The sequence below is a fragment of the Thermobia domestica genome, chromosome 11 (genome assembly GCF_964235325.1).
Source record: "Thermobia domestica chromosome 11, izTheDome1.hap1.1, whole genome shotgun sequence".
Classification (NCBI taxonomy): domain Eukaryota; kingdom Metazoa; phylum Arthropoda; class Insecta; order Zygentoma; family Lepismatidae; genus Thermobia; species Thermobia domestica.
The window spans coordinates 6,653,486-7,095,531 of NC_137464.1; the positions used below are offsets into that span (position 1 = coordinate 6,653,486).

General features: G+C 36.2%; 6 protein-coding genes across 9 annotated transcripts in view; 5 read left to right on the forward strand and 1 right to left on the reverse strand.

The window, feature by feature from the left end:
• Positions 1-13,345: 13,345 nt before the first annotated feature.
• Positions 13,346-239,443, forward strand: LOC145663850 (uncharacterized). 3 transcript variants are annotated; one of them, XM_081729972.1, is made up of 29 exons: positions 13,347-13,595; positions 99,558-99,633; positions 142,974-143,123; positions 165,220-165,420; positions 167,655-167,840; positions 169,763-169,903; positions 175,634-175,825; positions 176,027-176,236; positions 177,562-177,762; positions 186,585-186,767; positions 189,770-189,946; positions 192,253-192,427; positions 194,772-194,998; positions 196,264-196,434; positions 198,194-198,349; positions 198,523-198,735; positions 201,172-201,519; positions 205,515-205,679; positions 208,975-209,217; positions 212,168-212,593; positions 216,680-217,057; positions 221,462-221,629; positions 222,746-222,905; positions 224,881-225,077; positions 228,183-228,347; positions 228,789-229,170; positions 233,306-233,427; positions 236,229-236,455; positions 238,639-239,443. In XM_081729972.1, the coding sequence occupies exons 2-29, from the start codon at positions 99,573-99,575 to the stop codon at positions 239,116-239,118; spliced, it is 6,105 nt and encodes a 2,034-aa protein (XP_081586098.1). In that variant the 5' UTR covers positions 13,347-13,595; positions 99,558-99,572; the 3' UTR covers positions 239,119-239,443. The 3 variants fall into 3 exon arrangements, with proteins under 3 accessions (XP_081586100.1, XP_081586098.1, XP_081586099.1); XM_081729973.1 differs by having other exon boundaries at positions 228,186-228,347; XM_081729974.1 differs by lacking the exon at positions 216,680-217,057 and having other exon boundaries at positions 13,346-13,595.
• Positions 239,444-257,110: 17,667 nt separating this feature from the next.
• LOC145664573 (zinc finger BED domain-containing protein 4-like) lies at positions 257,111-258,169 on the forward strand. The gene has a single exon (XM_081731352.1). The coding sequence runs from the start codon at positions 257,111-257,113 to the stop codon at positions 258,167-258,169; it is 1,059 nt and encodes a 352-aa protein (XP_081587478.1).
• A 24,971-nt stretch (positions 258,170-283,140) lies between these two features.
• Positions 283,141-334,011, forward strand: sip3 (septin interacting protein 3). 2 transcript variants are annotated; one of them, XM_081729976.1, is made up of 14 exons: positions 283,141-283,456; positions 287,641-287,733; positions 290,881-291,033; positions 294,804-294,852; positions 297,115-297,345; positions 301,856-301,955; positions 306,820-306,962; positions 314,218-314,394; positions 315,313-315,468; positions 316,680-316,853; positions 320,962-321,148; positions 325,426-325,533; positions 329,821-329,905; positions 333,204-333,385. In XM_081729976.1, exons 1-13 carry the CDS (start codon positions 283,328-283,330, stop codon positions 329,903-329,905), a joined length of 1,785 nt encoding a protein of 594 aa, XP_081586102.1. In that variant the 5' UTR covers positions 283,141-283,327; the 3' UTR covers positions 333,204-333,385. The 2 variants fall into 2 exon arrangements, with proteins under 2 accessions (XP_081586102.1, XP_081586101.1); XM_081729975.1 differs by lacking the exon at positions 329,821-329,905 and having other exon boundaries at positions 283,142-283,456; positions 333,204-334,011.
• A 7,772-nt stretch (positions 334,012-341,783) lies between these two features.
• LOC145663852 (speedy protein A-like) lies at positions 341,784-355,749 on the reverse strand. Its single transcript, XM_081729977.1, has 5 exons — positions 355,653-355,749; positions 355,162-355,328; positions 350,393-350,537; positions 345,255-345,423; positions 341,784-344,604 (listed from the first exon to the last, which is right to left on the reverse strand). Coding segments are annotated over exons 1-5 (636 nt in total). The 5' UTR covers positions 355,655-355,749; the 3' UTR covers positions 341,784-344,451.
• A 7,918-nt stretch (positions 355,750-363,667) lies between these two features.
• Positions 363,668-384,947, forward strand: Dph5 (diphthine methyl ester synthase). The gene is made up of 5 exons (XM_081729979.1): positions 363,668-363,922; positions 372,073-372,306; positions 378,002-378,122; positions 381,099-381,248; positions 384,691-384,947. The coding sequence occupies exons 1-5, from the start codon at positions 363,788-363,790 to the stop codon at positions 384,894-384,896; spliced, it is 846 nt and encodes a 281-aa protein (XP_081586105.1). The 5' UTR covers positions 363,668-363,787; the 3' UTR covers positions 384,897-384,947.
• A 22,701-nt stretch (positions 384,948-407,648) lies between these two features.
• Positions 407,649-442,046, forward strand: part of LOC145663854 (uncharacterized) — a gene marked incomplete in the record, with an annotated part of 87,617 nt that continues 53,219 nt past the window's right edge. The window contains 6 exon segments of the mRNA XM_081729980.1: positions 407,649-407,903; positions 418,356-418,428; positions 421,318-421,445; positions 432,153-432,260; positions 439,151-439,333; positions 441,269-442,046. Coding sequence (XP_081586106.1) covers positions 407,881-407,903; positions 418,356-418,428; positions 421,318-421,445; positions 432,153-432,260; positions 439,151-439,333; positions 441,269-442,046 — 1,293 coding nt within the window.

The window sequence follows — 442,046 nt, forward strand, 5'->3', positions numbered from 1 at the left end:
ATATACAGAGTGTTTTAAAACAACCCCGACAAGGTTTGGGAGGTGATTCCTGACACCAAGATAACATAAAAAGTATAGACCAACCTGGGTGCACAAATGCTTCCTTTCGGAGTTATAGGCTGCCGAAAACATAAAAATAAATAAATAAATAAATAAACTTTAAAGGTCCATTGCTCCAAACTTGTGGGACCTGCTGTAGTCAGGTCAAGACTTCACTTAGGAACTATATGTGCGCTATCCAAAAATACTTCTCTCAGAATACTAAGGTACTCACGCAACAATTTTTATAGGGGAGTTTGGTTACGGGCATATAATTTGAAGTACTCACCAACTACTTCTATAAAAATTGTTACGGAATTGTTGTTTTCATGTTTTCGACAGTCTATAACTCCGAAGGAAAGCATTTGTGCACCCAGGTTGGTCTATACTTTTTGTCTTATCTTGGTGTCAAGAACCACCTCCCAAACGTTATCGGTGTTGTTTTGAAACATCCTCTCTCTCTCTCCCTCTCTCTGAATATATATATATATATATATATATATATATATATATATATATATATATATATATTCAGCAAACGACTTACTTTATTCGAGGTATTATGAATAAAGGGTTTGAATACAAACTTTTATTTGTGTGGCTAGAATTGTACCACAATAATTGTGTAACAGACAGAGCCGTAGCTAAGGGGGGGCCAGCGGGGCGCCCGCCCCGGGCGCTGACAGCAAGGGGCGCCGCACGAGCAAGGAAAAGGAAAAGTGGTGTTGAACATGAGTAAAAGACGAGTCGCCCCCAGAAAGTATTGGCGCCCTATTAGATAAATATTGCTGTAGGTTATCAATGAAATACATAGATTTCTTAAAAATTTTCTTGCTCGCTTCGCTCGCAATGCAAGAGTTTAAATAAGTCACAACAAGTTTTTACTTATTACTTGAAGATTTATTATACATGATTTCTTAATGACATGTGGTATACAAGGTGCCGAGTAATGACTTATAGTGTACGCATGAGCATTTTCAAAATCAGAAACGAGCAAAGTCGTGTTCGGCGTTTTGACAGTGATGAATTTGCTGACTTCAAAACGTTTTTCTACCCAATCGGATTAATCACGACGCACAGTGGGGCCAAAGCACTGAATTCTTGGAAAAATAAGAATTCGCAATATGAAGCGGAAAATTGAAATCAATTAGTTCGGCGTATGCAGTGGCTACAATAATGTTATTTCGACATTATTTAATCAAAAACATAGAGTTTTACATCATAAAAGGAAATATCCCTTATATTCGCGCCTAAATTATATAACAGATTATATGATTGGCATAAAGAAACGCGTGGGCAATATGCTTTGATCTGGCAATTTACGATTGGCTTATATTCTTATGTATGAAAGGAAAGAGTGTACTTATTCATTTTACAACTGAAGAGTAGTAAAATTGAAGAAAAGTTCTTGCTTCTCAAAATTATTTCAAAGTTGTGGAGGATTCGTTAAGACAATGAAGATGCAAGGACCTTCAATACATAAAAATTATCTCATCACAAGTTCTCGATATGAATATATTATCAGATACATTAAACATATTATGATTTACAAGCATCAGTAACCTGTTCAGGTTGTTTCATATATTGCATCGTGCATTACGTGAGCTCATTTCGTAGCTTGATTGGAAAACTCTGAGCTGGAGCGAGCGGAGGCTCATTACAGTTGATTCAAATGTCACTTCTGTGTACGTATCACAAACAAACACAATACTGAATTGATCAACACCATTTTTAATATTGTTTTACCTTATGGTCCATAGATTGTTTAGCATTGGCGTTTCAAAATGTCGCCACCGTTAATCAAATATGTTTGACTAGAGTTTAGTTGTGTTGGTGACTGACAGAGAAGTATGACTAGATGTTGGAAACAAGATGGGTCTGGGGGCAAAATTCCCAGAATCGACCTATATTCAACTTTGTCACTGCGTGCATGTCTAATAACCTAACACTTGTTCTCACATTCATCCCAGCTCAATTCAAAAGCAGCATTGCATCCAGAATGCGGTTTTCCTCAAACATTTTCATGTGCTATTTTTTCCAAACGTGCAAATATATGCAGGTTTTCTCTTTGCATACAGTAAGAACAATATTTCTGTTACGACATATTAAAAAATCACAGACATATTATGCCATATTTTCTAGTAAAATGCCATTCTATCGTTTAACCATACTTTATATGCTTTCAGTACCACAGCATTTTCCAAATATGATATTAAGTAGGGGATTATCATAAGGATATGATAATGATATTAGCATCATTGCTAATATGATTATTGACTACACATCACATCAATATTCTAAATATACAAAACGATACATACATGTCGGTCGTGTCACCATGTTTACCAGTCACTGAATATCTACACGCAATGTAGAAATAGTCGCATTCAAAATCAATTTCCTATCTTCTGTCATTCCTATCTTCTCTCCGGCTTCAGCAGATAACCAAATTTACACGTCCCATGAGTTCATTGTAAGTTGCTATCACTTATTTTCCTGCACACTATCTTACGTGTACACTATTAAGGCTTCATTATAATAAATTATATCAAGTCAATCTTTTATTTCATTCTTCGAGTTTTTGCTAAGAGTTGCCTGGTTCGGCCCCACTGTGCGACGGTGAGAATGAAGATATGAAAGTGAGAAGATTGAAGAGACACATTCAAGCTGCTGTTTGTGCGGTAATATTAAAAATAAAGGTAAACGAGGGGAACAATAACATTTTAGAACTTCAAGCAGTTGTAGAATAGGGACTTAAGGGATCAGAACTTAGCCCAAAGAAGTTCAACTTTTTTAGATACTAATCACTACCAATGATTTATTTTTAAATTCCATTAACATATGAAATTCTTCCAGTTTGAAGGAATTTATTGGGGTCATTTTTTCATCAACTTTTTGTATTGTCAGCATATTATTTTGTGCATACGTGTCTAGTTGTGTGATGTTTTTATCTATCTACATACATACAAAACATAAGTAGGCACACTCTTAATATAAGTACGTGTTAGTGTATTTTAATATGTTAATTAATAATAAATAACTTAAAGTCGGAACTTTCATTCATTAAGAAATTAAGTAATTACTATAATTTCAGACATATGTAGTAGCCAAAGTATATTTTGGATTTTAAGTACAAACATTGAACATATTCTTCACCTCCATCGACCAATATTTAGAAATTCACAAAGAAGGCTCCTTCTGAATTTCCATTACATTTCACAAAATATTTTTTACCGTAAAAAGATCGAAATTAAAATGCTATTGATGTGGTCACATACAGAATAAAATTAAAATGTTTACAATTATTATTGGAAATTAATACTGTCACCCATTTCGAACAATTTAGAAGCACATAGTTTTTAATGTATTGAAATATAATTTCTTATCGATAGTATTAAACGTTGTACATAGTAATAATTTTCCTGAACTGTTTTCCTAGTGAATTTGTATACAACCAAACGTAGTTTTGTCAATCTTAACAAAAAGCCCAAAATAAGACTCTTGAAAACAGCTCTTATTTGAAAAAGAATACATAATGATCGTTTTTAGTTGTTGCAATGGTCTTTCCAAGAAGATTTATAAAAATTCAGCGTAGCATAACAACAAAAGCTGCGTTTCTTTTATATATATATATATATATATATATATATATATATATATATATATATATATATATATATAATGATTGGTAAGATTAGTAAGATGAGTGTAGGGGCGCCGAATTCTACTTCGCCCCGGGCGCCGAAATCTCTAGCTACGGCTCTGGTAACAGATACCCAAATCAGAAAAAAAATGAAATGAAATCTTTGAGTTTTACGTCCCACGATTATGCCGGTTAGACTAAAGGAGACGGTGATGATGAGAAATGAATGAAAAATGGTGGAATGAAGGAAGTGAGAGGAAACGGGAGAGCCCCGAGAAAACCCACGCACACGGTGTTTGTCCACCACAAAGTTCACTTGGCGGGGGCTGAAGTACCCAAATCAGTACAATTCTGAAGATAAACGCAGGGTGTAAGGGGAGCTCCCTTGTGAGTGCCCAAATGCCAACCTTACTGGAAACTGCACTTAGTGTGTAATGCAGGCTACCAAGGCTCTGGCGACTGGTGACATCAGGATAAACATGTTATAATGAGATGGGTGATGTTTCTTGGGTAGTCTTGTTTATGGAAGTCCGTGTTTTGTGCAGTTGTGTTATCATGACGGGTACCAATGGCCTCGATACAAGCGTTCCCATTAAAACCTAATAAAAGTGTAGCAAAAATAAATAACAGTAAAAGATTAGTATTACTCTATTCAACGAACTTAACCCCTTTCTGCATGATTTTTTTTTCTTTTAGTGAAAAAATAATAATCAGTATTGGAAATCCTCATATGGGAACTTGACAAATGAATTAAAACTTGAATTTTAGATTTTTCACTTAATTCCGACGAGAAATAAGTGCCATATATATGACACACTTACAACTCACAAAGAACATGCCAGATAACACCAAAATATCTCATTCATACACGTCAATATCTCACACAGCAGACAAAACAGTTATTTGATGCCTTTGATAAATCACAAAAAAGCTAAAGTGAAAAAAGGGTATATGTCATATATGGCACAGCATGCGGTAAGGGGTTTAAAAAGTTCGTTACTGAATTCTCTATATCTCTGTGTGTATCTGTGTATGTTATTTCCGAATTTTTCAATTTTGAGCCCTCCATTCGATAGAACATCAAAAAATATCTGAAAAAGTAATAGAAATTTTCGCGTCACTCTTCCCGTTCCCGAGATATTGCCCAAAAATTAGTTCTGATTTCAGGAGATTTAATTAGCCATATATCGGAAACCGTAAGTCATAGAGAGATCATATTGATATTGATCAATATCTAAGAGGATGATGAACAGTTTTGTACCAAATAGTAATCGGTGGCCACTGGTCAACTGGCCACTATTCCTCTAACATTGGCCAAAAAAGGTGGAATTTCTGGAGATTTATGGAGCCATATCTCGGGAACTGCAAGTCATAGAGAAATGACATTTTGCGAATTTTTGCGAGAAAGAGAAGAAGGTGCGGATAAAAAGATTTACTTTTACATCTAGGAACAATCACAGTTATCTTTCCCGCTCCATCTCTCCATTCTTTTTAAGTTTGTTCTGGCAATGCTCTTGGAGCATTCTCAACTGGTTTATATTATCTATTTTCTTTAGGAACAATGACAGTTATCCTTCCTGCTCCATCTCTCCATTCTTTTTAAGTTCGTTCTGGCAATGCTCTTGGAGCATTCTCAACTGGTTTATATTATCTATTTTCTTTAGGAACAATCACAGTTATCCTTCCTGCTCCATCTCTCCATTCTTTTTAAGTTCGTTCTGGCAATGCTCTTGGAGCATTCTCAACTGGTTTATATTATCTATTTTCTTTAGGAACAATGACAGTTATCCTTCCTGCTCCATCTCTCCATTCTTTTTAAGTTCGTTCTGGCAATGCTCTTGGAGCATTCTCAACTGGTTTATATTATCTATTTTCTTTAGGAACAATCACAGTTATCCTTCCTGCTCCATCTCTCCATTCTTTTTAAGTTCGTTCTGGCAATGCTCTTGGAGCATTCTCAACTGGTTTATATTATCTATTTTCTTTAGGAACAATGACAGTTATCCTTCCTGCTCCATCTCTCCATTCTTTTTAAGTTCGTTCTGGCAATGCTCTTGGAGCATTCTCAACTGGTTTATATTATCTATTTTCTTTAGGAACAATCACAGTTATCCTTCCTGCTCCATCTCTCCATTCTTTTTAAGTTCGTTCTGGCAATGCTCTTGGAGCATTCTCAACTGGTTTATATTATCTATTTTCTTTAGGAACAATCACAGTTATCCTTCCCACTCCATCTCTCCATTCTTTTTAAGTTCGTTCTGGCAATGCTCTTGGAGCATTCTCAACTGGTTTATATTATCTATTTTCTTTAGGAACAATCACAGTTATCCTTCCCACTCCATCTCTCCATTCTTTTTAAATTCGTCATGGCAATGCTCTTGGAGCATTCTCAACTGGTTGATCTTTCGATTTTTTCGTTTTTACCGTGTTTTGAGCTGTCGAGTTTATCGTGACGGGGATAAATAACCTTGATGCTGACTTCCCCAATTAAACTTTACTCAATCAATCAATCAATCAAGATAAATGCAGTCAGGGAGTTTAAAATGTCAGTCAAATAAAATAAATACGGATGGAATATCAACATTCTTATTTATTGAATTACAAAATATCTCCGTCAAAAATAAGTAGAATAAATGGTTTGACCATTGTTTAAGAATATACACTATGTGCACCATCTATATTTCTTTTTGGGCAACTGATTCATATTAGGAATTATTTTTTCATTTTCTTTCTAATGAACAGAGAGTTTATTTATTTATTTATTTATTTATTTATTTTACCGATTTCTTCTTCAAAACTAATTAAATAGTCGTTGCTTTATGATAATTACATTTTGTAATATAAATATTTGATAAGGCTTTCTCCGGTTATCTAGTGGTTTCATATTGTCCTCCCATCTGCGCCCAGTACTTCCTAATGATCTTTATCTGATTCGACTTTCAGTTAAAACTTTGAAAGCGTTCCTCCTTTCTTCCATTTTGGCCACATGACCTGCCCACCTGACTCCCTAGAGTTGATTTCCCAAACAATGTTTGATTTGGTCATGAGCTTCTATTTGAATACTGCATTCATAAATCATGTTTAGATCACATTAGTTTAAGGTTACATGGAGAGTGCTGAAGTAAATGCTCAAATAAATTCCAGCATAAATTGCTTGATTCTTGTCAAATACAAGAACTCAATTCTCGAACAGTAGCGAACACCTGTTTCATTTAGCTATCACAGTTTTGATATGAAAACTAGTCTTGCCTTTGTTACAAACGATTCCTTATCAATAAGGTGGAAACAAGTCTTTTTTTTTTAATTAACGGGTGTAAAAGGAAAATCAAGAAATAAAGATGAAAGAGCTACTTGCACTGGAATTGCAAACTGATATATTGAAATTGAAGCTCGATATTGATCCTATAAAAACAAGATTACCATCTTTCCTCTGCAGGTGCGTTTGCTTTATCTTTCATTAGCAATATTATTATTTAAAGAAAAGAAAGAGCAGATTCAATGAGATTGTATTTGCAGTGTTTAGGCCTTTCTGAGTTCGAGTGCTTTTCCCTCCCCTTCGTTGTTCGTGATGGGGTACCATCAGTAGCGTATTTATGATTTTGTTTCGGGAGGCCGGCTATGCACAATACATGAATAAGCACTTATATTTTTCCTTAGAAATAGTAAGAAGGATTATTGTTGTACCTGGAATTTCGGGGGGGGATTGAGCCCGATAGCCACCCCCTAAATACGCCACTGAGTACCATACTTAAAATTGAGAGTTTTAAGAGTTGTTTTTTCTAGAAAAAGCGGGAGAGGGGCAAATGATACCATTGCACGAGGCGGCAAAATGACTAAGGCCAGTCATGTTTGTATAATATTATCAACGCCTAATAACGGAAAAAAATGTTCTCAAATTAGACTGACAAATTCCATTCAGTAGAATAAAATGATATGCGTCAGTGTAAAAGCTCATGTATCAAAGAAAAAACAAATTAGTTTGTAAACTTAAAACAAAAAAAGTTGATGTTATGTGAAAGCCACACTACCTACTACGTTGAGGCTGGTACTGAAGTGTACATTCATGAAGATCTTTAGTATGACGCTACCAAATACAGGATGATTAATAACATACACCCTAAAGTTATGACTAACTCTTACACTTTACGTTCTATTTAACTAAAACATAATCAGAAAATAAAGCATAGGGAAATATCAGTATATATCGAGCTCAACAAAATCACATATCTAAGTTCAAATTCTGATGCGTGATTTCCGAAAAAAAAAACAGAAAAAAAACTTGTGGCGCTATAAACTATATCGTTAGTCATAAACAATAATTACTAATCCTGCTGGAACAGATTGTTTACAACTAGATTTATGTACGTACCGCTGTTCAAATTTCACTTTCTGTACGAACATAATTTTTTAACTGTGTGTTTAGCACAATATCAAAGAAATCAAAGGAGAACGTCGCATGTACCCAAGGCCGCCGATTTCTCTGTAAATTTGGGGGAGGGGTATTCAGATGCAAAAGGCATAAATATGAGTATTTTTAAAAAAATGCATACAAATTATGCCAAATATTGTATATCCATAAATAAAATGCGGGGCCCAAATGAGCTTTGGGGGGCCCGGGGCCCCTCGCCCCCCCAGGATCGTCGCCCTTGCATGTAACGCTTTTAATTAATAGCGATGCAATAAATGGCGTTCTCAAAGACCTCCAATTGTTCTTCACTGACGTCTAAACAGTGTTACAGTTGTTTGCAGTGGCGTATCCTGATTTGCTGGCTTGGGTTACAACTAACCCTTTATAACCAGGAACGTACGAAGGAATTTATTTCGGGAGGGGTCCAAATCTTTTTGGGAGGTCCAAACACAATATCAGGCTAAATTATACTAAAAATTGTAAAATTGCCCCAAAAATTGGGGGTCAGGACCCCCAGGACCTCCCTGCGTACGTCCCTGTTTATAACACCTACACATTAATAATAATAATAATAATAATAATAATAATAATAATAATAGCTCTCCCTTTTTGGCATAATGAGTAATTGCTAGGGAGCCTAGTTTTCTTTGGATAGGTAGTAACCCTACTCACCAGAGCAAATGGAAGTTGTGCGAGTAATAAGAAACGCTGAAATAGGCCATTAGCCAATGAAGGGGGCTCAGTCTGTAAGAGCATTCGCAACGTAACGCAAATAATGAAACAAGTAATTATACAGATATGCTAATTCACGCAAAATACTGTATAACACAAAATTTGACTTGCATGGCGGAAATCACTACGGAAAGAGGCTCCAGAGAACCCAAAATGAGCTGTAATTACTCGTATAACTTTCCTTTACTCTTCGCTCACGCCCAAGAAACCGATTTCTCTAGAGGCAACTGATCCTACCTGGCAGGCTGTTCGTACTCTGCGGGTGTAGGTGGAGCGAAGAGGAATGCGCTCATAGCTACAAGATTCTTGCTGCAGAGAAGTTTCTGCTGTGTTGCAATGTCGACTGACGGCAAAGAAGATGGTGGATGTTTCTAAATACATAAAGTTCTCAGAAAATTGTATCATTGAAAGAAGACACTAAAGTATAAAATTATTGATATACAAAGTAAATTAATTTATATCATAATAACTTCATCTTGTAATATTCCAGTGCTACCGTCGATAGACCCGGTAGACAAGGACGTACGCAGAGGGTGGGTCCTGGGGGTCCGGACCCCCCGAAATTTAGCCTAATTTTAGGGGAAATTTTAGGAATTTTAATATAAAATACCCTGATATTGAGTCTGGACACCCCCGAAATAAATGTCTGCATACGCTACCGCCGGTAGCCCACAAAATACGCCACTGATTGTTTGTGAAGTCTCTAATTCTTCGAATACGTAGTTGAAAATGTGCGAAAATACATATTTCTAATTTCAGAGCTTCTCATGACTATATAATTACTGTTAAGTGCCTTAAGGTTGCGTACGAAATAAAGAGTTAAGGGCTGTCTCGTCTCGAAAAAATGAGCCTGTAAGCCTAATGGTTCGTCTCGGAAAAGTATATCTCTTTCTATTGGAAAAGCTGTGGTTTGCACTACATGCTTTCGGGAGACCAGAGTACGATTGCTGCTGGAAGTTCATGTGATCTTGAATTGCATATTAAGCTGCTGCTCCACGTGTCATATAGCTATGGAGTTTAAAAATGGAATGTTACACTTCGATTTAGCCCAATAATACCTTGTATTCCTATTTTTAGGATTAAACGGACTCTTGATTTTCAACCTGGATGTCACGAATGGAGAGGGAAAAGGGAAATTAGGATTTAGCACCATTTAATATATACGAGGGCTAGTCAAGAAAGACTTGGACTGATTTTTTTTCTAGGCAATTTATTATTACTCAGCAACAGGCACATGATCCTTTTCAAAGTAGTCCCCGCCCATTTGAATGCACTTTTTCATTCGAGTCTTCCAGTCCTCAAACACGTGTCGCAGGCCATTCTTTGAGAGGTCCTTCAAAACCGCCTCCGATGCCGTCAGAACCTCGGAATTATCGGAGAAGCGGCGTCCACGCAGTCTGGATTTTAGGGCAGGGAATAGAAAAAAGTCGCACGGTGCGAGATCTGGGCTATACGGTGGGTGTGGCACACAGTTGATATTGTGCTGATGTAGGTTTTCGAGGACAGCATGTGCCACGTGTGGTCTCGCGTTGTCATGGTGGAGTCTCCAGCCGCCATTGCGAAGGTTTGGTCGTTTCTTCGCAATGTGCTGCCGTAAGGTCTGAATGACTGACACGTAATATGTTGCAGTTACAGTAGTGCCGGAGGGAACAGCATGCTGATACACCATACCAAGATGATCAAAGAACGAGATCACCATCACCTTGCCTGCCGACTTCACAATCTTTGCCTTTCTTGGTGTGGGCGAACCTGGTGTCTTCCACTGCGTACTGGCTTGCTTGCCCTCAGGATCGAAATGATGAAGACATGACTCATCGCCGGTGACAATTGACTCCATATAGGCGTCTCCACCATCCTCAAACCTTTGCAACAGCTCCCTGCAAGTCTCCATAGAATGGCCTTCTGCTCTGGTGTCAGGAGTCGCGGAATCCATCGAGCACACACTCGGCTCATGTGGAGGTGGTCATGCAAAATTGTGAAGGCACTGCCATGAGATATGCGTAGTGCGGCTGCCAGATCGTCGATACTGATGCGGCGATTTTCTCTAACAATGACTGCTGCCGTGTTAATGTTCACCTCAGTAACAGCTGACGCTGATACACCTGGTCCACCAGCTTTCGTGATTGTCATTCGGCCCTCTTTAAACTCTTTGAACCACCAGAACACGGTACTTCGTGGCAGAGCGTCATCTTTGTAGGCTGCTCTCAACATTCCTCGAGTTTCTGTTGCACTTTTCCCCAGGCGATAGCAGAACCGTATAGCTGCAAATTGTTCATCTCGTAATGACTCCATTTCTTCTACAGGCGACTTCTAGAGGCGGCGCAGAACATCACCTGCAATAAAAAGTCGTGGTTACCAAACATGCAATGATTCCTTAACAACATTTTATATATATGCACAGCAAGACCCACCCTACTTGTATGCCAAACTATGAAGCTCCAGCGTTAACAGAACTGCCGGGAAAAAAATCAGTCCAAGTCTTTCTTGACTTGTCTACATATATATATATATATATATATATATATATATATATATATATATATATATATATATATATATATAATTTTTAATTTATAATTTTGATAAACATATTATTATGTCCTTACTTATTGTAAAATATGCCAAAACATATTAAGCAAAATTTTAAAACTATTGAAGAATAATTTTAAAATACAATTAAAACAAGAACTTTAGGAATAATGAAAAAATGGATCAAAAGATTTCGATCTTGGCCAATAATTAGTTTTTGGATGAGGGGCCACAAAATTTTTGAACGGCCCCTAAATCTAGTTTTCGTAGTTTCTACAGAATTAGCACATCGTAGTGAGTTAAGTGATAGTTTGGGTTTGGCTTCACTGTACGTAGTTCTCCGGATATACAGAGTAGAAGATAATTTTTGATTAAAATATATTGGGTCTTTGATTAGGGGCCACAAAATTTTTGACCGGCCCCTAAATCGAGTTTTCGTATTTTGTACGAAATAAGCAGATCATAGTGAGTTAAGTGATAGGTTGGGTTTGGTTTCACTGTATGTAGTTCTGCGGATATACGGCGAGTGTTGTGTTTGATTGAAATATATTGTATCTTCTATCAGGGGCCACAAAATTTTTGAACGATCCCTAAATCGAGTTTTCGTATTTTGTACGCAAGAAGTATACATCATGCTGAGTTAAGTGGTAGTTTGGATTTGGCTACACTGTACGCAGTTCTCCAGATATACAGCGTCGTACAAGAAAAGTTTTGATTGAAATATATTGGATCTTGGATCAGGGTCCACAAAATTTTTGAACGGCCAATAACTCGAGTTTTGGTATTTTCTCTGAAATAAGCACATCATACTGAGTTAAGTGATAGTTTGGGTTTGGCTACACTATATGTAGTTCTCCAGATATAAGACCTATAAGAAAATTCTTGATTCAAATAGTATATTGAATCCTTTGATTCAATAAAAGGAGAAATAAAACATGAAGAACTGCATGTAAAAACATACACAAAGAAAAATACAAGTACATGGAAAATTGCGTGTTAAATAAATTTATAACTGTAAACGATAATCAGCAAAATAATCAAAAAAACTTATTACAAAATGAAAAAAATTCAGTTTAACATCCCACGATTATACGTTTCACGCTGCGAGAGACGATGATTATGTCAAATGAATGATGATGGGAAAATTGGTGGAATTATAAAGTGGGAGGAAACAGAAGTACTCCAAGAAAACCCATGGATGCGATGTTGTCCACCACGAGCTTACTTGGCCGGGTACCAAATTAGGGACCCCACGCACCAGAGGTAGGTAGGGACCCCACCTTACAGTGCTCCTCTTATTACAAAATCGCAGTGGCGGATCTAGCCTGGGGTCGGGGAGCCTAGGCCACCCAGTTTTTTGACTATCAAAAATAATTAAAATTATTATTTATATATTTTGAAAGATTATCTTGAATAGTTATTATAGTCTGGGTTCTGGCTGCCCCCCCCCCCCCAGTGTTTACCTTCTAGATCCGCCATGACAAAATGAAAATTATTTTATACTTGCTAATAATAATAATATTTTAAAATAGTCGTAGTAATTTTAAGCTTTTTGTTGTTTAGATACATGTCTTGGCTGATTGTCCTGAAAAAAGGTTTATTTTTTCAATGAATAGAAGTATGTCGCGACTTCGATTCCGGATACTTGTAACACTACTTGACGTCACTTATTACACCACTTGTATATGGATATGCATGAAGGAGCATGTTAATCATTATCATATCCTAAAGAAGAAAACGATACAATCCAAGTTTTAAGTCTCTACGAACGAAGAGAAAGGTTTGAGTCAGTTACGGAATGCACATACGGAAATTGAGTAGGGAAAACACATAATGAAATCTGAGGATGACTTATATTAACACCAACGACAGACAGAAAAAGACCATTTCGCTGTTTCTTCGTTGGCAGGTTGCGGTAGTTCCACTCCTACAAATCACATAGTTTTCTCTCCCCCCTAACCTTGTTTAATTGTTGTGTTGTGGGCCGCTGTGCTTCCATCTGGTGGGCTGGAGAGAAACCACTGTCCAGGTGAGGCGAGACGGAGCTCTGTTGTTGAGTTGAGAATCTAGTGTATGTGAAAGTCGGTCACCGGAGAGACGTGTGTGTTCTTCCATGGTGTGTGAGTAGGCTGATGTGTTCGTTATACAAGACAATATTATGTGGACACTTATTCTTTAGTTTTACATATGTGTGTAGTGTTTAGTTATTGTATAAATAATTAAGGGATAACAGCCATAGTGAAGGTAAGTGCACTGCTTTCTAATTTGTTTATTCTATTTTCAATTATTTATGTATATTTATTGTCTCCTGTTTGATAATCTGGAAAACCTTGTAGTTGTGAAAGAGAGCGGTCCATCCACTGTGGAAAGTATGCCGATTGTCGTCGCCGAGTGGTTTTACAACGTCTTAGTGGCTTTCTTCGTACTACTCAGATTGACGGGAAACATTCTTCTTTTGAAAAAAAAAATTCATAGATAAAAGTTTCTAGAGAATCTTCAATCTTACTATTAAAGGCAGAAATGTCACGTTTTGCCTTGCTTTTAAAAACCGAAATTTTGATGGCAAAGTTTTCTCAAACACGTTACAGACAGCATACAAAGACAGAAGTAAGTGGCCATTCATCTCCTCTTTGACATAGGAGTCTTGGGTTCGAGTCCTGAACACATTACCCACAGAATGCAATGAGTGGTTATCCATCTCCACTTTGACTCAGGAGCCAGGATTCAATTACCCATAGAATACAATGGTATAACTGAGTGATTATCCATCTCCCTTTTGATAACATCAGGGCTCAAGTCCTGAACACATTACTCACAGAATATACCGGTAATGGTATAATCCCACATAGCACACTACGTCCCTGGGATGTCCCATTTTGATCCCAATCATCCCATTCGGTTCCCGTGATTATCGGAACAATGACAAGACATCCCATGGATGTTCTGCATGGGACGTCCTGAAGGATTCCCATGTAGGATGTACACGGGACGTCCCAGATGAGACAGGAGGTCCGAGGGAAAACCAATAGACATCCCTTCGTGGTCTCGTTGAATATCCCGTATCCCGGGATATTAGCGGACATCTGGATCTCCCGCGGAAATCCTGTGGATGTCCCGGAGCACATTCGGATATCCCGGGATGTCCCGTCGTCCGTTGCGGGCTCAGTCTCGGTCATCCCGTGGACGTACTTGTGCTATGTGGGATTCTGTTGTGGATGAGTGGTTATCAATCTCCTCTTTGACACAGGAGTCCAAGATTTGAATCTTGAACACATTACACACAGCATACATGTACAATTTCAGCTCACGTTTGACACAAGAATCCAGGGTTCGAGTCCTGAGTATTACAAGAAGATTAAAATGGTATAACTCTATTCTGGAAGCGTGGTTTGGATCTCTTATTTCGGTAGGCCTACTTAAAAAGGATCTTGAACTTTTGAGTAAGCAAACAAGAATAATTATTCCAGGTCTATTTAAAATATATTGGATACATCTGTTGAGAGAAGTCACATGTTGAGAATTGGAATTTTATCGCTAAGGGCTAAGGACTCCATTAAGTGTCTAATTCTTGTATACAGCATTGGGTGAGTTCCCTTCCTTTACCTTGCGGCGGCGATAGAATTTCGGCTGTTCCCGATATGATTTTGCTCAGTAGTCACCACCACTGTATGTATATATCAATTCATATCCTTGGTTCCATATTGCACGTTGTTTTCTTTGATTCCTAGGACACAAGTCGTCCATATTGAGGCTAGATATACTGTACGGGAATATTATAAGTGAAAAAGTTAATCAAATAATTAGGAATTACACAAAATCCATTGGAAAAGTGTACTAGAGACAGTCTTTGATATTAGTCTAGGTGTTATTAGTGTTATATCATTAGCAAGGGCGCCGATTTCTCTGTAAATTTGGGGGGCCCATTCAGATGCAGAAGGCATATATAAGGATTTTTAAGACAAATTGCATTCAAATTATGTCAAATATTGTATATTCATAAATATAATGCGGGGGCCCCCCTGGGATCGGCGCCCTTGATCATTAGTGTATAGCTAATACACTTCTAACCCGTCCTTTATTCGGGACGGGCTAATCTGGCCAATAAGCGGTATGTGTGTGTGTAGATAAAACTCTACGCTTACATGATGTTGGCACTCTCAGAAGATGATGTGGTTAACACCACCCTCCGGCCGCCTGTACATCTCAGTACCCGTTTGACATAAATTGTGAGAACCGTTGAACTGCATTAGAATAAACCGCATTCATTCCTCCTGAGATCAAATCCGGGTCGTTTGATAGGTGGGCGCCTCATTGGATCTGCCACAGGGGCTCTAGTAAATGCACTCTACACTGTAAAAAATAAAACACTATTTAAACACATTTAGTACAGATGTTGAGGGTGAAATATATCAAGTATGTGTTTGTAAAGTGTGCTTAATGTGTCCAAAAGTGTTCATTCTCCGAAAACAGTATCTAGTACTACATATTTAAAACACTTCTTCTCGGCAAACAGTTTCAATCAAAGTGATGACATACATTTTTCACATTTTGCACATACATGTGGGACATACTTGGAAAACACAGTATTTAAGGGGTGAATATGTGTCATCTGGAGGTGTTCAAAAAGTGTCGGTAATGTCCACAGTGTCCTACTGTGTCTAAAAGTAGTTTCTGTATTGTTTGCAGTGTAGTACAGGGGTGGTCAATGCTTCGACCGGCCAGTCGTTAGAGCCCGTGCTGTCTCTGTCATACTGTGAATACTAATCACTGTTATTGTTTTATCATTGCCCTAGTGCAGAGCTGGATTAACCTAGAAAAAAATATATGGCCCCTGCTGACTTCGCCTAATATATTTCTGTGAACGTACAGTAGGAAAATTAAGGTAATACACATAGGTTATATTTTATCTTATGATGTTGATTGTATCTTGTATGACCTTTTTTTAGACAACCAGTTGAAATTTTGATTAAAGTGGAAGCCCCCGTCCATCTGGAGGCACGGTGCTACAATTTCCCTAAGCCCCCTTAATCCGGCCCTGCTGTAGTGGCTAGTGAACACACAAATAGACCGCTAGTGATTTCTGAAACGTAGCCTGTGACTCTAAAATGGTTGGCCAACTCCTACTTTAGTATCAAAGAACTTCCTTATTCTCATTTCATTTCCTAATGTCGTTGAAGGCTAATAATCAACTTGATGCGATACAACACAGACAAATGAAGATTTGACACACCGATAAATATCAGTTGTTGTCTTTCCTGTGTGTAACGGGATCTTTACCAGTTTTTAATTGCAATAACTCGGTTGATTCGGATAACATTAAGAAATTACACACTGTAATGTGTGTACACTCATGTCCAAAATGATTGTTGCATATCTATAACCGTCTTCTTGTAAGAATATCATTTGATAATGATTTTGTAGGGTACTTTTAATACTGATACTATGTGTATAATCGGGAAATGTATATTTGTGGTAAATTTCATAGGAAAAGAATTATAAATACGAAACTTAGAATGAGTAAAACAAAATGTTGCTAAATGGACAAGAAAGTTTTATTTTTGTTTTATTGTTCTTATTTACTATTCTTTTGACATGAAATTTGTCACATACATATCTTTGCCGATTATGCACATACTAACATTATAAGAAATACCGGACGAATTCGTTATCAAATTATATTCCTATAACAACATATTTATAGACGTGTGACAATAATTTTGGACATGAGTGTACATATGAAATAATCAAATGTATTGGTTAATGAAATGAAGACCTTTTTCTGCATGAACGTGTTCAGTAACTGACATGGGAAAAGTTTTCGATTGCCACTTGTTCATTGTAAATTTTCATTCAGATTACGCCGAATCTTTGTCCTAAAGTCACATGACAAATTGTTTTTGTTAGTTCCTCGGTATATTTTAAGTGTTGCATTAGCAATACATTTATCACTGGTTCACATTACATGTTTTATGAAAGCTTTATGATGTATATAGACAGTTTCTTTTTAAACGTTTTTTTCTATGTGATAATCCCAAACTGACCTAAGCAGGAAATATAGGAATAATGAATGGCCAACCTAACCAGTGATAACTTTTATATAGCGCGATTGTAGTAAATAGTTGTAGAATGCTGCACAAAACCTAGTCTAGTGGCTACCGCACTTGGTTTTGTGGCACAAGGTCCAGGGCACGACTCCCGATGGGAGAGCGTTGAAATCCAACTATAAGCTGTAGGTCTCGTCCAATATAGCATTGCTGGTAGCGAAGGGTATAAATACCAATCAATCAAAAGTTTATTAGCAGAAGAGAAGACAAATGTTATACATACGTATTTACTTCATAAAACCATAGTAGAATTACAGAACAGTGGCGGCTTTAGCGGGTGGGCCGGGTAGACACGTGCCTACCCAAAATTTTGTAAAATATATAAATGCTAAAAGATACAACAAAAAGTAAATATATTTTTCGCTATTTATATTAATGGTAAATAATAATTTAACAAATAGCATCAATCACTACTGTAAAAGTAATTTCCTACTGTCATTAATCGATGAAATGTATATAAGTATCCATAAGCGAGGAAGCGGGCCTACCCAAAACTAAAATCCTAAAGCCGCCCCAGTTACACACCTAATCAAATTGTAATTCAAACACCAAATTTCTTCTGATTAAGAGGTGACCATATATTCTAGTTGATGCTCAGATGTACTCTATTGTTAGATTTGAGGTATGAACAACTAGACAACCATTTCCATGCTAAATATAAACTTGTACGGAATTTAAAAACCAATGTTGGGCACTACTCAATTAAAATCAATTTCATTTTATCAATGTATTGAAATCAATTGCTGTGGAAATTAATTGCAATTGAATTAATTGTAAATTACATTGAATTGCAATTGAAGTACTAAATTTAATTGCAATTACTTTCCACAGAAATTAATCTTAGTTGATTGATTAATTGCAACTGATTCTCATTGGTTAATGCGCAACTGCACTTAATAATTAGCCATTACTTATTTAAATTACTAATTCCAAGTAACAATTAAAATTACAGATTAATTGTTAATTCAATTGAAATTTGCCCAACACTGATTCGTATTGAGCAATAAAATGATTTTACTACAGAAACTTCAATTAAATACTTTGTATATTCCAAATATTGTAATATTCCGTTAATTAAAACCTTCAGTGGTTATTCTTCGATTTATTTTTCATTTCGGGGGTCTTAAAAGATATAGCCATACCAGTAGAAGGAAAAAAAAAAAAAAGAAATAAGATTCAGGCTCTAAGTTTAGATACCATCCAGACATTTGTATAACACAGTCAACGAATAAGAAAAAATGCGGTCAAAGGAGGGTAAGGTGGCTGAGATGTAGAATGAATATCTCTGGCGCATGGGGTCCCTGGTTCGATCCCAGCTCGCACTGTGTGGATTTTGTGGTGGACAAACACCATGCTCGTGGATTTTCTCGGGGTTCTCCCGTTTCCTCCCACTTTCTTCATTACTCATAATCACCGTCTACTTTAGCCTAACCGGCATAACCGTGGGACGTAAAACTCAAAGATTTCATTTCGTTTCCGTTTCCTTCCACTTTCTCATTCCACCAATTGCACATACGGTAGAGCCGGCCCTGACTCTACCTGGTCCATATTTCATACAGCCTTAGTGCTGAAAAGGGGGCGTTAAACTTCAGATATATCAAACAACAATACTATCTTTCTGTAATCGTTAGAAATAAGCTATTCCTTACATGAGCCTTCCTTGAATTCGCAGATGTAAAGAAAAAATGCGAAGAATGCGTATTGTATTGTATTTATATGAAGTCACGTGAAATGTGTATTTTCCTCAAAGCACCAGCCGTAACGAGAACAAGGAATGCTTATGTATGAACATAAATGTTTATTTAATTTATATGTCCTGTTCTAAAAGCATCTAACGTCTGAGACATGGCTATATTTGAAGAATGACGTCATTTGGTCAACACATATTTTGAGAAAAAGGATGCAGTGTAAGATGAATAGTACTCTAAGTAAATGCATTGTTCTTGCTATTTTCAAAATAGCAAATACTCCTGCATGCTACAGAGGACAATATTTGGGCCCATTTTATTCTTGTACCTTCTCACTTGATATCCGTATTGAATATTGTGTTCCATGTATTGAAGAGCTCGCATACAATGAGATGATTTCAGGTTTTCTCCGCTTCAATGGGGGTGGAGAAAGTACTACAGAGAAAATACTGGGAATCCACCAGTACTGTATCGTGAAAAATCAGCGCCCGGGGCGAGAGTATTCGACGGCGCCCTCGTATATAAGAGTGGAGTCGTCCGACCAGCCGTGAAACGCCACTATTGTTCACGCGAAGCGTAAGAAAATTTTCAAAAATAAACCCTGCTTTATCTGGATTTTGTGCACTTTTTATTACTTTTTTCCTTTCATTTTATATACTGTATGTGCAGATGCATTTTCCTAACATGTGTAACATTATAGGATCACTTCCTAAAGCAGGAAGAGGACTTAAGTACATAAATACTAGTAATATTCCAAGTAATTTTTCCTCTCTCTTTTTTTCTTTCCTTCTTTTCTTTTCTTTTCCTTCCGAATTTTGCGCCCCTTACTTCGACGCCAGGGGCCGTCGCCTCGCTCACCCCCCACCACGGCAAATCACTGGAATCCACATTGAGCAAGATAAGAGAAATGACTCCAATAGAATTTCGTAGTTCCAGGAGAAATATCCCAGGGACGTCATTTGGGGAGGGTAGAGGGAAAGTAGCCTCCTTGAGTTTGAGAGACATAGACCTTTTAATAGACAGTACTAATATACTAATAAAAAAAGTGAAATTTTTATGTCAATGGACAACCTTGCCACCACCACCCCTGAAACCATCATTGCTTCTACATACTTCCATAAACTTAAAAAGAGAGAACATGGAAGACGCTCCAGCGACTGTAAAAGAAAACATGATAACACAAAATTTTCCTTTCAGTAGGAATTCAGATTTCCAATAGTTCAAAATCGAAAATACTTACAGCAAGTAATGAATTATGAACACATCAATATATTATTTTTTTTTCTGAGGACACGACGTACCGACGCCTTTTTTTCTTAAGTATTTCTTTAATTTGGATTTCTGTAAACATCTTTTTCTTAAAGTTTTGTATTTGCGAAATTACGTCGGTTTGATGACTACTAGAAACGTTTAACTCCAAATCGACTGTCTATTATCAACTCGAAATACTTGCGTTACTTTCAACAGAAAACCATCTTCTGCTTGAGGTGTTACTCGTATCTTACTAAGAACTGTATCAGTGTTGTTTATAATTTTTACTGTGATGAGGCAACGTAGACTATCAATGGCGTCGATTACTGTAACTTTTGAGGGTTCCGTTCAGATATGTAGGGCTACGTTTCTAGTGGCAGATATAGACACCATGTAATACAAGGGCGTAAGCAAACTTCGGGCGCGGGAGGAGCGGGAAATAAAAATGAAATATTTCAGTTTAACGTCTCACGTCACATTCAAATTCAGCCTTGTAACTTGGGTAGGGGGAAGGTATAGAGCTGCAATAAAAACGTCTGAAAGAAACACTGTTTGAGACCGCTTCAAGTAATAGTAAAAAGTGACTGACTAACGTAACATATTACTATTTTTTCTTAATTTAACCCAGCGAAGTGGGTAATTGATTCTAATCACTGGCGCAAATCCCGGGGGGACGAGGGGGACATGTCCCCCCCAATGTTGGACCTGGGGGACAGTCCCCCCCCAATAATCTGACTTAAAAAGTGCTTTTTGGGATAGCTTGATGATTTGTGTCCGACTGCCCCAAAGGAATGTAAGATGAAATTGATTTCTCTTGGCTTTTCCATTTTTTTAAAAAAGAATCGTAATCTGTAGTATTTCAAACTGAACTTAGTGCTGTAGTGCGTTTAGTAGCCTCATCAATATGTATTAATTCCACTTCCACTACTTGGGCACAAATTGCAATAAATGCCAGACACTAGCGTGTGCAGGACATTGGGAATGTGGGTGCCAGATCTAAAGTACCACCATATGGAATGCCGTCCTCCCCCCCCCCTTTCCCCTAAGAAAAGATAGCATCATTGCATCCGACGCTGCGTCGGCGACGCACGGCACACATGTAGACGGGAAATAATTAACACATAATTTCTTCTCAGTTTGTAATAATTCTACATAAAAAAGTTTGTCTAATGGGGGTGCCAAGGCACCCATGGCACCCACGTTGCGCACGCCTGTGATGCCAGAGGAGGATATACCCCTCTCCTCATGCTGAAAAGTTGTCTCAGCTGTAGGTACGGGGACAAATTCCAGGGAAATGGGGGATATATGTCCTTCCCCCCTCCAACATTGAAATTGAAGGCTCTCCCAATAATCCGATTTGAAAAGTGCATTTTGCAGAATGATTTGTGTCCGAGTGCCACAAAGGAAAAGTGAGATGAAATTTGTTTCTCTTGGCTTTTTCATTTATAATAAAAATTAAGGCGTGTGACTGTGCGTGACGTAACCTGATATGAAATCTTCTCTCCTTTTCTCCCCTAGGCCCTAGCACACGAAGAATATATAGACTATCCAATGTCAGTAGAACCCATCTTTTCAGTAAATGGGCATTTAATCTATTTGTAGTATCAGCCTAGGCATCTACTCATGCTTCGTAAGCTAACTAACTCTATAGCCTATGGAACCCGGAGGTTCAATGCCGCGTTCACAAAAGCTCTTCACTATTCTTTGCCAACTGGATCCAGTTTTTACTTTGTATTCCTATTTTTGCGAGATCCATCTTAATATTGACTTTCCATCTGCGCCTAGGTCTTCCTAATGGTCGTTTTCCGATTGGTCTTACCGCTAACACTTTGAAAGCGATCCTACTTTCTTCCATCCTGGCTACATGACCTGCCCACCTAAGCCTCCTAGACTTGATGACCCTAACAATGTTTGGTAAACCATATGAATTATGTAGTTCCTCGTTATAAAGTTCCGCCATTCTCCATTCCCGTTCCTCTTAGGTCCGAATATTCGTCTCACGATCTTGTTCTCAAATACTTTCAGTCTATGTTCTTCCTTTAGAGTAAGCGACCATGTTTCCCAACCATACAGAACAACAGGTATGATTATCGTTTTATATATTTTAGGCTTCAAATTCCTCGACAGAATTTGCGACGACATGAGATTTGAACCGAATAGTAACACGAATTCCCTGCTTTTAGTCGACATTTAATTTCTTCGTGAATATGATTTTCGTCTGTTAATATTGATCCTAGATATTTGAAAGTATCCACTTTATCAAAAGAATTATTTAATATTTTAACGCATCCATAATTTATCGTATTACGGTCCCAACGCACTTCCATGTATTTAGTTTTCTCTGCATTTGCTTCTAAACGCATGCCCTTGCAAGCATTTAATAAGATCTATGCATTTCTTTCTATTATTCTCCTGTCATCCTCTATTAAATTTACATCAGCATATGCCATAACCAGGTGAATACCGTTCAATTCTAGGCCCTGGTTGCTATCTTTGATTTTCCTTATAGCGTATTCCAGCACAAAATTAAATAATAAGGGCGACAACGCATCTCCTTGTTTCAGGCCATTCTCGACGGAAAAGCTCGTGGCCAAAAATTTTCCTACCCGGACTTTACTTTGGGATTCATTTAAACATGCCTTAATAGATCTAATTAGCTTTTTCGGTATTCCAAATTCTGTAAGAACGTTGTACAATGTTTCTCTCCTAGCCGAGTCGTAAGCCTTTCTAAAATCAATAAATAGTTGATGTACCGGGGTATTGTATTCCCACTTCTTTTCGAGTATTTGGCGAATGGTAAATATTTGGTCGATAATTGATCGATTTCGTCTAAATCCACACTGATAATCTCCAATCATTTCATCTGCGTATGGGGTCAATCTTGCTAATAGTATGTTTGAAAGGATTTTATAGGATGTTGACACAAGAGAGATACCTCGATAAGTCAGTTTTGTCGCCTTTCTTGTGGATTGGAACAATGATTGATTCTTTCCACTCTTGTGGCAATTCTTCCTTGTTTTAGATAAGGAGAATGAGTTTGAGTATCTTGTTCCAGAATTTTTCGCCTCCAGCTAAAATTAACTCAGCCGGAATTTCGTTTACACCCGGATATTTGTGTTTCTTTAATTTCTTTATAGCGATTTCTACTTCTATTCGGTTGGGTTCTGGAATATACGTTTCTGTAGTGTGTATCTCCCTTTCCCCACGCACATTAGTTTTTGCTGCGTGTTAAGCAAATTTTTAAAGAAATCTTTCCATCTTTCTTAAACGCTATCTGTATCAGTGAGAACTGTTCCATCAGCTTTTCGTTGATCCCTTTATATATGTCCAGAATGTTTTTATTTTTACTATTATCTTCAAGTTCCTAAATTTTAGCTTTCAAAAAATTGCGTTTCTTTGTTCTAAAAGTTTTGGAAGTTTCCCGCCTGATGTCTACGAAATTTTGTGTGGTTATTTCATTCGGATTTTGTAGCCAACGTAATTTTGCTTGTTTTCTCTTTTCTGCTTGTTCGAACCATGGTTTGTTGCTACGTATTTCCGCGTGTCCCAATTTTTCTTTTGAGAGAGGATGCTTCGTAAGCAAAGAAAAGAATTCCATTACTGGAATATTTTTCTCCAGTCTTAAGGTTACATCTGTTAACTAAAGAGTATATGACATGCGTTAGATCTCTGTAACGATTCCTTTAATGTTATTGAGATCAAGGGGGCCTATCCTGGGAAGTCGGAGGCTCCCCCAAAAGCTCAAGTGGATTCCCTGTATTTTTATGAATATGCATTTTTCTATGTATTTTCTCTTGTTATATGTATTGTTTTATGCATTTTTTATGAATGCCTCCCCCCAAAGTTACAGAGAAATCGGCGTCCTTGATTGAGATTATCATCATTTTGCTCAAAGAGTATTGTTGTGTAATACATAATTGATATTCTTTCTTCATAGTTTTGGGAAAGTCATTATTTATATTATTATAAAACAATTTTAACGTGGATCGTTGTGGATGCCTATTTAGAAACATACAAATTATAAATATGCATGTATTCAGATTTCAGAATGTGTTCACGGCAGTGATTTGTAATACTGATATGTACTACTACTTCATCTACATTGCCTAATATATAATATACTCTACAACAGTTTATCAGATTCATCTACCGTAAAATGAGTTTCATCTCCCTTCTCTAGAATAAGCCTCAAATCTGCCCATCTCCCAATGTTGAAGACAACCAATGGCGTATTTAGGATTTTGTTTCGAGGTGCTATGCCCAACACAAGGAAGGAAGTGGGCAATTGCCCACCTGAGTTTGAGAATTAAATATATTTTAATTTATGCATAAATTGAAGTTATAATGGCAAGAATTGCAGACCGATAAACCCTATGTGATATGATACAAAAATTTAGGAGTGAATCTAACCCTTTATTCTATTCATACAAGAAAAAGGAAGCATCCTCTTGGCCTTCCAAATTTCCCGGGCTAATTATTCCCCCGTTTTGATTTCTTAAAAATTCAAACATTTCCTTCTTTTAAAAATAACTAAACGATATAATTTTCCTTTGTTATAATAACTAAAGTCCTGTCATGTTGATATCCGCGCAAGTTGGTTTGGAACACCAGTTTCGCTTATCAACTCCTCTTAGTTTTGGTGTTACTGATGACGGTCGACTTGAATCAGAACTGACAATGGTCGATAAAGTATGATAGACAAAATGAAAGAAAGTAACGTCAAGAAAAAGAAAGAGAAAAGTAGAAAGGACGAAAGAAAAAAAAAAGGATGCAGTTCTTACATGGAATGAAATTTGACAAATACAGTATTATTTCTGAAGAAAGAGCATAAGAAAATGGAAAGTCAATGACATTCTTAGAAATGGTAAGAAGGATTATTGTTGTACGTGGAATGCGAAAAACTAACAAATTTATTTCAGGGAGAGCTTGAGCCCGATAGCCTCCTAAATACGCCATTGAAGACAATTCTGTCCCCTGATTCTTCACAGTTGTTTTTCAACTTCATACATATTTTGAACATCACTTACACACACGCACACACGCACGCACACACACACACACACACACACACACACACACACACATATATATATATATATATATATATATATATATATATATATATATATATATACGAGCTCGTATATAATATGGGAGCGGTCTTACCAGGAGCGTCATTTCAGATTTTGCTTGGGGGGGGCAAAACCCCTTGATATAAGTAAAATTTCGCGTATTTCACTGATTTACTACTATTTTATTTAGAAAATCTGTAGAAATCTCAAACTCAGGGGGGGCAATTGCCCCTCCCTGCCCCCCCCCTTAATGACGCCCCTGGGTCTTACCCGTCCCCCCCAATGTTGAAGACAGATTTGCGCCGATGATTCTAATTCATAATAAAGAAAGAAACTGAAGCTTGGTAGATACGGAATACGATCCCGAGACTTCTTGTAAAAATATCAAAACTATGTTTAGTATTTTTACATATCTTTATATTTAGTGAAGTATGACCGTTAATCACTATCCTAGGCTTGCTGGCTCCTTTCTCTCAAAGATTCAACTACAGAAATATCATAAAAATGAATAAACTTAATTGTTCAGTAATGTATTTTATTTGGGTTTGTATTTCAATCGACGAAGTTACTAAACATGGTTTTGCTTTTCTAGACGTACTTTGCCCTTGAAACCTAACATATACACCAAATATAGCCTACATATACCGTACCCGTTGATATAATTTATATATAAGTGCATTTTTAGCAGATGAGACGTATAATTATGGAAAAAACGTGCTGATTGTAGTGCATTTCAAGGTCTTTAGTACTGCTGTCATCATCCAATAACAAACCCAGGTGTTTAAAGCCAATGACAGGCGTGCCGTTTTGTGTCACGTAAAGTCTGCTTAACCTTGCGTTAGATTGAAAACACACGGACAACGGTAGATTGAAAAAAAAAAATTCAATTCCTGAAATTCTCGACCTTCGATTCCTTTGGAAATCACATGCAATATTTTGTTAGGTTTTGGAAGAGGAAGTGATAAAAGAAATCTATGGGAAAGGAATTCATTTTTTTCTCACAAATGTCTTGGTATTACTGGAAAGTCTGTTGGTTTGCGCACATTCTTTTTGGTGCTTGTATGCGCGCTTCGATTCCGGTGAACCAAAAGAGTAGATTCAGTACTCTGAGAGAAATTTTGAACTTAATAAATGGCGTATCCGGTTGCAATGATGTGAACAGACTTTGGAGGAAATAGCTGAAATTCAGCTCAAATACATAAGAGACTATGTAGATTCTATATTCCAAAAGGAAATTGTCCTAAAATGGATGGATCATAGTCAAAGCATGAAATATTAACATTAATGTCAATGGAAAATCATTCAAAACAATGAGAAGCAAATAATTCCTCCGTTTATCTATACTCGTGTATATATATATATATATATATATATATATATATATATATATATATATATATATATATATATATATATATATATATATATAAGAGGGTGATGACTGAAATTCAGCTTAAATATAGAACAGACTATGTGGATACGACATTCCAAAAAGAAATTGTTCTAAAATGAATCGTAGGGATGCGCACGACACAAGATTTGTGGCTGTCTTGTCTCGAAAATGTGCTGTAAAAGTGATGTCTCGACTCGAAAAATGTATATTTCTCTATTGGAAGAGCCGTGTCTCGACTCGAATTTTGTCAGGAAAATCCTGTCTCGACTCGTCTCGTGCGCATCTCTAATGAATGGAATATAGTAAAAAAAAAAAAAAAATCACGAAACATGAACATTAAAGTCACTAGAAAATCAATAAAGAAAAATGAGGTCGTCCACATATCCTAATAACTATAACAAGGATATGGCTAATTGAACGCTTATTCCAAAGATACAATGAAGAGGTTAGAAATGATGTATAGCACGTAAGGTAAATATGGATAGAAAATCATCAAAAGTCAAGTTATTTGAGTAACATCAATAATAATAATAATAATGTATATGCATCTTCTTCGAATTATTAAGGGCGCCCCACGCAAAGATTATGTGCTTGAAATATTTCACATCTTAATTTGGAATAGGCTATTTACATTCTATTTAGGAAGCAACTTGACTTTTGACCTGATCACGTAACACAGTCTTGTTCTTATGGCAAACCGGATAAACCCTTTAAATGGCGCCGAGCTTTCCGCTCGGATAAACCAGAAATAACGCTGACCACATAAACGACCTAGCAAATATTCCTGACCTGTAGAATATATACACCCGGAATTTTGCGTATCTTCGGGTTTCTTTAGTAAAATACACCACAAGGTAGTCATTAGGAAACTCCTTTCTAATATTAGCAGTTAAATGTAAAATAAATTATTGGGGGCGGTGGCTCAGTGGCAGAGCGTTTACCTCTGCTGCGTAGAGTCCCTGTTTCGATCCCCGGCCAAGTAAGTTGGTGGTGAACATCATCGTGCTCGTGGGTTTTCTCAGGTACTCCTATCTTCTCCCGCTTTCTCATTCCACCAATTCTTCCATAATCATTCACTTGCATTAATCATCATTCTGCCTTAGACTGAAGGGCATAATCGTGGGACTTTAAACTTAATTTAAAATGATTGACAATATTCTTGAGTCTAAATGCTGTTCGTGAACTCGAGAACGCTTGGTTCAAGCCTCTCCGCTGGTCTAATGGCTTGCTAATATAATGGGGTCTGGAGTTCGATTTCCAGTGAGAGAGCTTTAAATTTTGAACATGTAATGTTTCGGATTCTATCTTAAAATGTAAATCTACGTCTCATACAGCTCCGGTGCTGAAAATATACATTAAATTACAACTAATTAATCAGCTGTTCATATACTCTGACTTTCTTCTAAAAAAAAAAAAAAAAAATAAGTATATTACATAATTAGTCATTGCGAGACTCTTGATCTGTTATTGTTGTTTGTTTCACAACGACTAAAAATCATAACACCTTTGTTTAGTATATAGAACTAACTAAGAGAGATAAGATAACTGAAACTGGTGTTTAAGGTAGAAGGGTAAATCTTTTAACCAGCTGCTTATGTTCTCACGACGCAAAGCAAAACGTAGAACTTTTGTTTCCGTCTATATTTATTTTCGAATTCCCTTTAGCATATTTAATCATCGAAGTAGGCTATATATGTCAGAAGAAAGGAAGGATAAATATGACAATTGACAATCGAAATAAATGAGAACAAGAACTGATCGGTAGAGAACGTATATATCGAAAAATTACGAGAACCGTTCGAAAAGTAACCTTAGATTTGTTAAAAAAAGAAACACCAAAGTAAATAAGAAGAATTTATTATATACATTCCAAAACTACATTTTTGCTCTATTTTTTTTTTAACATAGTTTCCATAAATATTCAAGTACTTATCATATCTCTGCACTGGCTTAGAAATTCTATCAGTATAAAAACCTTCCGTCTGTGCCTTGAGCTAGCCTGTGGCCGTATCTTCCAGTTCCTCATCATCACCAAAGCGAAGAGATCCAAGCCACTTCTTCATATGCATGAAGATATGACAATCGCTGGGTACCAAATCTTTCACGAACTTTTCCATCAATTTTCTGAACGAATTCATCAGTGACCACTGATGGCCTGCCACTCCTCTCTTGGTCACGAATGGTTGTTCGTCCATTTTTAAATGAACGAACCTATTTACCAACAACTCCTTCACTCATCACATTTGGTCCATACACGGCACAAAGTTCCCGATGTATAGTTGCTGACGAATATTGTTTTTCCATAAGAAAATGTATAACAGCTCGTACTTCGCACTTGACGGGGTTTTCTATTGCAGCACACATTTTGAGACGCTACAAAACTGGAATTAGTGATCACACGAGCTTCACTCTGCCACAGCTAGATGAAGACTGATCTACTGCGCACATCTGTGCAAAGATGGTAGCGTTGCCCTCACTACTTCACGCACAGTGACCAATCAGAGGCTACTGTCCGAATGCGCCTCGTATATGCTAATAGAAGCATAACTCGTAGCCTAGAGTAGACGTTGATAAAAATAAGTAAGTGAACACGACGAATGTTGTATGGTACTCAGAGGTCAATTCAAACAGACACGTCAGGACACTAAAAACGAAATAAATAATACACGTGGAGAGGTAATCAAGAGTTTTTGGGGAGAAAAAAGAAGATAAAATTACTTCGTATATGCTCTAAAACAGGTGAATAGCTAGCTCAACTTTTGTGGATCATGATAAGTCTGTTGGAAAAGAGAAGAAACACAAAACGGTACGAGGAGTAGTGAAATCACCAGGAGTAGGCAGAACTGATTGATTGATTGATTGATTGATTGATTTTTAGTTTAGCGTCTCTTTCAGCAGCGAGGCTATATGAGACGTGAACCTACTGATTAACGTGGAATCCGAACCACATGAGCTCCCGCCGGGAATCGCTAGGCAGAACTGAATTTCCAAATATTATGTGGAAGAATATATGTCAGAACAATTAGAAAATCGACAAGAAACGATTTGAGGAGAGAAAAGGGCACAAGGGATGCACTTATTTATTTAAAGTAACTACCAAAAGATTTACTGAAATGAAAAAGCACTAAATGTATTTAGAAAAATATGTATTTGACTGAGTGAACTTAAACATTTAATTTAACGTCCCACACTTATATCCTTTAATATACAGAGAAAACGACTGATTGGTGGAAGCGAATTATTATTATTTAATTGAAGGAATGTGAATGTGGATGAAACCGGAGAACTTACAAACACGATGTTGTCTAGCATAAACTCTCATGGCCTGAAATCGAACCAGCGACCTTTCGCACCGGAGGCGAAGGTGGGCGCTCTACCATTGAGCCACCGAACTCCCATGACTGAGAAAACTAATATTTTGATGGAAGTGGTAAAAGAAAGTTGGAATGGAGTGAAAGATACGGTAGAAGGAAAATGGTGGAGTGGAAGAAGAATTCTGATGTCAAAACAAAGAGATTAGCAGAGGAGCATAATGCATACGAAGACTCTTATTGCGTTAAAATAGACTGACATTTATTAGAAGAATACTCACGATGATGATGATTAGCGTGTTTAATAGTCATTGCACACAGACTACATAGAACATAAAATAAAACGAATGAAAATTTGAAGCATGTAGGTGTATATTTTGATGTACTCATTTGCTTAAAACCCGATTGTTCTCTTTTCAGTTTTCGCTCCAAACACATAAGCATGATACGAGTATCGGTAAGACCAAAAAAAAAGACAAGAAATTTATCCTTGAACTACGTGAACTATATATATACATGTATATGCTTTTAACAAGTTGATTACCTTTTGGCACACCTATGTGAACATATTTTTTTAATGGAAATATATTTACTTAGCATTCATTCCTCAATCAGTTAAAACTTGCCATGACGGTTTCTCACCATTAGCTCTCTCCATTACATGGCATTTTAAATAAGCCATAAGGAATGCATGTAAGAAATGGATAAAGTGGGAGGTATTTGCAGATCACATTTCTGACCCTTGTTTTACTTTACTGTGCGGTTAAGGAAGGCTGGCGTCTTCATAGTTGGACAAAACATGTGATGCGTTGGAGCCGCTGTTGCCAAAAGTTCTACAATAATATAGACAGCAGTCATGTCAACAAACTTATAACCTTTAACACGTCATAATTCTATAATAGAAATAATATGACAGGTGAAATAGGACGGGTGAAACAGGAATAGTAGGTGAAATATTTGAGAAAATGTTGCATATTCAACTACTGGCAATAGCTCAGTCAATAACTTTGATTGACTAGAAATAGGGTGAATGAGTACTGCCTTCCCTTTATTTCGTTTACATCATGTGCAGCCATCTGTCAGACGCCAGTTTCCCTTCATCGCTCAATAGTGAGTAGTGTTCCCACAAGAGACGAGACAGGGCAGCATTTTCGTTATACGATACGAAATTAATCAGCTTTTCCAATACAAATAAATGCAATTTCCGAGATGAGACAGGACAGCATTTTCGTTACGAGATACGAAATGAGACTGCGTTTCCAATACAAATAGCTGCTATCTCCGAGACGAGGTAGTACAACATTTCCGTTACATGATACGAGATGAAACAGCTTTTCCAATACAAATAGATTCAATTTACGAGGACAGCATTTTCGTAACAAAATATAAAATGAGACAGCTTTTCGAATATAAATATTTACACTTCCCAGGATGAATCGTTACTTTCAGGACACTTTTCTCAAGACAAGACAGCCTCAATAGCGCTCCCTCTTGGTTATATGATTAGCATACGCGTTTTCGATGGGAAATCCAGGTTCGATTCCCGTTGGGAGCGCATGTAATTCGGATTCCACGCATGTATTAAGCTGTAGATCCCGTTTCATGTCGCATTGCTGCTGAAAGGGACTATAAACTAATCAACCGAGAAATTTGATCTTGTTCGCAACCTTATGAGTGAGCATTCATTAAATGGTGCATATAGTTCACGAGTAATCCAAGACTCAACAACATTTCTTGCTCGTGAAGTCCAGCAAGGGTATCGTCGACAAGATTTCATTTCGCAGCGAGGTATGTGGTGAGCACATGGGCTCCTTTCTCATTTATTCCTGGCTTTCTAGACTGAACTTCGCCATCTCCTAATATGTACGACTCCCTAACTGCCTCACAATTCCACATCAACATCGAGAAGTTTGTGGTCCTAGCAGAGATCAAAAACGGAATTACTTGTACCAATGGTACTTACAGTAACCTTAGGCCTAGCCTACGTCAAATCGCAAACGTATAACAGTGTATTAAAATATAAGGTGATACTTGAAAACGTACTAAATAACGCTTATTCAAAAAGTAAATCGCAAACGCATGTCTTATTCTGCTTACAAATTTTTATTTAAACCCATTCTTGTTCGTTCATAATTGTATGGAGATCAAGAATAGGTATATCATTGGAGGTTTAAAAAAAAAAATCAAAATATCTGTTTCATACAGCAACGTACATCGATTTCATGCTTATTAATACGTCATATGAACTTCTGACAGCCTTTACGTTTCACGTACTATGTAAGAGTCGAAAATATAGAAAAACGAAATGAAATCCACTTCTTTGGAGAATTTTTTAAAAAATATTAGATGTGTTACTTTTAACACAGGTTGTTCGCGTATTATTGGAAAGACTGCATATTTTTGTGGGTTTAGCAATTGTGCTTGAAACGAATGCATTATACATTTTGTCATTATTTTAGCTTAAAAAGTATAAAGATAACACACAATTCTACGTTTTTGAAGTTTGTTAATTGTCGAAACAAACAGAACACAACGATCTTTTCTTTAATGAAGTTTTGACTAGCGCTGTTCACATTTCATGACATTTTTGATTTTTCGGTTTTTTCAAAATCGATTTTGAAATTTCAACTTTTGCAAAAATCGATTTGCACTTTTGCACTATCTACTTTTAATTTTGATGTGTACATTGTTAATTTCAACGATTCACGTGTTATATTTGAAAGCTTCCTACATAAGATTTTCTGTGTACAATAATTATAATTATTTGTTTTATAAAGGAATAATGCATGCATCTTCGAAGCAATTTTTTTTCGATTTCTTGTAATTATTTCCAGATTAATGATATTTTAATGTTTTTTTAAGTGTTTAAACGAACAGTAGTAGTTAAAACAATCACAGGACTAAATTTACAAGAAACAGGACGAAGCCGAAAAAAGCAAAGAACAAACAAATGTTTTCTGCAACAAAAACAAGAAGCATCTAACAAGCCTTTTTTTCCTGTTCGTGCCTGATAAATAGAAGGAAAATTGACAACAGCTGAATAACGGGTTCCGTTGTACAAGATGAATGATAATTGTACCGCAAATGGAAATTCAAAAAAAAAAAAAAACAAAAGACAAACACAAACAGTAACAATGGATCCCTCACGGCTTTTTGTGGGGAAAACTGCAAACAAAAGCCTACATAAATTTTTCTTTGTTTCGTACACAAATACCCATTACAATTATGTAAAATGCTACGCAGTTCTAATTTCAGCAAGAGCAGAGGTCCTCCAACTGTACATTGAATCGCTGTTCTGTTGGGGAGGTTAAGCTGACTGACAATGAAATAAATTGAAGGTCTGTTACAATTACTGTACATTCTCTTTTGGGCCAATTACTTGTACAAAGGACTGTCTTTATTTCTTTTCCATTATTTTGTAAACTCAGTATATCAGCTCGTGTGATGTCCAGCTTATTTATTCCAGACAGGGCTCTACCATATGTGCAACACGTACATTTGCACAGGGCGGTAAAGTCTGTCGTAACTATATTATTTAATATTTCTTGTTGAAAACAAGACTTCATGATGATGGTAGTTAAATTTAATAAGCTGACCTTCTATTTAAATAAATCATGTTTAGGTTGCATTAGTTTAAGGTCGCATGAACAGTGATAAAGCAAGTGTTCAAACAAATCCCAGTATGAATTCCTTGATTGTTGTCAAATACAAGAACTCAATTCTCGAACAGTAGCAAACACCTGGCACACAGTAGCATAATAACAGTTATTTATCACAGTTTTAATGTAAAAAGTAGTTTTATCTTTGTCACAAACAAGTTTCTTATCACTGAAAATAGAAGGAAAATCAAGAATATGAAAGAGCTAGTGGCACTGGAATCGCAAACTGATATATTAAGATTGAAGCTCAATATTGAATTCTATAAAAAGGATTACAATCCTTTCTCTCCAGGTGTGTTTACTTTATCTTTCACTAACATAATAGATTATTATTTAAAGAAAAAAAGGGACAACGAGATTGTATTTGTAACGTTTAGGCCTTTCTGAGTGTGAGTCCCCTTTCCCTCCCCTTCGTTGTTCATGATAGGATAGCATACTGTAATTCGTGGCTTTTAAAATTTATTCTTTCTAAACAAAAAGGGTGGCAAATAATACCATTGCATGGGGCGACAAATTGCCTAGGGCCGGCCCTAGACAAAACTATCACACAATTAATAATAAAACGCTTTTTCGGTCAGATTTTACTTTTATTTAAGAATTTTTTAAATGCTAAAATAAATAAATAAATAAATAAATAAATAAATAAATAAATAGAAGTTCATTAAGAGTCTTCATCCCGGCGAAATTAAAATACCGCTAATTTTACAGTAATTATGTGATATCTTCAAATAGATAAAAGATAATCGAAATGTGGAACAAGAGCGCCCTAGACAATATTTTTTACATGAGATACCGATATCACGACTCACTTATCTGCTTTCGATTTCGAGCCATTTTGAAAATCGGCATTTATTTTCGCGTTTATAAACATCTGAAAACGGAAAGCCACTAGGTGACTTGTGATAACGGTACCTCACGCAAAATAATATTGTTTAGGGCGCTCTTGTTCCATATTTCAATTATCTTTCATCTATTTGAAGATATCACATAATTACTGTAAAATTAGCGGTATTTTAATTTCACCGGGATGAAGACTCTTAAGAAAAATTCTGAGACTTCACTTGTCTCTTCTACAGCTAATAAATTGATCTTTCCTTGTAGCTCTGAATGGAAACTTTGGGAAATTAAAGGACATAGAAGGTTGAAATTGCTCTCCGTTAGAGGGAATAAAGGGGTAACAATAAACACCGGATTGTAGAGGCCTAATCACACCAGGGGCGGATCCAGGGGGAACGATCGCCAACCCCCAAGAAGAGGAAACTTTCTTATTTTATATAGGGTATATAAATAAAGTCCATTCCAGAGTTTGGAGCTCTTAAAAGTAGCTCCAGCAGCAGTATTACAACCCACCGCCTCCCAACCCCCAGAAGTCCGTCCTGGATACGCCCCTGGATCACACTGTAGGAAAACCAACTCAGTGTCGCTTGCACTGATTAAAACAAACAAAAATAGAAAGAAAAACAAACATCAGAACTGCTACGAGCTAATAGTGTTTGATTACAGGGGAAAATGTTCGCAGCATAAAAATTGCTAGATTTGTAAATGAGTTGCCAAATCATCATTTAAAAATCCACAGAAAAAGTCTCCAACCGGGAAAATATTTTTTTTCTCTGTCGCTGTCTTGAAAATTAATAATAATAATAATAATAATAATAATAATAATAATAATAATAATAATAATAATAATAATAATAATAATAATAATAATAATAATAATAGGATATGAACTGAGAATTTATGCCCAAAGTATCACAAATTCATCTTGATGTTTTTATGCAATAGCCTAATAGTTTCTTCATAGACATGAATTGTAAATCAACTCGCTGTGGATCGTCGTGTGCAATATTCAAAGCATTTCGAGAAGTTGTGTTATATCCGGCCGCCCGCTCGCCTGCTTTTGATGTTCTTAGTAACCTGAATATGAGCGTAGAAGGATGTTAGCGAGCGAAAGAGGGCGGTTGAAGTGGAGAATACACCCAGCGAGCACAACTTTCTGACCTACATGCCAATGGCGACGATGCCAAAGCTTAGGAACGAGACACACACGAATACTAATATTGTTGTTTCCAAGCGAACGAACGACATACCTGCCTAAAGCAAGGTGGACAGCTTCTTGTATCTGATCTGCAAAGCTTAACAATACAAGTGTCTCGGGCGACAAGGATGTTGCGCTGCATCTTTGTGATCTAAAGCAATGTTAAATCTTGGAAGTAGAAAAGGCGATCTTTAACCAGAAGGAAATTTATCAGGTCAAGAGAATTAAGTTTTATCTGAGAAGGTTAAGCAGTAACTGAAGTAAATGAGTTAGATTCTGCCATTCGTCTAAGAATGTACTAGTATTTTTGTTCCACAGCTTTCGTAAAACTTAACCAATTTTACTAAAACTTCGTGTGTTTTCTTTAAATCTTAGGAAACCCGAGTTCAATTCTCGGGGGACCTTATGTAGTTCGGATTCCACGCTAATCTGTAGCTCCACGTTTCCTATAGTCTCGCTGGTGAAATGAATGATAAACTAAGGTGAAATCAAATCTTTAAGGGCTTGGGATTCAAATTCGTCAAGAATAAAGTTGGAAATTTGTACACATACCTAATATCATGACAATTCTCGTTTTATTTTTCAGATTAGAGGTCTGTACGGGTTGGAATTTTTAGCCCGAGCCCGGCCCGAGCTTGTGTGATAATCAAATGAGCCCGAAATAAGCCCGAATTACAGAAACTTAATAATAACACAAAATTGTATTTTTATTTACAGCAATTAGAGGTTTAATTTGGCAGTTGTGCTTTAAAAGTTCTCCAGAAAGAATGGTCCCATAAATATCGTTGTACAGTATATTTACAAAGATAGGCCCGAGAAATATGGTTGTATATTTAACAATTTACTGCCCGCGCCCGGCCCGGGCCCGAAGTTATATATGGTTATCAGGCCCGAGCCCGTGCTGACCTCTACTCCAGATGAGAAATTTCTCGGGTCTTGTTAGTAACACTAATTCACCTAAATCTTAGTTCTTGAACACTGTTTTTAGTGTTTCATGGTTCATAGTATAAAAATTACAAATTGATAAAGTAATTGTAAGAACACAATGAAGATGTTTACAGATATGCAAATCATCTAACATTAAATTTCAATAATAAATGTGATTTAAATGTTACGAAACTTCACTTTTCGTGTATCTGTTGATGCGGAAACATTCTGATAACTTGTAGATTTAATTAACAAAAAACTGAGGGTACGCATTTTATACATAAATTTCCAAAATGAAATAAGACGCCAAAAGATTTCCTAAAATCGGCACAAAACGATAAAGAATATACCGAGAATCGAGACGAGATGATAAAGAATATATCAAGAATCAAGACAAGACGATAAAGAATATATCAAGAATCGAGACGAGACGATAAACAATAGATCGAGAATCGAGACAAGATGATAAAGAATATTTCAAAAATCGAGACGAGATGATAAAAAATATATCGAGAATTGAGACGAGACGATAAACAATATATCGAGAATCGAGATGAGACGGTAAAGAGTATATCGAGAATCAAGACGAGATGTTAAGTGAATATATCAAGAATCGAGATGGGATGATAAAGAATATATCAAGAATCGAGACGAGACAATAAAGAATATATCGAGAATTTAGACGAAACAATAAAGAATATATCGAGGTGAGACTATAAAGAATATTTCGATAATGACAACGAGACGATAAATAATAATATCATAAATCGAGACGAGACGATGAAGAATATATCGAGAGACGAGACGATAAAAGTATTTCAAGAATCGAGACAAGACGATAAAGAATATTTTAAGAATCAAGACGAGACGATAAAGAATATTTCAAGAATCGAGACGAAACGATAAAGAATATATCAAGAATCGAGACGACATGATAAAGAATATATCGAGAATTTAGACGAGAAAATATTATTTCTTGTTTGGTTCGTCTCATGGGCAACACTAGTGAATTGTAAATAAGAACTTCTATGAAAAATAAAATACAATTAAAAGAAAAAATATGACCTTTAATTAATGTGACTGATGATCTCTCTGTCTCTCATGGACTTTATTTTCCATGAAATCTTTGGAGAAAATCCGTGAAAACATTCCCACACAGATGTCGCCTCCATTATCACTTGAAACATGCTATTTATGCAAGTGAAAGTCTGTAAAATGGCAGAGTCTTTCTTTCTAAACCTACTCGTTTCTTTCACTAAAATTAGCAGTGTAACTTCGTTATTTTCATTTAAAAAGTAGGCACAATAAGGATGTTCATATATGAGTACATGACATATGTGGTACGTACTCTTATGAAGATTGAATGGTATGTCTTTTATGAAACAAGAGTTTTTTCACACCAATTGTGTTTGTTTTAAGAGTTGACAAGCCAGAGCGTGAGAAATACTAAAACGAACCCATAATGACAAGGAAACAGAATCTTCCTGAACACTTTTGTGATGTGAATTTTATGAATTATGGATCTTTCAAATATATTTTAAGTATACTTTTGCTCAAATTCTGAGTATTTGTTGTATTGCTGTGCTTCCGGGAGTTCGCCACGACAACAAAACTTTTTTTGTCCCTTTACAAATGTTTGTAAATTAATGAAGGAACTGGAAATTTTTATGCTGTGAGTTGTGGATTAATGTAATATGTATGAAGTTCCTAGTAAAAGTAGAGGAAAGATGCAATCCACTTGACAGTTGAATAACAACTTCCGTTCTCTTCCGGGAGCCTTTTCGAATACTGCTATAACCACTATTTTGAATTTTTACCCCGTTTTACCGCGTACTCTTGAGTCCTCGTAATTATGCAGATAACGTACTCACGTTTCACGTGGGAGACCCGGATTCGATTGCCAGTGGAAGCTTATGTGATTTGGAATCCACATTATAAGTTGTAGGTCTATGTTTCATATAGCCTCGTTTGCTGAGAGGGACACCAAATTCCAATCAAAACAACAACCAACCAGCATCTTACTCATGACCAATTTCTGGAGGGCACGGTGACACGGGTCGAGCGTTCAACTCTGGTGCCTGGGGTCCTTAGTTCGATCCCAGCTCGCTCCAAGTTGGCTTTGTGGTGGACAAACACCATGTTCCTGGTTTTCTTGGGATTCCCCCGTTTCCTTTCACTTTATTCATACCACCATTGCATTTATGTTTCTCATCACCGTCTCTTTTAGCCTGGCCAGCATAATCGTGGGACGTAAAAGTGAAAGATTTCATTTCATTTTTCTTTTGACCGATTTCAAAACGCTCAAAGAAAGCACACCCAAATTTCACTTCAATCAGTTAAATGTATTACTGAGGAATGAAGTTAACGACCATTTGGAGTTCCTGCCCTTCTCTAGTAGCAACTGCCCTCGATGTTTATTTGTTCGTGTACTTGTCGAGTCTGGTAGTCTTGAACAGTGGAAAAAAAGAGAACAATAAGAGAGGTTTTTTTTAAAAGATAAAGCTTTAACTTTTTTTTACGAGTGATCCCTGGTTCGATGTTTGTTGGGTCCATGGATTTTCTCGAGGTTCTCCCGTTTCCTCCGACATTCTTATTCCACTTTTTTGAAATAAATAATCTACTTTCGTTAGTCACAATCTACAGAGCATAAACTAGGAATGTCGTAAAACAAAGTAGGGTCTATTTCATTCATTCATTTAACTCCTGAGGGCAATTACCCCCTCTTCCTCCTTCATTCCCTGCAGACAGTGGCGTATTTAGGAGGGTGGCTTCCGGGCTTAAGCCCCCCCCCCCGAAATCTTACTTAGTATAGTAAAGTAAATGAAATATCTAGCAGGATTTTCACATTTCCAGGCAAAGCTCCCCCCGAAAGTTAGCAAAGCCTCTCCCGAAACAAAATCGTAAATACGCCACTGCGCTGCAGATGAAATGATGATCCTGGTAGAACACCCGGACACTCATGAATTTAGTCCTATTTTGTGTAGATAGTACGTTCATTTCAATTAATGTTAAAAAAAAAAAAAACAACTTAATTCCGTAGTAAAATATTACAATTGAGACGTGTAATAAACTTAAGCTAATTGACTCATTTATTAGAACGGCCGTGATAACCATAAGGAATTCCCGCATCATCTATTGTTTTTTTCTTCTTCATCATCTAGGGGTGTTAAATTGCAAGGCAGAACAATTACTCAAGTTCTGCCGAGAAGAATTGCTTTAGAGGAAGGTCGTGGCCGTCTTTTTTGAAGGTTAAACTAACAAAGATTTACGTATTTAATAATATGTCGACCCGCATAAATCACACCTTCAATGTCTTTTCCCTGAATGTCATCCAGCTTGGCTTATTATATGTGCTTTATCATGCGTCGTGGTGGTTCATATATGAACAGTCGATTTATTATCTAACATCACAAATCATGCGGCAGTGAGAAAAAGCAGTGCCCTTGTTTACAAATACTGTGTTATCATATCATATACTATCACATGCTGAGAAATGGTGCTCCTAATATGCTTTGTTTCTTGTACTTCAATAGATTTACAGTAAATGCTGTTGACATACTGTAGTTTCTTAAGCAACCGGAACAGCATAAAAATAATTGACACTCAGAATGGGGGAGGGGAGACTCATATTTAAGCATATTTAAGGCCATATTGCCACGTTAAATGAATCTTGTAGCTGTCATTTAAAAAAAAATCTTGCAACCCGATCTTTCTATTTACTATTTAGATGTTACAACTTCTTGAAAACAAGAAAGGCATCCCCACACATGCAGTACTGCACTCTAGTGGACAAACAGTGAACCTCCTCATTAAAAACTTGTATTTTGGCGCATTTTCCTCTCCCTGTCTAAAAGAATCCGTTGTTTCGGAAGCGGCGAAACTGGTTTTTCCTTTATGTCAGCGGGAGGGCGATAGCAGGTAGCAAGCAAGACATCCCAGAAAGTTATACATGGTTTAAAACCTTGCAAGATGGAAAAAAATGTTGTATGTCCCTTTTAAGACTATGTGTACATGGTGAAATATGGTAGGGTTTCAAGATTTTTTTTTTATGACAGCTACAAGATTCATTCAACGTGGCAATGTGGTCTAAGTTACCTAGATTTCTCCATCGTAAACACAGGACGCTTTTTATTACATCCCTTCAGTAAGATTAAAAAAGGAAAAATAATCTGAAAGCAGATTTCTAAACATACACAGGAAAAAAAAACGTATGTGTCATATGTAAAAACGTAGGTTATATGCGTAAATACTGTAGTTTTTGAACTGAAAGTACGACTATAACGTATACTATAATATCCTGCAACAAATGTACAAGTGAAAACATATGTTTTATAATACTATCCGTATAAGTGTTCCATCTGTAAGTACTTTACGTATGACTGTACATAAGCGGTAAGGATATCATATACAGATGGACGCATATAACATATAGCTGACGTATATAATATACGAAAGACTGTTAAATGTCTTACATCCTGCAGCTATATGATGTAACATCTAAACGGGAAAAAGGCAGGATAACGTATGCTCCGTATAGATTTCTGTCGTAAACATATACATTCCGTATATTTGTACAATATACCGCTGTCCGGATGACGGATATTTCTCATTGTATCTAAGTTATTTTTGCATTTCAAAATGCATTACTTTTTTTTAACAGTGCAATTAATAGCCTGATCATTTCATTAATAATTTTATAAGGACCTTTCAAACAGGAATTGATACTTAGCAACAGCGTTCATTGGTATATTTATCTACTGGTTTCGTATTTCTCAGCAACTGTTAATCTTGCAATACCATTAAGCAAAAACGTACCTGTAAGTTCAATCTTCACAGGACAGGAAAATGGATTGTAAATACACGACAGTCCTGTATGTACAGGGCGTCTAGCTGGCAACCCTGAACATACTGTTTTAACTACTACTACTACTACTACTACTACTACTACTACTACTACTACTACTACTACTACTACTACTACTAATAATAATAATAATAATAATAATAATAATAATAATAATAATAATAATAATAATAATAATAATAATAATAATAATAATAATAATAATAATAATGTCTATGTACAGGCTATAGGATCGAATTCGGATTTAGTGTTTCTTTCTACAGCTATATATACTATATAAGACTATACAAGACGTGGACCTACACCTGAATGTGGAATCCGAACTGCACGACCTTCCGCCGGTAATTGAACCCGGGTCTCTCGCTCCAAAGACGCGTAACACTAACTATATATTTAAATGGAGAAAGCTATAGGAAATGAATTACATTAGTTGATCAGAGTCTTAGATCTCTAACACTGGTTTACTGTTACATGATTCCTAGCAATGCGTGGGGTCCCTGGTTCGATCCCAGCTCGCGTGAAGCGAACTATTTGGTATAAAGCTTAGCTCAGGAATCTCTGCCGCAATTGACGCCAACAAAGAATTTCGTCCTAGGCAGGAAATTCTTCGTTGGCGTCAATCGCGGCAGAGATTCGTAAGCTAAGCTATAGACAATCATTGTGTGCGTGGGTTTCCTCGGGGTTCTCCCGTTTCCTCCCACTTTATTCATTCCACCAATCCATTCATTTCTCACCATCACCGTCTCCTTTACTCTTTCATTTTCATAGTAAACTATACATTAATAAAGTGATCGTACGAACAAAATGAAAAACGTTTATCAAAGTTTAAAGATACACAAGTTATTACACGATATACTCCAATAATAAATATACTGTAGTTTAAATGTTTGTATATGACATCCATTTGTGGACCTCACGGAAGGATTCTCTTAAATTCTAGATGATTCAATTTAAATCAAAAGCATAAATTTTGTACATAAATTTACTAAAGAAGATAGAACATTTTCGAGACGAGAGGAGACGAGAAAAGCTTTTCGACAATCGAGACAGGACGAGATTCGACAAAAATTTACGAGACACGGCGAGAAAACCTTATTCTCCGTCCCGTCTCGTCCCGTGGGTAACATTACTTCTTAGAAATTTTTCTCGACTAAAAAAATTGAGTTAATATTGTATATTCCCCTGTATGTGTCTTCTACCATTTTTGGTTTTTGTAGTTGCGTATCCGAATGACTATCAAGGTTGTGAAATCATCACAGTTGGAGTGTGTGTGTGAGGAGAGAGAGACGGAAACGAATTAAGAAAGATTAATACTATTTGACACTTATGTTTACTTCGCATTTCGTTTGTATTTTGTTTTCAAAGTTGCCAGATCAATAATAACTAAGTCTACTTTGCTTTCTGTCTCTCTCCATTCTTATTTATGTACAAAATGTATGCTAATTGCTCATGAATTGCTAAAATTAGTTTGCTCACCTCTGATAATAGTATTACCTTCTTTCTTTTAGTAACTTGCTTATTAGAGGGGAGAATTTTATTCCAAAAATATTAAATGGGAAGAAATGTCCTCCAATCGCCCACAGAATTTTGCAGCCAGATATCCATATGTACATTTTTCGTTTCAGTTCAACGCAGGCCCGTATAGGTCTAGGGGGACCGGCCCCCCTAAATTTTTACCACCACCCCGAAAATTTTCACGGTAGGTTTGCAAATGAACTATAATATGGTGATGTTTGAATCCCCCCCCCTACATTTTTGGCCTGGCTACTGGCCTGGTTTAACGTCCCACGACTATGAGCTTCAGGCTAGGAGAGACAATGATTAAGGCAAGTGAATGAATGATGCAAGAATTGGTGAAATGATAATCTCGGAAGAAAGGAGAGTACCTCGAGAAAACCCACGGATACGTTTATTTTTTTTGGGGGGGGTGTCTCAAAAGATCCAATAAATATCAATCAAAATGTTTCTTGTAGCCTTATATTTGGAGAATTACATATAGTGTTGCCAAATCCAAACTATCACTTAACTCACTATGATGTGCTTATTCCGTAGAAAATACGAAAACTCGAATTAAGGGCCGTTTAAAAATTTTGTGACCCCTCATCCAAAAACTAATTATTAGCGAAGATCGTAATCTTTTGATCCATTTTTTAAAAATAATTCCTAAACTTCTTGTTCCACTTAAACAATATAACCCAACTGTAAACACAAAATTATCTTGTTTACTGAAAAATTTAAAAGTTCACATAGGAAAAGAAAATACTTGGAGCCATTTTCTCTATCATATTGTTTCGTGTTTCGTTCTTTCGAAAGACGAAAAAGAAAGCTAAAAATGGAAGACTGGCTTTACGAGAAGATATATACAGATGATATTTGTAAACTTTCTCGATCTAAGCTTCTCTAAAAAGACAAAAGAAGTTCGTGTGAAAATGAAACTTATGTTTACTATTCAGGAAATCAACTAAACAAAACGGTTCTGTTATATTTCGTGCGCGTCTTTAAAGATAAAAAAGATTTAAAATGAAAGACTGTCCAAATTATGTCGTACCACCATGCTTAGGAATACACGCGATCTGTTATGGTGAAATCATTGTTTTCCAGACGCAGAACTAAAATGTTCTGTGTGCCATTGGGGATACGATGGTTCAATACCACAGAGCTCATTTCTGGTGAGGCGTCCGTGCTTTGATCCCAGGCCATGAACATTGTGTACTCTCACATTATCATTCCACCAAATATTTTGTAATCATTTTCTTTCATTAATCACACGTTTTTTTTGTTTTTTTTTACAATGGCGGATCTAGAAGGTAAAAATGGTGGAGGGGGCAGCCAGGACCCAGACTATGCTATGTATATCATTAGTTTACTATGAACTTTCAAAAATAGCTTAAATTATTTTTGTCAGTCGAAAAACTGCACGACCAAGGCGAAAACTCCCACCGACGGGGTAAAAGTTCGCGTAAGAAATGGTAAAAGATTGTTGAGTTGATTTTGAGTTTAACGTCACGTTCAGCAGTGAAGCTATATGAGACGTAGACCTACTGATTAACGTGGAATCCGAACCACATGAGCTCCCGCCGGGAATCGAACCCGGGTCTCACACGCCAAAGGCGAGTACGCTAACCGCTTAGCCACGGAGGAGCTCGGTAAAAGATTGTGTTGAACAACAAAATTGACAGGGTTCGGCAAAAAAAAAAAAAAATGTCCTCTCGCATTTCCAGAGAGCGCTGTGTGAGTTGTATTGGGGATACAGCGGCTAAGGGGTATGAATCGATAGAGGTCTACGTGCCATTTTCAGTAGTCTTAATGGCGTGAGGTGGTGAGCATCGTGTGCGTTTATTGTGGAGGAGTCTATTCGTAATGATGGTTCTATGATTACTTCTCAGCCTGCATTTCGCATTCGATTCGGACTTGGCCGATATGATTCCCTTCCGGATAGAAAAACTATTTAAGTATGGGTTTCAAACTTTACAACAACAGGTCCAGAATGGGAAAAAATCGCCTGGCTGACATGTTTAAGTGCAGAATGCTTTGGGCATTGCTGGATGGATGCTTTCACATGCGCCACATTTTCCAACGTTGTTACGGTCCGAGTTCGGCCAGACTATTTTTTTCTTTCAGTACAGAACCTGTTGCTTTTCTATCCATAACAGAATCATGTCGGCCAAAGTCCAAACCAAATGCGAAATGCGCGCAGAGTACTAATCACAGAACCAGCATTACGAATAGACTCATCCACAATAAACGCATCATGCTCACCGTACCATGCCATTGCGACTACTGAAAATGACATGTATAAATCTATCGATTGATACCCCCTTCGCCACTGTATCCCCACTACAATTCACACTGCACCCTTTCCAAATACGGAAAGTATTTTTGCCGGACCCTGTACAAAACAGTTAAAACTATAAAATTACATGTAGAAACTAAACTGACTTTCTACTTTGAAATATTAGTAGTCCTAAACAGATGGAGGGAGTACTTACTTCTTGTTTATAACCATTAAACGAATAATAACAGGAAGAAGATGAAAATAACTCTTCTGTACTCTCATATTATTTTATAAGAAATGAGAAGCTACATTATTATCATTATAAGCAATAAATGTTACACCAAATTACTCACCGCAATCAATATTGGATAGCAATTTTGTATTTCGTCTTTACGATTGGCCATTTTTTTAAGAACAGGAATTGTAAGGTAATAAAACACGTATATTGTTTTTCATGCAGCTCGCGTGAGATGAAAAATAAAATTCCAGGATTTCGCCTAGACCAGTCCAGATGTCGCTGCAGGCTTTTGTGAAGGTCAAACCGTTGTCCTATTCTAATTGGACAACTTTGTGCTAATTCCGTTCGGTTCTTCAGATATCCTGCCGACAGCTGTTGAAGAACAGTCTCTTGCCTGCAGAAAACAATGCGAAATTTTTCTGCTAACAGGGCGTAGGTTGGTTTGTACAGTATGTACCATTCAAGATTATTGCTAACATGACTTTGCAAGAAACTAAAGTCACCGAGGACTTCGCTAATTGGATTCTCGGTCAAAGGATATGAATTCATTAGGTAAGGTTCCGGTTGAGATCACAGGCGTTTATAGAGATTGGTGTGAAGACAAGAGGAGGCTTAGAATAATGACTCTCTTGTATTAGGCTTTTGGTTGCAAATGAGAATCTACGAAATTCTTTGGAACTTGTAACACACATATACAATTAAATATTACTGTCCCAGCTATTTTAAATTACTTGAGTATTCACCAAAACTTACCACGATAATTATTTCAATAAATTAAACTATTTTTATTCCTTTTTAACTTTGTATTTCCTTAATATTTATCATTCATTTTGCAGAAATTAAAAATACACTTCCATTAAATATTGTTTCCTCACTTTAACATCATAAATAAAACATGTCTGACCACAAGCTTTGTTATCATTAGGTACCGGACTATTGTCCTCAGTGGCGGGTTCAGGAGGAGGCGATCGGGGCAATCGCCGCCCCCCCCCCTCAGAAGAGGAAACTTTCTTATTTTAGTGTATATAAATAAAACCGATCCGATAGTTTGGAGCTCTTAAAAGTAGCTTTAACTATCAGTATTACAACCCCCCCCCCCAGGAGTCCGTCCTGGATCCGCCCCTGATTGTCCTTGTTGTCCTGTAACTAAATATAGCTATATAAACGTTATCGTTGCAAACTTTTGCCTATATTGTATTCCAGAATTAATAACTGCAAGGTATTTTTTTCCAGTCTTGGAGAGCTTTCCTAAACATAATTCAAAAATTCTGTAACATTGGAAGTGCGTCATTGTTGCATCTGTATTAAGAGAATGTATGACAGTGTTAAAAAAAAAAAATCAAAGAACTGTACATATAATTTGCTACTTAATAGACCTATCGTATATTTTCACATACAGCACACAAATAAGTAATATATTCCAATAGATTAGAAATAGGACTAGGAATTAGATTTCGGGGCTTCCAGCACCTATGGCCATGTTACCCGATCACGTATGACAGATGACGTCCCTCGGTGATCACACTATCCGAGGAAAGGGAAGGAAGAAAAAATTGGGGAAGGAAGGAAGCGCCTTGGGACCTATATGTTAGGTATCATCCCTGGATTTACCTAATACAGCGTTTCTCAATCCTTTTATTATTATTATTATTATTATTATTATTATTATTATTATTATTATTATTATTATTATTATTATTATTATTATTATTATTATTATTATTATTATTTCCTTTGGATCATACTAAAGTATTTCAAACTTTCGCGATACCCCTGTATGTGATTTTTTCCTGGATACAAAAAAGCAAACACATAAAAATGCATACAGTACTTTTTAAACTATGGAACGACTATGGGATACAAATTTCACAAGCAAATTACGTAAGACTCTTGAATAGAAACATATTAACATAAGAAAAAGTTCAGTGGTAGAGCGTTCATGTCTGGTGCATTGGGTCCTTGGTTCGATCCCAGCTCGCGCCAAGTGAACTTCGTAGTGGACAAACACCGTGTGGTTAGGTTTTCTCGGAGCTGTCCAGTTTCCTTCTACTTTCTTCATTCCTAATTTCATTCATTTCTCATCATCATCATTTCCTTTAGCCTACCCGCTATAACCTTGACGTAAAACTTACCAAAGACTTGATTCGTTTCATTTCATAAAACGAAATTACGACTCTTAAGCAGGAATTTGAGAAAGAAATATTATCACCAGAAATATAAAAATATATCAAACTTAAAACTAGTGAGATTTTTGTTCCTGACGATTTTTGCAAACCACATCTATGCGTGGACGAACTCTTTGACAGACATACTCTCATGTCCAGTGTTTCTTTCCAAAGAAAAATTAACAACGTTAAAAGCAAACTTCCAGCTTTCAACTTGAAAACAAGTGTGAAATCAAGTCGATTGGCGATACATTTTTATTTTCTTCTTTACATAATTTCTTTGTAGAGGAACTTAAGGCCTACCGCTCACTGGCAACATTTTGTCGGGCAACTATCTTGTTGCTCTGGCTAAATGCATTGAGTCTTATGGGAGTCCGCTCACTGAGGCGACGGCGACAGAAAAGTTGCCGAGGTGTCGCCAAGCAGGGCGACAGCAGGGCAACAGCTCGGCGACGGAACAGTTGCGCAACATCTAAAAATGCATTGAGTCTTATGGGAGTCCGCTCACTGAGGCGACGGCGACAGAAAAGTTGCCAAGGTACCACCAAGTAGAAAGGTAAAAAATAAATGTTTTTTTTTACAAGTTTTTTCACGTAACAGTTCGTTCCGTGTGTAGCGCGTGAAAAGAAGTGTTCGCAATGGAAACTAACACATTCTTTAATAATCGGGAAATGTATATTAGTGACTAGCATGTCTTTAATTAGTGATAAAGAATATGAAAAATTAATTTAGGAAATAGAGAAGAAATATATATAAAGAAGAAATTATTGAAGGAAGTGTGTTTTGCTGTTGTAAGAAACTAGAATGAGCTTTCCATCCAGGAAAAAACAACACAGATAGGTACACTCATGTCCAAAATTATTGTCGCATGTCTATAAATATGTTTTTTGTAGGAATATATAATAATTTGATAACGAATTCGCCCGGTATTTCTTATAATGTTAGTATGTGTATAATCAGCAAAGACATGTATGTGGAAAATTTCATGTCAAAAGAGTAAGAACAATAAAACAAAAATAAAACTTTCTCGTCCATTTAGCAACATTTTGTTTTACTCATTCTAATTTTCGTATTTATAATTCTTTTCCTATGAAATTTACCCCGCAAAATCATTATCAAATTATATTCTTACAAGAAGACAGTTATAGATATGCGACAATCATTTTGGACATGAGCGTACATTAATCGATAATGATATATCGCTGTCATACTACACACTACTACTTTCATTAATTTCCCACAACTAGGAAAATAGAGATAAAATTATCATTATCAATTATCTTTCCATTTCAAATATAAAAACAGAAAAAAAAAAAAAAAACTATACAGTATGAAAGTAGCCGATTTTAAAACGTGAAGAATACGCAGGAAGAACGAAGAAAGCCAATTTTTATTTCATGGCTATACGTAGAACATCTGAGAGTACAGTTACGGTACAGTGTTGTCAGATTGCCGCTTTTGTTAGTTTCGTTCTGTTAGTTATTTCCAGTCGTTTTCTATGTTCGTTATTATTGTTATCTTTTGATTCGAATAATTGTTCCCGTTCGTATTAGCTTACATAATGCTGTTACTTTTGTCACTCATTGACGCTCAGGGATGTCATTTAGGGGTCAGGAATGGCCAATTGCCCCGCAAGAGTTTGAGAAATATATAGGCCTATATAAATACTCATATCTATTGTCTATTAATATACTAGTACAAAACGTGAAAGTCTTATGTCGGTAGTGCTCTTGCCCCCCTGAAGCGAAGTTTGAAATGACGCCCCTGTTGACGCTACCTACCAAAATTTGATAGCATTGGTGTAATTAGGATAATTTGCTGAGGAGCCATGGCCCCTTACTTCTGAAAATTGTAAGAACATTTTAGAAGATGTTGTTATAATAATGTTATATATGTCGTCTGAGTCCATCCCCCGTCCTCATTGTTAATCTTTTCAAATTATTTAGTTCCGCATTGTTAGTTCCACTCATGACTTTTTTGAACTTATAGACCTTTAACACGCTCGAAAACCTGTGCACGCTAATTCCGAGTGTGAATTGATTAAAAAAAAAAAAAAAAAAAAAAAAACTCATTCAAATGGTAAAGGTGCCCACGATAGGGTACATGTCTAATAGATCTTCCGTACTAATTTGAGGACGCTCAGTCCCCCAGAGAGGAACATGTTAAGAAAATAGTTCTATTGGATTGAACGTCTTGAAATTAGTAGAAAAGGACTTTGAAATTTATCCAAGCAGGTCTTATTTCATTTATTTAACCATTGGAATGGGCTATAGTTTTTTTTTAAATGCCCGAAACCAGCGATTATATGAACTGTTTCGGTTGCCGATTATGTAAATTGTGATATCAAATGCTCGGCAACTTTTCTGTTGCCGTCGCCAGTGAGCGAGGGTATGGCAACAAAACTGTTTTGTCTCCGTAAAGTTGCTGACTGCAGGCGACAGCGACGAGATAGTTGCGCAACTGTTTTGTCGCCAGTGAGCGGTAGGCCTAAAAGACATTAAAAATGTCGCTATACACGTGACATGTATTCGCGACACAACAGTTGAGAAACGCTGGTTTAGTATGAGTGAGGAAAACCCAGGAAAAACCTCACTCAGTATGGCTGACCTTGAAAAGTAGTTATACCTTTCCGACCGAATGTCGCCACCGGAAATTCAACCGGGGCCGCTCGTATCAAAACCGAGAGTATTATCGAGTACGCTACACAAGACAATCATATTCCAATGGATAAGAACTATTAAGCTCGTCAGACTGACAAAGAACGATATTCCTTTTAAAGCCATAAATTTAGTTTTTTTTTCTCGAAAACTACGCATCAGATTATCCTTAACCATGCCATTATGTTCAGTTTAATTAGATTTATCGCTTGATATCTCATTCTTTAATTGTTTTTGGACATCTTTTAAAACCGCTAATAATATTTTGAGGAATTAATGGATAATGAAGAAATGAGGAGACACATTTCAATTGATAGACTTCATTAAATTGAATAAAATGATTTACGTGAGGGGAAATCCTGTCATGCGTAATTTTTGAGAAAATCAATCAAAATGTCATTCGTGACCAACAATAATAGACTTAATCACATGCCACCTACGAAGGTGAAACTGATACAGTATTATTCCTTCAAGAGTTTCAGTATTTCAAAACATTGCCGTACCGTGGGGATGGTGGGTGGGGCAACGGCTCCGGACACCAAAGTAAGGGGGCAAAAAATTCGGGAGGAATAAGAAAAGAAAAGAAGGAAGGAAAAAAGAAAGAGGAAAAATGTTACTCATGTTAGGAAAATGCATGTGCACATACTATATATAAAATAGAAGAAAAAAAGTAACAAAAAGTGCTCAAAATCAAGGAAAACAGGGTTATTTTTGAAAATTTTCTTACGCTTCGCAGCTGGTCTGTTGATCTCACTCATATGCACGGCTGTCATATATTTCGCCCCGGGCGCTGATTTTCCACGGCACGGTACTGATTTCAAATAAAGCAGAAAAATAATGTTCCATATAAATAAATTAAGTAAAATAAAAGCAGAGATGGCGCCAGTACGCAATAGCGTTGAGATACCACATGCTACTAAAGTTTTGAAATCAGCCGTGGCGCAATGGCCAAAGTATATCGTTATGTCTTCCAAACAATAAGATAACAGAAATTTAGCTACCGGCAAATAACTTTCTTGACAATAGAAGATAAGAATCTAGAATTTCGAAATGTTTTGCATAAAATCGTATATATATATATATATATATATATATATATATATATATATATATATATATATATAACTTAATTGTCTATAAAACGTGGTCGCTGACCAGTCTACTGTTTGGAAGTCCTTGAAAATGTTTCAGGAATCAAAAGTAGTTCACTTCTTACTACTCAATCACTATTCTTTTTCTTTTCTTTTCTAAGTGTATACTCACATTTGGTAGATTAATGTAATGATTTCCAATCTTTTCTCACTGACGACACACTTTTCCTGAATACTCACCATATCGTGACAACACTTGTTTGGTTTATTTTTACCAATAATAATTTAAATCATAATCGTGTAAAATTATAAGTTTCTACGAAGTAATTCAATTGCCCTTATTACGATGGATGCTGGCTAAAGTGACCTCTTCTCTCCTATCCGCTTTAAAACATCTTTGTTTATTACTCTCTCTGTTCATTTTATCTTCTACATCTTCCTCTTAACACCACATTTCGAAGCTTTCTAAATAATTCTTCTCCAACTACCGTAATGTCCAAGTTTTTGAACCATAAAGTTCAATGCTCCATATATAGGACATTTGACCAACTTCTTCTTTGGTTCAATATTAAGGCTGCTAGTTAAGACTGATCTTTTCTTGTTGAATGCTTCTTTGATTATGGCAATTCTTGATCTGATCTTTTTGGTGCAGTAAGCGTTTCTCGTCAAAATACTTTCCAGATACTTGAAATGATCGAATTCCTGGTCTAGACTTCTTTGAAGTTGACATCTCATATAATTCAAAAAGGATGCTAACTCCCAACCAAGAATCGTACTTGACCTCCTGCTCAAAAGGTTTAATGCAACTAAATAAACCAAACAATATAATACTATCCTACAGTACGAGAACACTGAAACGTTTTTTTAAGAACTCTGTACACAATTCTTCCATGTTTCGTTGGAGTGTCTCGTGACCTTCATACTCGTGAAGGTCTGTTTTCCTGTAGCCGCCCACTGTGGGAGGAATTCGTTCTCAATACGCTTTTTTCAATTTGTACGCTTATTTCCTTAAGAAAGTTTTTCATTACCAAGAAGCACATGCTCCCCCTACAGTTTCTATAGCTGGTGTGAATTACTGGTGCTCCTTCTGCAATGTATTATAAACCTCACACGCAATGGTTAACAGCCATTTTACATACTCAAACAATATACTGTAACGGTTGTTTGTTCTGGCCTACTTAAATGCGTGGTGATTCATTAACGACGCCTTCAAAATAAATAAATATATAAATTAAAATATATATATATATATATATATATATATATATATATATATATATATATATATATATATATATGTTACAAGTAGAGTGTGCGTCGCGGTAAGGAGAAATCAAACAACAATAAATAACAACAATCAGTTATTTAACAATGTCATAAATAAATAAATATTATTATAACAGAACAAAAAAGTGTCAATTATTTCAGATTGCCAACGACAAACGACAATAAATAACAACAATCAGTTATTTAAGAATGTCATAAATAAATAAATAATCTATTATAGCAGAACAAAAAAAATTGTCAATTGCATCAGATCGCGAACAACAAACAACAATAAATAACAACAATCAGTCATTTAACAATGCCATAAATAAATAAATAAATAATCTATTATAGCAGAACAAAAAAGTGTCAATTATTTCAGATTGCCAACGACAAACAACAATAAATAACAACAATCAGTTATTTAACAATGTCATAAATAAATAAATAATCAATTATAGCAGAACAAAAAAAAATGTCAATTGCATCAGATCGCGAACATCAAAGAGCAATAAATAACAACAATCAGTTATTTAACAATGTCATAAATAAATAAATAAATAATCTATTATAGCAGAACAAAAAAGTGTCAATTATTTCAGATTGCCAACGACAAACAACAATAAATAACAACAATCAGTTATAAATAAATAAATAAATAAATAAATAAATAAATAAATAAATAAATAAATAAATAAATAAATAAATAAATAAATAAATAACAATGTCATAAATAAATAAATAATCTATTATAGCAGAACAAAAAATTGTCAATTGCATCAGATCGCGAACAACAAAAAACAATAAATAACAATCAGTTATTTAACAATGTCATAAATAAATAAATAAATAGTCTATTATAGCAGAACAAAAAAATTGTCAATTGCATCAGATCGCAAACAACAAACAACAATAAATAACAACAATCAGTTATTTAACAATGTCATAAATAAATAAATAAATAATCTATTATAGCAGAACCAAAAAATTGTGAGTTGCATCAGATTGCCAACGAATAACATACATTTTAACACCATAAAAATTACTACTTTAGATTTTTTTCAAAAACTACGCGTGATAATTTACTCTCACGAATAGAACTTCAAATTTAGGGCATCTCCTGAGTAAACTCTTATCCAAAATTTAACAAAATTTTCACCCAAAATTCGGAAAAAATTGATGCAAAACAATGAATTATCCATATTTACATTATATGATAGATATCTGGAATATACGATTTTATTCTTGTGAAGAACAGTTAAACTGCTGTTTAATAAAACTCAGTATTTTCTCTTTCAACTCTTAGCAAGATATTCCTGCCCTCAGGGACGTATGCAGAAATTTATTTCGGGCTGCGGGTGGGGGAAAGACGAAAGATTTTCGATAGGGATGCGCACGAGTCGAGTCGAGACAGGGTTTTCCTGACAAAATTTCGAGTCGGGGCATCACTTTTACAGCAAATTTTCGAGACGAGACAGCCACAAATCTTGTCTCGTGCGCATCCCTAATTTTCGAGTGGTCCAAATTCAACATCAAGATAAATTATATTAAAATCTGTTAAAAAAACATTAAAATTCGACTAAATTCAGAGCAAAGTCAGGATTTCGGGAGGAGAGTCCAGACTCCCAGGATCCAACCCTTACGTACGCCCCTGCCTGCTCTTAAGAATAAATGTTATTGCTAGTATTACCGACGAGACGAGAAATAATAGAATAATTTCGCGTAGTTTTTTTATAGAAACCTCGTCTCGTCTCGATTTTTTTTTCATGTTACTAGAAGCGTCAGAAGTCAGTGTCCACGGACACAAAGCTTACTACCACAAATTCTCATGTCCAGGGATCCCTTACACCAGAAATGAGTTCTCTACCACTTAGCTATCGTGAACCGTACCCCTCTGGGTTTTTAGTTTACTGGAAACATTTCCGAAAGTTTGCCAAGTTAGAAACAAAAACTTTTTTATCTTGTTTATGAGTATTTATAAATAAGGTTTTCCAAGAGATGAGACAAAGATTCTCCAATAGAAACAAGTAGGCCTATACTCTTAAGACGAGACAGAGCATTTTTAATAGAAACCTGTATACTTTCAAGACGAGACAGAGTTCTTGCAATAGAAAAAGGTATACTTTCAAGACGAGACAGCTCTTTCAATAGAAACAAGTATAACTTCAAGACAAGACAGAGCTCTTTCAATAGAAACAGGTATACTTTTCAAGACAAGACAGAGCTCTTTCAATAGAAACAGGTATACTTTTCAAGATAAGACAGAGCTCTTTCAATAGAAACAGGTATACTTTTCAAGATAAGACAGAGCTGTTGCAATAGAAACAGGTATACTTTTCAAGACAAGACAGAGCTCTTTCAATAGAAAAATGTATACTTTTCAAGACAAGACCGAGCTCTTTCAATAGAAACAGGTATACTTTTCAAGATAAGACAGAGATCTTGCAATAGAAACAGGTATACTTTTCAAGACAAGACAGAGCTCTTGCAATAGAAACAGGTATACTTTTCAAGATAAGACAGAGCTCTTTCAATAGAAACAGGTATACTTTTCAAGATAAGACAGAGCTGTTGCAATAGAAACAGGTATACTTTTCAAGACAAGACAGAGCTCTTTCAATAGAAAAATGTATACTTTTCAAGACAAGACCGAGCTCTTTCAATAGAAAAATGTATACTTTTCAAGATAAGACAGAGATCTTGCAATAGAAACAGGTATACTTTTCAAGAGAAGACAGAGCTCTTTCAATAGAAACAGGTATACTTTTCAAGACAAGACAGAGCTCTTTCAATAGAAACAGGTATACTTTTGTAGATAAGACAGAGCTCTTGCAATAGAAACAGGTATACTTTTCAAGACAAGAGAGAGCTCTTTCAATAGAAACAGGTATACTTTTCAAGACAAGACAGAGCTCTTTCAATAGAAAAATGTATACTTTTCAAGACAAGACAGAGCTCTTGCAATAGAAACAGGTATACTTTTCTTGATAAGACAGAGCTGTTGCAATAGAAACAGGTATACTTTTCAAGACAAGAGAGAGCTCTTTCAATAGAAACAGGTATACTTTTCAAGACAAGAGAGAGCTCTTTCAATAGAAACAGGTATACTTTTCAAGACAAGACAGAGCTCTTTCCATAGAAACAGGTATACTTTTCAAGACAAGACAGAGCTCTTTCAATAGAAACAGGTACACTTTTCAAGATAAGACAGAGCTCTTCGAATAGAAACACGTATATTTTCAAGACGCAATAGAGCTCTTTCAATAGAAACTCGTACACTTTCAAAACGAAACAGAGCTCTTCCAATGGAAGCAGGTATAGTCTTACGAGACAGAAATTCTTCAATAGAAACAGATATATTTTTAAGACGAGACAGAGCTCTTCCAATAGAAACAGGTATACTTTCAAGACGAGACAGCTCCTCCAATAGAAACAAGTACACTTTCAAGACGAGACAGAGCTCTTCTAATAGAAGCAGGTATAGTCTTACGAAACAGAGATTCTTCAATAGAAACAGATATATTTTTAAGACGAGACAGAGCTCTTCCAATAGAAACAGGTATACTTTCAAGACGAGACAGTCAGAGCTCTTCGAATAGAAATAAGTACACTTTCAAGACGAGACAGAAATCTTCCAATAGAAATTGGTATACTTCCAAGACGACATACAGACCTTCCAATAGAAACAGGTATAGTCTTACGAGACAGAAATTCTTCAATAGAATCAGATATATTTTTAAGACGAGACAGAGCTCTTCCAATAGAAACAGGTATACTTTCAAGACGAGACAGTCAGAGCTCTTCGAATAGAAATAAGTACACTTTCAAGACGAGACAGAAATCTTCCAATAGAAATTGGTATACTTCCAAGACGACATACAGACCTTCCAATAGAAACAGGTATAGTCTTACGAGACAGAGATTCTTCAATAGAAAAATATATACTTTTAAGACCAGACAGAGCTTTTCTAATAGAAACAGGTATATTTTTCAAGGCAAGACAGTCTCAATTCTTGTTTAGTAGGCATCTCTATAAATTAAAATAATCCCATTTGGTAAATATATTTCAATGTTGACCTCACAATCTGAGAAGAATGATTCAAACATACTTTGGTGTGTTAGAAGAAGACAGGTTTAAAATCGTTGGGAGCCTGATCTTCAGAACAATATGTCGATCAGTTTAGTTTTTAAGTGACAGGTTAATTACTTGGAGGCTGTCCATGTGATTTTCCTTCACTTGTATCCTTGTTCCTGTTCTTCTGTCTGAGCTAAAGAAGTTACGTAAATTTAATTGTTTTTGGCAACTCCACATTTTAGAATGCTCTTCGGATCCTGCTTGTCTATCATGTATCAACATCTGTTTGAGAAAACCTATAATCTGTATTTACAAATCGACAATGGTGTTGTGTGATGCAAACACGAGAAGTTATTCGGAATCTTTGATGTTCGCGATTCCGGGTTCACTTCTCGATAAGAGGGCCTAAACTATTAACAAGTGAAGAAAAAAAATACATGCATTCAATTCAATTCAGCAACTTTGCTTGCTTCTTCTTTTTTTTCTTTTATCGTAGGAGTGTGTTAAGTTGTAGAGCGCTCACCTCTGGTGCTAAGGTATTCTAGTTCGATTTCAGCTCATTTAAGTTTTTTTTTTTTTTTTGGTTCACAACTTCTGAACGTGGGCTTCCTTCGAGTGCTTGAATTTTCTTCCATTTTCTTTAATTCGTCAATTTTCCCGTTATCGTTTATGTTCATTTACCATTATACAGGGTGTTTCAAAACAACACCGACAACATTTGGGAGGTGATTCCTGACACCAAGATAAGACAAAAAGTATAGACCAACCTTGGTGGACAAATGCTTCCTTTCGAAGTTATAGGCTGCCAAAAACATGGAAAAAATAATTTTAAAGGTCCATAGTTCCAAAACTGTGGGATCTACCGTAGTTGGCTCAAGACTACTTAAGAACTAATATGACCCTATCCAAATCCGTGTTTCAGAATCCTGCGATACTTCCGCAACAATTTTTATAGAGGTAGTTGGTGAGTACTTCAAATTATGTCCGTAGCCAAACTCCTTCTATAAAAATAGTTGCGTGAGTACCTTAGGATTCTGAAACATGGATTTTTGGACAGGGCGCATATTAGTTCCTAGGTGGTCTTGATCCGACTACGGTAGGTCCCATAGTTTTGGAGCTATGGACCTTTAAAATTAGGGATACACGCGAGACACGAGACGAGAGTGAAAATTTTATGCGAGACGCGAGACGAGACTAAACAATGCGAGACGAGACGCTAGACGAGACTCGGTTAAGTCTCGCGAGACTTCTCGCAGTCTCGCAACATTTATGAATTACATTTAATTGTATATTTGGTGATTTTACATTTATTGGGTTTTCTAAGTTGAGCGTTAATGCCTTCAGGAACAAAAAAGTGATTGGGCCAATAGACATTTTATGAGATTTATTATTATTCAAGGTTGATTTTCAGAATTAAAGCCTTCTTTAGTTTCTAAACATCATTAAAAAAGAAAAGCTTTGTAAATTGGAAATTTATTACAGCATCGATTTAGGACTTTATTTTGCGACACAAACACATACCTACACGCGGGCGCGCACGAATACATGAACTTCTGTTTTTGGTCTGAAAAGCGAATAAGACTCCCTATTGCTTCGAAATGTGATATTTCTGTTGTTTCTGTCTTTTTCACATTACTACTAGCGATTAATGTTGGGGAATGGCGGGGAAATCCCCTCTCGTCAAAGTTTATCCCCGGCCCGGCTCGCAGAAATAACAGTATATTTTTACATGGAATAAGTATTTTCTTTCTATATATTTATCAAAAATATCCCCCTCTAGTTCGGAAATTTAATTCAAACACTGGTTTGGTAGGATGGCCCTATAGATTTGGTGGGAGATGGTAGGAATGGCCCTATATCTGTCAGTAATTTTATTTTCTAGATCTGGCAACACTATATAAGTTGAAAGCAAAAGTTGATAAAATGCGAATTCTGGCAACACTGCAGTTAATTCAACTGTATGATCTGGAAATTGATCCAGAAAGCTTTTTTCGTATCAAGTATAGTTTGCTGGATATTTTGATTCTCGCAATTGTTAACATATTGCGTTATCCACAAGTCCGTTGACACAAGTAATGTTATTCCTTGGTGGTTTGTGTAAAGAGAGATAGGCGACAATAGATAGCAGCACTGTTCTCCTACACAAGTAACGTATTTTTATATTTTCTCTGCTGCTTTCACAAATTTAATGCTAGAGAGTTTAAACTTTCTGAAAAGAAAATTCAAACCTATTCTAAGGGAACAATCCGTGTCAATTTTGGATATTGTGACGTTAGAGCATTCCTCGGACTAGAAATAGGCAAAGACAAGGTTGAAATCCGGTTAAATAAAGACGAAGAAATTTACATATAGATATAGTAAAAGGATCCGGGTTTGGTTCAATGAGTTCAGAAAAACATATACGGAAACGTTATATTCTTTATATCCTAATTACATTGGTTACTTTTTTTTTGGGGGGGGGGAATGTGCCCACATGTCATACTGGAAAATATTGCTGGAGACCTCTAAACTGAGAAACAATGTTGGATCCAGTAACAATTTATGCTGGTTTTGCTGTAAATTATGCTAGTAATTTGACGAAATTTAATGGTCCAGCAATCAAATTCTAGCACAACTTTTCTTTTAATTTGGAGCGGAGGGGACACAAGTTCGGATACCATGTTGAACTCTAGATTCCGTCTCCTTAGGATGTTATGAACATTCATCCCATAGAAAGCAATGGCAAACCACCATGGATTCACTTTGCCAAGTGACTTTTAGACCAAATACCTGCCTTCGGACAGAATATCACATCATCATTTATTAACAGCCATAGAATAACACATTGCAAAATTTTGACCCAGAATATATGCGAGACTGCGAGACCATGGGAGAAAGTCTCGCGCGAGACGCGAGATGAGACTCAAAATTTTATGCGAGACGCGAGACGAGACTTCACATTTGTGAGACGAGATGAGACGCGAGACGAGACCAACATTTGAGGCTGCGAGACGAGACGAGACTTTTCCATTCCTCGTCTCGTCTCGTCTCGCGTGCATCCCTATTTAAAATTATTTTTTCTTGTTTTCGGCAGCCTATAACTCGGAAAGTAAGCATTTGTGCACCCAGGTTGGTCTATACTTTTTGTCTTATTTTGGTGTCAGGAATCACCTCCCAAACGTTATCGGTGTTGTTTTGAAACACCCTGTATAATGGTGAAAGAACATAAACGAAAACGAAAAAAATTGACGAATTAAAGAAAATGGAAGAAAATTCGAACATTCGAAGGAAGCCCACGTTCAGAAGTTGTGGTAAAACTGGTACAGTTTGGTAAAACTGTAAACATCAAAATTACATTTCTATCAGTTTAGAATCATAATCAACTAAGGCCCTTTCGTTGTTATTAAATGTAGATATGTAAATGCAACTGCAAAATACCCATACGTTGCAATCTGATTCATTGCCTACGCTAAAGGAGTCTTTGTGTGACCTACATTACCTACACGAAGGGAGCAACTACATGTCTTAACATGCTTTTCTCTTTATGGAATACGGGACAACCGGATTCACATTAGAGACACCTTCGAATCCAAGAAGGGAATTGTGTGTTGATGTTCTTTGTTCTCGGAAGAAATGTCTCTTTACATCCTTTTCATGTGGTGCATCAAACGATTAAGCTACTAATCCATATTTTCTTTGATGTTTTATAAGGAATTCTAGGATGTAGTACAGTTATTCATATATCCATATTGTGTAATAGCCTATAATATGTCGATAGTAGAGCAAAATGTAAGAGTTTAAAAATAATTCATGCTTGAAATGTAAAATATCATATTTTAACTGTTAAATATTATGTCAGTTTTATTTCCACCGTTAAGGGGATAATGTATTAGCACATCACGAACTTAACGAATTCTGACCATAATTCCATTCACGAGTTATTAGTTGAAATAAACTTAGTATATGACATATTTTAGTTTTACGTCCCATGACTATACTCTGCATGATATAGGAGATGGGTGTATAATTAAATATAGTGGGATGAGAATGTGAGAGGGGGAACGGAAGCAGTGATGATTTCAGAACATATTATCCGGATATAATCCAATACACTGGGGGGTTAAGGGGATTTTATGCGTTTTACCACTGGTTTCTCAGTCCCCATAATATAACATGTAAATTTTACTTCATGAATATCTAACGAAGTATGGTACTCAACAACTGAAAATTCTCCGTACGAATATCGAAAAACAATAGAAATTGGATGACTGTTTCAATTTCATGCTTAAGTTGAATAACTTGTGTGTCATGTCTAGAGTTGCCAACTCACCGGTATTTTACCGGTAGACGGTAGAACTGCAATTCTACCATTGCAAATTGTACGTACTTTCAGGGGCGAACCGACGATCTTATTTCCAGTGGTGATATTTCTGAGAATATACCGTATTATTAGACCATTGCTTTTTCTCATAACATAATTCAATATTATATATATATTCGACTTCAGGGAAATGGATACATCTTTTAAGCCCCCTCCCAGTCTTCGCCTTGTGTGCTTATTGCTTATGAATGACCAGTTTCTTTTACTACATAAATTACGATAAATCATTAATTTTCTTCTATCAAATTAAACCAAATTAAACCATAGTGTGCAGTTAAAAAATTACTTGCGCATGCCACCTCAATATTTAAAAGCTAACGACGTTTCTGTTAATTCCAAGTATAGTATATTATATATGTACTGTAGTATATTATACCTGCCAACAACGGGCAAACACACCACAGTTTCCTTAACTGTACTTTCTGAGGAATGAATTGTTGGCTTCCAAGTTCATTTAAAAATCTTGAATTCTCTTTCTTTCTATTTATTTAACTCGTTCGAACTGAAAAACAAGATGGAGCAGTTACTAAATAACCTTAATATGTCCCCAATATTGTCAAAATACGAGGAGCAGTCGAAAAGTTCCCAAAATGTTGTTGTAGTTTTCGAGATTGCCTAATTATGAATTTGACACGTGTGAACTCGTCATTATAGGCAGTGTACAATTAGTGCAACTTATAATTAGGCACGTGTGAGCTCATATGGTAGCTCAACGAAGGAGTGTGTGGTGATCACTTAGTGCAATTTCACAGATCAAGCAGCAAACATGGGTTCGATCAAGTTCATGTGCATCGATCAAGTTCATCGATCAAGTTCATGTGCAAATTGGGGAAAATCATGTTCAGAGAAATTAATAGCCTTAAAAACAGTTTAGCACCATCGGTTGTTCGGCTCTCCCCAAAGCTAAAAATGAGTCTTTTCTGTTTCGCCCAACGTAGAAGAGATTAAAACCAACGGGACAGCTGAACTTCGATAGAATACCACCGATTCGTCGGTGTTTCCACCAATCGTAGGAGCGATGGAACAATTGTCAGTGATGCCAACCAGTGGGAAAAATCCCATATATGATTTCTCGAAATGGAATAAAGAGAATTTTCGTAAAAATTGTCAGGATTTATGGGATTTTTCATATATCTATTCCATGGACACCAACAAAATCTCTATGGGCGAGGAATAGACAAATGAGTCTTTAATAAAATTGAAATGAATGCTAATTGTCAAATTTTGTTGCTATAAAATGTATGTTAGTGTTAAGTGCTTTATGCAGTGATTTCTGAATCTCAAGAAACAAGTGCCAACGAACGTTAATTGTACTCTGTTATTTAAGAGAAATAAAGAAAGAACAATGAGTGAAGAAAATAAAACGAGAATAGTTTAACTTCCAAATTGTTCCATGCGAAATGACTGAAGAATGAAGTTTATCTCATTTTATTACGTTCAGTAGAAGATTATGACACAAAAAGAATGATGGAAATACTAAACTCACAATACTAATACAAAATCTAATTTTTCATCAATATTTTCAATTGTTTCTTTAAATTAAAGAAAACAATTGTTCATAAACTGTTTGATAAACGTAGGCGATCGGACTTTTTTTTATTAATTCACTCATATATTGAAGAAAATAACTGATATACAGTAATTTCAATGTTCATATTTTGTAAGTTTAGAAAATTTTGTTATTAGTATAACGTGGGAAACTCAAGAGCAAAATGGGATTTTTTTTGCCTCTCGAGATGGGATTGTATAACTTTTCAGGTTGGCATCACTAAGAAGTGTGTGTTTGTTCCGAATGTGCCAGCTTTGAAGGCGATTAAGTAAATGTGTACTCATATTGTAGTAATAAAGAGCTACAACAGAATTCCGGGAACTTTCCGACCGCTCCTCGTATGCAATCTTTGTAATAATACACTGAAGCAAAGTTTTGAACTTGGTTAAATTTAAAAATACAGATAAAAACATTATAGACGCGGAAGTGCTTCTGATTCAAATTATGTTTAGCACAGTTTGAATCAACAATGTTACAATACACATGGTATCATCCTAAGATCTTCCTTTGTTATCAAGATGTTGATGACGGTATTGTTAGAAACAAAAGAAGATGTTTCTCTTATAATTAACTGCCTCTGATACCAAACGTGGAACTATAACTAAATTACTTTTTGACCAGAAAAAGAAAGGTTGATTATCTGGCTACACTGAATATAAGATGTTTTGAGATTATTCTTTGATTTGACAGAAGAATAATATAACCATACTGACCAATTCAAGTTATCGTCTGTTACAATGGATGAAGATAGCATTGAATGGCATAGAAAGGAAATGTTTATAAGAAGCATCTGTAAGAAATCTTGTAATTGGTTGTTTAGTACAGTTTCTAGGCAACACAATATTGAACAAAGAAGATATTAACGGTTCTATATACTAAGGAAGTTCAGTGGAAAGTAACTCACGACTTCTATTGTTCAAATGTAAACACTAATTTGAGAATAACTCTTATCTCAGTCTGTCATATATTATCTAACAGATGAATAACTATTTTTTCTCCTTGTAGAATAACATTTCATAATTTTTACAGCAAACAAATTGTAAAACCAACAAAAGTTAAAATTACAACTTATCACGTGTATTTGTGCATCATGCTCAGAGATTAAAACTGGAGAAACTATGACAAATGCATTTTTTTCTTTCTGTTTTGACCTAGTTGTTGGCAACGTTGTAACTTGTTTTAACTTTTGTCGTGCTAAGCGCATATATTTTAATCCCGCTCGACTCTAGCCATAGGAGCTAAATACAAGGGTTCTGATTGGTTGAGGTTATCCGTTTTTCGCCACGTAACATACATATGTACCGCAAATCAAACGCCAACTGCTGACGGTCTTCGTGGCTGAGCGTGCTAATGCACGGGCTAATAATGAAAATCGCTTTTGGCGTTGATTCAAACCCGGGCCAAAGGAAGTTGTTTTATTTCTTTTTTAAATTTTAGTAACATTTTCATCATTATAATAAGATAAAAACAAGACTCATTTGCCCTTTACGTAATATATAATTCATAAAAAGTTATTTACCTACGGTACAAAAACAAAACTGAGCGAGCGAAGTGGGTTAGAAGCCCCACAGGACTCGTTTTGTTTCACCTTTACCCCCATGATAATACCATATGACATTACGTCACACTCGATTGGTCGAACTTCACCTGCTTCCTTGTGACCAAAATGCATAATTTTTAGGGTAGCGCTTGAAAAAAATATGCCTCATGTTCTTACGAAATGTAACCCAAACAATTGTATTTTTTATTTTTATCAACACACAAAGTGACCGTGTTCTTCTATTACTATAATACACAATACATGCAACAGAAGGTTTGGACAATCGCAAACTGCAACCAATCAGAAACGTGTATTTAGTTTGTATGGCTAGACTCGAGCGTGAAAAAATATGCATCTCACGTGTCAGTTTGTCATACATTATGTAACAGATGAATAACTATTTTCTTCTGTTTAGAGACACATTTCATAAGTTTTACGGCAAACAAAATAGAAAAACCAACAAAAAATTAAAATTACAACTTTTATCACGTGTATTTGTGCATCATGCTCAGAGATTAAGACTGGAAAAACTATGACAAATTCATTTTTTTCTTTCTGTTTTGACCTAGTTGTTTGTGACGTTGTTGCTCGTTTTAACTTTTGTCGTGCTGAGCTGAACAAAATAGCTAAAGTGTAGAGGTCGCTTACCTCGAAAAAAAAAAAAAAAAGTTGACAGCTGACCGTGTGGATGTCTGTCTGTCTCTCTCTCTCTCTGAAAGTTGAAAGGTTAGTGACGGGACAAAGTTGCTGATGTTGAACGAATTCTTCCGGTTGGGTGTTCATCATGAGGAAGGGAGGGGGCGATACTAACAAAAAGTCACACAGTAAATCTCAATGAGTGTACAGCTCACAGGAAAATAATAATAATAGCGTAATACTATTTTACTGTGTATTTAATCTTCAAGCCTTGTCTTGAGTACATAAATCACAATACTCATAAATCATTTATGTATCTTGTAAAAACTTAACTCAGGATGCTGAGAAAATTATCTTTAATTTTGTATGATGCTTTTAGCTTATAAACAGTAGCGACATTTCAGGGTTTGCTTACGGAAGGGAGTGGTAAGTCTCTCCGATATATGTAGCTTCACGTGTGTCATTGGTATCTTATTACTCTACCAATATGCACTACAGTATATACATGGTATGTACTAAACGAAAATACTTTAAATATATATTAATTAAAATAAACATCTCTTGTTGTAGAAGGATTCAGGCCTGTAACCAGCCCAAAACTGTAGAGGGGCCCGATCCAACCATATAGTTCATCACCATGTTATAGTTCATTTACAAGCCCCTACCATGAAAATTATAGGGAGGCAATAAAAAGTTAGGGGAGTTCTGGCTCCCGTGCCCCCTACCCCTTTGGATACGGACCTGGTCAGATTCATGATTAATGATTATCTTAAATTTACTAATGTTAAATTAATTTGCTGTGCCTTCATTCGCCAATTCGGACTCAACCACAAATGCACTGTTAATGGTTTTCGCGGCTTAATGTCACAAGTTGAATTCGTAATAATAATAATAATAATAATAATAATAATAATAATAATAATAATAATAATAATAATAATAATAATAATAATAATAATAATAACTTTGTTTTCCATTATACACTTTCATACGAGCCTATTGCCGCGGTGGTTCAGTGGTACAGCGTTCACCTCTGGTGCATGGTGTCGCTGGTTCGATCCAAGTTAACTTCATGGTGGACAAACACCGTGTCCAAGGGTTTCCTCGGGGTTCTCCCATTCCCTGCCATTTTCTTCATTCCACCATTTCATTCATTTCTCATCATCACCGTCTCCTTTACCCTAGCTGGCATAATCATGGGACGTAAAACTCAAAGATTTCATGGGCCGCGGTGGCTCAGTGGTAGAGCGTTCACCTCTGGTGCTTGGGGTCCGGGGTTCGATTCCAGTCCTCGCCAAGTGAACTTTGTGGTGGACAAACACCGTATGCGTGGGTTTCCTCGGGGTTCTCCCGTTTCCTCCCACTTTCTTCATTCCACTATTTCATTCATTACTCATCATCACCGTCTCCTTTAGCCTAACCGGCATACCTGTGGGACGTAAAACTCAAAGATTTCATTCCATTTTTTCAAAAATTTCATTTCATTTTTTTCTCATACGACCCTGTTCAACAATGCAGTGTCTCCTGGATATCTGGGTACGCCAACCTGTTTACTGCATGTATATCGAGTTTCCGATGCTACCGACGCGTGATATTAATTTATCCTCATGTTTTGTTACTGAGGTGTCTTTCCCACTCGATGTCAAAGTGGACATTTTATTTGCACCGACCTAATATACAAAAACAATATTAATTACACAAATTTGAATGTCTGCCGTTGCTCTCAGTATACATGTCTAGCGGTGCCTATGATGCTATGATTAAATTTAATCCTTTCAGAATAATTGAAATACTAATTAAAAATTAATTGTAATAAATCAATTCTGGGAGAATAAACGCAGTTACATCCAATATTTGTTGTGCAAAGGTATTTCAAAATATATGTTCGATCCTTTAACTATTATTATTATTATTATTATTATTATTATTATTATTATTATTATTATTATTATTATTATTATTATTGTAGTTTTCTTTTTTACTCGCCCTGGCGTCCCTGTAAAGGAAACCACACGAGGAGGCGCGCACTCAGAAATTTTTGGGCGAGCCATCACTAGTAGTCATCATGTCTATATAGTATTGAACGGATATTATTTTACACTTGATAAACTTATAAGTAATTTTAAGACACCGGTACTGCCACCTATATTCTCAGCAAAAAATAATAATACTAAATTGTTTTGTATAAAAAACGAAAGAGGACAGATGTAGTGTAAGATCAAATTTTTAAGGCACATCAATCATTTCTCCCCTGTAGTGTAGAAATGCGTGAAGAAAGTGCAGAAATGTTTGTTGAATTACAAAGTTTGGGGGGGGGAGGTCCAGACCCGGTGGACCATTTCTGTGGATGCGCCTCTGCACATGACACAATATTTGAGGCTGTCTAGTTTTTAAAATTTGTTGTGAAAGCGATATCTCGTAGCGAAAAATGTGTACGGTATGTTTCTATTGCAACAGATGTCTTGTCCCGTTGGAAAGCCCAAGAAGTCTACCCAAATCGAATTTAGCTATCTCAAAACATCAGTCCCTCAAATTAAAGGAATAAAAAAAATCACCATCCGTTGTTTCTAAGGTAAAAGAGCGCATCTAGATTTATGGAATATCTGGTATATGTTGCAAGCCAAATCTTAAGCAGTAAAATTTTTAATATGACACTGTAGTAATTTTCTTTTTACTTCAAGGCTGCGAAACCGAGTACAAAATGCAATAATAGGTTATAAAGAAAAGTAAGTTACAGGAAGGAAAATGTTAACATAACCGTCTTAATTGCTAACAAGGATTTTAACTGGTCGTTTGAAAGAAATAACAGGCGGGTTTTTCCCTTGATGAAGTTGCCAGTACAAGGGACTCCTTTCACACGTCTGTCGCGCTCACATGTCATGTCAAGAGCTCAGAGTAGGGCAAACGGATTCTTTTTATTCACACAGACGAAAGAAAGGTGGGTCACTAATCAGGGTGAGGATTTCACACAAAATTCATAGCAACAATCATTTGATACAATATGTCGAACTTTCTTTTCCTGTCAATCTTTCCTAATACTTCATTTTACAATACGTAAGGTACAATTTATACTTGTTAGGTGAATTATCCAACTAAGTACATCCAATATTTAAATGCTATTTACAGTGATCAGTCGAGTAAAGTGTTTAACATGCCAAGGTTGACTTTTAAAAAATCACGTCTCTCAGCTTCAGGATTATAGTTGCATTTCAAACTCCGTCTTAGTCAGATTTATTTATTTATTTATTTATTGTATCCTAATACTGAATCGGTATGTCCCCTAATATTCCAAACCCTTCCTAGATAATTTTCGGTTCGAATGAGATGCTTTTTTGCTTCTTCTTCTTGACTTGTGGCAGATGTACTTGAACAAGATCTCTGTGTGACATATGAGAAACTTTCTAACATCACAAGGATTGCATATGCGTCACTATACCGTATTCTGACAAGTAATTTACAGAAGAGAAAAAATTTTGCCCGATGGGTCCCCCACTTTTTGACTGCTGAACAGAAGCAGGCACATTTGGACAATGCAACGGAGCTGAAACGAAGATTCAACGTTGGAGGTGAGGAATTTTTGCGCCGTATTATTGCTATTGATGAAAAATGGATCAAAGACATTGAGCCGGAGTTGAAATCTAGTACAACGAGTAGAGAGTTCCATCTTCTCCAAGGCCAAAAAAGTGTCGCCGATCTCGCTCAAAGGATAAGCACACGATGAGTTTTGTTTACAATCACCAAGACATTTAACGGACAGAGTTCCATGTGGAAGAAGTATTAGCAGCGTATTGTTGTAAATTTCTGTTAAAACTGCGCACAAAAATGTGCAAAACTCGACCGCAGTTGCTTAGGGAGGGTCCACTGATTCTTCACGACAACGCTCGCCCACACACCGCTAATGCTGTGCGTCAAAAGCTTCGCGAGTACGGTTGGGTTATGTTTATCTCATGCTCACTACAGTCCGGACATGAGTTCAGAAGACTAGAACCTGTTTCCAAAGTTAAAAAAAAAGTATGCGCGGACGTCGGTTTCCATATCTAGAAGAGCTTTCTGCAGCCGTTACGAGAACCATTCGACAACTTCACAAAGATGGCATCCTTGATGGAATATGGAAACTAACCGGATGTTGGGACTCCCTCATTGCAAAACAGGGACATTATATTGAAGACCTGTAAATGTAAATACATCCTCTCCAAACAATAAACGTACTGTCACAAAGAATTAGTGTGCATTATTTATGAAGTGGCCCTCGTATTTTGATTACGAAATTAAATTGTTAATTTAAAGTTCCATGTAGTGTTGCTCATGAGACTATATTTTCGGTATGTCTCGTCTAGAAAAAGAGGTGATCGTCTCGAAAAATACCTTTATTTCTATTGAAAGACCTCCGTCCCATCTTTTACATCGTCTCATAAATGGTGTCTCGTGAGCAATAGAATCCCATATTTATACCCCGGATTCTAAAAGACAGATAATAAATGCTCGAAAATGGTGGTATGACAAGATTTATGGCATAGAAACGGGAAAATTCCTAGAAAACCCCGCACATGATGTTGTCTACCACATACTTACAAGGGGGTATAGTGGCTTAGCAGTAGAGCGCTCATCTCTGGTACGAAGGGGCCCTGTTTCGACCCTAGTCCATGTGAGTTTGTGATAGATAATGCCGTACCCGTGAGTTTTCTCGTGGTTTTCTCTGTTTCTCTTGCATTGTTATTCCGCCATATTTTCCATAATTATTTTTCTCTCTTTAGATACAGAACATGCTTGTGGGACATAAAGATTTTAGCTCATAACTTTACACAGGGTCGTACAATCATGAACACCCTATCACTAACCCACCTTGCTCTTAATTGTATCTGGATGTTTGCTAATAAACAAAATTGCTGATAATGGGATGTGTTACTAGAATTGACCACCTAATATATTGCTGTTAATTTCAGCATACTTTTTCTTTCTTTCTTGCCTTTTTTTTATTATTATTATTTCTCATAATCAATTGTAAATTGTTCATTTATAAGCATGAGGAATTGACTTGTATTAAATTTCCCATTCTTAAAAGAAATGGAATGTTTGCTAATTGAATTTCTTCGAGTTTATTAGCCTCGAGAAGCTTATGGATGCGTTGTTGACATGGGAGTTCCGGTTTTTTTCTTCATTTCTAGGTTAAGTAGGCGATAAAAATCCTTCTTCATTCTTTTCAGATCCTTCTTCCCTCTGCACGGATTCTTTTCAGTTATTCACTTGGCGACCTGTCGATCTTTCCTTTTTCCCCTCTTTTTTTTTTTAATGATTGTTATTCTTTTACCTGCTACATAATCACTAAGGAAATCTCGAAGAGGGAAAAGTTGAAAGAGTGATTCAGTTGAAGAATGCAATCACGCTTGCTCCATTTAAAAATTAAATAAATAAATAAAATCCTTCGTTCAGTTAGAAATATTCCCAGGATGATTAAAATTTTCCTGATATAAGAAAAACGTTTATATGGACCTGTGGTCGGAAGTGCATAGTTTTGTAGTTACAGGCTGCCGAAAACTTAAAAAAAAAAAGAACTTTAAAGGTCCCTAGTTACCTAATATAGGACCGATCGTAGTCGGATCAAGACATCACTGAGGAACTATAAATATACCACATTGACTTGAGCCCTAGTCTTCCGTTGGAAGCGCTGCTATCGGCTAAAGGAATTCCACTCGCTTTCTCTCGCTTAGCAACAGCTGAACCCTTATTGGCTCAACGCGTGGGTGTGTGAGGGTGTAAGCTTTAGTTCGCATTTTTGCCACGGCTCAAGTCATTTTGGCAGCGCAATAGTATGTGAACTATCCAAATATCCATCTTTCAGAACCTCCGCTACTTGCACGATCATTTTTAGAGAGGCTGTTTGTGAGTACTTGATCACTCTCCACCTACCTCTCTAAAAATTGGTGTGCAAGTACTGGGGCATTCTTAAACATGGATATTTGGATAGTTCACATACCAGTTTCTCAGTGATGTCTTGGCCCGACTACGATGGGTCTCATAGTAGTGGAGCTATGAACTTTTAAATTCACTTGTTCCACGTTTTTGGCACCTTATAACTCCGAAACTATCCACTTTTGGGAATAGGTTCCTATGATTTTTTTCTTATTTTGATGTGAGGAATCTTTTCCCAAAATATTGTGGCACATTTTTGTAACACCCTGTATATGAAGAAACATGAATAAAATTTGTCTAACCCTGCATGATGGCTACTGCTTTACAGAATAAGCATAAAATGAACCGGTTAAAGTAGTTTTTCTCAAGCTGTAGTCTGCGGATCACAAATGATCCTTAAAGTCCCTTTGTGGTCCTTTTATATTGACAATCACTCAAAAATCACGCCAGAAAACATAATACAGGGTAAAAATTATTCACATTCGAATAGTTTGTAGATGACTATTGGTGATAGTGTTGAATTTTAAAAAGGAACCAATGTGCATTTTCTTCTAGTTATACCAAGGAAAGATATCCTGATTCTGGGTAGCTGAAGCAAACTTTGGAGGCCCGAGCCCCAGGAGTGGCTTTAGGACTTTGATTTTGGGTAGACCCTCTCCCTCGGTTATGAATACATATACATATTTGATTGATTAATGAGAGTAGGAAATTACTTTTACAGTAGCTATTTGTTAAATAATTATCTACCTTTAATATAAATAATGGAAAATATACTTACTCTTTTAGCGTTTATATATATTTTTTAAATTTCTGGGTAGGCCCGTGCCCACCCGCTAAAGCTGCCACTGCCGGGCCCCCTTACCCCTCCGTCCCTTCGCAGAGGTCGATGTCCATGTTTAAAACCACTTACCTTTAGGACTTGGTCGGCGTCCATGTTACCTTCAGGCAGGACCGGATTAGCAGATCTCGAGGCCAAGGGGGCTAGAAAAAATATGTGTCCCCTGCTGACTTCATCTAATACATTTCTGTGAAGATACAGGAGGAAAGTTAAGGGAATAGGCTATGTTTCATATTTTTTCTCATATTTTATTTTATGATGATGATTGTATCTTTATGATTCTTGTTAGGTAGCCAGTTGAGATTTTGATCAAAGTAGAGGCCCTTGTCCACCTGAAGCCCCGGGGCTACAGTCGCCCTAAGCCCCCCTTTAATCCAGCTCTACCTTTAGGACTTTAAATGCATAAACGATGGACCTAACACCAAGCATGTTGAATTACATAAACTTGATTCCTACAGTTATTCTTTATATATATATTTTTTTTTTTTCAAACCATATTACTGTATGGTACCCCATCTAACCAAGTGGCAATGTTTGCTTTTGGTCAGAAATTCCCATTGAAACGGGAATTTTCCCTCAAAAGCATTGTAGTCCGATGATCGCATCGCACACCTGGCGCAACGGACGAAGTCAACCACGCCATGTCGTTGATTCTGATTGAGCCGGTGAACCAGGTAGAGCGGGGGAAAGCGGAGGCAGAAACCAGTCCGCTCATGTGTTGCACCCAGTGAAGCCATATCTAGCATCTTGGTGCTAGGTCTAGCATAATTCACATGGATTTAGCATCTAGCATCTTGACTTTAGCATCTTGACCAAATCTAGCATAATTTCATTCTTTCCTCTGGAGAACAGAAAAAGAACGAAAATATAGATGGTTCAAGGACCGTCGGGAATTATTCTTTTTAGTTGAAGAGATGATTGGAGCAATGAAACCAGTTATTTCCGCCGTTGTAATTTATTATTGAATTCAGAGAAATGTTCAAAAATAGTAAAACGTGACCCTGCAAAATATATTTACTTACCCATAGTTTTATTATTGTCAACTGAAACCTGAATGTGTGGTTATCTGGGATGTTTCTGTCCCTTTCAATTTACAGCTTGAGAGGGAAGGGATATGAGCACCAGGGAACAGCTAGTAATACACTAACGGAAATGCTTCAGGGCTGTGTTGGAAGCGGCATGTTGTCCATATATTTCTTAAAATGTTATCCATTCATAAAATATAAATTCAACCTTCCTCCCCTATAATGTGCCATTTACTAATTTATTTCATTATCATTAATGACAGCATCATATTAGCTTTGTACATGAATACAGTTGAAACACTTCATTAAAATAATGAAGATAAGTAGGGGCGGGTCTTTAAAATTAGTTAGGAAAGATAATTTGAAAATCTGGCATAATTTACAAAAATCTAGCATAATTCAGACCCGTGTTTGGCATCATCGCGAGTCTCGGGTGTGGCAACCCTGGTTGCACCGTTATAAAAGCTTCAGCACAGCAGCACAGGAGAGAAAGGAGGTGCCCGGGGCAGTGGGTCAGTCCTTCAGCCCTGGCGGCCTTCTATGTATATCTTAAACAAAGATTGCACTCGTTCACGTCATTTGAATGTAATACCTCTCGCTTCCACCTCTCCAATTGGATATTCAGACTTCAAGAAACAACATCCGACCATTCACGCTCCATTACATGATGGGTGCAGTTAGAGTAGCATCTCTAAAAGAGAAGTTGACCTCCACTTAACAGTAATCGAGGAAGAGAAATATAAACAATAAATTGATTTGATAATCTAGAATAAAATGATCCTTTTCCTGTTAAAAAATAGAGTTAGAATCGTGATCAGATGAAGTAGAATTACTTGTAATAATACTAACAGTCGTTATGAAAGTTCCGGAACGGTTATGAGCGGAAAATGAGCGCAGGTCACAGTTCAATGATTTACCTAACAAAAACGTATTTTTTAAAAACAAAAGGAAAACAGATAATTTGTAAAATGTTTGAGCAAATACCCTATCAATAATGATTTTACAATTAGCTGAACCCCGTCATCATATCAACAGTTTCCTTCAATTTCTGTTCTGCGTTTCAGAGAATCAGCGAAGGTAATGGAACTCATTTTCTGCCAAATCTATACAAATCGAGTTTGCGTGACTCAACTTGGTCAGCATAATGACTGTTATTCATGAATGTAAGGTCTCCATATGGTAAAATAGATTGAACTTTGAGTTCTGTTCAAGTACAAAGTGTGAATTGTCGAAGGACGCGTCGAAGATTGTTCTGTGTATTGTATCATTGATAGGCGCACGAAATATCCCCAGGGGCGACTCTAGGATATTTTATACCCTAAGCGAAAACATATCTGCGCTTCCATAATCTCCTTGTCTTCCAAATCCAAACCAAAGTGAAGCCTTATGACCTCTGACATTTTTACCACATCATCACATTGCTACCATTTGTTTAAGCATTAAATAAAATAAAACTTATTCCCAATGCCTCTCTCTATGGTATTAATAAGTAATCTATAAGCTAATTATTTTTAAAAAAATGTATTTATGTGGCATTTGGAATGAAATTTTAGTAATATAATCACAGGGCAACAGGAAATTAAAGTTTTATTGTAATGTAAACCATCTCGATGTCCATTGTAAATATAAAACAAAAGATGGTTAAGGATAAGCAAAGAAGAAGTTTCTTAATTCATTTTTAGTTATTTTGATTTTTTATAATTATTGTCAAAAACTGAGTAGCTTAAAAAATGTCCACCTCAATTGTTATCTGATTATATAAATTTAGTGCTCTGTGAAAAAAAGGACCTTTAAATAATCGACAGTCTAGGGCGGGAAAAGTGGGAGAGGTGGGTACTTGGTGCTACACGGGTAGGAATTTGAAGGAATAATTCTTGAAGTAGGGCTTCAGACCTTAAGTTTCATTGACCAGGGTCGTGCCGTGGGGAGGGGCGAGCGGGGCAACGGCCGCGGGCGCCCAAGTAAGGGGACGAAAAAATCGGAAGAAAAAGGGGCAAAAGAAAGGAAAAATTACTTGGAATATATGTATGGGGGCCCCGTCGTATACTCTCGCCCCGGGCGCTGATTTTCCAGGGCACGGCACTGCTATTGACTACCTTATGTAGAAACTTTAGGTCAGTGACATTTCTGCGAGCATCCGGAGTCTGGATATTCAGATAATGCAGGAGATATTTAGTCATATAATGAACAGTGGGTACAAGGAAATGTACTATAGCCAGATAGATGTTCCCCGCACTATATAGGTGAGCAGTAATCGATCATAGGTGATCCCACTTTTCATTAACTTCCTCTTCCTAAATGTGTAGGGTGCTGGCGCATGTACGTTTTGGCTAATGTTGATAAACCTATCATTCCGCCCCTAAATGTTTTCGCCCTAAGCAGCCGCCTAGGTTGTCTAAATGGACGAACCGGCCCTGAATATCCCCGATATAACCGTATATTTTTACCGATTCGTTGTTGCTTTTATTTATGAAGTTCAGGCAGAAATAGTTTTGTCCAAGAGTAAATACATATTCCAGTAGGTATATACAACCAATACTGTCACTCTCACATCATTTAACAACCGGGTCAGCTCTACCACATGGGCAGCACTTGCATATGCACGGGACGGCAAAATCTGTCATACCTATGTTATTTAAAATAAATATTCCTTGTTGAAAACAGACTTCATGATGATGGTAGTTGAATTTACTAACCTGACCTATTTTAATACTACATTCATAAATCGTGTTTAGGTCACATTAGTTTAAGATCAGAATGACAGTGCTAAAGTAAATGGTCAAACAAATCCCAGCATGAATTGCTTGATTGTTGTCTAATACAAGAACTCAATTCTCGAACAGTAGCGAACATCTGTTCTATGTAGTTAGTTATCACAGTTTTGATATGGAAACTAGTCTTGGCTTCGTCACAAACAAGTTCTTTATCATTGAAGGTGGAAACAAGATTTAAAAAAAAATAAGAGGTGTAGAAAGAAAATAAAGAAAAACGTGATATATTGAGATTAAGCCCGATATTGAATACTATAGAAGGGATCTTACGATCTTTTCACTACAGGTGTGTTCGCCTTATCTTTCACTAACATAATAGATTGTTAAAGAAAGAAAACAGACACAACGAGATTGTATTTCTAGTGTTTAGTTATTTCTGAGTGCAAGTGCACTTTTCTCCCCTTCGTTGTTCAGATGGGGTAGCAAACTTAAAATCGTGGCTTTCAAGATTTGTTCTTTCTGGGAAAAGATAGGGGCGGCGATTGATGCCATTGCACGGGGCAGCAAGTTGCATTGAGCCGGCCCTGATATTGATACAATGCCAAGATGAAAAAGAAATTCAGTTGTAGAAACCAGCACCAAAGGAGTTGGACAAATTTCACGTAAATAAATTCGGTCAAATCGCCCTGTGTAAATTCATTTTAGAGAAAGTTTGCAACGCGTTTACATCGAGAAGAAGGAAAAAGGAAACCAATGTCATTCAGTGCATTGCATATACGTTCATGTGGGTGCTTTATCTCTAACGTATCAAGAGTTACCTACAGTATATTGTCAGTAAAATAAATGTGATTTCTAAATAAACGAATAAGCGTGTTTGACATGGATACTCGTGTCGAACAATGTGTAAACAGATAATAAATAGACCGGTGGCTGTGACAAAATGCGATTTTTTGCCATTTTAAAAAAGAAATCGTGAATAAATGTCATTTATTGTGATCATTGGACATATTTCTCATTTTAATGACGGATGACAGGCAGCAGTAGTTATTTTACGAGTATACGATATTAGGTTGTATCCCACATTTGGTCGCTTTATCTTTCCAAAAATTTAGTAAAGAGCCAGATAATATTCAGAAACTACTATGAAAATGAACCAAAAATTAACATTGGACGTTTGTCCCTCTCAGGAACATTTATACATTTCTCTTTCCCTAAAGGAGATCCCTAAAGAAGATATTTAAAACCAAAATGAGTTGTATGTAGAATTAAAATTACTTGTATTCTATTCTACAATTTTCTTCAGTTTTATTGTTTATATTGCTATGTTCCAAGTCTCTTCCTTAGCGGGATGACTCGGAACACTTAGCACACACTGAACACGCCATTACGTTCAAGGGCGCCGATTTCTCTGTAAATTTGGGGGGGGGGGGCCCATTCAGATGCAGAAGGCATATATATGAGGATTTTAAGACAAATTGCATTCCAATTATGCCATATATTGTATATTCATAAATACAATAGGGGGCCTACACGAGCTTTGGGGTGCCTCGCCCCCCCAGGATCGGCGCTCTTGATAACGCCCACGTTCGACGAAGATATAACATCATCTTGATCTTATCGACAATAGTGCTTGGAATATTATCAAGTAAATAGCTTTCAGTTTCAATTCCTTAATATTTAAATTATCCAACATCAAAATGTAAAGTTAAGTGTTCCAAGTCACTACCCTACCTAGTTTTTTCTCTCTTTCTACCATTTCCATTATCCTTTCATTAGTACCTTACGTAATTTTCGACATCGTTCTCTACCACCACATATCGAAAGTTTCGATTTTCCGTTTTTCTCTTCTCCTAGGTTCCATGCTTCATACCCATAGAATGCCACACTCCTTTTATCAGCCTTTTCTTCAATACTATGTCCATGTTCCCAGTTATAAAGTTTTGTTTTTATTCGAATGCCTTCTTCGCCTGAGATATATCAGTGGCCCCGTGTAGCGTAGGAGGTAATGCTCTCACTTTTTGTGCGAGCTGTCCTGGGTTCTGAATCCCTGTTGGGATACTCGGTCGAAGAAATATAAAAGTTTCATCAGGCCAGGCATCTTGAATAAGGTTTTTCGTCATTCACACCAGGACTAGTGGTGGGCGCAAAAACCGGTTTTTCGGTTTTTAGGAAAACCGAAACCGGTTTTTAAAAATTATAAAAAATGTGTTCTTCACCGAAACCGGTTTCGGTTTTCTCCAAAACCCGGTTCGGTTTTTCACCGGATCTGGTTTCGGTTTTCTTCGAAACCGGTCCCTTTTATTTTCCAAAATTGGTTTTATTTCAGACCAGAATAGTGTTTCGTTATTCTCCGGAAACCGATTCCATTTCCACAGAAATAGTTTGTGTTTTTCAAAAGTTTTTACCGAAACCAGTTTCGGTGAAGAACCAAACCATTTTTGGTGAAAACCGAAATCGGTTTCGGTGAAAAACCGAACCGGTTTTGGAGAATACCGAAATGTCGGTTTTTCGGATTTTCATTTTTCTAGAAACCGGTTTCCGGTTTTATAAAAACCGGTTTTGTCCATCCTTAAGAAATACCGGGATGATACCTCACATAATGCTCACAGCCCATTTTATTCCTTGCCATTTTCTTTCTTCGTCCACAACTCCTCGGCCAGTGTGATCCAAGAGGAGCCTCATCTCTCATTCATACATGACGAGTTAACATGGCCATAGAGCCGACAGCCCTGAAATCTCATTCCCATTCCTGATCCTAACTTTGCATCTTGCTTGCATCTTTTATCGCTAGATATTTTAGTCCCTAAGTAATGGAATTCCTTCACCTCTTCCACCAGGCGATCTCATATTTTGATCTTCATTTTTCTTGTCATTTCTTCTTTTATGCATCTCATAACTTCCGTTTTGTTTTAGTAAATCAATTGTTTCATAGTTAATACAGTACAACCCCTCAAATCCGAACTAATTGGGGCTGAAGCCTGTTCGGATTTCGGGGGGTTCGGATTACCCGGAAAATAATATTACGTACTAATTTCGTTACTGAATTGGCGGTAAAACAACGACTGAGGTTAGACAGGATGGCCCAGTGGTCGAAAGGGCAGTGACCTTGTCTGGCGGGTGTACACTCATGTCCAAAATGATTGTCGCATATCTATAACTGTCTTCTTGTAAGAATATAATTAGATAATGATTTTGAATAAGCATTAAGTCTAAAAATGTTAAAACCTTTAAAAAACTAAATTTGTGTGATTAAATCTATTTTTTTCATTTTCCAGCTGTAGTTATTTTTTTTCTCCTGAGAACGTGTTCGGATTAGCCGGGTTTTCGGATTTCCGGGGTTCGGATTTGAGGGGTTGTACTATAAATATAATTTTCGCGATAACACACGTTTAATAGACTGACCGCAGCTCGAACCTAACGAAATCAATCTAAGCACCAAAATGTAAGGAAAAAAAATAATAAAACACATTATGTCATCTTCTTCAAAAGTTCCTGCATTCACACGGACAGAGACACACATCATGTGGAAATGAATCCAAGGCCATTTCCGTTCCGAAAACGCACGCATGTTCGCAAATTCAGCACATAAAAAAAAAGTCAACAAAAAAGAAAAATCAGCAGACAACAATGGATAACAACAGATAAAGAATGGTTGTTTGGTTGTTCCTTGGCTTGTTTAAGGTCATCTACGAAGGATTATGTAATTCAGCGACAAATGTTTTCCTGGGATTTCCCTCACTCTTTCATCAACGGTCATCAACTCCCCTCGGGCACCTACTTCGTTTCTCAAGCGGATTTCAAAACCAAAACGACGCAGGCTATATTGTGAAAAGAAGATTAAAGCGTATGTTTACAGCTTTCGTCTATTCTCAGTTTGTAATTCGGATGTTCCGGTTGCAAGTTCTGTGGTTAACTATTTTGATAAATCTCCCCTCCCCCAAATTAGGAATATACCGATCAATAGAAAAAAGAAAATGAAATCTTTGAGTTTTACGTCCCACGATTATGCCGGTTAGGCTAAAGGAGACGGTGATGATGAGTAATGAATGAAATGGTGGAATGAAGAAAGTGGGAGGAAACGGAAGAACCCCGAAAAAACCCACGCATACGGTGTTTGTCCACCACAAAGTTCACTTGGCAAGAGCTGGGATCGAAACCCGAGACCCCAAGCACCAGAGGTGAACGCTCTACCACTGAGCCACCGCTGCCCCGACCAATCAATAGATGATGTTGTGCTGAACAAAATGACATGCACAAAGGTAAGATTATGATGCGTCATTTTCGTGAAAAGTAGATGGAGAGAAATGAATTTTTATGGGGCTTTAAAGTATGACATTTTGTTCCTAATTATAACACAGCCCCACACACCCAAAATAATAAAAGTTCTGTGCATCGGACCTAGGGTATGGATTAGTCATATTTTGTTACGCACAATCCGAATTTCGAAAGCCCGAGAAGATTGATCGTGTCAGTATTTTGTTATGGGTGGAAACAGTGATTTTGGATAGAGAGGATACACGTAATACAACTATGCAAAATACAAAAAAAAAAAAAAAAAAAAAAAAAAAAGTGCAGCGGACCCAGCATTTCAATTTTGTTTTATGAGTGAAAAAGTGTCTTTCCTATCCAAAATCGCTCAAATTTTTCGCCCATAAAAAATTGAACTGGTCAATCGTCCTGGGGTTTCGAATTTTGGATTCTGTGTTACAAAATACACTGAATGCATACCATGGTGGTCCGGTGCTCAGAAGTTTTATTTTTTGTGTAACTATGTAATTGATAGCCTTTAATATGTTGGAACGGATGCTTTATTTATTTTTCTGCTGTAGTCAGTACCGCATTTAGGAACTCGGCGCTCCTAGGTACTTTTGCAGTCGGCGCCCCCAATAATTGCATGTTTCTCTACCCCTTCATCCTTAATTTAAAAATAAAACTTAATTAAATTATGCTTAATTAGTGAATTAACATTTATTTTTACAGTTAAATACCACTCGCTAGATGCTACAGCTACAACTACGTTTAAAAAAAAACAACAAGAAAAAATTTAGAAATATTATTTAATTTTAAAATCTTGTACCATTCAAATATATGTGGCGGTCTAGGCACAGGCCTAGTTGGCTTAATGAAAAATGCTAGACTGGCTGTAATGTAAAATAAATAAATAAAATAAACGCTGTTAAGTAGCAGAAAAATGAAATGAAATCTTTTAAGTTTTACGTGTTAAGTAGCAGACTAAGAGTATTTGCACACGTCCCCGGCAATGCCGGATCCGGCACCGACAATGCCGGAACCGGAACCGGGACTGCTTTGCACACGCAGCCGGCAAAACCGGAGCCGGATCCGGCAATGTCGGTGCTGGCGCTGCTTTGCACACACATCCCGGTAATGTTGGTGCCGAAAGGTAGTTTGAGTTTGAACGTGAAGGAGAGAACATGAGTCCGTTTTATACATTATATGAAAAGCTGCGTACATATGATTCGAATTTTTTTTATTAATTACTTTCGCATGTCTAAACAAACGTTCGATTTCTTAGTACAACGAATTAGTAATCATATTCAGCGCTGTTCATTTTTTTTTTTTTTTTTTTTTTTTTTTGCAAGAGCCGTGTAATATTACAGACTGACTTGAATAAATGGAAGGGTCGTTCAATATCTGAGAAATAGCTCAATGCAAAGAACAAGGTTAATTGTATTACGTCAATCAAGTGACGTAGGAGCATTAACGTCTAAATCCCCAAATATCTTTTCTTTAGTACACAAAGGTATATTTGCTCTTTGTGTGTGTGGATGTGTGCGCACGAGGTATATGGCCTTCTTTTGGTTTCTTTCTCTTTTTTTCACTTTTGTTGCCATAATTTTAACATCTATTTAAATTTCTCAAAATTGAAACATGCTGAGATCAAGCTATTTAAAATAATAATAATAATAATAATAATAATAATAATAATAATAATAATAATAATAATAATAATAATAATAATAATAAGCTCTACAAAGGCAACATTGCGGCTGCCTATTCACTCAGTATACAATCGTTCTATGGAACAAATACCAGACAAGACAGAGTACATATTTTTATTACGATCTATAAGGTAAAACAGTATGCAACCACAAGAATAGAAATTTTCTTGTTCTGTTTGTGCATTTTCAGTTCTTTATGTAGCTGTGTTATAGTTTTTATTTACTTTAATTTTATTTACAACCTTTGTTATGCTTGAAAATGCCTACTTCTACGATTATGATGGATATTTATACCGTACATACTGGGTTGCATAATTAACAGGATAAGCACTGGACAACTATCCTAGATTCATAATTTCTTCGTATCTCCATTTTGTTCATTTCCGCCAAGTTGATTTTTTTTTAAATTATGACTTCATATATGCTAAGACATATTCTCTATCAAAACGAATCCAACGACCCCTTTGTTTAAATCGTTTAAGTAAGTTTCAGCTGTAGAAGATAACAAATTAATATACATACATACATGTGTGAAACTCACTTTACGCGTTGCCGTAGTTGGATAATTCAAACAAGATCTGAATTTCCCTTGCTGAGAATTTATGTAAATAGCAAGCCACTATATCTGTGGTACCTCACAGCCATTTTTATTATTTCATTCTTCATTATATATTCATATGATGTAAAAAAAAAGAAAATAACAAAAAACCTGAAGTAAACAAAAAATCCAAATACAGGAAAAGAAACAAGAATACACAACGCCTTGCCACTCACTCACTGTAGCTAGATTGAAGAAACCTATCAACAAGCCGGCTCCGTCTTTGCCGGCTGCGTGTGCATCTACGCATAATAAAACATTACCGCCGACAAAACCGGAGCCGGAGCCGGCACCGACATGTCGGCGGCTAGTCCGGCTGCATTTGCCGGAGCCGGGAGTTCCACCGGCTTTTTTGCCGGATCGGAAAGCGTGTGCCAGCTACCATTTGATTACATTTCCGCCGGCATTGTCGGAACCGGATCCGGCATTGCCGGGGACGTGTGCAAACGCTGTAAATGTATTGTTTGGCTTCTCTCAAGAGTGATACCCATTCCCCTAAAGTAATACACAAACTATGTAGTTGTGAACTACAGGGTGAGTCTTCTAAAAGCGCCTCCTGAAACATGTGTGATAACAATGAGTGATTGAGTATATACAGCACAGTGTGACATCAACCTACCTAGAGAGGGTGCTGGAAATGCCATCTGTGACCTCGAGACACGTGTGCACACGAGACCATGTTCTGAACACCACATGAGAGGACATTCTGCGGAATGGCCTGAATAGCTGTTATACTATAATGTTCTTCTGGAGTTCTTCGAGTATGTGAGAGTTGTTGCTGTACACTTGTACCTTTAGAGCTCTCAAAATAGAAAACTCGAGGTGATAAGCCTGGAGAACGAAGTGGCCAAGGCTGGCTGCTTTGTGCCACGGATGATAGCGGGATTAGACGGGAACACTGACTCAATACGCACGATCGTTGCACATGCTGTATGCACCGTTGACTCATCCTGTTAAAAATAAGCGTACCTTCGCTCATTCTCAGTCAGTTGTTCAACAAACACATTGAACATGTCACTGATATTGCGAGTCGACTTCACAGGTTCATCGAAAAACACGAGAATTATGCGACGTGACAACAATGCACACCAAACACAGTGTTTCTAAACATGCAGTGGAACCTCCATGAACACGTGTGAATTGGCATCTGACCAGTGTCGCATGTTATGGGAGTTTATGTAATCTGACAGATGGAACCATGCTTAATTGAAAATAAACAAGTAGCAATCCTTCAGCACCTCCGGAGAAATATTGCACAGAACCATTCACAAAACTGCACGCAAGCTTAGTTGTTCATCATGCCTGTAGCCAGCCCAAAAATTTAGGGGAGGGGGCCGGTAGAAGTTAGGGGGGGCGATCCAACCATATTATAGTTCATCACCATATTATAGTTTAATTGCAAGCCTACTGTGAAAATTTTAGGGGGCCCGACCTCCCTAGATACCGTGGATACGGGCCTGTTGTCCACATCCCGCAACTGATGCGTCACGATAACTTTGAATGCGTGCAAGTTTAAGCCCTACTTTTGGATCAGCATAGCAGTTGACTGGTACGCTTACAACTATTGTACCTAACACCGAGATGACTTTCGTGGACTGTGTTACATTGGATGCGCTGCGTCGCCCACCTTTCCCTCAATGTGGACGGTCTTAGGATGCACTTTTGGTCTATTCATTACGAGTCCGGTTTCCCACCATTTTGCAATCAGTTTTGCGTTAGTGATGTGGTTATAGCCTTTCCGGCAACTCCATCCACTGGATCATTGCTGAATATGAGAAAAGTGTGTCCAAAGACTGTCTAAACTAAGACTAAGATGGACGACACAGTGCAGCTATGATACACAGTCCACGAAAATCATCTTGGTGTTTGCCACAACAATTAAAGGTCTTCAACCACGACTTGTTTGCTATAAAATAGACTTGTACTATAAAATGGACGACCTTTCTGATTTCCAAGGAGACATGTTTGCTTAAGTCAGTTTTATAGGCTGTGAAGTACACTTTACAACGTTTACAGTATGCTTTTTCTCAGTTAGTCCTCACTTCTTTCATTCATTTGCTATTTTTTTTTATCTGGGAGCTATGAATTTTATAAGATTTTATTATAATTCCACTTACTCATTATGTTAATATGGGTAATATACATGCATGTTAATCATACAGTAACATAATTAAATTTCCGATAAGCATTAACCGAGATTCCGATAAGCAGTAACATGATTAGCGTGATACTAAACACTGGCTACTGCAGGAAACGTTAGTCGGACTCTTTAGTACGGCACAAATCACGCGTCAGAACGACTATGCATAAAATCCGGTAATTTTAGTAAAGCTATTGTTTGTTGCGAATAGAATTTTCAGCAAACAAATTCTTTATTGTAGACTATTATATAAAACTAATAATTTGTGATTTCATATATGAAAATAAGAAAGTTGCGTATTCTTAAGAGTTATAATCTGTAGATAATTAAATTGAAAATTTAGTAGCGAGAGGACTTTAAAATGGCGCCCAATTTGCTACTTGTAGCCAGGGCCGTAACTTGTGGGGGACAAGGAGCAACTTCCCCTCTGGGAAGCTCCCCGCCGTTCGAGGGGGGCCTATTTTAAGACAAAATTTTCTTACTCCCTATACGATACGAACATAAAATTATAAATGAAGTATCAAACAGGTTCACTACATTACATAAACAAAACAGCACACAAAAGGTAAATAAAACAAAAATGAGTCTTGGGCCCATTTCAGTAAAAAAATGTCTACAATTAAATGTCTAATATTTATTTTTATGGCTTTGACATTTGTCAATATTGTTCCCTTAATTAATTTGTCATGTATGGAACTGGCCCAGGGGCGTAACTAACGGCCCCTCAGACCTTGTTGGGCGTGAGGGCTCACAGGCTCCGGGGGGCCATAAAGAGTAAGAGAAAGATGGAAAGAGGGAGCCCAAGAATTAGAAAAACGACTTTTTCTAGGGGGAAGCTATGCATATTAATGCTTGCCCCCCCCCAGAAAAAATCTGTTATGGCGCTGCCCAATCTGGCAACACTGTGTGCACCAAGAGTGTTTGCTAACAGTTGGAGTAGTGAAAGATGGCGGAACTTTGTCTTTACATGTATTCAGCAGCGCAAGACGGCCAGAGAGGAAAGTTCCTGTAATTTTGATTTCAACAGAACAAATGTAACGCAGTTGTTTTCATTCAAACAAAGATTTGATCAAACGAAAACCCACAAAGGCTTCAGACTCATAAATAAACTGACCAGGAAACAGGAAGTCAACTATCCAAGTGGGTTTCAACAGAAAAAGAAAATAAATGTGCACACACATACACACACTCATGTATTCATTCTTTTCAAATACGCAGAGGTGTATTATTCAGTTTGTGTTTTGTTTGTCGGAAACCTTTGTTTGTATTACGTAGATGTTTATTTCCTTGCTTTCAGATCTTTATAAGATTGAATGCATTTGAGTGGTCAAACTGTTTTGTAATACTCAGAAGAGTTTAACATTCATGAGAGATAGTTTTGTCCACAGATGCATTTCCACTTTGTCCATGTTAGTCCAAAAAGTTGGTAATTAGTTGCTGATGCGATTTCGCAGGATTTTATTTTATTTACAAGTAGTTTGTGCATAAAGTAGCATAGATGTCACCACTAGGAAATCACAAACAAACGACAGATACAATCCGTTGTTAATATATTTTCTGTAGTAATAAATAAGAAATTCTTTTACGAAAATAAAGTCTCTAAGTTATTACTGGCGAACAGCAAGATACTTTCTGTCTCCACAAAACTTATATATATTGTAAATATGTATGAGTGTTCACTGCAAAAATATAATACAATGTTTTGAAACTTTTAGAAATGACTTTTGATCATTGCATAACATGTCCACAAATCCTAGTGTTCTATCAGAGAACAAAAAGAGCCTAGAATGAATCCTCACAGTGCTTAACAGGAACTGTTCTCAAAGTGTATAAAATGTATTTCAACCTCTCATGTGTCCAATTGAGTATACGGCCAGAAATTGAAAAAAAAAAAAATGAAGTGAAATGTTACAGTTTAACGTCTCACGGCTCTAGGCTAAGTGAGACAACAGGCCCGTACCCAGCCCGAAAATGTAGGAGGGGCGGTGGAAGTTAGGGAGGCCCGATCCAAAAGTATTAGTTCATCCCGTATTATAGTTCATTTGCAAACCTACCGTGAAAATTTTAGAGGGGGCCAGTAAAAATTTATGGGGGCCCGGCCCCCTAGACCCCCCTGGATACGGGCCTGGGAGACAATGATTAAGGGAAGTATATGATGATGGAACAATTAGTGGAATAAGAAAGTGGATGGAAATGGGAGTACCTCGAGAGAACCCAGGGACACGATGTTGTCTACCACAAACTTATTTGGCCGGGGATCGAGTTAACACTTTCGATCGTGGGGATATTTAAATTGACCTGTATCCTAATGAGAATAAACGTTATTTTAAAAAGAAATCATATCTTCCTTAGTTTTTACTCTAAATGGTTGAAACTTTCAGAAATGGAAGACAAAGTACCAATCCACTAGAAGCTGCCGGTTTACGTACAAGATATATATGAATAATCATTGCAAACAATAACTTTATTTCTTGCAAAGCATCTACAATTTTAAAAGACATTCTTGGAACAAGTTTGCCAGTAGATAACTCAAAAACACTGAAAATTACTTTCTCAAATAAAAGAGAATACAAAATTCATATTTAGTTGGTATTTTAAATTTTAAATGCCGTGCTGTTCCTGAACAACACTCGGATGTCGTTCCGGAACTACAATAGGGTTGAAAGTGTTAAGTACCCTACTCTCCAGAGGAAAACGCTCTACCACAGAGACACCGTATCCCCTAGAAATTGACTTGTAAATGTGTAAACGATCATGATTTAAGTGTCCTAACACTGTTTAAAGGTCGTTTCTGTGACCATACATTTATTGGACACATAAGAAATTCAGGTACACTTTAAACACTTTTAAGCCACTTCCTATATTAACCATTACTGAGATACATTCTACACAATTTTTGTTCACTCATAGAATACTTTCGAACATTTTTGGACATCTTAAAAGATGTCTGAAATGTTCAAACACTGGTTTATTTTCTGTAGTGTTTACCCAAAAGCTGTAACGGACGCAGGATTTTGGTAATGGGGCTACAAGTTAGGGACGTATTAGACAGAGTAAAACACAATAATGCTAACATGTACGTAATTAATATGTTTAAGCACATGTTTAAAGAACCTACATACTTGGATACACACACCTATAGACTGTGTGTTACGCAATGTTATCAATGGACGACGCACTTTTTAGTGCCATAAAATTCCGTTCTTTTTATATTTTCGAAAACCACACATGAGAATGTTCTTTTTTTTTTTTTTTCAATTCGATGTGATTTATCAATTGATATTGACATGCGTCTTGTATATGGACAATATAAACAAAAGTTAATTTAAAAGAAGTTATTGTAGGTTGTACCTCATAAAGCATTCTACGTAATGTTGTCTTGCTGTAGTACCAAAAAGGAGATTTTAATGATCGTATGTATCGGTATCAGTATCAACATAATTTTTTAGATTTAAAAGTTAAGAGCCTGAATGCTAAAGATAACAAAAAATTTACCATTTTTGTTTTGCTTGTTTTTTTCATAGGGGAAAGGAGATAATGAAATGCAGCTTACAACAATCATAGATAAATGTTATTCTACAACAAAAAATATGAATCTCAAGAATTTTCAGTGTTACCATCCATAGAAATTACAGTGTTGCCAGAATAACAATTACCCCAAAAATCTAAGTTAAGGCAGCGACTAGAGGAACGAACTCAACTGCATTTGATTACGTATCATGTTGACATGGAATCCTGTGAACTACTTTTTTAAATAATCGCTGTATTTAGTTTGTTAATAAACAAAATAGTTTTAACATACAGTTATCAAAATTAAATAATAATGTTATTTAAAAAGTAGTTCACAGGATACCAAAACAACATGATACGTAATCAAATGCAGTTGAGTTCGTTCCTCTAGTCGCTGGCTTAACTTAGATTTTTGGGATCGTTATTTTGGCAACACTGAAAATTCTTCAGGTTTATATTTACTGTTGTGGAATAACATTATCTATGATTATGGTAAGTTGCACTTCATGATCTCTTTTCACTTATGAAAAAAACAAGCAAAACAAAAATGGTATTTTTTAAATTATTTTTAGTATGTCAGGCTCTTAATAAGATTTTCTCCGTTTTCTCGAAAACTACTCATGAGGTTTTACACTCACGTGTATAATTTTGTTTAACTCAACAAGATCTACCGATTGTATATTTTTGGACGCTAATCTTTGCCCTCTTTGTCAGCGCCTTTTTACATGTTTGTGGTTTTGGCGTTCTCGTCTTTTATTTTCCTCCTTTTTTCTCTATTCTCCATATCTCCCTATCAGATCATTTTGTATCTTGTCCTTCCACCTGGTCTTGGGTCTTCTCTTCTTCCTTCTTACTATCACTTCCAGCTTTCCAATTCTCTTTTTCACACACTCGTTGTTTTTTCGTTCTACATGTCCAAGCCATCTTTGAAACTGTTATTTCAAAGGTCCCACCTTAACGGTCCCTCTTATATAATAGTTCTTTATTCTATCCTTCTTCGTCACGCCACACATACATCTTATCATTCTCACTTCATCCATTTTTATCTCCTCCTCAGCTCTTGTCATTCCCCACGTATCACTCCTGGTCTTATTACTTCTTTACATATACACGACCTGCAACTTACTTTCCTGTCACAGCACCCCATTCATCCTTCTCCAGTTTATCCAGCCAAATTGTATTCTGCGTAGGGTTTCTGTATATAATCCTCCATTTTGGCCGAGGTACACAAACCAAGATACTTAAATTTCGAGGTACACAGTGGCCTCTCTCCTTATAGCCGTAAGAGTCTTCAGCCTTCTTTTCTTGAACGCTTGTTATTACCCAGGTTTTACTGCTATATACCACGCTCTGTCCTTATTATGTTTTATATATATGATCCTCTTGTCATACAACACCCCACTCATTTTTGTCCAGTTCAACCAATCAGACTGTATTCTGTGTTGGGTCTTTGTACTTAATCTTCCATTCTGGTCGAGGTACACAAACCAAGATACTTAAACTTCGAGATAGGTAGTAACTTTTTTCCTTGTAGACATAGCAAACTCCCATATTGTTCCTTGAGTACCATATGTTCTGTCTTTATTCTACTCGTCCTCATGTCCCTCTCTTACAATACCTTTCTCCATTCTTCCAGTTTGTTCTCTGCCATATCTTTGGTTGTCTCGCATATAACGATATTATTAGTAAACAGCACACTTCATGGCGCTTTATTTCTCATCTCCCTCGTCAACACATTTATTAAGATATTGAACAACTGTAGGCTGAGAATTAAACCATAATCAACAACCAACTTCAAGCTAACCCTTCTGTCATGCCTACACTACTCTTCACGTGGTTCTCTGCTTCCGTGTACATGCGCTTTACCAGCCGCACATATTTTTCAGAAACCTCCTTCTCTCTTATGCATCGCCGTAATTGATGTCTGGACACTCTATTGTATTCGTTAAACTCTATTATTATTATTATTATTATTATTATTATTATTATTATTATTATTATTATTATTATTATTATTATTATTATTATTACATCAACAGTAATTACTGACAATGCTTTTCTTTATTTTGAAGTTTTGCAGAAATGCTAATAATTTCGGAGGTTCAGTTTGTGTTAGAACCATTTTATAGGCAAGGACAAAAAATAATGATTTATAGATGTGCGGGTGGCTGCGAAGTAAGCCTTGTCATTCTAATATTTATTTATTTATTTGTTTATTTTTTTTAAGTGTTGAGTATACGGAAGAAATCGTTGAGTATTTATCACCGTTTTTATAGCACTTAAGGAAGTGCTTATTTCTTTTAAAAGTCCAACCAAAGTTGTTTCATCACAGAATACGTAAACCAGCATCAAACCTTGAATTTCGTATGGTATGGAAGGAGAGAGAGAGAAAAAAAGAGAGGGAGGGGAGAGATCAAGGCCAGCGTATCCAGAGGTCACCAGTGCCTCTGAGGTTCGCACTTGCAATGATCATGGCGGTGTTGAATGCTCACGTGCGGCTAATTTTCAGGGTGCGATTACTCTGTAATATCTGGAGTCGGTAGAAGAAAAAAGGTTTCAAAAAAGTTCTCTCTTACATGTTCGTCATATGGATTCTTTTTGAATAATGTGTGAACGCAAAACATTCTGTAATATTTTTCATTGTACACTCAGAAACAATATTAAGTATAAGTTGGAGGTATAAGAAATGATAGCTCCAACCTATATTTAATATTGTTTCTGACTGTACAAGTTTTGCCTTCAGTAGACTTAAATCCGATTTAACTACTCGCTGAGCAATTTCACCAACTATCTACTTGGTGGCTTCATCAGAAACTATACGATACTTGGCGCAACTGTTACAAGTTAATAATTTTTATCATAAACGTATTGTTTTGCTCAGTGAGTAGTTTAGATCAGATTTAAGCAAAACATTCACATTTGTATGTACAGTAGAATACCGAAAATTCGGTCTGAGGTGGGCCGAAGGGTAACCGACCTTGTGAAAATGCCTGGTTATCGGGAATGGGATTAAAAGAAAACGAGTGTTTCTTCAGAAAATAGAGCACTATACTTGTATGTATTGGTTACTTGACAATACAGCAGAGAACAAACTGTCCAATTACCCTTAAACAAAGGAAAAGAACGTACTGTGCGAAGGCTTAAAAGCTTTTACTATACATGAAAATAAAAATGAATGGATACACACTGTACTCAGTACTTGAACGGGTCTGCGCGCGCGGTTTTTTCGCCCTGCCAGGGTGTGTACGAGTTATCCAAATTGCCGGGTTATCGAGTACCGAGTTTTAAGAACTCTACTGTATTTCAAATTTTCTTATTGCAACAAAAATGAAATGAAAACTTTCAGTTTACCTATTACGAATATATATCTTTTAGGCTAAAGAAAACGACGATTAAAGGAAGAATTGGTGTTGATACGATTGAATGATGATAGAAGAATTGGTGGAATGAGAAGGTGTGAGGAAATGGCAGTGCCCCGAGGAAACCGATGGACAAGATATTGTCCACTGCAAACTTACTTGGCCGAGGATCGAAGCAGGGACCTCACGCACTAGAGATAAGCACTCTACCACTGAGCTACCATGATCCTCCTTATTGCAACAAGGAAAACAAGATTTGAAAACAGTTTGTTATTATAGTTCATTTAATGTTTTATATGTTTTAAATAAAGGGGGCACGATGGCTCAGTGGTAGAGCGTTCACCTCCGGTGCTTAGGGTCCCTGGTTCAATCCCAGCTTGCGCCGTTCGGACTTTGTGGTGGACAAACTCCGTGATCGTGGGTTTTCTCGGGGTTCTCCCGTTTCCTCCCACTTTCTCCATTTCACTCATCTCTCATAATCACCGTCTCCTTTAGTCTAACCGGCGTAATCGTGGGACGTAAAACTCAAAGATTTCATTTCATTTATGTTTTAAATATTATCTGACTTATTTTCTAATCTTTTTCATATTCCTTATTGTCTGAAGTCATTGTTTCTCAACCTGAGGATTGGGACTCCGTAAAAGGTTGCGAGTGGAATAAGTAAGAGTTGCGGGAGGTTGATGAAAAAAATAAATGCTATTAGAATCTAGTTGCGCAATATATATCAAATAAAATTTTAAACAAACAAAGAAAACATGAATTTTCGAAAAACTTATTACAAACCGAAAATTACTTATCGGGGTCTCTGACAAGAGCGAATGATAAAAAGGAGGTCGTAGTATGAAATTGGTTGAGGAACCCTGTCTTAAGTTATTTACCACAAGTTCATATAACATGAGATCCACCCATAACACCATAGAGATTAGCGATCATGGTCGCCCGAAGGGGAGGGCAGGATGGGGCCCGAGCCCCTAGAAAATTATCTTCGGGCGCCCATGTTAGCGATTACTCAGAATTATCGTGTTCTTTAAGTATTGTATAATTAGTTGATATAAAAAATAAACCATAAAAATACGTATAACTATAAATGTAATTAGTTAAGACAATTTGATAATAAATAATAACGATTATTCCTTGATAACGGGATTATGGAAGTTTCAGTTGTTATCTGCTGGAATTCTTACGAGCCTTGAGCTCTTATCTGGTGGGAACATTTCCTAAGTTGTTGGTAACATTCGTTTCTAGCTGCATTTCTGCCTTGACTGCTTAAATAACTTCGAACAAGATGCACACATCAGAAAATGGTTGTCTCTCCACTTGGCTCGCACTGCATAAACTTTAATCAGTGACTGAAGAACAATGACTCGAGCCAAAACAAATTTGAAATAGCAACTCTACACTTTTTTAATTATGCATAATGTTTTTTGTTTGAGAAGTGCAAACATCGTAAACTGCAGATCTAAAATTTAGGACTTGTGCTCAAACTTTTTAGGACTAGTTTGAAAGAAGATGCTTGAAATTATGATGTAAGCAGTGGCGGCGATTGGACGTTAAAAGTGGGGAGGGAGAAGACGAGATATGAATATTTGTATATCAATGTTAGTTTTCCTTGGTGTTTGTAACACTTTGACAAAAAGTTGTATAACTAATAGGATACTATCTTTTTCAGTTAAAATATCGTATATCGTATTTTATATTTTATTAAGTAAATTGACAAGAGCAATGCAAGTAGGTACTACTTTGTACCTTTAAACAACGAAACTGTAAGAAGAGATTTGATTCCTTGCTCATGAACATCTTAAAATTCCGTCTGGAAAATTGTGATCAGATTATTTAATAACAAATTTGCAAAACAAATAAATACAAACGATAATAATCATAGTCATGAATAATGAGGCTTGTTTTGCAAAAGTTATATTGAAACTGAGGATTAATGAACAACTTATATTTTTAATTCCACACATACCATTAAATGTATGCTATTACTCTTAGAAAATGAAAGATAGTAAATACTACAAGCATATGCTACGACATTTAAAGAAATAGAGTGCTTCGGGTAGAGATGCCTATATGGTAGAGATGCTTGTTTTGCTATAACTTCGTCGTAACAACAACATATGGCACGAGCTTGCGCAGGCTGTTAGCGGAGGTCAAGAAGAAGGAAGGGACTTCGTCAGTCACGTCGATGAGTATGTTATGCACTTGTTTCATGGTAAAATGTAGAAATTATCAATAAATTTACACATGTTTTTGTTTATGAATAAGTCGTAATTTCTGCATGAGTTTGTAATACAATTAATAATGACGCGAAACACATAGTTGCTGTATAGAGAGGATTACAGTGTTAAAGTTCACGTGAGTTTCAGCATACCTTGTGGCAGTTTTGGCGCGAAAATTCAGCTGGCATCTTTCCCCGATGTTTGGGAAAGTTGCTACATCAATGTCGGGTAAAGATGCATGTGTACATTTTCTCGGGTAAAGATTCAAGTTTAATTCTTGCTCGGGTAGTCAAGAAGTTCCTAACTTCGCGATTAATATAAAGAAAGTTCAAAATGAAAATATACAGTACTGTTATTCTCCCGGTATTATTTTAAAGTTCGGAACGGGCGAACGTTTGACATAGCGGCTACGAGTTCCATAAGAGTTAGTTATTAGTAAAACCCTTCGTATACAATGCACATACACTTCTATACATATTCCATAACACATCGTATGATCATTGTGTACTTATATTTTTCCAGGTTGTCTTGGTCATGAATATTTAAAATTGCTCTTTGCCTGCATATAGAAACAACAAAATGTAGGATTTGCTCCAACTGGACGAGAGATACTAACACTAGCATACAACTTCGCTGAACATTATGGTTGAAGCATGAATTTAACAAAGGGAATGGAATGGCTGGATACGATTGGTTGTAGTCTTTCATGAGGTTTCCTACGTTAGTAAGAAGAAAGTTTCAGAATTTGTCTAGCGATCGAGCAGAATCTATGAACCGTGAGAATGTTGGAAATTATTTTAAACTTATTTTAGAAATCTGTGAGAAACATGATATACTCAACAGAGCAGGTAGTATTTTTAATTGTGATGAAATAGGAATACAACTAAATTCTTGTTCAGAAACTGTAGTAGCAGCAAAAGGTTCTAAACAAGTTAGTGTGCTTTCGTCAGAAGACAAAGTTTAAAATATTTCACTGATTGCTTGTTCCAATGCAGAAGGCAATAGGCAATTTTCTGCCAATGTTATGTATTTTGGGAAGGAAAAATAAGAGGCCCGAGTGGCAAGATGCTCTTTCTAATGGTTTTACAGTAATTATGAATCAAAAACATACCTATGTGAATTCTGAAATTTTCATGAATTGGTTGCAAAAAACACTTTCTGCCACTCAAACCCCCAGGAAAAGTCTTATTTGCTCTGAACGGTCACTCTTATTGCACTAATCCTGATATGCTGGAATTTTGCAACAGAAAATAATATTATCGTGCTTTGCCTCCCCAGTCACTGCACTTATTGTTTGCAGCCATTAGATAAGAGCTTCTTTCGTCCATTGAAGCGTTGATTCTACAGAGCTGTGTCACATGTCAGCGAACACATCCACATAGAAAACTATCTAGGTCACTGTTTTCTATCTTGCATCATCAAGCCTGGGATAAAGCTGCAACACACAGAAACGGTACTTCAGGTTTCCAAGCATGTGGGATCGTGCCCTACGATTCTAATATCATCCCTGATGAAGCTTTTGCTATTTCAGATTTTAGTGTTGCTTCAACTAACGAACGAAATTTTGCTTCTCCCTTTCCATCCGACGACAGCACTCTTTCAAAACACCTTCCTCGAGATTATGTAAGTCTTAGCTGCTGAAATGACTTGTCTCAATCTTCTATTCCTGCACCTTCCGTTAGTATTGTACGTCCATCCTCCCTCCATCAGAAAATACCTTTGGAAGACATATCTCCAATTCATCCCGTAGATCGCGAAGAAACCCCAACTGGTAGGAGACGGAAACCAAAAAGAGCAGCACATATTTTGAATGACACTGAACATACACGCTACGGATATGTAGCAAGTAAACGTTGAAGTAGCAACAATGTCCTCTTTCAGTTCTGGAGGAAGTTCTGGTTGCAAATTGAACAAGACTTACTAAGAGATCAGGTGCAAAAGTAGGTCTATGTCTAAATAACAGAAAGGATGCTCCAATAAGCATTGTTGTATATGCGGTTGATGTTATTACGATCCAAAAGGTGCAAACGTGGCATGGATCAGATGTACGATCTGTAACATGTGGTTGCACGAAAATTGTGAAATATTTCCTGATACATGTGTCGCATGCCACAACTGAGTTGAAATGTTATAAATATAAGTATTGTATGGTAAGAGACACAGTTTTGACCATACTTTTTTCTCATGACTAGTGGATTTAAGTTTGTGTGAGTTGGACGCGTATTATCCGGTATTTTATACTAACTACTAGGTAAACATGAAGACTCAATATCGCATTAGAATGTAGCTAATACTTATTCTATGGATATAAACTAATCCTATAAAACATATTATCTTTGGAGTCTCTACATAATACTGCTTTTATTTTAATTCATGAAGTTCCTTTTTGTATAAGAAGTACAATGTTTTCAAAGTAACTATATTTATATTTCTATGTATTTCTTTATGCTACATATAACTGTGTTGGGTCATGGCAAGCTTATTGTATGTGTTTGTACTTAAATAAAAGCATTAACGTATTTCTTTGTTAATTGTAACTACAATTTTGTTATCGTGGCATCTTTCCCCGAAGCACTAGGCATCTCTACCCGACATATCGGGGTAAGATGGCAAATTTCAATAGTCATTTCTTCAATAAATTGTCAGTGCACTATAGAAGTTCAACATGTGATATTTACAGTAATTGTGCGTTAACCCTATAGCTATTCATTGCAGTACAGTTTGTCTTTTATTACCGCACTTTTCAAGAGATACAGTCCTCAAAATGAAAAAGTATGGCGTCTTCCCCCGTTCTACTATACTCAATTGCAATATTAATTGCTTTGAATTGCAATTAAAACGCAATTCCTGTAACTTTCTTAACTCCACGGGAAGTCAATACGTACTCACGCAACGGCAAATATTACATGGCACCATTTTTTTCTATGAACCAGTAATACATACAATAACTCTACATCTCCAAATGAAACTATATACGTACATTAAGTGGTCACTTCAAAAAAGTGGGGGCAACTGCTCCTTCTTACCCTCCCTATTCGCAGCTTCTAGATGTAACCTAATATTAGATTAATTGGTTCGCTGCTGCCACCCTGAAAATTCATGGCTCTGACATTAGAATCAGCAATCTACTAAACTGTGTGTGGTCGTTCCTTGATCGCTTTCAGCTGAACAGAATTTGAGAGAAACTTCAGTATCATTATGAAATTGTGCTTTAAAAAAAATGGTACAAAATAAAAAGAAAAAATGACAATAAAAATGTGATCATTTGATTCTGTTGCGGTTGTTGACCTCTCCCGGAGCAACAGAGACCATTGTTGGAGAACAATAAGTGTGTGTGTGTCTCCCTTTTCTCCAAGAGGAGGTGAAAGGACAGGAACTATATGCGCCACGGATGTGATTATACGTTTATTTTCCTGCTCCGAAAGCTTCGAAGCAAAACGAAACCTTCTTCACTCGACTGAATGCTATCATTGACAACGAGAAAACGCTCTTGTAGGACTGCGCTGAACGAGAAATTTTATTAGAGCGATATCAGATCCATAACTATCACTTCTCCAGGATATGTTACAGAGAAAAGCAGTTGCTTGTGGTTTTCTTGTCATTGAGCGATCCTCTATGTTTGCATCATTAAGACCAGAAAATATTTTCTCTTTACTTAGTTTAGTTGATACGTTTAAACTTGATTGGTTACCTCAGCACGAAAATATTGTAGGTTTAAGAAATCTGCGTGTTTCACCATCGTAATTTTGTTTACCTTTTCATGATCGTAAATAAAAGATATTTCAGTGGATCAGAAGCTTGAATACCTACCGACCTAACAGAGTTAGAGTACTCCAAGAGTGGTCAGCCTTTTTAGGTTTAGGGCTACTTTTCATTTCTGAAATCACTGGAAGCCTACTTATCTATTCGTGAGCCCGCTAGAAGGGATCACAAAACGATAACAGTGGTTGATACAGTGTCACACAGATTATCTCGTGCTACCACTTACGGTCAATTTGTAGAACGCGGTCACCCTCTGATGTAGTTCAGCAGTGGTCCGAGTTAGATCTCCGGTAGAACCGGAAAATTTTCTCATTCTAACCTCGTTTTAATGCGGGTCTAGGGTCCACCCAGCTTCTTTAGAATGGGTATTTGGAACAATCTGGGGAAGTGAATGGGCCAGAAGGTGGTGATGACTAAATTATGTCGATAAGTCAAGAAGTACCAAACTTTTACTGCTATGGCCTGTCCTGAAAGGGCAGTGGGGACTTTACTTCACCTACCTAATAGCGTGTAGATTCTGCCGTGACAGGGTCAAAATTGAGACGCTAATAGTTGGCAGCTGATATGGCCAACCAAGCCTCGGAGAATGTGGCCTCCAATTCCGAGATAGAGATGGGCGTTGGTGTCACGTTCCATGATTCCATGGAGCCCGATGCGGTTGAGATCCTCGAACCATTTCTTCACAGGACATGTACGATTGCCAGGTGCGTTATCATGTTGGAAGATGTAGTCTTGCGTCATTGCTACTTGAAAAAAAAAAAAAAAGCATGCCGAGATCTAAACATCAGGAGACGGTGATAACGGACACCACTCACACGTTCGTCTACAACTAATAGAAGACCTAAGCTAGTACTTTCCACGTTAAAATTCACATTATACAACCACGGTCATCGAGCTGCACTATTGATACTATGCATGCAGACTAAATCGAAGTTGTGCGAGTAATGATATTGCAGTCAATTTTGTAGTGTCAGGGAATTGCTTTAGACATCTCGACATCATCTGTTTCAGCGTTCTTCAATTGCCATTCCATTGTCGATTGGAGAATGGATTGATATTTCCTGTGCAACTTCCATCTACTCTGCATGTATGAGGGTTCTAGGACCTCATGGGGTTCCCGCATAATAAAACAGAGAGTAGAGCATCAACAGAATAGAGCAAAAATCGTGACTTTTGAGACTATAATATCTTTTCCTAATGTTATACCTATCGTCTAATTAACATGTTCGTTACACAAGGCAAGCCATTTGAGTTGCTGATCCCGAATGAGAAACGGCTGACGGCAGCGTATCTACTAGAGCAGCCCATACGTACGAGTTTATAGTGCATAGTAATAAGGGATGTGTTTCCGAGTTGATCGTGGTTATATTGGATGGTCGTGCTGCACCTGTGAATCCGTACCAGAAGCTGAATGGGAGATTCACCTTGTCAATCAACCTTGCGACGTCCTCAACAGTTCGGCTAACAGTTTGTTGTCATTTGTCACTGCTGGTATCAGTTTGGAACTTTCGACACGTTGTGATTACGGCTGTTGTCGAACACTGTACTGTGTGATCGAGACCTCAACCCAAAGACCACCATATCCTCTCCTTTGTCAAGAACACATTTGCTCAGATGACTTCATGTTTTCTATGGTAGTGAAATTTTTGATTTTCAATATATATTTCATTATAGTTTGGGTGGTCAATAGCAGTGTTTGAATATTTTCACCTTGAAGTACATAAAATGTTACAAGACCGAGAGGATCAGAATCCAGAGAATCAGAAGTACACACAAAATTCCTTTATTCTGAATTCTGATTCTCTTCCTCTTAATAAACATCTCAATTAACCAAAGAGAAATTAATAACTTTTAAATTCAATTCCAACAGTACACTGAGAAACCGTTATCCGGACAGCGGTATATTGTACAAATATATGGAATTCGTATGTTTACTACGGAAATCTGTACGGAGCATACTTTATCCATATGCTACATAGTACTGCCTTTTTTCCCTGTTTAGATGTTACACCATGCTGCTGCAGGATGTCCAACAGTCATCCGTATATTACATACGACAGTTATATGTTATATACATCCATCTGTATGTGACATCCTGACCACCTTTGCTTCACACAGAAAGTATGTATAGATGGAACACTTATACGGAGAGTATTACAAAACATACGTGTTCAGTGCTTCAGGATGTTACCTATAGTCATACGTTAAGTCCAAAAATTACAGGATTTACGCATGTAACCTACGCTTTTATGTACGTTACATACGTTTATTTTTTCTCTGCGTAGGTGAAAGTACAGTTCTTTCAAAAGACTGGTGGGTGGCAAAATCTTTTGTGAACAGGACTGTATAAACATGAGTTGTTTTAAGATGGGGTTTGATGTAATTGTTATGTTGGACTATGCTACCAATAAAATTGATGCGTATATTTTACAAAATAGTAATTGCGCATTTCAACTGCCTTATAAAAAATAAAATTTTGTTGCTAAGTTGTAATAATTATATTTATTTTCGTTTTCAGATAACATCCATCAAGATGTTAGTGAGGCGGACAGTAGTGTTATTTTGTTTAGTCATATTAGCAGAAGTACTTTGTGGTGAGTTGAAAAACTTTTTTTAAAAATTTTAAATTAAAAATATTAACTGGTTCATACTTGCTTTCTTATCTTAAATAACTTAAACCAGAAATATAAATCGCTGAGCAAACCAACGCTTATTTAAAAATAATTAATGTCTAAAAGTTTCGCCAACTTTCAGAACTAGCTTATAAGATCCTTTTATAATTCCCTCTTGTATATTACAATGTCTGATGAAGCCAATATGTTCAGTTAGTTTGCGAAACTTTTACACATTTATTATTATTTTTTTTTTTTAATAAACGTTACTTTGCTCAGCGATTTCTATTTCTAGTTGGAGTTAAAGAGGCCTCATCCCGGCGAAATTATAATACCGCTAATTCTAATTTTACAGTAATTATGTGATATCTTCAAATAGATAAAAGACAATTAAAATGTGGAACAAGAGCGCCCTAGACAATGTTATTTTGCGTGAAGTACCGTTATCATGAGGCTTTCCGTTTTCAGCCGTTTAGAAACGCGAAAATAAATGCCGATTTTCAAACTGGCTCGAAATCAAAAGCAGATAAGTGAGTCGTGATAACGGTATCTCATGTAAAATGATATTGTCTAGGGTGCTCTTGTTCCACTTTTCGATTATCTTTTATCTATTGGAAGATATCACATAATTACTGTAAAATTAGCGGTATTTTAATTTCGGCGGGATGAGGCCTCTTAAAAATATTAACATTAAATCGTTTTATGATTCCTAAATAATTTACTTTAAAAGGAATATTAACGTTACATCTATTTAGTGGATATCTTTTAACATTTGTTATTGTTCTATCAAAGGAGAAACAATTTCAACACAGTCTGTCAAAATACAAGATATTTGTGAGCACTGACTCACCCCATGTAATTAGTAATGAACGCAATGCTAATACGTAAAGAAACGTAAGGAGTGTTGTGTATATACTTTTGACAAAAGCAAACGTCATGCTTGTAAATACAATATAAATTGTTATTGTCGTGGTCTTCCGGTGCTCAACCCTCGCAGTTTTCATTCGGGAGGTTACATCATTCGCATTAACCTTGAAAAAGCGAGACAGTAAACCATTAACGGAATAACACAAGTATTTCATGAACGACTGGAAGAGATTTTAATGCTCTACCACAGCTTTGAGTGTTATAAATTACATACGTATAAAGACGCTAACATCCAACATGTGCAAATTATAAAATGCATTGGATTATGAGTGAACAGTATGTATATGTGCCGTAGTTACTATATTGATATTAGCAGGTACAGGTACGTACGTAGAAGTTTATCTCGGGAGAGATCCAAAGCTTTTCGGGTGTCTAAATTCAATATGAATAAAAATTATTTTAAAATTTGTAAGATCTTTTCTAAAATTAGACTAAATTTACATAAAAGTCGGGTTTGAGGGAGTTTCGGACTTTCAGGACGCCGTGCGTACATTTCTGCATATTAATGACAATCGCAATACAGAAACCAGGTCATATCTTGGTTATAAGAATTCTGCCATCCCTGATAGGTAAGTTATGCCATTTGTGATCGAGTGTGATGGTAGCTCAGCGGTTAGAGGCTCTAAACTGACAATTGCATTGTGAAACTGTCGTGGGGTCGAGTTCCACTTCAGGCGTATGTTCTTAAGACTCCGTAAAGTTTGTGTGTCCGTGTAGCCTGTCCTAGCGGATTGTACTAATGTCAGTGACATACAAAAGCAGGTGAAAAAAGAGAATCAGTATGTTCGCTATTTCAGTGGTTTTTATGTGGTTTAGTTTAACGAAACTCCCTTATTCTTTCCGTCCGGGACACAAAAAAAATCTCAAGAATTTACTTGGTGGATGTCCATCAATTTTGACCAGGATGTAGAGGATCAGAAGTTAGAATAGAGTTTGTAGATGGCGGTAATATTCAAAACTGGATGTGGTAGAAATGATCACTATAGATCTAAAACGGTAATAGATAGCGCTAAAAGCATATTCTGCAATCTATTGAGCGTCACAAGAGCACATTTTATCTCCATCCCTAACTCTCTACTAAACCGGAAGTGATATTAATCCACTACAACTTCCGGTTTCAATTTTGATCTGCATAGAGCAAAAACGATCAGAGATAGCGACAAGCATATTTTTTTGGAATCGGTTTAACATTCCAAGACTAGGTACCATCTTCTCTCTTAACCCTTTATTTACACCGGAAGTGGCAGAAATAAACCACTTCCGGTTAACCGGTTTTAACGTTGATCGATACTCACTCAGTAAAAATGGTGACAGATAGCAACAAGCAGTTTTCTGTAACCAATTAAGCGTCCCAAGAATATCAATTAAGCGCCAGTGCTCGAGTACTTACCTGTGGTGCGTGGGGTCTCTAGTTCGGTACCCGACCAAGTAAGTTTGTGGTGCATAATATCGTGTCCGTGAGTTTTCTTTGGGTATTCCCACATTCTCATTCCACTAATCCTTTCATCATCATTCACTTGCCTTAATCAACCGTCTCCATTTAGCCTAAAGGGCATAAACGTGGGGCGTTAAACTCGAAGATTTCATTTCATTTAAAATATTTCTCTCTTCCTTAATATTCAACATCCTATTCCCCATTTTTCTCCTCAATATTCAACATCCTGTTCCCCATTTTTCTCCTCAATATTCAATAACCTATTCTCTTTTTTCTCCTCAATATTCAACATTCTGTTCTCTATTTTCCTCCTCAATATTCAACATCCTGTTCCCTAATTTTGTTCTCAATATTCAACATTATGTTCCTTATTTTTCTCCTCAATTTCAACAATTCTGTTCCCTATTTTTCTCTCAATGTTCAAAAGCCTCTTCCCTATTTTTCTTTTAAATATTGAACATTCTGTTCCCTATTTTTCCTTCTCGCCACAGTTTTCGATAGGATACCAACTTTCGTCTAGTATTTTGATATTAATGATGAGTAAACACGCCATTAAATAAAATAATTCAATTGTTATATATACTATTATTATTTTATTTGTATTTGATTTTTATCGCCATTTTTTACTTTTAATGGTCGTGTGGATTTTGTCATTGTTGAGTTTGTTTTTAGAAAGAAAAAAATGAAAGCGAAGATGAAATGTTGTGACCCTGATATATTATAACTTTCTATTAAACAAGCATGTGTTAATGGCTACTTCAATAAACGATAATGATCAGAAAACAGATAAACGTTAATTTTTTTGTAATTAAGCCATAGTTTACATAGTAAAAGTAATCAAAAAACCTTGTACGTACAAGTAGAAATACATACTGATTCACAATGGATATTGCATTAATTAAAAATTGGAGAAATTAACAATTAATGGCAGGTTTCTGTGAAAATTATTGAATAAGGAAATAGAAGTATTGTACAGGGCGGCCACAATGTCCCGTTATCCCTGAAAATAACTAACATAAACCAATAAACGTATTTAAATAACTACACGAAAAAAAAAACTGAATGGCATGAACAACAACGCTTTATTGAGATAGGAGGCATTAACTGTCCAAATGACCAGTCTGTTGACTGTCGTTCTCATGACAAAATATAATACACCGCCATATTCTATGCGACATTTTACGGAACATTGCAGGTGTAACTTGAGTGAAAGTTTGTTTTACAACTTCTGTCAGTATGGCAGCGGTATCGTAACGGATTTTTGCAACGATGCCCTTTATGAACCCCCATAGCGCATTGTCACAGGTGGTGAGGTCTGGGGGCGCCCAATAACTTGCAATAACACATTCTTCGATACTGTAATTGAAAGCATCAGCCATCGTTCACACAATCTGAAACAATGGAAAAATTTACATTAGCGTTTATAAAGGGATAACGGGAAAACTTACATTAACATTTATCAAGAGTAATGGGAAAAGTTACATTAACATTTATCAAGGGGTGATGGGAAAACTTACATTAGCATTTATAAAGGGATAACGGGAAAAGTTACATTAACATTTATCAAGAGGTAATGGGAAAAGTTATATTAGCATTTATCAAGGGGTGATGGGAAAACTTACATTAGCATTTATCAAGGGGTAATTGCGAGAACTTACATTAGCATTTATCAAGGAGTAATGGGAAAAGTTATATTAGCATTTATCAAGGGGTGATGGGAAAACTTACATTAGCATTTATCAAGAGGTAATGGGAAAAGTTATATTAGCATTTATCAAGAGGTAATGGGAAAAGTTACATTAGCATTTATCAAGAAGTAATGGGAAAACTTACATTAGCATTTATCAAGGGGTAATTGGGAAAAGTTACATTAGCATTTATCAAGAGATAATGGGAAAAGTTACATTAGCATTTATCAAGAGGTAATGGGAAAAATTATATTAGCACTTATCAAGGGGTAACGGGACTTGTGGCCATCCAGTACATACAGAACACAAAGAAAGTATTAGGGTGTAAGGTGGTTTCTTTCACGAAATGGAACGAGAACCTTGTAATAAATGTACGTAGTAAAACTCCGCTTACAAGGTGGAGTCTGAACTATCGATTGATTTGACTTTACAGTCTCTTGTATGTACACTGAGAGTCTGTGAGGCAGAACATCTTACTTAAAATAGGATAAAAACCACTTTTTGGGCTTGAATTCAAGATAGGTATCCATATCGAACATTGAACCTGAGACCACACGCAATGATGACTTGATCACAGAAGTGTCGAGAAAAGAAAGAAACTAGATTTCATTCAAATCAAGAAAAAGAAAGAAACTAAATTTAATTGAAATCAAGAGAAAGAAAGAAACTAAATTTCATTCAAATCAAGAAAGGGGAAGAGACTAGGAACTCCTCCCCTCAAGAAAAATGAATCTAGGATTTCCCTCCCTCAAGAAAAAGAAACTAAGATTAACCTCCCCTCAAGATAGAAGAAAGAAGAAGAAAAAGAAAAAAGCTAGAATTTCCCTCCCGTCAAGTATAAAAAGAAAAGTATAATTCCTCTTGTCAAGAGAAAAGAAAGAATGTGACGTGACCATCATTTATTTCACATTGCCTCATTTAGATTAAAGGATACAATCGGTGGACTCAAAAAGAACTTTTGAAAAGTTCTAGAAACTTAAGCTACGTTGTCTCTTTACATGAATCTTGTAGCTGTCATTAAAACATCTTGGAACCCGATCTTTCTATTTATTGTTTACATATTACAACATTCTGAAACCAAGAAAGATATCTTCACCCATGCAGCACTGCACTCTAGTGGACAAATAGTGAACCTCTTCATTAAAAACATGTATTTTGGCGCGCTTCACCTCCCTGTCCAAAAGATTCCGTTGTTTCGGAAACGGCGAAACTTTTTTTTTTTTTTTTTTTTTTTGTCAGCGGAAGGGCGATAGCAAGTAGCTAGGAAGACGACCCAGAAAGTTGCACATAGTTTGACTCCTTGCAAGATGAAAAACTGTTGTATGTCCCTTTCAAGACTATGTTTACAAGGAGAAATATTATAGGGTTTCAAGAGTTTTTTTACGACAGCTGCAAGATTCATGTAAAGTGACAACGTTAACATTAGTGCTTCTTAAATGTAACTTAGACCATTACAGAAATAACAACACATTAGATGAAAAATGAATCTTGGAGAGTTTTTCATACTTTATAATTTCTTCGAACTGTGTGGGTTTGCTCATGGCGCTAAAAAGTCATAAAAGAAAGTGCTCCCAAGTATTAGTTTCTGATAGTATCAAAGTTAATGATTATTGCCAACACAAGTTACCGTAAGCTCTTACAGATGCCGACTGATAAATAATGCTTGGTAGCGTAAGAATACAACAAGGACACACCGTGGATTATTCATTCCAACCTAATTAGCGACTTGTGTTGATTCCTGTTCACTCACTTCCTTTGCAAAGCTATCTTGGTTGCTAATGAGTGCGCCAACTTGCGATCCGTAACCATTTCCGAACTTCTGGTGGCTTCCTGAAGAATGCAATGCAACGTGAACTGCATTACTAATTTCTGTTCCATGTATTTCCATCCTTTCACTGTGATGTTTTGTAACTAACAAAACAGTTTATTTTGCCTGGAGAACCATGTTTCGTCTCTCCTTAATTTTTTTTAAATTTCTATTTACTAATTATTTTTTAATTAAAAAATAAAATTATAATAAAAAACAAGTTTAAAAATAATATAGTTGTTTAAAATGTTATATTATATTTTTATATTAATTAGTTTTTTAAAATTTTTATAAATTTAAAAAAGCCGTTTATAAAAAGTATAACTTCCATCACCAAAAAATAAAATTTTAATTAAGCTATTAAATATTAACTTTTTCATAACCTTTACCACAAAATTATTTACAATAAAATTTATTTTATTATTTTAAAATTTTAATTAGCAAAAACCTACCATTTTGTTTTTATATAAGCTTCTATTTTAATAAAATAAACATTGCTATTAACAATAAGGTAAACTTATTTTTTTAAAAAAATATCTTCACCATCCTATCCCTTCTAAATCCAGTAATTAAACTATCCAAAAACAACTTAACATATAATCAATGTAACATATAACTTTGTAAGCCCTTCTTTTCACTTTTACATTAAAACTATTATAAAATTAAAAACTGTCCTATTATACTTAAATAAACATTTCAAATACAAAATCTTAACAGGTAAACATGTCCTACATTTTAAAAGTTATACCTAAATTTAAAAATTCGTTTTTTTTTTTTCATAAACTGCACAATATCATTACAGTGGATAATGGTGTCCAAGCTAAATATTTTGACAGACATCTTCTGAAATTGTTATATGTCGCTTCAGACAGATATATGTATGTTGTATCCAGTGGCGTACGCAGAAGGGGATTCGAGCACTCGATCTAATATCTTTTCAGGACTAATATCTTGTGATTTTTCTGTATTACTGGAAAAAGTCTAGAAAAACTAGTTGTTTTGTAAACTTAAAAATTGATAGTGTACGGTAATCGCGTCTGTTATTAACATGAAGTTGATGCTAAAGTACACCCTTGCAAGAGCGCCCGTCAGGGGGAGGGGCAAGGTGAGGCGCTTGCCCCTCCAAAGAGGAAATCGTACTTGGGAATATCGAGAGCCCAATAGAACTTTTACATTAGTTTTAGCAAAATTTGAAACTATATTTGAAACCTCGCTTATATTTTCCCCCCTTGGAAACCACGACATGGGCAACCTTGCCAAACTTTTTAATAATGATAGTAACAATATGATAATACACAGTATGGCTAATGGCATTTAGCCCGTACCATGCTTAGGGGGCATATTGTGATGCGTAGTTTCCGAGACAAATCGAAAAACTAATTTTTATGGCAAGCTAGAAATAAAAATGAAATCTTTCCGTTTTACGTTCCACGATTATACCGTGCAGTCTAAAGGAGACGGCGATGATGATAAATTAATGAAACAATGGAATGAAGAAAGAGGAGGGAAACGGGGGAACCCCGAGAAAACCTCCACACACGGTGTTTGTCAAGTTAAAAATAAATGAATAGAATTATGTATCTTATTTCCGCAATAATAATAATGCTATTTCCATAAGAGAAATCAGGTTAGGAAGAAAAGTCATAACTTTTTTTTTTTTTTAATAAAGAAGTGTACGACAGAAACCTCTCATTGAGTTGAAAAATAATTGAAAGGCGTGGCTAAAGTCCTCTTTGCTTGTTACTCTTACAAAATCGTAATTTCTTTTTATGACACACGCTAGATTACACAGGAAATTTCAATTTATGATTTGCTACTCATCCATCTTACAATTTCCTTCAGAAAATCCTTTCATAATGGCCTTTGGCTTGGGTTCGTCTTTCTGTCTACGTCTGACAGCTCAGATATATACACGTCTACTCTAGTTTTTGACATTCTTCCATTAGAGTTGTTATTTTCTTCTTCTTTCCATTTCATTCTAAAGTTTATGTGAATAGAAAGTTAGGATGAATTGCATCTTCTAATTTCTGTTTCCTGCATTTTTACCATGAAATAAAAAAAAAAAAACGCTTTCAGAGGCTTCCTTGTATAAAAAAAGTTTACAGTGATTTATTATTATTATTATTATTATTTTCTCTGCTGGTCTAGTGGCTAATGAGTGTGCCTTTGATACAAGTTGTTCCGGGTTTGATTGCCGGCGCGAGAACACTATTACGAAGAGGAGTCCGAAAATAAGTTTCCCCTCTCGTTTTCTCCAGGAAAGTGAACATCAATGGGGAAACAAGACAGCGGTTGCACTCGCAACACACTCAGATACAAGTTCGCCCGCGATCCTGCAGATGGCGCCGTCGCAGCGCCTGCGCAAAGCGGATATGATTTTCCTTTCTGTGTGAGCCTGGTAGCTATAGAAAGAAGGCGTGGGTTTTGACGTCGTGGTCAAAGGAATATCGTGACGTCATGCGCAGTACGTCGAATTTGAAGGAGGCGATTCGGAACAAGCGGCCTAACCTTCTCATATCTGGTGTTATGTTGTTGGATGACAATGCGATACCACATTCAGCCACGACAACGCAAAACTTTATTGCAACTCTTGGCTGCAAGCGCCTTGCCCATCCGCCATACAGCCCTGATCTCGCACCCAGTGACTTCCATCTGTTTCCGGCTTTGAAGAAGATTCTCGGCGGCAGGCGCTTTGGAAGCAATGCCGAAGTCACAGCAGCTGTTCGACGCTTCTTTCGTATGCAGAGCTCTTAATTTTTCCTGGAAGGGTTTTTGAAGCTTATACACATGTATGACAAATGTCTCAATGTACGTGGTACTTATGAGGAAAAGTAAAGATAGGTGTGATCTTCAATGATACATGCTAGTTTTGGTCTCGCACCCCCATCTCTGTCCACAGTCGCCTGGGGAAACTTATTTTCGGACTCCCCCCTCGTAATTTATTTGCACAATCATTCACTTTCATTAATCATACATCTCCTTTAATTTAAAGTTCATAAACGTGGGACGTTAAACTAAGAAGATTATTATTATTATTATTTTCAAATTTTCTCGACTCGTCATCTGAGCAGGCTACATACCTAGAAATATACGGACGATTTCTCTGCTTTCCCCTTTATTCTAAGAAGATTCTTACAATTCTTCAATTGTCTAATATGAGTATTAAGCTCTTTTGTACCTTGTTTATGTATTCTTCTTCAATTTGAATTGTGTCAAGTGATTTTTTTTTACATCTCGTGGATCCTTAAATATTCGATATTATAATTGGTAGTACTGTAACTACTTTTTCATTGTTTCCTTATGTTTTGGGTTAGTTTATGTAATTTTCTATTTTTTTCTCTATGTGCCTTCTGCACGTTTATGTTATTTTTGGTATGGAGATGTCGGTTTAGAGCAGTGGTTCTCAACAGATGTGTCGCGACACAATGGTGTGTCACACGATCTCCTAAGATGAGTCCCGAAATTTTGGAATTTAAAAATAATGAAGAATTTAATAATAATTAGTTAAAATCGAGGCACACTGTATCAGTCAACACCTCCAGCTGTAGCAATAATGCTTAGTGCTATATAGAGTCATTATAAAAATTAATTGGTTTCACTATAATAATAATAATAATAATAATAATAATAATAATAATAATAATAATAATAATAATAATAATAATAATAATAATAATAATAATAAAAAATATGTCCTGGACGTTCAGCAAAGTGGGTCGTTAGTCAAAAAAGGTTGAGAACCACTAGTTTAGTGTACCTTATTTATTCATTTATTTGTTTGCTTATTACTGTGTTGTACTGTCTATTACGATTATATCTTCTTTATCGATTGGTATTGTTCTATTCCAGTCAAGTTTGTATTTGTCTATTTGTAATATGCTTCTGGTTGCTATTTGTAATGCAGTACTTCTGAAATCATTTTGTATTTCATTTCTATCTCTTCATGCATGATTTTTTGTAAATATGTCGCCTTTCTTTGTGTATCATCATTGTGCATTCAGTTGTGATATATTGTATTGTTTATGGATGTTAGTAATACTATTAGTATTAGTACTAGTGGTGTTACAATCTTCGTGACAGCAGGACACTGAAGTTACGTAATCCTAGTGTTGCATGCTCAAAGTCTACTTACTTGCTGGTGTAGAACTACAATATCATACAAAGCATGTTTTTGATTTACTGTTTGCTGGTCAACATGCAGTATAAACTTAACACGTGCCTCTTTTCTTATGACAATCTTGCACGCGCCGTGCAAAACGTTTGAGATACAGTTTTCTTCATTTTATATTTACACAGCATTTGTCGGGCCTCGGTAAAAGAGAACGAAAGAATCAAAACAACTTCGTTTCTTGTATATACTACATACAGGGTGTTTCAGATAAAAAAAGGCTTATAAAATCCCAAATAGCTGGAGATAAAACAACGAAACAAAAAAATGAAATAGGAAAATGTTAGAGCATCGAACGGAGTATTCCGCTTGTACCACAGATCCCCCTATCATGGAATCCTGTGGGTCACTCGAATATTTTAAAAGGAAAAAATATGTAATATGATACATCATTGCAAGAGTCATGCATTCACCACATTTTTGTAGGAGAAAACAATTTTTGTAGGAGAAAAGTCTTTCTTGCAGGAGATGCTTTATGCTTTGGTATTCAAGTGCAATAACGAACATTCATTCTTCACAGAGAAGTCGTACGTGAAGATGAAGAGGTTGTCGGAAGACCGTGGAGCATGGAAGCTTCTCAGCTGGTGCAAGTGACCTGCCAATAATGGCAGAATGCCTATGATGATGATGATGATAGTAGTTATATCATTTTATTCATCTCAATAAGATATTGTAGGATTTACGTACTGTACTTGAGTTTTACAAAAAAAAAGAAAAGAAAAGAAAAGAAAAGAAAGAAAGAAAAAAGAAAAGAAAAGAAAGAAAGAAGAAAGTCGCTTTAAGAGTCTTCATCCCGGCGAAATTAAAATACCGCTAATTTTACAGTAATTATGTGATATCTTCAAATAGATAAAAAGATAATTGAAATATGGAACAAGAGCGCTCTAGACAATATTATTTTGCGTGAGGTACCGTTATCACAAGTCACCTAGTGGCTTTCCATTTTCAGCTGTTTAGAAACGCAAAAATAAATGCCGATTTTCAAAATGGCTCGAAATCGAAAGCAGATAAGTGAGTTGTGATAACGGTTTCTCATGCAAAATAATATTGTCTAGGGCGCTCTTGTTCCACATTTCGATTATCTTTTACCTATTTGAAGATATCACATAATTACTGTAAAATTAGCAGTATTTTAATTTCGCCGAGATGAGGACTTAATGTGGTAAATACATGCTTGCTAGTACTATTACTACATCAATTGAAAAGTATACGGTTTCCTTTACCTTTTTTTTTCACTTTAACATTATTTGAAGATACATTAATACTTTTATGTATTGTTGAATAAGCTGTATAAATCTTTATAAAAGCATTAGAAGACAATGATAAAGTTAATGGTTGAAAGATTTCTGTCCGGAAGTAGGTAATTAACTCTTAATGTTCGTTGCCGTGGGCGAAATGGGGTCAGAGAAAAGGTGTAATTGAAGACTCCGGTATACCTCGTCGAATGGCACAGATTCGTGCGTTCTCTGAGGCGCTTCGTGCAACAGACGCTCAAAGATACATATGAGAAATACTCTCTTGTATTGTGTGTCTTACTAGCTTCATAAACAGTCTTGCAATCTATGCTTGTTCAACGAACGTTGCTACAAGCTACTGTGGGAGGATGTAACACGATGAGCAAACATCTTTTATTACTGGAACTTTTCCCTTTGACGTCAAATGGAAGTTGTATGCTGGAGCCTATCTATATTAATAATTTAATCAGGTGGTCTAGTTCCTGGAGAGAAATTACGAGAAAACGTGTCATCTATGAGGTATTTGTAATTTCAGAATTTTGACTTATATCCTGTTGCGTCATCAAAAATTAAGCTATGAGTGACTTCAATTAGACCCTTAACCAGTGGCGTATTTAGGGGGGCTTCCAAGCTTAAGCCCCCCCCCAGAAATCTTACTTAATATAGATAAGTATATGAAATATCTTGCAGAATTTTCAGGCAAAGCCCTCCCGAAAGTTAGCAAAGCCCCCCGAAACAAAATCGTAAATACGCCACTGCCCTTAACACTTTTAGGATTTCCACTTCTTGAAGTAAATTTTAGACTTTCACTCAGCTACTGCTTCCTTACTATTTATCGTAGAATCATGGTTCATACCTTAAAAAAAAAAAAAAAAAAAAAAAAATAGAGCATCCTTTTTAACGATATACTCGCTTGTCCGTATTATACACCTGAAACGGAAACCGGAAATGGGGAAAACCAGGAGTTTTTTTTTTTCGAAAAGATTTTTTTTTTTTGAAAAGTTTTTCGCCCCTCTGGCCCGGGCATGGGTTTACATAGGGATCAGAAACTCTGTTCAAAAATATGTAGTTACGTACACAATCCGTATGCAAACTTTCAATCTGATATCTTGAAAACTAAGGGCAGGGGTTTTTTTTTTTTAATTTGGCCTAAGAAAAAAATCATGCCCCGCCGCCAAGTTGACCATTCGGTTCCAAAATGCATCTGGGGTGTTCTTTGGTCCATGCTTGACTTGACTAATAATAATAATAATAATAATAATAATAATAATAATAATAATAATAATAATAATAATAATAATAATAGGTCCAATATGTGTTATATGAACTTAAGAAGCGTTTAAACAGAACACTACTCCATGGTACAAATTCGTACCAAAAATCCCAAAAGGGTTAAACTTGGTTTTGCAGACCTCTGGAGGTCCTTGAGCGTAAAGTCAGGAGTTTGTAAATTGAACTAAATTTTATTTAACTTCATTACGAAAAGTACAAGTATAATAATCATGGTGTGCAGTTCGAATCAACGTTTTATTAAATGGTATGCAGTTAAATGGAAGCACTTCATACTTGATAAAATGAAAATTGTTACCAATAAATAATTAAATCTGTGCTGGGAGGGATAGATTGTTTCACGTTTGCTTCTATGCGAGAAGAGAAAATTCGAGCATATTTAGGAAGAATTTCCGTAGACTCCGGCTACAGGCGTCTTTCCTGGCGCTGCTTATGCAATGGCAGGAGAACTGCGATGTGTGGTGGGTGTGTTGCAGATTTACTGTAGTGCGTTGGAACTACATCAACCTAGATAGTGCATAGTACTATTTATCTGTTTATGTATGTCCCGTACACACTTTCTAGATGGTGCTGTATACTCAGTTATTTTTCCATATCCGAGTCAGGATTGCCAACCATACGATAATTTATCGTGACATACAATCATTTAAACTTTAATGCTATATACAATAATGTTCTTGGGATAATAAGTAAAAATTCGATAATATTACACGCAAATTTTTTGTAGTTTTTGAATGTACAAATAAATTCTAGATGTGCATTAAATAATTATAAAACACACATACACTGAGGCCTTTAATAATCATTTCCTCTAAAAGAAAATCAATAACGACTTGAGAGTTAGCAAATGGGAATTCTGCATTCATTCTTTAAATTCAATTACATTTACCAGGTGTGGAAATATTGTTGTTGTTCAGAGCAGTGTTAATAAGGGGTGAGGACAGTGACGCCGATCTCGAGTTCGAATATTCCTAGATAAGTTATGTTAGTATGTTATTATTATGTTATTAGTAGTATTATACTTGTTTGCACAATTATCGCGTGCATAACGAGTATTTGTAATATATGATAATTTTAAAGACGAAAATCGATAATTTTCTTATCTGAGGTTGGCAACTCTGAGCCGAGTATTCCTCATCGTGGCTCTGTCTATAGGCCTTTCAAGTTGCAACAAGCAATAGGATTTTGTCATTCAGATTAAAGCAAAGCACCTGCAATGTTTCTCAACCGTCAACCTACATGGAGCTCTTCTGGTTGCTTAACAGAAGAATATCAATCTTAACAACGCTCTAGTGACAACGTTAAATCTTATGGGCTCAAAACGACCTCGAAAACATCGAATAGAAAAATAACGACGTATTTTCTTGATAATATCAATAAGAACTGGTAAATTTACACAAAATTTCGAAACAGTCACCGAAAACGTCTCGTTCCTAGAGATTGTGGTTTCCGAGCTCTCATTGTCGAAAGGAATTGGTCATAAGTATATAAACAGCATTTTAATATATAGGTAGATAGTTTGAATGTTGCTACATCCTTTCGTGGAGCTCTCGTTAGACCAAATGATTCTGATAAGTTCAAGATGTCAAACTTCCAAACTTCAAGACAAATTACAAAAAAAAGGTCAATATTTAAATTTTGTACATAAATTTACAAAACAAGGTGATAAAACTTTCTTGACGAGAAAAGTTAATTATTATTATTATTATTATTATTATTATTATTATTATTATTATTATTATTATTATTATTATTATTATTATTATTATTATTATTATTATTATTATTATTATTGAATGAAGACGTGGAAACCGTATTTCTTGTCTCATAGGTAACACTATTGTCATAGGCGTTCATAGTGGAGGGAGAGGCGAGGGAGACGATCACTTCCCCTTAAAACACGAATATTTTTTACTAAGGAAAAAATGAAAGAAAAATATACATCCAATTTTATTATAGGAGATGGCAAAGTTCTCCACTGACATAGGAGTTTCATGTTCTTTTTATTAGTATATTACAGAGCGTTCAAAAAGTCTCTATACACCTGAATTGTCACATATTCAAAGCAACGAGAAAATTATTTTACTCAAAATTTATTATATTTTATGGCATAAAAGCACTATGTACAGGGCGTAGCATATACACACACATTTTCACAGCAAATGTTGGAAATGTCCCCCATGAGCCTCCAAACTTTGACTTGCCACGATTCAGGTGTATAGAAACTTTTTGAACGCTCTGTAGTATACATTTGATTACAAAGTATTTATTTCATTCCCACCAGGCAAGTGCTGGGGTGCTGGGGTGGTACCTAACTTATAGGTCCCACGTTGCTTCCTTCCCTTTCCCCGCCGGATAGTGTGCTCGCCGAGGAACGTCATCCCTCAAACCAAACGTGATGGGCTAAATGGCCTTAGATGCCGAAAGACCATAAATTTATATCCTAAATCTTCCTGAAGTATGTATTTTCAAACTCAGGGGGAGGGGAAAATCGCCCTCCCAAATCTTGGTTAAGAGGCCTCATCTCGACGAAATTAAAATACCACCAATTTTACAGTAATTATGTGATATCTTCAAATAGATAAAAGATAATTGAAATGTGGAACAAGAGCGTCCTCTAGACAATATTATTTTACGCGAGGTACCATTATCACAAGTCACCTAGTGGCTTTTCGTTTTCAGCCGTTTAGAAACGCGAAAATAAATGCCGATTTTCAAAACTGCTCGAAATCGAAAGCAGATAAGTGAGTCATGATAACGGTATTCCATGTAAAATGATATTGTCTAGGGCGCTCTTGTTCCACATTTCGATTATCTTTTATCTATTTGAAGATATCACATAATTACTGTAAAATTAGCGGTATTTTAATTTCGCCGGGATGAAGCCTCTTAACATGAGCATATTCACTTATGTATCATAGTTACTTTTCTCACTGCTATTGATACGTAAAAACTGCATTACTTTGGCTGTTTCTGTCTCAGAGTGAGAAAAAATACTTAAATTAATTGCATTGTATATACGTCTTTAAGTTTTGTGGGGAGTATGGTGGCTCAGTGATAGAGCGCTAACCTCTGTACGTGGGGTCCCTGGTTCGATCCTCGCTCAAGTAAATTTGTGGTGGATAATATAATGTCCATGGGTTTTGTCGGGGTACTACCGTTCCCTCCCACTTACGCATTCCACCAATTATTCCATCATCATTCACTTCTCTTATAGCCGTCTCCCTCAGCCTAATCTTGGGACGTTAAAATGAAAGAGTTTTTTGTCTTTACGTTTCTTTTTTATTTTTTTTTTTTTTACTTGTGTTTCACTATCATTATATATTTGTATAACAAGAAGTTTTGTTAAATATTATTTTATAACAGTTCGCAATGTCTTAGAAGAGATCAGACTCATTTTTATGAACCGTATTTACCCGACTGTAAGACGATCCCTATTTTGAAAAAAAAAAATCTTGATAGTTTGCTTATTTTTTTTAAAATCAAATTCTGAATAATTAAAATTACAAAATTGTTTTATTGATATAAAATATCTTAAGATACACCAAAACAAGTTAATTATTATTAATTGTAAACTGAGAGCAATTATTGGTTGCCAAATTATGGTAATAAAAGGACAAACACCCGTAAAATACTGTCCCGTAAAATAAATACGGTAGTTTACAGCAATTTTACAGTAACAGTGATGGGAAATGCAACTATGAAATTTAAAATCTATACAATAACTACAATAATTTGGAAACATTTTAACGTCGGGTAGGCTATAAATGTTTCTTATTTCTAGGGATGCGCACGAGACGAGTCGAGACAGGATTTTTCCTGACAAAATTCGAGAAACGGCTCTTCCAATAGAGAAATATACATTTTTGGAGTCGAGACATCACTTTTACAGCACATTTTCGAGACGAGACAGACACAAATCTTGTCTCGTGCGTGTCCCTACTTATTTCGTAGAAATTAAATTACGTTATATATATATATATCGTTATTATAAAACTAAGACGGCTCAACGTGTCTTCACAGTCAGGCTAATAGTTGTCGTAACTACACTGCCTCTTCTATCTGACGCCAAGATATGCCGCTAACGTGCAAGTAATTTCCGGATGAGCGAAAGCTTGAGGGGGGTGAGGAGAATAGAAAGTAATGTTAAATGTATACCGGTACATAATTAAGTAAACTCATTTTGATTTGATGTGTTATAATTTTGAGTTTAGCGTCCCTTTCAACGGTGAAAAGTGCATCTACAACTTAACATCTAATATGGAATCCGAATTACATGGACTCCCACCGCCAATCGAACCCAGGTCTCCCACGTATGTTAAAAGCTTAGTCACGACGGAAAATTTCATTTTGAAAAATAAAACTAGATATGAAAAAAATAGTTAAATCATGGCTCAGGGGAGAATCCCCTGGAGCTACTAAACTCCTTCCGGAACCATATATCTATCGTGTTTCCTGTATATTCGCAGTATTTTAATAACAATACAACTTCTCCTCACCACTGTATTCCTTTCCCCCTCCCAATGCAGAGAAAATCTTCTGAAATCATAATTGATTTAAATTCCAGAACATTTCGAACAAAACACAAAAAATAATTGTTTTATGTACTCAGTACCGTTAAATATTAGGATAATTTATTTCTCTTGCTAATTCTCGAAACAAATTCAGTTTATTTAATTATTGGGACCAAGACTACAGTTTAGTTCTTCGTTTTTTTCTTCTTTTTGTATGTATAGTATGTAAATAATTTATTGTTGTAAATGGGAAACAATAACTTCTTATTTGCTGATAATATTTTTGCTTTTTCCTTCTCCAGAAGGTAAGTGCTATCATGAAAGTATCAATGAATTTGTATAGTTTTTGTTTGGAAATTCTAGAATGCAAGAAGAAAACAAAGAAGAATTAATACTCAAAGGAGAAAGTGTAATGGTATGTAAATAACAAGAATAAGGTGAAAATGCAGTGAATACTAATCCAACGAAAGAAAACAAAACAAAAGAAAAATTAAAAAAAAAAAAAACTTCATTTGAATACAATTGACATTGCGCATGATAACTGTTTCTGGATACCACCTGCCTACTCGATCCGTGGCTAATGGGTTTTCTCGCTTCAAGGACAAAAGCATTGCCCAACGAACCAACACAGGATGTTTACAAAAGTCTCCCCTAAAAGCCAAATGTCATCGTTTGCCTGGAAAAACCTATAATCTAAATAAATTTATCAAGGCAACACATTGCATATTTAATGCAACCTTAACCTTATATTATTAAGAATGCTATAATACGGTATATAAGGAGAATTCACATACCGTTTGACAGTAATAATAATAATAATAATAATAATAATAATAATAATAATAATAATAATAATAATAATAATAATAATAATAATAATAATAATAATAATAATAATAATCTTTATTTCGGTGCCGCGAACAGCTTTTTGGCAAAAATACAGCACATGATATCAGAGCACTACCTTGCAATGAAGTAATAATACTAATGATAATAATAGTAACAACAATAAATTTAAAAATAGTAAAAAGAGGAGCACCAATATAAAACACAATGTAGATAAAAAATAAATTAAACATAAATTGCTTGTTAACGCTGTACAAGTTGTCAAGCTTTCTATCTATGTAAAATAACGAAAAACTAAGAATAGCAGTCTTAAAATTACATTTTAGCTTAATGTTTCTAAGCGTCATTGCTTAAAAGCTATTGGTCAGATCTCATAAAATTTTCACTTGCTTAATTCAGTAAGTATAAAATGTGTTTAAAGAATCTGCCAATCTTTTTTAAAATTTCACATTTTCAATTCAGAGCTACTAAAATCATGTTATTTCTTATGCTATGATTGGGTACTTTAAAACTTATGTTTCGTAAACAGTATTCACTGTTATATACATTATCAAGTATTTTTTGCATGCATAATCTGTCGGAACTTTTTCTTCTATTCATAAGACTCTTCAAACCTCAACATTCCAGTGTGCATAGCTATGTGAATAGTATCTCATTTTCTATTAATTAATAGTTTCTATCAATCAATCAATCTTCTCATCAATCTTAATCAATCAATCTTAATAGTTTTATCTATCAATAGTTTCTCCTTCTTAAAACACACCATTCGAATAATAATAATAAACTATCCAAAAACACTAAAACGATAGAAAATAAAAACAGGTGGTAATATCGGATACCTGTGTGGTCCACAAGGTGTGGAAAAAAAGCGTTTGAAACAAACGTAATCGAAGGAAATAAATGCTGTATAAAGATACAGAAAAGCGTAGAACTAAACATACAAACTAGTAAAAAACTTCCTATAAACTCCAGAATTACAAAAGAGACACAGAAATTCAGTAATATACAGGTAGCACGATATATTAATAATATAAGGGAAAAGTCCCAATCAACATACGATTTAGAGAAACGTACATATAGTTTCCATGGTATTCCTTTTTTTTATGAACGTATTAATGATTTAATCTTCAACTTCATATATATTCATCAGATCTAATCACGCACGAAACTTTCTTTCGATTTTCGATTAGGGGGGATGCGGGGATCAAAATTTGAAGTATGTACAGTGTATGTCCTGTGAAACATTGCCTGTGAGGTAGGCAACCCAACAATTTTGTCAGTATTGAAGGTTGCATAACTTTCAGCTGGCTTTTTTTTTTTTTTTTTTTTTGCAATAAGATTATTATTCGTGCGCAAAGAACTGCTGGATATGCCTGCTGGCTGGAGAATCGATACGGCATTGCTCGTCCTTATGTATTTCACACACTTCCTTTGCTTAAAAAAATTTGCATTCACATTTGTGGAAATATTCGCTGAAGGATATTCTTTTCCCTCTTTTTTAAACTCAGATTAAGCGGTTAAGCCTTTGGCGTGGGAGTCCCGGCTACAGTTCCCGGCGGGAGCTCATGTGGTTCGGATTCCACGTTAATCAGTAGGTCCTTCTCATATAGCCTCGCTGCTGAAAGGGATGTCAAAATCAACTCCTTATTTATTTATTTATTTATTTTTTATTCAGGTTCTGAATTGAAACCCCGCAACGACGGTCTGCTTCAGCTTAAAAATAAATAAACGTCTTGAGTGAAACAACAATAAATAATACGTAGAAAAAGTAGCTAAACTGGAGCATTTCCTGAGCGCTTCTTTCTAATCAAAATCATTTGAACGAATTATTATTAGCCTTTTGCTATCAGTACGACGATAGCTTTCCATGTCCTGTTACCATTTACCGCAATTGACATGATGCTTCAGTGCATCTCAGTGCGTTTAAAGTGGAAGCCGCTAATGATTAATTAAATCCTTTCTGCTAATTCGAGCAGAGAAATCTCTTCGACGTGCTTCCTGAATTACATAAATAGAAAGAAAACGAGTAGCTTACACACATATAATCTTTGATTCGTGCTGGAAAGTACGTTAACATTATTGTGAAAGTAACCATATTTACCACGAAATCGGAATTTCTAGCTTCGCACATACGCAGATTATAGCTTTTTTTTTTCTGAATAAGAGTCAATGTCCTTCCGTTGTAAATACCTGAAGGAAAGGAACACAACTATCCGATAGCGTGTCAGAAATTTGGCCATAAGAATGGCAGTTGATAACCCAAGGACATTTTTTTAATGTTTCGTGTAAGCACAAATTAAAATAGTAAAAAAAAAAAATCTTCACCGTTACTTTTCTTCAAGGTTTATCCAGTTGTGTGTTTTGCTTTGCTTTATCACGATTCTTTTTAGAACGTTATTGGATGACAAAGCAATATTTGGTATAGTCAGTTGGTCGACGGAACCGAAACAGTGGTGCCAAATAAAATTCTACATAGTTCATAATGAAAAGAATGAAAAAAAAAAAGAAAAGAAAAGTATATACGAAGGTGAGACATACGGCGCGTTCATTACACAATTGAATCAAGTCCACCTTTTTAAATTTTATCTTTAAGAGTCTTTATCCCGGCGAAATTAAAATACCGCTAATTTTACAGTAATTATGTGATATCTTCAAATAGATAGAAGATAATTGAAATATGGAACAAGAGCGCCCTAGACAATATCATTTTGCGTGAGGTACCGTTATCACAAGTCACCTAGTGGCTTTCCGTTTCCAGCTGTTTAGAAACGCGAAAATAAATGCCGATTTTCAAAATGGCTCCAAATCGAAAGCAGATAAGTGAGTCGTGATAACGGTTTCTCATGTAAAATATTATTGTCTAGGGCGCTCTTGTTCCACATTTCGATTATCCTTTACTTATTTTACATAATTACTGTAAAATTAGCGGTATTTTAATTTCGCCGGGATGAAGACTCTTAAATAGCTTCAGAGCTTAGAAAATTCATGTCTGGAGATTGTAAATCTCTCTTCTAATAGTAAAAAAAAAAAAAAAAAAAAAAGTTTTTCTCAGTTTTTGTCACAACTTTGATAATTTGACTCGATTCCCCTGTGATGCAGTGGTAGAGCGCTTACCTCTGGTGCTTGGGGTCTCGGTTCGATCCCAGACCAAGTAAGTTAATGGTGGAAAATATCGTGTCCATGGGTTTTCTCAGGGTACTCCCATTTCCTTCCACATTCTCATTCCATCAGTTCTTCCGTCATAATTCACCTGCATTAATTGAAGACCTGGGTTCAAGAAGGGGACAGCAACAACTTTACATTTGGTTCCGGTTTGCTACTAAACGTCGTTAAAAGCATTTTTGTGAAGATATACTGTATGTTATTATTAGACAAAACCTGTGTTTACCAAAAGTTTGAAGGCGAAGGGAGAACAAATATATATTTTTAACGAAATTTTGTTGCAATCCGGAGCCAAATCTAAAATTGGAGTTGTTCCCTTCTTGCACCGAGATCTTCAATCATCCGTTTCTTTAGCGTGAACGGCATAATGTGGGATGTTAAATTGAAAATTTATTTTCGATTGCCTTGTGCTCTGAGTGCCCTATATATTAAGTGATAGTTCTCATTGAGTTGAACAATATGGTAGGGGTCTATATGTGAAAGTAAATTCCCATGCATACTTTTCAAGAAAATATCCCCCCCCCTCCAAAAATACCTTTTTGTGGCACTAAAAATATGTCTTTCATGGCCAACAGCACTTGATTGAATAATACACCACAATTAAGATAGAACTGGTATTGAAATATACCTTTCTCAAATATTTCGTTATAACAGTAGCAAGCGCAAGAGTCTGCCTTTTATTTTGTCAAATATTTCGTTATAGCAGTAGCAAGCAAGAGAGTCTGCCTTTTATTTTCGGCTTTGAAGGTCATTAGTTTATTTAACTTAAAATCTTGTTTTTCAAAAATGAAATGAAATCTTTAAGTTTTACGTGCCACAGTTATGTCAGCTAGGCTAAAGGAGACGATGATGATGAGAAATGGATGAAATACTGGAATGAAGAAAGTGGGAGGAAATGGGAGAACACCGAGAAAACCCATGCACACGGTGTTTGTCCACCACAAAGCTCACGTTGCGAGCTGGAATCGAACCAGAGATCCCACGCACCAGACGTAAACGCTCTACTACGTTTTTCCTTAAAAAAAAAAGAAAAAACTTCCTGACTTATTTTATAATTCAACCACTACTAGACACGACAGAGACAGGAATATAGAAATATCAACGACAGTAAAAATTCCACCCTTGCTACTACAGAGTGACTCGAATCTCTAATGGGCATCTCCTCACGATCATTAGCCTAACCGCCTCAGACCGCTCGGCTACATCCACCGGCAAGTGAGCCACCGCGGCCCCAAAAGTCTTGTTAATTTTGCTGCTATTGTAAATGAGATTAAAAAAAATAACCTAAAATTAGTTCTTCAACTTTAATCTTATGTATCTTTAATTAATCTTTTTCAGAATTGTACTTTTTTTCTTGTAACTCAATCACTTCAAACAACCTTCTAAAATTTTCCAGTTTATTGTCATCTCATTTTATGTAAGATGTAATCGACTAACTGCACAACTTAAAGGAAGTGATGGGCAAACTATGATCTGCAAGCCAGGCGCGATCTTTTGAAAAGTTCTATTCGGCACGCGACAAGATTGCTAATCTGACGACTGGAAAGGAGAAAGATTCAGTTTAACATTCCATGATTGTGCTTGTTATAGGGATGCGCACGAGACAAGATTTGTGGCTGTCTCGACTCGAATATGTGCCGTAAAAGTGATGTATCGACTCGAAAAATGTATATTTCTCTATTGGAAGAGCCGTGTCTCAACTTGAATTTTGTCAGGAAAATCCTGTCTCGACTCGTCTCGTGCGCATCCCTAGCCTGTTAGCCTAAAGAGGACGGATGATTTAGGCAAGAGAATGATGACGGAGTAATTGATGGAATGAGAATGCGGGAGGAAACGGGGGTACCCCGAGGAAACCCACGGACACAATGTTGTCCACCACAAACTTACTTGGCCAGGGATTGAAGGAAAAAAGAAACGCTAAACATTAATAATATTGATGTACAATATGAAGATTGTGCAATAGCCTAATTAAACCCATAACATAATAATAAAATAATTTCACTACAAAAGAAAAACTTTAATAATGATTGATGTTACTGAACATATTTCCATATCATGTTATTAAAGAAATTTCCATATATGATAGGAGACAAAATCTAATGCAAATCTGATGTCTATGGTTTAGATACTTTTAAACTATTAATAAGTTGATGATGGCTCGTATCACAGTTACAGTACAAGTATCACAACACATGACCGTCATGGTCACGTTCTGAACATGTTAATGAGTACAAGTATTTTTTTTTTTTTTTTATCTATTGAGTTATTGGTGTAAAATATTCTTTCCTTTCACTTACAAATTCCGAGGGCCTCAGACGTCAAGATCCATATGTAGTATTTCCTGGGAGGAGGGACGAAAAATATGGTTTTCTCGTCTCGTTCTGATAAATTTTCTAAAAGCCTCGTCTCCTCGAGAAAAGCTTTTCTCGTTTAGTGTAGTAAATTCTTATACAAAGTTTATGATCTATTTTTTTTTTTCTTAATTTCAGCTAGAAGTTATCAGAATCCTTCTGTGTTAGGAAAGGTCCTCCGAAGGGTGTGTTATAAGAACATTAAAACCATATTTATTATTGGAGTATATTGTGTAATCACTTGCGTATCTTCAAACTTTGATACATGTTCTTCATTATGTTCGTACAATGACTTTATTACCTTATTTTTATATTATGAACCATGTAACACTAAAAAACAGTGTTTGGGCTCTAAGACCTGGGTGAATTTCTCGTCTCGAGCAATATATATGGATAATCCGGCACTAGACAGTAGTCGATGTTTACTGATATAGGTCAACGATAAACGGTTCATTTTGCGGCCACGGCAAGTAATTTCCCTGCGGTTGAAAAACATTTGGTCTATCAAGCTAAACGATTGTTATTAAACGATTCATTTCATTTATCACGGTTGCTGCTATTTTACATTGGATATAATAACATATTATCATGGTATTTATAAAAAAATCAATAGAACTTTAATGTTAAAGTAATGTGTGTGTGTGTGTGTGTGTGTGTCTGTTTTATCAGCTTTTCACTTAGAAAGGAGATCTAGATCCACCAAGTTTAATAAACGGATAAATCTTCACCAGATCTAATCGTCTACGAAGGCGCCTTTTTTTCCGATTTTAGGCTCGAAGGTGATTTCCCTGGGAGATGAAAATGTCGAATTTTTTTTTTAGCTTTATAAGATTGCCTGGCCTGTATGCAACCATATTTACTTTATGGTGCTGCGGGCTTATATACCAGCACAGGATAAACACCCGGCAATAAAATTGTGAAAGCGTTGGTTTTTGATCAAAAGATCCAATATATTTCAATGAAAAAAATTCTTGTACGTCTTATATCTGCTGATGTGCTTATTCCGTAGAAAATACGAAAACTCGATTTAGTGACCATTCAAAAATTTTCTGGCTCTTGATCCAAAACTAATTATTGGCAAAGATCGCAATCTATTGGTCTATTTTTTTGAGGGGGGATCATTTCTAAAATTCTTGTTTCTTTTAAATAACCAGGCCCTAAATTAAGATTCAGCAATAACAAGTCTTTATTAAAGACTAAAGATGGCAAAGTAATTGAAGTCATATAAAATGAAAAAAAAAAATCTACGTGTTGGTTTATATCTAAGCCAGAACAAGTTTGATACATTGGAACTACAAATATTGAAGTATAGTCCGCGACAAAAGAAGATAGAACATTTTGCATACACTTTGTATATTTAAAAAGCGCAATTTTACTGTACAATATGAAGTGCTTGATGGTGGACATTCTAGGCTTCTAAGAAGCCAACAAGTGATCACATCTTGTAGAATTCTCAGATAGTAGGAACGTAAGTCAGTCAACAGTTTAGGAGCACTGAATTGACCATTTGAAACTTTACGTTAAGACTTAAATTCCAATAGGCTTGGTAGTGGCTGACAGAAATTACCTATATAAAAATTAAGCTATCAATTTTACAACCAACTGCATTGTATGCAGGATCTCTGACAGAAATTAATGAATACGAGCAGTGTAGATTTTTTTCTTTCGAATGTGTTTATTATTTTAATAGCAGGGCCGTCAAATTCGGGAGAAAAAAGGGAAAAAAAAAAGATAGGACAAATTGCTTGGAATATATGTATGGGAGCGCCGTCGTATACTCTCGCCCCGGGCGCTGATTTTCCACGGCACGGCCCTGATTTGTAGTGTGGTTTAGTATCGGTGATTAGTTCCATGTTATGTGCCAAAAACTGGTGAATCCTTCTTGCAACATTGTTGTGTCTTTTTAGATAGTCTGTGGGAGCCATTACACGGCATGAGTCTGTGATGTATTCAATTATTTCTGATGCGTGTCTGCACTTTCTGCACTTTTTATCCGGTATTTCTTGCTTTAATATATATTTACAGTAGTTTCGGGTTTACAGTACATTTACAGTTGATATCACACGGTCCAGGATGGCCATCATAAATCCTACTGTTTCAGAAAAGAGTCCACTTTTCTTGAGCCAGGCCATGTTGATTGTCATTTATCTGTTTTATTGTCCTCTGAATAATAATTTTTAAAGGTTGTCATGGAGTTCTTTTGATTATTATTATTATTATTATTATTATTATTATTATTATTATTATTATTATTATTATTATTATTATTATTATTATTATTATTATTATTATTATTGAAAATTTGAGAATCCAATGCTGCATCTGAAGTATGCAGGTTTCACGAAGGGAAACAAGGTTGGGGACCACTAATGTAAATAATGATAATTAAGGTAAATAAAACGATAATAAATAGCACAATGAGTTTACGTTAATTAAACAGAACTTTTATCTTCAACCACACGTCAATTCGTTATTGTCCTATATTATATCTATTGTGTTTGAACAACAAGAAAGCGTGGAATTAATAATTCACATGTATAAGTAAATGAATACTTTCTTCATATTATCGTGATGATAAGTTGTATCGTGAATTACGTAATACGTCATTCGAAAGATGTAAATAGTTTCAATATAAAAGATGCGTAGGTTGATGACCTGTAAGTGTTCCACAGAATTAGCGGTTTCATTTACATTTCTCTAATAACCCTTCACTATCCAAGAGAAAGGGAATGATTTGTATAATGAGCAGTTTTCTAGCTGAATGTGCTTCCTTTTTTGCAAGTTTTAATTGCATTAGCACTGGTTTTTAACACTATTTTGCATTGGTAAGAGCGCTATTCCTAATTTTATGTTCTTTCATTTCCTTCAATGTTTAAATTATAGAAGAAACGGTATACCAAATATAAAATATCATGTCAATTTTTTTTTTTCCTTTTTTAAAGGAGGATGAGGCTTTAAACTTACGATCATCGTGAACCCTATTCGTGAGTTCGAGTCCTGAAGACCATGAGCGTTTTCAACTGGTATCGATCGTGACTCAGTGGCGAATCTATCCCGGGATCCTCTATGGTGAAATTAGTCATGTTAGATCAGTATCAACATAGGCTTTCTTTTACATGTGAACAATGGCGAATCTAACTCGGGGCCGGGGGCCCTAGCCCGCCAGTATATGAGTCACAAAAATAATTTAAGCTATTATTTATAGATTTTTGAAACTGTCTGGGGTCTGGCTGCCCCCACCCCCCAGTTTTTACCTTCTAGATCCGTCTCTGAGTTAGAAGCTTGAAATTTTGCACACTTATGCTTTTAAAATCTAAAGTTAATTTAATTCAAGTGCAATTGTATTGAACTACCGTATTAGCTTTTAAACTATAGAGAAGCGGCACTTACTTTTGATACATACCTCGTAAAATGTGCCTGTATTTAACAACGGTGCACAAAGAAGAAGGAAAACCAAGCTTACATGGTATAGTGCAAATCTATCAGATGAGGAATGAACAATGGTAGTGGTGCAAGGGAACAGTAATCAGTTATGTAAGATTCAGTGTGTCACTCGGGCAACTGAAGACTTTCGCATTATTCCTTAAGTAACGGTGCACTATTATGTGTAATATTCATTATGTTTCTGTCTGTTTAACTACACACGCATCTATTGTATTTGCATGAAGAAAAAAAAGCGGTGATGACTGGTTTGTTTAACAATGTGATTCAAAGAAGAAACATTACGTTGTAAAGGAAAACAAAATTGGTAGTAGTTACAGTCACAAGTCCATCTGTTTGATGATGAAAAATTTGATATGAAGGGTTGCTGTAATGATCCTTGTGCATAGGTGTTACGGTAATGCACGTAAGCTTCCAGGAAGCGTGGTACATATACACAATCAAAAACACGTTAATCAAAGAAGTAACATCTACGAGTATTCTTGACGGTGGTCACATTGGGAAGTTTTCTGTTTTTTTAAAGTATAGTTTATTAACGATTGGTCAGTTATGCAATCCATAACACACAATCTTTCGTAAAGTTACGTTTGATAAATGTGACCGTGTACTACACGTATTTTTGACAGATACTAATTCAACACATCTGCTGCAAATTACAGTGACTTTTGAGTCTTATCATGCGGAAATGAATCTATGTGAATCATGAAAACATGCTTTTGAGACCTGGATAGTTTTTGCTCCCTAAAACTAAACATAACATTCTTAACCTGACTTACAGCTGAATCAGTTACGGTACTTATGTATTCTCTTGAACGATTATGGCAATCATATATTTTATACAGCATATTTAACAACTTCATGGTGACCTAGTGACTAGCGCGTGTGTCTTTTCTGCACCAGATCCCGAGTTCCCTTTCCGGTAGGCATGGTGCTCATCCCCCAAAGTCTTGGAAGCAACCCCCGAAATTTACCATTCTTTCCTCAAATTTGTCTTTCTCTCCATAAACTTACCATTCTTTCCCCAAATTTATCTTTCTCCCCATAAATTTACCACTCTTTCCCCAAATTTGTCTTTCTCCCCATTATTTTCCCAAATTTATCTTTCTTGCCATAAACTTACCATTCTTTCCCCAAATTTGTCTCTCTCCCCCATAAATTTATCATTCTTCCCCAAATTTATCTTTCTCTCCATGAATTTACCTTAATGGATCCAAATGTACCTTTATCTCCTTCTCCTCGAAATTTATCATCCTTCAGCTTGATTGTACTACTTTTAATTGAAAATGTTGTCTTCCCCCCCCCAAAAAAAAAAATCATAGGTGCATCCTGTGCCCTAAAACTCGCCTGTGGAAACCTCTACCAGTGAGAGAACATTGATGGATTACGGTTGTTCGGATTCCCGTTTAAAATATAGCTCCCAGTCTCATATAGACAGGGCACTGAACAGGGACAAACAAACAAACAACAAAGATAACTTACGAGAAATTGAACTTCGACACAAAAACATTGGCGGATCTAGAAGATAAAAATTGAGGGAGCCAGAACCCAGACTATGACAGGTATATCTTAAGTTTAGTATAAACTTTCAAAAATGTATATAAATAATAGTTTAAATTATTTTTTCACTCAAAAAAGTAAGGGGCCTAGGCCCCCGGCCCCGTGCTAGATCCGCCACTGCACAAAAGACAACATTTTTTCCCGTTTCGTTGAGAGTGCAGTGCATGTAGCACATATATATATAGGGGTGGATACAAAGGGGATATAGGGGCTATAACTCCCCTTCACGCTCAGGTGTACACTGGATAAAATGGGCTTCAATCCTGCTTTACACTGGATAAAGCTGCAAACTATGGTTTAGCCCCTCTCTTGATCATATTCTGGATCTACCACTATATATATATATATATATATATATATATATATATATATATATATATATATATATATATATATATATATAACTTTAACATTTTGTGGTCGATTAAGTAACCACTCTTTATAAAATCTATTTACATTAATAATTCAACCATACTGCGTATGAATGATTTTCGATATGTCCTTTGGTTCAGAAAATAACCACTACACGTCTACATTGTTTTGCCAACAGATGGTACTGCCTACTTTCAAAGTAACTGCTCTGGAGCTTACAAGTCTTGTAAGCTCCAGAGCAGTTACTTTGAAAGTAGGCAGTACCATCTGTTGGCAAAACAATGTAGACGTGTAGTGGTTATTTTCTGAACCAAAGGACATATCGAAAATCATCCCTATGCAGTATGGTTGAATTATTAATGTAAATAGATTTTATAATGAATGGTTACTTAATCGACCACAAAACATTAAAGGGTAATGTGGAAAGTAATCGTGCACCTTATGCAATCTATAACTTTCGGCGCACTAGAACCAAAAATTATGAATAAAAAGTTTTACGCGTTAAAGGGACAATGTTAGTTCTCTTTCGAAGTATTAAACACTATCAAAGCTGTGTTCATGATCCACAGCTGATTATCATTTTTTGTTTTCCGTTTAGTTAGGAAAAGAAGCACCATGAGTTCATGCAAGCATGAAAGGAAAGGAGACATGGGTTCATGTGAAACTTCCGATGCGAGCGAATGCTTCTAAACGTTATCTCAAGGGAACCACCGACTTTACTTTTGTATCAAAGTTTGATGTGCAACATCAAAAAAGTTGCAGCAGTACTTCGAAACATTGATACATTCTTACAAATAGTACCAATATTTTTCTTCCTTTTTTCATTGTCGTATCATTCTAGTTGTGATAAGGTTCTTAAAGTATTTTATGGGCTTAAGAGTTGGACAAAATCTTGAAAACAGTTATTTTGGTATTTTTGAATGTACTCTTTGTCCTTTCTTTACGGATTAATGATTTCACACTGCAGTCTTTAGAGTTTACATAATTAATAAACTGTGAGCACCACAGTATAAAATCTGTTTAAAGAAAAGAGGGAAAGGAAGAAAAGAAAAAACGTAAAAGAAGGATGAAGAAAGAAAAAAGAGCAACAAAAAAAAAAAATACCATATAATTTAACTGGGACTCGCACATTAAATTTTGCTAACTGATTTGAAAATTCTTGGTAGCTCATTGAATACCGTTCACGAGGATCATTCCCCCTGGCGACCAATTTTAGTTATGCATTTTGGGTGGTCACAAGTTTCAACTGTAATGAGATATGGCAGATATCTATTCTCTAGTAGAAAGCAAAGCGAAAAAAAAAAATGTTTTAAAAAGGGTTTACGAGGTTCTCCTTTTGACTCTGAGAAGGTACAGAGTTTGTCCGTAAAATAGTAGGACTGATTTTTTTTTACAAAAAAATCGCAATTTTGACACATCGACTTAATAGTTTTCAAAATATGCCCTTTTTGCATCAACACAGTGTTTCCAGCGACCCTGCCAACCATTGAATTCTCCCTGGAACGCAGAAACTGGAATGCTCTTCAGCCCCCTCCTTATGGTCTCTTGAATGACCTAGACCAAGTGGTGGTGCCGTCCTTTCATGACCCTTTCCAGTTGGGGCAAGAGGATGGTGTCTGCAGGAGCGACATCTGGGCTGTAGGGTGGCTGCGTAAGCTGTGTAATGCAATATTTGATCAGGAAGCCCATGACAGCAAAGGTAGTGTGGATCGGCGCATTGTCGTAATGAAGTTTCCATGATCCAGCGATTGCTGGACCTACGCGGCGACTTGTTTTCTGAGTCTTTCAAGAACTTCCACGTAGAAATGCAAAATTCACAGTCTGACCAGGCGGTACAAACTCTCTGTGAACCACTCCTTTGCAGTCAACTAGCTATCTTCCCTCCCAAAATAATTTGTGCCACTCAAAAATACTTGATCGACCCATGCCATCACTCCCATAAGCAGTCTTCATCATGTCATGGGTCTCACTCGCAATTTTACCCAGGTGGACGCAAAACTTCACCGCGTAACGCTGATCTAACAAACGATTCATTGTGGTGATGGGTTTACCTTAAACTCGATCTACACTCCGTGAAGGCTTGGAGACGATTGGCGACTGGTGCGCAGGTAGCTAAGACCTCCCACCACTCATTGAGCGCAGTAAAATCCCTCTCCTTCACGTTTTGGCGGGGAAATATCAGTCCTACTACTCCCTGGATAAACCCTGTACATAGTCTTGGATACAAACTCGGCTATTGGTTCACTTTAAACAACAGATCCCACCTTACATGTCGTGGATGCTGAAAAAGGACGCCAAACTTTAAACCAATCAAATTTATTCCATGACGCTATTTTCTTTAAAAGAACTTAGTGATTGTTATTTGTTAGAATACAGTTTTTGGTTGGGGTTTTTTGATCAAAGTCTGCTTTGTGTGAAATCAAACAATTCTTTAATTTCCTCATGATACTGGGCCAACACTGAAAATATTGGCTGACATCGAACCCGGAACCACGCGTCCCAACAGCAGGCATGTTTTAACAACATAATATTCATGATGGATATTAGTAAAAGTGAACAAACTGAATATATATCCACCTGTTTTTTCTCTAAAAATAAAGGTACAGGTACGCTTGATCTGAGGTTCATAATAGTTAAAAAGTTACATACCTTTCAGAGTATAATAATAATAATAATAATAATAATAATAATAATAATAATAATAATAATAATAATAATAATAATAATAATAATAATAATAATAATAATAATGTCCAGTAGAATATCACTGCAGTCTTATAACAAAAAATTCGTAGGTACTTTATATATAAAAGATGCTTTAAAAATGTCAGATTCTTACATCTTAATTTTATAATAAAATAAACGTAATGATAATCAATATTTGTTAGTGATTTGTTTCTTTCTCTTTTTCTCTTTCTGTAAACAGGCGAAAGTAAGCTACTAATATTTGTTTTCAAAAGGCATCTCAAGAGTTCCACAAATACTGAATTTCAATAACAGCATACATATACTACATTGTTCACATAATATCCTTCCAAAAACCAAAATATTTTATAAATCTCTACTAAATTAATGGATAAGCTTTGCGGAAAAAAATCTAGGGAATGTTTTAACTTAATCCTCTTCTTAATTAATTGGATATATTCAAATGGAAACTGAGTAAAGGCTCTTCTGCGGAGAAAGTACAGAAGTACAGAGGTGCAGTCAAGGGCGCCGATTTCTCTGTAAATTTATAAATAATTTATAAATTTATTTATAAATTTATATATATAAATTGCATTCAAATTATAAATATTCATAAATACAATACGGGGGCGCACATGAGCTTTGGGGGGGGGCGGTCTCCCTCGGCCCTTCCCCCAGGATCGGCGCCCTTGGTTGGAGTCCCAACACAAGCTGTAGAACCTGTGTTCTATTTTAATCTTAATATCAAGCTTAAATTGTCAACAAAGATAAATACTATCGGGAGAGCTTGGTTCACAATAAATGAATTTTCAATTCTTATTGCAATCAGAGGCAAATGAAGGGTCCGGATTACTCTTGAAAATTGTAATTTCTACGTAAATTTGTGCATATTTTTTTTTTAGCGTATTTTGAAATCTTATATGTTGTATTTAATTTGGAACTCTTCGGAAAGAAGTTTCTGGGGATATATCTACTTGCAACGATTTAGTGTATAAGAAACTTCTATAATTCACAGCACTTCTTTAGCTACTAATTAGAGTTTGACAGGGAGAGGGAGTTGATTGACCCTTTTTCATTAAAAAGGTGGTGGTTCGCCGTATACTTCCGTACCGGCAGAATATAATACACTATAGTTATTGAAAGTAAAATATTACTTGCTTTCTAACTTGAAAATTAAATGTATGTATATAAAGAACAAATTTAGAATTTGAAATGATCATTGTTATCAAAGAAGTCTATTATTTATTTATTTATTTATTTATTTATTGAACAATTTCCCAGATACAGCATAACTTTGCCATTTTACACAGGGACATGCTAAGAAAAGAAAAAAAAAAAAAAAAAACAAGACAACAATAACAACATAGAAAAAAGAGTGTAAAAGTAAAACTATTCCGTCAAAGCTCGTTTAATTGCTCTTTCAAACACTGGGTAGTTCGAAAAAATGTCCACATCAGTTGTTACTTGATTATAACTGTTTGGTATTCTATAAAAAAGAGACCTCTGTATAACAGCCAACGTACTTTTACTAAGGCAGAAACTGAAAATAAATAAATAATATTTGCAGATGTTGTTCCTTAATAATTACGAAAGCAACCGTCTTGACACGAGCCTCGGTGTGCCTGGAGGTGTGTGATGCCCTACATAAACACCAAGTGTTGCATGTTTCGATGTCTTCGTGTCTGACTATGGTGCTCGTACAACCGCCTTCACTTACCTTTTTTAAAAAACTTCAACATTCTGAGCTTCAACTCAGCAATCATTAAATGAAAAGTGTTTGTATGTAAGTATTTTAGTTAAAAAAAGGAAGAAGAAATAGCCATGTATACTACATACTTCATTTAATGGGAAATTGTTTCATGCACGGCTATAGTAGGCATATTTTTTACCTTGCCCTCATTAATTTAGCGTTATGCAATTTTGTACGTTTTCGTCGACAATCTGTTTTGCACTATTTTGCAAGTTGTTGTACGCGCTAATCGCATCACGCACAAAAACAACACATCTTTTATTTCATTTTAACGCGGAATGTGGATAATTAAATTGAAATGGATGGTATTTGTCATAAGAATGGGAAATACGTGCGCAGAGTGTCGGTTAGAAAGTTTCTGGAAATAATTCGGATGCTACAAAAAAAAAAAAAAAAAAATGCAACGTTAAATGTGTAATAGTAGATCTTTGTATTGGTTTGGAATAGTGCTGTTGAAATCGTTTTTTTTTTTTTAAATCGAAAACCCTTTTGCGGTTTCGGTTTTGAAAACCGCTTTTGCGGTTACTGTTTTGAAAACCGTTTTTGCGGTTTCGGTTTTGAAAACCGCTTTTGGGGTTTTCGGTTTTCAGAAAAACGGTTTTCTTAAAAACCGAAAATCGCAAATGTCACAATAATTCGACAGCACTAATTTGGAATAGGAGACACAGTGGCTCAGTGATAGAGCACTTACTTCTGGTGCGTGCGGTCCCTGGTTCGATCCCGGGTCATGTAAATTTGTGTTGGACAACATCTTGTCCAAACGTTTTCTCGAGATACTTCAATTTCCTTCCACTTTCTCATTCCACCAATTCTTCCATCATCATTCACTTGCTTTAATCATCGTCTCCCTTAACGTAGTCGTGGTACGTTAAACTAAAATAATTCATTTTTTCGTTCCGTGGTTTGGAGTAGAATAAAATACACTGGCAACGTTTTGCTTCTATAACCTCTTGTTTTCTAGGGTCACGGTGGATCAGTGATAAAACGCTTACCTTTGGTGCGACAGATTGCATGTTTTGATCCTTGGGCATGTGAGTGTGTGGGGAGGGAGAGAAGATTGTATCTGTCAGTTTTCCCACATGATCATCCCACCAATACTTCCATAAGCATTCTCACCAGGATTGGTGTCGTGGTCCTGCAACATAACTCTCTTGCAGGTGAAATAGTATTATGGGAAACGGCGTATACTGTGAAAAGTTGATTTTGATGTGCTCCCCAGCTGCATCAGATTCAAAACGTTCAATGTCCTATAAGGATGCAGAAATAACTTTTTTTTTTTTTAAATCTGTCATGGATCATCCTTGTCCTTTAGAATACAGGGCATAAACATGAAATATAATATAGGGTGTTCCATGAACTACGCAACTTTTGAAATGCCCGCCATTTCTGTATTCGTAAGTTGGCAACACTGAATGTTACGCGATTTCCATCTGTTGCCTTTGTGGGTAGTAGCAACAGAGTGTCCAAAAGCGCATGATCGCCATCCGTTTTCTGTACGAGTAGGAATTCACCAACATTTATCACATTTGTTGTAAGTTTTCACTATGACAATATGCTGTTCTGTCATGAATGCTCCATTCCTACCCGTACAGAAGACATATGACGATCGTGCACTATTCGGCACTCTGCACGGGTGTCTCTGGCGGGGGGACGCGTCCCCCCAATATTTTGAAGTACAAAATATTCGATATTTTATTCAAATTTACTTACTAATGACAGAATATGATAACATAAATAATAATTGTTATATCTATTTGGAATATAATATTCAGGCTGTGAAACGATTATAACAGAGTTCTCGATATGTCTCAGGTAGTGTTTCTTCCAGACACGTTTTTTTTGGGGGGGCACTGACCCCCCCCCCGAATTTCTGAGAGGGCCCATCCGGATGAGACCAAAATAATACGTCTATAATATAAATGAAATAGTACCAGCAGTGGCCCCAGAATACTACGTTTGCCCCCCGGAACATTTTTCTGAAAGAATGACTGGCCTCAGGAAGTCCGTGAAGATAACAAATTGAATCGAATAAACAGGTTGAGCTAGGTACTTGCATTTGGATAACTTTCTTTGATGTCCCCCGAAATTTTACATGCCAGAGACGCCAGTGGTACTCTGTGATTACTAACTACAACAACAACAGATGAAAATCACTTAACGTTCAGTGTTGCCAACTTACTAATACAAAAATTGCGGGAATTTCAAAAGTTGATTTCTTTATGACACCTTTTAGAAAAATTATTTCACTTCCACACCATGCTTTCCGTTTGACTCAACTGGAAATATCGTTTGATCAAATTGTATACCTCAACAAAATATAGAAACGGCACAGTAGACTATATTTCGTTCTCATTGTTGTCTAGTGGAGCGATCTGTAAAGTTAGGATGACGATGGTGAGGCGAATCTCATCGGAAATTATAGTCTCTTGACTGTCCTCGAAGTTTTTGTGATCGTGCACCTGTTGAATGCAGTAAAAATTGAAAAAATACGTGCAAGAGTTGACTAAGCTAAAAAAAAGTGGTAGAACTCTCACTTCTAGTGAAACTGGTCGGTGATTCGATCCCATGACACGTCAGTTTATGCTAGTCAATGTCTTGCTCGTGGATTTTTCAAGGTTCTTTCGTTTCCTCCCACATCCGCATTCCACCAATTATTTCATAGTCATTCGGTTTCATTATTGAGCGTAAAAAATTAAATATAACCTACCGGTTTAACGTCCCACGATTATGCCTGTTAGGTTAAGGGAGACGATGATTAAAACTAATGAATGATGATGGAAGAATTGGTGGAATGAGAAAGTGGGAAGTACACTCAGGTCCAAAATTATTGTCGCATGTCTATAAATGTGTTGTTGTAGGAATATAATTTGATAACGAATTCGCCCGATTTTTCTTATAATGTTAGAACGTGTATAATCGGCAAAGACGTGTATGTGGCAAATTTCATGTCAAAACAGCAGTAAATAAGAACAATAAAACGAAAATAAAACTTTCTTGTCCATTTAACTACATTTTTCTTCATTCATTCTAATGATCGTATTTATAATTCTTTCCCCATGGAATTTACCACAAATATACATTTCCCGGTTACGCACATAGTATCAGTATTAAAAGTGCCCTGCAAAATCATTATCAAATTATATTCCTATAACAACATATTTATAGATATGCGACAATCATTTTGGACATAAGTGTACCTTGAGAAAACCCACGGAAACGATGTTGTTCAACAGAAACTTACTTGGTCGGGGGTCGAACCAGGGACCCCAAGCACCAGAAACAAGGGGCTCTACCACTGAGTCATTGTGGCCGCCCCTAAAAAAAAAAGGCATATTCATTGGTTGTAAAATTGAAACATTCCATTTCAATAAAATATCCTCCGAGAGTTTTAGGAAATATACTGCAAAGAAATTCTTAACGAGATAGAAATGGATAGGATATACCACTAATATTAGCAATAAATTGCACAAGCACAAAAAAGTATCTTCGTAAGAGAGATCGGCGTTGTGAGAGGCATGTGTAAAGATGATTTAACTTGTGTCGTACAAAGACTTTCCCTTCCTTCTGAACAAAGAAGAAGAACATACGTATTTGTTACGTAATAAGGGCGTTCTCCATTGCAGTCCATCAACCCTGAATGCGTAATACTTTCTGGTATCATTTTCTTAAAACAAAAACTGTATATCTACTGTATAACTTAGTGACCAAAAAACGGTCTGCCGCCTACAATTCAAAAACTGTATAACCGCCATTTTTTTTACAAAAAAAAAAAAAAATAGAAAAAAATATGATTTCTCACAAAATGGCAGGAAATTAAAAACGGAAGTCTTTTTATAAAATATGAGATCGCAATACCATTTCAGAAAAAGCTGAAACGGAACTCATTAAAAAAAAAAAACTTAGCTTCAATATAGTTGGTCAATTCTTGTGAGGATATCCGGTTTTCTAGCTCATTTGTCCTTACCACCAAATATCCTTTTATAATGCATTCAACTATAATACAACTGTAAATTGGCAGAAAAAATGTATTATATTATGAAGTTTCGATATCTTTGTAAAAGTTATTTTTCATATTTATCGCTGATCTTAAGAAACCAGGCTATATTCTTCCGACAAAACAACGTGTTCCTTCTTTCAGCCAAGCAGGCAAAGGTGAATGGTAATGCTTCGAATTTTGTAGCTGACCTTGGTTAAAATATCCCTTACAGCCCCTTAATGCAAATGTCGTACTCGAAATTGTTCTCAAGTTTGTTTGTATTGCTAAATAAGTGAAATTTTGGCAACATGTAACGGTAGTTATTCTTAATAGTAAGTTTGATACATTAACTAACTAACTAACTCTATGGGCTATGGAGCCCGAAGGTTCAATGCCGCATTCACAAGAGCTTTCCATTGACTTCTATCCTTAGCCAACTGGATCCAGTTTCTCCTTAATATTCCAATTTCTGTTAGATCCATCTTAATATTGTCCCCTAGGTCTTTCTAATGGTCGTTTTCCCCAGTTTTGAAAAACGTTTCTACTTTCTTCGATTCTGGCTACATGACCTGCCCCCCTGAGAGCATCCTAGATTTGATGACTCTAACAATGTTTGGTAAACGGTATAAATTACGTAGTTTCTCGTTATGAAATTTCCGCCATTCACCATTCCCGTTCCTCCTGGGTCCACCAATATTCGCCTCAGTATCTTGTTTTCAAATGTTTTCAGTCTACGTTCTTCCCTCCGACCATGTTTCGAAACGATACAGCACAACAGACATGAATATCGTTTTATATAATTTAAGCTTTAAATTCCTCGATAGAATTCACGACGAAAAGAGATTTTGAACTGAATAATAACACGAATTTCCTGCTTTCGGTCGACATTTGATTTCTTCGTGGATATGCTTTTGGTCTGTTAATATTGATCCTCGATATTTGAAGTATCCACTTTGCGGAGAGTATTATTTGATATTTTGATGAATTTGCAGTATTAAGATCCCGGCAAAGTCCCATGTATTTGATACACTCTTGAATTTAATTCGGCTTCATTCCCGAGATATCTTCTGAGTGTTCTTTAAATCAGATTACAAGCTAGTGCAAATCTTTTCAGTTTTCAACCTAGATAAGAGGGGGAAAAATAAAATTTTAAAGTTTAATGTCCCACGTTTATGGCGGCTAGGCTAAAGGAGACGGCGACGGTGAGAGATGAATGAAATGGTGGAATGAAGAAAATAGAAGGAAACGGGAGAACCCCGAGAAAACCCACGCACACGGTGTTTGTCCACCACAAGCTCACTTGACGCGATCAGATAAGAAAAAGAAGTTCATACTAGGCTTTCTTTCTTGTAGAAAAGAAAATGATAAGACATACTTTGTTACAACCTTTAAAAAATGATTAAATGTAAAACATTTTACTACACAAAACAGTTATAAAAATAAATGAATATATTCAGGGTTTTCAGAAAGTTACAAGGTATCTTGACGCTTCTAAAAAGATGATTGCCGATGTAAGAAACAGAAACAGCAGTATAATATTCAAGAATTCATATTTTCTGTGCATTTTCATTTTTGAAGTAGCATTTTGCTGCTTCAATAAGATACGAGCTCCCAGATTTACTGAAATTGAGAGACGAGAGATAATTAGAAGAACAGGAAGCTTCTGCATATTATGGAAAATAAACAACCACAAGTTCATCTATCATTATGAGAAGTTGAATAAAGAAATAGAAAGCTATGCACGAAGAAAATCAAATCTTCTACAATATTATTAACTTTTAACGAAAAAACATGTCCAAATATGAAACATACAGCTTACCAATCAAATAGATCTTGTTGAGCTGAACAAAATGTAAACGGAATGGAGCCATAAATGTAAACGGAAATGCTTAGTTTCCGAGAAAATGGAGAAAAAGTTACAGTAGAGAATGCTCCAAGAACATAGCCAGAACGAACTAAACAAGAATGGAGAGATGGAGCGGGAAGGATAACTGTCATTGTTCCTAGATGTAAAAGTAAATTGTTTTATCCGCGCCTTCTTCTTTTGGGGAACGGTGGCCAGTTGGCCAATAGACAGTTAATCAGTGGCCACCGATTACTATTTGGTACCAAAATGTTTACCATCCTTTTAGATATTGATCAACACCAATATGATCTCTCTATGACTTACGGTTCCCGAAATATGGTTTCTTAAAACTAGGAACGTAGCCAGAGTTCTGAGTTGGGGGGAGGGGAAAATTTGCAAATGAAATAACCCATATTATATATATATATATATATATATATATATATATATATATATATACAGTGGCGGATCCAGGATATGATCAAGGGAGGGGCTAAACCATAATTTGCGGTTTTATCCAGTGTAAAGCAGAATTGAAGCCCATTTTATCCGGTGTAAACCTGAGCGTCAAGGGGGGGGGCTATAGCCCCTTAGTCCCCCTTGGATCCGCCCTTATATATATATATATATATATATATATATATGTGTGTGTGTGTGTGTGTGTGAGAGAGAGAGAGAGAGAGAGAGAGAGAGTACTCAGGATAATTCGCGGAAAATATCGTTTGGAAAGCTCACCAATAGATTGCCTTAAACTTTAACTACTCTTTCAGGGGTTAGAAATGTAAACCTCTCCTGCGAAATGTGATAATGAAATAATAATTTAAAAATTATGTATTAATAATGTTTACTTATGCAAGGGCAGTATAAAATGCAGTTCTTCATATAAATACATTTTGATACATTTATACATACGTTTTTGCTTTGTACCTTTATATACTTTGTACCTTGAGAAAATAGTTACAAATAATATAGTAACAGACGTTCACTACCCAAAAAATGCTATGAGTTCCATGAGGCTACCTAAACTGAACACACAGGCTATCAAGACGTATATTTTAGTGTTAAAATGTAATATTCTACATAGTAACATTACATACTAGACTAATAAACTTCAATATAATTTCAACTAGCTATCGTGTACATTTAATAAGCATTCACAAACTTTAGCATGTTTTTCAAACATCCTGACTTCCTTTATATTTGAAGGCCTATTACCATAAATTTTACAGTAATACTGTAAATTTTAGGGTAATCGGTTGGCAGCCAGGATGGACGGTGATTGGTCAGTAAATGTGGCCGCAATTGTTATAGTGTAGTACATTTTATTGATCATAAAATCGTTGACGTCTAACGTGTGTCTCAAACATAAATCAATATCCAAGAGGCATACAATTACTTGAACTTCCGTGAACATAAAAAAAATCTAATCAACGAAGTACATATATAATAAAATAATAATTGATAAAATATTGGCCTAATATTACAACACTATTGTTTTTTATGTTGTTCTTGCATCATCTGACAACGTTTTGCCACACTGTATTTACAAATTACTTGCTGAACACAAACTGTGACGCCTATGAACGACTTTGTGAATATATCAATAATTGTATCTTCTTCATGCTTAGAGGCTATCTCTTGTTCTATTTCAAGTGCGGCTAACGCTGATGTTCTATCCTAACCAGACTAAGATATGATTTGAACCTTTTAGCTCTTGCGGTCACCTTCAACACCTTCTGAAACTTTCATCTCTCTCTTTAGATAAAAAATACCTAGGCATGTTGAAACAATAAGCAGTCAAGGACGTAAAAGTGAAAAGGGTCTACAGTTCTGCCACATGTTCTATCCTTATTCATATATACTGTATATCTATCTATACACATAAAAATGAAAGTGGCTATGTTTATGACTTTTAATCTCTTCAACCACCCACCGATCTTGATCAAATTTTCAACATAGATGAGGTTCGGGCCCAGGGTGTCTTTTTTTTTTTATCATTTCACTTTGACAGTGTAATTTAGGGGAGGGGAAGATATTTAAAACTGATTGAAGATGGCCGATATTAGTGTCGACTCCATAGTTTACGGAGTCTCTGAGATGAACAGTGACACTGCCAATGCTGTTTAAATCCAAATCTAGCCCCGTAACTTCGGGAGAGGGAGGGGAAATGTATAAAAATGATCTAAAATTAGGAATGGGCACGAGTCGAGCTAAAACTTGACTCGACTCGAAACTCGAAGCGAATTCGAGTCAAGTTTCGAGTCGAGCCCAAAGTAATTTTCTCGAGTCGAGTTCTGACTCGAGTCACTGTTTTGAGGTCGAGTTTCGAGTCGAGTCGAGTTTGATGAATGGCTCGCTCGTTTAGCTCGTTGTAACTTGTTTTGAAATCAATGCCTGATTAGACTGGAAAGCGAAAGCTATGAGAAATGTAAGCAGTAATTTTTAGTATCGATCACGAGATATTTTTAGTATTGATCACGAGATGGGACACTGGTCGCATCTCATCTCGTCTCGACTAACAAGACGACAATGAATTTTCATAAGGAGACAGCCTCGAATGTCGTGAGCACCAATATAAGTATATACTGTAGTTCTTACCACCAAGGCTGAGATCTGGACGGTTGAAGTTTTGAGCAGAAACACAAACCCATTCCGGGTAGTGATGTTAACCGGCTCAGCTCGGTTCAACTGAGCGAACAGCTCAAGCCCGCTCGGTTGAGATGAGGCACCGACTCGGCTCAGGTGAGCTATCGGCTCGAGCCGGCTCGGTGGGGGTGAGCCATCAGCTCAGTTTGTTTCGGCTCAGTTCAGTAGTGAATGAGCTGTGAGAAGATCCACTCGAGCCGTTCAGAACTCTAAACCCGGGCCGAGCAGTTTTGAACATTTTTGGCCGGCGTCCTCTAACTTGTAGGATTTTGGTTCGAGCTCGGATATTTACTCCCCCGGAACTCAAACTCAGAACCTCGTGAATGATGTTCTTGCCTGCTAGACTTCGTGACTACTAAGGTCAGCAGTCAACTAGTTTTTAGTATTCAGATATAAATCTCCTATCTTTCATGTTTATATACAGTGGTGTTCTTATAATAATAATAATAATAATAATAATAATAATAATAATAATAATAATAATAATAATAATAATAATAATAATAATAATAATAATAATAATTTGAAGTAGTAGTCAGTATCTTTGATAATACAGATATTTTTCATGTAGGATACCTGATGAAAGTACTTGAAACTACACACAGCATTGCGCTCGATTTGGCTTGTTTTGACTCGAAACTCGAGTCAAATTCGAGTCGAGTTGGAGGAAATTTGTGGAGCCGAGTTCTCGAGTCGAGCCCAAAGATGTCTGTTTCGAGTCGAGTCGAGTTTCAATGACAACTCGCTCGAACTCGCTTGTGCCCATCCCTATCTAAAATGACCGAGATCAGACAGCGCTTCAGTAATTATAAAAAGCGACTGACTAACGGAACATGTTACTAATTTTTCTTATTTAAACCCAGAAAAGCGAGTAATTGACGCTACTTACCGATATATCAAGAACGTGTGTGTGTGTGTGTGTGTGTGTGTGTGTGTGTGTGTTATCACATTTTCATATAGATAGGAGTTATCGTGTTACCAAATTTTATACACACCAGATCCAAGTAGGAAGTTTTGTTTTGCTTTTCGACTCAAGGAAGCGTTAAGCGGCTCCCAGATTTTGAACATTCAAAAAGTACCCCTTGAAGGGGGAATATCTCAGTACCCCTTCCAGTTAGACAGCCAAAACTACTCTAATGTATTGTAGATTGCATTTTGTTCTTTCCATGCAAACAGAATGGTCACTCTATCTAGTACATAATAAATAAATAGTTTTGTTACTTTTTTTAATGTCTGTCATTTGCCTGCTTACCCTCCAGCTGTAATTTCTGCTTCCTCTAAAGAAGTCAAGTTGGCTACAAGCCTCCTGTACGTACTGCATTAGAAAAAAAAAAAGAAAAGGTAATTAATATGTCTAGAAACGACAACGCATATATACTTGCTTATAAAAAGTGAAAGTATATATAGTGTCTGCATGAGAGTGCAAAAGAAGTGCAAATACCATTTTTAAAAAGAACAAAATAGTAACCTTGCATACTTACGAGTGTTTTGACCGAAAGAAAGTCTTGTAATTTGTTAAATACAAAGAATGTTATTATTACTATTATTATTTCTAAAGTAAGTAAAAAAAAAAAACATTAGTTTAGTACATGTGTTAATTATTGTTAATTGTCTGTTTTGTTGCAGATCGACCGGGAAGGTGTCCTCGACCCTCAAAAACTGAGAAATGTCCGCACCCGGTGGACACATGCCAAGTAGATGAAGACTGTATAGGAGGTGGCGGAAAATGTTGCCAGACCGCCTGCGGAAAAGGATGTATGGATCCGTTGTTCACAGGTAACGACAAAACAAAAATAAATCAGTGTTTTTTGTGCATATCTGTCATAAAATTGTTTCATAACTACTTCCTTGTTTAGGGTGATCAGGTAAACGAGTACCTCTCAGAAGTTACCTGAAAAATTCAAACAATGCTGCCAGAACTAATGTGATTCATTACCATAGCTATAAAAATTAATGTTAACATTAAGTGATTAATGTAACCTCTTAGGCATGTTGGAAAACATAAGGAAAATTTAAAATTATCGTTAAAATAGGTAACAAATACAAAAATAAAACAATATTCCATTAAAAATAGTACTTATTTTACAGAAAAAGGAATATTACAAATTACCAGGTAAAGATTAGAATTCGTATAATGAAGTTGACGAACTATAATCTTTATACTAATCGGCGAAGCAGTGAAAATGGCGCCATAACTGTGGAACATTAAATTCAAAATTTCATTTGTTCCCTATTTTCTGAAAGAGACGTTCCCATTTTTGTTTCCATCACTTCTCCCTTCGTAAACCCTCATACTTTGCCTCTTCCTTCTTTCCACTCCTCTGTCATAAGGTGTTTTTTGTCTTACACCTTCTGCGATTTCAGATGCCGTTTTTCAATTCTCAAAGATCTTTTAGTTTAACGTCCCACGATCAGGCCCTTTAGGCTAAGGGAAACGGTTGATTAAGGCAAGTGAATGATGATAAAAGAATTGGTGGAATGATAATCTCGGAGAAAACGGGAATACCCCGAGAAAATCATGGACACGGTTGTCCATTACTACCTTACTTGGTTGGGAATCGAACCAAAGACTCTGTGGACCAGAGGTAAGCGCTCAACTAGTGAGCTACCGTGACCTCCTGATGTTAAACTCAAGTTCAAATCAAAAATCTAATGAAAATTTTCCGTAATTCTTCACTAAACGACCTATAAAATTTACCATAGAATTGATTTCTTCTTTTTCTTTTTATAACAAAACGAATTTCAATCAGTTTTCAAGTAATTAAAAAAACAACAACACTTCTGTAGAAATTTTTGCTTTGATGCTTCAATTTGAGTTCAGTTTCTAGTGGAGAGACACAGTCTTCGTAGGTTCCAGGACATCTTCGTAAGAGATTCTACTAAAATGAAAATTACACTAAAAATTAATGCTGAAATGTTGTGCATAAGTGAAAGGCTTTGTGCTTAACAGGTTAGTCACTTGTCATGTTCATCATTATTATTATTCTACAGCCACTACAAAAAATAGAAGGTGAAAGTTCTGAAGCTCAAGAGAGTCAACTGGCGTACTTCGTTTGCATAATTGATGGTTATTTGCATTGCATGCATTATTGGAACAAGGATGAACTGTTCATATTGCTTCTTCAAGAATTACTGGAACAGCGTTCATTCTATTGAAATAAATGTATTTAACAATAGTCTATAAACAGACACTTTATTATCAAAGTTCTAGGTATAGTCGGTGTAATGTTATTTGCCATTAACAACAAAACAATTGATCTGCTTAGAAGTATTCAAACATTAATCTGAAGGAAATAAAGAAATCTCGGAGGAGGGCAGAGTAAGCAGCTTCGAGACCTTCTGACCTCCAATTTATTCTAAGTCTCATTAATTCTTTGTTGATTCTTTTTGTTTGTTTGTTTGTTTATAGTTAATGTACAGTACCTTTCAATTCTGCAAATATTCGCCACATAAATGTTGAGTTTAAAGCGAGGTCCAAACCAATGTCCTCCAACTGGAAAATTTGTAACTATTAGATACGTGAATGCTGAGGCAAAATTTCGTTTGATTGCGGCGTTTGTTTATCATTTTATTTTATACCCACGCTACCTATATGATACTGATGCTATGGACCAGCAACTTTCACAGAGAATCCAGTGGAAATTGAATATTAATGTCCACACAATACGGTTCTCAGCTGTACTCTTTCCTTGACATAACAGTTAAGGTTTTAACTAGTTAAAAATATTCGTTATTCTAAATATGTTTCGGGGTACATTGTGGCTCTGTAGTAGTGCGCTTATTTCTGGTGCATGAGGTCCCAGGTTCCATCCACAGCCAAGTAAGTCTGTGGTAGACAACATCATGTTCGTGTGTTTTCTCGGAGTACTCCGGTTTCCTCCTATTTTCTCATTCCACCAATTGTGCCATCATCGTTCACTTGCTTTAATCATCGTCTCCCTTAGCCTAAAGCGCGTAATGGTGGGACGTTAAACTGGAAGATTTCGAAAAATGATTCTGCTCTTATTCAAATATTGGAATAATTGTATTATTCAAAGAATACTCTGTGTTCGAATTTTTACAGTATTAGTTTTAATACCGTTTGTCAATTGTTGTCTATTTGTCTCTCCTCCCTCTTGTTCCTTCCAGCTTCAAGATATAGTTTTTTTTTCTTAGTACCCCAACAATTCGTTTTCTCTTTTTAATTTTAAAACCAGTATTGTTATTTCTTCCCCGAATATTCCCAAGACCTCCTCATGGTTTTTGTGCAGATGTTTTTATCTGTTATTTCCGTGCCTACGTTTTCAAAGTATTTAATCATTTTTCGTCATTTTCGTGTACGTGACGGTTACAAATAGCCTCAGTGTTGATGCTCAATCAATCAATCAATCATGTAAACCAGAACACTCTACACTAAACACTAAAAGAAGGTTTTTCTTAACTTTTTATTTGAAGACGCACAAAATAGAAGTTTCTTCTTAGATGCTCATTTCGTCATTTCTATCCTCGTTTATTTGACATTCGCATATAATCTCTTTACCAATAACAGTTCCTGGCTATTGAAAACGAGTCATCTAGCGTGGGACAGCCGGGTTCGATTCTCGGCTGATTCCAATTCTTCGTTAAGCTGTGGGTTCACTTCTCATATTAAGCTGTAAGTTCGTAGCCTCACGCTGAAAGGGACGCAAAACTCAAAATCAAATCAAAGCAAATGGAAAGTACTGTGACACAACTTGAACAGATAAACGTAAAACATCTCCTAACATCTACAAAAATCAGTAATACTAGGCATCTATCATATACTCAGAAAGTTCTTTACAGAAGATGAACTCTTCAAATAATCTGCATTTGCCAGAGACGCCCGGAAGATTAGTAAGCTGAAACCGGTTTAAACCAAAATACAGCAATAAAATGAAGTGAAACGTTCCTCGGTTATGCTGGCTAGGCTATAGGAGGTGGTGATTACGAGAAATGAAGGGAATAGTGGAAAGAAGAAAGTGGGAGGAAATGGGAAAACCAAGAGAAAACCCACGCACACGGTGTTTGTCCACCACAAAGTTCACTTGGCGCGAGCTGGGATCAAACCAAGGACCCCATGCACCAGTGCTCTACCACTGAGCCATCGCAGCATCAATAATAATAATAATAATAATAATAATAATAATAATAATAATAATAATAATAATAATAATAATAATAATAATAATAATTACATTTGTTAAATGTAAAGAATTACAGCTTTTAATTGATTTATTGATTTTAAGGTTAGCGTCTCTTTCATCAGCGATGTTATATGAGACGTGGACCTACTGATTAACATGGAATCCGAACTACATGAACTCCCTGCGGGTATCGAACTCGGGTCTCCCACGCCAAAGGCGCATACGCTAATCACTTAGCCACGAAGAAGGTCTACAGCTTTTAATTGAAAATGATTTTAACCCATAGTGTACAGCAATTAAAAGGCTTTAGGTAAAAATACAGAGTATTTAATACACCTTATTCTTCTCATGAGGAGAGCGGATACTACCACTATAGTTCCCAATAGATAAATTATGTATCTCTTTTTATAAATATAGGCCACAGAATTGTAGAATGCTATCCCCCTTTCTATTGCATGTTGTAGATACTTGTTTATTTCTTTCTAACTTGTGAACAACTTTCGAGCAGGAGACGGAGAATGTCTCATGAAGCAGATGGTCTTCATTCCATCCTGCACGAAGACGACATAACATTCAATTTCACAGTTACGCACCGATAAAATGTTTTCTTAGGCACCTCACGTTTTGTCAACTTTCACGAGAAAATAAAAAAGAGAAGTTGCAAAAAAAAAAAAAAAAAAATGTTTCAGAAAGCTTAGCTTTTAAATTATTGCATACATATTGCTTAGAAACAAGAAATATAATACAGCAGAAGTGTCAGTTGTTCGTACTTGAATAATGAATATATAACCGGAAGTTTGAATATTCTAGGATTCCCCCCCCCTTCCCTATTTAGAACTGAACTGCAACAAAAAATGTTTTGATGCTTTTTTTTTTTTTTATCATTCATAAAATTCTTGCTATGAAGCCAATTCCCAGTTTCACATTTTCATCTCTAGCGAATCCTCACATTGTACTTTTTCTGAATATAGAATTGAAAATTTGAATATTAAAAGAAATTTGCCCTTTTCGATATTTAGGAGCGGAATTTTCAAAAGCGCTGAAATACATGTTCACTTGTTTTAAATTGAAAGTATATATATGAGGGCTATCAGGAAAGTGGTACCCGTTTGTGCAATAAAGACAGAGTAGTACATATTAACAAATATACACATTTTTATTGGAAAGAGCATACTTTACACTACCTCTCCACATAATCACCAAGCAAATTGAGGCATTTGACATACCGTGTGACGAGTTTTTGTATTCCAGCGTCATAGTCCTCCGCCGCCAGCGTACTGAGATACGTAGTCACGCCTCGTTTAAGTTCTTCATCGATGTCAAATCTTTTTCCCGCCAGAAAGTCTTTAAGCTTCGTAAAGAGTTCATCAATTGTGACGCGCCGATCGTTCCTCACGCATTCATCTACTGACCTCAGCAGTTCGTCTGTAATGGGAGTGTACTCCCTGAACGCTCCTCGTTGTGTGTACTCCCCCTCCCCAGGTTGAAGTTGCGACACCAGCGCCGAACAGACGACCGTCCATCACATTGTCTCCATACACCTCCTTTAATTAGCGATGAATTTCACAAGATGGAACGTTTCGTGCATTAAGAAATTTAATCACGGCCCTCACTTCACAACTGGCGGGGTTCTCAATTCGTTTAATCATTATAAACGAACACAGACACAACACAGGCACTGCTAGCGTCACGCAATCTCGCACAGAGCAGGCAGACAAGCCCCTGACGTGGTCTGACATTGCCCAGCGGCTCCCCGAGTCGTCAGCGCTTCATGCGGCGCAAACGGTTACCACTTTCCGGATTGCTCTCGTACGTTGAATTTTATGGGCCTTATGCAGAGTCGTTCTGAAGCTTGATTAGTGCTATACTAATGAGTTCGACTAACATATGTTTCCTGCTGTAGTGAGGCTTTTAGTATGATCCTAATCATACGTCAAAACGACTCTGCATAAGGCGGTATACTTCCAAGTTCCTCACATTTTACAATTTATGATTAATATAATTCTGGAAATTAAAATATAGAAGTTGTCTCCTTTGGCCCTTTAAATGCGAATTTTTTAAAGTCGCTGAAACATGTTTCCAATTAGCTTTCATAGGAACTTTATATGCCGAGTTTCATCTTCCTAGGAAACTATTTTCTAAGAGTCTATTTTGACGAAAAGACAGAATATACTACATAATGGTTCCCTATTCATGAATCTATTCTTAATCTGCACTTTGCTTGACTATACTAGAATGCTTATAACATAGTTTGCATATATTATATCTAGGCTTTCTTCCCAAAAATTTTGTCCGAGGGGGGGGGCAAATTAAAACGGGAGGGGATGAATAGGAATACTACTTGCTAGACGACGTATCTGTATAAGAGTGACATACACTGACCAACCAGAACATCATGCTTATCTAACTAACAACTAGTATTCCCACCTTTGGCTCACAGGACGGCAACAATGTACCTTGGCATAAAAGCAATAAGGCTTCATAGGTGGCTGGAGCCATGGCACACCACACCTAAGCACACAAGTCATTTGCTTCCTGTAAATTTCGTGGAAGAGTTGATAAACTTGGATCTGATGTTCAATGACGTCCCAAAGGCGTTCCATTGGGTTAAAATTGGGTGATTTTGAGGACCATTGCAGCATTAAAACTCGCCAGTGTGCTCCTCGAATCACTGCCGAACAACGTTGGCCTTGTGACTAAGAGTATTCTTCTGCTGAAAGGCGCCATTCGCAGTTGGTAATATGCCGACAGAATGGGTCTCCGTAAACAGCAATGACCTGCTGTTAGCTAGGATCCGCCATAGTGATCTCTACACGTACTATTGGATCCATAGGTGACCATGTGAAGGTTCCTCAAATCATAATGTTGTTGTTGTTATCCTACTGCGTACATTTCGAACAGCTGTTCCCCTGGAAAATAACAGATTCGACCCGGCCATCGATATGATGATGATAGTGTCGTGTTTCATTGGCACATGCAACGTTGTGTCACTGCTCTGTGGCCCATTCCAGCTGTTGTCGTTGATGCCACGCGACTAACATTAATACATATGTGGGACGTTGAATGCGGAGACCCATATCTAACTGTACGGTGAACTGTGTGCTCAGACACACACACACACCCTATCCTGTTGTACCACCTCAACAGTCTACAATGTCCAATTTCTTTAATGAGATGTGGCTGCCTCAATTATCTGGTTTGGTCTTGGTTTCACCGTCCTTCTCCGAGCTCTCCTGTAGCTATGTAAATAGCGTACATGCCTTTTGCGTGGGAGATTCCGATCCGGTTCCTGCGGGAGCTCATGTGGTTCGGATACCACATTACGCTATCGGTGCACGTCTCATATAACCTCATTGCTAAACGGGACGCTAAACTGAAAGCCAAACCAATCCAAATCACCGTCCTGTTATCACCTTTGAAACACATTAACCACGCCAGTTTGCGAACACCCGACAAGTCGCGCAGTTTCCGAGATGCTCGTTCGCAGCCATCTGGCCATTATAATCTGACTTCTATCTAACTCGTATATATTGCCTCTCTTCTCCATTCTACGCACAAGCATTACACTGAATGATCGAGAGAGATCCCTGTCACTGTCTGGCAAGCAGTTCTGCTGTAGGTCGTGCCTCTGATGTCAGCTCAACGTCTTTGTAACGGGTGGGCATAACGTTTTGGTTGCTTGAATGTACAATCACAACCAGAGCTGGATTAACCCATATGGAGGCCCGCGATTAGAAAAAAATATTTGGCCCCTGCTCACTTCTAATGCATTTCTATGAAAGTACAGTAGGAAAGTTACGGGAAAAAGTTTTTATATTTTGGTCATATTTATCTTGTGATGATTGTACTTTGTATGATTCTTTTTTTAGACAGAAAGTTGAGATTTTGATCAGAGTGGAGGCTCCCGTCTACAGCCTGCTATGGCCCCCTTAATCCTGCTCTGATCGCAACTTAATTTATCTTAACTCAGAGAGGCTTGTCTCCAGGAAATATGCCTGGAAAAAATCCAGATTGTGTCTACTCTTTATTTCATCCAGTATGCCAAAAGATAAAAAATTACTTCCTTCCCACCACACTATAAAACGCAAATAAATATATTTTAGTCTTTCCACTTCCAACTTAAATCACCGTACGCAAGTTAAGAATATAGCTGAACATACAGAAAGAATTCACTGGAACTTCCATGTTAACACTTTGATACTTTAAAACTTGTTATTAAGCAAAAGTAGGTTATCAGAACTTACAATTTAAAATGCAATTGAATATTGCTTGTTCAGTTGACAGTTCTGGGCGATGATGTAACGCTAGCATGGCAAAGTGTGTTATTGGATGTGTGATGATTGGAACTGATGACAGGTTTGGGAATTTTACATGCAATTCAGCCAGATAGGACCCAACCTGTGTGAATACAATGCTGAAGTATACAAATGATTGACGGAAGAAATGAAAATGCAACATGCACCTCAATAAATGCTCTATACAATATTAACACTCAAATAAAATAACAGTTCGTGTTACACGTAATGAAGTATGTATTATGTGTAGCGATTGCTGCTCTCTCTTCTGCTTTTCACTCATTAAAGGAAGAATAAAATGTACCATTATTAAATGCAGTATCAGGTTTCTATTAATTACCTGAACAAAGGAGACTTTTAACCCATTTGCCCAAATTAATAGACTGGACACTAAGAGTGACCAGTTCTTACCCACTATGAATCATATACGTATTATCTCGTCACTATAAAACTTCCGTGGTTTCTGATTAAAAAATTGTGGCATGTGGTTTTTACAGGTCTCTATTGAAACTAACTTAACACCATTCAGGGAATTCTGCAGAGATCGAAACAAATGATAGTCTTTCGTTGTTAGATCCGCGTTATAAAGTGCATGCACGGGTGTCCGGCTAGATGCATTAAAACTTTCCAGCGGAACCTCATAATTCCTCACGGGTCATTAAAGATTGACATCGTGACATGGTGGTATACTACACCCTTCCTATTGACCAATTCCAGTTGTTTCTTTTGACTTGCTAGGTGCACTAGCGCTAATTGTCGACAGAACAGGTTCTAGTGTATCATTTTGGCCGACAGCAGCAGCTCGGTGATGCACGATCCTCTTCCAATCTCACCAAACGCACAGCATAACCTTCCTGAGCTTCAGTGGAGCTTCTCCTTGCTTCGACCAGAATCTTTCTCGCACATTGTCATCGTACGTTATCCACTTTCCATCACTCGTGATCAACTGCATCAGAAATAGCTCGAGTTTGTTACATTCGCAGATAGAATTTTCGATCGAGTAAATGTTTTTCAGTTAAATCATGTCGCACTCAAATTTCGACTTTTTTTTTTTTTTTTGTAGCCAGGTTTTTCCAAATGGTTTAACATTGTTTGATGATTTGATGTTTAGATTGTTTACATTCACTGAGAAAAATCCGTTATCCGGACAGCGTTATATTGTGCAAATATACTGTAACTTATCCTTATGTTTATTACAGAAATCAGTAAGGAGCATATGTTATTCATATGCTACATAGGCACTGCCTTTAGATGTTACATCATACCGTTGCAGGATGTCTGATATCTGTCTTCCTTATATTACATACATATATTTATGTTACCTTTGTCAGCTATATGTTATATACGTCCATTTGTATGTGAGATCTGACCGCCTATAGGGTTTCATACGCTAAGTACGTACAGGTGGAATACTTGTACAGAAAGTATTATAAAACATGCGTTTTCAGTTATACGTTTCCTGTACGTTAAGTTCAAAAAACTACAGGATTTACAAATGTAAGATACGATTTTACGCACGCCACATACAATTTTTTTCTTCAGTTTTTGCTGTGATTGATTGCTTACTGCAAGGAGCGAAATTTATCTTGGACATCGAAATTTATAGAACAAAAAAGTGACTTAACCATCTTTTACCTCTCGCTTCTGATGACGTATCTTGCCCATAAATAGCACATATTTTTTTTTCTTTACGAATTTGCGCAGCATCTACATCTTTATCAAAATAAATTTGTAAAATGTAGCGCAGTTTGAGGGAAATTAACTTATCTTTCCTCACTTTAAATACCTGACATCTGATTACAACATTTCCAACAGTTTTTGCACTTCTACTAGCGTCAACTGTCAGCTGATAAATTATATTAGGACTGACCCTCTGCAACTCATATACCGTGAGATTTGGGATACTAAAGCCATCTCATACGTAAAAGGCTCACGATCAGTGTTTCTTTCAAAAACTATGTTCCGGGGGGGGGGGGGGGGCACACTTCGTATTCCGGTACTATTCTATTTATTGTTATATTATAGACGTATTATTTTGGTTTCCTCCGGGGGGCACTCTCAGAGCTCCGGGGGCTGTGCCCCCTAAAAACATGTCTGAAAGAAACACTGCTCATGATTCTTCTCTTGGACGATCTGATATATTAGAGCCTTTGTATTTCAAGTGTGCCCTCGGAAAATATGTGAAACATACTTCGGCCCCACCCCTGCTACCCTCTTACGGAGGAAACACTCCCATTGCTTTGAGGAAAGAAGTGAATAACTCGGCAGTGTTGCCAATTTATCATTCAGTCATTTGGTCTCGACGAGTCAAAATGGTAGTCTACTTAGAATGGCTAACAAGAGAGAGCACAGCGAAGTCCCTAAAATAATTCATTGTGGCAACGCTTTCAGCATCCAATTATTGAAAAGATCTCGGCCGCAGCAACTTGTCCCTCCTTTTTTCAAGGGAGGTACGGGAAATCACATATTGACAGCAGCGCCAGCAGGGGGCACTCTTGAAATAAAAAGGCTCTACTACGTAATGGGGCCAATGGGAGCCAAACACGCCAAAATTAATTTTGTCCGAGGTAAAGCATAATCAGGTATAGCATAAAGCATAATATATATATATGAGGATTTTAAGACAAATTGCATTCAAATTATGCCAAATATTGTATATTCATAAATACAATAGGGAGGCCCACATCAGCTTTGGGGGGTCCCAGGTTCCCTCTGCCCCTTCCAGGATTGGCACCCTTGATGTTATGTATTGTTTTGTTTCAGTCTTCATTTCGTTATCGTAACTCAATTAACATCTCCATTAGGCTAGAGGGAAGAATCGTTTGACGTAAAAATAAGAAAAATAAATTTAATATTCATTAGTAAGTGTTATATTTGTGAACATTCGGTCAAGAGCTGATGACGTGAGCGTATACATAAAAAATATTTGAAAGAATCTTCGAGAAAAGTGGCGGTCATTAGAATATATTGGCAAATGTCTGAAACTAGCAACTGAAATCCGTATTTCTTCACTTCCGTTGTAAATATTAAGAGTGTGGGCATTTCCCCAGTTTTTTCTACATTCCCTTAGGAGGAGAAGGGAGTATTGCAAAAACAATATTAATAATCATACAGTGAGTACATCTTTCTTAGCGTTTGTTGCGGTGAATTGAAAACGCCTTTTTAAATAATAATAATAAAAAAAAACAAGTATGTACATCCTTTCGTGTTAAAGAATGCAACACGCATCCTGGAGAAAGTGTTTGTTGTTCCAGTGAGTGGCAATCTCACTTTCTCCAGACACTGCCATTAACTGCTGATCAAAAGTCGTATACTTACTTTGTTTTTTTGACCATTACACACACACACACCACAAAGAACAAGAGCGGTTGCCAATTCTTTGTCTTGTTTTCTTCTTGGTATTTCCGCGAAATTGGTTCCTCTAGAAGCAGGAAGTCACACCTACCTTGATGTGCGGCCTTTGATGCATATCCATGTGCTTTAGTTCCAAAGCAATTTGTCTTCTGGTGTATCGCAGACTCTTTCAAGAACAGCCTTTCTTGGCACTTTAAGCAGTCATAGTATCTTTATATTAGAGGAAAAGTAAGTCACTTGTTCAAGTGAATATCTATGTAAAACCATTATTTTTCAGCTTTTGTACGTTACGTTTCTGATTCCGGCTTTACGATATAAAGTTTATTGTTCTTACTACTACTATCATCACTACCGTCTATATTATTATTATTATTATTATTATTATTATTATTATTATTATTATTATTATCACTGTGCGAACAGTCCTGGGAATACTCCGTCGAAAATGTGTAACAGCCTTTTCAGGGCAGCCATTCTGGGTGAGGCTTATCCTGAGTTTTTCTTCTTCACACCAGGCGAATGTCGAGATAGTACCTAATATACAGGTTCCAGGCCACTTCCTTCCTTCCCTTTGCCTGGACAGTATGCTCACCAAGGGACGTAATCCCTCATACGTCACGGTTTAAGGCCATACATCTCTGTAATGCCCAGAAATATGTAAATAAGTAAATAACTTACTTCCATCATCACCACCACTACCACTATTAATACTTTAATTGCTACTACTTTTATTGTTACCACTAGTACTATCAGTGCTGGTTTCAGGAATTTATCTGGGGGGAACTTTCAATATATACAGAGATGAAAGTACTACTACAAAAGTACTGATAATCCAGATACTGATAGGAGATATGCTCCAGAGGATATTTCGTAACTCCTTGGGGGAAATTTATCCTCGGGCCTCACCGCGAAATAAGAGCTGAGTACTACTACTACTACTACTACTACTACTACTACTACTACTACTACTACTACTACTACTACTACTACTACTAATAATAATAATAATAATAATAATAATAATAATAATAATAATAATAACTAATTGGATTGGAGTTTAACGCCTCTTTCAGCACTAAGGCTATATGAGACGTAGAGCTTGGACTTAACGTAGGAACCGAGCCACATAAGCTTACACTGGAAATAGAACCCGGATCTCGCGCGCCTAAGTCACATGCGTTGACCGTATAGCCACAAGAAAACTCCAATATTTTAATTTGTGATGGTTGGGCAGATCTAGGTCGTCACCATCATCCCAGATACTCTGCTCTTGTTGGCAGGTCACTTTCCATGGATAAAGCTAATAAAAATCTTATTAATGATAATACATTCTGAATATATCTTTGAAAAAAATCAAATTTTAACCTTACTTGCACTATTATTGTAAGTTATGAGCATTCACGGAGTAGAACATACTATAAGTACGTACTACAATGTTTGGGTTAAATGGGGACCACCGTGCTATATTACAGATTAAATCATACAACATGATGCCTCCCTAAACAACAGGACCAGACTTCCAAAATGATTATGTTCGACAACGTTTTTGCGTTCATTATGTGCTCTTACCACTCGCCTGATCAGTGTACGTCAAAAATCACTATTTAGATTGAATATGCTCTCATTGGAGAAGACAACGCTGTTCTGCTCTCCTTCGGTTCAGTTCTGATGTTCTTGGTGCCGCAAACTGTGCTGCCGATACGCGGATATTAACGGGATACAATGTAATTACCATCGAGCAAAGAGATCATACCCGTGCAGACGACATGTCACTATGAAACGTGAGATTAGGCAATTTTCATTCCTCTTAGATGTGTTTGCAATTGCGATCCTTGACGTCGGTATATTCTTGCCTGTTTCAGATTGTAGCAGTCGCCCTCTGCTGTAGTCGACCACCACATCTCCTTGGCACAGTATGCCCTATGATTTTGAATATTTCTCATGCAGGTAAAGAATACTATGGGCAATACCAGCCTCCTGGGCTACACTCGTCATACTTGTCCTTTTCTCAGTTTTCCGATGATTCCTGTGTGAAGTCATCCTAATGTTGTTTCCGGACCATGCTGTAAAACCAATACAGCGCACCTTAACAGTGCTGAGACTGACACACACACACATTGTCTCGTCATTTTCACTCAGCTAGTTCGTGTTGGGAAACTTGATCCATTGGAATCCACGGTCACATTGACTTCATGCTATGTAACATCTTGCTCCTGTGCACATGTGAGAGACTTCTGGCAACATGCTGCCGGTCTTTCATTCATCTTCATCGACTACACAATATGTTTTATTGCTTTGTGCAGCTCATCCTTAAGTTTTGCACGCCAGTATATATAATGACAAACAATGCCCAAGGCATCGTCCTTATCGATTTTCGGGCCAGCTGATACGTTCTTTTCATAGGAAGAATAATGTTAAAGTACTCAAAATTCTGAAAATTATGCAACCTTCAATATTTACAAAATCGCTGGGTTGCCTACCTCACAGGCAATATGATTCATTAAACATATACTTTAAATTTTGACCCGCGAATCCTCCTCGATGGGAAAGTCGAAACTAAAGGCTTCGTACGTGATAAGATCTTGTGAAAATCCATCTATGTCCAAAATTTCACTGCCTTTGATGCGAAAATCTGATAAAGGACAAGCACACACGTTATTTTGTATATTAGTAAGGGTTGAAATAATTAAACTGCAATAATTCAATTTTTGAGGTCAATTCAACTAAATCTTCACTATGGGTTCGGTAAATTGGCTGGACAATCTAACACCTGATAGCGTGACTGTTTAGACACACAGACTGAGGCGTTTATCGTTTACTATTAGAATTTATAAAATACAACGTAATAGCAAGATAACAAGTAGTACCTACATTAAAGGTTCTTATTAAATCTAGAATAATTCTTGTTTTAAAATACATTTATTTTCTGTAAGATGGTCACTTTTCAATGGAATCAATGGGATGTCATGGTGGCAAAGTGATAGAACGCTTACCTCTAGTGCAGCGTTTCCCAACCGGTGTGCTGTCAATGGGCCGCTGGTGTGCCGCGAGGAAATCGAAACAAAATTATTAATTCTATAGCAATCAAATTACAAAACGTAGGGGAAAATGTACATTTCTATTTCACACTACTATGAACCTCTACTATGAATCTACAATTTTAAGTTTCATACCGTGTTACTTTTTGTACATTTTTAATGTTGAAAAAAGTATTTATCATTGTTATGACCATTATTGCTTCTTTATTGTTGCAGACTATTTCGTAACTTGAAAATTTAAAATATCATTCAATCTCTTCGACAAAGCAAACATGCATACAAACTTGTTTTAAAAGTAAGAAATTTGTTTGTTCGCTCGTTATTTAGTGATCTTCCTTCTTAGTGAAAGGTTGGATAGAGTTTTCGAAAAAGAAAGCGTATTTTTAAGAACCTGAGTCCAATATTTCATTGCAATTGTTTTCTATTTTTAAATTAGAACGAAGAATAAGCATAATGATTTACCACTGGGGAAAACTAGTGATCGAGCTTTCTTCTCTGTGAGAAGGAGATCACTAATCACAGAAAAAAAACCACTGTGTTTTGTTTACAAATAATAATATCTATAAGTGTGCTGCGAGAATTCAAGTTATATCCGTAGTGTGCCGCAAGTTGAAGAAGGTTGGGAAACGCTGCTCTAGTGCGTGGGGTCCCTAGTTCGATCCACGACCAGATAAGTTTGTGGTGGACAAAATCGCGCCCGTGGATTTTCTCAGGTTCTCCCGTTTCCTTCCACACTCTCGTTCCACCAATGATTCCATCATTATTCACTTATCTTAGCCTACAGGCTATAATGATGCGATGTTAAACTGAAAGAAAGATTTTCAATGGAATCGATGGTGGACATTATAGACATATTTCACTATAGTTTGTAGGAAAACAAGTACGTGAATTAATGAATTAAGACTTTAGACCAAGAAATGAGAATGAAACGAGGTGACATAGGTATAGAAAAAAATTACCGTTAAGGACTTTTGATGATTTATCATCATGTAATAGATTTTTGTTGACGTTTCACGTTAACAACTTAACCCATTCATGGCTGGAATAGAGAGTCGTGCATCACGATCTGCTTTCAGGCTGTTTGGAGACTGGAGTGAATTTTTAACCCAGTAAACACAATTCTACAAGCAGTAATGAGCAAACATGCACAACTAATATTAAGACCTTTAGGATATCAATCGAGGAAAAGACCAAAGCTGCTGTTAAGGAATTGTTCACAAGCATTAAAACAGGAAATAAACTCTGGTAAAGGCAGTAAAGAGGATTAGGTCTACTGTATGCTTCCATTTATAAACGAATCTATCCTGGTAGTTAATAACCTCGGTCGAAATAGTCCCTTTATCTATTGCAAAAAGCACAATTCAAAGGTTCAGTTTCATTTAAGAATTGTATGGAGAACGGACGTACAAACATTGCAATCTTATAAGTCCCACTAGAATAATCCTACTAACATAACAATCTTATAGTCTCACTAGCGTGATTCTAATGACATTAGAATTTCATAAGGTCCACTACCGTGATTCTGATAACGTTACAATCTTATAAGGCCTACTACCGTGACTCTAATAACGTTACAATCTTATAAGGCCTACTACCGTGATTCTAATAACGTAACAATCTTATAGGGCTCAATACCGCGATTCAAATAACATTGCAATCTTATAAGCTCCACTACCGTAATTATAATAACATTACAATGTTATAACACCTATTACCGTGATCCTAATGTTATTACAATTTTACAAGGGGCTCATTAGCGTGATCCTAATAACATTACAATCCAATAAAACCCACTACCGTGATCCTAATAACATTGCAATCTTATAAGACTCACTAGTAGGCGAGGGCGCCCATTGGGGGGGGGGGGCAAGTTGGAGCGCTCAACTCCTAGAGGAAATTGTACTTTGGAATATCGAAAACCCAACAGAATTTTTAGAATAGTTACATCAAAATTTAAAACTATATTTGAAATGTCGCATTACTTTCACCCCTTCCCTTGGAAACCACAGCATGGGCGCCCTTGCTAGTAGGATAGTACTAAACGACTAAACATGAATATTATTCTCTCTAAACCAGCTGTTGCTGTATTCTCTTCTCTTCTCTTCTCTTCTCTTCTCTTCTCTTCTCTTCTCTTCTCTTTTCTCTTCTCTTCTCTTCTCTTCTCTCTCTCTCTCTCTCTCTCTCTCTCTCTCTGAGTGTATGGGTGTGATTTTGAGTGCATTTATCGAAGCCCTTTTGAGCAGCGAGGCTATATGAGATAGGGCGTGTTGTTTAAAGTATAATCCGAATCATTACATAGGGTACAAAACAGCTACGTCCAACTCTACAACGTGTAACGTAGGATCACGCTTTTACAATCAGAAAGAAACACGGGAGTAAAAGAGGGGAAGGGTTTGAAGTAGAAGACGGGAATAAGCAAATATTGACAGTGTACTTTGTAGCCATGCACGAGCGCAAGTCCCGGAGGGGATGAGGGAGACATGTCTCCTCCAATCTTGGAACTGGGGGCAGGCACGTAGCCAGGATTTCGTAATAGGGGGATCCGAGACATGAAATACAGTGGTTACTGTGGTTAGTAAAATAGTTTAGTTCGATTATTCTAAACTATTTTACTGGTAACATATATTGGTTTGTTTAGTCTGGATTTCGTAATGGGAGGGGGGAGAGTTTGATATGAAATATTGTGGTTATCACACCAGGGGCTTGATCAATTTAAACTATTTTACTAGCAACATATATTGGTTTGTTAAGACTTTAAAATTAGGACATGTTAGCAAGGGCGCCGATTTCTCTGTAAATTTGGGGGGGTCCATTCAGATGCAGAAGGCATATATGAGGATTTTAAGACAAATTGCATTCAAATTATGCCAATATATTGTATATTCATAAATATAACAAGGGGGCCCACATGACCTTTGGGGGAGGGGGCAGGGCGCCCTCGGTCCATCAGGATCGGCGCCCATGCATGTTAGTAAGTATTTTAGTAACAAACTATGAAGAAATCTCGAATGAAAGAATATTTATAAACATATTTTTAAAAATTTTACAATATCTACGTTGCTTCTTTTGTTCATCCAAATAAAACAATTTTCCTTTCATTATGCCCTCAACTATTAAAAAAAAAAAGTACGTATCCAATAATGTCTTGTAATTTTTTTATATCTGCGTTCCTTTCTCTGTTGAATCAAATGTTAATAGATCTTGCTTTCCACATAACTTTTTTGTTTTATTATTCCGTCAACTACTGTTTGTTCCAAAGGACAAGTTAAAGGACCAGTAGAAAACTTTCTGAGGGAAGCGATGATAAAAAATTATTTTTTATTTTTATCTTTATTTTATCTTTATATTTTTATCTTTATATTTTATCTTTATTTTTAACGCTGATTCCTCCTATTTCTTGTTTCTTTTTGTTTCGTCCTTACTTAATTTTTTAATTTCTGGTCTCGAAGGGGGGGGGTCCGGACCCCCCGGACCCACCCCTTGGCTACGTGCCTGCTGGGGGAACTGTCCTGCAATAATCTGTTTTGAAATGTGTTTTTGGGGGGAGAAATGTGATGATTTGTGTCCGATTGCCACAAAGGAAAGTGAGATGAAATTCATGTTCCTCCAGAACTTCATAAATATTTTGAACATTGCTTTTAAAAAAAGATTATGGGGTGGGAACGGTCTTACTCGTTCCCCCCCTCCCCCCAATGTTGAAGACAATTTGCGCCACTGTTGCCTACGGGATGAGGAATAAGGGTTTCTCTTCTCGGTTCTAGAAATCTCCTGACCTCGTTTTATAAATTTAAGCACAAAATCAGGGTTCCCACAGAGTTGAAAAATCAGGGAATGTCAGAGAATTTGATTTTGACAGGGAAAATCGGGGAAGTTAGTGAAAAGTTATTTAATGTCAAGGAAATTATTGAAAAGTTCTTTGGTGTCAGGGAAACCAAGTAGTCGCTCTTGGTAATGAAGGCACTTTTGAAGTAATAAGGTTACTTTAGACTTAGAGATTATGGAATACAACAATATACCTAAGTAGAATAGGACCTTTCCCCCATTGATGACATTCTGAAGATGCCATTGCTATTAAAATACATATCTCAAAACAAGTGGGACAATTGGCCTCTCTAAATATGAAGTCGTTGCGCTGACCACGTATAACCAACCCACTTAGAATGTCATAGTCGTATTTAGAGGAGTGGAATGTTATATAGTTTTACTTCATGACTGAAACTTTCTGATAACAAAGAAATTGGCAAATCCAATATCACGTAACCGTAAGAATAATAGATGAAATAAAACATACAATATCACGTGCAACGTAAGCTCTCTTTTCTTCTTTGAAATTCTTTTGAAAGACCACTTTCATTTTCCCTTTTGTTATTCAGCTGTTGTATCATCTAATGCTTTAGATGAAACACAATTGCTTTTTTGCATTGTCCGGCAGAACATGGACAATAGAAAGTTGATAGCGAGTGTTTAGGGAGTCACTAAACCTTTGTAGTTTGTCCTTTCGGCGTCCTTCGATTCTCTTTGCACCCAAGTCAACGGTCCTATTTCTTTTCCAATGACAGATTTTAGGACCAAGCGTAGTTAATCCACTCGGTAAAACAATAGCCAGAGATGGTATTCGTAGGCGGGAAATGTTCTCGCTGTGACAAAAAAACCGTCGTTTTACATTTAAGCCAATGATGGGTGAGGGCAGGTCCAAGAATGTAACAGCGCGTAGCTTCCAGCAAGTTTTGTGTCCTAGCAAAACTCTCTTGTAAGCTTTGACTTGTTTTCTGATTTTATTCGCTTGTAGTAAATCACGTTGTTCATTCACAGATACAACTCGAAGTTCTTTACGTATCAGCACCTCTTGACAAACGAATAAATAACACGATGCCAAAGTTCACAAGAAACATTACCATAGAACTCTGAAGACCCTGCGGAAGACACCATGACAACTGTGCTAACAATTAGCTATAAATCTTCCCAAAGTTGAACAACATGAGGAGGCGTTGTTGAACCATCCCGATCGCTTTTGAAGATGATATCGAATTAGTAAACTAAATTATAGGCCTATATGTTTATTAATTACAATAGACTCGCCATTATTAGAGGAAATTGGGACTAAGCCTACCTCGGATACGCAAAAACACAGATAATACAGAGATAGGCTGTTATTAGGTATGGTAATACGTTCTGTAAATAAAGAAGTTTTAAATACAGGAATTGTTTATTACAATATACTAAGACTTATAAAAAAAAAAACCTAATATTTTTTACATACTTACAGTACCATACAAAACTTAGTAGTTAGTAGCAAAAGTTAGTGGTTGTTTTAAGGGATGCTGCGATGCTATAGGGATACACGCTAACAGACGGCTGAACCAGGAGCGTCATTTCAGATTTTGCTTGGGGTGGGCAAGACCCCTTGATATAAGTAAAATTTCGCGTTTTTCACTGATTTACTACTATTCTATTGATAAAATCTATACATCTCAAACTTAGGGGGGGGCAAATGCCTCTCCCTGTCCCCCCTAAATGACGCCCCTGGGCTGAACCCGGAGATTTGGGACTTAAAAGTTCGATAACAGCCAGTATATGTGCCATGTCCTGCTTCGGTGGGCAGAGACTCGGTTAAGCGAAACTTCGGTAACTGGAGTATACTGTAATTTGTTGATTAACAATGTTTCATGGCGGTAGAATGCCAGAAGCAGGACTGTTTACAACATAAACACCACATGTGCTACCGTGAGCACCAACAAAGTTCAAATAAGCGTTCATGTAAAGCGAGTTCAAAATTGAACTTTCTAACTTGAACGTAGTTCAAGGAATTTTGTTCCACCATTGAAAATCTAAGTTCATTACATTTGGTTCAGTATTGTACACTAAAAAAGATTTACGAAGTTAAACCTCGAAAGTCGGCCGTTCAAGGTTAAACCTACTTCATTCTCTACTTGATCGATACTTAACGTTGAACGTCGTTTCTGGGCTAATCGCTAACGGTCGGTATGTTTGCTCGAAGTAGTTGGAAAAGAACGTTGGCCCAACGTAGTTTATATTGGCCAACCAACAATTAGCCATTATTTATCAAACAGTTTATGTTGGCCAACTAACAATTTGCCGCCTTTTATCCAAACACTTATGTTGGCAACCAGCAATTTACCGCCATTTGTCAAGCAGTTTGTGTTGACCAACCAACAATTTCTCGTCGCTTATCTAACAGTTCATTTTGGCCATCCAACAATTTGCCGTCATTTATCCAACAGTTTTATGTTAGCCAATCAACAATTTACTGCCGTTTATCCAACAATTTATGTTATCCAACCAATGTTTGCCGTTTTATCCAAAGGTTTATGTTGGCCAATCAACAATTTGACATAATATAAACAATTTGTTGGCCAATCAACAATTTGACATCATTTATCCAACAGTTTATGTTTTTCAAACAACAATTTCACTCATTTATCCAACAGTTTATGTTGGCCAACTAACAATTTCCCGTCGTTTATCCAACAGTTTATGTTTTTCAAACAACAATGACATCATTTACCCAACATTTTATGTTGGCCAACTAATAATTTCCCGTCGCTTATCCAACAGTTTGTTTGCCAATCAACAATTTGCCATCATTTATTCAACAGTTTATGCTGTCAACTAACGCTTTGCCGCCATTTATCCAACAGTTTTATGTTAGCCAATCAACAATTTACTGCCGTTTATCCAACAATTTATGTTGGCCAACCAACATTTGCCATTTTATCCAAAGGTTCATGTTCGCCAATCAACAATTTGACATCATTTATCCAATAGTTTATATTGACCAACCAACAATTTACCACCATTCATCCAACAATTTGTTGGCCAACCAACAATTTGCCATCATTTATCCAACAGTTTATATTGGCCAAATAACAATTTGCCGTCATTTATTCAACAGTTTATGTTGGCAAACTAATAATTCCCTGTCGTTTATCCAACAGTTTATTTGCCAATCAACAATTTGCCATCATTTATTCAATAGTTTATGCTGTCAACTAACGATTTGCCGCCATTTATCCAACAGTGTTATGTTGGCCAATCAACAATTTACTGGCGTTTGTTCAACAATTTATTTTGGCCAACCAACGTTTGCCGTTTTATCCAAAGGTTTATGTTGGCCAATCAACAATTTGACATCATTTATCCAATAGTTTATATTGACCAACCAACAATTTCTCGTCGCTTATACAACAGTTCATGTTGGCCATCCAACAATTTGCCGTCATTTATCCAACAGTTTTATGTTGGCCAATCAACAATTTACTGCCGTTTATCCAACAATTTATATTGGCCAACCAACGTTTGTCGTTTTATTCAAAGGTTTATGTTGACCAATCAGCAATTTGACATCCTTTACCCAACAGTTTATATTGACCAACCAATAATTTCTCGTCGCTTATACAACAGTTAATGTTGGCTATCAAACTATTTGCCATCATTTATCCAACAGTTTATGTTGGCCAACTAACAATTTCCCGTCGTTTATCCAACAGTTTATGTTTGCCAATCAACAATTTTCCATCATTTATCCAACAGTTTATGGTTGTCAATTAACGATTTGCCGCCATTTATCCAACAGTTTATGTAGGCCAAACAACAATTTGACATCTTTTATCCAACAGATTATGTTGGCCAACTAACAATTTTCCGTCGTTTATCCAACAGTATATGTTCGCCAGCCAACTATTTGCCGTCGTTCATCTAACAGTTTGTGTTGGCCAGTCAACAATTTGCCATCGTTCATCCAACAGTTTATAATGGCCAACCAACAATTTGCCATCATTTACCCAACAGTTTGTGTTGGCCAATCAACAATTTGCTGTCGTTTATTTAACAGTTTATGTTAGTGAACCAACAATTCGCTATCATTTATCCAAAAGTGTCTGCAATCCAAGCACAAAAGTTCCTTGTAATCCTACGATAACACGCATTTGATGACTGTCATTTTGTTTCTTTCAATTCTGAATATACATTAGAGAAATAAAAGCTTTATATTGTAATATATAGTGTTTAATCTGTTTCCTTTCAGGATGTGAACAAGTCCAGCTTGAGACTGAAAGGCGTTCGAGAGCTTTAGGAGAAAGACTTCCAGTTCCTAAATGTGACAGCGAAGGAAACTTCGAACAGATTCAGTGCAACGATCGCACAGGAGTTTGTTGGTGCGTGGACAGGACAGGCTTTGAGCTTCCTGGCACCAGAGAATTTGGCAGGAGTCGCGTCAATTGCACCAGTAAGTACAGTCTGACTTATTATTATTTTATATCGATTGATTTATCTAGTCATATCCAATGAGTGATAGACAATATCATATTTTTATTACTAAAATTTTCAAAATTTCGAAGTAATTTCACGTTTTAGGCTGAAGGAGTATGTTTTAACGTTCTTATCTCTATGCTCGGATGTCAAGCGTTTATCTATAAGTTAAATTTACCAGAAATATTGTGCCAAGGAATTACAGGGAATTTGCCGCCTCCCTTTCTCCAGAAAGAACATATTTTAAAAGGCACGATTTTAATTATGTTACTCCATCTGAACAATGAAGAGGAAGGAAAAGCAGTCGCATTCAGAAAGCCTTAAACACTACAAATTCAATCTCGTTGTGTCTGTTTCTTTGTTTAAATAATAATCTATTATGTTAGTGAAAGATAAAGTAAACACACCTGCAGAGGAAAGATGGTAATTGTTTTTATAGAATTCAATATCGAGCTTCAATCTCAATATATCAGTTTGCAATTCCAGTGCAACTACCTCTTTTATCTTTATCTCTTGATTTTCATTCTACATCTGTTAAAAAATTTTAAAAACTTGTTTCCATCTTTAATGATAAGAAACATGTTTGTGACGAAGACAAGAGTAGTTTTCATATCAGACCTCTGATAACTAACTAAATGGAATAGATATTCGTTTAGTGTTCGAGAATTGTGTTCTTGTATTTGACAACAATCAAGAAATTCAAGCCGGGATCTGTTTGACCATTTTCTTTAGCACTGTCCATGTGACCTTAAACTAATGGGACCTATATACATGATTTATGAATGTAGTATTCCAATAGAAGGTCAGCTTACTAAATTTAACTACCATCATCATGAAGTCTGTTTCCAACAAGAAATTTTTATTTTAAATAATATAGTCATGGTAGATTTTGATTGCCGCTCCTCGAAACTTTCCCCCCGGTTCAAATTTACGTGTTGCACATAGGGTAGAGCCGGCTCTGCCTCTAAAATATTCTTTAGACTGTGTAAACATATGTTTCAAAATATATGAGAGAAAATGTTCAGTGTTATATGATACCCAAGAGCATTGTGGTGAAAGCGACTTCTTTTTGCATAATAACGTAATTGAAGTTATTATTAAGCTTCAATAAATATTTTTTTTTCGGAACTCGTTGTTCTTCTGGTAGAAACCCATGCTAGGGGCGGAGAGGTTCATTCCATTATAAAATATATAGGTTCATCCCATTCAATAAATAAATAAATAAATAACTTCTAAAGTGGAGATTCGCCTGTGTCAGTGGATCCGGTTAGGCACTTAGTACCTATACATTTTATAAAACTGAAGACATGTTAAATTTCCGAAGACGCTTTGAGATATTGAAATTCGACTGTACCGGCATATGTGTAAATGAAATACACATATTTAAGTATACGTTCCATGTAAATATAAATAATTGAACTAATATGTATTTCTCTTAGGCTGTTCATGGTGTTATTATTATTATTATTATTATTATTATTATTATTATTATTATTATTATTATTATTATTATTAGTAGTAGTAGTAGTAGTAGTAGTAGTAGTAGTAGTAGTAGTAGTAGTAGTAGTATGTATAGTAACCTTTCCCAGTGCTCTTGTGGCTAGCGCGTGTGCATCTGATGCTCGGGGTCTCAGATTCGATTCCCGTTGGGAGCACTAAAAATTAATTTTTACAATCATTCTCTTTTATTAATATCTGTCTGCTTTAGCCTAAAACGCATAAATCTAAACGTGTGACATTGAACTGAAAAAAAAGTCTTTTCCAATTTAAATTCCGTACCTAATATTAATGATATCGTGGAGTCCTTAGATTTTGATACTCCCAGATATTTCTGATGATACCATTGTCTATCTAAGGGCCGCGGTGGCTCAGTGGTAGAGCGTTCACCTTTGGTGCATAGGGTCTCGGGTTCAAACCCTGCTCCCGCCAAATGAACTTCGTGGTGGACAAACACCGTGTGCGTGGGTTTTCTCGGGGTTCTACCGTTTCCTCCCACTTTCTTCATTACACCATTTCATTCATCTCTCATCATCACCGTCTCCTTTAGCCTAGCCGGCATAACCGTGGGACGTAAACTCAAAAATTTCATTTTTTCATTGTCTATCTGGAGTATGTAGAACATGATTCTATTGTACTTTGAAGAATATAATGAACTTACAGTCAATAACTTTATATTCTGTTTTATTTCCATTCCTCTGTTTTGTCTTACAGATCCTAAGCTGTGTGCAGGCCATATGTGTAGAATGCTGTGTCCTTATGGCTTTGAACTTGATGTGGACGGCTGCCCCATGTGCCAATGTCGCGACCCTTGTCATGACGTCAAGTGTCCAGGGTCTATGTCCTGTCAACTAGAGCAAGTCCCGTGTGTGTCGGAGCCCTGTCCACCAGTTCCAACATGTAAGACAATGTTAAATACATTTAAATATAATAGAATAAAATATTAGCATGTTAACAAATGGTTGATCATTTTAAGAATAACTTAATGTAAAGATGAAAGACCTTTAAGGTTGGTTTAAAGGGACAAGTTTTGCCGATAGATGGCACTACAGTCTTCGTATCTCTCCCATGTATTTTTTATCTTTCACGATTTCTCTTACAAATTTCAACTTACAGACTTCAAATTTTTACAAAAGTAACTTCATAATCTATCAAAGACAATAATCCGTGCCGATTTTTTATTTAGAATTTTCCTCATTGTTGAAATGGCTTGATTGTTCAAATGGATATCCAAATCGTTAACAATGAAACTGTTTCAACAATGAAAAAAATTCTAAATAAAAAATCGGCACGGATTGTTAACTTTAATAGGTTATGAAGTTCCTTCTCTAAAAATTTGAAGTCTCTAGGTTGAAATTTATAAAAGAAATTGTAAATTTTCGTGAAAGGTAAAAAATACATGGGAGAGATAGGAAGACTCTAGTGACATCTATCGGCAAAACTTGTCCCTTTACACCACCTTAAATTGTAGGATTTATTTCTTTGCACATTTACAATTTTACCAAGAAATGGGATATGTAGGATGTATTCTACGTGTTTATGTACGAGTAACTTGAGAACGGTTTTAATATTAATTAATCTTGTGTTGACGTAGAGAGAGTGTAACGGTAACTATCTGTACAGCACTGAATACTCTACTTTTATTGGTCACTTTGCTCAAACGATGTTGACAAAAGATCATGTAGAGTGTGTGAGCCTATTTTTGCTGCTGACTGTACATGAGATAATTTGTCAGCACGCTTCTTAACCCTTTTAAGATCCATACCACAGAATATGCTCACAGAAAGATATCATTCGAGGGGTATATACTCCAGTACAGTATAAGTGCGTGTTATTCATCAGTAATAAAAGAAAATTTTCAACAGACCTAAGACAGTACATACTTCAGCTGAACAAAGTTTTAAAAGAAATTGTATCCATACAATATGATAGTAGTAGCAGGGCTGTAGTTGAGGGTACACGGCGGTACACGCTTTATACCCTCTGCTCAGTGGCGTATTTAGGGGGGGCTTCCGGGCTTAAGCCCCCCCCGAAATCTTACTTACTATAGTAAAGTATATGTAATATATTGCAGAATTGTCACATTTTCAGGCAAATTCCCCCCTCCCGAAAGTTAGCAAAGCCCTCCCCGAAACAAAATCGTAAATACGCCACTGCCTCTGCTTAATCTTACTTAGTCATTAGAGTGTACAGTACCTTCTGCTTCAAAGCGTATAGCACTTTCTATTTTTGTTTCGTTTATATTTATTGATTTAATCGGGCTATGACTCCAATAATACGGTGACTACATCGTCTTTTCCTCTTATATTCTTAGATGTTCAAATATAAATCATGAAAAAAATCGGGACAATTTTTCTTGCTGTTTCTTGAAGTGAGTTAGTTCCTTCTCGATACCTAAACCTATTTATGTTCTTAATAGCGTGATTAAATAAGTAGTGTCATAAAGAATATAGGATGAAATGCCTTTAGTCCATAAAACAGTAATGTATTCTTTATATTGTAATTAAATTAATTAATACATACGATTTACATTGTTTATTAAAAATGCCTTCTATGTCTTTTATGACAATCATAGATGATCACGAAACAGCGTATACCCTCTGAAAATTTTAGGACTACAGCATTGAGTAGCCGTCTCGAAATTAGTCCTTGTATTCAAACAAGTTAGATAGTTAAACAGTTTTGTAGCTGGTTGTGTATCTATCATGCGTTTTCCGTGTTTATAAAATATTTTAGTTACGTCACAGTATCATGAATGTATCGCTAAATGCCTACAAGCTTTTATCATACTAATTAATGACTGATTATGTATTATATTGCAGGTAAGAAAGCTCGTAGCCTCGACAACATATGTCCTGTAGGAACTCCATTGAAGATTTCTGAAGGCGAGCGACCATTCTTGTGTGGTGTTGATCCAGGAAAACCACAATGTCCGCCGCTTTTCCAGTGCCTCGTTCAACCAGGTGTGGAAAATTTACAACTTCACCAGCTTTTTGGTTTAGTTTGTTCTTCTAGTTTGATTTAGAATAGAATTAATAGATATTTAGTTCTTTTTACTAAACGATAATTCCAAGGTCTAACCTGGTATAAGTTATCTCTAAACGAAAAAAAAATCGAAAGTTAAATATGTGAATATTTATATTGCTGGAAAAGTTTCTATCTTAATGTATCCTCTGGAAATGTTTTTGAAGCAATGAAAATTTTACACATGAAAGACGTGTTAGAATATAATACAGCACGTAGGCCTACTGTTAAATCTCGTTAATCCGGATCCTAATAAATCTGATTTTGCTTAATCCGGACAGGTAAGAAAAAAGAGAAAATGCAAGTTTTTGAATGTCTAGAAGTCAACAGTCATATTCATCATATTCATCATATATATAGCTCCGTGACAGTTAAGAACTGTGTTTGGAAGACGGTTACTATTTTTCCCATTGATATGGATTATTATTATTATTATTATTATTATTATTATTATTATTATTATTATTATTATTATTATTATTATTATTATTATTATTATTATTATTATTATTAAGTATTCGCAGGTCCTGAGTCTAATGAGTTCTTTCTTTTCTTCTTCTTAATTTTCAGTTTGGGCCTGAAAATGCTTCTTCCATGTTTCTCTATTTTCAGCTTTCTCTTTTAACTTCCAATATTTTCTTCTATTTTTCAACTCATCGATCAGTTGTATTTCTTCGCAAGATGTGTCCAATCCAATTGTGGATACTACATTCCTAACTGTCCCAGCAGAATATATACATGTACTTCAAACCAACTTGAGCAGTAAGAGTTTCGAGTGATGCAGAGGCAGGTCTGTCGGGTGCATCATCACAATACAGGATGTAACGTATACAGGGTGTCACAAAATTGCGTCACAATAGTTTGGAAACAGATTGCTCATATCAAAATAAGAAAAAATGTCCATATGGACGTGTGTTCAAAAATTGAAGTTTCGGAGTTATAATTTCTTTGAAAATTGAAGTTTCGGTCCTATATGGTGCCGAAAACGTGAAACAAGTGAACTTCAAAAGTTCATAGCTCCACTACTATGAGACATATCGTAATCGGGTCAAGACATCACTGAGGAACTGGTATGTGAGCTATCCAAATATCTAAGTTTAAGAGTGCTCTAGTACTTGCACAGGTGGAGAGTGATCAAGTATTCTGTAAAAATGATTGTACAAGTACCGGAGGTTCTGAAAGATGGATATTTGGATTGTTCACATACAAGTTTCTCAGTGATGTCTTGACCAGACTACGATCGGTCATATAGTAATGGAACTATAGACCTTTAAAGTTCATTTTTTTTTTCATGGTTTCGGCACCTTAAACTACTAAACTGTGCATGTCTGACCACAGGACCATATGAACTTTTTCTCTTATTTTTACTATTCCCAAAATATTGTGAAGAATCTGTTCCCAAAATATTGTGCTAATTTTTTTAACACCCTGTATACCATATTTGCACTTTATGTTTTACCGTATAGTAGTATAGGTATAGGTATTTAGGTCTATAGCTTTAAATGAACCATAATAAATGAGTTGTGTTGCTATAAACAGTTTTAAGGCATTTTCTACTTTTCTTGTAGGTTATTTCAATTAATCCAGAACCGGTTAACTTATGACGAACAGCGCGTATGAACATTATAACGAAATACTTTAGTTTGTATAATATTTACCTGTACCGTGGGCAAAAAGTGCTCAAAAATATGTAATATACTTAGTGGAATGTTCATTTTAAATTAACAGAAAAGAAGAATGTTTTTTTAATATATGTAAGAGATTATTATGGGATAGTTATGGCTATGTACATGTTATGTGTTGACCTAGTCAAGTAAATTTATATATTTTACGGTCTTAAAACCAATATTTAAGACATATCCAGCAATAAAGGTGAGACTAATAATCTTTGAATATCTGAGTTGATTTTTGCTTAAAGAAAAGTAATTATCGCTTCGTAACTGATATTTTACAAGACGAACCAGGTTGACGACGCTTTTCTATAGAGTCGTTATAAAAATTTGGTTTACCAAACCCGGGATTTTTGAAAATTCAGTTCCCGAAGAAGGAAAGTAGGGCTGAATTTACTTGGATATTACCATTTATGAATACGAACTTAACCGTATTACGAAGCGGTAAGGTCATCAAACGAAAAATGGATAGTGAAATAGTGCAACAGGAATCTAATACCGGTAATCCAGGTGAAATTAGTGCAACACCAAGTTTGTCATCTGAGGATCGACTTTTGTTAGCTGTGCAGCGACAAATTATGCAAATGACGACTGAGATAAAACAAACCATGGAACAGAAGTTCTATGAAGCTAACCAGACCATGGAAAAGAAGATAGAACTGAAATTTCATGAAGCTAGCAAGCAGTATGAAGAATTAAGTAAACGAATAGAACGGATAGAACTGAAATCAGACGATACGAAACAAACAATCGTCCAGGTGATGAACGACATATCCTCGCAGTTTGAAGAGAAGTTAAAAAGGTTAGCCGATGAGTGTCAAGGGCTTGTGTATAGCCCGCTCCCCCCAGTTCTTTGTCACCGGAACTGGAAGAGTCACTACTACTACTACTACTACTACTATTACTACTACTATTACTACTACTACTACTACTGCTACTACTACTACTACTACTGCTGCTACTACTACTACTACTTATATCGAGAACAGAACCCAACCAACCCCTGCGGGGCTTCTAACCCGTTCCTACTACTACTACTATTGCTACTAACTACCACTACTACTACTACTATTGCTACTAACTACCACTATTACTACTACTACTACTTATACTTATACTAAAAGAGCTTCCTTACCACTAGATTTACATCTTAAATCTTTATAACATGCGATTCCGATTCATTATGAACTAGTATGAATCGTTAGAATCACTATGATTCGTTAAAAATCACTGGGGGGAGCGGGCTATACTCAATCCGTGTCAAGAAAAGCACGATCATCAAAATCATGAAATCTGTGCTGTAAAAAAGGATTTAACGTTAATAGAATCTTCCGTTAAACATCAAAAGATCCAGTTGGCTACTATGCAGGAAGAAATTAAAACGTTACAGGCTAGAGACACTATTTATCGCAATAATCTGGGCAGTGATCGCTTCGAGTTTCCCCAAACACCGGATATAAATACGCCTTCGCCGGAATCTGAGGAGGATATTATATTAGAGGAAAATTGTCCGAAGATCACTGATGAACGAAATATAAATGGTATCATGACACAGCACGCTACGGACCGGAACAATCACACCACAAGAACAAGGAGTGAGAAAAGAAAGGTAAAGCTAAGTGTCAAGATGAGCGAAATCAAAGCCATGAGTAAATTTAGTGGTAAGTGCAATGAAAATGCTAGTTCTTTCTTAGAGAAGTTCCAAGACGAATGCAGTATAATGTCTATCGACCGATCACAATACATGAAATTAATACCCCATGTATTACTCCCACCTTGTTCCTTATGGTTTAAGGCAATACGTGATCACATTAGTACATATGAGGAATTTAAAGCGGCATTGATCGCGAATTACGAAAATGACTTTTTGCTGGCAAACAGAGATGCCACTCTTAGAAATCAACATTTCAATCCTCGATTGCACAAATCTATTGTAGAGTTTGTTGTAAATGTCTATAATGAATTAAAGGTCGTTAATCCCTTGCAATCGGAATCAAGAATAATTGCATCGATTCGCAATTTGCTTCCATTTAAATTACAGCAGATCTTATTTTCCACACAGTGTATGAGTTTCAGTCATTTATTAATGCTTGTACAATGCTACGAAACTCAATACCATGCTATGAATCTAACACAATCAGGAATGGGTAAAAATAAGAATAATTCAGACCATTTGGTCCCTGTTCGGAATTTGAATATCCGAAGTGTGAATAATAATGAACCGAACCTAAGACGAGTATACTCTAGCAATCAAAATGAACAAAATAGACAAGGTTATGTAGGGAATCCGCCTAACCTAATTAATCGTAATAATTCCTATGTTAGACCATATAGTCAAAATAGGTTTAAAAATAGACGAAATGTATGGAGAAATTCCACCAACGCAGCGAACTACGTGGATAGAAGTAATGGAAGGATAAGAGATGGCACTTCACATCAAGATACAGGTATTGAAGTAATTTCTGTACAAAACAATAATACAGGACATAATCATGATTGTGCTGTACAGTGTACCCTATTGGAACCCTACTCGAGTATGAATTTAAACTAATCAAATAAATAAGAATGAAAAATAACAATAATAATGAAAAATGTGTTTATTTAATAACAAAAAGGTGTCTTTTGTTTCTGTAAAATAAATTTATTTACTTCCATTTGATTATTCAAACGTAGGTTATGTTTAATTTTTATTCTTTCTTATTAATGTGAAGAATCATAATTCGATTTATAATTAGTTAAAGGCAAAAATTATTTTATATCAGATTGATTTGTGTTTAATTATCAAAGATTATGTTAAGAATAAGATCCATCCTATAAAATCCATTATTCAATAACTACCTTGAATGAAATTCTTCTTTATTTATGACATCTTAGTGCTACTATGTATACATTACAATTGCCACATCTAACTTATTTGTTATACAATGCGCCCGAAAAGAACAAATATTATTTGTCACATCATCGTTTGTAATAATGATCGAAACTAGTAATCTTGATAATTTGTGTTTCACCCTCGTTAATTATATTCCTAAGCGACGATGTTTTTTTTTTAATGATAAAGAATAAATAATAATGTAATAAAAGAGAAATATTAATGAAATCAAAGATTTATTGTAAATGTATTTATATGAATGATAATAACTAATATTATATATATATATGAGAAAGAAAAAAAAAATTATAATGAAGATATATACGAGGTGTGATCAAAATATAAAGAACATATGTAATGTACGAACATTAATCTAATCAGACCAGTGGTTCTTGAATATAAAAGCCAAGCCTACTCATGACTTTTATATTCAGTCCCTTTGGCGGGCGACATTTTCTATAACGAAATACTTTAGTTTGTATAATATTTACCTGTACCGTGGGCAAAAAGTGCTCAAAAATATGTAATATACTTAGTGGAATGTTCATTTTAAATTAACAGAAAAGAAGAATGTTTTTTTAATATATGTAAGAGATTATTATGGGATAGTTATGGCTATGTACATGTTATGTGTTGACCTAGTCAAGTAAATTTATATATTTTACGGTCTTAAAACCAATATTTAAGACATATCCAGCAATAAAGGTGAGACTAATAATCTTTGAATATCTGAGTTGATTTTTGCTTAAAGAAAAGTAATTATCGCTTCGTAACTGATATTTTACAAGACGAACCAGGTTGACGACGCTTTTCTATAGAGTCGTTATAACATGTTCGTGATTTTTGTGCCTGTTTCCTGACATGTTCGTGCAATTAGTTCGGATTAACGATATATTTACTGCCGTCTATTCTGATTATTAAAATTTCATTAATTGCATCAGTTTGCATTTCTTTCCACAAAATTCCTCTTTTTTTAAAAAAAATATCCTTAGAATAATAATTACTAATTTATTTTGACTGAATCACTCTATTAGGAAGACATTTCTAACGAAATTGTTGGTTGCTAAAAATGACTTTTAAATAGAACACATGGTTTATATAGAAAATAATAAAAGTATTGATTTCAGGCAATGACTACGGAGTGTGTTGTCCTGCATCTGTTCAAATCCAAAAACCGGGTTCGTGCCCAACCCAAGCAGATAAGGATTACGACGAATGTGGTCCCGCGTGTGAACATGACCTACAGTGCATGGGGATGCAGAAGTGCTGTAATACATTGTCCTGTGGGAAACACTGTGCATCTCCACATAATGTCACAGGTAGGTTCAATCCATGAATCATATAGATTTAAGGAAATGTATATTTCAATTAGAACTTAAACTATTTTTCGAAATCATTCTAACGTCTGTATATCAACATTAACAAAGACAGCAGTCCGGTAAATCAATTTCTTAACTATCAGTTTCCACACACCGTTTTCACATATGTTAATGTTATATTTTATTTTATTTTCTTCTTAGCATGCTTGCAACAGAAGATGTTAACTGAAATTCTCGTAATGAATGAAAAAGAAGGAAAGGGTTACATTCCTCAGTGCTCTTCAACCGGGGAATTTGTCCCGCGACAGTGCAGTAGGAATGGCCTTGTTTGTTGGTGTGTTGACGCCAGAGGAAACAAACTCCCTCGAACGATGGGGCCTGCAGAGCAAGTTGTATGCGAAAATACTGACCGTAAGTGCATTTTTGTTTTAAAATTCAAATGTTTATTATCAACGTAGTAGTGTTCATTGCAATATTTTCAAATAGGTACGTTTATACTGAAATTACATCTCTTGAATATTAGTAAAACTGGAAAAAATAAAATCAGTTTTATTTATTTATTTATTATTTTATCCAAATAAATAGCTAATTCTATGTGTAAAAAATTATAATCTTATAAAAAATGTGAACATTTACTTCAGAATTTAAATGAATTTGGACATTTTTTTTTAAAAAAAAGGAGCTAGTCATATAAATTAATTTATAGAAATAATTTCAATATAAAATAAACAAGCCATTTGTAAATATAATGAATGGTTAACTCTGTTACGTATATCTAATTGATCTAGCATGTCGATATCTATGAACCGTTGTTCTTTGATTAACTTCCACTGCTAATTATATAATATTCTATATCAGTTATAGGTTGTGAAAGTACTAAAGCTTTTTTAATATAATTTCTCCTTGGATTTTACATTTTATGGTAGAGATTACTGAATTTTCAATAACAAAAATTGTTTGATTATTTATTCAAGTATTTTAAAATTATCTAAAGGCGCATCAGCGTAATGAATCTTCTTATGAAAACAGTATAATAACACAGAGAAGACTTGTTATGTTTGTGAAAAGAAAATATTAAGTTTAGTTATACTTCTAATAAGTGTGCATGCTTAATTCCATTACGTAGTAGTATTTTAATAAGGAAAAACATAATATCTAGCATGAGACAGTTTTTTAAATACATTAAACTTAATAACTACAATGTAATTCTGAGTCATATGTTCTAGATAGTATCTTTCTTAAAAGTTCCAACTCTATAATGGAATTCTGAGCCATATATATTGGATAGTATCTTTTTTCTTAAAAGTTACAACTCTATAGTGGAATTCTGAGTCATATACTTTAGATACTATCTTTTCTCTTAAAAGTTACAACTCTATAATGGAATTCTGAGTCATTTATTTTAAATAGTATCTTTTTTCTTAAAAGTTACAACTCTATAATGGAATTCTGAGTCATATACTTTAGATAGTATCTTTTTTCTTAAAAGTTACAACTCTATAATGGAATTCTGAGTCATATATTTAGGATAATATCTTTTTTGCTTAAACGTTACAGTTTCTAAAATTATGAATGATATACCCAATGTAACTTACTTTTTCTATCGTATCTACGTTACTTATATATCTCCTTATTCTGATAACTTCTAAGTACTTACAACAATCATGAAAATCCTTGAAGGTTACTTTAATAGATTTACTAAATTATGTTATTTTTTTTGTCATTTATTAATATAGTAAACGTAGTTGCAAGGCGCATGTGTGACGTCAACACCTGTGCTCATGTGTGTGAGTACGGCTTCAAAGTGGACAACCACGGATGCCAGACATGTGAGTGCGATAATCCATGCGAAGGCTTCCCTTGCAAGGACAACGAAGAATGTGTTGCAGTGAAGGAAGAAGGATGCGACGGATTCCTATGTCCGTCCTATCCTCAATGTAAGAATTACAATCAATAGCAATAATATCTGCTAGCATAACTTGCACTAATTGGGTAGGGATATGCTTAAATTTAATGATGTTGATTACCTGCCTCACCTTTACTTTTTAATGCATTGGTTTAAGTGGGGAAAACTAAATTTTAATGATTTCTTCTTTAAGGTTAATTAAGTTCCCCTTTTTCAAAACGAATTTGTATTATGTATAAATTTAATATCACTTATATTAAATTTAGTTATTAATTCTTTTAACGCATGGCTATTTTAAAAGCGAATTTTACACTTTCAAGCTACGTAGCTAACATTTCAACATTATTCACATGAGTAATATGTTCCATATGTCACTTTCTTCAGAATGAAACAAACCTTAAAGTGGTGTCATACGTATGCGTGGTTAGTGTATAAGGAAAGGAAATTTAGGGTTAATTTGGGAGATTTTCCTCCTAAAAGTCTCTTATGCAAACGGCCCCAGCTAAGACTACACGAACATAATATACCTTAAAAATAGCATGGGATAGATAATACGTGTGTCAAATTTCATTGTGATATCTTTCAAAGGTATGACGAAAAAAATACTTCCCTCGTCATAATTTCAAAGACATACTATCATAGCAGTATGTCCTAAGAGATCCTAAGAATATCACTCTTATCCTTTTTGTATTACCACGCATAGCATTCAAAATAACCCACACAACTTTTTAAATAACAAACTAACACCAGCGTCTGAAAATAACATTCACTGACACTTTAAAGCAACACTTGTTTCAAGCTGAATCAAGCGCGAAACGAAAACTTCCTGAATGTAGGAGAAAGCTATAAGATTCATTTTTTAAATATTTATGCACGAATTGTATAACTCTAATATCCATGTCAATGATGAGAAACCATTGTCCCTCTTCTGTTGCCAAGCAAAAGAACAAAATATTACCACCCTTGTGCACAACACGTGATTGTGTTTCACGGCTGATCTTTAAGTGGCATCACCACTCCTACTTTTATCCCCCTTTTCAAACGTTCCTTTTTTTGTAGACCGAAAAGTTACCTCCCCAAGAAATGAGAGAAAAAGTTCACTTTCAAACAAGCATATATTTTCTAGAGCAATTTCAATAGTAAATGATTTGTGTGCATGCATCAGCGTATGACATATACTAGTTAAAAGGGCTAAAATATTAAAATTATACGTTATAACATTTAACTTTCACGAAGTCAGGAACATTTAAATAGAGTTGAAGAAGAAATCAGTAAAATTTCAAAGAAAAAAAAATCCATATAAATCGATGAGCTAAAAAAAAATATAGATGGCGCAGTTATTCAACATGGTTGGGTTGCAAGATATGATCACTGTAGTCTTCTTTGCAAGGCAAAATCTACTTACTCTCACAATTCATTTCATATATGTATACGATAATTTAACACAGACATGCTTTCATTAACACAGACAACCAAGTAAGCTTGAACTTGGCTTGGTGTTCTCTTGCACTTAAGTTTTCCAATGCCTTTTAAAATAAGCTAATGTCTTCGAGATGCTAAAACATTGTGTAATAACTTTTTACATTTAAACTTTTGTGTTTCTATAGCGTTTTGTAATAACTTTGTACATTTAAACTTTTGTGTTTTTATAACGTTTTGTAATATTTTTTTACATTTAAACTTTTGTGTTTTTATAACGTTTTGCTTTGTTACGAAACAATGCACACTACGTTTTATGTACGTATAAACATTTACTTTTAACAGTGCTGATTTTAGTAGTATCTACTTACACTTAAACTTCGCTTGATTTTCCCCTTCCATTTTCAAGTTTGATTCTGGTTTCCGAACTTGGCTTGTGTCTACCAGGTACTGAAACATTAGGTAATAAATACATTATTGGTATTATTAAAATTTGTAAATGTTATTTTAGTGTGTTTTACTTGTTATAAAAGGTTTACAATTCAAACATTCTCTGCAATCTAAGTGGAAAACTACGTATATAAATTACAAACTCTTGTGTATCTGCCGATTCTGACATGAAATATATCGAATGTCAGTTTATAAATGTCTGCCTGTGCTGTATATACAATTGTGAGCGTCGCTTATGTTTCTGTAGTGTCGGTTTTCGCTTGATGATATTTTAATTTTGTACTGTAAAAGGCTCAGTTATTGTTATTAGTTATTCCTTAATTCATATTTATATTTTGATCTTTAGCTATTTTCTTGATAAGGTTGTTGCAAGCTTAATGTAGCAAGCTTGGAAACTATGTCAGGGAGTGTTTTATTACTTTGATTAAAACCAATTGCAAGATTGTTAATTTGACTCGGCAGGTTATCTGTGCTTGCACGCTTTTCCTAGAAGATTACAATCTTGAACAAATATCCTGCTGTTGAGGGTGGTGTTAACTTGGAATAGTCTTAATCCCAAATGGTTTAGGTTGTTCTATAACTCATAACACAATTAGCTATACATACTTTAAAAACTTGCAATTTCTGTGTTGCCTTCTTCTTGCACAAATAAAGAGCTTGCTTTCAAAACTGTATAAAAGCTTATCCATTTATACAGTCCCTTTAGCAGTCATAAAAAAAACACTTCCTCGAAAACAAATAAAGCTGTTCAAGTTGTATTATTTATTAGTATAACAGACACTGATAACAACACTTTCAAGGGGATAGGTGCTTCTAGGGAAAATAATTTGTCGCGTCTCTTGTCAAAATTTGTCTAAATGTACATGTGCTATTTTGAAAGTGAGCTCTTGAAACATGCGGGATCGGTAATTAGGTTTCATATGCATCCAATGTAATATAATCACAACCATATGCACTACATATTTATTTCATGCACTGATGTAGTTCTATCAACTCTTATAGTTTTGATGTAAAGTTTTTTATGTTCCTTTCTGTACTACTTCTACTGTTGTATATACATTCTTAATTTCTGTTTTATATATATATGAACTATTGTATGTATCAAATTTTGTATTACGTAATAATGATATTTTATTTGAATTATTTTGATTAACATTTAATTCTTTCTTTATGTATTTATGTTTATAATATTGTAAGTTTTTTGCTAGAAAATATTTGTAATTTTTGCATATATACTTTTATGATGTGAATAAATTAATGATAATTAGGTGCTAAGGGAAGTAGTTTACTTTCGCAATATTACAGTGTTAAAATTGTCTAGCTGGATCAAACATACAAGAAGTAATAACATCTAAGCAGCTGAAGAGAAAATATAACAAGAGATAATATTGGCGACAGAATGTGCAGAAATAAAATCGCATCGACAGCTTATCAAATGGAAGAATAACAGTATCTTTTACATTATTGTATGTAAATATGCGCTAATTTTTATTTGTATCAATAATGTTAAACATAGTGTCCCATGACTAACTTTGGAAACTGAAATAAGTGTAGTAAATTATACTTCGGAAGGAAAAAGAATATCCGGATGTGACCTTCGTACTCTGTAAGTTACGGTTACGCATTGTATGATCCTCGATCGATTGCTGATAAAGATGAAAAACACCAAATGTATAATTTGTCTTGAAAACAGTCGGTTGGCCTGCAAACTACCAGATGGAATTTCATCGGCTGATTAAAGGTCTGTCATGTCTTCATTTTAAGATTTCCATTAATGGAGATACGAAACATAAAAGAGAAGCAAAAGCAGAGATAGAAAAGACAAAAAGAATTTAACAAAATGAAACGTGTATAATGAAGGAATTAAATAAAAGTCATTAAATGATTTGTAAGGAATGTTGTAGTGTAAAAGGGAAGAAACATGGGCGTCGTGGAATAGTGATGAAAATCGAAATACAGTTTTCAAAATGTTAGTATTAAGGAGAATATTAAAATATAACTGATAGAGACAGGAAAAAACACAACGAGAAACATATGAAAAATGAGAAAAAGAATTGCAATATTGTTATTATTTAGAAAGAAGAAAAATCTGAAAAGAAGGACTATTGTAAGAGATGTAGCAAAATGTGGCAAAAGGAATGAGAGAGAGAAGATGAAGTTCTTAAAGTTGATGAATGGTATTAAAGACAATAAAATTTCTTCATTAAGAAGAAATAGAGAATTAGTATAGTGCATGAAAATTTTCAACTGGTAGTAAGGAATCTTCCAGAGATAGAGATGATAACAATAATGATTATGATAAGTCCTAACGCAATTTATTGATGAAATCCTCTTGAAATGGAGTTGTACGTGAGTATTTCAAACTCTCTACACTTAAAGAAAGTCTCAATATTAAGTTAGATTTGTACCGATGCCAGTTTTTTTGTTATTTCACTGAAATAAACTGTAGCAGGGATGATGAATACTCGAATATAACGTATAAGAAGCACCCCTAACGACGATAATTAATTGTCTTGCTTTAATATAACCAAAATGGATTTGAAATTAAATAAAACACAAATGAAATATCAAATGTAAATTTAGTTATGACATCTTTTTCCTCCTGAAAACTAAAAAGCAAAAAATATATCACCATATTGTTATTTCAAAATTTTACGCAGTACTGGCAAATATACTATATGTGATTTTCAATTTAGGAGCATAATCCAAGAACCTGCGAAGAACTAAAATGTTCTTTAAAAGTTATCAAGACAATGATTTGATTCCTAGTAGTAATCTAGAAGTTATGGAGAATCTATGAATCAAGCTCAAGCTGTAGCTTAAGGCCTATTTCCTAGATATATTAGTAAAAACGTAGACAAGAAAAAATTAGAAAAAAATGGCACTTAATACGTGTTTGGATTACAATTCACAATTATGCTAATCTTTGAAGTTCTTATTACTTTGCCTATCAGAGATTGTAACATCTCATATTTACAGATTGAGCAATACACGAGAATGTTAACAATCATGTTACCAGAATAATAAAAAGCAGAACGTTAAATTTACGTTACTACAGAGTTCTCCTTAATGAATCCATACACAGTAATAAAACACTCGCCATTTTTACGAGTAAATGCACGTCATTACGAGATTTTGTATGCACAAAACTTCTAATGCTTAATTCAAAATCCAGGTTATATTTACTATTCGCAATATTATTCCGGTATATACATTTCACGGAAATAAGAATTTACAAACGTGAAATTAAAATATTCTGAATATGGTAAACCGTGTGTACATATTATAATTACAATCATAAATTATTATCTCATATTATAGGCTACATTAATGCTATACTTTACCTTATCACTTTACTCTTATCAATTTTATCTCTACTTTAATAACATACATAAAATCCAACATCTATATGTTTTCTGTTGACTATTTTCTTTAAAAAAACTAATATTTTATAAACTTTTCTCCTTAGAAAATTTGAAATCGGAAAATAATGTCAGTACTAAGTTACCAGAGATTAAAGTTTATTACCAAACCAAAATGTGGTGTCTCTTAAAGTATTTTGAATTGTGGAGTTAAATATTACTTTATCCGTGTTACATATTTCGTGAATTCAATTTAAATTACATTTTAATGACGATAAAACCTACGTAAAATATATAATAAATTTATTACATTATAAGTGACTTGTTAAATCAAAGATGTGGTTTTGTTTCTCTCATTGTATGTAATATTGCGCATACATTTATTTCTGTCAATGTACACTATAAGTAATATTTCATATAAGTTAAAACTACATTATTAAGAATTAAATGCTACTTTTAGTAACACTTTCTTCAAACTTTATGCTCTTTAATACTATCGAAAAGGATATCTTAAATCAGTTGATAATTAACAATACTATTATTCTATATGAAAATTAAGGAATTTAATTTTATACCCTTTTACATGATTCATTAAAAGATTTGTTTTTTCTTTTAAAAAATCAATATCAGAACTCGATGGAATTCAGAATCGATGAAACTCATCCGATTTTGACTAATTTTGGAATGGTGATAGAACTTCACGAACTTAGTACACATAAAATATTTTGTGCAGAATTTTGGTTCTTGAGTTATTGACCATCAAATTTGGGTTCGACATAGTGAAAGATCACTATGATGGTATGCTATCGACGATACTAACCCGATATTGATCAAATTTGGTATGGGAATAGAATTGGTGTAGCTTAGTTCGTTCATTAAATATTATACCATATATACACCATTCGTTCTCGAGTTATTGACCACCAGGTTTGGGTTTGGACTTGGTGAAATGAAGAAATTTCACTAAATCACGTTCAATAAAACCTATCCGATCTTGACCAAATTTGGTATTGTGATAAAGGTTGACGAGCATACATATTCGAGCATAGTATGGAATATTACGGTGTTCAAATCTTTAGTTTCCAAGTTATTGACCATCAAAGTTGCGTTTGAAATCAGTTAAATCAAGAAATTTTACTAAAAGCGATTGATGGAACTCATTCGATATTGATCAAATTTGGTATGATAGCAGACCTTCAAGAGCTTATTACGTATATGACTTGAGTCCAAATCCCAAGTTCGATAGCAAATAATTCAAGAACCAAATGCTGGTAGACCATGACATTTCACACGCATATTAAGTTTGTAAAGGTCTACCAGCATTTAATATACAGTACATTTACTTTTCCATTACCTACAAAGATTGATATTAAATAGCAAGAGAAGTATATAGACTAGGCTAATTTTATCCGTATACTATGCTTTACGTGTCGTAATCAAATCACGAGAAAATATTTATCTAGTACATCAGTCATAAACACTTTCGCGACAGAGATCAGTATTGTCAGGTTTACACATGTTATTTCAAAGGAGTGGAGAAACAAGTTTTTTACAGATGAGTAGAGAAATATTTATAGTTTTTAAAAGAGGACATATTCATACTAAAACAGAAAACACAGAGAAAGAAAAGAAGAGAAGCAATACTAATTCTTTTTTAGGTACACGCAGACATTTTTAATTTCTGTTTGACATAAGATTAATGGTCCAAGAGAGATGATATGTGCTGGTATCCATGACGATTCTGGTTTTGTAGAATTTAAAACTATCATCAGTGGAAAACAGCATCTGATACTGAGAAATATAATATTACCCCTTTCCTTATTCGGGACAGGCTTAAATGGTCCATAGACTGTGTGAAACCCCAGAATTAAATTCCAGACTCCTCGAATAGACTTTCCCAGGTACCCATACAAAAAAGTCTGGTCGAACTCTTAAAATACATTTGGACACGGGTAGAAGATAAATTTCACCCTGACTATTGATCAAACTCGAATCGTCCGGTTGGTATATGATCCAATTACACTACCACTGCTTTGATCATTGATGTACATAAGCAAAATTTCAGAACATACCCCTCTACTGTGTTCCACTAAGCTGCATCCCATAGGATTACAGAATTAGCGGAAAGTGGATACGCGGCGTTGCTGGAAATTTACAGTGTACATCATATGTATCTCGTTTAAACCTTAGAAAGAAAAAAATCATCTATGGACGAGATAGGCGTAGATAATGAGACAGATGTGTACGTAGAAAAAATATTTTTAGGTTGGTAATCTAGGCTTCCGAGTAGTAAATGTGTTATAGAATTTTTAAATGTCATTACATATGTTATGTAATTTACAGTTTTAAAAAAATGTTCATTTCATCATTTATGCGGATATTTGGAGTCCTGATTGAAGCGCCATACAATGAAAGAAAGTTAGAACTAAGTAAAATAAATTTACAAAATACTATAAAAATGTATTAAAGCAAGCAATGTTTGGTTTAAAAACCTTCCTTCTGTTTACCTAAATTTACTAACACTTGAAAACTTTTTAAAAGATTGTTTCACTTCAACAAAAGTTTTCAAAAATAGATTTTGCTTTATTTTACGATTTAATTTGTTAGTAAATGAATGCAGACATTGATAGATTAAAATGTGAATACTTCATTGTAAAATATCCGCTACTGGGGTTTGGTAGTTGCAATAGCGATATTAAATTGTACCAGCATTTCACGCGGCATATACCCTTGAGTGAACTTTCTAATGAGATCTTATGAACTATCTGTTCGAATAGTGCTTTTACTCTGTTGGTAAATTTCAGAATCATATAATAATAATTATAATCATAATAATTAATAATATTATAAACAACGTACTTTCAATAACTATTAAAGTTGTACTTTTAATATAAAGTAATGTATTAAATAGGTATGTTAACACGTATTAGTAGAAGTATAGTAAACTGTCGTTATTTTTACACGAGAGACTTCATGTGTTAAAGTAACATAAACTTCATTGTTTTAATTGTTTGATATTTACATTCATCATTAATATATATAAATAGACAATTCAATCAAGTGAAGATTGAATTGTTTGTCTATTGTACATATATGATGTATTCTTTACTGATATATGCAATATGTGTGCATCCAGTGGCTTAATAAATGATAGTAAATAAACACAACTAGCATAAACATTTCTGAGTAAAATCAGTCTTAGAATGTGATAAGAATAGTTTTAAAAATGATAAGAATAGTTAGAACATGATAAGAATAGTTAGAATGTGATAAGAATAGTCAGTACGTAATAAGAACAGTTAGAACGTTATCAGAATAGTTAGAATGTTATAGAAATAGTTAGATTGTGATAAGAATAGTCAGAATGTGATAACAGTAGCTAGAATATGATAAGAATACGTAGTTTAGAACGCGATAAGAATAGTTAGAATGTGATAAGAATAGAAAACTACTAAGTTCATATTAATTTATGTGAAACTTCTAATATCCCAATCAATGATTTAGTAGATCACCAATTTGAAGATGATCATTTGTATGATTTAGTGATTTAAATTCACTTCTTCCTTTTAAGTATCTAAATATCCTGTGTTTAATCTAAGATCTGTGCATGTATCTGTTTCAGGTCGTCCTGTCACTCTGTACATGAACCCATGTGAAACGGGAACTCCATTGATTGATCCTGACCAAGGCAATGTTGTTCGTTGTTCTGACAGCGGTGAAAATGGAGGATGTCCAGATGGATATAAATGCACTTACACATCTGGCGTTGATGCTGATGTTTGTTGCCCAGTTAACGATCGAATAGGTAAGCACCATTCATACATATTGAAATTAACTCAATTATAACTATAAATTTTTAAAACAGATTATAAATAATCGCATTTCTACTTGTCAATACATCAATAAAATAGGTAAAAATTGCTTTCAAAGGACTTCTGTTGGAAGATAAGTCTCTCATAAGCAAGACACATGTGATTAATAAATATTACATTTGTATTTTACATTGAGATAATATAAAGAACCAGAGATGCTCTGATGCGAGATCTTTGATGGTATTGAACTCGCATATATCGAATAGATCCACCATATTAGAAGAGGATAAAGAGGTGTTTTCACGTAAGGATCCATAGTAATTTATGTATATTTTATTGTTGATTGTGCTCCTAGGAAAAATTGTACGACGAAAAAATCAACGTTCTTTGGAATTTCATAATATGTCAAAGGTAAGTCATTTTCTTTCTTCATTTACCCTGTAAGAGTCAATAATATAATGTGGTTGTGTACTTATAATAAATAACATTGGGTGAATAGGCATATGCATTGTATTTACACTGTCAAAAGACTCGTAACGACTACTACCTAGAGACTTGTCAAACCATTATTAAGTTTGCTTATTTATAGAACTATAATATAGTTCAATGTTTATGAATTGTTGGAAATTTTGCCAAAATTATGTAACATACAATTGTTCTGTGACACCTTGACAAGGCAACTGTTTGGTTGTGGAGGGAGTAGGCCTACTTTGCCTACTTTAAAAATTGCTAATGATGGCGATTACTGCATAAAATAACCCTCACTCACTGTTAAAAGGAACAATAAGCCTATCTTTCCTACAAGTCGCATTTATTTATCGATATTCTGTGTATATATATATATATATATATATATATATATATATATATATATATATATATATATATATATATATATATATATATATATATATATATATATATATATATATATATATACTAAATGGGTTTACGTTCACTTTAACAGACGGTTCTACCAAATTGAAAATTTATATTTCGTATATAGTATATAATTATTTTTGTGTTTTGGTGGAATTTGTTAGTTAAAAATCACAGGCGCTACGATTTACCTTTAGAAATAATAATTTCCGATTTAGTGTCCTAAAGCGTAGAGCGGATAAGTAAAAGGTTGTTGCATTTGGTATTATTCAAAATTTACGGTAATTTATTGTGAAGTTTATTGTGGGATATTGTGAAGTTTACGCACTTCTTATATACAGCGTTGCCTATGGTTTTGTATTACAAATTAGATAGCTTTCAACTGCGGAGTCCCCACCATTATTTATACACATGGTCTCCATTATTATTTATACGCTGACTGAAACTTGCGCAATACGCCATCTTGGGAGAGGATATCTCGAATCGAACGCTACAATCGAAAGCGCGCTCGAATCAACATTGCGACATAGAGAAGGGCACCTCTAGTTCTTTATATTATCTCAATGGATCTTACAATTTATAATGTTAGCACCAGGAATATTCCGCACTAGTTTCTAATGGTATTCTTCAAATACTTATATGAAGAATGGCATATTGAAAAGTTATGGAACGTAAAAGGTTTGCAAACCCCTCGTATATTTCTCTAAATTAATGAAACTAACTGTGAGTTATTATGTTCGTTTCTACAGTAAGCTATAGAAAAATATCACTACCTGCGACGAGGAAATAGTAGGCCTACTGTCTGTTAGTTCGGTAAACAGTTTTAAGATGTTATTAGCGTAGTACCATCGAAATTTGACGTGTTGGATGGCAAAATGGCGTAACTCTTCTTCTTTTTTTAAAAAATGAGATTAAGTCATTTCCGTGAACTTGCAACCATATCCTGTTGGATGGTAAAGTTGCGTATCTCTGAATTAAAAGACTAGGCCATAAGCCAAAAGATGGCAGCACAAAGAAATGATTTTGTCCGCTTGTTCTATATCGATTCTAATAAAAGTCTCGACATGTCTAAAAAATGAGTTATTACGCCACTTTGCTATCCAACAACGCCACATTTATACTCTAAACAAAATCAATTTTAGAATCGTTGATCGAATTACTACATTATTATTATTATTATTATTATTATTATTATTATTATTATTATTATTATTATTATTATTACTGTTGTATCCTATTATACACAAAAGTAGGGCAAAGGAAGAAAAATAGGATTATAATATCATCATCATCAATAGGTTCATATTAAAATATTCGTTCATTCAAGGTGGTATATTAGGACTTTACCGCACTCTATAGCAGTACTTAAGAGCCTGACATACTAAAAAATAATACAAAATTTACTATTTTTCTTTTGCATGTTTTTCATAAGTGAAAGGAGATTAATAAAATCATAGATAATGTTATTCTACAACAGAAAATATGAACCTCAAGAATTTTCAGTGTTGTCATTCATTGAAATTACAGTGTTGCCAGAATAACATTTCCTCCAAAATCTAAGTAAAGGCAGCACCTAGAAGAACGAACTCAATTGCATTTGATTACGTATCATATTGTTTTGGTATCCTGTGAACTACTTTTTAAATAATAGTTCTATTTAGTTTGTAATAAACAAATTAATTTTAACATAGAGTTATTAAAATTAAATAATAATGTTATTTAAAAAGTAGTTCACAGGATACCAAAATAACATGATACGTAATCAAATGCAGTTGAGTTCGTTGCTTTAGTAGCTGCCTTAACTTAGATTTTGGGGAAATGTTATTCTGGCAACACTGTAATTTCTATGGATGGCAACGCTGAAAATTCTTCAGGTTAATATTTTCTGTTGTAGAATAACATTATCTATGATTGTGGTAAGTTGCATTTCATTATCTACTTTCACTTATGAAAAACAAGCAAAATACAAATGGTAAATTTTGTATTATTTTTAGTGTCAGGCTCTTAGAAGGGTGGCACATTATAGGAACAGTTAAGGACACAAATATATGTATGAATTAATGTTAATATTCAGTATTCTTCTAACTATAGAGTTCTCTTTTCTGTTTTGTTTCAGAAGTGACAAAGGAAGGTATCTGTCCTTTCCACTCAGAAGAACTGGACTGCAGTAATACAACAGAATGCCAGAAAGACATGGATTGCAGCGACAATTTGAAATGTTGCTCGTCCAGTAACTGTGGAAGAGTTTGCGTGGAACCCATTTTGAGTGACATCGACGCAAATTCTCCGACCAGTAAGTAAATTTTACATCATTTACAAAATATCATTCATTATAGTTAAAGAATACTTACTTGGTAGTATTGGACTACCACAGGGTTGCTGAGGCAATAGTAGCAAACTATTGCAAGTTAGAAATTTCCCTGAAACTACAGACGAAATGTAGAGGAATTTTTAGTTTTCAACACCATTTCACTCCGGGATCCTAAAATTGTGCTAATTAAGTGCTAATTGCGCTTACTAACCAAAACTTTGGAAATCTCTATTTGATTAATTCATTAATTGGGTTGAAGTTTATATCCAGCTGCAATCAAAATTGAGTTCATACTTGCATTGTTTTGATACTATGTTCTCATACATTTGGCATCTATAAAAGATTCATATTTCTAAGGAACATTTTCTGCAGTCTTATTAAAAGTTGAAAATTCTAACACTATACACTCTTTGTATGGAGTCGAAATTTAGCTTTGAATTTATCCAAAAACTATGATAAGTTTTTCCTAGGTTACATGGTATTAACAGCTATAAACGATCAGTCAGAAAGGTTTTAATTGGGTAATGTGTATTCAGTGTTTCGGTTTTTAGTTTTCTCGACCGAAATGTATCATCCCTTAATTCAAGTATCCCCGCACTTTTATCACAATTCTGTTAACAAAAAACATTCTGTGGTTCAACCAGGAACCTACCTTGAATCACGCACACCGAAGGTACTAATGCTCACGATTCAGCTACTGTTTGCATAAAAATGGAGATAGTCTACTCTGTCTCTCAAGAATGCTCAACATAACAAGAATGCTCTTATGTTTCTTTTCATTTTTCAGAATGTTTCCGACATTGACGAATAACCCTAACCGTTCTCTACGTAATTATTTAATATTAGAAAATAAAAGTGAAATGTGTCAGACTGTGTATCAAGCTATCCTGGCATGTCATTCAAGTTTCCATAAGATATTTGTAAAGTTGGTTGTAGAAAGACAAGGGCATAATGAGTTCCTTATAGTAAACGACAAAAGTTTCAGTGCGTCACCCTAAGAAAGTCCATCTCCAAATCAAGGATAAGTTTTCTGATCAGTACTGTGAATCTATTGGGAATTTATGCATACTTCAATATCCCCTCATGTTGCACCACTTGTCTCATATTGATAATCAAAGCCACGTGTTTCAAACCATTATTGGCAAGCAGACGATGGATATCATTGTCACCGACGGACACGAGGAGGACCCTCTTTGACACCCCTCCACGAGCACCGTCGAAGATTGGGTACATAAGCGGATGTTCAAGGCATAAAGGACCAGTTTTCAACTGTTCATTCCTCATTTAATATCTCTAGCTGCTACGGGCAAGAGATACCCCTTTCTCTCCAAGCTGCAACGGGCGGGAGAAACTCTTGTAAGACTATCTCCGTGCTGCAATGGGCAGGAAACTCTCAACCTTAGATCTGTGCTGCAACGGGCAATATATATATATATATAGTAAGATTCCACATGTCCACATAACATGCGATAACCATGTGTACTAACACGTGCTAATAGTAAACAAAAACATAGCAGACGATGGACCCGAAGGGGAATCGCCCACATTCGCCAGCAGTCGGCAAGACGGAGATCACCGATGGCAGCCGACACTCCAGGATAAAAGAGATCAGCACGCATCTTCGAGCATCAATCTGCCCAGGTTGATCGAATCACCTAAAACCCCTCTCACGACGCTTGGTCACCGAGAGGTACCTATCTTTATGCCCACGATGCTTGGTCACCGGGTTCCTTTCTTTATCTTACCCAATTTATTAGTGGAACTGCTTACTGTATAGCTTTTGTATTTAAGAAGACAATTTTATAATAAAAAGTGATGGGAAAGCCCAAATTCCCGTGTACACTAATTGCTCTACCTCTTTAGACTGAAAGAATTTTACAATATATCCTCACATTTCCTCTGTGCTGCAACGGACAGGAAGGCTTTTTGTATTTAACTTTGAGAAACTCTTAAATACTTGAAGAAATCAGTTATTTGTGATCTGTTATATTATAAACTATACAAGATATTATAAACTTTGATAATAAAAGCTTAGGAACAAAAACAATCATGCACAGTTTCTTCTACCAAATATTACGATACTATTCTCCTATATCTTTAAGTCAAGTGAAAAAAATGAAAACAAATCTCGTGAACAGTATTAACCATTTATTCATTTTTAATGTTTATTTATACATTAAACTAGTACATATAGCATCTACATACAACACAATTATAGCAATAAGTGAATATCTCGTACTTATACAGAAACTTTGAAGGTAATTAAAAACATATTTTCATTTCCGTAGTGTGTGAATATTTACGTGACTTCTCTGTGAACATGGAAGCGACGCAAGAAGAAGTTGTGCTTGCTTTGGATCCACCAAAATGTTTAGAAGATGGAGCATACGAAGCCATGCAATGTAACAAGAAGGGCAGTTGCTGGTGTGTTGATGATTTCGGAACTGAAATCCCGCAGACTAGGCAAGTATATTCAATGTTGTTACTTTATTGTATTTTGCCAGTCAGAAATCTGTATATATTTCAAATGTCATAGAACAAATCGTCGCATGAGAACCAGAGAAACATAACTCCAAAAATGCGGTTTTCGTTTTCTTCATGTTTGGACATAATTTTGAAAGCCCCACTTGGTGTAAATGGAACGTAACGCCATCTGTTCTCCTGGTCGATCATCTGTTGTAATTATGCTCAACTACCATCTAATTAAAAACACATCTTTCTAAGAAAATAATATTTTTGTCCTGTCGCCTGTAAACCTACAAAAATGGAGTTACGCTCCTCTGGTTCTCATGCGACGAAATATATCACAATATAAACAAAATAATATACAAATACTAGGAATGCAATGGATGTACCCGATTGCAATGAAATGAGCTGAGCGAGCTTAAACTACGTAATCATTCCTGGCCATTATGCAATAATAAATGCCATTTTTAATTGTTGACAAAAAAATTGCGTGAAAACTTTTTCCCCATGTTAAGTCTATGCAAGCGTTTTTCGGTGATTATTCCTCGATGGTACATCGGATTTTTGATTTCGACCTATGTTCTCACTCAGCACGACATACTCTATCAGCGTGCTAAGTTTTCTTGAGATCGGCCAAACGGTCTAGGAGGAAGCGTTTTTCGGTCATTATTCCTCGATGGTACATCGGATTTTTGATTTCGACCTATGTTGTCACTCAGCACGACATACTCTATCAGCGTGCTAAGTTTGGTTGAGATCGCCAAACGGTCTAGGAGGAAGCGTTTTTCGGTCATTATTCCTCGATGGTACATCGGATTTTTGATTTCAACCTATGTTGTCACTCAGCACGACATACTCTATCAGCGTGCTAAGTTTGGTTGAGATCGGCCAAACGGTCTAGGAGGAAGCGTTTTTCGGTCATTATTCCTCGATGGTACATCGGATTTTTGATTTCGACCTATGTTCTCACTCAGAACGACATACTCTATCAGCGTGCTAAGTTTTCTTGAGATCGGCCAAACGGTCTAGGAGGAAGCGTTTTTCGGTCATTATTCCTCGATGGTACATCGGATTTTTGATTTCAACCTATGTTGTCACTCAGCACGACATACTCTATCAGCGTGCTAAGTTTAGTTGAGATCGGCCAAACGGTCTAGGAGGAAGCGTTTTTCGGTCATTATTCCTCGATGGTACATCGGATTTTTGATTTCGACCTATGTTGTCACTCAGCACGACATACTCTATCAGCGTGCTAAGTTTGGTTGAGATCGGCCAAACGGTCTAGGAGGAAGCGTTTTTCGGTCATTATTCCTCGATGGTACATCGGATTTTTGATTTCGACCTATGTTGTCACTCAGCACGACATACTCTATCAGCGTGCTAAGTTTGGTTGAGATCGCCCAAACGGTCTAGGAGGAGTTCGCGGACAACCAAACGGCTAACCCGAGTATAAGAGCTTCGCTTCGCTCAGCTCAACAAGAGAATCAAGAATTTAATGAAGTATAGCCGAAATTTATTATTATTAACTCCTAAAAATTTAATTTCTATTTAGCTAAAGTGTTGTCGACGTATAAGACATGTATCAAATAGATAGATAAATTCTCAAGCATCATTTTTGAGAAAACCTTAAAAAAAAAAAAAAAAAAAAAAAATTGAGGCGCTCAGAAGTGGGTCGTTTGGTGTCAACAATAATTAACAATTTTCATTATTGTTGGAAGAAATTGATTTTAGGTACCATATATGTAGGAAATTACACTCTTAAGATGCCCCATCACGGCGAAATTAAATTACCGCTAATTTTACAGTAATTATGTGATATCTTCAAATAGATAAAAGATAATCGAAAAGTGGAACAAGAGCACGCTAGACAATATTATTTTACATGAGATACTGTTATCACGACTTACTTATTTGCTTACGATTTCCAGCCCATTAGAAAATCAGCATTTATTTTCGCGTTTATAAGTGGCTGCAAACGGAAAGCTACTAGGTGACTCGTACCTCATGAAAAAATAATATTGTCTAGGGCGTTCTTGTTCCACATTTCGATTATTATCTTCTGTCTGTTCGAAGATGCCACATAATTACTGTAAAATTAGCGGTACTTTAATTTCGCGGTGATTAGGCCTCTTAACTACCAGATTCTATCTATTGTTTTTCTATTAGTGATACATTCCTCTTTGCTCACACATTGTAATATACAATGTCATATGTTACCGTAATCTATTAATATTATATAATCCTGTTCATGTGACGTATGAAATGTACAGCGGGAAGTATTCTAAAATATACCAAAGTTATTAAATTAAATTAAATCCGTTGTATGATCATTTGTTAACAGGAGGAACAATAGCAATCTGAATTGTGAGGAAGTGCGCTCAGAGCTCAGTTGCTTGGGCCTCACATGTAGATTGGGCTGCGAATATGGTTTTGTTCTGGACAGCAAGACGCGCTGTCCTCTATGTCAATGCCGCAATCCTTGTGATGGAATTGAATGCAAACCCAGTGAACAGTGTACAATGGTTGGTGTGGACTGCGAAGTGGACTACTGCCCTCCCGTACCTGCATGTAAGTCTACGTTCAGTGTGTTTCTAGTAGTTTTTATCATTGTATTTAATTCATAATCACTTGCATGTTTTGGATACAATTGAGGATATTGCCGGGTTAGAATACAGTTGTCAAACTACAAAATTGAAAATATGCATGGTTTGGAAACATCTTTCCCAAAGTACAAGAATACCGGGCTATAGCCCTCCCCTTGACCCTCAGGTATACACTGGATAAAATTGACTTAAATCCTGTTTTATACTGGATAAAGCGGAAAACTATGGTTTAGCTCCTCCCTTGATCATATCCTGGATCCGCCACTGGTAACAAACATGTGTGTATATTGTAAAATTCTGCTTAATGCAGGTGGTAGGTAGAACAAATCACACACGGAAATTGTTTTCTTTTCACTCACAATTTTATTAGAATTTCCTGTTGTAAACAGTATGATATATCACTATAAAGGTATACAATTTCTCTAATAACTAGGAAAAGTAGGCATCCCAAGGTTCCAGCAGTCTACATAGAGAAGGAACCAACAGAGTTCTAAGCAAACTAAGTGAGCAGAATAGGAGGTCTTAGAGCTCCAGGCAAGCCAGAAGGCTTGGGTTAGGCACATAGGTGGAGTTGGGAATTGGTTGCTGGGAGAGCAGACCTTTTATCTGTTGAGGGGGCACGGTTTATACAAATCAGAATTGAAGGATCTTATAAATAGAACTTTTGTTTATATGCTTTTTTTATGCTTTTTTATGTTTATATGTTTATTTATATGCTTTCCTTTTAAGAAACGAGATACTTGTATTTCGTGAAATAACATGTAATTTATTAACTTAACGTGACTAATAATGTACCTAGGTAGTTACGAATTCACAATTTTTCAATTAATAAATGTTTATTACTTACAGTAAATAGAATTTAATATATATACAAGCAAGGAAGGGGTAAAAATGTACCTCAAAGATAGACGTACAAGAAGTCTTTGACAACAATGAAAGCATAACTCTTTAAAACCTTTTTAGTAAAGCGAAATGTATTCGTACTACATACACTGGAACAACCACAGAATACACTATCACAACCCAGTGTGATTAGATGTTTGCATAGTAAACTGGAAGTGATGCTTGTGTTGTAATGCGAGTACTATCTCTTCCTGAGATCTTTAGATTAAAAACCACAAACATGATACTACTCAAATTTTCCTCCTATCAAGCAAATCATATCGACAAATTTGGCGAATATTGAGCGTTACATATTGAGTACAGCTCATTTTTTCTTCTTGATTACAGGTATCCCAGCCCAATCGAAAGATTTAAAGTGTCCTTCTGGAGAACCTTTAACAGATGGTTATACAAAAACTGTTCAAATCTGCAAATCAGCCTCTCAATGTCCAGACGGATATTATTGCTATAAACAATCAGAAGATTCTGAGGGTGTTTGTTGCACTGATGTTGCTACTGGTATGTATGAATTTACCACAATTTTCTAAAGTAAAAACCATTAATATTTTATTTTCTCGTAAAAATATTTTCCATTTTGGCTAGATATTGTTAAAACTGTTAACTACCTTAGTTTCTGTTAAATGTTAACATTCAATTTTAAATTAATATTCATAAAACTCATATAAGAAATAAAACGTCTCTGTTTCTCAGCTTGTATTAGAAAACAAAAAAGAAAACGTTAGATCTTTTCTAAAATATTTAGAAATAAGCATAAAATAAATATATATTTTTAAAAAAATTACACGATGTATGTGTTTGGTGTATTCTTTGTTGTCGGGAGAATTTAGGAGAATATTTTTACAGTTAAAATGGTGAAAATGTGTGATTCGTGTAACTTGAAAAGTATTAATTAAGCCGTTCATATGCCAAACCGATTAACTCCATCCAATGAGATTTTTCAGTAGAGAGCATTTTAGTAATTTAGATACAATGTATTTAAATGAGAGTCAGAACGTTTAGGTGTTCTAGTGGCAAATTGTTACACTATGGAGTTAATCGATTTTGCCTCTGAAAAGAATGTATCTTTACCAAGTCAAAAATGTGTAGAACTAAAAGCAACAAAAAATGGAGTTAATCGGTTTGGCTTCTGAACGCCTCAATTGTACTCACAAAAACATGACATTAGCTAAATAGAATTATCTTGCAGGCAAATTTCACAGCAGTCAAGATTCACCCTTTTCTGATTATCTCAGAAACATTTTATAGTTCTGAAAAAAAAAATGTTCAAACCTATTAATTCGAGTAGCCAACATTTTAAACTAATAGAATTTGACCAATGGCGTGACAATACAAAGGAAGCAACTCAGAAAACGTTAAATTCCAATGGAGCTCGGATAATATATCGTTTACAAGCTATTTGCAAGAAAAATATTTTAGTGACTATGATGTGTCTTATAACTTCTATCTGAAATGGCAAACAAGCATATTTCAGGAACTGACATACAATAAGATCTGAATTTGCCCTTGGTGTATTCTGATCGAATTATAACATGAAAAAAGTGGAATTCCGTATTTCATTAATCTAATGAGATTGTACATATTTTGAGTTAATAAAATTGACTATAGGCGTCGCCCAAAGGGCTAGGAAGGGATTCAAGAATTTTGAATTCCAACGAGGTCAAGTAATACAAATATTGTTTTAATGATCTTTGGAAGACTAATACTTTGATACAGCTCCGACATGTCTATGGTATCTCTATCCAAAGCAGCCCTTTTGGACAGAGGCAACACAGGAACATACTACAATGTTTGTCTATAATAGACCTTTCAAGCAATTTTTAATTTGATCTCGTTTGTTGTTTAAATATTTTTAACCCTCTCTCGTACGTGCCTTTGACGTGGGAGGACCGGGTTCGATTCTCGGCGGGAGCTTATGTGGTTCGGATTCCACCTTAATCAGTAGGTCCCATGTCATATAACTTCGATGCTGAAAGGGACGGACGTTAAACTCAAAATCAAGTCAACTCATTTTTAGCCCTCTCTACTGATGCCACTGATCCAATTGTGTTATTTCAAATTATTGGCCCTCGAATTCATGGAATGTGAGTTTAAGTAATTTCTACCAATATCAATTGTTTCTGAGATGTAAAGTTAAATTTCTGACTTTTGGAACCTCCAGTATATATATATATATATATATATATATATATATATATATATATATATATATATATATATATATATTTGATCGTTTCATTTTAATTGCTTCTTCTTACAGATAGAAGTGATAAACTTGGACAATGCCCCTACCTAATCCCAGTAAAATCTGTTTCTTGTGATTATGAATGCAAAACCGACAATGATTGCACTGGATCCAATAAATGCTGTTCCAACGGCTGTGGTACTCAATGTGTGGAACCTGTAATGATGACCGGTAAGATTCGCTTTTCAGTTCTTTACTTTAATTTTTAAATATTTGTTCTAAATAATTGAAGATCTCTGCTATGAAAGGTAATAACCTACATTCTTTGAAAAACATAGTTATACGATCCTAGAAGATATATATATATATATATAGTATTCTAATATCTCTCACATCAATTGTAGCTTGTCAACATCAGAAGGCTATTCTTGAGCATCACGCTCATGAGAGTGGAACCCCTGCCCGTCAAATGTACATTCCTCGCTGTCGAGCATCCGATGGACAATTCGAGCAGATCCAGTGCCATCCAACTACCAAGGAATGCTGGTGCGTGGATAACGGTGGGAATGAAATTGCTGGAACAAGAACTAGTTCTGGATCTACTCCTAGTTGCCTAGGTAGGTCACAAATTGTTATAAAAGAATGAATCAATTTTAATTGGAGTTCAGTTATTTTTCATTTATAATAGTTAATTACTAAGGCAGATACCTTGTTTATCCGGACTATTTACACGTCCTAAGAATTTCTCTTCCTGATACTCGGTTCGTTAGTTGTGTCTCGTAAATAAAGGAAGCATCAAATGTACCAAGCAAACCTTTCGAAGACAATGATCCAACGCGCTAGTCTGCTAATTCATCACTTTATTTACTTATTTACTTTATGCAAGTTTCCAGAAAACATAGTCTTTAAAATATCATGTATTTCATTGAATGTTTAATCATTTAGTCCATCTTTTATTTTCATAATTATTACGTATATGTATTCTAATTGAGTTTACAGTACAACCCCTCAAATCCGAACCCCGGAAATCCGAAAACCCGGCAAATTCGAACACGTTCTCAGGAAAAAAAAATTAACTACAGCTGGAAAATGAAAAAAATAGATTTAATCACACAAATTTAGTTTTTTTTTTTTAAGATTTTAACATTTTTAGACTTAATGCTTATTCAAAACGTTATAAAATACAGTTAAGTTTAGATAAAATAGGAAATAGTTTACGTCTACTTACGTATTTCAAAAAATCCAAAACAATGAAATCATTTTAGGTTTAACTGGATTACGATTCACACGAAAAATTACAATAATAAATTAAACAAACACTGATTTTTCACTTGAAGTCAGTTATCTTTAACTGTCGAAGATTAGAAAATAAGTACGTAATATTATTTCCCGGGTAATCCGACCCCCCGAAATCCGAACAGACTTCAGCCCCAATTAGTTCGGATTTGAGGGGTTGTACTGTATTTGATTTCTTAGAGTATTATACGAGTGAGGACCCAAAAGAAACCGGACATTGGTTCTAAAAAAAATATAAAGTTTTTTACAAAATTCTTTCAGTCACCTTCAAAGTACTCTCCATTAAATGCGATTTATTTCTCCAGCCTTCTTTCCCACTGTTTGAAGCACCTCTGGAACTCTTCAACTTTTATACCGTCCAATGCGCTCTGCGAAGTTCTTTTTACAGTCTCTACACCATCAAAACACTTTTCTTTTAGATTTTTTTTTTAATTCTCAGAAACTGTCATCACGTTGAGCAAAAAGTTTGGATCACTTTTAATCTGATTTTTCAAGTCTTGGCTCAAATTCAGACGAATGTTTTTGATCCTGTGTGAGCAGGCAAGAAACAAACTTAACGGCAACACGTCTCATTTGCAAAACCTCACACTGCCAAGCGCTTCAACTCACTCCTGCCTCTTTTGAAATATCATCGATCATGAAACGACGATCCTCGTTTATTTTTTCGCAGTTTTTTTTTTTTTCGATATTTTCGTCGTTTCGAAATGATGAAGAGCACCCAGAACGAGCATGATTTTCAACACTCATCTCACCACACTTAAAGCATCCAAGCCACTCAAAAAGTTGCGCGCAGTTCATACTATCCTTCTTGAAAGCCTGTTGAAGCATTTGGTAAATTTCCGTTACCGATTTTCCAAGTAGGAAGCAAAATTTCAAACACAGTCTTTGTTCCTTTGAATCTACCATAGCAATTTTGCAGGCGGCAAACAAGAACAGTTAAGAAAAACAACAACACGATCAAACGTTAACTTCCTACGGAGACGCCGTTCGGCCAACTGATTTGGGAAGGTCTATACTAAACCCACCTAGCGGGAGAACTCTTTACTACGTCTAGAATGGAGCGCTCTTTCAATCTGATTTCTTTTGGGTCCCCCATCGTATTTCTTTAGTGATGACAATATTATTAATGTAGAAAGACAATCCGTAATGCTACGACTATTGTGTGTAATACACATTCACTATGTGGTGATTTTCTACTCTAGTACGTTCGATGGTGACACAAGTTGATATTTTTAGATTAAGACCCATGCATACTAATTGGGCGTGAATCGTAGCAAAAAGGGTTCATTTTCAACATGGAACAAAACCATTTTGTGTTGACAGCCATAAAACAAAGGATATTATTAGAAAAATGTTACAATAGAAACATAGAGGTACAACATATCAATGGGATGATAACATAATCAATCTATAGAGACACATTATTCCCTGATAACAATAAAACAAAGAATACTTTCTACAAAATCTTACATGTTCCATATGCCTACCAGATGATAACATAATTAATCTGTAGAGACATATTAGTTTTGATGAACAAAGTGTGTGCAGCTCCATGTTATAAATAAGGATTAAAATATAACCTTTCTGTTGCAATTTTGTTTTTACTATTGTTGGATTTTAAGTCTCTTACTGTTAAGTTACTTTGAAGTAAGGCGAATTGAGCTTAATTGAAAAGTTTTTGGACCTTCCTCTGGAATACAATTTTTATTTTTATTTTTTCCATTTGTAAAGCATTATATTCTTTTTTTCTGTACCAGCTCGATCTTCGTGCCCCTTGTTAAAATGCGCCAGGAACTGTGAGCATGGTTACGTGTTGGATGAAAATGGCTGCAGAACTTGCACTTGTAAAGATCCCTGTGAGAATGTCAGGTGCACCAATGAAAAGGAGGAATGTAGGCTTGTAGATGTCAATTGTGTGGATGAGCCATGTCCTCCCGTGGCTATGTGCTTACCAAAAGTTGAGAATCCATGTCCGTTTGGAGAGACATTGAAGAATGATAATGGAACCGTCGTTCAATGTGGTCCACATAGTCATTCTTGTCCAACCTCACATAAATGTCATCTAAGTCCTTTTGGGGAGTATGCAGTATGCTGTCCAAAGCCAAGTAAGTAATTTAGATTTTTATTGCGATCATAAAATTCCACAAAGAGCGTTTATACAAAATTTCAATTTTTTAACGATTTATTTTTTGTCACGATAACGTTACCCAATTACAATGAATAGAACTATATTCAAGAAATTAATACTCAAAATTACAATAGAACACATATCTGCTTTTATTTTGAGGTGTATCATTTTTCGAAAGAAGCTTCTTTCACTGTTTCATTCGTGCATTTGAATTAATTAGAATTAAAGTATGAATTTTTAAATATCTTTCGCATCAACATCTTGATTTAAGATAGACACTGAGTACAATTAGAACCTTGACTGATAAAAATGACCATATTGTATTTACATAATCTAAAATTGTAATTTTGTAGATATTGAATTTCGAGGAATCCATCTGAAAATTTTGAGTAATTGATATGTATCACGTAGTTAATTTATTCGAAGTATTTATCAGATATACTAACTAATTAATGTACTTTATTTTTATGTTAAATACACACGAATACAAATCAATAACGGAACAAAACAAACATTTAATATGCAGTTCATGATATTGATCTATAATACATATATAAAGACTGTAATATAAATAACATTGATTTTAACATGAAGTGTTTTGAATAAATTTTAACGAATTTCTTGAATGATTAATAAAATGCTATATGAGTACAAACGATAAATTAAAAATATTTATAGTCTATATTAACCGGATACTGATGTTTGAAATCAAAACTTGCCTCTTTTATTACAATTACCCAGGGGTGCCCACAAAGGTGGGCTATGACGCAAACTGCGTCATTGAAATATTTGGGGGGGGTTAAAATCTATATAAATATGTTTGAGGGGGTGTAAAAATTAATCGAAAAGTTTTTTTTTCATGGAAGAACACCAACGGATAGACAATTGAGGGGGGGTGCGTCATGGACATGAGGGGGGTGGGCACCACTGAATTACCTATTCTAAATATATATATTCTTGTTATAAAAGGAAAACATCTCAATCTGTGAGTAACACCAATTCCTAATATTTATCAGTTGTCGCTCCGTTACGTTCGGTATATTCCTGTCTGCCTTCCTTTATTTGAAAATGGACAGGAATGATACTAAACATGAATGTATGCAGGTGTTTATTATTAAGGCAAGAACCGTATTAAATATAAATAAGGTTATTAATATTTATACAAAATCCATAACCACAAGTACTTATTCCATGTCAAGCACAATATAATTTAGTAACTAAACCACATAAACACAGTACGGTAAACTTCCGAGTATCCGGTCTAATATGGCGGAAGGGCAGGCCGGAGTTCTATGAACAGATAACAAAAAAGATGGATATTCCAAAGTTCTATGAACTCATTTCTTTATGATCATTAAGCATATCCCAAGAACAATTCACAAATACAGTACTGTACGTACTGTACAGTTATAATAAGGAACAGCGGCAAGCGTACTGTATTGAGGTCCTATTACACACTGACAAAACAATGAACAAGGAGCAGAACGCTGCTCTTTTCCTGTCACAACTTGTATTTTGCACACGACACGTTGGAGGATCGTGGCAGACGCCCGCTTCTAATGCTTTGGCAATGTTGCCAATGCAACGCCTTGCCTTCCTCATTTAATTACGATAAAAGAAAACTATGCCGGATAGTTGCGAGCCGGATACTCGGGAGTTTACTGTATATATAAACTACAGACTGTTCTTACCTTTTACCTTTAGAACAGTGCAATATTTAACACATTACTGTTAACAGGCCGTAACCGTACTGAAATTTTAGCATTAATATTTATGTAACTATTTATTTATGTATTTATGTACTATTTATTAATATTTATTTATGTAAATATTTATGCAAGTTAGTTTGTGGGAAAACTAATAAACAAAAGAAGAAAAAGTTAAATGGGGACAAATAGAACTTTTAATTAAACATGATTTTAACCTATATCGTACAGCGAGCCAAAGGCTTGAGCAAAACAAAATAAAAGTAATATATACAAATTACTGACATTCAAATATTGCTACTGTAACTACTCTTAATCTTCTTGGTTTAAAGGTACGGTACCTCTACCACATACATAATAAAACCCTGACAAGGAATACAAAAATGTTTTTCACATCCAAACGATATTTCTAAATTAAAAAAAAAAAAAAAAAAAATTAACAGCGTTTTTCAATTAGCTAAATATATTCATCACATTTTAATATTTCTCAATTAGGAAACAAATTTTTCACATTGTAACAATACGGCTTAATTAGAAGAACATATATTCATATTCCAATAGCTTCCTCAACTAGAAAAAAAAGTCTTTACATTTAATGATTGTTGTTGATTTAAAAATAATCTTTATATTTTAACATTTTTTTTTCAGTTTAAAAATATTCTTTCAATTGTAGCACTTTCAATTCGAAAGAAAAAAATCTTCCCATTCTAAGAACATATCTCAATTAGAAAAAAATGGTTTACATTCTGACTATACCTTTCTCAATTAGAAAAAAAAATATTTCTTTACATTCTAATGATATTTGTTAACCAGGGGTGCCCACAAGGGGGGCTATGACGCAAACTGCGTCATTGAAATATTTGGGGGGGTAAAAATCTATATAAATATGTTTGATGGGGGGATAAAATTAATCGAAAAGAAGATTTTTTCATGGAAGAACACCTACGGATAGACAATTGGGGGGGGGGTGCGTCATGGACATAAGGGGGGGGGACACCACTGTGTTAACTTAAATTTTTTTCTTCTTGTAACAACCATATTCTCATTATTTAAAGATATAATTTTACACATGTTTTTAGCAATTTCTTAAAAACAAATTGTTCCTTGCTCCTTTTATTTACTGGGTGAGAAGTTCAATTCGGGTGAGAAAAGTTACGTGTAAGTTATCCAGAACTAACGATGAAGATCACAGAGAATAACTAACTCACTTTATGGCCTATGGAGCCTTGAGGTTCAATGCTGCATTTACAAGAGTTTTCCATTGACTTCTGTCCTTAGCCAACTGCATCTAGTTTCTACTTTATATTAATTCCTCTACGAGATCTATCTTAATATTGTATTCTCATCCGCAGGCAGACAGACATCTCGACCTAGGTCTTCCTAATGGTCGTTTTGCGATTGGATATCCAGTTAAAATTTTAAAAACGTTCCTACTTTCTTCCATTCAGGCTGCATAACCTGCCTACCTAAGCCTTCTAGACTTGATGCTTGGTACAACAACGTTTGGTAAACAACATAAATTATACAGTTCTTCGTTATGAAGTTTCCACCATTCCCCATTCCCATCCCTCTTGGGTCCGAATATTCGTTTCAGGATCTTGTTCTCAAAAACTTTCAGTCTACGTTCTTCCCTCACAGTATGTGACCATGCTTCGCAACCACACAGAACAACAGGCATGATTATCGTTTTATATATTTTAAGCTTCGAATTTCTCGACAGAATTCATGACAAGAGATTTGGACTGAATAATAACACGAATTTCCTACTTTTAGTCGACATTTAATTTTTTCGTGGATATGATTTTAGTCTGTTAATATTGATCCTAGACGACATTTGAAAGTATCCACTTTATCAAAAGTATTATTTGATATCTTGACGCATCCATAATTTATAGTATTACGATCCCGACGAATTTGCTATGTTATTAGTTTTCTCTGCGTTTACTTCTAAACCAATGTCGCTTCAAGCGTTTAATAAGGCCTATGCATTTCTATCTATTGTTCTTCTATCATCTCCCAACTCCCATCAGATTTACATCAGATCATCACAGAGAATACCGAAACATTCCTAAATTTTTGACACAGTAAATAAGAAAGGTAACTTATCATTATTCTGAATTAGAAAAATTTTCGTAATTAGTTAATATTTCCTTTCTTTGTATAATTACAATGTCTGTATGTTAGTATTAACATGTTTACATAGAATCTATACACGATGAAAACGGTATTAAAAAGTAATTCTCCTTGCTGTTTTTATGATTTTCAGGAGACATATGCTTTGAAGGAAAAGATACAGGAACTTGCCGTGCAGCAGTTACCAACTGGTACTTTAACTCAGAAAGCAATAAGTGTGAACAATTCATCTACGGAGGTTGTGGTGGCAACCTCAACAACTTTGACAGTGAAGAGACATGTAAAAAAGTTTGCCCAGGTACATATTATATCAAAATATTAGCTTAAAAAAAAAAAAAAAAAACTACAGTAGACATAGTCAAAATATTACATACAGAAGTTTGGTCGATTTAACTTAATTGGTCTTGAATTCATGACTAGAATAATTCATAGGTGATTTACTATACTAATGTGCGTGTAACTGATAAAACAGAATAGTATCCATTAAATTTGTATTCATCATTTGCATTTACATATCAACATTGTCTTTTATAACAAGTTTTTCTTTTCGATCACTTTTCAAAATGTCTTTATTTTATTAATGATACGAGAGTAAGTAAAATATTATTCGCAATGTAGCTATAACATTTCTTACATAGTTAATACTGACCTCTGTCCTCATTTATTTTATTGTTATGCTGTTGTGGTCATGCTATTTAAGTTTGATTCTAATTACTCAATTTGTCCTTCTTTTGTTGCAGATAGATCATGACCGCTCCATTAGAAGTTTGCATCAAAGAAGAATAACGAGTAGTGATCCGGTTTTTGTGGTTGGAAGGTGTATTCGAATCAGGGGTCGCAATCCATTTATGAAATCCATGAAAAGTCCAAAAAATGGTGGCACAAGTGTTATACACGAGGGGACGATCATCTATGACTCACATTTGTGAAACCATTCTTGAATTTTTCAATCCAGTCGTAGACACTCCATTTGGCAAGACAGTATTCCCGTATTGTACCGAATGGAAGTCTTTGATGGATTGCAGCCCCTGATACATCTTCCGATCACAAAAACCGGGTCACTACTCGTTGTTCCTCTTTGGTGCAAATTTCTAATGGAGCGGACATGATCTATCTGAAACAAAAGGAAGACAAATGCAAGAATTACGATCAAACTTTCATAGCATGACCACAACAGCATAACAATAAAATAAACGAGGACAGAGGTCAGTTTGAACAATATAAGAAATGTTATAGCTACATTGACGATAATTTTTGAGTTACCCTCATTTAACGTTGATTAATGTAATTTTTCACTCTTCTAAAAGCTTATGATTTAACCATGTAGGTATATAGAATAAGTACCTAAGTATATGACTGTGTGACAAAATAGATAAAGATATGTGTTTTCTTTTTAATTTTGTGATTTATTTAGGTAATCACTAGATATGTAATAGCAGTTAAAATTAGAGTCAAGTACGGTACTATTCATACATGGAAATTAATGGTTACATTTTTTATAATTAAAATTTTTATTAATTTTTACTGTAGTCAATTACAAGATATTAGTAATAAATTATTAATATACAATATTATAATTGATTACTAATATTAGACATATTTGAATTGTTAATCATTAAAAGAATTGGTTAAGATCAATTTATTAATAATTAAGAATTTGACAAATGGTCAATAAATTGCCAATTTTTGCTCCTTAAATTAGATTGAGTGTTTTTTTCCTCATATAGTACTTTCGCTATATATTTCAACAAATGCCCGGCGATTAGTAACACAGAAATTGCCAGCAGACATTTTGTGCTGTCGCCAGCTAAAATGAGTATATTCCTACATAATTTTTTTTATTAAAATTTGCAAATAAAAGTACAACTTTATTGAGTGCATATTTCTATAATTTAAATGGGGATATGTTTTCTCCAAGATACAGCTAACTTAATGCAAATCGGCTCATATACTTTATACCTTCTAGAACCCTTTTTTAGGATTAGGAATTAGATTTCTGAGCTTTCGGCAATCTATGGCCATGTTAACCTGTCACGCATTAGGAATAATGTCCCTCAGCGATCATATTATCCGAGGAAAGGGGAGGAAGAAAGCGGCCTGGGATTTATATATTAGGAACCATCCCGGCATTTGCCTGGTGTGAATAAGGAAACCCCAGAAAAACTTCACTGAGAATGGCTGCCCTGAAAAAGCTGTTTTCGGCCGAGTGTGCGTACTGAGAATCGAACCCGGAGCCGCTTGCACCAAATAGAACCCTCTTTTGTTGATAACTGTACCCATTTTATCAATATTAACGTATTGCGTATAACAGAAGCTAATAAAATCAATTTAAATATAAAACTATTATTTGTATAATTATTCTACGCATAGTACAGTCACCAGGTAAAATACATACATACACCTTCATAAGTATTTCTGGACGATTTGCTTGTTTAATGATGTTTAGCATTCCTCTTCAGCGCCGAGGCTATATGAGACGGGAACCTACAGGTTAAACCCTTCAGTGTGGGTGCGAGTTAACTCGTGTCTTCAAAACGCACCTGCTGTGCGGATGGCGTATATATACGCTTTCATTTTGCTTTGGCTATTTTGTATTTCGTATGGCGAATATACTTCCCCATATTATGAGTAATGTTATTCCCGATAATATTTAGCGAGTTTGCGCTCACCTAGGAACCCCAAGAGACCACACAGAAAAATTGGGCTTGATCTGTTGAGGCATTCCCAAATTTTGTGTAACCTAACCAGATGATGATGATGATGATGATGATGACCATAAATGCGACAATGACAAATTATAGTAGCTAATTAGAAGCAACAAAGATCACAATGCCGAAAATTTCATTGTGATTGCGTGAGAGGTTCAAAAGTTATTAAAAGGTAACAAATTCCAAAGTTCTAAAAAAAAAAAAACTTTTTTTACAACGGTTCGCATCTGAAAATTACGCACTGAAGGGGTTAATGTGGAATCTCAACCATAGTAACGCGTTCAAATTCCAATGCTCTCCGACAAGAATCAAATCCGGGATTACGTGCACCAAATTTGGACGCACAGTTTCCGGACGAATATGTCAGCCAATTCAAATAAAGTTTCAAGTAATTTACAGAGAATGCCGATTTAAATAACATGTAGAATTTCTTAATCCCCCCTTCAGACCCCCTAAAACTTAAAAATATTCACTTTAGGTAATTTTTCTGTTGGTTTGTCCCGGAAAGCTACACTCATGCCAAATTTCAACTTTCCACGTCAACCGGAGCTCCTCCGTGGCTAAGTGGTTAGCATACGCGCCTTCGGCGCGGGAGATCCGGGTTCTATTCCCGGCTTGAGCTCATGTGGTTCGGATTCCACGTTAATCAGTAGGTTCACGTCTCATCTAGCCTTGCTGCTGAAAAGGGACGTTAAACTCAAAATCAACTCAACTCATTTCCACATCAACCGGAAATACCCGTTATTTTATGTCAATAAGTCAGTTTATGTAGTTTTGATTGATTGATACTCACGTATAGAAAAATCATGTCAAGAATAAGAGTTCGTTTAGTATATTCCTGTCTACACTTCAAAGCATAAATAATTAATTTTATTTTAACTGCAGTTTTGACTAAATGTGAACGGTTGCGTGAGAAGAACATGAAGCTGGCCGAGAAATATAAGAAAGTCACGTTTAGTCCGAAATGTCATCCCGAAACAGGAGACTGGGAGCCCATTCAGTGCTTGGAACAAGTCGGTGTGTGCTGGTGCGTCAATAAGGAGGGAGAACCTTTGAAAGGATCGCTCACTCGCGGAACACCAATATGTAATTTCAGACAAGGCAGAGGACGAGTGGAAAATCAATCAAGTAAGTGATGCTAATATATATATATTATACATTTTACATTTTGTGCAGCAAATTGAGATACAAATTTCAATCCGTATCGCATTTTCTGTACTATAATGAGTAAGTATAGATTCATAGAAGAAGTCTAATAAATACGAAAGTATTTCACTAGTCCATTCATTATTGAATTTCTTTTATGAATCTATTATTATTATTATTATTATTATTATTACGCAGCAATAAAAATATAAAAAAATTGGTAAATCCTAAACAGTCGGTCGATTCATTACAAGCTTAATAAACATAGAAAATAAAACGCATAAGTGCGTTTTACTAATCATGTCCAAGCCCTATTCATGCTACACCATGTATCAGTTAGGTCGGTCTAATATAGTTTGAATTTGTTTTCTATGCTGCCAATGTCCCTTTTCTTCAAGGGACATTTTTTATTATTAGTACACACACAGAAACAAGGATAGGATGACCCGATTCCTGAAAAGGTCTGGAGGATGACCCACTAGCAACAAACCGACAAAGGGAAGGAAAGACAGAGTGGGAAACTGTTTTGTAACCCAAAGTCGAGGCATTTTTTTTCTTGCAGCAACCGAGCTTTCAAAAAAAAAAAAAAAAAATGAAAATAATAATATTTTTTCAGCTTGCTCCTCATTTTAGGTTCCGTGGTTATAATGAATTATGCAAAGTTCCATCGCAGTTTGAGTTATATTTTTTAATTTGTATCGCATTTCCGTGTTTTTGCATCGCAAACTGCGATGCGATACCGCTTTTAAAAATGCTGATATATATACAGAGGGTTTCAAAACAACACCGATAGCGTTTAGGAGGTGATTCCTGACACCAAGATAAGACAAAAAGTATAGACCAACCTGGGTGCACAAATGCTTCCCTTCGGAGATATTGGCTGCCGAAAACATAAAAAAAAAAAAAACTTTAAAGGTCCATAGCTCCAAAACTATGGGAGCTACCGTAGTTCGGTCAAAACTTAACTTAGGAATTAATATGTGCACTATTCAAAAATATAAAGGTACTCATGCAACAATTTTTACAGAGGGAGTTTGGCTACGGGCATATAATTTGAAATACTCACCAACTACCTCTATAAAAATTGTTGCTGAAGTACCACACGATTGTGAAACTTGGATATTTAGATAGGGCACATAGTAGTTTCTAAGTGAAGCCTTGACCCGACTACGGTAGGTCCTATAGTATTGGAGCTATGAACAAGGGTGCCGATTTCTCTGTAAATTTTTTTTTTTTTGGGGGGGGGGCATTCAGATGCAGAAGGTATATATATGGTAATTTTAAAACAAACTGCATTCAAATTATGCCAAATATTGTATATTCATAAATACAATAGGGGCACACATGAGGGCCCCCCCCCTCCAGGATCGGCGCGTTTGGCTATGGATCTTTGAAGTTCATTTTTTTTTCATGTTTTCGGCAGCCTATAACTCCGAAAGGAAGCATTTGTGCACCCAGATTGTTGTTTACTTTTTGTCTTATCTTGGTGTCAGGAATCACCTCCCAAACATTGTGGGTGTTGTTTTGAAACACCCTGTATATATATATATATATAAAAGCAATTAAACAACGCTTGGAAAAGATACAGGGTGATTTTTTTAAAACTCACAGATTTCATTTGGGTTTAAAATTTCTGACGGAAATTTGATTTTCATGCGGTTTATCGCAAATGATCAAGGAAGGAGGGAGATTTATGGAACTTGGTCTACCGATTTAAATTCATCCGTGATTATATCGTCGGCGCCTCAAGAAAAACAGCAAATATTCGCCAGTGTACCTTATAATTGGAATGAGATACGGTGTGGTGTGGAGATTTGAGTTTTCTTCGTTAGATAATAACCTCGCCAAGGTCAATAAGAAACAGGAAACTAGGCCGTTGTATTGGGAATTGTGCTGTGCAGTTCTGTGCTACTGTGTGAGTATGATCAGGACACAGTGAGAATAGTGTACTCTTTGGAGCAACATGAGTTTATCATTAAAAGTTTTTGGAGAACAGAATCTGTTGTTGCCACGCAAAGGATATTTAGAAACAAATTTGCCTCACTTTCTGCTCCAGACAGGAACATAATATGGTCGCTAGTGAATAACTTGGAAGAAATAGGATCGCGTCTGAGTAAGACAGGGAAGCATTGGACCCCGCAGGCAAGTGTTGTGGAAGATGTCCGTTATGGACTCCTTAGGTCGCCCAAAAAATCTCTACGTCGTTTTTCTCTCTCTCTCTCTCAAAAAAAAAAAAAAAAAAAAAAAAAAAAAAAAAAAAGTCTATAGCTATTCAACATGTGATTTATAGGTGTTAGCACTAACATTTAGTTTGTATTCTCACTAACACTTTATTTGTATTCTGCAATTTCGCTTCAAAAATCCAAAACCCCATTCCAATTGTAAGGTACACTGGCGAATATTTACTGTTTTTTCTTGACGCATGAATGGTATTACCCCAGACGAATTTAAACCAGCAAACATAGTCCCATAAATCTTCCATTCTTCCTTGATCATTTGTCACAAACCGCATGAAAATCGGACTTCAGCTAGAAATTCTAGACCCAAATGAAATCCGTGAGTTTAAAAAAAAAAATCACCCTGTATTAAGATACGAAAGAAATTTCAGCTTAGGATATGGATGAAGAAAAAGATCTTGAATTGTATCACCCCGGTTACGTTGGAACCCTGCACTCTAGAAGATAAACTGCGTAGAAATTTTTGTCTCGATAATTTCATAAAAATAGTTTTACTCTAAATTGCTTACTCGAAAAAAAAAAAAAAAAAAGCAAGAAAGGTGGATAACTTCTTGTTTTGAAATTGGCGGCCAATTCAAACTGTTATAAAATAAAATATATCACTAAGAATATTCTCGTCGTTGAATGAAATTTGTTTCGTTCTTATTAGGTCCTTTACTGACTGGTCTAATATTTTCTTGTCTTTTATGTTACAGTTTGTCCTGAAGGTGTGAACGTACATGTGTGTGACAAATCCTTGTGCGACGACAAATTATGCATGGCTAACCCTTCTGCTGTTTGCCGAATTGATCCCTGCGGTGGTTGTCGTTATGCATTCTATGATGATTTCAACCGAGAAGTCAACTGCAGCACAGGGCTAACGAAATGTCAGACGGAAGTTCAGGAAGTTTTGAACTCCAATGCGTGGTCCAACTTACAGAAGTTCTCTTTAGATAAAGAGCCGGTTCCTTTGGGCAACGCCTTTGACGAGAATAGAAGTTTTATGACTGATGGCTCTAGTTTCTTCCCAATCAACGGTGGAACCGAAGAAGTTTGGGATATTCAGCCTGATTTATTTGCCCAAGATTATCCAACGGGAGATGAGGAATCTGAAATGAGATCATTACATGATAACCCACAAGGTAAGCAAGCATTTTAATAGTTCCATGTTAACACTGCTTCAATGTCTGCTTTCACTTTATTTAGTCATTAGATGTGGCCGCCAGCTTCTTTGAGCAAAATTAAACTTTAGTTAAATTTTCATAAATGGTTTTGTTCATCTCTTAATATGTATCCTTATGTTCGTTAATTGTAATTGCTAATGAAATCCTAACAGGAAACTGTAATATTTGAAAGAGACGGTACAGCCTCATAGAATAAATTGTATTCTTAGTATATATGGTTTTTTGTCCTGAAAATTTCCTGAGGCAGTAGGAACTTATCGGGCATTTAAATTTTTAGAAAAATGTATACTGAAACGTCGACAATGAAAATTTGAATTTCTGTATCAGCTGAACCATACGCACCGCTTTTCTTTGGATCTGAATGGACATGTTGGTGGTCGATTGTCTCAAGGTTGTTGTCGTTCGATTATCAAAGCAAAATGATATACACTACCTATGAATTAAAATGACTTATACCAAAAATTAATACATTCTTTTGGTAGTCTTTGTTTGACCTTGTTACAAACCTCGAATTACTTCAATTTTGTTCACATAGATAGATCCCTTCTTTCAAAATGAATTTTAAGAATTATAGTTTACCTTACACTTCAAGGTATGTAATTAACCAATTATTGTTTTCAAATAATCATGGTTACTACGTCGGAGAGTATTACATGTAAAGTCTAAACAGTTATTTTGGCCAGTTAAGAGGCTCCATCACTGCGAAATTAAAATATCGCTAATTTTACAGTAATTATGTGATATCTTCAAATAGATAAAATATAATAATCGAAAAGTGGAAGAAAAGCTCGCTAGACAATATTATTTTATACTAGCAGCGTTCACCCCGCTTCGCTGCGGTCACCCCGGAACGCAATAAACTTTGTTACTTAGATAATTTTTACTTTTTCGCTTTCAAGTGATATGATAAAAACCATAGAAGATTGCAGTAAATGTTAACATTATATCGCCTGTCATTTATGTTAACCCGCCCCGCTTCGCTGCGGTCACCCCGGAACGCAATAAACTTTATTACTTAGATAATTTTTACTTTTTCGCTTTCAAATTGCAGTAAATGTTAACATTATAGCGCCTGTCATTTATGTTAACCCGCCGAGTGACACGGTCATGCGGGTTGCATATAAATACGTTTATTTTTATACCTATGATGAACTAAGAAAGGATTTGTACGTTATGGACACTTGAATGGTCAATTATCTCAAGACACTGGTAATTAAAAATTAAAGTGATATGATAAAAACCATCTAGGGTCCAAATCCTAATAACCCCCCAAAAATGAAAGAAATTGGTTCAGCCGTATTAGCGTGATGAGCTAACAAAGGATTTGTGCGTTCTCTTTTATATAATAGATGAGATGCCGTTATCACGACTCACTTATCTGCTTTCGATTTCCATCCGTTAAGAAAATTGGCATTTATTTCCGCATTTATAAATGACTGCAAACGGAAAGCTACTAGGTGACTCGTGATAACGGTATCTCATGCAAAATAATATTGTCTAGCGCGCTCTTGTTCCACATTTCGATTATATTTTATCTATTTGAAGATATCATATAATTACTATAAAATTAGCGGGATTTTAATTTCGCAGTGATGAAGCCTCTTAAGAGCTTTCTTTAGCTTATTTCCTTGTTATGCAGTGTGTAAAGTCAATTAAATCAAAACACTGATCTTTGTTGATTGTCAACTTCCGTTACAGCCAAAACAAAGACTTCCCCATTGTTTGGTGCTTTACTTCTTTTTCGTTCAGATGGCGTCGGCGTTATGCTTTGGTTTCAAATACGCAAATCGTTATTGCGTAAAGGTCAGTCGAAATATTTGCATGTACGCAATTTTGGTAGAAGACCAACTGTAGTTCATCACCAGAAACTTCCTGTTCAAGTATTATAAAGGTTTTGAATCTCAATGTATTTGTGCTTTGCAAAGTTAGTATTCAAGAATAAGTATTGTCTAGAGAAAGTTGAGAACAATCACGAAGTTTATTTAATTGTTTGTTGCTGTCAATTTGTACGGAGTTTCACTGGAGAAATCTTTTTACGTAAATCTGGATTTTTTAAATTTAAAGAATGCTTGGTATTGCATGTTCAACGATCTTACTGCATGAGGAAAGAGAATGGCATGCTTAAAACAAATAAGTCATTTACTTTCTATGTGTAGCCGTTTTCAAAAGCTAAATATTCAAACGTGACTACAAGAGTAATTAAAAAATGAAATGAAGTCGTTAAGTTTTACGTCCCAGGGTTATGCCGGTTAGGCTAAAGGAGACGGTGATGATGAGAGATGAGTGAAATGGTGGAATGAAGAAAGTGGGAGGAAACGGGAGAACCCCGAGAAAACCCACGAGCACGGTGTTTGTCCACTACAAGGTCCACACGGCGCGAGCTGGGATCAAACAAGGGACCCCAAGCACCGGAGGTGAACGCTCTACCATTGAGCCACCGCGCCCCCAAGAGTATTCAAACATGGCGTATCTAGAAAAGTGTGTAGAAGTAACTGAAAGTATGTTCTAAGCAGGGCCGGCCCTAGGCAATTTGCCGCCTTGTTCAAAGACATCATTTACCGCCCCCTTCTCCAGAAAGAAGAGCGAAGGGGAGGGAAACAGCACTCGAATTCAGAAAGGCCTAAACACTACAAATACAATGTCGTTGTGTCTGTTTATTCTTTAAAAAATATTCTATGTTAGTGAAAGATAAAGCAAACACATCTGCAGAGGAAAGATGGTAGTCCTTTTTATAGATTTTAATATCGAACTTCAATCTCAATATATCAGTTTGCAATTCCAGTGCAAGTAGCTCTATCATCTTTATTTCTTGATTTTCCTTCTACATGTGTTATTTTTATTTTATTAAAAAAAAAAAACTTGTTTCCATCTTCAATGATAACGAACTTTGTTTGCAGCAAAGACGAGACTATATAGATTTCATATAAAAACTGTGATAACTAACTAAATGGAACAGGTGTTCGCTAATGTTCGAGAATTCAGTTCTTGCATTTGATAACAATCAAGCAATTCATGCTGAGATTTGTTTGACCATTTGCTTTAGCACTTACCATGTGACCTTAAACTAATGCGACCTAAACATGATTTATGAATGTAGCCTAATATTCAAATAGAAGGTCAGCTTAGTAGTAAATTTAACTACGATCGTCATGAAATCTGTAACCAACAAGAAATATTTATTTTTAAATAATATAGTTATGACAGATTTTGCCGATCGTCGAAACTTGCCGAACCGTGCAAATGCATGTGTTACACATATGGTAGACCGGCTCTGGTTCTAAGTTTAGTAATGTTCAAAATTGTAGTCATATTCTGAAGCGATTTCCTCTATTGACGTCTTTTCTTTGTCAGTAACTTTTGAATAATTGATTAACTAGAGATGTTTTCGTTATTTAGTAAAATCACTTTCTCTTCAACAAAGACATCTGCTCTCAAAGTGGATCCATTACGTAGAAGCTCTTGGAAGTTGTTTCAACTTTTGAACGAAACTATAAAACATGTTTAAAAATTACATATTTTGGTATTCTGTTCTTTCGTAAGCTTTTGGAGGTTTATTACATCGGACTGAATACAATTCGTCGCAAATTCAGATATAGTAATGTAAAACAAGTTGGAAAACGAAATTTATATTTATATATACCACTATTCTAAACTTTAGGTACAAATTGATTGTATACAAATTCTACAAGAAAGTTTTCCTGAGAATACATTACATTATTCAAGACTGAAAAAACTTCAAAAGTAAAACAGAATTTTCCTTTGATATACACACACACGCACACACGCACATACAAGGTAAAAAAAAAAAAAGTTACACATTCGTTTCTGCGAAAAAGATCAAGATTCCAATGCTTCAGGTTAATGTCTATAATTGCTTGGGGTAATCATGTTTTGTTGTAGTTCAAATTTTATGGAAATGTTTGAGTGTGGCTGGAATATATTTTGTAATGTCTGTATGTTTGCAAGCACACATCAGCACATGCACAAATTTTATTGTTTATACTTTTGCACTTGCAAATTTGCACCATCACTTTTGCTTTGCAGGTGATTTGTACAGTGACCAAATTGCACAAAGCAGTTCTCTTGTGATTTCTATAATGAAACCACTGGTTAAGCAAGGCTTATGTCCTGTTCCATCCTTGTTCTGGATGCACAGTAGATCATGCAAGGACACTTGCTTCATAGATGCAGACTGCCCAGCACATTTTAAATGCTGCATGGGTGACTGTGGGTTAAGGTGTATGGAACCGCTGAGAATGCCTCAGGAGCTTGTGCCAAAGAAGGGTAAATGCCCGAAGCCTCCTGCAGACTTAAGCACACTTACTTGTTCCAAACAAAAAGAATGTTCGCACGACACGGACTGCAGAGGAAGAGCTAAGTGCTGCTTCAATGGTTGCGGTGCTACATGTGTTCAACCAATTGGTTAGTATTTCTTTTCTTTCATTCTCTTCTTCTTCTCAGTTGCTGTTCACTAAGCTTACTAACAAGTAAGTTCACTTTTGTTTTGAATTTTATTAACGTAAAGACCATGAGGAATGTAAAAATGTAGAATGTGAGCCAGATAGTATTTTCAAAACGCTATTACGTAACTAATAGTTGTTTTCAAATCAAAAATGCAGAAAATGAGCCAGATAGTATTTTCAAACGCTATTACGTAACTAATAGTTGTTTTCAAATAAAAAATGCAGAAAATAAGCCAGATAGTATTTTCAAACGCTATTACGTAACTAATAGTTGTTTTCAAATCAAAAATGCAGAAAATGAGCCAGATAGTATTTTCAAACGCTATTACGTAACTAATAGTTGTTTTCAAATAAAAAATGCAGAAAATAAGCCAGATAGTATTTTCAAAACGCTATTACGTAACTAATAGTTGTTTTCAAATCAAAAATGCAGAAAATGAGCCAGATAGTATTTTCAAACGCTATTACGTAACTAATAGTTGTTTTCAAATAAAAAATGCAGAAAATAAGCCAGATAGTATTTTCAAACGCTATTACGTAACTAATAGTTGTTTTCAAATCAAAAATGCAGAAAATGAGCCAGATAGTATTTTCAAACGCTATTACGTAACTAATAGTTGTTTTCAAATAAAAAATGCAGAAAATAAGCCAGATAGTATTTTCAAAACGCTATTACGTAACTAACAGTTGTTTTCAAATCAAAAATGTAGAAAATGAGCAAGTTAGTATTTGCAAAAAGCTATTTTGTATCTAACAGTTGTTTTCAAATCAAAAATGTAGAAAGTGAACCAGATAGTATTTTCAAAACGCTATTACGTAACTAATAGTTGTTTTCAAATCAAAAATGCAGAAAATGAGCCAGATAGTATTTTCAAACGCTATTACGTAACTAATAGTTGTTTTCAAATAAAAAATGCAGAAAATAAGCCAGATAGTATTTTCAAACGCTATTACGTAACTAATAGTTGTTTTCAAATAAAAAATGCAGAAAATGAGCCAGATAGTATTTTCAAACGCTATTACGTAACTAATAGTTGTTTTCAAATCAAAAATGCAGAAAATAAGCCAGATAGTATTTTCAAACGCTATTACGTAACTAATAGTTGTTTTCAAATAAAAAATGCAGAAAATAAGCCAGATAGTATTTTCAAACGCTATTACGTAACTAATAGTTGTTTTCAAATCAAAAATGCAGAAAATGAGCCAGATAGTATTTTCAAACGCTATTACGTAACTAATAGTTGTTTTCAAATCAAAAATGCAGAAAATAAGCCAGATAGTATTTTCAAAACGCTATTACGTAACTAACAGTTGTTTTCAAATCAAAAATGTAGAAAATGAGCAAGTTAGTATTTGCAAAAAGCTATTTTGTATCTAACAGTTGTTTTCAAATCAAAAATGTAGAAAGTGAACCAGATAGTATTTTCAAAACGCTATTACGTAACTAATAGTTGTTTTCAAATCAAAAATGCAGAAAATGAGCCAGATAGTATTTTCAAACGCTATTACGTAACTAATAGTTGTTTTCAAATAAAAAATGCAGAAAATGAGCCAGATAGTATTTTCAAAACGCTATTACGTAACTAATAGTTGTTTTCAAATCAAAAATGTAGAAAATGAGCAAGTTAGTATTTGCAAAAAGCTATTTTGTATCTAACAGTTGTTTTCAAATCAAAAATGTAGAAAGTGAACCAGATAGTATTTTCAAAACGCTTTTACGTAACTAATTGTTGTTTTCAACACAAACCTTTTGGTGTCTAAATTTGAATACCCAACAATTTTGACGTGATAAACAATGCACCCAAATTTCTGCTCTGAAACAAAAGGTTTGAAAATAGTTTATTTGATAGCATTTTGTAGATACTACCTGACACAATTTCTAGATTTTTTTGATATTCCTCAACATATTTAAGGTATTTACTAAGATTTAATAAAATGGCGGAAGAGGCTTAAGTTTAGTTGTAAATGTTACCTTTGGAAATTTATTGAGACATAGTGTATATGTATATATAGAAAAAAGAGATTACTCAGAAATCAATGCCGCCTCTATTTCATAAAATTCTGTTCGTGTATACACTGGTATTACTAAACATTTTGAGAAGTCATAAACAGTAGTATTAAAAAAAAAACTACATATGTTCTAACAGGTCATTTTCTTGCAACTGTACTAGGAGATTATGAAAGACTGATTTCTATTGTCTAAAGAATATTCATATTTGTTCGATAATTTAATCTAGGGATAAGAATACGTAGCTTTTCAGAGTGGTAGGTTCCAAAGTGGGATATAGTAAAGATGCAAAGCTCCTTATTTATATATATACAGAATGTTAAAAGAATGTGTCAGAATATCTTGGGAACAGATTCATCACATCAAAATAAGAAAAAAATGTTCATATGGACCTGTGTTCAAAAGTGGACAGTTTCGGAGTTATAGGGTGCCGAAAACCTGAAATAAATTAGCTTTAGAAGTTCATAGTTCCACTACTATGGGAGCTGTCGTAGTCGGGTCAAGACATCACTGAGGAACTAGAATGTGAACTATCCAAATATCCATGTTTAAGAATGCTCCAGTACTTTCACACCAATTTTTAGAGGTAGGTGGGGAGTGATCAAGTACTCTCAAACACCTTCTCTAAAAATAATTGTGCAAGTACCAGAGGTTCTGAAAAATGTATATTTGGGCAGTTCACATACTAGTTCCTCAGTGATATCATGACCCCACTACGATCTGTCCTATAGTAGTGAAACTATAGACTTTTAAAGTTCATTTTTTCACGTTTTCGGCATCCTCTAACTATGAAACTATGCACTTCCGACAACAGCTCTATACGAACTTTTTTTTTTTAATTTTGATATGAGGAGTCAATTCCCAAAATTTTGTAACACCCTGTGTATACCTTGAATAAAACTGTATTGAGCAAAATGAAAACTTTCAAAAAAAATTTTTTTTAACCATTTGTATAACTATTGTTTTGCAAAGAGACATGGGGCCTAGGAGGGTGGAGTATGGTGAGTCAATGATAAAGCGCTCAAATTCAGTGCAGGGAGTCCGTGATTCATTCTTATAGTCTAAGTGTTTGTAATAGAGAACATCGTCTTGTGAGTTTTTTTCGAGCTTTTCCTTTTTTCCCACATTTCCATTTCACCAATTATTCCATGATCATTCACTTTCATAAATCATTTGTTTCTTTTAATATAGAGAGCATAACCTTGGAAAATAAAAGAAAAACAATGAGATCACGGGGGTTTAGTCACATTGTTTTTGTGACTAAATTATCATTTCCGGAGAACTCACATCTGATAGGAAACAATAATGTAATCAATGTGTACTTCTGTAATTTTAGCGATTATGCTATGTCCTACGGATAAGTCTTGGTGTCACAATGTGCAACAAGCACTTGAATGAACGAATCTTCATTCGATAGTTGAGCTAGTTATCTGTTTGCTTACCATACTTTCAAAAATATTGAAATATTATCAGTGCAGTTTTCTTTGATTATTTCCCCTCATATTGGTTTTTTGGCTACGCTGTTCCATTACATTTATACAGGGTGTTTCAAAACAACACCCACAACGTTTGAGAGGTCATTCCTAGGACTTAAATAAAACAAAAGGAAAACCAACCTGGGTGCAGAAATCCGTCATTTCGGAGTTATAGGCTGCCGAAAACATGTAAAGATGAACTTTAAAGGTTCATAGCTGCAATACTATGGAATCTACCTTAGTCGGGTTAAGACTTCACTTAGGAACTAATATGTGCGCTATCCAAAAATACACGTTTCACCATCCTACGGTACTTACGCAACAATTTTTATAGAGGAAGTTTGGCTTCGAGTATATACTTTGAAGTACTTGCCAACTACCTCTATAAAAATTGTTGCGGAAGTAGCGAAGGATTGTGAAACATGGATTGGGCACATACAAAGTGAAATCTTGACCCAACTATGGTAGGTCCCATAATTTGGGGTTATGGACCTTTAAAGTTCATTTTTTCATGTTTTCGGCAGCCTATAACTCCGAAATGACGGACTTCTGCACCCAGGTTAGTTTATACTTTTTGTCTTGCCTTGGTGTCAGGAATCACGTCCCAAACGTTGTTGGTGTTGTTTTGAAACACCCTGTAGTTTTGCTCATTATTTGATGTATTTCTGTACGTAAAGCAATACATAATTAGATTATTTCTCAGTATAAATATGTAATTATCATTGGTATTTTCTGTAATTTCTAAATATATTCGGAATACGAGATACGCGCATTTGAGGAAGATAAAGAAGAAGCATATAACATTGCACTACAAAAATGGATTAACATAAATACTCATTCAATTTGTTAAAAAATTATTTTCATTTCTTTCCATATTCAGATGAGGATGCTCTACCAAAGTTGATGCATGTGATGGAACCTCAGTGTACTAACGATGGAGATTATGAACCACAGCAGTCTCAGAATGGTTTGATGTGGTGTCTTGACAGAAATGGACAACCCATTCATAAAACTCTTACCAATGGAAAGATCAAATGCGATGAAAATGGTATGTATAAATACAAAATAAATTATCACTGTATTGCGAGCGGTTATAATAATTAGAAGAAATTGCAAGTAAAAGGCTAATACTCATCACAAGAAACAAACTACATCACTAGGCAGTACTTTCGAAGAATATGACCTTCATTCCAGCCTAGGCACACTTTGAAAAGGATTTAAAACATAGGAAAGAAAATAGGGGTAGGTAAAAATGGTTAAAAAGAATTTTAAAAAATATGCGAAGCCAAAATCTTCTTGCCACTAGAAATAGACAATGTTAATGGTAAGTGACTTGTCACTGTTCACTATTGTTCACTGTTTTTCTTTTTTTTTTCTTCCAGACAGTGAAATAAGCAGTAGAAACTGCTCCAAATCGCATTTATGTCACCTTTATCTAAATTAGCGTGTATCTAAGAATAAATAGAATTAACATATGTCTATTTCTAGTGACAAGAAGATTTTCGCTTCGCATATTTTTTAAAATTCTTTTTAACCATTTTTACCTATCCCTATTTTCTTTCCTATGCTTTAAATCCTTTCCGAAGTGTGCCTAGGCTGAAGAGGAAGACCATATTCTTCAAAAGTACTGCCTAGTGATGTAGTTTGTTTCTTGCAGTGGGTATTAGCCTTTTACTCATATTTTTAACAAAATAAGTGTTTCTTTCTTCTTTTTTTTAAATTAACAATTTTAAATGCAAATTTCACAGATGCCTATAAAATGTCAGTTTTACCAGTATATATATCTGTTCGCTTACTTCTGATCTGTTCGCTTCTTAAAGGATCAAAACAAATGTTTATTAATTACAGTATGTATAACTTAATGGAACTTGTAGCTTTGTAAATGACTAGCTACAAGATGCACAATTTGAAATATTTCTCGTCTTCTGAAGTTCGAAATCTTTATTTACATTTCTAGTCCTATATGAACTTCAATTGATTTCTGATTTTATTTTAGTAATATACCACATTGTAACAAATTGGTAATATAATAAGAAGGAGTTGTTCGGTAGTTAGGAATTGCTAATCTAAATTTAAATTTAAGTTAATGAAACTTTTTATGATGTATTTTAAAGCTTATAAAATACAAAAGTTAACTAATCTTGTATTCGTTTCTTTGTTATAGGATCAGTTATCGAACGACGAGTATATGGTAGCATCTGTCAAGATCCTTCAAAACAACCCAAGGTTTGCAAGGATGAATGCCTTCATGCCTCATGCCCTGGTAGACCTGACGCCATTTGCAAGGCTGATCCTTGTAATGATTGCAAAGTCTCCTTCTTCAGGTAGTTAGGTTTATTACGCGAATATTAGTTCAATTCAAAATATCCTACACTACTACCTTACGTAATTAAGTAATATAGATAATTTTCCACTTAGTGTTTCTTAAAACTTGAATTTAAGTTCATTGTGATAGAGTTCAGTTTAGATTTATTTTATTCTTTTTATTTTGTATAACGGGTGATTTCTAAAATTTGGCATTAAATATGATTCAGTGTAAAAACGAAAAAAAATCCTGAAATGTTAATTTATTACAGTCCCTCGTACATAATGAACTAAAGGAAATAACAAATTAATTAATTATTCCAGTGTGTCGAACGTGATCTAATTTTTTAGGTATACTATCTGTCATCCGCTGTATAAGATCTTAGTTTACTTGTTTCAAACACTTCTGTATTATGTTTTTAAGAATCTTTTCATTTTTGGCTTCCCACCCGTTACGGAGCATAAGGTGGATTATCTTGCTTAGCAACAAAAGTTATATTTTCATCGATTAGATATGGTACCACTAATTTCGCATAGTGAGATGAGGCAAGATCCGACCCAAAGATGTAATTATCATTGGAATGGTACCTTTTAATAAATGGAATAAGTCGTTTATTATTGCAATCATTTAGGTACACTCCTTGATTGATTTTCATTTGCAAAGGTTGGAGAAACGGTTGTGAAATCCCAGCAGGTGAAACGGCTTCCCCTTCCAGAATATTGTTTTTTTTTTTTTTTTTTTTTTTTTTTTTTTTTTTTTTTTTTTTTTTTAACATTTAATATTTTCAGGGGCTGTGCTATAATCCGTCGTGTAAAAATCCTACGTTTGCATTTTTATTCAAATGCCTGAAGGTAAAATAACTTTCGTCATCGAGAATAAATTGCTTTTCACGAAATTTTTCCATCAAACGTGTCTGCATCTTGATCGAAGTTGTTGTTCCTGCTTCTCTCCGGAACTTGTACTTTTCTCCTGTATTGCATTTGACATTTGTTCTTAAGAGTTTTTACGATATAAGATTGGCTACATTTGAATGTTTCGCTTAATATTCTTGTTGATTTTCCAGCTTTGTTGCTGACTTGTTACTCCAATCGACGAATGTTGGCTCTTTGTTCATTAGAACTGCTTTCCGATCTGATCCCGATTTCTGATTGGGTGATATTTCTTTCCCCAACGATGTATATAGCGATATATAGTTATTTTAGGCACATTTTCTTGTTTAAAATGATCTGCGATAATCTTTTTTTCTTTTATTTATGTAATTATCACAAAAGCCGTACACTCGAGAAGTCAGTCCTCTATGATTCATGATACAATATCCCTGTTATCAATTACTTCACTCCAACAAAACTCCGCGTGATTAAAGATGATGGACTAAGCTAACCACCTGTAACGTACAAAGGAACATTCAATTAATATTAACGAATTGTATAACAGGTAATCATCAGTGACAAATATTAGGAATTACTCGTTACTTGATTTTTAAATTGACAGTTTTTTTTTTTTTTTTTAAATCTTGTACATTAATTTACCGATCTACAACATAAAATTAATGTGTCAAAATAGAAATCTTTTCAACGCCTTAAACTCTATTTGTCTAGCTGCAGAAGTCTAAAGACGAATACCAGTATATGTTACACATTGGTAATAAAAACTTGTTCGTGTGATATTTATTAAGAAATGTGTTTGCTTTGTGTGTGATAATAATACGGTTAATCGATTACAAGAAAAAGTTAGAAAGCTTCAAAACTGATTAACATGAGGAAATCTATAGAACATACGTATAGAATTGATATCCCCGTTAATCTAGTATATAAACATAAAATACATTTAGGTGCACATCAATATATACAAATGTATATAGCAAATGGTTATTGACAAGTATCTGTCCTGAGAGAACATGGAAATGAGTATTAAGAATATAAATAAGTTCTCTTTACATTATTTAAATACCTGTTTTTAAAATGTTTTAAAACATTCCTTCTATAATTATACAGCCAAACAGGAGAAGAAGTTAGCTGTGAACCCCATTGCTCTCAGCCTCCCGTGCAAGGATTCTGCCGAGCTTCTTTTAGTCGATATTTCTTCAACACTTCCAGTGGCCGATGTGAAGAATTTATCTACGGAGGTTGTCAAGGAAATGATAACAATTTTGCTACGCTAGAGGAATGTCAACGTTCGTGCGAGAAGCCAGGTAATAAACTTAGACCCATACACTTTTTGAAATAACTTTTCTAGTAAAGTAACTTTTTTTATTTGACTATTAGCAATGAGAAAGTGGAAGTCAAAGTGGGGATGAAATGCAAATTAGAGATGGTTTAAATTAGAAAAGAAATCAGGATATTGTTTAAATACATACTTTCAAATCTAATATTGTCTTCAATATATTGAGCGAGCGTAAGATAATGGTTAGCAGGTGGCAATAGCTGAATGGTATCAAACATTCTACTTTGGGTCTCAGGGTGCAATCCCTCATGGGTTTAAGTCCCACTGAACAAAATTAGCGTTTCAAACTATTCTCAAGTTTTTTGTGTTCATATCTCTGTCGGCTTGGATTTTGTAGACTATAGATACAATGAAGTAATAGACAATGCAGCGGAGGAGATCACAGTTAGGACAAATTTTAAAAAAATAATAGCATTTATGTTTTTTAAATCGGAAGGTACAGAGTTTAGATCCAAAGTTGATCATCCTAACCAAGATTTTCCCTCAATTTTACTATGCAAATGTAAATATGTTATATTTAAATATAAACCATAACCTATTTTCTTCCACGTCCTTTCCTATTATTACTGTTCGTTCCAGTGTTTAGTCGATCTCACAGGCTGTATTCGGAACTTTGTAAAATAAATAAATATTGGTGAACTTCAGAAGATTATTCTGATTTCTTTTTGCACAAAAGAAATAAGGATAGTGTAAAGGAATCTGTTACAAGTTTATCGTTGTGTTTATTATATTTAACGGCCATTTGTTTAAGTTTTCGCACTATTTAGCTTCCTTTAAAAAAATATCCGATCCCTTTCCTTCTTTATTAGAGAAAGAAAACAGAAAGAGTTCTGAACTGTTGCCAATATTGAAGAATATAGTGGATTTGAAGATGTGTTTCCGAACAACTACAAGTTTCCTCAAGTGCTTTGTCTGAAGAGATTGGAGAAAGGATAAGAATGTTGCAATTCCTGGACGATATTTTAAATAGGAATTCTAAGTTTCATGAGAAAAAGAAGTTAATGAAACATTGTAAAGCATTTAAACTTCTTGTTTTCATCAAGTGATGGTAAATTAAAATAATTTAAATGTCAAGGACATAATTTATTGAAATTAATCGAGTATGTTTGTGTTCAATGAAATTTACTGACCCTTAGCCTTGATAAAAGTTTTACAAATTCCAGGCATTTGTTTGATTAATTTACCCAATTTGTGCGAAGCTATGCAACTCCAGTAGCTCTGAAGAGCTTTCCAAAGACCTTCAATATTCGTTGGCATCTATTTACGGGCTGACCTGTCAAATTCATCTTACAAGAACTCGATGGGTAACACATGCGGTGACTGTGGCGACTATTCCATTTGTTGGTGATGTAAGAGTCTTCTTTGCGTTGCAGATAATAACTGCATATGTTGAAAGAATATTTGGGGTGGTAATTCTGTTGTAGTACAAAGTTGCTGCAAATCCAAATCCACGTTCCTGATGGAATTCTATGTCTCACTTAAACGTTGTAAAAACACTTTATTATTATTATTATTATTATTCCATTAATTCGAACCAAATTATCAATTTGGTAGTCTGTAAAGCATCCTCAAATAGTGACGGTGCCTTTTCTGTGCCTTGCTAGATATTACACAGTCAGGACGAATGAAAGCGCTTTTCGGGACGACGATGCACAAACTTCTACCATTGGGAGGCTAATTAAATCCGTCGGTCCAGTCTCTATTTTAATTTGATTTTTTGGTCTAGGAGTATCTTTTTGTAATGTATCCTAGTTGAAGGAATGGTTTCTTTAACGCAATCCTACCCCAAGATCATAGATCTGAAGGCGCTGGACCATCGTCCTTTTTGATACTGATTAGAAATGGCTCTTCCGTAGCAGTTAGTCTATTTCATTTGTTGGTTTCTTCGGTGAACTTGTCCTTAAAAGAAGTTATGTTTGGACGATCAGTGCGTTTGCGTATAATATTTACAGCACTTTGTGACTGTCTTTCATACTTTCTATAACACGCTGATCCACAGATCACTGAGCGATTTTTCTCAGAGAAAGACTCTCTTTTCTAAAAATAATCATTGAACACGTGCTTCGACTCTTAGTTAATTTCTCTTCCACATTTTATAGCATTTGCATGTTCTTGCATCCAATTTTGTCCATATTACGACATGATTGAATAGCGCATATAAAACTATTCGTTGCAGTAAAGAGACAACTACTGACAAGGGTTCATACACACACCACTAGGTGTCGTTGAAATGTTGCATCATCAAACAAAGCGTGACGTTAATTGTCTGTTCATTAGTTATCTGTTTATTGCTAAGCAGCTTTCCTCAAGAAATTTGTCTCGATTTCAACAAGATCATGAATTTTCGTATCGTATTTTGAATAACGCTCTTTATTTTTAAAAATGAGTGTAATAAACATTACTTTATTATATAGACACAGTATCTTTTATTCGGAAAATTCTGAGGAATCAATAGTTTCCTGAGACTTTTAGCAATGACTGTGTATAATTTTTAGCAAGATTCCAAATGAGACACAGAATGTTCATAAATCCAACATTCTGAGACAATTCACGAGCTACTCGAAGTAAGAAGTACTTCATTCATACCTATAAAGGTTTTAGTAGCCTAATCTGTTAGAGAAGTCAGAAAGAATTAACGAAATCTGATCTCCTTTCTATGGACTGTACTACAAGAAGTTTAGTTTGGTTTAATTGTAAATATTAAATTGAACGTATTTCATATTAATATATTATTCCAATTAGAACTAACCAACACACACAATAAATGAATAAATAAAATTGAAAATAAAAAAGCAAAAGTTGGTTATTGACGAAGAATAATTCTCGTTTAGATTGAGGGCGGGTGGTAAAATAAAATTGAATAGTACACGGTAGTTACTAGAATTAAGTTTGGGAATTGTTTTGTATTTAATAATAGTTGTAAATGTGTTTATGTTTACGAAATCGTTAGTATTTAACAACAATTACGCAATGTTTCTAAGCTATAGAATTCTTCTGTACTTAGTAACAATTATATATGTATAATGTGAACAATAGTTTCAGTTTCCTAAGCTTTATATTAAATGCTTTCCAGCAGATATCTGCCAGCTACCACCTGAAGCAGGACTGTGTAAGGCCCTGATGCCACGTTGGCACTACAACCCAGCAACCCACAGCTGTGAAATGTTTGTCTATGGTGGTTGTGGTGGAAATGGAAATAACTTCAGAACAAAAGAACAGTGCGAGGCCAGGTGTCCAGGTTGGTTATTATTATTATTATTATTATTATTATTATTATTATTATTATTATTATTATTATTATTATTATTATTATTATTATTATTATACTCCTTTTAAATTATACTAATACCAAGTTAGAATTACTAGGTATTGTTAATTCGTGATTAATGTCTACTTGAATACTCAAATTATTTTTCATCATTATAACTGATTCATTATGTTCAAATTATTACCCAAGGATGGTTGTCCGCGTTCATCCAATAATAAAATAAAAAATAGTTTCCAATGACCATCTGTTCAATTAGTCATGGTCGTTAGTATTTCTTCTGTTATAGTTCAGAGAATCTATAATGATTTAAATAATGGACTTATATGATTCCTTGCATTAGCAACGATAAAAGTAATTGTTCTTAATATATAAATTGAAGTTCTTACTTAAAGAATTGTTATTTAATTTCAGATGTAGTGATATGTCCGAAATTCCCACTGGCTGATGTTGATATGTGCAGCCGCGCAGAAGCTTGTGGCGATATGACTTGTTTTGGAGATGAAGAAGTCATGTGTAACGTTGATCCGTGCACATGCACAGCCACTTACACCTATAAGAATGGTTCCATCGCCAATTGTTCTTCAGCTGTATCAAGCGAAGAGGATGCTTCGGATGAATTCGCAGATCGTTCTGATGACCTGGAGCTGGATGTTTCATCTCCGTCCGAGGAAGTAGTGTTCGAGGTGCTTCCAACAAAACAGTCCAAATTCACGAAATCACGATGCGAGAGGTTGAAGGAGAAAACAGACACCAAATATTCCACCTACATAGTTGAATGTGATAGTCAAGGAAGGTGAGTTCTCTAGCTTTAGTGCATGATGTTTCCTAAAGGATGCTTTGTCTGAAACAAAACAAAACAAAAAAAAGTTCGTTACTGAATTCTCTATGTCTGTGTGTGTGTGTGTGTATCTGTTATTTACGAATTTTTCAATTTTGAGCTCTCCGTTCGATAGAGCTTCAAAAACTATCTGGAATTTTTCGCGTCTCTTTTACCGTTCCCTAGATATTGACCAAAACAGTTCCGGGATTTAAGGAGCCATATCTCGGGAGCCGTAAGTCATAGAGAGATGATATTGGTGTTAAGAGGATGGTAAACATTTTGGTACCAAATAGTAACCGGTGGCCACTGGCCAACTGGCCACCGTTCCCCAGATATTGGCCAAAAGAGTTCAGATTTCGGGAGATTTAAGGAGCCATATCTCGGGAACCGCAAGTCATAGAGAGGTGATATTTTACGAATTTTTCAATTTTGATCCCTCCATTTTGACCACATATCGTAGAACGTTGTAGCAGAACTCTTAAACAAAACATGTGCACAATTTAGTACTCAAGGAAATTATAAATGGATAGATATATATTACAAGAATTGTTTAATGAGTATAATAATAAAGTACATAGAACAATTGGTATAAAGCCTGTAGAAGTTAATAAGAAAAATTAATTATTTTTAAGTTCTTTCTGGCAATGCTCGTGGAGCATTCTCAACTGGTTGTGTTCTGCTTTTTGTACTGAAGTATCGAATTTTCGGTGAATTTAGCTGCCACCATCCTTAGAGATTATAGATAAGAAAAAAAGTTTCATAAGTTTTCGGTTGTTTGAGAGACATGCTATTTATTATCTATTATTACATTATAACGTGTAATATAATGATATACTGTATATTCACATTTTGTTTCGTCTTAAACTGTCTTCTCTTGAATAGAAATTGTCAGATAATTTTAAAAATGAAATCACTAAGACAAAATCGTTTAGTTAGTTCAAGTGAATTCAATAAATTTCTGTTGGTGATTAAATTTATATATATATTCTATTCTATTAGAGAATATATTTATATCTATTCTCTAATAAATTGTGAAGAGAAGATGTAAAAATAGAAGAACATATACAATTGCGTTATGCTCATAAGATAAATTTATCACTGAGTACATAGCATGTCCTTTACAAACAACCAGAACTCAAAAAATCTTAACACTTTCCTAGATATAAACTCCGAGAATGATGGCAGCACGATTCATCGATTTTTTTAAAGACGAAAATAGCATGTCCAATATTTCATTTGCGTACAGGTTGATTCATGGTGAACATCACATATAATAACAATAATTTCTTAAAACTGTGTGCAGATTCATTTAGATTATGGGGGCCGCGGTGGCTCAGTGGTAGAGCGTTCACCTCTGGTGCTAGGGGTTCCGGGTTCGATCCCAGCCCCCGCCAAGTGAACTTTGTGGTGGACAAACACCGTATGCGTGGGTTTCCTCGGGGTTCTCCCGTTTCCTCCCACTTTCTTCATTCCACCATTTCATTCATTACTCATCATCACCGTCTCCTTTAGCCTAACCGGCATAACCGTGGGACGTAAAACTTAAAAGATTTCAGATTTTCATTTAGATGATGCACTTGGATAAATATTTTCTTAAGTATGAAATTCTGTAAGCGTCCGTAACTCGAGACTTACAAACTTTTAATAAAAATTATTTTTCGCATACACATTCTGGTAAGCGCTAATTTTCAACCTAATTTTCAACCTTCAACCTTAAAGGAACTGTAAGATTGATCTGTTTCATCAAATCATTCATTTAACATCATGAGGCTAAGACAGATATGCTCTCTTATTTAATTCAATTTTATTAGCTTCCCACGTAAGCATACGGGAACGTACAGTTTCACTCCAGGTGTATGTGTGTGATACTTTATTTCACAGTAACTACTGGCCGGGTGTTTGAACGAAATTTAGTGGGCAAAAAGTCCATCGACTGAGGGATATAGATCGCTATATTTGATAGCCGAACTCAACCAGGGACATATTTGGCTTGATAAAAATAGCTGTGTTCCATAGCTTTGCACACCTGGAACTTCTGAATTCGTTTTACCTTGGCTTGGTTATCTTTCTTCCTTTTCCTTGTCTACCGTCAGTCTTTTCTGTATAAAATACATTAACAGACAAATGTTATTTCTATTTTCTTTTACCTAGAGTTCGGAGTAGAGACGTAACATCATATTCTATTTTACTATTCTTTTTTTCTTTTCTTCATAGTTTCTCTTCTCTCCCTTTTCGTAAATTTCTTCTACGACGTGTGACTTTTACTTATCTCTATTGTACCATGATATATGAAGAATTGTATACTGGCACGTGGCTATTGTTCTACTCCCATTTGTCCTGTAATTTAAGATCGTGATAATCGAAAATGAATGCTTATTACTTTGCGAAATACTCATATCCATGACCGCTTGGATGTTAAGTGGTCTAAGTCTATGAAATGGAAAAATGTAATAATTCCATCATTCACTTCTATACATGGGTACCTATTTGTCTGCCAAGTGGTTTATTGAAACTTATTAAAGCATAAATTGCATAATTGTGGTTTGGTTGTCAGCATAGCAGAAATATACATTTTTCGTGACAATTTGACCAAATTGTTAGTCTTGTCTAAAATTATAATTTTGGAAAAGTGAAAATTTTGAGTTTTACGTCCTACGCTTAAGCCGGCTAGGCTAAAGGAGACGGTGATGATGAGAAATGATAGAAGTGTTGTAATGAAGAAAGTAGAAGGAAACGGGAGAGCCCCGAGAAAACTCGTGGACTCGGTGTTTGTCCACTTCAAGGTTCACTTGGCGCGAGCTAGAATCGAACCTAGGACCATATGCACCAGAGGTGAACGCTCTGCCACTGAACCACCGCGACCCCTACAATGTTGGAATTCAGCCACTTGCCATTCAAGTGGTTCATATATATATACTGTGATTAAATTCTAAATTAAATTTTAAAAAATAAATATGAAATAGTAGTAAACTAGAAATTTAGAAGTAAAATTGCGGAACTGTTATGAATATCTTGTTAAGTTAGAGCTTTCAGGACGATTTCACATCGTCCACTTCTAAAGTTTTTGGTTAAGTATTAAATAGGCGTTTCAGGGAGATAACGACAGTGAAGTGATAGCCACTAATTGCTTCTTCTTCAAATTCCAACTTCTTGTAGCGTCGTACGCAGTAGAGTGATTTAAATCCCTTTTTAAACTGTAGATCTCGTACTAGGTAGCTGCTAAAAGGATGTAAATAGAAATCAATCAATTTAAGTTCTAGACTTAATTTTAAGGGAACGCAGAGTTCAAACTGGAGCTCTAAGACCCAATATGCCAATATATGAACACCAAATTAATTTCAACTAACACATCAAACTAAAGATACATACGAATAGGGATCAGACAATGCATAATCATTTATAATTTGGATAAGTTATGAAGTTTCCGAAATGTTTTGTCTTCCTCAAACTAATCACGTATTACAAAGGTATTCTTGCGAGAATTTCACCAAATTTGTTTCCGTGACAGGGAAGAAACAAACAGACGTCGACTTCTAAAAGCTAACTCTCAAAGAAATGTTGACTTTCTTTTTTTTTCAACTGTATATTCTATGTGTCAATGAATTGTATTGAGAATCTAAAGAAATTCTCTTCGTGAATAATGGAAAAAAGAATTTTGATTCTCGATGTTTCTGTAAGATTGATTGTTTTCAATACTCTGTTATCGTTTGCAGATTAATATTAGAAACATTAATGCTTCTCTTACATGGTAAGAAATAAAGCTTACTTTTACTAATAATAATATTCTACCTTAGAGTGCCCCCCATTCCTTTGAGCAAAATATTATGTAAAAATAAACACTTACTGTATTAAATTACGTATACAAACACCTAAAATTGTATGAAGTAGGGAGCTTGAACTCTCCCCCCTTCCAATGACGAGCTTCTATGAATGCCACTGCCGTTTTGTACTGTTACTTATACGGAGCGATGTTTAAGTACTTTTTTGTTGAATATAATTGTTACATAAACTTGTGAACCATTTAAAGTTGTTTGGTAATAAATTCTTTTAAAAATTTGCGAATTATCCATAGTAACCATTTTTTTTTAAATTATTATTTTATTTTTAGATTTCTTCCGATGCAGTGCTACACAAGTCATTCGGACAAGGATCCTGAATGTTGGTGTGTCGACGAAGCCGGAAATCAGTTACCTTTCACTTCAACCTTCACCAAAGGATCGAAATCTTGTCGTAAGTTGATTTTGATATTATTCTTTTACATTATTATTATTATTATTATTAATGTAAAGGAATAATAATAATAATAATAATAATAATATAATGGAAATAGGACATCATATTGGTTATCATATCATATTATATACAGAGTTTGTTCGGGAAGTATTAGCACTGATTTTCCCCCGCCAAAACGTAAAGGAGGAGAATGTTACTGCGCTTGTTGGGTGGTGGTGGGGTCTTAGCTACCAATGCACCAGTCGCCAGTCGTCTCCAAACCTTCACGGAGTGTAGAACGAGTTTAACGTGAACCCCTTTCAAAGTGCCTTTCATCTCCACAATGAACTGTTTGTTAGAGCAGTGTTATGCGATGAAGCTTTGAGTCGAACTGGGTAAAACTGCGAGTGAGGTCCATTAAATGATCAAGTCTGTTTATGGGAGTGATGTCATGGATCGATCAAGACTTTTCGAATGGCACAAATTGTTTCAAGAGGGAAGAGAGCAAGTTGAAGATGAGCAACAGTCAGGACGCCCTTCAACGGAAAGAAAAGTGACGAAAACTTAGTGATTGAGTGTGCGGATATCAGAACAATTAAGCTTGCCAAAAACGAGTCGCCCGCGTCCGTCCAGTAATCGCTGGGTCATAGAAGCTTCTTCATGACAGTGCGCTGAATCACATCGTCTTTGTTGTCACGGACTTCCTAACCAAACATGGCATCACACAGTTTTGTTAGCCACCCTACAACCCAGATGTCGCTCCTGCAGATTTCTTCCTCTTCTCTCGACTGAAAAGGGCCATAAAAGAACGGCACAACGGCTCAATCCAGGCCATTCAGAAGGCCATAACATGGGAGCTGAAGAACGTTCTAGTTCTGCGTTCCAGGGAGAATTCAGTGATTGGCAGAGTCTCTGGAAACACTGTGTTGATGCAGAAGGGGCATATTTTGAAAACTATTAAGTCAATATATCAAAATTGTGAATATTTCTTTTAAATTCAGTCCTTCTGCTTCCAAACAAAGCCTGTATAAAATGTGCAACATGAATACAGGTATAGACGTTGGAGAAAAAAAAACTCACCTAATTGAATTCCTACAAGCAACAGAAGACTGTTCAATACGCTCTAGTAGTCAATGTAGACGATTAATAATAAATTTACGCAAACATGGAAGCGGCAACAATACGAAATAGACAAAAATTAATTTTTTATTATAATTTAGAAATAAACCAGCATGTTTCTATGTCAACATAATTCATATCTTATGACAAAGATTTGCTGGTTATAATTGAAGGATTTTTTCTCAGTTGTTATTGTAGAGGACGGTTAGTGTAAACATTATGGTAATAATTCACTTGTATCTAGAATTGTTATCGTGACTTATTTTATTTTGAAGCTTAAAATGTATTCACAACACTTCGCTATAACATTAGTTTTAGTGTGACTTTTCCCGAGGATATTTCTAAAAAAAAGTATTTAAAAGTATTTATTAATTTTCAAAGTGTTTATTTACTCATGTATGCCTTAAATTTCTTGTAACGACGTTAAAATTATGCAGTAGTGTCGACTTCAATGTACTGAAAATTTAAATTTTGGGTGAAACACACAATAATACTAAGTATTTAGCAACAAGCAAACAGAATCTTTTATGCAAATTTGTTAGAACAAGTCATTTAGACCTCCAAAACTTGCTGTTCCCTTTAAAAAGTTTTTTATTACATAAATAGGTAGGTAGGTTGAGGTTTAAGGGAGGCATCAACAGCAAAGCTATGTGTTATCTTCTTTCTTTTTAACATTCACTCGTATAATGATTACTAGAGATGGCAAAGAAACTAACGTGATAACCAAGATCGGGATTCGAACTTGGAGTACGTTCAGCTCCCGTGCATTGATAGCTTCGCTAATGTCAACTTGAACGCATACAAAGTTATCTGTACACAAATACTGTTTTCGTGCAAATTGGGATGCGATTCAAAGAAAATGAAGCCTTGTTCTAACCTCACCATAAATGACCGCAATAAACCCCCACTATATGTTATGGATTAAGCAATAATAGATAAAACATACTACGACGAACTATGCACATAACATTTTCAGAGGAAAAGTCCTGAAACAAATACACACATTGTCTACTATACTTGTATTATTCATATTCTTAGCTTTCTACATACTTACACAAAGGTAAAAAATGAATTAAAAATTAACTGACAGAAAATTTAACAATTATCACTCGCAGGTGCAGACGTTACGCTATCATTTTTCCTAATAAAGTATCGCTCTTAAGAATAATTAAGAAATATATTACAAAACAAATGAATTGTGAAATATTATATCATGATTACAAAATGATAAAATATGGAAGTGTATAAATAAAGAAAAAACATTACATAAGATTATTAAATAACAAGAAAAGATAATTATTATTAATAATATATAATAAAGACGAATGCAAATAAATATATCACAAGGAACAAGATAATATTATAATATGAAGATATGTAGAAATAATGAAAATATTAGATATAATAAGCAAAACATATTACATTTGTGATATTAAATAACGCCTCCTAAATAAACCAAAAGCTCCAGAAAGGGAATTGTACAGCATAGATTGGCCAATTTGACTTAAGATACAATTCAATGAATTTGGAAACTTTATTCAATATATATTGACCAATATTTGGAACATCTATATACATAGGTACAAACCATCAACAATAGCTAAATGTATCATGTTAGTAAGTAGGAAATTCTAAATTTCTCTAATTTTGAGCAAATAATTTAATAATTTTGCTTCATGATCATGTTTTTTTCTTTGTAGCTCACGTGGCAATTGATGCTGTTGAAGTGCAGCTTGGATTCATTGGTCATCTCGACAGTTACCTGACCTCAGCAGCTAAAGAGAAATTGAAAGAAGTGTTGTTTGAGCTGCAGGCAGAAGTGGCGAAAGATGATGTTAACATTGATGTTCAGCCAGATGTCACTTACATTCATTTCACATTACTTGGAGACAATAAAGTAGATGTGGCCTATTACTTGGAAGAAATGGTTAGTAAAATTCTGATTATTACTTTTATTAATACAAAGAGTTCAGCAAAAATTTCATATAGCCAATTCACCCGAGTATAAAATATCCATTGAAAACTAGCTATTTAAATTAATAGACACGATTAGATTTAATTCTTTTCTTATTAGAATGGGAAGTATGTATGTGTAATATTTTTTCATCAAAACTATTCCTACAATAAATTACTTTGAATGAATTGGCTAACCTTTATTCTTGTCAAGGTTTCATTGTAATGTTGAAACAATGATTTTATTATTATTATTATTTTCGTATCTCCTTAGGTGTTCAAAATGTCACTAAATTTCGAACACTACTAATTAGATACATTTATGGAATCCACATAAAATATAATACTTTTGCTGCTGTGGCTTTTGCTTTAAAAGAAATAATGAACTAAGTGAGATGTTAAAATATAAAATGCTACGTTGCGTTGTGTGCCCACCTCCAAGCAAAAATGGTACCGTAGATAATGGTTAATGGTAAAATGTAATTGGTTCGAACACCCAAGGAATGCTGTGCCATTCTCTCATTGCATCCTCAGTAAAACCTTTCTATAAACATGTTCTTGATTTGTGTAGACATTTCTTTTTTGTATACCATATGATTTATGTTTCAGACACAAATCAAATAATTCTCGAATAGAACAGAAAAAAAAAAAATATGTGGAAGAGAAAGTTAATTTATTATTTTGTAGTTGTTATTGGTTTAATGATAAGGAAGACTTAAATTCAAATATTAATGTTTATTTGTCAATTTTCTTAATATATCGAAAAGATATATTTACATGTATTTTCCTTGTGTTCGTCATAGTAGTGTTTTAAAAGTTAATTTGTTTAATGAGCAGACCCTTTGATATGAAAATTTAAAACGTTTAGTGTCTGCAATACGAAATAGGGTCGTAGGCCAGGGCTTTGGATGTAGTGAGTCAATGCCCTTTATAAGTTAAGGTCGACAGAGGACGCTTTTAGTGAGGGCTAACCCTTCTGTCTGCCACAGGCACATAATTAGAGAAACCTTAGCATTATTAAGTTTACTAAAACTAGAGAATAATTAAGGAATTAGAGAAGAGAATACCCAACAGTATTTCTCATGCAATTTTAAAGAAAGATATTTCATAGAATTATCGACATTTTCTAAATAAACTTTTAATAGAGGTAACTCATGTGTTATGATTTCATATGTAGATAAGATCCTGAGTTATAAACCTGTTTATTAAGTTAATTACCCTAGACATTATTTTGTTTTAAGATACGAGTCTGAATATAATTTATTATATTCTATTTTATATTTTATTGTTTGTCGAAAATTTTGTGATAGAGACACGAGTAGCTATAGCTCACAGTCTGACGGATTTCAGAGTTACAAAGAAAAATTCTTTTTTTTTTTTTTTTTTTTTTTTTTTTTTTTTTTTTTTGACAAACACTGCTTAATTTGTCGTAATCGAAATCGCCTTTTGCATGGGTAGCATGGATTCCAGAAATTCCCAGATCACAGGCTTCGAAGAATGAAATAACAGAAGACAAAATATTACAGAAAATAAATGGATTATTTAAAGAGAAAGGAATTATGTTCTTACTGACAGGTTTCATCGAATTATTAATTATCTTAAGTTGATTACTAACTCTGAATATACATTGTTCACAACGTAAATAATTGTATATAATATATAGATTTGATAGATATTATGGAATGACAAAAAATGAGGTCTTAAAATAACATAAAATGACTACCGCTTTATCGTGTTACTTGTGTGTTTTGTAAATAGTTTTGTAAACTTTGTTTTACAACAGTCACATGAATAGCAGTGTTCACATCTGCTGTTTGTATGTGTTGTTCTTAGTGCTAGAACAACAGATAACAGAACTGCTATTCATGTGACTGTTGTCAAGCAATTCAAAGGTTTACAAAACTATTTCTGTGACAGATTATAAAAAACATAGCATTTTATTCGTTACTTGGCGTTAAATTAACACATAAGTAACACGCTAAAGTGGTGGTCATTTTGTGTTAGTTTAACTTAATTTTTTGCTGTGTATAGATGTTATGGAAAATTTGTTTCTTGTTACAAATTCGTGTTTATTTAAATAGAAAAAGAAACTACATTTCACAAAACTTATAGTTTTACAATTTTGACAGTATAATTTTATTTTTAATCTTTTTTCAGGTGAAATCAAAACATCTAGCATTAAACATAGAAGATTCAAGACTTGTAGCTGATATAACCAAATCGAGATTCAGCCATTTGTCAGTCTACGATAACGTCCCAGATCTGGAGGAAAGTTCAACAATGCAGCATCGAGAGATTGTGTCAGAGGCCATTAATGTAGAAACACCATATCAAACAGCAATCATAGTTGTATCGGTGGTCTCTGTATTTGTGATATGTATTTTGACGGTGATTGTGATAATGTACAGGAAACGTGGTGCATCAGTGCTGGAAAAAGAAACTGCAATAACTCCTGGATTTATATCTCCTATCTATGATGCTGTTGAAACCAAACTCACAAAAGGAGATAAATCCCCTAAAAGTTTCCCACGTGTGGGGATTAGTACAGTGGAACATGAATATGAGACTGTAAGACCTACCCCACCAGTGAGGAACAACCCAGTCATACCCGAAGAAAAAGAAAAAGACGAACAATAAACACTATTTTTTAAAAAAAGAAACAAAAAAGACTTTTATGTGTGATTTTCATTGTGTATATAAAAGTTTAAATGCAAAAAAGACTAAATTGCTCAAAATTTAGCATCCTTTTCCGAGATCATGTTACCGATTCTTTGTTTTTTTATCCATACAGAATATGTGTGTGTTCTGTGTCCACCATAATTTCAAGTTTTCCTAATTTACATCAATAAATGACCATGTAAAAATACTACTAGAAACAATATTTGTAAATATGCATAAATAAAAGTACTGGTCGGGTATTTTGTACAATAATTTTAAAGAAAATAAATAATTTTTCTACAAATATTATATAATTTATTTCTCAATTGTTTTTTCAGTCCATAATATATTCCTCAGTAAACAGGATTCACACATGAGTAACTAAAGCATTGTTGTCAGATCACATTTTATCAGAATTCACACTGACCTTGAAAGTCAGCGAAATACATAAAAATATGATCAAACATCTGGGAAATATGCTGATTAGTTTTATTTATTTATTTACTTTAGCTGCCCACAAAAGATATGAAGAAGTAAACTCCTTCGTGGCTAAGCGGATAGCGTACGCGCTTTTGGCGTGAAAGACCTGGGTTCGATTCCCGGAGGGAGCTCATGTGGTTCGGATTCCACGTTAATCAGTAGGTCCCGTCTCATATAGCCTCGCTGCTGAAAGGAACGTTAAACTCAAAATCAACTCAACTCAAAAGATATGAAGAATAATACTTCAAATAACACTGGTATACAAAATAAATAAATAAATAAATGGAGTTTCTATTACAAGAACAAAACAAACTGTTTCTGGAAGATAATTTGGCCCTGAATCCAGATCAAATTGAAGAATTTCTCTATCTGCTTCAGTTTTCATTTGAGAGTGGTTTTTGTGCATACCTATGTCAGCTTACGTGTAGGGATGAGCAAAACTGAAACCGGTTTCTAGAAAAACCGAAATCCGAAAAACCAACATTTCGGTTTTCTACACAACTATTTCTGTGGAAACGGAATCGGTTTCCGGAGAACAACGAAACACTATACTGGTCAGAAATAGAACAAATTTTGGAAGAAACCGGAACCGTTGAAAAACGGAACTAGTTTTGGAGAAAACCGATAACCGGTTTCGGTGAAAAACCGAAGCGGTTTTTGGAGAAAACCGAAAGTGCCCATCACTACTTACGTATTATATGTATTTGCCATTAAGACATGATCTCGGTAACAATAGTTTCTTACAGGTATTAGTACAGAAAGGAATCAAAGGAATGAGCAATATAGAAGTAAATAAAAATTAACAAACTTAGTTAAATATGATTTCTACCCGATTTCCAGGGAAACTTTGCCTCAGAGAAGTCACATCGTAAGGCCCACCAATAGTCAGACAACATTGCTGCACTCGACTTCTTCGATAATGCTTTTCCATTTGGAAAATATCCTGGTAAAAGCGTTCACCATGTTCGTCACTAATGGCACCAAGGTTATCCGGAAAGAAGTCCCAATGGTCGTTCAGGAAATGTAGTTTAAGTGACATGTTACATCCTATACGATGATATGATTTCAATAGTTCATGTAAAAACATCGCCATAATTCTCTTCCTTATGGTTGCCTAAAAAGTTCTTGCGCACACTTACAAAAGGATAGCCATGTCATTTTCTCAACACCACTCAACAAGTCAAGAAAATTTTCATCATTCATTAATTCCCTAATTTGCGGTCCTACAAATATTCCTTCTTGTATTTTAGCATCAATGATCTTTGGGAACTTCTGTCGCAAATACGTGAATGCAAGTGATGTTTGGTCCATATATTTCACAAAGTTTTTTGATAAGTTATAATTTAATGTGAAGTGGAGGTAAATACACATTTTTAGGGTCAACAAGAGGAGTATTCGCCATATTTTTATGTCCAGACAGCAGTTCATTTTTCCCACAATAGTGATTTTTTTCTGTACCTGCTGTCCCACTCGCATAGAAAGCAGCAGCACTTTGTATACCCCGGTTGCATGCCAAACAGAATAGCAATTACCTTCAGATCTCCACAGATATTCCATTTGTATTTGTCATTTTAAATAAGAATGAGAAGTAATTTAAAAGTCTCATAAGTCTTCCGTGAATCTCACAAGTCCGTGAGAAATCGGAACAGAAGGAAATTTGTTTCCGTTGTGTAGAAGAACTGCTTTGAGACTCAATTTACTAGAATCTATGAACAGACACCACTCATTTTTACTCTGTATACATCGTCAAGAGACTCCACAACGGATTCGATTTTGTTACGAAAAAAAAACAAACACGTCACCTTTCTTCGAGGAATATTCAGAAAAACAGCATGGCTGTCACGAAAAACACTCACTTTTGCATCAGGAGAAAGAAGATTCCATCTTTTCAATCACAAAGCTAAAAGCTTAGATTGCTGCTTAGACAAATTTAAATCGCAAACAAGATCATTGAGATCAACTTGTGTCAAAATGTGCAAAGTATTTGATTCACAGGGCAATTCAAATGTTGGGTGGGCATGAGTGGATTCCCCATCTTTTGAACCTTCTTCATGCTCGTTACAAGATTCATCGTCACTCACTATCACATTTTCTGGAGGCACTGGTACCGGTAATTCCTCACTGTTGCATACAGGTCTCATAGCAAATGGTAAATTTAGATATTGCACACTCTTCTTTGTTTTCGACGTGATTCCAGCTATTTTTGTTAGACAAAAATAACAGTCTGTTGTGTGATCCGTTGGTTCCCGCCAAATCATGGGAACAGCGAACGTTATATGTCATGAACCTTTTGCCCAGCCTATCAGGAGTCTAACACATGTCAAGCAGCATATGGAAGGGGGGGGGGCATTTCTTGTCTTGTCTCCGAAATAAAGTTCGTAGCACTTCTTTACGAGCGGGGTCAATTGTCGTTTTTGCGACTTGAGAGTTATCTCTCTACAGATATAACAAAAAGAATTTGCACTATTGACACAGGTACGAGACATCTTCTGAATGACCACAACACTCAAATTGCACTAACCTAGAACATGCAACCGCTTCCCATGCTATCAGAACTCACAATGCTGCGACACAGGTGGTAAAAATTACAACGCAATTCTTTGTGATTGAATATGACTCATCGGCAATGTTGCCAAACGTCACCCATTTCCTGGAGTATGTTCCTTAAACTCAGTTGCATGCATCGGAATTCCTTGCACTTTTCTCGATTTTATCTCACTTTTTTTCAACTTTATTTCAATCAATAAATCTGCAAGTTGCTTAAATTCAGCCATGGCAGAAAAAACACATGCAGCATTTTTACCGATTTTCAAGGATTACAAAAAGGAGAAGGAAGCATTTCACAAAAACTGTCGGGGTAGCATAAGCCCGATAGACAAAAACTGATTTCATTTTCGAATTTAGCACTCTCAACTTAGCTTAGAACACTATTCAGATTTCTTGTGACAGTGTAATCAAAACAGTTCAAAAAGGGATTATAAGAAAAAACGTTGTAACAAAGAAAATTATCTTTAGAATACACAAGCTTGAGAAGCGCCGGAAGGTGAAATTATAATATTCATGACTAAGCAAGTAAATTTTCCTTGACCCACTATGGTTAGGTTTAGGATACATAGATAGCATCCTTGGTTTTGAGTGCACAAGTAACAGAACGGAATTCAATCGCAAATTTCGACTAGTTAGAATCATCACATGGTGTTGTCCGTAATAGCTAGCTTTGAAGTATTTTACAGTGCAATAAGAAAATGAAATGAAATCTTTAAGTTTTACGTCCCACGGTTATGCCGGTGAGGCTAAAGGAGACGGTGATAATGAGAGATGAATGAAAATGGTGGAATGAAGAAAGTGGGAGGAAACGGGAGAACCCCGAGAAAACCCACGAGCACGGTGTTTGTCCACCACAAAGTTCACTTGGCGGGGGCTGGGATCGAACCCGGGACCCCAAGCACCAGAGGTGAACGCTCTACCACTGAGCCACCGCGCCCCCCACAGTGCAATAAGAGAAATAAGTGGAAATGCCAGTTATAAATTCGTTATCAGACAGTTTAAATTATTGACTAATAATGTACTGGCTCACATATGGTGAAATTTCTTATGAATTAAGCAACGAAATTGAATTTTTAGTGTTAATATTTTATTTCGCAATATTTTGAATATCGTAGAAAAGTGAGGGTGCGATTTAGGATCACCTAAATATCAGAATTCCACAAGGCATAAAACAGTGATTGACCAAGGTATATAAAATAACGTGATTGACCTCAAACACGGAGAATCCGAAATGGAGAAAAATATAGCCTCATTAACTGATCGTTGTCTTCTTCAATATACAAATGTTTCTTTTTATGAGATTAGCTGCATATTGATCAGAATGTTACGGACTTCCAACATTTCAATTATTATTATTATTATTATTATTATTATTATTATTATTATTATTATTATTATTATTATTATTATTATTATTATTATTATTATTATTTTGTATATTTTATATCATATTATTTCGTATCATCTCGAAATTCAAGGTTTATCGAGACAGCGCTCGTCGATTGGATACATATTTTTCGAGTTGAGATAGTATTTTGCCAAGGTGAGTCGAGGCAGTTGTAAATCTCGACTCGTCTTATCCCGTGCACATTCCTAACTCAGGGGACTCTTGATTCAGCTTTTCTGCTCACATTTTTCCCAGGATACTTTGAGGTCGGTGACGTCACGTGGAGGTATCGCGGTATTTTAGAACAGAACAAGCGAAATACTGGATAAGCAATTTCGCTACTGTTTCAAGATGGGCAAAAATAATCTTAATTGCGCAGCAGCTCATTTTAATAACAGAGGAAGCAATACAAATAAAATAATGTTCCACCGATTCCCTAAAAGTGATGAACTTCGAAGATGGATTTCCCACTGTAAGCAAAAGAACACTTTTAATATGGATAACGCATGAATATGTTCTGCTGACCTTTCACCACAGGATTATCAAAGGTTTGGAAAATGAGTTTCTAGGTTTCCCACAAAAGTAGTGTTCAAGATCTGACGCTGTTCCTTCGTTATTGATACCAAACTGGCATGAGGAAAAAATAAACTAGACGTTAGTCAAGTTGAAAAACAGGTGTGTAACAACAATAAGTTATTTTACTTTATTGACATTTGTATCTGAGGGCCTGAAACTTAAGGAGTTTATGTGCGTAAAGCGGTGGAAGGGGGTACCAACAAGAATATAAATGCATACTCTCATATATTCTTTAGTTTAAATTTTATTCTTAAGTTTTGTTGAGTATCTGAATCATTATCGCTCAAAGTACACTTTGAGCAGAACATTCATAGGAACCTATTATGAACCGAACTTAACCTAATCTTGTCTAAACAAACCGTACTAGTTACGTACAAATTACCTTGATTTTATTCCTTCTCCAATCTCACATCGCGTGATAAAATCACTTGTTCTGCTCAAAGTGCACTCTTACCATTATTCATATAACTGAAGGGCTGACCGACAGAGGGGTCTAAGCCACTAGAACTAAATTCTAAAAAATCGAAGGGTAAAGTGGAGGACAAATAACTGCAAATTTTCCCCTGTAAAGGTGGTTCTTTTATTTATGTATACCACTCTATAGATATCTGTGCAACTTGTAACTTGTAATACATAATATAAAGTGTGTTGTATTGAGTAATAAACGAATATTAATAATGTAAAGGAAATATTTTGCAGTGATGATATCTGACAGTTTGATTAATACACACTAAATACGAAAGGTTATTTTAGATTTCTAACCTAACCTAACCAAATTAAGTTAGGTTCGCTTATGTTAGGTTAAGGTAGATTAGATTTCTAATGTAACCTAACCTATCCTAACACAACCTGACCTAATTTATTACATACCTGGAACCGAATCTGTAAATAATTTGAATTATAGTTGCTTTATGTATTTTATTACCTGAAATGCTGTCATGGAGAGGGTTGGTTTATGGAAAGTATTTAAACTCCTTTTCCCCTTAGAATTCACGTTACAATGAAAGGGTAATAATAAAAATCTATGTCACCCCTTCCCCACTCCCAAAGAGGATGAATTTGGATTTAAACCGTGTCGGGAGGGTTACTGTTTATTTCTGTGACCATGAAAATTATGGACTGGACACTAATTTCGGATTTTTTCGATTATTTGTCGTCTCCTTCGTATCTCCTCTCAGCCCCGAGCCGAAAAATGATAAGCTCCTAAGTTAGTCCTGGGCAAGGGCGGCTTTAGGATTTTAATTTTGGGTAGGCCCGCTGCCTCGCTGATGGATACATACACACATTTGATTGATTAATGACAGTAGGAAATTACTTTTACAGTAGTGGTTGATACTATTTATTAAACAATTATCTACCATTAATATATTTACTCTTTAGTATATTTACAAAAGTACGTATATTTATTTATACTTTAGTATATTTAGTGGAAAATATATTTACTCTTTAGTGTATCTTTTAGCGTTTATATACTTTCCAAAATTTTGAGGTAGGCCAGTGCCTACCCTACTTACCCGCTTAAGCCGCCACTGGGCCTGGGTGCATTAAAGTACCAAAAATACTTGGTACTTTAAGTTGGTCGAGGAGCAGTTAGCAGTCAAACATTCTTAAAATGATTTTTATTTATATGAATAGAAAATGCCTTTTCTTCAGCTTAAAGCAATGGAGGAATTTATATACCGAGTTTCACCTTTCTAACTTAATAGGCTCGGGAACCTTTTTCTACCCACTTAGGATTCGCCTTTCAATCAAAGTAATGTGATAAAAATCTTAGTTAGGCCAGGTCAACTCGTATACTAAAAATTGTAAAAATCGGCCCAAAGGTCCAGGAAAAGTTAGCGACCAAACATTATATTCATTTTTATTTGTATAAATAATTAATAATTATTGACGGCATTTATTATATTATATTATATTATATTATATTATATTATATTATATAGTGTTATCTGCGAGTAAAAAAAAAAAAAAAAAACTCTTTGCATTTGGTAAGACAAGGAAATTCATAATTATATTGTTTTGAATTCAGTTTTACGAGTAAAGCGCGAAGTGTAACAAGCAGGCAAGCGAAGAAAATCACCGATACCTTCACATGACGTCACGGACAAGGAGCCAATCAGAACGCTAATCGCGAACTGGGCCTACCTGTTATTTTATATACCTTGTTCCTAACTATCCTTCAAATGATTTTTCCCTACAACATTGAGAAGTGCTTCGGCTGGCACTTTTTTTTTCGGAACTGTATAACGTTTTAGGATATATAATAGCCCTGAGTTCGTTATATTAAAACTATAGAAATATACCAAAAACAATAACTGTTCAAATGATAACACAAGAAATCGAACTTATTTGAACTAGTGTATTTTTCGTGGACTTTCTTCATTTAACTCATTATTTTTATAATTAATCATTTATATAAACCAACAGTCATACATCCACTACGGCTTCCTCACATACAATATATAGAACTATCTAAAAAGTACAAGTTTCTACATGTTTGGACACAAAAAAGAAAATGATACCATACGATACAGACCGAAGGAAATGATAACATCAGATACAGACCATTATCCTTAAGAGCATGTACATATTTCTACAAGTTATCGTTACAACTGCGGTGGCTCAGTGGGAAGCCCGAAACCAACCACAGAGGTTTGGAGGGGCCATGAATAACTTAGGGTGGCCCAGCCTTTAAAAATTCTCTTACAAATATGTAAATTGTACCTTTCGCATTGAGATCTGGAGGGGCCACGAAAGGTTTAGAGGACCAGGACCCCCTAACCCTATATGGTTGCGGGCCTGCTCAGTGGTAAGTGGCTTAGCTGTAGTGTGTGAGGTTCCTGTTTCAATCCCAGCTTGCCGAAAGTGAGCTTTGTGATTGGCAAACAACGTGTGGAAGTTTTTTCATTGTTATCCCGTCTTCTCCCGCTTACTTCATTCCTCCATTTTCATCATCATCACTGCCTACATGAGTCTTGTGCATAATCGTAAAACGTTAGATTTTAAAAAACAGGACATGATAGGTCAGGGTTCAATTCTGTTTCAGACCTGGGTTCGATTCCCGTCTGGTGCTCATGTGGTTCGGACTCGATGTAAGCAGCAGTTCGATTTAGAAATTTATTTTCTTACAAATTATTTCCATTTGTAGAGTTGAAAGTTCTAAAAGGAATGGTTATGTTTGATCGAGATACGTTCAATCGTTAGCGAGTAACATAGGAAAAAAGATTTTGTGATGACGTCATATGTGGTCAAGCAGCGAGAGTAGGCTTCCATACACAGTGCCAAGCATTTCGTTTGTGAGATGCGGTGCCGCGTTCTAAACTGCGGTTTCCTTTCCCAGAATTGATTGGAGACTTAGATATGTTATCTGCATGTAGAAAATGATAATATGTGATGGTGCGCTACACAAAAGTTTTTATAATATTATAATTTTCCTACAAAGCATAAGTTCAGCGTTTCACAAAAGGAACTAAAATTTCGAAACCAATACCATATAAATAGATGGCGGACGAGATTGCTACAACATTTAAGTACTTTTTTTTTAAACCGTTCTTCCGATTCCCAAACATAACTATGTTCATTTACACGTTTTGTTGCAATTTTAACGCTGACCTTATAATTTTGTGCTTCAATGTATATACAGGAGAGTGACATATCATTCAGAAATGAAATTATATCTGTAAAATTTGCCAGAACACGAAGAAACTGTTTGTCGATTAAATTTCTTTTATTCTCATCGTTCTCCGCGGAACAACTCTTATCGCCCGTTTCATCGTCATTGTCACTTGATGCAGAAAAATTAAACGTTAAATCAATTTCCTGAGGAACAATGCCATCGTCACTGATTCCTTCTACAAGCCGGTATATTTCACTCCCTAATTCACATTGTATACATTATTTCTAAAGACGTATCTTCAGAATCGTGACTAACACTGTCGCTATTACCCTCTAATGCTTCGTCTTGACTACAACCGTCAATTGCGTCTTGTACGATATTTTTACGTTGGTAACTAGACATAGATCGGCGCTTGTTCAATGGCTCGGATTCTAAACTTTTCAATAATAAACTTGGAACAGCATTCTTTCAACTATAAACTTTTAAAAAATTCTAAATAATAGCTTAATTATTTGTCACTCAAAAAACTGAGGGAGCCTAGGGCACCCGGCCCCAGCCTAATTGGGCTATAGTCTGTTGTGTTGACAATAAATAAATAAATAAATAAATAAATAGATTTGACACTGGCATTAGGTTTTCTTTCACTAAACCTGACTGCTCGAAGTCGGACTCTTCAAGATGTTTCGAGCACGAGTGTTTCCATTTGGCAGAATTTTTTTTCCAGTTGATTTTCTTGAGCCACAATTTATATCGATCTGGTGATTTCTCACGACTTGGAAACGTAAAAAAGATACTTTATGTCCTCATCTTTAATTGCACGAGAATTACAACCGAAAACGCAGCACGTGCTAGACATTTCTACTTCACTTCGCAGACACAGCACGCGCAGTATTGACACGTGTTTTCTATTTTATACCAGTGTTTCTTTCAGAAGAAAACGTTCCGGGGGGGGGGCACACTTAGTATTCGGAGAGGCACACTATTTTCACACAGTACTATTATATTTATTACATTATAGACTTATTATTTTGGTCTCCTCCGAGGGGCACTCTCAGAGCTCCGGGAGACAATGCTCCCCTAAAAGCATGTCTGGAAGAAACACTGCTTCGCGCAACAATACGTAATTAGGGCTACTGCTCTCTCTCTACTCTTTTTTATACTAACGCTGTAGGAAAAATAACTAACAACAACGTCCCTTAAGAATTGAACACAAAGCAAGACTGCTAACAAACCCAAAACACAATCTAATTATTAAATCCACTGCACTATTAAAGGTTTATCAGCTGTGTACAAGGGAGTGGTTGCTGACTCCCATTGAGTTCCTCGCGTAGCTTACGCGTGACGTCAGCATTTACGATTCATCAAAAACAAATGCCTTTAGAAGCTGAAGGAGAGGGCCTATGAAGGTATAAAAATTACAGGTCTCTTATTTCTTGTTACTCTTGCCACTGCACCAAACTTGTTTTTAACTCGAACTGCTCCTTTAATCAGTAGGTCCACGTCTCATTTAGACTCGCTGCTGAACGGGATATTAACCTCCAAAGCAACCAACTCACCTATGATTCGATTGCAGGCCACACGAGTTTCTGCTAGGGAATATTTTGAGTGGGCTTTTCTCGGGGTTCTTCCGTTTCATCCCACTTTCTTATTTCTTACGTTGTTCGTGATCCTTAGGCCTAATCAGCTCGTCAACTGTGCAAGAGACCCGAGTTCGAATCCCGGTGGGAACTCATATAGTTTGGTTCCCATATTAAACTTTAGGTCTATATCTTAGCCTGGGTGCTGAAACGGATTCTAAATTTTAACCCAACCAAGTCTCTTTTAGTCTTCATGACAGTCGTTGGAGTCCATGCCCGTTTGCGTGGGAGACCCGGGTTCGATTCCCGGCGGGCAGCTAGTGTTTTTCGGATTCCACATTAATCTGTAGGTCCACGTCTCATATAGCTTCGATGCTGAAAGGGACGCTAAACTAAAATCAATTTCATAATTTTCACTTTAAAAAAAATATTTTGTTAATGTGTAAAGCACAAACAGTAAATTGAAAATGTAGTACTTTCTAATTTAAATTGCTCAAATACATAGTTATTGTACGATTTTATAGATAGGATTGAGACTATTACATTTGTTTTTAATAGTTCTTACTGATGTGAGTTCAGACGAAAATTATATAAATTCTTTCCGAGCCTAATGTACGGTCAACAGATGGCACTACATAAGTTGTTTTAATAATCCACACATATGACGTTTATCTAGGTATTCTGAATCATTGTTTAGAATGTTCTTAATATATTATAATTATTCCTTTAGCTGGTATATCTTAAGTATGTCATATTCTTCATAACTCTATGTATGAAATGAAATACTGCAAGAACTCCCAGTAAAAATATTTTATTTACATTATGTGTTTCTAGTGTTAAGCCTCCGCTTGATTTTCTGGAGAGCGTCCGGACATATTCTTGTCCTGAAATGTAATTTTTGAAGAAGCAAAATTGGGTGATTTATACCCTTGCTTCGTATGATGCAGTAGCTAAATTCCAATGTATGTGTACAGCTGTAGGTTAAAAGCACGGTGCGCATAGCAATTATTTAGTGATGGGCAAAATGATTCATTTCGGAGAATCGATTCATTTACTCTGATTCACTAAAATGATTCGATCATTTAATTCGTTCATATGAATTGGTTGTCAGCGCATACCCTTGGCGCAAGTGAATTGGTTGGGAATGATTCACTCATTGAATCAGTTAGGTTTCCGCGCATTCCCTTCGCGCAAGTGAATTGGTTGGGAATGATTCGCTCATTGAATCAGTTAGGTTTCCGCGCATGCATTTTGCGCAGGAGAATTATTCGATCATACGAATCGTTTGTCTGCTGCAACTCAAATGAATTGCTTGTGACGAAATACAATCTCTCTTTCTCTTGTCAACCACCAGTGTTGCCACAATCCTAGCTCTGGAGTGGGCTGAAAAATAGTACCAAATTGAAACAAAAGGGGCTGAATTCATTATTTTATACCAGTGTAATACATGGGTCTATAGCACGAAACTAAAAGAGGTAAAGTTCTAGAACACCCCCCCCCCTTTCAAGAGTTCAAATCAAGAAAGTGCTCTTTTCAGAAATTATTTTTAAAAACATCCAAATAGGACGACGCCAGTGGCGTAACAATGGGCTTTGGCACCCCTAGGCAAAATCCCTAGTGGCGCCCCCCTCAGGCCAATGTATGACCATCTGTAACTTACGCATACGCGCCACATCCAACATTTGACTAGCTTTGGGCAGTATTGCCAACATGAGATTTTTCTTTTCGCTAAAACAGGGCTAAAAATTCGCTAATTGCAAAAACAAATCACGTCCAGAAAAATACTGTAATATTGCAATCGGTAGGGCCTATTTAAGAAGATCAGTTAATTATTACTTTCCAATAATGTTGAGATTAGAGCCTAACGATTGAGTCAGTACCGTCCTCATCCATTTAACACTACGTCATCTCAGTCAACATCAGGAGCGGACGAAGGCAAAATTTTCTCCCTGCCAATGAGTCTTTGTCCCCCCCCCTAGTCCTAGCATATATTTTACATTTTATTACAGTGATGTTAGAAAATACGTTCGAAAATTTATTTTGGGGTGCTCGTTTGGGCGGCCCCAGACGTCAGCGTCCCGGGGATTTGCCCGGTTTGCCCAACCTTTGGTGCTTGTGCTTGGTTCTGTGTAGTCGCAGTACGTAGCAATTGTGCTGTGCCTCATGACAACACTTTTTAACTCGTTTTACTTCAGATCTTATAGGTCCTAGAATTTGTCGTTATTGTCGAAAGCCTGTTGCGCAGGAAAATTTTATTTATAGTTAGTAAGCTCAGTACATGTAATATAGGACTGGTATCGTATTAATACAGGAGGATTAATTTCTTAATCATACAGTGCTATAACCTCGACAAGTTTACAGTAATGCCAATAATTTGATACGCAAATGTAATAAACTGCGAGCAAAGTGAGCAGGAATTTTTATTCTTGCCTTGTTTGGAAATAAAAACCACAAAAACTTATATAATTTACTTCCTTTTTAATTAAAAACCTGGGATACCGCCTAATATACCGAAGGCAATGCCTGCGCCCGTAGGCAATGCCTACGCTACATACCCTATTGCTACGCCACTGGGAGGACCTCAAACAAACGTGGAAGTAGATTAAACTTTTTTCGCACGTAGGAAGTATAACAGAGGCCGCAAATTAAAAGAAAAAACAGTCATCGTCTTCGGTATGTATTGTAAGAAAACCGAACGCGCCTCTACTGTATTTCAAAGTGACCAATAAACCAAAACGGTATTATGGCCATATATGAAAATATATATATATATAAAACAATAAACAGATCAACCATCTCCGAGTTCGCTCCTCATGACATCACACAGTATGAGTAACATGAGATGTAGGAAAAGTCTTACTGGCACTTTTGAAAATGTGATAAGTATTTGTTAAATGGTGCTGAATTAGGTAGAATAGTACCAACTTTTTCACAAAAGGGGCTGAAAATGCCAGCGTGGTACCAACGGGCCGATGAATGACGAAAAGGGCTGAATTTGGTACAATTGTACCAAGTGTGGCAACAGTGTCAACCACCTTTGCCATGTGACACGGGCAGCATTGCATTGGGGCCACAACAGCTCTGAAACGTGTTTCAAGCTTCATTGTCACTACGAAGTTAGCATATGCCCTTCCTCCCTCGCATTCTTAATTGTTTCAGAAACTAGTATTTGCGTCGGAGCGATCAAAACTTGAAAGTGTTGCAATCTTCATTTTTTATTACCAAGTTCAATTTCCGAGAAAACATGCTTTGTTCAAAGTGATGCATCAGAAGCCCGTATACCGTAAATCATATTTAGCCCTTTAAACCAGAACGTTATACAGAAAAGTTAAATTGATACAAAAACTATAATTTTGTTAGGTAGGGCATTTTATTCGTTTCTGCGTAAATGATCTGCTTCTTGCTGCAAGCACAAAACATCTCCCATTACCTTTTTACTGATCGAAAAATTTCAAACTCAAGTGCCCTAGTATTGCACCATGACAAGCATGAAGTATACGTGGACCAGATATACTTCCATCGTTTACAGCGAACGTTAAAAAAAAAAAATAGTAGTAGGCCATGCCCGTATTCACGGGGGTCAATGGGCCGTCCCCGTCCCCCCTAAATTTTTACTGCTCCCCCTAGGATTTTCACGGTAAGCTTGCAAATGAATTATAGTGATGAACTATCATATGATTTGATCGCCGCCTAACTTCTACCGGGCCCTTCTAAAATTTTGAGCTGGCTACGAGCCTGGAGCAGGCCCGTAATTAGGGAGGCCCACCGGCCAGGAGTCTTAATATCCCCTGTGAGCAACTGAAGCCCCCGCGATTACGTTGAACTTAACCTGAAGCTTTCAGTTGTTTCTTTAGATAAATATGTCTTAAAAATAACCAGTCAAGAATAAGAACGAAAAGGGTCAAGTGAATCGGGCTAGGTACAGGCCTGATTTATGAACTTTCTTCGAGACAATTTTAGAACAACTGTCTTTTTATCTCTAGCTTTTTTTTTATATTGTATTATTATGGATAGAGAAATAGAACCCTAAGGTGGATGTGCAACTTTGATGTTTTTACTTGTAAATACTAATAGCACTATACGATAGTGTGCTCATTTCTGGTATGTAGCTTCTCACATTTTCTTATCCCGAGTCTTACAAACTCTGTAAAGGATAAACCGTGTTCATGAACACTAGCGCAAATCCTGGGGGGATGAGGGGGACATGTCCCCTCCAATCTTGGAACTGCGAGAAACTGTCCTCCAATAATCCGATTTGAAATGTGATTTTTAGGGAAATATGTGATGATTTGTGTCCGATTGCCACAAAGGAAAGTGAGATGAAATTGATGTCCCCCAGAATAAGCCTCAAATCTGCACGCCTCCCAATGTTGAAGACAACTCTTCTACCTGATCCTCCGCAGGATTGTTTTCAACTTCATAAATATTTTGAGCATCGCTTAAAAAAAAAAAAAAAAAAAAAAAAAGTCTTACTTGTCCCCCCAATGTTCAAGACAGATTTGCGCCGCTGTTCATGAATATATATTTTCAGGAGGGAGGGAGCCGTAAGAATTGGCGATGTAAGTCGGGGATCCTGCCCCGCTATTCGAAGTTCTTATTATTTATTAGGCCTTCTGATTTGTTAAATTACCCTGTTATTAATTTTGCCCATGTGAGATTTGTACATATAAAATTTCAGATTAGAAGCAAATTTTTTTTTTCATGTTCTCCCATTCACAGTGGCGTATTTACGATTTTGTTTTGGGGAGGGGCTTTGCTAACTTTCGGGGGGGGGCTTTGTCTGGAAATGTAAAAATTCTGCATGATATTTCATTTACTTTACTATACTAAGTAAGATTTCGGGAGGGGCTTAAGCCCGGAAGCCACCCCCCTAAATACGCCACTGCCCATTCATAAAGTGCAAGTGATTTTCAAGAAGTAAAATTCATTTAATTAAAACGACTCAAATATTTCGCAGTGTACAATACACAATATCTTGCACATGGCCAGATTAGGCTGGGCGCTTGAATGAAGAATAGCAAATACAACGTAAGCCACTGAAGTGACCACGAAATGGATCAATATATAATTATGATAATTACTAAAATTTTAGGTCTAATACGTCTTTGTTGAAATCGAAATATCTAGAAGACTAGCAGCGTTCACCCCGCTTCGCTGCGGTCACCCCGGAACGCAATAAACTTTGTTACTTAGATAATTTTTACTTTTTCGCTTTCAAGTGATATGATAAAAACCATAGAAGATTGCAGTAAATCTTAACATTATATCGCCTGTCATTTATGTTAACCCGCCCCGCTTCGTTGCGGTCATCCCGGTGCTGGCATATTGTAAAAGTGTCTGTAAAAATAAGCAAATCAATTAAAAAATTTTAAACAGAAGATTCAAGCTATTTTCCGCTGTATATCGCCTGTCATTTATGTTAACCCGCCGAGTGACACGGTCATGCGGGTTGCATATAAATACGTTTATTTTTACCTATGATGAACTAATAACAAAGGATTTGTACGTTATGGACACTTGAATGGTCAATTATCTCAAGACACTGGTAATTAAAAATTAAAGTGATATGATAAAAACCATCTAGGGTCCAAATCCTAATAACCCCCCAAAAATGAAAGAAATTGGTTCAGCCGTATTAGCGTGATGAGCGGACAAAATTTTGTACGTTCTCTTTTATATATATAGATGGTGTTACTCACGAGACTAGAAATTTTTCACCTCGTCTCGATTTTTGTCTACAACTGAAGCACCACGGCCCGAAAAAACAAGTCAGCAGTGAAAAACGCTCATTTTCAACGTAATAATAATCATATTATTTCCCAAGTAGCTGTGGGCCACCATGTTTCATGGAGAAACCATTCCTACTAAAATCTTCACTGAACTCTAATGAATTCGTGTCCATTGATGGATCATGTGACTTAGAAGAGTAAGGCACCTGTGGTACTACACATGGCCCAGAAAAACGCTTCGGCGTGTCCATCTGGTGATTAACGTAGCAACAAGAGTGTTAAATTATCAATTCTGTTCAGTGGTAGCGCGAAGAAGTGGCTGTTTCCTGATCGCAGTGCAAAGTGCGGAATTATTTTTGTGTTTTGCCTACTAACATAATTCGTGTGCTTTTTAAAATCTTTCAGTTTTCGTTTTATGTTCATTGGTGATATATTACTAGTTTAGTTTAGTTTATTAGTTTCTGGCCTTGTGTTTTTGTGAGAAAAAACTACTAATTATGGAACATAGTTAAAGAAAACGTAGCAGTATTTGGACTTCTTTTACAGAAGTAGGACCAGGTAAAGCCAAATGTGGTCTTTGCTTTTCAATTATTTCATTCAATGGTGGTGCGACAAGCAATTTGCAAAGACATTTAAAACTAAAGCATTGCGGTGTCGAAATCAGAAGGCAAGAGGAGGCAAGTACATCTGAACAAACGACAAGACGTACCACGAGACTAGAAATTTTTCACCTCGACTCGATTTTTGTCTACAACTGAAGCACCACGGCCCGAAAAAACAAGTCAGCAGTGAAAAACGCTCATTTTCAACGTAATAATAATCATATTATTTCCCAAGTAGCTGTGGGCCACCATGTTTCATGGAGAAACCATTCCTACTAAAATCTTCACTGAACTCTAATGAATTCGTGTCCATTGATGGATCATGTGACTTAGAAGAGTAAGGCACCTGTGGTACTACACATGGCCCAGAAAAACGCTTCGGCGTGTCCATCTGGTGATTAACGTAGCAACAAGAGTGTTAAATTATCAATTCTGTTCAGTGGTAGCGCGAAGAAGTGGCTGTTTCCTGATCGCAGTGCAAAGTGCGGAATTATTTTTGTGTTTTGCCTACTAACATAATTCGTGTGCTTTTTAAAATCTTTCAGTTTTCGTTTTATGTTCATTGGTGATATATTACTAGTTTAGTTTAGTTTATTAGTTTCTGGCCTTGTGTTTTTGTGAGAAAAAACTACTAATTATGGAACATAGTTAAAGAAAACGTAGCAGTATTTGGACTTCTTTTACAGAAGTAGGACCAGGTAAAGCCAAATGTGGTCTTTGCTTTTCAATTATTTCATTCAATGGTGGTGCGACAAGCAATTTGCAAAGACATTTAAAACTAAAGCATTGCGGTGTCGAAATCAGAAGGCAAGAGGAGGCAAGTACATCTGAACAAACGACAAGACGTACAGAACTGGATGATCCTGCATGTGACACTTCTGTTCCTGCATCCTCCAGCGGAACCTCAAACTTTGGAGCATTATTCACTAATGTTAATAATAATGCATCGAGTAATTCACGAAATACGCAGAGCAAAGTGACTGATTTTGCCGTGAAGCGAGTAACGGTGGGGAGGGCGAAGCAATTAGATAGGCAACTGGTGAAAGTTATTGCGAAGGAATATCAGCCTTTATCATTAGTTGAAAATAAGGAATTCAGAGAGTTTATTTCAATGTTAAATCCTTCATACACTCTACCGAGCAGAAAAACGTTATCAAGTAACATATTGCCCGTTGTATACAACGAAATGAAAGAAAAAGTGAAAGAAGAGCTAAGCAAGGCCAGCACTATAGCAGTTACAACAGACGGATGGACATCCTCCATGTGCCAAAGTTTTATTGGTGTTACTGCACATTTTATCACGGATGAGTGCGAACTGAAAAACGTTCTTGTTAGACTGTTTTGAATATGGCGAAAACCACACAACGGAAAATTTGGCAACTGAACTTAAGCGTGTGCTGCAAGAGTGGGGTGTAAGCAATAAAGTTGTTGCTGTTGTTACAGACAATGCGCCTGTCATGAAGGCAACTGTAATTAGGTGTGGTTACAGACATATTCCTTGCTTTGCTCACACTATTAATTTAGTGGTGAAAGAGGGGGTTAAGGAAATTGAGTCTTTACACAAGAAAGTGAAAGAAATTGTTGAGTACTTCAAAAGAAGTCCTCAAGCATATAAGAAACTGCAAAACTTGCAGAAGCAATTGGGCTATGAAGAACTCAAACTTAAGCAGGAAGTGAAAACAAGATGGAACTCAACATTCGAAATGTTTGAAAGGTTCCTTGCTCTGAAGGAACCAATTTTATCAGCTCTGGCACTGACAAATGCAACACTTAATCAAATTTCAGAAGACGAATGGGTGGTTTTACAAAAAGCATGTACTGTATTAAGAGATTTTCAAAAAGTGACAACAGAAATGAGTACCGAGAAAACAGTAACCATTTCTAAAGTTCCTTTCATGAAAAGAGCTTTATTGAGACATGTTCAAAAAATGGCAAACGAGGATGATTTGCCTCCTCAAATTAAACGAATGCTTAAAGTTTTAAATGATCAGATGACCATGAGATTTGGAAATGTAGATTCAGAAATTGCCTACACTGAAAGTGCACTTTTGGACCCTCGATTTAAAAAACAGACATTTAAATCTAAGCTTACTTTCCAGAGTACGTACAGAAGTGTATCAGAAAGAGCAAGCAAGGTGAAAATTTCGAACCAAGAAGATGAGCCCATTCGGAAAAGACCCGTACCACCTTCATCTTCAATATGGGCGGACTTCGATGAAGAAGTTGGACAACTTTTGAACGCTGAAAATCCAACTGCAGCTGGAATTATTGAGCTTGACAAGTACCTAGATGAGCCATTAATTATTCGTACAGATGATCCACTTGCGTGGTGGAAGAGAAAACAATTTGCATATCCCCGTCTTTTTCAAGTAATGAAGAGAAGATTAGCTATTCCACCAAGTTCTGTTCCGTGTGAACGAGTGTTTTCGAAAACTGGACAAATACTTACTGAAAGACGAAATAGGTTGTCTTCTCAGAAAGTATCCATGCTCATGTTTCTTCACGTAAATATGTAAAATCTGTGATGTACAGTGTAAATAGTGTTTTGTGTAAATATTTTAGTGCTGCTTTAATATACTGCTTAAATACTGAATCTATTTTAAGTTCAGTGTGGTGTTTCCAATTATCATATATATAAATGATAATACGACTTCGTGTAGCAAGTGCACTTAAAAGTGATGAGAAATAAGCCTATTTTATATAACGCACATTACCTTAATAATCGCTCAAGAGCATTTTAAAACCAACAGTAAAATTACATTACACATGAGTGAGCAACACTGTCACTACTTGCGGATCCTGAGATAGCGGACAGTACAGAGATCGTGGCAAGCAGCAGGTAAGTTTATTTTAAAATTACTTTGTTTCCAGTAACGCGACCTCCATCCTTTCAGTTTCCACGTCGTCAGTTTATGTACACCGCATAGGGGGAGGATGGACGTCTAGCCTGAGATTACCTTGTCCAATGACTAGCTATATTTGTTTATTTTGTGTATGTATATGACTCATTGTATTGTGCGAAGCGGAACCCTGTTAAGATAGTGCGGTAGGACACGTTTCCTTCGTTTCTCTCTCTCTTCTCCCACAGCCCTTGTTTTGTAAGAGCATCTGCAAAAGCAACACTACCGATTCGCTCACTGCAATTTGATTCATAATTCTTACATTTCGATCTCAGCGAACAATTCAGTGAAAGTAGAAATGATTCACTTGAAGAATCCATTCATTTCTGGAAAGAATCATAATTCATTTGATTCACAGCATGATTCGTTCATAATGATCGAATCGTTCATGATCGACACAACACTACAATTATTACAGCCTCTTCATTCTCCTTCACTTGAACGAACGTTACTTAACGGATAAACACTATTTCCAGTAAGAGAGTTCCTAAGACCTTTGTAGTAACAGTTTAGAGTTTTAAAACCGAGTCTATGGTAGGCCTTCTCCTTCATGGAACCAAATTAAAACTGGATCTGAAAACGATAACGTCACGGCGTCCCCCGTACCTATGTTTGCCCATTGTGGAGGGACGTCCTAGATACCTTTTGGAAGTAGGGTGCAACGTTTCCCGCGTTCCCCCTCGCTTTTACTCTTGCATGGTTGGGAAATAAATAAACGTAAATATGTATATAGCAAGTAACAGTGTCAGCTGAAGGAGTTAGGCTTATAAAGATTGATGTGGTATTTTGTTAATTAATATTGAAACTAAATGCTGTGCTATAAGTTGTAGCTCAGAATATTCATTAAATGAACGCAACAAAATCGGGGAAAAACTGATGCACAACACGGTACTTAACTGTGAAATTATGTTTGAAATTAAAGGAACTTCAAATGTTTCTATTTTGAAAAATGACTAGTCTTGGGAAAGGTAAGAGAAAGAGAAAGGTTTTATCTAAGATAAAGGAATGAGCACTGCCGTGTCGTGACAAAACGCTGTAACTTTGGCGAAGAAGTTTTGCGAAAATGAGCCTTAAAGTTTTCATCCGAAAATGTGATCTGTATCGTGTAGAAATAGTGTATCTTGACTTTGGAAACACGTGGTTACATGTAATGTTACGTAAATGCATGTTGTGTGATTAAATTTGGTGAAAATTGATTGGTTGACCATTATTGCCTAGTTACACTGGTTCTACACGATACAGATCACATTTTCGGATGAAAATTTTAAGGCTCATTTTCGCAAAACTTCTTCGCCAAAGTTACAGCGTTTTGTCACGACACGGCAGTGCAGCACTAGCCTGATAGATCCAACGAGGCCGGCGTCGTCCTGGTCATCTGCAACGATGAATGTCTTTCTCTGGAGGTGCCTGGATAAACTGGAGTCACTCAACATCTGGATCTCTATCCTGTTGAACTGCAAGGGGGTCGAGTTATCTCTTGACGATGCGTCTTTACGACGATGTTCTCCTATACCTTCATTCCACTAGTCTCAACTTAAGCTCGATGTATCTGCGGTGATAAACAAACAGAATAGTGTTCTTGAGTTATGGAGCTGGTTGTTCTCCAATGGTGCGATCCGCTTCTCTCGTTGATCCTGCAACTATCCTGACCGTGTGTCGAATACTCCTGTTGATGTGTCCTCCATAAAAAAGTCTGGCGTAAAGTGATGAGTCTGGCGTTCAATGAACGGGGAAGTATCAGACTGTGCGTAAAGGTATGCGGAAAATGAAGAAGGAAACTAATCGTGTTTATTAACAAATATGTGATTACAGAAGCTGTCTGGAAATGTACAATCTTAATAAAAGTTTTGTTCTCTTGAATTTTAAAAAGTTCATGATTCTGTCGAAGATGATCGTAAAAATAGTGAAATAGAATTTACCAAATTAAATTAATAGTTCGCAGTCATCTCTCTGTCACATCACTATAATTACACAGATACTTCCCAATGCTAATAGATTTCAAACACTTCCGTTTTCAGTGGAGGTGGAATATATTCTTGGGATGCTTAGTTAATAACAGAAAAGAGTTCATGATTTTTTTTTGCAGTGATGGCGATTAACGTTAAGTAGCTGATTTTGTCTAGTTCTGGTTCAGTAAATAGTTAAGACAGAAAATGTTATCTATTCTTAGAACTCCAAAAAGATTCTTTTTACTATTTCTTACTGTCTCTTATCGTTTTTGTTTTATGTATGGACAACTACAAAAGTGCATTACCACCTGCAATTCCATCTTTCCTGCAATAACAGGCAACCCAAAAAACAGTCATTGGCGTGTGGTTGAGAATTAGAAAGGCGTTGGACCAAACCTGAATTTCGTTATAAATATATCAGTGCGGCAACTGCAAATAAGAAAATATAATAAATTGTTAAGAATGACGGTTTTCTTATCATGAGGGCAATGGATGACATAGAAAGTTACAAAATAATGGTCGTACTTAAACAGTTCAATCAAGGTAAATGGTAAGAAATAGACATCAGAGGAAAGTAGTTTATCAGTTCTTCAAAGGAAATCTCGTAACAAAAGGAAGGTTACGTAATTAAAGGCTGAATACAAAAGCCTAACAGCTGAAAAACAAACATCCAAACGAAAGGGAAAGAGAGACAAATACAGAATAAGGGACACAAGTGGCGTAGCAAACTTGCGGGTCTCCCATGCAAGATAAAGAGATCTGACCCTAGGTTGTAAACACAATTGTTATAATAATACTAATACTACTACTACTACTACTACTACTACTACTAATAATAATAATAATAATAATAATAATAATAATAATAATTATTATTATTATTATTATTATTATTATTATTATTATTATTATTATTATTATTATTAAGAACTCGTTTCCCTCTCAAAATCTCTGACTTTGTCCAAGAGCATGTCTGCATATAGCGGTCATGTGTGCACTTTTTGTCAATGAGCGGTCCGAAGGGCCAAAAGAGATTTAAATCTGCGAGAAAGAGGAACAAAACTTTCTTATGGGAAATTCTACGTCAAAGTTCGAAGCACTTCCTTTTGATAGGTGATTTCTTTGTTTCTTTTTTTCTTTTTCGGGAACAAAAGTTCTTACAGCTAGAATGATATTGCGAATTTGAAAGTGAATTTATTTACATTGCAACCTGTGGTAATAAAGAAATTGTCGTTAGAAGATATTGTTGTAAAAGTTAAGACTTATTTCTTCATCCATCGCAAATCTTTGCCCTCCCCCCCCCCGAATATCGATATCGAAAATTTAGGATGTTGATATATCAATGTCGATATATTTACGATATCGAATGTTGATATATATTAATATCGATATTGACGATATCAATATATCAACATATCGCATAGGCCTAGACCCGAGAAATAATGCTTGGAATATACTGGAATCAACAATCAAAATTTAAATATGTTTTTCCGTTTCCTTACGCAATTTTGAGGGATAAGGATGTCGACCCGAACAAAAATTTTAAGACAAACTTTTTGATAAAATAAAAGTAGTTATACTTCACTTAATAGAAAACTATTACTGTAATTTACCTTTTACTTCTGTTTCTGATTATCATCATAAATAAACGACAATACACATATTTTATATAGTAAAGCAATATATTCTAGAATTTGTCACAACTAAGTAAACTGGAACATGAAATTCCTGTGATATTAAAGTAGATGTTTTACAAAATAACCATAATGCATTGTACTTATTTCTATCAGTACCTTTGCTACAGACTGAGAGCTACAAGACTAATAGAACTAGAAATGAGAGACTCAGACTAAAAACTTCATTTCGTTGTGATTGTCACTTTATATATAGGCCATATATATATATATATATATATATATATATATATATATATATATATATATATATATATCTGCATTAAAAGATTGCGACAGCTAAGTCATGCAGTTAGGCCACTCAATTTACATCTTCTTATAGCAATCGTGTCTCTTTCCTCCTTTCCTCTCTCCCATACTAAAATCAGCAACAACATGACCATAATTCTAATATCAAAATATACATGTACTCTATAAGTATCAATAAAGCAAGGAATAAAAATGAGACGAAACAAGATTCTTAAGTTGATGTAGGAAGAAACTTAAACACATTTTAATGAGAAATTGAAACCAATAGATATCTGTTAGATGAACAGAAGTGAGACTGACAGAGAAGAAAAGGGACAGAAGAAGAAAACGAAAAGGGAGCACAGATAAAAATATTAGATTGAATATTAGTAAGAAAAGAATCTAACATTATAAAGTTCCGTTTGCAGAAATCTAACAGTATTATATAAATAAAGTTTGTTTTTCTATATATTTTTAAGAACTATTCGAATACATAGAGTATGCTTGAAAAATGTATTAAGTTACTTCGGAAGTGAATACCAAACTTCGTGGTAAAATTAAATACTCAATTCTCACTGAAACTGTAGAATTCCCAGACACGTCTAGGATCATGGCTAAAATATTTATGTGATTGAATATGACTCATCGGCACTGTTGTCAAAAGTTACTCATTTCCTGGAGTATGTTCCTTGATCTCAGGGGTGTGCATCGGAATTCCTTGCACTTTTCTCGATTTTATCTCACTTTTTTCAACTTTATTTCAATCAATAAATCTGCAAGTTGCTTAAATTCAGCCATGGCAGAAAAAACACATGCAGCATTTTTACCGATTTTCAAGGATTACAACAAGGAGAAGGAAGCATTTCACAAAAGCTGTCGGGGTAGCATAAGCCCGATAGACAAAAACTGATTTCATTTTCGAATTTAGCACTCTCAACTTAGCTTAGAACACTATTCAGATTTCTTGTGACAGTGTAATCAAAACAGTTCAAAAAGGGATTATAAGAAAAAACGTTGTAACAAAGAAAATTATCTTTAGAATACACAAGCTTGAGAAGCGCCGGAAGGTGAAATTATAATATTCATGACTAAGCAAGTAAATTTTCCTTGACCCACTATGGTTAGGTTTAGGATACATAGATAACATCCTTGGTTTTTGAGTGCACAAGTAACAGAACGGAATTCAATCGCAAATTTCGACTAGTTAGAATCATCACATGGTGTTGTCCGTAATAGCTAGCTTTGAAGTATTTTACAGTGCAATAAGAGAAATAAGTGGAAATGCCAGTTATAAATTCGTTATCAGACAATTTAAATTATTGATCAATGATATACTGACTCACATATGGTAAAATTTCTTATGAATTAAGCAACGAAATTTTAGTGTTAATATTTCATTTCGCAATATTTTGAAAACCGTAGAAAAGTGGTGGCGCAATTTAGGAACACCTACATTCAGAATTCCACAACGCATAAAACAGTGATTGACTTTAAAGACGGAGAATCCGAAACGGAGAAAACTATTGCCTAATCAACTGATCGTTGTCTTCTCCAATATACAAATATTTGTTTTTATGAGATTAGCTGCATATTGATCAGAATGTTACGGATTTCAAACATTTTATTTGGTCTAGGAATTAATTCGTGCGGGTGGACAAGAGATGGCGCAACGAACGGAGCGTCCCACAGTTCCGTGTATCCACACATGTGTTGCAAACCCCTGTCATCGCGTATCGTTCGTAGTATAGGGCAGTGGATTAAAGCGTCAACAACACCAGTTTGTAGTTAAGTGAACATGGCGCAATTTGTGCCTGATAAAGTGTTTTTGCGGGGTGTCCTGCTGCATTACTTTAACATGCAGAAAAGTGCGACTGAAAGTTATCGTATTTTGGTGGAAGTGTATGGTGACCATACTCTAGCTGAGCGAACGTGTCAGAAGTGGTTTGCACGGTTTAGAAGTGGTGATTTCGGCTTGGCAGACCAAGAGCGAGCTGGACAGCCAAAAAAAATTCAAGACGAAGAATTGACAGCATTGCTCGAGCAGGATTCGTGTCAAACGCAGGAACAACTTGCAGCAGCATTAGGCGTTGATCAAACAACAGTCTCCAAACGCTTGAAAGCCATGGGAATGATTCAAAAGATGTCACATTGGGTTCCACATGAATTGAAAGACAGAGACGTTGAAAGACGAAAAACCATTTGCGAATTGCTGCTTCAACGACAGAGCAGAAAGGGGTTTCTGCATCGAATTATTACGGGTGATGAGAAGTGGATCCATTACGAGAACCCTAAACGAAAAAAGGCCTGGGTGAAACCAGGTCAACCAGGTCAATCACAACCAAAACGAGATATTCACTGTGCAAAGGTTATGCTGTGCATATGGTGGGATATGAAAGGTGTGGTGTACTATGAGCTGCTGCAACCGGGTGAAACTATGAATGGAGAACGTTATCGACGACAATTAATGCGTTTGAAGCAAGCTCTGGCCAGAACACGACCAGAATGGGAGAACAGACATGACAAACTTATTGTTCAACATGATAACGCTCGCCCACATGTCGCAAAACCGGTCAAAACCTATTTAGAAAATGTCGGATGGGAAGTTTTACCCCACCCGCCGTATTCACCAGACGCTGCTCCTTCGGACTACTACTTGTTCGATTGCATGAACAACGATTTGATTGGACAGCGGTTTACTTCTTCAGAAGATATCGAAACATGGGTCTCTGACTGGATCGCTTCCAAGGATGAGGACTTCTTTCGGCACGGAATCCGTACATTCCCTGACAGATAGGCGAAAGTGGTGGCTAGCGATGGACAATATTTTTCTTAAGGTATTTATGTATTTTGTGTTTGTACTACAGCTTCAATGTGTGCGTACCAACCGCACGAATTAATTCCTAGACCAAATAATTTTTTATTGTATATTTTATCTCATATTATTTCGTCTCATCTCATAATTCAAGGTTTATTGAGACAGCGCTCGTCGATTCAAGAGAGAAACATTTTTCGATTCGAGACAGTAATTTCTCGAAACGAGTCGAGACTGTTGTAAATATCGACTCGTCTTATCTCGTGCACATTCCTAACTGGAATAAACAAGCTTCTAAATCATCGTTGCTGACATCCCTTTGGGAGATTCCTATCTCTCTGCTAATGATACTGTTGCATCCTTCAGATGATTTCCGCTACAATGTTGAAGAGTGCTTCTGCTAGAACTTTTCCTTTGTCGGGACTGAGTAACGTTTTAGGATATATAATAGATCTGAGTTCGTTATATTAAAACTACGTAAATACCGTAAGACGGGGTTACTTTGCGGATCAGGGATTACTTTGCACAAAATATGGAGTTTCAGAGTCGTCTGTCGGCAAAACCATGAACAGTAAAGAGGAAGTTTCAACTGTCATCGTAAGTTAGTACATCTAACTGTATTTTTGGCTATAATGTCGGCGGTTAACATCAGTTCTAATTATCGGGAGGGTTTATTGTTGTTGAGGTATGGAAAGCAGTCGCTGTAAAGCCCGACAAAATTTGGAAGGTAGCACCTACCGTACATGAATTTCCGTAAAAGTTAAGTCAGTTTCGGAGAATACTACTGTGTATAATGGGACTTTGATGCAATAGTTGAAATTGAAATGTAAAACGTTTTAAAGTGATAAAAAAGTAAAAACTGCGAGAAGGCGGTTTCAGCCTTTTCTCGGGATTACTTTGCACCGGTCCAAAATACCGCTTAGATAGGAAATTATTACTACTGGAACATCCTGGATTCTAAATTTAAGTAAACTTCCTATTTAGGAAAATGCTGGAATGAGTTTCTTGTTGGGAAATAAAAAATGAAAATGAAATTAAAACTTTAAGTTTAACGTACCACGGTTATGCCGGTTAGGCTAAAGGAGACGGTGATGATGAGAAATGAGTGAAATAGTGGAATGAAGAAAGTGGGAGGAAACGGGAGAACCCCGAGAAAGCCCACGAGCACGGTGTTTGTCCACCACAAAGTCCACGCGGCGCGAGCTGGGATCGAACCAGGGACCCCAAGCACCGGAGGTGAACGCTCTACCTCTGAGCCACCGCGCCCCCTTTGTTGGGAAATAAATTATGAACAGTGGAGGATCCAGAAAAGTAGTTTGAGAGAGGCTTCATTCACAAAAAAATCTTTTTTTAAGGAATCACTAGACTTTTGGGGGGGAGGGCTTGCAGCTTATACTCATAGGACTGACTAACATTAGATTAAAAAAAAAAGAAATCATGCAATTTGGATGGGTTTCAGTCTGAAAGTCCCGAACTCCGTAAATGTTCCACTGATTACTGTTGGGATGATATTATTCTGCATAAGGAATAACCAAGGCAAATCAGTTACGGTGATTTTTTTCTGTTCCTGAGTTGGCATTTTTGTGGGACATATACTAAACTATTAGAATGCGGTTCCTGTGCCGGTACCAGAAAATACATAATTTTGTTTACAAATATCGATAAGTCAAACTTGGGATGCGCACGAGTCGAGTCGAGATTAAGCCTGTCTCGTCTCGTCTCGAGAAAATGTTGTTTCGACTCGTGTCTCGACTCGAAAATATGTTTCTGTCTCGATTCATGTCTCGACTCGACAGTCTATGTCTCCCCTCGACTCAAATTCGAAAAGAGACGTCCCGAAATTCGAGTCGAGACAAAATATAAGAGGTAAATATACGCACAGATCAGCCAGAACGTTACGACTACCTACCTAATTGTCAGTATGTCCACCTTTGGCACGGATAACAAGGGCGGCGCGTCTTGGCATGGACGCAATGATCCTTGGTAGGTCACTGGAGACAGTTGGCACCACATGCGCACACACAGGTCACCTAATTCCCGTAAATTCCTGGGAGGAGACGATGCGCTCTGACGTCATGTTCAATCACATTCCACATGTGTTCGATTGGGTTTAGATCCGGCGAGTTGGGGGCCAGCACATCACTTGGAACCTTTCATGTGTTCCTCGAACCACTCAATCACATTCCTGGTCTTGTGATATGGTGCATTATCTTTTCGAAAAATGCCACTACCTTTGGGAAACATGGTTGTCATGAAGGGGTATACGTAGTCTTCAAGCAGTGTGCGATACGCCTCGACCGTCATGGTGCCTTGCTCGAGCTCCACTAGACACTTTGATGCTCACGTGAATGTTCCCCAGGGCATAATTAAGCAGCCGCCAGCTTGTCTCTGTCCCACAGCACAGGTGACAAGGATACTGTTGTCAACGGCTCGGCTCACGGCTCAGTCACCATCGAGCCGAGCCAACAACTCACCAAACCGAGTCAGCTCGAGCCCTCGGCTCATTTGGGCCGAATCAAGCCGAGCCGATGGCTCACCCCAACCGAGGCGGCTCGAGCCGATGGCTCACCTGAGCCGAGCCGATGGCTCATCGCAACCGAGCCGGCTCGATGCGATGACTCAGGTGAACCGAGCCTAGTCGAGCCGGTTGGGCGCAACATCGTCCTGATTAACAACAAAGAAAAAAATCCAAGTTCGCTTAGAAATATTTTTCGGTTATTGGTAAATAGATGGAAGTAATAAAACAAAACAATTCTCGATAAACACAAAGGATGCCTTTAAAACACTACATAGATGCTGTTACACGACCTTAAGAACAATAGTTGTAGGCGTGCTCGAACTTTTACATATTTGTACTATTATGTCATTTGTTTTTTGAATGATATTTACAACAGATATCACATTAGTGATCACTGATTTAAGAGATTAATTAAAAAATCAGTTACTACAAACTCAAATATAAAACATTTTGTTTGTCTTCACGTAATCCAACTTCGAAAATTGGGCTTTTGTTTTAACATTTTATAGCAAGTAGTTAGCAACTTTAATCTAGTGTTGTCAACAGCTCGAGCGGCTCGGCTCACGGCTCAGTCTCCCCCAAGCCGAGAACTGAGCAGAGTTGAGCCCAACCGATCCCGCTCGAGCCGATGGCTCACCAGAGTCCAGCCCAACCGTGCCGGTGGTTCACCTGAGCCGAGCCGACGACTCACCTAAGCCGAGCCGAACCGAGGCGATGGCTCATCGCAACCGAGCCGGCTAGAGCCGATGGCTCAGTTGAACCGAGCCGAGCCGAGCCGGAGCTCGAGCTGAGGCGATGACTCAGGGCTCGAGCCGAGTCGGTTGACATCATTAGTCAAGGAGCTGCTCCCTTGGAACACGACGGATTCGTACCCTCCCATCGTCATGATGAAGAAGGTATCGGGATTCATTAGACAATGCAACACTCTGCCAAGCTTCAGTGGCGATGGTCACGTGTTCATTTCAGTCGTAATTGCCGATGTCGTGGTGTTAACATTCGCACATGGATGGGTAGTGGGCTGCGGAGGCCCATCGTTAGGAGTGTTCGGTGCACTGTGTGCTCAGACACACTTGTACTTCGCCCAGGAATAAAGCGCAGAGTGATTATTCAAACTGTCCTATGAACGAGAACATGACAAGACGATGTTCTCGCTGCTGGTAGCAGACAACACTAGAAGCAGACGATGCAAGCGACTTACAACTCCTACCAGTAGAGGCGCTAGAGTCAGTTTTGTGGCATTCTGGGAGAAATTTAAATTTCCATTCGTTGTATAGGAAGTGATGCCTCTTATGATAATCACTCTACGGAATAAAGTCTGATGTTAGTTCTGCCACAGACCGCTGCCATCCTGTTTTACCAGTTTGTTTAGCCTATGACGTCCGACATCTGTAATGTGAGTGGGGGGCGCCCAAACCCTCGACGTTTGGATGTCGTTTCCGCTTGGTTTCACCACTTGTTGAAGACACTCACTACAGCACTCCTCGAACACCCAACAACTCCTGCAGTTTCCGAAGTTCTCGTGCCGATTCTCCGGGCCATCACAACCTGCCCTCGGCCAAACTCAGATAGATCGCGCGACTTCCCCATTCTACACAGCCAGCGCTCTTACTGATACTACATGCACCGTACGTGTGGCTGACTAGCGGGCATTCCTGGCAGGTGACGCTGCTATCGCCTGGACGGATTTATATAGTTAGTAAGTAAGTACGGTAGTCATAATGTTCTGGCTGATCGTTCATAATAAATAAATTTAAAATGTAGGAAATTTTCAACATTCTGATTAACTTGCAGGAAATTTCACAAGTTATGACAAGAAGCAACTGACTTGGACAAGACAACCTATAGTTGACGAGGCAATTGTTTTTCTGGTCTTTGAGGTTGCGTGGCTTTGACGTCAACAAATATTTCATGCCTTGTGAAATTTTGATGTTTGGTGCTCATTAGTCGCGCTTCCATTTTTTTCTAATTTTTCCAGTTCATGATAGTTAACAATACATTGCGCAGTTCGAATACATGTACAGTTTTTCATTCAATCCAACTCAAGCCGCTTCAGATACTATAGAGTTGTATTTGTTTATGAAGAATTAATTGCGTATCAGAAATACATCCCAACAAAAAATTCTGCGTGCTCATGTGCTCAGTATTCAAGGTTTTAATTACAACCTGAATAGTTAAAATGCGAACGTAAGTAGATATCTAAGCAATTCCTATGGATAATTCAAGCACATGCTGATTAAGGTCTTTCTAACAAGCACTTCTGCTGTTCATAAACCCTACGCATTCGAGTAGGAGAAAAGAAAAAAAGAAAAAAGAAAGAAAGAAGCAAAAATGGTCATTTTGCAACCAGGATTCACTCTGGCTCATGCTCTCTATCCTCAATGGAGCTCGCGTTCGCTAATCTCAATGAGGATCACACTAGTCAAGATTCTCACTAGTTCGATCTTGAGTTTGATTTTCACTGTGAAATTCTCTTTAGCTCGATCTCGTGCTCATTAACCTCACTGGACTAGAGCTTACTAATGGCTTGGGCTTGATCCTCAATGATGCTTGCACTCGCTAGTTATCTAGAAATAGTGAGTATCAGATCCTATCGCATAGAAGGAAAGAGGTTCTGGGAAAAGTAATAATTTTATTATGTATAATTCATTCTCGAAATTCAAAATATTAAGACATGATTCTGCAAGTCATTTTACGATTATATACTATTAATGTCTTGGACTGCACTCAGAAGATGATACATTATCAATGATATAATATATAGAAAGACAAAATTGGCACAAACTAATTTATTCACCTTGGATATGGAATTCTCATTTACTCCGTCTCAAGCTCTGCAAATAGATCACGACGGCAGAGCCCGGTTTTGCACTAATGTTTAGAAATTGTTCAACTCATTTGAGGTAATATTTGTGGATTATTGTATTGTATTTTGCGTTTATTTATCATACAAGCAAGAAACAAAACTAAATACAGCTGTGACACGAAGGAGCTATTTCGAAAAGAAATAAGCTATGTTTCTGTGGAAAATATGTTCATAGAGATATATATCAAATGATAGAAGTATGAAGTATTGTTTTCTTTCCTTTTATTGATATCAGTTGGTGTTCTTAATGAGTTTACTAATTAGTTTAGAAAGAGTACAAATCAAGATATATATATGTCGTACGTATTCTCCTGAGAAATTCATGAAACCAGCAAAATTATAAGGACAGATGGGATAGGTTTAAGTGCATCTATGTGACATTATCAAATATTTATTCTCCATAATGATACCACACGGAAAATTTGGTATACTATAATTTTTGCCTCCCTCTGTTCGCTGTTTCGTATCATGTGTCGGATGGTTTTGATATTTCTTCTGATCGTTAAAACATAGTAATGATACCTGAGTGCGTGCAAAAGCGCAAAAGCACCACATAACTATCTTCCCATTTGTTTTGGAAACAACAAACCCATTTCACGTGTGCGAGTAGAAATAAGCAGAGCAAGACCAGATGTTTATTCACGGTCAGTTTGCAATCTTTTGTAGGATCGTGTTTTACTTGAATTTATTCTTGAACATTTCTGTGAATTCAACAACAGAACGCAGTAGAAATACGAATTGGTTTATTACTCCAATCATCACTATCGCTCCAATCATTAAGTGTTCGTTCTTTGCAAGTTCTCCTGAGAAAGCAATGAAATTATGCTAAATTTGACGAAGATGCTTGATTCTAAAGGCATGTGAATAATGCTAGATTCAGCACTAAGATGCAAGATGTGACTTACTGCTAAATATGTCAGTTCTTAAACAAACCCGCCAAGAATACTTGGAGTGGCCTGTTATATAATAAACGGAAGGACTTCTCCAGAATAAAGAGAAACTATTGTAAAGGGAAAAAATAAAAAAAAGTCCCATCTTTAGAACTTTTTCAAAATAGCTATTCAAGCTTCCCGTATCCAACCGAACAGAGTTGCAACTAAAGCATATTTTAAAATTGGTTAGTCTTGTCTTCAAGCTAAAGTCGATAGAAAATATATTCTAACTAGTATATACATTGTTCATATTTCTAATAAATAAGACGCAACAAACGCAAAGAACATATTTGCATACTCTATGATTATATATGAATTATATCAATACACTATAAAATAGATTTATAACAAAAACTAAAATTCAGATCTTGTATCCCCTACTTGTTAATAATACGATATACGATATAACCCACATATAACTTGTATATCATATACAATTTAAAAAAAAATAATAATGGAAACAGCAAAGGTCACAAACTGTGCCATTGCATGTGGAGGGGCATAATGTTGCATGGGCATACTGACCTTCCAATATTTGAATGCAGGACACTCACCGGTCAACGTTATTGTGACACTGTACTCCTTCTCCAAGTGTGTCTTTTAGAAGGTGAAATCGGTCCCAACTTATCCTTTATAGATGACAATGTGCGTTCGCATCGAACAGTGCAGGTAACAAAACTCTTGGAAAGAAGATATTCGGCGAATTGACTGAATAACCCCTTTTCTCGACTTAAATCCCATCGTGCGCATTGGGAAGCTATGGAAGGATGCTATGGAAGAACATCTTGCAACACGTCCAGATGCACCAAGGACCATCCAGCAGTTGTCAATAGGTGCTGAGGATGATGGTGGACAGAATTTAAGAGTAAAGTGTCTGAAGTGCCCCGGCGGAAAATATCAACAACTAGGGTGCCATAATTAACGATATACAGTAAGGGGTTAATATGAATAAACTGTTCTGATGAGCAGGCCTACTTTATTACTAGAAAATAGTTTGCTGATGGTATGTAATATTGGAGTTCTTTCAGATCATTGTGCTTATCCTAGAGTCCGTTGATCATAGAATTTGAAATTAGCTTTAAAAAGCATGTATCGAATTTAGAGTTACTGGCAAGTTTTGATTCACCCCCAGTTCATATGTTCTCATTTTATTAGTTGTAGTGTAATATTTCTCTATGTTCTATATTTTTAATTTTCAAAACAACATTGTTGTTATTATTATATAATTACTTTAGCAGAATAATAAGACAATATTAAGATGAATCTTGCAGAGATTGAAATACAAAGTAGAAAGTGGATGCAGTTAGCTAAGGATAGAAGTCAGTGGAGAGCTTTTGTGAACGCGGCATTGAACCTCCGGGTTCCATAGGTCATAGAGTTTTAGTTAGTTAGTTTAGAATAATAAGCAACCATTTTTTCTAAGGATGAGCACGAGTCAAGATAAAACTAGACTCGACTCGAATTCAAGTCGAGTTTCGAGCCAAGTCAAAGGTAATATTCTCGAGTCGAGTTCCGAGCCGATTCAGTTCTTCGAGTCCAGTCGAGTTTGATAAAGGGCTTGTTCGTTTCAAACTCGTCTTGAAATCATGGCCTGATTACACTGGAAAGCGAAAGTCATAAGAAATGTAAGCTAAGCAGTAATATGAAATACTTTTAGTGTTGCTCACGAGAGGGGAAACTGCTCGCATCTCGTCTCGTCTCGATAGCGAGACCACAAGAGATTTATTATAACAAGCTCATCTCCGTTCGGCTCAACTGACATGTGAGAAGATGGCTCGAGCCGCCTCGGTTGGGGTGAACCATCGATTCAAGCTGGCTTGGTTGGGATGAGCCATCTGCTCGGTTCGGCTCAACTGAGCCGAGGCTCTAGCCGAGTCGGTTAGGTGAGTTGTTGACTCGGCTCACTTCTCGGTTTGGGTCGATAGTGAATGAGCTGTGAGCCGAGCTGCTCGAGTCGTTGACAATTCTAAGCCCGGGCCGAGCAGTTTTGAAGATATTTGGCCAGTCCCCTATAACTTTTAACAATGTTTGGCTCGAGTCCGAATACTCAACCTAGACCCTCAACCCAAATTCAGAATCTCGTGAACAATGTCTATGACTCCTAGACCTCACGACTACCGAGGTTGGCAATCAACTAGTTTTTTAGTATTCTAATACAAACCACCTATCTTTCATGTTTATATACAGTGTTGTTATAATTAATAATAATAACACAGGCCTACAGAAAAAAAAAATTTTTCTTGGTGCCTAAAATTTTAGAGCTGATTTTAACTATGTGTGGGGCGCTGAATCCAATAATGTAAGCAGTTTTTTTCTATCAGCTCTACTTTGGTAGATACAGGCTACTGTACCAGTAGTGTTATTTACGTTACAATGTATGTGGAAGAAATATTACAATCCAAAATAAATATGTAAATTATAAATGATGTAACCACTATTTCTGCATGCTTCTTGCAATAGTATACAAAATAAGCAAAAGAAATACAAATATTCTCGTAATAACAAGTTTGAATATGATCTTATAAACTCTGCAACTCAAATAAATCCTACTGTGCTCTATAGAGATTTCTATTTGGAAGAACGGCGCTCTTTTCTCATTAGTGCTGCTATCTGTCGGTACTAAACGGAAACTAGTCATATAGTAGTTCCAGGAACGTCCACTAGATTGCATTGGTATTCTACTTGGCTAGTGGATCGTAGTTGTTGTCTTGCAGGTGGAGTGACATGTTGGAACATGTGAGTTTTGTTCTGAAATCATAACTTGTATCGCGTATACTAAGGCTTTATATTTAACATTCGTGTTAGTGGCCTGAACATAAAATGGGTTCAAGTCGAAGAAGTTGTGTTAACCATCCTGATGTGTTTTGCTACATATGTGGTGAGTACACATTTAAAGACAATAGAAAACATATCAGTGACTTTGTAAAAAAAAGCATATCATGCATATTTTGGTGTACGCCTAGGGGACCAAGATAAAACGTGGGCTCCACATATTGTGTGTAAAATGTGTACTGAACACTTGCAACAGTGGACAACTGGAAAAAGAAAAAGTCTTAAGTTTGGTGTTCCAATGGTTTGGAGGGAACCCACAAACCATGTTGATGACTGTTATTTCTGCCTGGTAAATGTTACGGGTATGAATAGAAATAACCGGAACAAGTGGACATATCCTGATCTGCCTTCAGCAAGACGTCCAGTTGTTCATTCCGATGAAATACCAATCCCAACGTTTCACCACTTGCCAGAGCTTTGTGAGACTGAAAACGAACGTAGTGAACATTCTTGTGACATGGATGATGGAAGTGACAGTGATTATGAGGGAATGTCAACAATTCCTCAACAGTTTAATCAAGATGAGCTAAATGATCTAGTTAGGGACCTTAATCTTTCAAAAGAATCGTCTGAATTACTTGCTTCCAGATTGAAGGAGAAAAACGTACTAGAACAAAAAACTAAAATCACATTCTACCGAACAAGGGAAAAGGAGTTTTTACCATTTTTCACTGAAGACACAAATCTCGTATTCTGTCACGATGTTAGAGGTCTCCTAGAACACATGGGTCTTCCAGAATACAATCCAGATGATTGGCGCCTGTTTATTGATAGCTCCAAGCGAAGTTTAAAATGCGTCCTTCTACACAATGGCAATAAATATGGCTCAATTCCAATCGCTCATTCAACACGACTGAAAGAAGGATATGAAGCAATTGCTTTGGTTATGGGAAAAATTAAATATCAGGACCATCAGTGGGTGATTTGTGTGGATTTAAAGATGGTGAACTTTCTTCTTGGACAGCAAAGTGGCTACACAAAATATCCTTGTTTTCTATGTCTGTGGGATAGCAGAGACAAAGCAAACCATTAGTCAAAAAAAGAGTGGCCGCAGAGAGACGACATGGTGGTTGGTAAGAAAAATATTATTAACATGCCTATTGTTGAGTGTGACAAAATCATTTTGCCACCTCTACATCTCAAGCTCGGTTTGATGAAGCAGTTTGTAAAGGCGCTAAATAAGGACGGGCCGTGCTTTGCTTACATGGGAAACAAGCTACCTCAGATCAGCACAGAAAAATTAAAAGCTGGAATATTTGATGGTCCCCAAATAAGACAACTCATGAAAGATCCGGCTTTCGTGGAGTCCATGAATGAGACTGAACGTAGAGCTTGGACCTCATTTGTAGAAGTTATCAAGAATTTCCTTGGCAATAATAAAGCTGATAACTATGTTGAGCTAATGAACCAGATGCTTAATGCATTCCAAAAACTTGGATGTAATATGAGTATCAAAATTCATTACCTGCACAGCCATTTGGACCGTTTCCCAGACAACGTAGGCAGTCTGAGTGAAGAACAAGGTGAAAGATTTCACCAAGATATTAAAACAATGGAGGACCGCTACCAAGGAAGATGGGATGCCCATATGATGGCAGGTTACTGCTGGAACCTAAAAAGAGACTGTGCAAAGAAACATTCAAGGATGTCACGAAAACGAAGCTTCCGAAGTGTTGAATAGATCGTTTTGAACAAATTATTTGATTTTTTATTCATAAAAACTATTATAAAATGTAGTTACAGAGTTATTATGTACTTGATGTTTGTGTTTATATGGTTTTCATTATTTTCAAAGTGTTCCAAATAACAGATTTAAATGTCATAGTTTTCTTTTCACTTACAGTAAAACAGCACCTATGCAATTTTCAACGTTGTAGCAGGTCAGTCTTGCAATTCCTATATCTCAAAAACTAAAGCTGTTAGGGGAAAACTAACGCCATATTTGGATTCAGCGTCCCAATTCTACTTCAAATCAGCTAAGAAACACCCGGCACCAAAACCACTGTAAGCCAGTGTAATATAAGTTGTAGTAGTAGTAGTGTCATTGATAATATATTATATTGTCTACGTAATATACTTGAAGAGTACTCGAAACTACACACCGGATTTGGCTCGACTCTACTCGAAACTTGACCTCAATTCGAGTCGAGTTGTAGAAAATTTTTCGAGCCGAGTTCTCGGGTCAAGCTCAAAGATGTATGTTTCTAGTCGAATCGAGTTTCAAAGAAAACTCGCTCGAACTTGCTCGTGCCCATTCCTACGAGTAACGCAGTATGGCATTTTATCAATGTTACATTATTTGAAAATGTTCATATATCAAGTAAAAATTTGTCCTTGCATTTACATAAAACGATTCAGAAGTGCAATAATAATAATAATAATAATAATAATAATAATAATAATAATAATAATAATAATAATAATAATAATAATAATAATAATAATAATAGCGGTAGTATTTGTAGTACGGAAAATTGAAGTAATATTTTTTTTTTTACATATTTAAAGTTTCGGACCTAAAAATAACGCGTTGCTTTCGAAGTAAAGTAAAAGTTACTTTTTTGGGGGCAAGTAACGCGTTACTAACGCGTTACATTTTAAGAGAAAGTAAAGTAACTTGTAACGCGTAACATTTTTACAAGTAACTTACCCAACACTGGGAACCGTATAGTAAAACTGCACGAAAAGAAAAGAGAGAAATGAAGGAAAGAACAGAATTAACGGAAGAAAATAAAACGAGAAACGTTTAAACTTCCAAATCGTTCCATATAGAATGAGTAAAATTAAGTTTATCTAGTTTTATTACGCTCGGTAGAATATTATGGCAGAAAAGCGTGATGGAGATACTAAACACAACAAACTGTACTTATTTTCATCAGCATTTTCAGTTGTCGCTTTCAGTTAAGGAACATACTTGTTCGTAAACTGATTAACGTTGACAATCGGAATTCTTGAATAATTCACTGATATATTGAAGAAAATGACTGATATACATTACTTTCAGTTTTCGTGTTTTCCAAATTGAAGAAATTGTTATTAGTATAGCATGGGAAATTCAAGAGCAAAATGGGAATATCTGCCTCTGGAGATGGAATTTTATAACGTTTCAGGTTGGCATCACTGGTTGTAGATTAAAAGCAGAGTGCACATCAGCGTTGCAATACGGACAATAATTATCGAATCATACGATACTTTTGACCCCCGGTACGATGTATGATATCTGATATATAACTATTAGAAAGTTTGCGGTCATTTAATAGCTCCTGGTAAAATGAAAGATAGTTCTGGGGGTATTTGAAGTTGGAGAGAAATTTCATTCATTGCGTGAAAAACAGTATGAATTTTGCAACGTATGTGGCAAAATTACTCAAAACATAACAAAGACGATAAACGTCTTGAGAAAGTAAATAGTGCAGGTAAATTACCATTAATAGAGTAGTAATTGAAATATTTTTACATTATAATGTTAGATACATTTTACGATTATCGTACTTTAAAATCATAAAACCAATTCACCTGTTTACTCATGCTTATTACTACTATTTATTTGATTAATCGGACCACTGCAATTGACATGTATTTTGAACACCGATTTCATATGAGACGGAACATACTATAAAATTGATCCAAATCACTACTAATGTTTGAACTCCAGGCAAGTTGTCCCACCTCTAATCGAACCAGGTATCACGGACACATAAAACCCGTGTTATTCACTCGATCAACAACGGGCAATTATTAGCTACTTGATTTAGATAAGTTTCTATAACTAAAGATAAAGGGCCTTATGCAGAATCGTTTTGACGTATGATTAGCGTCATACTAAATTCCTGATTACTGCAGGAAACATATGTTAGTCGAACTCTTTAGTATGGCACTAGTCAAGCGTCAGAATGTCTCTGCACAAGGCCCAAAGTGTTGAAGGAAAATCATAAGTATTTTTTCAATAGGCTGGTAAAGAATTGAACTTCAATCTTGTTTTCTACGCAGATTATTAAATATAACTTTAAATGTAAATGTTCCACATAATTTGCTGTTAATAATAATAATAATAATAATAATAATAATAATAATAATAATAATAATAATAATAATAATAATAATAATAATAATAATAATAATAAAGCTTAATATGCTGGAAACAAAAGGTGTGATAATTTTACGACATAAACGATAATTTTAAGCGGTACGTACGATAATCTGCTCAGATTAGCAATGCTGGTACGCACTGGCGTCTCTGGCATGTAAAATTTGGGGGTACATCAAAGAAAGTGATTTAAACAGTACTACCTAGGCCAAACTGTTTATTATCTTCGGTACCCTTTGTTATCTTTCTGCTTACCTTCACGGACCCCCATAAGGTATATCAAGAACTCGATTACAATCGTTTCACAGCTTGATTATTATATTCTAAATAAATATAATTATTATTATTTATATGATATTCTGTCGTTAGTAAATAAATTAAATTAGAATAAAATATTGAATATTTTGTCCCCCCCGCCAGAAACGCCCATGCTGGTACGCATAGAAATTACAGCCTCTTTATTTTCCTTCATTTGAACATTACTTAACGGATAAACACTATTCCAAGCAAGATAAGACCTTTATTCCAAGCAAGATAAGACCTTTAGTTTATAGTTTTAAAGCCTAGTTAATAGTAGGCCTCTTCCTTTAGGGAAAACAATAGCTATACATAGTGAAATGAATAAATGTAAATACGTAGGCCTATAGCCTATAACAAGTAATAGTGTCATGTCAAGGAGTTTGACTTGTGTGACGTGGTATTTTCTTCATTAATATTGAAACCAAGTGGCAATAGCGTATTTAAGAGGGGGTTATCGGGCTCAACCCCCCCCCCCCCCGAAATAAATTTGTTAGTTTTTCCTATTCCACGTACAAACAAAATCCTTATCATTTCTAAGAGGGCCGCTGTGGCTCAGTGGTAGAGGGTTCACCTCTGGTGCATGGGGTCCCGGGTTCAAACCCTACTCCCGCCAAGTGAACTTTGTGGTGGAAAATACAGTGTGTGGGGGTTTCCTCGGGGTTCTCCCGTTTCCTCCCATTTTCTTCATCCCACCATTTCGTTCATTTCTTATAATCACCGTCTACTTTAGCCTAGCCGGCATAACCGGTGGGACGTAAAACTTAAAAATTTTATTTCATTTCATTTTCATTTCTAAGAATTTAATTGTCTTTCCATTTTCTTATGCTATTCGTTCAGAAATAATACTGTATTTGTCAAATTTCATTCCATGTAAAAACTGCGTTCTTTTTTTCTTTCTTTCGTCCTTCTACTTGTTTCTTTTTCGTAGTTGTTACTTTCTTTCGTTTCTCCTATCATTTTTTCGACCGTTTTTACTAGTGATTCAAATCGGCCGTCGTCAGTAACACCAAAACTAAGAGGAGCTGATAAGCGAAATGTGTGTTCAACACCAACTTGCACAGATATCAACATAACGGGACTTTAGTTATTATAGCAAAGGAATATTTACATCGTTTAGTTATAAAGAAAGGTAAATGTTTGAATTAAAGAAAATCAAGAGGGAAGAATAAGTAGCCCGGGAAATTAGGTAACCCAAGAGGATGCTTTCTTTTCTTATATGAATAGAAAAAAAAAAGATTTGATTCACTGCTAAATTTTTATGTGTATCATATCACATAAGATTCACCACTCTGCAATTCTTTCCATTAAAACTGTAATCAGCAGGGGCGTAAATAAGGGCCCCGCAGACCTCGCATTGCGGGGGGGCCTCAAGCCATCAGGGGCCTCCAAATCGAGAAGTGGGAAGTAGAGAAGGGGCCCCGCTCCACGCTGTCTGCGGGAGGGACCCCAAGCCTTTAGTTACGCCACTGGTAATCAGTATATTTCAGTTTCAACTTGTCTCGACTTTTTGTTTCAGGTAAAAACGTACACAGATCAAACTGAACATTTCCATTTTTTTCTAAAATGAAATCAGTTAAGTTGAAAAGAGATTACAAATATTTAACGTGTGTTTGCAGGAGCGTCATTTCAGATTTGCGTGGGATGAGTGGTTAGATCTTCCACCGACATAAGAGTTTCACGTTTTTTTTCTAGTATATTAGTAAACAATCAATTAAAATATATTTAATTTTGAAACTCAGGTGGGCAATTGCCCCTCTGCTTCCCCGTGTTGTACATAGCCCCTTGAAACAAAACGCTAAATACGCCACTGACAAGTGGTATTAGATTTCTAGCATTTCCGTTTTTAGTGGAGATGGAATATATTCTTGGAATGCTTAGTTAATTACAGAACAGAGCTCATTGTGGTTTGTTGCCGTTTTTACTCTACAGCGATTAACGTTAAAACCGGAAACGGGTGATTTAGTCTAGTTCCGATTTCACTATATAGTTAAGACAGAAAATATTATCTATTCATAGAACGCCAAAACGATTCTTTTACCACTTCTGGCTATCTCTTGTCGTTTTCGTTCTATGTAGATTAATATTGAAACCGGAAGTTTTAGTGATTTTTTATCACTTCCGGTTTAAGAATCAAGGATGCAGAAAAAATGTATTCTTGTGACACTTAATCGATTTCAGAAAACCATTTTCTTGCTGTCTATAATTATTTTTGTTCTCCAGTGACCAACGTTAAAACTTAAAATGGTTGATTTCTAACATTTTCTTGCTATTTATGACTATTTTTGTTCTCCAATGACTAATGTTAAAACTTAAAATGGTTGATTTCTAGCGTTTTCTTGCTATTTATGACTATTTTTGCTCTCCAATGACCAACGTTAAAACTTAAAATGGTTAATTTCTAACATTTTCTTGCTGGTTATGACTATTTTTGCTCTCCAATGACCAACGTTAAAACTTAAAATGGTTGATTTCGAGCGTTTTCTTGCTATTTATGACTATTTTTGCTCTCAAGTAACCAACGTTAAAACTTAAAATTGTTTATTTCTAGTGCACATACCAATGAATAACTCGGGAACGCCTGGAGCAATTTCAACCAAACTTTTTACGCTTAGCCTTCGTATGTGAGAAAAAAGACTTTTGGGGTAAGACACCTCTAAAGAGGAAAGGAGTGACGTAAATGAGATCGATAACGACTGATTTTAATGTCGTCTCTATAGTTTCCGTGGTTGCTCAGATAAATGATGTTACTCCCGATACTGATTATCTCCAAGTTCAGCTTCCATTGACATGTGGTAAGACACCTTTCGGGCAGAAATGAGAATTTCATGATACGGGAAACTAATCGAAGAAAAACTTGTTAGAGTCGAATACAAAGTTTTCGGAATTGCTAAAATGAATTGTGGTAGTTTTAATTTTAGATCTTATTTCGAGTCAAGCCTAATTTTTTTGTTTTAGTGGTTTAATCTTAATTAAGCATGAGAAAATACGGAACTAAGTTTGCTTATAAATAACTGTATGTAAAGAATTACATCATGATATAAACACTCTGTTATACAGTCATGTATGTGAATTTGCCTTATGCACTGATGACAACTTCACTTACATAACTATAACTCATTGCGGAAAATGGCACAGACATATTTCTTACTGCCTAAATTCCGAATTTTTTTCTTTATGTTCTGGAACTCGAACTCGGAAAAGTTTTATTACTTCACATGGTTTTACGTCACGCCTACTACGGTAACTTTTAGGTTATCCACCTGAGCAAAAATTCTGATATAAAATCTCAGATAATTTTAACGGCGATGAGGAGAATGAATGAAATAATGGAATAAAGAATGTAGAAGGAAACAAGAGAACTTTGAGAAAACCCACGCATATGGTGTTTGTCCAATAGAAACCTTAATTGGTGTGAAATGGGATCGAACTAGGGACCTTGCACACTAGATATGAATGAGCTACGACGGCCCCCTAGAGGAATTCGAAATAAATAAGTTCGAAAATCAAATAATAACTAATAATATTCAGTTGAGGTTGTCTTTGAGTAAATTCTACATAGATAGGTAGTTCGCTCACCTGTTCATTTTTAACAAATGAAATTAGTTGAAAATCCCACGACTTTGCCCTTAGGGTAAAGGAAACGAATGATTACTGAAAGTGAATAATGAAATTAAATTTCTGTTTTCCCATCGGTAATTGAGCTCGGTCACCGAAAGCACACGCTTTAGCTACTAAACCAGCGGCGAAAGCCTACCTATTCGACTTTCAGATCAGTTTGTTCCCTCTCAATATGAGAGGCTCTAGGAAAGAGAGGTAGATAAGGAGCCCAATACACTTGCTTTAGTATTCTTCATATTTTCTCCTTTTATTTAAGCTCCACAGTAATCGATAGTACATCGGATCAGTTTTTAAAAATCCTTCGTTCCTAACTACTCCATATAGATATACCGTGCAATTTCGCACACTATCTATGCTGGGGAAAAGCAGGCATTTACTGTAGATACACCTATCAAGTGCAGGCACATTCCATAACGGTTTGCGTTTGCGATTATTAGGACAGCAGTTAATAATACCTCATTTTCTTTGCATTGCATTACTAGCATAATTTTGCGAAAACTGGCACAGAATGATCCCAGTGGATAAAGAATTCGGATAGCATGTATTTTGTTGATATCTTAATGGGGAACTTAATATCAATATTTTTGCGTTGTTTTACATCAGCAAAATTTTGAGAAACCTCATACGGAATGTGGCACTTAGACAATGTAGTATACAACCTCCAATATGACTGCTTTCTTCTTATTCGTAGGACTTCTATATTTTCCTCATTAATAAGTCATCCATACTGTCATCTATCGGCAAAATTATAAATTATCTGTACTTTTTCACTGTCAGTTCCACCTAGCAGAATGATATAAATACTTGCAGCAGTGTGTACTCCACTGGTTTTTTGGTGAGAAAAAAAGTGATAGTGCGATGGACGTAGTGAGATGTGAAAATTATTACATATATGTGCAAATCTAGTATCGAAATACGAAAGTATATTTTAAATCGTCGAAATGCGTGCGGCTGGATTCACATTTGTTAGTTTGTTATTAACAACAGCAGTCATCGGAAATGCCTACTATCAGAAGAAGCAATTTTATCCGTCTGTTGTATACATTACAAAGTCAAATCCGAGTATGGCGGTACGTATTACATTATAATTTATATATGGGTATGGAAAAGAAGTACATGTTAAACATTTTTATATATTTAATAATTACAATCTGTAAAGTAGTTATATTGATCTTAAGAAACTTAAATTACACGTAAACGTACCTTGTTGGTCCACGTAATCGTTGAGTGCACAGTTGACGCAACCTTTAAATATTTTATTATTATTGAATATATTACGACTTTTAAAAAGAAATAATAAGGTTATAGACGCAACTTATGTCTGGATTTTAGCTTATTTTCTTAAAAGCATTATAAAGCTCGAACTTTCTAGTGAAAGGTATTACACGGAAAATTTAATATTCTTCCATTAAAATTACGTTTTTAATTTATATTCGAAGTTAATTTAAATGCAGTGACACAGTTGAGCAGTTTCTAGACTATTCGCTACTATTGTTTATCTTTTTGAATGGAATGACAAAATTAAGTTCATTCCAACTACTTGACTTCGAGGATTTTATTCACTTTGCTTTGCTTTGCTTAGGATCAAAGTGCAAAGGTACAATGACGAGAATCCTATCCATTTTCCTGGATTAGTATGTTATCAGCCAGACAAATTGAAAAGGTCATCAGGGCGAGGTAAAGGATTCCAAATTGACCTTACAGAATGGAAGGTGTATTTTTATTTCTTTTTAAAAATTGTTAAACACTAAGTAAAAACAATAAATGAATACAGCAAAACTTAGTCTTTGGCGAAATCTAACAGACTTCCAAAAAATTCCTTGACAAATACTGTAGTTTTCGGCTAAACTGTCACAAATGGCGGCCCCAGATAAGACCCAAATGAATCTGTTTTCGGTAAATATTTAGCAGACGGGGTCCAGAAGTACATAAACAATACAAAATTTACGGGAGAAATGGAAGTGCAAGTACGTAGGCTTAACATAACCTAATGATATTAACCTGAATTAACCTAATATTAATAGAAATAAGCGAAGTTCTGTCATTTTTTCGAAAATTATGCTGGACTCCTGCACTAATATAATCTAACATAAACTAACTCAACCTAACCGAAATTAACCTAAACTGACCTGAACTAACCTAATATGAATAGAAACTACGGAGATTGTAACACTTTTTAGAAAAAATAACTGGACCCCTTCTGCTAAATTGTCCCTGTTTTCAGCGTTGTATTACAACTTACCTGTTCTTACTTTCATATACCTTACCTACAATTACCCCTGTTTCATTTCTGGCCTTCACTAAATAACAAATATTCCTTATTTTCAAACTCCTTTTGCTCTTTCCTACATCCATATTCATCAATATAGTATTACTGCGCAAAATTAGTACCTTGGAACTGTTAAGTGTTGCCAACTACACACTACTCATTAATGACTAAAACAATAGAGCCGATTAAACATTGTTTTCCTAACTTTGCAATCGCTGTGCTACGCAAAATTTTCCTCTTGCTTCCCAAATTTACTTCATGAAGAATCAAATATATCGATGTTAGTCACTTCAAAACTCAGTGTTCTTTGTCGAAAATTGATCGCAAAGTTTGTGTTACGATCACGCTAATCGATGTATAATCGATTCCTTTGATTTTCCCACTGCGATTTAGGATATAGCTTCGAAATTACACTAAAAATCCGTGAATGATATCGTTCCTGTACGTGCTTTTTCTTATTCACATCTTCCTTCACCACCTCTTTATTAGGGTAGTGTTCTGGCCATTAACTTCCAAGAACAAATCGTGGGAATCTATGCTTCTTTGTCTCCAGTCACAAATACAGAAAATCTGCCTCTCATATGGGAATACGAAAAAGTTAAGAAAAGTAACAAAACGGTATTTTGCGAGGCCAAAATACGCAGGTAAATTTATCCTTATAATCATAGGTAGAGACACGATTTTTTGCTGGCACGCGAAATGTATCAGTTTTGTATGAAAATGTTGTGTACATAAAATATGTAATTTTTCACTATTTCTTAGGCCATATAACGCTCGCGATTAAACGCGAAATTCTGTTGAATTAGCGAAATTTGCAACAAATCTCCGTATTCCACGAAATTTATGCAAAAGTGACAATTTTTCGGTGCTTTTACGATTTATTCATTACCATTATTTGGCAATTATAGCAATGTGATCAAAATTCCAATTTTTGAGAGCGTAGACCACCATGAATTTTTGAAATTTTACATGGAATTACAAAATGAGTTCCAAACGGTATCTATTGGTGAAGTGGATAGCGTGGAAAGAGTGTTGCGGGATATGTTAAATGAACATTCAGAAATCACTGGAAAATGTCTCCAACTAATGTACACTCATGTCCAAAATGATTGTCGCATATCTATAACTGTCTTCTTGTAAGAATATAATTTGATAATGATTTTGCAGGGTACTTTTAATACTGATAGTATATGTATAATCGGGAAATGTATATTTGTGGTAAATTTCACAGGAAAAGAATTATAAATACGAAAATTAGAATGAATAAAACAAAATACTAGTAAATGGACAATAAAAGTTTTATTTTCGTTTTATTGTTCTTATTTACTGCTCTTTTGACATGAAATTTGGCACGTACATGTCTATGCCGATTATAAACATACTAACATTATAAGAAATACCGGGCGAATTCGTTATCAAATTATATTCCTACAACATATTTATAGACATGCGGCAATAATTTTGGACATGAATGTACATATCACTTTCGGGTGTTGATGTGGAGAGGGCTCTCTCTTCTTACAATGACATACTTACCGACAAAAGAATGAGTTTAACACCAGAAAACATTGAAACAATGCTTAAGTGTTAATTGCATAAGTAAACTATGAACACTAAAGTTATTTTTTTCTATTAATGTTCTCTGTGTGTGCGTGTGTTTTTAATGGTACTTTTATTCAATGAGAATGCTTAGTGTTATTTTTTAAAAAATCAAATATTGTTTAATATAGTCATGCCATGATGATTGATAAGTGAGTTGAGTTGATTTTGAGTTTTACGTCCCGTTCAGCATCTAGGCTATATGAGACGTAGGCCTACTCATTGACGTGGAATACAAAGCACATGAGCTCCTGCCAGGAATCGAACCTGGGTCTCTCACGCCAAAGGCGCGTACGCTAACCGCTTAGCCACGAAGGAGCTCTGATTAATGAGTGAAAATTAAGGTGAAATAAAAGGCAACTACTTGTAATTGCCTAGAAAAAATAGCGTTCGAACATTTAATTTTTATTCAGCGATTTTATTCCGATTTACGCTTAGTTTTATAACGAAATTAAGAATTCTTATTTACCACAAAATCGTGTCTCTAATCATAGGGTAAACATTGCTTCAATGTGGCCAACTTCCAAGATATATAGTTGACCAGCTTACAGAGTAACAAGTAACGAATGTCTTATGGGAAAATGCAGGTTCAAGACGAACCAGCCCAGATGAGCAGGTGGATGACTTAGAGAAGTGGCCAGGTTGACAGGTTTTACTGTAGTATTATTCTTGGCCTGATTAGAAAGTGCTCTAAAATGTATTTCTTTGTCTTGTAAGTTTCAATTTTGCTTTCATTTTGTTCGTTTTCCTAGATGTATTACTCCATTATATTTTTCATGTACAATATATTCATAATTTATGTAGTTAGGACATTTGTTTCATGCACTACGATATATGCCGCCTGAAAGTAGTACGTACTATCTCTCTACCATTTTTGCAATATTATTAATGTTTACGTTAATTTCGGTACAGATTTACAGTAGAGGTTCATATATAAATTTATAATGTACATAAGCCTCACTCTTACTACCTTCAATAGTGATGTTTTATGGGTTGGTTCAGTCACTCCTTCGGTGCAGGATCATTTTAGGAGTGTTAAGTCGGTCTAGCTATAAATACAGCATTTTCCTGGTAAATACTTTGTAAAAAATGGTATATATATCTTTACAATGATGCAACTCACTCATTCTGTATAGATTTATAATATGTGTGCAAACAATGCTACAAAAACAACAAATGCAAAAAATACGCATTAGTCTGTGCTAGGTGAACATTACAGGCAAGATTTCTATGTTCCCGTTCATGGTGGGTCGAAGAAGGGACCTACCGTTTAGAAACTCATCCAATCTATGTTACTTATTGTATTATTTTAGTTGACATGGTTATGTATAAAATCATTATCTGGTTGTATTGTATGCCTTATATGTATTTTTCGATTCATTTCAGGTGATATATCTTCAGGCCTTTATTCTTGTGATGTTGACAGGAAAATTAATGAGGAAAGTATTTTTCGGCCAACTTAGGGCCGCAGAATTCGAGGTGAGTTTTCGAAGATAGGTATCTTTTTTAAAACTTAAATTCAATATCTTAAGCCGTCTTCATGGAAAACTAACCTAATTAAAAGAAACCTCTCTTTTAAAAATCAATATTTTCACAAGAGTACAGATTTAAAAAAAAAAAAAAAAAAAAAAAACTTTGATCCTTGAACTTCTGTAATATGTTTAGAGTTTTGGACAGTTTAACTTCTTTTATTATTATTTTTTTAAACACTTCAACGCTAAATATATCATTTTCGCTATATGACCTTCGTAGATACTTTTGCTATAATCGTGTATAGTATCTCGCTACTTGTGTTGTCGGTATTCCAGCTCTCTTGAAGATGAGAGAATGTATTGGGGAACGATATATGCTGTAAAGATTGTTCTTCCATGATCTTGTTGCCGAAAAACTCAGAACACAAAAATTCAATCTCATTTGTTTCTCATCTTTGTGTATGTATTAAAAACTGTTTCTACTACCGCAGAGAAACAAAGAAAAAAGAAAATATTTTTATCAGGTAGGCATTGAACCTTTTGTGAGTCAGATCGTAAATGGTGTAGCAATGGTAGGTGTTTCAAAACAACACTGACAACGTTTGGGAGGTGATTCCTGACACCAAGATAAGACAAAAGGTATAGACCAATCTGAGTGCACAAATGCTTCCTTTCGGAGTTATAGGCTGCCGAAAACATGAAAAAATTAACCTTACAGGTCCATATGCCCGTAACCAAACTCCCTTTATAAAAATTGTAGCGGAAGTACCACAGGATTCTGAAACGGATATTTGGATAGCTCACATACTAGTTCCTGAGTGAAGTCTTAACCCGACTACGGTAGGTCCCATAGTTTTGGAGCTTTGGACTTGTAAAGTTAATTTTTTCATGCTTTCGGCCGCCTATAACTTCGAAAGGAAGCACTTGGGCACCCATGTTGGTATATACTTTTTGTCTTATCTTGGGGTCAGGAATCACCTCCCTAACGTTGTCGGTGTTCTTCTGAAACACCCTTGTTATAGTTCATTATTACTATTATTAATAATATTATTATTATTATTTAGTTGTATTTATAGATGCATGTGTAAGTCATCAGTAGATGAGTCCTACTCTAAAATAGAGTTAATCTCTTGTGAGCGCTGATAGACTTCGAAGTTTGACAGAATACATTTTCAGGCTCTGTTGTCCTTAAGAGCTAATTTTATTTAAATCCTTAGACGGTGTTTAGATATTGAAATTGCTTAACGAAGAAAATGACTTTTAACTTGGTTAATGTTCAGAGATTAAAATCAATGCGTATGCTGGGGCTTCTTTACCGATTTACTGAACTACGCACTGTGGCATCATTAACAACATTCTATAAAACTCTAATAGCACCCAAGATCGAATACTGCTCTTCCATATGGGCCATGGCCGCACCTACACATCTCTCTACATTTGAGCCTGTTCTCAATTTCTTTACTGCAATAGTACGTTTTCGTGTACCCGCACTTCGAATATTACCTAAGGAGGAAATTTTGCGATATCGTAAGATCCAGATGCCGGGAGTACGCAGAAATAACTCTCATTTGAAGTTTCTTCATAAGATAGTTAATGGGAACCTAAGATCAGAAACCGTACTTCAATAACTATCCTTATGTGACCTTCCCGCAAAACCCGGAATACCGACCTATTCCATCTTGCACGCCCTAGGTTGACAATTATACAGAGGTCTCTTTTTCACCGAGGGGGGCATCGGTGGCTGTGGTAGAGCGTTCACCTCTAGTGCTTGGGATCCCGGGTTCGATCCCAGCCCTCGCCAAGTGAACTTTGTGGTGGACAAACACCGTGTGCGTGGGTTTCCCCGGGGTTCCCCCGTTTCCTCCCACTTTCTTTATTCCACCATTTCATTCATTACTCATCATCACCGTCTCCTTTAGCCTAACCGACATAAGCGTGGGACGTAAAACTCAAAAATTTCATTTCATTTTCTTTTTCACCGAGTACCGAACTATTATAATAATCTAACTAGTGAGGTGGACACTTTTTCGAGCTACCCGGTGTTTGAAAGAGCAATAAAACGCATGCTGGCCAAATAATATTACTTGTTCACTCTTTGTTGATATTATTGATGTTACTGTTGTTGGTATTTATTTTTATTGTTTTTTATCCTTTTTCTTTTATCCTGCTTGTTAGCATTTCCCTGTGTAAAATGACACAATTACGCTGTATCTGGGAATTTGTTCAATAACTAAAAATAAAATAAAAAAATAAAATATGGTTATATGTCATAATTTTATTGTGGGTACAACATAATTCCTGCAGTAAACTAAGTTAAGTTGTACCGGGTATCCATAGATGTTTACCCTGATAACAAAACAATTGGATACAGTAAATGGAACATACACATATGCACTCTTCTCATTAAACTTTGAACCATACATAAACATTTAATGCAGTTAATACACTTCAACACGTGCACCCCTGATAAAACGCAAAATATCCAGCCGGTATTCAATCTCTTGCCACACATTCTGCAACTTGTCTGCTGTGATTGTGTCAGTGGCATCTCTGATGCGTTGTTGCAAGGTCACAATATCAGGAACTGCTGTTTCGTACACAATATCTTTCACATTCCCCTAAAGAAAGAACTCTAAAGGGATAATGTCAGGTGACCTCGGGGGGGGGGGGGGAGCATGGAATTGGGCCATTTCTGCCAATCCACCGGTTGGGGAAGGTTTAATTAAGAAATTGCGAACTTCATGAGCCCCATCTTATTTATTAACTTAATATCGTGTGCTTTCTTTCCATAATGGGACCTAAACTTTCGCTGCACAGTGATCGGTGATTTGGTTTCTGCAAGCCACACACAACACATTGAACTTTCTTCTGAGGGGAAGCCATTTTTACGATATAGGTCACACAACGCTCCTTGTGGCAAAAGTGTTGAATGCGACACAACTATACAGAATCTTCATGGGTTCCAAGTAGAACTGTAATAAAAAAAACACAACGTTAGAATCATAAATATAATTGTTATATAATCCTGAAATCAGGGTAAAAATTTATGGTCATGGTGTATAATAGATGGTTTCTTATATGGTAAATGGTAGTGTATTGTTACGAAATATTCATGATCATTGCAGTTCTGATGGCATGTTTTATATTGTTGCAGCATTTAATGGAGCGCTCGTGGTACGCTGTGACCGAGACCTGTTTAGCTTTCACCGTCTTCAGAGATGATTTTAGTCCAAAATTCGTTGCGCTTTTCACTGTTCTTCTCTTCCTTAAATCTTTTCATTGGCTTGCTGAAGATAGGGTTGATTTCGTAAGTTCAACTTTTATATTATTATTACTATTATAAAATAAGTAAAAGTTCACGTCATATGCATGTGGATCCTGGTTCATTTCCGAGAAGAAATATAGTGAATACCTTGGTTTGAAACCCAGCTTGCATCTGTGGACCCTTCTTTGTGTCGCGGTATGAGATTTCACTTAAGTCGATATTTCTTTCTTTTGCCTTGGTAGTTTTATTTAGCGGGTATAAAGAGTATATTTTCTGCTAGTTAAAAAAAAAAAAAAAAAAAAAAAAAGGACTGCTGGAGAAATTTCTGCAATCAATGTGAAAAAAGACATGTGAAATTCTGGAGATAGCTGCTTTTTTTTTTCCCCAAAGTATTCATTTTTAAGATCGATACACTTTTGCATACCAGGGTGTCTACCGATCGCGAAAGTCATAAAATCTGAAAATGGTCATGAAAGTCGAGAGATTTAGCTTTTGGGTCTTTTTTGTACAAATATAAGTATAAACTGGAAAATTTTGTGCTATAAAACGTCAAAATTCACCACCAAAAATGTCTATGGTTGGCTTTAGAAGCTAACAAATCGCAAACAAAGCACGCTTCTATTGCATGCATGGGATATCGGCCCAGTTCGCACCCGAATTCGCTCTTGAGAATGTTAGTAAATTTTATGGTTTAGGAAAGAAAAGGTCATGAAATTTCATTTTGAAATTTTAGTAGACACCCTGCATACCCTCAAACCAATTTTGGAAACATTTTTCAACTCTAAGGCTGCTACCTCAGAAACTGCTGTTCGGATTACCTCAAAATTTGCTTCAAGCGACACGAATCGCTCACTACTCGTCCTTTTTTTTTTTTTTTTTTTTTCTTACGGGAACAAGAGGAAGTCATTAGCTAATAAATCAGGTGAGTGCTTACAGTGATCTATTAATCCGACATTTTTACTGGAAAAAAAAAAATCAGTCTGGTGTGCTAAGTGAGAACAGATGTGGTGAAGAAGGATGCGACAATTGGTTGGCAGCACTCCTCGAACGAACAACTTTGTTGGTTTGGGTTCGCTTTGAAATACTCAAATGGTAGATTGCTCTTTAGTTTCTGGTTCGTATAAAACCAAGTTTCGTCCCCTATAACGATGTTATACTCCAAATTTGTTTTACTTCGAATTTTTTGGGGTACCCCTTTACACTAAACGACAAGAGTATTCTTGAGCTTCTGTCAAATTATGTTGGATACAATGGCTTGAATGTTTCCGTACGTTCAAGTGACCATGCAAAGACGTATGTATTGCTTTCATGTAAATGTTCAAAGATACCTGAATCTCACGGTATATCACGTGCCGATCTTATTCATTTTACGCACAGCATCAACATTACAGGCAACAACAAACCGATTACGAAATTAATCACTAAGGAATGTGCGACCGCATTGAAATTCGGAAAACCAATGTGCACAGTCCTATTGGATAGTGCTTCATCCCTAGAAGTCATACAAAGTCGCACATTGTAGTCGTCATATTCAGTGTTAAACTACATTTGAAATCATAAAAAAAGCAATGTCCGAAAGTATTCGCGATAAATTTCCATTTCTCACACAATACTACTGTGAAAAATAAACGAATAGGCCTAAACAGACAATCAAGGAGAGTAATTTAAACATAGAAATGTCTGTTCTTCCAAATTTTATAATAGTGAAATCCTAGCGGCACTGTTAGTACTAGTTTGCAGAAACTTTTCCAGCAGCCTTCTTATAACCATTGGGCAGATCTAAAATTTAATATGAAGGCAATGTAAGGCGGGGTCTGATTGAGATGTTAATCATAATCTCACCGTATTGGATTGGACGGGGTCTGATCGCGGAGTGTTATTTTTTGCACCTTTAAACGCACGATTTCTTAAGCGTACAAAGAATGCGTGAAACTAAGTATATTGGTATTATACATAGATGAATCTTGGTATACGTGTATTATTTAATAGTTGCCGAAATTTTAGTTGGGTTAGTCAAATAACTTGTAGATGCTCTAGGATGTATATTTAACATAGGAAAGAAAACTCACCTCGCATCGTGTGCTTTTGTATCTATGTTTACATATTTTCACTTCAAGACAAGATATAGCAAGACAAATCTTCCCAAGAATAAGCTTTAAGTCTTAAAAATGAACGGACATAGTTCATATTTTTAGGTGTTAAATATTTTTTTTAGTGCTTTATGAACTCTTGGGAGTGTTTCGTTAGTACAAGACCAGAAACTACGTAATTTTTCTCAGTGATTTTCTTCCAGTTTGTGGTAGGAGTGTTCATGTTCATGGCCCCAGCGCGGGCTTCTAGTATTAAAGATTAAGTTTCAACAGGAATACAAAAGCACTGGATGCAAGGTGAGTTCCTCTTCTGTGGGTTTGTCAAGGTTAGTAATTGTAATCATGCGACAGTTTAGTACTTTAAGTTATTAAAGTAGTATATTGGTATTTATTAGGGACATAAGTGCGCACATCTTTTAGTACAGATTACACAAAATTACTGATCTTAAATATTAAAATTAATCATTTAGTCTAGCGGTTGACCTTTTTAAAATCCTTGCATCATCACGTGATACACGCAAAGATATCATCTTTAGGAACTTTATTATTGACTTGAAACTGATTTTTCCCCCTACCAGGCTTCTTAGAAAACACGACGAAAATAAAAAAAACATAATGCATTGTCGCTCGCCTTGCATTTGCCGTAGGGATTGTGACGTCATTGTATGTTTGGGTTTGGTACGGTGCCACAACTTTCTAAATGGGGAGGCAAAATTCGTATCTTTTTCTTCTTAACAAAGGGAGAAGAAAGGTTTATGTGGGTTTTTTATGTCATTTAGATCTACAATAAGTAGATAAATATTAGAAAGTGAACCTGTTTAGCATTTTGCTGCTTCGCTCCCCTTTATTTTGAACATTTATTTACGGGTTTTTTCTGCTTCATAAGAGAAGTATTTCTCAGTGCTACATTTTTTTTTAATTGTTTGTATTGTTTTTTATGCGTTGGCGTGTGAGAAAAGGAGAAAGGTTAGGTTTGTAGATTGGGCGGTATTGCGTGGTGTTGTAAGACAATAAGAGAAAAGAATTCATTGGTTCGAGTCTCCGATAGAATATATCTTCAGAGAGTAATGTGTGTGTGTGTATATATATAATATATATAGTATCGAAATGAATTTGGTTCACTCATTGCGTGTTGTATTCTTGCCCGGAGCCGCTCCAGAGGGTGCAAAATTTTTAACAAGAATTTTTTTAAAAGAAAATTTTACTCGAGTCTCCCGAATTTCTTCTTCCGCATAAATCATGCACACATGCACAAGGTGCCACTTGAGAGTATGCTTTATTCTGAAGAGAATAGCGTACGAACCATGACTCTATTGCGATACGATAAATAGTGATGATACAATAGCTACTTAACTAAAAACATCAGCTTCATTTCGTCTTAGGTGCTAGAATCTTCAGTATTGACCCAGCATTATGAGGCAATTGGGAAGCTGTTAGAATTAAAGAGGTGGTAGCGAACTCTAATCTAGGTAGCTAGGAAAAAAAAGGATATTTGGAAGCTAGTGCGCCAATCATCTATCTTCGTTTTGAACATACTTTATTGAGTCGCCATTATCCGTTCGTGGGCTTTAGCACTTTGGAGGTCAGTATTTAAATCATGCTTGTAATTATAATATGTATCATGTAACTTATATTAAAACTTCTAATCAATACTCAAGACCAAAGCATGACTGGTCACGTGTATTTTGTAGTAAAAATTTTAATGTCTTACTTATTTTCCAGATGGAGAGGAGTCCAGTTATTTCATGGCTTTTCCATCTTCGAGTTCTTTGTAAGTATAATTCAGCACCAGAATTAGTAAATATAGTTCTCACATGGGTGTTCGTTGTATAATCATGTTGAGTGTTTAGTTCAGGTTTCAGTGTAAGTGAGCTGAAGTTTGCGTGTAGTTTGTGGTATCAGACGTTCTAACAAAGATTTCTTTCAAGGGTTCCTAGACAACAAAGGCTGAGGGAAGTAGCCCGTAAAAGGGAAAAGACGAAGAATATTCTTTATAAAATTCACTTTAAGTATTTGCGGACATATGAATGTGTTTTGGCTTGTATGTTACATATTCATTTAAAAAAAAAAAAAAAAATGTATGCAGTTATGATAAACGGTTTTGCCTTGTCAGTAAACTCCGAAGTGTATGTGTATGGATTATTATTATTTTTAAGTTGGTACTTAACGTAATTTTTGTATTTTCTGAGGCTACAAGAGTTATAGTCCACTTAGAAATGTTTCAGTATACTTTCAGATGAGTAGAAATACTTCAGAAGAATGTTGATTGTCCTGTTTTTTATGCATATGGTTGAACTCACCCTTTCCAAGTTCAATTTCCGAAATTTTGTCCCAGACAAATGTTGAAACGGCCACTAGTAGTATGTTGCTACTACTTCTGGTTGCAGTGGAGGAATAAAGTCAGAGATAGAATCTATTCTTACAGGGGCCGCGGTGGCTGAGTAGTAGAGCGTTTACCTATGGTCCATGGAGTTCCTACTTTGATCCCAGCTCGCGCCAAGTGAACTTTGTGGTGAACAAACACCGTGTGCGTGGGGTTTTCTCGGATTTCTTCCATTTCGTCCCACTTTCTTCATTCCACCATTTGATTTATTTCTCATCATCACCGTCTCCTTTAGCCTAGCCGGCATAACTGTAGAAGGTAAAACTTCATTTCATTTCATTTTCGGTAATATTTTGTGGTCAAATGAAGCGTGTTTCATATCGAGGGGTTTATTAATTGGCACAGTTGTTATTATTGGGCAGAAGGGGATACGCGGGTGGTTGGTGAAAAAAGCCAGGTCACAATGCGGTGCGGCATGACATCTACGAAAGTTGTGAGTCCATATATCATTCGGGACACAATGAAACTGTACCTTAATATGCTTGAAGATCATATTCACGATATTATATCCACGTGAGACAATCACAAGACCTAATCTTCATACAAAATGGGGCCCCGCCTCATTTCTCATGTCCTGTCCGTGCGTGGCTCGACACTGATTTTCCAGAACGCTCGTTGGAATGGCCAGCCCCCTTGAACGACCAGCAAGGAGTTCTCACGTAACATCTTGCGATTTCTTTCTCTGGACAAAAGAGAAAGTTTATCGCACAATAGCAAATACTCTTGATGAATTAGAGGAGCTAATTCGTTAAGTTTTTGCAAACGTACAGCTGGTGGTGTTCAAGCCGGAAGTGGTAGAAATCATACCCATTTCCGGTTTTAACTTTGATCACTAATAGAGCAAAATCGGTGATTTATAACGAGAAGCGAACTCCCGCAATCGATTAAGCGTCACAAGAATACATTTTTCTGCAACCTTAATCTCTATTAAAACCGGAAGTGATGGAAATCCACTACAACTTCCGGTTTCAATATTGATCTACATAGAACATAAACGATAAGAGAGAGCGCGAAGCGTTTATTTTATCGATTTAGGGTTCTAAGAATATATGTACCATTGTCTCTCTCAACTATTCAAAAAGGAAGAGACATAAAATCAACCACTTCCGGTTTTAATGGTGATCGCTATAGAGTGGAAACGATAATAGTTTGCGAGATGAATGTTTTTGGAATCGATTTAACGTTTTAAGACTAGGAGTACCATATTCTCGCGTAACCCTCTATTCAAGCCGGAAATGGCAGAAATCAACCACTTCCCCTTTTAACATTGATTGCTATACAGTAACAACGGCAATAGGTAGCGAAAAATTGTTTTCTGCAATCAATTAAGTATCCCAAGAATGTACTCCTCCATTCTAATCTCTCTACTAAAACCAGTGGTAGTACAAATTACTACCATTTCCGGTTTTAATATTAATTCAAAAAAATATCTCACGATGCAAACTAAACTTCATCATGTGGTGTCTACATGATATTACTGCTTCTTTAAACAATCTATGGAATAGCAAAAGTGAATACCTGTTGAGTTTATTGATAAAATCTTGCTCTTCAAGCGGCTTAGATTACAATGAAAAAGGTTTGTACTAATTCTTTGTGTGTAATATTCAATATTAAGTTAGCCTCTGATGTCTGCTTTCTTTCTATTTTCAGCTTTACTAAGTGTTCTTGGATTGTTGGATATTCATTTCGTGGGCCATGCGTACCAATCGACAGTGACGAAAGGAGCCTCCGTTCAGCTGGTGTTCGGCTTTGAGTACGCGATTCTTCTCACCATTGTTGTCAACATTTATATCAAGTACATTCTGCACACAATCGACTTGCAGAGCGAGAATCCTTGGGAAAATAAAACCGTCTATTTGCTTTATACTGAACTAGTGATGGGTAAGTAGCCTGCGTTTCTTTTGGGCGAGAGCCTGTATATGACACCATTGATGTTGCATACGTCTAGGCCAAGAGTGCCGAGTCTCTCCACTAGACCCTGCAATTATTGTGGAATTTAAGTGTTCATAATGTATAATAATTCACAACAAAAATAAGTACCGAGAAGAAAGAATATTACACCAATATGTGAGGGGTAGTCAAATAAAAACCGAACACACGCAAAGAAAAAAAATCCACTGGACTGTTTTTTTAATTCAAAAGTAATTGCCAGATGCGGTAATACATTTATTCCAGTGGGAGGCGAGACAATCAATTCCAGTCTTATACAAGGAATTAGGTCGCTGACGGATCCACAACCTCACCCATTCTAGCACTTCTTCGACCGACTCAAACCGACGTGTACGAATGTCTCTCTTCAGGTCGCCAAAAATGTGACAGTCACAAGGGGAAAGATCTGGACTGTACGGAAGATGTTGAAATGTTTCCCAGCCAAAGCTCTGAAGCGTATCCCTCACCAGATTGGCAGTATGGGAACGGGCTTTATCATGCAAAAGAATGAAAGAATGACAGCATTCCAGAGCGCTTTGACTTTATGGCCTGTCTCAGTTTCTGCAAACGGTCGTCATAGCGCTTCGCATTTATTGTGGCCCCACGCTCGAGGAAGTCAACAAGCAGAGGGCCCCTGCAGTCGAAGAAGATCATCACGACTTTACTTGAACTTGTGTGAACAGCTTTGGATTTCTTTGGCAGGGGAGAATTGGAGTGTTTCCATTGTTGGCTTCGCCGTTTGCTCTCGGGGTGAAAATAGTAGCACCACGTTTCGTCCCCCGTGACAATACGGGACGGAAACGTACTCTTCCTCGTTGTACAGCTGCAGATGCATCCGACATAAAGCCATTCTGTCAATATTTTGTCCCTCCACAATTGATGCGGAACCCACTTCGTGCAAATTTTTCGGAAGTACAGGTGTGTTTTTTGATAATGCACGGAACCATGCTAATTCCGACCTGAACACGGATTTTTTTTTCCTCTCTCTGGTTCGTCAGTTTTCCTGGATAAGACCATCAGTCCGCGCAGTCACATCAGGGGTAATGGCTCGATGACTCTGTCTTGGTCGCGAATTGTCTTACAGTGATGTGCGTCCTTCTTGGAATCTCTTATACCGCTCCTGCACACTTGTCAGTGACATACAGTGTTCGCTATACACTAGGGTGTATCGAAAAAAAAAAAACGTTTTTTTTTCTTTCTTCGAAATCTTGTTACCCATAGTTGCCATTTTTAGCCAAATGTGGTTAACAAAACATAGAAAAAATTTCAAATTGGTACCTCAATTTTTTGAGGTGCCGCCATCGACTTGATTTTTTTTTTTAAAAAAAGATGAAATCGTAGATTTTTAAGACAATAGGTGAAATACTGATAACTTTATACTATGTTCCAGTTTCGTAGTAATAATTGTTCACCAGATAGTCCCAGTATAATGTAAAAAGATTTCAAGACTTTACTTCAATTTTTTTGAGTTGCCACCATCCCTCTGAACTGTAGGGGGAAAAGTCAATTATCTTGTGTATTGATGTATATTTGTAAAAATTTCGCAAAAAAATATTTAAACATGTTAGTGATTTTTTTCTGTCAGGTATCAAACACAATGGAGTCAAAAATCAATAAAATGAAATGTATTCAAGTTTTCATACGTTTGGGAAATATATAATATTTTAAAAGTTGCAGAAAACTCGCCGAGATACAACATTGTAGTTCCTGCAGCTCTTAGCTCATTTGCAAGTAAATTTATTCCATTGGAAATGACCCAAAACTCACCACGATGAGGTGACTACAGTCCTCCCTCCCACTCCTGGACTTATTTTTAATTTTGTAGTTGCAGGTTAATACTTCTCAAATGTTGTTTAATATTTACATTCAGTTACTCATTTTTAATTTGTATTCTGATTTCTTTGTGAACTGTGGTATCCGCTCCCGAGATTTTAAAGTTGCCAAAGTAAGTCCATGGCGAGTGTCTGCACCACACACAGAAGTAGTCGCTTCTGTCACTAATTTTATCTATTGCTTGAGTATGGCAAGGAAAACTTGTTACTTCTTCACTTGCAACTGCGGCAATTTTTATGTTATGTTGCAGCTCGTCTTTGCGTAGGTGGTGTGTTAGTACTGGCTCCATCAAGACACACTCAGACCAGTTTATCATATTAATGTAGGTTTTTGCGTCTAATTTGACCTCAGGAACTTTGAATTCTATCGCACTGACAGATAAGTGAATTCTATCACACTGACAGATAAGGATAATGTTTTTGCTTTCAAAATTCTTCTCCAACCGAGCTTTCTTATGTTCGCATCTGTGTCCGATTTCATTGCCCGAAGTAAATTCTCGGGATGACTAAACCATGTATTTCGAATTATCATTGGATCTATGATTGATTTAGTATTTGAATCCGTAGATCTAGAAAATGACATAAGTTTCCATAAATGTTTAGCTCCTTGTGTGCACGATGGTTCACTTTAATATAGAACCATACAGAAGCAAAAATATTTCATTATGTAGGAAACCATAATCTTGAGCTCTGTTGACGGATTTTCCGTTCCGATGTAAAGGCGCAAAATTCTACTAGCAGTTGTCACCCATCTCGCCTGATGTAGATTTCCTTGGTCCTCGTTTAAAGTTTTTTTCAGCTTGTTTTAAATGTTCATTTCTACCTCTTTTTAACAGTTTCATACCACTTCAAAAGCCGTTTTGATACACTTTTATCTATTCCTTCTATAATCGTTTCCCTTATTTGTTCTTAGATCAAGAAGAAATGAAACTTCTAACTTTTGGCACTCGTCTTTCTTTTTTACATTTACGCCAAGCAATATCAAATAAGGTTTCTCTGGCAATTTTTTTTTTTTTTTTTTTTTAATTGTACTACTTTAGCATCACATGTAAGGTTCAATTTTTTCAATGATTTTAGGAGCTGATGAACTTTGTCGTGATATTGAAAAATTAAGGCAACAATTCGTTGTTGACTTAAAGTAGCTTTTCCACATTTAGATGACTTCTTCAAAACTTAAATTATTTTAGAAGCAACTATGTAAGTAATGTCCCTGGCTGGCGGATGTTTTCTAGAACCTTAATTTTTCTTTGTTTCCCTTCTCCCACAGGAATTGTTTCAGCACAATTTCTATTGTAGGCAGTTGAACACAATTAAATTCCTCTGGAGCCTCAATAACATCGTGAATAATGTTTTTGTGTCCTCTGACTGTAATCGAGTCTTATTTTCCAATTCCATGTTGATACAAGCAAAACAATTGCGCACTCACAAACATATATGGAGAAAACCACAGGCTTTTAAACAATAGTATCAGGTGTCAACGCTACCAAACTAGCAAAAGCACAACACTCAAATGTGATAATTCATCTGAAGCTGATTGTTATGTCTGAGCAAGGCAAGTCCATTTGTTTCCATAATTGTGTTGCAGGGGAGGCAGGTGCCGCGCACGAACATTATAAATTTATCGATTTTCGCCCCCAAGTCAAAGCGATGGTGGCACCTGATAAGCAAGGGCTAATGATTTTATTATTTTTTTTTCTCATTATTTTTGAACTATTTGGAAAACAACTATTACTAAGGGTAATACTGTATAAAGTAATAAATATTTCACTTACTGTTTTATTTATTTATTTATTTCAATTTCAAGCCAATGGCGGCACCTCCAAAGATTGAAGTATCGATTTGAAATTTTTTCTATGTTATATTAAACACATTTGGCCAAAAATGGCCACTAAGGGTGAAAAGATTTCGGGAGAAGCGTTTTTTCGGTACACCTTCCTATACACAGAGACATGCGACAATGAGTTTCGCGTGCTCCAACACCCTAAGCTACCAATAAACGAATCACACATCTCTGCTCTTCTTTGCTAGCCTCCATTTCTAATGCTGGACGAACACACTTCACAACGCTTACCTATAGAACAATAAACGAACTACTATGTATACCTGTGAGTTGTCGCTATGCATTTCTCCTCCCGATAGATGGCAGTATCGATAAGTAACAGCAGTGCTGCAGACTGTTAGAACGAATGTGTTTTACAGAGGGTGTTCGGTTTGCATTTGCTCTTTATATGTATATGAATGCACTAATTTTTATAAAAGAACAATTATTGTTACCAGTATGATGTGTCAAAGATTATTATTTGCCTACAATATTTCGTAGACATCATTGTTTGCTTATTCTTGTAGGCAATATTTTGTAGATTTTCTACATCTAATTTTCAATTCATGGTTTTCTTCTTGCACGGGAAAAGGGATAACTTCTGCATTTAAGATTAGTATGCCTTTTGTTTTTCCTGAGAATTGTAAAACTGTGCATAGAAGAATTTATAAAAAGTAAAAGGTGTCAGTTTTTTTTTCTTCTTTCTTTCTTGGCAAATGGCCAAATCATAAAGTAAATAATAAATGTATGAGTAGTAATTTCTATTAGAGTTTCAAGGTTTGTTACTATAATTTTTCTTTTTATCTTCCAGGATTCATCAAAGTTGTACTGTACATTACATTTGTGGCTATTATGGTACGAATTTACACTTTGCCGTTGTTTGCCTTCAGGCCCATGTATTACACGATGAGGTATGTGTGTGCATTAGTAACTAGATTCCGAATGTTTAGGAAAATATACAAGTTTAAAAGAAAATAGACATTAAAATCTAAGTCGGAATACATCAAGGTATATAATGTACATACAGTATAAGAGCAAATATTGTTACCTGTATGGTGCGTCAAGGGTTAGTATTTTCCTGCTCTGTATTTCGCAAACCTCACTATTTGTTTAATCATGCACTTCTTCTTGTGTTAACTTTAGCGCTTAACATAGAAATTTGATAGATAGTTTTTTAAATTTTCTGCAGTATTGGAAAACTGTATGTAGAACTTCCATCTTACTTGTTGAAACAAACAGTGTTTCCATATCCATTAAAATTGAACTAGGCGGATGCTTAGTCAAGTGTGCTGAATCGATTGCTGCAGAATTTCGGTACAATGTCTTGAATCAAATGTTGTGGAAATTTCGGTGCAGTGACAGAACTTTATTGTTTAATTTATGATGTAGTCTCATTGCTTGTCTCAACTTCCTTTATCTATATTTAATTTTCATTTCGGTGGTCCTGAGGAAGAATGATTCATATAGGTTGTCTTTCTTGTTGTATACTTGTCTTCAGTTCCAAATTTGCTCTAAAAGTAAGTTACCTACGGCAGTATTGACAGAAAGTAAGTCAGCCGTTTAATATTTCACATATAAGTAATATTTCTAAATAATGATTACATTCCTTAGGGAATCAGACAGGCAGAATTAAAAATTTAACTTACGTTAAAGACGTTATTGATAAGATCATGACTGCTACTAATATGTAATGTATTGAATTAAGAATAATAATTAATTACTTTCTGGAGATAATACAGATGGATTTCTACAGTAAATAAAATGAAACCCGGTAGTAGAAATAGTATAAATTACTTAATCGATTTTCGCCGCGTGTAATGGTTGAAATATTAGTGCCGTAATGTGTAAAATTAAATAAGGGCATAAATTTGGCTTCGGTTGGATTCAGTTTAAATAAACGGATATTTGACCATGGAAAAGTCCTTGGACATGAAATTTAAATTGAATTATGTCGAATTGAGTTGATTTTGAATTTAACGTCCCTTTCAGCAGCGAAGCTATATGAGACGTGGACCTACTGATTAACGTGAAATCCGAACCTCATGAGCTTCGACCGGGAATCGAACGCGGGTCTCCCACTGCAAAAGCGCGTACGGTAACCGCTTAGCCACGAAGTAGTTCTTGAATTATGTCGAGTGTAAAGGTCTTGAAACATCTTTAAATAACTTCTTGATAGGAATATTTTATCAACAATGAAAATCTTTTCAAAGGATCTAAGCCCTAACATTAAGCCCTATATAAATATTTTATTTGAAAGATATAAATGTTGCCTGGGATTCTGTTTATTAAAATTACTTAAATTGTTTAATTTACACAGAAGGTATAATCGATAAAATCAGTAGGGGGCAATGCAGAGTTATTATTTTTCTACAGTAAGTTTTAAAGTGCATTTTCATTGCAGTTTAATATATTGCACAGTTAGTTATAAAAGAACCTTCTCTTCTATTAATTTGCCAGGAGGTAATGCAATGTACCTAAAATGGAAACCACATTTACTCTATGAACTACTATGCTTGATGCGTTGTATAAGAAAAGCAATAACCCGATTGTCAGCAGTAATCTGTGCAATACGTTGGCCTACTTCTTTGCCGAAATTAAAACCTTTAAAGCTCAGTTTCACTCAAGTTCAGTAGCTATAGTCACGAATGCCTGGAATATATCTTACGATTTGAAAGTCATTTTTATTATGTGTAATGGAAAAATTAGAAATTACATATATAAAAAAGAGAGAGAGAGGGAGAGTAGAATACTAATTCGATTTCATGGTCTGTGTTAAAGGCTGTCGATATACTGCTGTTTTTTTATTTATTTCTTTTTCAGTAAATTTAATTAATATTTCTCTAAGGATGAACTATACTCAACGTAAATTATAAACTATATTGGTTTACTGGAAATGATTTCTACAATTATCATCAATTGAAATGTTTCTTGCTTTAAAATATCAGTCTTCATTTTTGCTTAATATGCTTTTAGGGGCCTTTCACATATTACATAACGCGCTTTTTTTTTTTATCAATTTTTAACTCCTCCTACCCCTTATCACACTTCGTAACGCAAGGCCGAACCCCTTCCCCCTCCCTTTGTCACGTTACACTTTTTTTTTTTTAGTAATTTTGCTTTTTTTGGGTATTACTACGATAAAAAACTAATTTTAATGGCAAAATTTTTATTACAAGACGCTTTTATTCTGAGAAATTTTTTGCCAATAAATACCGTACTAATATTTTAACCTCGTAAGGTTATTTAGTTAACAAGTCCTAATTCTTCGAAATTACATATTGTCGTTTTCCCAAGGAGATCGCACCCACTCTTTTAAGGTCACCAATGATTGGCAAGAAGGAAGTACTTCCGGAAGATGCAGGTAAACAGAATCTAAAGAACTGCCTTCAGTTTACCCTTTTCAAGTTATTCTTGTCCCAAATCAGTGTTAGAATGTGAATAAACTCGATTTCTTCAGAAAAATTGAAATCCAAAGAGCAAAAAAATTCAGTACGAAATGAATATCCGACGAATTCTGTTTTTAATATTCTATTTTGCTCTGAAAATCGTGGATCGTTCCATCGCAAAAAAAAAAAAAAAAAAAAAAAAAAAAAAAAAAAAAAAAAATTGCGAATATCCTTAGAAGAATAGAGTGGGTAATGATTCAAATTAAAAGTTTTGAATCATGTTCTCAGAAATGGCTATACGAGTGGGAACATGAGGGTATTTTTAAATTGTGGTTACGATCGCTAACAACTAACTCCAGAAAAGCTTCGTGTGCCATAATGGAATGTGGTGATAGCCACAAAATGGAGGTTTATTATGTTGTAATACACGCAGAGTTTGTCACACTAGTGATGCTGGTGTCTAGTAGAGTCTTCGAATTCCTTCTGCATATTTTATATAGGCTACATGTTCGCAGTTTCCCAAAACAAACTAAATACCGTATTTAATTATTTATTTATAAAAAATAAATAAGTAAAATTAATTGTTTAAATGATTGCATATAAATCTGAGAAGAAAAATAAAAATTACAGCAAAAAACATGTGTTACGTAACGAAGGTGTACACCCCCTTCCTCTACCCTTGTCACACGTCGTTACGCAAGGCCGAACCCTTCCTTTCCTGTAATAGTGTTACGAAATATGTGAACGACCGCTTATATATAACAAAATAATGTAAAAAAAACATTCCTTGCGTATTTTCCTTATTTTCTAGGATGATTATTTCAGCATCTATTTAATTACAGAAGCTTTTTTCAAGTTATTTTCCCTTATAGTCGAAGAACCAAGTTTTACCTTCATCTTCGTTTGTTTATCTTCATATCTTGAAATTTTCTATGTTTACTTACACTGCTGCAGTAGCTTCACACACTAACTCGATATGTTAGTTATATGTTGTATTAACAAGTTAATGCGTGAATATTGCAGCGGTGTAAGTAAATATTGGTAAAATTCAAGATATGAAGATAAACAAACCAAGATGAAGGTAAAACTTGGTTCTTCGAAAGAACTTCATAAAGACTCGTGTAATCAAATAAGCGCAGAAATTATCGTATTAGAAAATAAGGAAAATATGCAAAGGTATGTTGTTTACATTCTTTTATTATGTTTCTTACCTTTTTTAAAGTTTATTCTACTTTCTACGTAGTTATCATAAATGATTCTTTTATGAGTATTTATTTGAATATGTTAATAGACTCTTAAGAATGTAGAAGAAAACCTGGAAACTGGACTGGACTGTACTTTTAGTGCTTCCACGACCCTAGTTGTACGAGGGCTGTCCATAAATTAACACAGCTTTTGAAATAATAATAATAATAATAATAATAATAATAATAATAAATGTAACAGAATAAACAAACCAAATTGTATTATATACATTTGAAAGGTACACCCTTAAGCTATTTTTCTACATAATCGCCATGCAAATTAAGGCACTTATCATACCGTAGCAAAAGTTTTTCAATACCGTCGCGATGGAAATCTGCCATCTGCGATTTCAACCACTGGCTTACACTGGCATGCAGTTTGGCGCCAGTATCAAAGAGTTGTGTAGCGAACCATGTCTTCGTCGCTTGGCGCCAAATTCTGGCTGTATAGTAGGTGATCGAATATCTCCCATTCAAAACTATCCAAAACTCTCTCGGATACACTCGATTTTATACAGCTTTCAGTCATTATTCCATGTCCGTATACTGCACACAGTTGGCAATGGATTTCGATTGGCTTTTTTTTTTCTTTTTTTTTCTTTTTTTTTTTTCCAACAAAAACCTAATCACAGAACACACCTCACAAGAGACGGGATTTTCTATTGCAGCGCACATTATAACACGTCACAGAAAGCAGTCCTCACGCCACCACAGCTGGATGCGTATTTATTGTGGCAACGTTCTGACATCAAGATGGCGACTCTAGCCCCGCGCACTGCCACGATAGGCCAAAACGTCTGGCACTTTCTGGAAACTCTTCGTAATTATGCTTTTCTTATGGTGGTTCCACCGCTGGTTATGGCCTTAAACCAGTAGGCTCAGTCTCCAGAGACCAAACAACACATACCGACTAACAACTAATCTTCTACCTGCATTAAATACGTGCAATTCAACCTGTACGTTATGGTAACAATTATCTTATATTCTAAGAACACATAATATACAAACAGATATTGTACTGCTCAGTATTTATAACAATATTAACACTACAATGTTAGTTAATTTTATTGTTTACAATATTTATTATCTTTATAATTCAAAGTTAAACTTGTAAGAAAGATTTACATGTTACTTATGTTTTCCAGAGCATTCAAGAAAGCATTTAATGACGTCATATTGTCACGACGAGCTATTCGAAACATGAATACATTGTATCCCGATGCGACTGCGGAGGAATTAGCAGCTGCAGATAATGTTTGTATTATTTGTCGAGAACAAATGGTTACAGGTTGGTATTCCAGCGGGTGTTTTTATTTCGGTAACTCTTGGTTGTCTAACAGGAGTAATCATTAAGTTATAAAAAATTAATAGCTAGCTGAAGCGTGTTACGATGACAGTTCAGATAATTCATGGATTAAGGTCATTATTCTGCATCTGAGTCCTTTATAGTATTGATGTGGGCTTTCTTTTCAAAGTAGATGCTCTTACATTCTGTAGTAGGTTAATAGTTAACGTTCTTGCTTAATTGGAAATTTACGAGTTTTATGAGTTCCACCAGACGAATATACTCTAAAATATTGTCCCTTTTTCATTGTTGTTGTTGTTGTTCGTTAGTTATTTTAAATAGAGTTGCGAAACATGGTCACTTACTCTGAGGGAAGAACATAGACTGAAAGTATTTGAGAACAAGATCCTGAGACGAATATTCGGACCCAAGAGGAACGGGAATGGGGAATGGCGGAAACTTCATAACGAGGAACTACATAATTTATACGGTTTACCCAACATTGTTAGGGTCGTCAAGTCTAGGAGGCTTAGGTGGGCAGGTCATGTAGCTAGAATGGAAGAAAGTAGAAACGCTTTCAAAGTCTTGACTGGAAGACCAATCGGAAAACGACCATTAGGAAGACCTAGGCGCAGATGGGAGGACAATATTAAGATGGATCTCGCAGAGGTAGGAATACAATACAAAGTAAAAACTGGATGCAGTTAGCTAAGGATAGAAGTCAATGGAGAGCTTTTGTGAACGCGGCATTGAACCTCCGGGTTCCATAGGCCATAGAGTTAGTTAGTTAGTTAATTAGCAGAGATCCATTAGCTTTTGAAACTCATGTTTTCGCCCCTTTGGTAAGAGATTTTTCAAACGAGGTATATGTAGCCTTCACCTTTATTATTATTATTATTATTATTATTATTATTATTATTATTATTATTATTATTATTATTATTATTATTATTATTATTATTATTATTATTATTATTGCTACACCAACATTCAACTGGACGATCAAACGATTTATTATTCAGCAACTGCTTTGCTTTCTCATACGTTGATGGAACACAGCATTTATTGCTGTTAAAATGTTTCCACAATTTGCCGATCTCCCGGGAACTTCTTCCCCATTCGCTTCGCAATTCGTCTGAAACGTTACTCGGCTACTCTTAAGAGTACTTTCATACAAAATTTAATCTCCACTCTTTGCCATATCTAGTGTTGTAAAGGCCTGGAAAAACCCGGAAATTTTGGGTAAAAAAACCGTTTTTTACTGTTTTTTCCCAAACTTGGAAAAAAACGGAAAAATTGGGAAATATTGAAATTTTCGAATATTTTACTACATTATGCTTTTAAAATGAGAACTATTTTATATTTACTAGTTTACAGTTTAGATCATTGAGTAGTTATGTTTCTTGTATTAGAATAGGGAAGTTTTGTGACAGCAAAGATATTTGCACCACTCCTTTAAAGTTAGCACCGTGATAGAACAGAGTTATGGCTACAAAAGCTACTAAAATATAATCCTAGTTATATTAATTAATATAGACGCATGTAAATGCAGGCAGGGAAGGGGTTTTATGGCAGGGAAGTGTTAAAATAACAGGGACAGAATCATTTTAGTTAATACCAGTATGTTAAAATCAAATGTATATTTTACGTAGATCCGTATCTTCCTTGTGCTGTGTAAAATTTTTGGAAATTTTGAATCCATTAGAAAAAATCGTTTCGGAAATATTGGCAAAACCCGGAAAATATAATTTAAAAACTATTTCTTCGCCTGATGCTAATCTTATTTGCTGTAATTTCACATTCACTGTAACAATAGATATTCACGTAACTACGATAGAGATGCAAAAAAGCCGGCTTTTTTGAATCGATGGTTTTTTTCACATAAAAAGCCGGCTTTTTTGGGAAAAAAACGAGAATTTTGGAAATTTTGGCTTTTTTCAACTTCATGATTTTTCTATCTAAATAGCTTTCTTATAGTATATTCTATAGTTAGATAAGAATTCCATGACCTGAATGTGATATTTCGCTCTGAAATTCACCATCAAGATGGATGGAGCACATGTTTTACGAATTAAAGCTAACATGAAGAATGTAGTATTTGAGGGTAATTTTAGAGGCTATTTAACTTTATTTTAACTTTTGAGTTATCGACATCTTTTTTCTTCTCTAGTTTGTCATCCGTGTTTCATTTCTAAGAGCTTTTAGTACTCTAGCTTCTAGCGCAAAAGTTATACTTGCCCGCTTTTCTATTTATCCGTCAAAGCGTACGTTTTTCAATATATGTCAAACCGTACTTACACATTTCTGTTATACTGTAGCTGTGAAGTGATTTAGTAATAATTTTCCGGACACAACCTTGAATACCAATTTATACAAATAATCAGTAGCGGATTTAGAAAAGTACTTTAGGAGAGTTTTTTCTGATTGTTTCGTTTCCTAAAAAGTCCTAATTTTATTTGGGAAGTGCTTGAAGTTTATGAGTACAGGCATAACTAATATTTCGTTTCGTTTATATGTTTAGCAATAATCTTCCGGATACAACTTTAAAAATCATTTTATACTGAGAATCAGTGGCGGATTTAGAAAAGTATTTTGGGAAGGGTTTCTTACTAATGTTTAGTTTTTTTAAACATTCGTAATTTTTATTTGACGAAAGCTTAAAGTTTATGAGTAATGGCATAAATAATAGATATTTCGTTTGTTGCAGACATTCCGTAACTTTGGGGAACGGGCTTCAGACCGAAAGACCGCCCCTTAACCTTCGCAAAACCGTCACTGCTGGTAATTAGTAATAATAACGATTTAAAAACAATAAAAAAGGAAGTCGCCCAACTCACAGTACACGCACTATTTCTACATTCACAGATGGAATGAAGAAAAGCTTTGACAGAATGGTCGAATGCTGGTTGAATCCCGGACTTCCCGATAGAAGCGCAAAAGCTAATCACTCAGTCATGTTTGTTGTGCAGTTGTATTTAGCTTAACTTAAATATATTCCGTAGTCTTTTTTTTTTTTTTTTGGGGGGGGGGGGTTCCGTAATGATATGTTGAATCCCTCTTGTTAAAAATTCAGAAAACTTGAGGATTGGGTAAACTGTGATGGTGGTTCTATAAAACTTAACTGTAGAATTTCAAGAATATACAGAACCAAAAGCTCTAGATGTGCAGTCTTTAAGTGTATCATATAAATCTAAGTATTTCTCTTATGTTTTATTTTAATTTTATTTTGTTTCAAAAAGAGGGTATGGAATATTTTGAAGTAAAAATACTACATACTATTTTGCTAGTTATTTGTGTATTCTTTAAAAAGAAGTGTTTACTTTTAGGGTTGGCTGATTTACACCAACTTTTTTTTTAATAACTGGTTTAAACCACAAAAATAAAAAGAATGAAAAATGCGAATCGTGTGAACTTCATGGTAACGTTTCCAGATATCAAACCACCTGCAATAGTTTTATTTCCCTTTCACCTTTTAATCAAGGTGTCCCATGTTCAATTCTCGGTCGAACCACAATCCTTCTTTCATGCGTAACCCAAGTAGCGGTTCGGATGTCAGTTTAAGCGAAAGTCTTCTCCTTGATAACCTCGGTATTTCGTAAGGATGTTAAGCCTAAATATACGAAACAAACCAAATTGTATATTTCTACATGCCTAAATACGTGTTGTTTTATAAAGAAGCCAATATTGCTGAAATATATTGATAGAAATTGGCAAAATTTATCGATTGCCTACGTAGCTTCCAACATTAGCTTGGATTGGACTTTCAATGATATCTAAATTGTAATTTAATACCTCAGTTTTAGCATACTGATTATGGTACGTTGACCTTTAAATTTTACATGCAAAGCAATAACAGGATTTTCCCGTTATTGTCTTACATTTCAAGTAATGACGGAATTTTCCCAGTGGCTAGGGCGGGAGATTCTCAACTTAAGAAATTTACTGACCGTACTTCTTTAAGCTTATGGGAGTTCTTCCGGCATAACCCCGCTGTTACATAATAACATCAAGGCGAAACAAACTTAGGCTATTTCTGTGAATATGTAATATAAATACATAAAGCAAAAAATCTAAATCAAAAAAGCCTGGTTTAAACCAAAAAAGCCTGGTTTAAACATCCCCCAAAAAACGGGTTTTTGGCATTTTCAAAAACAACCACGGTTCTTGCCAATTCTGCTTACTTTTGTATATAGGAGGTTAAAAAATTCTTATTATATACATTGGTTAATCCTGTGGAATTCATAATGTAAATATGTTGAAGAAAAATTGTTTGAAATATTTTTTCGAAATTCATAGTTTATTTTCGATGTTTTATATTATTATCAGCATCAACCACTAATGAAATGATTTTTTGTGTTATAGAGAAGCGATACAAAGTCTGTTTTATCAATTTAAAGCAGTATTTTGAAAAAAGCCCAAAATTTCCGAAGCAAAAAAGCAAAGCAGAAAAAACAGAGTTTTTTTTTCAAAAAAGCCGGTTTTTTTCCGAGCCCTTGCATCTCTAAACTACGATACTCTAAATCAGCGTTTCTCAACCTCTTTTTGGTTTGAGGCACACCAAAGGACGTTTCCAACTTTCGCGAAACTCCAGCATGTGATTTTTTTCCTGGATGCAAAGACACAAAAATATACACAATACTTTTTTTTTTTTTTTTGTTGGTTTGTTATGGAACGACTGTGAGATATAAATCTCACAAGTAAATTACGTAAAAATCTTGAATAGAAACACATTAACATAAAAGAAACTTATAACACTTAAACAGGAATATGAGAAAGAAATATTACCATCAGAAATATAAGAAGACATCAAAATTAGAATCTCGCGACACAGCGGTTGATAAACGCTACTCTAAATGTATAGAAATGTTTCTTTGGGAATAGTCTTGTTTCCTTAGCAACAAGGTACTTGTCATTTCACGAACTTCTCGGAACAGCTGTTATAATTGTTATATAATGGTAACCAAGAAAGTTCTGTCGCTGTTTCACCCACTACCTTCGAACATCGATATGTCACCTAAGACGTACCTGGAAGATCAAAAATAGTCCCCATCAGCATAGACAACCTTCTGCCAACGTTCTGGAAGGCCATGGAATCCATCGCGGTAGAACTTGGTGGACCGTGAAGCGAAGAAGGTATCAAGTGCATTTTGCACATCTATTAGGGATTTAAATTGGCGTCCTCCAAGGTAATTGTCCAAGGAATGGAACAGGTGATAATCGGACGGTGCAATGTCCGGGGAGTATGGCGGATGCATAGTTTTTCCCATCCAAGGCGTAGAATGGTGTCCCGGGTCATCCTAGCCACTTGAGACTTAGCGTTGCCCTATAACAGGAGGATCCCTTTGCGATTCATAAGTGCTGGCTCCAGAGTTTTGAGTTTTTCTTGAACACGGCTCAACTGCTGACACTACACAGTTGCATTGATGCTCTGACCAGCTGGTAGCAGTTCCCGATGCACGATGCCGCGAGCATTCCATTAAACACACAAAAGGACCTTCTTCTGGTGCAGTGCTGGTTTCGGCGGTCTTGGAACCAGCTCATGGGATGCTAACCAATGAGGATGGCGCCGTGGAGCTTCGTACAGAACCCACTTTTCATCACATGTAAACACCCTGCCAAGGAATGGCTCCCTCCTTAGATGAGACAGCAAAGAAACACAGGTTGCCTTCTAGCCTGGAGTCAAATTATGTGGGACACGTCGACCGAACTTGTAGTCCCAGGTCCTCACATGTCTCTGGCCACTGTTCGCCTCAATTACTGCCTGAATCTTTTCATTTTGTACATGTGTTGATATTCCGGCACGTGGTGCGTCTTCGAGTGTTTCGCCACCGTCCTTAAACTTGTTAAACCGCTGTACTGTCCGCGTAGTCACGTCACCCTCACCAAAGAACTTATCTTCCGCCCCGCAGCAGCGGCGTTTTACCCCAGTTTTACTCCACACCAACAACTGACCTTCGCCTTATCTCCATTCGTATTCAACGCACGGTATGAGGGCCAATTGAACACAGACCTCCAGAAAAAGCGACAGAACTTTATTGGTTACCTTTATAATAAAGATCTTCCGCGTTTCTTTGTCAGTGTATGTTGCTGGTGGTATTTGAAGATTATTTCTTCTATAAAAATTCAGCTTCAGTTTTTGTAAAGTAATCTTACCTAATATAAGATTTTTTTTAAAAAAAATTAATTATTCTTTTAAATCCTAAATAGCGGAATTTGTGTTTTGTTTCAGATATAATTCATTGGTAACACGTCGTGCGTCGTTCGATTTGATTCTTCGTAGGTTTCTTTGCAGCTTGATTTCATCCAGTTTTATTTCTTCTTGAAATAGAATTAATAAAGTAGCAGAAAAGAAAGAAAGAAAAAAGGAAAGCCCGCAGAAATTAGCAGGACTTGTTACCTAATGAAATTTTATCTATTTGTAAAAGAGAGAAGTGGAATAGTCACTTCGTTGATGGAATCTGTAAGAATTTTCCTGGACATTTCAACCATTTGTTCTCTGGCTTTGTTGACAGGTTAAGTCATTTGCATGCGCAAGACGTCGTTTTCAATTTTGAACCCTGCACGAAAAGTACAAAATGTTTTCGTAGTGATTCAACTTTCGTATGTGAATAACGTAACCTTCTGAACAATGCCAGAGAAACTCTGCAGAAAAACTCTTAAACGCAAACAACGAAGTAACTGTTATACTTAACACTTTAACAATTAGATTAAAAATATCCGTCAGTTACTTTTGCGGAAGCAAATAACGAAATTATAGCTGAAATAAAACACTAATTATGCTATTTAATTATGAAATAATTATTCTTGTATAACATAGAATGAACGCAAATAGAGACGTTAATGTATCAATCTCACATACTTGTCATATTCTATTCATCCCATCTGTTACTAAGTTAGAATGAAAGGGCGAGAAGATAATAACATAATCGGTTTTTAACCCGGAGACCCGTATTTTATCCCTATGACTAATCAACCTGCCTGGTTTTTATTCCTGGGTTTCAATACCCAAAGCAGAAACAAGTTAGTGCCTTGAAAACTTAACGAGAAACCGTTCTTTCGTGTTTCTCATTTCCAGAAACCCTATAGGAAAGGTACACTATTAAATGTATGTTAAATGTATTTGGAAGTAAATAAGTTATTTTATATATTGTCAAGTATGTAGTTAAGTTACGTGATAATTAGACTTTTTTTTTTCCTAAAGTAATCCTGGAAACATTTAAATTTGTGACTAAAGGTTATTTATTTTCGTTTCTTTCAGCGTCAAAGAAACTCCCTTGCAATCATATTTTCCATACATCATGTCTGCGCTCGTGGTTCCAGCGTCAACAAACGTGTCCAACATGCCGATTGAACATTCTTCGGACGCCAGTGCCCAATCCGCCTCAGGCGCAACAGCAGCAGCCAGCACCTCAACCAGTTCCTCCTCAACAACCAGGTAGATTTTTTATAATAGTTATTTGTTTATTTAGAAAAAGTAGAGGATGATGCATGGATTTCCTTTTGAATGAAGAATATCTGAAAATATAAGCTTGTTCTATATTTATTTATCTTTATTTTGGTGTTAATGCGAGAGGCTGTTGAAAAATTCGTAGCCCACCCCAGACAGATATGATGTAGAGGCTTAGCTTAACGCATAAAATCATTTATTTTCGTATTATCTGTACTGTATTGCGAGCGGTGATAATAATTAAAAATAATGTAAGTAAAAGGATAATAGTCACTACAAGAACAAATCACATCACTAGGAAGTACTAGGAATTCACTAGGAAAAAAGAAAGTAAACAACAGTGAATAGTGACAAGCGAATTACTATTAACATATGTCTATGTCTAGTGACAAGAAGATTTTTGCTTCGCATATTTTTAAAATTCTTTTTAAGCACTTTTACTTATCCATAATTTCTTTCCTATGTTTTAAATCCTTTTCAAAGTGTGTGTAGGCTGAAGATGAAGTCGATATTCTTCGAAAGTACTTCCTAGTGAATGTGGTTTGTTTCTTGCGGTGACTATTAGACTTTTAGTTACAGTATTTTCTATTTATTTTCGTAGTTTGTGTCTAGACCCTCGGCGCAGGTAGGTCTAGATACCACGGCACGGGTGGATCCATTGGAAAGGTGTTGTTTCCGCTTCAGTGAAAGTTATGGTTCGACAACCTTATGTTATTTATTTAATATTATCAAGACGAAATATATTTGTGAAGGTAATTTGAAAATTATGTAGATTTAAAAAAAAAAAAAAAATGATATTTGCAAAATACTTACATTAAAAGCTTTAGTTTTAAACCTGCTTCCTTATGAGTGAAGGTTATAGTTTAATACTGCTATCATCATGAATACTTATTCATCTCTTAATAGGATTTATGAATCCACTTCAACCGTTTGCTGCTGCTGGGGCGTTCCCTGGGCCCTTCCCCATGTGGATGCCTTTCCAAGCTCCCAGAGGCGACCAACAGCCTCAGCCCCAAGATCTTCCAAGGACAGAACAACCGCCATCAACACAGCCATCTTCGCGTAAGTTGTCTCTACTGCATTCTTAATTATATAAATGGCACACAAGCTACATGTGCGTAATGTGAAATAAGACATATTCAAAACAGTAATGTAATGTCGAATAAGGGATTGTACTCGTTAACTTTATCTTATATGTAGCAAAAGATGAAACTGTAAGAAATGAAGTTGTAGGGTAATGTAATTTTGAAGTATTTGCGTCCATGGGAGATATTTCTGTGTGTGTAGGACTGTATAGTCTTACAGGTCGCTTATCTTAAATACTAGTCAATATTATCAATCAGAGATAAAGCCATATTAATCAAGCCAATAGTTAATCTTAAATAAAAATTAATATTTGTTTTTGTTTATAACAAAAACATTCTTACATTTACATTCTTTTACATTGTTACATTCTTAAGGCTCTTTTCCAAGATCAATGTCTCTTTTGAATAGCTTAAAGAGAGTTAAGAACATAACTAAAAAATAAAATATATAAAAATTAGCAAATGAGCCAGGCAACCTTGTCCAAAATACTTTTATGTGAACTAGTGATTGTTTTCAAGCCCTTTCGTACAATATATAAATTTGTATACCCAACGGTCATAAACTGCGCAACCAAATTTTTGTTTCACAAGAGAAATTCACCACATTCGGCTGCGGGCCGGGGGTCACCGGGGGGGGGGGGGGGAAGAGACGTGAAAATAGTCCAAAATAATCGATATTAGTGTCAAATCCATAGTTTTCGCGGTCGTTGAGATGAATGGTGATACCCCACAGGCGTTGACTTCCAAATACAGACCCTACCGGCTGAGGGCCAGAGGTTTTTTAATTCGAACCAGTGGGTCTCAGGGAGCGTTTACCAGAATATGTAAAAGTAGTAGAAAATGACCGACATTTTTTCTTTCGTTGTCCAGTTTGTTTACATAGATATTTTATATGACCCATGCGAAGAATGAGTATTTCAGCTAGTATTAATATAATTTTCGTGCGAATGCAAAATTGACGCCCAAAGTCCAAAATAAGATTAATAAATCAATATTACTAAATATTTAAAATAATTTCAATTTAATTTCAGTGTAATGTAATAAGATATATTGATCTTCATGGCTCATTTCTTGGTTTATGGAAAATGATGATTTCAATCTCTGTCAGAAATTATAAAGACCTTATAAATTATCTTCGTAAGACAGCAACCTATAGTATTATTTAACACATTTCATTTTGTGTTGCAGAGGGCGCTGGAGGCGGTGCTCAGCCAACAGAGCGTGATGGTGGTAGCTCTAGTGGTCCAAGTCAACCTGCAGGCTCAGGTGGTGCTGGTGGATCCCAGCAACAGCAGAATCCATTCCCATCTATGCCAAACATGCCGCCTTTCTTCTGCCCTCCGTTCCCGTTCTTTCCTTTCAGTAAGTACATGCTTCCTTTTTCGTAGGTAAATAGGGTAAAAGCATTTTATGTTATATATGGCGTGTCCTAAAAGTCATGAAATATATTTTTTAAACAAGATTTATTAACAAGATCTGTACGAAGGGTTAATATTCTTCAAAGTTCTGTTCATGAGCATTTTTTTCCACCGACTCTTCCATGGTCGGTACGCCCCATCCAAGGCCTGAACGGAAATTTCCTTTAAAGCTGTTATCACAACTGCTTGGATAACCTCAGTGGCGTCAAAACGGCGTCTTTTGAGTACTTTCTTGATCTTGGGGAGCAAAAGAAAGTCAGAGCGAGGTCGGGACTGTAGGATGGCTGCGACAGCGTTGCCACGTTATGCTTCATCAGGAACTCACTGACGCGCAGAAACGTGTAGCTGGGCACATTGTCGTGGTGCAATGTTCAGTGTATCAGCTAACAACCGAACAATCATTCGACGGTCAGCATTCAACAACTCACGCCCACGAGTGACATTTTCGTTAATTTGGCTTGTTGGTGGGCGTCCAGAGCACGGGTCATTGCCCATCCCTTCCTGGTCCCCCTTAGAGTTCTTCATCCACCTCGTAACTTGCACACAGGAAAGAGCAGACTTCTTATAGGGTTGTTTAAGGAGTTCATGAGTATCTGCAGCGCTTTTGTCGAGTTTTGTGTAGAATTTGATGTTGTTCGAAAGTATCCGCCATGACGTGGTCTCAAAACAGGGTGTACTAAATCAACGATCCTGACGCCACCGATTGTCGGAGCAGACTGACCTAGGGTGTCCTGCAAAGCTGAGGAATCCCGCGTACCTAACTCAACACGCCCGAACGTGCTGCGACTTTGGGACATATATATATCATGACTTTGGGACATATCTTGTATAAATGGGAAAATCTCATCTACACAGTATGAAATTACGAGCTTAATCCTTGCCAGTCGATATGGGCTTGATAGTTATTTATCTTTTGTAAAACATTTCTAGATGTCCTCTATTTTTCTCACCGATGTCGTGGTCCTATACTCCAGCTTTTTTGGAGGTGAGATTGTGTGGTGGGGAACGACCTGTACGTGAGGGTTGATCTTATACCCCCTAACTGCAACAGATTCGAGTTCTGGACGTGGTTGGGAGCCCACGTTAATAGTAGGTTCTTCCCTTCATAACTTCGTGTTGCGAAGGATATAAAACGGAAAAAGAAACTAATGAGAGATTTCTGACAGCATCACAAAGACAACTAAACAGACGTTCATAATTTTTGGTGTGATAACACACCTGAGTACAAACATAATTTTTCTCATTTTCTTTGGTGATACCATTGGGTTCATTGAATCGTAGTAAAAAAAAAAAATGACACGTGAACTTTGGGCTAATGGAATAATTAAAATTTTAATTTTGCCATTTCATGTGCTTTGTTTTCAATTTCAAAATTATAAGAATAATACCTGAAAAAATGTAGAAGAAATCTTTAAAATTAATGAGGTTCCAACGAAAAGAAAAAGGAAAACCAAGAGTTACAACCTTTCTATTCCAAGTATGTCCTCGGAAAATATGTGAAACATACTTCGGCCCCACCCTCGCCAGCCTCTTACGGGGGAAAGAAGTAAATGATCTCGGTTGTGTTGCGAATTTGTCATTCAGTTGTTTGGTCTTGGCGAGTGAAGATCGTAGGCTACTTAGTATGACTAACAAGACAGTATACAACCAAGCTTGTGAAATAATTCGGAATGTTGCAATGTCACAACCCTGTCCGCATTCCACTACACAAGAATCTCGGCCAAAGCAACTTGTTTCGCCTCTTTCGTGTGAGGTATGGGGAAACACACATCGACAGCAGTGCCATGAGGGGAACACTTAAAATATAAAGACTCTGGTGTCAATAGTGAGGCATCTTCAGGGCGAGAGAGCCTACATGCTGTTCTACCAGAAACAACCATCCTTTCAAGTAACTTCAGTTTCCTGTTACACTTTTGTTTACCATGGCATAAACAGATACGTTAAGAGCCGCTCACCCAGCAGCTAGTTTGCTTATAATTATGTTGTATTGCAATTCGAATTCTGGCTATAAATCCCGGGTCCATGTTTCGCCAGTAGTAACAATTGTATGAAGAAAGGTTTCCTCCTCCTGTAGTATTTCTGCACGAATTTACGTGTTATCTTAACACGACTGCGCTTTTGTAAGTCATGCGGCACACAGCAGCCGGCAATTCGATACTTCTTCAAGCAGACGGGGAAAATGCGATCAGTGGATGTCTTGGAAGTTTCCTGCAATATGAGCAACTTTCTCAGAGTCTTCCTCTAAGATATGCATCACATGTTCCATTACTTTGCCACCAGTACTGACGTGCTAAGCGAAAAGGCCTTAACTCAATTTCACATACTTTCGAGAAAATAAGCAAAACGCGTTTTGGCGTAGGCTGTACGTTCAGATTTGTTGTCTTTCAGTAAAACTTTATTAAATATATTTTTCACGATCTAAAATTTGTGTGGTAATACAGTTAAATATTTTTGCTTATGAATTGCCACTTAAGGTCTTTTTGCTTACTTTCAGTTACAGTTTTGAACATAAGGTAAACACTTACAACGTCATGACCCCCTACCTATTGGTCAAATCCGTCCATTTCACTTTAGATAGATGCAGAATTGTACTACGAACATTCCCATACCAATATCTCGATTTTCGAAAAATGTGGAGTTAAGGTCTTTTCGGTTAGGACGGCAGCGTAAACGTTCAAATTAATTCAGAATTTGGGTCGTTCTCTGTGTATGGCCTTTTATGCCTTCCATTACGAAAACTCTTCATCCAGCGTGACATTGTGACTTGGTCAGTAGTATCTCAGTCACCGACAATTATTTCATAGTACTGTCGCTTCTGCGTCAACTGAAGTACAAAGAGAACATAAAAAAATACCAGTAACATCCCAAGTCATGTGGTGCAGCTGTCGAAGTGTGGGATGGATTTGTTAAAAGTATCACCGACTTGTGTATTTTCTTTTGAGATTACTTTGTTATCCTGACAATTTAAAGTTCTCAACCTTCCTAGTGTTTCCTTTGTTTTTACGAAAAACTACAAATTCTGTGAAATTCCTGTAACCTTATGATACTCCATAGTCCCACTAATATCTTCCTGGACAGCTTTTTTACATGTTCATCGTTTCATTCAGGAATGTTAATGATAGTGTCAGTGATGTGTCGTGCAATAATATTAGTTTGGGGATAACGTCACTGTAGGATTATCCATTTTATCATTATTAAAGTTTATAGTAGCTCTTAGTAAGAAGTTACGTTGATTACTTACGAGGGTGTTCAGAAAGTAAGGTTACAAAACTTGCAGTGAAACGTATGTATATTATTTCATACAACCAATACAGCCAACAGATAATATATACATGAGGTTATTTTTGGACATAGTCTCCATATCGGTTAAAGCACTTGTTGTATCGTGGGATGAGTTTGAAGTTTTCTTCCTGGTAAAAATTGTGTCCTTGCATGTTCACCTACGTTGTTCACTTCCTCATGTGAAGCAAAGCGACGACCTCCTAGGTGTTCCTTCAAGTGCGGGAACAGGTGAAAGTCGCTTGGAGCGAGGTCCAAGTTGTAAGGAGAGTGGCCGATGATGTCCCAGCGAAACTGCTTCAACAGCGTGGTGGTCTTCTAGGCTCCTCGTCGATGACGTTTTCTCTACTAGCCGCCAACTTCCCGACACCATTCTCCGACATGCTGACGAGACATTATAGTCTCTCCATAAACCTCTATCAGCTGCCGGTGAATTTCAGCCGCGGTTATATGTTTGGGACACAGAAATCGAATAACTGAGCGGACTTAACGAGACCAGTTTTCCAAACGAGTCGCCATTTGTGTTTACCTACAGGTAGCTCCATAGATGGCGGGTGGCTGAAACTGCACAGTCTCTCTAACAGACGAAACTTCAGGAATATCGGTCTTGTAACCTTAGATTCTGATTGTCCCTCGTACTTATAAGAAAGATTTTTTTTTTTCATAATAAGGAAATTTACTTCAAGTACGTTAAAAAAAATGATATGCTCACGTTATGGCTCTTTATTTTTTTTTAACTAACTATATTGGTTTAATTGTTGTATTTAATGTAGCTATCCCTCCGCCGGCTCCTCCACTCAATTTGTCTGGCCTAACGGAGGAGGAATTGAAGCAGATGGAAGGCTCAGCAAGAGAGAGCGTCGAAGCACGTCTTCAGTGCTTGAGGGATATCCAGGTTCTTTTGGATGCTGCTATTACTAGGATGCAGCAGTACGCAACTGTAGCACCTGCTTCGCAAAGGTAACTTTTTTTTTTTTTTTAAATTTCAAAATTAATGGAATTAAAAGGGGAATAATTAGAAGATACAATACTGAAAACTCAAGTTTAGCTGGACAAGTATCAGCACCTCATATGATATTGAATTTAATCTCTTCAGATGATGAATATTTTATCTATTAAATGTGAGGGAAAACCCCCATAAACGTGGTACTGCTGCGAAGTCCGCGTTTCTAGCTTTGAGTGTATTATTTGTCGATATACAAACTAGGGATTCCTTACGAAGTTCCAGGTACAGCCGACAAGTCGTTTTAAACTGGATTCGATTAATGAAATGGAATTTTGGAAGGAAGTTCTGGAGCTATATTTAAAGACATTCTCTGGAAGGATAGTTGACCACGAAATTTGAAGCCGTATCTTATGTTAGTGAAATGAGAATAGTAATCCGTGTACATGCGCTCAATATTATTCCAAATTTTATTTCAAAACGTACGGCGTACTGCAGATAACACTTGCCCACTACGTGCTGTAAACGTCTAGTTATCTCTATGCAATTTTTATTTATTTATATCGATTTTATTTTGTGATGCATACGTTGCAAGTATCTTTTTTATGGTGCTGTGTCCTAGCTAACTTGCTGTAATTTATTAATAACTATCTCAAACTATTTTAGAAAAGATAGAAGAGAAGTAAGTCCGAAAATATCTTACAAGCTAATAAAAATCTTTCAAAAACTTACCGTAAACCAACTGAGAATATTGCGAAATCACTACCATAATACAATAATAATTTCTCCAGAAAAAATATGTTATTGGCGTGTTATAGGTTACATACGGGTATACGGGTCTCTATAAACACCTCCACTTGTAGGTTTTCCAAACATTTATAAGAGAATTATCACAAAATAATACAGTTAATATTCTGCACTATTAAAAATCTTCAATAGAAAAAATAAGTGATTCATATCACCACAATTTATTTCTTAAACACATCTGAACAGGTCATGGGATAGGCGGTTACCAAAATACCTTTTTCAGTAACAAATGCTAATAGAGAAGTCTTTAGTGACATCAGAGGCAGCTCGTGAGAAAAGTCACATTTGTAAAAAAAAAAAAAAAAAAAAAAAAAAAAAAAAAAAAAAGATTGAAACTAAGGGAGTAAAAATTATCTAATGTATTGATTGTTATATACAATAATAGTACACAAAGAATGTTTTCTTCTTTTAGTTTCAAGCGAGAAAACTTTAATTTTTCCAGTTTGACTTCCTTGACGAGCCGCCTCTGATTAACATAAGGCAGATAGTTCTTACAATACTTATCATTAACCCGGGATATATTTGAACCTGAATCCACAAAGTGGGGTTGATGTATATATTTCCTGAAAGCTTGGGTCAAGGTTAGATTAAAACCGGTTACCAAAATTGGGGAGGTCTCATGCATTCCGCTTGGGGGCAGCACTTTACTCATTTTTATTAAAATCTTTAAACATGTCCATGAAGTCTGTTGCAACCCCGAAAAATCCGAAACGGTGAGACAGATGTGAAAACAGAAAAACGTGTCTTTCATCATTTCAAAAGTACAACGTATCAAAGTAAAATAAATTGTCCCAAGGTCCCCCGCAGAGTCCCAGACGGATCCAACTCAAAATTTTTAAATGGAAAAGGGGGTTAATTTGTATATCGTATGAAAGTTGGTGTTAAATGAAAGAAGATAAATCAAGTCTCGACTCTCGACGATAATCCTATGCAAAATAGCGGTGGGTCAAAATATCAACACAATCTTCATTGCAAAGTCTGTGGCCACTCGTATGTGTCTGAAACGGTGGGATAAGTATAAAAACAAAAACACACGGATATATCATTATTTCAAAAGTATAATGATTCAAAGTTTCAAAGTAAGTAAATGTTCCAGAGTCCCAGACGTCCTAGGGGTCCAACTCAAAATGTTACAATGGGAAAGGGGTTTAAGTTGAGGGTTTTTTTTTTTTTTTTTTTTTTTTTTTTTTTTTTTTTTTAGCAAGTCTGTCGCAGCAACCTCAAGAGGTACCGTATTAATTGCGTCAGAAAATGACACTTACGTTTAGCAGGGAAGAGTATGCGCGATTTTTTCCCAATTTTTCTGGCATTTCCAATTAGCACACACGACTTTTTCAATAAGTTTTGTCTTTAAAATGTTTACATAAACAACATCCAGCGGGGCCTTTTCTCTCTCATAACCTAAGCCTTGTCGTAGCGAGAGGACGTAAACCTTTCTGGGGGTTACTAATCAGTACATGTTCATGCAATGACAATATGGTTGACATGTTAAGAAAATAACTTTCAAGTTCAGTCCCTTGACATTTGAAACTTTTGAGTTGGACCCCGTCTGGGATCCTGCGGGTGACCCTGGGACATTTCGTTTTTACTTTGATGCTTTTTTATGTATATATATATATATATATATATATATATATATATATATATATATATATATTAATAGGAGTGGCTATAGACTTTTCAATAATGCTTGTGTTGACATTTTGACCCACCGCCATTTTGCAGACTTATCAGCAAGAGTTGAGACTTGTTTCATCTTCTTTCACTTAATATTAACTTTCATACGATACTCAACTTGAACCCCTTTCCTATTTCAACATTTTGAGTTGGTCCTCGTGAGGGGCCCTAGAATATTTACTTACATTGAATCATTATACTTTTGAAATAATGACATATCCGTGTGTTTTTGTTTTTACACTTATCCCACCATTTCAGATCCATACGAGTGGCCATATACTTTGCAATGAAGATTGTGTTGATATTTTGACCCACCGCTATTTTGCACAGGATTATCGTAGAGAGTCGAGACTTGATTTATCTTCTTTCATTTAACACCAACTTTCATACGATATGCAAATTAACCCCCTTTTATTTAAAAATTTTGATTTGGACCCCGTCTGGGTCCCTGCGGGGGACCCTGGGACAATTTATTTTACTTTGATACATTGTACTTTTAAAATGATGAAAGACACGTTTTTCTGTTTTCATATCTGTCTCACCGTTTCGGACTTTTCGGGGTTGCAACGGACTTCATGGATATATTTAAAGATTTTAATAAAAATGAGTAAAGTGCTACCTCCAAGCAGAATGCATGAGGCCTCCCCAATTTTGGTAACGGTTTTGATCTTACCTTGACCCAAGCTTTCAGAAAATATATACATAAAACCCACTTTGTGGACTCAGGTTCAAGTACATCCCTAGTAAGACTAGAATTCCTATGATCTATCATTGTGCCTGTTGGGTTTCTCGGAGTACTTCCGTTTCCTCCCACATTGTCATTTCAGCAGTTATTCCATAATCATTCACTTGCCTTAATCATCCGTCTCCCTTAGCCTAAAGGACATAACCGTGGGACGTTAAACTAAAAGATGTTTTTTATTTAATTTCTATGACCTATAAGCTTCGAAAATATGGTTCATTTATTCCCAAGAAATGATAAGAAATATGGCCTAAAATGTGACAGAACGACCCACAAAAAATATGTTACCATTTAACACAAATTCCTAAGATTAGCTATTTGTTAAATAATGTACCGTTATTTTGTTCTGAACAAATATCCAAATAAAGTTACGAAGAATTGATCACATCGTATTGCTTATCCTATAAAGAGAAAGAGCTGAACGATCCTCTCTGTGGTGCTAATACTGGTGAATATATTTCTGAGCAATAAGTGAAACTTGCCTAAACTTTCACTAAAATATTCTTGGGGTATATAACTTCGGGCTCATATGCTCTAAAGCTAAAATATCGTTCAAATGTGCATTTATATGATCAATAAACTATATTGTCGTGTTCACAAGAGTCAGAAATGTGTTTACTCATATATTTAATTAGCCATGTAGAAAGATGCCCGGATAAAAATATGACATGTCATAGAAATCCGAGCCTTATTTTTCACAAATAAATTAGGGTTCTGCAACAGTACCCCTGAATTGCATGACAAACAAACATCAGAGATCCGTAGAAGAATGTAAAATGATCATCAGTTTTCTGGTCGAAATTCCAGTTACTTAGGAAGTTAATTAGTTTTTATGGTTAATTTTATCGCCTACTTCGTTCCTTAGTTCCCTTCCGTAGAACAGTTCGTAAAGGTAACACTAACTTAACAAACATTAAATGCGACAAAACAAGACAGTATACAACTTACAAAGTATATATAATTGAATCTACTTGTGCATTGAGGAGGGAGAGTTTAATTAGCATATTACCAAATTCTGTTGTGTAATGTAACTGTGAGGCTTCTTCATTAATTACATGTATTTTACAGTGCAAGCAATTTGTCAGTCACCTCACTCAATCGGACAATACATTCAAAAGAAAGTACCACTTCTGCAACGTCCTCTTCACCAAAAAAGGAGGAGCGAAGCTCAGATAGGTAAGAACAACTCAGTCTTATTATAATGGAAAACCATTTCTTGTATTTCTGTGTGGGTTTTTAGTAGCCAAGTGATTGATATGCTCGTCTGTGTTTGGTTTGTTTAATGTCCCTTATTAGCGCCAGGGTTAAATTGTTATTTACCTGCTTTTTTTCTTTCTTAGTCAGATTGGAAATATTCTGAAGATTAGGAATAACCTAATGTTCTTGGTTGATGAAATATATATATATAGGGTGTTAATGAACTTTACCGACAAACTGTAAGAGGAGATTCCTCACACCAAAATAAAAGAAAAAGTTCATATGGACATATGGCGGAAAGTGCATAGTTTCAGAGCTAGGGCTGTCCAAAATAGCGAAAAAGCTAAATTTCAATAGGCCCTATTTCGAATTCCAGAAACAGTGGATGATGATTCTTATCAGCTTAAAGTAAGCCACGCATAGACAATCCAAAAGTACATATCTCATCAAATGTCGATAGTTGTAGAGGCTATTCCCTACAGGGTGTAATTCTCAGATATGCTCTCAATAGAGTTTCTAGATATACCCTGATTTCAAGGAGGGTCCGAAGTAGGCAGGAGGAAACCCTTGACAACAATGGACATTCAGTACTTCGGTGGGAAGGCAAAAGTATTAGGAACCGGCAGCTCTATGTCTTTTCTGTATGAAATAACGCGTGATGCGATGTATTTCGTCACGGTATATTTCACGTTTTCTTCACTTACAAGCGTGAAAGAAAACGCAGCATGCGTTCTCCTGAGTACGAGAGACCATGTTGCTGACAGTCCTTAACACTTCCGACATCGCGCCAAGAGATCCCATGTTCACTGCTATCAAAGCTTACAGTTTGCCTACTTTGGACCAATCATAAAGTCAGAGCATATCTCAAAATTAGATTGATGGCACGTTTGGGAATTTCACCTTGTACGTGATACTCTGTACACCCACTGAACATTAATGAAATATGCATTTTTGGATTGTGTATGCGTGACTTCTTCCTTTACGCTAATAAGGACCACCATCCACAGTCTCCCGAATTCAAAATAGGGCCTCTGGAAATTTCGCAACTTTGGATAGTAGCTCTGAAACTATGCACTTTAGGCCATAGGTCCACATGAACTTTTCTCTTATTTTTATGTGATGAATCACCTCTTACAGTTTGCCGGTATAGTTCATTACCACCCTAAATATATATATATATATATATATATATATAGGGTATTTCAAAACAACACTGACAACGTTAGGTAGGTTATTCCTGACACTAAGATAAGACAAAAAGTATAGACCAACCTGGGTGCATAAATGAAGGGTAAGGGGAAAAAACAAGGAATGTCCATCTATGTGCTTTATCGGGTGGTTTGTCCTATGTGTTGGTGACTCTTGATACTATTTGACTGTATATGCCATGCATGCGTAGATGGAGAAATGTCCATGTCTAAAAAGGGGCAAAAATGTAACTAATCCTATTCTTTTTACGCGGTTTTTAATATTAAAACACCGTTTTCTCGAAAATGCAGTTTGGTGACATTCCTTCTTTTTTCCCCTTACTCTTCAAATGCTTCCTTTCAAAGTTATAGGCTGTCGAAAACATGAGAAAATGAACTTTAAAGGTTCATAGCTTCAAAACTATGGGATCTACCGCAGACTGATCAAGACTTCACTTAGGAACTAATATGTGCACTATATAAAAATACATGTTTCAAAATCCTAAGGTACTCACGCAACTATTTTTATTGAGGGAGTTTGCTAACGGGCATATAATTTCAAGTACTCACCAATTACCTCTATAAAAATTGTTGCGGAAGTATCGCAGGATTTTGGAACATGGATATTTGGATAAGGTATATACTAGTTCCTAAGTGAAGTCTTGACCCGACTACGGTAGGTCCCATAGTTTTGGAGCTATGGACCTTTATTTTTTTTATATTTATTTATTTATTTATTTATTTATTTTTTTTCATGTTTTCGGCAGCCTATAACTCCGAAAGGAAGCATATGTTCACCCACATTGGTCTATACTTTTTGTCTTATCTTAATGTCAGTAATCAATTCCCAAACGTCGTCGGTATTGTTTTGAAACACCCTGTATATATAATATTAGGAGACGCTGCATGATAAGTGCTTGATTCACCTTAATAAGTGTGGAAGTGTAATATCTTATAATTTTTTAATTTTGGCATGTATGTTCTTTTGTCATGTATGACAACATCAGCCATAAATCTACAGTTTAACATAAAATTTGAAATATTCAACTCCCCTAAATATGGCACTGCTCCATCTAAAGCCACTCTTGCTGACAAATCGACTAATGGAGAACTTTGACATGCCAAAGATGGACTTAAAAAGAATTCATTTCGATGGTGAGTTTCTATAATAATAATAATAATAATAATAATAATAATAATAATAATAATAATAATAATAATAGTTATAATATCACTCACATTTTCATATTTCTAGAAGTACGAGAAATAGTCAGGGGCGTACGGTGACTTAGTGGAAGAGTGCTGACGTCTGATGCGAGATGTCATTAGTTCGATCCCCTGCCACGCAAATTTGTGGTGAACAATCATCCGTTTCCATTAGCCTAAAAGGCATATCGTGGGACGTAAAATTAGAAATCTCATTGTATGAGAAATAGTCGGGAAATTAATTCTCTGAATCTGTCATGTACAAAGAGTTTTATTCAAGGTAACAGTATTAAAACAGAAGGAAATATATTTCTGTTTTTCCGTAGTATCCCGTGAGATTTGTGTGCTTGTCCTGCCACAGTACCAGTTTGAATATTCCATGTTGTGTATAATTTTATATCCATTGATGACAAATGAATGCGTACAGTAGCTTTGACTTTTTCATTGATGGAGAAAGTTGCGTTCTAATGTCTTCTTCAAATCAAGGAAGAAGAGAGTATTGTGAAGTCCCACGTACGCACTGATAACGAACAACAGCCCGTTGGTCCTCGTTTGTCCACATTTGCAGTACATGTTCTCTTCGTAATAGAGAACTAAAAGATTTAACTTATATTAATTCAAAAAATAAGCACTGACCCAATTCTAGGTGAGTTTTCACTTGGAGACCTCTTCTCTATGCCTGTTGTTTTTTTCTTTAATAGCTTTCGGCTGTTTCCCAGTTTATGAACGTGTGCTCACTATGCCAGTGGAGCCCTCACTGCTTTGCACTTCCTTACCCACAACACTACATTGGCACTCGCAGCACATTTGTTCATTACAAAACAAAAAGAAGCTACATATTCACTTCTGGATCAAATATCAAAAAACGTTGCAACAGACGAAGTGAGATGCTTGACGGTAAATTCTGACGCGTACTGTACGAGAAAGTCGAATTGTAATGGGGGGGGGCGGTGGCTCAGTGGTAGAGCGTTCACCTCTGGTGCTTGGGGTCCCGGGTTCAAACCCTGCTCCCGCCAAGTAAACTTTGTGGTAGACAAACACCGTGTGCGTGGGTTTTCTCGGGGTTCTCCCGTTCCCTCCCACTTTCTTCATTCCACTATTTCATTCATCTCTCATCACTACCGTCTCGTTTAGCCTAACTGGCATAATCGTGGGACGTAAAACTCAAAAATTTCATTTCATTTTTTTTTTTCGAATTGTAATGGCGTTAAAAAAGTAAGTCATTTGCTCCCAATCCGGTAGATCTGATTGTATTTAATTTTTCCACGCAGCAACATACATACTTCTTTACATTGTACATTTTATAAAGTGCTTTTTTAACTTTAGAACAAGTTTTATTAAAAAGGTTTCAAGAAAAAATAAAATTTTCAGAACCACTACTGCTTTTGCTTTGCTTTTTCGCTAACGCCATCTGTACGACGCTTCTGTGAAATATTTGTAGCTTGTGTGTGGCTTTCCAAACAGGTGTTGAGCATCTGGGTAATCTGTTATTATGTATATATTCCATTAAGTGTTTCCAGAACCTCAAGTGTTTGCATGTCTAACATACTTTCTGATTGAATCAATGATTTATTTATTTAGTTTTAAATACTTATCCTAAATTCACCCAAAAGTTCCCAATTGTGTGCGTTTCGGCCAAAAATGTATTGCTTTGCCTCACCACAAATTCTTTGAAAATACTAACGGTTGTCCGTGAAACTTGCGTCACGTTGATTATATTCTTCTGAATGTGATTAGTCAGTCTCCGAGTTACGAAAATTTGACATGCGTCAATTCACAGTTATGTAAGAAATTTCCGATACAAATAAAATTAACAAACTGTACTTACATGTGAAAGAAGAAGTAATATTAAATTTCTAAATTCTATTTTGAGAACGTCCACTTCATGTGACATCAGTTCTTCCAACATCGCCGATGCTGCATTTGAAGATTTGGACAATGATGATCCTAGTAATTAGGTAAATAATTAATGCTGTGTTGTTATTAATTAAATATGTGTGTGTAACCATCGGCGTTGTAAGAATATAAGGTTGTGTATCGTATTTTGTAAAGCATATTATGTAATTCAGTTTTTACATTATAGTATTATTAAATTAGAATGTCGGCTAAAAGCAGCGAATTCGTGTTATTATTCAGTTTAAAAATCACCTGTCGCGAATTCTGGCGAGGAATTTGAAACTTAAAATATATATAAAACGATAATCGTGCCAATTGTGCTGTATGGTTGCGAAACGCAGACTGAAAGTATTTGAGAACAAGATCCTGGGACGAATATTAGGAGCCAAGAGGAACGAGAATGGGGAATGGCGGAAACTTCATAACGAGGAACTACATAATTTATACGGTTTTTCCAAACATTATTAGGGTCATCAAATCTAGGAGCCTCCGGTAGGCAGGTCATGTAGCCAGAATGGAAGGTAGGAACGCTCTCAAAGTTTTAACTGGAAGTCTAATCGGAAAACGATCATTAGGGAAACCTAGGTGCAGATCGGAGGACAGTATTAAGATGAATATAGCAGAGATTGAAATACAAAATAGAAACTAGATGCAGTTGGCTAAGGATAGAAGTCAATGGAGAGCTTTTGTGAACGCAGCATTGTATCTCCGGATTCCATACGCCATAGAATTAGTTAGTTAGTATTATTAAACATTATTCTCTTGATTTTTTTTTTTTTTCATGCGTATTTGCGACAGATTTTATGGTAAAAATTCATCTTACGTAAAGAGCCGTGGAATGATCTATTTATATAAGTCGAAGACTGTCTGCACTTGTCTTAACTCCAGTAGGATTTCATAAAATGACCTACTGTATACACTTCTTTTCATATGCACTAATTGGTAATCTATGTAGTCGATTAATAGCAATTAAAGAAACATCTAATGGAACATAAGCAACATTAATTTGTTACAATACTAACCTGAAAGTATTCTTGTGGTCGCACACACTTCGGGAGTCCTCATTCTCAGGATGGTTTTAAAACTTAAAATCATTTAATGTAGTTAGCTGATGACATGCTATTATGTTGTATTTAAGTGGTAATAAAGTAATTATAAGAACTTGTGGATTATTATTATTATTATTATGTGTTCTTCCTTTTGGCAGGCCCGGGGACTAATGAGGTCATTTTATTTAAATTTTAAATTTGAGCCTAGATTTTTTGCACGTTCCTCGATCATCAGCTTCCCCTTTTAACTCCCAATATTTTCTCCTATTTTTCAAATCATCAATCAGTTGTGTTCTTCTTCTTCCTGTTCATCGCTTTCCTTCCATCTTTCCTTCTATGGTGGTATGAAGAAGACGATTTCTTCGCAAGGTGTGTCAATCAGATTGGCCTTCCTGCAAGCGATGCTGGCTAAAAGCGTCCTCTTCTCTCCTATCCGTTTAAGATCATCTTTATCCGTTTGTTACTCTCCGTTTACCCTCTGTTACAATCCTATCCGTTTGTTACTCTCTCTGTCCGTTTTATCTTCTTCATTTTCCTGCAACACCACATTTGGAAGCTTTCTAAATATTTTTTCTTCTTAACTTCCGTGATGTCCAAATCTCTGAATCATACAGCCCAATACTCCATTTATAATAGCACCTGACCAACTTCTTCCTAAGTCCAATATTAAGCCTGCTACTTAAGAGTGGTAACCTATGGATACCAGTACGAAAACTGTACCGATAATGAGCACTCGAGAAGCGTGCTCGAAATATTGTTGATCATTTTAAGTATTTTGGATTCCATAGAAATATTTTCAGATCAGTATTGTAACATAAAGAAACATTCCGTAAGTGAATTCAATAGAACCAAAGAGCAGTGTTTATTTAATATTATTTATTAGTCAACTACATAGAATACCAGTCAGTGCTTATAAAGAGAATGTGTAGATACAAGAGTAATTTTATGAAGGACTACTGGAATTAAGAAGTGTAATCATATTCAGATGTGTAGTTTTAGGCAGCGTTAGTTTTCTGAAAGGATTTGTGCTTAGGAAGGCTTTTTGCCGAAACGTAAACAGTTGGATAATTCTGAGTTACTTTGGGATAAGTATATATATATATATATATATATATATATATATATATATATATATATATATATATATATATATATAATTTCCCGAACATTGAATATGCATCCTATTAAATCAAGTAGTGAATTAATCGTTGTTAAAAGGGATAGAATTTATTTCCTGATAACTTAACAGGGAAAAGTAGTGGATACAGCTTCTATGGATTTAGAACTTCGGTTTAACATAGGGCATAAACACCTTGCGTTATATATTTTGGATCTGTGAAGTGTTTCTTAAATGGCACAATAGTCCATTGTAATCATCAGATGCGGTAGTGCAGCTGTACCGATGAAAACTTCATATTAAAGTTGTACTTCATCATGTTACTAACCGATTTCCTTGTAGAGGTTTCCATTATTAATACAATAAATTACAGCTTCAATATGCGCATGAAGCTTCCATCGGTACATCCGCATTAACATATCTAATGTTTAGACTGAACTATTGTGAAAATTTTTCTAACAACATGGGTGCATAAATACGTTAGTTTGGTGTTACAGCCCGCCGGAACGATATAAAAAGGGTCCTGTTGGAAAAACTAAATGTTGGATGGAGATCAGGTAAAAGAGTATAGTGATTATTTTGTGTCTAGATTTCATTAGCATGCCAGTGGGTATGGAATGTGTACCAGGTTTCAATTTGTGATCCGGGGGCCGCGGTGGCTCAGTGGTAGAGCGTTCACTTCTGGTGCTTGGGGTCCCGGGTTCGATCCCAGCCCCCGCCAAGTGAACTTTGTGGTGGACAAACACCGTGTGCGTGGGTTTTCCCGGGGTTCTGTTTCCTCCCACTTTCTACATTCCATCATTTCATTCATTACTCATCATCACCGTCTCCTTTAGCCTAACCGGCATAGCGTGGGACGTAAAACTCAAAGATTTCATTTTCATTTTTTTAACCTAAAGGGCGTAATCGATGTACGTAAAACTGAAATATTTCATTTTTTTTTATCGTTTCGATCAATTTTCGGTGGGCTAAGCTCTGAAATAACGCATTGTGCAGCCATGTTGCTTTTTTCATTATCATTATTTCTTATGTTTTAATGTGAGAATTCATTTCGAAAAATTCTTTATGTTGTGTTGTTTCTGGACACTAAAATGAAAAGTGTTTATGACTCATGTTAATTCGAAAAATCTTTTTTTTTTTTTTTTTTGTTCAATTTAATCTCCTGGTAATATTTTTTTCGTTTTCTAATTATAGCGAAAACGTGGAAGGCGCCGTAGGCTATACGGAAGAAACGCAGCCCAGTGGAAATACCCCTCCTCCTCCTGTTGATACAGTGTATTCGCGCGAACAGGAAGAGATCAGACGACGAAGGCTGCAAAAATTTGTACAAAACGCTGCACCAGAACAGTGAGCAAAGACAGTATTTAAGCGAGAGAGAGAGAAAAAAAACTGTGTTCATGGAAGCCAAAATTCCAGCTGCCTATCTTGTAAATTAAAGTTTATATATGAACTTTTTTTTTTCTGGTGCATATACCATTAAAAAGAAACAGGCCTCCACATTTCAGACATTATGAAAAAAAAACAAGAAGAAAAAAAGAAACTTTTGTCTCATTTAAACAATATCAAATATAAGGGAAAAGCATCACAGTTCAAATACTTTTCTTACAGGTACATTTGTATACACGAATCAAATTGAGTTTCAGTTTATTGTTCAGTTTTTTTTAATTATTATTATTATTTGATTGAAATATTAGTTCACTTTTTTTTTAATTATTATAATTATTTTTCGTTGGATGTTTTAGGGACTTTGAATTCTTTCTTTATTAGAAGACAAAAAACGATGGACTTCAATTTACTGTGATACGTTGTATAGTTGAAAGGTGAAATTCTCATGACCAAAAAAAGAAAAGCTTAATATTAGTTGTATATTTATTTTATTCTTTTGTTGATAATGTTACCTTTTTATAATAGGTACTTAACGAACTATTTTGTATATTTTGAATCGATTGGGGAACACTCAACCAAATGAGTTGGATGTAAATAAATGATTATATAGAGCAGATGACCACACGTAATTTGTGATATGATACATCAGATCTCAAACACTTGAAGCTTCAAGTTTATAATATTATGCCAAAGACAGAGGTTACCTTTGAAGATCAGTTGCCTTTTCGTTACCTGTATACTGACACTCTTTCGAGCTTCGAACCAGGAATGAATAATGAGTTGATGGTTTTTAAATGCGTTGTGGTAAGGAGAAACTATAACTACGAGTTGAATACCTGTAGTAGAAATTCGTGTTTCTATTTCACTTTCTCACAATTTAAATTTTAAGTAGTTACCGCAGTGATTCAGTGGCAGAGAGCTTACCTGTGGCGCATGAAGTCCCTGGTTCAATCTGAGCTCTCGCCAAATGTGCCTTGTAGTGGATAAACTGCGTGATTTCTTTCTGTGTTTATCCGTTTCCTTTCACTTTCGTTACTCCACCATTATCATTGCTCCTTAGCCTTTGTACACAATCGTGGAACGTTAAAATTTTTTTTAAAAAAAATAAAAATAGCTTAATTAATTAGAAAGTGGCAGCATTTTTGTGTTTGTTTAGAAAATTTGTATATTCAGGGATTGTGATTTTTCAATAGGTTCTCACTCAAGTTTCCGTGGGCTCAGATTCACTATCGTCAGTGAGACTCACGCTATCGTAGGCGTTTATTTGGAAGTGCTCAGATTCACTATCGTCAGTGAGACTCACGCTATCGTAAGCGTTTATTTGGAAGTGCTCAGATTCACTATCGTCAGTGAGACTCACGCTATCGTAAGCGTTTATTTGGAAGTGCTCAGATTCACTATCGTAAGCGTTTATTTGGAAGTGCTCAGATTCACTATCGTCAGTGAGACTCACGCTATCGTAAGCGTTTATTTGGAAGTGCTCAGATTCACTATCGTCAGTGAGACTCACGCTATCGTAGGCGTTTATTTGGAAGTGCTCATATTCACTATCGTCAGTGAGACTCACGCTATCGTAGGCGTTTATTTGGAAGTGCTCAGATTCACTATCGTCAGTGAGACTCACGCTATCGTAAGCGTTTATTTGGAAGTGCTCAGATTCACTATCGTCAGTGAGACTCACGCTATCGTAGGCGTTTATTTGGAAGTGCTCAGATTCACTATCGTCAGTGAGACTCACGCTATCGTAAGCGTTTATTTGGAAGTGCTCAGATTCACTATCGTCAGTGAGACTCACGCTATCGTAAGCGTTTATTTGGAAGTGCTCAGATTCACTATCGTCAGTGAGACTCACGCTATCGTAGGCGTTTATTTGGAAGTGCTCAGATTCACTATCGTCAGTGAGACTCACGCTATCGTAAGCGTTTATTTGGAAGTGCTCAGATTCACTATCGTCAGTGAGACTCACGCTATCGTAGGCGTTTATTTGGAAGTGCTCAGATTCACTATCGTCAATGAGACTCACGCTATCGTAAGCGTTTATTTGGAAGTGCTCAGATTCACTATCATCAGTGAGACTCACGCTATCGTAAGCGTTTATTTGGAAGTGCTCAGATTCACTATCGTCAGTGAGACTCACGCTATCGTAAGCGTTTATTTGGAAGTGCTCAGATTCACTATCGTAAGCGTTTATTTGGAAGTGCTCAGATTCACTATCGTCAGTGAGACTCACGCTATCGTAAGCGTTTATTTGGAAGTGCTCAGATTCACTATCGTCAGTGAGACTCACGCTATCGTAAGCGTTTATTTGGAAGTGCTCAGATTCACTATCGTCAGTGAGACTCACGCTATCGTAAGCGTTTATTTGGAAGTCTCAGATTCACTATCGTCAGTGAGACTCACGCTATCGTAAGCGTTTATTTGGAAGTGCTCAGATTCACTATCGTCAGTGAGACTCACGCTATCGTAAGCGTTTATTTGGAAGTGCTCAGATTCACTATCGTCAGTGAGACTCACGCTATCGTAAGCGTTTATTTGGAAGTGCTCAGATTCACTATCGTCAGTGAGACTCACGCTATCGTAAGCGTTTATTTGGAAGTGCTCAGATTCACTATCGTCAGTGAGACTCACGCTATCGTAAGCGTTTATTTGGAAGTGCTCAGATTCACTATCGTAAGCGTTTTTTTGGAAGTGCTCAGATTCACTATCTTCAGTGAGACTCACGCTATCGTAGGCGTTGGCTTGGTAGGACTCAGGTTCACTATCGTCGGCGAGACACACTATCGTAGGCGCCCACTAGAGCTTAGTTATTGAGCTCTCGTGAGTTTGAACTTCCCTTGTACACTTACGCATACGACAACTTAACCTTTTCAGGGCGAACGGCTCAACCCTTGAGCCAGCAATTCAAACCTCTCTAGCTCAGCTCCTAATTAACCTAGAGATATGATTTTGGTATGTATCTCTTCAGAAAGGATGGAACTTTCTAATCCTGTGTATATCATTCATGTAGTGGGTCGCGCCGTGAAGGGGGAGGGGGGCAAATTTGGGTGTTTATAGCTTTCAGTCTCTCCCTTCAAAAATTGGGGGGAGGTACCCCCTGATGGAGCTACAAGGATAAAAAATGGCATCCATAGAGACAAATGAACATACTAACTAGCCATACCCAGTCCATGACTTTTGGGCTTGAGAGGGGTGAATAGGAGGGGTATTGAATTTACCCTTTTTCTTATTGTATATTTTCTTATAAAGACAAAAAAATGTATTTCAAATTTGAGGAACTCTGGCAACATTGTTATTCATCGTACGCAAGAAAAAAAAATCTCACATTTACGACAGATATTTGGGACAATGATACACAAAAGTCAAACCCAACGGTTCAATACAAACGGAAAAAGAAATTCAGAACCCCACATCTACGTGACACATCCTGTATATTATTCAATATCCACTGTAATGTACTCTAACGTTGACAGCCCTAGCGACATTCCTAATTATCACAGACACACAAACCATACCTCGTTGAAAACCTTATAGATCAGCCATTCTAACAATGTAACTTTTGTGTGTCTCGGGCCAAACCAGTAAAAGAAGAAGAAAGTCAAAATTTTGGGTGGAAAATCAAATTTTTCGAAATTTGTCGGACTATGGCAACGCTGTTATTTTTCGTACGCAAGAAAACAAAATCTCACATTTAGGCCAGACATTGGGAACAACGATATAAAAAATGAATGGTGTAAGTGCAATAGGAGTGAAGAAAAAAATTCGGAACCTCGAACCTACGTGAATCATCATCTATTTTTTTCGATAGATTGTGGTATACGCTAATATCGGCAGGCTTGGCCACGCTCCTAATTGTCACAAGCATATCAGCTATACTTCGTTGGAAAGCTTATGGAACAAACATTTGAACAAGGTAACTTTTGTGTGTCTCTGGCCAAACCAGTAAAAGAAGAAGACGACGAAAGTCAAAATTTTGGGTGGAAAATCAAATTTTTCGAAATTTGTCGGACTATGGCAACATTGTTATTTGTCGTACGCAAGGAAAATAATTCTCACATTTGCGCCAGACATTGGAAACAACGATGTAGAAAAATGAAGGGTTTAGGTGGAATAGTAGTGAAGAAAAAAATTCGGAACGCTGACCCTACGTGAATCATCCTGTATGTTTTCGAGAGATTGTGGTATAAGCTAACATTGGCAGACTTGGTCACGCTCCTAATTGTCACAAGCATATCAGCTATACTTCGTTGGAAAGCTTATGGAACAAACATTTGAACAAGGTAACTTTTGTGTGTCTCGGGCCAAACCAGTAAAAGAAGAAGACGACGAAAGTCAAAATTTTGGGGGGAAATTAAAATTTTTCGAAATTTGTCGGACTATGGCAACGCTGTTATTTTTCGTACGCAAGAAAACAAAATCTCACATTTAGGCCAGACATTGGGAACAACGATATAAAAAATGAAGGGTTTAGGTGGAATAGTAGTGAAGAAAAAAATTCGGAACGCTGACCCTACGTGAATCATCCTGTATGTTTTCGAGAGATTGTGGTATAAGCTAACATTGGCAGACTTGGTCACGCTCCTAATTGTCAAAAACATATCAGCTATACCTCGTTGGAAAGCTTATAGAACAGACATTCCAACAAAATAACTTATTGAACAGACACACATACACACACACACAGAGAGAGAGAGAGAGGGAGAGAGAGCGAAAGGAAAACAGTTATCACCTCAGAACGCACCGTTTTATTTTTAGCCTGGTCAGAGTCAGCTGTAGGTATCAGTTGAATCTAAGGGTTGTAAATATGCATTTCTTTCAACTCCCTCCTTTAACAAGTTATTTAGTTTTAGAAAAAAATCTTCCTGACGAAGCAAAAGGAAAGAAAAGCAATGATCTTGCGACGAACAATATTAGGTGAACCAATGCGAGTTTATTCTCTGCCGTTAGTAAGAGTGCATTCCTACTGCACTTACACGGTTTATTTTTGCACAATTGTTCACAATAACGGGAGTAAATGTGAGAATTATTTTTCTTGTATACGACAAACAACAGTGTTGCCATAGCCCGACAAATTTCGAAAAACTTGATCTTCCACCCAAAATGTTCATTTTTGTCTTCTTTTTCTTTTACTAATTTGGCCCGACAGACACGAAAGTTATCTTGTTGGAATGTTTGTTCCATAAGCTTTCCAACAAGGTATAGCTGATATGTTTGTGACAATTAGGAGCGTGGCCAAGCCTGCCGATATTAGCGTATACCACAATCTATCGAAAAAAATACGGATGATCCACGCAGATTCGGTGCTCCGAATTTTTTCCTCCATTTCTATTACAACTACACCATTCATTTTTTTATATCATTGTCCCCAATGTTTGGCGTAAATGTGAGATTTTTTTTTCTTGCGTACGAGAAATAACAGCGTTGCCATAGTACGACAAATTTTTAAAAAATGGATTTTCCAACCAAAATTTTGATTCTCGTCTTCTTCTTTTACTAATTTAGCCCAAGAGACACGAAACTTGCCTTATTGGAATGTGTGTGTTATACGGATTCCAACGAGGTATAGCTGATATGTTTGTGACAATTAGGAGCGTGGCCAAGCCTGCCAATGTTAGCGTATACCACAATCTCTCGAACAAAATACAGGATGATTCACGTAGGTTCGGGGTTCCGAATTTTTTCCTCCATTCCTATTGTACCTAAACCTTTCATTTCTTAATATCATTGTTCCTAATGTCTGGCGTAAATGTAAGAATTTTTTTACTTGCGTACGACAGATACCAGTGTTGCCATAGTCGGACAAATTTGGAAAAAATAGATTTCTTCGCAAAAATTTTGACTCGTCTTCTTCTTCTTTTACTAGTTTGGTCCGAGAGACACGAAAGTTACCCTGTTGAAATGGGTGTCTCATAAGGTTTCCAACGAGGTATAGCTGATATGCTTGTGACAATTAGGGGCATCACCAGACTTGCCAATGTTAGCGTATACCACAATCTATCGAAAAAATACAGGATGATTCACGTAGGCTCGGTGTTCAGAATTTTTCCCTCCATTCCTATTGAATCTAAACCCTTCATTTTTTGATATCATTGTTTCCAGTGTCTGGCGTAAATCTGAGATTTTTTTTGCTTGCGTACGGTATATATCAGCGTTGCCACAGTCTGACAAAATCTGAAGAATTGTATTTTTGAAAAAAAAATGAGTTTCGTGTTCTTCTTCTTTTACTAATTTGGTCCGAGAGACACGAAAGTTACTTTGCTGAAATGTATGTTCTATAAGGTTTCCAACGAGGTATGATTTGTTTATGTGTGATATTTAGGGGAGTCGCCAAGCCTGCCAACGTAAGGGTAGACGAAAATTTCTCGGGAAAATAGGAACAGGATGATTCACCTAGATTCTATCTTCCGATTTTTTTTTACCTAACTATTGTACCTTTGCCCTTCATGTTTTGGTATAATTATTATCAATGTCTGGCCTACAGGTCAGAATATTTTTTCTAGCGTACGACTAGAAACAGTGTTGCCAGACTCACAAATTTCGAAAAAAAATATTTTTTTCACTTTTTATCTTTCTTCTTCTTCTTCTACGGGTTGGGTACGGTAGCCTCAAAGGTTATCTTACTAGAATCTTTGTTTCATAAGCTTTTCAACAAGGTATAATTCATACCCATGGAAGAATTAGGAGGGGTGCTAGGGCCGCCAAAGTAAAGGTCTACAATTTTCTTGAAATCCCTGCCCGTCCTGAAAAGGTTAAACAAATAAGGTAAAGTAACTTTTATACTTTGAGCTTGAATTACTTTCTGTTAGCAGTGTGAGAGGGGAACGGTGGCTCAGTGGTAGATCCTTACCCCTGGTGCGTGGGGTCCCTGGTTCGATCTCCGGCGAGGTAAGTATGGTGGCTAACATCATATCCATGGGTTTTCTCGGGTCACTCTTTTTCTTCCACATTCTCATTCCACTAGTTCTTCCATCATCGTCTATTTGCTTTAATCATTGTCTCCCTTAACATAAAAACTAAAAGATTTCATTTTATTTTCTGTTAGCAGAGGTGTTGCCAAGTATAGCAAAAGTTCCCAAAAACCACTGGAGTGACTTAATAAGGAGTAAGAAATGAAGAAAAAAGTGTACAAGGGAATTGGTGGAGGAAAGGGTCCATTGCGATATTTATGAAAATAATGAAAAAAAAAACTAGGATAAAATTATCACTTTTCAAGAATCAGCGATTCCGAATTTTCTCATATAATACTATTCTAGTGTTACAATATCACCAGAGGTTGAAAAAGCCTTCCATTTCCATAAAAGCTCCCACCTATTCCTTTGAAACCATCTCCTCCCGCCCTAAATCCATGTTAGAAGCCTAGAAGCAGAACATACTTAAAGCACTCCTGTGATGGGTTATGTCGGGGTAGGATAGGTTGTGTCAGGAACTGTGAAAGTTAGATGGGGGATTTGAGTGCTACAGGAGTATATGTGGTTGTTGGATTTAATGGAAAGAGGAGGCTAAACAGTGACTGTATTGAAGGATGTAAATGAGGTGGGAAGAATTATAAGTGCGGAAGTGGTGGAAAGTGTGTGTTCTTGTGATGGAGTGTTTGAAAGTCAAACTATATCGATATGATTTGATTTGATAGTTTAGCGTCCCGTTCACCAGCGAGGCTATATGATAGTTTAGCGTGGACTTACAGTTTAACTTGGAATCCGAACCACATGAGCTCCAGCCGGGGACCAAACCCAGGTTTCCCACGTCAAAGGCGCGTACGCTAACCCCTCAGCCACGAGGGAGTTCAGTCAAACTATATCGAATATAGGACAAGTTTTATATCAATTTTTCGGTGAAGCTGTGTGGTCTTTCAAGCAACCAGTTCTCGTTGGGAGGCCTTTGTAAGCATTTTAGGATGACACTGGAAAGCCTTTCCGGTTTCAGGTTACATGGAAAGTGTGGCATAAGTTCAGACTAAAGTATTTTACAGTGGCGACTTTTTATTAAAAAAAAAAAAAAAATTCGTGAGTTTTTTCCAGGATGAATTTTGTTGACGAAGTTGAAGGGACATTCCCGGTCGGAGAGTGCAGACGAGATTTTGTAGTAGTTGTTCAGAGGCAATATAGTGAAACAGATTCGAATTCCCCGAATGGCCACGGCATATAAAAAGAACATGTGATGGATACGTCAGTTGCGTGATGACCATTTCGAAATGTAACGCCCTTCTGCAGGAAGATGATTGTATGATGTCCGAAAAACTAATTAAAATGGAGTGGACAGTTGTCGTTTACGGACTATACGAATAGTTTAGGTGTTGTTTGACTGTGCAGGTGCATATTAGGACCAAGTTACCTGCAAATCGAAGCCAAAGCAAAGATAAAAGTGGTGTGATACGCAGAATACGTGTTATTCCGACGCTTAGTGAATATATTGAAATATAAGGTTTTGTTGCGAATCCCCATGATTTGAAGATAGTGGTTAGTAAGGAGTTCGGTTTACCGAAACTTCTGTATATTTACCGTGCGGGAGACAAAAATAATATAAAAACTATGATGGATCACCGTCAAATTTGATAGAGGGTCAGAGTCGAGAATCTAGAATCGAGTCGTAGTAGAAATCAACCATTTCCGGGTTTTAATGTTTATCATTATAGACTAAAAATGGTAATAGATAGCGAAAAGCTGTTTTCTGTAGTCGAATAAGCGTCCCAAGAACAAATTTCACCTCCATCCTTAACTCTGAATTAAAACCGGAAACTGTAGAAGACCACTATAACTTCCGGTTTCAATATTGATTGATCTACATAGAACAAAAACTATAAGAGTTAGAGAGAAGCTGTTTCCTGCAATCAATTAAGTCATCTCAATCCTTAAACCTCTACTAAAACCAGAAATGATAGGAAACCACTACAACTTGAAGGGAACCGGGACAGGAACCAAGGAAAGTCAACCGGAGCGTTAACACGATCTACCGAAAATGTCCCCGCGAGCTGCTGGTAGCTCGTGATCGATGGTTTGGCGATCATTCTGAATTAACTTGGTCTTTATTTCAATATATCGATATCTCTCAAATAAAGTCGAATCGACCCATGGTTCATAGATTTTTTTTGTTTATTATAACGATTCATGCTATTATTTTGCAAAATATTACCCTTTCCTCCTGGGACACCCTATATACAGGGTGGCCCAAATGTAGATATACTGTCCCGTACTGATCGGTCATGACATTTTATATCATTTACTTTTGTTATCCATATAAGTATTGATTTAGTTTCTTCCTTATTTGTTTTTAATTTATTTTCACTTACACCTTAAGCTCGGAACAAACCAAAGCGAATACATTCATTATATTAATAAATTAAAATGTCATACTTGATCGATGCTGGTCTGTATACCTACTTTTGGGCCATTCTGTATAACGAAAAGCATTTAAGCATTTGCACTTACAACACTTTGAAAAAGTGTCCCAATTCACCCACTTCCCTGCTTCATTGGGAGTTGAAAACACACACACAAATAGATATATATCACTTTGTGAAATGTTTATTTCAAAGAGTAAGTCTATTTTTAAAACATAAAAAGTTTTTGGATATTGACATAATACGAACAATGCTATTAACTAATTTATACAAACTTTATACAGGTATTTTACTTAGGAGCCTGACATACTAAAAGTAATACAAAATTTACCATTTTTCTTTTCTTTGTTTGTCGTAAGTGAAAGAAGATAATGAAATGCAACGTACCACAATTACAGATAATGTTATTCTACAACAGAAAATAAGAACTTGAAGAATTTTCAGTGTTGCCAGAATAACATTTCCCCCAAAATCTGTTAAGGCAGCGACTAGAGGAACGAACTCAACTGCTTTTTTATTACGTATCATGTTGCCTTGGAATCCTGTGAACTACTTTTTAAATAACAGTTACATTTAGTTTGTAATAAACAAAATAGTTTTAACATACAGTTAATATTCCAAAACAACATAATAAGTAATCAAATGCAGAGTTCGTTCGTCTAGTCGCTGCCTTAACTTAGATTTTGGGGGAAATGTTATTCTGACAACATTGTAATTTCTATGGATGGTAACACTGAAAATTCTTCAGGTTCATATTTTCTGTTGTAGAATAACATCTATGATTGTGGTAAGTTGCATTTCATTATCTCCTTTCACTTATGAAAGACAAGCAAAATAAAAATGGTAAATTTTGTATTATTTTTAGTATGTCAGACTCTTAAGCGATACACTCATATAATCTCGAAAACAACAAAAATATACATACGAAGTTTTTTTTATTATTATTTTTAATGTATTTCAACAGAAAAACGTATATTTGAATCGTTTATAAATTAAGTTACCCGAAACCTTGTTTACGGGAAAACTCAATAAATAATAAAATGGATGTTAACCATAATACATATACATTTTCATTAACATACTTTTTTTCTTTAATGTACGATTGTAGTTTAAGACTAGCATACATTTCACTTTGAAATATCGTAACATTTTAACGTATCACAACCGCTAATACGTTGTTTTGACATAACATTACAATTTCAGCATCAAATGTGAACTTTCAGAGATAAAAACACTCTTGATTTTATAGAACAGGTAGTTCACAATAGAAATCTCGTATTGTCTCGTTCCAGTCTTAGATTCTAGACCTACTACTACACTCGGTTTTAACATTAAAAAAAAGAAAAATCATTCTACTTGAATTTATGAGAAATAAAATAGAATCGAACTTAGAATTATTTGAGCACCTAATTCATTGAGGTGACTATAACTAAAGTCCAACGCTGAAAATAACGTATCTTTAAATTATACCATATAACGATAAATAATCAATAAACAATAATTACTATTTTAACAAGTATAATTAGTTTCCCTATTCAGCAAATTAGTTCAGTCTTTAATAGAAATGTTAAGTTTTATCTCTTGAGAATTGTCCATGTGTTATCAATTCTTTAGTATTGGTTTTCCAGTGTCCTCTGGAAGAGAAAAATTGCGTCCAAGCACAAAAATGTTCTATTATTAACACTATTGCATGGTTTACACAGCTTAAAATGAACAACTCCTTTACCTCCCTCGACTGTCAGCTGTTTGACCAGTGGTATTGTCGTAATGCATGAAAGTAGCGTTGGGGTGGTTAATAGGATGACTGGAGGCTCCGGCGTAGAACTCAGAACGAGCTCTTTTCCAAACAGCATGTCCAGGGCATAACATCATTACCTAGAATTAGAAATAACTTCTTGGGGAAAAAAAGAATGTTTATGAAGCACTATAAAAACAAACATTTGGAAATTATTGGCAGATAAGGAGAATGAGAACAACAAGTGGACGAAAAGAAAAGGCAATGTAGACATATTTATAGTTGGAATTGGAGCTAATTTTGAGTATTAGTCAAAGAGAATTATTGCTTTACCTATATCCATTATTCTAATGATCTTACAATGAGCAACATGTGGTTTTATTGAGCAACAAGTTTTCTTTCGGTGAGCCGAGGATAGAGAGAGAAATCCTCTGAAACTGTATGCAAAAGCTAGCTTTTAGCGGGTGCTTCAGACAGAATAATTCTTTTTATGGTTTATCTTATGGTAAGTAGCCGATTCCACAGGAACAGGGTCAAGTTAAGAGGTTTTTTACAACATCTCTATGATAACACCAAAACAACTCGTTTGCTTTTAATTATTTTAGCATGTAAATACCCACATTTGAACATCTTCAACGCTGTTACAAGTTTGTTTCAAATTCCAGTCATAACGTTAAAAAAAATCTAAAACTTTCTTGTGTGTTCATATGTAATTTTCGAACAAAAGTGGATATAATCATAAAATTTTAGTTCATAAATATTTAAATAGGAATTTGAGATCTTAAATTACCTGATCGCAACATTTTTTGCTGACAATACTTCTGTGATTCATAGCTCTCCATAATTTTTCTCTACTTCTGAAGAAGGTGTTTTTCTTACTGGGATCATCACCACAGACCCAAGGGATCAACAGATCTTTTAAATCTTCATCGTCTTCCTCCACATCATGAGCTAAATACCTGTTGCAATACGTATAAAATAATTTAAACTTCAGAATTTATCTGCAGGTAAATATGAAACCACGATTGAAGATTTGACAAGAGTTTATCTTGTGCTTTTTAAATGTTACAATAAAAACAAAAACCTTATTCCCGATGTAAATATTACACTCAACTTACGTGAACTATGTCCCTAAGTTAGTAATAATTTTAATCTCTTATGTTAATAAAATATCATAACCATATTGAATGATGTAAATTAAATTAAAAGAAAACTGGAATCACGTCATTGCGTAATTACACAGTATATAACTTTTTACCATATATAGAGATGTTATAAAGTCCTTGCTATAAAACAAATGCTAATAACTTTTTTTTTTTTAATAATGATATTGCAGTGAAATACATTTTAAATGGTGCAATGATTTGTAAATTTTTGGTTGGCAACACTGGTGACAAAAAAGGTCATGAAAATGGCGACGGTACAAAAGAAAGCACAGTATATGTGTGTGTGTTGGTATGCAGAACTGAAATGAGGTGTACTGGACTGGTGCGGCGAAACTTCAGACGAGTATACAAAAAAGTACCTCCTGATGTCAGGAGTATAGAGTTGACACGGCAAGTTTCTGGCTACCGGGAGTGTTTGTGATATACAAAGAAGTGGTTGGCCTCACTGAGTCCAAACTAGGGATGGGTTGGCTAAACCGGTTTCTAAAAAAAACGAAATAAGAAAAAACGATACTTTGGTTTTCACCGAAACTGGTTTCGGTGAAAACTTTTGGAAAACACACAAAACTATTTCTGTGGAAACGGAATCGGTTTCCGGAGAACAACGAAACACTATTCTGGTCAGAAATAGAACCAATTTTGGAGAAAACAACCGGTTTCGGCGAGAAACCGTTTTTTTGAAATTTTCAAAAACCGGTTTCGGTTTTCCCAAAAGTCGAAAAACCTGTTTTTCTGACCACTACTAGTCCAAACACGGTGCGAAGGGTTGCCGACAGCCTAGAGAAAAGTCTCAAGAAAATCGATTCCGCAGCGGTCGTTGGAGTTGGGAATAAACAACGCACAAGAAAATGCGTAAACATTTGAAAGCCAAGCTACAAGATTAAAGTTGTGCATGAACTGACAGAACAAGATCAAGACACGAGACTGGAGTTCTGTGAACTGAGCTGAAACGACTGGATGGTTACAGGGAACTTCTGCAATTCCTCATGTCCTCAGATGAGGCAACTTCCCATGTTTCAAGGAGGGTAAACAGGCACAACTGTCTTGTTTGAGGAACTGAAAACTCTCATGAATATGAAACGCACGAGAGCCCGAAAGTGAATGTGTGGTGTGCTGTATCAATGAACCACCTCATAGGTCCGTTTTTCTTCGACGTAAACACTGTGACAGGGGAGACAAACCTTCAAATGCTTACAAATTTTCTGATGCCCGAATTGGATAGGTTGGAAATCAAGGATCGCATCCACTACTAGTAAGACGGAGCCCCCCTCCCCACACACACACATTTTGCACAAGTTGTCAGGGACTACCTTGACCGTGAACTACCTGATAGGTGAATTGGGCGCAAAGGATCCACCCCTTGGCCCCCCAGTCCCCCGATTTTTGGTTATGGAGTCACGTTAAGACACGGGTGTAGGCCGATGCGGGAAAACCAAAGGACTTACAGGACCTGAAAGCTAAGATTAGTAAAGTGAACCATGACATTTCTGACGACGCCAGATGGAATAGTATTCACGGGTTTCGCCAGAAGTTGCAGGAATATATGGATGTCAACAGACCCCCGCTGAAGGTGTGGCGATGATGATGACGGTGTATCTATGGATGACACAAAATGTAAGTCTCAATAAAGATCTTAACATTTATTTCACTGAAATATCATTATTTAAAAAAAAATGTTATAAGCATTGTTTTATAGCGAAGATTTTAAAGTTATAACAGCCCTGTACTTCAGTTTAAAAGACAATACATAGTTATATCTTTCACTAGCAAACTGATAACTCTGGATCCTTTCACGAATAAATTTTCACACACTGAAAACTCTGGATCCGTGAGTTAATATTGATGGATAACCTTTGAGTTGAAGGTAACCGAGATAGATATCAAAGACATCTCAATTATACTGGGTTTACCAAAAGAAAGAAAGAAAAAGGTTATTCCCAAGCCCTAAATTTAAATTAAGAATAAGTTGGCAGTCCTAACCCTATGCATTGGGTGGATTGGATGGAGATGTAGAACATATTAGATCATGATCAGATTTCAAGCTAAGTCTTCATAATTTTTCGCATTTCTTTTTAAAGGAAAATCAGTGAAAACCTTTTTTCAATCATTATTTATTTAATTTTATTTAACAATTTAATTCCACTTTGGCGTATTTTTTTATTACATTGTTCATATGTCGTCATTTTGTGGAAACAATTCTTAAGAGAGTTTTAATATTTTCACGGAAATAATAATTAAACAATTTGACCAAATATAATTTTCTTCCGTATTTATCTTGAGGGAAGAAAAGCAGTGTAACTATAAGCCGTTCATGAATAGAAATTTGCCTCGAGTTTCAGCCCCGTAAGTCTACTTCCTATTAAAAAACGAAAAAAAAGTTGGATTTCATGTGCAGCCATATCGGTGACATGGCTTTACAGGTTTTCCTAACTATACAATATATGTCAAACAACCAGGGGCGGATCCAGGACCGACTTCTGGAGGGGCGGTGGGTTATCATACTGCTACTTTTAAGGACTCCAAACTTTGGGATGGGTTTTATTTATATATATAAAATAAAGTTTCCTCTTCTGGGGAGGCGATCGCCCCCCTTCTGGATCCACCACTGCAAAAAACAACAGTCAATTCTTATTTTTAAATGGATGATGCACATTTATGGATCACACTGCATTTTCAAATCCAAATAGGACACGTTTGGCATTTTTTTTTAACAAGATTGTCTCACTCAAGGATTGGATTTGATTAGCGTCCCTTTCAACATCAAAGCTATATAAGACAAGGACCTGAAAGTTAACGTGGGATCTGAACCACAGAACCTCCCACCGGATTATAAATATTCTTTTTGTGTTACAACTATTTTTAACGAAAGTGTGCCAATTTCCAATTCGCGTTATTCTACGTTGCTATATGAACCAGCTTCCTTCCAGAAAAGTTTGTCCGAAGAGGAGGAAGACAAAATTAAAATGTCAGGAGGCTGCACTGGGACACTATTTTGGTATATTGACAGTACCAATTTAATTTTTGTTAGCTCTACGGGGCGATTGTCTAGCAAAGCCCACTCGAAAGTATTCTTGGAAGTTGGAAGAAATACCGCGTATAACTGAAAACTCGTGTGGGAGGATAGAAATAAAGCTTTAAATCTTATTATGACCATTATATTTTGCAAATAATTACATTTTTATGATAAATAATAACTACTAAAACAATTTCAGTTGAGACAGAGTATAGGATGATTATAAATGATTCACTGGGATTCAAAGGACGGCATTAAAAATATTTAACATACAATATAAAATGAAAATGTACAGCAACTGCCCAACTTCTCATACACACTGTTCGATTTTTGTCACACGATACACATCTATGCGGTCATCTAGTTCGTCCCACACGCGCTCTAGCATATCCCTATTAATGGTTCTAAATGTAGCTGTAATGCGAAGCGCACTCAAAAGTTATTGATAATGGATAAACACACGGGCGTCTCTGGCGGGGGGACGCGTCCCTCCAATATTTTGGAGTACAAAATATTCAATATTTTATTCAAATTTAATTTATTTACTAACGACAAAATAACATATAAGTAATAAATTATATTTATTTGGAATATAATATTCAAGCTGTGAAACGATTATAACACAGTTCTTGTTATACCACTGGGGGTCCGTGAAAGTAAGCAGAACGATAACCAGTGTCGTGCCGTGAAAAATCAGCGCCCGGGGCGGGAGTATACGATGCGCCTCTATATATGAGTGAGTTTGACAAACAGCCGCGAAGTGCCACCATGGTTTGCGCAAAGCGTAAGAAAATTTTCAAAAATAAACCCTGCTTTTCCTTGATTTTGAGCATTTTTACTACTATTTCCTTCCGTTTTGTATATATCTTTTCTTTTTTAGTCCCGCCCAAATTTTGCGCCCCCTTACTTCGGCGCTCAGGGCAGTCGCTCCGCTCGCCCCCTCCCCCACGGCACGGTATTGAAGATAAGAAATGGAATCGATGATAATAAACAGGGGCTAGGTAGTATCACTTAAATCCGTTTCTATGATGTCCCCCCCCCCAAATTTTACATGGCAGAGACGCCAGTGGATAAACATACACTGTGTTTCACATGTTCTAAAAAAAAAAAAAAAAAAAACTGTTAGATCGGAATGCCATGGTTCAGCACATCGCCCAACCCAACGGTGTCGTTATTCTTCGTTCAGGTAGCGACGCACTTAAATGTGCAAATGAGGTGTTGTCCTATCAAGTTGGAATATGAAATTATTGAAATCATCTTTCATTTGTGGAAACAACCACAACTGTAGCATATCGAGGAGTGACATCCCTCACACAGGGTTCTTCACGAAGTAAAGCCGAGCGTATACCTTTCATTTACACACTGCAGCAAGCACATTCATTTTTACCTTTATACAAGCAGACAATGTCCTTAAACAGTCAATATCATCTCGGAATGCTTTGGTGAACTGACGATGCAGTTGAAAACAGTCTGTAGAATGCATGCTGTAGTGTAACAACAGAAAAACTTTTCATATTCCAAAATACAGAATACATTCTCCTGGATAGGAGCCATTTTGAAAACTAGGCTCGTGCTACAATCTGTCATCATACGCGAAGATTACGAATCTGAGAAATTGAACTTTTAAATGTGTTATTTCGTTTCTTCATTAGCACAAACTTATTAGTATTTTTCGATATATTTCACTTTAAAACCCAATGAATCAATCTGTAGTGAACAAACACATTAAAGAAACGGTATTATACTTACAAAGCTACAAAGAAGCTGTATCTTGTGAACTGGGAATGTGTAAGTCCAGCCCTCTTAAAATATGTGAAGACCATGGCAATTAAATAATTATCAGCAAATCTCATGCAGACGTCGAAGTCCAGAAACTTCTTTATTATATGATCATCTGGAATACAATGAAAGTTATTTAAAACGTAGTTTATTTTCCCTCTTCTTATCATTTAAAAACAACTAATAAGTACTTCTTTATGTCAATAGTACCAGCAATGGTGCCTTTTCTGAGAGGATTCACATCGGTAAAAGTTAAGACTTAATCGCTACAAAGGAAGAGAAGTATATAATAACAGGTAGGTTTTCTTCTTAATCTGTGTGCGATAAACAATTAATACTTATCGACGTAATTTCCTTCAAGAGCGCCACTAGTGTTACGGCTTATAAAAGAAAGACTAATTGCGTGAATTTAACCTTTCTTTCTGACAAGAAATATGTTCAATTTGCAACATTACTCCTACAAAGATGAGTTAGAAGTCTTGGAAAATGCTGGTAACACCAGGGGTAAAAGTGCGGGAGAAGGCGGGGCAACGCCGTCCCCTCACCTCCAAAAAATATGTAGTGCGTCCCCCCAGTTCCTACAAAAATACAATGGCCAAAGATAGGCAGGGGAACGTTGTGACGTTATGCCGTTACCTACCGTTCCCCTACCTTTTCAGATCCACTTTTATCCCTGGGTAACACACTACAGTTTATGCGTTAAAGTAGATGAAAGCAGGTCAACCTACGTTCCTGCCAGTACCAGATCTTGTTCTTAGAGACAAACGACTCAAGTTACTGTTGTTCTCTCTCCTGCTAGTTGATGAAGCATCGTGATTTCATGAAATGCGCCATGGACCAAAATAGGAAGTAATTCAAAAAAGCAAGGCCAAGACTGAAGCTGGGTATGGCATCAGTTTGATACCATCCAATTCCTCAATTTTTTGTTACGTTTTTCGAGCCGAAAGTAGTCTTGTTTTATTCTGTTCCAGCAGAGCGCTCTTTCGCTTCACCAACGCTGAACATTTTTTTTTTTTTTTTTTTTTTTTGGCATAGTGCAGTATACATCAGCTTTAACTGTTTGGAATAAAGGTCGGCATTTATTATATTACCATTAGGAACGCATTCGAAGTGAATTCGTATTTCTACAGGAGTACTTTATGTTCGAAACGGACCAATTTGACGATTGGCTCTGCAAGTTGACCCTTGCTCAACCACTGTTTTTGCACATTCGGATATCAGATAATCACTCACTATTCCATGCATGTCACAATCCGTTTCAGCAACTACCGTAAAACGGAGCTACTTTGACATAGAGTGGGGCTACTTTGACAGATGAGCAATTCGTGCTTCCTGTGAGAATTGTTGCATATACTTTCATAGATAAAGGCTGATATGGTGTCCACGGTGCGAATTGCCGGAGGGGATGAGGGATTTCTCCCATTGTATTTCTACCCCCTCTCAATATCCTTCATGGGGGGCGCGGTGGCTCAGTGGTAGAGCGTTCACCTCTGGTGCTTGGGGTCCCGGGTTCGATCCCAGCCTCCGCCAAGTGAACTTTGTGGTGGACAAACACCGTGCTCGTGGGTTTTCTCGGGGTTCTCCCGTTTCCTCCCAGTTTCTTCATTCCACAATTTCACTCATCTCTCATAATCACCGTCTCCTTTAGCCTAACCGGCATAAGCGTGAGACGTAAAACTCAAAGATTTCATTTCATTTCATTTCAATATCCTTCCTGTCCCCCAATATATAATATAAGGACTTCTAGATCCGCCACTGTTTATTCCCCCCCAAAATGAATAATCTAATTCTCACTCTAACGATATATATCAACGTGTTGTAGAAGGGTGGAAGAGAGTGGATTCAATGTGTCCTGTGCAAAAAGTGGGTGTGTGGGTTTTGTAATGAAATGATGAATCAAAAAATCCTCAGTATGCTTGTTACGACTGTGATGTTGACGACTAAGGTTTTTTCTTTCCATTGTTACATGTAAAGATAACATACCGGTACATATGTAATTATGTTAAAAGTAAAGTAGAGTAAAAAATAAAGTAAGAATGTAAGGTAAAGCACCGTGATGTTCAAAGTAAAAGATGTTAAAAGTAAAGCTTTAGAAAAACTTGTATAGTGGTGCATAATGATGTACCACAACAAAATAAAGATTTCGTGCTTATCAAGTATACAGCATACCGTACCTTACACATGACCAAAACAGTGTTTTATACACTTTACATAAATTCCATGTCAAAATAACTCCATACGTTGAGTAACTTTGACCTTATGCAGCAAATACATAAGATGTCAAATTAGCCCCACCCCCGGGGCTACTTTGACCGGTATTTCTTAATTTATTCCCGCCTAAACTTACTTGTAGAGATTTAGGTTTAGTAGTGGATGTGATAGCCTAGATACCTATTGTTATGATGAGAATAGTATCATTCATTGGTTGCAGAAAGTGTCCCGTGTACACATCTAAACTAGTCCAAAACCTGTCAAAGTAGCCCCGTTTTACGGTACATATCATGCGGACCTTGCAGCAGTTGTCAGCCCATATTCACTCTCCTCTGGAACTGACCTAGAATCAACATGGGCCATAATGAGGCAGCTCTTAATGGTTTTCCCGAGTTCGTCAAGGTAACGCATTATAGTAAATTGGGACATGCCGAGTTCGTTTAATAATAGTCATGTGCTAGTAGATGGATTTATCTCAATGACATGTCTATGAGACCTTGGCTAATCTTCGACAATATTTCTGGAACCAAAGAATTTCTATGCTGTAGTTCACTCCATTTTCTCCTTTCGCTTCACAAATATTTTGGGTTGCTTTCACAACGTTATGCCCGAGTTCGAACTTATGCAGTAATAGTTGACTTATCAAACGTTGAGCACTCATCGTCACTGCCAGACTGAAAATACTGCTGGAGTGGCAGCCTCCGTGTTAAATAGGTCGTTTGTTACATTACCTCTTGGGCCAATTTGACCGTGTATTTTCTGTCGATCACGGCGTACACACGCGCCTGTCGTTTGGGTTGTGAGAATAATACAAGGCGTATGACGCTTCCTTATATATTGCAACGAAAATTAAAGAGGGTAAAAACTACCAATTTCGGTTCTAGTATTGACTTTGATTGAAAGAAAATGGTAATAGGGCGCGATGCATGGCTTTTGGTTTGTATTCTGAATACCAGAAATATATTTCATCTCAATTTTATTCTTCTATTGAAGCCGGAAGTAATGAGAATTAGTACAATTTTCGGTGCAGTTTTACTATACGGATCCACAGATTGTAAAATGCACGGAAAAATTTGTGGAAGTCTTTAATTTGCTCATTTTGTGCCAAGAACAGAACCCGACGAACCCCAATGGGGATTCTAACCCGTTTTTACCCCTACTCCTACTCCTATTACTACTTATACTATGGATCCGTATAGTAAAACTGCACGCCATTTTCAGTCTCAATATTGATTCCCACGCTGTAATAATTTGTAAGAGGATAACGGAAAACTTTTTTTTTTTTTTTTTTTTTTAATGTACTTTAGTGTGCTCTCCTGTGTGGGTTTGCGTCAACGCAACGGAAATGGTGTAGCACTTCCAGTTGCTTGCTTCAACTTCTGCATTGCGGTCCGCAGAATTTTGCAAAGACTGATACGGAATAAAGCTCCAGAAGTTATAGATCTACTACCTATGGTTTCAATATTGAATTCGCAGACTGTATGTCTACCATAGTTTCGCAATGAAACAATCCTCGTTTCCTAGTTGTTACTTGAATATTGATTTATAATCGTTCGAGTAGCTTTCCAAGAAAAAAAAATGTTTTTCATCTTCAAGGAAACTACCCTTATTTTGTGACGTAGAATGAAAATTAGAATAGTGAATCTTATAAAAATCTTGGGCCTTATGCAAAGTCGTTTTGACGTATGATTAGCGCCATACTAAGAGCTTGATTACTGTATGATTCAATGCTGTCGTTAGTATGATGTTAATCACATGTAAAAACGACTCTTGATACTTTTAACGATATGGCCTTTAAGACAAAGGCGGATCTAGGAGGTGATAACTAAAAGGGGGCACAGACCCGTAGCCAACCCAAAAATATAGGGGAACCGGTAGAAGTTAGACAGGGGCGATCCAACCATATTATAGTTCATTTGCAAGCTTCCCTAGACCTGGGGGGCAGACAGAATCCATAGTAGATATACCATGAGTTCACTATAAACTTCCAAAAATATATAAATAATAGCTTAAATTATTTTTGTCACAAAAAACGGGAAGGGCCTGGGCCCCACCCTGGGCTAGATCCGTCACTGCCTTTAAACAAGGGTACATACATCGGACAGACAGAAATTATTGTTGTTACGATCCCACGCGTTCTTCTCCTATCGACCTCAAAAGTTCGACTAGGACACATTTTGTATATCCGAAGTATATTTGTACATACGTGCTTGGTGAGAGAGGTCGTTTGATCATTTTTTACATGTATAGGACACAGAAAATTTGATTCGATTATTGATCTTTCTTGTCTCCTTCAGTATTAACAGTGTTCATCTTATGCACCAGATTTATTACCCCAATGTTTTTCTAATGCTGGAAATTAAAAGATTAGCTAATTTGAATAAAATTACAAGGAAGTACGATCTGAATAATCGAATTTCCCATATTCGTATTTATTGGTAAATTATTTCTTGAAATCGATTTTCCTTTTTTTTTTTTTTTAATGCAATATTATAATTAAGCTTCACCAACAACAAAAATGCACATACCTAATAATGAACAAAATGCTTTTACATCGGCTTCTGTTATCAACACAGAGTCCACATATGTTTTTGTTGCAAGTGTGTAACTAGGAGCTTGTTTGAATAACTTGTGCCAATATAATGCAAAGTCAGATAAACATTTCCTTTCACCATTATATTTATTTTGTTTCGGCCTGGAAAATAGTGCGAAACATACAACAATAAATAAAAAGGCAAACAAACTTATCATATATTCCATATCAAGGCGTATATTTATAACCTTGCACTAATCATTCGAATACAATTTAATCTAGTCAAATTCTTCAATGTTGCCCAATTGATAAAATTATTCTCATGTTTTGTGAAAACAATTACTTGTAAGCTAAACTGTAGTAAATGGGAAATCTTATTAACAATTTTAATTCCAAAGAAAGCATTTAAGAATTTACTATTTAGTGCCAAAATGAATTTAAATAAACATTAAGATAATGTATTAATGGTTAAAGTTTCTTACTTACATGACTCATGACAATAATGTCTGATCTCTTTACAGAAATAATATCGAAAATTTAATTTTTGTTAAGACTTCTTCTTCTAAGCCTTCATTTGATATAATACAAGAATTATCTTCACTTTGGCGCCAAAATATCACGCTCTTGACGTTAATTTGAGTTAATGATTCTTACCTAATTTGACTATCTGGAATTTCCTGGTAAAAAAATCGAAGTGGAAACCAAAGTATAACATCTAATAAATTAGATAGGAAATCGAAGTTTGGATTCGTAATTTGATTGTAAAACGAGTTCTGTGGATCAGATTGAGAACAAGTTGACATTAAAATAGTAATTTACTTGTAAAATCTATTACTTAGGAAGGGGAAGACTTTAACTGAACTAATATGGTAGAAAAATATTAAGAGTACCAGCATCACGAAATCTATTGACGTGTCTATCATAAACGTGCCGGATTTTCTAAAGGACTCGTTTGGATGAGCAATGAATTGAGGCTCATTTATTATGAATCATGGTTCTCTCTGGGAGTCATGGTTCTTCAGCAGTCGTGATTCTTTGGGAGCGAAAGTTTGAGAACTGTGGATCTCATTTGTCGCTTATCCGCGAACCCTCTCGATCTTGGTTCAGTCACTTGCTGTTGTGGAGAGGTGGTTACAGTTGTTCACACTGAGCAATTCTTCAGTTCACTTCACTAAATGTGCCTTGCGGACTCGTATGCATAGGGCCTACTCCCGACATAAATAAAATAAAACAATAGCAACGAAGTAAAGTTTGAGACATAGCAATTGGACCCACAACAATACTTCACATGGGTCTCCAAAACGGAAACTAAATCCGTAAAGAATATGCAGAGTGGGGAAATAGGTCCAGTAAGTAAAAGCCCACAAGAGCCGGGTTTTTCTTTCCCTGGATCTTCTCTTTTAACCGGCAGTGACATAACTAGGGAGGGGCTAACGGGGCTTGTGCCCCGGGCACCAGATTAGAAGAGCGCAAAACTGGGCAAGTATCTGGGGAAGCATTTTGGTTTGGTTGGTAAAGGGGCGCTAAGGCGAGTTCTTGCCTAGGGTGACAACTAGCGTATTTGCGTCGCTGTTAACCAGACGTAGACAATTCATTTGAGAAATTAAACAATGAAAACGTGCATGCACAGCAGTGAAGAGAACTCATTAATGCTTAGCGTATGCATTCATTGAGTAACTAAAGGTCCATATTATACAATTCTTAAGGGGGCATGATATGTTCAAAATAGCAAATAATTGAAACAAATTCTTAATAATTGCAATTAATTTTTAATTATATTTAATAATAAACTAGAATTGTTCCTTGCTAGGATTTAGTTTATTATTTTCTATATAGAAGTTAATTCCAGCCTAAATAATGAAGCTCTACTTAAGGGTATTTTATGAAATTTTGTGTAATACATACAAAAATTCTTACTGTTATGCTCTATTGAATTAAAAGTGTAATTCCAGCAAGTTATGCCTACAGACAGGGGTAAAAGTTCATCTGAAAAGGTAGGGGGACGCATCACGTCACGCCGTCCCCGGTGCCTATCTCTGCCCATTTTAATTCTTTAGGAAGTGGGGGACGCCATAGATATTATTTTTCGAAGCGGGGTAACGGCGTCCACCCACGTTCTTTGAGGTACAAAAGAATGTCAAAGGGAGGCTGCTACTGAAATAAATTAAACCAAATAGCCATAGGATAGTTAGCGCTCCCAGTTCTCAATCGGGAGCCCCCTGGCTCGAATCTGGTTACCGGCCTTCCTGACTAAAATTTTCAGTCTTTTTTTAGTTTTCTCAGGCGAATAGGGATGCGCACGAAACCAGATTTGTGGCTGTCTCGTCTCGAAAATGTGCTGTAAAAGTGATGTCTCGACTCGAAAAATGTATATTTCTCTATTAGAAGAGCCGTATCTCGACTCAAATTTTCTCAGGAAAATCCTGTCTCGACCCGTCTCGTGCGCATCCCTACAGGCGAATATGTCAGGTGCCTTTAAACGTAAGTCCTTTTCTATTGTTGTTGTGGTTGTTACTACGTAATTGTTATGATTCTAGGTGAACTGGGCGCTTAAGCTGCATCTCGAAGTTTCTTAATAAATTAAATATTACGTGTGAATTTAATTTCAACAACAGAAGTGTACAACATGGGAACATGCGCGCCAACTATGTGGGTGCTCCGGAGCTCCGGCACCCACAAGATTTTTAGTTTGGACCCAGGTTTGAACCCGTTTCTCTTGCGTTTAAGTCAACTGTATTACCGACTGAGCTAGGGCAGCTCCAACTTATCCTTATAGTACCGGTATATTTTACTTTATCACAGCACAGCACTTTATGACAGTGTTCACAAAAGATTTTAACTAAAAATAAAGCAATCAAATCGAGACTTTCCTTAAAACATATAGACTAACACGTCCCTCATTGATACACACCCACATAAATTTTGGAAAGTCGGCGCCGTTGCATGGGAATGAAGATTTTCGTCATAATACGGAAATAGCCTAATACCCTAACCCCGAAAAACGGGAGAACCCCGAGAAAACCCACGAGCACGGTGTTTGTCCACCAGAAAGTTCACAGGGCGCGAGCTGGGATCGAACCAGGGACCCCAAACACCGGAGGTGAACGCTTTACCACTGAGTCACCGCGCCCCCAAGATTTTCTACAATAACCCTTTCTATTTTGTATTATTGTTTCCTATGTTTGGAATGTTTGGATATATTTGAGACTTCTTCAGTCTCTCATAAGCTACTTGCTATCATACAGTGTTTTACTAATTTTTCTTTCTTTTTCTTTTTTCTTTTTTAGTAAAACTTAAGGATTATTTTTGAGATCTTAAGGCTCAATAGTGCAGAGCGTTCTGGCAACTATGTTACGATGGGTTGGCAGAGTGTCTTTGGCAAACAGTGCGATGTAATTGGTAGTTGAGTTGTTATTGTATATATGCATGTCGGCATGTTAATTTGCCCTTAAAATGTTTAAATCAACACAACAAGGAAGTTTACTTGGATGGATAAAAAACACATCTTCAACCAAAGCGATTGTAATTGATGCCATTGCAAAATAAATAAATAAATAAAAAAAGGTACTTATCCCTTCCCAGCCTGCACCCACATTACCAAAATCCTGGCGCCGTCTATGGGTGTACGTCTTCGTTACGTAACGCATTTTTTTTTGCTATAATTTTTATTTTTATTCTCAGGTTTATATGCAATCTTTTCAACAAATAGTTTTATTCAGTTCTTTTCTTATAAATAAATATTTCGATTGTTTTTTTTTAAATTGTGAACATTATATAAATTGAATCATGTAGAATGGATTCGAAGAAGCTTCTAGACATCAGCATGAATTTTTTAGTGACGTATGCTCAAGGTGACCAGAATTTTCACTTGCGAAAACGGGATGCATACGAATCGGCTACGGGGGGTGGGGATATCTGACTTCCAGATTGCATTTTGGGACTCAGCAGTGTTCTCAATTTAGAAAATACACAAATAAGAGTGATAACACACCGTTTCTAACTTTACGTGTACCACACAACAAATAATAGTCCCCGGTTGCAAATTCTACCCAACAATTCTTTTAACTAGTTGAACACTCAGAATTCCCACTTGAACCACGAACACTCAATTCCCATTTGAAAATTCAGAAGTTCTAGGCACGGCTGAACCTTGGCACCGAGTGTTGGTACGGAAGAGAGTAGAATTTGCATTGACGATTTATATTTTGAATAATAATTACGGGACACCTAGGTCATTTTTAATTAAAAACGGGACATTTAGGCGTCCCGTTCGAGAAGCAGAAAAAACGGGACAACGGTTGGAAAAAAGGGACTGTCCCGGCTAAAACGGGACGTCTGGTCACCTTGGTATCCTGCGTGTATTACAATACAATAAGACTCCATTTTGTCGCTATCGCAGGATTGCATTTACGGCATACGCTTTTCTAGAGTTAGTTGTTAGTGATTGTAACCACCGTTTGAAAGTACCCTCGCCTTTTTACTCGTATCGCTATTTAAGAGAATATTATTTAAAACTTTTGACTTGAATCATTACTCATTTTATTCTTCTAAGGGGTTTCGCATGTGGAGCAGAAGAAACTCTTTTTTTCGTGAAATGCATGTAATATTTTCTGCGACGGAACGATCCACGATTTGCTGAGCAAAATAAGGCATTAAAAACCTAATTCATCAAATATTCGTCTCGTACACGTACTGATTTTCTTTTTATTTTTGGATTTGAATATTTCTGGAGAAATCGAGTTTATTTGCATTCTGGCACTGATTTAGGACACGAAGAATTCGAAAAGCGGTAAACTGAAGTCCAAAGTTCAAAGAAGATGCTCGGAAACTTGTTTATAAACTCTGCTTCTTGAAGCATATGCAGCGACTTTGTGGTCGAACTTCTTTGTATCATCGACACTGGCGAACTTCAAATTCACGAAGCATCCTGGATCCCAGAAAAAAAAAAAAGATCGATGTCAGTTCATTAGATCCTGTTTTACCTCCACCTTCCGGCAGTAGGCTATTTTCTCCTTGTCATTCATTGGTGTTCTAAAAGGATGGGTACGATCTCCTTGATCACACGACAGTGTGCAATTTCGAAGAATTAAGACTGGTTAATTAAACGACTTTATGGGGCTAAAATATTATTACGATACTACAATTTTTAATACTTTGATTTGTTGGAGAAAAACACTACAAATATACACAGAATACAAGCATTTTATAATGAAAAGTTCTACTATCAAAAATAACTCCCAAAATAAGCAAAATTGGCGAAAAAAATCAAAAAGTGTTACGTAACAAAGGAAGGAGGGATTCGGCATGTGACAAGGGGGAGGGAGGGGGTAAAAATTGGTCCAAAATAGCGTTACGTAATATATGGACGGACCCTAATACAAACTTTTGTAAGCTAATCAGGTCAGTTCGGTTCATTCTCTCACTTTAGAGAGAAAAAGTGTGGATATAAGACCAAATACATTTGTGGTAATTATCTTTAAAAGTATTTTAGTCGATCTATTGCAGAAAACCACTTCTTAAAAATGATGTATAGGACCAATTTCTCTAGATTTCAGATTAGTTTTATCTATAGTTGTCGCTAGTGTTATATTCTACCCATATGAAATATCTTGCAGAATTTTCACATTTTCAGGCAAAGCCCTCCCGAAACAAAATTGTAAATACACCACTGACAACAATAATAATATTTTCAGTATTTCAGTATACATAGCTGTTACCACTGCAATTAGCTACATTCGTAAAAGCATTGTGGCTACTACTGCACTGTTACTTTTCTGTGTAGTAGTAGCAAATTTCAGAATTATAGCAAGTGAATGGAACAGGAATAAGGTCTAGGCCTAAATGGCATTAGTCATAAACGACACATGTCCTAAACTGCAGAACACCTAAATTTAGTACTTGCGCTTATATTATTAGGACTTATACCGTTTTTGTCTTATGAACGTCAACCGTTACAAATACCAGTGGAGTCAAGAGTTAGAAGTTTCGCTACGCTCGTTTCAATTAAGCAATTGCATGTAGGCCTATAATGTTTCTCCAACATTAAAAATCATGATTGATTCGTCAATAAAACACCACCCAGTTAATCACATTTGAGAATTTAGGCAATCTTTACGAACTATGTAGGATCGACAAAAAATTCTATGGGGTGCAGTTTCACTAGACGGATCTACAGATTGTAAAATGTACGGAAAATTTGGGAAAGTCTTTAATTTACTTATTTTATGTAGAGAACAGTACCCAACGAACCCATGTAGGGCTTCAAACCCGTTCCTATTACTCCTGCTACTACTAGTTATATTATGGATCCGTATAGTAAAACTGCACGTTCTATGGTACCAGTATTATTATTATGTTGTAGAACTGCTTATATACAATTATGTATGCCACCATATCCTAACTCGTAAATTCTGAAACTTATTAAGGGTAAATTTTATTAGGGAAGACCTTATCTTAATAAATATATAGCTTCGTATTTCCAGGTATTCTGGACGGACAGTTAGGAACACATGTTCCACTCAGGAGCGTCATTTCAGATTTTGCTTGGGAGGTGGCAAAACCCCTTGATATAAGTAAAATTTCTCGTATTTCACTGATTTACTACTATTTTATTGATAAAATCTATAGAAATCTCAAACTCAGGGGAAGGCAATTGCCCCTCCCTGCCCCCTAAATGACGCCCCTGGTTGCACTTCCAATTAATATCTTCGCTGAAATAAAAGCTCCAGGATGATGTAACTTTGTTTGGCTATCAGGCATTTCAAGACCATTTTGACTAGGATATTATTTCTGCAATGACAGTACTTAAATAGTCCGAACTGACAGTTTTGCAACCTTAGTCTCAAGCTAAATAACTCATTCTAATTCTCTGAAAGGACTGATAATCAGATAGTGTCCCATATCACAAATTACAATAGACAAGTGTAGTATTACAGTACATATTTTTTTGTATGAAGCTAATTTATAATAACAAAGATATTAAATTTATAAGCCATATTCCGGACTGGCACTTATGAAATAAAAGTGGGATACTGGGAATATGAGTGTAATGAGCAATAGTATTGGACACAAAGTGAGGTTCGTTTTTGCAATCCCCTTTACATTATCTCCTATACCATATACAATTCCTTTCCCATGGGAGGTTTAAAAAAATCCATTTCACGATATCAAATGTTTCAGCCGTTCCTGCTATATCTGCCAACATGAACTTCTGCTTAAACTGGCTAGATGCGCCGTAAGAGAAGATTTTCAAAGTTGATGCCACTCCTTCAGGAAATACACCTTGATACTAAAGAGCAGTTTTTTTTTTTTAAAGGTAAACATGCACTGCATATTTTTTGTGTTTCAACGAATCCGAAACAAAAGCAAAATTCATTTGCTATCGCTGACCATCATCATTCAGGAACCACGACACAATTGTAAAGACTGACACTTGTTTGTTAACCTTGTGAGCTGACTGGATTTCATTCTGCTTTTTACAGGTGAAATTTTCAGTAAACTGCATCTGTAAATAAAAAAAAAATAAATAAAAAAATTGTTCCACGAGGAATTTCTGCTTTGCTGTTAGCAAAATACGTTGTTTGTTGATGTTTTATGAAAGTATGGCTCAAAAAATCAGAAACATCACCAGTCAGTTTATCCAGCAGGTCTTGAATTGTAAAATGCTTGTGTAATTGTAAATTGTGAAAATACAAATAAGAAGCTCTGAAGTATAAGCTAGATGTTTACCCGGCAGAATATCTTATGAGATTGGAGAGCAAAAACAAGTCTAGACAGAAAAAAGAAAACATCTGTCAGTCCGGAACACACAGTTCTTCAGTTCGGGACACAGTTTTATTGTCAGTCCGGAACACAGTTTACTCCGTTATGGGAGAAGCTGCAGTAAAGTCCTATGGCTAATTTGAAAGGCTGTTTAAAGGAGACAGAAAATATAAAATATTTTTAAATTCACAAACATACAGCAAGCTACATAAAATTAAAAATAGAAAACGTTCAAGACTGACACAAATGTAAATAGTACTTATTCAATTTGGAAGATAATTATATTTACGCACACTATATTCATTTTCCTACTTGATTTATGAGTACTGATGACAATGCATCAGTGAAATGCATTTTGGTCAAAATCTTGCTGTCGATCCCTCTGTATATCAGTTTATAACTCAATGTACAATTTGCTTATTTTAATCACTCGGATAAACTAGATTTAACTAGTATTATTTGACAGTGAAATACAAATTGTATTTCATTAATCTGTTTTGATCTGGATTCTATATGAAATTAGCTTTCAAATTATGTATTGCACATGTGCATGCCAAAAGTTTTTTTTTTTTTTTTTTTTTTTTTTTTTTTTTTTTTTTTTATAACAGGTTGACATTTGTCTGGAAATTCCCTATTATTGTTTATTGATTGAAATAAAATCGCCATTCGGTGGGTGAAAAGTAATCTGGACAGAATAATCAAAAATCTTTCTACATGACTCTCACCATCTCTTCTTTCTTTTCCTTCCTTTTTAATAATAAAAAACAGTGCAAGGCAAATGCAAGTAGAAGGCAGGAGATTATTTCCCTTATGTAGGCAGTAATAACTGAAGACTTTTTTATATTTTATATAACTTTATAATGTTTTACATAATAGGAATTGGCTTAGGAGATGCAAGGGATATTACAGTCCGAGGACTCGAAGTTGTTAAGAAAGCTAAACGTGTGTACTTGGAAGCATACACTTCCATACTGACAGTCGGCAAAGAAGCTTTGGTATGTATTTGATTAAATTGAATTCTAGCTTTTTACTAACTCTAGACGTAAATATTATACCAAATACTTACATAAAAGGTAGAAATCCAGAATAAGAATATCAGTGCTAATTTCGGAATGTTAAGGTTTCACAAAAGACTATTGATAGTGAAAGCACGTAATATGCAGTTTAACGATATGGGTGTCTATATGTAGAAAACTTATCCATGAAATCTATTACTTTACAAAGCTAGGCTATTATTTAATGAACTTGATAGACCCACTGCAGCCTTTCCGCACCAGCTTTCACAAAAATTGCGGTGCAAAAATAAATTACAGATTCCGTACAGGTTTACTTTTGACGCATCATTCGAAATAATTGTTAAAAAATTAGAATTTGTTCGTTAATTTTCTTCTTGTTGATTTCTAAATGATTTTCACTGGGCGACGTGAAAATGTTGCACGGCATAGATAAAATTCAAGGGGGCCATCATAAGCAATTGAAAAATTACAATTCTTAACAATTTGCGTATAAATACGGTGTCCAGATGTTTACATAAAAACTAGAGTGCACAAAGCAATCTCTGCTAGTTGGTCACTAAAAAGCATAAATGCTAATCGAGTCAGAGCAGGGCGTAGCTGGGGATCCGAGCGTTTTCGAAGTGGTGCGTCTGGAGAGGGGCAGGCTTGTCAGCGAAGCTGGGTATATGCGCAAGCGAGAGTAATAAAACGAGTAGGTTTTGGGAAGATACGAGTTTCAATAGCACTTGTTATGTTTTATAATAATAGTGCTCTGCTTGTAAATACGAAATGCAGCTTATGTATACTGTGCAGAAACACACCGCTGGTGGAAAATAATTTCTAATGCAGTCATCTTTCATATGCATTCACTTATTTTCTCCGTAGTAAAGCAGTTGTAATGATTTTACACTAATAATCCTACAGTTGTAAATATAAAATACATGTGTATTACTTTGTATTTAATTTTATCGCTTGCAGAAATTTGTTCTTTATAAATTTGTCTTTTCATGCAGTTTTGGAGTTTAGCTGTGGATCTTCCAAAATGTGGTGCGCCAAAAGTAAACCAATACCCGAACTTCGATGCCTATTATGCAACCTAAAGCTCTGATCTTGTGTTGTGTTTACAAAAATCATTACGTAATGGGGATGACATTTAGTATCTCCCACAAATATCCAGGGCTCCGAGTCCGGTACTGTGACTTACAGGTAGTCGTTGTAAACGCCTTGTTTATGTGTACTCACCGTCAGTGGCGCGACTGCTCCCTATGGATGCATTCCCTTGCTCCAGTTCGGGATCCTCCTCTGACTTGATATGATAGCATTCGTGCTTAGTACTGCCCACGTTGTATAAGTTGGTTCGTGTTTAAGCACTAGTTTTTATGCCCTACGTGCACACTGTATTTATACTAATAACTTCATCACAGTTAAAATTAACGAATTGTAATCTTTACCGAGTGATTTGGCGGAGAAACTAGATAGTACCACATAATAGGGCCCCTGAAAGTAATGAGGGGGTTAAGTTCCACAGGTGGCTGCCAAAATTATAAAGTTTTCGAGGAAATTTGGTGAGTATTACGAAATATAAGCATCGTACAAACGAAAAAAGTAAAAAGTAAGTCACGGTACGGTGATAGGTTACGAAAAGCAACAAATTTTTATCTTGGATTATATGAAGGCGTGTAGTTCGACGATATAGCATTGTGTCAGTGTTTCAAACCACTGCTTTAGTAACTAACATAAAAGTGTATGATTCAATAGCGGAGAGGAAGGTGCTCTACGGGGCTGTGTGCTATCCCATGTTAGTGGGGCATAAATTTGTAAGAAGTACGGAACAAATTGATTGATTGATTTTACAATAGGATTGTACAAGTAATCAAATATGTATCGATGTCTTAGAAAATCCTGCACTTTAGCGTCATGAATTAAAATATAGTGATGTCAGGGTTGCCAAATATTGCAACAATCTGATAATGAAAGTCGCGGAACTACCCTAAGTTATTAACATATTTTCATGAAGAAAAATGTGTTACCATGCTCAAAATTAAGCAGTTTATCTGTGATCATTGTGTTCGAATGGATGGCTACCATTTATTGGCATCTGCTATAAATACTATCATTCTTGTTATTATAAATGACCCACAAAACGGATGTGAAGTAAAATTTATAAGTTCCTAGTCATTTTCTGTTTTGAATATCTATTTTAACTTAATAAAGTCATGAGAATATCCCGTAAAAATGCGCCCTTACAGGTCTGAGTAGAACAATAAAAATTTGAAGAAGTCGATCATTTCAAATATCTCGGAAATATTTTGACGAAAGATGCTTACTGCACCAAAGAGATCAGGTTAAGAATTGGCATAACCAAAGAAGCATTCAACAAGGAAAGGTCACTCTTAACTATCAGCCTTAATATTTGACTAAGGAAGAAATTGGTCAAGTGCTATAACTAACTAACTCTGTGGCCTATGAAACCCGAAGGTTCAATGCCGCGTTCACAAAAGCTCTCCAACTGGCTTCTATCCTTAGCTACCTTCATCCAGTTTCTACTTTGTATTCCAGTCTCTGCGAGATCTATCTTAATATTGACCTCCCATCTGCGCCTAGGTATTCCTAATGGTCGTTTTGTGATTGGTCATCCAGTCAACACTTTGAAAGCGTTTCTACTTTCTTCCATTCTAGGTACATGACCTGCCCACCTAAGCCTCCTAGACTTGACGACCCTAACAATGTTGGGTAAACCGTATAAATTATGTAGTTCCTCGTTATGAAGTTTCCGCCATTCCCCATTCCCGTTCCTCTTGGGTCCGAATATTCGTCTCAGGATCTTGTTCTCAAATACTTTCAGTCTATGTTCTTCTCTTAGAGTAAGTGACCATGTTTCGCAGCCATACAGAACAACAGCCATGATTATCGTTTTGTATATTTTAAGCTTCAAATTCCTCGACAGAATTCGCGACGACAAGAGATTTTGAACCGAATAGTAACACGGATTCCCTGTTTTTAGTCGACATTTAATTTCTCCGTGAATATGATTTTCCTCTGTTAATATTGATCCTAGATATTTGAAACTATCCACTTTATCAAAATTATTATTTAATATTTTAACGCATCCATAATTTGCTGTATTCCGGTCCCGACGCAAGTGTGTGCAAAGATCCCGTCTATGGAATAATAGACGGTTTAGAGACTTGGACATTACGGAAGTTAGAGAAGAAATATTTAGAGAGCTTCGAAACGTGATGCTGGAGGAAGATGGGGAAGATAAAATGAACAGAAAGGTTAACAAACGAAGATGTTTTAAAACGGATAGGAGAGAAGAGGACGCTTCTAGCCAACCAGTATACTTCGCAGGAAGATCAATTAGATTGGACACATCTTGCGAAGAAATTGTCTTCTTCATACTGCCATAGAAGGAAAGATGGGAGGAAAGCGAGGAATGAGAAGAAAAAGAACACAACTGATCGATGAGTTGAAAAATAGAAGAAAATATTGGGAGTTAAAAGAGGAAGCTGAAAATAGAGAAACATGGAAGAAGCATTTTCAGGCCCAAACTGAAAATTAAGAAGAAAAGGAAAAAGAGCCTTCATTAGTCCCAGGACCTGCCAAAATGGAAAATAATAATAATAATAATAATAACCAATATTCTCTTCGTGCTGGTATAGTGGCTATCGCGTGCGCCTTTGGTGTACGTCTTCCCGCATTCGATTTCCAGTGGATGAGCACAAAATGTTTAACTTTAACATCATTCAGTTTCAATAATCTTTCGTGTGGTTATTATTATTATTTTTTTTTATTACCCAAAACGGCATAATCGTCGGGCATTTACTAAATGATAATAAAAAATACAGTATATTATCTATTATGAAAATCATATTCTAGTTCTACTCTCATTTCACTCTTCATTGTTCTTTTTTCCAGTGATGTTCTGTCTTATGTGAGCGCCAGATGTGATTCCATTCTCAAACGGGAATTTAGTTCAGAACACGAGAAATTGAAACCATTGATAAAGTCGTTCGCGCTCTGCCACAGTGGAGGACTACCGTAAATGGAAACATCAGTTAGCGTCATATGATTAACTCTGTTACTTAACTAATGCTCTTTAGTTGACGTAGGATGGAGGCACCGTTTATGGCCACTTTCATGTTATTGATCCATTTTGAAGCTTCATGCTGTTCTCAACCAATCGAAACAAAACTTACTAAAATCGGTAGACTTTCAGCAACAGATATAGTCAGTAGGCATTGTGAATCTAGTGAAAATGGATGTGTTGTTAACATTTTGTGATTTGTGATGTACAGAATTCTATTTTTGTTTGTTTGTTTGTTTGTTTGTTTTGGTGAAATTTCTTAAAGGGTTTTAAGTTTCTCAGAAAATTGTAGAAAATTCATCTGATAACATTGAAAGAACAAACTTAGTTTCCTGGTAAGAAAAAACTTCATTTTTACTGTATACTTGCTATCGGGGGGCGCGGTGGCTCAGTGGTAGAGCGTTCACCTCTGGTGCTTGGGGTCCCGGGTTCGATCCCAGCCCCCGCCAAGTGAACTTTGTGGTGGACAAACACCGTGCTCGTGGGTTTTCTCGGGGTTCTCCCGTTTCCTCCCACTTTCTTCATTCCACCATTTCACTCATCTCTCATTATCACCGTCTCCTTTAGCCTAATCGGCATAACCGTGGGACGTAAAACTCAAAGATTTCATTTCATTTATACTTGCTATCGTAACCTAAACACAACAAACAAATGCCACGGCCATTAGTGAGTGGGGACGTTCCTTGAGTAACCAGTTATTGCTAACAGGTGGCTATATAAGTGGTTTCATACTTGTTAATGTTTATGGACGCCCTTTTTAAGCAGGAGCCAGGTAGCGGCGATGTCCTTTCGCACGCGGATAACCCTTTTCCGCAATCTTTCCAGAATACCCACATAGTAGACAGCGCTAACGATCTGCCCTTGAGGTACAAATTCTTTGTGAACTACACCCTTAGCATCGGAAAAGATAAGCAGTATTGTCTTCAGTTTGGATTTGCTCATTCTCGCCTTCTGTTTCGGGGACGCCGGAGTGTGCCTTTTGGCACTCTCGCGCGTCTTATCTGGGTCGTATTGACATTTCATTACCGATAACAAACGTTGTTCAAATAATCCGGTTCAGTTTCCACACGTTCCTTCAGTTTACTCACGATCAGCACTCAATTGGCCTTTTGCTTGTCTGTCAACAATTTGGGGATCAGCTTAGCCACACCTTTTACATGTTCAGTTCTTCCGTAATGATGCGATGCACAGCGGTTTTCGGAATGTTCACAGTTTTAGCTAACAGCCGAACCTCATTCGAATATTCATTATTCTCTGGGCCGGATTTCCCAATAGGCCCGGGCCTATGGGCGCAAGCTCCCAGGGGGCGCACTGCCGAGAGAAAAAAAAAACATTAAAAAAATATCTAGAAATAAAAATAAATAGCCATAACTTAACATATTTTTTGAATTGATTTTAAAAATCAGGCTAATAAAGCATTCTGATTTTGAAGTTCATTGGAACAAATAATTGTTGGTAAAGTTAAACTATTTTTCAACATTATGCATCAACTTCGTTACAACATTGATTGCCCAACATTGATATTTATTTGCCCAAATGGCTAAATTGAACAAAACCAAAGTTATTCACCAATCTTTTGTTAATACATTAACGGTATTTTGTTAAGCCCAGAACCAAGTAAATTCCTCAAAAAACTTGCAATGATAAAATTGCATCGTGGATTGGTGTTTAAGCAATTAACATATAGGCTTGATATGATTTTTTAATAAAGATTTTCAGGAAAGTAACTTTAACCAGACTAGGGGGCGGAAAAAATATTGGGCCTAGGGGCGCCAAAATGCTAAATCTGGCCCTGATTATTCTATTGATTTTTCTATTGTTATCGGAATATCCGCTTTCAATATATTCGAAGGATCTATTATTCGAATTTTCACACCACTAGTATATATCTGTTGGTATTCGAGTCGTATATGAAAAAGGAAGTTGCTATTTTTTATATATGTTGAGAATTAAAAGAAAACCAAATTATGTATGCGTGTGAATACAGTTAAGTTTGTACAGTGAAAAATGTTTAGCTGCACCGATATGGATTTGATCCCTGGTCGGTCTCACACTTTTTAAATCTTTAAGTTTAATTACTATCATGGTATTTTAGGTGTATGTAAGTGGTGTAAGTTAACATGTCGTAGAAATTTTAAGACGCTTGTATCACGGATTTTTGTTCTTCACTCAGATAGCTTGAGTGCTATCTGGCACTTTTAACGATGACGATCTAATAGCTGCTAAATTGGGCATACCTTTTAAGGTTTCTTCCAAGGATATTATAAAATAGAGGATCTGCCCATATGCATCGTCATCCTATTAAATCAATGAAGTCAAAAACAACCGAGTATCGGCACGTCTGATTGGCTACTCTCGTTTCCTCCGTCGTCCGATTGGCTACTTTCGTTTCCGCCATGATTGTTGGCTCAAAACATTGCGATCTTATTGGGCGGAGTGGGCAGAGTAGGAGTGGCGAAACTGAGACGTGTAGCTTCAGGATTTTGTTCTAAGGGCAGATCCTCTATTTTATAACATCCTTAGTTTCTTCCTTCTTTCGGAACCTTTCTGAGAGAAAATTGGGTAACCTCAGTTTCCAAAACAGTAACAAAATTTACTCTTTGAGAAGGGTTCCACAGGAAGAGGAAACCTTAATATGTATGTTCAGGTTAGCAACTCTTAGATGTTATCTTTAAAAGTCCCAGGGAGCGCTGAAACCGTCTGAATGAAGACAAAAGATCCTAATACAAGATAAGACAGTGTTTAACACTTTTGATCCTAAGCCCGAGTCAAACTCGGGTTGTATGTTTATTCCAGAACGCCTGAGCCCGAGCCTAACTCGTTTTTTTTACGTAATAGTACTTGTGTAACTTATTATGATTTGCGGTAGGTTGTCAGCCGTGTTAAAAGCTTACTGAGACTCAGTCCTCGAAGAAATACCATTCATCTAAGCTAGCGAAGAGTAAACGAACTTTTGCAGGTTGATTGTTGTGACTGCGTTTGACTGAAGCACATTCGATAAAATAGTGGAATATTTTGTTTCGAAAACTATTTAATTTTACAGAAGTTGTCTTGTTTGAAGCCAGTAAAATGAATGTAGAAGAAATATCAAAGATTTTTAGAAGAGTACAGTTTAGATTCCTGCTCGGAAGGTGAAATTGATGATTGAGATTCGGGTCCTGATTTCGAAATTTAGAAAGGAGGTGCGTACATGAAAACACCCATATAAAAACATTTGTACGAGGCGCATCCAGAAAGTAAGTTTCCCACGCGTCCCATAGCTAGGAAACGGTATGTTGCGCGAAGTGACTGTGTGCACGTGAAAGAGTAAGGTTCTAGGATGGCGCATGCGCCAGCGGAACTTCCCTAGTTCTCTGAGTAGCGTCGTGGCAGAAGTTGAAGATGGACATTCCTATTCCAGCTTCCGCCGCGTGTGAAGTACGAGCAGTGATAAAAGTTTTTGAAAGCACAGGGCATAGAGCCGATTGAAATCCATTGTCAGCTGTGCCAGGTTATGGACTTTATGTCATTAGGAAGCAGATGGTGCGTTGCTGGTGTTGACAGTTTGCAGCAGGGCGCCAAAATGTGCATGATGAGAAGCGCGGTGGCAGGCCAACCGTCATCACAGACGACCTTGTGAACCTTGTTCGGGAACGCATCATCCAACATCTTCGCTTTATAATAACGAAACTCAGCGGTCAGTTCCTGCACATTCCCCGCTCCTTGTTGCACACCATTGTCATTGCTCGCAGTCGTAATAAACTTTTTCAATTGTTCCAAAAGCACATATTTCAAACAGCAGTGTAGCAAACTAACCATTCTTACATCATCAAATTATATATTCGTAATAAAATCTAAAATCCAAAAATTTGTTTGCAGTGTTTTAGTGCGTCTATTATTATTTAGCAATGTGCTATAAATATTTTTAAAAGGCCTAAAAACGCCAGGGTATTGGAATAAGCAAGGTCAGCTTAACCCAGTATCGAAAGTGTTAAGTTGCGTATCGTATAGCATATATCAGCAGTTATATTACAGGTTAGTTTTTAAGTACTAATAATTCTATGTTTGGGTTACTATTTTCCAGGAGAGTTTTTATGGGCGCAGTCTTATAGTGGCAGACCGCGAACTGGTAGAACAGGGTTCATCCGAGATTTTTCAGGATGCTGAAACAGAGGATATAGCCCTGTTGGTTGTTGGTGATCCATTTAGCGCCACAACGCATACTGATTTGGTTCTTCGAGCAAGAGAGGCTAATATTCCATGCACGGTTATACATAATGCATCCATCCTCAATGCCATTGGATGTTGTGGTTTGCAGGTAATGCCTTTTGTTTGTTTATTGATATCGTGTAATTAATAGCATTTTAAATGGTTTGTTTTTATTATATACAATTTGCACCATGCATATTTATTATGTGCCCAAAATAGTAGTAGAAGTAGAATACGAGAGTCATCCGGAAAATAAAGCCCGTTTAATTATACAAAATGAAAAACTTAATATTTATTGAGAAAAAAAAACAATTCTGTTAAATGCCTCAAGCTTCCCTTCTCTACACAACCAGTACCTTCATTTTTGTCGCCAGTTCATTATTCCAAGTGGTCACTGCATTGTCCAACATTTACTTCCCAGAAACTCTTTCAGCGTAGGGGAAAGGTGGAAATCGCTAAGAACAAGGTCCGGATTATAGGCTGGACGATCAAAAATTTCCCATCCGAATTGATCTAGCAATCTTTGAATTGCAGCAGCAATATGAGGACGGGTATTGTCGTGAAGAAGCACAATCCTTCCAGAAACATTCCTCGCCTCCTGCTTTGGGTGACTCGTCGTAGTTTTCTTCGAGTTTCACAGTAACGATTTACATTGCTCGTAGTGCCTTTTAGCATGAAATCCACCAAAAGAATACCTTTATGATCCCAAAAGATGGTTGCCATGACCTTTCGTGTGAAAAAATCTGTTTTAATTTTCTCGGTTTCTTGGGATGATGAGGGATGGTGCCACTCAAGTGATCGGCGCTTGCTCTCTGGGTGATGTGAGACACACAGGTCCGATCGAGAAAGGCGTCTCCGTCTGTGTAATACCATGTCAATAATGTCAGTGCTGAGCCCGTTCTCATGAGTTTTGTGTTGGTCATTCAGTTGTCACGGAACCCATTGTGCACAAATTTCGTTGTAGCCCGAGATATTGCGACACAATTTCACCAAGCATAGAACGAGAAACGTCTGGAAATAGAATGTGTAATTCGCCGAGAGTTATGCGCCTGTGTTGCAAAATTCTCTTGTTCACTGCAGTCTTCAGGTCTTTTGTGATGAGTGATGGGCGTCCAGGTTGTTTGATGGTACGTATTTGTTCGTCCACTGTTGAACATTTCACACTATTTTCTCACTGCTTTCAGTTCCCGGTAGATTTCTGCCGGTTTCACCTTTTGAGTGTTCAGAAGTTGGCTACCCTTAGCTTACAGTCAACGGGAACTTTTTGCAACCTCTTCTCACTGCATTATGAGCACAGCTGTTACGGAAGGCAGTTGACCCTGACAAAAGAAAGAAAAGTGAGCTGCGCGTTAGAAATGCGCGAGGGATCTTAATTTGAATGCAGTGACCACCTGGCTCAAATGAACTGGCGGGAGAATAGTATAATATGGGAATTTTGAAGCTCGTGAACAGATAACGACAGATGTGTAAATGAAGGTGATCATGTAGAGAACTGAGGGAAGCTTCGGGTATGTAACTTTTTTTCAATAAATATTGTATTTTTAATTTTGTATAACTAAACGGTGTTTATCTTCTGGATAACCCTCGTAGTCATATTTGGGAATAAATCCAAGGAAACATGAAATGAGCGCCATGAACAAATTTCTTACTTCTAAATTTTTGCACTCATCTTCATTGTTGATTGGTTGGATTAGAGTTTATTGTCCCTTTCAGCACCGAGGCTATATGATACGTGGACTTAGAGTTTGAACGAGGATCCGAATCACATGAGCTTCCACCGTGAATTGAATCCGGGACTCCTGCACCGAAGGCGCGTATGATAACCATATACTTGCCTTCATACTGTCACCTGAAGACGGATGTTGTGCATAAACATCTGCAATATTTAAAAAACTACTTGTTTTTTTATCTTCTGGCAGTAATATATGCCACTTTTTCCCACATGTTCCTATTTTTTACGTGTTTAATTGTGGTTACATGTACTTCTGTCAAGCATACACAATAATCTTATAATTTGGAAGATAATTGTCGAAACTGAATCTGTAAAATATGCCGTACTTACACGAATCTAATGCGCACTTCGATTTTAATATAAATAAATAAAAGAATTCGTTGGTGAATGTAATGCCCATCACAATGGATTTGTACGTAAACTATTACAACAGGGAATTATAAATAACTTACCTCTGTATCTTGTAAACATTTTCTCTTAATCCGTGTGAATAATTTCGGTCCGCACTGGATCCTTTATCAACACCTGTTACCGTTGTAAACCTGATTTATTTCATTGTTGAAGTTGTTGCCCTTCAAAACTTGAGAGTTGAGTTGATTTTGAGTTTAACATCCCTTTCAGCAGTGAGGCTATATGAGACGGGACCGACTGATTAACGTGGAATCCGAACCACATGAGCTCCCGCCGGGAAACGAACTCTGGTCTCCTACGCCAAAGTTGCATACTATAACCGCTTAGCAGTGGCGGTTTTAGTGGGTAGGCACGGGCCTACCCAAACATTTTGAAAAATATATACACGCTAAAAAGATACAACAGAGAGTAAATATATTTTATGCTATGTATGTTAATGGTAGATAATAATTTAACAAATAGCATCAACCACCACTGTAAAAGTAATTTCCGTAGCTTGGAGTTCTTTGCAAATAGCAAACAGCGAACAGCATAGGTAGCCTTGGTATTTCTTTTAGGTCACGTTTTACGTTTGACTATATCATAACCCATTTTCCTCCTCACGCTTCCCTTCTAATAGCTACAATAACGCCAAGACTGGTGAGCAAGAGTCCAGGCATCTAAACGATTCAATAAATTATAGCAGGCAAAACAAATCCAGACACGTAGGAGTTAGCAGAAGGAGATACAACTGTGCAGAAGCAGATCCTGTTAGTTTTGTAAATACAGGTATATCGCACTCATTAGTTCTTAGTCTTTTTTCTTACTGAATGCAGTTTGTATTGCGTTGTCTTCATTCTGTTTTAATTAAGAGGTCCCAAAAATTAATTTAAGTGTATATACGATAATTAAAAAAACGGAAAAGAAAAGAAATGAAATATGCATCAGTGAAAGAAAGCCAAAACTAAATATCCGTAAATGTCAATGCAGAAGCTTTGGAATGTATTTCTGTAGTGCTTGTAGTTTTGCTGAACCAGGAAAATCTTAGACTCAGGCCCAGACATGCCCAAAATAGAAACTGTCATAAACGATGGTGAAAGTAGGATGAAATTAGCAGTTCTAATGGAATAAATTGACAGGTAATTAATTTAGTTTATATGTATATTTACAGCACGCATAGTGAAAATTGTAAATGTTATTGAAATAACATGGCTTATGCTGTTAATTTATGTCATAACACTGGATGAAGAAAGAACGAGAATGATCATTGGGTACTGCTCATGTCTCTTCTAATCTGAAAAGAGCTAGAGTCTTTCTAGTGAAAAGCAAATCGTACTATCTAATTGATAACACAAAAAGTAAAACAATTTAAATTAATAGGCCCTATAATATATATAATACAAAATAAGCTTAGGCTAATTTAAGTAGGAATCACCCTATGTATACCGAAATACGTGCAAAGTAGAAAGTAGAGATAGTTGACGTATTCCAAAACTTTAATGCAATAATAATTAAAATACGGACATTGAAGTCCCAACAGAGTCATGTCGCGTCGGGACGCAGTACAATTTCTCTGAAATCGGGCCTATCCCGACAAAATTGGTACGGGTGGTTAGTAATCCTACAAGCGAGGAAGAACGGTTGTTTTGAGAGTTGCTTAATTACAGTCGTAAAAATGACATTTCTCGTAAGTTGATCTTTATTAAAATCTTTCACCCCGTGAACAGTGTTTTATGTTAGGTTTTCTGATGAAGATATTATCATTAATGTAAAAAATCGAACTACTTACAATTACAATTATTATTTAGCATCAACATTTATTTGTCATTTTCTTTCTTTCTTACGGCAAAGCAACATGAAAAGCGCTCTACCCTAAGTGTTAAACGTCAGTCCCTCTTTTCCTGGTTTTCAACAATCTATAGCTAAGGCATTTTGTTTTGCATTTTTCTTAGTATTATTGTTTCTATTGTTCTTGATAATACGTGGTTCTCATTCTTTTTACTATTGATAGCATACAACTAATTGTATTTCATTTTTGTGTGTGATAACGAAATCTGTAAACAGAATGATCCCGATAACTATAATTTATAATTATGATAGGTCACCGATAGATGGCAGTGTATTGTTGACGTATGAGTAGTGAGTGAACATTTCTCTGCTCTGTTAATAAGTGTAGCGAGCGACAAGCTAACGATAAACAATTTTGACTTACGAGCAGGCGTAAAAGTGAAGGGGAACGCAGAGATACATCGTCCCCTCACTTCCAGAATTTATCTGTGGCGTCCTCCCACACGAACACCCAACTGTCTTTTGTTAATTCTAAAAAGTTGCACTTGTGTTAGTTCTGTATGTGATCTGAGCTTCACTAATTTGAGTTCTTGTCCTTTTTTCCCCCTAAAGGTTTTATTTCTTGTGGGTCTGATATATTCCAATAATATTTCCTTGGACCGGTATTTTTCCATGTTGAATGAGTGTTTTCAGTTTTGAATTCATAATTGGATAAAACTTTCCACTATTTCATTCGAGATTATGTTATTCCGTGCTTCGAATATACATATATATATATATATTTTTAAAGACTATTGGTTTCCACTTCTTTTACGATGTTGAAAAAGGACCCATCGCGGCTCGAAATATTCACGCGGATTTATAAAGTCTTTTCTAGATATAGAGGTCAGTTGTTTATAATTTATTGATATGTATCCTATAGCGTCCATCTGCAAATATCAGAATTGAAAGAATGTAGGTGATTGATTGTTACATGACATATTCATTGCTAAAAAAAATTATTGTATTACGTGCATGAAATAATTATTTAAAACGAATACTTATATACTACTTTGCGGTTGAAACTATCGTCGTAGGATGTTCTTTTCTGTTTGCGTTCCATTTTGTGACTATCTAATTGAAATGTCCTCTGCAGTAATAGACCAACACAAATGTAAAGAAGCCGAAAGTTGCAACAACGCATTTTGACATAAGAAACAATAAATTTGGGTAAAGTTACAGTAAACTACGGATTTAAGTAATGCGCACCATTTTTTTTTTTTTTTTTTTTTTTTAATGATCATTAGATTCGCGTAAATATCGTATTTACTGTTCCTGACACAAAAACCCGAAAACCTTAAGTCTATCAACCGACGATTTAAGACTGGAATGAGGAGTAACCACGCCGCTGATCGTTGTTGTGTTGTTTTTCATAACTGGAGTTCATTACCACTTTCATGCAGCTTCAATTCTCCTCATAGCGCTAGGTGAACGCTGCAGTATCACTACCATGGTTTTCTCCAGTGGTGACATAGTAACTAATAGCCAGATCCGACATGTTGTCTTGGGAATCATACACAGTTTCAAACAAAAATTACAATAAATACACAAATAATTACTTTATATATATATATTTTAAAGCAAAATCACAACATTTCTGACTCATGCATTATAATTTAGTTTTCTCATGTAGTTCACAAATACAGTACCGTGCAACATTATCTTCAAATCGTACACCATTTAAATAAATTAAAATTTAAAGGAAAAGTCATTAAGCAGATCAAAGGTTTATAGCAACCAACTTAGGAATACTACAGATCGACGTGATGGACTCTGATGATTATAACTTTTTATATATATTTAATTTAGAATGTATAGAGATGTATGTATATTAAAATGTTTGTTCTTTCCACAGTTGTACAACTTCGGAGAGACGGTTTCTATACCGTATTGGACCGAAACATGGCAGCCAGAGAGTTTCTTTGATAAAATAGTTGAAAATAAATCAAGAGGATTGCATACACTGTGTCTGCTTGGTAAGTGTGGGCATGAATTTGCTCTAATAAACAAATGAAAGAATTATAGTACTTCAGCATAAATTCATAATACATAACTAATAGAGATGTTCTATGTAACTTCAGCATGTGCTTAAGAGTCTTTTTTTTTTTTTTTTTTTTTTTTTTCATAATCGAAAATGTGTAAACATGTGTTACATATATTAAGAAATTCAGGAACAGCCGATTTTCCTCACCCAGTTGTTACTATGAGTGAAATACGTACATGGTTATTGCTATCTCGTGACTAAGTTGTTAGCGTATGCACCATCGTGCAAGAGAGGAGTTCAATTTGCGGTGAGAGATCACGTGGTTTGGGCCGATGACTCATACAGCTTGGTGTTAAACTTAAATAACAAATGGAGGTAGGCACCCTCATTTCGTTTATTTCCATGAGGACTGCCTTTACACTACTTCCATTATATGGGAGCGAATGGAAAAGACGATGCACACATTTGTTTTTGGGGTTATGGACGAGTATTATATTTATTGAAGATTGTGGGAAGAGAGAATTTATTGATTACAGGGCGAGTCTGAGTAAGAGGTCAGGCAAAATGCACATCTCTGATGAAATAACATTGAGTTCCAAATAGTGACAATGTGCGACAGGGGTGGAGATCGAACCTATATTTCCGGTCTATTGTACTAGCATCTTAACCACTACCATTGCTTTCCTGGACCAACGAAATACGTAATACATCACCCTGCTGAGTTAAGATACGTTATTGGCCTGGGGAAGGACTGAAAATCGTAGTAGTGCCCCCGCGTAGCGTAGTCGCTAACGCTCTCGTCTTCGGTGCGAGCGGTCCCGGGTTCGATTCCTGGTGGGGCCACTCGGTCAAAAAAGTGTACAACGCCTTTTCAGGCCAGTCACCCTGAATGAGATTTTTCTGGGTTTTCCTCACTCACACCAGGCAAATGCGGGGGTGGTACCTAACTTACAGGTCCCAGGCCGCTTCCTTCCTTCTTCACTCCTTTCTTCCTTCCCTTTTCGTCGGATAGTGTGCTCGCCGCGGGACGTCATCCCTCATACGTGACGGGCTAAATGGCCATAGATGCCGAAAACCCAGAAATCTAAATCCTAAATCTCTGAAAATCGTAGTGGCTAACGGAACGCATCTGAATGACAAGCCGATAACCATGAATAACCAACTTACAGAGAAAGAATAACATTTGATTTAGTTCCAGGAAATGACCAACTTCCGTTGATTTATTGATTAAGTTTAATGTTCCCTTTCGGTACCGAGTCGAACCAATACTTGAGTTTGTTCTGAGGGAAGCACCTCTACCGGGAATCAACTGAAGGAGCGTAGAAAGCATGTTTGTCACATGCCCAACTTAGAGTTTATCAAATTGTGTTAAAAGCAAGAGAAGACTAATAGCACAACTATGTCCTTTTGCCTCAATAGGTATCAGAGCAAAAACGGTGATAGATAACAAGAATAAGTTTTTTAATCGATTCAATTTTCTAAAAATATGTTCCAGTTTCTTCTTTAAGTCTTTATTGAAACCGGATGTGATAGAAATAAACCATTTCTGGTTTTAATTTCGGTTACCTGGTCTCTTCCTAAACGAAGGGAAAATCCCAACCTACACCTCCTTGCGGCAGAAAGCGGGCAACGTCATAGGCCGGAATAAGGAGTTAGTCTCTACCAGATGCCAACGGCCTTTTCGAAGGGCGGATGAGCGGGTGGAGGTCAGGACACCTCTTGTCTTTAGTAGGGGAAATTGTCTAAAAATGGCAGATAAACTACAAAGTGGTCAACGGTATGGAGATGTGAAAATGAAATGAAAATACTACCATATTATCTTTTTCCCAAGAGGGACGAAGGAAGAAAATAATACAATGAAAGTTCTTTCTGAGGTGAAACACCCGTTCGGATCTCCGGGTGGGTACTACTCCGGGAAGAACCATCAGAGAAGAAAATAATAATAATAATAACTTTCAAACTCGAGAAACGTGGAAGAGACATTTCCAGGCTCAAACCTTAAAGGAAAAAAAAAAGCAAAATACTTAATAGTACCATAACAAAAACTGTGTTAGATACTGAGAGATATTTCTCTAGAATCAATTAAGCGCCCCAAAAGTGGATTCCATCTCCACCCTGATTACTCTGCTAAAACTGGAAGTAGTACAAATGTACTATTAAAATCAGTAAAGTTACGCTTCATTCTTCGTGATTGCCCCAATCAAGCTACGATTGCTACTAAGACATTTGCTTCATTTTATTTTATAAATGGCGTCCCATAATTATGTATATGATGTTTCAAATACTGCAGTAAAGAAACTAGCAACATAACTTGAACATAAATACATTACTCTCATAACTTTCCCTACAAGAATATTAATGTACAGTATGTTCTCTATGGCATGGTCCACCAATGCACCATCCAAATCGATACACGCTTCGAGACGAAGACTATCTAATATTGTCACAAGCAGCTTGATAGACCCGTACTGGTACCTTGTGGAACTCTTCCGTGTCGGCCAAATTGCGTATGTCATATCTGATATTGATACACTTTGTCCTTTAAAACACCCCATAAGCTAATGTCAGGTGGTGGGAAATCGGGTGACCGAGCTGGCCACTTCACAGACCCACGTCGACTGATCCAGCGGTTCGGAAATGTTTCGTTCAGCCACTTTCGCACTAGTATGACATAACTAACGGTTCTAAGTGCAGTGAGTGTTATCCCCACTCTCAGGCTGTACAGTGTTACCATATCGAAACTTTCTGTCCAGAATTACGAATACTACAAGTCAGTCAAACATCATATACATAAATATGAGCCACCCTGTATATGACAGTGAATTTGAGTCCAATTGTTTAATTCAAAGGATGAGTACTAAAATAAAAGAAAGTTTATTCTTACACAATGTTAAAGACACTCTCTGTAGACCTAAGATTGAGACAAAACCATTTAAAAATAGGTTTTTGTATCCATATTTTTTTGTAGATATTCGAGTGAAGGAGCAGACGATAGAGAGCATGATGCAAGGAAGAAAAGAATATGAACCACCACGCTTTATGTCAGTGAACGAAGCGGCAGATCAACTTCTTCGGATAATTCAGAGGAGAAAAGAATCCACAGAAATTGAAGATATAGGTAAGTTCTTATCTCAATTAGCAGTGATGCAGTCCTTATTCCAAAACGGTTTGTACCTTTTTTTCCGTATTTCATAAATACTTGTGGAATGATTGAAGTGAGAGAATCCTGAGAAAATTCATGTATACAGTCAGGGCCGGATCCAGGATTGTCTGGGGGGGGGGGGGGGGCACCAATAACTACCAAAATAACCAATCACACTGAAACTCTTCAAAGTGACATGTGAGAATATTCTTTACCCCTGACAACTCTGATGCATAGAACGGGGGAAAGTATTTTAAAGAGGGTTGCAAGTGTTATTCAGGAAAAAATGTTATCTCCTCCTGCCTTCTGTTTTCTTCCCTACTTGACAAATGTTATATTGTTTTGCTTGGTGAATCCTTTTCCTTCAACCATAAGAAAATCGACTTAAACTATTGCTTTTGTAAAGCTCTGCTTTCTTTTAAGCTCCAAACAGAAACATGATGGCAGAAATTTTCGGAAAGGGTTGCTATTTTCACTGCTAGCTTATCATTTTAGATAGTGTATATTTACAACGAAGGGGTGGGTGGGAATGCACGTGCACCTTTGCACCCCCCCTAAATCCGGCCCTATATACAATATTTGTTCTGCACAAATCCTACTTGGTGGGAATCGAGGTTGAACCAGGAACCCTTTGTCAGAAATGAGCATTCTCATTGAGCCATTACGGCTTTTATTTAAATAATTTATTAACAACTCTACAATATGGCATAATTCATTTTTCGAATAATGCACAAAGGGTAGTTTAATTTGGCGATGAGGTTTTGTGGACAATTTTATCAAAAATAACTCTAGAAACTTGGTGTTGACTTGGTCCACAACTGGAATGACTATGTCGACGGCGGTGTACTCTATCCAAATCTAGGATGGTCCTTTAACCTGGAAGCACTCTCTTGCATCCAATCGTCCGATGTTGAGTTGTTCATGTGACAGTGAAAATTATCACAGCCATGACTCCTTTGGTCCATTGCAAGGCATTGGTGACGTCGACATCCAGTGGTTTCGTCCCAAGGCAAAATCCATATCATTTCGTCCCAGTGTAGTAGTGTTTCATCCCAATGCAAATCCGTGGCAGTTCGTCTCGAGGTATTTTTATTGATTAGTGAACTGGCTAATAAGTAGAGTTTCGTCCCAGCAACCCACAGATGATGACTCACACATCAATCAACCGGTAGTTCGTGAAACACTAAAGTTTCCTTTTTAAAGTTTTCTTACGCTTCGTTTAGGACCAGTAGATTGACAATTGGATAGTTTTAACATTATACGTCAAGTGGGCAAACACTGTGAGAATTGAGCTTTGATTTCTCGATGAAAGAGTGATCGGCGAAAGATTTATAGATGAAGGAAACAAGGTATGTTTGGGAATTGTTGTTGGGATTTTACTAGCTGATGACTGTGACAGTGATAGGATGTTAATATTTGCTAGTTCCAGAGCGAAAGAAATTTTACAACGAGGAAGAAACATTTTCTTAGATGGAACTTCTAAGAGTATTAGTAAGCAGTTCGCTCAGTTATACACAGTTTATGTGATTTAAGAAACACTAGTGAAGAGACCAACGTTACGCCTGCAGTGTTTTCTTTGCTTCCTGGTAAGAAAAAGGTTACCTACGTTCGTCTATTTCGGGCTATCCTTCGAATAGTACCAGAATGGTCTCCTGAAACCATAAACATAGATTTCAAGGCAGGAGCTTTGGAAGCTATTACGCATGTCTTCGTAAGAGCTAAATTACGAGCTTTGTCTTCGTAAGAGCTAAATTACGAGCTTTGTCTTCGTAAGAGCTAAATTACGAGCTTTTTTTTCTTCTTTTCTTTACTTCAAAGTCTCTGGAGGAAGGTGCATAACATCAACCTGACAAATATGTATATAGCAAATAAGAAAGTACGGGACTTTATCAGGATGGGTGCTGCCTTATCCTTTTTGAAACCAGCAGGAGTGGAAATAGTTTAACAAATGCTTTGGTTGTCTGAGTACAGCAAAGATAAATTTTAACAAAAATTGAAATCATGAGTTGAATGTATTTTAATAAAAGCTTTTAATTGCACTTTAATTTTATAATAAATGAAAAGCTGAAGGGGAAGGGGGGGGGGGGGCGACCGGATACTTCACAATACTAACAAAAGGACAGTACATATTACAGAGCTCATAGCGAGTCACTTTTCTAACTAAAAGTTACTTTTTTTTTTAAGTTGGTCACTAAAAGTTACGTTTTTACAAATTTGTCACTAAAAGTTACTTTTTTACAAATTTGTCACTAAAAGTTACTTTTTTTGGGAGGTAAAGTGACTTTTTCGTGTGATTTATGTTTTGTATTGGCAGTTTTCTAAGAAAAATATTATAAAAATAAATGGAAAAATTCAGAAACTTGTTACTCATTACTCTTCTGAAAGCTTCAGTACTTGCTGCCACATGTGAAACAGTCAGCTTTATTCTCACTTCAACTTTTATTCTTTCTAAAGCACAGTGGATAGTTGGTGTATGCTTAAGCTCTCAAGGTGGGGTTGAGAACCCTTCTGTGTATTCTTTCTTCTATCATAATAGTCTTTTAGTTTTCTCTCATAATAGTTAACGCTCCGCTCAACGTTGTGTGTTTGTGTGGTTTATTATGTTCGTCTTGTGTTGTGCTTCTTGTATGTTCTTCTTAAGAGTAGGTGATGAATTTGAATATTTCATGGCTTTGAGAAGTCTAAATGCTAAGTTAAATGTCTGGGATGAAGAAATTCGGAAATAGGCCAGAACTGGTTCCACTTACTCAGAAGCTTCTTACATCTGCTAAGTCTGCTTATCGTAACTACAAAGCATACTTAGAATAAGAAAGGAAGAAACTCAAAAAGAAGAAGTAAAGAAAAAAAAGATGAAACAAAACAAGAAACAAAGAGAGAGTTAATGGAGAAATTGACAAAGGAAAAAAAGGGGCATGATGAGATTTTGGTCACTTTTTCGTGTACTTTTTGTCACTTTTCAAGTATTTACAAGAAACCAGACCACTATGAGCCCTGATATTATGGTGTATGATATTCAGCCCAAAATTATGATTAACTCTTAGACTTCATGTTTTTAAAAAGTATAATCTTCTTCTTACCAATCAATAGATTGTATCAAGTTAAGTAAAATAAAATGCTTCATGCGTGCTTTTGGAGAAAATAGAAATCAACGAAGTTTTATTGCTTATTAGTTCGGTGCCAATAATGACTCATAGTTTTTATTTTCTTGGAACAGATCATTTATTTATATAATATAAATGTAAAAAACTTCACTATAAAGTAGCAGATAGTATCTGTGTCTGTTTCTCTTCTCCTGACGGTGACACTCATACTCCAAACTATAAACGCACATACTATCCCAATATACATAGTAATTGTAATAATGAATAAAAGTCAGAATTTATTGAATATGTTCTAAGTAATAACATATCTTTTCCAGTGTGCACCGAGGACTCTTTGTGTGTGGGAGCGGCGCGTGTTGGATCTGAGACTCAGCAGCTGATCCTTTGTACCCTGCAGGAAATGAAGGATGTCGATTTGGGAGGCCCATTACATTCCCTTGTAATAACAGGGCATCTCCATGTTTTGGAAAAAGAATATCTTTCTCATTTTTGTGATCAAGGCAAATATTTAAGGAGGTTATAGCCTTATAACTGTGCTCATACTGATAACAATAAAACGTATTTTTTACATGTTCATTCTGTTTTACTCAATTCCTTGGAAATTTACTTTCAAACTCAGGGGCGGACTAAGGGCCGGGCTACTGCCCGGGGCGCCAGTCAGGGGGCGCCAAAACGAGCCTCAAAAAGTAAATTTTATAACTGTTTTCTACTGACCTTTTGGTTTATATGCTTGTAAAGTAGCTTCAATTACGTCATCTTATTCCATTCCACCATGGAAGAAGAGAGTTTCATAGTATTATACTAAGGAGGCTGTATCGACAAATGGAGACATAGCATGTAGAAGAAAGAGTGGAGGGGAGTTGGTATTGTTTATAGCGGGCGATGTTCTTTGTGAATTTCTCCCAGGCAATGAATGTTATTGGATTGTATATATGTTACTCTTTTAAAATGGTAGTGCAGGGAAAACAGTATATACAGCACTTACTTTTTGATTTCTTAGAAACGACACCGCCGCGCCTGACTGCCTGTTTCTGTTGGAATTAGTGTCTAGGAGATGTTATTGTTTCGCTACGTACATTGTTGCCAAATCATTCACGTCGACAGTATTTGTGAAATCGAATATACCACTCTGCAACAACATAGGAGAGGGTTAGAAGTAGGGATAGGCAAAACCGGTTTTTATAAAAAAAAACCGGAAACCGGTTCGGTTTTTTCCAAAACCGGTTTCGGTTTTCTTCAAAATCGGTTCGGTTTTTACCGAAACTGGTTTCGGTGAAAACTTTTGGAAAACACATAAAACTGTTTCTGTGGAAACGGATTCGGTTTCCGGAGAACAACGAAACACTATTCTGGTCAGAAATGGAACAAATTTTGGATAAAAACCAAACCAGTTTTGAAGAAAACAGAAACCGAACCGGTTTTGGAGAAAAACGAATCCGGTTTCGGTGCAAAACCGGCTTTTGTGCCCACCACTAGTTAGAAGTGACATTACGAGAAAAAAATTCAGTGACTGCATTTGAATCCTTCCTACCGCTAACACGTTTTCGTTGTTACTAATACCAGAGACCGATAAACTAAATCTTGAGCTTATGAGTTCTACCACAACTACAACCAGTACAAAAGAGCCAATAAACCCATGCTGTCCAAGTATATCGGATGATGTGGTGAGGCTGTGCGTACTATGTTGTTTCGTAAAGCATATCAATAAACCAGGGTACAATTTTTAAAATGTCAGATCAAAAAAGTATTGATTTTTCTTTTTGAAAAATGGGTTTATAATATTAAAATCACTGTAATAAAATGTAAAATATAAGCTAGGATCCTGAGGTCCAGAAAGTCGCTTTGCCCGGATGAAAATTTGCCTTGGTCCGCCCAGTGGCGGATTCAGGGGGGGGGGGGCAATCGTCCCTCCTAGAAGAGGAGACTTTTGTTAATTTTATATATAAATAAAACCCATCCTAAGAGTTTGGAGCTCTTAAAAGTAGCTCTAAGTATAAGTATTACAACCTACCGCCCCCCCCCCAGAAATTTGTCCTGAATCCGCCCCTGTTCAAACTGTATATTAAGAAATATACATTTTCGATCCAAGAAGAGAAATGTGTTTTGCTAAGGGTCTTCACTTGCTTCTTACTCCTTTTGTGTATTTTAGGGAGTAACTTAACAGATTATAATACAAGGGTAAGTCTTAAGTCTATCAGTATCCTGGTATATCATCATCACATCTGGTATATAATTTACCTATATTTATTACAGTATATGAAAGCAAAGTTAACGTTCAAAGTATAGCCACGAGTGTTTGCAATTACCTTTCTGCATGTTCTCCGGTACCACGTCTTGTCCGTAGAGACAAAGAAGTTAGTCACTGCTGTTTCCACCTCACTTCCTGTTGGTTGGGGAAGCATCGTGATTTCAGGAATTGCCCAATGGACTGAAACAATCCATCCGAAGGGCAAGGTCAGGACTATATGTTGAGTGTAGTTTTGTATTATCTTGTTGCAGCAGGCGTGCCTTCGGTTCGCAAAGGCAGCTATTTTTCACATAATGCAGCATAGATGCGATCTAACGGTTTGGAATAAAGGTCGGTATTGATGGTGCGACCGTTAGGAAAGAATTCTAGATGAATTGCCTTCTCGTAATCCCATCACACACAGAGCATGACTTGATGCTGAAGACAGGCTTGTTTAACAACCGGTTCTAGAAGTTGACTCTTGCTCAACCACTGTTTTTTGCACTTCAGATTTGAAAGAAAAAAAAAAACAATTTTTCGTCCCATGTGACAATCGTTCCAGGAAACGCACATCACGTGAATTTTGCATCAGTTGTCAGCACCCAACCACTCCTTTGGACCTCAGTTGGGGTCAACACGTGGAACAATGCAACAGCTTCTGATGGTTTTCCCAACTCCGAAATACGACGCACTACATTTGGTTTGGACATACCGATTTGATTTGACAATCATCGTGTGCTTGTAGATGGATTTTATTTTCCTCAATGACGTGTCGTATAACCGGGCATTGGCTGATCTTTGATATTTTTGCAACCAGCACGAAACTTCTGTGTTGTGATTAACTGCAACTTCCCCTTTCACATGACAAATGTTTTCAGTTGCTGCCACAACGTTGGCCCCATTTCGAATTCATACGGTAACAGTTTCACGTATCAGACGTTGCTAAACTCTGATCGTTACTGCCACTAAAAACTGACTGAAGATATTGACGGAGTGGCAGCCTCTGTGTTAAATAGTTGGCTTGCCACAGGGCTATACTTACGATCAATCACGTCGTATATACGCTCCTACAATTTAGGTTGTGGAAATATTGCAGGACTTATGATTGACCTTTGTATATAAAAAATATTAGAAACTATCCCAGACAATATCTCAAAATTGCTTTTAAATGAAGTGATAATTATAGCCAGGTTTTATAAGGGCAGACATCTAAGAGGTAAGGAAGCAGTTTATCATGTTATATTTCTTGGGAATTCAAATTTCTGTACTGTATAAAAAGCCTTGAAACTATGCCTTCACATTTAATAGTATTTTGTAGGCATTAAATGGCCCACTTTCCAAAATTGTCATTAGATATACAGGGTGTTACAAAAATGAGGATTAGGAAGATTCCTCATATCATAATAAGAAAAAAGTTAATATGGACCTGTGTTCAAAAGTGGATAGTTTCGGAGCTATAGGGTGCCAAAAATGTGAAACAAGTGAACTTTAAAAGTTCATAGCTCCACTACTATGGGAACTATCATAGTCAGGTCAAGACATAACTAGAGGCACGAGTTTTTCGCAATGCGCGATAAAATGAAATGAGTCAGAATTAGTTTAAGTTCCTTCACGTTAATTCAGTTTCTTCACGTTTTATGGTATTCTGTATGTATTTTCATTGGTTTCCGTTGCGCGACAAAACGCGAAATTGGCAATTTTTCGCGAAATTTCTAACAATACACGAAATTATTGAAAAATTCGTTTTCATTAATTTAAAAACGCCAGTTTTCCGCTGAGGGGACGGTAGAACGGGGCATGAATGGTGCAATTGGGTGATTCGGACGGCTATAGAGAACATGTTGCGCGTTAGCTATCACCATCGCAGCTGGATGAAGAGATGCCGTTTTAATTAGCTAACCAATGACATAAACTTGTGATAAGTGACAAACGTACAACAATGAAGTAGAAAAATGTTGAAACATGTGACATGCTTATGCTAATGCTTAAATGTAACTTGTGCTCATGTGTTTTCAGAAGACAGCAAAACTTTCCTACTCATAGTAAGTTTAGTTATTAATTTTCCTTCAATTTGATGGAAAAAATATAATTTTCTATAAACGATACTTACAATGTCAAGTGAAATATTCAGTGTATTTTGTTTTTAGGTAATTAATGGTTTATTTCTGTAGTGATCTATGAATAAAAGGAACAATTGTAAAAATGTCAGGAAATATCTTTTCCACAAGAGCTACAAAATGAGAAACTTTATTTGTGAAATGCGACAAAACGCGAAATATGAAAAGCGAAACGCGAAATTTTCAAATTCTTAGTGCGAAAAACTCGTGCCCCTAGACAGCTGAAAAACTGATATATGAACTATCCAAATATCCATGTTTTAAGAATGCTTCGGTGCTTGCACACCAATTTCTAGAGAGGTAGGTGGAGAGTGATCAAGTACTCCCAAACAGCCCCTCTAAAAATAATTGTGCAAGTATCGGAGATTCTGAAAGGTGGATATTCGGATAGTTTACATACTACAATGTAAAGGTAACCAAGAAAGTTCTGTCGCTTTTTAACCCATCACCTTCGAACATCGATATGTCACCTAAGACGTACTTGGAAGATCAAAAATAGTCCCCATCAGCATCGACAACCTTCTGCCAACGTTCTGGAAGGCCATGGATTCCATCGCGGTAGAACTTGGTGGGCCGTGAAGCGAAGAAGGTACAAAGTGTATTTTACACCTCTACTAGGCATTTGAAGTGGCGACCTCTAACGTGATTGTCTGTGGAATGGAACAGGTGATAATCGGACGATGCAATGTTCGGGGAGTATGGCGGATGCAATAGTGTTTTCCATCCAAGGCGTAGAATGGTGTCCCGGGTCATCCTAGGCACGTGAGTTTTTCTTGAACACGGCTCAACTGCTGATAGTACACAGCTGCATTGATGTTCTGACCAACTTGTAGCAGTTCCGGATGCACGATGCCGCGAGCAGTCCACGAAACACACAGGAAGAGCTTCTTCTGGTCAAGTGCTGGTTTCGGCTGTCTTGGAACCGGTTCATAGGATGTTTACCAATGCAGACGGCACCGTTGAGCTTCATAGAGGACCCACTTATCATCACATGTCTTAACACCCTGTCCAGAAATAACTCCTTCCTCAGACGAGACAGCAAAGAAACACAGGTGTAGGTTCGCGTTGCCTTCTGGCGCGGAGTCAAATCATGTGGGACCCATTGATCTAAATTGTAGTGCTTCCCAAGTCGATGGAGGTGCTGCCGAATGGTTTCTCCATTCACACTGAATTGTAGTCCCAGTTCCTCACATATCTGGCCACTGTTCGCCTCAATTGTTTCCTGAAGATCTTTATTATGTACATGTGTTGGTCTTCCGGCACGTGGTGCGTCTTCGAGTGTTACGTCTCCGTCCTTCAACTTGTGTTGCACTTACGCTGCACTGTCCGCGAGTCCCGATACCTTCACCAAAGGCCCGGCATATATTTCGCCCCGCTGCAGCCGAGTCGACCCCAGTTTGAACTCGTACAGCATACACGCCGGTATGGCGCTCTATGGAGGTCCATGTTCACTCTGTCCTTACGCAAGTTCACGGTGTAACAGAACTGCCACAACCAGGTGTTATATATACTCACACCAACAATTGACTTTCGACTTATCTCCATTCGCATTCAACTCACGGTGTGAAAGCCATTGGAACACATACCTCCACAAAAAGCGACAGAACTTTCTTGGTTACCTTTATAGTTCCTCATTGGTGTTTTGACACGACTAGGTGGGTCCTGTAGTAGTTAAACTATGGACCTTTAAAGCTCATTTCATTCACGTTTTCTTCAACCTGTAACTATCAAACTGTGCACTTCTGACCACAGGTCCATATGAACGTTTATTTATTTATTTATTTATTTTGATGTGAGGAATACATATTGGAATACGCTATCAGATCATTAAGGGCCTTCGCTATGCTTCCAGCCACTTATTTCTTCGTATAAGATAGCGTATTCCAATATTCTTACAACTGTCTTACAAGAAGAAATACCGTATTTAGAATGTTCATTGATTCTGTCACCGTATTTTTACTATTGATGTCATAACAAAATGAAACGATTGGATCGTGTGCATATTCGTCTGGGTCTTGTGAGTCTAGAATGCCTGAAGATAGGACAAATTGAGATTTCAGAATCAGGAAATCCAGAGCTTGCAACGAGTTTGTATATATACGAGGGGTGACTGAAAAGTTTTGAGCCTAACATAGAAAATGAGAATCTAGAGTAGAATAATTATATGTATTAGAATAGTACAACCTTTGATATTAATGTGTATCAAGCTCTTGGTTCTAAGTAATTTCTTTTGCCTTTTACAGGCTCTTGAAGTGAATGAGATGGCAGAAGTTGGAAAAAAGGGAGTACAAATCAGTCATCAAGTTCCTGCAATTAAAAAGAATGTCGGCGTCTGAGATCCATCAGGATATGGTCAATACCGTAGGTGAATCTGCCCCTTCATGTCACCATCAAAAGATGAGTGCAGGAATTAAAACATGGTAGGCAGAGTGTTGAAGATAAGCCAAGATCTGGGAGACCATCAAGTGCTACCACCACGAAAAACATTGACCTGGTATTTGATATGATCATAGAAGATCGCCGATTGTCAACTCGACAGATAGCAGACAGGCTGACTGGGTATATCACAGGAGCGAGCAGATAATATTCTGAAGAATGAGCTTCAGGGATGCGCACGAGACAAGATTTGAGGCTGTCTCGTCTCGAAAATGTACTGTAAAAGTGATACCTCGACTCGAAAAACGTATATTTTTGTATTGGAAGAGCTGTGCCTCGACTCGAATTTTCTCAGGAAAATTTTGTCTCGACTCGACTTGGTAAAATAAAAGTATTACCAAATCTGAACTTCTTATAATTTCCTCAAGGCGTAAAACTTGTCAGTCACTCACTCATCGTATATATATATATATATATATATATATATATATATATATATATATATATATATATATATATATATATATATATATATATATATATATATATATATATATATATATATATACGAGGGTTGGAGCTTTAATAGTGATACAGAAAAGATACATGTTGCTAAGGTTTCTAGTCCTTCAATGTAGTCAATAGCATTGTGTATAACCTGTTGCCAGCGATGTGGACGTCGTAGGATACCGTACCTATAGCAGCACATATTCTTTTGAGAGCTGTAATGGACCGATCTACTGCCTGAAGAATCTCTTGAACAGTTCCGAAACCAATACGACGAAGAGGCTCTTTCATCTTAGGAAGTGAGAAGGGCTCAAATCTGTGGAATAGGATGGATCGTACAGCATTTCTCACCCACATTGATCGAACAAATTAGTCATCTTGTGCTGTATGCTCCGAAGCGTTGTCTAGCAAAATAATTCGTGGATTCTGCAAAAATATCTGCACTTCTTTGTCAAGACTGGTCGCAAATTGTGTTCCAGAAACGAAAGATAAAAGTACTATGCACTGACGGTTTCATGTGACGGTATGCATTAGGATTACACCGTCCCATTGCTGGAGTTCTGACGAACTGTGGATTTTCGTGGTGATTGATAATGATGCTATTTGTTTGATCGGCATTTGAATTGTGGGTGGTACGATTTGGCCCATGTTTCATCCAGTGTATTGATACGGCGTTAAATCCTCTCTTTCCCTCTTGTAGCATTCCAAGTGGGTACGAGCAGCGTCGTGTCGTAGCCATTTTTGCATTTGCATCAATTCATGCAGAGCCTATCGTGATGCAATCTTGCTCATGCGCAATCGTTCCTTCAAAATGTGCAGAACAGTCGTGTGCGGTAATCTTGTCTCTTGGGTAACTTAACGAATAATATGGCGTCGATCAGTGTTCAATAACGCGGTAACAGCATTGACATCTTCACGGGGACGACCAAGTCGTTGCATGTCTTCCACATTCTGGCGTCTCTCCTTGAAGGCTTGTACCCATCTTGCCAAAGTTCTGTAAGGCAATGCAGATTACCCACAAGCCGCTTGAAGACTTTGATGACACACTTGTGTTCTATGGCCTCTGGGACATTCAATTTTTTAAATCCAACTCCGTTATCGTGACAACAGTAACCTTGCTTACACCGTCGTATACGCGTGTGTGCGTCTAGATAGGCATGCTCTGTTCTTGTCTACTGCCCTTGCGTGTGGCACCAGAAGGAAGTCCATTCGCACTGAGGTAAGGTAGGTATGTAATTGATATGTAGGACGAAGGATATTATTTTATTCCATTGTGTTGCGTCTCTAAAGCAGTGTTTGCACTATTACAGTTCGAACACTCGTATCATGTATATGTTGTATATGTATACGAGGTGTGTTGAAAAAATATCGAACCTTTGGTCTCAAAAATACATTTATTGATTTGGAAATCCCAAACACTAATCTCCTTCAAAGTAGTCTCCTTGGTAATGCCCACACTTCTCCCACCGCTCCCTTCATAGTTGGAAACACTTCTGGAACGCAGGTTTTGGAATGGTGAGCAACCATGTCGACGCATTCCGCATGATGTCTTGACTTAAATCGGATCCTTTTTAGTGGCATTTTCAGCTTGAGAAATAACCAAAAGTCACACGGAGCCATATCAGGTGAGTAGGGGGACTGACGACACACAGGAATGTTGTGTTTGGCGATGAAAGCCTGAATCAAATTTTCCGGACACTCTCCTCATGTCTGAATTCTCGTTCAAAATTGAGTATACCGATCCGATTGAATGCTTTCCTCTTGGGTATCGCCAAGCTTTCGGCAAAATTTGATGCAGTATCGCTGCTCAAGTTTTTCTGTTATTATGAAAAAAAAAACAGCTAAAAAATGAAATGAAATTTTTGCGTTTTACGTCCCACGATTATGCCGGCTAGACTAAAGGAGACGGTGAAGATGGATGAAATCGTGGAATGAAGAAAGTGGGAGGAAACGGGAGAACCCCGAGGAAACCCACGTACACGGTGTTTGTCCACTACAACGTTCACTTGGCGAGCAGGGTTTGAACCCGGGACCCCATGCACCAGAGGTGAACGCTCTTCCACTGAGCCACCGAGGCCCCTCAAAAAAACTAAAATCCAACGACCGCTCACTACACGTCTTCACTCGTTGGCCGACTGCCGCGACTGACGTTTTCTGCGGGTGAGAAAAAAAATCACGACTGCGCATGAGAGTCTCCTCTACATCTACACTGAAGAAAGGGAAAAAATAATGTTCGATAGTTTTTTAATACACCTCGTAGAGTGGCGCTTTTCTAGAACCACCACAATTATCCAGAATTTTATTTTTATTAAAAAAAAAAAAACGGCTGTCACATACGGTCATAACTAATGTTGGAATTCCTATCTATCACCCTGTGCGTGCATTTTGTCAGAGTTCTTCAGTTTCATCATCAGCGTTCCCCTTAGCCTCTTGCTTAATCTCGAGGCGTAAAGCAAAAATAAACAGATAATAATATTTTTTTTTTATTTTCCACTATCTTTATTACGATATTACAAATAACAATGAAGAATTTGAGAATTGTTGTACAATTATTGCAGTGTGTGTATATCATCATCATAGATATTCTGCCTTTATTGGCAGGTCACTTGCCGCAGCTGAGAAGCTTCCATGCTCCACGGTCCTCCGTTAACCTCTTCGTTTTCACGTATGATCTTTCTGTTTTTATATCATCCATTAATTCTAGTCTCCTTCGCCCCCTCCCTCTCTTTCCCGCCACCATACCCTCTAGGACGTCCCTCATGATACAATCTCTTCTTAGGCAATGTCCCAACCAATTTCTCTTCCTCTTCCTAATAATATTTAAAAGAGTTCTTTTCTCACCGACCATTTCTAACACTCTCTCATTCGTTTTCCGCTCGACCCAACTAATTCTTTCCATTCTTCTCCACACCCACATTTCGAAGGCTTCCAGTCTATTTTCGTCACCTTTACGTAATGTCCACGTTTCCGCCCCATACAGTACAACACTCCACACGAAGAATTTTATGAGTCTTTTTCTCAACTCTTTATTCAAGGTCCCACAAAACAGACTTTTCTTCCTCCTAAAGGCTTCTTTCGCCATTCCTATCCTTGCTTTTATTTCACGTTCACACTTCATGTTATTACTAAGAATACTACCCAGATATCGAAAACTATTCACTTGTTCTATTTTCTCCCTTCCTACTTTTATATTTGACACAGACCCCTTCGTTCCAATAACCATGGCTTTTGTCTTTCTAACATTTATTTTCATCCCATATTCTTCAAAGCCCTTTGCCATTTTTTCTAACATTTTATTGATTTTCTTTTCAGATTCTGCAACAAGCGCCATATCGTCTGCAAATCCTATGCATCTAATCATTCTACTTCCTACCGAAATGCCATCATCATCATGTAAACTCTTTTTCACTATCTCTTCTAGATAGACATTAAATAGTGTTGGCGAAAGGCAGCATCCTTGTCGAACTCCCCTTCCAATTGCACTCTCTTCCGTCAGTTCTTCCCCTATCCTAACACTTACTTGTTAGTTCATGTATAAGTTTCTTATGAGTCTTCTATCTTTCCATTCCAACCCTATCTTCGTTAGAACTCCCAACAACAATTCCCAATTCACGCGGTCAAAAGCCTTTTCTAGATCAATAAATATAACATACACCTCTTTCCCTTTTTCTATAAATCTTTCATCGATCGCCCTTAATAATCCAATTGCATCTCTTGTGCCCTTGCCTCTTCTGAACCCGAACTGCTCCTCCTCAACTTCTTTATTTGTTCTTTCATATAACCTTCTGTTCAGTATTCGGAGCAAAATTTTAGCTGCATGAGATATGAGACTAATAGTTCTATAATCTTCACATCTCTTTGGGTTCGATTTCTTAGCCATCGGTGTATATATAGGGGTGAACAAAAAATCTAAAACACTTCATACAGGACACGTAAGTTTAGCCCTGAACTGTACAACACGTGTTGCGGTTGCTGATCATTTTTTTGTTTTCACTGTGTCATGTGGACCTTCCTCTTCCGTCAGCAGTAACCAGTTCACCTGTGAGTCTCGTGGTGTGAAAGTGGTGCGGTAAAATGGGCGACCTAACAGACTTCCAAAGAGGCATGATCGTTGGTGCCCGTCTGGTTGGAACTTCAGTGGCAACAGTGGCGAACATTGTAGGGGTATCGAAAGGCACTGTATCCAATGTCACGAGGGCATACACAATTCATGGGCAAACGACGTCTGCAAAGCACAATAGCGCTCGAAAAACAATCCTGTCAGATAGGGACCTCAGGGCATTAAAACGGATTGTAGCAGCTAAAAAGAAGACCAGTGCAATGAAAATTACGTCTGAACTTAATTCCGGCCTACAGAACCCAGTTTCACCGAAAACAGTGCGACGGGACTTCATAAAATGAAAATTCATGGCAGGGCCGCTATCGCCAAACCCCTGGTCACAGCAGTAAATGCGAAGAGGTGTATCCAGTGGTGCAAGGACCACAAGGCGTGGACTCATGAGGAGTGCAAACACGTAATGGGGTCCGATGAATCGACCTTCACCATGTTTCCAACAACCGGTCGTGTTTACGTATGGAGAACACCGTCGCAGGCCTATGATACAGACTGTCTGCTCCCAACTGTAAAGCATGGGGGTGGTTCTGTTACAGTATGGGCAGCGATATCGTAGTTTTTTCCAAGTCCCATCATAGCCCTGCATGAAAAGATGAATGCTAAGGCGTATGAAGCCATTTTGGGGGACCAGGTTCTACCCATGGTCCAAATATTGTTCCCTGATGGTGATGGCATCTACCAAGATGATTTGGCACCCTGTCTCGCTGCAAAAACGGTGAAATCATGGTTTGAGGAGCATGACCAGGAGCTATCACACCTCCCTTGGGTCCCACAATCACCAGATCTGAACATCATTCAGCCATTGTGCCCTGAGTTAGAAAGGCGTGTTCGGTCTCATTACCCTCCACCAGCACCCCTTAAGGAACTGGAGCATGTTTTGGAGGAACAATGGTACAAAATTCCACACACCACGATTCAGGAGCTGTATACGTCCATTCCACGTCGAATCCAAGCTGTTTTGAACGCAAAAGGAGGCCCCACACCATGCGAGGTATGATTTTCACACTTTTGCAAACGTTTTAGATTCTTTTGTCCAACCCCTGTATAATTATTTTTTTTCAATTAAACAATAGAACAGTAAATTTCCATTAAATTAACCGTCTTAAGTCCCTTATATAATCTTTTTGAGCCTCCCCGACTCAAATATATGTACTTCACTATGTTACAATCATGTACTTTCCAATTACCATATTGCCCTTATTTGCACAGTATGTCGTCCAATTCTATAAATGTTCAGTGTTGTCTTTTGTGTTGGAGAAGAAACACCTCATCTAGTTCCTTCCATGTAGTAAGGTGCCAAGAACCGACGACACGTTGCCACGTTAGATAGCAATAGCTATGCATTGAATTAGGAAAGATGTTGAACGAACATCTCCAGTAACGATAGAAATACACCTGCCTACTCTTCTAATAAAATCAAGGCTTGTAGATCCCTAAGCACCATTAATCTCGATCGCAATTGGAGCAAAAATAAATATCAAGGAGGTTGTTATATTTATTTTGCTTTTCTACCTCTCTACGACTAGAAACAGCTGGTACAGTTGAATGGGCAAATGTACCTGAACACGTAAAGTCCCATACTAGTGATTTGCCTCTCATCCAAGGAACTAATGTCATGCCATCAGTCGTTTACCATCTGACCGAAAACAGCCTGCAGGTTCACGCATGGAAGGAATTCCCGCTGTGGTAAGAGCTCGTAAAATAATATCATTCACAGAGGAGTGTCTAGCGTCTCTTCATGCATGAAAGGTCATGCAGACCACCTTGGTTAACTTGATCCCCGCAAGCTGAACAGCGATGTGGCTCACAAATAGCTGAACCTAATCTTAAGGCGACAGCGATTCGAAATGTTTCATTAGTCATATGAAGACCTAATGGTGGGGAGGGTATTGCATTCAACTATGCCTCAGCATGTAGGGATGAGGCAGCAAGAATCCTGGCTTTATCCTCTGGAGCAATAACTGACTGTAAGAAAAGTTTATGAAAATGCGCTGCAATTGGTGTGTACCAAGATGCCTAAGAACCTCTTTTGTTAATTTCTGGAAGATCTGTATCTGTTAAATTTTTCCATTTGGTAGAGCCTTCTTGAACTGTGCCATCTGAGTCTAGGTGGTAACCTTGCGAAAGGAGAGCCTCGACTAAACGAAGAGATCCGTGGTAGGACGCTAAAAAGGAAGGAATCGCCATATCCACGGATCGTCGAATATCAAGACCATCTAATCTCACAGGTAAGGATGCTTGAATCCAAGATTCGTGGCTTAAGGAGCAGTTTAAAATTTACTCCAGACCCATTTAAGGATAAATTCATATTTCTCCAGTCGTGTGGTTTCATGCCAAGATGGAAAGAATCGTAAGAAGTAGTTTAAACGAGGGATTGACAAAGAGGCACGTATAAGAAAGAAAGATGCATGGACAGAAATCGCTGCGAGACGAGACAAAACATATTCTAACTTCGATATTTTGTTTAATAGGACATTTGTAAATGCTTCCTTTGTGAGGACGGTGCCTAGAAGACAAGCATCCTGGTTAGTTGAGACGTATTCCTGGGGCAACTTCATCAGTATTTTTAAATAATAGGTCGAACTTGGTTTCATCTGACCCAAGATATCCAACTTCACACTTTGAAAAATTAAGATGTAGTCCAAGTGCAGATGCCTTGCCATTTATTTGTGCTAGAGTTGAAAGAACTACTTCAGGTTCATCAGCTATAGTCCCATCATCCAAATACCCGATGTTTAATTCAATATTTATTGATTTCACTAAGGAATGAATGGTTATGTCAAAAAGTGCTGGGCCCAGGGAATCGCCTTGTTGTACTCTTCTCTGGGATGAAATACTGTCTTGACCTAAAGATAGATCGCTGGTTGGAGCGTAACATTGGTAAAAATATCCCAGATAGCAAAAACGACTTGCAACAAACCTGCAGCAGATTTGCAATTCAAGTCTGGAAAACTTGCAGCAGACTTATGATGCAAGTCTGCAAGTTTGATGCAAGTTTAATGCAAACTTCCTAGTTGACGCTCTTCGAACTTGCTGCACACCTGCAGTGCAAGTGTATGGTAAGTTTGCAAAGCAAGTTTCTGCATGGGGTTTACTTGCACAGAAAGCCTACTGCAAGTTTCTACTTGCACTGTAAGTGTACAGCAAGTCGGCAGCAAGTTAGTGTAGGTTTGACGCAAGTCTGCAAGCATATCACTTGTACTGCAAGTGCACAACAAGTTGGCAGCAAGTTTGAAAGCAAGTCTCTGCAAGGATACAACTTGCACTACAAGTCCTCAGCAAGTCTACAGCAAGTTTGTAGTAAGTCTTCTGCAAGTATATACTTGCATAGCAAATCTACTGCAAGTATGTAGAAGTTAGCATAGCAAGCCTGTAGCAAGCACTTTACTGTATACGAACATACACACAGTATATTTTTCTCAACAACTTTGTCAAACTATACACGTTTAAAATATAAATTATCTCTACATACTGGATACTTACGTAATTATCTTAATTATCACTTGTTTTAATGATTCACACACTTTGCACCTACTACAAATGGCAGCCTGGCAGGGAGATTTCTAAGATTATACTTTTGTGCCACCTGTTGGTAGAAACTAAAACTGACACACTTGCTACAAAGTTACAACAAGCCTCCGAGGCAAGTAAAATCTAGCAAGTGAAAAACAAATTACGACATTTGCTGGCAACTCTTTCAAAAAGCCTGCAGCAGGTGTACAGTGCACGGAAAGTCTAGCAAGTTAAAATCAAATATAGCGAAAGACTTTTTGCAAACCAACATGCTATTAGAGATGGATAGATTGAAGGACATTCATTCAACACTGTAGTCAGAATGGAGTCTCGACGAAGCTCATTAGGGGCGTTGCGAAAATCCAGCTTTAAGATAGCCTTAAGAGCATTGTGATTGGAGGAAATATATCGAGTTGCATGTATAGCTGCTTCGGCTCCGTTGGGAATAGAAACACCAAGTTGATAGGTAGACAAAAAGTTCTTAAAATGCTCCCGTGTTCTGAAGCATATAATTTTTGCTGATATTCTGCGCAGACATTCCCAACGGCGATAGGTCTAATTCCACCACATTTCTTTTTAAGAGCAGTAAGTTTGGCTCCAAAAAACAATAGCCGAACTTTAAAGGGAACCTTTCATGAAATAATTAAAAAAATGAAATGAAATCTTTGAGTTTTACGTCCCACGGTTATGCCGGTTAGGCTAAAGGAGACGGTGATTATGAGAAATGAATGAAATGGTGGAATGAAGAAAGTGGGAGGAAACGGGAGAACCCCGAGAAAACCCACGCACACGGTGTTTGTCCACCACAAAGTTCACTTGGCAAGAGCAGGGTTTGAACCCGTGACCCCATGCACCAGAGGTGAACGCTCGACCACTGAGCCACCGCGGTGAAATAATTAAATTGAACAGATCGCATAATGATTTTACGAACTTTTCCTTCGATTCAAGTACTGGACAGGATAGGAGATCTTTGAGAATCGAAGGGCGAAGACCATCGAGACTTCCCGTGCTACCAGATGGAAAGTAATTAATAGCTAACTTAACTTCATTAACCGAAACTCCTTGACAGCTGTTTGGGTTATCAAAGAGATCCGGTAAAGTAAATTCACCAGGGTGGGCTGGATGCTTCTCCAATAGCGTCTCAAACACAGAAATGTCGGGGACTGCAACAGTATCATCTGACATTAGTAGACGGACTGCTCTACGGATGTCACCATCTGCAAGTTTGTTTTCTACAATCTTAAGGTTAGAAACATTCTGTTTCGGAAGAGATTTCTTGTTCTTCGTTGGATGTCAGGTTAAGGCGTCAATACCTACATCACATCAAAGACGAACTCTTTGTTTTACCCAGGAGGTAACATTTTTTACATTTTCTGATATTTTGGAAGCAATTAGTGCAACTAATGGAAATAGAAACAAGTTGATACATTTTTCTCGTCATTTGAAATAGTTACTTGATGTAACAGATCGACAAGTGCATCAACCACTGCCAGGAACGGATTAAGGGTGGAGCCAATGGAGCCCAGGCTCCGGGACCCCCAGGCTTAGGGTGCCTCCAAAAATCCCTCTCTTTAATACTAAAACCTAGTAATCAACTTATTTTATTATAGGCTTCAGATCCATGCTATTTTTTTCCCGCTCGCTACACTCGCGGTGTCGCTAGTGTTAAATCTTCTTCCACCAGCGTCTTCACGATACTTATTTTGTAAGGGAGCCCTGTTATCTATTGAATCATGTCTCGTCAGCAGTGGCGGCGTAAGGCAAACTGGGGCCCGGGGCCAGTGAAGTAGATCGGGGCCCCTTCTTGAACAATCATGATTTATACGCTGCTATTTTTGACATTCATTTGCATAATTATTGTTCCTGTTTACTCCTCCCCTCTTTCCCGTTGGTGTGTGTGATTAAACCATCTTAATCTGGGATATATTAAATAAATGGGGGTGACATTCAGCATCCCTGTCTATATTTTTTAATGCTCAGAACCGCCTTCAGGCTGGTATTTAAAAATAAAACCGCACCAGGGCTATCATTGCATATTTGTTTCTTTTTTTTATTCATTTTTAAACAAAGGACATGATGGAAAACAAATTAGGGATTAGGGAAACCAACCCATGACAGAAATAACATAATCTTAAGAACAAATCAAAACGTAATAACGAATCCAGAATTTATCCTACACCTATACTATCCTAGTTTAAACGTGACCTGTAATTAGATGGAATAGTGGAAATAATGCTCCTAATAGTACATTTAGAGATACATTTACGTACAAAATGTAACAATGAGCTGATATTGAAAAAAAAACTGTAAATAATAATACAACCGATGCGATTTCTAAATGTAAGCTCTATGTTCTGTAGAACTTTCTTGTTCGGTTCTCACCTTTGGTGTTTCTCCTGTGCAATTTCTCATATGGTTAAGTTTATTCATTGTTTCTCACCTGTCTGAGTTTATGCTACATTTATTTGACAAGATTTTTTTTTCCTACAATTAGTCTTATTCACTTTAACATTCGGTTTCTCTCCAGTTATCATACACGATAGTTAAACTTTTTTTTTTTGCCAAACTATCAGTAAATAATGGCTACAATAGATTTCTCTCCTGCGTGTCTTTATTTATTTATTTATTTTTATTTATTTTTATTCTTCATTTTATTTATTTATTTATTTATTTATTTATTTATTTATTTATTTATTTTTACTAGGATTCTTTCCAGTGATAATATACTATCTATTTAGTCCCACTGTTTTTGCCGAAATATAAATGAATAGTTAAGTACTAGAACGTTTCTTTCCTGCTTTTTTTTACTATTGTTTCCAGATTTCACATGTTTTATGATTATATATGTATTTTTTAATTATTCCTGTCATGCATGACTGTTTACATTACCACTTACTAACACACTTAATATTAGAATATATTATAACAAAAAAATCCTGAATATATTGAATAATTGGGGAAATATCGTAGATTAAATATATGAGCACATAACTTTACTACGGGTTTTACAATCCTACTTTCCATTACCACCCATCACCAGTCAATTGACAGATCTTGACGTTTTTAAATTATTCTTTTGGTACTTTTGTATTTTTATTGTCTTAAGTTGAAACATGAAACTACTTTCGACTATAGTTCCGCTACCTTATTAGCCTGTATTCCAGCAACATTCAGAAATGCTACCTTCCTCGCTTTGGTAGGTGCGAAAGTCTCAACTATATCCAAAGTAGATGCTATTTCGTTTTTGATAGAAAGAATGTCCAGATTCGTGAGTCTTTCTTGACTCATTGTGGAGCGCAAGTATGATTTTCTCAGCGTTATTTTGCTGCAAGACCTTTCACATGGTGCGACAGGTACGGGCATTGTTGCCAAAATCTGAAAAGCGGTTGCCAAACTTTAGTAAGCTTCAAGCCCCATTGAATATACATATTTCAGTATGCCTTGTGAGGAAATGTCAAGTTGTTCTTTAGCTTTCTGAGCACACCTTAGTGAACGGATTATATCCTTACAATCCTGAAATAATTCTACGCCGTCCAGGTCATTCGGGTAGAACAAAGCTAAATCAGAACAACATGCTTTTAGCCTTTCCTCACTTTCATCACCTGGTTGCTACACAAAGTTGGCAATAGAACACAGGAATCCAAATCTGCCGTTCAGGTCATGCATCTGAGTAAACTGATCATACATTTGTTGTCTCATCTCATCTAGAATCTCATAGATAGAGCGCTTCACTTTGGCCTGTGCAGTCAGAGGTTCTCCTTTGCTTCTTCTCGGCTGTTGCTTGTAACCCCACAGATTTTACTAGACCCCTGACTGGTCTACTGGTCAGAGAGCTCGTGTTTGGAACGTGCGGTTGTGGGTTCAAATTCATGGGTCCTTACACGCTCCCAAGCTTGTTCAGAATGATAATCACAATTGAAACAATAAACAAACAAACAGATTTCACTATACTTAGTACCAGTACTGTCTGTAAGGCGAAATCAAGACATTGACATGGACTACTCCTTACAAAATACCGTTTAGGCTCTGTTTAATGGTCAGGTTATTACAAAGCACTGATATTCAGTTTTGTTTGTTTGTTTGTTTGTTTGTTTGTTGAGTTTACTATCAGGGTCGGATTTAGCATTTTGGCGCCCCTAGGCCCAATAATTTTTTCCGCCCCCTAGTCTGGTTAAAGTTACTTTCCTAAAAACCTTTATTAAAAAATTATATCAGGCCTATATGTTAATTGCTTAAACACCACTCCATGATGCAATTTTATCATTGCAAGTTTTTTGAGGAATTTACTTGGTTCTGTGCTTAACAAAATACCGTTAATGTATTAACAAAAGATTAGTGAATAACTTTGGTTTTGTTCAATTTAGCCATTTGGGCAAATAAATAAATAATAAAAAAACTCTGTAATACATTATAAAATAGTTTTAATCTCAGAAACACAGCTTACATGAAGTATTTTGATAACGTGACACAAAAATTGTGTTTTAAAGTAAAACTAGATATTTTGTATGTACAAATAGTAAATTGTACTAGTATAAAAAATGACATTTTTGAGATCAATGTTGTAACGAAGTTGATGCATAATGTTGAAAAATACGGTAGTTTAACTTTACCAACAATTATTTGTTCCAATGAACTTCAAAATCAGAATGCTTTATTAGCCTGATTTTTTAAAATCAATTCAAAAAATATGTTAAGTTATGGTTATTTATTTTTATTTCTAGATATTTTTTATTTTTTTTCTCTCGGCCGTGCGCCCCCTGGGAGCTTGCGTCCATAGGCCCGGGCCTACAGGGCCTATTGGGAAATCCGGCCCTGTTTACTATATTGCATGTATACAATCACAAGAATGGTCATGCGACACGATTCTGATCAGCTATCCATATGAAAGAGTTACCCAATAGTTGACCAGCTTATCGAGAAACTATGGGACACACCACACAAATTACGCCCCGTAAAAAGTAGTTCCGTCTTATTTCCATCTAAATATAGACGGAATCAATATAACATATAATTCACATAAATTATTTTTTTCCTTTGAATATTTGAATACTTGTTTTCTTATTGAACATTTCCTAAATTGGTGGGCTGAAGTGTAAATTTATACGCCGAAAAGCAAGATCAAATAGGGAAAACCAGCTAAGGAAAAGGGTTTTGCTCTCTGAAGATTCGATTTGTAAAAGACAAAAGAAAAAAAGAGAAGGGAAACAAGGAATCAGCGAACTATAGCGTCTGCACAAAAGAGCTTCTACTTAGCACCAGGATTCTAGTACCTTAATGAACCATTAGATACGTTGATCCCTTGAACTGATAAATAAATGAATAAATAAATAAATAAATAAATAAACAGTGATATTTTAGGAAGCAGGCTAGCAGACGAGACCCCATTACTTGAATCATGATTTTAAAATGTAAACAACACTATATACTTCGATTTTCCTTGTATTATATTTTAATCTGCACTCATATTTTTCCTTTAAATTTCTCTGAGATTATTGAACAAAGTGAAACTTTTATTTTATTCATATTTTAATCCATATGCATTTTTCCTTTAAATTTCTTTCGGCCCCCCAAGATAATGAAACTTTCGTTTTATTTATTTTTAATCTATATTCAGTTTTTTTTCTTTAAATCTCTTTGCGGGTCCCCAAGAGAGTGAGGCACTAAGCTATAGCTTGTTTAACTTATACGGAAATCCGACACTGATTATTTTATTTTATTTTTTAGACGGATATTTATTTCATCCCTTATTTGGTATAATATCGATTGATAATTAATTGCGTTTGCTTTTAGGGAAGGTGTGGATTATAAACCTTGACGATCCTTGTACGGCTCATGCTAACAAGATTCTTTAGTAATTACTTTTTACCTACCGACCGGGGGCCCCCACAAAGTGGGGCCCGGGGCGGGGGCACCGCTCGCCCCGCCCTTACGCCGCCACTGCTCGTCAGAGAGCTATCGTCTAATGACATAATAGAACCTTTTGCAGAGTAAAAATGTAGGAAGAAAACTTTTCTAACAATGTAGCCTTGTACAGCTTTACCTATATGTATATAATTTTTCTCCTTTCACTCTATTAGTATTTTTACAGGGACTGTTGACCATTTGGCTTGTATTTGGCATTTGTGTGTTACACTGTAATATATGAGCATTTAACTGTTAATAGTGAATGTAATTAAACTAATTACTATTGTAAACTTGGGGCACATTAAAAAATTACAGCATAGTTTTCGGTGTTTCGATAAGCCTATGAAGCTGTGGAACGCAGCAAAGAAAATTTATGCGCTGGAATTATTCGTAGCTCCCTTGAAATAGTCGGCTCCAGGCAGTAGCGGATCCTGGACGGACTTTTTTTTTGGGGGGGGGTTGTAATACTGCTACTTTTAAGAGCTTCAAACTGTGGGATTGGTTATATAGGCCTATATAAGAAAGTTTCCTCTTCTGAGGGGGCGATCGCACCCCTGGATCCGCCCCTGGCTCCAGGGCCTCAAAAACCTTAATCCGCCCTGGCCACTGCAGCTGGAACATCTCGAGGGACACGCCTTAAAATGTACGTAGAGGATTTTGACGATCTTAATATTTTGCCCAAGTTAGACCACGTCAAATCTTGTGTGCCTTTATTTTATTGCGGTTGGAGATGTTAGTACTTGTAATTTTATAATCAGGAAAGCTATTATTATCGATATGACAACAATCTTCGTTCGTATTTATCAAGGATGTTATAAGATCCTTGGTATTTATGACCTGATGCTTTTTAATAATGATAGTTTATATCTTTTAATGACGAGTCGTCTAAGTCCAAATAAAAGTAAATTTTGAAATAATTTAAATAAATTGAAATGTGTAAATATGAAAGGAGTGACACGAACATAAACGAGAGGCGTTCAAATCAATATTACAGGGTGTCCCAAAAGTCATCGAATCCGATATTTAAGACCGTATAACTAAAAAACTAAATGGAATGAGAAGGAACGCTTTTTGCAATAGGAAGCCCTATATATTGAGAAAATTTTCAGACACAAACATGTTTCTTGCCATACATGATTTAATAATAAACATTAAGAATGTTGTCAGAATCGAAAAAAAAAAAAATCCTTTTGCAAATCGATTATATTGAATCACATAAGCCATACCCGTAAATTTTTTCAGCATTGCTCAATACTACCGAACAATCTGGATGCCCATATATTGAATTTGAAAGAAAAAGTACGTTGATGAAGTCTTACAAATATTGCACACGTGTATTATTGAGCTATTCACAAAATCCATGTTATTACAATAATATGAACCTCGCTGGTAACACTGCTGCTGTCAAATGTTACCAGTGTTACTGACAGATGGGTTTGACTTCTAGCTACCATACTAACACACTAGACATAATAATGAATCAATAATCTGGTCTCATTACTTTACAGTTTAGTCCACCTTCATTTTCGTAGGGCCAAAAACTTTCTGCCTTTTTGCACAATTGGAAACAAACTTTTGTGCTACTTTTTTTAATATCCACTTCGTCTAATATTGTTTTGTGAACGTACCAAAGTGCTGTATGTTTGAACTTCTTTTGGGTCATAGTTGAGTTGAGAAACTTGAAATACTGGGGGAGACGAAAACCTTTTTTTTACAAATATTAAGGGGGACACGTGAGATTGACGCCCGTGGTCCGAGGAATTAGTAAATGGGCCACGGCAGTAGTTTTGATTTTACACATTAAAATATTTTCCCAGATAAGTGAATTTCCGATATCTAGGATATGTGTAACATACGCGTGAAACGATGTATTATTTTCTCTTTCAAATTTCTCCTTACAACGACAAGTTGCACAAGAAATTGAGACTCTTTCTCCATACAGACATGCCATACACCCAGGGCTGGGTTAACCCATTGCGAGGCCCGGGACTAGAAAAAAAATATGTGACATCTGATTATACGTTTCTGTGAAAGTACAGTAGAAAAGTTAAGGGAATATGTTTCATATTTTTGGTCATATTTTATTTTATAATGGTGATTGTATCTTGTATGATTCCTTTTAGACTGCCAGTTGAGATTTTCATCAGAGTGATGGCCCCTCTCCACCTTGAGGGCCGGGGATATAGCCCCCTAAGCCCCCCTTAATCCGGTCCTGCATACACCAATGCTGTTGAAAGACCAACACCTTTTCAACTAATTGTTACTGGGAAATATCTGATAATTTGTCTCAATGATCATCGGACACTCCACAATGGAACGCAAAATTAGTAATACTTGGCATAGCAGTTACGAATTTTTAAATACGATTTTTTTTTTTTTTTGAGAGGGGGGAGTTTATGTTGCCATATCTAATCTGTAGAAGAGCTGTATCATACATACTCTGACCCTTCGTTCCATTTGTACGTTAGTTCAGAAAATACGATTCTCGTTGATAAATGACCTGGCAATAGTGACAGCTGTTGCTTTGATAACGGACAGCAGAGGCGCGTCCTATGAAGAATTGAAAATTAAACGAAAAGTTCAAGATGTGAGAAAAACATTTATTTTATACAAACAAACTGAACAAAAAGTTATTTATATTTTGTAATTCAAATGTTGTTTATATCTGATACAACTTCAAAAGTGAATGTGCAATTTTTATGAGCTGTGTTTACAAAAAATAAGTAGATAGTGTTAAATATTAAAAGTGATGGAAAACGACGCACCAGCAGGGTACGTAAGGACATTTAAATTTTTTGAATTTGAATATGGCATGATAGATTTACTTTGTATGTGAATATATAGAGTGAAAATGTTGTGAAAGACCTAATATTTCCATACAATGTTATAATTACAATTGTTCGAAGATAATATGTAACGACAAAATTGTATATTTTTGTTCTAAATTCAAACACTTCGGAAGGATAGAAACTAGCCTATGTACAAAGTTAATTTTTACTGAGGTCTTAGAGTAAACCGTACAAAAAATATGGCATTAGTCGATTAGTGTTTATCACCGGACCAGACGAAACAAAAAAGTTCCGAATCATTAAATTAGAGAAGAAATGTACAAAATTAGGGTACAGTTTTACTATACGAATCCAGAGATTGTAATTTGCCCATTTTATATCGCGAAGGAACCCAACGAACCCCTGCGGGGCTTCTAACCCGTTCCTACTCCTACTTATACTATGGATTCGTATAGTAAAACTGCACGTTATTGAGGTTCTTCCCCAAATCACTTTGTAATGACTGACTCAAGTGCCGGCTCCGGAGTCATCGATTGGGGGTCAGGGTTCTAGAACACATGTCCCCTTTCCCATTTAACTATAATAAAGACAGAAAACGTGTCCTGCGGGGCTCTAACCTGCCTTCACTCGCTAACGCTCGCTCAGCAATACTGTGCGAATTAAATATTAAGCCGGTATAAAAAGGGACCAACTTAGCTGCTAACCTATATGGAGGACGTGTTCTAGAACCTTTTCAGATTTGGGTGTAGACTAGCATTCCTCTATGCATAATCATTTTAGGACTTCTGGGTACGTACGTACAGTACTGAATCTAGAAATCCCCCCCCCCCGCAAGAAAATTTAAAGGGTCCCCTCTATATTCAATACTTTTTCAATAGTACATTTCAACGAAATATTGCTAATGTTCTATTTGCTATAAAATAGAGATTCAAATACTTCCGTTTTACAAGAAATCCTTCCTCCTCGACTTCATCTCCGCGAACTCCCGTATGAGTTTTATTTTCAATGATTGAAAAGTTGATTATCTCATAGTTGATTGCCAACATTCCCAAGTCGGTCATTCTCTCCTGTGTCATTGAACACCTTAAATAGCTCTTGATCGTCTTTAAGACTGAGAATGACCTTTCAGCGGAAGCCACAGTCACGGGTAAAGTCAGGAAGAAAGCAAGAGTAGTCAAAACTTCAGGATAACTTGGGGCAATAATAACTCGACGTATAGTAATAACACCAGCTCAAGAATCTTTGAAATATGGTTTGTAAGTTCTGTGCGAAGGGAGGTTAATTCCAATGGCACCGACGAACCAATGTCTTGCTGGTACTTCTTTTGTGGTTTTTCAGCCTTAACTAAAATTTCTTCGTCGGAAAGGTTCACACGTACTTTCGGAATATGATTTAAAATTCATCAAAAAATTGTCTGTAACGATGTAAAGTGGTTCTCTATTTTATTGTGCGCGATATCTAGAAGTCTGTTGTAAACATTAACCCCGAAGCAAACCTTTGTATTCGAAAACGGATGATCTACCAGTTCATCGAAGTGTTTTTTTCTTTCTTTCTTTCACTTTGGGTTCCCTTTTTCCTACTAACACTCAATTGATTATCCACTTCGCAGCAACAGCTGTGGCCTCTTGTTTTATTTGTTTGGAGTTCTCTCATTTTGTTCGATTCCTCTCGGCCCTCTTCAAATGAGCTTACAGCATTCTTAAGATCAATTTGTTTAGTTTGGCAAAGTTGCGATGCGATGTTCAGTTATGAAAATATTTTTGACAGCATCACAGTCAGAAAAACAAAATCGAGAAGGAATCCATAACTTTCGCCAATTGCTCTGCTTCTGATACAATGGACAACAACAGAGTTAACTGACCAGAGCGTTACTAAACAAATGGCTCCCACATACTTCAGCAATGTTGCAACTCTTGCAAGAAGCACAATATGCAGATAATCTTATTTTTAAACCCCTCGAAAGCAAGAGACATCTCGTGCGTCGTTGTCAGTCTTGGTAGCTCATTACTTGGTTCAAGTAATTAAACTATTGTCCAAATATTGTTTTTCAAGTGTTTTAAAAATTAGTGTTTACAGGCAAGGTGCAAGGGGGGGGGGGGGCTTTGAAAGTCCTTGTGCCCCTTAGGGTACGCCCCCCGCACTACGGGGTTTTGTGGTTTATAGACTCGACACTGCGTACGTGATCAGGACTATTGTGTAAAAGACACTAAACAACTTGTACTACGTGGCCACCAGTAAGCGCGAATGCTATCTAACCGAGTCAGGGCATGGGCGCAGCAGGGGTCTGAGCAGCAACAAAGGGGTGCGTCCGTGGGGAACAGGCGCGTCAGCGACGATGGGCATGGACAGACGAGGATAGCGTAAAACATAGGAGGCCTATATGTCATAAAACATTTATGTAGTTATGTATTTGGTGAGATACTAAATACCATCCAAATAAGGTACCAAAATGTGCGAAGTTAGGTTAAATTAGACCTTCAAAACACAGGCGTGTAAACTTTTTCAATTTAGACTAGAAAATCGTGTACAATCTTGTATAAGTATATGCGTCATTTCCGCACAACCTTTCACGAGATTAAGTCATAACAAGTTTACCTCTCCGCCAAATAGTCCCTTCCGCCTCCACATACAGTGCCGCATACAACATAAAAAACAACCGCCACTTTCTTAACTCCAACTATTCCCCTTACCTGACTCACTCTTCCTTATAAACCAAAATATATATTCTCCGGTTGAAGCGATATATTTTCTAAAATTGGTCCGGCGATACAGCACTTAATCCAAAAATGCATATCAAATATTAACACAATACACTGTATAATGTAAAGGGAATTATACATAAATCTCTATCGTTCAACGGTTGCTCCTTGAAATGGTTGTTCCCAAATTGAGGGGTGTGATGAGTGATCAAGATGACCAAGCTACTCAGAGATATACTCTTGCACCACTTGTAATGACAGTGTACAAATTTAGCTTCAGCAAACTTCACAGATACATATGTGACATCTTGTCCGTACCATGAGTAGGAGAAGGTGGGCGTGAATTGGTTGGATTGTGGTTTATTGTTCCGTTCAGCAGCGAGGCTATATGAGACGTGATGGACCTACGGCTTAACTGATGGTCCGAAACACATGAGCTCCTACCGAGAATCGAAGCGCGGTCTCCCGTCCCAAAAGCATGTTGGCTAACCATATAACCACAGGGAGCTTGAGATGGTATGGAGATTTTACAAAGCAGAGTTGGCAAAAACTTTTTTTTTTTTTTTGAAGAACCAAAAAACCCCGTTTTTTGGTTTAAATAATTTACTCCATGTATTTCTATTACATATGGACAGAAATAAGTTTGTTTCGCCTTCGTGTTATGCAACAACGGGGTTATGCTGGAAGGGATCACATAAGCTTAAAGCGGAATCCAAACCGCTTCTCGGCTTATATCCAAGAGAAATTGTCCTCCATTTGGACTTGGAACGGCAGAATGGAAGTTCCACCCACTTCACTCCAACGCCATAGTATATTCGCTTATTTGGAAATCAGGGAAATCCTGCCTTAGTCACCGGGAAAACTCCGTCACTGCGTTGCATGTAAAAGTTTACGATCAACATATCATAATCAGTACCCTTAAACTAAGGTATTAAATTCCAGATTTATCATTCAATAATATTACAACTGAAAGTCCAATCCAAGCTAATATTGGAAGCTACGTAGGTAGTCGATAAATTTTGCCAATTTTTATCAATAGCTTTAAGCAACTTTAGGTTCTTTATAAAACAACATGCATTCAGGCAAGCAGAAATATACAATTCGGTTTCGTTTTGGTTGGTATATTTAGACTTAACATCCTTACGTAATACCGAGGTTATCAAGGAGAAGACTTTCGCTTAAAGTGACATCCGAACCGCTACGTGGTTTACACTTGAAACAAGGATTGTGGTTCGACCGAGAATTGAACATGGGGCACCTTGATTAAAAGGTGGAAAGGAGATAAAACTATAGAGTGAAAGAAAAATAATAGCGTTACAGTTTCGGCAAAATAACTTTGCATTCATCAGACACATTATCTGATGTGTCTGATATATAATTTATAATGTCTCTGAAGGCAAATATATTTTGCCGAAACTATAACGCTGTTATTTATTACATTATATATGCTTTGGTCAGAATTTGTCTGTTATTGTATATAACAAGTTCCAAACAGAATAAATGGTAGAGATAAAACTAATGCAGATGGTTTGATATGTGGAAACGTCACTATAAAGTTCACGATTTAAAGCATTTTCGTTCTTTTTTTTTTTGGGGGGGGGGGAGGGGTTAAACCATTAAAAAAAAAAAAGCTGGTTTAAAGAAGCCAACCCTGTTACAAAGGAGCCACCAAATAAATAAGATTGGGAACCACTGCTCTGAAGGTATTATAAATGTATATTGCACCTGCTTTTGTGTTCCGAATCCTCTATACTACTGGTTCTTTTCCGCCCGTGTCAAGTCTAATACCCTCTGGTTATTAATAGAGATGCAAAAAAGCCGGCTTTTTTGAATCTATAGTTTTTTTTTTTTTTTTTTTACATTAAAAGCTCTTTTTTTGGGGAAAAACGAGAATTTTGGAAATTTTGGCTTTTTTCATTTTCATGATTTTTTCTATCTAAATAGATTTGTTATGGTATACTCTATAGTTAGATAAGATTTCCATGACCTAAATGCCATATTTCGCTCTGGAATTCACCATTAAGATGGATGGAGCACATGTTTTATGAATTAAAGCAAACATAAAGAATGTAGTATTTGAGGATAATTTTAGAGGCTATTTAACTTTATTTTGTCTTTTGAGTTATCGACATTTTTTCTTCTCTGGGTCATTTCAGTTTGCCATCCATGTTTCATTTCTAAGAGCTTAATACTTTAGCTCTAGCGCAAAAGTGAAACTTACGTTTATCCGTCAGAGTGTGCGTTTTTCAATATATCCGTCAAGGCGTACTTCGACATTTCTGTTATACTGTAGCTGTGTAATGATTTAGCAGTAATTTTCCGGATATAACCTTGAATCCATTTTATACAAATAATCAGTAGCAGATTTAGATAAATACTTCGGGAGGGGTTTATCTGATTATTTGGTTTTCTAAAAATCCCTAATTTTTATTTGGGAGAAGCTTGAAGTTTATGAGTAACTAATGTTTCTTTTATATATTCAGCAATAATGTTTCGGATACTGCCTTGAAGTTCATTTTATACTAAGAATCAGTGGCGGATTTAGAAAAGTATTTTGGGAAGGCTTTTTCTTACTAATGTTTAGGTTTTATAAAATAATCCTAATTTTTATTTGAGGGGAGCTTAAAGTTTACGAGTAGAAGCACAACTATTTCGTTTGTTTTACACATTCCGTAATTTTGGGGAACAGGCTTGAGTCCGAAAGACCCCCACCTCACGCTAACCTTCGCAAATCCGTCACTGCTGGTAATTAGTAATAACAACGGTTTAAAAACAATAAGGAGGGAAGTCGGCCAAGACTCACAGTACACGCACTATTTCTACATTCACAGATGGAATTAAGAAAAACTTTCGTCAGAATGGTCGAATGCGGGATTGAATCCCGGCCTTCCCGATAGAAGCGCAAAAGCTAACCACTCAGTCATGTTTGTTGTGCAGTTGTGCTTGACTTAAATGTATTCCGTAGGATTTTTTTTTTTTGGGGGGGGGAGTGACGTAATGATATGTTGAATTCCTCTTGTAAAAAATTTAGAAACCTTGAGGACTGGGTAAACCCTGATGGTAGTTATATAGAACTTAACTGTAAAATTTCAAGAATATACAGAATCACCCAAAACAAAGCTCTAGATGTGCACCCTTTAAGTATATCATGTAAATGTAACTATTTCTCTTATGTTTTATTTAAATTTTATTTTGTTTCAAAAAGAAGGTGTGGAATATTTTGAAGTAAAAATACTACATACAATTTTGCTAGTTATTTGTGTATTAAGAAAAAAGAAGTACTTAATTTCAGAGTTGGCTGGTTTAAACCAAAAACATAATAAAAAGAACGAGCTGACGCTTCTACATATCAAACCATCTGCATTAGCTTTATCTCCTTTTCACCTTTTAATTAAGGTGTCCCATGTTCAATTCTCGGTCGAACCATAACCTTTTTTTCATGTGTAAACAGAGCAGCGGTTCGGATGTCACTTTAAGCGAAAGTCTTCTCTTTTGACAACCTCGGTATTACGTAAGGATGTTAAGCCTAAACATACGAAACGAAACCAAATTGTATATTTCTGCTTGCCTGAATGCCTGTTGTTTTATAAAGAAGCCAAGGTTGCTTAAATAAATTGATAGAAATTACCGTAGCAAAATTTAGCGACTGCCTACGTAGCTTCCAATATTAGCTTGGATTGGACCTTCAATGATTCTACATACTAAATTTGTAATTTAATACCTTAGTTTTAGCGTACTGATTATGAAACGTTGACCTTAAAATTTTGCATGCAAAGTAACAACAGGATTTTTCAGTTATTGTTTTACATTTAAAGTGACAGGATTTTCCCGATGGCTAAGGCGAGAGTTCCCCGATTTAAGAAATTTACTGGACGGACTTCTTTAAGCTTATGGGACCCCTTCCAACATAGCCCCGTTGTTGCATAATAACACCAAGGCGAAACAAACTTATTTCTGTCAATATGTAATATAAATACATAGAGCAAAATATTTAAACCGAGAAATCTGGTTTAAACAAACAAAGAAAAAAAACCTGGTTAAGAAAACATGTTCTTGGTTTTTCAAAAATAACCATGGTTTTTGCCAACCCTGCTTACTTTCGTATATAAGAGGTTAAAAATAATCTTATTATATACATTGTGGTTAATCCTTTGAAATCCATAATGTAACTATGTTAAGAATTAAAATTGTTTGAAATATCTTTTCGAAGTTCATGGTTTATTTTCGAGGTTTTTTTATATGCACCAATCACTAAGTGAATGATCTTTTGTGTTATAGAGAAGCGAAACAAAGTCTACTTTATCAATTTAAAGCAGAATTTTGAAGAAAAAAAAGTCCAAAATTTCCCAAGCAAAAAAAGCGAAGGAGAGAAAACTTTTTTTTTTTTCAAAATAGCCCGTTTTTTTCTGAGCCCTTGCATCTCTAGTTACTAATATTATGTATCGTTATTGTTGTATATTTCTCCTTATTGCTCCTTATATATTGTTCCTTTTAATTCTATTTATTGTTATTGAAATACAAGGTGTTAAAAATAATTGTTACAATATTTTAGGGTCAAGACATCACTGGGGAACTAGTATGTGAACTATCCAAATATCCATCTTTCAGAACCTCCGATATTTGTACAATCATTTTTAGAGAGGCTGTTAGGGAGTGCTTCATCACTCTCCACCTACGTCTGTAAAAATTTGTGTGGAAGTATTGGAGCATTCTTAAACGTGGATATTTGGATAGTTCACATACCAGTTCTTCAGTGATGTTTTGACCCGACTACAATAGGTCCCACAGTAGTGGAGATATGAACTTTTAAAGTTGACTTGTTTCACGTTTTCGACACCCTATAACTCGAAACTATCCACTTTTGAGCACAGGTCCATATGAACTTTTTTTTCTTATTTTGGTATGAGGAATCTGTTCCCAAAATAGTGTAACACCCTGTATATTTCCTATTTATTGTTACTGTTCTATCGTTCTTTATTGTTACTATTAATATTATTTATTGATATTGAATATGTTTCCCATTGTTATTATGTACTTACTATCTTATCTCTTGTTTCTGGTTTTTATATTGCAGCAATTTTTGTTTCTTTGCTTTTAATGTTCTTTTTACACATACTCTGTGTTAATTGTGACGGGGACAAATAGCCTCGATGCTGACCCTCAATCTATGAAACAATCAACTTTTTAAATTCGTTAAATTTCGTAATTGCTTTATTTAGAGCAGTAGTTCTCAAAGTGGGGTACGCGGACCCCTGGAGGTCCGTAGGACGTAGCCAAGGGATCCGCGACGCCTAAAATTTGAAATGTTATAACAAAACTTATTCCGGATTTCAGTGCAATTGTGGAAAAACAGAAAGAATTTCATATCTCATATTAGTGACCCCACATTTGAGAACATTTTTTATCAAATGAATTTCCTTTTCATAAAAGTACATTGATTTTCAGTCTTGAAAGTTACTGTATTTTCAATTGAAATTTCGTTCATTAGAAAACATTCATGTATCTTTAAAATAAATAACTTATTGCAATGTTTTTCTTGATCTTTTTCTTGTCAGTGGTAATTCTAATCACTATAGTTTTTAATATCATGTGAAATTTCAGATAGCATTGCAAGGGGGTCCGCGGATCACGTTCCGAATGAACAGGAGGTCCGCGTTATCGGAAGATTTGAAAACCACTGATTTAGAGAATCTTTTGGATTCGCTTGCGACCAAGAGCGCGGTTCATTGTCGGCAAGTACTGTAGGAGTTCACCGGAAGAGCAGGCGGTTAGGATTGGCAAAAGGGTGGCATTAGAACTGATACAGTGAAACCTGTCTATGTTGGCCACCATCAGTTCTATTGTAAAGTGGCCATCGGTTTTTAGAAAAGAATTTCTAGTATTACTTGACTGTAAAATATTAATAAGCAATGGCATGACAGCTACTTCTAAATAATATATATCATCATACCACTATAAGTACTAGAAAAAAATTAGTTATTAATAACAAATTCATTCATCATGGTTCATTCAAGGTCTTCTGTTCTTTTCGGCACATTGCACATTCTAATTTTGTATTTAACTATCTATTGTTAATGAGGTACAAGTGTTTCCCTTGGAATAAAAGATGTACCCTCATTTCCAAAAATATTGTCGCATGTCTATAAATATGTTGTTGTAGTAATGTAATTTGATACCGAATTCGCCCAGTATTTCTTACAAAATCAGTATGTGTATAATTGGCAAATTTCATGTCAAAAGAGCAGTAAATAAGAACAATAATACGATATTAAATCTTTTCCACTTAGCAACATTTTGTTTTACTCATTCTAACTTTCGTTTTATAATTGTTTTCCTATGAAACTCACCACAAATATACATTTCCCGACTATACACATAGTATCAGTATTAAAAGTTTCCTGCAAAATCATTATCAAATTATATTCTTACAAGAAGACAGTTATAGATATGCGACAAACACTTTGGACATGAGTGTACCTTTCGACAAGCTGTCAGGTGCCAATAATTGACAGTTGAGATGGTTAGCTTTATCCCTGAAAATTTTCTTGAATTACTAAAGCTCCCCCGTGATGAAAGGAGCCAGTATAGCTAATGGCTGTTTATCAAAGCAGACAGGGTAAACAAATACGTACAACCATTTCCTGACTCCCTGTATGTGCTTTTTCTTATTCACATCTTCCTTCAGCACCCCTTTATCAAGATAGTGTTCTGGCCATTGACCTCCAAGAACAAATCGTGAGAATCCATGCTTCTTGTTTCCAGTCACAAATGCAGAACATCTGCCTCTCATATAGGAATACAAAAGAATTAGGAAAAAGAACAAAACGGTATCTTGCGTGGCCAAGACACGCAGGTAAATTTACCATTGTCATCATAGGGTAAATATTGCTTCAATGCGGCCAACTTCCAAGATAGACAGGTGGCCAACTTACAGAGTAATAAGTAACGAATGTCTTATGGAGGAAAATTCAGGTTTAAGACGAACCAGGCCAAGATAAGCAAGTGGCTAAGTTGACAGGTTTTCCTGTACATAAAATATCGTAAAATAAAAAGGTAAGTAAATACAATTGTAAAAAATAAGAAATAAAAATGTTTCTATGTTGTTGACAGTTAATCTACACACTGTATAATGTCCACACTGAAGTTACACTTAAAATTAATACATATGCAGTTACATTCGAAAGAAAAACAACGCATAAATGTAAATTAATTTCCTGTAGGAGATGACTCGCAGACGCAAAAAATGTGAGATTTGATTTTTTTTTTTAATCAATCTGGATCTAAACTCTTTAAAGCATATTCTGAAATATTTTATGAGAGATGCATATACAAACTTCATGCCTGAAATAAAGCAATTTAAGTGAAAGGGTCAATTTTTTTCGTACCTGAAACACCTGATGAAAATTATTTTCGCAGACAGTTTGGAAGACCAACTTTCAAAGGTAGACGGCTGGTATCTTTGCAGACCCATCGCAACGTCTTTGACTCAAAGAAGTCGAGGTGTTGAGAAACAGGAAGATCATACGAACAGTATTTAACAGTAAATAAACTTCTGATCGGGAACAAGCAGATGAAATAACTCGTCAGCATGTATTTGTTCAGCAATAGTCATCAAGACTCGCATTAAGAAGTGAGTTGGACTTGGGAACTGTCTGCAGAAATAATTTTCTGCATATATCCATATTTGTAATATAGGTAATATGATCATGCTTATTGTGGCTCTTAAATATTTGCAGGTTCACGATAGCAAATCCAGTTACGTCTTCGCCTGTGAAAGCAACCGAAAAGCATAGCAAAAGGAGGTCGTCTGTAAGTATGGCATTTCTTTTTGGTCACCGTTTATTAAGTACTTGAAGACGGCGTGATATGCACATAATACAAGTAAATTTTATTATTTATATTTGAGTTTTACGTCCCATGATTGTGACCTTTAGTCTGAAGCATACGATGAAAGATGAATGGCGAAAAAAAGAAAAAAAAATACATATCAGTGACGTGAAGGAAATTCGAATCTATAATAGAAAGGTCTTGGGGTCGCTAGGCTTACCTTATAATGTACACTCGCTTGTAGTGGAAGTGGAAAGCTGGCGACGATACAATGGTCTGAAAGAATCGACTTTGAAGAGTGAATAATGAAGCAGGAGGCCGGTAGATGTCAGTAGTAGCTTGACTAGCTGCGTATTGACAATTAAGGGGCACTGTGGTTCAGTGGTGAAGCACTTACTTCTGGTGCGTTGGGTGCCTGTTTCGATTTCCGGCCAAATAAGTTTGTGGTGGACAACATCGTGTCCCTAGATTTTCTCGAGGCACTCCTCGTTTCCTCCCACATTTTCTTTCCATCTGTTCTTCCATCATCATTCATTTGCCTTAATCATCTGTCTCCCTCAGCCTAAATGACATAGTCGTGGGACGTTAAATTAAAAGATTTTTTTTTTTTTTTTGACCGGCAATCAGTCAGTGCTGCCACTGCACGATGCTGATCCGAATGATTCTTAGCGTGTTTGGTGATTAGTGACGAATTTTGGTTTCGTCATTGGAGTCGGAAACGAAGCAGCAATCCATTTCTGCTCATGATCCTCCATGACTTGTCATTGATAACAAACAGATTACCCGTCAGATGGCGCGCTAGTCAAACTACTGCTGACAGCTGCCGGTCTCCAGCATAGTTATTCTTTTTTCAAGGTCGACTCTTTCAAAACAATTGCAGTCGGCTTTGCACTTTCAAGGTTCAAAGGTTAGTCTGTCTAAATCATTTGTAAACAACCCTCTATTGAGCATGTTGTGACTAGAAGTATTGGTGTGTCTGACAGCGCTAAAGCTAAAGTTGGACACTGTTATGAGAAAAAGCTTTTAGCACACTCTCAGGCGTTTAGGTTGTGCTCAGAGCAAATTTCCTGGGATTTTAATGGAGTTCGTCTATAAACTAATATTAGGATTCATTTAGCATATCTAGGACTTCCTCGTAGCAATCTGGTTTGCGTACGTGTATTCGGTGCTAGAGACCTGGATTCGATTCCCATGGGAATCGTGGTTCGGATCCCAAAAGCTTCATATTTTAGAATAGACAAGCTAAGATCATAATGACAAACAACGATCAGATGTGGATCTGATATTAACAATACAATGCCCGTTCTATTCTAATCATAATTGTGCTAAGCATCGTAGTAATACAGGGTGGACATAAAGTCTCACCCTGATAACAAACATTAATAACAAGAAAACAAAGAATGATAAAAAACATCGCTTGTATGATACGTCAAGATTTTGCCACAGCCTGTGCTGCCATCTACTGCAGCTGACCGCAGCGTGACAAACATTTGTTTAAAAGTGATGTCAGCACAGCAGAAAGCGAAGTGTGTGTTGTGGTATCATGAAACAAAATCTCCCGTCACAGTTCAACGAGCATTGAGGAGATAATATGGACAGCACCCACCATATATTAAGAGTATAAAGGAATGGTATAGCAAGTTTATTACAAGAGGAAGTGTTTTAGATCCTGATAGAAGCGGTAGACCGAGTGTTAGTGAGGAACGTGTGGAAGCTGTTCGTGTTGCTTTAACCCGAAGCTCTCGGAAATCCTTGCGTTGTCCATCACGCGAACTGGATATCTCGAAGTCAACCATGTTAAAAGTTTTACACAAACGCTTGAAGTTATACGCGTATAAGGTGGAGATTGTTCATGCGTTAACACTAGAAGACCGTTCCCGACTTGCAAGTGTCGCATGTGACAACGCATGGGCAACTAATGGAGCACGTGTGGAAATTCTCTAAATCAGGTGAAAAAAAAAAGTTATTTGCTGCAAACTGCATGCTTTTGTTATTAATATTTACTATCAGGGAGAGATTTTATGTCCACCCTGTATCAATCAGATGTGTGAACGTAGGTATAGTGATACAATTACAAAACTACTTCTACTAAAGTAACTCAATATATTTTGATGTAACCAAATTATCAGGTGAAATGAACTCATGGATATATAAATTTCTTACGCTGTAAGATTACATTAATCGTCAAGAAATCTGAAACATCATATTCCTTGATTTAGCTTCTGCTCACGTTATACGAGCATCTATACAATTTGGAAACATTTTCAATTCCTAAACAATAGAAGCTTATTTTCCAGCGTCCCTAAAATTGCTCATGAAAATATTAAAGGGATGAACGAATCTACAGAAAAAAAAATGTAGACAGAAAAACTTTCGATATTCTCCATAAATAATAATAATAATAATAATAATAATAATAATAATAATAATAATAATAATAATAATAATAATAATAATAATAATAAGAATTATTATTATTATTATTATTATTATTATTATTATTATTATTATTATTATTATTATTATTATTATTATTATTATTATTATTATTATTATTATTATATTGTATGCTAGAATGTCCAGTTTCCTCAATTTCGACGAAATAAACATAACAATCATATACATTATTTAAATAAATAATTAAAATTTTATAGTGTGTGTGGTTTTTTAAGAAATTTGATTCTATATCTGTGTGTGTGTATATTACTCTCTATTCTTGTTTTCGTTGATCGAAATATATAGCAAAAAATACACTGAGTTAATAAGTCACAAGGTGATTTAAAAAACTAAAAAAATATATATATATTTTATACTGTCAGATTATATATTATGCCTTTTATATAGTGAATTTCTTCCCTTACGTTCGGACAGATTCTGAAGCAACCGAAATCGTCGCCTGCGAGAGCTCCTTTGCAAGAGCTGACTTCCAACTGGAGCGAGGAGGAAAGAACAGTTACGCGCACCAGGAGAGTCAGTTTTGCAGATACCAACCAAGTCAAGTAAGCTTCTCGAAAATCCTGTAATATTCATAAGAATATGTGTAGTATGGTTCTTTGACGTTAACTTAAACTCTCAGTTAAGATTGAGGCTGATTTTTTTAAGTGGTCGTAGGACTGAAAAAGTGTTGTATGAAGATGAGGCAACATACCAGATGAATGTAAATATTGCTGTTCTAACTACTAGTACAGTAGCAGAACCCTTCACTTAGGTAAAACTCGGAAAAAAATGGTACAGAAATGATTTATGGCTTGTTTGAAAGGTTTGTCTGTACCAGGTTATAAAATAAGTATCACTGTTCAGAGAACTCTGGAGATGTAACCACTTGACAGAATGCAACCAAACTTGGTAGGAGTATATTTGAGAACATGCAGAAGCGATTTGTGTAGAAAATAAAATTAGTTCCAATATTCGCCACCAGAGGTAATTGTGGCGCTCTACAACACCAAGTAAGTACAGCGTAGGAGAAGAACGACACTAGTAATGCTAAACGATAAGAAATGCTGTACTTACCTCTCCTGTGAGTCTCGTGGCATTGATTACCAATGCTATTAATACTCCGTGGTCAGTGGATATACGGAGAGAGGGGGCTTTCGAGCTGATGCATCCCTTTAAAATTCTTGGACATCTTACAAAAACGAAGTTAAATGTTAGTGTTTCCTGTGCTTATAAATTGCAAGCTCCCTCCAAAATTCCAGGAAAAGATTAGTGTCAAATCTCTCCTCCAGAAGCTATTGTGTTTCTGTTTAGTGTTAAGTACGGTAAGTGTGGTATGGAAAACAAATGATATTACTGGTGTTCAATGAAAAGCCGTAATTATGCGCCGCGTGCGATATGTGGCATTGATTTGTACTCCTATTAATAACCCCGTGGTGTAGTGATATGACCGATGATGTTGATATGGGGTTCTATCCAAAGGTAGGTTTTTGACGTGAAGATCCCTGGGCAAGAAAAACCCTTGGTGACTAGTACCGTATGAGATGAAGATGACGTTCTAAGGACGGGGACCTACAGGTTAACATGAGATTCGACTCACGTGTGTCCACCGGAAATCGAATCCAGGACCCCTTGATCATAAGGCAAAGAGTGTGGGAAAAAAGAAGCTAACATCAAGATCACCATCAATTCACTTCTGGCACATAGTGGCGCTCAGACTCGTATCACTGAAACACGTGTAGGCGTGAGTAAGCACCTGGAGAGGTAATTACAACCTTTATTTTCATTTAGCATCATTAGTATCGTTTTTCTTTCACACTGCACTTACTTGGTGTTGTACAGCGCCACAATTACCTTTGGTGGCGAAAATTGGAACCAATTTTACTTTCTGCACCAATCGCTTCTGCATGTTCCCAAATATACTCCTACCAAGTTTGGTTGCTTTCTGCTGTGTGGTTACGTCTTCAGGGTTCTCTGAACAGCGATACTTATTTTATGATAACCTGGTACTTCAACATAACGAAAATCCAAAATCTTCCCCTTGGGAATATCAAGATATGACGTCATCAATATGGCCGCCAGTGAATTTCACCTCGTTACAATGAAAAGTGAATAAAACCTCTACCGTTTATTACAAAAGTTAAATTTTCGGTTCATTTCTTAGAGAATACATCAGAAAAGAATTTCTGTGAAAAATACTATGCATATATTGCCTCCATTTTTTAAATGTGGCATCTAACAATAAAAGAAATTGACTTTCATAGTGTGCATTACAGTGTTTTATGGTAAATAATGTTAAAACTGTTACATATTGTATATGCACAAATATATGTTTACATCAGGATTTGGGTAGTATCATGAACATTCAAACGAGCCCAATACCAGTACTGTATGCATTAAAATGGTAGAGATATAACCTGTTTCATAGTGCAAAGTTATATTCTCGTTTAAAATATTAATAGACACTAATAACTTTAATGTTGGCCACACAGTGCTCCACATTGATCCATATCCCTATTGCTTTTGCCACTTATTATCATTGCTGAACGAAATGAAAATGTGACTGAGCAACTCAAATATGAGTTTGGGGGGCGCGGTGGCTCAGTGGTAGAGCGTTCACCTCTGGTGCTTGGAGTCCCGGGTTCGATCCCAGCCCCCGCCAAGTGAACTTTGTGGTGGACAAACGCCGCGCTCGTGGGTTTTCTCGGGGTTCTCCCGTTTCCTCCCACTTTCTTCATTCCACCATTTCATCATCTCTCATCATCACCGTCTCCTTTAGCCTAACCGGCATAACCGTGGGACGTAAAACTCAAAGATTTCATTTTCAAATATGAGTTTACTGTTGAGTCTGCATTATTGTTCAAAGATGGCTACATGATAAAGCCCGACAAAGGCAATCTGATAACAATATTAATGAAGGACATGCCTGATGTTCCACAACCTACAGTGTGTGACAGATGGTGGAGCTTTTCATCACATTCGATGGCTACAACTGGAACCTACTTAGACATCTGCAAACAGTACAGATAGTACGTTTTGCACAAGTGTGGAAGGTCCAATCAAATTATAGTAGTATTTGATGGCTGCGGTGACCAGCCTTCCATTAAAGACCATGAACATCAACGGCGCTCTGCTAAATATGTCAGCCAATTTAAAAGCTACTGAGGACATGAAACTCCGAACAAACCAAAATGCTTTCCTCGCAAATCCATACAACAAAAGACGGTTCATTTCCATACTCAGCAAGCATCTTTCAGACAATGGCCACAAAGTAATCCAAACTTCTGGTGACGCGGACACCGAAATCGTTGCAGCCTCACTTCAGATAGCTTTAGAAGGTCATGAAGTGACCGTAGTTGCTGATGATACAGATGTTCTTATTATGCTACTGTATCATCTAAAATCAGAAATGACTAATGTCTCTTCATGTTTAGAACTAGACGGAAAGGTGCAACTAAACATACTAATGTGCACCATATGTTAGAGAATGTGGAAGAGAATCTTTAGCCGCATCCGTTGTTCATCCATGCAGTGACTGAGTGTAATACCACATCCGCTGTTTGGATGTGGAAAAGGAAATTGTGTAAAAATGTTCGCAGCATCAAAGGATCATCAAATCCTCAGTGAACAGATTGGCGACGTTAACTTCACTCAGCAGCCAGTGGCCTCCAATTTCTTGTTAAATTATATGGTGGAAGCAACTCAGACTCCTTCAGTTCTGAAAATAAAATGAAATCTTTGAGTTTTACGTCCCACGTTTATGCCGGTTAGGCTAAAGGAGACGGTCCTTCAGTTCTGCGTTATAAAGTATACATGAAAATGGTTGCAACCGGTAGGACCCTACCTCAACCCGAGAGACTGCCACCCACAGCGTATTTTCACTGCCTACGAATTGCCATCTTCAAGTTATTTCATGGAAGCAACTTTCACCGCAGGAGTTGAATTCTTTTGAATGGAGCTGGAAGCTCGAGCATGGGGAACTGTCTCTCGTTATGACTGACCAAGCACCTGCTCCTGAAGACCTACTAAAAGTTATATGTTGTAAATGCAACAAGTCCTAAAAGCGGCCATGTGGAACAAGTGTTTGCTCATGTCGTAAGTACGGCCTAAGATGCGTTGTTGTTCTTGTAACGGTGAAGGATGCAAGAATACTGAATCTCCGCAAGTTGAAGAAAATGATGAAGTGCTGGAAGTCTCAAATGAAGTTTGGTAAACTTTGTCTCTCTTTTGCTTTTTGTGCTATATGTTGTGTTAAGCTATCCGAGTTCTTCTTCTGTTAATCGATATTTTCTTCTTCAGCGTTCATAGATAAATAAATTTTAAAGAAAAAGAAGAAAAGAACGGGCCGTGAGTGTCAACAATTGAACAACGTACATATATGTTTGTTGTATAACAGCCCTTATTTTGAGGAAATTGTCATTGATGATTAACATACAAATGTAATTACTGATTTGCAAATAAAAAGTTTTCTGCAATATGTTTCTTGAATAAAAGAAAATTTATGAGCAGCGAATTTTGGATATTTTGTTGTTGATAGTAAGTACTTCAATTTTAGCAGTTAAAAGATTCTGTACCATTTTGTCGGGTAGGAATGAAGAACTACTGTATTTTTCCGTTAATTACATTTCCACTAAACTTTTTGACGCAAAACCGCAAGGAAATTTATATTTCTTTAAAGCAACTGCCATATTGAAAGATTGTGCAGAATTATGCTGTTTTTAACGCACAATTGAGATATAGTATATACCCATATTTATGCTAAGTTTGGTTTACTTAATAATTGCGAAAATTACGAATTTTTGAAAAGTTCCAACTTCATCCATTTTGAAATTCATCACACGATCTTGCTGGCTAGTGCCTGTCTATTCCACCTGTGCCCTCAGAAACTATGCGAATTATACTTTGGCCCCAGCCCCGTCATCCTCTGGTGGATGAAACCCTCGCTTTACTTGGGGAAAAGAAGTGTTGCCAATTTGTCATTCAGTCGCTTGGTCTTGACGAGTGAAGATCGTAAGTTACTTAGAGTCGCTAGCAAGACACAGCACAGTGAAGTCCGTGAAATAATTCAGTGTGACAACGCTTCCACATTCAACAATTGAAAGATGTCGGCCGCAGCAACTTGTCCCTCCTCTTTTGAGGGAGGTACGGGAAATCACATATCGACAGTAGCGCCAGCAGGGGCATAGTTCAAATAGAAAGGCTCTAACAAACATATGTGCTAGGGGGTGATGAACAAAAAATTACATAGAATTTTTCACTAAATTTCTGATATGAGGATTTCTGCAGTAAGTAGCGTTGTAAGGAAATGTTCCTTACATAAGCACACTCAGAAAAGTCTATTTCTTTTATTGTTAGACGCCAAACTTAAGAAATGGCGGTCATATATCCATGGTATTTTTCACAGAAATTCTTTTCTGATGTATTGTTTAAGAAATGAACCGAAAATTTAACTTTTCTAATGAACAGTAGAGGTTTTATTCATTTTTCAATGTTCTGAGGCGAAATTCACTGGCGGACATTTTGGTGATGTCCTATCTTGATATTCCCGAGGAGGATTTTCGTTATGTTGAAGTAAAATATAAGTCTTCAAAGGTATAAGTCGTTTCTGTACCATTTTTTTGGATTCATCTGTTTATCTATTGTACTATATCAATTTCATCTTCAGGGTAAGATTTGTTTACGATTGAAATTAGAGAACAATCTTGAATAAAACATGGGATTTGATCATGAAATTTATTTATTTATTCTCAAATTCGAGCAAAGCATTTCGGATATAACCAAAATCTAGGTTGACGAGCATTCTTGTATCAAAAGATCAATACGGCCTGTTTTATTTTAGGTTAAAAGCTGTTGGTTACTTCTGCAATATTTTTTACGCAGTCTGTGAAATCATCATAGGTATTCTGCCATTATTACAGGGCTCATAGCGAGTCACTTTTTAAAGTAAAAGTTACATTTTTTTTTTTCAATTTGGTCACTAAAAGTTGCTTTTTTGGGAGGTAAAGTGACTTTTTCGTGTGATTTATGTTTTTCAATGGCAGTTTTCTGAGAAAAATATAAAAATAAATGGAAAAATGCAGAAACTTGTTACTTATTACTCTTCTGAAAGCTTCAGTACTTGCTGCCACATGTGAAACAGTCAACTTTTATTCTTTCTAAAGCACAGTGGATAGTTCGTGGATGCTTAAGCTCTCAAGGTTTGGTTGAGAACCCTTCTGTGTGTATTCTTTCTTCTATCATAATAGTCTTTTAGTTTTCTCTCGTAATAGTTAACGCTTCACACAACGTTATGTGTGTGTGTTTGTGTGGTTTATGTTCGTCTTCTGTTATGCTTCTTGTATGTTATTCTTAAGAGTAGGTGATGAATTTGAATATTTCACGGCTTTGAGAACTCTCAGTGCTAAGTTAAATATAATGTCTCGGATAAAGAAATTCGGAAATAGGCCGAGCTGGTTCCACTTACTAAGAAGCTTCTTACATCTGCTAAGTCTGCTTACCGTAACTACAAAGCATACTTAGAAAACCTAAGAAAAGAGGAAGGTCAAAAAGAAGAAGTAAAGAAGAAAAGATGAAACAAAACAACAAACAAAGAGAGGAGTGATGGAGAAATTGACAAAGTAAAAAAGGGGCATGATGAGATTTTGGTCATTTTTTCGTGTACTTTTGGTCACTTTTCAATTATTTACAAGAGACCAGACCACTATGAGCCCTGTTATTAGCAGGTCACTTACTGCTATTTTAGAAGCTTTCTTGCATCATAGTGTTCAGCTAACCTTTTCGTCATCACGTAGGAATTTGATGTTTTAGTACTGTACACTCTTTCGCCCCCTTAACTGCACCTTCCAGCACATATCTCATGATACAGTTCCTTCTTAGCCAATATCCCGACCAGTTTCTCTTTCATTATCATTACATTTACGACTTTTTTTTTTTTACCCACTAATATTCCTAACACTTTCTCATTCATTTTCCGTTCGAAAAGCTAATTCTTCTCCACACTCACATTTCGAAAGTCAAACCTTTTCCCCATTATTTCTGTGAAATCTCTTTGAATTTAAAATAAGACCAAGCTGGACGTCAAGTACTTAGCAGAATAGTTTCACCAAGAAATTTTCTCCGTCCTGGCTTTCACTTTTTGTTGAAGAATTTACATTGTCTGGTTGTAGTCGGTTTGAATGAAAGAGAATATTCAGTAACTCATAAACTTCATGTTAGTAGAATAGCTCTTACGATGTTGTGAGCAGGTCGTGTGCACTCTATAATCGGAAATCATGCTTGACACATTGAATGGAGTATAGTACAATACTTTTTTTTTTTCTTAAAAAAAAGAAGAAAGAAAAAACTTATTGTAGCTTCATAGTGGTCAGCTACAGGACACCGAATTTCATATCGATAATAAAATGGAAACACCTAAAATGAGCAAGAGAAAGCTTCATAATACTAAAGTGCAGTTCACAGAATGTCATAAAAGGAATAAAATGGCGACTTTAAGATATGGCATGCTCGCTTGCATAATACATCCAGGGTACACAGGATCCTAACGGAGAAAGCCTAGGGAAGAGAAATTTCGGAAGACCAAGGAGGTGGGAGAATAATATAAAGCAAGGTGCTGTGGGGATATTGGTTTAACACTTGTCATATCCTGCTCTCTCATCCGCTCATGGTCATATCACTATAATTTTGACATTCAAAGAGAGAGAGAAAAAAGTGGACTAGACCAGTAATCGAACCCGGGTTTCCAGGTTACCGTGCCGGTGCATTAACCATTATACTATCCAGTTCACTCCTTGAGCAGCTACGTATACGTTCTATTGTTATTACTCAGGCATTCTGTATAATACAGGGTGTCTATCGGTCACGAAAGTTATGAAAAATTCACGAAATCAAAAAAGGGTCATGAAAGTCAAAAAAAAGTCACGAAATTTAGCTTTTGGGTCACTATTTTTTTTATTTATTTATCTCTACAAATATAAGTACAGACTGGGTAATTTTGTTCTATAAAACGTCGAAATTCACCATCAAAAATGTCTATGGTCGGCTTTCGACACTACAAAATCGCAGCAAAGAACGCTTCTATCTCTCCCGTGAAAATTCGGTCTAATTCACACTCAAATTCGCTCTTGTGAATGTTACGAAATTTTATGGTTTGGTAAAGAAAAGGTCACGAAATTTCATTTTGGAATTTTAGTAGACACCCTGTAATAGAACTCGCATTATAGAGGAATTGGTGTGATATACAATCGGCCATTTCCTTCGTTTATTACACATAAATGTAATTCAACCGCCATAGGTGTTCTGTAATGTAGACAATAGGAGTTGTGATATAATCCATGTGGCCTCGGTGGCTAAACATCGACTTCACGAGTGTTAGGATGTGTGGCTATTTAGGGAGTGGTCCGTGTAACGTAATGGCTAAACATCGGCCATTCTATATAATAGAGTTCACACGTAGAGAAATTGATGTGATGTACACTCATGTCCAAAATTATTGTCGCATGTCTATAAATATGTTGTTCTAGGAATATAATTTGATAACGAATTCGCGCGATATTTCTTACAGTGTTAGTATTGTATAATCGGCAAAGACATGTATGTGGCAAATTTCATGTCAAAAGAGCAGTAAATAAGAACAATAAAACGAAAATAAAATTTTCTTGTCCATTTAGCATCATTTTGTTGTACTCATTCTAATTTTCATATTTATAATTCTTTTCCTATGAAATTTACCACAAATATATATTTCCCGATTATACACATAGTATCTGTATTAAAAGTACCCTGCAAAATCATTATCAAATTATATTCGTACAAGAAGACAGTTATAGATATGCGATAATCATTTTGGACATGAGTGTACAATCGGTGGCGGTTCAGGGAGTGGATTGGGTAACGTAGTGGTTAACAGTAAGATGGAGACCCGAGTTCGAATCTCGATCCACTCGTGCATTTTTGCCCACTCTATGTAATTGAATTCGCACCTATAGAAAAAAAAATGAAATCTTTCAGTTTAACGTCCCACATTTATGCCTGTTAGACTAAATGAGACAGTGATTAAGGCTAGTGAATGATGATGGAAGAATTGGTGAAATGAAATGTGAGAGGAAACGGGAGTACCCCGAGAAAACCCACGGATACGATGTTGTTCACTACAAACTGACTTGGCCGGAAATCGAACCAGGGACCCCATGCACCAGATGTATAGTTCGTTTTTTTTTTTTTTAACCGGAGTGCAGTTCGTTTATCAAGAAGACCGCCTTCTACATGTGGTGGCTCATCGTCCAAGGGATCTTCCGGAGAACACCTCCGATAACTAAATGGCCAATCAAAACCCTCATTTCAAACAATTGACAGTCTATTGTCAACTCCACATGGGGACTTAGTTGCCACAGTTCCAAATGCTGTCGTTTAAGTCAGTGCTTGATTCCCTGCTCCGAAGACCAGCTTCCTTGTTCTTACGTTATCTGACATCTGTTTCATATTAGCGATAGTATTGGGAAGAAAGAACAGATATAGTGGGTATTAAGACTTGCAGCTTGGCAAATGCGGTCAAAAGAGTGATGGAGGAGGAAAGGATACTTTTGTAAAATTCGGCATGGAAACTTCAAATACATTTGCCGAACTGCACTCCTACTTAGTGAACACACTATGAGGGCTCTACCACTGAGCCACCGTGCCCCCTAGCACCTACAGAAATTGATGTAATACAAAATCGGTTATTTCTTCCATGTATAACACATAAATATAATTTTACCATTAGGAAAATGATGCCTGAGTTTTGGCTTGACACGGAATATAATCCAATTGAGAATCTTTGTTTACGCGGCAATGTACCTTCAAGTTCCTTGAGCCCTAGAATTAATTAATTATTTAATTAGTTAGTACAGTAAAACCTGTCTTCAACGGACCCTTTATTAAACGGAAATATTTCACGGCCCCATGAATTTTGGAGCCAAAAAAAAAAAAAAAAAAAAAAAAAAACGTCTAAAAGTCCCTTCATTAAGCAGAAACTGTGTTACACGGACAACGGAACGCAAAATAAACATTTAACGGAACATTGTGAGTTCTGGGCTACAGCGTTTAGAAATTTTTTAGACATTGTATGAGGGGCAAACATATATATTACACTGTCTGCGATAAATTCCTCGTTATGTTGTTAAACCTTTCTGGACAATTTGCCTTACGAAATAATGACTGATTTACTTAGTGTAATTTCTCAGGCCATAATGTGTGCGGAAAGTCGAGCAGCAATGTATACAGAAAATCCTGCCTGATTACTGGAAAAAATAAATAAAACGTGAGGATAGAATATTTGAAGTTTTTTTTGTGCATTAATTCGTAGAAGAAAGAAGCACTGTAATTGAAAGAGGTACGTACAGCAAGATATTTTCTAAGTACGTCAGTTATAAACATGTGTTTTTTTTCTTTCAACGAAAGGTCTACCTCTATTTAGCGGAATCCTGACTTTAACGGAAATATTTGCTAGTTCCGCTCGATTCCGCTAAAGACAGGTTTCACTGTACATACATTCCACGATAAATGTCATTGCTTTATCTCCTCCTGACAGTAAAAGTCAAGTGGCACTTTGTTCAGCTGCAATGCAGTTTGAAAGCAAGACAAACATTTTGACAACTAGCGCTAACAATATTGCTGGGACGGATCTTGAGAAAAAAAAAAAAAAAAAATGAAATGAAATGAAATCTTTAAGTTTTACGTCCCATGCTTATGCCGGCTAGGCCTAAAGGAGACGGTGATGATGAGAAATGAATAAAATGGTGGAATGAAGTGGGTGGAAACGGGAGAACCCCGATAAAACCCACGCATACGGTGTTTGTCCACCACAAAGCTCACTTGGCGAGGATCTTGAGAAAAGTCGCAACGGTAAAAATAAAGCTGTATACAAGGGTTAGTACATTATGTAACCTTTCTTCTCTTAGCTTGTTGGATATTTTTTCAATGTAACTTCCCTCAAAAGCCGCCACTACGATACCATCAGGTTTGTAATGAACTTTGAAACTAAAGTACGACAGATAAGCAGTAGTGAGAAATTTCAACCTCAATCTCTTTCGAATGGCAAAAGAGGTTGAAGCTGAACGATTGATAGATTGGACGTTTGTTTAAAAGAAAATGTTCCTTTTTTATTCAATGAAGACTAGATAAACCAAAAACAGAAACAAATATTACTTTTTTTTCCCCCTAAGGGAAGGGTTGGTTATTACATACTTCTGTTGTTTTGTCTTTGTAATGCTCAAATTTCTGATTATTTCTGTTTGCAGGGAATTCTGCATTATTGCAGATGAAGTAGAGGAAGTGACCGAGTGGCATAAAACTTACGAGGAACCCATTAGCAACTGTTCAATAAGTTCAAAGGAAAGCTCCAGTGCGTAAGTATTGCCCTATTTACATTTTAAATTGAAAGCAGGTAGTACGAATCACAAATTAACAGTATTATAAAAGTATTGTAAATGACGAAAAAAAAAACTGTTATACACGGTGTCTATCAATCATGAAAGTCACGAAATTTAGCTTTTGAGTCACGATTTTTTTAACTGTGCAAATGTAAGTACAGATTGAAAATATTTGTTCCATAAAACATCAAAATTCACCACCAAAAATGTCTATGATAGGGATGGCCACATTTTTTCGAAAACGAAAAACGAAAAATTTTTCGAAAAAGCGAAAAATGAAATTTCCGAAAATCGAAAAACAGATTTTTCGAAAAAGGCCATCCTTAGTCTATGGTCGGCTTTAGACGCTCCAAATCGCAGGCAAAGTACGTTTGTATCGCATAGATGAAAATTCGTCCTAATTCGCACCCAAATTCGCTCTTGAAAATGTTAGGAAATTTTATGATTTGGTAAAGAAAAGGTCATGAAAAAGTCACGAAATTTCATTGTGGAATTTTAGTAGACACCCTGTTATAAGTTGATTACCTTTCAAAAGCGGTTTAATCAAACACGCAGATCTGTGCAATCCCCTAAAACGGTTATCCCCAAACAAGCAAAAACTTGAATACAAATTCCGTACTTTCCGGAATTACGGACAAAAAATCATCGCATTCTTGCAAAGCATTACATATCTGCTTCCAGTATCCCCTTAAAAAGTTAAAATAAATAAATAAATAAATAAATAAAACCACCGGATTTAAACGTTATTTTGTTGATCCACCAAGTAGGTCAAGTACCTATCTTGCTCAGTGTGAATGTGATTCTTCATATATAGGTCAAACGAAACTCAGTATTAACACCCGAATTAAAGAACACTTTAGATAATCAAAAAAAGTCACAAGAGTAGGATTGTCGCTTTACTTAAAACAACATTAACACAATATAAAACATGCTAATGTAATAGATTCAGAAAAAAAAATTAAACAATCGTTCTTTATTCATAAATATAAACCTGCTTTAACTCTGGTAAGTAACCAATTTTTTTAATATAAGAAGAGGAAATTTGTCAGAAGATTTTATATATAACCAATCGATAGAGTTTATCAAGCTGAACAAAATGATTTGGGTAACTATAACCCTTATGCGTAATTTTCTAGTAAACTTAAAATTTTTGTTGATGCTGTACGATAACTGCGCCATCTATTAGGATAAAATTGGTACTGAAGTAATTCTTAGACTATAACAATATTGTCTAAAAGAGAGACATACATCAATCAAAAGATCATATCGAACTGAGTAAATTTAGGTGCTTGAGTAAAAACTCTTATGTGTAGTTTTCGAGAAAATCGAAAGATACGAATTTTTGTGGTGCTAATAAACGTGTTGCTCGTTGCCAATGCTAATTGATAAGTTTTATTCTGCTGGAAAATATTCTACGTTTATTTATATACAGTATATGCAAAACAAAAAGTAAAAGAAAATGTTAAGTACCTGACTTTTTCTATTGTTACTTGTCTTCTAATGAAACACACATGCTACTTAGCCATCTTCTAACGAAACACACATGTTACTTAGTTGTCTTCTAACGAAACACACATGCTAATTAGCCGTTTTCTAACGAAACACACATGCTACTTAGCTGTATTCTCACAAAACATATGCTACTTAGTTGTATTCTAACGAAATACATGCTACTTAGCTGTCTTCTAACAAGGTTCCTAGTGGTCTGGGAAATCAGGGAAAATGGTGCAGGTCAGGGAAAGACTGGGAATCAGGGAAAGTCAGGGAAATTTTATAAAATATATTTTTCTAATATTAATTGTACACCAATTTTAGCCTAGTCAACCATTATAATACCTATTTGATAAGATAAGTGGAGTGTATTTATGTGCAATTGATTACTATTTATCTCCGTAGAATAAATGTTCTCATATTAAAATATTCACCGTTATTTATTCCTTATTTATGTGTCATCGTCATCCGACACCTGTCATGAAAATCAGAGAATTTCCTGCCGAAGGCCAGGGAAAATCAGGGAAATAGATTTCTCCAAATAAGTAGGAATCCTGTGTGACGAAACATCTGCTACTTAGCTGTATTCTAACGAAACACATGCTACTTAGCTGTCCAGTAACGGACAGCTATTTAATTGTCGTCTGACGAAACACAGATGCTACGTAGCTGTATTTAACGAAACACAAGCTACTTGGCTGTATTCTAATGAAACACACATGCTATTTAACCATCTTCTAACGAACCACACATAGTCCTAATAATGGTGCATGTACTAGTTGTAAAAGTCACATATAAAGGCACCCATATCATTGAAGAATGGCTATATTTTAAAAGCAACTACTTCCTTCGTTAATCTCAAAACAAATATTGGTAATTTCTTCAATTTATCATGTTCACAAAATTGCGGCTTCTATCCACAAGAAGATAGTTTGGGGCCACGGTGGCTCAGTGGTAGAGCGATATCCTTTGCCGCGTGGGGTCCCTGACTCCAGCTCCCGCCAAGTGGACTTTTTGGTGAACAGACACGTGTCCGTGGGTGTTCTCGGGGTTCTGACATTTTCTCCCACTATCAGTTTTCCTTTGCTTAGGTGCACAGTGTGGGACTGTAAACTAAAACAAAAGTTAGTTTTAGTAAGAAGGCAACTTTCCCGTTATCGTTGCTTATCATTGTTAATAATTCCTGCAGAATAGAAGTATGTTAGCAAAATGATTGTCAAGTGTCTGATGATTGATTGATACAGATTTAAAGCATACAGAAGGTTGATCCGTCTGTGTGTGTCAGATCCTTCATCCGTGCTCACAGAATCGACCGATCCAAATGATTCAAACGGCAGAAGAGTCAAAGGCCTCCAGTATCACGCCAATTTCGCTTGTGTGTGGTGTGTGGCTCGTAAGGGGAACCGGTTTCGGGAAGGCTACGTCGTAGCAGTTTTCCACTTCAAGTTTTCCGTGATACAAATTCAAAAATAGTGCTGGGAAATTGTATCTGCATTAGGATTAACGACCATCAAGAATATAATTAATTGACATAAATACCGCGACGTTTTAGCACTTCATTCACTCAGTAATTGGAATAGAAAGCGACCGTGTATTTCGGTGACTCCACCTAGCTCGGAAGTTGTCGAATGGCCGTGCTTAAACTCTCGTACAGAACGTATGATGGCAATACGATTGCACGTGGCACAGACAACTGTGAACCGCAACTTACGTGGCAAAAAGGTCCAGATCATGTTTAAAAGTTGTGGACATGTCCTTACTGTGGCCCATCGGAGGGAAAGACTCACTGCAGGCGCCTCTACGTACGCCATCTGCGAGGGGAAAAGTGAAGTTTTTTTGCCACACTCGATGAAGCATGGATTTATCTATCAGATTGTGGCAAAGTTCGGAGACGCAAAAACCCATCCTGACTTCATTTGTTAGTGCAAAGAAGTTTCTCGAAGGCATTTCTGGTCGTCGCCTGATACTATTATGAAGGCAAGTTAACGACTCGGCAGGTGCCTAAAAACTTCAAAATTAGCTCCATATTTTATCAGCAACATATCCTTACACCAATTTATACAGATCTACTCCGTTTGTATGAAAATGCAATAATCAAGTCCGTGTGCATATAGATAAGGCTAGCCACATACTGTACATCCCGTTCTACACAGAAATTTCTGCAACAGATGGTGGCAGACACCGGGATCCAGGCTATTCCCTTCCAGGACGGTACCAGTGAAGTCATCTGATGCTAGTCGCATGTATTTTTGCGGGTTTCGTCTATTGAAAAGAGCACTTGCATCCCATCGTTACATTTGCACTTGCATGTCACCACTGTCCATGGCCTCTGGAAAGTCTGCCAGGGGGGAGTAGCTCAAGATTCACGTTCCTATACGTCGACGGAAGTTACAGTTCAGGGCTATTGTCAAAACACACAGTACTCACATCAAGAGCAACCGATGGTAGTCCTGTGGTTTTCCCCAAGGTAGGTGATACGCCAAAATCGGACACACATAGACGGCTCAACCTTCTGTATTTATGTTATTTATTTATTTATTTGCGTTTTTTGTTACATTCAGGTTATAGAAAGCGCGCCCAGTCGATAGCCAGTCGGGAGACTTTGAATTTAGCACAAAGTCGTCGTCATAAAGTTTGTGGTCCCTTTGGAAGAAGAAAAAGCTAAACGTTGCCATAAGTAGTACCTTCCTTTCCCTCGCCCCTTTTCTCTCTCCCTCTTTCCCTCCATGTGTGTGTGTGTGTGTTCCAGCATTCAACTCGAGAGCGTATCTATCTCAAACGGTTTTCCTTTTAACAGAAAGAAGGAAAGAAAAAGGATCATTGACAAAAATTTGGCAACAGTTTCGGTTCTGTTTATTGCCCGTCAGTCAGTTTTCAAGGGAGAGGAAAACCAAACAGGACAGTATGAAAAGAAACCGCACACGAGGGCGGCTTCCCTTTGTGAGCAAGTGGCTACCTATAGAGTGAGGCTACTATATACGGTGATATATATATATAACCGTAATCTGACAATTAAGTAATGAGAATGATTTTATTGGGACGAAACAGCGAATGCAATCCGTAAGTCAATATGTGCATTCGAAAGAGTAATCTCTCCTCTACAACCTGGCAACACCGCATTGTCGCACGTGAAGCATGACGGCAAATAGGACGCCCTTACCAGCACACTGGCAGCATGCAGCAGAGAGCGAATACCAAATTCTGTGTTAAACTGGGTAAAAGTGCCACAGAGACTGGTCATTTGGTGCGGAGAGTGTATTAGGAGTCAAAAGTGAAGACAATGCTCCTGTGTTTGTACGAGAGTAAAGGTATCATTCATCATGAATTTGTATCAGAAGGTCACACAGTGAATGCCCAGATTTATTTAAGTGTTTTGGAGTGTTTCATCAAGAGAATCCGTCGTGTTCCCAGGTACCACGTTCGTTATCCATGATAATGCACCCGTTCACCGGGCAATACTTGTTCAGGAATATTTGGCCAAAAAACAAATGTGTGTGTGTGTAGCAACCCTCCCCTCTTCTCCAGATATGTCCCACTGCGACTATTTAAATATGACAACGACATTACGGAACATAACACAAACTCAGTTGCAGAGGTCGTTCTACTTCTTGCGTGATCGTGCCACTCGGTATATTGACGCAGGAGGGATGTACAGTATTTTGAATAATAAACAAGTATTATTACCTTATATTTGTTTGTTTGGTAATTGCCGAACTGTGTATAGTGGGCCATTTATCTTGAAACGCTGTTGTAACTCTTAAGTTAATAGATAAAAATCGCTGAAACTTTGTACGTTACGATTATCGAAAGGGATATATTGTTTGATATATTGTGCAATACCATCAGATTAACAGTGTTACTAACTCAAAGTATTTTTTTTTAAAAAATAGCACTACGTCATATTATATATATAAATCAACATATTAAACGATAAAGTACAATACTACATTTATTCAGTGTTACAAACTAAGGATGGTACAATATCATAAACATCAACATTTTGGAAGTCAATAAAGTAATATCGCAAGTAAGATGAACGGTGAAATGCACATCTAAAGCACCTTACTATGATATCATGATATGTCATATTGAAAAAAATAGAAACAAAGTTACAACGGATTGAAAGAGTTTATTTCGACAAACGGTTTAGATAAGTATCTCATCCAGTTACTTAGATGTTTTCAATAAACGTAAAGATCATAATACTGTTTGTGTAAATTTAAAGTATTAATAATCTAACGTAGTGACATTTGAACGTCTACAACTTTATGTTGAATTGACGACATGCACTACTACATAATAATGGCATTCTAATGATATTGCCTGTCAAAACAATGTCTCCCTGTCAATATTTACATAGTACAAAATTTCAGTATTCTTTATACGCGGGGTGGCAGAAAGTAAGGTTACAAAGGCTGCAGTCAAACGCGTATATATTATTTCGTACAACCAATACAGCCAACAGATAGTAAGAAAATACATTAGGTTATTTTTCGACATAAGCTCCATATCGGTTAAGGCACTTGTTGTATCGTGGGATGAATTAGGAGATTGCTTCCTGGTAAAAATCCTGTCTTGCGTGTTCAGCCACGTTGTCACGAAGTGTTTTACCTCCTCGTCTGAAGAGAAGCGACGGCCTGCTAGGTGCTCCTTCAAGTGCGGGAACAGGTGAAAGTCTCTTGGAGTGAGGTCCGGGCTGTAAGGAGGGTGGTCGATGTCCCAACGAAACTGCATCAACAGCGTGGTGGTCTTCTGGGCTGCGCTCCTCGTCGGTGACGTTTTCTCTACCAGCTGCAAACTCGATACCATCCTGCAACATGCTGACGAGGCATTACAGTCTTTCCGTAAACCGTTATCAGTTGTCGGTGAATTTCACTCGCCGTTATATGTTTCGCCCACAGAAATCGAATAACAGCGGTCTTCTTCGGGAGACCAGTTTTCCATGCGAGACGCCATTTCTGATCCCATACAATTAGCACCGTAGATGGCGGGTGGCTGAAATTCTGCACAGTTGCCAACTCTATGTTTTAAAATTATCACACACTCCTCATTCCTCTATAACAGACGAAACTCCAGAAATATCGGTCTTGTAACCTTATTTTCTGATGCTTCCTCGGATATAGATATTTTCTTATTAATTTACTTACTTTTATTTGCTGTAACATTCGAGTTAAGTTTCGTAGTCTAATAATTTTAATTTGATGTGTAAAAACTTCCTGATTATCAAGATACTGTACGGATTCTAAATTTGCCAAATAGGATTTCATTTTCCTTTCTATAGATTTATGGCGCTGGGTATGCCTATTAGGTATTAGTCTTAAAATATATATATAAAGGTGTTTCCAATGTATTCTTTAATGTTTTTCTATTTACAGGGATACAGCACAACATAGTACAGTGTTATATGGATTGAGTGCTCTTCTTGAGAGTAAAATAACGAGTCGTTCTGTAGGCCCCGAATCACCACCTCTAAACAATGAAGGACCGAAGAGCAGCGATTTAGGGGAAACCTCTCCAAAAATCGATTCTTCGGAATTGATAAAGAAATTAACAGCAGGGTGAGGTTATATGATAATTTTTGTATTTTCTTAAAATTTCACTACCTCAGCATTTCCGATTCCGAGTTATATTTTTCTAATATCGCTCTCTGAATTCGATATATAAGGACATTTGCACTTCATATTGTGTGTTACTGGTTGTTAATTTAGACTTGTTCACTTTTCTTTCTTTCTTTCGTTTATTCATTCCCTACTTGGGCATTTTGACTTTTCCCTTCAGTAACTTTGTAATATATATCTTTTTCTATTAAAAAAAAAAAGCCACATTCAAAATAACATCTATTTATTGTATTTGCTATTTTAAATCTGTGGTCAAAGTTTTGGATATATAAAGATACTTCATTGCATTTAAAGTAAAATCAGTAATAATTCTACCAGATTTGTAGCCATGTATATTCTTTTCTGTAGTTTTGAAACTCGCTGGAATATGCAGTGCATTAAATATGTAATGCAAAAAGTGACTGACGACCGGAACTCGAACCCGGAACCTCCGCAATACTGTGCCGATGTGTTAACCATTACGCCACACGGTCCGCTTTCACTCTTTGTACATTATTGAATTCACATCTATAGAGGATATGGTGTGTTAAAAAATCAGTTGTTTTCTCTTTCATTAATATCTATAAGAAATCACAAATGTCATAGGTGCTGAACATATGGACACAGGGATTGTCCAAATCACAGCAGGGGTTTGTGGTACAATTCACGTGATCCGAGTGGAGAGCACCAACCTCGAGAAGTGAGAGAGTGGGTGGCTGTTCCGGGAAGCGGATTGAACGCATCAGCACGGTATGTCGGAGGTCACGGTCTAGTCCAGCGTTTCCCAACCGGTGTGCCGTGAAGGGGCCGCTGGTGTGCCGCGAGGAAATCGAAACAAAAGTGTTAATTCTATAGATATCAAATTGCAAGACATGGGGGAAAATGTATAATTGTATTTCACATTACAATGAACCTCTATTATGAATCTACATTTTTTTAAGTTTCATGTCTTGTTACTTTTCTGTACATTTTTAATGTCGAAAAAGTATTTGTTATCATTGTTATGACCATTATTGCTTCTTTATTGTTGCAGATATTTCGTAACTTGAAATTTTAAAATATCATTTAATCCTTTCGACATAGCAAACATGCCAAACATGTAGACAAATTACCTACATTTGTTTTAAAAGTACAAGAGATTTGTTTCTTCGTTCGTTATTTAGTGATCTTCCTTCTTAGTGAAAGGTTGGATACAATTTTCGAAAAGTAAATCGTATTTTTAAAAACCTGAGTACAATATTTCATTCAATTGTTTTCTATTTTAAAATTAGAACGAAAAATAAGATAATGATATACCACGGGGAAAACCAGTGATCGAGGTTTCTTCTCTGTGAGGAGATCAGTAATCACTTTAAAATAACAACAAAAAAATGGTATTTTATATTTACAAATAATAATATTTACGAGTGTGCCGTGAGAATTTAAGTTACACCCGTAGAGTGCCGCAAGTTGAAAAAGGTCGGGAAACGCTGGTCTAGTCAGTCACAATTTCACTCTTTGTACTATCAAATTTTTGATTCCCCCCCCCCCCTTCTTTTGACGGTTTCTTTTCATGCAAGTACAATCTTACATTTCGTGCTGTAGATAATGTTAAGAATCTGCAGTCACTATGTTCTAATATACTAATCTCGAGAGTTTTAGATTCCCGAAAATCGAGAAGATTCCATGTTAGGCAGTAAGTCCACGTCTCATGGAGCCTCGGTGGTGAAACGGATGCTAAGCTTAAATCCAATCCAACCAACCACATAGAAATTAATAGAAACCCTTTATCCCATAACTAACCTGAAGACTAAATAATAAGGCTGCAGTGTTTGGTTTAAGTTTATAAATAGTTAAATATCTGCCTTTTTCTTCTTCTTCTTTTTTTCATTAATAATTATTTCTTCATTCTTTCAGGTACGTGGAGAAAAATAATTTGATGGAATCTCTTCAACTGCAAGACATGAATACTGGAAAAAATACAACTGTGCACCAGCAACTTAGATATCGCATTGACAATCGAGAGGTACTTTCTGCTAATGGTAACCAGATAACCCTTGCAAGTGCTTTAAATCAAAGAAGTGTTCAGGATACGTCAATGAACAATAGTTCGATCGACTTTACTGCCGCTATAACAGGACCAAGACTGGATTCTGGACCGTTTCCTTTTGCATTGGAGAGAAGAGATGCTCGGAGGTCTTCAGTATTTGAAGCTTTGTGTGCGCCGGACGATGATAGAACGAAAATTTTTTCCACTGTTGTCGATGATTTGGAAATTACCGTTCCGCTTCCGAAAGTCCTCAATACTTCAGATGAAGAACGGACTAAAATATTTCCCTCGCAGTTGGCTGGAGTGGATGTTACTCTTGTGTTTAAAGATGACTTTAATCCCCAAGCTGGCGATATGGAACTTACAGCCCCTGTGCGTTATCAGGGACTCTCGATGACGAATCAAGATGGGGAATTTACTATTGACGGCAAAGATCAAAGTGTTTGTAGTGACAGAACTAGATATGCACGTGGTTTAGAATTAACGGAAGTAGTGCGTGATGCAAATTACAGAGACAGCTTGGTATCCGATTTTGTGAAAGTGCCCGGGGAAACAACGTCCCCAAATACAACAAGACGTCTGCTGTTGAGACGGGTTGGAACAGAGGACGTGACTAAGATCTTTAATTCGACCACGTTAAGTGAG

What these genes read in the sequence shown, in the direction of transcription:
- LOC145663850 (XM_081729972.1), top strand. Translation starts at nt 99,573, where the DNA reads ATGTTAGTGAGGCGGACAGTAGTGTTATTTTGTTTAGTCATATTAGCA. An exon ending in ACTGAAATCCCGCAGACTAG is followed by an intron (nt 192,428 to 194,771) that starts GCAAGTATATTC and finishes ATTTGTTAACAG; the next exon opens with GAGGAACAATAGCAATCTGA. An exon ending in TACATGTGTTCAACCAATTG is followed by an intron (nt 217,058 to 221,461) that starts GTTAGTATTTCT and finishes TTCCATATTCAG; the next exon opens with ATGAGGATGCTCTACCAAAG.
- LOC145664573 (XM_081731352.1), top strand. Translation starts at nt 257,111, where the DNA reads ATGAAGGCAACTGTAATTAGGTGTGGTTACAGACATATTCCTTGCTTT.
- sip3 (XM_081729975.1), top strand. Translation starts at nt 283,328, where the DNA reads ATGCGTGCGGCTGGATTCACATTTGTTAGTTTGTTATTAACAACAGCA. An exon ending in TTATACTGAACTAGTGATGG is followed by an intron (nt 297,346 to 301,855) that starts GTAAGTAGCCTG and finishes TTTATCTTCCAG; the next exon opens with GATTCATCAAAGTTGTACTG. An exon ending in TCGAGAACAAATGGTTACAG is followed by an intron (nt 306,963 to 314,217) that starts GTTGGTATTCCA and finishes CGTTTCTTTCAG; the next exon opens with CGTCAAAGAAACTCCCTTGC.
- LOC145663852 (XM_081729977.1), bottom strand. An exon ending in AGCATTTTGTTCATTATTAG is followed by an intron (nt 350,538 to 355,161) that starts GTATGTGCATTT and finishes ATTGTATTCCAG; the next exon opens with ATGATCATATAATAAAGAAG. An exon ending in TACAGCTTCTTTGTAGCTTT is followed by an intron (nt 345,424 to 350,392) that starts GTAAGTATAATA and finishes GTATTGCAACAG; the next exon opens with GTATTTAGCTCATGATGTGG.
- Dph5 (XM_081729979.1), top strand. Translation starts at nt 363,788, where the DNA reads ATGTTTTACATAATAGGAATTGGCTTAGGAGATGCAAGGGATATTACA. An exon ending in GCATACACTGTGTCTGCTTG is followed by an intron (nt 378,123 to 381,098) that starts GTAAGTGTGGGC and finishes ATTTTTTTGTAG; the next exon opens with ATATTCGAGTGAAGGAGCAG. An exon ending in CACAGAAATTGAAGATATAG is followed by an intron (nt 381,249 to 384,690) that starts GTAAGTTCTTAT and finishes TATCTTTTCCAG; the next exon opens with TGTGCACCGAGGACTCTTTG.